This window comes from Sceloporus occidentalis, unplaced genomic scaffold, assembly GCF_023333645.1.
Source record: "Sceloporus occidentalis isolate IW3139 unplaced genomic scaffold, rSceOcc1.0.p SCAF_6, whole genome shotgun sequence".
Lineage (NCBI taxonomy): Eukaryota > Metazoa > Chordata > Lepidosauria > Squamata > Phrynosomatidae > Sceloporus > Sceloporus occidentalis.
In genome coordinates this window covers 43,932,825-44,437,068 of record NW_028316986.1, presented here as the reverse complement: position 1 = coordinate 44,437,068, position 504,244 = coordinate 43,932,825, and the positions used below count along the sequence as shown (strand labels likewise).

The 504,244-nt window shown below is 41.0% G+C and overlaps 2 protein-coding genes and 1 long non-coding RNA gene across 4 annotated transcripts; 1 reads left to right on the top strand and 2 right to left on the bottom strand.

Moving 5' to 3' along the window:
* Nucleotides 1-48,708: 48,708 nt before the first annotated feature.
* On the bottom strand, nt 48,709-381,004 carry LOC149310684 (polypeptide N-acetylgalactosaminyltransferase 14-like). Of its 2 annotated transcripts, XM_089529534.1 has the most exons (15): nt 380,802-381,004; nt 224,535-224,704; nt 155,938-156,036; nt 125,714-125,781; nt 121,354-121,419; nt 101,214-101,335; nt 84,445-84,532; nt 81,215-81,299; nt 77,639-77,742; nt 73,254-73,380; nt 68,658-68,750; nt 66,408-66,491; nt 65,741-65,885; nt 52,448-52,567; nt 48,709-50,500 (listed from the first exon to the last, which is right to left on the bottom strand). In XM_089529534.1, exons 1-15 carry the CDS (start codon nt 380,937-380,939, stop codon nt 50,342-50,344), a joined length of 1,668 nt encoding a protein of 555 aa, XP_089385660.1. In that variant the 5' UTR covers nt 380,940-381,004; the 3' UTR covers nt 48,709-50,341. The 2 variants fall into 2 exon arrangements, with proteins under 2 accessions (XP_089385660.1, XP_089385661.1); XM_089529535.1 differs by lacking the exons at nt 224,535-224,704; nt 380,802-381,004 and adding an exon at nt 169,609-169,746.
* Nucleotides 247,826-257,833, top strand: LOC149310685 (uncharacterized). Its single transcript, XR_016281590.1, has 3 exons — nt 247,826-247,992; nt 248,858-249,003; nt 256,286-257,833. It is a non-coding gene; the product is annotated as an uncharacterized LOC149310685 (long non-coding RNA).
* Nucleotides 381,005-432,999: 51,995 nt separating the features above from the next.
* Nucleotides 433,000-488,525, bottom strand: CAPN14 (calpain 14). Its single transcript, XM_089529440.1, has 20 exons — nt 488,265-488,525; nt 484,300-484,372; nt 482,929-483,047; nt 481,500-481,636; nt 480,451-480,622; nt 478,436-478,501; nt 475,987-476,072; nt 473,358-473,432; nt 468,191-468,354; nt 464,135-464,298; nt 455,690-455,892; nt 454,073-454,109; nt 453,253-453,309; nt 447,364-447,421; nt 440,756-440,820; nt 438,812-438,880; nt 438,011-438,089; nt 436,365-436,481; nt 435,250-435,305; nt 433,000-434,175 (listed from the first exon to the last, which is right to left on the bottom strand). The coding sequence occupies exons 1-20, from the start codon at nt 488,523-488,525 to the stop codon at nt 434,149-434,151; spliced, it is 2,085 nt and encodes a 694-aa protein (XP_089385566.1). The 3' UTR covers nt 433,000-434,148.
* Nucleotides 488,526-504,244: the final 15,719 nt, after the last annotated feature.

Genomic DNA, 504,244 nt, shown 5'->3' with positions numbered 1-504,244 from the left:
CACATCATAGCCATTCTGAAGCATAATTGGCTTTAAATCAGAGTGCCCTTCAGACTGAGATCTGCTCTATCTATAGCCATCATACGGACATGCATACTCAGGGGGAAATATCCTATTGGGTTTAAGTAATAGATTTAACTATTAACCTGATACATCAGTGTCAAAAATAATAAAATGGGCACTTAAAGAGAAAACAGTTCAATTTATACTTAACTTGTCGTTCTAAGTATATTTAGCTGGAAGGAAGTTCCTTTGAAATTGGATGTATCTTCAGTAAACAAACTTATTCAATAAATATGGTTATGCCATATAAATTACTTATCCTAAGTAATCCTAGATACATTTATTAAAGTGACACAAAATATTGTGGGTGACATTTCATCCCTTTGGATCACATCATAGTGTTTTTAAAATGTGAATTTTATTTCTGATTTGCAGTTTACTTTCTATTTTGTTTCTTACAGCTAAACTGTTTTACATAGTTATCTATTATTTGGCAAAATCTGCAAATAACACACTGTTATTAAAATTATCACTTGGGTAATGCTTTGAGAAAAGAACATGAAACTAAAAATATAGTGTGCAGATCCAGTACCCTATACTTTCACAGTTCGTGGTCTTTTATTAACTTAGAACAGATGCTATTATTATTATTATTATTATTATTATTATTAAACTGTGGATTGCTATTTCTGATATGTTAAACAATATATCAAGTCACTTTTCCCATCATCATTTAACTGGACAATACAATTGTTGATGTGTAGCTTTCTTTCACTTTGGTTTTTCATTACTACAGATCTTAATCATAAACCTCCACCCGGCTTTCCAAAAGTTCAGTTCAGATATTTAAGGGGAAAGAGTTTTCATTGTGAATATTTTCAAGATTAAATTGGAAGAAACCAGAGGGCTAAATCTGGTTGTTAGTTTCTACTTAAGTAAACCTGTTGACTCAGTGGAGCTTGTTAAACCAAAACTTATAAAGTCCTATTGTTTCAATGCCTCTATTCTAGTGGGGACTAACAACTGGATTATGGGGCTCAACAGACTGGCGAAAAGCAAGGGCCTATATGTGCAGTGAGGACTGAGTTTCCCCACGCTCCAAGCCCTTACTGTGCCATCCGGCCACCATTATGCCGTGTGCCCGTTCACATGGCACGTGCCATGATGACACACACTGGGCGCAGTACCCAAACATCACTGGACAGAAGGGGCATCATGACCCCTCACTGCGGCTCTTATGATGCCCCTTCCAGCAAGCTGCTTAGAGCAGCTTCTTTTTCCTCCCTAGAGGGAGCAGGTCGGTGCTGCTGCATGCAGCTGCTGTGGCACTGATCCAGGAGAAAAAGGGCTGGTATCCAGCCACCCATCTGTACAGCCCCTACAATCCCTTTATTTAAAGAAACTATGCATTGGTTGCTGTTATGTTTATACAGAATGTATAGCAAAGTTACAATCACTTTACATTAAGGAGTCATCTGGTTTTGAGTAATAGAATTTCTATGTTTGGGCTGCTGTCTATAGCCACTGAACAGTTTCTACGAATACCATCTTGTAAAGAAAGCACTAATCAATCCTTTCTGGCAAGACTACAGGTAGAGCTCATTGAACTTTCTAGTTTGGGATGAAAAGGAACCACCAAAATTACAATTTTGTATCTTGAAAGGACCACTTTTTTTTCAGCAAGCTCTTCCTGTCACCATGAGGCCATCAACCCATCTCTCCTTTAGACTACAGATCTGAAAAAGTATCACAAGGTGCTCATTCTCAACACAACAAGCTATCTCTCAACATGTCTGTTGAGAAATATCTTGGCTCTGGCATGAGAATAAGGCAAGAAATAGTTTTTTACCCCATTATATTTTCACACACGCACATTCCAGGACACACATCTGAATGCAATCTCCACATTCAGAGGCAGTTTACCCAAATGGGCTAATGGTCATTACTTAAATAAATTGTGTGAGATTTCTAGAGGTAGTTCTCTGGCCACTGTTTGAAACGAAACGTTAATGCTGGGTAAATATTCACTGTGATCCTTTATTGCTATTTGTACATTCTTAGTACTTTCTCTCTTTCTTCCTCTCTCTCTTTCTCTTTCTCACACACCAATGGTTCCCTTTTTACTTTCACCAGCAATGTGCAAAATACTTGACTGAGATAATTCTGAAACTTACCGTTTCACCACGAGATTCTTTACAAGAGAGTAATCCCATCTGGATTCTTACAAGTCATCACTCTTTTGTCCTCAAAACTTCTCCGAGCAACACAACGTCATGCCTCAAGTGTTTATATCATGAGTCAAAGCCAACCTCTTCTGATGTTTCTGTGGCAGCGTTCTTCCAATGTCACTGCCACTCATTCTCCAGCTTTATCTTTTCAGAGGTACAAGGGCAAATTAATATTTCACAGATAAAAATTGTAGTGAGTGAGTATTTGCCGTATAAATCTGGCAAGGTGACAAACTGACTTAAGCGCAGGAGCAGCAAGTGTAGCACCACCTTGAGTAAACACTTCCAGAGTGAACACAAATATAGGACCAAGGTTAGAGAAAACAAAAGAACATGAACAATAGTATATACTAGCTTCCTGCTTCTTTCAGGTGCAGCTGTCAGAAATCATTTCTCTTATCTGGTTTAAAAGATCAGATGGCCCTCTTATGATGGCTAATGTTTCACTACTAACAATATATTGTGAGTTTGATTGGCTTCTCTCAAAACTCTACCAGGAAATGAAGAAGCATTTGTGGGAACATACGTTAAAGGTATGGGCTTTCCACAGTATCAGATAAAGGAAGTCAGTGCCTCATATTATTTTTATGATTATTAATAATAAATAATAATATATTGTTAATTATAACCATCTCAAGAGGGCATAGCCAGGGGTAACTGTGTTGGCCATACAATAAAATACAATAACAGCCCAAATCCATAAAACAGTGCTATCTTTATTGCACAAAAGAAACAACCTGGATCTCAAAATAAGCATCTTTTTGTGTTGCTAATGGAGTTTAAATTTTAGTTCCTGGACTTTACAACTCTTTATCTCCCACAACCCATATGAATAAAAAAGAGGAGTGGCCTCTGCCTACATGGATGTCCCTCCATACCATCTTCACTGAGAAGAACAACATCTTGAAAAAACAAAGCCCATGATGTTAATATCATATTGTATTCTTTTTTCCTGTATGATTTTTAATAGTTTTTGCCTGATGAAGAAGCCAGTGGAACTTCAAAAGCTTGCATGTATTTTGTGCATTTTGGTTTACCCAGTAAAAGTTTATCCTGTTTTGTTGATTTTGGATGTTATTGTGAATCTCAAGAGGTAGAACCATTGCTAATATTTGGCAGTAAGAACAACCTTAAAGACTAATGCTTACATTATGACAAAAGCTTCTTGGTGTACAGTTCATTTCATAATATGTATGGTGTGTTACATATGTATGAGTGTATACACCAGGGATAACATTTGATATACCTGATGAATTAGACTATAGGTCATAAATGTTTGTGAAATACTATAGTTAGTATTCTTTAAGGTACCACAAGACTGTGTGGTTTTTATTATATAGAGATTCTCAGATAAGGCAGCCAAAAAGAATCACAAATTATGAACATTATGTATCTTTACTATCTCTTTTCTAGAAAAGAGACTATTGCCCCATAGTAGCTGACATATTTTGTGATTTCTTCTTCTTCTTGGCTTTACTTCGCGAACGAAGATTCAGGAAGGACTCATCCGTGCTTTCTACAAGCGCGTTGAAGACATTGGATGTATCTTTCGAGCCTGTGCAATGGATTTTTCTGGTGGAGCGCAGTGTGCACAGAACTGGCCTCACCCTTTAAACCAGAGGTTCGACTGCTGAGGCCTTGACAAGCATGGACAGTGGCAGTGAGGTCCTCGGGTCGTAGGTTTGATTAGAGTTTCTTTCTCTTAGATGGTTGACCTTACAGGGTTAGACGAGCACCATCTGCCCGGGTTTGGGGTTAGAGTTTTCCTTCTCCTAGGATGGTTGCCATAAGGCGAGAGAGCCCATCCTGCCCTTTGGCACTCTTGGTCAGACCCTTCGGTTGTGACCTGTCTGGCATGGGAGGCCCTACCGGTGGCTATTATACCACTGTCAGCATATATACATATTTTGTGTATACAGTATATATCCAGCTTATTCCCTGGTGTTTTAAGTTAAAAGGATTAGACTTGATGAACAAATGACTGAGTGGATATAAGGCAAATTCCTTTGCTCCACAGATTGACATGTTTTAGGACCTTCAAGAAAGAATGAAACCACGTGCTACTAGTTGACCTGGTGATGGATAATTTTATCTGTTGGGGTGGATAACATTATGTACTTCTGTTTTACTGCTATTTTATTGCTATTGATTCTAGCTTCTGTCTTTTATGTTGTTTTTAATGGCACTTTCTCATTGTTGCTGTTCTTAAATTTAATGTTACTTTTTAATTTTATGTCTATCTGATGGAGTCCACTTTGTGAGGACCTGGTCCTAAAAGGTCAACAGACAGACAGATAGGTCTCCCAGGTTCAATAAGGGGCAGAGACATCTGGAGTAATATATGATTTCCACACATGAATTGGGGTCTGCAGCTCCATGCATGTATATAGTTCCAAGTTTTAACCACTAGCATCTCCAAGTAGGACTAGAAATGAGTCTTGACCAAACCCCTGCTGAATTCCTGCTAGACAGTGTCCCCATTTGGGTTAGATCATAGAATCATAGAATCATAGAGTTGGAAGAGATCGCAAAGGCCATCCAGTCCAACCCCCTGCCATGCAGGAAATCTAAGTCAAAGCATCCCCAACAGATGGCCATCCAGCCTCTGTTTAAAGACCTCAAAGAAGGAGACTCCACTACACTCCGAGGGAGTGTGTTCCATTGTCGAACAGCCCTTACTGTCAAATAGTTCTTCCTAATGTTGAGGTGGAATCTCTTTTTCTGCAGCTTGCATCCACTGCTCCAGGTCCTAGTCCCTGGAGCAGCAGAAAACAAGCGAGCTCCCTCTTTAATATGACATCCCTTCAAGTATTTAAACAGGGCTATCATATCACCCTTAACCTTCTCTTCTCCAGGCTAAATATCCCCAGCTCCCTAAGTCATTCTTCATAGGGCCTGGTTTCCAGACCCTTAACCATTTTGGTTGCCCTCCTTTGGACACGCTTCAGTTTTTCTTGTGGTGCCCAGGACTGGACACAACATTCCAGGTGGGGCCTGACCAGAGCAGAATATAGTGGCAATATTACTTCTCTTGATCTAGACACTATACTTCTATTGATGCAGCCTAAAATTGCATTGGCCTTGTTAGCTGCTGCATCGTACTGTTGACACATGTTCAATTTGTGGTCTACTTGGACTCCAATATCGCTTTCACATGTAGTCTCGTTCAGCCAGGTGTCACATTAGATGTACTAATGGTTTCATAACCTCTCATAGTGGAGAGGAATAGCAAAGATTTTTCTGTTTAGGAAGGCCTTCAGCAACTGATTGATACAAACAGATGTTTTCCAGCAAGTGAGCTGGCCATCTTAACATCTCACTTGTATCTTTTATTATAGAGAAGTTATCACCAGTTTAATTTGTATTTCAATGTGCATAATTTATTGTATTTTAGGGATATTTTTAAAATTATGTTGAAAACCACTTTGAATCCCAGACATGGATGAAAGGTGAGATATACATAAATATAATATAATATAATATAATATAATATAATATAATATAATATAATATAATAAATGGCACTAGTCAGGTTGGTCTTATAATACCAGTACCAGAAGCAGAACATATTGATATCAGTTGGTAGGAAATGATAGCCTGAGTCCTGTTCCACCCAAATACTGTTTGTGGATGTCCCACAAGCAACTGGTGGGCTGTTATGTCACTCCAGTGTCACTCCTCTTCTATTCATACATCTCAGTTTTAGCAAGCTTCCTAGGTTCCTAATAGTGAAGTAGGAAAAAGAAATTGGACAGATGTATCTCCTCACATCACTTTAGCCCCATGCATAGAGAATATTTTTGTTGTTATGTGCCATATATATATATATACACACATATATAGTCAGTTTTGATTTACAATGAGCCTAAGAATGAGATACCTCCTCAACAGCCCTACTCAGGCCTTGTACACTCAGGACCTTGGCTCCCTTGATGAAATAAATCCACATGTGATGCATTCTTCCTCATCTCCTACTGCCTTAAACTTAGCGTAATATGATCTCCCTAAAATGATGCAACTGGTCCTTTCCAGAGAAAGAATGTTATGCCACTGTGTGTTGATTTGAAAAACTGAAGCTGTATATGTAGGCACCACTTCAGTTTTCAGACTTACTATGTAGCAGTCTGGTGGCTCCACATGATTCAAAGAGCCAACAAAAAACTGTTGTGATGAAATAGTTTCTCCAAGACTTTGAAATTCAACCTGTGTGGAACTTCTTACGTTGTAACTGATGCTCTTTCACATAAAGGATCTGAAGGAGGTTAGGGAAGGATGTTTTCCTATATGTATGCTTATCCAGAGGTAGCTGTGTTGGCCATACAGCAAAGTACAATAACATCCAGCATCTACAAAACAGTGATACCTTTATCACATAACAAAAATGCTCAATATACATGATGCAAGTTTTCAAAGCTCCACTGTTTTTTTTCATCGGGCAAAGGTGTTAAAAAATCATACAGAAGAAAAAAAAATGACAATGTTAGTCTGCAATTTGTCAAGATGTTGTGGTTATTGTCCTCAGTTCAGAAGGTATGAGGGAATTTTCATGCAAGCAATGAAAGTCTAGTTAACTAAAAATGGACTGTAGTCTTGCATGTATATTTTAACTCTGTTTTTCTCCTAGGTCCCAGGAATGGAATTTTTCAAATTCCTCCCTTGTGCTAATGGCGTAGGAGTCCCTTGTTTGTAATAATTTGGCCAAGCTTTCCCCAACCCAAATTTTTCACGTAATAATTTACCCTTGGAGATCCAAGTTGTCCCTCAAAATTGTGTAGCCTTTTCAAGTGTTTACTTGGTTGTTATAGGGCCTAAATATGAGATTAGGTCCCCCCCCCCCCCCAGTTAATCCAGGTGGATTTAAGAGTTATTTCACATGAGTACAACATAAATAAAAGCTGATTGCACCAGAAGTGTGAAAGGAGACCTCCTTCATTTCAAGCAAGGAGCTGAGGTGATAAGCACCAACCCTGCCAGCTCATCTTGACAGCATGTGCACTCTGTTAATCACTGGCTCTCTGGGGAAATAGCAGGTATATTCCCCTCCAGGTGCTGTGATTCATTGTCTGGAACCAAAGCCTCTGCTTAAATGGTGGAGTAACATGATTTAAGAAATATTCATTGCAAAGTTGATTAGAAAGTCCCATCAGCAGCCTGGCAGGGGATTCACTTAGTACAGCAAGAAATAATGTTTTGATTGTCAGCTTCTCAGTTAATAGTTCATATACTGATATGTCCATCTGCATGGCTGTTTAGGGCTGTGGTATTCAATCCATCAGAGCTTTGGAACTATACTTTTGGGGGACTACAGTTCACATAATCCCTTCTGCTACTGGGATGACTGGAATTTCTGAGCACTGCTGTCCAAGGAGGCATTGTTTCTAAGCTCTAAGATCAGTGTCCCAGAGCTAAAATGGAAGGCCCTTTTATGAACTGGGGTTTTTTTAATCAGCAGATTAGATTCCCTTGCAACACCTGGTGCCCCACAAATTTGTTTCAGAGATTTGGAGGAGCCTGCAAAACAGTATGGGGGGTGCTATGGGGGCTACAGGAAGGTATGCATGAAAAATTCCTCCCTTCTCATTCTCTTGATGGCGTAACTTTCATCAGCAGAGGGACACCAGTTGAATGCAATTTATACAATATTTGCTTAATTTGTGTTGTGGGACAAAAATGATACTTTAGAGGACTGAAATGTTTTCTGATACCCTTTCTTATATATCAACTCCTTTTGGTATCTGTGCTATTATAGGGTTGCCATAATTGTCCACTAAAACCTGGGACAAAATGTAGGACAAAATCTAGACGAAATGTAGGACAACTGCAGGACAAAACTCAGCCCAAAATGTAGGACGTTTAAGGTCCTCCATTTTTCTTAAATGTCCTACATTTTGGACTGAGTTTTGTCCTGCAGTTGTCCTACAGTTTGGTCTGTAGGATAAGTTTGAGAAGCCATGCTTCTCAAACTTATCCTACAGAGGAGGAGTCACTTTGGAATCACTGTGGAAGTTGCACGGAAGGGGCTCCGATAGAAAGGAATCGCGTCTGATTACACATTCACGTTATGACATGAATCTGCATCACTGGAAGCGCAGTCACATTGGAACTGACCTGCAAAAGCTCTAAAAATCTCAGTGTGATAAACCTCAAAGAAATTTCAATATTGCATATGTCCTTTGATCTTTGATTTGTATCTTTTTTCAAAAGCAACAAGGCTTGTGTCCTCATGACTGTGAAGCATTGCTGAAAATGTTTATTGAAGGTTCTGAAGCGTGGCTTCTCAAACTTATTGAGGTATCCCCTTTGTATCCTGGAAAAAGAGTTCCCAGCCTTCTTCTCTGGCAGCAAGCCATCCTTTTTCCCAGAGCCCTCATAGTTTTGGCAGGCTTTCTATCATCAACAATTCAGTCAACCAACCAGGAACCAAACCAGTGTGTGGGTTTTGACAGGCAAATCTGTCAGGGAACTGCCTCCTTCATGCCTGCCCAGAGGACCAAAAACTATACTTCAGTGAATAGCTTGGTTCGAAATCCCACTTTGGCCTGTTACAGACAGCCAAAATAAAGCTGCTTCGAGTCACAGTGGAGGTATGGTGTTTCAATGATGCATGCGTCCTAAGAGTCCAGAAGTCGCATCAAAGCCACACTCCATCCCTAAGGACTGGAGCGTGGCTTTGGTGTGACTTTTGGACTCTTAGGACGCATGCATCATTGAAACACCATACCTCCACTGTGACTTGAAGCAGCTTTATTTTGGCTGTCTGTAACAGGCCTTTGCTTCTTCTTTGCCTTATGCTTAGACCCCCAGACTCTTAGTTTTGGGGGACTTTAACATTCCGCTCGAGACCAGTTTAACAGGTGCAGCTCGGGAGTTCATGGAGACCATGACAAACATGGACCTATCCCAATTGGTCAAAGGGCCCACACATTGTGCAGGTCATACACTCGATGCGGTCTTCAGTACGGAACAGGAATATCCGTGGGCGGAGGTGGTAAGTACCTCCGCATTGTCATGGATGGATCATTTCCTGGTCAAGACGAAACTTAGAGCCAATATCTGCCCCACCGGGGGTGGCGGACCCATTAGAATGGTCCGCCCTTGAAGGCTGATGGAGCCTATTGGATTCCAGACAGCCTAAGAGGGTTTAATGGTTGGGAATGCCGGTGATCCGGTCGATGCTCTGGTCAATACCTGGAACACCGATCTTACCAGGGCTATTGACACGATCGCTCCCAAGCGCCCTTGCCATCCCGCTCCAAATCGGAGGCCCTGGTTCACACCAGAGCTGAGGAAGATGAAGCGGTTTGGACGACGGCTAGAGCACAGGTGGCGGAAGACTCGACTCTTATCCGACAGAACTCGCCATAGGAACTTTCTTCGTTCCTATCGGGAGGCAATACGTGCAGCGAAGAGAGCCTTCTCCTCTGCATGTATTGCGTCTGCAGAGTCCCGTCCAGCAGAGCTGTTTAAGGTAGTGAGGGAAATGACGCAGGTGACCCCTGCGCCAAATCCCTTACTTAACCTGACGACGGCCTGCTGTGACGCGTTTAACAACTTCTTTGCAGACAAAATCTCTCAGATAAGAGCCGACTTAGATGCCACCTTTGAAACAGAGTCGACAGGCGAGGCGTCCAGTGACTCCGCCAATGTAGTCATACTGAATCAGCTCCAATCTGTGAGTACTGATGACGTGGACAAGCTGCTTGGTAAGATGAGGAAGACAACTTGCCCTCTTGACCCTTGCCCATCATGGCTGGCCGTCCGGGGGGGGAATGCATTGATGAGATTCCTCACGGATATCATCGGTGCATCCTTCAGGGAAGGACATGTTCCATCTTGTTTAAAGGAAGCGGCGGTTAGGCCGCTCCTGAAAAAACCTTCCCTGGACCCCCTGGATATGAAGAATTATAGGCCGGTGTCATTGCTACCATTTTTGAGCAAGGTGATCGAGAGGGCGGTTGCCCTTCAGCTCCAAGCTGTCTTGGATGAAGCCGATTATCTAGACCCATTTCAAACTGGCTTTAGGACAGGCTTTGGGGTTGAGACTGCCATGGTTGCCTTGACCGACGATCTGCGTCTGAGCATTGACAGGGGGAGTGTGACCCTGTTGGTGCTCTTAGACCTCTCAGCGGCTTTTGATACTATAGATAACGGCATCCTCTTGGACCGCCTGAAGGGGTTAGGTATCGGGGGCACTGCTTTGCAGTGGTTCTGGTCCTTCCTCTCGGGCAGGTCTCAGAGGGTGCTACTCGGGGACTGTAGCTCCAGTAAGAGGTACCTCACTTGTGGGGTTCCTCAGGGGGCTATTTTGTCCCCGATGCTATTTAACATCTATATGAAGCCACTGGGTGAGATAATACGGAGTTATGGTGCTGGGTGTTATCAGTACGCTGATGACACCCAAATCTATTTCTCCGTATCTCGTTCGTCGGCCTCGAATTCCGATGGCATCTCTTCTCTCAATGAATGTCTTCAGGCGGTAATGGGCTGGATGAGGAAAAACAGATTGAAACTGAATCCAGACAAGACGGAGGTGCTCATGGTAGCGGCCCCAAAACCAAGAATTGGGTTGCAACCTCCAGTCCTGGATGGGGTCACACTCTCCTCCAGCGACTGTGTTTGCAGTCTGGGGGTGCTCCTTGACTCGTCGCTCCTGATGACAAATCAGGTAAATGCAACGGTCAGGAGTGCCTGTTATCAGCTTTGGCTGATACGCCAGCTGCGCCGTTTTCTGGAAGTAAGGGATCTCGAGACGGTTGTGCACGCGCTGGTAACCTCACGCCTTGACTTCTGTAATGCACTCTACATGGGGCTACCCCTGTGCTTGACTCGGAAATTACAGCTGGTTCAAAACATGGCAGCCAGGCTTGTGTCAGGTACATCTAGGAGGGACCACATTACTCCGGTTTTGAGGTCCCTCCACTGGCTGCCTATCAGCTTCCGGGCCCAGTACAAGGTGTTGGTTATCACCTTTAAAGCCCTAAATGGCTTGGGTCCAAGCTATCTTAGGGACCGCCTCCTCCCGTACAATCCTCCCCGCACTCTCCGGTCCTCTGGGAGGAACTTACTGCAGCCTCTAAAATCTAGGCTTGCAGCGACCTCCCAGAGGGCGTTCTCTGCTGTTGCCCCCAAACTCTGGAACAACCTGCCAGATGAGATCCGTCAGATAACATCATTAGACAGCTTTAAAAAAGCGGTCAAGACGGATCTCTTCCGGCAGGCCTTTCCAGATTAACCATCCTGGCCCAGGTTCCCAGGTTCCCAGGTTCCCTGATTCCCTCATTCCTCCCGTGGCCCCATCTTGGTGATGGTTGAGGATCAACAGAGGGATATCAGGGTTTTTAGTTTTAATTGCTGTTTTTATGCTTGATATTGTGTTTTTAATATGTTATACTATTTAATACTGTCTTAAGGGGGGGAGGGATAAAGGGTTTTTAATTGTCATATTTTATATTTTACTGTTGTTAACCGCCCGGATTGGTTTGCCAGAGGGCGGTATACAAATAAATATTATTATTATTATTATTATTATTATTATGCTCTGCTTACCGTTCATAAACTAAAAGGTGCTTTGGGCATTGCTGAAGGATGGTTGGGCAACTTGCAGTCCTCTAGATGTTTTAGGACTGCAACTCCTATCATCCCCTTCCTGACTATCCTCAAAGGGAGTTGCAATACAACAACATGCTGTATATTATTGTGTGCCTTCAAGTCACTTCCAGCTTATGGTGATGCTAAGAAGAATCTATCATGGGATTTTCTTGGCAAGATTTATTCAGAGGAAGTTTGCCATTGAGGTTGCCATTCCTTTGAGGTTGAAAATGTGACCTGCCCAAGGTCACCCAGTGTGTTTCCATGGCTGTGCAGGGATTCAAACCCTGGTCTCCTGGAGTCCTAGTCTGGTACTCAACCCACACAATACTCCCAACAACATATGGTGGCCCATAAGTCATCCACAATTGGGTATTGGCTGAGAATCTGAACATTGAGCAACTACCTATAGCTAGACAGCCTTACCCCCTACTGTGAAAGTACTCCCTCCTTTCTTTGCTTCTTATCCCTGCAAGCCATATCTAAATGTTCCTCAAACTGTTCACAGTATAAAGTTTGAGAAAAATGCTATTACACTACAAACTCAGGCATCTATGATTACACTTTGTACATTTAGTGGCAACTATATGTTTTGCTCCCCACAATTTTAATACAGAATGCTAAATTGGTTGGTTGATTTATCTCTTGCCTTTTTCATGGGACCAACTGGCACAGGATCAGGTTGGCTTACAAATGCTAAAATAATAAAAAGCTAAAACATTGATAATAATACATGTTGGGACTGATATGATCTGATCAATCCATAAGAGAATATCAGTTGGAATTGTGAGGTGAAGATAGCTCACTAAATGTTCTGTTGAAGGTCTTGAGAAGAAATTGCAGAAGGCTGAGGCAGGATTCAGTTATGTATCTTCCAATGACAATGAAAGTTATTCCAGGAAGGAGCAGCAACAGTACAGCGAAACAAATCTGAGTCAGGAGATAAAGAAAGGATGGGGCCCAAATCTGCCCCTGTGAGCTTTTCAAGAAGCCCTCCCTCTTCCCGATGATACCATTGTTTAATGGTTTCACATCTTTGTGTAGATTGCTTTTTTTCATTCTAAAAGGATGAGATACTTCTCCTAGGGATTTAATAGAGGTATACTTCAGTGGAGTAGATATTGCCTCTGTAACAGAAAATATGGTGCTAAAGAAGGAAATAACACAAAAAGAATAGGGATAGGTTCCCATAAAAAGAGAGGAGCGGTTTGTGTTTCAGTCGAGCATGTTAGTTTATTCAAAACTAACAATATGCACACATGAAAAGAAGCTACCAGGTCAGGTAAACGTTGCATAAATAAAACATTTTGAAATTTCTAGAAACCACTGGGATGCAAATGCATTCTGGGATGACCTTTTCTTTTACTAGCTCCCACCTTTCTTATGGTTTCTAATTTAGTAGTCAGATCAATGTGTTTTTAACATGCTGATGGTAGCTGATAAAGCAGGCTTATCTGCCCTCCCCTTTTTGTTTTCTGTTTCTAGTCATGCATGCTCAATTAGGAAATCTGGAGGAAACTGCTTTTTTACTTTGACTATTGTAGGGATGCACACATAGCTACGAAGGATGGGCTACAGTTGAATCCCATTCTTTCCTAGCTCAGGCTTTATTGCATTGTTTATTGAAGACACTGCTTCAACCCATCATAAAATAATAATGTCTGTGTTTCTCCAGACCTCACCCAAATGAAGATGCTTAAAAAAAAATTCCAGCTAAACAAGCAGTAAAAGTGGGGCTTGACAGTAGCTTCATTAGGGGGTACGAGGTTGCAGACTGCACCAGGTCACACCCCAGGAGAGGGGTGGCAACTAGTCGGACCCTCCTCCTACTGCAGGTTTATGTGCACTGCTGCTGTGCCCACTCCTTTTTTCCACTGCCCTGGCTGTCTCCATGAGGAAGGTGCCAAGGCATGAGAGAAGGAGGAGCAGCATGTCCCCTTTCCATTCTCTCCCACTGCTTCACTTGCCTGGCCACATGGAGCTGGTGGAGAGGTGAGTGAACCCCTTCTGCCCCCTCCTTACTTGCCTAGTGGCCCTGGGCGGGCAGGCAGGCAGGAAAGTGATGAAGTGGTGGAGCCAAGGGAATCCACCATCACCACCACCTGGCCACCCTTTCTGTATCTGACCAGGGAGTGGGGGCAGACAAGCAAGGAAGTGAAAGGGGAAGGCAGGGCAGACCATCATTGCTCCCCTTTGGCAGCCCTCCTCACCAGCTTCACCAAGCCTGACACAAAGGCTAGTGATGCCCTTGGGACTTGGTAAGCATAAAAAGACTCACGTGCCATGATGATGCCCCTCATACGCTGCATTGTTTGGACACAGTGCATGAGACATGTCATCAGTGTGTACACCATTTGGATGCGCACACACCAAGATGGCACCTGGACAGTGCAGTAGGGCTTGGAAGCATACAGAGGTTCTGCTTTCCTGAGCCCTAATTTCAGCCCCAGGCTGGCACATAATGCCACTCTGTACCAAGCCTTTGTAAAAAGGAACTTCTTTGTCAGAGCTTTTGTTAAATAAGGAATGCCTCTATTAGTAATAAGAACTTTTTAAAATTTAATGTTTTATTTGTTTTTATAATAACAATATAAACAAACAATACAAAAATAACAAAAGGCCTTGAAGAGTCATATAACAGCTGTGCAGAATAACAATGTGAGCAGAGGTAGTATCAGCAAACAAGATACTAAAATTGTCACTCAAGTTTTGCTGGTTGGTGGGTTCAGAGTTAGAGTGCCCATCCAAACTGTAATCTGGTGGACAGGAGGTCCAATGTGAGAGGAGTTGTTGATGTGGTCAATAAGAACTGATCAGTCTTCAAAAAAGGGGGTATGATTTCCTTTGTCCATTACAGAGTCTGAAGGTATCGAAATGTTTTTCCATTAACCAAGTGTCCCAAACCTTTGTCCTCCAGTCAGCTATTTATACATTCCCTGTAATAAGAGCTTTAAGCTACAATATATAGGTATTTTTAGAATCATAGAGCTGGTAGAGACCACAAGGGCCATCCTATTCAACCCCCTCCCATGCAGGAATACACAGTCAAAGCCCCCCCCCCAACAGATGGCCTTCCAGTCTCTTTAAAATCTTCCAAAGAAGAAGATACCACCAGTCTCTGAGGTAGTGTGTCCCACTGTCAAACCACTCTCGCCATCAGGAAGTTCTTCCTAAGGTTTAGATGGAATCTCTTTTTCTGTAGCTTGAATCCACTGCTAGTTTCTGGAGTTGGAGAAAACTAGCTTTCTCCATCCTCAATATGACATCCCTTCAAATATTTAAACATGGCTATCATGGCATCCCTTAACATTCTCTTCTCCAGGTTAAACATACCCATCTCCATAAGCCGCTCCTCTTAGGTCATGGTTTCCAGACCTTTCACCATTTTGATGACATCCTGCAGCTTGTCAATGTCCTTCTTGAACTGTGGTAACCAGAAATGGATGCAATATTCCAGGTGACATCTGACCAAAGCAGAATAGAGCAGTACTATTAGTTCCCTTTTTCATACCCTTTTGCCTTTCCCTGAGATTTCCTATTGTAATACACACACACACACACCAATTCTATGAAACTGAATTCAGACTTCTACCGAAAGAGGTTCCTCACCTTTGACATAAAGGGAACAATTGAGATAGCGTGAGGCTGAAACCAAAATAATGAGATTAAAGTATGAGAATGACTTGCTTGGAAGGCAGTAGGCTCTCCTTCAATGGAGGTTTTGAAGCAGAGATCAGATGAGCACCAGGGGTGCTTTAACTGTGGACTCCTGCATGGCAGGGAGTTGGGCTAGACAGCCCTTGCAGTCCTTTCAACTTTATGATTCTTTAATAAATCATAATATAATGTGGAATGTAATGTAGAATGATGCACAGTGCTTTCTTTATTCTAAGAGCAGAGTTTTGATTCCTATAAATATAATTTACACCCACAATTAACTTCAGCCACCACTGTGCTGCAGCATGACAGCTGTTTAACAGTGCATCAGAAAGGTGCACAACACGTTTGAGCAGCCAGCAATGCATGCCTTTGAAACTGCAGAGGCAATCTGGTGTGTGAAACAGAGTCCTCTGAGGATGTGTCATGTCATCTGTTTCAAATCCCACTTGCTCCTCAATGCCATCAAACTATTCATAGAAACCAAATGTGTGTATACATACATCTTCCAAAGTCATAATTTTCTTTTTCAATATGCTAAAGCCAGCAGCATCATTTGTAAGGAAGGAGAAGCTAAGAGATTACGCTCTTATTTTAATAAAATATGCAATTTAATCCTCCAAATAAACAAAACAATTAGGCTACCATGAAACAAAGACCTGTAGTTTTAATTCAGGGCTGTTACCTTGAGCCAGATGGCACTGATGCTAGAGTTGTGATTAACTGGTGTTAGATAAGTACATGCTACAAACAGTTCTGCATTTTGGGTCTGTTTAAATATAGATTGCAACATCACCCAGTTCCCTCTTTTTTGCGTTAAAATTATCCTTTTCCTCCAGAAAGTAATTATTTGCAAGAATGTAGAAGACAATTGGTTGTGAAGGCTAGATTACATTTTTCTGAATTCATGTTTGTCTCAGTCAGATGGGTTTACAAGTATGTGTATTTTCCCCCCAGTTTGTAAACAGAAACTGATCTTTAAATTGTATTATCCAAATAGTCCAGGGCATGGGAAAATCTTCACTAACACTAACACATATGGAGATGATCAAGTACACACTTTTCTTAAAACTGATATGCAGACTATGCAGAAAGCAATCAGAGAAGTGGAATTCTGGATGAAGGATGGAGAGATAATGCAGGGTTGTTTTGTGTTACATGGGGAAAGGAAATTTGTGTCCCATTCTTTACTATCTGGACACAACCCATTTCATTTCCATCCATTTCAACCCAGTCTTTCAAACACCTGCTGTTCCCTAAGGCAAGGAGCCTACTGCATTTTTTTCTCAAGAGCTATGCCACGGCACACTAGAGTACTTCAAGACAATGGCTGGTATGTTTTGAGAAATGAATGAAATACTGTACTTAAAACCTCATGTGGATAGTCATTCAAGGTCAGCAGAGGGAGCCGACATTTAAAACTCCCTGCCATTCCCTGGACTGAAACTGCACCCACAATGCAGAAATAATGCAGTTTGACATCACATTAACTGCCAGGGCTCAATGTTATGGAATTCTGGGAGTTGTAGTTTTGTGAGACATTTAGCATTCTCTGTCAAAGAGCTCAGGTACCACAACAAACTACAATTCCCAGAATTCCATAGTATTGAGCTATGGCAGTGAAAGTGGCAGTTAAATCAATCTGGATTATTTCTACAGTTTGGATGCATTCTAACACACCTAACTTTATTATAGGGCATTGTGGGATATGTTAACCAGAAATACCTAATTGTGACTAGAGGAGCATTCATATTTCCGCATAAGTGTACTGGGAGAGGCCCACCAAGGAACATCATGCTAAGAGTTCCCTGAAATTTCTGCTAGCCTGGGAGCTGCTTTATGTAGGGAATCTATTGTGTTTTCTGCATGTTCAGGTGCTTCTGTTTTTTTCATCCTCCATCAGAGATGGGTAAGATATATAATTCTACCCTGCTGCAAAGAGTTATGTGGCTGCAAAATGACCATTGGACACATAAATGACTCCCCCTTTTGACTATTTAGAGATATATGCATATACATATATAATATGTACACTTGTGTGTGTATACACAGAGATGCCTCTGCCTTTATTACTGATGTTATGTCAAGATATTAATGTACATATGCAACCAAATGTAAAGGATTGATTGTAATTTTAAAATTTTATTTGTTCAATAAAACTTAAAAAAATATAAAATAAATTGTATAACTAGAGCAATAGCTGTCTCTGCCCATATCAACTCTGAAAAAAATGATGCATTTTTAGGGCACTGGTTCCTAATGTTGTGTCCCCTGTTTTGGTGGATGATAGTCATCATCCTCATGCAGTATGGCTGTGAAAATTAAAGTACAGCAACATATAGAGGGGCATCCCACCCTCCCATACAAGGATGCGAGAAAGGTAATATCCCCATGGTGATTTCTTCTGACATGTTGTGCTTCAGTGAGAGTTGTATTACTGTTTCCTCCTTTTGCTTTAGCATCATTGTGTCAAGTGATACCATTATACTTAGTGTTTTTTAAAAGGATGGGAATAGTCTTTTCGAAAAAGTTTCTTCTTCAGCCAAATATTTCTTGATAGGAGGACAGAAGTAATATTGCCTAGCTCCACATCCATCTGCACTGACTCATTTAAAGATCCCATGGAAAAAGAGCAATGCATCACCCCTGGACCTTCTAGTAGCAGTAAAGAACTCAGCTACATTGGACACACATACAAGTTTCAACAACCTTCCTAGCTAGTAGTTCCAGCAATAAAACATCAATCTGTTCCTAGAGCAAATCGATCCTAGGAGGATGCAACTTGCAGAATTGAGCAATGGGCTCAATTTCCTTACATTGCAATCAAGTGTGTGTGTGTGCTTGCTAATGCACAATTTTCCTTCCATTAGCATCTATTACGGTTCAGCTGAAACAGTCAGACATCTGCAGGAAGCAAAAGCACCCCATTAAACATTTGCAAGAAATGTGCTCTACAGCCATCTAAGCTTTGTTTAATGTCCACTTACACAGAAGTAATTGACATCAGGTTCTTAAGCATGAATGCTTTAAGGGAGACCATATTATCCAAAAGAAAAATATCTAAAGAAGCAGCATCTTTTTTAAAAAGGAACCATGCTGAAAATGCCAAGCTCATTCTCTGCTGCTGGTGGTAAGAGAATAAGAAGATGAGATGCTGGATGCCCAGAGACTGATGTTAGATTGCTAATGTGCCATTGGAAGTATTAGTCGAATAACCATCCATTTGTTTTTTGTAATCTCCCATTTGTACCCCCCATCATTGTGGATATACCATAAGCCTCATGCTAAACAGTAGCTTGGACATTGATTTAGATGAGAAGGAGCCACCCAGTACAATTAGTCTTACCATAAGGCAGAGTGAGACAGCAGCCTGAGTACTGCAGGTCACTAAAGGCAGCTCTCTGGTTGTTCTTCTGATACTTCACACACAGCTGTTCTCCCTTCCTGGAGGAAAGAAATGTGGGTCTTATTGAATAGATTCTTAATGATTTTAATTCTGTAGATCAGTGATAGTCAAAATGGTGGTCCCTGGACTAGTACTAGTCTCTGAGCCATTGGCTCTTGCTCCCTGACAAGTTTCCAGGGGGAAAAGCAATTATAGGTAATGGCACAAATATGTTTCTTTCCTTTGCACAAGGGGGGAGGGTTCCCAATCCCTCCCATCAGATAGCCTGAGAAAAATGGCTGTAGACTGTTGGAATTGCATTTTAAAACAACTCTCCCTCCCTCCCCCCTCTCTATATTACTTATGTTTTTAAAGTATTTTAATTTGCATATTGTTAATATTTTGTATGCCAACTTGTGTCCCAGTACTGGGGAAAAGTAGGATGTGAACGCATAAAACAAAGAAAGAAAAGAGGGGTATGTGAATAATTGAGACCTATAATTTCCTAGAGTCGAATCTGGGAAAAGAAAACAGCAACTGTCATTCCAGTAGTGATAGGTGCTCTGGGAGTAAAAAACAACATCTGAACAAAATCACTATACATAGATCCACAATACCATAGTTTGTTTTTAAGCTTGGAACATGTAATATTACTCAGTGATATGTCCTTGATTCCTAGATTTTTGGACAAAATCCAAATAATTGATTACCCAAAGTTACAGTCAAATCTCCTGTTAAACTATGAAACAACAACATCAACAACAACAATGTGCTCTATATAGCCTGTCCTGCACCAACTAAAACTAACCTGCTGCCACTTGTTCCATTGCAAGTGTGTTCAGTTCAACTACCAGTCCAGTCTATTTCTTTATGCAACATTGAAAAATGTTCTATCTTGTCCTTTGCCTCAGGTAGCAAAATCTCTTGGGCTGCGCAGAAAGACACACATCTGACCCTGCCAGATCAGTTGGAATGAACAGCCTTGGCAACACATCTAAGAAGCTTATCTCACTCACAGTTTTCCCGTTCTGTTCCTGTTAACAAAGCGGACAGATTGTGAAACGCAATGAGGACTAATACTACTGCATTAAGTGTTCTTAGTGATATGTTAACGTGATTAGAATGATTGCTATCTCACACCGTTAAGCGAGAAGATATGTTATCATATTTGTACCTGGCTGTGAACTGATATCACCACACAGCCAGGTCCCATCCCAAGCGTGCCCCCCCCCCCCCCGTCTGTCCCCTTTTTCTGCGCATGCATACTTGAGAAATAGAATTGGGTGCGATTTTCAAAGGGAGCTTAGGGCAGTTCCACAGTCCCCGATTATGCAGTATTCTGTGGTATCTTATCCAAAAAAAGACGTAATTTCCATATTTTTATTAAACACATCAAATATATTTGTATTGTACACATGCTGCATGCAGATCCAAATAAAATAAAATAAAACTAGTAATGGTAACAGTGGTGATTACAATGTGTACAAGAAGAAAATATCTTTCTATGGAAATTTCATTAGGTACCAATAACCAAACACATATAGTGCCATTATGTTTTAACACTAAATATGACAGTACAAGAAATATTTTGCAATTCAAATGCAATCACCTTTAGTGTCCCAGAAAAAAACCGAGGAATTATGTTTGTGGCACCAGCATTCCATGCATTTCCCATGTTGTATCCTCAAATTGTTATTTTTCCTCAAAACAGGATATTGTTATTACAAAGGGGTGTAATACAAAGGGTGTGTGTGTGTGTGTGTGTGTTGGAAAATGAAGAACGTATCAATATTAAAGTATCAATTCTACAGCGACCTGTCCTCAAATCTTTTTCTGGTAGCATACATTGAATCCTGCTTTATTGATGATATAACCAAATGTTTTTAATCCAAAATGTTCAATAATTTTGAGGAGATCAGGTCCATATCACGTCTTGAAAGGAAAAGTAGCAAGGGAAGAGAAGTCCGGAGGGGAGATCTCATGGCACATCATAACAGTAGGGATCGAACGGGGGCACAACTGGGATGCCAAAGATTTTGCACACAGCAGATTTTATGGCCTCATAACATTTACTGAAAAGGGAGGATGGAAGACAATCATCGGGAACATTTCACGCGAACAGAACAGAAAGGGAACTGGGTGAAAACATCTCACTAACAAGGCTATGCAATAAAATCTGTTCAGTTCACATTTGAACATCGAAATGTTTAAAAAACTGTGTGCAATAAGCTTCTAAGTGTGAATCAGAACTTAAGCCTAAGATTCTCAGGCTTCATGTCTCAAAGGGATGTAAGGATGTAGACCAGAATCCTCTTGTCATGTTGCATGCTCATAAGTGGGCTTGCATCTGTGGGAAACAGAATACTGATGATGTGTGACAATGTGTATTCAGCAGAGGACTGCTATGATATATGGAAATAAATAGCAGACTGAATGGGACTTAAGCAAATAAGGACCATCATCTCTGAAGAACATCAGGCCTATGATGCACATTGTATACTCTTGCCAGTGTTTCGTTACACATCTTCAAAATTCAGTAACTAGATTTCTTCTCTGCTACTAGTTTAGTATGCACAATTTTATCTTTAATGAAGGATTATGTGTAATTCTGCTGATTTCTTTCTCAAAGGAAGCAATGAGAAATTTTCTTCTTGATTCAAGAAAGTATTTGAAAACTGTACAGCCTTTTCTTTACAGCAAACAGGAAAGGGACAGCAGGAGGAAAAAAATAGGTCAACTGCAAACTGCAAAGATTCTGGTAAGTAAAGGATTTTTCTCATTAGGTTTCCTCAGTACTCAGGAACATATTTTTTCATATTTAAAAAAATATTTTCAAATATTGTTTCCATCCCTACCATGGATCACCACTTTTGGGACTTAGGGGCTACATGCCACGGCCCTGATCTCGCCTTTCCATGGTGCAAAAAAGCCACAAAAATGGCTCCTTTCTGCACTGTGGAAAGGGCACCATAGCCATCGGCACCATGGCTTTTTGGTGCTCCTTAGGCACTGCATCATGACACAGTGCCAGAGGAGCGCCATGACTCTGCCCACCTTGTGGTGCAGCGCGCAATGTCACACCAGCCTTGGGGTGGAATGGGATGTGCATTGTGTGGACACTATTCCCAATTCCGCCCCAAGGCTGGTCTTAATGGCTGGTCTGTACAGCCTCTTAGTAACCCCTGAACCTGCCTCAGAAAAGAAATCCATGGACTCACTGCATTGAAGCAAAATGTGTCACTTAAAACATATGTACAAAGATGAAAATATAGGGGAGAGCAAACAAAAGGATTAATCTTGTGCCGTAAAAGAAAAATAAAAGGATGGAACCAATTGTTATTGCCCCAAAGCTGGTGGGCAAAAAAATGTTCACAAATGCAGACTACATATGTGCAGGTATTTTATGTTGTTGTTGTTGTTGTTGTTGTTTACTGCCTCCAAGTTGACTTCATCTCTCCTCAATGATACCCTATTTCTTCAAAGATATAGCCATGTTAGTCTGTAGAATCAGTATGTAAAGAGATCTTGTAGCACCTTTGAGACTAACTGAAAGAAATTGGCAGCATGAGGTTTCATAGACTTCAGTCTAATTCCAAATGCATCTGAGGAAGTAGACTGAAGTCTACAAAAGCTTATGCTGCCAATATCTTTCTCATAGTTGTCTTGTGCTCTACCGCATTAGCTTGTGGAGTGCCATTCCACCTGGGAGTTTCATCTTCTGACACTATCTTTCATTTCAGCATGGAGCTTTTACTAGAAAATAGGAAAGACTTTGGTAGATCTCTCTAGCAGAGTAGTTTGTGTGCTAGCAGAAGTCTGAAGAGTCTCAGAGCCCACCACACACTATAGCAGAGAAAGAAATCAAAATTTAGTCTCCTCCATAAGACATATAAAGGCACCCAATTCTCAAAATAACTTGTGCATAATCAACCCAGATCCATCTTCTCAAGGAAGGTAAGGAAAAGAAGTTCAGTGTGCCTTTAGGAAAGTTGGAGCATCCCACAGAGGTAGAGTTCCTACCCACACATACTGCATGGATGGCAGGCAGGCAGGCAGGCAGGCAGGCAGGCAGGCAGGCAAAAAAACGAGCACATGCAACCCCTGGGATAGAAAGGAATGCCTACGTGGCCCAAGAAGAGGATGGGTGTGGACAGCAAACAAACAAGAAGTTATTATGAACATGCTTTGCTCTCACCTTGTAGAGAGTACATGCAATCTAAAATACCACATAGTGTAAGGCATGCAAAGATCACTGACCCCAGGAGTTTATATGGTAAGGCATTAAAGAGAGTTTTACAGTGCCTCCTTCTGTGCACTACTAACAAGTGATAGCTATAGTGCCACTGCCATTGTATCTAAGAGATCCTCTGCTTGTGTCACACCTACCCACCCACTATTGCTGCCAGCCAGTAGTTTTCTGGAACATTTAAAAGGCTTTCTGGCATGAAAGACCCTACCAACAGCACTTGCCTCAGAGGAGTACACAATCCCACCACCACAGAAATGTAATGGCATAGTGGACACACATCCCTAGCCAATATTATTTCAGGCCATTTTATCATTTTCATAAATCAAGAGTAGAAAATCTAGTGCACTTACTTCTCCATGGAAACCAAGAAGTTTTTACTGTTTGGTTTTTGGTGCAGGGAGGGGAGAAATTGGCAAAGAGAGATTCAGCTGATTAAATTATGTCAGCTGTGTTAACAAGAGTTTTAGTTACAAAAACAGTATGAAGCAATCAGGAAACTGTTGTATCTAAACAGTTTTGTGGTTCACCTGAGATTAGGTGTCAATGTTTTTACTAGGCTTGAGGAACTGGCTTTGGTAAGTACCTTATTGTGATGTATCTTGCAAAATACTTAAATTTAGCATGTGATAAATTTTCAGCATTTTATACAGGCATGTTCATTTTAAGGATAAGATTAAACAGGACTTAAAGCTCTGTTCTGCGGTGAAGATAGAGCTGAAATCTTTAGTGAAGCAAGGTAAGATTTTTACCCAGCCATTCTGCATAGTTATGTGTCATTGTCAAAAACATTCTTTAATCTTTATTTGCTTCCCTTCCTGAATTTAATTTACTGTGTTTATTACATTGTATTGAACCTGAACTTCTTCAGCCATTAACCAGAAGGTTGAGCTGTAATGTTTTCCCCTAATATGGGTTTTAACAAGTACCAGGAAATGGTATTGTGGAGGAAATACAACAGCCTGAGATGGATCAGATTCTTCCAGAAACAAAGAATTGCCTTCCTCAGCTCTAGCAGAGCTTTCTGCTTCCCTTGCAGTCTGCTAGCAAAGCTCAAAGACTATTCCTATTAACTCTGAGAGCTATGAAGGCCACAGTGATTTTGTCTGAGATGGGCTGCCTGGATGACCTTTTAAAAAAACTGAATGGCTTTCTTTTCTTTGTTTTTTTTTTTAAAAATGGAAGGGCAGAAAAGCATCCACATAGGATCAGTGACAGTGCATCTAATAAAGTACTCTGCCTTCAGGAGAGCACAGATAAGATGGTTCTGAAACCTTGAACAGCATATTACAAGACTCAGTTTCATGCCTTCCCTTCTTGCTCTCCTATAAATTGAGATCTTCAGTTATTCTGTGTTAAGCACCAAAGTGAGTGAAAATTAGGCATTGGTTAAATATTCTCTTTGTTATCTTTTGATATCATTTTTAGCATTTCAAAGATTCTCAGCTCTTGAGAAAGTGCCATCAAGTCTTTCATTCACATGACATTTTAAAGTTAAAGGTCTGTCCTCCACAGACAGAGGAGCCTAATTAAAGTGCTTGATTCCTATATTAAGATTCCATTGACCAGCATAAGTGTGACAGTGTAGGTGGTGGAACATGCCCAGCAATGAGTGAGAAGGGGGAAGAGAGAGAAAGCCATAGCTGTCAGTAGAGGAAGTCACTTGGGGTTGGCAAGGCAAGTTTCTCACCAGAGGACAGGGCAACATTTTTCTTTGCTCCCTACTCACTTCTGTTTATCCCTGTAAAAAAGTGAACAGTGCCAGAATAACAGACAATTATGCCATCATAACACATCAATACAATTCCAGTCTTGATCACCTGCCCAGTCACACATTTTCACACCTTATCCAAGGGCAGTTGAAAGCTATGTCTGCCTGTCACAGAGGCAAGCACTTTCCTCTCTGTTCCAGGTAAAACCAAAAAGTTCATATTTACTTTTATTACCAACATGCTTCAAGGAGTTTGTGCTTCCTAAGGACTGAAAGCACAAGAATTCATGGTAGATTGTGCATTAAATATGCTAGATGAGATGCATTTGTGCAGCAGCTGTTAAAGGCATAATGGTTAAAGGAAGCACAATGTCATACATAGAAGGTCAGTGCCTAATTTTGTAGTATTCGTTACTTTTTTTAGACTTCCTCATTTCAAGATGAACCCAGTTTACTCAGAGTGTGATCTGAGTATGGGAGAAGATGAATGGAGAATGGACATTTGTTTTATGCCTGATAATACTTAGCCTAACTTTGATTCCCCTTTCTATTTACCGTATATACTTGACTATAAGTATACTCATGTATAAATTGAGAAAAGGTTTTGGCTGAAGGTGGATTTTGATATAACCGGTGGATAAGTCAAGAGTAAGACTTAGGGTCATGCAACAAATGATCTAAAGGATTAAACCAAGGAAAACAATGCCAAAGAACTTACAAAATTGCAGGAAGCAACACTGAAGGATGGATGGATGGATGGATGGATGGATGGATGGATGGATGGATGGATGGATGGATGAGAGAATAAAGGAAGGTTATGCTTCCAGGACAGATTACAATCTTGTGTTTCAGTTGGGGATGGTTTCTATTTTTTTGAGAGTTAAGGTACAGTACATACATTGTCCTGTTGATAAATCGACTCAGATTTTTTGGGGTCAATTTTAGGACTAAAATTTCTAGACTTGTACATGAGTATATACAGTAAGTTGGAAGAAGTTGTTTTAATTTTAAAGTGGTGATTATTGCTGTTGTTTCATCTAGTGAGTGTGAGTTCCACAAGTTTATGTAAATAAAAATAAAATAAAATTTTTATTTGTATACCGCCCTTCCATCAGATCAGAGCGGTTCACAGCAGATAAAAACACAATCAGACATAAACTTTAAAAACATACATCATTACAAAACCATAAAAACAAAAGGCCCCAGGTTAGCCAAGCCCGTTGTCAGTGCGGCTGGGGGAGACCTATAGGACCTCATTCGGGGAATGCAGTTTTGAACAGGAAGGTCTTGAGATCCCGTCTGAATTGGGCCAGGGAGGTAGCTGAGCGGAGCTCTGTGGGCAGCGTGTTCCAAAGGGCCGGGGCGGCGATGGAAAAAGTCCTCCTGGTGGTAGAGACAAGCCTCGCCCCGGGAACCCTAAGTAGTTGCTGCCCAGATGTTCTGAGGGTGCGGGACGGAATATATGGGGAGAGGCGGTCCTTCAGGTATCCTGGGCCCAAGCCTGGGCCCAATGTAAGAGAACATTGTTTAAAAACATTGTCTGGTGTTCAGTTTGTTCAAATTTGTTCAAATAGTACAATTTGGGTCTTCGCAGTATTATGAAAGCAGGTAAGAAGCTATGTTTTAAAAAACCTAATCCACTCATAGGGATTAGTAATGAAATACTAAAACCCTTCCCATACTCTGTGAAGCCAGATGTTATTGCTGCTTAAAGATTCCCTTGTGGGCCTATCACTGCATATTTGTTTGCGATCTTTAACATTCAGAAAGAATGTTTCTAAATGTTTGTGTGTGCCCAATGTGGGAGAGATTACAGTTAAATGTTAATGATATGTGTAAAATAAATATAAGCACTAAACAAGCTGCCTTATGCCTGGCTATATAAGAGATAACAACTCTGGTGTGCCTATACACTGTAGCTGCTACTTGGCATGTCACTCTAATTTATGTATGCATTCACATCACTTCCTTCCATACTTTCTCTCATCCTGTACCAGTTAGTTTGCAGTTAATCTGAGTTTACTCATCCATTTTGTAGTCTACAGTTATCCCTTTCTCCTCCATGTGTGAAGAGTGTAATTTTTCAAGCCTCTCACCATCAGATGTTATACAGTTGTTAGTATTTATAAGTAAACTTTCTTTATATGTTTTTATAAAGGAGACTAAGTGTACTTTATTTTTTGTTAGACTTTGTAGTTGGGGTGGGACTGGTTGTTGTTCACATATTTCCCTGCATTGTTATCAGTCTAGTGTGCTAAGGATGGGCAAATCTCTCTGTTTCACTTTCTCACATATTCAGATTTTTAGAATGTCTCATTCCTTCCATCCTGCATATTAGAAATTTGTAAATTTCAGTTGATTCTTCAAAAATAAGCAAAAATAAAGTTCCCTTCCATTTGTAATGGCCACATCAGCTATTGGAACTACTTATATTGTGGAGAAGACTATTTACATTTCTGTCATATATTTGTTAAAGATAAGGAACCTCTCCTTTAAAAAGAGTGGGCAACCTTAGGGCCCATTCAGACTACACTTTACCCTGGATCAGAAATAGATTCTTTCACGTGAAGTTCATATTTGCACCGAATCTCCCACAAGCTAATCAGAGGCTTGCACAAGCGTTTCATGGCAAATGCCCCTTAGCGCAGGTCATTTAGAATCGGGACATAAGCCTTTTTTATATAACCTCCCACGGGTTCTGCGAATATGAACTTGCCCCTGATCATGATTGGGGCCAGTTCAGGGGGGAGATTTAGATCAGAGGGAGAGCAGTGGGCAGGGCATTCCCTCCCTTCATCGGGGCAAAGGAGGAGGAGGAGGAGGAGGAGGAGGAGGAGGAGGAGGAGGAGGAGGAAAGAGCCAGAGGAAGGATGCAAAAAAGGGGAATCTGACAGGAGGCAAATGACAGGAGGCAAAAAGGGGGAATTGGGGTGACTGACGGGGGCTGCAGAGGGCAGTCAGAGCGAGGGCAGAGGAGGGAACTGGAGAAAGTGATGGGGGAGGAGGAGGATGAAGGATCCGTAGAGAAGAAGGGGGCCATGGAGGGCATTCTATAATGGAGCAGGAGGAAGCGAAGGAAGAGGCAGGAGGAAGGGTCAATTCAGGGCAGGTCAAAGGGAGGCCACAGGATGGAGCTCGCACCAGGCAGCTTTCCCTTTTTTAAATGTTTTAAAATTATTTTTGACAAAAATGCACATGTTTTTTGCAATAGATATATAGATAGAACATGAACAGGAGGAAGGGTCAATTCAGGGCAGGTCAGAGGGACAGAACAAGCCAAACCTCCACTCTTCAGCAGGGACCTTTCCCTTTTTATTTTTATTTTTTTTTAATTATTTTTGGCAGTCTATGCACATAGTTTTTTGCTTCAGGTAGATATATATTAGATAGAATGTGGCTAGCTGCTTGTTCACTTTCCCTTTCATTTCCTCGCTTCCAGCAAAGGGAAAATGCTGCAAAGAGCACTGCTTTTTTCCTTTGTGAATAAATACTACAATGCGAATGTTACAACGTTTCTCTTTCCATATTTGGCAAATTGGCAAATTGATACACAGAATGTGTTTGCTACTGTCTCTAAGGAATTCAGGGGTGGCCTAGGGAAAGCAAAAAAGAATGCATGGCATTGCATCCTTTTCTGGCATTCTGAGGTGGGTGAGGAATTTATTATTACTATTATTATTATTATTACTATTGCATGTGTATGAGGCATTCTGGGGTGACATGGAGAGAGGATACAGGATACAGAGATGGCATTAGCTTGCATTTTGGGGTTGAAAACAGGGCCAAAGGCAGATCATAACCTGCACTGACCCAAATGCCTACAACACACACACACACACACACACACACACACACACACACACACGAGGTTGTTAAATTTGACAAAATCTGTGCATTCTGCCGCCTGGTTCTTTAAAAAAAAAAAAAGGAGGGGGAAGCACACTTCCAATGGGCCAATGAGTGCTGGAAATGTCACCTATGATGATTGCGGTACTAAATTTGATTGACAGCCAGGCGCCTTCATTTTAAACCTGAATTCTCCAAGAGGGCATTCAGGGTTAAAATACCCTGATTGGTAATCAGCACTTGCTTCCGGAGGGATTCAGGGAGGGAGAAACTCAAGCTTCCCAGTTCCTTCCAGCGCAAAAATGCCAGTGAGAATGGGGCCAAAATTCAGTAGTAGTATGGTTGAATAGAAAGGTATTTGGGCCTGGACTTTTATGAATAAAGAATGCAAACTCTGGGACTAGATAAATGAATTAGTTGATGCTGCCAACCCCTTTCTGCCAGTGAATGAGGCTGCAACAATTAGAAGCAGGAACCCTGTCATAAGTCTTTGTTGCAACTTTCCTCCCTGGCAGGAGTGGGTTAGAAACATCATCTTATCATGACCCAATCGCCCACTGAACAGAACTCATTTGCTGACCTTTTTATCACATGTGGTGGACATGTGACAAAGCGAAACAAATTCTGGACTATGATTCATACCAAAATAGAAACAATACTGAAAGATTAAATGCAATTCAATCCAGAGTCTGTTTGTTGTAGTAGTTGGGATTGTTAGAGGAACGACTAGACAAATAGACACTTTGACCACAACACTGTCATTTTCTTTCCCCTGTATTCTATTTTACCATCTTTGCCTGATTAAAAGGCCTGTGAAACTTCGAAAGCTAGTGTTGTGTGTTTTATGCCATTTGGTTGGCACAAAATAGCACTGCAGAATGAATTTGGGTTTTTGTTCTCATTTTTATGCGTTTTTGCATAACACATAATTTCCCCTAGACCCTCACATTCTGTAGTTTCATTTATTGGTGAAATCAACAGTCAGATGAAGAAATCAGTGAATATGCTGAGAAAGAGATACACTGTAGGGAAGTTGGCTATAGCTTGGATACATATTTGAGTGTCTTTGTGGTACTCTTTTTCAGATTCTTATCTTTCTGCTTGTCTTTGCTGGAGGCAGATAGCCAAGTTATCACCAGCTGGTTTCAACGCTTTATGCAGCAAAGGGGAAAGGAGTGAGATCAGGCAAAGAATTCTGCTGAAGCCAACCTGGCCATGGCCTTCTCAGTTGCCTTAATGTTCTCTTTCAAGAGAAATTGGAGGCAAAAGCACTTTCCTAATGTGCTCCTGATGATTGTCCTTAGTTATGGTCTTTAAGCTCAATTTGTCAGTTGTTTGTGCATTAGGCAAGCAGCTGATACAATGCCCTTGTTGCTGAGAACAGGCCCCTGCTTATTCTCATCTGGGCTATCAGCCATCTCTCAGCATCTGCTCCCTTCCCTCATTAGTATGTGAGTATAGAAATTAACACACACCAGATTCTCTATTAATGCAATCAACATGAAATCATCTTTTCAGGATCAAAGCGCCTCTCTCTCCAGCAAAGCACAGCAATTGTTTTAAAATACACAATCATATTATTTTTACTTGGATCTGCTTTTGCTGAAAAACTTGGTCTTTGGTCTTTCCTTCTAAGTCACAACTATATCTACCTCAACTCTTTGATATAGGGATCTGATTCACATAGCCAAATGCAGATGTTAAAGTAGGTTGACCAGATCCATACAGGTTGCAGCTTGAGCTAATATGCTTACCATATGTAATAGAAGCAGCAGATATATATATGCATATATACATATGTTATTCTGTACCTTCAAGTCATTCCAACCTATCATGGCATGGTTTGTTCCAAGGAGGTCTGTCCTTGCTTTCCTGTAAGGCTGAGAAAATATAACTTGCCTAAAGTCAGGTAGTGGGTTTCTTTGGCCAAGCAGAGATTTGAACCTTGATCTCCCTGTGTCCTAGTCCAATGCTCAGACTACTATACCATGCTCTCATACCTACACATATATGTACATATGTGTGTGTGTGTGCGCGCACATGTGCATGTAGAGTGAAGGCGGGGTAGTGTCACAGACCTAATCTGTGGGTCAGGGATAGGACAGAGTCACAAAAATATCTCTAGTCTCACCAATGGAACATGCATACATGAGATTATCAAACTATAGCAGAGCCTGACAGTGTTACATTTTGGGGTTGAAACGTCTACCTTGTCGTCCAAAAAAAAAGTCTACCCTCTGATGGCCTCAAGACAAAATCAGTAGTGCCTTTGGCCCCTCCTTTGTTGCTCATTAGAGTCTTGTTTGGGACATCAAGCGTGGATAATGCAGCAAGTTTTGAACACTGGATTCAGCTTCAAGCCTCATTTGACAGCTGTTCCTCCCAGCCTCATTTCTGAGCTACTTTCCATTCAGGACTAATTCAAAAAAGAAAAAAGAAAAATAGACTCTTCTGCTTGCATGAGGGGAATAATAAGTCCAGAGAAGCAACAGTGTTGAAATCTTTGACCATCTCAAATGAAATTTAGAGATAGCAACCATCTACCCAGCCCAGTGTCTGTTTTTGTTTGAGCATTTTCTTCCCCATCTTGGCAAGAGCTCTGCAAGACTTCTGGGCCAATAACTCAAGTTATAGTCAGTGTATGTCACAGATGGAGTCTTTTTGCTGGGGTTCAATGTAATTGCTAGCATTTATCACTTTAATAGCCTAATGAAGGTGAGATGTAATTAGAAAGGGTGTCAACCAGAATATGGAGTTTGTTCTGCAATTATCTGTACAACGAGAAACCACTGTCACAGAACAATGGCAGTTAGAAATCTAGTAATGTGTGGCACGAATGTTCATCACTGGGTGACAATATTGTAACTTAAGTTTTCAAAAAGATAATCTAGTGGTCTTGGAATCTTGTGGCTCTTTAAGGTTTACTGATTTATTTAGCATGTCCTTTCATAGATTTCAATCTATTTCTTCAGTTTTATTGATTATTCACAGGTGCATAAAAGCCAGACAGGATCAGCTCTAATTAGTACTTGGATGACAAACTGCTAGGGAATACTAGGATCTATATGCTATATTACAGAGGAAGGACCTGGCAAAAACACCTCTGAGTATTCCTTGCCTAAGAAAGCCCTATTGAAATTCATGGGATCATCACAAGTCAACAGGTGACTTGAAGACACAGATGCATAACACATACAGTGAGCCCTTCGTATCTGCTGGGGTTCGGTTCCAGGACCCACCATGGATACCAAAATTCATGGATGCTCAAGTCCCATTTTATACAGTAGGGTAGTAAAATGATGTCCCCTATTTTAAATGGCAAAATTGCTTTTTGGAATGTACATACTTTTAATATATTTTCAAGTCATGGATATTTGAATCCATGGATAAAATACCTGTGGATATGAAGGGCCAACTGTAATTTTAGAGATAGGATCAGAATTTGATAGAATACAGGAAGATTCAAACTGTGATCCTGGCCTTAAATCTTTAGAGGGTGAAGGGTAATGAGGGTAATGATACATCTCAGACAGGAAGCTGGCCTGTCTTGAGGTTCCAAAGCAATAACGTCAGCTTACCTGAAAGTTGATTCTATTGATGGAAGAGTATTTCGGAGAGTTTGGGTGTACTTTTGTTACATGTACATCTGTAATAATCATGATCACTGCTTTTCTAAAGAATCACTTGTAAATCAAACCAGGTGAAAAAGTAAATCATTTCACAGAATATATTTTGAACAATGATTTATGGAATTCCCAACCTTAGCATGTTAGATGAAAGACTGTGAGAGCTATAGACAATTTTTTTCTAAACTCTGAATATATCACAATACCCTGACATTGTGCCTTAATAACTGCACTGATATCGTCACACCAAATGGCACAGGCATACAAATTGATAGGGTGGCAATGTTGCTAGGGATGTTTGTTTGTGTAAGCAAGCTTCTAATGAATCTGACAATAGCAATAAGAAAAATTCTCAGTGGAACAATTGCTGGAGCAAAGAACCCTCCAATCTAATGCTGGTAGCTCTATAATTTGTAAACTGCAATTAAAAGTGTTTGCAAATGAGACAAATATTCTGCAGTGCAACTGTACAGTTTAAAACAAAAACAATAATACTTTTCTCAGCATTCAGGGAGCCTCTCCAGACAGCTGAGTGACTGACCCTTATTTAAGAGATAATAGCAATGATATGAAGAAGTTTGCCACCAGATAATGATCCCCTGCAGCGAGATAAATAATAATAAATAAATAAAAGTTTTATTTTTATACCGCCTTTCTTCAAATCAGGGCGGTGTACAACAAAGTCATATAAAAACAGTAGACACTAAGCCAATACAAATACAAAATCCGTATACAAAGAGCTAGACATTTTAAAAACATTGCAACCTCATGCCAGTCTACAGTGCTGGCAGAGGGGGAGAATAATAGTCTAGGGGGAAATATTCAGGGGTAAGCCTGACCGAATAAATAGGTTTTTAAACCCTTCTTAAATTGGGGTAGGGAGGTGGTTGCGCAAAGCTCTGCGGGCAGCGAGTTCCAGAGGCTGGGGGCTGAGATCGTAAAGGCCCTCTTAGAGGTAGAAACTAATCTAGCCTCCGGAACTCTTAGAGGTTGCTGCCCAGATGATCTGAGGGTGCGGGGCGGATTGTATGGGGAGAGGCGGTCCATCAGGTACCCTGGGCCCAAGCCATTTAGGGCTTTATAGGTAACGACCAACACCTTGTATTGCGCCCGGAAACGAATAGGCAGCCAGTGCAGTTCTTTGAGCACTGGTGTTATGTGACTGGCCCTGGATGTATTAGTGACCAGTCGGGCTGCCATATTCTGCACTAATTGCAGTTTCCGGGTATGGTACAAGAGATAAATGTAAAAGCGTTATGCCCGATGGATGCAGTACAGGAAAATGGCAACAGTGTGGTGATTGGATTTCAGGAAAAAGCTTAAATTTTACCTTAATTATCTAAGGAACATTTGCTCCATACAAGTTTAGTTCTGAAAACTTACCATTCTGTATTTAGTGTGAGATTACATACACACACACACACACACACACACACACACACACGCTTATGTCAATAAGTATGGATTGATAGAGTCAGTCAAGGAATCCATAGCCCTGAATTGGCAAAACCTGAGTATGCTATTGATAACAGGGTGACTTGGTGGGCTATCATTCATAGGATTGTGATAAACTGAAGTTGACTTAAAAGCATTTAACAAGAACAAGGTCAATAAAATGTTTGTTTTAAATACCACGGTCCTATGCCTTCCTTGTAAACAGGATGGAATATTCTGATTAGCTTCCTGTTTGTGACTTAAGCAGGCATAAATCCAACTGATACCTGTGAAAGTCATTATTTTTGCTTATTGCAGAAGTCAGAATTCTCTCCTGAACTCACATAACCACCAAACTGTCTTCTCAAAGCTAACCTTTTACCTGCTGCAACCCTCCCCCAACACAACCATTAGCTTGCTGGCCATGAATGTGTGTGGGGGAGAGTTGTGTTCAGCTCTGCTCTTAAAGTTGGACACACAGTGATGAGGAATCTTCCAGAACCTTCAAAGGTCCCAGAGGATGATGTGATTGCTGTGCATCCATATATAGGAACACAGCTGAAAACTTCTCCCTCGCATACATACCCCATTCTCCGATTATTATTATTATTATTATTATTATTATTATTATTATTATTTCTAAGCTTCCTCTCCCCATAGGATGAAATTGGAGAACAACACCAAATAACAGACACACCACATCCGTGAATACACATCAGTTAAAATACACATCAATTTAAAAGTACAGATAAGATATACACGTATTGAAACAATCCACATTTAAAATGCATCATTTAAAATTCACAATTTAAAAATCATCTGGTTAAGCCTGCTGAAAGAGACTGGTGTTGAAAGTTCTTTTAAATTCAAACACCATATACAGCTGTCGAACCTCTTCTGGCAGGCCAATAAATGGCTGTGTAGTGGGGCTAGAGCAAGCAAACAGTTGATTTGGGGAAGCAAAAGAGACAGATGACATGATATAATTTTACCTGGAAGAACTTCATGTTATTTTTCCTGATCCAGGACCTCAACCTCTGCTCTTAACAGTTGGGTAGCTGAAATGGAAATCTACAAATAAAACTCTCCATGTGCTAAAATACAGTAGTGTTAATCACTTATCCATCTAATAAATTCCTGCATGGAAGGTTATTTCTCTCTGGTCCACATGCCATGGCCTGTAGCTGGCCCATGATGGCAGTGGGTGGGGCTAAAGGTATTCTCAAAAATGTTGGCAGCTCTTGGAGATTAAGTATACCTTCTTCTCTTCTCCTGATTTGTAGTGTGACCACCAGTAACAAATAAGGCTTCTTTTTATTCAGCTCTGAACAGTTAAATTCTCTTCTGTTCTGCTTCAATTTGTCATCTCATTAAGTGATCCACATTTATGCCTCATAGAATCATGACCCCCCGTGTAAATTCTTCAAAGAAACTCACACATTAAGAGGCAGTTGCCTCTCTTGGGATTCCTATATGCATTGTGATTTTTACAGTGAAGAGCAGACCTCTCTACCCTTCAGGAAAGCTGAAAATAATTGGGTTTCAGATGAGACTTTGTAAAATAAAATGTTGTAGGAATGTGATTACACTCCACTAATAAGGTGCAAAAGTATCCAACAGTACAGCTTTCTGATGGGCACAGGCACACATCTTTAAAGATGGCTCAAATACTTTGTGTTTTGAGGAATATACATCTTTATTGGGGTCTATCTGTTGGCTTAGTTTCCTAGTTGAGGTCAATCTCCAATCGTTTTACTCCACAGCAGGCTGTTACCAATCTAGAACCTTTTGTTCCATGCCATTTGTGCAACATTGCTGTCAATGGCTCTATGGCTAAAGAACAGCCTAAATAATGTGGCCAAAATCCTGGAGCAGGAAATGTTAAGTTCCACACAGGTTGAACTCAAAAATGTCTCTCCTCTCTCACACACCCAGTCCACCTTTTAGCTGCTTCAGTCCCCATACCAATTTACCTAACAAAGAAACATTCATCTAGGGTCTTGTAGCTGGGCACACAGTAAGGAAACATCCTCTAAGACTCTTTGCTTCAACTTTGGTACCACTTTTTGTTTAGAAAGCACTGGCCTGAGAAAGACAATATAACTTAAGTTGATAGAGTAATACACTTAGATCAGGGAGACTCAAATTAAAATCCTTGTTTTTTCATTGCTCTCACCAGGTTCAATCAGTTATTACCCCTCAAACAAGCTTACCTTACAATATTATTATGTGGATCAATGAGGAGTGAGATACAATGCAAAGTGTGGTACAAAATAAATAAATAACAACAACAGTAAGGACATTTTGTCAGGCACAGCTGCTTCTAGTGTTATTCTCATGAGATCACTGTAGGTTTTTTGACATCAGATTTTTACTGATGGCAAAATTCTACAGGTCCATGAAAATACCATGAGAAGCTCCAAAGATTGGCATCTCTATCTGAGTCATGGGGCAAATGTAGAGGGAATTAAAAAACAACAACACAGCAATAATTGCTGAGGCAGGGGTGGTGGTGGTGGATGTCATGCTATGGTTTAATCTGAAATACAGAATTAATAAATAGTCTTGAATATGATCTAGTGGTCTGGATATGTATTGGTCAAATTGCTTACCCAGTTTTTTCATCCTCTCTCTCCTCCCTACCATCTAGAGAGGTCTGTGCTGGTCCAAATCATCATCCAGAAAATCCCAACGAGTAACAAATGAGGCTTTCTGTTACAAGAGCTCTCACTTCCCATCCCACCTCCAGTAGTCTGGATTCCCCCTCAGTTTGTGAGTAGGCTCAGGAGAAATTTGGAAAGAAAAGTTTGACAGCAAACATGAAGCAAGCAGTTAAGAGGGAGCGAACCCATACAAAAGAACTTCCCACTACAGTGCTCTAACAGGTAAGGGGAGTATGGGCTGATCTGGTGTATGTGTCCTAGTGGAACTGAAATAGCTGCCCAAGATTTATCTTACTGTTTACTTCTGAGGGATAGACCAGTCCCAGTCAGTGCCAGCTATTTTACACTTCCTAAATCAATGCCAATACAGACTGGCATGAAAAGCCAGCTTCCAGACGGCTTGAATATGTGGCATACACACAACGCATGCCCCTGGGATGCCCAGAAGCTAGCTTCAGGCCACTTGGCTGCTTACATTTCAGCCAGCTTCTGACCACTCCAGCAGTGCAGTGTTTAGATGCCGCATGCTGCTAGAGCACCTTAAAGCTGTGGTAGGGTGAGAAAAGCTGGGTTTTTGACAGTGCAAAAAGGAACGGCATTTTGCTGCTTCTTTTTGGGTTGGAAAAAAAGGCAGATTGGGGCCATGGTGTGCAGTTGCCATGGCCTCAATCCAGCTTTCTTAGGGGCAACTTCAAGCTGCCTCTTTGCGGTGGTCAGGTACAAACTGGGCATGTAAATCGAATTTCTAGTTCCAGCTGTTAGATTTCTGCTCTGCCTCTCATTTTTTGTTTGTTTGTTTTTTTTTAAAAAAAAACCTTGAATCTTCTGGCAAACAGCCTAATCCATGCAATACTCCAGGGTAATTAGATTGGAAGAACCAAGCATTTCTCAATAGAAATGGACTTTAGGGCTATTTCCCCACTCCCACATTTGTGCAATCTCCAGATTGCTTTCTGTATTCAATGAAGAAGCAGAAGTCCATACAAAGTAAACTAATTACAGAAATAATCCCAGTTTGAGATCTCTTTAACTGCCATGGCTCAGTGCTAGGGAATCCTGGGAACTATAGCTTTGTGAAATATTTAGCCTTCTCTGTCGGAGAGCTCTGGAGCCACAACAAACTATTCCCAGAATTCCCTAGCACGGAGCCAAGGCATTTAAAGTGGTCTCAGACTGGATTATTTCTGCAGTGTGTTTTGGCCCTAAGAGAGCATTATGGCAAACTGTTGTTTCTAAAATACTAGTTTCCCCTGAGATATTGCAGCTGTTTCTTCATTTTTGGATTGTTATTTTCCATTAAATCAACTCCAACTGATTGCAACCCTATGAATGAGAGAACTTCAAGAAGCCCAGATATGCTCAAGTCTTGCAAACTAAGGGTTTTGGTTACCTTGACTGAATCAATTAACCTATTATGTAGTCTTCCTCTTTTCCTACCACCTTCTAGTTTACCAAGCATTAACGGCTTTTCTAATAAGCCATGTTGTCTCATGAAATGTCTCAGTCTAGTCATCTTGGCTTCTAGTTAGAGTTCAGGCTTGATTCACTCTAGAACTCATTTGTTAGTCTTCTTAGCAGTCCATGGTGTCCACAGAACTCTACTCTAGCACCACATTTCAAATGAGCTGATTTTCTTTCTGTTGGCTTTCTTCACCGTCCAGCTTTCATAACCATACATAGAAACTAGAAATACTATGGTCTGAACAATTCTGACTTTAGTATTTAATAATGTATCTCTATACTTGAGGATCTTATTTAGTTCCTTTATAGCTGCCCTTTGAAGTTTTAATCTTCTTCTGATTTATTAGGTATAGTCCCATTTTGGATAATGGCTAAGCCAAGGCATAAGACATCTCTAACTATTTTTGTTTCTTCATTACCCACTTAAAATTTATCTAAATCATCTGTGATCATTATTTGTGTCTTCTTAATATTCAAGTGTATCCTGCTTTTACGCTTTCTTCCTCAACTTTCATCACGATTATTTTCATCCTGAGTGATGTAGATTATTTCTATCCCAAATGCTTTGCTGGACTTTTACTATCCCTGACCATTGCTTGTGTCAACTGAGGCTGCTATAAGCCAAGATTTCCCAGTCTTGCTATGGATTCCAAGGGAAACAGTGTCAAGAATCAGGCCTGTTCCTATCTCCAGTGTCTCACCCAAAAGCACGAAAAAGCATGCTGTTAGGGCATCATACTGGCTTGTGCCAGCAGTTCTTTTTTACATGCTTGACTAAGGATGTACCCAGTACTCAGTTATTCAAGCTTTTCCCATCTGCTTGTAGTATATCAGGCTACTTAAAGATTGGTCCAGTGCATGTGCACAGCTCTTCCTACCCCATAGTCTTGAATGATCATCAGAACATCTATCCAAATGCCATTGACTGACCACCAGAACATTGTCTGGAACATCTCTGCTGAGTAGGGATGCCTGCACAGTTTCACAGTATGTTGGCATTCATTAGGCTCACTACCAAGTAATGTAAGAACTGCATAGAATGCTGGGAACTGGCTTTAATATATGCAAAGTTGCTTGTAAATTGAACATCCAATATGGTGTAGTGCTGTGAGTGAAGGATTAGGACTCTTGAGAAATATTTGCTCAGGTATGGAAATCCACTGAGTGACCTTGGACAGGTCATAGTCTCTCAGCCTGAAAAGAAGGTAATAGCAAGCTCGCTCTGAAGAAAACAAGAAACATTACGATAGGGCCACCTTAGGGTTGCTGTGGAAATGACTTAAAGGTACACAGGAACATGTTTTTTGTAAAAAAAAAATTTTTTTTTTGGTTAGAACAACTTCAAATTAAAAATTAACCAAATAACTAAAGTGGTGATAATTAAACAACGCTATGGATGAGAGCCAACGTGGTGTTGTGGTTTGATCATTGGACTACAGCTCTGGATACCAGGATTCAAGTCACCACTCAGCCATGGAAATCTATTGGGTGACCTTGGGTGAGTCACACTTTCTCAGCCTCAGCAAATCCCCTGTGAACAAATATTGTTAAGAAAACCCTGTAATAGGTTTGCCTTAGAGTCACCATAAGTCAGAATTGACTTGAAAGCATACAAAAACAATAAATGCTATGGATTGCTTAATTAAATTTTGAGAATAATGTTTTCTGTATTTTGACTAGTGGTTTTGTAAATGCTTTTTATCTTGCTTTAAATTTTTCTAAGCCATCTTGAGTCCTGGCTTGAGAGGGAGGTGAGATGTAAATGAAAAAAGAAGGAAGACAATAACAACAACAACAGTAACAGTAACAACAATAAAGTACATGTGATCCTTTGCCATTTGAAGAGTAAAAATGAATTTTTCTGGGTAGAATTTGTGTCCAGGACATGTGAATGCATTGCCATTGCTGGGTGGCAAATAAGGAACATGAGTGATAGTGTTTACTGAAAGTGGAAGGCCATATAATGACAGTGATAGTTTTGGAGAAAGTGAAGTGCATAGTAATTGCTACAATTAAACCATAATGATATAATTAATCTAAAGATTATGCATGGCTCAACTCCAAGCTATCAAAGTACAGAGGTGTTGATCATGCCTTGACTGCAATTATTTCCTGTTGAGACAGCATCAAATCAACCTTTGCAACTTGACTGTGTGATGGTGGAAGTCTTACAAGAACTCACCATGAGAAAAGGCTGGGGGGGGGGGGGGGAAATAATAATAATAATAATAATAATAATAATAATAATAATAATAATAATTTATTTACTTATACCCTCACAAGGCTCACTTGTGGTAAGAAATGAAAAGGACTGGTAGATTATCAGTAAACTAATTGTAGGACTGAGTTATAAAACACATTCGGTGACCTTGGCCCTGTCACTCTCTCTTTCTCAGTCTGAACTACTGCACAGGATTGTTGTGAGGATAAAGTGGAGAGCTATCTTGAGCTCACTGAAGGAAAGGCAAGATTCAACTGTAACAAAAATAATAGATACATAGGTAGATAGATAGTAGATGATCAAGAGATTGGTAGAGAGGCAAACAGATGGTCATAAGAAGGAAATACTGGCCCGGTACATACCGGGCTTTGCGGCGCCCTTGTCACATGCAAGGGTTGCCTGGGCAGCAGAGTGACTAGAGGGTGTAAATGGCAGTTTACATGGGTGCTGCCATTGTTACGTAAGTGCCGTGTGGCATCCGCATGGCGCCACGTGGCACTTACGTAATGATTGCACCAGTGGCACACTCGTTATGCCACCACTGCTTTTTGTGGGTTCTTTTTCCGCCGGTGGGAAGCCATGCCGTTTGGTGGCTGAGGCTTCCCTCCAGCAGAAAAATAGGTGCCGGCAGGCTGCCCTTTTTAAGCAGTCTGTACCACACCACAATTAACTTGTAAAGGTCCTTTCACTCTGCACAATAATAGTGCTATCTTCCACTTTAGCTTCCACGTCAACCTCCTACAGAATCCTGGGGTTTGGAGTTTGGTGAGACACTAGAGCTTCCAGCTTGGATATTCTAAATACCTCTCCTTAAACTGCAGAAAGGATCTTAAAAATGACCTTTTCCAAGTTCTGGGGGAAAATACCATGAGTAGTGTACAATACCACAATTGTTTCCGATGTTTTGAATTCCAACATTCTATTCTGCAAAGCTTTGAAATGGAGACTGCTATCTCTCCCCCTGAAATATAAGCTAAAATTGTCATGCTTTACGAAATATGATACATGATGGCCCAGTTGTTATCTGTCTTGACAGTGGCTAGCAATCCCAGTATAGGATATAGCCAGGTTTTATTTCTTACATAAAATCAATTTTTCTGTGAATCTGGACAAGCCTTTGATAGCAAATCTCTTTATTGCTATTTATTTAAGGGATCCGCCTTAGTGGAACAGTAGAAGCCTTTAAAAAGGCATTAAAAACCCACCTCTTCCTACAAGCCTACCCTCCCAATTCCTTCTAAGATTATCTTTCCCCTATTGACTCTGGCGTATTGATATTCATGATTTTAACATTATTACTGTATGTTTTTAACTATGCTTTTGGATTTAATTCGTTTTAATGTGTATTTTTAATATGTGAATTGTGGTACTGTTTTTACTGACTGTTTTTACTGACACTTGTACACCGCTTTGATCTTGGGAAAAGCGGTTAATAAATAAACAATTTATTATTATTAAAATACATAAAAATAAACAATTGATTATTTATTACTTAAAATTGCATAGTTGGGCTTGAGTCAGGCATGCAGATGAATGGGTTTTGGATTCCAATGGGCTCAGGATGCTAAGTCAAGGTTCTGGGCACCAGTCTGTATATATATGAGTGTGGTGTGTGTGTGTGTGTGTGTGTGTGTGTGTGTGTGTGTGTGTGTGAGAGAGAGAGAGAGAGAGAGAGATGCTCTTGTCTTGGGTATTCTCACTCTTCTGGTGTGTGTGTGTGTGTGTGTGTGTGTGTGTGTGTGTGTGTGAGAGAGAGAGAGAGAAAGAGAGAGAGAGAGAGAGAGAGAGAGAGATGCTGTCATCTTGGTTATTCCCACTCTTCTGGTTTTAACTTCAGAATGTTTGAAAGCCATCCATCCATAATTTAAAACATCCCCTGGTGACTCAGTGGCAAAGACAAGTTGAAGTGATAGTTTCACAGTTTCACAGATCATCCAGAGAAAGGAACTATAAGAGTCAAAAGCCAGAGCCAGCTGCCCATTTTATCACAATGTTCTTGAATCCTGTCAGTCAGAGATCATTCAAGCATCCTTAACTGGTGGAATTGTACTGTGTCGAGGGAAGAGACATGCTCTGTTCAGATGAGCAAAAGCTGGTGATGATGTAGTGTTTTACTGAACTGTTTGCAAACAGACGCCAGTGTTCTTTATTGTATTGGCTAACCAAGGCTGCATCTACACTGCTGAAATAATACAGTTTGACACCACTTTAGCTGCTATGGCTCAATGCCATGGAAGTCTGGGATTTGTAGTTTATTGTGGCATGAGACCTCTCAGACAGAGAAGGCTAAATGTCTCACAAAACTATAATTCCCAGAATCCCACAGCATTGAACCATGACAGTTAAAGTGGAGTCAAACTGGATTATGTCTGCAGTGTGGATGCAACCCAAGAGTATAACTCAGGGGTGAGAGCATATGCTTTTGATGCAGAAAATTACAGATCATGTTCCTGACTTCTCCAGCTAAAAGGATTAGGCCACAAATGATTAGACATCTGCCTGAATCCCTGTCCAGTCCTGAAAAACACCAAAATCAAGACCCAGCAAATGCAAATGAAAAGTACCCAGGGTCAGGGGTTTCCTATCAGACAATGGATCACTAATTAAACAAATACCCTGAGGCCTTGCCATTCAACAAGTTTAACATGTAAATCACTTCTTCTCAACCAAGGGCCACACAGTATATATACCCTACTCACTTCCATGCCAGCATCCTCAGAAGATACCAGCCACAAATGCTGGCAAAACATCAGGAATAAAGTCTTACAGAATACAGTCACATAGCCTGGAAAACCCACACAAAAATATGGATGCCAGCCATGAAAGCCTTCAACTTCACAATTCCTTTAATGTTCATACCAAAATCTGTCACCACCTACATGGACAGTAAAACCAGTGTTATGTGTCTAGCAAAACCTCATTCTGTAACTTGGATGAAAACTCCTAAACAATCAATGTGTTACTGAGGAAGGAAGGGATGGAAAGTTGAATGGTAGGATGAGGTAAAAAGCAAAGCAAAGAGCAGGGTTTATAGAATGCAAGTAAAATAGCTGGGAAGACCCAGGCCGAGAGGAAATCTGCTGGGACAACAAATATATTGAGCTGTAAAAGAATCAGTCCAGATAGTTGGTAACAGATCTGTCCCAGAGTAGATATACATTTATAATCATAAGCCTAGGGGAATAGAACACATAACCTAATGCCCAGATGGGGCAGAATAGTGTTCAGTGAGGTTTCCTCCCTAGTACCACCCTTCTCTAGTAATAATTCAATGAAATTTACTACTGGCTAAACATGGTTAGGTCTGTACTGTTGGTCTTTTTAGAGTCCCTCAAACCTGATTTTGAAAGTTTGTCTCATTACATCAAAAATTCAAAGACACGGTTGATTGCTGTGGGCTGCTGAGCTTTATAAATCTTCAGGCAATCCTATGAGCCATTAATGGCCTGTCTTGTATCTAGTGACAGAAGCTCTTGTAATTGTTTCTTTTTTTATCCTCCAGAGAATAATGTCATCAAAATTTGCAATGCAAGATTTGTACTGGGTCTATATTTGGTTTAGAAATAAAAATATAATAAACTAGAAACTCTTCTATGGGTCAGATGCTGTAATTACTGGTGTGTTTTAAGTCTGAAATAATTGGGAACAAATGACAGTTTTGCTCACTGGTGTGCATATTGTTACGCTTTAAAATAATATTACACTGACATTTTATTTGCCTCCGACAGAACCTAGAATAAAAGCCCAACAGCCCAGTAAAAAGAGAGTCAGGATTTGTGTTCTTGCAACACTATCTTGGCTGCTTGGCTGCATAAACACATAAGTTGTTCAACATCTGAGGAGGAGTAATGACTTTCCATTTAAACTGTGGCGCATTCTGCTTAATAATAAATACACTCCTGACATTGTTAAATGATAGCTTGGTTCTAATAAACCCCATGTTGATCTCTGTATTGGTTAGTGTGGGTAATTCATCTTCCAGGGCTGCTAAAACTATAGCTGGGATTATATAGCCAACATGAATTAGGCATCCCAAATCAGCATCCCTCCTGCTGGGTGCACTTATTTTCACAGCCATCAAAAATATTGGCTGCTTTATTTATTTAGTTATTGTTTCTCGTTATTAGTTAACTTGGTGGCTCATGTGGAAAGGGATTTTGTATTACTGGGGAAAACAAACAACTGTTTTAAAAGCTCTTTCTTATTTCAGCCATGTACTTTCAACTGGATCTGATGTAAAGTTCAATTCAGTCTTACCAGTCGTTCACAGAGCACATACGAATTTAAGAATATACGAGGCAGTAGCAGTGGTAGCTAGTCCCTCCTAGTCTGTGTGGCTGTGAATCCCTTCCAGATTTTGAACAGCACCAATATGATGTAGGGGTTTGAGTGATGGACTATGACTCTAGAGACCAGGGTTCGATTCCCTGCTCAACCATAAACTCCACTGAGTGACCTTGGACAAGTCATATGCTCTCAGTCTCAGGAAAACGCAATGGCAAACCTCCTCTGAACAAATCTTGCCAAGAAAAGCCCATAATAGGTTTGTCTAAGGGTTACCATAAGGCAGAAATGGCCTGAAGGCACACAACAAGAAAACAACAAAGGAGCTATTGAAGGTATCCAAATTGTTTAACAGAGGTGTTCAGTCCAAGCCTAGATTAAAACCTGGAAGAGTTCACAGGCAGTTGTGACTGGTGGGTCCCATGGCAGTAGGATAGTGAGTCTGTAGAGTTTCACTGTCAGAATGTTTTATGGTCATTGGTGCCATTAAAAAGATCCATTGAATTCAAAAAGGATAGGTTACCCAATGGATATTAACCAGGAATACCAGCAATTATACTTCCTTACACTATATTCCTAAATATATTTTTCTTGTTGCAAATAACATGGGACAGTTACATCTATTTTGCCTTGCCTACAGCATCAGGTTGGTTACTGGCAGCAACAGACATGGACTTCTGGTCTGATAATCAAACAATTTCTTATATTCTTCAGCAACAGGGCAGCCCAAAGACTACAGTTGCCTGAGCTGAGGACAAGATAATGCTGGAAGACAGACCGATAGCTGGATCTTACTTCAACATTACAACAGTCTACCTCTTACTTGAGGGTAATATACTATCTGAGTGCAGGACAGGCTAGTTTAGGAGATTAATGGAGAACAGAGTAAAGCTCTTGATGCTGCCCCATCCACAGCACATCATCTCATTGTCTAATCATAGGGCCAGCATTATTCAGCTATCCTTACATTAAGTGAAAGGAATGTGCCCATTCTGTGGCTAACATTTCTGTAGTAGTAGTGAGCTTCTTTCTATGATATACTTTCTATGATATAATTCTATGGGATCCTTGGAAGGTTATAATCCTGAATGTACTTGGGTCAGATGTGTTTGTGTGATCAGATCTAGGATGACATAGGCAGGAATCTTGTTCCTAGTACACATACCCATATTTTGAGGTTACACAGGCAAAGGTCTGTTGGCAGTGTGCAGAAAGAGATAGGTGACATATGTCTGTGTGACCTGAGATTACATGTTAACATGTCCTTTGTTGGAGTTGCATAAGGAGATATTCACTACCTCCTTTTTCTGGAAGGGTGTGAGAGAGGAGAGGCTTCCTAGCAGCATCTGGCCCTGCTAGAATTCTGCAGTTGAGGGGAGAAAGTTCTGGAAACCAGGAATGGTGAGCTCAGTGCTTTCCCCCAATTGCAAACTGCATCTGGGTGTTTCCTGAGTGCCCTGTCTTCCATCCCCACATTCAGTACAGAGATATGGCAGTGGATGCCAGCCCTTGAAATCTCCCTTCTGGGGGCAGGAGGAAGGTGGAACTGTGCAGGCAGAACATTGCACTTTGCCTGTGGGATGGAGGATTTTGGCCACACTCTCCAAATGATCATTGCTTGTTTCTATCAACACACAGCTGGAGCCTCTGCAAATAAAGTTTCTTGAAGCGCAAGGATTTTTTCAACATCCTGTCCTGGATCACTTAGCAGCATCTCCGTGGGTTACACCACTAGGCATCCTGAATGCTACATATAATAAGATCATGAAATATGATACCCAAGTTCTGAACAGGAGCAAATAACCTTGTCGCGTTTCAGTTTTATCTCATGGATGGGTACAGATCAGATTGGCTGTAAGAATTTCCCTTTATTGTGCTTCTTGTTATTCATGGTAGCTGGAAAAAAACCTGGCTTCAAAGGTGATACCAGGTATATCTCTTTGCACTGAATGTACTTTGTACAAACCAAATTGGTTTTTGCTTCCAACGACTCTTGTAGAGGAAAATCAATTTCAGGTTACAATGGCTTTGATCTTTCAAGCTAAAGATCCATTGCAAATGTGTTAAGTGGTTAGAATATAAGGCCTCTGCATAGATAGGAAGTGTAATGCAGGCATTCAGCTCAAGGTTTAGCTTAGAATCAGTGTAATAAACAGCCACAAATCTTGTCAGCCCTTCTTAGTGCAGGCTCCTGGATGGATATTATCTTGTGTAGCTTGTTTGGTCTTGTGGCAGTCATCCTGGGCATGGTTAAAACTATGTAAGGTGTTTTGTTTACAACATATGATCAATATACACTTGGATGCTTCCCATCCCATCCAGTGTTTCAACTAATAGTTTGGATATGTTACTGGCTGGCGGATGCTGGTATTTATTCAAAAAAGTAGGATTTCTCTTTTCTAATTTCACTTATCAGTTCTCTTGAGTGCAACAGAGTGTTTGAAGACCTTTCTGTAGAAAAGCTGACAAACCCAGAATGTGTAGACATGGTGATGTGTGGAGGGTAATTCACATAAAAAATTGTTCAGGATGTCACCCCCCCTTGAGAGTTCAGCTTCTGAAGGTGAAACAGACCTACCTGTTAGGCTCCCTTTTGAGAGTTCAGCATCAGAAATTGAAACAGAGCTACTGCAGCTGTGCCCTGCTCCATTTCAGTCTGACACCCACCTGACTATTCCATAGGAGGAAGGAGGTAAGAAAGATAACTCCAGGTTCTCAGAAAAGATGAAGGCTCCAGTGTCTAATGCAAACCAGTCCCTCCCCTGCAGGTGAAGTGAGAGGCTGTGTGCACATAGCTGAGAAACACACTCTTGTAATATTTCACTAATAGGATACCAACCATTCAAAAAAAAAATCATAATCTACCTTGACTGTAAGGAATATACACAAATAATTAAATAAATCTTATTTCAGATCTGAAATATTATTATTTAAGGCAATAATAAAATTATTTAACTGCTGAGACTGATGGAAGATAATATTTTTTTGAGATAAACCTGATTACAGAACATGGCGTTGTGATTGTCATTCCTCCCTTGAAACATTCTGGTCCCCCCCCCCCCCCTCTTCATTAGTTCTTTTTGCTCCATAACTCCAAGCACATTTCCCTTCAGCTAAATAGCATTATTCCTGGGGTCTATACCATTAAAGTAATTTATCTCCCCAAGCTCACTCTAAAGGCAGCATTAGCCTTTCCACTTCTGTTACCATTTCTGGATGGCTTGCTTCAGGACCTTGAATGCTACCAAGATTCACATCTGAAATATATTCCAAGCCAGAAGGCTGGAGCTAACGTGAATATTTTGATGTGTCTGATCTGCATAATATGCACATAATGAACATAATACCTGATGGCCATGTTTAACCTTTGTGTGTGTGTGTGTGTGTGTATGTGTATGTGTGCTAAAATTGTTACTCTCAAATTGAATAACCATCTTCAAGTACCATTTCAGTAATGGGTAAAAAATCAATATAAGGGGACTTTATTCAGTTCAACTTTGGTCTAAATCCTGCTGGTAGCCCCAACTAGGGTAGATCTATGGGGTCAAATGTTGACTAGTGAGTTTCCACATATGGAAAACCCTTGATTTAACGGATCTACTCTAGTTTAGATTACCAACATACAGTTTGGAAAATGCTCAGTGACTTGCAAGAGAATCAAGGAGATCAGCAGATATGAAAGAAGTTCCTACCAGTAGGTCATATCCCTTCCCAAGAGCACAACAGGATTTCCAAATATCAAATCAGACTATTTTCTCAAATCAGACTTTCAATATAATGTTTAAAACAGTTCATATAACCTATAACCATTCTGAAGGGAGCTAAAGGATTTGTCCCTCATTAATCTTGGCTGAAATGAAAACATGGAAACTCCTTCCACAGTTAAATGTCATAGTCTTAAAGAGACTTAACATCTTTAGGGAATAAGAAGACTCTTAGTTTCCCCCGATGCATAAAATCTGGAGCCTGGCCACCTTCGAGTCTCTTTAATAGCATTCACTGGTACTCAGCCACAGTAATCTCATATGTTTGTTCTCACTGGAGTATTGTGGGTAAGGCTTCAGCAGGAAAACTATTTTTGCAGTACAAACTCTAGAACCCCCCAGTGAATCTTGGAACATAGATTGGGGATTCTAGAATTTGCAGTTTTAAAAAGTAGTTTTCCCTAGCTCTGAATGTAAGATAAGGAGTTTAACAGACAACTGGAGCAGCATAGCATTGTCCGTTGTCAAGGTGGGACCCATTTGCCCATTATGAGTGTAGCTACACCCATTTTGAAAGCACAACAAACTGGCACAAGCTTTTGTGATATGGAAATTGAAAAGCAGGAAAAACTCCAGACAGTGGCCTGCAAATAGCAAAATAATATTTTTTATGATGTATGTGAAAATTTCCCCTATTCCAAGGTCTTTAAACAGTGAGAGACACATTACAGGATCAGCAGGTGGTTTCAGCCTCAACTGAAACCCCCCTGAGATGGGAAAGGGAACAGTGTTAATCAGCCTCTCATACAGAGTCATGACTCAGTCTCTCACCACAAACGTGCATAGGCTGGATCAGAGTACAAAATGGTACGACAAAGCTAGCATTGGCTAGAGCAGCATCCGATTCACCAGTGCTACACAAATACATTTACTTAGATGACCAGGATCACTTGTACTTCTGCATTCCAAACAATATGGATTTAGAACACTACTTACATAATCCAGATTGTCCAAACCTATATGCCCGATACAGTGTTTAATGCTAACATTCAATGCTCATCTGTATGATAATTAAGCACACATACAACTGGGTCTTACTATAGCCTCTGGATCAATACATTTTGAAAAGATATATTGTTCTTTCACAAGAAGATCAACATAGTCAAAGAACATTGTAGATCTGGGGGAGCAGGAGAGAGAATATCTTATACCACAAGGAATGTTAGCTTTATCTTACATTCCTTAAATTTTTTGAAAAACAGCCATGGTCATCTCAAGTGTGCAGTCTCAGAGAAGTGCCATAGGATGGGGAGCTTCCAATTGGCAAAGCTCACAGACTGCCAGCGAGGTACCACCAAGGGCAAATTCTTGCCATTTTCACTTTTTATAGGGCAGTCTGCATGCCAACTCTGGGAGTCAGTGCAATTGGAGTACCTGTTATAAGCTGGGTGTGTGGCCCTGTGTAAAGTGAGAATTCAACCTCTCTCTCTCTCTCTGGCCATTTCTAGACCAGAGTCCTCCTCCTCACCCCAACCCTGAAGGAAGCTTTGTGCAGCAGACCTGTAAACCTTTCTTTCTCCTCTATACCCATTAGGTTTGGAACAAAATTCCCAGATAGTAATAAATTCTCTTTCTCATACACACATTCTCTCTCTCTCTCTTTCTCATAATCTCATACATACAGTATCAAGTACACAACAAGGACGTGGGTCCCATACAAATTCCTATGTGCAATATAACTTACTCCAGCGCCTTTCAGGAGATGTGCTTAGTTACATCAATCAAAAGTGCAAGGTTCATTGGCCTTTTCTATCCAATTACCCAACATGACAATTCTTACATTCCTATAACACCTAACTTCTCCTTTCCCCCACCCTTTCCTGAAAAAAGCTGTTCTCTCATTTACTGTTTTCCAAGACTTTCCCACCCATACTGGCAATGAGGGCAATAAATACCATGTTTACTGATTTCAGCAGATCCCCTTCTCAAAAATGAGAAGAGCATCTTCTGTTTTAGCTAACAGACGAGGATTCTTAAAAGACGATTAAGTCATGTTGTTCCTAACTGTATGGATGTATGGCCCCACCTGGTGTGATTAATGCTGTGGCTCTCAGAGCCAGCACTTGTGTGCTTTTTTCAACCTAGGCACAGCTGTAGGTCCTTATTCTTTGGCTTCTGGCCCACTCTAAGGCAAGCTCCACCCTACTCCAAGCTTGGACGATAGCCTTGGCAGTTCAGAACAAAGTCCTTTCGGGTGAGTTGGCTGGTATATTGACAGTCACAGTCAGGACATCACCATCTCCCACCGCTGACTCATTGCTGTGCTCTCGCAGGGGTTAATGACAACTTCTCTCATGTTCTCATTGGTGTCCCCCACCATTTCTGTGTCTAGGCAGTAACGGGTCGCCATGTGCTCAATGTGAGAACCAACTTTATTCCATCGCTTTTGAAACAGAAAAGAGAAATGCAAAGAGATTAGATTTAGCATGTGTTATCCCACTGAGACAGAGTAATCTAAATATTGAATACTTTATAGGAGCATTTACCAACCTAGTACCTTCTATATGTGTTCAGACTACAATTCCTACCATCTCCAGTTTGCATGTCCACCATATCTGGAGGATATTGGTTTAAGGATGTAATATTAAAGCAGGGATGAGGAAAGTGAGATCCATGCTGCCCAAGGCAGTTTCTGTGAACAGCAGGGTCCTCCAAATTACCAAAAAATTGTTTCGGGGGGGGGGGGGGAATGGGGGATTTGTTTCCCCCAAACTGTCCCCAACACACCCTAGTGGTCATGAGGAGCAATTTTGGCTCCCTGAGTTGTTTCTGGGCAAAATAAAAATAGAATTGGGCTGGGTATCAAAAGGAAGTGGGCCCCCAAGGCTCCAGTCCATCCCCTTAACCACAGACCATTTCTCACTCTTGATGTAAAGTAATAGTATGGCCAGTACTATTTATGTGTACTAACAGTGTGGCCTAAATAAAATTGCTTAGTTCCTACTAGAATAAACTCATTGATCAGTTTTTGAATGCTAAACCAACATTTACGCAAATCCCATGATTCAGTGGGCCTCCTGTAATTGAGATTAGCAACTATCTGTGTATATGGTTGAATGTACAGGATACAGCCTTATATTAGGAAAGTAAATGTAACAGTGCCAATAAATGATTATAGCCAATGGACATCTGTATCAAAAATGAGTTACTATGTGATGTGGGTGATAACACTAGTAACCTTTTTAGTTTATAGCACTCTCATAGGATGGCTATATTAGCCTGTCTCCCAAAATCAAAATTTTAAAACTGAAGTGGATAGTATTTGAGAATTTCTATTGAGTAGACCCACAGGTTAGCAAATATAAAGAACACATTAGGAACTTCAGAGTGAAATTAATTGTTCTTTGTACATAAAACTTACTTCCCTCAAACACAAACTCCACCAACTCTTATTTACTGTAATCCCAAATGAAGCTGACATCCTGCTGTTCACATTCAATTTATGGATGATCATGGGTGTTCAGTGCTCACATGGACCACCAAACAACTTGCAAAGGCTGTCTTCCAATCAAAGTTGCTGCCACAAAAACAAGGCAGAGGGAATACTTTCTGACAATTTTTTTGGGTAACTGACTAGTTGAGATATTGGATGATGATGATGATGACCCTTCTCATCTCACTTCCATAAACTTATATTATTTTATTTATTTCATTATATCCCACTTTACTCCCAAAACTAGGACTCAAGGTATCTCATAACAGCCATCTTCATTTATTAATCAACAGACTGAAACACAAAATGGCAGATCACTAAGAAATATTCAAACAAATTGTGATATTCAAACACAACTGAATTAAAAGCAATCTAAACACAGCTCACTAAAAAATCATTATCGTGCTTATTGAAAGTCCCTTATTCAGGAAATAGACAACTGCCAGGTGTCTGCCTGAAGAAGAAGGTCTTTGCTTGTGTCCAGCAGTCTCCAGGACATATAATCAGCTTCCACAAAGTTCTTGCATTATATGACAGGGATTCTATACAGTATATTACTCATGTAATGGACCATCATATGAGCTGCTCTTTCCTCTCCATGAGCATACAGTAAGGGCAATAGGAGAAAGAGGCTGAAAGCTCCAAGCTGCCTATTTTCAAAGTGCCTGGCTTCAGGGATTGAGTCATTGAGACAAGGCACCATAGGAACAGTGGCTTCAGCAATCACCTATCAAATACCTCAAACAACTGCCCAGCACTTCCTTGCTACACTGCCTTGGCTCCATTGACTGCCCTCTCCTGGAAGCCTGACATTTTCGGAACAGGTGGCTTAGAGTCATCAGCCTTTTTCTTCCAAGTTTTCAGTCTGCAAAACCTTTTGAGGAAGAATGGCCTTACCTGCTTGCCATCCCCTTCTTTGCAAGGTAAGAGCACTGCCTGGGAACCTGGAAAGAGAGTATGTATGGACAAACACAACTGCTGGTAGCGGACTTGCTGGTTGTATGTATACGTCCATTCCTGAAACAGAAGAATATACATCAAGCTGTCAGTGTTATGTCCCAACACATTCCTTTCACTCCTCTTAATCTTTTAACCTCTCAGCTCTTCTCTCCTGTTCAACATTTACTTTCCTGCTTTCACACTGGGGGAGGGGGTGGGAAGGCAAAATTCACCCAAAAGACATTTTTGAGATTTCCAAGAGCCTTTAAGACCCCACTTTGTAATTTTTGCTAAAGCAAAAAATGCCCCTCACACACAATCCAGGAGAAATTTTACCAAAATTTGCCAAGCTGTTTTTTTTAATGCCTCACTTGGGCCTAAAACAAGCCAAAGGAGAGAATAAATATAGTGCAATTGCCATCTAAAACCTTTAGAGAGTGTGGAGGGCATTCTGTACTTCTCTATGGCTGCTCCTAGGCTCGGGAATTCCTATCCTAGAGAAGTAAGACTGGTGCCCTTCATGCTATCCTTTCATAGGCAGGTATTATTATTATTATTATTATTATTATGCTTTATTTATATAGTGGTGTAGATTTTGTTTTGGCAGGGTAATGATGGCTGATTGCACAGAGAAAAGGACCTTTCAGAATGTGCTGTACTGTTTATTTGTTGTTTTCTTTTTCACGGCCTTGCTTTAAACTGCTTTTAATTCTGTTGTTAAATAAATTGCATTTTTAATGTTTTTGTGTTATGGATTTTAAAGTTACATCTGTTTTAACTTTTGCAAGCTGTCCTAGGTCATAGGAATATCATCATCATCCAAGCTGTAAATGGTTTTCAGCAACTCCTGAGTGTCTGCAGCCATTTTTTAAAAGCCAGTGTGGGAGAGAAGTTAAAGCATTGGACTAAAAGCACCAGTTTTAATCTTTGTTTACCCATGAAGATCATTTTGCTAATTATTATTTCCCATCTTAGCTTACTTCCCAAGTATGCAAAGGGATCTTGCAGCACCTTTGAGATCAACTGAAAGAAAGAAGTTGGTAGCATGAGCTTTCATAGACTAACATGCATCTGAAGTAGAGTGAAGTCTATGAAAGCTCATGCTACTGACTTCTTTATTTCAGTTGATCTCAAAGGTGCAGTAAGATCTTTTTGCACATTGAATTTTCCAGACTAATACAGCTATGTCTTTGACCTCTTTTTCACAAGGTTAGTCTGGGGAGAAAATGTGAAGAGGGAGAGTCCTGAAAAAGTTGGAAGACAGGCAGGATTAACATATAGGTAACAATAACCAGTCTAGTTACAATTGAATTTATTTTGTTACATTGTATTTGTACATGTCTCTGATTTATAAACAGGTTGAAACTCCCTTATCTGAAATGCTTGGGATAACATATGTTTTAGATTTTGGAGATTTTTGGATTATGAATATTTGCATATACATAATGAGATATCCTGGACATGGGACCCAAGTCTAAACATGAAATTCAGTCTGTATACGGACTGAAGGTAATTTTATATGCAATATTTTAAATAATGTTGTGCATGAACCAAAGTATGTGTGCATTGAACCATGAGAATACAAAGGGATCACTATGGGGCTTGACAGACTGTCCTGAAGGGGCAGCGGGATGCCACCCATTTTCTAGCTGGATTGGGGCTTCAGCAACTTCACGCCGTGGCCCTGATACAGCCTTTAAAGGTCGCAAAAAGGAGCCACAAAAAGCAGCTCCTTTTTGCACTCTCGAAAGGGTGCCATAGCCGTGGTGGCACAGCTTTATTTCACTCCTTCAGCACTGTGTCGTATAGACGCAGCACCAGAGGAGCATCATGACGGCGCGTGACATGTGGATCAGCACGTGGCATCATGGTGCCCTGGGGGGGAATCAGGGTGTGTGTCATCTGGATGTGATGCCCTAATTCCATCCCCATTCTCTCTCTCTCTCAGTCTCTCTCACTCTCACACACAGATATCCAACTAAGACAATCACTTTGGGGGCTTCTATTTAATCTAGATTGCATTTTCATCTCAGCCTAGGTTGCAGAGCTGTCATCTGAGTAGTGTACCAGATAACCAGCTCTCTGTTTATTTGTTGTGCTACTACAACATACTGAAATAGTCCAGTACTTTAAAAATGGCTTTATTAAAGACATAGTTTATTCCAGTGAATATCCTGCCCCATCCAAATGCACAGAATTTAAAGCTGATTTGAATTGTCCAAATTAGATATGTGAATTGTGCACAGGGAATGTGAAAGGGATTTGTTTTTTTTTTTAAGCTTCTGGAATCCCAAGTGGATAGACAGGTTTCTTGACTGGTCTCCACCAAAGCAACAGTGAAAGAGAGAGAGAGATCAAGGGTGAGACAAGGGCATGGTGGAAGAAGCTGCTTTCTTCCACTTCATTAGTAAATGACATCCATGTTCTGTAGATTTCCATATTTCTATCTGGGGTGCCATCTGGTTTCCATCTGATTAAATGGAAGAGAAGGAGAGGGCTGCGTTGTTGCCACTGAAGAGAGCCGTTAGAAAGACAGCCAAAGATGAGTCTTTAAATTTATTTTTCGAATTCATTATGATGTTGAGAAGCAGTGACAGGTGTCACCTTGAATGATGTTAAAGCCTTGAAAAATAGTCCCTGGCCCCCGGACAGCTTTAATGTAGCTTGGTTTTCTGTAGAAAACAGTTAGCATATGAAGCGACTTGCCATTTGAAGGATGAACCCTTCCTGACCTCTGTTGTTTTTTCTCAGTGGCCTTTCACTCTACATATGGAGTTTGAACACTTACCATTAAGGATCTAATTTCTCTCCTGACAAGGTGCAAGTGTGTTTGTGATATCAGTACTTGATTCTTTCCAAAAGGGTTTCTCAGAACTGCCACTGTGCCTCTGGTGGTAGGTTAAAAACAAGGGTAAAAGATCCAAAACCCACCTGCAATAATGCTTGTTTGGCCTTAGTTTTGCAAAGGGAAGGAGGAGACATTTGGCTGAAACTACTATATATGCACTGGCAAAGTGTGAGCTAAAACTATCCAAGGCCCAATACAGACCACCCCTTTGGGGCAGCCTGCACCCGCCCCTTTTCACTCCAGGTTGGGGGCAGGGCAGCCTCACTGGCAGCCCTGCGGCCCCAATCCAGAGTTTTTCTGGACCACGGAGAAGCCGCTTCTCCATGGTGCAGAAAAGGAGTGTCCTTCGGGCTTCACGCCCCTGGACACCCCAGGAGCCAGAGCCATGGGAGAAAGGGCCGCCTGGCTCCTTTCTCCCTGGCATCGTTCCCGCAGCAGTTTGGTGGCTGCAGGAATGAGGCATGCACCCAGAAGGAGCTCTGTTTTGGAGCTCCTTCTTCCACCACAGCCAGGCCTCTGTAAGCAGTCTGAGGCGGTGCAAAGACATCAAGCACACACCATGCCATTTGGATGCAGCACGTGCATGACGTTATCATGGTGGCCCCCATGTGGACAGGAGACCACGATGATTACAGTGCCACCATGTAGTAGGGTTGTGGAGCGTGCGGTCGCTCCACCCCCGGGCAACCCTACTATGTGTCCACAGTGTGGAACAAGCCCAAGATACTGAAACTATTTTGCAGATAGGGCTCAGTACATTACATTGTTTCTTTAATTACTGGAATAAAAACTATGTTGGGTGCATTGTTTTCCCACCAGATGTCTTTATGAGGGTGGTGGGACAAGGAGAAGGGCCCCCACAGAGGCTTTCAAAATATGGGCAGATTTATATGGGAGAATACAGGCCTTCAGACCTGAGCAATATAGATCCAGCATCTAGGTGATTTTGTTTTTGCAAGATCAGGACCATAATAGTGCATCAGCTAAGCAGGAAGCTCATGGTTCATCTAGTGACAAAGTATTTTGAAAGGCAGAAAGTGGAACCAGACCCCCCCCCCCCAAAAAAAAAAAAAAATAAGGAGGAGGAACACAGATTATAGCCCTGCTGTCTGTTTCTTTTCTTTTCTTTTTTCAGGAGAGTGACAGCCTGTGTCTCAGCAAAGACTCATTTCTGTCCAGCTTTTCTCACCACTGATGCTTCTGCTGCTACTGAGATGTGCTCAAGTGTATCCAGGCCTAAGAGGCTTCTGATTTCTTTTCTAAAGCTTGTCAGGTTTCTAGAAACTGCTAATGATTAATGGGTTTATTAAATGAATCCCAGAGTCAGAAATCTATTCCAAGAAGGTTACTGCAATGTTTAATATCAACTGATGTTCTGTTCTAACAGAAAGCCAATGCACCCGCCAACCAGTGACATCTTCATTAGACAAAACCAGGGCAAAATTATGATCAATTATTTACCCTTAAATGCATTTCTCTGGTGAAGTGCTAAATCAATCAATTCCTTTAGCAAATGAGACATAAATAAGACCAGATAATGCCAGGCTTCTGACTTGAAGCAAAACTGCGGAGGCAAACACAGGAGCAGAAACAGCAGGGTTTTTGACCCACTCCCTTGCATGCTAACTTCTTTAGTGGGGGGAAAAGATGACTATGGGTGAACGTGACAGATTTTAATAAAATTATGCATCATATAGGAAGATTTTTCTTACCTCTCATTCAGAGATGCAGGTGTGGGGGGCAGACACACTACTTAATGCACAGAATTTGCTGGTATGAGATGCAATGATTGCAGAATTTGGATGTTACTTGGTAGGGCTGACTACAGTAGACCTATTGAATCAATTGGAGTTATAGCAGTATTGACTTTCTATTCATCAGTGGATCAATTCTAGTTGGGTCTAGCAATTGGATTTACATTTTGGGACTACAACTCCCAACATCTTCCAGCCAGTGTGGCAACTGGTTGATGGATTATGGGAGCAGTAGTCCAAAAAGACTTCCAAGTTCCATTTATGGAAGGTAGTTCAATTAATACTATTTGTCATGATGTCAATATGGAACCACCACATCTATATTATTTTTGCCTTTCTGCCAATATAGAACAAAAACGGCTTGCAATATAAGTGAAACCACAACAACTAAATCAATATGTACTGCAAAAGTTTAAAAAGCATTAAACAACCAATCCATGTTTGAAATTACTGCTTTAACTGTTATAAAACTGGATTCTAGGGTCATTTTTTCTATTTCTTTTAGGAGTTTTTTTAAGTGTATTTTAGTGTGTGCTTTTAAATGTAACTTTTTATTGTTTTAACTGTTTTTATTCATTTATTGCCTCATGAGCCCTTGGGAGCTGGGAGGTGATACATAAATATGAGGAAAAGTTGAAGAAGGTGGGCTTTTTCAGCTTGGTGATAAGAAGACTGAGCAGTAACATGATTTCAATTAAAACCTAAATTAAAACAACTGCAACACATTCAGAATGCATCAATAGAAATATAGTGTCTATATCAAGAGAAGTAATCTCTATGATTCTATGATTTGACACATATAACACTTTTCTGCCCCAAGCAGGTAAAGGCTAAAGACCTGTTTAAATAAAAAGGTCTTTCCTGCTGTCCAAAAAGAGCAGAGAGGGAACCATTTAAGCCTCCCTTGGGAGGTTGGTCTAGATGGAAATGTGCTCCCATATAGAGCAGGGGTAAGCAACTGTGGGAGACGAGGGAACCACATAAGACCTGCAGGACCGTGGAGACCATAGCCTACCCTCACCCCCTCAAAACATGCCCCCAAATACATCCTATAGGGAAACTAGGGATTTCTTGTAAAATGGGGAGATAGGTTTTAAGTCTAGGTCAGGAGAAGCCTTTTTTGTTCACGTCCATGAAAAACATGGCAAAAACATGCCCCCACACCATGTAATGGGCTTTTGAGTGTATTGTGTGGCAAAAAAATCTTCTGAGGGGACACAAAAATGACCCTGGGGGCAGCATGCAATGCCCAAGATAACAACAGCAATAGCAGCTTCATTTATATACTGCTTCATAAAACACTGAGGAGGCTCTAAATGGTTTACAGCTGTCAGCTAATGCTTGCATTTTGCCCACCCATGATAGATATGCCGTGGGTTTGGTGCTGAACTGGACATTGTTCAGACAGTTCGCACCAAAATGAGGGATTGAGCCTGTGCCGTTTGGACTGCTCACTGGAAGGACAGGTGGGGGACCTTTTATTTGTCCATGTAGACAATCTCCACATGGGGACAATAGGCATCACAAAACCTGAATGGCTGTATGCAAGAATTAAGCTCTTCAGAGAATAAGAAGCAGAGAATATCAGCCTTGCTCAGTGACAGTCTTTTCATATCATAGAATTATTGAGTTAAAAGGCGCCTCGTGGGCCATCAAGTTCAGCATTGCCTTTGGTTTTCTACACTGCTTTCGGTTTTCATATGCAGAAAGAAGAATATGTTGTTGTAAATCTGTAATGCCTTATTTTCTAATTTTCTCTTGAAATTACCTTCTTTCTCTTTTATCTTCTACATCCTGCAAAATGGAAGGAAATCAAGGAGGTCACTGCAGGAAAAAGGGGACAGAAATGTCCTCCTTTCAAGTATAATATAATTAAAATATTTTTTTTCAGGGTAAATATAATGTAGTGGCACTTTCCCCCAAATCCTTCCCATCTATGTTTAGTATACAGCATTTCCCCATCTCTTTTACTGATTTGTCTCTGTGTTTATAACATATATTTACTGGCCACTAGTTATTTTTCAGATTAGAGCACAGAAAATTAAGAAAGTAAAGTCCTTATAAATGTAATCAATCAGAAGGAACTACTCTGAAAGTAGTTATTTGTGTACTGAATCCTTGAATAGCTAAGGTTTACTGGAACCTCTGTTTATCTACACACTTTTTTTTTTTGAAGTTAAATATATGGGGAAAGTATACTGACCTTCATGCCCATGGATATATGAAAGAATTGTTCACACTCAGAGCTGGTATAATTTGAAAAATGAAAGATGTCATGCTTTGACTGGGATAACAGCTATAGCCCTGAGTATTTGCCATAGATAAAGTATGGGAAATTTCCATATTGTCACTTTAAAAATGATAATTTTGGCTTGTAAAGAAGGAGAGCACACCTTTTCCTCCTTTTTTGTTGCAGTTAAAGTGGCATCTGATTGTTAATCTAACTCAGAGAATACACTCTGATTGACACTGCATATTTTCCCCTTTAGTGATTGAGAGGGGAGGAGGGAATGAGGTCAGGCTCATTAAGCTCCTTCTACTTTAATAGGCAATTTAATATAGAATGAATACAGAGTACGAACTTAAACATATCACTGCAATTCAGTTCATTTTTTTTCTGAGCAAGAGAAAAGCATAAATAGGTTTGAAAGATGAGAGGAAATTATAATTCTCATTTTCCTCCTCTCTGGTCCTTGAAGAAGGGTTGCATGCCATAGTAGGTTGCATTCTGAGTACAGATGGATGCCAGGCTCAGTTCATTTCAGAGATATATTCAGAGAGAGAGAGATTCAGTTCAGCTCAGGAAATATATACGTTTTGGCTACATGTTTTGTTCTAATCTAAGGTTGGGACCTGATTGTTCCATTAGACTTGCTTAATTCCCACTGTACAGGTCATGCATTTTTTTCTTCTCTGCAGAAAAGCAGTATCCAAAATAAGTTTGCGAAAGCGCTCCTACCACTTTCAGAAGGTTAACCAAGCAGGTCTAATTTCTCTGAGTGTGTGTGTGAGATCCGAAATGTTCCTGACTGGCAGCATCCCTAAATGTAAACATTTGCACTATGGCAACTGTTGACTTTAGGTTCCCGTTGCACAATCACTCTATATTCTATTACACTCTGATTACATGATAACTCTGTAACTATGCGTAAATAGCTGTGACTTTAATATGCCACCAGTGCATTGCAGTGAGCGGACTCAAAACTGCAAGAGTCCATGCTAAAATAAACAAGTTTTAAAGTACTGGTAGATTCTGTCTCTCATCCACCTCCTTTTTATGCTGAAAATGATGAACATGGCTATTGCTTGGAAAACTGTTGCAGAAATGTTTGTCTAGTCATCCAGTCCAGTGCAGATGCTGAAGCTGATATTCATGTTAAGGAAACACTGACTAGGATCTCCTCCTTACATACAGTTAATTTCATCTAGCTGAATGGGTGTTTGACTTGGGTCTTGTCTAGTGCAATGCTTCTCAGGCTGATGTGAGGGACTAGCAGTTATTATTTTTTTCTCAGTGTGCCAGGACACAGCACTGCATTTGTGCCTTTTGGGTACACTTGCTTCTTTTCTTCCTAGAAACTTGCTAGGGATCAGCAGCCAACAGCTCAGTGACTGGCACTGGTCCAGGGACCATCACTTTGTGGGGCACTGGTCTAGTGGAAGCCCAGGTATTGGACTGAACTATGTCCACTGGCTCCAATGTTAGTGTGGGAGGGAACCCAATATTTAACTCAAAATTTTAGCATGATAAAAGTGACCCCCATGAAAAGACCTATAGGTTTAAAGTCATAGCCCTAGACAATACTGCTACACCATGTGGAGGAGCCTTCCATACAGCACAATTTTAATCACATGAATATCAATATGAAAATCATCTCATTTTGATCTGTCCACTTCAAACAGAAAAACAAAATGCAACACTGCAAAGAATGCACCATCTCAAAGTACAGCTGGGGATGTGATTCTGTGAATATTCTTCAATACTGGCTGCCCAAAGAAAACAGAAATTTGAGAAACAAAGAGATGCAGCCTTCTTAGGGCATGGGATTTTGGACATGGAAAAGCATTCAGAGTTTGGAGCCTCTGATCTACATTCTGAAATACTTCACAGAAGGACTTATAATCAATGCCTTTATAAAATGATGTAAATACCTTTGACTTTGGCAATAAACAGTAGACTGGGCAAAAACCATCTCCGAACCCCATCTATTGGAAGCTATATTGAATCACATAGACTGGGCTCTACAGGCTTAACAGTTATTCCAGCTAAGACATCAGAAGGGCTGCCAGATCCAGAAAAACCCATAGGAGTGAAGACAAACAACCACTCAAAGGAAAGGTATTTTTACCATATATCAAAGGAGTCACAGATAGAATAGGGAAACTGATAAGGAAATGCAACCTCCAAATAATCTACAAACCAACCAAGAAAATCCAGCAAATGCTGCACTCAGCGAAGGAAAGGAGAGATCCTCTTAAGGCTGCAGGAGTTTACTACATACCGTGTAGTTTTAAACAAGTCTACATAGGGACCACCAAATGCAGCATCCAAACATGAATCAAGAAACAAGAGAGACACTGCAGTCTGGGTCAGCCAGAAAAATCAGCTGTAGCAGAACATGTTATAAACCATCCTGGGCATAAAATGCTATTTGAAAACACTGATATTCTGGACCATGCCAACAACGATCAGGTCAGAATGCACAGGGGAGCCACTAAAATCCACAAACACCTGGACAACTTCAACAGTAACGAAGAAACCCTTAAACAAAGAGCCCATACAGACAAGCCAAAATAAAGCTGCTTCGGGTCACTTTGGAGGTATGCTATTTAAATGACACATGCATCTTAAGAGGCCAGAAGCTGCGCCAAAGCCACGCTCCAGTCCTTAGGACTGGAGTGTGGCTTTGGCGCAGCTTCTGGCCTCTTAAGATGCATGTGTCATTTAAATAGCATACCTCCAAAGTGACCCGAAGCAGCTTTATTTTGGCCTGTCTGTACAGGCAGAAAGTTTGGCTACTAGGCCTGAAAAACACTAAAATTAAGACCCAGCCCATGTAAATGAAAACCACCTAGAGTCAGGGGGATTTCCCAGCAGACAATGGATCATTATTTAAATAGACACCCTGAGGCCTTGCCATTCAACAACAGACCAACACAGAGATTAATATGTAAATCACTCTGTCTCAACCAAGGGTCACACATATATACCCCACTCAATCCCGTGCCAGCATTCTCTGAATAAGCCAGCCACAGACACTGGTGAAACATCATGAATAAATTCTACCATAACATGGCCACATAGCCCAAAACACCCACAAAAAATTAATGAATAGATTGTTAACTATTGGACCTCAATTCAGTTTGGTCCTCTGTTCTGGGATTTCAAATATATCCATATGACATGGATTTGAGGATATAATATAACCATTAATGTAATTAGGGTCATTATAGTAATGTTAAAATGCTCTTTTGGGGTATATGAATATGAAAAGTTCAATTGTTCTCATTATCATAACAGAGATTCCTAAATAGCTCAGACATCTATAATGCCCCTCTCCTTCAGAAAACACATGCTGATACTTTTGCAGATCACTTTTAAATAAAAACTGAGTTCTCAGCTTCTTTAGTGGACAGTGTATTCACTTGAGAAATATGCATCATGTCACACCATAAACATCATGGAGTTCATCTTTGTACATGAACTTCCTGTTCTATGAGATCTTCCTTGCACTGAAAAGGTTTTGTTTCAGAAGTGAGATCTAATTTTGCTTAAGTAAGCCTTTCTTTCTTTCTTTTGTAGGAATAGGTATGGAAGATGGGATATTCGTGAATTATATATGTTTTATTTCACTTTTTTACTGAATAAAAAGTTTCAATATATTTGTGGATTTTGGATGTTAATAATGTACAGGCATGTAACCTAAGTGAGACATTTTAAAAGGCCATTAGAGTGCATAGGTTTCTTTATGACATACACGTTTGCTCCCATTATTCTTTCTTAACATATTTAATTTCATTTATAAGGGCCAGGGTCAAGTGGGGAGGCAGTGGAGGGAAGTAGAGGGGATGGCAGGGGCATCTCTCCAGCCACCCTTCAACAACACTGAAAACATGTGACATGAGGACAATGAGACATTCACCAGCAGGAAAAGCGGATGGCCAAGGCAATATCACCAGAGCCACTATAATCGCAAGTGTGGAACTAAAAGGGAAAGGACATGAGGGAAGAAACAACAAGAGCCTTGGATAAAGGAGGGAAGGATACAGTAGACAAACAAATGGGTACTTGAAGAGCTGAAGCCTGAAATACCCATAGAAGCCTAGATAGTCAAACTGAGGCTGTTGGACTTTGGCTACATCATGAGAAGGCACAACTCATTGGGAAAGAGAATAATGCTAGGAAAGGTAGAAGGCAGTAGTAATAGAAAGAGAGGAAGACCACATCCCAGATGGCAAGACTCAACTAGGGAGGTCATGGGCCTGAATCTACAAGACCTAAGCAGAGGAATGGAGGACAGAGGGGCTTGGAGATGTCTCATTCACATTGTTGCCATGAGTCAACGTCAAATCAAGGGCAGTTAATAACAAATCTATTAAGTGTCAGAATACCAGAAAGAGGAAGCAACTTGTGTATTTTTCTCCCTTCCCTTCCCTTCCCCCACCCTTTCTTTTCTTTTCTTATCTTTTCTTCTTTTTTAAAAAAGGTTCCAATGGTGTAGTTTTTCTAACATCTACGTGAACATGCGTAAGTCTGTAAAGTCAACTACTAAGGGAATCCAAGTCTTTTCTACACTCTTTTCTACAAGTCTTTTCTACTGTTGAGCTTTCTAAACTCAACATTTATACGCAATCTCTTTTTCCTGGAAAGGGGACATACAATTTTGGTGACACCCTCTATGTTATAAAGCTGTATTCTGCATTAAAGGTGGTGGCTGTGAGTACTGTTAAAAAAAATAAAAATCTGTACCTTCACTATGTCAAGCTCAACTCTCTCCAACCAATAAGTGAAGGGATGGGATAATTTTTAGACTCAAGAGACCAGAGTGAAGAATCAGTCTTGACAATATTTAAAATGAACATATTCGCCCATTACACTACCTGTTGTCAGATGTGCTGTTACATCTTTTGGACTGAAAAGATCTCCCCATATGAGCCTACCTAGGTTTTGAGATCATTGGGGGAAGCCTTTCTTTCAGCACCACCACCATCACAGGCACAAGGCAGGGCCTTCTTGGTAGTTGCTCCTATATTGCTCCTATACTCTCACAGGAGGCTCCCTCTCTGCTCTCCTTCTGCCAGTAGACAAACTCTTTTTATTTAGAGAAACTTTTAGCCCTTATCTAGTTGTTACAGAAAGTTTTTTAATTGGGCGTTGTGTACTTTTTCTCATCAATTATGTTTGAAGTGCTGATTAATTAGTTTTAATTCAGTTTAATTATTTTTAATATGACAGTTTATGTAGTTGTACATGTAATTGTTCTTTTTTATTATTTTGATTTTAGCTGTATTCTGTTTTACTCTTCGTTGCAAGCCACTCTTCTCAGTCCATTTTTTGCTTTCAATTTGCAGGTGTACTGTGTTTCATCTGTTTTGTATTCATTATTATAATTTTCATTTTGGATGGGTTCATTCTATTTTATTTGAAGTGCCTTTCAATAGAAAGGTAATAAAAAGATAAAATAAACTAAAATAAATAAAAAATTCAACTTTACTTATTTAGCATACTTAGTGATTCTTTCAAGTCCCCTTCTCAGCCTTAGTTTTACTGCTGTCTACAAAACAGTCTTGTCCCACAGTGTTCATACTTCCACATAATAAAGAAAATTTAACAGCCATGACAATGTCTTATGGAATGCTATTATTTCTGTGATTCAGAAATAATGCAGTTTGATGCTGCTTTAACTACCATGGCTCAATGCTATTGAATCCTGGAATCTGTAGTTTCTTGTGGGAACCAGAGCACTCTGACAAAGAAGGCTAAATATCTCACAAAACTACAAATCCCAGAATTCATAGTATTGAGCCATGGCAGTTAAAAAGGTATCAAACTGCATTATTTCTGCATTGCAAATTAGATCTTAGAAAGGCTTCTCTCAGCCAGAGAACATTAGTCTTTCAGTCCCATCACCTTTGCAGGTACGGCTAGTAGGAACACAAGTGGGGCCTTCACAGTGGCTGCCCCTACAGTTTGGAGCTACCCCCTAGGGAGTGTAGAATACTCCTCTCTTTGTTACTCCTCCATCAGCAGGTGGAGACTTTTTATTCAGACAGCCTTTTAGAAATTAAGGCTTTTAAGGAAAAGGCTATAACAGGATGCTGCATTGCTGTATATTGTACTGTTTAAGAGTGTTTTTAAACAATAGTATATATTTTAAATTGTTTTAGTATAGTTAATAGTTTAATTCTGCTTTATTGTTAACTTTTTGTATGTTTTAAATTATAATGATTTTTAATTTGTAAGACACCTTGTTCCAATCTTGTGGGAAAGGCAGGACATAAATAAAGATGGTGATGCAGCTGCAGATGAAAATAGTGCTTTACCAAACTACAAATCCCAGGTTTCTGCAGGATTCAGACATGGTAGTTAAAGTGGAATATAACACTATAATTGTATAGTATGCAAGAGCCCCCAGACTGTTAAATTACCTGTGCTGCTGATGCTGGACCTTTGCTTGTGATACAGGGGTTTAAGATCACAACTGGAAAATCTTGTCCTTCCGACTTCTGGGTCTCCAAGCATCTTTGCCTCTGCCGTATCATCCCTGTCTGGTAAAGTGATTCCTCAGGAATTCTAAGCAGACAGATTAATGATTAGAGTTATCATTCTTCACCTGTAGTAAGCAGCTATCCATGGGAGTCATATACACAGCAGGAGAGCCAATGTGATATGATGGACAGAGTGTTAGTCTATTGCTATACTGGATTCTGCTTCCCATTTATTCATGAAGCTCCCTGGCTGATCTTGGAGTGCTTCGTATTTCTTTCCCTAACTTGCCTCAGAATGTTATTATAGATATAAATGTGTGAGGGCACATGCATGCCCTGAACAACTTGGAGGAAGGGCAGGATAAAAAGGTAATTATGCTGGAGAGAACAATTTTTCAAAATGTGGTGACTGGTATTTTTACCCAAGAAAGGAGAATGTTACCATGTAAAGATTTAGAAGGAAGGTCATCTCTTGAAAAACTCATTGTTCTGGAAGGGAGAGGGGAAAATAGGAAACTCCTATTAACCAAGGAAAAGGGAGAAAGGAAAGTATGAGGAGTTCTCCTGGTACTACAAGCAGTGCATATTAATGAAAAACTACTAATACCTGAGTTCCGGATAGACGTTTTCCAGATACCACTTGAAGGTGTGACATTTTAATGACTTTCTCAGTTCTACTCTGCTCTGGATGCTGTCAAAAAGGAAAAAAATCATTATACAAAAGATAATTAGGACACTGCATCTTTTTGCAATTTGAAATAGGCCTGACAAAGGCAAAATTCTACTGTAACTTGTAACTTTGCAAAGTTGAAAATCTCAGCCTTTTTCCACACACCCCATTTCTCTCACTGGGATAACATATTTGGAGAACAAAAGGTCAAACTTTCATTTGGATCAGAATGATGGGGACAGGGAGTGAGTTCTTCCACCCCATGATGTAGTTCCCCCATCACCCGGCACGAATGGAAGCTGCTGTCCTGGGGCCTGTAGAGTAAAGACTTCGGAAAAGGGATGATTTTCATGGGGATTACAGTAGGAGAAAAAACAAAGTGCTACAGCATTGCTATATGACATTTCAAACCTAGATATGTTAATTTCAATCACAATATAGTTTGTGTCTGATGTGGCCCTTAATCCCTCTAAAGTTCCAGTGGACGTTTTTTCACCAGTCTGGAACTGGTACAGTATGCTTACGATCAAGACGACAAATGCCTTCTCCTCCAGAGGCTGTAGGAATGGAACTCCCATCATCTTTCACTCCAGGCTATGCTGGCTGAGGATGATGGCAGATGCAATTGAACAATATCTGGAGGGCTACACATTGCTGGTTTATGGATTTATTGCTTTGCAGTTGCAACTTTGAAAATGGGAAATATGCCACTTCTCCACTTTTCTACGGCTTCTTTGGTTGAATGAAATCTTCATGCGTATGAGTCCTAATCCAGTTGAGTTGTGTGTATCTCAACCTGGATAAGAAATCATGGCCATATTGGTGCACATATGGTTCCTAGACCAATCTAGCAACTAAGGACAACATAAAGAAAATCACAAAGGACTGCTAGGAAGAAAAGAGATGGGCTTGAAACTAGATTTAGATCTAAATTCGCTCCCTCCAAACAGATGACTGGTGCTCTTTCTGAATCTTCTATCAGGGAGATACGTGCACATCCAGCTGGTCTGGAACAATAAAACTTTATAATGCATTCTTATAGATGGTATAAAAGAGCACATCCAGCATACCAAAAATGTTCATGTACTATGGGGGCTGGAAGTGGTACAAGTGACAAAACATAAGAGTTTGGACTAAAAAGTTAGTTTTGGATTATTTTATTTACTTTATTTATTTCATTTCTATGCCATTCTATGCTACAACTCCCAGGCTGCATCCACACTGCAGAAATAATCCAGTTTGACACCACTTTGACTCCCATTGTTCATTGCTATGGAATTCTGGGAACTGTAGTTTGTTGTAGCACCAGAATTCTTTGATAGAGGAATCTAAATGCTCACAAAAGTGTAATTCCCATAGTTCTATAGCACTGAGCCATGATAGTTAATGTGGTGTGAAACTGGATTATTTCGGCAGTGTGGCTGGAGCCCCAGAAACCCAAGCCACATCAGCTGTCTAACATCTAACATTCCTGGTATCTGCAAAACATAATGCTGACCTACACTTTTGCATTACCTGAGGTGTTCACAACATTATGAAAACAACTCCCTCCCCTTAAAAGAAGAAGCCAGATGATAAAGTGAAAGAAGCAATGGAAGAAGGAAGGGAAGGATAAAAATGGCAGGTAGAAGCGGAATACATTATCTCAGACTTGCTATGGCAAGGTTATGACATAACTGTTTTCCGCTGGGGCAAATATGAAAATAAGGATTTAGATTGCCTGGCTTTTTCTGTAACCCTTATTTGTTTCTTTGCCCTGGGGCAGCGTTTATTCATACTGCTGGCTCATTAGTAAGGATAGCAGATTCTACTTTTCTTGGCCCCAATAGGACAGCTATTAAAAGAAAAAACAACCTTGGATTTGATCTGGCACACTTTCCAGAGAGAGAGATAAGAGGAGGACATTAGCGGTTTGGTTTTCATCAGCAAACAAACCAGTCTTTCTGATGAGATAAGCCAAAGTGTTTTTATGTAAGATATATATATCCATATCCAAGACTTTTATATCCATATATTTGCAGCATCTGTTTACTATTAACATCTAATTAACTGTTCCCACAGCAACAAAATGCAAGCATTCCAACAGCTGGACGATGCTCCTATAAAAATGTAATGAGGTTCCACTATATCGAACGATTGAGTCTCTTGCTTTGTGTTTTTCCTTCACCGCCAGAGGGGGACACTTACTCTCCATATGGCCTCCCTTGAGCTGCAGGCCGGGCAGCGTAATAGTACTGCTTATATTCATCCATCCATACTTCAGCTGTGCGCTTGGTGTTTCTAAAGAGAGACATTAAAAAATGAGGGTGAAACCCAAAAAGCACGCATGAAAGAGTTTTAATTGGATGCCTCAGATAAAAGCCTGTAGGGATGAGAGAAGAGGGAGAAGCCTTCTCCTCCCATCCTCCCTGCAGGCATTTTCCCCTGTGGCACCTAGGTGGTGAAAAGCAAAGAAAAGTTACTGAATTGATGAGCTGATTTTCCCCCATCAAGAGATAACTTATTTCAGGGAGGCAAGCAAAACAGTTTGCATTCACTTTCAGGTTTTTCAGGGCTGTTTCACACATAGTGGCTGGCATCCTGTTAGGAACATATGCACCCAAAGTTTTCCTCAAACGTATGTATGTACCTTTTGGGGTGCTAAAGGGGCTGGTATGTCTTTCCTCCTTCTACAGCATCATTTCCTGACTCAGTCTTCATGCCCATTCCCTGATCTGTGTGAAACAGGCAGGACTGCAGAAGAGTGTCCTTTTAGTCAAGACGTGCAAATCCAGGCTACATGAACCTGCACACATGTAGAGATCATTTGCTCCCCTTTTGACTGGATGAATGATGAAATAAACCAGAAGTAGTTGTAACTGGTGCCCTTTCCATTTCTGATGTGGTGAATCCACTTTAGGTTTTAGTCTAAACTCAACGGAAATGTCCAAGGTGCTGAACCATGTCACAAAAATAGTTTCTGAACCTTGGATTGCTCCTACAAACTCTGGATTAAAAGCACATGGAGATTCGCTGTCCTTCCATCATGCGAGCTACCAATTGCTATGGGCCAGAAGCCACACATCATTGCTTCCAGATATGTATCAACAAGGAACTTGGTAATTAGTTGTCACATGGTTGTTTAAAACTGGAGTATGAATCCTGGTTTGGAACAAAAGGATGAGAAAAACAGCAACAAAGAGGCTACAAGTGAATGAGCACATGCATATCCAACATTTCAGTACTCAAATCAGGTATATGTGTGCATCTACAAATGTAGTGTGTGACAGAGAAAGTATATTTTGGGGGGAAAACATCTCATATGGGTTCACCGATCTGAAAGCCAGGATTGGTGCAGTTCTACTTGTTTAGTCTTTCTTGCTTAGGAGGCAGTTTGTGCAAAGGGCTGCTGCTCAGGTGGAGATGGGATAAAAGGGCATTTCTGTTTTGGCTGCCAGTGAGCTCTAGTCTGAAGTGTTACTATTAGTATACTAAACTCTAAAGAACTCAAGACCACATAACCTAGAAGTGATCCTCCTAGCATTTAAGATTATTTGAGGAAATGTGGTGCCTTGAAATAAAGTGATCTGTACACATGACAACATATTACAGGGCTTCTTAGTAGTGGCACCTTGATTTTGACATTCACTTTTGTCAGAAGATCCAGCTGCCTGTTAATAAGCTATTTACTAGTATGAGCTTTGTGAGAATAAGCAGTGTTTGATTTGACTTTCACTGCTCTTGTTTGTACTGATCTTTATATTTACAGAATGTATGTATGTATGAACATAACATTTGTTCCAGAGCTTAGAAATGTCACGTTTTGGACTGCAAGCCCCAGAATCCCCCAGCCAACATGGACACTGGTCAGACTGGCAGAATGGTTTTTTGAGTTTACAGTTCAAAATAACGTATATCTTCAACTTCTGATTTGATTCCAGATCCAGACTGACTGCCAAACAATGTGTGGAAGAACTGTGCAAATCCTTCCACTTTGGGTTAAAGAAGGAATCTTTTTCAGTTTTGATGGAACAGAGTACATGCAATAGATTATCATCTTTGGGCTCAAGCAACATGGCTTTCTTGGCTGAGAAACTTCCATGTCAAGCAATATCTAGCACTGATGATAGCTGCAGGAAATGTCATCATAGGGATGGATGTATTGCACAGAACTCTGCCCATAACCAACAGAAGACGAACATGATTTGCATGTATAACATTGGTGATGCTATCTGTGGCTGCATTCACACTGCAGAAATAAACCAAGTTGACACTGCTTTAATCGCCATGGGCCAATGCTATGGAATTGTTGGATTTATAGTTTTATGAAATATTTAGCCTTCTCCGTCAGAGAGCTCTGATACCCCCAACAAACTACAAATCCCAGAATTCCATAGCACTGAGCTGTAGCAATTAAAATGATGTCAACTTGAATTATTTCTGCAGTGTGGATACAGCCTATGTTTCAGGGACAAAAGGAAACAATGTTTGCCTTTGGCCTTGTTGCTCCTTTTCAGAACACATAATACTAGGCACAATAATAATAATAATAATAATAATAATAATAATAATAATAAAGAGTTCCAGAGCTGAGGGGCCAAAACTGAAAATGCCCTCCGAGATGAACTAAATCGAGCATCTGGAACTCTCAAAAGATGTTTCCCACCCGACCTGAGAGTGCGGGGCGGACTGTATGGGGAGAGGCGGTCCTCCAAGTACCCTGGGCCCAAGCCATTTAGGGCTTTATAGGTAATAACCAACACCTTGTATTCAGCCCGGAAGCGAATAGGCAGCCAATGGAGATCTTTCAATACTGGTGTTATATGGCTGGCCCTGGAACATCCAGTAACCAGCCTAGCAGCCATATTCTGCACTAATTGAAGCTTCTGAGTTTGGTACAAGGGTTGCCCCATGTAAAGCGCATTACAGAAATCTAACCGAGAGGTTACCAGAGCATGTACCACGGTTTCAAGGTCCCCCCAACCCAGGAAGGGACACAGCTGGCGTATCAGCCGAAGCTGATAACAAGTGCTCCTGACCGCCGCATCCACCTGAGATGTTAGGTGGAGTGACGAGTCCAGAAGCACCCCCAGACTGTGAGCAGAGTCCTTCACGGGGAGCGTGACCCCATTCAGGACAGGTGGAAAGATTTCCTTACCCAGGCCAGGGGAGCCTATCACCAGTACTTCCGTTTTCTCTGGATTCAAGCTGAGTCTGTTTTCCCTCATCCAGCCCATTACCGACTCCAAGCAGGCATTTAGAGGAGAGATGCCATCCCTAGTCACTGCATCAGTCGGAGACACAGAGAAGACTATTTGGGTGTCATCGGCACCCAAATTGAACAATGTTTCAACTCAATGTAAGGAAGAAACATGAGAAACCTACAATGAAACTACACTAAAAACAGGTGTAACATGTGACAGTCAGGGCATGTGTCGGTTGGTGAGGAGAGTGGATTGATTGGAGAAAGTTGATTGTTGCATATCAGACAATGAATGTTGCTGAGAGTCAAATGAGAGTTTGCAAATACCTTGTATATATTGCAACAAGAAATAAAAGAGCCTCCAAGAACTTTGGAAGAATCCAACTTTGTGAATCATTCAAGGTTTGTCAGTGCAATATTGCCAAATACTGCAAACCGAGCTCGTGCTTCTGCTGTTAATAGCTATTGCTGAGAACAATTACCTCAGACACAGTACTGAAAGCTGACATCTCTGGTGGGCCTAGGTTTTTATTTTTGTTACTGCATGTCAGCAGGACATAGAAGAGCGCCAACACAGTGGGACTCCGCATTGGAGTTTGCACATGCCAAACTGCAAATATAATTTTGTAAGTTGTTTTGTCCCATCATAGTTTTCCCTGGCTTGTCCTGTGTGTTCAGTTTTCCATAATATTAAACTGGTCAGCTGTAAAAAGAAAGTGCTACCTTGTACTTGTCATGCTCTGTCTCCAGAACCCTGGGATAGAGACTGAGTCTGAGAATGAAGGGTTTGATATAGAGCCCAGAGGACATGCCAGGTCTACCATCACAAAAGGAGTGGCTCCAGCAGCCACAGGAGCAGAGGCTTCAGCAGCCACAGGAGCAGAGTTCCCAGCAGTCACCACCCTCAGCAGAAGAGCCATACATACCTACCCGCACAAAGAGACATCAGGACAGAGAAAGATGTAAATACTTGCAGTGCTTATATAGGAAGTACGCTGCAATTAGGGAGCACCTGTGAGACCTAGGCTGGACTTCTGACTACTCTTCTGGAAACCCCTTTGGACTACCTGCCTGCAGGGAGGACTGACCTGTAAACAACTTGGACCAGACTGGCCTACCTCTGTTTCTCAGCTGATGTTTTGGTGAGCTCGGACATACTTTCTCTCTCCTTAAAATCTCTGGGACGTTGAGCTTTCTGGTTTGCTTTCCAAGAGCAAAACAGGACAGAGCTACTGAGATTTCATTTAAAAAGAATTCTACTAGACGTGCATTGCAACATCTATATGCCCTTCTATGTCTGCATGGCATGGTGATAGCCTGTGCTTATTTGGGAAGGTAACATTGCCCTCCTTCCTTTCCTAGTCTTCTTAATCTGTCTTCCAGATCTTTCATTGTTTCTTTCTCTACCATCTCCTTTAAATTCTTCTTAGTATTCTTAATATACTCCTCTTACACCTTCACAAACAGATAGTGAATACCCATGTTTTAACCCTCCATGGTTATGAGCTTGTGATATGAATATTAAGCAATAGATGTTGAGTATATGGTCTTTCAAATAATTTCTTTAGGATTCATATGGAGAAAAATTGAGTAAGGCCTACTTGATATAGGTGTTGGCATTTCCCTCTGGGAAGATGTAGGGGTGTTTCTTCCGGAAGACATGGCCCACCCGACTGCAAGGGATGATTTCTAAGCTTCCACCACACATCCACACTCGGAAGGAGATTTCTGTAAGACAGAATAAGCTTCAGTCTTTCAAAGGTCTTACAGCAGTTTAGATGCTGCCTTTAGCCATTGCAGGTTGCAGCCCCCTGTGTACCACCAAGGTTTGCTCCAGAAATATTTCAACTGTTTTTAGCTTTTAATTGCTTTCACGACTGAGATTATTGCACTTTCTTCTCAATTTTATTCCTGTAATGCACTTTAAAGACTTTTTGTACATTTTTTTAAAATCCTTGTTAGAGCTTAAAGGCAGTCCATAAATATTTCAGTCAATCAATCAGTTCCCAAAGCAACATATTAAAAATAAGAATGGTGCCTTTCCCTCTCAAACATTTGCAAATCTGATCATTTTCTACCTCAGAGAGTTTAAGGTGTTAGTCTTTAAAATTTTATGAGATTTAATAATTTGAAAGTGATGAATAATTCCTATTCTGCAAGTTGATGTACTGGGCCAGTGAGATAAAAGATGGGACAGAAATTTATTACTAAATTGATAAAAGGCGTTGATGTTTTTTATCCAAGTTCAGCTGAGGCAGTAAAGGTTTGGAGAGGCACCTATTTGAGCTTTAGTTTTGAATATGTATTGTATTCACTCAAGTTGAGTTAACTGACTCAGAACAATAACCAAACTAGGGGCATCCTTTACTCAAAAGACCCTTCAAAACTGGGGCAGTCTGCCAGTCTGCTTTCTTTAATGCATTTCATACAGTCATCCTACCATATTTGCAGCTTTGATATTTGTGGATTTGATTATTCACGGATTTGATTAATATGTTCTCTCTAGGAATATCTAGGTCCTCCAGCGCAACTCAATGGTCAACTTTAACTAAAAGATGCACTGAAAGACCCAGAGATTCCTAGAGAGAATACTATACTAGCATTTGTAGCTCCTCCAGTGCAGTTCTATGGTCAGTGTCTGTCAGATGTTGACCACAGAGTTGCTCTGGAGGACCTAGAGATTGATAGAGAGGTATCCTCTCAGGTAAAAACATGGTGTTTTTGTTATTTGCGGTTTTTCTATATTCATGGGGGTCTTCTGCCCCTAACCCTAGCAAATATGGAGGGACAACTTTACATCCCATTTGACATTCTCCCATTGGAAATCTCTTAGTAACACTGTAGCTAATGGAACCAACCTAGTCTATATGCAGATCCTTTTCACATATATCACAAGTTATATTGAAGGGGACATTTCACTATCCCCTTACACTTGTAATTATTTGTTCAGTGCACAATCTACAGCCAGTGGGGTGCTGTTGGTAGCTTGCTGAGGAGCCACCAACTCTGATGTTGACTCCATCTTTGGATTTCTTCAAACTCTAGATAGGTTTCTGTTGGTAGGATGGAAATAGTCACATAGGCCCTAGAACCATCCACACTGTTCTCATCATGTAATAGGTAAATCAGATTAATCACTAAACTACTACCATATACTGTAGGTTGTTTGAAGATTTTCCTCAGTCCACATTTTAAAAGTGAAGCATCCTAATTTGTCCTTTTCAGACTACAAAATGGTCCACAAAGCAATCTTCACATTTTCCTGAATGTTTCAATTATGTTCCCCATTGCAATATATATATTTAATATATTGCAATGGGGAACATAATTGAAACATTCAATTTGATTTAATATATGCTTTATGATACAATGAATACAAAAAGACATGTGAAAAAGATAGTTTTTTTAAAAAGTGAATTAATGAGTAAACAGGACAGTACTGACTTACAAATCTGCACATGTGAAGTTAAAATTGATCAGAAATAGAATGATTTTTCATCTGTACTACCATGTACGTATGGAGTCGATTGCTGTACAGATGTTCCTAGTTCGTAGTTAACACAGAAAAAATATAGTAAAAATATTCATATTTCCCAATATCACAGAAACAAAGCCACCTGTTTCTACCCAGGCACCAGACCATCAAGAGGAAAGTAAAAACTGGACTTTGCAAAGAAGGCTCTATTGTGAATGATGCTCAAAATCTTCACATAATTCTGTGCATTGCCCTGCCAAATAGAAGACTGTCTGAGAACACTTTGAAGATGTCCTGTCTTTGAAGGTACAGTATGTCCATTGAGGGAAGGGGCCCTGAAATGGCCCATTCACAGGTCATGCCATGACAACAGACTGAACAGGCACTAGGAAAGTAATTATTGTCCTGTTTCATTGTTGCATGTGAGAATGAATAATTTCCACAGTTTTCTCCTCACCAAAACAGAACTACTCTTGGTGAAGGAGGGCTCATACCCACCCAAAATTCAGGGTTCCCTTTTTCTTTTCCACTAAATCCCAGTTCCATCCTCCATATGCTCCTGAATGCAGCCCAGTACTGTAGGCTTAGCCTCTCTCTTCTCTTGGGCTCTGCTACTGAGCCAGAACTACCAGTCATAAGCATTACCAATTCAGTTTTACACTTTTGTAATGTATTCTCCCAATATACTTAACTGCAGGTTTTAGTTTCAGGAGGAGATGAAGTTTCAGTGGGCAAGGCATGTTCAGTGAGAAGAAGCAGGGCCAAACATTTGATAATACTACTGTGCATGCTAAGAAGGAAAATACATACATATGCGTGTCATGACAAAAGGCTCCAAGGAGGTGGGGGGAACAACAGTGACAGCAAACGGAGGGGATTACTGCAAAGCGGCAGCATCTGTTTCTATGGATCACTGACAAAGCTGCTGCATCTGTGAAGAGGCAGGATTATTTTTCCTTGCTAGCCACACTCCCTGGAGGTGTTGAAGTATTAAAGCCAGCTTAAGATCTGTCTCCCTGACATCCCAGTGCCTCCTTTGCTCTTTCAAGACTGCTAGCTTCTTCTGATCTGTGGCAAAGTCACAGCCACAAACAATAGCACAATAACTGTCCATACTTTCAGGCATAAACAAGAAGAGATAACGTCACGACTTTCACCTCCCCTGAGGCAGGCCTGGAACTGCCCAGAGGCAGAGTCAACTGGCATCAAGCACCAGACCTGAATTGCAGAGAGATATCATTTTGAACTACAATATCCAGAATCCTCAGGGATTCGGAAGTTGTAGTTCAAAATGTAACTTTCCCATTTTTTCTTTGTGTTATCCAGGATACATCAAGGTCAGTTGTAATCAACACAAGATCTGGAATCATGGGATGATACCTTTAGTTGTATCTGTATTAACCTCTGTAAAGTGCTATGGGTCACAGGCAGGAAATAATAATAATAATAATAATAATAATAATAATAATAATAATATCACCTTCTAATTCCTCTGCTCTTACACAAATCTTGAGTTTCAAAACCCATGGCCATGCTCTATGGAAGATTTGGGGAACTCAAATCAAATAAATAAATTTTCCAAGCTCAGGATATGACACATATGCTTTCAAATGGCATAATCTATTCCAAAGATACCTTAAAATCACCTAAAACTGGTCCAGGTGCTTGTTGATGGAAGACCTTCCAGAGCTGGTTCAACCAGGAGGTATAAACCCAATGTAGCAAGAGACAGGTGGATGGTCTGTGTCACTCTTGGAAGACCATGCACACAGTGTCACCTACAGTGACCTGCTGGTGTCTAAATTTATTGCATTTAAAACTACTTTAATGACTTGGGCATTTAAGCATTCCCTGTGGATAGCAAACAGTTAAAAAAAAACCAGAAAATATTTTCACATAGCAGAAGACGAAGCACAACAGATGTTAAAACTCCACCCTTGTAACAGACTCCCTCGTGACTGTCATAAAATCGTCCCCCAGAAGCAGAGCCAATTCTCTCTCTATCTGGTGACATGTTAGTAAAGTACGCAGCACTAATTAGTGATGTCCCATAGGAAATCTCTACCAGACCTTTAGAATTAACTCTGATACGGCCCATTTCTTTCTTTCAGAATGCCTCTAGTGTCTGGTGTTGTGGCAGATCTGTGCACATGCCATTGTCTTTACACAGAGATTGACTCCCCTCCCTTTTCTCTCTCTTTCTCTCTTGTTTTTTTGCAAAAAGATGAGCTTGCCTGCCTCTTTTTGTCTTGATAGGTAGTGGGAAGTTGATGATGGTGTCAAGACATAGGATGATGTAATATTTGTCTACATAATAGGAAAGAAAGGTAGAAAGGGCAAAATAAACTTTCTGATTATTGATGGTGCCTGAAAGCGTTCTTGTTTGCTTAGATTCCTGGCAAATAGTAAGTAGGTTTTTTTGAGTGATGGGTTTCTCAAACTAGAGAATGCCATCTCCCCAGCTCTCAAATCTTTCCCTTTCCCTATGACTCTCAAGTGACAATGACTCACCAAAGTTCTCACCACCCCAGATGTCCATAGCTGCATCATATTTTCCAAGATGGTTGAACCATGCCTTGTCAATTACAAAAAGTCCTCCTGCAATAATAGGAGTCCTGTATGGTTGGGAAAGAAAGAAGGGAGAAATCCTCACTTGGTTTCTTTTGCAAAAAGGATTGTATTCATGCATGCACAGAGATAACACAGAAAAATAAAACCACACTGACAAACACTTATTTTTTTAAAATTATAAATGGTCAAGACACATAGATGTTTAATTTTAAGGCATGCATATTATTGTTTTCCATACTAATATGAATAATGGAGAGAAGTATGGATCTGTCCTTTCATATACTGCTAAATGCCATGTACATGGGCAGTGCTAATTAAATCCACAATTACAGCAGTAAAAATACCAGAATTTATTCAGTTATAGTAAAGGTTAGAAAAAGAGCTAATGTGGTATATAGTTCTTTGAATGTTGGACTAGGGCTTTGGAAGACAGCATTCAAATTCCTGCTCAGCCATGTATACCCACTGGGTGATCTTGGTCAATACACACTTACCTGGCCTAAGAGAAAGGAGTTCCTCTGAATAAATCTTGCCAAGATAATCTTATCATAGGGTTGCCATAAGGTAGACCCAACTTGAAGGCACATAACATCACAGAAATTGGAAGTGTTGACTATCAATATGTGATAGGAACATGAAACAGTGAATCACTATGTGGGTTGAAAACAAGGAATTGGGTGAGAGAATGGGCTGTTCTCTAGCTTGTGAAGAATAGAGGTAGATTAAGCAGTAAGTTAACACACTCCTAGATAAGCAACAGAAAATTGTCTATGTTTGTGCACATGTGTATGAATGTGTGTGATATGAATGGATATATGAGGTCCTTCTCTCTGTCCCACAAATTTCACAGGTACCTCTTGTGGGAATACAGCAGAGAGCATTCTCCATGGCTGTTCCCAGGGTCTGGAATTCCCTTCCTAGACTCACACCCTCCCTAATATCCTTTCAGGTGGAGACATTTTTGTTTTGGCAGGCCTTTGAAGGCTGACTGGTTGAGGGCACTTCTGATAGATAGCCATCCAGCCTCAGTTTAAAAATCTCCAAAGAAGGTGTTTCCACCACACTCTGGGGCAGTATATCCCACTGTCAAATAGCTCTTACTAAGTTGTTCCTAACATTTAGGTGGAATCTCTGTTCCTGTAGTTGGAATCCATTGCCTTTTGTCCTAATCTTTGGAGAATAGAAAACAAGATTTCTCCATCCTCAGTATGACATCTTTTCAAATATTTTAACATGGCTTTCACCATCCCTTAACCTTCTCTTCCCCAGGCTAAACATACCCAGCTTCCTAAGCTGCTACTTGTAGGGTATGGCTTTTAGACATTTCAACATTTTGGTCACCCCCCCTTTGGACACGATCCAGTTTATCAATATCCTTCTACTAAGATTCCTAAATCTCTTTTCCATGTACTATATCCCATGTCAATCCATCCGTAACCCATCCTACTTTTATGATGTAATTTTTTTAGCTGCATCTGTTTTAAAAATTTTAAGCCACCTTGGGGAAATTCAGGATATAAATAAACGTAACTGCCACTACAACTACTACATGTCATTGCTGTTCTATATGAGAATATATGTGTGTGGATGTGGATGTTTATATGTGTACCAGACTGACAGTATAGGAAAGAGATTAGATTTGGCTCTGCCTGTTTTTGACAAGAGAACCCATGATGTTTCCCATGACAGAATGCATTTCCACATCAGAAACATCTATGGGTTAATATCTGCATACAGGAACTGTCTCCGATTAAGTTTCTGGACAAGTAATGCTTCAAAGTACCCTTGCTATTTTTATGTCAATCATAACTCTCCCCCAGCATGCAATGAGTGGCTAATGCACTCATCAGCACAACTCCTACGAATTTGAAGTTTGCAGCTATGATTGCAGGCTTCCAAACCAAAAAATACATTTAGCACTTGGGGGTTATTTACATATTATTTAACTGGGGCCCTCTACCTAGTTTTACCCTGCTAAAAACAACAACTCATTTTTGAAAGAGGAGAGAGTAATACTTATTCAGAAAGACAAAGAAAGAGCTTTTAAAGAAGCCCTTTATAAGCAGCTGAATTGTGATTTCACAACAGTGATCTCCGCACCACCCTTCCTTCCCCCAGGTTCCTTCTAGATCAGCTGAGAAAAAAAGGAAAGAAGTGGCACTGAATGTGATGAGATGCAAAGGAGACAGTTTTGGAACTACTGCCACACAATTTTACTTTAACTAGGAACTTCCTGTCTCTATCAGCATTTTGGCTCTTGCCCTGAAGAGGTTCTTCATTCAGTCCTTTGCTCAATGACAGCCACCCACATGTTGCTGTATTGTAAATCCCAGAAGCCCTAGCTAGCAATCCAGTGATGACAAATACTGGGAGTTGCAGTCCAACAAAATCCAAAGGTCTACAGAATTTCCACCTATCATTTACGATATGAAAGAAAGTGTGGTGAAATGGTTTGGGTGTCAGATTAGGACTCCAGGAGAAAGTTTGTGTCTCCACTTAACCATGGAAACCCATTGGGTGACCTTGGGCAAGTCACATCCTCTCCGCCTCAGGGGATGGTGATGGCAAACCTTGGCGCATTACAGACCACCCAAAATGGGTGGTCTCGCAAAATGGGTGGTCTCGCACCGCTGCCAGTTGCTGTGTCCGGGAACTGCAGCAGCCAAACTGCGCGGTTCCCGGGTGCAGCAAGAAAGAATCACCAAAATGGTGCTTCTTCCTGTGACCCAGAAGAGGCACCGCAAGGCGTGAGGCGCGCACTCGTGGTGCCACTTCCGGTGCATGACGTCCGGACGCTATGTGTGCGTGACGTCAAAATGGTGGTGCCCATCTGTATGCGGTGCCACCATTTTGACGTACTCATTACGCGCAAGGGGCAAGGTGCATCAGGAAGTGCCGTCCCTCGCGTGTAACGACGGCACCCCATAGTGCCCGTCCAGAACGCGCCTTTGTCTGAATTAATCTTGCTAAGATCACTCTAGGATAGGGTTGCCATAAATTGGAGTCAACTTGAAAGAACATCATAATATGAGACAGTTCCAAAATGTGGAAATCCCATGAGGCAAATGAAAGAACCTTGCTCAGCAAAAAGAAATGGAATGCAGAAGGTAGAAATGTCCTTTGCATGCATTCCTAAAGTCCTGTCAGTGTGTTGCAGGTTGCAATACTGAGGAGTTCTATTCTGCAATTAGATAAAAATGCAAAAACAAATTTATCAGGCGTTGTCAGGTTGCATCCTAAAAGATGGCTATGTATCATGTCATGCTATGTATTCACTCCTCTCCTTTTTTTTTCAGTTAATGAAACAAACAGGAAACATAACCATTATTATAACATCTGTGAAACAATGGGTACATATGTGCATTTAGGATGTAAACAAGTGAAGTTTCAGAAAATATTTCCAATATGCTTTTGGTCCAACTGTTCCTGAGCACATTTCACCATATGTGTTTGGCTCTCTTCCATAGTTCAATCAAGAAAGCTCCTCTGGTTTCCCTCCCCAATGCTGTCACTTACTTGATTGGCTCTGTGGGGTCTGTACGTTTTGCCTTCTGCTTTGGAGAAAGTTGTTCCCACTTAAAGTGAAGGCTCCAGTCAAACCCTGAGCATAAAATAAACAGCAAACATAAAGAGATTAGGGATATTACAGATATAGTTCAATCATTATGTGGTTTCAGTTGCGATCATTATATGATTCCTATTTAGAGCTTGGAAAATTTTGTTTTCTGGATTGCACTAGGCCTAACTGGTTGGGAGATTCTTGGAACTGTAATCCAGAATAATTTTTCCAAGCTCTGGTTGTTATAGTTATAGCTGTTATATTAAATAACCCAATCAACATGAATGTTAACTATTCAGGCATATAATAAATAATATAATAAAACTTTTATTTGTATTCTGCTTTTTCTCCTGATCAAAGCGGTTCACACTGTGCAAGCTATGTGACACATGTCACAGTACAAAGCAATACAATACATCAACAATTACATCAACAATTTCATACAATTCGATAAAAATCTAAAAACCATATCCAAAGCAGTTAAAACTATCAGTTGTGGCTGGACATCCTGATTTTAATTAGGGTATACTATCTCTAAAGAGAAACGGGAGGGTATGCTATCTGAAAGAGATAGGTTTTCAATGCCTTCTTGAAGGCTTCCAATGTGGAGCAGAGTCGGATCTTTTCCGGAAGTGCATTCCAGTGGGCAGGGACTGTAACCATATAGGCTCTCTAATAAGTTGCTGCTAATTTTACCCTGGGGTATTCAAGTAAGTATTTCCCCGTTGTTCTGAGGGTGCGGGGCGGATTATGTAGGGAGAGGTGCTCCCTCAAGTAACTCGGGCCCAAGCCATGTAGGGCTTTATAGGTAACGACCAACACTTTGTATTGCGCCCGGAAGCTAATAGGCAGCCAGTGAAGAGATTTTAATATAGGTGTTATATGGTCCAATCTTGAAGTACCCGTGACCAATCTGCCTGCAGCGTTCTGAACTAGCTGAAGCTTCTGAACCTGGTACAAAGGTAGCCCCATGTAGAGTGCATTACAGAAATCCAAGTGAGAGGTTACCTGTGCGTGTACTACAGTTTCAAGGTCCTTTCGGTCCAGACAGGGAGGCAGTTAGCGTATCAGCCGAAGCTGGTACCAAGCACTCCTGGGCATAGCATCTACTTGAGATCATAACTGTAGAGATGAGTCCAGGAGTACTCCCAAGCTACTAACGTTATCCTTTAGGGGAAGCGTAACCCCGTCAAGGATAGGGTGGCAAATTTCCCTATCTGAACTTGGGGTACCTATCACGAGTACCTCTGTTTTCTCTGGATTCAGCTTGAGTTTGTTTTCCCTCATCCAGCCCATTACTGACCCCAGGCAGGCATCCAGAGGGGAGGTGCCATCCTTAGTCCCTGTGTCAGTTGGAGACACGGAGAGATAGATCTGGGTGTCATCAGCGTACTGATAACACCGTGCTCCATGCTTCCGGATGATCTCTCCCAGCGGCTTCATGTAAATGTTAAATAGCGTGGGGGATAGAATGGCGCCCTGAGGAACACCAGATGTCAGCTCTCTTTTACGAGAGCAAGTATCCCCCAGCCTCACTGACTGGAACCTTCCCAAGAGGTAGGATCAGAACCAATGGAGCGCAGTGCCCCCGATACCCAACTCTCCCAGGCGTTCCAGAAGGATACCATGGTCGATGCTATCGAAGGCCGCTGAGATGTCCAAGAGCACTAACAGGGTCATATTTCCCCTGTCAATGGCCAGACGGAGATCATCGACTAAGGCGACCATGGCAGTCTCGACTCCGTGTCCCGCTCTGAAGCCAGTTTGAAATGGGTCCAGATAATTGGCTTCATCCAAGACTGCTTGGAGTTGAAAGGCAACTGCCCTCTCAATCACCTTGCCCAAGAATGGTAATAGGGAGACCGGTCTATAGTTACTCCTTAACAGGGGATCAAGGGAGGGTTTCTTCAAAAGAGGTTTTACTATTGCCTGTTTTAAGGGCAACATAAATATACCTTCCCGAAGAGATGCATTTACTATAAGATGTAAAACAGTTTTTATAGCATCTCCTAGAATAGATTTCTAAGTGTACTTTGAGTGAAGAGTATGAGTTATCTCAATATCCAGCTTGTGGTTTGTGCTTCTTCAGTAATCAATGTATTTAATAAATACAGAATTAGGACTAATGTATTAGCTCCCAAATAGCATTCACTGTTTGGGCCCATACAGACAGGCCAATAAAGCTGCTTTGGGTCACTTTGGAGGCATGCTGTTTACATGACACACGCAACTTAAGAGGCCAGAAGCTGTGCCAAAGCTGTGCTCCAGTTCTTAGGACTGCAGTGTGGCTTTGCATGGCTTCTGACCTCTTAGGATGCATGCATCATTTAAACAGCATACCAAAGTGACCCAAAGCAGCTTTATTTTGGCCTGTCTGTACGGGCTCATTTCTGTTTACATATGTGCTTTGTTTCTTGAGCTGAACCCAACAGGAGTGGACAATTTATGACTCTCCAGATATTGTTGGGCTGCAGCTCCAACCATTTCTCCATTGAATATGCTGCCTCAGCATAAAAGCCTTGTTATCTAAATGTGAAACTTATTAAAACCAGTTCAAATTGTGACGATGGAGACATTAGGAAGAGCTTAATCAATTAGCAATAAAACTGAACTTCTTCAGAAATCCAATAATGTTTTTTTATTTTAAAAAAATCTAAGATAAACCAAACTTTTGGACAATCGACATCTTAGATTGACATGTAATACAGATGACATGTCAGATACATATGCAGCTATCTTTTGTCTTTTGTCATACAAGCTGAAAAGAAAGCAGGAAGCATTTCATTCAGCCCCAGCTTTAAATTTTACCCAAACCAGGAGGTTATAGCTGTCACATTCAGAGCATCTCTGGTGGGTCTAGGTTTTTGTTTTTGTTTCTGCACATCAGAAAGATGTAGAGAAGAGCCAACAGCTTTCAGGGTTTTTTTAAAAAAAATTCAAGCCATGGATGGTTGAATCCATGGGTGCAGAATCTGTGGATATTGGGGGGGGGGGGGCTGTATATGCATGCTCTTGGGCTTATTCATACTTTTGTTCTCAAGACAATACATTGACAATAAAAACACAGCCACTGAATTACAACACTGTAAGCAGCTCTTATTAGAGCCATAGTCCTTATTTTCCTATGGGAACTTTGCCCTTATCTGTACCTAAACAGTCACCTGTCCACTGTGGATTTCAGACTCACCTCCTCTCAGATCTGAAGAAGCTGCCACATAAGCAAAAGTGTCCAAGTTGACGATGTCAATAACTGGACTCACCACATGAGTTGGATCCTGGTAACAATGATGAAAGTGATATAGGTTTCTGAAGAATCCTGTTTTAAGCACCATAAATGTTTGTGTGTAACTGGTTTGTGGGAAGCAACCCACATATCTTCCTTTCATGTGTACCATAGAGGTACCACATTTTGCAAGCAAAGATAATATAAGATGTACCTGGGAGAACTGCTTCTCTCAGATAGTGCCTCCAATGAAGCAATTAAGAGCTGATACAATTGAAAATTAGCTGCAGAGGAGTCTTTTGAGCTTGCCCAATGCTAGTTTCATTTTTCTACATAGCGCTAACCACATACCTAGTAATAGTCACTTGTTACAATTTAGAAAAAGTGAAGCTGTTATCAGTTGTTACATTGCTAAGAATCCTTTTTACACAGTACATTCATGGTTTCACCCCCCACCCCCACCCCCACCCCCACCCCCGCCGTGTTGCATAGTGCTTTCAAAAGGAGATAGTTTCTGCCAGCTCTGAGCAAACCATTTCTCTTCTGCCACGCTTTCTTCATGGCTGTTGCACTTTCCCCTCCTTGTATGGAATTAGGTTGGCAATGTTCACCAACAGGATTCTGCCTATTTGTAAAAATAGCATCATTACACCTCCATTATTCCAACAAATTATTATCTGTGACACATCAAGCTCTGTTGGTTTCTACATGAGTATTGCAGGATACTGAAAATTAAATCATATTCTGTGTTGTCTCTGACAATATCAATGAAGATTAATGCTCTCACCATTCTTGGCACAGGGAGGGTGAAAACATTTCTTTTTGCAGCAAGGTTATTCTTGTCCATCATTTAATATCTGAGGAATATTGTGCTGTTAGATCAAAACTTTGGCGGAATATTGTTTTAAGAAAACAGTGCTATTAAAGCCACTGCCAGCCTGACTGTACCTTTCCTTTTGCTGCTGCAGAAAGCCTGTGAAACATCCAAAATGGAACAAATGGGCAAAATGCCTGTGAATTGTTGAAAATATGAAGAGCAAACTTTGCTATAGTAGAAGGAATTTCCATATACATTTAATGTCTGTAGAATTTCCAGTGGCTTTCATTTTCAGTGAGTCAAATGTTAGAAAACCTTGAAAAGGGCTTTTCATTTTGCCCTTGGGCTCATGTTAGCGAGTAGCCCATGGTAGCCAAAATACCCTGAAGGAACAAGATCCCATGTGATCTTGGAAGCTCCGTAGGATCAAGACTGCTAAGTACTGGACGGGTGACTGCCAAGGAGTACAAGGTGCTTTATGTTTGATTTCAGAAGATAGCAATGGCAAACTACTCCAGAGTATTTCTTGCCTAGAAAACTCCTATGAAATTCATGGGTTCACCATAAGTTGACAGGCAACTTGAAGACACGCACACAGAGAGACACATATGCTGCAGAGAGCCTTATACAGTAAGCTCCTATAAAATATGGTGGCCACAATTGCTCTTTGGGCTCTTTCATGTTACTGCTGAATGCTGCTTTCTCTGGTTTGGGCAATGGAGCAGTAATGGGGTAGGAGTGCTGCTTCGATGTCAAGAGGGGCTTCTCGCCTCTGCCTCTTGTCACTGCCTTCACATTGGGTCACTAATAGAAGCAAATTGTTTTCCTTGCTCTTCTCCCCTGCCTCTCCCGCCCCAGGTTGCATTCCCATTCTATTTCTTCATTTATATTGCTTTCCCTATCTGTATTTGTATAGATGTAGACATTTTAAGACCAACAATACCATTTACATTCTCTCCAACTGTAACTCCTCAAACTTCTCTTTAGCTCTTCATAAGTATGTTCCCTCTATATATTTTTAAAAAGAGAGGAAAATATTTATGTGTTACATGCCCTTAAGTTTTAACCTTGATTTATCCATGATCATAGCAAATTCCATATTTGTGGCCCCAAAACCAGCCCTCAAATTATACATGAGGTCAATTTATAGATGAGTACAGTAAGCTTAGGTGGGAATCATGTGATGCTTCAGATGTTGTTGGACTATAAATTCCATCAGCCCTAGCAGGCATATCCAATTGTGAAAAATGCTGGATGCTTCATTCCAACTTCATGAAGAATGCCTCATGAATCCCTCCCTTGACCTAGGGCAATATCATTCTAATAGAACCATTAATTCAGGAAGAAATGAGAATCACAAAAGGTAAAAAATGAATAAGAAATAAGTAAGCCCAAAATATACAAAAAAAAAAAATAAAAAAAATCAGTCCCAGTTTACAATCAAAATCATCAATCCTGCTAATCCAAAGAAATAAGGAAACAATATCTTTTTTTAAAAAAATTCCAAATCCTGACTTGAGCTGATAGCACTGTGCCTTTGTACCTTCATTCCAAAGGTAGGTAAGAAGCCCTCCTGCCATACCAACTGGCACTATGGTCTCCTAGTCCTAGTCCAGTATGCAAACCACTATACACACTGGCTATCTATAAAGGGTTGCTATTCTGTGAAATCAAAGGTGGAACAGCTAACTTCCTTGATTTCTTTTTGCATTGTTACTTGAAGATGTCCATGCATTTTTTTTAATCACTGAGCTTTAATTGTTTTGTGATTCATGTGGATTATAGTAATCTATTCCAGTGGTGGACAATTTCTAGCTTTCCAGATATTGGGGAACTCAAACTTCCCTGAGCTCTAGTTAAGGTGAAGGGTGAAATTGAAAAATGATGAGAGTGACAAGCCAACAACATCTGGAGTGCCACTAATTGCCTACCCTGATCTACTCTTTCAAAACATATTCCTCAGATAGCCAATTACAAAGAACGGGAAATAGTGAAGATGAAAGAGATCACTTACATATTGCCCTGACCTCTTGCCATGAAATGACTTTTGAATTTTATATCCATGACCACTTTGAATGAGTAATGACGCTATTGCTTTTGCTATTTTAGATTGTAAAATATATGGCTGTTTCAGTGTAATATTTATTACTGCTCAGTGTGCCACTGTTCACTAATTTTGCCAGAAATTACTCCCAGAGTCCTGAGTCTACTCTTTTTGTTAGATCATCTTTGACCCTTTGTCTCTGGCTTTTAACTTCTCCAGTCATCCTTCTTCTAAGTTGCTCTTGGGCAAATTCCAAATCTTACAACCCTATTCTATATCACTGTAGACTTATCTGTACAACCTGTTCATGTGTTCACTGAATGTGAGAAATGGGATGTTAGCCACACCTGTGCTAGCAGCACAGCTTGCTAGATATGTCCCTGATTTTCATAGCTATTCACATGTTTCCCAGCCAAGCACATGAAAGGGCATCTGCACCAGTAAAAATGCAAAAGATTCCACAATCCATAGTGTCAGAAACCCTGTCTGTGCAGGGCTCTCAGTCATGTGGAAATTTCTAGGTCCAAACAGCTGCATGTTCATAGGAATTTATTCCATGAGTTCAGTTAAACAGGGATGAGAATAATGAGGGCTGTGTCATGTTCGGGGCACCCAGTATGGCACTTGAAACCTTTACCCCAAAGCCCCAGCACTCCCCCCCTCCCTTTTTAACCAAAAATGACCTACCTTTTGTCTCACATAAAAATATCTAAAATTCCATTATGGGGGAACTCTTCATCCAGAAACAGCAAGAAACTCCCCCCCCCCCAAAAAAAAAAAAACTGGATGTGATGTCACATCACTCCTGGTTGCCCTAAAAGATGTATGTGAAGGTGCACTACAGCCCTCCCATGGAGCCAAACATTGGCTCCAGGCTCTTGAGTGCACCAATCCTTGGATTAAATGCAAATATGCTGGATATCTGGCCAGAGAGGTATTGCAGCAAAACTAAGAAACATATGCTTTGGACCATAACTCTCCAAATCCTCTACCCAGTATGGCCATTCTGGGAGCTGTAGACCAAAAGAGTAATATTTCCAAAGTCTGCATTGGAGGTATATATAACCTGCAATATCTAGATCCTTCACTCAAGCATTAATGTGAAGAGGCTGTGAAGAGGGGTTGTGTTTTCTTGTTTTGAACTCAATTTCCTCTAGCCTTCAGCTCCTCTCACTATCTTCTCCTTAGATGTCTATCTTGAATCCACTTCCCACTTCATTCTACTTCATTTTTGCCATCCTGTTTTCTTTTTTGGGGCTATTCTCCCATACCTTTCCAGCAGACTGTGCATGACTTGAACTGAACATAATAATGATTTAAGTGAGAAATTCCACTGACTTTTTTTTATTACAACACCCAGACATACATCTTTTCCATCAAAGTTTTTTTATTTTCTTTTTAAATTAAATATTATTTTAATATGAAAATCCCCACAATGTATGTATTTAAATAAAAAATAAAATAAAACTTTTATTTATACAGTAGTTGGCCAAGTAGTTTATTCTGGAAAAGCTCACCAGAAGAGATCTGCCAGAAGAGATCCATCTTGACACCTTTCTTGAAGCTGTCCAAGTTGGTAATTTGACGGATCCCATCTGGCAGGCGATTCCATAAACTGGGAGCAGTTGCAGAAAAGGTCCTCTGGGAAGTCACAGTCAGTCTGGTTTTTATAGGTTGCAATAAATTCTTCCCAGAGGACCTGAGTGTATGGGGCAGTTTATATGGAAGTAGGCAATCCCTTAGATAAGTTGGGCCCAAGCCATGTAGGGCTTTAAAGGTGATACTGTGGCCAAAAACTAATGGGCAGCCACTGGAGTGACTTTAGTATTGGTGTTATATGGTCACTCCTGGATGTTCCAGTAATCAACCTGGCTACCATATTCTGTACCAGTTGAAGTTTTTGGACTAGGCACAAGGGTAGCCCCATGTAGAGCACATTGCAAAAATCAAGTCTTGAAGTTACGAGTGCATGTACTACAGTTTTGAGGTTCCCCGGTTCCAGGAAAGTGTGCAGCTGGCGTACCAGCTGAAGCTGATAACAGGTGCTGTTGACTGTCGCATTCACCAGATTTCTCATGTGAAGCGACAGATCATGAAGCACCCCAGACTGTGAACACAGTCCCTTGAGGAGAGTGTGAACCCCTCTAGGACTGGAGGTTGCAACCCGATACCTGGTTTGGGGCCACTGACTGTGAGTACAGTCGGTCCTTCTTATAGACGGATTTTTTATACACGGATTTAAGCATACACGGTTTGAAAATGTTCCAAAACAGTATAAATTTACCTTGATTTCCCATTTTTATAAGGGACACCATTTTGCTATGTCATTATATTCAATGGGACTTGAGCATACACGGATTTTGTTATACATGGGGATCTTGGAACCAAACCCCAGTGTATAACAAGGGTCCACTGTACCTCCGTTTTATCTGGATTCAGCTTGAGCTTGTTTTCCCTCATCCAGTCCATTACTGACTCAAGAAACTGAGGGGAGAAATGCCATCTGTCATCATCGCCAATGCCAGAGACATTGAGAAATATATTTGGGTGTCATCAGCATACTGATAACACCCCGCCCCATGTCTATGGATGATTTCTCCCAGTGGCTTCATATAAATGTTAAATAACATTGGGGACAGGATGGCGCCCTGAGGGACACCACAATTAAGCTCCATTTTTGAGGAGCAACTGTCCCCGAGCATCACCCTCTAAAACCTGCCTCTGATTCCTAACTCTCTCAGGCTTTCCAAGAGAATGTCATGATCTATAGTATCGAATGCCGCTGAGAGGTCTAGAAGCACCAGCAAGATCATGCTTCCTCTGTCAATGCCTAGATGAAGGTCATCAGTTAAAGCGACCATGGCAGTCTCCACCCCATATCCTGTCCTGAAGCCAGTTTGAAATGGATCTAGACAATCGGCTTCATCCAAGACCACTTGGAGCTGAAGAGCAACAGCCCTTTTGATCACCTTGCCCAAAAATGGCAGATGGGAAACAGGCCTGTAATTTTTCATGTCCAGGGGTCGAGAGAAGGTTTTTTCAGGAGCAATCTAACGACCGCTTCCTTTAGAGAAGATGGTACATAACCTTCCCCAAAGGATTCATTGATGACACGTCTAAGAAGTGCCATCAAGGCATCACCCCCCTGGACGGTGAGCCATGATGGGCAGGGATCAAGAGTGCATGTCATCTTCCTCACCTTTCCAAGGATCTTGTCCACATCATCAGTACTCACAAGCTCAAAATGATCCAGTCTAATCTCATAAACGGATTCATTGGACATTTCATCTGTTGATTTTGCTCCAACAACGTGGGCTCTTATCTGAGAGATTTTATCTGCAAAGTAGTTGTTAAATGTGTCACAGCAGGCTGTTGTTGGGTTAAGTAGAGGGTTCTGGGTAGATGGCATCACCATCAGTTCCCTCACCACCCTAAACAGCTCTGCTGGACGAGACATTGCAGATGCAATACGAGCAGACGAGGAGGATCTCCTCATTGCTGTTATTGCCTCTCTATAAGAATAAAGAAAATTCTTATGACGAGTTCTGTCAGATAAGAGTCCAGTTCTCTGCCAATCGTGCTCTAGTCATTTATTCGATATATAGCCGACCTTTTTCCCAGTATGGCACCCAAAGCAGCTTACAATATACAGGACATGAAAAATGGCTAAAACAATATATAGTACAAAAGTTTTAAACCATTAAACAATCAATCCAATTCAAGCATTAAATAAAAAACAAAAACGTACATCACTTATTAAAAGAACAGTACATCCATTGCACATTTATCTATGCAAATGAGTTAAGGGCCTAATGAATGTTTTCTCCTTCAGGGTTGATTCCTGTAAGACTAAAGCCCTATTGAGTCATCCAAAAATTATCTTAATTTATCATAAAAATAGAGAGCAGGTCTAGACTATGAAAGCCAACCCATCAATGCTATACACATTACATTCCTCACAAACCCCAGTGCCTACATATTCAGTGAAAACCTCTGTAGAAAGAGGCTTCCACATGACATGGAACCCTCCACTATTTGGGTTCTAGCTTGTGTGGATACTTTTGCATGTAAAATTATATGCATAAAAACTTCCCCATTAGTTACTAATGCTGAATGTCTGGGGACCTTTTGGGCCTTTTTAATGCATGCATCACAGGGACAGGACTACACAACACAGTCCTGATTGCATTAAGGGAAGCCAGTTTCTGTACACTTCAATAGAGCTTTAATCCCTCCCCCCTCCAGCATTTCTCCTCAAAACAGGAAAATAATAAAAAGTTGTCAAATGGAAATATAACACCGCCCTCCACTGGCTCATTATTGTGGTATTAATGAAATCCTGTTTTCGGGTGATGAAGATTGATTCTTCCTATAAAATGCCCTGGGCATTATAATTACATTTTAGGAGAAAGTTATTTTATTGAAACAAATTGGTCATGGTAGGTACATTTGCTTTTCAAGTGAAAACTAGACAGCACATGGACTCACCTACCCATGCATACCGATAGTCAATTCTTCCTGGAATTTTCCTCTGAGTGATGCAATGTTGCTATATGACTCCCTCACTTATCTACTAATTTTTCTTCTCAAAAGCCTGTATTGAGATTGCCTTAAATAAAGGGGCACAAACTTCCATTTAATGGGAAAAATAGATATATGGACGTTATGGCAACTTACATGATCCTCAAGCTGGAAGAGACTCTGGGTCAAGTTTTATTTTCTGAGGGATCATTCCCTCAAAGATAAAGATATCCCATTTAGGATCTGTTGCCTTTCTTTCCATGATACAACACTTAAAATCATCTTAACTCCTGGCAATATAGAGACCATGCAGTGCATTGCCTCTCACTGCTATTCCTGTTCCCAGCAAGCTTAGGGTCATTAGGGCATAACTGGAAAAGCCTAATTTCACTGTCTGCCCACCCATCCACTGTAACAGCTCAATGCAACTTGTAGACTGATTTTCACCCCTGCTTCTCCTTGTTGTTGTCATGTGCCTTCAAGTTGTTTCCACCCATGATGACTCCAAGGTGAACCTATTACAAGGTTTTCTTGACAAGATTTGTTGAGAGGGGATTTGCCAGTGTCGTCTTCTAAGGCTGAGAGAATGCTATTGTTAAATCATGTTGTTTTTGTGTGCCTTCAATCAATTCTGACTTATGGTGACCCAAAGGCAACCCTATCATGGGGTTTTCTTGGCAAGATTTGTTCATAGAGGACTTGTTGAGGCTGAGAGAATATAACTTGCCCAAGGTCACCAAATAAGTTTTCATGGCTGAGCAGGAATTCTAACCCTGATCTCCAGAGTCCTAATCCAACACCCAAACCACTATACTATGCTGGCTCTGCTTCAACCTGCCTAACTTTGGCTCGTTCCGCATGGGCGTAAAGTGCGTCCTGGGGATGTACCAGGGTTAGGGAAAGTGCATGCCTTATGCATGCACCTAACCCTAGTACATCCCCAAGATGTAAAAAATGGCGGCGCCCTATACATATAGGCACCGCCATTACGACGTCACAAACGCACCACCTCCAAACGGGGCAGCGCGGACATGACGTCTTCGCACCGCATGAGGGTGCATAGAGCACCTTTTCCGCGGCACTAGAAGGAGCTCCGAAACAGAGCTTCTTCCGCGATTTGTGTCGCTGGCGCAGCCTTTAGACGGCTGCGCCAGCGACGCAAGGGAAAAAGGGGCCGAGAGGCCCCTTTCTCCTCCTCCCCGCCACCACAGGTGTCCTTGGGGCTTGAAGCCCCAAGAACACCCCTTTCCAGGCCGCAAGGAAGCAGCCTTTTGCCGCTTCCCCGCACTGGTTGAGGGGAGAGATGCCACCTGTCATTGTCGCTGATGACCGGGACATGGAGAAATATATTTGGGTGTCATCAGCATATTGATAACACCTGGCCCCATATCCACGGATGATTTCTCCCAGCGGCTTCATAGAGATGTTAAATAGCATCGGGGACAGTAACCATCTATTACTGCATGGCAGGGGGATGCTTCCATCTTATCCTTGTGGTTCCATCTTATCCATGATTTTATTCTTGTAATATCTCTGACTGATAAAGAGACCTGCAGTCTCAAATGTTTACATATTATTTCCAATCCCAAAGACCATTAAAAAATGTGACATTTAGGTTTTGTGAAAAATCCATATTGCATTTTTTTTTTTTTTTTTTTTTGGAACCCCAAGGCTATTACTGTTTACTGATACCAGAAAGTTTGACAACAATAGTAAATAAGATTCCAAAGCAATCTAGCCCAAAGATGATGCCGAACTAGGGAAAATAGATATATGGAAGTTATGGCAACTAATTTAAGATGCAGGAAACCCCAGGTCAAGCTGATTCCAATCCGTAAAAGTAGGTATAGTATTTTGCCCACATTCCATTAACTGAGAGTTAGTGAAGTGGAAGCAATTCAATCAGACACAAACATGAGAGGAGGCTTTCTTGGATCTCCTTAGCTCTGTGCACGAAGGACCTGTGCATGTGATACTTCATCTGGAAAGCCACGGCTGTGTATGTTTTACCTAGTTAGCAAAACTGGAATCCTGCCAGTCAGCTGCTCGTGACAAAGGCAGCTGTAATCTCCAGCAACATCTCTCTTTGAAGAAATCACTGACTGCTTTTTCTCATGAATGTTGCAAAGCAATCTCTTTTGCATATTGTTTTTCTTCAAGGATTTGCACCTATGTACAAAAAAATACTCAACCCAAGATAGTGAAGCCTCTGAGTTAGGAAACTGGCCACAAACCAAACTAACCAGAAGAATGTCATCACATTCCTGAAATTCCCCCGCAAGACCTGAAATTAATGTCATACACTGAGTTTCCAAGCATTTCTCACTTGAGATTCAGTTATACAAGCCAAGGGACTAAATGCAAATACAGCCAAGCTATACACACACGTTATCAAAGCATCATCACAGACAATGTCATCACCTCACACCTTCACCAGTTATGTAGGCATCTATCATTCCTAGCCTGCTTGGCAGATTCTTTTCTTTTAAAGTGTCTTTGGGTTTTGATGCCTCGTGCTAATTTACAATTCCATTACACTGTCCCTTGCTTATACGCACAAAGGCACAAAGATACTTTGTTTTTTGGACCCTTGCCATGCCTTAGAAATCTGGCTAAACAGCTGTTTTGCTGAATGAAAAATGGAAAGTGACATATTGGGGTGGGTAAGGGGGAGTCAGTTGCTGATTCAGATGCATTTTCAGTTCTTGATCTCTTTGAAACATGTAACTTTATTAAGCCAAAATGGACTGTTCATGCGAGCAACAAATTACAAGAAGACCATTAATCTTTAGTGGGGGAGGCAGAAGAAAAATGGCAGTCAAATCAGTTGCCCTTCCAGCACCAGACTGACGGTGGCAGCATCAACATTCCATACAGTTCAGTGAGCACTGTTTGGTGCTGAAGGGAAAAAGAAGAATGAAGTTTTGTCTTGAAGTAAGATAGCAAGTAGTTACAGGGAAGAAATTTCAACGCGGAAGAAAAAAAACTTTGTGAAATTTCACATGCCAAGTGTGAATGCAAGAAAAGACTGATTTCTTATACATTTATAGAAATTCACAGCTTTAAGAGTGCATCCACACAGTGATTTGGAAGGAGGGCAAATGTAAATCTCATACACAAAGCTCTTTTGCTTCAGTGCATGCTGCCTGAAACACCCATTTTGAGAGAAAGGCAGGATGGTAAAGAACAATGATGAAGGTCCCCATGTATCCAATCCAATCCACATGTGGCACCCAGTGACAGAACTACAGAAATGAACACTTTTTTTTCTCAATGACATTGAACCATTGATACCACATGCTTTCAATCCCACCTTCTCATACCAAAGCCTAGTTCTAATAGTGGCAACTGGATGGGAGGCAAAAAAAGGGAAAGAGCTGGAAGGATGCATCATGCTGGGGGAATCTCAAAGTTTGTATGTGTAGGAAAAGACTTTAAAAAACCCCCAACAGCAATAGACTGTAATCCTACAAGAACTATTTCATAGAATCATAGAATCATAGAGTTGGAGGAGACGACACAGGCCATCCAGTCCAACCCCCTGCCATGCAGGAAATCCAATCAAAGCATCCCCAATAGATGGCCATCTAGCCTCTGCTTAAAGACCTCCAAGGAAGGAGACTCCACTACACTCCGAGGGAGTGTGTTCCATTGTCGAACAGCCCTTACTGTCAGGAAGTTCTTCCTAATGTTGAGGTGGAATCTCTTTTCCTGTAGCTTGCATCCATTGTTCCAGGTCCTGTTCTCTGGAGCAGCAGAAAACAAGCTTGCTCCCTCCTCAATATGACATCCTTTCAAATATTTAAACAGGGCTATCATATCACCTCTTAACCTTCTCTTCTCTACCCCAGCTCCCTGAGTCGTTCCTCATAGGGCAAGGTTTCCAGACCTTTCACCATTTTAGTCGCCCTCCTTTGGACACGCTCCAGTTTCTCAATGTCCTTTTTGAATTGTGGTGCCCAGAACTGGACACAATATTCCAAGTGGGGCCTGACCAGAGCAGAATACAGTGGCACTATTACTTCTCTTGATCTAGACACTATACTTTTATTGATGCAGCCTAAAATTGCATTGGCTTTTTTAGCTGCCACATCACACTGTTGACTCATGTTCAACTTGTGGTCTACTTGGACTCCGAGATCCCTTTCATGTGTAGTTTCATTCAGCCAGGTGTCCCCCATCCTATATCTGTGCATTTCATTTTTCTGCCCTAAGTGCAGTACCTTACATTTCTCTGTGTTGAATTTCATTTGTCATTACAATGTTGAAAAAGAAAAGGTGAAAATGGGACAGTGATAAGGGGAATTCCCTGCCTCATCTCACTCTAACTTATAGTACTGTGGGTCCTTGGTATCCCCTGGGTTTGGTTCTAGGATACCCAATGGATAAAAAAATCCATGGATTCTCAAGTCCTATTAAATATTATTATTATTATTATTATTATTATTATTATTATTTATATGTCCTATCTCTTCCAAGGATCGAAGCAGGATTACATCATTAAAATAATACAATGCAATTGAACAATCAGTAAAATACTAATACTGAATTATACATCCCGATTAATTCCTTAAAATCTCCAAACATCAATTCATATACCATCATACTGAGAGAGGGGGGTCTTAATCTTCATCTCTGTACCAAATCCCAAGGGAAAGCTCGCCGGAAGAGATCCGTCTTTAGTGACTTCTTAAAGGCATCTAAGGTAGGGATAAGACAGATCTCCTCTGGTAGACTATTCCATAATTTAGGGACTATGGTATTCCTTATATAAAATGACAAAACCAAGGTCTGCTTTCTAAAATTTATATATTCTTTGAATATTTTCAAGCTGTGGACACCTGAATCTGTGGATAAAGAATCTGTGGATATAGACAGCCAACAGTATGAAAAAAACTCATGGTCTACTGACTGGAACCCAGAACAGAAGCATTCTCACTAGAGGTCAAAAATATAGCCATGTTAGTTTGTAGAATCAGCACATAGAGAGAGCCTGTATCACCTTTAATACTAACTGAAAGAAAGAAATTGGCAACATGAACTTGCATCTCAGGAAGTAGAGAGATGTCTGCGAAAGCTCATGCTGCCAATTTCTTTCTTTCAGTTAGTCTCAAAGGTGTTATAGGATCTCTCTACATACTGATTCTCACTCCCCCACAGGTGAGGGTTAAGGAAATATTTCAGTCTTATCAACTGCTATGTTGAACCATAGCCTGATTTGTTGGTGGGTTGCTTTCAAGCTCACTGCCAGCTCTGTTATTCCAGCCCAGACTTGTGCAAAAAATAGGCATATCATTTCCCGCTCACCCTAACATGTAAGGTACGCACTGGGTTGGCATCAAATCACATCCTCACCCTTTGTTTTTCTCACAAATCTTGTATTAACTATGCTAGGCCAGATTACTCTGTTACCTTCAGTTGTGTGGGACTACAGCTTCCTTCATGGATGAGAATAAGGTATTGCATCCACAACATCTGGATGGTACCAGGTTGGAGAAGGTTGTTTTGAAAGCCAAGATTGGCAGCTGAGATAACCCAGTCCAAATGATGAGTGTGTTAACAATAAAAGATTCTTCATTTCAACTTTGTGAACCTCATCACGGGTTGCTAAATTGGGAGGAACTTCAGTCTTGGAGAGACACAAACAGGGGCATGGGGGTTCTGCTCGGCTGCCAAACACTCATTTCTCAGTGCTTCCTTTCTGTAGGTAAAGAATAAATAATTCTTTCCTCCTCTGTCTACTGCTCTTCATTGGAACTGTCATCAGGGTGTTTTGCAACCTGCCTCCACCCTTCCAGAATAGAATGAAAAAAAGGTAGCATACAAAGAAAGATGCATTAAAATTACAGTTGTTCTTTGTCATTGTCATCACCATCATTCCATCATCACAGCCATCATTATCATTATCATGATGTTAACCAGAGCTTGGAAAACTTACTTTTTGAATTACAACTTCCAGAATCCCCCAGCCAACCTGACCATTTGGCCATACTGTCTGAGGAATTCTGAGAATTATAATCCAAAAAGTAATTTTTCCGTGCTCTACTGTGATCACTGATGTTCAGCCATTTCAGCCTAACAGAAGCATGTCCCTCTGGCTTTTTCATTTCATAACCATGCATTAGGCTGACTGGGTGATTTCCAAAAAGCTCTGCTTTTGCCTCTCTTCTTCATTGCCTCCATGCATCAGTCTTTGCCCTAGGCATGTGATGTGCCAACCCTGAACATTTCTTTACTTTTGCACTCCATCTTCCACAAGCCTTGTTCTACAATTCAAGGAGCCCCATACTAAAAGCAGATTTCTCATTCAAGTGCAAGCTGCTAAGAGTAGGAAAAAAATCACTGAGCTGGCTCCTATTTCCAGAATTCATGCATGCTTCAATTTTGATTGTGCTTTTTTAAAAAGGGAAAATGAAAAGAAAAAGAATTATGAATAAAGGAAGTTAGCAGAAGTGACATTTTGCTTTTATGCTTCATTCAGGCCAGGCTGCCGCCACAACCATGTAATGAAATTCCTACAGCACTGCTGCATATGGCATCCACATTCATCCATCACATCAGCTCTGAGCATGAGCTACATTCCCCAGTGCTGCAAGGAAAATACAGCTCGAGCTGCCATCCTGCTGGCTCTAACTCATCAAACATCTTATGCGGAAAAGGCAACATCACCACTTAGGCAGAGAGATTTGAGAGTGAGCAGAGATGCAGAAAAGGAGTAAAGAAGGTTAAAAGCCCTTACCAACATAGATCCATTTACCAACAAAGATCCATTCCTCATTGCAAAGCACACTCAGAATAAGCCCCACTGACATCAGTGGGCTTTGCTTCCAAGAAAACATGCTTAACATCTGGGAATAACTCTTATAAATATAAAAAGCAGACATCTACAGAATACTCTATGCCTTCTAGTGTGACAGACATGCCTTTGACACTGAAACTCCTTAGGATTTTTACACCCACTCAATACCCTTTTCTTCCTCATCTATCTAAATTTAGGTTTTCAGCAGCATCAGCACTGGGATGATAGTAAAAGAGGGCTGGAGAACCACAAACTCTCAGTGTTAGTGTTCAGCAGTGTGTCTGCAATAAATAATGCTTGTAAACAAAGCTTTAGCTGGATTCTTTTCTAACAGATCCTACTGTAGCTGCATGTGCCTATCTACAAGAGCCAAAGTAAACAGCAGCTGCCTCCAGAATCCGTTCTTTAAGAATACATGAAAAGCAAAACAAAGAGAAAAGAGGAGAGCACCTAAGACTGTTCAGTAGCCTCCCCCAGCATGTTAAAAAAATAAGCATAGAACTGTATGTTTCACATCAACTGGACACTAGTACTTCCTTCAGTCTAGACACTATACCTCTATTGATGCAACCTATAATTCTCATTGTCTTTTTTTTTAACAGCTGCATCACTAGACGCCAAGATGTCTAAACCGAGTCTGTAATACTGTGGATTTACCATGAGACAATGTGACTCACTGGAAAGACAATAATGCTAGGTAAAAGGGAAGCCAGTAAAGAAAAGAGAAAGTCCACACTACAGGTGGATTGATTCAGTCAAAGAAGTGACAGCCTTTGACTTCACATTGACAGCCCTAAGTTTGCAAGATCTGAATGGGGCAGTTGAGGTCTCTCATTCACAGGACTGACATACATCAAGGTTGACTTGATGGTAAATAAGAACAACAAATGGCTAATACAGTTAATAGAGGGGACAAACATTTAACAGTTATTTCTGAGCACAGCTATACTTTCTCCTCTCTTTGTGCATATATATTCAGAACACTGAACAAGCAACATCACTGGGAAACCTTTACAGATATGTTTTATACTCAACAATGTCCAAGCAAAGTGAGTTCACTAAAGCTACAAGGTACATTGTCAGAAGGCAATGTAGGGAAGTATTCTCTGTACACATGGAAAGGCCTTGAGGACACAAAAGAAATGCTTTTATCTCACAGAGAAGGACAATATTTGTGCTTTAATCTCATGTCTTCTGTCCTCATCAGAAAAAGAACACCATTGTTTGCTGCAGGAAAAAATAATAATCAGCAGGATATAATTCCCATTAAATCAATTTATTAAAGCTTAATTTGCATGAAATTAAATTCAGCCCCTATTCAAAGAGCCATCACTCCCCTAAATCATTCAGCACTGGGAATTGAACACAGGCCTAATTAAAAACTTGGCTGGAGCCTTGCCCGCCTATTCCCCTTGTACCACTCAGCAACTCTGACAGGCGCCCTGGGGCTCTGCTAACTTAATTTGCATACACAAGGGGAGAGTCTCTCCTTTGCTTGTTCTGTCCCTCACTTCTGGGCCTCATCTGTCACTTCACACATCAGAGAAAGGGGGTGGGGTACTGGTCTGTTCATTTGGGAATGGGTCTAACCTTGTCCATTGCCATGACTTTAGAAAGATACCAATGGAAAGCGGTGAGCAGACCCAGCCAGCTTGTTTTAACTGTGCCCTGTTAAAACTTAATAAGTTGGTGGGGGGGGGGGGGGGAATAAGCAAATGCAGAGAACTGTCATGTAAGCAAAGTGTATTGAGAAGAAAGTCTATTTTATTAACATGTTGTGCCAGGAGATTTTATTGGGCCATGTCAGTGGGCCAGTGAATCTGCTCTGAAATTTAGCCTGAAGGCATTCAAGGTTCTGAATCTATTTGAGGGATAGGGTTTAACACATGGGAGAGTTCCTCTAAAGTTTGGACTGAAAACCAATGTGGATACACTGACCCACTGACATGGAAGTTACCAACAAACCAATATTTGTGAGTCTGAATCAACAAACTCAAATTGAGGCCTCATTCTTACACAATTTGCAGCATCTTAGGTCCACTGAAGCACATTCTGAAGGGGAAGAATCACAGCTGGGTAGTAAAGCATGCATATCTTGTTTAGCAAGCAGATTGTTTCAAGTTCACACTTTGTTATATCCACACAAAAGAGACAAGAAGCAGATGATGGGATATACTTTCTCTTGTTGAGGCCACTGCCAGTCAGAAATGACAGTACTGAGAAGTGGGTAGATAAATAGTCTGATGTGATATGAGACAGCTTCCCATGTTCCTGCTAGAGCATAGAAAAGAAGCTTCTTCTTCTTCTTTTTAAATGACACATTGTGGGACAAGGGAGTTTGGGAGCTGTAATCAAAAGAAGTAACATTCCCACATTCTGCTTCCAAACAATGTATTCATTTCTATTATAATGCTCAAACTTTTGGGGCCACTTTTCCAGGTGTTTTTAACCAATGGCTCCCCTATCAAAAAGTTGCAAATAAGTACAGTTAACACAGGTTATTATTCAAGGTCACTGATATGGACCTCCTGAGCTTCTCTCATGACACTTACCTCTTTGATTCTTTGTAGCAAAGGCAGCAACCAGTCCTTGTTCACCTCACAGTGACTGTCCAGAAAGGTAAGAACTCCTGCCTGTGCCATATCAGCTCCTCGAATGCGGGACCGGATCAAACCTGTTAAGATGTACACAAACTCAAGGGTGGGTCTGATTGGCTTGACTTTCTAAGCAAGAAATGGGTTGCTAACCAGGTGTGAACACATCCACACTCTCTTCTCTAAACATATAAATTGCTTCCATCCTTTTCACTTTCATTCCACATCTTATCAGGTCATGTCATGCCAACTTATGTGCTTAGGTGGATGAGCGTAAAGCGCATTTTGCTTCTACGTGCATATGGCAACCTTCTTCTGCTTTGCAAGGTCAGAGATGCAGATAATGTTCTTGTCTAAAAAACAGTGCATACACATTCTTAATTCTTTTGGTTGTCATTGGTAAAGGAAGAGAGAATAGTTTTATAAGCACAGAAATGCTTGGGTCAGCCCCTGAAGAGTAAAATAATGTAAAAGCCACCAGAATTCTTCCCAAAATTTTGCTGAAAACAATATTAATAACAGATTTACTATTCCCCTTCAGTGAAATATCTGAGGAATTTTAAGCAAAGCCAGACAAACTGTTCTAACAACAACCCTCAGAAGCTAGCTTTTTTTAAAAAAAACTTGCAGTCACTATTTGTACCACTGTTCCCAGTATGCCATCATTCCCCCACAAAGCTTGAAAAAAATATTTTGCAATTCAACTTCCAGAACCCTGAGGGATTTTGGACTAAAATTTCCAGACTTGTAGGGATGGGAATTATTGGAGTTGTATTCACCAAAGTAACTTGTCTGAGTTTTGTTTCCTCAAATAATGTGGCACTTTTATGATGCCTAGGAAGCTTGTTCTCAGTTTGGAGATGAAATTTTGCTAGGGGATCAACCTTGATGCCACATGACAAGAGCTGGAAGAGTAAGGCAACGTGAACATAAATATTAATTGATAGAACAATCAACTAAATAAGATTAAGGTGATTAATCAGTGGGGAGTAATTTTAAAGTGGTGAGGGCTAATTATAATCAGTAGGGATTAGAGCCTGCTCATTTTTGAAGCTATTTTGGTACCAGGGTGTCCCTGTTATGTGGGGAAAATAGCCTTCCTTTGGCAACTTTGATTAATTAAATTATGTTTTATTATAGAATTTTTAGTATGTCAACAAGAAACTAAGATATAGTTTTTGAAAATACATAAGCATATTAGAATGTAACTGATAACCCAGCTGAAAAGTATCTGAGGGCCTATACAGATCAGCACTTTGTGCCGGCCTATGAGTGGAATTAGGGTGCAGTGTCCTTATGCTGGATGCCCTAACTCCGCCCCTAGGGTGCCATTTTGGCACATGTCAGTCTACATGGCGTGCGCCATCATGCCCAACTCTGGTGCTGCATCTACATGATGCAGCGCGGAAGGGACGTCATAAAGCTGTGCCATCACAGTTATGACACGCCTTGCAGAATGCAAAAAGGAGCTGCTTTTTGTGGCACTTTTTTGCACTCTCCAGAGGCTGGATCAGGGCCCCAACATGAGGTTGGCACAGGCCCAATCCAGCCAGTAAAGGGGCAGCTGCAGACTGCCCCTTTGGGGTGGTCTGTATAGCCCCTGAATCATCAAATAAAAATAGTTGAGGATATAGTCAGCTCTAGGAATTCATGCTGGATCTTCTATGGTCATGTTCTACTGACATATTCATGCTGTTTCTAAAATCTATCCTGTGGTGCTACCCCTATTAGATCAGCCAAAAGACACAAAATATATCACACTAACTTCCACAGTTTCATCAAATAAAGATGCTAATATAGCATATAGGGGAAAGAAAGTGACAGTGGTTACAGCATCTATATTAACTATCTTCATCTACTTCTGATACATATTGTTTCTATCTGTGCTTTATTTTATATTCTGTGCTCTTCATTTTGCTGTGGCTAAAGGATCAGGAACTTTAGAACAAATGCAGCATTTTATTCAGTACAACCTATCATCTTAACACAATATCCCATAAGACAGTATCCTGTACTGAAGAATCCTATAAGAATGTCTGTCCAGTTGCTGAAAACCTCCAAGGAAGGCAATTTCACAACATTCTTCTAATACTATGTTTAACTTAATAAAACGATACTGGGTGCTATTTAATTTATTGCTGTTGTTGATGGAGCAATCCTGTCATGGGGTTTTCTTGACAAGATTAATTTGAAGGAGGTTTGTCTTTGCCTTCCTCTGAGACTAAAAGAGTGCAACTTGACCAAAGTCACCCAGTAGGTTTCCGTGGCCAAGCAGGGATTCGAAACTTTAGGCCCGAACAGACAGGCCAAAATAAAGCTGGTTCGGGACACTTTGGAGATATGCTTTTTAAATGCTGCATGCGTCCTAAGAGGCCAGAAGCTGTGCTAAAGCCGTGTCATTTAAACAGCATACTTCCAAAGTGACCCGAACCAGCTTTATTTTGGCCTGTCTGTTCAGGCCCTTAGTTTCCCAGAGCTCAACATCCAAAACAGTATGCCACACTGGTTCTTTCTTTAAAGAACAGAACAAGAACTCAACTTTCATTTATCATCAGCATCAGCATCTTCATCCTCATCATACTGTCTTTTCCCCAGATCAGGATGGCTTACAAAACTTAAAACAGATAACAGTAAAAAAAAAGAAAAAAGAAATCTCATCATGCAAATATTAAAAATATAATCAAATTAATCAAATTATTGATAGAATAGGAAGCACTAAAAATATCGCAACTTACATCACAACCTATCTTTCAGAATTTTACAAATCCATAGCTAAATTGCAGGAATGCAAAAAACTCTACTAGTGAATGGCAAAGGTGTACATTCAGGAATGACACTTCTGACATACACCAGATACTTCTAATGAACAATGGACACTCCTGGTGAACATCAGGCATTGCTATAGTGCTCCAGCTCTTCTTAGCTGGTGTTTGGATGCACATCTGGAAGTGTCCCATGTGGAGTGTTCCTTGTGCATTGGGCATCAGTCACTCCACCATTACACAACAGATGCCTGAATGGTGTAAGATCACTGCAGCCCCTGTTCAAACAGGGACATTGCGAAAGTACTCAATTCAATTTTGCGCACATGTAATATCATTTATGAAGAGATAAGTCCTCTTGAGTAGAATGTCCTCCATGACAATTAAAAACAACTAAAATAGACCACACAGCATAGTACAAAATCTCCTTTCCACTTGAGCAATCAATAGCCTTACAGCCCCCAAAGTCTCGCAATATCATTTTAGTCTTGTCAACCAACTTCTGACCCACTTCTAAGTCACCTCTTTAAAAGAAGATCAAAATAAAATCTCATCTAGAATTGGTAAGGATCAGAGTCTCAGGTCCAGACTAGACAATGCTTTAAGGATGGAGCAAACAATTACACTACTTAATACTAGTACCGATGCTACTACTTGATGCTTGGAAGTCCAATGTTCATTAAGGATGCAGTGAAGGGAGGCTTGTTTCTGCCTTTTCCAAGCACAATTTCACAAAAATAAATAAATAAATAAATAAAAATAAAAAATCTGATAGCCTTAGCAGTTAGCTTTCAGAAGAAAGCTACTTTCCCAAGCAGTGCCTAGTATTTTTCTTTTAAATCCCTCAAGCATAGGGATTTAAAATTAATAAACTAATATTGATTTTGGCCCTTAGGACAAATTGACATGATATGGGCACCACATGTAAATGGAGGCTACAACCACATATATGGGTTGCTATATGGAAATGCTCCTCAGCCTTGCTATAGGTTGCTATTCCAAATATGTGGTGGTAGCATGGAAAAAAACCATTCTCTGGGGCCTAATCTTAATTGTGAGATTATAAACATAGGCATAGAACCATGCAAAAGAAACAGTCACCATTGAACAGCTTTCATGTGGGGGCCCATGATAGGGGAGATGGCCCTCAGTTAGAGATGTGAAGGCTCATGGAAAAATTAGGGGAAAGAAAAAAAAATGTCTGTGTTTTTTTAATCATGCTAAAATAAAATATTCTGTAATTGATTTTCTTTCTTTTTCAGTTTTTTCTTGGTTTTACCCCATTCCCCCCCCCCCCCCGCCATTTCCCCCCAGGCTCAACCTTTTCTTCTAAACTTTAACGTAAAGTGTTTGGTCAGGGAAGTGCTATGTGATGTGTACAATGTGCAGATGATGAAGACTCCTCTGCATTCTAGAGTAACTGAATTATAACTCTGTGGAAAGTACACATACAGAAACACGATTAATTAATAATAATAAAAAAACATGGACTTGCTAGAGCTGGACCAAGATATTTTATTGTCTGAAGCACAGGGCAAGACTCTGCTACCCATCTGACATACAAATGTTGATTGCAGTGACTGTTTAATCATATTTTCTGACATTTGGTAATGGTACTGGATTATTTCAAAGATGATAGGATAGGTGAGGAGGTGCAGAAGAGACCACATCGCCTATGCAGCTTTGTTGTCCAACACTGTATCAGCCTCCAGCACCTGCCAGCTGAGACCACTGCTTCATTTTGTCTATAGCAGCACCAGCCTTGGGGCCAACTGATACATACATAGCTGACTCAACAGAGTTGCCAGGTATGACTTTACCACAGCCACATGAAAAGATTTAAAGGTTTCTGATGTGAGACATTTGACAGGTGATGAGTAGAGCATTTTGCCACTCTGAACACAACTGATCTCATCTGATTTTGGAAGCGAAACAGCATTGGGCCTTATTAGTGTTACCAGGTCAGAACCTGAGATGCAGGGATGTTTTGTGACATAGAGGGTGCCCCCTGATGATGTCATTAAGCATTAAGCATCAGTCACATTAGTTCAAAATATGCTATTCAAGTGGAGCCAGCGTGGTGAAGTGGTTTGAGAGTTGGACTACAACCCTGGAGACTGGGTTTTGAATCTCTGCTTGGCCATGGAAATTCACTGGGTGAACTCTTTCTGCCTCAGAGGAAGGCAAAGGCAAACCCCCTCTGAACAAATCTTGCCAAGAAAACCCTGTTATAAGTTTGCCTTAGGGTTGCCATAAATTGGAAATAACTGAAGGCATACAACAACAAATGTCATTCAAATAACAAACACTGTGTACACCAAATGGGAAAAATACATACACATACTTTTCAAGTCAGTCTTCTTGTTCTGAGATCCCTTCCCACTGGCTGAAGACTGGTGAAGAGGGGCCAGATCTTGATTTCACAATCTTAGGCCTGATTAGTATTTCTATGGGAAACTATTAGAGAACCCCAGGTAAGACCAGGAAATTGCCTGAAACCTTCTGTTTGGAAAACTAGACATGAAAATTAATCTGATAATGTTGAGCATTGGAAATTGGAAAATTAATTCACTAGTATAAACACTGATGATTGAATTAATGTAATTTGAGACCCTGTTAATTAGCTCATTAATTAAAATGTTACTGTTGGGCCAGGTCATGGTATTTATAGAGAATGCAATGGAAGTTGTCACTGTTGAATGTAGTGCAGCACATTTTGTTACTTGCTTCTTCAAAAGGGGTGTTTTGCTCCAACCTGGATTTCCCCCTCAAATGGACTACAAAGCCTACAGCAGGAATATTATCTGGAATGGTGGGAATATAGACTCTCTGAGGTACACATATATTAGGTTTTGTAAGGCTATCCTCATCTTACAGCCTCTTCCACTTTATTTGTCACTCGTCTGCATATCTCTTTTTCTTCCACCCTCACTTTTACTAACACATACACAGTGCTCACTCTTCAAATGCCTTGTGTCTTAAAGTTTAAGAAGGAATGTTTTATTTCAGCCAGAGAGCACTGATTCACCACAATCACCTCAATAGGTGGAGAGCAGGAAAGATTTTGATTCAGTGAATTGAAAATGGAGAATTGTTAATCTGAAATTTTTGAGAATCTCTGAGCATATGCAAAACATTTATTTGTACAACAGAACTACTGCCTTCCCATTCCAAACAAAAAGTATGGTCTGCAAAAATCTGTGGATGAACACAGGTTTTGCATGCAGTAGTCAGGAATCCCAAATACACTATCTAACATTTTCAGTTTTCATCGTCAACTTCACTTTTATCCAAACCAATCTCACCTTAAATGCTTAATTAAAAGGGCATCGGTATGACGGAAAAGGAGGTGGTGATAGCCAAAGCACAGAATGGGAAGGATATGAAGCTGTGGAAGGAAAAGTCGAGAGACAGAAAGGAAGGATGAGTTTGAGGAAAACTTGTCATTTAATTAACTAAGAGCCTGGCACTGTGTGAGTAATACACCAAAGAAATGAAAAGGGGCTCATGGTCACACATAAAAAATATTATAATTTCTTAATTGCTGTTACATGCCTTCAAGGTAACGCCAACAGATAGCAGCCCTTTTTTGAGAGGAGGTTTGCCACTGCCTTTTTCTAAAGCTAAGAGAATATGACTTGTTTAAGGTCACCCAGTGAGTTTCAATGGCTCAGTGAAAATTTGAATCCTCGACTCCTGAATCCTCAAATCACCACACCATGGTGGCTCCTTTACAATGCATAGAATACAATGATACACAATGGAATTAAACCCCAAACATAAGAAGGTACTGAACAGCATTACAAAGCAACCTCACCCACTCAGAAAGATTCCAACACATACAGACCTATGAACCTATGGAAGGGGCATTTTGAAAGGGGCTTGGTTGCTTGAGACTCCTAAGCAAAAAATCTTCCCCCTGCCATCACATGCTACTCAGAGATTCTTTTTTTATTTCTTCTCCATTATTCTCTCTCTCTCTCTCTCTCTCTCTTTTTTTTTTTTTTGGGGGGGGGGGGGGTGGCTGGGTGGGTGGGAGGTTGTTATTTCCTGAACTTAGTTGTTCTATTCCTCCACAAATAGGGATGGAAAGAATGTTTAAAGATATTTGCATAGAAAACAGCACTTTTGGTGCAAAAAAATTTCTACACAAGAATATTATTTTCTGTGCAGAAAACGCTATTTAAAACAAAGAAAGAAAGGTGCAATTTTTGCACAGAATAAGCCCTGAATTGTGAATAGTTTTCAAAAACTGTTTGGTTTTCTAAGACCTTCTCACAGAATGAAAAGAATCGCTAAAATTACTCATTGCTTCCTGTGAGAAGAAATTTAGTGAAGAATTACATCCTCATCCACAAACCCAGCTGTTTGACCTGGGTTCCAGAAAGTCTTCCTCCATCTTCCATGCTGTCAAGAAATCAGACTGAGGTGAGTCAGCTTAACCACAGATCCATGTGACATTTTCCCTCTAATTCTAGTATTTCTACTCCTGAGGCAGTATTTCTACCCCCTCCAGCCCCCAATTTTAACTCATTGGAACAACCTTATTCACTGAAGGATATTTTAATTTCAGTGTTAGTTGGGGAATCTAGAAAGCTAGATGAAATAATTAGGAAAAATAGTGAATTAATAATTAAAGTTCAGTGGGAATTAATTTCAAGCTCTGATTCCTTCTTCTTTCTCTTGTAGTAGTTAATGATTGATAACAAAGCTAAACAAACAAACCAAAGGCCAGCTTGCTTTTGAGAGCAGAGCAATCCATGATTAGTTTTGAAAACATTACTTTTAAGGACTACAACTCTCATAATTACCTAGTCAGCAATGGAGATTCTGGAAGAATTAGTCCAGCAAGTGAATGGTGGCCACAAGATAGTGCAGCCTTATGCATTTCACTTGGAAATATGTCCGCTGATGCTGATTTAGGCTGCCTAGAAAGTGTGTTTGGGACTGGAAATGTCATTCTTGTGAGACTGGAAGGATCTGCTGCAGATGCCCCATATAACACTGGACACTTTCCATTGGATTAATTTATTTGTTTCCATTGGTTATAATTTGTACAGACACCTCTATTGACATCGAACAACATTGCATTGGTTAAAGAGAAGCTGCTACCAAAGAAATGGAAAGAGTCTTACATATAATTTACAGTTGTACAACTACTAGATCTGGACTCAGAAATCCAGCTAGCCTTCGTTGCTTTTGCTTTTACCATATAGGTAAAAAATATAGGTATGAGGGTTAAAATATGGGCATTGCACACACAATAGGATTCTCCCCCAATCCTACATCTTCCTTTACTCACCAAACCCCTCATGTTTCAGTAACTTGACACTGCAGTTCAATATTTAGAAATACAGTTTAGGTATCCCTCCAAAAAAGTGGGCAAATGAAGTTACAATAGAAAAGCAAACATAACAAATATTAGAGTTCTAGGGACGAATGATTTTCAGTGTCTCTTTATGCAATGCTAGAAATTTGAGGAATGAAGAAAAAATCATTTGGGGAGGCAGAATTCTTACTGAGGCTATACCTTCCTTTTGCCTCCCTCAATTTGTAGCTATATCTCTGCCTTGCCATACAGTGCATACTCACAAACCTATCCACAGTGCATCTGTAATTCATTTAAATAAACACACACACACACACACACACACACACACACATATATATATATTTCCTGCAAACCAAGGTTAAAAATATTAATTTAGACTATGGTTTGGAGATAAAAAGTGAGTAAAGAGGTTTCAATAATAGCCCCTAGAGCCTGCTCTGACAATATTCATCTTCTGCATGTATCTACTTAATCTTTAAAATACAATTTAATTAAATGAATTTTATATTTTAAAAAAATTCCAGAGAGGCAGCACGAGCCAGTCTCGTCTGTTCCATTAGAACAAACAGTTTTAAAAAGAAGACCCCAGGCTTTGTTTTGCCTCTTCTAATTTTCTGGCTAATAAGCTGCAGCTGAGACTTGCTAGATATATTAATAGAGCAATCCTTTTAAAATGTAGGGGAGGGAGGCTATTTTAACTGAGACCCCCTTTGAAAATCTTTACTAGCATCCCCCCCCCCCCCCAGCATTCACCCCTTCCCATCTGGACTCACTGTCATCATAAGCAGATTTGTCAGATTCAAAACTTATTCATACAATTATCTCTGTGTATATTAGGTTGCACTTGTGAATCTGGATAGAATCAGCTGGCATAGGTGAGCATCCATATTTTGCAGCACAATGGAAGGTGTGGTCTATCAGATTTTCATCCTGAAAATCAGCCTGAGCCAGAAATCCCCCTCCATTTATCTTCACAATAACACAGCAGGAGGTAAAGCTCGGAGACTAATCCCAGTACCCAAAGTAAGCTTCATGGCCTTGGCCCACCCAAAATGAGTTATGGAATGATCAACTCTTTCATCCTCACCACCAGTCTGAATTAAGTGATTTACTCAAACCAGAACTGGGCATGATTAAACTGAATCAGCTTTCCAAACAGAATGTACTTATACAATTGACATCTACTAATCACACCTCAAAGTTCAAGGTTCCGCCTTCTCAGAATTGGCTTCTTAAGTTAAATGTGAAGCTTTGTGATTTATTATTTTTTATTTGAATTTCTGGAATGATGCATGCTGAAAGAAAGGGAAAAGCAATCCTCTCTTTTCCATCGGCATTGAGATTTACCACTCAGTATGAGTTGAATAGTTGAATAGTTCCTTGTGATTGGGCGGGCTATAAATAAATCATTATTATTATTATTATTATTATTATTATTATTGAATGAACATTGGAAGCTGAGTCTTCTCTTTCTTCCAGCCTATTCTACCAGTCACAAAAGGGTGCATCTACACTGTAGAAATAATGCAGGTGGACTTTAACTCCATCCTACATAGCTCCATCCTACATAATCCTTAGATTTATAGTTCTGTGAGGCACCACCACTCTTTTGCAGAGAATGCTAAAAGTACAAATCCCAAGATTCCATAGCCTGGGGCTACAATACTTAAATTGTTATTGTACTGCATTATTTCTACAGTGTAGACACATTGAAAATGAATGAGAAGGAAACTCAAATCTCCATCTTTATTCATGAGTAAAACAGTTCTATTCATTTGTGCTATTGTGAGCTGGATGTAACAGCAAATTGGGCAGATAGAACTGTGATTAGTGCCAAATAGCTCTCACACCAGTGCATTCACCATGGTATTTTAGATAGACAGTCTTGTCGCCTGAGGAAAGGGAGGTTTAATCCTTTCCTGATTGCTACTTCTGTCTTTCCTTTAACAGTAATAACAATTCAAGGTATGTTAAGCATTTACAATTTCAACTGTGACATGACCAGATCTCTCATATCTCTCACTTTACATCTTTTGGATCCCACCAAATATTTGTGATGACCACCAGGTTCCACAGGATTCTTCTCCTGTCTTGAGACAAATAGCTTGAGGCTTCTTTTACCTCAGCTAACTCTTGGTTCCCCTACTGGCTTAAGTCTCTTTGTTATTAAGTGTTTTTATTATCCTTGATAGCGTGTTTTAATGTTAAACATAAATCACTTCAGGCCACTCCTTTGTGAAGATGCCAGCCACAGATCCTGTCGAAACATCAGGAACAAACTCTTCTAGAACATGGCCATATAACCTGAAAAACCCACAAATAGCTATAAAAAAGAAAATAACTTTTATTTACAGGAAGAACTTATGATGGTATCTCTTTTTGTAGTTTGTTCTCAAAGCTTATGGTTACAAAGTGTATATTACCTTGCTGGTTACAAATTGACTTTGTTTCATTTCACTCAAAGTACACACACATGTTTCACTAAAGCTTATTTAGTAGGAGTATAAATCCTATGAATCTCTAGCTTTATCCATAAATTACAATTCTACAGAATAAGGTGCATCTAAGCCTTTCCTTTACTGGTTCTTCACTGTTCAAAGAACTTGTCGCTTTAAAATCTTTTCTCCTAATATGTGAGTCTGAATCCCTTTCATGCTGAACAAGTGGCGTTCCTGCACCAGGTGAAACCCGGTGAGGGGAAGGGTCTTCTCGGGAGGGGACCTCTGATACTGAGACTTTGGGGGCTGATTCTGGGGTAGGGGATCTAATGGAAATGCCCACATGGCTCTGAAAAGTTCCTGCAGGGGGTGGAGCAAAGACTGCAACCCCAAGCGGCAACCACATGGGCCCAAGGAATGCCTACCTGGGCCCAAGCAGTGCCTACGGGAGTGGGGAGCAGACAGGGTATCACCCCCTTCTGGGGTGTCACCCAGTGTGATCTGCACCCCCACATCCTCCCAGTGATGCTACTAGGCTAAATAAGGATTCCCAACTGAACTCCTGGCAGTTCTAATACACACTTCTGTCTCAGCTGCTCCAATCTGCCAGTGTCTCTCCACAGCAACACTGCTTATGTATTTTGTTTTTTAAAATTTGGGGAAACTCACCACCATGTTGTTGCTTTTCCATATAACTGTGTTCTTAGAGGCTCACAACAATAGCAAATGATAGCAATGCAATTTCATGCTTGTTATCAAATGAGAGTGTCAGACTAACATCATCCACAGTCAGCACAGCCATTGCCCATGTTTGCTTGGAATGAACCAAGATGGGAATGGGAATGATGGGAGCTGTAGTCCTTCACACCTGGAGGGCAGCAGATTGCATAGGGCTGGTGTACAGGAAGGTGCACTGGCTGGGAGTCATCACATGTTATGAGTACCAGGAATACAATTGAACAAATTGTAACAGGGAAGCATTAGATAAATTTAACAATATTCTGTTTCAGCTTCCCCAGATCAGAAGTAGATTGGATTGCCAGAATTTGGTTACTGGTGAAATGTTGATTTCACAGTACACTAACCTAAGAAAATGAATTCTCAGCAGCAGTAAACAGAAAATTCAGGTAGGCAAAGTAATAAATGCATGAAATCTAGGGATGTCAACAGATTAAAAGTTTTCCTTGAATAGAAAACTCATCTAACTCTCAGATGTTTAACCGATTAATTTGCCAATTAAAATAATTGTACAATGTCTAGAATATATAAATAAGATCAGTCGCCCTTAAGTAATAACACAAACAATTTATTTTCTTCTTTTAGTGTCACTAAGAAATTATCTCCGGCAGGCAATGCCTGTTTAGGAACATTTTAGCATAGTGAATGGGAAATTATGAAGGACAGAGTGAAATCCTCATGCTACAATAGCTTCCTAACAATCAGAGCAGCTCCTTCACCTTTGTTCTATTGAAATGGCTGAAGAGTGGGTGGGATGATGAGGGGAAAAAACATTAGGGTATCTGTGAGAGGAAGTGTGATGATCCCTGGGGCCCAAGCAGCCAAACAGCCACCCTGTTCTTGGCCCTTAGCCCCAGCGGATCCCTTTTATTTCCCATAGAGTCTCCTGGGTCTCTGTTCCCGCTCCCTGCTGGGCTGAATGAGTCCCCTTGAGATCCTCTAGTCGAGCTGCCACCACCCAGTGAATCTCCAATGAACTCCCCATAGCACACACTGGGACTTGCTAAGGACTTAAGTTCCTTCCTTTGCTAACCTAAGCAAGCAACATCTGAGCTAAGGCACGCATATAGGAGTATAGATACAGCAGATACTTTTAAAGAAAGGTATTTATTCTAACTAGACAGAATAGAGCAATAAGGTATCATTCATGCAAGTCCTCCTTGCCTTGCAGGTATAGATTGCATGGTTACAAGATGTTCATTTCAGGCAAGCCAAACAATAACACAATAAAAGCCTGGATGTACTAGCTAACACATTTCCTAAGCTACTTACACAGTGATGGGATCTGCAGTCCTTGATGGGTTTTTGGATGCAAAGAGCTGGCCCCCATTGCCTAGCTCAAACTGCATCCCTTAAGCCTGGCCTTTTGGCACAGGCCCAACAGCTAGGTTTCCAAACAAAAGAAGACCCACATGGCCTCACAAGAGAAAGACTCAGAGGCCTTTTAAAGACCTCTGTTGGGTTCTTGAAATGCCCAGTCCTGCTCAACTGATTGGCCAGTTTGGCCTTAGGTCAGCTATGGTGTAAATCTCATTAGCATATGATGTAAACCAGGGGTAGGCAATCTTTTTGAGCCAGGGGCCGGGTTGCTGTCCCTCAGACAACTGGAGGGTCAAAGCCAAAAATAAATAATTAAATAATTTTTAAACAAAATTAAATATATAAATAAACCAGGGCAAATGTAGGACAAAATTTTCAAATGGAAGACACTTTTTTTAAAAAAATGGAGGACATGTGAAAAAATTTGCTGATTTTTAAAAAAATGTTAATATAAATGCATGTTTCTGAGGTTTCTATAGACAATTGCCCCCCAAAGGCCCCGGCGGCAATCAGCGGCAGGACAGGGCTGGGGCCGGTCCCAAGGCCTCGCCGGGCTGCATCCGGCCCGCGGTTGCCTACCCCTGATGTAAACTCTCATTAGCATGTACCTCCCCCCAGCTTAACCCTTTGTTGTCTGAGAGAAGTCCTCAAATGACTGGTGGCCCAGTCCTTACAGGAAGCTATCTCATCTCATTTTCACCCACGTCTTACATTTCCTTCTGAATTAGCATAGCAGAAAGGATGAACTGTTGGGCCTGATCATTTTAGACTGATAATCATGTCACTCCAGAGGTATGCAGAAAGGATCATACAAAGAGCAGACTCAGAAGGAGGAGTGACGATAGGAGGAAGGAATATCAACAGTGTGAAATATGTGAATGACACCATACTATTAGCAGAAAACATCACAGACAATTACTAAGAAAGGTCAAAGAAGGAAGTACAAAGGCAGGCTTACTGCTGAACATAAAGAAAACAAAAATAATGACCACTGAAGATCTACATAAATTCAACCTAGACAATGAAGAAATCAGAATAAAGTGTCCCCACACCTTTGATCAAACATTGATTAGAATGGAGACTGCAGTCAAGAAATCAGAAGACAAGAAATGGGAAGGACAATTATGAAAGAACTAGACAAGGTCCTCAAGCGTAAACATATACAACTGAGCACTAAAGTTAGAATGGTCCAGTCCACTGTATTCCCCATCACCATGTATGGATGCGAGATCTGGACACTGAAGAAAGCAGATTAAAAAAAAATAAACTCATTTTACATGTGGTGCTGGAGAAGAGGAGCCCCAGTAGCGCAGTGGTTAAATGGCAGTACTGCAACCACAACATTGTGAGTTTGATCTCAGGGCTCAAGGGTTGATTCAGCCTTCCATCCTTTCATAGGTCAGTAAAATGAGTACACAGCTTGGTGGCAGCAATTGACTTACACATTTAAATGACTTAGAGAGTGCTGAGTTCACTATTAATTGGTAAAGAAATGTAAATGCTATCGCTATTGCTAAGAAAGCTGAGGATACCATGGGCAGCCAAAAAGACAAACAAATGGGTTCTAGAATAAATCAAGCCTGAAATCTCCCGGGAAGCCAAGATGATGAAACTGAGGCTGCTGTATTTTGGCCATATTATGAGAAGGCAGAACTCATTAGAAAAGACAATAATGCGAGGAAAGGTAGAGAGTAATAAGAAGACAGGAAGACCACAGGGTTAATGGATAGACTCAATCAAACTGGGAGCAATGTTTAGATAAAGAGTAATGTTCCTAGATTCAGGAACACTCTCCTGGGCGGGGGGCAGACACCTTTTTATTCAGACAGGCTTTTAAAACAGAAAGTATTTAAAGAATGGGTTAGTGTGTCCTCTATTATTTTAAATTAAACTGTTTTAGAGAGCTTTAAAATATTTTTTGTTGTATTTTATTCTTTTGTTGAAGTGTGGCTGGTTTTGATATTGTAAATAGCTAATTCTATTTTAATGTTCTCTTTTTGTTTGTATTTAATTGCACAGTGGGCCCTCCTCATCCAGTGGGGTTTGGTGCCAGGAATCTCCATGGGTACCAAAATCCATGGATGTTCAAGTCCCATTCTATACAATAGCACAGTAAAATTGCATCCTTTATTAAAAACAGGAAAATCAGAGTTTGCTTTTTGTACAGTTTGCTTTTTGTATTATTATTGGAAGATATAACCCACAAAAAAAATCTGCTCTTTTTGTTAAAGTAGCACAACTAAACCAGCTGCCAAAAAGATCAGCAAGGAAGAATAAACTTTTCTTTTTTAAATAAATGAATTAAGCAAAATAAGAGGGGGGATTATTTTAAGATGAGTATGTTTTGGAGAATCATAGACCCATAGAGTTGGAATGGGCCTTGTAGACCATAGCATCCATCCCATGTCTCAATGGAAGAGTTCCAACTAGAAAACTCCCAGGAGGTAGCTTTCCAGGCTCTTTTTGAAGCCATCCACAGAAGGCAACCTCACCAATTCTCTAGGCAGTTGGTTCCATTGGCCAACTGCTCTCATCATCAAGAAGTTCCTTCTAATGGTCAATCTAACAATACCCTCCTGTAACTTAAAATCATTAGAGACACCCCCAGAAGTCCAGCCCCCAAGTGGCTGGTACAGGGATGCCACTGCACACCATAAGTGTCATTATGCACCTTTGTCCTACTGGACATTTGGCTTAAGCTGTGGGTATCATAGAGAAAAATGATTTCAACTACAACTTCCCAAATCTCCTAACCAGCACGCAAAATATCTTTCTCACGCAATGGGTATGGGGCATCCCAAAATGTAGGAATCATCACCTACATCAGTTACGTTAATTGCACATGTCCAAACATTTTACAGATTCTTGGAGAGATCCTGATGGCTAGCATTGCTCTGTTCCTAATTTTCACTTGGCCTGATTTGGGAGGTAGGAATGTTTTATGTTACAATGAATCTTCTACTCAACAATTACTCACAATCAAGGCTGATTCTTTTAGCTCAGGACCCACTTTACTGGTTACTTATGATTTTAAGCTGCCTCCATAAAAATAAATAAGCATTACACATACAAAATTGAGTGTTTATTGATTATTTAATTCACCGCAAGCTTTAATGGGACAAAATTTATAACCTTCAGTGGGCTCATCTTGCTTTTGCAAATTAGTAACTGAGATGAAGTGTGACTGTCCAACTCTTTTCAACTGGCTCAGACAAGCTGTCCAGTTGGGAAAGCCTAATTTCAATTGGCTCAAACCAGGATAGCTGTATGTGAACTCTGGTGGCACAGTGGTTAAATGTACCATGTACATTGATGGTGCTATATAAATAAATAAGTGATGATGGTGGTGATGATGATGATGATGATGATGATCATCACCACCACCACCACCACCTCCACCACCATCATCATGATAATATATTTTTTCCTACAGTTTTCTTTAACTGTTGCGACTGCAAATGGAATTATATGGCCACCATTTTGAATTTTCTACATAGCATTGTTCCAGGACATTTTACTGGGAGAAGGAGATCTGATGGAATCCAGTACCCCACCCCCAATGGTGAAAATATTGGAAGTGAGGGGAATAATAAAAAGAATAGAAGATTTGTCAGGGAAAAAAGTCTCCTGAGAAACTGTGCCTCAGCTGTGGATAAAAGAATCTCTGGCAAATGTTCTTTCCAAAGTATTAAGCACATTCATTTTGCATGACTGTACTTGTGATATTAACCTTTAAATTTTAAAGTTTAAAATCATTCTGCAGCTCAGCTTTTCCTTGGAACTGGTACAGGTCTTAGTCTTGTTGCTACTATTGTTGCTTTTCCCAGAAGAAATGTGGCAGAAACATGAGTGAACTGCTGAGGTACTGGACAAAATTCATATATTGATATGTGCATGTAATCCATTTTTTAGCATCAGCTCCAAGCCAAATTGATCTAAGGAACTTTCCAAAGAGACAGGTGTGTTTGTCACATCCTAAAATGGAAAACAGAAAAAGTGAAAGAAGGAACCTAGCACCTCTGAGGCTAGCTAGTTTATTTCAACATGAGCTTTCAAAGATTCATGCTGAAATAAAGCAGTTAATCAAATATGGTACTAGATTCCTTGTCCATTCCCATCCCCCTTCTTCTTTAAGGAAGTTAACATTTTTAGTTTTCTGCTCATGCAGTGACATATCTGAAAGTTATCTCAAATTATCCTGTTTATTTTTATTTGATATTAAAACCTTTATTTGGTTCATTTACCTGTCCAAACCACCACCGCCCCTGGAAGAATGAAAATTATATTATTTCCAAAAGTAAACATTAAAAATGATATTACTGTGTTGTTGCTGCCACATCGGTATTATACTATCTATTATTGGATCAGAGCCCTCTTCTACATTCCTACATGTAATGGTGATGGGTGATTTGCACTATCCTGATATTTACTGGAAGTCAAATTCATCCAAAACTTTAAGATCTGACCCTAACTAACAGAATGACTTGGCTAATGGGGTGCAAGTGGTGGGATCCTAGGTGGGAGTGATCATGTTCTCCTGGAGTTTGTTATACAGTGGAAAGGAGAAGCCAGGCAAAGTCAGACACACATTCTAGACTTCATGAAAGCTGATTTCAGTAAACTTAGGAAAATACTGGGGCTGATCCCATGGTCAGGAATACTAAAAGAGAAGGGAGTTCAGGATGGATGAGGGTTTCTCAAAAGGGAGATACTGAAAGCATAATTCCAAACTGTTCCAATGAGGAGAAAATATGGGAGGTGTCTCAAGAAACAGGGATGGATGACTAAAGAACTTACAACTGAGCTAAGTTTTAAACAAAACATGTATAAGAAATGGAAAAATGGGGAAATCACCAAAGAGGAATTTAGAGAAATAGCTAGCACACGTAGGGGTAAATTCAGAAAAGCTAAAGTGGAGAATGAGCTCAGGCTTGCTAGAGAGGTTAAGAACAATAAAAAGGGCTTTTGGGGTTATGCCCATAGCAGAAGGAAGAAGAAGGAAATAGCAGAGCCACTGTTTGGAGAAGATGGCAAAATGTTAACAGAAGACAGAGAAAAGGCAGAATTATTCAACACCTTCTTTGCCTCTGTCTTCTCAGAAAAGGGAAAGGGTGCTCAACCTGAGGATAATGGAGCAGAGGACAGAATAGGACCAGATGAACTACATCCAAGGGTATTAAAAGAATTAGCAAATGCAATCTTGGAGCCATTGGTAATAATATTTCAGAACTCCTGGAGAACAGGAGAAGTCCCCGCAGACTGATGGAGGGCAAACATTGTCCCCATCTTCAAAAAGAGGGGAAAAGAGGATCCCAACAATTATCATCCAGTTAGTCTGACATCAATACCAGGAAAGATTCTAGAGCAGATCATTAAACAGAGAGTCTGTAAACATTTAGAAGGCAATGCCATAATCACAAAAAGTCAACATGGGTTTCAGAGAAACAAGTCATGCCAGACTAATCTGATCTTCTTTTTTGATAAAATCATAAGCTTGGTAGATAAAGGGAATGCTGTGGATATAGTATATCTTGATTTCAGTAAGGCCTTTAACAAGGTTTCCCATGTTGTCCCATGTAAATAAGCTAGTAAAATGTGGGCTAGATAATGCAACTATTAAATAAATTTGTAATTGGGTGACTGGCTAAACCCAAAGAATGCTCAGCAATGGCTCTTCTTCATCCTGGAAAGCTGTGACAAGTGGGGTGCTCTGGGCCCAGAGCTATTCAACGTCTTTATCAACAACATGGATGAAAGAATAGGGGGCATGCTTATCAAATTTGCAGATGACACCAAATTAGGAGAAATAGCTAATACCCCAGAGGACAGGATCAAAATTCAAAATGTCCTTAATAGATTAGAAAGCTGAGCCAAAGCTAACAAAATGAATTTCAACACAGAGAAATGTAAGGTACTGCACTTAGGGTGGAAAAAATGAAATACATAGATATAGGAGGGGGGATACCTGGTTTAACAAGACTACCTATGAAAGGGATCTAGAAGTCTAGTAGACCACAAGTTGAACATGAGTTAACAGTGTGATGCAGCAGCTAAAAAGGTGAATGCAATTTTAGGCTGCATCAATAGAATATAGTGTCTAGATCAGTGATCCCCAAACTCTACCCTTTAAGAAATTCTGGACTTTAGCTCCCAGAAGTCTCAGCCATGTTGGCCAATAGTCTGGGAGTCGGGGAGCAGAAGTTCAAAATCCCTAAAAGATCACAGTTTGGCAACCACTGGTCTAGATCAAGGAAAGTAATAGGGCCACTCTTTTCTGCTTTGGTCTGGCCTCACCTGGAATACTGTGTCCAGTTCTGGGCACCACAATTCAAAAAGAATGTTGACAAGCTGAACCATATCAAAGGAGGGTGACTAAAATGGTGAAGGGTCTGGAAACCATGCCCTATGAGGAGTGACTTAGGGAGCTGGGTATGTCTAGCCTGGAGAAGAGACAGTTAAGAGGTGATATGGAAGCCCTGTTTAAATAGTTGAAGGGATGTCATATTGAGGATGGAGCAAGATTGTTTTCTGCTGCTCCAGAGACTAGGACCCAGAACAATGGATGCAAGCTACAGGAAAGGAGATTCCACCTCAACATTAGTAGGAACTTCCTGACAGTAAGAGTTGGTCGACAGTGAAACACATTCTCTCAGAGAGTGGCAGAATCTTTTTCTTTGAAGGTCTTTAAGCAGAGGCTGGATGGCCATCTGTCAGGGATGCTTTGAATGTGAGTTCCTGCATGGCAAGGGGTTGGAATGGATGGCCCTTGTGGTCTCTTCCAACACTATGATTCTATAAATGCACTTTCAAGCTGCACAGAACTCGACATCAGGAATGGATACAAAAAGTAAAATTAACATAAATGTCTGTAAAACAGCTTTAAAGGACCATATAAACCAAACATGTCAAAATCACAGCACAGAAATGCAGCCTATCCCCACCTATAAATAGCAGTGAAAGAAGTCCCACGGCCTGAGAGAGGGAAATAAGTGTCACTCTCTGAAAGCTCCACCACCAAACTGTGAGCTTCCTTTTTGGATAACAGTGTTGGACACACATGCACATATACATCAGCTGGCGTAGCTCTCCAGTACCTTAATCCGAAATGTCTTTTCTCAAAGCAAGGCATTATTGGAGAAGTGTCCAGAAAGAATACCTATCAGGGCAAGTAAGTACAGGTAGTTGCACCAGAGAATCTACCTGCTAGATCTCTGGCTCTGCAAGAATTCCCTCAGACTAAGGTGTTTCAGAAAGTCCATCCACACACACTACTCGGCTCTGACATGAAAACAACACAAGAAAGGCTCTCCAGAGTGCTGCTTGAGGCAGCAGCAGTGGCAGGTCTTCCCATTAGTGGGGAGAGAGCTGTTTTCACTCCCTCCCTCCCTTTTTGCCATCTGAACTGAGCACTTCATCCTATCTCACAGAACATCTGGCCTGGAAAGCCATTCATTTTGTCCCCTTATTCTCTCATTCTCTTTCCTGTGGGTTGGCTACCCAGTCCTTACCTTCTCTTTTCCTGTTGCGTAAACATTTCACCTTGGGCAGCTTGATCAACAGACGGCAATCATCCGCTTTGGAAACAGAGAGATCAGCGTTATTTTATTATTTTTTTTACTTTCACAACTTGCAAGACAAATTGGCAGGTGAGGCAACAATGGATGACAATTAAGGAGTACATTCAACTTCCAATGATACAGTTACAATTATTGTTTTATTATTGTTTTATTTATTTATATCCTGTCTTCCTCCTGGTGCAAGGAATATGTGGTCATCATGACTCAAGGAAGGCAGGTAATGATAATTGCTGACCAAACATAGAAATAAAGAGATAAGACAATGGAAATTGGGTTGAAACATGTCACTTTATTTTAACTATGGTGGACCCTTGGTATCTGCTGGAATTTGGTTCCCCCTGTAGATAATAAAAAATAATAAAATCTGTGAATGCTCCAGTCTCATTAAAGACAGTGGCATAGTAAAATTGTGTCTTATATAAAATGGAAAATCAAACTTTGCTTTTTGGAATTTGGTTCCCCTATAGACAGTTAGTGCAAAGATTTAGGAAGGACTTAAAACAAGAGGGAATAAATTTGGGAAAGACAGAATTGGATGATTTTATGGAGGGAAGCAAAAAAGGTATAATTTCGAGATTATATAAAGTATGTTTAAAGTTGGAATTAGAAGAGAAAACTGTTAAAGCTAGTATGATAGAATGGGCAAAAAATATAGGAGGAAACATTCAGATGGATAGCTGGGAAAGATCTTGGGGTAAAAACCTGGATTTTACATGTTGTATGGATATAAAGGAAAACTACATGAAAATGTTGCATAGATGGTACCTCCCTCCTTCAAGACTATGGCGGGTTATAGACCGCCACTTGGGAAGTCCGCAGGACGTCCCATTTTAAAAAAGGGGCGTCTCTTCTAGACGCCCCTGGATCTAGTACGGACTCTGTCCGTACAATATGGCGCCGGCCGTTCCACACGGCCGGCGCCATCTTTACATATCGGACGCTGTGCGTCCGAATGTGTTGTGGCGCCAATGACATCGTGAGTGCGCCAGCGGCGCCTCGCAACGTCATTAGGGCGCCGCAGAAAGAAGCTCCATTTTGGAGCTTCTTTTTTGCTCCGTAAGGGAGCCCTGCGGTGTGGCTGCGACGGCTCCCTTACGGAGCAAGCGGCGGCGGCGGCAGCAGACCACCTCAAAGCGGCGGTCTATAACCCGCCTATCAAAAATGAAAAAAAGATAAATCCGGGACCTGTTGGAGATGCAATGAACATTATGGCTCTTTTTTCCATATGTGGTGGACGTGCCCCTATATTAAAATATTTTGGATAAAAATAAATAAGATAATAATGGAGATATACAAAATTAATGTAAATTTAGAATCTGAGGTTATTTTACTGAATATGCTAGAACAGAAAGAATTAAGAAAGGAGAAAAAACTAAGTCTGCATTTAATTACATCGGCAAGAATTGTAGTAGCCAAAAACTGGAAAAGACCCAGGGAAATTGATGTTGATGAATGGCTGGAAAAAGCGCTAGATGTGATTGAAATGGACAAATTGACAATGGCATTAAGAAATAACAACTATGAGAAGATAACTGAAAACATGTGGAAACCCTTGTTAAAATATTGTGAAAATCACTGGTCTGATAAGGTATAGATATAAGATCTAAGAAGATAGTGAGATTGTAGAGTTTAGCATGGAAATTTATATTCTTTAAGTGGTCATTTTTCCTTTTTAATATTATCTATGTTTCTCTTATCAGGTAAAAAGCACTGCTTCTTATGTTGACACTTTGGGTAATAACAGCTTGGGTAATCGGGAGGCTAACAACTTTGAAGGAATTATTGTAGCTTGATCTCCTTCCCACTCTTAGCAGGAAAGCAGGTACTAAATTTGTAGGTAAACGAACAACAATTTAACAGTTATAAATATTAATGAATAAAATTATTTATTTGTTTACTATTCTCTTTTCTTTTTCTTTTTCTTCTATTTGTTCTTCATATCTCTTTTCCTTCTTTTTCCCCCCTCATTGCATAGGCTGTGATATAAAAATTGAGAAGTTTTCTTTTTTTTTAATGTGAAATGAGTGTGTTTTGATTAAAGAGCAGAAATAGAGGAATAAAAGTAATAAATTGCTGTGAAAAGAACCCGAAAACAGATACAGTGGGAGGGTAATGGGGGGTAAGGTTTATATTAAGAATTGTAAAGGGAAAGTATGGAGGGTTAACAGAATATAGAAATGCAGCTTTGTAATCCTCCCCTATATGATATCAAACTATGTAAATAAGTGTATGTGAATATGTTTGTAATAAAGATTATTTTTAATAAAAAAAGAATAACTTAAAGTGAGGGCTCAGTCCTCAGATCAGCCCCAAGGGAAGTCTCCTTCTCTACTCCTCTAGTTGTATGACCTAAAGAGGAAGTTCCACAGCCCTTCCCTTCACCAAATGGGTACTACAGTGGATCCTTGTTATAAAATAAAAAATAAATAAAATTTTTATTTATACCCCGCCCTTCCAAACAATCAGGGCGGCTTACAAGAGCACCAAAGTGCAAACATCATACAAGGTTAAAAACAGCCAAAACCATAAACATAATAACAATCCTTAAAAACAATAAAAAGCCCCTTAGCCCAACCTCACGGCCACGAGAGAGGAGGGAGGCCCATAGGATATTAAGTCGGGGAATGCCTGATTAAATAGGAAGGTTTTAAGACCCTTCCTGAATTGGGCCAGGGTGGTAGATGAGCGGAGCTCGATGGGCAGCGTATTCCAAAGGGCTGGGGCAGCTGTGGAAAAGGATCTTCTGGCAGTAACAGCCAACCTGGCCCCAGGCACCTTCAGGAGTTGCTGCCCAGATGTTCTGAGGGTGCGAGGCGGAATGTACGGGGAGAGGCGGTCCTTCAGGAAACCTGGGCCCAAGCCATTTAGGGCTTTATAGGTAATAACCAACGCCTTATATTGAGCTCGGAAGCGGACGGGCAGCCAATGGAGATCTTTAAGCACAGGTGTTATATGGCTGGTCCTGGGGACACCAGTGACCAGCCGCGCTGCCATGTTCTGCACCATTTGCAGCTTCTGAGTTTGGTATAAGGGTTGCCCCATGTAGAGTACATTGCAGAAATCCAGTCTCGAAGTTACCAGAGCATGTACGATAGTTTCAAGGTCCCTCTGGGCCAGGTATGGGCGCAGCTGGCGAATCAGCCGAAGCTGATAACAGGTACTCCTGACCGTCGCATTCACCTGAGCAGTCAGGTGAAGGGACGAGTCAAGAAGCACCCCCAGACTGCGCACGGAGTCCTTCACGGGGAGCGTGACCCCGTTCAGGACAGGTGGAACCACCACCATTCCTGGACCAGGGGAACCTATCACCAGTACCTCCGTTTTCTCTGGATTAAGTTTGAGTCGGTTTTCCCTCATCCAGCCCATTACTGACTCTAGACAGGCCACGAGAGGAGAGACGCCATCCCCGGTCACTGCATCAGTCGGAGACATAGAGAAAATAATTTGGGTGTCATCAGCGTACTGATAACCCCGCGCCCCATGTCTCCGGATGATCTCTCCCAGCGGTTTCATGTAAATGTTAAATAGCATGGGAGACAGAATGGCTCCTTGAGGGACCCCGGTTTTACGCTGGGGTTTGGTTCCAAGATCCCCCGTGTATAACAAAATCCGTGTATGCTCAAGTCCCATTAAGTATAATGACATAGCAAAATGGTGTCCCTAATAAAAAATGGAACATCAAGGTAAATTTATACTTTTTTGGAACATTTTCAAACCGTGTATGCTTAAATCCATGTATTAAAAATCCGTGTATAAGAGCTGACTGTATAAGTGTTTGCTGAATTCCTACTTCTCTCACTCCACTACCTATCTCTTCAAGACACTACTGCAAGCCAATTGTCACAATCAACAGTGTGGTGCAGGTAAAATCCTGTGGACAGAGTGAAAATCCTTCCCAGCCCTTGAGTAACCAGCAGAGCTGACAGTGTATCAGAGGTAGGAGGGTGAGTTGACAACATCTAGTCAAAGAGAGAGAGGAATGGGGGGCAGGAACCTATGAGCCAGCCAACTCCATCCCCAATGTTGTCTGTCTTGGCATAGAGCACCATGACTCATTACACTGGCCTCTCCTCCAGTGGAGGCCATCACAAATTCTCTCTGCCTATAATGCTGTGCAACACACTGCCAATCCTTTGCAAGATCAATTTTGAGTATCACAAAAAAGTCAGTACACACACACACAGAGAGAGAGAGAGAGGGAGAGAGAGAGAGCAAGAGAGAGAGGAAAAAAACCCTCCCACACATCATTTTACCACTCCGCCCCACTTTCAAGCTCAAGGGAGTCACTTACGATCATCACTGAAGTCATCCACCAATATGATTTCATGGACCAGATGCACAGGAGTTCGGTTCAGGACACTAAAGAACCAACCACAAGACAAAATACATGACAGTTTCAAGAGTAAAATAAAACCAGGAAAAAACATTTTGCTTACCGAAGTAACAATGTGTGTGTGTGTGTGTTGGAGAAAAGATAATAATACATGAATTGCATAAATCAAACACATTTGTGACAAGACTGCATGATGAAAATCAATAGCTTTCCATCACAGGAGAATAGGTTTGCATTAAAGTTTTTAATGTCTACATCGAATCCAATATGTCATGAATGGAAAAATCAGGGGAAATGTCATCCACTGCCTCCAAGAACTCCTGGATTGAGTTTTTAGATCCAGAACTATCTGGCCTGAAGACTGCTGTTGGAATAGACATTGCATTCATCACAACCCTTGCTAAGAGGCAGATAGAGGAAGTGTGCTATTGATTCCACTGGACAACAGTTTTCTATACTTTTAGCCATGGTGCCATTCAGGATAGGTTGTTTGGGAAGGTTAGAGGTCATGTGTTGAAGTGTTTCTACTCTTACTTGGATGGATGATTCTAAAAGAGAGATCTGGGGGGGGGGGTTATTTCTTTTTTGAAACCGATTTTTGTATTTCATATCAGTGAATCAGAATGTTTTGAAAGTCTGTTAGAAGACTGAACACCTTCCTTACTCTTTATAGGTTCATTTCATTCAATCACATGTTACAACATTACATAGAAATGTCAAAGCAAGTTGTGGGAAAAACAACATGATGGAGCAAATCTGAAATAATTTTTGATTTATAATGCCAAATTTCTATAAAACCAGCATACATTTTTTTAAAAAAAGTTTCTATGACCTTCAATTTTTGCAGGCCTGTTTAATATAAAACTTTCTAGGCCTTTGCTAGCCTTTGATTTCACATTGCTAGACAGTCTCCCAACTGATTCCTGAGAGAAAAAATGATTTTCTACATTAGAAATCTTTTTCTAATGGGTTGAAATCAAAGTTTGGAAAGTTATTTTAAAACAGTAATTAGTTATTACAGATGAGTTGGTTACTACTGTGTTTACAGTTTTAAAATATAATATGTAGGAAAACTGAGGAGGTCTCACTCCCACCACCATGCAAACACATGCATCGTCAATAGAAGGTGAGTTGCCCCTCTTTCACCTGTAATGTCTTACAGACATTACAGAACCTCTTTCTTTTGGCCTTTAAAAAGACACAGGCTGAGATCAGGAAACAATACTGATACCTCTTGGTAATACGCTTCCAATCCCTTTTAAACAATGCATCTGCCCCCCACTACTACATGACCATTTCCACCTCAATGAGGAATGGGGATATTGTTGGAGAGGTGTCCAGCTGTATTTTCCATGAGGTGGGCACGAAGCAACAGACATCCATATGATTTCCAGGGGTTATTGGGATGTCCTTGCAGTTGTGTTTGCTGCATGTCCAGGTACAAGAAAATAGCTGGACACATTTCCACTGATCATGCCATTCTGGGAAGGAATGCTTCACTTAAAGGGTGGGTTTGGGTGGGGCTGGTTATTCTACAGTCAGTAAAGAATTCCAGGCTCTGAAATCCACCAGAAAAGTATGTTATGATATTGTAAGTTGGATTTGTATTATTGTAACTCACTAACAGGATACATTCAGGGGTAGCTGTGTTGGCCATTTAACAAATACAAAAATCCATCAGTGATACAGGATGTTAGTGTTTTCAACAGGTTTGTTCAGCGTGGTGCTCCAAGTGTGAGTAGTCTATTAAAAGGCAAGCAATGTATTTTTTTCCCTCTTTCTCACCCTCACACATACTCAGAGAATGAAATTTAGAACTGTTGTTCTCACTTGTCAAGTTCTCTTTTAATTATTATTATTAATAGGTTTGTTGTTTCTGAAGGCTTTTTTAAAAATGCCAAATCCAGAAGCTGAGTTCAGCAAATTACTGCTGCCATGTATGTCAGAACAGGGAGATGGGAGAGCAATATCATGCTTGGTAGAATATTTAGCAGGCACTGATTGCCTGGAAACAAAAATAAAAAAGAGAGGGGCAAAAGTGGAAGAAGAAAAGAAATAAAATGTTAATGAGGCAACAGAATTAAATTAGAAATGAGAACCTTTTTCCTGGGTGTTGATGCAATGACTGTACAATTAAAAAACAGGATGGATTTGATAGCAACTAAAGGCCAAGCTTGATAAGGCATTGGAAATCTATTACTATTAGAACTAGGGATGGAACAGAAATTCATCAATTTCCTGGATGTGGCAGGATTTGGAGTTCCCAACCCCTTGGGAAACTTACATGGGAAGAAAAATGGCACTTTTTAATTTTTGTTCCCAGCACAACATAAGCTGCACACTTTTTGAGAACTACACAAGAGTTTGAGAAATGACACAGCTTTGCAGTTGAAACCGACACTCACAGAAAACGGTACAGCTTTCTAAGAAAAACAACAACACCTGTTTACTTTGTTTTTCTTGTGGAAAGTGAACAAAATGTAAAACTAAACTGCACACTATGCCCCTACACAAACAATGTAGTGGAAGATTCAACATTATGGCTGTAGCCTTGCCAGTTTCAAAACTGTGCTACTCAAAACCCAACCCAAACATCTGCACAGACATTTTAAATATATACAAATGCTGTGCCAAACTTGTATCTCATGTACAACTCCATAAAGAGCAAAAGATCCCAGCTGACATTGGCTGCATATCATCCATCATAACGACTGGGGAGAGAGGAAAGTCCATTGATTCTACTTCGGTCTTGGAAACAGGTGATGGAATTGAAAGCTCCTCGGGGTCCCCTTATGCACATGGTTCCTTGTGAGAGCAGCTGCTAGCCCCGTCCTAGGGAATGTTCTGCATGCTCCCCCTACATTGTACAAGAGGGGAACATCTGCTTATGGGATCTCTGAATACATTCTAGAGCCACTGGAACAGCACATGGGATTGTAAGCATGCCACTGATCAATATATTTTGTACATGTAACTGGGGTAGGACAATTAAAAATACATTGATCCATTGAGAGAGCCATTGTGGCACAGTGGTTTGAGTGTTGGACTTTAATGGTGGAGATGAGCATCCAATCTCTTCTCAGCCATTAAACCCACTGGGTAAACTTGGGCAAGTCACACTCTCTCAGCCTCAGAGTAAGGCAGTGGCAAACCTCCTCTGAACAAATCTTGCTAAGAAAACCCCATCATAGGTTTACTTTAGGGGCACGATTAGTTGGAAGTAACTTGAAGGCACACAACAACAACAACAAATCAGCCCCCGTTGAAGCATTTAAACAAACCAGGTTTCTGGGAAACAGCTTTTGCTTTTTAGGGATGGAAAACCAAACAAATCAGCACTGGAGATATGACAGCCAGTGTGAAGGCAAATGCAGACCTGTGTGAAGGTGCCCTTAACCTTTCACCTTCCTACATTTTGCACTGCATTTTCCTCATGCTCCAAGTTTTGCTAGCTTTCTCAGTGTGGATAGGGAGAGTGTATTGAGAGAGAGGTTCATAGACACCAGCTCTTCTTTTAACTTGTGCTGGTTATTGCTTCTGCACATACTGCATAACCCTGCTCTCTTCAACCTTCTGGAATCACTCATGGACACTATGCCCCACTGTGGGATAAATTACATATGTGTTCCACTTGTTTTAGCTCAGTGCAGTTAGGACAGTTCTCTCAAATATTCTATGCAGAATTCTTTCAAATTCTGCTCCAGCTTTCCATTTATACTACTCTTTTACTTCTTTTTTTCCTGCACAGTAGCAGCCTCCTTCACTTTTGATATGTCCAGATGAGGCTTTTACTGTCTCATTGCCTTGTCCCATGCATAGAATTTTACAGGTGGTCCATGGCCCCTTTCACATTAAAGAAAACATTGCATTGTGATTCCACTTTAACTGGCATGGCTCCAGCCTATGGAATCATAGGATTTTTTATTTTGGTGAGTCAATAGAACATTCTGGCTGAAAAATATAATATTGCTCCCTAAATTTTAAATTCCACAATTCCACAGCATGTTGCCATGACAGTTAAAGTAGAATCATTGTGCTATAACTGTACAGAGTGCAAGGACCCAAGGTATCATTGTTTTCCATTTGTACCTATTCCATGTTTTCCTACTACTTTTGTCTTCTTCCTTGACAGAAAAAGAAAAAGTTTTCAGGAGCAAATGATAGAATATGTACATGTATTCTGAATGGAATTTTAATGCATTGAGATTAAGACATATCTTTGTCAGCTTGAAATTATTTTGAATGGTTTTAATGTTGGATTTGCATTTTCATATGGGTTTCTGTTCATTTTTATGCTATTATGTCACTGCTCATCTTTCAAACTTATTTGTTGTTAACCAAACTGGTGACTTGTGGAAAACAATGATAAAAGTATAAAATAGCAGCAGTTATAGAGTTATAGTGCTATGTAGTGGAAATATCCCTGGTTTGATATGCCAGACCACAGCATATTTGATTCTGCAGCTCTGAGGATTTTGTGAGTACTTGAAAGAAACATTCAGAGAAACTTTGAGCTGAACATAATGTTAATTTATTCCGAAGTAAAGTAATTGCGAGCTGCAAAAAAGATCCTATTCGCTCAGAAGGAGGTTGTGGTGGATCATGTGCTGTGTCTTTAAGAGATTTTATTATTGCTTCCTATCTACTGGTACTGACAAATGATTCTCAATCTCGGACCAGGGTCATTCTTGAAATTTAATTTCTCTATGGCAACATTACTGGTGTGAGGGAGGACTAACCTGAAGTGGGCAAAGGGTCAGAGGTAACAGATACTGAAATCAAGTGGAGGACAAGGGAGGGGGGAGCTCATAGAAATGTTAACTCTCCAGCATTGGAAAGTGATTAATTATGTAGGAGAGGGGAAGAGAGAGATCACACCAAGAATAACCATAAATGAGCGTTGATTACACAGCAGATTCCACACTTTTCTCTCAAATACCCACCAGCTCTTTGAAATTCAAGAGTTCTCTTATGTGAACATCAAAAAGGTAAATGGATGCACAGGGTAACATTTTTTTCTCAGTCTGAATGATAATTAGCTAGAAAGAGGAGGAGGCAGAGAGGCAGATCTAAATGATGTGGCCAGGGATTGGGAAAGGGGGGGGGGGGGAATAAGGAAAAGAAAGAAAGGAGAAAAAGAAAGAAATACAGTAGTTGGCACAAAGGGCTAATTATACAGTTTCAGAGTAACACCTGGCTTATTTTTGCTCTTTTAATCAAACTCACATGAACAGTACAGCACAACTCTTATGAAGTTTGGGGTGGTTTTTTTTTAATCACTGCTACAGAACTTGAAAGGCATGAAAACATTGCTTCCTCATTTCAAGCAAGGAAGGCATGCTTGTAATTAGGGTTTCCTTTCCTTTCCTTCCTTAGGTAAAGATAATAAGACAAATCTAGGAAATTTTAAAATAGGCACTACGAAGTCTGAAATATCAAAATATATGTATTATTTTGTTGTTTGTATATATATTTCTCGTATGTTTATTGCTTATGATTCTGTGTTTGTTATGTATGATAATATATGTCTTAAAAATAAAAAAGTAGGAAAAAAGTAATTAGGGTTTGCATCTTCAATTGCTTTAACTGATTTAGTTGATTAATTGGAGAAACCCAATTCTAATGGATAGGGCTGTAGGTAAAAGGCATAACTGCTTTTCTTTTCAAGGCATTTTGGTCCTGATGTCTTCATATACAACAACGCTTCCCAAACTTTTTCGTGTTGGGTGACAATCCTAGTGACCCCCAATGCAATGACAATTCTAGTGTCCCCCCACTGGAAAAACTAATTATGATAGTTGGGCCTTTGCTAAATTACCTAAATAGGAATTGTTCTCACAAAGAGTGTTGTTCTCGTCAATTTCAATTAACACAGAAGTGAAACCAATGAGCAATTTTAGAAGTTCTAGAGACAAGCAGGCATGGAGAATCAAGTATCAGAGTCAAAGAAGAGACAATTCTATTGTGATTTGTTCCAGGAATAACCCATGTGCATTTCAGATTAAGGAAGGAAATTGTACTGTGACTTGGTGTAGGATGAGGAAGGTGATGCTAGAACTGGAAAAATTAACAGTAAAGAAAAAGCCAGAGAGTACTAATATGTAGCACAGTACCATATTTGGTCATTTGTGAGGTAGGGAATACTAAGGCAGCTCATGTATGTATTTTTCCATACAACTGGTCCCTCCTACTGTGCCCAGGTACCAGTTGTGATTTTTAAAACTTTGAGAGGACAAAGAGGTGGCCAGGTACATCCTCTGGAGAATCTACACCTGTCAGCCTAAAGCAGCCTGCTGTAGTGAAGGTGACCAGCACTCAGTTAAAAAAAAATTCAAGGCAGCACTCTGATACTGAAATTCCTCCTATTGACCTAACGATTAGATTAGAAAAGAGTGTCCAGGCCATGAAACTCATAACTAAGCTCTGATCTTTGGGGGGTACAGCTTTCAGGAGAAGAAGGACCAGAGCAACAACAACTGGAACAAGTAGAAGAAAGGATCCAGCTGCTACCTATACTTTTCCAGTGGGGAATCTTAAACCACAATAGTAAGTGCCTCTCTACAAAACTAAGGACCTGATAAAATCTCAGCAGAAACAGGAACCCCCCCCCCACCCCCACTGTGTCATCTGCCTTGGCTGAGGGATAGGAACTTGACCTCTGCAGGGTTGAGCCTCGTATCACCAAATTATTCCTTTGCAGGCAGCCACATTTCTGTTGGGAGAGACTCTGGACTTCATGCCTACTACCATAACATAAATCTGTCCCAAGTGGTGCCTGGCCCCACTCTTGCTCCTGGGCATACTATGGACCTTGTTTTTTGTGCTGGATGGGATAGTGGTGATCCTGGGCTGGAGAAACTATCTATAGATTACTGCCTGGGATTACTAAAACATAGAGACTCTAGTGACAATGAAACACACCAGATGGCTAAAACATAGGTGGAGAAACCCAGAATTAGTCAGACTGAACATGGACTAGATTACCTATATGGTAATTTAATAGGCAGCAAAAAACAAAACAAAATAAAACAAAACAAAAGTCTGACTCCATCAGATTGCATTTACAGAGAACTGTCCAGCAGAGCTGTTTTGAGTGGTCAGGGGTCTTTTGCACACTTGACATCCCACTGTGAACAATTTGCTCAGTACCTGGCACATAAAATTACCCAGCTCCATTTAGATTTCGTTGCTATAGTAACACAGATAAATGTAACTATTATAATGGCTACTTTACCATTTGTATACCCTGAAGATGCGGGCAGAAGTAAACTGACTGGCTGATGACTTAATGTCTACCATAACAACTATTAATTCATCCCAAGTGATATCTGGGACCACTCATGCATTGGGCACATTAGACCCTGGGATGTCTGTCTGTCTGTTTGTCTGTCTGTCCCCCCACTACTGACATGAGAGAGGATGTGATCTGACCTATGGCTAGAAACAGAGCTTCAGCATTACTTTTAGGAACCTACAACTTCCCAAATCCCCAAGTCAACACGGGAAATGACTATGCCGGCTGAGGAAAAGCTACATTTCAAAACTCTTTGTCAAGCATCAAAATATTTTGCCCAAGCAGTCCAATATATGGTTATCAGGCAGCACCATCATTTATTTTTTGTTTGTTTGGAATTGGTTCCCTTTATCTGGAGCCTGAGCAATTCAACTGAACTTTCTTTAGACTGACTCAGGACATTGCCACATGAGCCCTATTCTCACAGCAATCATATTAGTTTTAAAAATTGAAAGATACCAGATTCAGAGCAGTCAATATCACATGTCTGAAGATGGAGCAATTTTATTTTCTGCAGCTCCATAGGATAGGTCCCAGAGCAATGGATGCAAACTCCAGGAAAAGTGATTTTACCTCAATATTAGGAAGAACTTCTTGACAATAAGAGCTGTTCAACAGTGGAACACACTTCCTTGGAAAGTGGTGGGGTCTCCTTCTTTAAAGGTTTTTAAACAGAGGCTGGATGGCCATCTGCCAGGGATGCTTTGATTGTCTATTCCTGCAAGGCAGGGGATTGGACTAGTTGGCCCTTGTGGTTTCTTCCCCTCTTTGATTTTATGTGTTTTCAATTGCATGACTAGGGCTGCTGCTGCTGTCATCACGCTCTCTTCCTGACACCCCTTGACCCCCTCCTCTCTGCCTTAAGCCCTAACCAGCATGCCTTTTGGATTTTTGATTTAATTTTAATTTATTTTTATATTAACTTTTTGATTAAATTCTGGACCTCTCCTACCGTAATGTAATTTAAGGAAAAGAAAATAAATAGAAAATAAACAAATAAATACATAAATAAATAAAGGTGACAAGGCTACTTGGGAATAGTGAGGGGGAGGGAGACAGGGGAAGAGGGGGAGATGTTGACACCATATGACTCCCAATATCACAACTACTCCAGTAGTGACATTTTGCACCTGAGATCTAGCCCTACATTGATGCAGAATGTACAATGCAGAATGTGTCACAATGCACAGTTCGTGACTGGTAATGCACCACAATGCATAACTCTGCTTTCGTAGCCTTCAGCCTGAATACAGACTTCACATGTCAGCTCCCAAAGTTCAGTTCAGTCTCACGCATAAGGGAATATGCAGGTGCATAAAACATGAACAGGATGCCAGGGCTGTTATTATCCTTATATATGGGGAAAATGTGAAATATTTCTAGTGACAGAGTACATATGTGAGGCTGCAATCAAATATTTGAAAGTAATTACAATGTAGAGAGAAGCATACTTTTTAAAAAAGCAATGTACACATTTGTATGGCAGAATGAAACAGAAACAGTCACAAAACTGAAAACATGAATGACAGTAAAAGACTGACCTTTTCCAACTCACAGCTCGGTGCTCATTTCACCCATATTGTGCTGCTCTTCCTGGAGTTTGTTTGCCGCTGTCTCTCATTTCACTGGCCTCATTTGTAGCTTCCTCAGAACTTTCCAATTTTTGGGGGGTTCACAAACTGAGGCTATTTAGTACTCAAGAGTAAACTATTTTTCAGCTTAAAAGCAGAAGAGCCATTGAGCACCACTGAGGAGATTACTACACATGGCTTTTAAACCATGATTAGACTTGGAAAAAAGTGGCTTTGGTGATACTTAGCACATGACACCACCTTCTATCTGTACCTGCTGTGTCCCCTAAGCATGGTTAGAGTGTCCCATTTCATTAACAGGGGAAACCCATCAATTACCTCTCGATCACTCTAGATCAGGGATAGGCAACCTTTTTGAGCTGGGGGCCGGGTTGCTGTCCCTCAGACAACTGGAGGGCCGAAGCCAGGGGGTGGAGCTTCCACCCTCCAGGGGCGGAGCTGCATGCCAGGGGCGGAGCTTCCACCCCCCGGGGGCCAGGACTCCTCATCTTTGCCCGCCCCTAACGGGGCCCCAGGCCCTGTCAGAGGCCAGGAAAGAGTCGCTGGGGGCCGCCAGCGCTGGAGGCCTCCCCCTCTTTGCTGGCCCCTGATGGGGCCCCAGGCCCCGTCAGAGGCCAAGCAAAAAAGGCGGCGGGGGCCGCCAGAGCTGAAGGCCTCCCCCTGTTTGCCGGCGACCTCACCGCCATTTTGAGGGAAAAAATGGCGGCGCCCGGAGCTGCGAAAAGCCGCAATCGGCGGCGGTGGCAGCGGCGGCGGCAGCCAGGGGCCGGCCGAAATGCCTCCACGGGCCGCATCCCCTGGTCTAAACAGCCCAAGGAGGGGAAAAATTGTGGTGAAGATGCTCCCTACTACTCCTATAGAGTGTTTGGGGGCATTTGGGAGCAATTATGTGATTTTTTAAAGGGAGATGTGGGGGGGTGTGTGTGTGTGGATTGGGGCCTTCCAAGGTCTTCTGGGGGCTAAAGCATCCACCAGTCTCCCACAGTTGCCCATTCCCTACTCTAAAATGTATCCACCTCAATTTAAGGACTGGGGGAATTTACTAGGAAGACATTCATGCATCCCATTACAAAACTTAGATACAAAGTTCTATGGATTAATCTGTTGTGGCTGTTGTGTGCCTTCAAGTCATTTCCAACTTACAAAGCTCTAAGGCGAACCTATTATGGGGTTTTCTTGGCAAGATTTGTGGAGACAGCATTGCTCCCTCTGAGGCTGGGAGACTGTGACCTGCCCAGTGTAAACCAATGGCTTTCCGTGACTGAATTGGGATTTGAACCCTGGTCTCCCGAATCATAGCTCAACACTCAAACCATTATTATAGCACACTGCCATTCCCCAAATCATAGAATCATAGAATCGTAGAGTTGGAAGAGACCACAAGGGCCATCCAGTCCAACCCCCTGCCATGCAGGAAATCCAAATCAAAGCATCCCCGACAGATGGCCATTCAGACCTCCAAAGAAGGAGATTCCACTACACTCTGAGGGAGTGTGTTCCATTGTCAAACAGCCCTTACTGTCCGGAAGTTCCTCCTAATGTTGAGCTGGAATCTCTTTTCCTGCAGCTTGCATCCATTGCTCCGGGTCCTGTTCTCTGGAGCTACAGAAAAGAAAGCTTGCTCCCTCCTCAATATGACATCCCTTCAAATATTTAAACAGGGCTATCATATCACCTCTTAACCTTCTTTTTTCCAGGCTAAACATTCTCAGCTCCCTAAGTCATTCCTCATAGGACATGGTTTCCAGACCCTTCACCATTTTAGTCGCGCTCCTTTGGACACATTCCAGTATCTCAATGTCCTTTTTGAATTGTGGTGCCCAGAACTGGACACAATATTCCTGGTGGGGCCCGACCAAAGCAGAATACAGTGGCACTATTACTTCTCTTGATCTAGACACTATACCTTTATTGATGCAGCCTAAAATTGCATTGGCCTTTTCAGCTGCCGCATCGCACTGTTGACTCATGTTCAACTTGTGGTCTACTTGTACTCCTAGATCCCTTTCACACGTAGTTTCATTCAGCCAGGTGTCCCCTGTCCTATATCTGTGCATTTCATTTTTCTGCCCTAAGTGCAGTACCTTACATTTCTCCGTGTTGAATTTCATTTTGTTAGTTTTGGCCCAACTTTCTAGTCTATTCACGTCATTTTGAATTTTGATCCTGTCCTCTGGAGTATTAGCTATTCCTCCTAATTTGGTGTCATCTGCAAATTTGATAAGTGTGCTCCCAATTCTGTCATCCCGGTCATTGATAAAGAAGTTGAATAGCACTGGGCCCAGGACAGAGCCTTGTGGGACCCCACTGGTCACTTCTCTCCAGGATCAAAAAGAGCCATTGTTGAGCACCCTTTGGGTTCGGCCAGTCAACCAATTACAAATCCATGTAACAGTTGCCTTGTCTAGCCCACATTTTACAAGCTTGTTTGCAAGAATGTCATGGGGAACTTTGTCAAAGGCCTTACTGAAATCAAGATATACTATATCCACAGCATTCCCTCCATCTAACAGGCTGGTAATTTTATCAAAGAAAGAGATAAAGTTTGTCTGGCATGACTTCTTTCTCTGAAACCCATGTTGACTTTTTGTCATTATGGAATTGTCTTCTAGATGTTCACAGTCTCTCTGTTTAATCTTTCTGCTCTAGAATCTTTCCTGGTATTGAGGTAAGACTAATTGGACGATAATTGTTGGGATCCTCTTTTTTCCCCTTTTTGAAGATGGGGACAATGTTTGCCCTCCTCCAGTCTGCTGGGATTTCTCCTGTTCTCCAGGAGTTTTCAAATATGATTGCCAATGGCTCCGATATTACTTTTGCCAGTTCTTTTAATGCCCTTGGATGTAATTCATCTGATTCTAGAGACTTAAATTCATTTCAATTAACAAGGTATTCCTCTACTATCTCTTCACTTATTCTGTGCTGAAATTCCCCCTTTCTGTCCTCTGCTCCATTATCCTCACATTGAGCACCCTTTTCCTTTTCTGAGAACTCTGAGACAAAGAAGGTGTTGAGTAATTCTGCCTTTTCTCTGTCCCCTGTTAGCATTTTGCCATCTTCTCCATGGGAGATGGTGGTGGTGATTCCCAAAACCCTAACCAGATATTACCCCAACTGGGAATCCTTGTATTAATACTGTACCTCTTCTTCACCTGCTATATAGTCTTTTCCTCTTTTCTTACTGCCTCTAACTTTACCAAGCATAATGTCATTTCACTTGACATTAATCATAAACATGTAAGAGCTCATTCATAGCCTGTGGTAGGGAAAAGGCAGCTAGTGTGATGCAGGTAAGGCTTCCAATAAGTTCTGTGGCTCGGTCATTTTTGGATGTCACAGAAGAAGCTGAGAAAATAGAAGTTGATTCACTTGCACTTTTTCTTTCCCCCTCTCTTTCAAATGTTTGAACAGGTTCTCACTGGGTGACTACCACAGAAATACACTGCCTCTTCTTCTAAGCCTAACCGAACTCATAAGATTATTGAAATGACACATGAAGTGAGGCCTGCAAAGTACCTTTATACAATGAAAACTGTTACAGAGTCATTAGAGTACAGTTGAAATCACCCATTTCGTAGTGTTAGGCACACTCCAGATCATCCATTGTTCTGTCATTAATTGTGCTAATGCTTTCATCTTGCTCCTTGCTTCAGGCTTCATGCTGGCAAGCAAGGCCTGTCTCTTTTTCTTCCTTGTTGCCCAGCTTGGCACCAGCCCCTAGTACAGCCCTTCAGCCAGAAATCCAGTGGGGAGTTGGGCATTTTGCCTACAGTATCATACACAACAGCTTTCCCTAGCTTGGATGACTGCCAGCCAATGTGTCTTCTGAAGCTTCCAATCTTTTCCCCCGTTTCTCTTTTTAAAATAGTGCCAGGTTTTTCCTAAAACTTCCTAAATTATCTAAATGCAAAAGGAAGAGTGAATGTGGTCATTTTTAAAATGCAAGTATTCTCTTAAGTATACTTGACCCATACCTTTGCAAACAATATTTATATTAATATATTGGTTTCACAATCTATCAGGTGTGACTGACTGGACCATGAATGATTTGCAAGAATCTAGGAATCAAGGCGGATAATGTTGGATAATGTGAGAGAGTTCAAGTAGAGTTGCTGTTTGTATTGGTGGTATTCTGAACCTATCTATAAGGGCTTAAATATCTGAAAGGCTCCAGGTCCTGCATGATAATGGAACCTAAACAAGGCAGCTCTGGTTAGTACTTGGATGGGAGCCTGCTAATAAATACCAGGTCTGTGGGTGGTATTTCAGAGGGAGGAACTGGCAAAAATCACCTCTGAGTATTCTTTGCCTAAGAAAACCTTATGAAATTCAAGGGATTGCAAAAGATTGACAGGTGACTTGAATGTATCGCATAAACCTATCTATGGAGATTTCATTAAGATATTTCATCAGTTCATTTAGAATTGCTCCCAGAGCACGTGTCACTACTGAAGTCACAGTTGTTTTCTTTTCTTACAGATTCTGAATCTCAATTTACAGGTCTCAGTATTTTATAATCCCCCCTGCCCCCTTGTCTTCAGTTCTCCAATACTGAAGTTCTCCAGTATTGTCACATCTATAACCCATCTGTAACTAGTTCATGCAGCAAGACTGCACAAACAATGTAATAAATGACATGATAAAGGGTCTGCAATGACACATAGGAATTTATTCAAAAAGTATGATTTGCCATCCACAAAGAATAGTTGGGCCTAAAAAAAGTTGGAAATGGTGATGTAAAAACCTATGGGAATTTAAGGTTCAAACTGAAAAATAATCAAAACATAACATGCCAGACATAACTGGTTGAACAAGAGAGAGCAAGGAGGAGGAAGAGGTGGTGGAGAAGTGGGGGAGTATCACTATCACCACACCACTACCCCCTTTTCTCCAGCCCTTGGACTCAAACCAGTGTAGAAAAACTAAAACAGATACAGATAAAATCTGTCATGACTAAAAAACAAACCAAGTAAAAATACAATTAAAGTATCATGTATCAATTAACAGCAATTTAAAAACATAGAGAATCATGCAGCACCCATTAAAAAAGCAAGGAATAGAGACAATACTGCACATTATTAAAACTCTTTCCCCATAAACAATCTGCTCCCAAAGGCCTGTCAAAACAAAACACCATCAAGGGGGCTAGTCAAGTCTCTCTAAGAAGGGGTGTGTGTGTTTCAGCACTTGGATGAAGTCTCCATGAAGGCCCTCTCTCATGTCCCAGTAGATATCCCTGTTAGAGTGGTGAGTGCTGTAAAGATCTCACAACTTGTGGAAGAGCATGATCCTTCAAATAACCTAGGCATTCACTAGGTTGGTCTCACCCCAGTGCAGTAACTCATGCTGTTACTCCCCCAGACTTAGAGATGCCTGGCCAATGGTGCCCACGGAGTAGATCAGGCTGCTATGGAACAGAAAGGCTCAGATCTACTTGCTGTTGAGAGCTGGTGGACCAAAGGGACCATCCATGTCCTGGGATGCTTTGGTCTACCGGCATTGTTCACAAGTCCTGAAGGAGTCCAGGCTCCAGTGACATCACTAGGGTTGGTGTCACCCTCTATGATAACTCATGATGCCAAACCTCCCCACTGACCTCCTCCCATATGACACCATAGAATTCTTAGCTATGTTTTTTGTATTAATATTATTCATAAATTATAATTCCCATTTAACAGCAATAGATGTGATATAAACATTTAGCAAAATTAAAATTGTACCTTTAAATTATAATATCATATTTACAGCCTAAATATATTTACATGTGGTTAAAGTGAAAATTTGGTAAGATGTGAACATTTTTAAAAACCTGGAGCCTCTCCTTTCTCCTCCCATTGAGCCTTCTCAACACTCACACCATCTGTTCAGCATTTTAAAGGGACACAGGCTAATGCCACATCCCCCCCTTCCATCAAAAGGGAAATGTTTGGGGAGCAGTGGTGTCACCCCCTTAGGGTTTCATCTGGTGTGGCCCCCTAGTGATGCCCCTGCCAGGTGCCTTTCACTGGTGGGAGCGCCCTCCAGGAATTTGCTGTGGCTTGTGAACAGCATCTCTACCAGTGAAAGGCACCTTGTCACTTCCAGGTGGGTAGGCCAGGTCCTTCTCAGGAACTTCACTCTCTGAGTGCTCCAGTCTGCCCATGGAAAGGCGCCAGAAGGCAGACCCGCCACTCTGAAGTGTCACTCAGTGTAGTCCGCCTCCCCTCCCCCAAAATGCCCCTGCACCTGGATGTGAGTTTAGGCCACATTCAACAGTTTAAATTGTGCCTACAAAAAGGCTGATGGCCAGCAGAACTGTTGTAACTAAGGAATTTTGTGCACTGTTACTAGCCATTGTCAACAGTCTAGCTGCAGCTCTTTCAATCAGCTAAGTTTCCAAACACTTTTCAAAGGCAGCTGCTACAGTGTACTACAGTGACCTGGAGTTATTTTATTGTAAAAAGGAATTAAGTTACAGCTCTGAAGGGGGTGAACCTACAATTATCACTATAGTTGCAGTACAGATATACTATGTTAATGAAATACTGTCTAACAGAAAATTTGATACCAGAGGCACAGATAACATGGTTCCTACACTACAAAAGAGAAGAGAAGTTCAACATGTTTCACCAAAGCTTTTATTTATAACTAAACAATATGCTCATGTGAAATGAACAAGGTCAGGAAAGCCTTGAATAAGTAAACAAAAATATTTTGAGACTTTATTAAACGTTACTAAAAATTTAACTATTACAGCAGATAACTAGCTTTCATGGATATAATTCTAACTTCCTCCCTTCAGCCACCATCTTGAAGGAGAGAGAGAGGCAGGCGAGCTCCAACTGCCTTCCTAGAAGAAGACTAGCCCTCCCTTCAGCCACCATCTTGAGGGAGAGAGAGGCAGGCTAGGTCCAACAGGCCTGTCTGGAAGAAGCAGAGCCCTCCCTCCGGTCCATCTGCCTTGGTCCAGGCCTCAGAGGGAGAGAAGAATGCTGGACCTGATCCCCTCCCCCCCTCACCATTCCCTTCTCCTTTTGTGTCATGTCTTTTAGATTGTAAGCCTGTGGGCAGGGAACTGTCTGGTTAAAAATAATAAATGTAAGCCGCCCTGGGAGCCATTAGGGCTGAAGGGCAGGATATAAATACCTAAATAAATAAATAAACTTCCAAGTTCTGCTCCAAACATCTAATAGTGGCCTTGGAGTGTCCACATGGATCATGCAACTGGGAATACCAGAGGTAAGATAAAAGTAAACAGAGGTGCAGTACAGAGCACCAGGAAGAGGCGGCTGGAAGTCGCCTCTTGTTGCTGCGCAGCAGTGCTGCAGCAACCAAATTGTGCAGCGCTGCTACCAAAAAGAAAGACCACTAAAAAGCGGCTCTTTTTTGTGCTGCTGAAAATAGCTTGCAGCAGCGCAAGCACATTTCTGCTGTGTGGCTCCATTTGGATGCCGCGCAGCAGCGATGTCATCACTGCACGTGCCATCTACTCAGCACCGCACAGCAAGGATGACCTCGTCACGTGCAAGGGGTGAGGGGCGTGTGGGCGGGGCGTCCCTTGCACATGACGAGGGCATCCTTTGGAGCCAGTATGTATTGGGCCAGAGAAAGGACTCCCATGTGGCTATCCAGTTAAGATACTCAGACTGAGTGTTTCTCAGAAGAGCTTTTGGCTAAGGAATTACTGGAGCCTATTGTAGAATGCAGGCTTGTTTTATTCTTTTCCCCTGTGGTACAGGTCAAAGTTCACCAGTTTAAATAATCTGTAAGTAGTATATTACTTCACATTCATTGGCAGGCATTGTAAATGCCTCTGGCACCAATCTGCCTCAGTCCTTTCTGTTCTCTCTGGCTTTTATTGTTTAGAGAGAGAAATGTGCACACTGTGTTTCCTTCCCTCTGGAACATTTCTGGAGTGAGGCTGAGCAGCCTCACCAGATCTAAGAAGAGTCAGATGCATTCATTATACTTTGTTTCTGTCTCAGTAATTTGGGCAGTGGCTTTGATAGAGAGAAGGCTTCTACAGGGATAGATTGGCAACCAGAAATTTTAGGGAGTAATTTGCAGCCTCCCCCCACTTTTTTTTTCTTTTGCAAATTGCAGTATTCTCTTCCTCTGGGACAGAAGAGCAGAGCTTGGAAAAATGAGGGAGTTAGACAACATTTCCCAGAATCCCCTAGCCAACTTGGCCACTCTGAGCTGTAGTCCCTCAAAAATAACTTTTCCAAGTTTTGCAGCAAAATCTTTTAGTACTAGGGTGGATAGGTGCCCCAACAACATTTTCTTTAATCAAGGATTGTGTCCCCTCACTTCAAATTCTTACTAGAATGGCAGAAAATCTCCAGACAAGACTTCATTTAAGTCTTGTAATTGTACCTTTAGGATATATGGAAGAATCAGGGTCAAAAAAAGTAAGAAGAAAAGTCAACTTAACATTTCATTTAATAAATGCAGCTAGAATATTGAAAAATCACAGTTTCAGATAAACAAATTGGTTCATTGTGTGTTATTTTCAAGGGAATAATTAAGACAACAAATCATAGAATCATAGAGTTGGAAGAGACACAAGGGCCATCCAGGCCAACTGCCTGCCATGCAGGAATTCTCAATCAAAGTATCCCTGACAGATGGCCATCCAGCCTCTGTTTAAAGACCTCCAAGGAAGGAGACTCCACAACACTCTGAAGGAGTGTGTTCCACTCCCAAACAGCTCTCACTGTCATGAAGGTCCTCCTAATGTTGAAGTGGAATCACTTTTCTGTAGCTTGCATCCACTGTTCCGGGTCCTATTCTCCGGAGCAGCAAAAAACAAGCTTACTCCATTCTCAATATGACATCTCTTCAAATATTTAAACAAGGCATTCCTTTCACCTCTTAATCTTCTTTTCTTCAGGCTAAACATACCCAGCACCCAAGGTCTCTCCTCATAAGACATGTTTTCCAGACCCTCCACCTTTTTGGTCGCCGTCCCCTAGACATGCTCCAGCTTCTCAACATCCTTTTTGAATTGTGGTACCCATAACTGGACACAGTATTCTAGGTGACCAAGGCAGAATAGAGTGGCACTACTACTTCCCTTGATCTATACACTATACATCTATTTTTGCAGGCTAGAATCGTATTTGCCTTTTTAGTTGCTGCTTCACACTGTTGACTCATGTTCAACTTGTGGTCTAGTAGGACTCCTAGATCCCTTTCACATGTAGTCTCCTTAAGCCAGGTGTTCCCCATCCTATATCTATGCATTTCAGTTTTTTGCCCTAAGTGCAGTACTTTATATTTCTCTCTGTTGAAATTCATTTTGTTAGCTTTGGCCCAGCTTCCTAATCTATTTAGGTCATTTTGAGTTGTGATCCTGTCCTCTGGCCTATTAGCTATTCCTCCTAATTTGGCATTTTCAAATTTGATAAGCATGTCCTTTATTCTTTCATCTAAGTCATTGATAAAGATGGAGAATAACACTGTGCCAGACCACTGTGGCACCCCACTTCATTGTGTATTATGTATAAATGTATTAGACAGAGTCATCATGTAGATTCTGCTGTACATATGGCTTCAAATGTTTCTATGGATATTATTTCAAATGTTTACAGCTTGTTACTTCCATGTCAGACTAACCACAGCTTATTGCAAGACCTGATGACAGGCAATTGTTGGTTAATCTCAACTATGCTTAAAGTAAAGTAACCAGCTTCAAACTTGATTCATGAAATGTGCTCATTTTTGCCAATATATTTATATATAATGATTCACAATAGATTAGAGTTCAGGTGCAATGCTAAACTCTGTTAAATCTAAACAGAAACAGAAACTTCCAATTTGCTCATTGTGCCTATTTCAGAGAAGGGGATGAGTGTAAACTCAAGACATGCTGCAATCAATATTTCTTATAATACTAAACCATAGCTTCCCAGTCCTTGATGCACAGGTGTTGTTAAGACTTTAACACCCAGATGCCTCTGGCACTTCTGAGGATCAAGTGTTAGAAGCTCTACACAAACTGTTTTCAATTTTTGGTCTTCCAGATGTTTTGGACTTGTAGGAGCTGAAGCCAAACATCTGGAGGACAAAAGGTTGAGAACCACTAACTACAACATGGTCTAAAACTACTGTTGAACTAGACCACTGGCATCCCACTGTTTTCAAGAGAACCGATTCCCCATTAAATATACTTTGGATTTCAGCCTGTGATCTTAATTGCTGTTGTTGTTTTTATATATACATAACCCTGTGTATATTTTTGTTCAAAAATTGAAACAAAATATCAAACACAGCAAGTATCCAGAAACAACACATTTATCATTATATCAAGCTCAGCACATTAGAGTCAGTGAAAAAAACTTAACAGCTAAAGCTGTTTCAGGGAACACTTGCTGATATATGCAAAAATGTCTAAATTTCTCTTGAAAACTAAGAGCGAGTTTCTCCTGAGAAAGTCCATAACCTTGGCATCACAATAGCTTTGTCCCTAGCAACACAAGCAACATTTGAAAAAATCTTCCTATACAAATGGAATATTTTATGACATTGCTGGGAAAACGTTGATCTTCCAAATCTTTTGAACTTCCAACTCCTGGGAATCCCAGTCTGCATGGCCAAGGACAAGGGATTGTGGGAACTCTAATCCAAAACTTCAGGAAGGTTTTTGTTTGTTTGTTTGTTTGTTTTGTCAAACTAGTCATGCATCAGCGTTCATTTTGCATGCTTCAATCAGTACTAGGAACCCCATTCAAGAGCCTCTGATTGTCTTTTCCTGGCAAGTCTGCAAACCAATGAGAAGACTGAAGATAGGCATCAGTCTGGTAGAAAGAATTAATTTAGCTATGGCCAGATTAGGCAAAGCAAATGACCTAAGGGAACAGATGCCTTTAACACACCCCTTTAGATTACAAAGATGTAGTAGTTAGGAATACAAAGGAAGTACTATATGTAAGATCCTAATGCTCTAGCATCTTTGGAAAATCTTGCCTTCTTTGGAAGAATAACTGAAGACAAGACAACTGGAGACAAGATAGTTCCTTGTCTGAATGTTCCAAGCCCTCAAAAAGAACATTCAATTTTCTAATAAGTCTTCTCTTAAGAGTACCCATCTTCAGACTGAAACCTCAGACCTGGGCTCCCTAAAATTTCTGGTTGCCAATCTATCCCTGTAGAAGCCTTCTCTCTATCAAAACCACTGACTAAAGCATCACAGTAGCTCACTCTCAGCAGTCCAAATCAGTATTATAATTTCATATGTCTTTGTGGAACAGGGGTTGTCCTCCAGATCCAAATGGATGAATATTACTAACACAGAACTAGAAGAGATACTAAGTGCTTGCCATGCAGGAGTAAGACTAGATGATGTGGTGGTCTTCTGTGAGTGAAGGGTCCCCAAGTCCACACATTTATGTAGTCCAAAGAAAATAGCTGTACTTCTGTTGGGATTTGCCCTGGTGTAATGAGTGAACTTTCTCACTAACTTCCTTATGTTGCACAATTATGAAGGACAATTAACTGTTTTAAAACAACAAAAATACTTACTTTGCATGGGGATTATGCTTTCAAGGACAACCTCTGAGTTCCTCTGAATGAGCCATGGAGAGGTCTGGGCACATGGCCATTTTTTCATTTACTAGTTCACTCTTGGATAAGCTTTCCTACAGGGGACTGAAGAGATGCCTAATTTTCACTGCAGGCTTTCTAAAAGTAGCATTTAATCCTAATGTGCATCTTGAATCGTCAAAGTACAGAATATAAAGCTCCTTCCAATAAATAAATGAGACAGCTTTCTCACAGCCTCCACAGATTTTTCTGTAAGGGAAACTCCTCCACTCTACATATGCTGTAGCACACATTTAACTGGTGTAGTTAAAAGGAGTTCAGTTATAAGCTATGTGGCTGCTTATTTTTTGTTTTGTTTACAACAAAATGTTTTAAAGCCAAACAAGAGAAACATGTATTAGTTTATCCTTAATAACTTATATTATGACTTGATTATATACAGTGGACCCTTGTTTTATGCAGGGGGTCCGTTTTGGATCCACCCCCCCCCCCCACCATAAGGGAAATACTGTGGGACCTCAAGTCCCATTGATTTTAATGGCAGCACGCTCCTGCATGCCATTAAGAGGGCCAGGGCTCGCCGTCCGCATGACCTTGAGTCCGCATATGGCAAGCCCACATATGGTGCACGTGCGCTGTATTTCAATTTTTCAGAGCCTAGTGTGAAAGCCATTAAATAACAATGATTTCGATACTTTGGGCTAAATCCTGAAATCAATGGAATTTACATATGTGCTAATTTATTCAGCAGTTTATTCAGTGGGTCTGTTATAGTTGGGGCTAGCAATTGGATATAGCTAATAGGTTTTGACAACCAAGTCAAACCCTACATGTAGGCAAGTATTATTTAAGTGTGCACTCATACACTGGTTAAGATCAAATATTCATGACTACCCATCTACTCACCCCAAAAGACGTCAAAAGAGCACTACAATGAAACCCCTGTCTTCCCTCTTCCACAGGCCCTTCTCTCTAAACTAACCTTAGGATAGGGTAGGTACAGGAGGCAAGGCAGGTTCAGGGCTCTCAGCAGTGTCCCAGTGCATTCTGTCTTGCCCCCTGCATACTGTAGCATTCAACAACCACCTGAAGATCTAAAGCAATTGACTTCTTGTACTGGTACCAAGTCCTTCCAGCCTGAGCCCATTTCAATATTCTCTCATGATACTTTAGTTTATTATAAAAGTGAAATCTCACACTGCTCAGGAAGTGTGTCTTACCATTCCAAGTCCACCCTGATGGGCAGTTCCCCAGAACTGAGCAATACTAGTTGCTGGTTCTTGGGATCAAGAAGATTCCACACACCATAGCCTGACAATCCTAGATTATTTTGCAAGATGTGACACCTTCGTAGAGCTGGTAAAAATGGTTAAAATGTCTTTTTATCATTTATGGCACACTGAATGAGCAACTCACATTCTGGAAAAGTTACTTTAAATCTGTTGCCATCATTCAGGGTTCCAGACAAGCCATGAATCTCTTATCTTTGTGATTATTATTTTAGTCAGATTAGCTACTATTATTTCTCTGTGTTTATGAGTAAATGTTTTCACAGATATAAAGAAAAAAAATTAAACAAAGATCCCACAGTTTTTTGTGGGCTTTTCTGGCTACGAGGTCATGTTCTGGAAGAGCTTCTTCCTGATGTTTTGCCAGTATCTGTGGCTGGCATCTTCAGAGAATGCTGGCATGAAAGTGAGTGGGGTATATATATATACTGTGTGATCCTTTTTTGAGAGGAAATGATTTACATGTCAATCTGTGTGTGGGTATGTTGCTGAATGGCAAGGCCTAAGGTTGTCTATTTAATTAGTGATCCATTGTCTGCTGGGAAACCCCTGACCCTGGGTGGTTTTCATTTGCACTTGCTCAGTTTTGATTTTGGTATTTTTCAGGTAGCCAAACTTGGTTTATTTTAAAGGTTTCTTCTTTCCTATTGAAGTTGTCTAGGTGTTTGTAGATTTCAATGGCTTCCCTGTGGCTTCCGTGCATTCCCTGTGCATTCTCGGCATGGTCCAGAATCTCAGTGTTTTCAAATAGCATTTTATGCACAGGGTTGTTTATAACGTGTTCTGCTACTGCTGATCTTTTTCTGGCTGACCCAGTCTGCAGTGTCTCTCATGTTCCTTGATTCATGTTTGAGCACTGAAATTGGTGGTCCCTACGGTAGACTTCTCCGGAGCTGCATAGTATGTGGTAAACTCCTACAGCCATGAGAAGGTCTTTCCTGTCCGTCACTGAGTGCAGCATTTGCTGGATTTTACTGGTCGGTTTGTAGATCATTTGGAGGCTGTGTTTCCCTATTCTATCTGTGATGTACGGTAAAAAATACCTTCCTTTTGGGTGGTCCTTTTGGGTCTTTACTCTTATGGGTTTTTCTGGGTCTGGCAGCACTGCTGATGTCTGAGCTGGAGTAACCATTAGCCTGTAGAGCCCAGTCTAGGTGCTTCAATCCATCTTCCAGGAAGTGGGGTTCACAGATCCTTTTTGCCTGGTCTATCAGTGTTTTATTCTGCTTCTTTTTTGTCCTGGGTGATGGTTGGAGTTCTTGTGCAGGTATCTGTCTATGTGTGTAAGTTTTCTGCATACTGTGTGGCCCAAACACTGGTTCGATATGCAGATGACCAGGACATCCAAGAATGGCAATGTCCCTTACTTTTCTTTTTCAATCATAAATTTGATGTTCGGGTGGATGTTGTTCAGATGGTTTAAAAACAAAGTCAGATCTTCACCCACATATCAGAACCATGTTGTGGGCTTTTTTGGTGCTCTTTCCAGGGCTTGCTTTTCAAAGTGTTCCACGTAAAGCTTTGCTATATCAGGGCTCAGATGGCTTCCCATGGCTACTCCATCTCTCTGCTTGTAGAATCTATTGTCTCACTGGAAGTAGCTTGTAGTGAGGAAATGTTTCACATTTCCACAAGATGCCACATTTCCAATATTTATAAGACTGAGTATTAGGAACTGTGCTACAGCCCTCCTCAACAGGAAAACAAAAGACAGTGGGGTGACCCACAAGTCTCTGGAAGCAGATGGCAACACAGAGTCAGGCGCAGACTGATCCTGAAGATTTATTGCTTGGGCAGGTCCAAAGAAGTAGTCAGTAAGCTCCTTGGGTAAACAGAATACCCTCAAACCTATGGGCCCATTAAAACCCAAGGAATATTGATTGCTAGGGAATGTGGGGGGAAATGCTATTATGTTGTACTTATGTCCTTTGTGGGTTTTTCTGCAGATATCTGTGAACAAATTGTAAGACTAGTTGGGCCTTCAGGCTGATCCACAAGGGCTTTTCTTCTGTTCTTATGTTTAAACTTACAGCCATGTGGTAATTCACTACATTAGGAGTGAATGACAAATTCAGTTTTGATGCCAGCAGCTCCTAAGATGAAGTGCAATGTGCTCACAACAAGACTTTTGTCATTTCCTATTTAGCAAGGGCAGAATAACTTAACTTGGGCTCTGCTACTTATATACACCTACCTATCCAGCAACACTGGGACTGGTATTGTGTGACAAGTGATAAAGTAACAATCGTTGTATATAGTAACCTTTCAGATTTGTGATGAGTGCTTTAGAAATTCATATTGCTTGGAAATGAGAGTGTGTAATTATGATTGCATTAGAGATGCACATATTTCAGACTCCCTGTTACCTTGTCATCCCCCACCCCATACTTTCCTGACTCCTGTAGAATTCTGAATGTTAGTTGAAAGCCAATGGTGAGGAGAAAAACAGCTTTCTTGACAGAGAGGACTCACTACAGTATAATAAAGCTACAATCCAATTTTTAAAAATTATACATGTAAAATTGAAAAAATGTATAGAAATCTATTCAGTACATTTATGATGAACATATAGTATTTTTAAAGCTACCAATATTAATACAAAACAGACAGATGCACACAAGTATCCAGTCAAGGAATGCAGTCTCAAAACAGCAGCACAAAGAGCCCGGATTAATTATTGTCCATTTTAAAACACTGAAAATAATATATATTTTAAAAAGCTACACTTTTATGCATAAGTGGTGGCACTTACTTCACAGACAGAAGGCAACATTCATTTCAACCATGGCTATTTTAAAGGAAGCATTTTGTATCCTTCCTTGCTCCTTACTATCTCCCTCTCTGCCTCCCTCTTATCTTCCTCTCTCTCACTGGGGTTCAAATCTGCATTCCCCGCCATTATTAAGTCTTTCCCTCTGATAGCAGGCTTTCCACAAAATAGGGTGTTTCAATAATTAGACTTGTAAACTATGCCCATGTTTATCTTCCAATGACCAATCACAAAAGAAAAGCAGGGGTGCTGAAAAGGATTACTGCTTCTAAATATTTCTAAGCATATCATCTAGCATGATTCTGTGGCATAGCCAGCTTTGGACTTAGACTGGATCCTATCCACCTGGGCCAGCCTAAGCCATTTTGCTGCCTGAGGCAAAAGTTAAAATAGAGCCCCTTTTGCATTCAGATGAACTGATGCTGACTGGACTACCAGTTGATCTTACTTCAGTCTTGGCAATGAGATAGCATCATCTACCACACCTTAGGACAGCAAGTTGATTTATGGGGTGAGAACATGCTGTGTGATAAACACAACACTACTTTCCAATAGAAGGTACCATTTTGTAGCTCAAGAGAACAGGCAGTGGTCTGTAATTCCTATCGCACAGCATCATTCACATGAGGCAGTTGCCTCATTCAGCCTAATGATAGGGCTAGTCCTGTAGACTGCTCCTTGTTTTTGTTCTGTCCTCTGTCTGATCCGCATATTTTTTTCCTTCTGTGCTTAGCAAAACTCAGGTCCTATAATCTCTAACCATAACATCCATAACATGTGTAATTTCCTCTGTGCTGGTAGAAATGAAACCCATCTGATGCATACACTCTGTATGTCTTAATGGTCTCTACATGCTACATTCTAATGAATCAACAGAATATCCCAGAACTGTTGTTACATTGGACCTGAACAAACAGGCCAAAATAAAGCTGCTTCGGGTCACTTTGGAGGTATGCTGTTTAAATGCTGCATACATCCTAAGAGACCAGAAGCTATGCCAAAGCCACATTCCAGTCCTAAGGACTGGAGTGCAGCTTTGGTGCAGCTTCTGGACTCTTAAGATGGGTGTGTCATCTGAACAGCATACCTCCAAAGTGACCCGAAGCAGCTTTATTTTGGCTTGTCTGTTTGGGCCAATAAATCAGCATTATTTTTTATTAGAAACTATTCTGGAAATGACAGGAAGGTAATACCATCTTTGCATTGTGCAACTAAAACAATAAGAAGAGAACTCAGTGTCTCTGTTCTAGGCCAATACTGCCTCTTTATCACTCTCTCCTGCGAATTCCTTTTTCACCTTCAGGGTTAATAAAGAGCCTTGGGTTAAGCATAAAGATATTTTGTTCCTGCCATTGGTAACAGATGTGAAATTAAAACTGAAGTTGTTATTGTTGTTATATTTATTTATATCTCACTTCCCACCCACCCCAGAATTGGGACTCAATGTGGCTCACAATGTGAAAGAACAACACAATTAAAAGCATACAAAAAGAGAGCATTAAAATAGAAAACTATTCGCAGTATTAAATCAAGTCAGCTTAAAACAATAATAAAATGCAATTAAAAAGATAAAAAGCTATTTAAAACAGTTCAGATAAACAATGCAGCTCCTCCTAGTATGTTATTTTAAAACTTTCTGTTTTAAAAGCCCGTTTGCATAAAAGGTTTTTGCCTGCCACTAGAAGGAGAACAATTCTGGCTCCCTGGGGAAAGGAGATTATTCTAGGTACTCTTCTAGGGGCTCTGAGAAAGCCCCCTCTTGCATCCCCACCAACAGCACTTATGATGGTGGGACTGAGAGCCTTATTGCATGAGACAACAAAGCTGAAATGGAGCTGGAGAGTAGCTGCTTTCTCCCTGCCTCACCACATGACATTGTAGCACCTAGGTTCTCTTCTCATGGGAGACGGTAGTTAAAGCAAATCTTTTTTTTTCTAGTCAGACAAATCTGTTCAACAAAAGACTTGCTCTGATGACCATCTCCTGTGGGAAGAGAACTTAAGAGCTATGCTGTCATGGAGTAAACCACAGAAAATGCCACTATCTTCTGGCTCTGTTTCAATTTTGTTTTCTTGTTTGATAAGGCTCCTGGTGATCTCATAGTCTGGGCCAGCTCATACAGGGGGATGCTGTCTTCCAAACAGCCTGGACCTGAGCTATATAGGGATATATCATATCCAGCTCTTTGGACTGTGCCTGGAGACAAACTGACAGCCAGTGGAACTGTTTCAACAGGGGTGTGGTATGGTCTCTGTAATGTGCCCCAGGTAACAGTCTGGCTAAAGCTCTTTGGGCCAGCTGAGGTTTCCAAACACTCTTCAAAAGTAGCCCCACATACAGCACTTTATAGTGGTCCAAATGGGATGTAACTAAGGTATATAACATTGTAGCCAGATCTGACATCTCAAGTAATGGGTGCAGTTGGCACACAAGCTTTAAATGTGAAAAAACACTCCAGTTCTCCAGTTTTCAGACAGGACTCTTTCCCAGCTCCTTATGGAGGAGCCAGGAATTGAACATGGAACTGTCTGTATGCAAAATATGTGTTCTCTACCACTTAGTTCCAGCCTTTCCCCACATGTTATTTAAGTGAAATGGTAATACAGCTGTGGCATACTGAATACAGTTTCTTTCACTGCAGTTTCATTTGCTTGAGCACAACACTGAGTTTTTGTTGTTTTTAGTGTCAGAATCTGCAAAGTAACGGTAGATGTACATTGAATTTGGTGATGTGCGCTGGAAAGCACGGCAAACACCACAAACAGAGTGTGTGGGGGCGGAATTAGAGAAAACCATCTTAAGGCCTTTGGAAAACAGCATGTACTGAATTGACTTGTAGAAGTATCTTGTAGTCCATAGATACCATTTTTATCAGAAAGATTGACACTTCACAGTGCAATCCTAATTCCAAGCAGTATCAACTGTTAGTGAACAGGATTAACCATAAACTTCTTCAGTTGGAAGAAATTCCATCCATGTCAGCACAACCTCCTTGTGCCAGTTATCTGAGACATCTGCCAAAACAACAATCTGCTGGCAGAACTATTTGGTTGCTTAAAATCTGCCCAGAGAAAAGCCAAAAAAAAAAAAAAGGTGGAAAAAGTAGGAGGTAGAGATGTTAGTCCAGATATAAATCTCATTCCAGCCCAGGGACACAGTCACAATGCTGGCATAAAGTTACATCAGGGTAATGTTAGCCCTAATTCATTTTTAGCATTCTCCCTACTGAGAGCAGTTTGGATTCAGCTTAGCTTCAGTTGGCCTTGTTGTCAGTTCACCTGGCCTTTGAACATTTTGGTCTAACACTCTTACCTCCCTGACACATTTAGACTAGGAATCCACAAATAGTAAGATAATATACTTAAGCAACTTTCAACAGTGATTATTCATTAGATTACCAAGAGAAAGTCTATGAATAATTTAGCAATTCCATTGTTATATTTTAAAAATATTAATTTGATAATTTCTCTTGGAAAATAAAGCAAGAATAAAGATTTATGCAACTGAATAGTCCTCATCAATTGGTTATTACACTGCCAGACTGGAGTCAGTGATGCTAAGCGAAGATACAGTGAGGCACAACTAGTAATTTTGCATGATCTTAAGATCCAGGATGTCTCTTGCTATCATCCCAAACCACATCACCATCCCTCCTCGCAAAACAGCTTGTGATTTTCACATTTGGAGTATTACAAATGAATCATTTGTGAACAGTCTGCATCCCTGCAATTAATAGCTCTAGAAAGTAGTGGGTTCATTTTGAATAATGAATGAGCCCAGTAATTGCACGATCTGTTCATAGAGAAGCTGCCAATACAAAAAGGCGGGAAAAAGAGCGAACAACAGCAGAATGAATTAGTCAATACACTACTCCCCCTCTCCTCCCGCACCAGTGCCCAAAATCTGCATTGGCATTAAGTAGTAATGTATACTGTCAAAATGGCCAGCAGACATTCAAAATATTTTAAGAATTAGAAATCTGTATAAATTGAAGTAGTGACTGTGTAGATGAAGAGAACCAGAGGAGGAAAAATGAGGAAATGATTGTGCATGAACAGATCTGGTAGTGAAGAAAATTGGATTCATAATCTAGATTTTCCAAGAGATGGTTTAATCTGCTTTGCTTTCTATAATGTTCACATTCTTTCAAGCACAAGTTTGATCCATTTTCATTTTGTAATAATTTTTCAAAAACCTAAAATATTAAATTTCTATGAATTTAAACAGCATTGAAATACTTAAATGTCTATGGACAATTTTATAATTCATTAAAGGCATTAATTTTTTTAATGCAGTCTGTTGAGTTACAGAGACACCCATACGTAACTTTATTTCAACCAGCATTTTCAAATTCAGGTGCTCATGCAGTGAATTCAAATTTGCTAGTCCATTTATTTTAATAAATAGTTCATAAAAGTTGAACAGAATTAATCACATTGCTCCCCAAGTTAGATTGTGTTATTGGAGGTCCACACGATATAGCTGTTGAAGTGATAAATGGTAAGGTATGAAAGGAAACCCAACAGCCTCAAAATTGTCTGCCTCTTTCTCTTTTGCTGTATTTCATTTAGCAGGCTGATTTCTCTGAGAGTGCCATTGCCCACAGTCTGTTCAGTCACAGCCTTACTGATAAATTCTGAGCTAGCTTCCACCTTTTAGCTGTTTCTATTCCAGCAAGTATCAACCAAGCCCCTAGAAGTTGCATTTACTAAAGAATGAGTTAATGGCCATTCTCCTCCTTTAAAAGAGAAGGTCTCCCTCATCTAAAATTCCAAAAACCAAAACTTTTTTCATGGATGGCTGAGATAGTAGAACCTTTGCTTTCTGATAGTTCAGTGTACACAAACTTTATTTCATGCATTAAAATATTAAAAATGTATAAAATTACCTTCAGGCTTTATGTATATGAAACATAAATGAATTTTGTGTTTAAATTTGGGTCCCATCTCCAAGATACCTCATTAAGTATATACACACACACACACACACACACACACACACACATATACATATATGCAAATACAAGTATTCCAAAATCCCCCCAAAAAATCTGAAATACAAAATACTTCTGGTCCCAAACATTTCAAATAAGGGAGACTCAACCTGTAATAAGTCTCCCCATGGTTTCTAATTTTGCAATAATTAGCAATTATATAACACTTTTGCATATTTAAAGTTCTTCACTCATATTATCACTGTAATTTTTGTATCAACCCCAGAAAGTTGGACAAAGTTTTTTTTTTTTTTTTAATCCATGATAAAACTGAGATAAAGGGAGTGGAGTGGGCGATATGTGCCCCACCAAAAATAAAAGTTACCATGAAGAGGAAGAACAGCCACTTCTGGTTCCATTTTACTGGAGTAGTGCTAATTGCAGTAGCGATTTTGCGGGGAGGAATTGGACCCTTGATCCGGGAAGTTTGCTCATCTCTGGCCTAAGAGTGCTGCATGAGCTTGTGGCTGAGGCAAAATGTGGACTCAAATTTCAGAACTATGATACCATACCAGTTTCCAGTTCTAACACATTATCTCAACACAAATGCCACAGTATTATAGGACAAACTTTATACAGGACAGCATTTTCAAAATTGTTCTCATTTACAATTCTCATATACTGTTTCAATCCTATTACTGAAAGTTAATATTGATGGTTTTTATATGGCAACTGGAATCTTGGAAAGCAACTGAATTTGACCTCCGTTCCTGCATCTTACCTTCTTATAGTCCTTAATAATGTAGATCTAGCTTCGTTGTGGAAAGTGATGATAATACTGGTTGGTGGCAGATCTGTACGGTAGTGTAATGTAGTGCATCTGAAAGAAGGAAGAGAAAAAGAATAATGCATATGTTAGGGTATCACAAGAGAATAATAAGGGCGGCATTTGATAGTAAATGATGTTAAGTAACAACCAAGGGTGTAGCTGAAACTGAACAAACTGAAAGGCTGCTCGCCTGATTTTCAAAATACCAGAGCAGTGGTGAACTCAGCTAGAGTGCCAAGAACTATCCATTTTCCCTGGTCTGATGAGAACCAGAATACTCTAAGGTGGGTCTCAGTTGCAGCAGAGCAGTTTACCAAAGACTACTAGACTTAGAAAAAGACTAGAAACCATGTATGAGAAAGTACTGGTGTAATATGAGCATATTAGTCCCAATAAGCAATCTCATTATCCTAAGTTAGATCTGCTCTTGTTTCCAGACCACCTCAGAGACAAATTCATGTATTTAACACAATGCAGTATGTATTGACCAGGAACAGATGAGATTCCAATCAAATTGCTTGAATCCACACTAACAGAATCAACACCAGTGCTAACCAACTTATGTCAACAGATATGGAAAACAAAACCATGGCCAACATTATACATCCCCATCCACAAAAAAGGAGATACAAAAGATTGCAGCAACTAAAGGACCATAGCTCTAATCTCTCATGCAAGCAAAATCATGCCCCAAATTCTGCAACATAGACTCCAACCATACATGGAGAGAGAAATTCCAGAAGTGTAAGCAGGATTCAGGAAAGGAAGAGGCACTAGGGACCACTTTGCAAATATACGGTGGCCAATGGAGCGCACCAAGGAATTCCAAAACAAGATCAGCATGTGCTTTATAGACTATAGCAAGGCCTTTGACTGCATAGATCATGAAAAACTATGGAACGCCTTAAAGACCTGGGAGTGCCAACACATCTGATAGTCCTAATGAGAAATCTTTACTCAGGACAGGTGGCCACTGTCAGGACAGAACAGAATGATTCCCAATTGGCAAAGGGGTCAGACAGGGCTACATCCTCTCACCCTATCTGTTCAACTTGTATGCAGGACTAAATACACTAAAAGCAGGACTGGACACAGAAGAAAGAGGAGTGAAAATAGGAGGAAGGAAAATCAACAATCTAAGATATGCAGACAGCATCATACTACTAGCCGAAAATATCACAGACTTGGAACAACTATTAGGAAGATCAAGGAGGAAAGTGCAAAGGCAGGCTTATTGTTGAACATAAAGAAAACAAAATGACCACAAAAAATGTGCACAGATTCAACCTAGACAACGAGAAAATAGAAATAGTAAAGGAATTTTCATACATGGGATGAAATGTTGATCAGAATGGGGACTGCAGTCAAGAAGTCATAAGAAGACTAAGAATGGGGAGGGCAGCTATGAGAGAACTAGAAAATATCCTAAAATGTAAAGACATACAACTGAGCACGAAAGTTTGAATTATAAAAGCCACTGTATTCCCTATTACCATATATGGATGTGAGAACTGGATAGTTAAGAAAGTGGATGGGAAGAGAATTAATTCATTTGAGATGTGGTGCTGGAGAAGAATGCTAAGGTTACCATGGACAGCCAAGAATTCAAGCAAATGGGTCCTAGAGCAGATCAAACCGGAAATCTCTCTGGAAGCCAAAATGACTAGACTGAGGCTGTCGTACTTGGCCATATCATGAGGAGGCATGATTCACTGGGGAAAAATAATGCTAGGAAAGAAGGAGGGATGCAGAAAGAGAGGAAAGCCATATGCTAGATGGATGTACTGTATTAAGGAGGTCATAGGCATGAATTTGCAGGGCCTGAGCAAAGCAGTGAAGCATAGGGAGTCTTGGAGATGTCTCATCTACAGGGTCACCATGGGCCAAGATCAACTCAAGGGTGGATAACAACAATAATAACAACAATAAAGTATTCCAATGAGGGGTCACAAGAACATCTGTCCAGATAAGGTCATATTTATTATATCAGCATAAGATGATAAAGGGGGTTCAAAGCTACTAAGACCACTTGTGTCTCCAAAAAGTGCTGGAAACAAGAGCAGTCACAGACTACAAACCTGAACTTTCAGTTGGAGTACAATTCCTGTCAAAATAATTGAATATTACTGCCCTGGTCTGAAAAGCCTTGCCCACTACAATCTTGCCTGGATTGAATCTCAGTTGATTGACCCTCCCTCCATGCTACTGCCTTGCCCAGGCAACTGATTAAGAATATGCATTGGTTGCCTAGCTTTCATGAAAAAAAGGAGAACAGCTGGCCATCATCTGCTTATGAGTGGAACCTCCATCTATATCTCCAAATAACCTCTCCCAGAGTTCAGTCTAAATTTTAATTAGTAAAGGGATTACTAATGGAACATTTGGGAATCACTCAGCACAACTCTCAGCGGACAGAGCAAGAATCTCCTGTCCAAACCTGGAATCAGCCACCCATATAGGAGCAGACCAGCTGTAACATGACAGTCCATCAAACATTTCAGCCCCTTTCTATAGACATTTCATCAGGATGAGATAGATACTCTTTTCAGTGGTTCCACCTAGGTTAAGAGAATCCCATGAAGTATAATTGGCTCCTTCCCTCACTGTTTTTCACTGATTGCTTATGAATGTTTTATTCCAATAGGTTCTTGTGGTTTGTGGCAGCCAATGGATTATTTTAAACATTTGACCCTGTCCCCCTGTATTGATGGTATTCTTTCACTGATTTTAAGAACAGTTTTCTTTTAAATATTGGAACCCACCATTTTGCACAGAAGAATGAGATATCAAGGTCTCAATAAAACAATCCTGTCTTCCAATGTACAGTGACATTTTCTTGGGTTTATGTGAGGAAGCACAATACTGCCCTAGAATTTTCTCAATGGCAATATTCAGCTCTTGAAGATATGAGGTGCTCAGACCCACCTACCTCACCATTAACCAAAGGCAATCATTTACCTTATGAGAAAGGTTTCAGCTCTTTTTCCGTAGGTTAGATTCCAGGTACTTCATATTTTCTAAAACTTGGCCATTGCTCCCCCCCCCCCCTTTTCTCAGTTATCCTCATTATTCTCAATATTCTTGGACCAATTAGAGAGACACTATCTTTTCACAAAGCACTGACTTCCATAATATTTCTTTTTCTTGTTTTTTCACAACTTCCTCTTTTCTATAATACTGCTTACCTTTGAGAATATACAGTTAGCCCCCCATATTCACTGATTGATTATCCACAGATTCAAGCATCCACAGCTAGAAAATGTTTTTAAAATATATAAATTCCCCAAAATAAACCTTGATTTTGTCATTTTGTATAATGGTCACCATATTACTATGCCATTGTATTTAATGGGACCTGAGCATCCACGGTTTCTGTTATCCATGGGAGGTCCAGGAACCAAACCCCTGTGGATATCAAGGGCCTACTGTAATGGATTTAAGCACCTGAGTAGACAGACTGGTAAGCTGAGATCCTGTGTGGACATCTCATCACAACCCCTCTTTCTGTTTTTCCATCCCATTCATAGCTCTACCAGGTCATTCTGAGTCTCAGCCAAAAGAATAATTAGCTCATGCCATCCCATTCCTTTTGTATCCAGTTTGGCCTTTTGTTTGTTTTGCCTTTGATGTGAATACTTTGTTGTAAAAGATGAATACATTACCCACTCTTTTGTAGAGTGAACAACATGGATGGAAAGCTGTTAGCTTTTCATGACACACTCAATGTATGAGCTGCACTTTTCTGCTTTCCGCTCAACATGACATGAAGAGTCCTGTAGCAACCTATTCAATAGGCAGAAAGACCTTTGTAGGCAGATCTTCTACAGGGTTTTTAAAACTTTCATCATACTAAAAAGGTTTTTCCTTGTAGCTTTAAACACTAATTGTTTCCCTTTTTGAAAGCACATTCTTTCATATTTTTAAAAAAGCCTCTTTGATATGTTTTGTTGGTTCTTTTCCTTTGCAACCTTGTTTTCTGAACTCTGAGCCATGAAGGGTTACGGCTTTCTTTTTGTGTTAGCACTTTCTGTCTTACCCTAACATTCCTCTCTGGTTTCTGGGGCTGGAGGCACCGAAACATCACTACACATGCTTAGAGGAAGAAATAATGGGGAAAATGAACTATATTTTAATTAAACAAGCAGAATTTGCCCCACGGAGGACCTGAAAATATATTTAATTTGATCTAGCTCAAAAGTGAAAGCAATAAGAGTGAGACCCAGCTGAGAGACTCATGGGAGAAGTAAGCATCATCACATGGCGGGCCTAGTGGAGGAAAGGGATTAAGGAGATGCTTGTCCATGGCAGGTAGTGGGGGAAGAAGATATGAGATCAGTGTACATGTCATTGTGGTGGAATGTTGGGCTCTGGAAGTGACTCCACGGGGAATGGGATCAGGGGACATGCGGAGCTTGGGGCTGATCCGGGAGTTTACTCTGTCTTATAAATTCAAGGTGCTTGGCCTTCTGAAGATGAATGTCTGAGATAGCAACCAGTCTCTTTGGATTGTCCTCAGGATCTGGTGTTTCATCCAAGGGAAGGCTGGAGAGGTGTCACAGGTTGACACCGGGGCCTCAGCTGGACCCGCATCAGGTTGCTTCCAGGCTTCTAATATTTAAATAGATTCTAGGTCAATAAAATGGCCCTTGTTTAACACAATTATGTGTCGTCTCATTATTTCATGGCTGGTCAACAATAGCAAAAGAAGCTTGTTGACCAGTTGAGAAACTATATATAGCCTGTGAGATGGTAGTCCCCATTCCTGCACTAACAACAAAAATCATGTTCAGTAAGTTGTCCCTCTATTTATATGTATAAAGCTGGAAAAAAATGTAGCCATCTGAATGCCTGCCCAGCCTAAGAGCTTTATACTGGTAGCTTTGTGGGCCTCTGCTTTGAATTCTAGATGTTCTCTTAGAAATTGAAAGGCTTTGGGGACTTCAGACTCAAATCTCATTTTTAACTGAGCCAGCCCATTGTGTTAATATTGACTTCTACCAGGCATAAAGAATCACTCAGAGTTTACTCTCATATTTGATTTATGTTGTATGCACAAGTTTTTAAAAACTGTAAAATAGAAGAAATAAGAGCAGAAATCTCAGATGAGATCTCTAATTATTTTTCATTTTGTGTGGTTACAATCCAACCTACCAATGCATAGACTAGCAGTGCAATATGTTAGGATGTTGTCAACAAGAGCCTTAAAGTTCAGGAATTATCTTAGATAAGAATTCCCAGTGAAGCATTTTGCTCAGGAATATTTGTGGAAAGCAGAAACTCTTTACAGTTTCTAATAATAATAGTCCTGTTAAGCATTTTCAGTAGTCGGTTTTCTCTTCATATTTCAGAGAAAGAAGACAATTGGCCTAGCTGTATGAAGGGCTGCAGACCTAGTGAAACCAGCAAAACTTGGAGGCTGTACAGACTGGGGTTCTACGCTGGCCTCAGGGCAGAGTGGGGCATGGCATCCACACGATGCATGCCTCAACATTGCCCTGACACTGCTGTCACACTGTGTGCCTGACCACACAGTGGGTGGTGTCATGGCGATACTTTGGTGCTGCATCCAGGTGATGAAGTGCCAAAAGGAGAGCCTGAAAGTGCCGCTACCATGGCAAAGGCACTTTTTCCCTGGCACAAAAACAAGTGGCATTTTGCCATTCTTTTTACCATTTGGGGAAAGGCTGGATTGGGGCTGCGCCATGTCATTGCCACAGCCCTGATCCAGAGTGGAAAGGGGTGGTAACAGGCCGCTCCTGTGTGACCCTGGGAAGGCAGGAGTGATTTGCATGTGTATTGTTCTGTTGCTAATGGCAGGCCTCAGGGTGGGAGGGTCTGCAAAAGAGGATTAGCGTCTGCTTGATTAGTGCTCATTGTCTGCTGGGAAACCCCTGACCCTGGGAGATTTCTCATTTCCATTTGTTGAGTCTTCATCTTGCTATTTTTCAGGACTGGTAGCTAAACTGGTAGCCAAATTGGTAGCCAAATGTAAAAAAAAGTATAAATAAACTTTATTTACCAGTATGATGGCAAGTTTATAATATAAGAAATGCCAGTTTTGACAATAAACATTAAATGCTGGAAACTAATCTTAGTATAGCACTAACACTTATTGGAGTATCCAGGATTTTGATTTTATTATTTATTTACTTCATACTTATACTGGATGACTCCAAGCTAATAATGATGATATAACAGATTATATATATTTTTACCACTGAGGAAGACAATTGTCGAAACACGTATGGTTTTATTTGCATTTACTATTTGTCTACTTTTACTTCCAACATATGTTCTTATGAAGTACATACATTCCTGATTTTATATGTACTTTTACTGTTGGATAGCTTTATTTCAGTGATTGCAAGCTTTTTCAGGTTCGCGTGCCAGGGGGTGAGGCTTCTGTCCCCTCAGGATGGGGCTGTGTGCCGGGGTGGAACTTCCAGCCCAGGGGGTGTGGGTTCCACCCTCTGTGGGTGGAGCTTCCAACCTCTGGATGGGGCTTCTCCCCCCGCCCTTTTCCTAGCACCCAGCTGTCAGAGACAGCTGGGGGGTCAGCAAAGGCCCATAAGGAGGCGGAGCCATGGGTATGGCCCCAGTCCTCCTCTTCCTGGACCTTTCTCCACCCCCAAAGGGCTCTCTGGAGCCCTTTGGGGGCGAGGAAAGGCAAAAGGAGAAGAGGAATGGACACGCCCCCTGCCTTCCTCCCCACGGTCCTTGTCTGCCCTCTAAGTACCCCGTTTGGGGACATTTGGAGGACAGGCAGGGTAAGTGGGGAGGAAGGGGGCTGGGCCCGATGGCGCTGGGCCTGTCTTTTCTCTCCCTCCAGGCTGGATGGTGTCAGAACCAACAATCCTTGTAGTGGATTGTGCCATGTAGACTTTAAGCTAGGGTAGGCAGTATAGCATATGTTTTCTATGTAAAGTGCAGCAATCCTCTGCAAAAATGTTGCACAGAAAATAGCAGTCTTGCACAACAAAACCATGTGGCTAAATTTTCAATGCAAGATTGCTGGGTTTTATACATTTTTGTGCAGTATTGTGCACAAAACAGCAATTTTGTACAAAAACACAATCACCTATCTGGAAACAGTGTGTGTGTGTGTGTGTGTGTGTGTGTGTGTGTGTGCATCTGCTCAAAATCCCACAATTCTCATGCAAAAGCCATATGTGTTTCTGTGCAGAACAATTTCTCCAAACACTAGATGTATAAACAACAGGTGAAAACTGTGCAAAAGGTCTCACCAAGTCTTGTGAAATAATTTTTTTCACCAAGAAATAAATAACGGTGTTTTTACTTTCCATCCCTAATTGTAATAGAGAATAGCTTCTGAAGGGGGTTAAGTCATCTGGAAAACTCAGAACACATAAACCTATTCAGACATTATACTCCCAATCTTTCCAACTTCTGTGTGTGGACATAGGTGAACTCTTCAAAGGAAGAATTCTTTGAATGCAAGTAGAACCTTTTATGCAATTGCTTTACTAGGTTGATTAGATTCCAAGTTCGACAAAGTCTTCTACTCCCATCTAAGGAAACAGGAGTAGAAGCCTCTTACAGATCTCCTCATTCAACACCGCAAAGTTTGGTGACTTAGGCCCGGTACAGACTGCCGGTTTGCAGCAGCCTGGGGCCAAAATTAGGGCTTAGGAGTGAGGAGTATCTGCACGCTCCCATGGCCTAGCATACGGCAGCGGCGCCATCATGGTGGCTTCCTGTCCACATGGGGGCCACCATGATGACGCAAGTGTGACGCAGCATCTGCACATCGCAGCACCATGCATCATCGACATGCGACAGTGCCCTAATGGTGCACTCATGGCGGCAGCTGCACACGCCAAGAACAACCTGCTCTTAGGAGGTTCTTTTTGGTGTGGAGGGAGCCCATGTGGTTTGGTTGCTGCGGGCTCCCCTCAGGAGCAAAAATAGGCAGCTCCAGCCTGCCCTTTCAGGGCAATCTGTCAAGCCCCTTAGAAAGTGGGTTTGGCACACATAAGAATCTAGAGGCTAGAGTCCTTTCTCATCAATATTAATGTATCTATTCAGAAATAATGACTGAATATGGCTACATACACTCTAAGAAATACACAGCTACCAATTTCAGATAAAATCTATGTGCAGTCACAGCTTTAAGAGGAAAGAGAATTTCTCATGGCCAAAGCCATATCAGTTTTTCATCATAGTTTTTCCTTGTCCTCTGCCCCACAAGTAATATGAAAATTATAACTTGGTGAGATGCTGAGAATCTCTGTTAGGGATCCTCAGCTCACCTCACCACTTCAGTCATGAAAGTACAATTTGGGGGAGCACGAAATGACCATTAATCCAGTTCAAGTCTGTAAGATAGATATAATGGTATAAATAAATAATGTTAGAAATTTTCCCTAAAGAAATAAATAAACTAAGTTTGCTGAATATTTTTCAGTGCCTGAAAAGAGCCAATTCAAACAAATAAATGGAGCTGAAAGACTTGTCTCCGAGATGGAAAAAGGAATCACAAACATTGCAAAATGAGCTCTTTCACCCTGCTCCTTGGACCTTTTTTATTAACTGTTTTATTAAATAACTTCCTACATTGCAGAGAATGTAGAATTAAATAAGGATATTATTGGAGAAAGAGTTGCTGAGGAAATAAATAATTCAAAGCAAAAGTGTATGGGAAATGTTACGTTTAGGAAAAAGCGGGTGGTTGAAAAAAGGCATTAAGGGAAAGAAGGAGAGTTCTGCAATAATGCATTCATAACGGCTTTCATATCTAAGTGGGAAATTAATCTGGGGTGGTAAGGGGAGAAAAGTCTCTGATGTGAACACTATTTGCTCTTTACAGAACCAACCACAAACTTTGGGCAAATTGTTCTCTCACTGCTATTTATGTGCAGTTTTTTTACTAACTGCTTTCAGATGTGTAGCCTTCCATCTTAGTGAGTGGCACTGTATGCTATATATATGGTCGACAAAAAGGGGAATGGTTTTGGCAGGATGATAAATGGAAGCAGAAGATCCCAGGCCACTAATACATAAAATTATAGTAATAGTTGAGAGCTTTGTACAATAGAATTAGATATGTTAACAGATTTAATATATCTCCAGGCTTCTAGAAATTATTTCTGTTTCTTTCATTTTCTCTCCCTTTGGTAAAAAGAGTGTTTGTCTTTCAGTATTTATCTACCTGTTTGTATGTGGGATACTCTGTGGTTAAGTGTGCCACAAGGTGTGTTCTTGCTTGCCCTGGATTTTTCAACAGATATTATTGTGGTATTTCTAATGTGCACATCAGCCCCATGTTTGTCTTTATCACACATTTGAACTCGTTGACTTGACAATAGGATGAAAAATTACTTCAACTAACAAATATCTGAGATCTGTCTGAAAAATGACAGCTAAACCTGACCCCCCTCCCTTCCGACACACACAAAAAAAACCCTCCTATTCTTGGCTACTGTTCTTAATTTGTTTGGTTTGGTTCATCCTTACTTTATTATTCTGAAAAGCCACAGTCTCCATATATACTTAACTATAAGTTGAAAATTTTATGCCCAAAAATACACCCTAAAATCCTGGGACAAGTTACATATGGTTCTATACACTAATACTGCTTAGAAAGCTCCTGAAAGAACCACTGCCCTGATGACCTACTCTTCCTGCCTCGGCAGAGATTTCTGAAAGAGCTGCTGAGGCAGGACTGTGTGTGTGACAGAGATGTTAACCATCTCAATTCAATGTTAAGACCTTCTCTCCTGATCCTCCTCTGGATTGCTCTTCCCTCTGGATCTCGCTTCCCACCAAACACCCCATTTAACCCCACTTCTTTCCCTTCTCAATCCAATGTTAAAGCCTTCTTTCTCCATCCTCCTCCTCCCTTTCTGACCGCCAAACTCCACTTTCTTCCAGTGCCTTCCCTTTTCAATCTGATGTTAAAACCTTCTCCTCCAGCACCAGGGAATTCGTGTGAGGTGGTAGGGAGAAGTCTAGAGAAGGAGAAAGAGGGAAGGAAGTGGTGTTTCTTCCTTTACACCTTTTGTTACCTGCCCCTAAGTTTGACATATCCATGGGTCATATCAAAATCCATGATTTTGGCCCTAAAACCTGCCCTCAACTTATACATGAGATCAACTTGTACATGAGTATATAAGATACATGTTTGAAGAGATTGTGGGGAGGGGTAGAGTGCAGAGCCAGAAGAGGAATAGACTCTTGTATCACTGGGGTAGATCAAAATTCACAAACTTTTAATTCTGCACTAGAGTGTCTGCGTACAACAGAATTTTTCTATTATATTGGGTAAGGTCATTTTGGTAATTCTAAGGCGGCATTCAGTGATGTTCACATCCATGCAGTGTCCCCAGTGAATGAACTACATTAAGTTCATTTCCCCCCACCTATCCTCTACAATTTAAGGTGGTGTGTGCGTTGTTTTTATCCTCAAAACATCTGTGTAAGGAAGTTGAACCAAGAGAAAGTAAATCATGAATAATCTGAGGCAGAGGTTAGTAAAATTACTTGGTTGGACTGTTGGACTATAACTCTCAGAGTCCCCCAGCCAGCACTGGCTATGCTGGGTGAGGCATTCTGGAAGCTGTAGTCCAAAAGTATAAAAGAGAGGAAGAGGTATCTAGCAACACTTTTAAGACTAACTGACCTGTTTTTAGCATGGTCTTTCATGGATATCAATCCACTTCTTCAGATACATTGATTTAGGGGTGAAACAGTTAGGCAGCAAGGAGTAGCCAGAAGCCAGTCCCACTCTGATCTCCTCAGGACCCTGGCAATTACACACCACAGCCCTGAGGGTGCCCCTGTTGCAGAAAGAAGTGGGAAATAGCCATACCTTTCTAGGACACCTATGGCAGACCTGGCACAGCTTCAGCATAGTTTGGGGGCATGTGTTGTCTAATCACCATGCCCTCAAACCATGTGGAAAGTGCCTTTTTTGCCCATTTGTTTTGGATGTTAGTGATATTAAAGTTAAAGCCTTTACAAAATAATTAAGTGATATTAAAGTCACAGGCTTTACAATGTTACAAAGTTGTGGGAATTGGATAGAAAATACTATGATACAAAGATATGCAAACTGTGACCCTGGCCATAAATCTTCAAAGAGGTGTGTGAGATAATAAGGGCTGATACAGGTCTTTCAGGAGGCTGGTAGCAATCTTTAAAGTAGTTTGTTAATACTGACATGTGAAAACAATAAATCTGCTTACCAAAAGTCATTCCTTGGAGGTCAAAAGCTCTTCTGACCAGATTCCTTTTGTTATATGTGCAATTGTGAAGATGTATGCATTAATGTACTTAGTGAACCAGGAAGTCTTTATCTCTTTTCATACCTCTGCTAATAGAGTGTAATATGTGAATGTTTCCCAATTCAGATGTTTCTCTTTCCAGTCTTCCTTTGAAGTTTTTTGTTTTAGAACTGCCATATGTAAGTCTCATCTTGTATGTTCCTTTTAAAAAATATAATATTCATATTTTATGTTCAAGGAGACAAATGCCCAGCAATTGAGGGTGTGTGTGTCATTTCTAATGTTAGATTTGTGTTCATTTATCCTCTGGACATACAATACAGAACTTAAAAGAGGTGGTTCTCAAATAAAAATGATACTCATGTTTAAGTCGATCTTGCTCAATTCCTTTCTCCACCCCCTTTCTTTTTTATGCTGCAACAGATTAACATTGCTATTTATTTGAAAAGTTGCCCAAAAGGTAACATTTCCAAGCTTTAGTGTACTTAAGTAGGAGACAAGTTTACAGACATCTGTCTAACAAGCTTCAAGGATAAATCAGCTAACTACAAATTAAAGCCAGTTCCCTGAAGCCAATAACCACTACCCTATATTGCTTCTTACATAGAATTGGTGTGTGTGTCTTTTTTGGGGCCACAATTCTCATGATCCAGTAACCACTACCAAGTTTGCTGGGGTCACTGGGACTTTTAGTCCAAATGAGTAATATTTCCAAATTCTGTTCTCACAGATAGTGCTGAATGACTGCATGATGGCCCATTTAAGTAACCTATTAAGGCATCAACAGAGAAAAGTCTTGTCCTCATCAGTTCCTAGTCTTGGTTCACACCAGCATGAGGAACACAAAGTATGAGGATGAAGTGTAAAGAAACTTGGCAGTGAAAGGTCTGTCTTGTACACCTAAAATATGAGGCATAATTTGTGGCTGGAAGGTCATGCTGAGAGAACATCCTTCAAAATATGGGAAATACATATAAGAGACATTTGGTGACACTCGTCAAGCTTATTTGATCAATAAGTTTATCACTTTAAAAGATGATGCCAACATGTTCTTTATGCTTCTTCCAAACAACCTCTTCCATTAAACAATCTACTACTTAAAAGGCAGATTGCTGCTGAAGCTGTTGACAAGTGTTTTTTTGGCACTCACTTGGATAATAAAACTACAGCTTGGAAAACATTAAATTCAGCATGTCCAGAATTATTCTGTGTGACAATTACATCTGGGGTAATTTCAATTTAATACCTCACTGCGAGTGAAAATTGCGGCATGCAGCCCTAAAATTGCTGTAATAATGAAAATAAACCCACTAAGAGCTGCCTGTGCTACCTCGGGCTGTCACTGGATAAATGTTTGCTGCTGCTTTTGGTATTTCATAGGTCACCAAATTGCCAACACATTCTTTTTTATAAAACCAATAAAAGTTATACCTCCTTCTTTCCTCCCTTCCCCCATTCCCCCCCCCCTTTTTAAGCGTAACATTCTAGATCTCAGATGGCACTACTTTGAGTTTTATGCTTGGAAATCCTGCTTGAGCTCAAAGAATAAACACTGGCTGGATTCTCATACTATTGATTATAAACATGGGGTTGTGGTACTATTTCCTTCCCATGGATATGCAGGAACATACACAGCATAATTATATACTGGAATGTAGAGGAGACTTAAGTTAACACTTGGGACAACTGTTGCAGAATGCCAATTATACTTTATGATTAATTTGATAGTCCACCCTGCACAATTCAGTCTGAGTCTTGATCTTGTGTTTCTAAAAGTGGCTCACTTCTGCTTGGACCAATCTAGAGCTAGTCTCTTTCAACAAAGATTCTGAACCTGAGTCAATGCAAGTAAACCTGAGAAGATTTGGGATGTGCTTATTTAAATTATTCATTCCTCTGTGTGTGTGCCTTTAAGTTATGGTAACTCTGTGGATGGGGGGGGGGGGGATGTTAGGCAAGGAATACCCAGTTCCATCCTCTGAAATATAGCCTACAACACCTAATTTAATGTTTTTCCCCCTCATACTGCAAATCCAGATTTTGCTCACTCCTGATTTGGAGGGCATCTATAAAAGAGGGGATACTTAGGGTGTCCTTTGAAGATAATTGCCATAGACATGGAAGGCAAGTAAAAGCTTGTGTGAAATAAACTGACAGGAGGAGATTGATTTACATCTCTTTCCTTTCCTCCACTATTTTTTGGGACAACTGGTGAAAATGCCATACATTTCAAAGGTGTCTGCAGTACATAAAAAAATTATACCAACTAGGGAGTTATTGTCTTTGAAAACTAGTGTAAAGAATTTTCAAATGGTAAAGAAAGTCACAGTCCCTTTTGCAAAGCACAGCAGTTGGAGAATCCTTCATAAAACATACTTACAGATTAGAAAGTGGAACTCTCATCCCTCCCCTTCCACTTTCATTGTTTTCCACAGAAAAGTTGCAAAACCAAAGGCTTCTGATGAGTCTTCTGCTGACTTCAGGTTTAGCTCTACAAGTGTTGGAGACTTGCTTTGCCCTGCGAAGTACGTAAACTAGTGCAGAGGTAAAGGTCCACTTCTACTTGGCATGTGACTGATTCTGATGCAACACCCCACAATAAATACATTATCTAGACTACAAACATTTCCTGAAAATTCTGCAAAATTGGTGAAGAGTGCAAACCAATTGATGCTTATTTGTAAATGATTTATTCACTCGTTTCTTTTCAAAAGTATTTCTGTCCCATTGATGGTTCATTTCAGATTATCCTTTTGTCAGATATACAAGACCTTTCAAATAATTCTGTATATGAGGATGTGCATACAATTTCAAAATGCAAGGCAGGGTCTCATAGATTTTGGACTCCACAGTTTGAGAAGTAGGGGGGGAAAGTAATTTCATGACTATAAATATAACTAAAGTCATATTTGATTAGTACCTAACTCAGCAATAGGTTATATGATGAACATTCTAGAACAGGCTTAAGAGTTCATAAAACTGCCTTTTAAAAATCAAGTTCAAGAATTCTTAACAGCCTCTTGTCATTGTTACTCAGGAAAAGAATACAGGGTCTTCAGGGTTATGGTGGGAGTCTCACTCCTGAAGACTGTGATTCCTGCTGTCTCCATCTATGCTGTCCACACATTTCTGTGGCCTAAGATAGGAAAATATGATTCCATAAGCCTCTGTTTACAGTTCCAGAACCCTGATCATGCAGGGTTATTCATTTAGTTCAACCATTAATCTATTGTCCCGCAACCCAACAGGGTCCCTAAAATGATGTACCGTGGAGGGAGGGGGGCATTTAAAATATTGAATATACAAATAAAAGAGCCTGAAATCAGTCCTTTAAAATAACTGAAAAACCACAGATAATTAAAATAGCCAGAACAGATATTTTAAAGACTGGAGGTCATGCAAAACAAAACAAAACAGCAAAAATAGTTTGCACTCAGTTAACTCAGGGTGAATGGCTGAAGGGACAGATTCTTGCCTTTCCTTGTAGGCTCAGTGCAAAAGCACAGTGGCAGCCTACCCTAGCTTGTCTATTCTTTCTTATTAATTTTCACCATCTTGACTCACACTGATGTTGCTTGGCCACATGTGCCCCAGTTTTCATCTGTGAAATAGTAGAGGGTATTGCAATGATAGCACAATTTAATGTGAGCTGCATAATAATAGGCAGTCTCTCCTAACTCGTGTGTTCTTTCTTCATTCACAACTTGTGCCAGCTTAACCACTTCTAAGGTTGCTCATCCACTTGTGTCCTAATTTTCATCTGTGAAATGTTAAAGGAGATGCACAGAGGTGTATGTGATAGGCTTCCAACATGAATACCAAAGTAAATGCTGGGGTTGTGCTACAGACACTATGTCACAATCACTCTCTACTCTTTTCACCTCCCACCTGTGCAGCTAAGAAGGTGAAGGGAATAGATTAGGATTCATAATGTTGCTATTCTTAGCAAGATAATTTTCTTAGTATGTATTATTCCCAAGAGATGGTGCTATTCTTGGAGGATCATGCCAGCTTCTCTTCTTCATGGCTCCCATTGTCAATTGATCTAGTAGATTCAATGTTGCTTGCATTCCACCTTTCGATTTGAAAACTCCCTTGTATTGAAACAGTTAACTAAATTCAACATTATAACAAAAGCAGAATACTGAAACTATACAGGAGGGTTCACTGCTGGAAGCCAGGCAGAAAGGTAGGAAGTCGGGCAGATTGCAGCGTAGGCCTAAACAGAAATTGCATGAAAATATCGTTCCAGTCCCAAATCATTTACACCATAAAAAAAATGAAAGCCAACATTCTCCAAATAGATGCATCTTTATATAGTTGGCTTCATATCAAGTACATCTCTCATTTTTTTCGAAAGAAGAAAGAAATATTTCAACACATAAACAACACAATATCAGATGCAGAGACTGGCTATATTGACAGGGAATTCATTGTAATGTTACTATCCTCTGTGAGTCAATTTTAGCGTCCTTTGAGTTAGAACAGTCTACTCTCTACGTGTAATTTTTATTTTTTAGCTTTTGGCACAACCCCACTGCAAAATACAACTGACTGATGGCAAGTGGGGGATGCATTCATTCTTCATCCACCCTGCATTGTATTTAGATGTCCTTGCATGCTGGTGTCTTCATTATTACATTATTGTTTTAGTTCTTTGGTGGGTGGTTCAGTTTCAAAGACAGACAAATTGCAGTTCTCTAATTGCATCTTTCTCCTTCCTCTACTTCACTTCTCCCAGAGCAAAGCACATGTGAAACCACAACCCAGATGTCAGTATACAGTGAAGCTCCTCTCTTTATCTCTCTCTTTGCCTTGTTAACTTTCTTTAAGAGATTATTATCATTCTCTCTTTTTCCCTTGCTCAACTTGCCTCATTCCTACTCATTATGGCCTTTCTGCTTCAACAACACTTGCTTGCCCCAGCAGTTCTGCCTTTGAATTTTTAGCATTCTCTGTGCATGCCAAACTCTCTTTCAGTCAGTCAGAATCACACAAAAGTGTTTTGTATACATTCATTCCAAATAGGTACCAGAGAGAGAGAGAGAGAGAGAGAGAGAGAGAGAGAGAGACTGCAGTCACATTGGAAAAATCCCCTCTACACTTTCCTCAGAATCTCAAATGTACAGAGAAAAGCTCTTTATCCACCTCTAGATCATGCCAAAGCTGCACAGTTCTGCTCTCCAACCAAGGGTCATTCATGTGTCAGTGGCAGGTAATACAAATAAATTCAATTTTAACTCGGAATAGAAAGGAAATGTGAGAAGTTCACATTTCTATACAAAGCTATCCAGTTCATACCACTTCAGACTGGTAGAGGAACAAAATACAACAGACCCCAGAAATCTGTACATTTTGAAAGGATTCAGAGCACTTGGAGGGGCAGAGAGGTAGTTTGCACAAATCAATGAGCACATATGAAAAATGTGCATCTTTGAAAAAATTCATACAATTAGAAAAATACACTAATTGTATATATTACTAAAGGAGTGTATAAAAAGAAGTGCATTGGAGTGGGGAGAATCCATGAGACTATGCATGAATTTCCATGCAGAAATTTCTAAACCTTTTCAGCCTGATATGGAATTGAGTTAAAACATGAACACTGATGATATTCTGAGAAATACAATAAAAATGTCTGACAGATTTATGGACAGAATAAATAGGCAGCTGTCTATGAGTTATAACACAGAGAACTTTAGGTAACACCTATCAACTCACACTGGAGTGCATCATATGTATTACACTAGACATTACTTCTAAGCCTTGTTGGTTCTCTAAAGATATATAAGAAGAAACAGAATACCTTTGATTTAATCTAAAATAAACCCATCACATCCAATATATGAACATCAGGTGATGTCTGTTTCACAGCTACTGTGATTACTGAACATGATACCTATATGCTACCTCCAGGATCAAGAGGCTACTGTATATGCCTCCCAAAAGTAGCTATTGAGGCTGTTCTACTTGTAGTCTCCTCATTAATCAGAAGTCTGGAAACTGCAGAATTGAAATAGTCAAAGAGTTTCCATACCATGGATCAAATATTGACCAAAACAGAGACTACAGTCAAGTAATCAGCCCCAGTCTGGGCTGGGAAGGGATATGAAAAACAGCACAGACTTGAAACAATTACTAAGGAATATCAAAAAGAAAGCACTAAGGCTTATTACTGAACATAAAGAAAACAAAAATAATGACCAAAGAGGATCTACATAAATTCAACCTAGGTAATGAGGAAACTGAAGTAGGTAAAGATTTCCCGTACCTTGAATCAAACATTAATCAGAATGGAGACCGCAAACAAGAAATCAGAACAAGACTAGGCATGGAAAGGGCAACAATTAAAGAACCGGACAAGATCCTACAGCATAAGTTAGAATTGTCCAAGCCATTATATTCATTATCATGTACAGATGTGAGAGCTGGACAGAGAAAAATGCCGTCATTTGAAATGTGCTGAAGAAACAAGCTGAGGATATTGTGGGTGGCCACGAAGACAAACAAATGGGCTCTAGAACACATGAAGCCTAAACTCTCCCTGGAAACCAGGATGACTAAATTGAGACTGTCATATTTTGGGGACAGCATGAGAAAGCATGACTCATTAGAAAAGCAATTATGCTAGGAAAGGCAGAGGGCAGTAGGAAGAGAGGAAGACCATATGACAGATGGTTAGATTTGATCAGGGAGGCCACCAGTCTTTTCCTACACAAACTGAGCAGAGCAGTTGAGGACAGGGGATCTAGGAGATGTCTCATCCACAGGGTTGCCATGAGTTGAATTCCACTCGAGAACTGTCACAAAATGCAGTGTCACAGCATATAGATATATTCAAATCTAAAATATATATCCTTATACAAATCACATGGTTTGTAAACATCAAATACTCTAAATATTCAACAGCAATCCTCTTCCATCTAGAGTGGCGTAGGGCAACTGAAGCAAGGGACAAGACCAATATTTGCCCTGACCAAAATCATCTCCAGAAATTTCTGGAGATGATTTTTGGTCAGGGCAAAGTCTCCTTCCAGTTTAAACTACTGGATTTTTTGACCAATTTTGTCCCCAAACTGGGAATTGTCAGAGGTCGGGGTGTTTTTAAATTGTAAGACTGACCCAGGCACTTGGCAACTGAAGAAGCCACATTCATCTAAAGATTGCACTTTCTGCACACTTGCTGCAGGACCTAAGGGATTCAGTATCATTGATCTGTCTGTTAGAAGAGGATGTAAATAACAGAATTCAGTGTGAAATGGTAGAATCAGAGTAGAAAAGAACCTTGGGTTGTCTTGTCTATCCTTCTGCTCAGTACAGGATCTGGAACTCAGTACAGCTGCCTCCTTTGCTCTAAGGTGGGAATACTGTATTCACATACCAGTAAGCCAAAAACTGGAACTCCCACCCCACCTACCCATTCTAGTATGCCCCTGACATACTTACGACTCATCTAGCTCATTAAAAAAAAAATCTGGCATCATATAGCAGCAAGGGCTTGGCAGTCATCCGAAAAGAATGAATTCAACCATAGCTTGAGTTTGGATTATATACAAAAGGTAAAAGAGAAAGGTAACACTGTAACATTATTATTTTTTCTTTAGTGAAATTGCGGTCAGCCTTTTTTTTTACAACAGCTCAATTAAAATTTGACACAAGGGGCATAGGTCAGACTCAATTACTTCAAAGGCCAGATCTGCTCTATAAGCTGCCAGCTGGTCATTGCTATAGAATGAGAATGCAGATGGAGTTGGGAGAAAAGGAAACAGAATCTGAATAAGGCAATTCACATTTAAATTGTTCAAACCAGGTGTAAATGTTCAATGTAGTAGTCTAAAGCAGTCTTCCTAAACCTGTGTTCCTCAGATGTGAGGCTATAGTCCAAAACACACTGCAGAAATAATCCAGTTTGAGACCCCTTTAACTGCCCTGGTTCAGTGCTAGGAAATACTAGGAACTGTAGTTTGTTGTGGCACCAGAGCTCTCTGACAGAGAAGGCTAAATGTCTCACCAAACCAAATTTCTCAAAATTCCCTAGCATTGAGCCAGGACAGTTAACATGGTCCCAAATTGGATTATTTCTGCAGTGTGTTTTGGACCTACACCTCCCATGCTTCTCCAGTTGGCTGGGAATTGAGGGATCTGTGAACCAACACACCTGGAAAGCATTGTTCTCAGAAAAGCTGGGTCCATGGTTACAAACCTGCATACTTGTGAGAGATGTGGAACTGAACTTGGCAGTGGATGAGAATACTGCATCCCAACCTACTCCACCTTAACACAAGCCAAGCTGATGCCAGGGACAACAGTCCCACTATACTGACTTGAACAAACTCTAGGATCATGCTTGTAACTTTTTGTAAATATTATGGCTGAGTGCCATTTGCAGGAATAATTCATTCACTTCTTGCTTTTATTATGCATAAGGGTAAGGCAAGTTGAACGTGTAAGTAGCAAAAGATAGGTCTAGTGGAAGTTAGACTAGGATCAGGTTGCACAAAAGCTGGCCATAAATTTTCTCTCAAGACATCTTCTTGGGTTAAAATGGAATTGTAAAGAAGATAATGGAGATCTGCTTCATTTGTCTCTTCCCTCTCCACAAGAGATATAGAATAAAAAGTTAGCCATTTGAGTATAAAAACTCATTTAAGTCTATATAACTATGTAACATTAATTTGCTAACTTCCACTGGCATTCCTTCATCCAAGGAATGAATAAATCTGTTTTGTCTCTCTGTGTTTCTCATCTTCCCAGTTCAATTCACTCCATTCCTGCAAAAATTTGTTTAAAAAAATTAATCTGGAAAAAACTATGCATTTTCATGTGCATTTATTCTAATATCTACTTTTTTGGCTATACTTTCTGCAGCTTGAACTCTGTTTTTGTGGAGGCTAAGGCCAGCATGGCAAAATTCAGACAAGTACAAACATCAAAGGATTGTTGTATTCTGACTTGCATATTGATTTGAAAATGTAAAATTAGGTAAATTTGTGTCAAAATTCCAACCAAATCCCCTTCCAACACCACATCTCTACACTGAACATCACCAATGAGATGGACTACAGGATTCTACCCCTTGTGTTTAGTGTTGTTGTTATTGTTGTGTGCCTCCAAGTCATTTTGTACTTACCTAAGGCAAGCCTATCATAGAGTTTTCTTGGCAAGTTTCTTCACAAGGAGTTTGTCATTGCCATCCTCTGAGGCTGAGAGTGTGACTTACTCAAGGTCACCCAGTGGGTTTTTATGCATGAGCAAGGAATCAAATCCTGATCTCCAGAGTTATAGTTCAACACTCAAATGCACACAGGCTCTCATTCAGTGCTAGGGATGGGAAAAGAAATTTGGCTGGCACAGGAATATGATTTTTTTTTTATTTTTTTTTTTGGGGAAGTGTAGTCCAAAAAGGTAGTATCTCCAAACTCTATCAGGTGTGAAGAAATGGCCAAAGACATAGCTTTTACAGTTCACAGTTTCTTGGGGCTTCTGTAATGTGACATGCTATCCTGCCACATAAATCTGTAATGTCAACAGCACATGGCAGCTGCACAGGGCTGATTGGTAGCATGAATTATGCCACAGCTCAGCAAGCTCTTAATCTAGCAGCCTGAAGGTCCCACATGCAAGGTCAAATGCATTTTTCTGACCTGCCTTTGCCGACTTTTTCTTTTCTTTTTCTTTTTCTTTCTTTTCTTTTTTTTCCCTTTTCTTTTTTTGGTGGGAGATCTCGGTCATGAAACATTTTGGTAGCAAAAAAGCCCCATATCTCTTTACATGCTTTCAGTTAGGACTTTACCATATAACTCTCCCTCAAAGCTAAACAAACATATTTGCAATTTATTGAGTCATTAGTTGATTAAATGCCAGCACTGTGCCAGGCATTTGAGTCTTTGGATATGTGTACGGTGATGCAGAAACAATACTATGAACAAAAATCTGGAACTGCTTCTGGTGTCTGCTGATGCCTGGGATGGGTAAGGATTTTGTTTCAGTTTATTTTTAATATGGACATCATAGTCCAGAAATTTCTTCCTATTCAGGATGGAAATAACGTGAGATTTTAAAATGAAATTGACATATTTATTTGTCTAAACTGACATATCTGTCTTATTTCTGGATTTGACTCTGTTTGTATTTATCCATGCTAATTTTGCTACAATTTCAGACTTTCCATTCCCCCACCCCCCCGACAAATCTCTCATCTTTAGTAGCCAGGAATAACTGCACCTATTGAATTATGGTCAGAGCAGATTAATGATAATTTTGTTTTGATTCACTGAATCTTGCAAAATTCACATTTCCCCCGATACGAGTATTTGATTAGGAGATAGATAGATAGATAGATAGATAGATAGATAGATAGATAGAGATAGATAGATAGATAGATAGAATCTGAATGCAGCACATCTGTATCTGATATACTATTTTTCTCACTGAGAGTAGAAACAAACAACAGTGTTGTTGTAGTTTTGAGGGTTTTTTTTTTTAAACCTGAAGATAGCACTATGGAGTCATTAGTGACTCTGGTGTGTGTACTCATCTTGTTATGACCACTGTCATGGCTCCTGTCATGTTTGCAGGGTTGCACTGCTTGTTTAACCAGAGATAATTGGGAAGAAAGATAAATGGGCCTCTCATAAAATATTGGCAATAGCAGTCCTATTACACTTTATTTCTCCTCCTAAAATCTACTCACTTTCCCTAGCATCTCTCGCTGTGGATGTGACTTGCATAAGAATTCTTCCTTATTGGTCTCCTAAAGGTTCAAATGAAAGTCTAACTTGCCATAGGTAACAGGGGAACACACCAAAGGCTAATTTCTAAATGCACCTAAATTGGGTTTTTGAATCTTGCAAACCCTCTTGCATGGGGAAACAAAGAGGAAGGTCAATTTGTGTCCAACTCTCAAACCACTACACCACACTGGGTCTCTGGTCTAAATACACCAGATCCAACCTGATCTTGGAAGCTCAGAAGGATCAGCCCTGGTTAGTACTTGAATGGGAGGTCACCAATGAATATGCATCATGTGACTCTGTGTGGGCTGTCTTGTGGCTCCTGAACTTTAGAAACAGCAGAACAGAGACAAAGAGAAGTGATGAGCCACTGTCTGGAATGGAGGAATGCAGTGTGGGAGCAGGTGATGTCTGTGCTCAGAAGGAAGCCCTCATGTATTATAGAATATCAGATCCTTTATAGGATTGCAAGTAGTGGGGTTGCCCTTTCCCCTTCTTGGCTCTATGGAATTCATTGGTTGGGGTTGAGAGTCTACTCAGAACTGAATTCAATGAGACTTGCTCCAAGATAAGTCAGTATAGGATTTCTACATCCATTTCCATGCTACCCCTCCCCATTCTTATTAAACAAGAGGGGGGAGGTTTTTTGGGTATGGTATGGTCAGGAAGACCAAGAGTAGACATTTGGAGGTGCTGTAACAATCTTGTACGTATTGACCACTTACTGAGCTACTTCTGTTCCTTCCTGAACCTTCCCTGCAAACATTTCACATATATCATTTGAAACTATGAAGTTTATCGCACTGGCCCTAAAACGGGCCCAGTGAATTCTAAAACGTGCACGTGCGTGAACAGGATGGAGCCAAGAACCCTATTTTATCACACGCTGGAATGCCACCTTTGCCGCTGGGCATTCCAATTGCGTCCCCGTTCCGTTCCAGAGGGCGCCATTTCTGTTCTAAAGCGTTCTCAGAAATGGCGCCCTCTGGAACAGAATGGGGAAGCAATTGGAACGCCCGGCGGCAAAGGCGACATTCCAGCATGCAATAAAATGGGGTTCTTGGCCCCATCACGTTCCATGTACATCTGCACGCATGCACGTTTTAGAACGCACTGGGCCCATTTCAGGGCCAGTGCGATAAACTCCAGAGACAGAATGAATGAGTGAATAACTTCACTAACTGAAGACTGAAACAAATAGGTATTATAGGTATGGAGAACATTGGGCTCATCAGATACCTGATCTTTTACTCTAGAGATTCCATGAACTTGGAATCCCTGAGTTCTGCATGTAGAACATGTGCTTTACCACTATTATTATTATTATTATTATTATTATCCCGCTTTCCCCCCAGAACTGGGACTCAGAGCAGCCCAACAATATTAAAAGAACAATACAAAGAAAAACATAGAAAAGAGATACATTAAAAAGGACTTACATTATTACAATATTAAAATAGATTGCTATTAAAAGAATAAAATACATTTTTAAAAAGGAAAACTGTTTAAAACATTTTAGAATCAAACAAAACCCCAAGCATTCCGCTTTAAAAGCATGTTCGAACAGGTAGGTCTTAGCCTGCCATCAGAAGGCCTATAAGGAACCAGTAACAACTCATGCCTCTAGGGAGATTATCACACTAGAGCCAATTTCCACATCAATTGTGCTGTTTGAAGATAATGGAAGCATAGTGCTATAACAATCGACATTTTCACACAGTCGTGTAATTGCTGTATAACGATGATATAAAAATGAAAGAGAAACACAATTGTGTTCTGCATACAAAGCCAATCCTATTTGTATTTTGTTATTATATCATGATTGAACATTTCACATATGTACCATTTTGGCACTAGCGTGCATGTCTGAAAATCATGGTACCATCCCAAACAGAACAAAATTTCTAGATTTCACAACATTATTTTTATCTTGTTCAAACAAAATCATGCCCTACAACTCAAAATAAGAAAGAACTCTACTCCAAAAACAATCCAAGTAATGAACGCAGTCTGCGAAAAGGTACCAGATTGCTCTGCAATAGCATGAATGAATCATTATTGGCTTCCGCACCTTTGCAATAGCATGAATGAAACACTATTGGTAAACCATTCACAGGGTTTCCCTGTTAATAAAACATCCCAGGACCATTACAGATTTTTTAAGGGAGAAGTACTAGATGAGTGTGATCACAACAAGAGCATTCAATTTTTCTCCCATTTTAAATCCCTGTGTAATAATCTCCTAGGGGTGAATAGTGACAACCTCCATGTCATTCTCTGTAAATTCCATGGTTTATCTTGAAAACTGACAACGTAAAGTTTAATGTCAACAAGTCAGCTCCTCCAATTCTGTTGTTCTATTTTAGTGAATTAATTTTCAAACTTAACATTCCAAGCCCAAGTTACTAGTTAAAAAACAAAGTTGGCTCCATGAATCTTTCCAGCTTGCCAGCATCTTTACGTATGTGACTTTTCTGTTAAAAGATAATGCTTTCATATTCATAGAAACGCCACACCCACTCTTTCAGAAGAGTCAGAGATACTCTTTTCATAAAGATGGTGATCTGTGACCTATAATGTGCATCTGTTAAGACTGTTCCCAGAAAGAGGGTAGCACCATATCATTAGAATTAAATAGCTAGACATTCCAGGGACTGTTATTTGAATTTTAAACAGTTGCTCCTGCTTACACGCCACATTAAATGTATTCACACAAGTTTGAAAAAAGTGATACAGATTGTCTTTTTTTCTTCTTTTTTTAAAAAAGGTAGTCTTAACACAAATTGGGAGAGCATACAAGGAAACAAAAATTTCAGCTACAAAAAGAGATGACATGAGAAGACAGAATAAAACTATATCATCTCTCTCTAGATAGATAGATAGATAGATTAATATGTTGATACTTTTTTTTCCTTTTTTTGTCATCTCAGTACCCCCAACCATTTCACAATGGCATGTAAAAAGGTATAAAACAAGCAGAGCTTGGATAATTCCTGGTTATACCGGCTGAGGAAGTCTGGGCAATGTAGCCCATTGCAATTTTCCCAAGTTCTGAAAACAGACAATAAACCAGAGGTGTGTAAGGCGCGTTACAGACTGCCTGAAAGCAGTGGTCTGCCGGTGCCACTGGTTGCTGCGTCCGGGAACCGCAGCATCCAAACCGTGCAATTCCCAGACACAGCAAAAAAGAAGCTCGAAAATGGTGCTTCTTTTTGCACCCCGGAAGTGGCACCGCGAGGTTCTAGTTGCGCACTCACAGTGTCACTTCCCCCTTGCGACGTCCGGACGCTAAGCATCCGCGACGTCAAAATGGCAGTGCCCATGTGGAACGGGTGCCGCCATTTTGTATGTACCCAGTACGTACTAGGGTTAGGGGCATCAGGAAGTGACGCCCCTTCCTAACCCTAGTACGTGCAGAGCACGTACTTTATGCCTGTCTGGAACGGGCCTAACTTAGAAAAATCAGAGTTAGGGAGGCTACACATGTTTCTCATGGACTTTAGGTGCACACTAGAGGAGGAAAGAATATTCATAATTATTTGCTACCAGATTGAAAACTGGCAGTAGGAAAACCCCATCAGAAAGAATTGTGTACAATTTTCTCCTGCTATTTGACCATCCTGAAAGGTTGCGGAAGAATTATTCTGAGGAGAAAAACACATGGTTTGCTGCAAAATACAACCCTCCCTTCCCCCCAAACCCAATTTTCTGTGCAGAAAATGGGTTTCCTGCACAGGATTTTTTTTCAAGAAAAAAATCCTGCACAATAAACTTTAGGACATTTAAATACAGGGGCAGTACTTTGGAGGAATATTTATTTTCTTTCCCATAACAGGAAGAAAACTACTGTATATATACATTCTTGCATAACAGGAAGAAATAGTTGAGGCTTTATATTCTTAACACTCACACGTACATGCAGACAGGCACATACCGCATGTAAAAACCAAGTATTTAAAAAGGCAACTTGTGAACTCTAGAACGTATGGGAGAGTGATTCTGCAACATGGACTGGCCTGTTTTAATCACTGTTATAATATGCTGGAGGGAAATTGTAAAATCCCCACCCTTCTTGATACACACACACACACACACACATATCGCAGAGAGCATAAACAGTCTTTAGACTTATTTTAGAATAATCCTCATTCAAACTCATGTTTTATAAAAAGGCCAGGGGGGCATGGGGTTGCTGGGGACATAGTAAGGGCCCTTGGGACTGCATAAATCCCACACACAACATCTGCCCTCCCCTGCATTAAAATATGGAGGAAAATAATAATTTTAAAAGTTAATGAAAAATAAAGACATGATCAGAAACCGGCTTTTACCATAGAGTCAGGAGAGTTGTGGTGCACAGATCATAAGGGGAACCTTCAGAAGGAAAGAATTCAGGAGCCTGGGGTGTCAACACTGAGAAGGACCTATCCTTCTCATACCCAATATCAAATGTTATGGGTATGCAAAGCAGAGTTCCTGAAACAGTATGTGGTACCTGCAAGATAGATTTGCGTGGGACATGGAAGAAAGAAAAATACATTAAGTTACTATTCAGTAGCTATGACTTCTGAAATTTCCTCTCAGGATACTTCAATGATCAGACACCTAAAGCAGGTGAAATGGCCCTAGTCAAGAGCCTTCAGCGACAAAGTATCTAAGCATCAAACACCTTAGTCCATCACTGGCTGTGAAAAACTTTCCTCCCATGCACACCGAGAGGCCCTGGAGACTAACAATTTATAGTTTGTGTGTTTTGTTGTGTTGTGACTAGCAAGGACTAGTACTCATCTGCATGAGGATGTTGGCATCAAAGTACAGGTAACAAAGCAAATTCATGGTTCTCCCTTAAACAAACCAGACTTTTTGTTTTGCTAACTCAAAACTCTTTTGCACAATGTCCCAACAGTAAAAAGTCTAGCAGATCTAATATCAAGACTTGCCCCCATTTTTTTTTTAAAAAAATCTTAAGTGGATGTCTCTTCTGGGGAATGTATAGTGTTGGTGCATCTTTGCTACGAGACTAGGATTCCCAGGTCTCTGGGCCTGGCCCCTCTTCTCAGAGTGAGCGGGAGAAATCTCTGGATGAGAGAACTGCACTGAAAAATTAAATCCTCATTTGTTGTTTACTGTTTTATATCTGAATGGCATATCCTATGTAGCTGTGGTTTATGTTTAACATACCATGCTTAATAACATCACTAGAGACATCTCTCATGTAATATCTCCAGGTCCTGCCTCCTGTGGCATCACAGGGGGTCACTCCTAAGTCTCAGGTTTTGGCCATGAAATCTCAGGGCCTGGCATAGTACTGATCTGGCAATGCATTTGGGACTAATGGGATGAGTCCAATCTCTCCATGCAAAGGTTCTGTGTAAATCATGCCTTGTTTTGGGCTTTGTACTTTCCAGGCACATCCACAAGAGGAAAAATTGATGTCGAAACATAGAAAGTGGACAGTATGTATGTGTTTACCCTTTAAAAGCAAGCATTTGTCAGTTGTAATGACAAAGTAAGCACTTCTCATTTTAGTGTTCTAAAACCAGACATATGCCTCAAGCATCTGCTTTGGAGGCACTGATTTACATATTTTGCTGTATTCCAAAATATGATGCATGGCATATGGACAAAATGTTTCCTCTTTACTTACAATGCCAGTGGTCCAGTTTCTCAGTACTTGAGCTTGCAAAAAGAAAAAAAAAGGATGTGCCCAGCAAAGTCCCTGGGCTAACAGTTCTCAAGAATCTGAACCCATAATATCTGAAAGATCATGTCTTCTTCCATGCCCTACCTGCAAAAGGCCTCCTCAGATGAGAACAAGAACAGTCAAAGTTGTCAACTCCTGTTGGCGTTTGCCCTGAAAATGCTGGAAGTAAAACTTGGCCCATCTTGCACAGCTCCCGAAATTCAAGAGCCAGATACAGAACCACTTCATTACTCTGAGTGTGGTAAGGTAAAATGCCAGTTACAAAATAGCAGGAAAAGTCTTGTCTGGTCTTAAAAGGACCAGGTAACTAAGAGGCTTTGCAGACCACCTCTAAGAGACAGCCTGCAGCCACCTCCAACTGCACCAGATTGGGGCTGCAGCAATCGCATGCTGTGGCCCAGATCTGGCCTTTCCAGGGCACAAAAAGGAGCTGCAAAAAAGCAATAGCTTTAAGGCGCTCCTTTGGCGCTGCATCATGTGGACGCAGCACCAGAGGAGTGCCGTGACATCACGCACCATGTGGAGCACTGCCTGGCATCACACCGCTCTGGGGGCAGAGTTAGATATGTGGATGCCATGCCCTGACTCAACCCCCAGACTGCCCTTTATGATTGGTGTGCGCAGCCCCTAAGGTAACTACACCAGCTATGCTGATCAACGACTAGCTATAATAAATAATAATAATAATAAAAATTTTATTTATATACCGCCCTTCCCATGATCAGGGCGGTGAACAACAAGATAAAACAATACAATATCATCAGAACAAACAACAATACAAATACAAATACAACTATTAAAACCAATATTAAAACCCCATAAGCCAGCTACCCTTGCTGTCAGTGAGGGGGACTAGCTGAACTTGTATTGGGGAATGCTGATTGGAACAGGAAGGTTTTCAACTCCTTCCTGAACTGGGCCAGAGAGGTGGCCAAGCGGAGCTCAGTGGGCAGCGTATTCCAGAGGGTCGGGGTGACGATGGAATATGATCTCCTTGTTGTGGAGACTAACCTGGCCCCTGGAACCCTCAGTAGTTGCTGCCCAGATGTTCTGAGGGTGCGGGGCGGAATGTATGGGGAGAGGCGGTCCTCAAGGTATCCTGGGCCCAAGCCATGTAGGGCTTTATAGGTTATAACCAACACCTTGTATTGCGCCCGGAAGTGAATGGACAGCCAATGCAGATTTTTAAGTACCGGTGTAATGTGACTGGTCCTGGACATGCCAGTGACCAGTCTGGCTGCCATATTCTGGACCATTTGTAGCTTCCGGGTATGGTACAAGGGTTGCCCCATGTAGAGCGCATTGCAGAAATCCAATCGAGAAGTTACCAGAGCGTGTACCACTGTTTCAAGGTCCCTCTGGGCCAGGTATGGGCGCAGCTGGCGAATAAGCCGAAGCTGATAACAGGTGCTCTTGACCGTCGCATTCACCTGAGCTGTAAGGTGAAGGGACGAATCAAGAAGCACCCCCAGACTGCGCACGGAGTCCTTCACAGGAAGCGTGATCCCGTTCGGGACAGGTGGAACCACTGCCATTCCTGGACCAGGGGAACCTATCACAAGTACCTCCGTTTTCTCTGGATTCAGACTGAGTCGGGTTTCCCTCATCCAGCCCATTACCGACTCCAGACAAGCCACGAGAGGAGAGACGCCATCCTCAGTCACTGCATCAGTCGGAGACATAGAGAAAACTATTTGGGTGTCATCAGCGTACTGATAACCCCGCACCCCATGTCTCCGGATGATCTCTCCCAGCGGTTTCATGTAAATGTTAAATAGCATGGGAGACAGAATGGCTCCTTGAGGGACCCCAGTTGTGAGGGCCCTCTTATCGGAGCACACGTCTCCCAGCTGCACCATCTGGAACCTCCCAGAGAGGTAGGACCGGAACCACTGGAGCGCAGTGCCCCCGATTCCCACCTCAGCCAGGCGTTCCAGAAGGATACCATGGTCTATGGTATTGAAAGCCGCTGAGATGTCCAAGAGCACCAGCAGGGACACGCTTCCCCTGTTGATGCCCAGACGGAGATCATCGACCAAGGCTATAAATTAGCACAGGCAAGACCTAATCTTCTGTTGCAAACAACCACTCCAAGTTTTTTGTGGGTTTTTGGGGGCTATGTGGCCATGTTCTAGACGAGTTTATTCCTGACGTTTCACCAGCATCTGTGGCTGGCAACGTCAAAATCTCTGTGTGGCATCAGTTGACATTCTTTGCTCTACCTCTTCCTGGACTTTGGCTTGCTCCTTACATTATTCTCTTCAATTACTGGCATAGGACTTTGTTTACTCTCAGACTACCCCTTCTGCATTTGCTACTGACTGCCTGATCCATGCTTCTGCTCTTGCCAATTCTCCATGTATGACTGGCTTCCCTTTTTCTTGGGTTGTTATTTTAAGATTATAAGATTATGCTTCTTATACACTCAAGTTGTTTCTGATTTATGACAACCCCAAGGCAACCCTATTAGGGGCTTTTCTTGGCAAGATTTGTTCAGGGTGGATTTGTCTTTGCCTTCCTCTGAGGCTGAGAGACTTACATGCCTGTAGTCACCCAGTCATATCCAAGGCCAAGCAGAGATTCAAACCTTGCTTTCCAGATTCATAGTCCAACACTCAAACCATTTCCTCTTGAATTACAGATGTGTTTATTTGAGCACTTGCCATCCTTAGACACTTGCATGGGTTTTTATGACTTTTGGGGAGAGCCTTCTCTAGGTTCACCCAACCACACAGGAACTTCTGGTAAGAATATGGGAGAGGAATTTTTCAGTGGCTGCTCCAAAATTTGGAAACTCCCTTCCTAGGGAGACTAAGCTGGCTCCCTCCTTGTGAGCTGAAGACTTTCTTATTCTGACTGGCTGTTGGGAAATCACCATTCTATAAGGAAAGAATTTTCAACAGATTACAGTATTATTTTATTGCTTCTTTATAATTAGTATGTTTTAATTTGTTAATTGCATTTCAACAATAACATTTCTATGTTTACAACAGCAAAGGTAGCAGACTCCAGTTGGAGCCATTTTTACATTATTACTTATATGCATTTTTATCTTTGTTTGTTCTGATGTGTCCAAGCTCCCTTTCCAGCTAACCATTCAGAAGAATTTCCTGATGCTAATTATTTTTTTACAGTGGATTAGCTTACCTCAGAAAGTGGTGGATTCTTTTTTGTTGGAGGTTTTTTAGCTGTATAGCCACTTTTCAGGGATGATTTTGCTATGGATTCCTAGCCTGATAAGGAGTTGGACTAGATTACCCTTCCCCCCTACAATTCTATGAATCCCAGATTGGAGGGAAAACTAAAACTACTACTAGTACTACTACGTTCACCCACATTTTTGAGAGAACAGTGCAAAACAAAAGAAAGGGCAAGAACATCTCCCTCCTTTCATATTTGGGGACAGCGTAGCCATTTTGATTTGCACTCTGCATTTTCTGGGGTGATGAACATGTCAGTTGTTGGAAGAGTAATGTCCCTAAAACAATGTGCATTTCCACCAACAGTCCAGAGGCAAAACAGCAGTACCCACTAGTGGCTCCTATTAAAATGGTCACCAAAATGAAAGGCCATCATTTTTCCCCCCTCTCAAAATGTGCCTTTGAATAATGCAGTATCACAATTTGGTGCCATTCCATTCATCCTGTGGAAATAAATATGGCATCTATTGGCCTAATAAAACATCTTTATTTTTTCTCCCCCCCCCCCCCATTTCTCTGTCCTTGAAAATAACTTGAAATAACCTCCATATTCTTGACCAGCAAAAGGGGAGAGAAACTTTACACTAAGCAATGTCAGAAAAAAACAAGCAAACTGCAAATAGCCACCGGGCAGCTAAAAGCCACACATAGTGTCAGAATGAAACAAAAGTTTAGTTTAAACTTTGCAGAATGTCAAGCTGCCCCAATTCCTCTTGTGAGATGGCTATCTAAAAATGAATCAAAGAACTAATTTGAAAAAGGAAAATATCCACCAAGAAGGAAGGAGGGGGGAATCCCACCTCTCTTGATCTGACATGCTGATTGTGAACCTCCAGAAGTATCAGTGATTGTGCATTTATAATGTATTAAAAATTCACAGGCAGCTGGGGGGGAGGGGGGTTTTGTCTTTGGGAAAAAAGAAAAGAAAGAACCAAGTAGGGAAATGCCCATTAAAAATGGAAGAGAGAATAGCACGGTTGCATTTAAGAAGATTAACTGGATTGTGTGCCTTGATTGTCAAAGTGGCTCATGTATAATTCAGGAGTCTCTGAGGATTCACAGGGATGCAGGCAGGGGCTACTCACTCAAATTCTTCCCTACCTTCTATAGTCAGAAGAATGAGAAATAGTAAGGGGCAGCTGGGGGTAGAGAGAAAAGGGAGTGGGATCACCACCAGTCCCAAACACAGGTGCCACAAGACTGATTCCATGGGACAGCTCTGCAAATAGCAGATCATTATTTCGCGGTATATTTCTACTAAAATTTAAAACACATAAAAATTAAGAACAAAAAAACCCTGGAAACTTTGCCTCTGCCTGTCAACTCTTCCTTGAAAGCCAATTTTGAATGGCACAGAAGAGAATTGGAAGCCTTCTCTGCAAAGAGGAGAACAAACCATTTGGCAGAAAGATCACTCTCCAGCTGGGCTTTGTGGCTTCCAACAGCTAGGATGAGAAAAAAGGGAGTCCAACGCATCTGCACCCAGCCATTTGTGACAAGACAAAATTATAATGCCAAGCCTGTAATGCAAAGAAGCTCAAATATCCAAAGGTATCATCACAAATATATGGCTGTGTTGTCCAAAAATAGCATGAAAGAAGCAAGCAAGAAGCATAGTTGAGTAACTGTAATATATTCACCAACTAGGCCCTCTGTTTAAGAATGGGCAATAGTAGGTGTCAAACAATGCCAGACCCTGAGGCCAGTCTCAATTTTGGCCACCAATATCTTCAGGGTTCATTCCTCATGTTGTTTGTCTTCTCAAACAATAACTCGCACTGGTGCAAGGATCTTAATGAATGGCTCATTAATCCAAGCCACATTATATGTTTAGGTGAGACAGGATCCAGCAGTCTGCATACTTGGCAAACATTTGACACATAATACACATAATACATAAAATAAATATTTTACTCATATTTAATGTATGTTCTGATTGTCTCTGTTCTACCACTACCTACATAGCCTCCGATCAGCATCCCTAAATACGCACCCAAGATTCACTTTTTTTAATTTTAAAAAAAGATAGATTCCAAATTTCACAACAGTACAAAATACTAGTGACTGGTGAGCAGTAGTACACAGACTCTTATGACAATTGCAGGTGACCCAAATGTAAGGTGTTTTTTTTCCTTCAAGAAGAACATCTGTACTGAGATTTAAAGTGCTTGTTATGCTAGACACATGCTAAACTCATGGTGCTGTCCAACGGAGTCAAAATGAAGAGTACAGTTAGACCTGACTGACTAACCATTTTGTTTATTTGATTTCAGTTTCAAAACGCACATTTTGAATGAGATTCATCAATGTGATTTTGATCAAACCTCATATTTAAACATCAGAAACATTTTCTTACAAAGCTTTTTCAGAAACTCAAGCTTTCAGGGAATAGTGCTAGTTTATTTTATGTGGAAATCTATGTGAGTCAAATGTTAAGGATTGCAAGTAATTCATCAAACTTATACACCATCAGTCATAAAGTAAATAATCAGCACCCACTGACTAATGTTGTATAAATTTCCTAGTTATTTAGACACCCTTGATCCTTTTAGAACGCTAAAACCTAGGGAAAGACTTACTGGAGCAGTGAGCTATTCAGTGATCACTTTTTAGAATATCAACACAGAAATTGTATGGAAAACCAGATGTGCACCTTTGTCCAACAGGGAGCATTTATTAATGTCCCACCGCTTTATTATTTCTTTATTCATTTCATTTATATTCCACCTTTCCTCCAATGAGCTCTCAGAAACAAATATGGCTTGCTTCCTCCCCACTTTATCCTTACTTACTGTGGAATAAGTAAAGGTTAGAGAGTATAGCTGGTCCAAGGTCACCCAGTCAGTTCCATGTCTCAGTGGAGAGTAGAACCATGACCTCCTAAATCCCAGCCCAACATTCTAATCTTTAGACTACATTGGCTTTCCTGGAAGTGTAGGTATTTTACTTCCATGGAACCCTTGGTTTGAATTCTGGCATGTTCAATTAAAGAAAAGCTGAATGACCTGTGAACTTATTGTTGGAATTCAGTTCTTACTAGCCGCAGCATGCATGGCCACTGGTCAAGACTGTTGGGAGTTGTCATCAAACAATAACTGGAAGACCACAGATTCCTCATTCTAGTACTAAAGGAAGTTGGGAATAGTGGTGGGGAAAGATCTCTGTCCCCAACCCAAGAGAGCAGGCATCCACTCTGAACTGGACAATACTGAGATAGAAGGTCCAGTACTCTGACTCTGTGCAAGGCAGCTTCATGTGCACTGTTATTCTGGCTGTAGGAGCACGCAAAATTGTAATTTGGTGCAGAGCACTGACAATATCTATTTCTAGACACCTTTATTTTAGAGGGAGGTGAGAGCCCATTTATTAACAGTAAAAATGTGCAAAGCTGTGAAATAGTGTTACAATTTGTTACTAATGCATGGACTTGACTTCACTCCAGGCATATAGGCCTTCATCTGACATGAAAGCCAAGACAAAAGCAAACCTTAAGTAAACAATTTCATTCTCACAGAATTACTTGAGTCATGTTATTAAAGCAATCGAAGATGCATAATAACTCTGAGACAAATGATCGATATGGTGAAGCAATCAGACTTGGGAGTAATTCGGGGGGGGGGATGATCAATAGCTGCAGAACTGAAATGCACATAGTGCTAAGGTAATAGAAATTCTACAAAACAATCAAAAGGTATGACTAAGGTTCAGTAACCCCACCCTTCTAGTTCATTTACCTTTGGTTAACAGCATCAGAGTGTTTAATTTTATATAAAGCCCCCCTATACACACACCAACCACAAGGTAGCATCTTTCTTCATTCAGTTTTATTAAGAGGCAAATCTTTATAAAAGGAAAGCTTTTCATGTGAGCATTAGCATTAAGACTATCTGAAGTCCCCCACCAATGATCCCTCCTTCCTTCTTCATGTTCCAGACTTATTCAACAGTAGCTCCTATCACTGAAACTGGTTTTCTATTCTTCTGGCAACCATGGATACCATTCTGCAGGTACACAGCAGCATCAGGGAGAGCACAGAGTCTTTGTTGGTTTCGGGGTCGTCCATGAGAGCATGACTAGCACTTGCCATGCTGTCTGGGGTTCTGCCTATGGTCTGAAAAAGTAACATTTCAAATCCCAGAGCTATTCTCATGATTCAGATTAATCATTAGCACTTTTTACAGGGCTGGTATGACAGACCGGGGGCGAGGTCGAAGTGTCCTGGGGTGCCCTACACCCCTCCGCCCACTTACTGACGGCACTGGGGCCTCCACGGAGCCAAGGATTGCAGACCACTACTTCCTGGCATGCACGGAAAGAGGAAGACGAAGACTGGTCCCGGGAGAGCAAGGAGAGAGGGGCGAGGCTGGAAGGGCTGGAGGGAAGCTTAAAGGAGGGGGAGAAAAGGCAGGCGGCAAGTCAGCAGAAGGAGGAGAAGATTTAGGAGACACACAGAGCTCAGGGGAGATGCTGGAGGAAACATGAAGGGTGGTGGCAACATGGGATAAAGAGTAACAAACAGGGGGAATGAGAGAGTGAAGAATGAGAGGCAGAAGGTAGAGGAAAGCTGGGAACGAAATCTGGGAGCATCCTGCAAGCTTGGAAAGGGGGTTGGAGAGGCAAGGAGAGGAGGAGAAGGAAAGCATGGGGAAAGTGAGGGAAAGTGAGGCTGATGGGAACTGGGAGGTAGGGGCTGGTGGAAGGGATAGAAGGAAGTGGACCTCCCTGAGAAAAGATGCTGTGAGTAAAAGACTTTCCCTGCCCAAGCCTGAAGGGAAGGAGCAGGCCCTGGGATGTTGTGGCATGTTGAAGAGGAGAGAGGAGGAGGGGACATAATGGTGGGGACCAAGTTGAGTGGGAAGGTTGTCCCTATACTGGGTGGAGGAAGGGGTGCCCACAAGACACTGCAAGAGAGACTGATGGGGCAGATGATGCAGTATGGGACAAGGGTGCAGGACTAATGAGAAAGCTGAATGGGAACCATCAGAGGAGAGGAGTGAGCATGGTGGCAAGGTTTTCACCACTACTAGAAAGGGAAGGCTCCCTGGTGATTGTGTTTATATAACCCCAAATTGTGGGGGAAAGTTTGTGTTGTTACAGTCGTATTTCTCTGGAGACCCCGAAGTCAAATAAAGAAGGGTTGGTCTTGGAGCAGTGAATTACATGGAACGTCAAGAATGGACTGACATCTGAAACCTTTCATTTGATTTGTGGAGTGACAGCAGCACATACTTCAGCAAATATCAGACCACCAGCTTCAGATACTGAATCAGATGTTCTCCACTCAACAGACAATACAAACCCAGACATGGAGACAATTAGCAGATCTCCTGAAAACACCCAGGGTGGCAGTAACCACAGAAAACCCTGAAGGGGTCATTGGACTGCCCACACCTGTGTGTATTGCTAAGATGGGCCCAAGCAATGACCCCAAAGCCTTCTTAAATACCTTTGAATAGATGGTAGCTGTGGCCCAGTGGCTAACCAAGCAGTAGGCCCTAATTTTGACACCCTGCCTGACTGGGCCAGCCCAGGAGGCTGTAGATACATTGATCCTGGAGGAAGCTGGCAATTACCAAAGGTGAAGGAGGCCACATTGAACACTTCAAACATATCTGAGGACACCTCCCATCGCCATCAAAGGGAAATAAGGTGGAAACCCAGGCTTCTCCTCTGTACCTTAGGGCAATGGGTCCAGGCCAATGGACTGTGCTGGCTAAAGCCAGCCATACATGTCAGGGATGATGGGAGTTGTTGCTCTTCACCTCTGGCTCTAACTCACCACCTTGTTATGCAGCAGAGCTGACCAGCTTTGGTCAGTGGTTAATGCTTTTCTTCCAAGCAGCAGAGTTTCAGAGAATAGGCTGAAGACCTTGACAAACTCTCCAAGCCTTCTCACTCTTCTTCCTCAGATGTCTCCAAACTTCTCCAGGATTCTGCTGACTCTTGTATCTTCACCCAAGACACCAGACAACTCAGTAGTCTTATATAAAAGATCTACTTTATTCTACTATATACAAACACTATCACAATCTCTACAATCTCCAAAATATCGCCAAACTACCCAAACTACCCACAAAATGCATTGGCAAACATAGCAATTATTATAGCCATTGTTAATCACCACCCACTAGTCAGTTTCCACCCAGTGGGCGTGTACACTCACTTTGATTGGTTCACATAGTTCAACCCATACTTAAGAATTTCATCATTTTACCTTGTAAACTTAATGAATCTCAGGTGTTTCCAATTGTACATTCTATAATTCTGTCCTTGACATTCAAGTCTTCTAAATTACATTAGCTTTTTCACCTGTGTAGCTTCTTAATTGCTCTTGCTTAGTCATTGTGACTTTCACATACATGTTTTATTTCTATCACTGTATATCCCATGTTGCATTTTCCTTAACAATACAGGCTGCAACAGAGGTGGCAGTATTGGGGCTGACTGAACAATCTGATCAGAGCAGTGAATTACATGGAAGCTCAAGGACAGGTGGGCCCCAGCTCAGAGGCAGGCTGAGAAGGTGCTACAGCTGAATTTAGAATAATCTCAAATAGGGATGGAAATAATCTTTGTAATTATTTGATGCTAGCGGATTTCCAAATCCCAAGAAACTCCATGATGAAGAATAATAGGCCCACACATTTGCACACATTTCTCCTATTATTTGAACATCCCAAAGTATTATGGAGGGCTTAATCTATAGAGAAAAATGTGGAGGGTTGCACAAAACCCTATTTTTCTGTGTAGGAAATGGGTTTTATGTACAGAAAACACTGTTTCCTGCTCAAGAATCTGTTTTCTGTCCATGTATTATTGTTGTTTTTAACACAACATCGCCCACAATCACCTCCACCAGACTGGACAAGAAACACTGAAATGCTTATCTTGGACACATGCAAAAGAAGAAACAGAACCCTTTAAACAGGCAGGCAGCTGGTGCTGTTTAACACCAAAACCACACCACAATTTTGTCAGTCTGACAAACTGACTATGTCCAATTTGTGGTTTGTTCACTGCCCACCCTCGATATACAATATAGTCAACAGCCCAGTGGTACAGCTGTTTTACAAGGAAAAGGTAAAACCATAGCTAGGAGAGTTGTGATCCTATTGTTGGACTTGTGTTGGACTTCAATCTCTGGTAGATTCTATTAGAAACCTTTCTGAAAGCCTGGAGAGACTGTCAATCATGGTAGGAAATATCAACCTAGATGGACTACTGCTGAATCTCAATATTCTGAGTACTGCTATATATCTACTTTCTAATGCTGTTGCAAGATTTTTATTTTAACAAATCGCTGATCTTTGAGGTCTTGAAAGAAACAAAATATTAAAGCAATTGACAGCCAATATGCTGAATACGCTCAGTATATATTTTTATATATACTGCAGTCCTTTACTGTCAGCTCTTCAGGCACCTGGCTAAGTTATTGACCTTAAAAATCAGGTTGATGGCGACCTCCCAGAGGACATTTTCTACAACCGCTCCCAATTTATGGAATGGCCTGCTGGACGAGATCCGTCACATTAACAATCTAGAGAGCTTTAAAAAAAAGCCATTAAGACAGATCTCTTCTGGCAGGCCATCTAGTGACTGCCCATGATGATTTTTTTTATTAGTTGGTTTTTAATCTTATACTGTTTAATCTTGTTTTAAGGGGGGTACTGTGTATATATGGTTGTATTTTAACTTGCTGTACGCCGCTTTGATTGCTTGGCAAAAAGTGGGATAGAAATAAAATTATTGTTGTTGTTGTTGCTTGTTTCTCTTCAATGAAAGGGTTGAAGAAAGGAGAATAAACATTAATATTCCTTGGGGTGGGGTGGGGTGGGGTGGGGTGGGGGTATTTCTACTGTCCCATGTCCATCCAGCATAATTTCCAGTCTGAAAGCTGAATTTGGGAATATATGATTCTTTACTAGCTGGATAATGTTATGTTTCTTTTTTAAAGTTTTAAAACACTTTGTAAAACTATGCAACCAATTTTCCTTATGAATTATACATTGCTCTGCAAAGAAATGTACAAACACAATCATATATGACCTTGTCCAAGATGTATGGACATACAGTTCCCATAACCCTAGACACTGGAAAAAGCCTTTTATAGTACCTTGGCAAATCAATTTTTTCTGATCTGCAGTCTTCCTTGATGCAGGTCAGTGTAACACTACCTAAATTAGATTTATCTATTAGTAGAGAAGCAGTTCATTGAGAAGGCAGAGTCAGTGATGGGTTACTGACTGTCCTCCTTTTTATTTAATACAAAGTTCTTTTTTTCTATTCTTGACACAGGGCTGTACAAAGATCTTCTCATGGCAACTCAAAAGGATTCTTGGTGTGAATTTTATCAGTGAATGACTGGGTCACAGAAATGAAGCCAATTATAGTAACTAGAGCTCTCATTTTTTGTTTTGGTTTTAATATTTTATCCTAAGCATCCGGCTTGCAGAATAATTAGCTTTAGTGGTATCAGTTTTAACATCTCACAGAGGACCAAGTGAGGGATTAGACATTGGAAAGACACACACTGTAATTAATGGGAAATTGGTCAGTGTTTGCTCTTTAAGTGAACGATAGATACAGTCACTGGATACTTTTGAATACAAATAGAGATGCAATGGAAAATCACTTAAGGTTCGTATCTTACTCTCTGCTCAAAAGCTTTGCCTTTGAGTTCCTGACATCAAGTTAAATGATGAAGGAAGGAATATCTTTTTTCTTCTATCCAAGATAAATTTTTGTAGTCACCTTATAGAATCATACATTTGGAAAAGGTTCCAAAAGCCATCCAGTCTGATCTCCTGCTATAGAGAAATTCACTGCTAAAATATTCCAGAGAGGTGGCCCTTAAATCTCTGTTTAAAAACCTTCAAAGAGGGAGAGCCCATCACCTTTCGAGGTAGCCTATTCTGCTATCAAACAGCTATTCCCATCCAGGAAGTTCTTCCTGATGCTCACCTTTCTTGTATCACATGCACAGGTTTGGGACCTATCTATTATGGATAGGCCATGCTCCACCTGACTCAATTACATATAAATGGATCACTCTTTCCAGTTCATTGGTTCATTCATAAATCCATTCCATCCCCTATATGACTGGATGTGCACGCATATGTAGGTATTCAAATATATCCTACCTAGGCAATGCAAGCAGCATGTGTGTGTGTTTGTGCATGTATACATACACACACAAACACGCACACACACATATATCTGGAGATCTCAGTGCGAGATACAGACCATGACCTAAATGCAAGTGCTGCTCTGAATTAGACTTCAATAAACTGCTGAATAATAAGTCTACACTTAAGTGGATCCTATGGGGTATTGCTTGGAGAGAGAGTGACCAGAAATATTTATGGGAAGCCCATAAAACAGATCTATAGTGATTCCTGCAAGGATGCTGTGACCCTGACAGCTAATCAAAAATGGCAAGACTTTATCCAAGAGGTATTTATATGGGTATACTCTATCTCTGGTAGACTGGAAAACTAAACTGAAGGAATAAGTACAAAGAGCTGTCTTGGGTCCCTTCTGGGAGAAAGGCGGCATACCAATGAAAATAGTAACACCAATACCAACAACAATAGTAGCAGTGTTGGTCTACAGATGTCAGTAATTTGATCTATTTCCTTGACTACATAATTGTTTTGAGAAGGACAAAGTTTGTCCAGTCCAGTTATACTCATGCACTATAAGTGAGATGGCCAACTATCAGCTCACAATCCCCACCTGTTTTTGTGTAACCTGCTGCTGAATTTTCTGCTGCAGAAGAAAAACCCAAAATTTTGTTTATTATTATTATTATTATTATTATTATTATTATTATTATTAACCTTTATTTCTGAAGCACTGTAAATTTACACAGTGCTGTACATACAATCTTTTTAATTAGACGGTTCCCTGCCCTCGGGCTTACAATCTAAAAAGACATGACACAAAAGGAGAAGGGAGTGGTGGAGGGAATGGGGATGAGGTCCAGCAGTTCCTCTCGACCTCCGAGGCCTGGACCAAGGCAGATGGACTGGAGGGAGGGTTTGGTTTCATAATGGATGGTTTGTTTTATAGCCTGCTTTTCTCCCATCTGCAGCCAAAAGTGGCTTACACCATATGTTAAACAATATAGTTAAAACAGTCTTAAGTACATTTTTAAAAAAGAATTAAACAAAATCCACTTAAAAACATTAATTTGGAACAGTAAAAAAAATATTAAAAGCTCTTACACATTAAAAACCAGCACACACATTGGATTATTCCAACCAGCAAAAAACTGGACTCTGTTTAAATAAGACTGTCTTTGCCTGCTGGCAAAAAGAGACCAGTTAGGGGACCAACCAAGCCTCCCTTGGCAGAGAGTTTCATAGTTTCATTAATTTACCATTAACAGTTACCATTAATTTTCCCTCATGCTGGATAGTGATCTAACTCTCAGAAGTGACATTTAGCTTGAAAACAAAGCATGTATTCTTCATACACCTTGTTTTAAAAGTGAATTGTGTGCAGGAGAGTGTCATAGCAACAATACATTTTGGTGGCAAATTTAGCAACAGTGGGGTAAGAGCTGGGCCACCACTCTGAAAGCTTCCCCATTCCTGGTTTATAATGCATCTTGGTGCATACGCAACCAAGATAATATATTTGCTATTCAATAAAACCTTCAAGAAGAACTGGAACTGGCTGGCTTCCGGAGGTGAACAACACCTGGTCGTTCTGCTTCAGAAAGATGAAGGACCTTGAGGAAAAGATTCCAACAGAAGTACAAAAATAAGAGATCACTGAACCCAGTGGACAGCTGTGTGCTTTCCATTAACCAGCATGACTTTCTCATTTTAAAATCTAGACTCTGAAGAAACTGAAATGAACAGACAACTTGCTTGGTTAGATCCAGAATTGTTCCCTGAAGGACAAACTTTTGGCACCTTTGACAAACTGATAACAATGATGGGATAATTGCCTGAACAGCTCATGCCAGTTTATAGGAAAGAGGCCACAGAAAGGACATAGAATGCATGAGCTGAAAAAAGAGATGTTTTAATTGCTATTGCCGATGCTTCATAAATCTTCCCCCCATGCCCATGTCTGTCACCTGTAGAAGCACTGAAGAGACTGCTCTCTGTCCCCCAATAGCATGACTCAGCCACCACCTGGGTAGCCTAAAGTGGATTGATCAGTCTGGCCTGCTGAAAAATTATAGGGAAATAATATCTTGAATAATACTATGCCCTCTTTTCTTTGAGAAGACAGCATTTCTAGTGGCCAAAGTGAAAGCCAACAGGGAGCAGTCACCTGGAAAATGAAAATACCACAGTTTGTGCTCATGGAGAACTCTGAACCAAAACCAAGAACATGAGAAGGATCTCACTTCATTCTGTCTGACATGCTTATCCTGGTCGGTATTTCTTATACTGTCCACAGGCTAGATACAATTTGTGTTATAGATCTGTCACAGTGGCAGAGTGCTGGAGAGATCTATGGTGGGGGGGGGGGGGGTCAAAGAAACATGCAGATGTTTGAAAAGGGCACAAAATAATATTAAAATATGGTTTAATCAACATGGGAAATGCATAGAAGCAATGAAAAAATATGCATTAAGGAACAGATTTTGTCCTGAAGAAGGAGGGGGAGGGGATAAAATAAGGCATAACTGTGGGTCCAATTTAGGGGGAAATGGTATCTAAATAAAGTAACTAAATAAAAATAAGAGGTGAACTAACCCCAGAAACGGACACACTTAAACCAAAGCAGGCACCTGATATTGAGGTGACCTAAAATTAGGCAAGCTTTTCAAAATGTCCTTCCCCAATTTCCTCCTCCTCTGCATTAGTGTATATCCCACTTTCCTCCCAATAATGGGCCTCAAGGCAGTTTACAGATTATTAAAAGCAGAAGAGATTACAAACCGTAACACAATGCCAGTGGGGAAAAATATAGATATAAAAGTTATTTAAAAACAACTGAACAATCTGTACAGTTAAGACCACTTAAAATTCACTACATGACAATATAGAAATCACTAGAACAACACTGCACACCATTAAAAGCACATCACAGACTATTTTGAAAAACCTGGCAGAATAGGAATGTTTTTACTTGCTGATGGAAGAAGAGCAAGAAAGAAGTCATCCTAACTCCCCTAGGGAGGAAGTTCCAAAGTGACTATCAAGGCAACTATAATTTTAAAAAGATGAATATCAATTAATGGAATTCAGGGAGAGGTGATAGCTTAATGATAGGGCATACACATTTCACACATATGGCTCCAGGTGTAGAACCTATGATTTCTACTATGCTTGATTTTTTTCTTTAACCCAACCAAGAGGTTTTGAATTGTATTAGAAAAGGAAAAGCTGGCAACTGATTTACTGATGTCATCTCTTCAGGTATTATAACAGTCTGAAAAACAATCTTTACACATGTTCAGAAAGCCAAAATTGACTAATAATAATAATAATAATAATAATAATAATCCACTTTTAATTATATTGATAGTTTCATTTAACTTTCATATTATTGAAATATTTTAGCTGTAACTGTTTTAAATTTTACTGTCTACCTTGACTCCCTGAATGGGGAAAGGGTGGGCTATATAAATCCCATTTGTTTGTTTTCTCTTACAAACAAAGAAATAAGATTTATATATCCCACACTTTTCATGAAAACAAACAAATCAAGGGACCAATGTGCCATTGTTATTTGGCAGTTTTTAAGCCCACTAATGTCTTATCCTTAATGTGGGCTAAATCAAATAGAAAGCAAGTTTATTTATTTGCACATCTACTGAAGGTATATGCCATAAATGCTGTAAACAATTATATGTACATTTACTCCTGTTTGTATTTGACTGAAACTTTTCTTCATATATTTTATTAGAATGATCCTCCACCTCCCGTCCCCCATGAACTGAATTAACACATTTTCAATGTGTAGATTTCTGAAATAGTCTAGAGAATGAAAGGAAAATTATCATGAAAGGAGATGATGATCATGATGATGATCATCATGATAATGGCACCAGTTCACTAAAAATGTCATTGGGAGATATAATCTTTAGATGGCCATCTTAAGATGCAAATTACTAAGGTCTTTGGTTCTTTCCTTCTGATAACTCATAAGAAACTGCAAGGTCATTTGGTGCAATCATGGCTTGCTGTTTTCAACTGCTAAAGTGAATTCGGAAAAATAGCTTTTATAATACCTGAAGTCCTTTCTGAATGTTACTTTTCAATGCAAGCAATTACAGTGCTTTCCTGGAACAACGCAGGACAATTGTTTATGGGAGGCTAGTGCCTCTGGATAAAAGGTCCCTCTCACCACTGCTCTATGGAAGTGTGGATGAATGAAATACTGGGCAAATCACCTCTATTAAGATGTGACCACTTGAATTTCACAGTTATAGTAACTGCAGAGGAAGTTACTCTTATTCTCTTGTACTTGGTCCCAATCATCAAAGTGAACAAGTGCATGGAGTCCATCTCATTACATTAGATAGTCGGCTCTCCTTATCCACAAACTTTTTTATCCACAGATTCAAGCATCCATGGCTTGAAAATATTCAAAAGCAGGGTAAATTCTAAACAGCAAACCTTGATTTTCCATTTTATATAAGAGACACCATTTTGCTCTGCCATTATATTTAATAGAACTTCAGCATGCACAGATTTTGTTATCCATGGGGGATCCTGGAACCAAATCCCAGTGGATAAAACGGCCCCACTGCGTGTGCCAGTGCCAGTGGCAGGATTGTTTCTTTTGTGTAACATGAAGGTCAGAGCTTGGAAAAGTTACTTGTGGGCTTACAAAACCCATCCCTCCCTAACGAATTCTCTCAGTCCCACCACTTTCACAGGCATGTCTGAAGGGGACATGAGAAAGGCCTTCTTAGTGGCTGCCCTAGGTTGTAGAATTCCCTTCCTAGGGATAATGGAATGGACCCTTTCTTTTCTGTCTGCCAGATGGTTGGCAATTTTTTCCCTTCTCAGGTTTTTGAAAACTAGAAAGGGCTTTATTGGGGTGTTTTACTTTATTGAATTATATGTTTTTAAACTGGTTTTATTTTAACTGTATATTTTAAAGGGCTTAATGTTATTGACAATTTAAATCCATTTTTATATTGACCTTTTATATGTTTCAATACTATTGTATTCATTTTAATTTCTCAGTTGAACTGAATTGCAGGTTTATTTTTGGGGGGGGGGGGGGAGATGGTACATAAAGTTAACAATAATAACAACAAACTTTAAAGCCTTCTTTTGGACAGCCATGTCCCTCCGCACCCATATGTCTGATCTCTCAGGCACCATCCTCTCAAAAGGAGCTATGAAGCTAAAGGTCTCCTTGTCGACTAACATAAGGAAATAATGAAAGTATTTTACAGACTTTTATTTTTTAAAAAAAAACACACCAGAATTTGGAAGGCATTTGTGGGCACAGTTGTCCCTTCTGAGTACTGCACATGGATCCTGCTGCATTTCAGACAAATAGGTGGAAAGGTTTCTGTGCTGGATATATGTACTTTTTGCTTTCTATTTAAAAAAGAAGACTCTTAGGATCAACCACATTTTTTCTTAGGCTTTCACATCTCTAATGCAGTCAAAAATAAGTCAAGACTATGGTCAAAGTTCACAAAACTATGGTCAAAGCGTGCCACAAGTATCAACAGGCAGTGATGACAATAAATGTGTCAGTCATGGGTGCCAACATGGTTTCCTGACTTCTGGAACTGCCCCATCTGGATATTGACTTCTAACATTTAAAAAAAATGCTTTCCTTTCCTTGCTGCTTTATAAAGACTCACCTGCTCCTGCCTTCCTAAGTGCTTAAGAGAGACTCTATTCATGTCGTATGCTCTATACTCTAATTGTTATTCAAAAAACAGTATTAAAATAAAATTAAAATTATGGTACTAACATTGGCAGTAGTGGTGGTGGCGATGGTGGTGGAATAGATTATGACTACGTAGCAAGGAAAGTTTATGAACCATGAAATATTCCTAGCAATGAAAGGTGTATTGTGGTATCTTCAAAACAGTACTTCCTCCTTCGGTCTAACAACCTGCTGTATATTCAAATGAACCCAATTTTCTTTCATCTCATAATTTTACATCTATCAGCTGAAGAAGTTTCCCTGTATTTATTTCCATCACATACCAAATCATCTAGAAAGCAATTCCATAATCACAAAAAGTCAACATGGGTTTCAGAGAAAGAAGTCATACCACACAAATCTAATCTCCTTTTTTTGATAAAATTACCAGCTTCTTAGATGAAGGGAATGCTGTGGATATAGTATATCTTGATTTCAGTAAGGCTTGTGACAGGATTCCCCATGACATTATTGCAAACAAGCTAGTGAAATGTGGGCTAGACAATGTAACTGTTACATGGATTTGTAACTGGTTGACCAGCCGAATCCAAAGGGTAATAAAAAATGGCTCCTTTTCATCCTGGAGAGAGTTGACCAGTGGGGTCCCACAGGGTTCTGTCCTGGGCCCAGTGCTATTCTGTCCTGGGCCCTGCAATTGACATCTCAGGTAGATGCGACGGCCAGAAGTGCTTGCTATCAACTTCGATTGATACGCCAACTGCGACCCTACCTAGACCGAAGGGGACTTGAAATGGTGGTACACGCTCTGGTAACCTCTCGTCTAGATTTCTGTAATGCGCTTTACATGGGGCTACCCTTGTACCAAGCTCGGAAGCTTCAGTTAGTGCAAAATATGGCAGCCAGATTGGTCAACGGTTCATCAAAGTTCGACCATATTACACCTATCTGAAAAGATCTTCACTGGCTCCCTATTTGCTTCCGGGCACAGTACAAGGTGTTGGTTATTACCTATAAAGCCCTACATGGCTTGGGCCCGAGTTACCTACGGGACCGCATCTCCCTATATAATCTGCCTCGCACTCTTACGAGCATCAGGTAATCAGAGATAGCAACCTCTAAGTATGTTGCTACTTCACAAAGAGCATTTTCAACAACAGCTCCAAGACTCTGGAACAGTCTTCCTGAGGAGATCCACTTGGCGACTTCACTAGAGACATTTAGAAAAGCGGTTAAAACCGAGCCTTTTAGCTGAGCATACCCCACCTGATATGAATACCCCCCTGATATGAATGACATGCCCTGTCTGTGTATGATCCCTGCCTTGTTATTGTATGATACTATTGTTATTCTATGATGTTGGATATTTTATTGTTTTTAGCTGCTTTTAATTGAATTTTTATGTAAACACTCTGTGTTTTTATTTAGTCTGTAACCCCACTTCGATCCACCAGGAGAGGCAGGGAAACATAAATAAATTTTATTTATTTATTACAGCGTGCCCGTGTCATACACAGGCGCGCCTTACGTGGCTTGAGCATGTGCGCTCAAGCTGCGGGGCACGCACGGGGCGGAAGGGACAGTGCATCCCATTCAATTGAATGGGCGCGCGCACCTGTTGCGCCCCGCGCGCCGCCGTGCACAAGCATAGGTGGAATTCGCCTTACGTGGTGGGATCTGGAACGGATCCCCGCGTAAGGCGAGGGCCCACTGTATTATTATTATTATTATTATTATTATTATTATTATTATTATTATTCAACATCTTTATCAATGACCTGGATGACAGAATTGGGGGCATACTTATCAAATTTGCAGATGACACCAAATTAGGAGGAGTAGCTAATACCGCAGAGGACAGGATCAACATTCAAAATGACCTGAATAGACTAGAAAGCTGGGCCAAAGCTAACAAAATGAAATTCAACACAGAGAAATGTAAGGCACTGCACTTAGGGCAGAAAAATGAAATGAACAGATATAGGATGGGTGACAACTGGCTGAACAAGATTACATGTGAAAGGGATCTGGGAGTCCAAGTAGACCACAAGTTGAACATGAGTCAACAGTGTGATGCGGCAGCTAACAAGGCCAATGCGATTTTAGGCTGCATCAATAGCAGTACAATGTCTAGATCAAGGGAAGTAATAGTCCTGCTCTATTCTGCTCTGGTCAGGCCCCACCTAGAATATTGTGTCCAATTCTGGGCACCACAGTTTAAAAAGGATGTTGAGAAACTGGAGCGTGTCCAAAGGAAGGCAACTAAAATGGTGAAAGGTCTGGAAACCATGTCCTATGAGGAAGGACTTAGGGAGCTGGGGATGTTTAGCCTGGAGAAGAGAAGGTTAAGAGGTGATATGATAGCTCTGTTTAAATACTTGAAGGGATGTCATATTGAGGAGGGAGGTAGCTTGTTTTCTGCTGCTCAAGAGACTAGAACCTGGAGCAATGGATGCAAGCTCCAGGAAAAGATTCCACCTCAACATTAGGAGGACCTTCCTGACAGTAAGGGCTGTTCGACAGTGGAACAAACTCCCTTGGAGTGTGGTGGAGTCTCCTTCCTTAGAGGTCTTTAAACAGAGGCTGGATGGCCATCTGTCAGGGATGCTTTGATTTAGATTTCCTGCATGGCAGGGGGTTGGATTGAATGGCCCTTTCAGTCTCTTCCAACTCTATGATTCTATGATATCCTATTTAGTCAACACAACCGTGAAGACTCTTAGTTGCCCAGAGACTACTGAGACAGCTTGGATCACAGATTAAGAGAGGGAGAACAATAGAAGACTGCTGTCAGCTGGGTATTATTGGCATTGGCTTGCAGAAAACAGTTGTTTATAACAAAAAACATGAAAGGTGGCACTAACATTTACATAATCAGCAACAATATAAAGCCCAGCAATAGTTCTTTGAGGATCCACTTCTGGGGCCATTCACCTGGGAATGAGCAACATCAAACATCAGATTCATTTGAGAACATGAGAAACAGTCATGCAGTATATATCATAAGCAGAGTAATTAATATTCAGAAGATGAACAACAAGTGGTCCGACAACATCATATCATTCACACACATACATAAAAAAACAATGGAGAACTACTTATAAAAAACAATGGAGAACTACTTCAAAGCTTAAACAACAGAACAGAACAGAACAGAGAAAAACAGGGACTACATGTAGGCCCAAAGGCCTAAGAACCCTACTCAGGACCCCAGTTCCACGATTTTTGCCGATTATGAACCTGCCTGTACCACAAGATCAACATCTGAGGCTCTCGTCTTAATAGCTCCTCCAGGATTTGGAAATTGCTCTCAAGAATTGTTGTCTCTCTTGCCCTCACCCTCCAGTCTTTAAATTCTCCTTCTCTGGTACCAATATTATTATCTTTTTGGTATCTAGTTAAGACATCTCTCTACTTCCAAGCATTTGATGATACATTATTGGCTTGTTCTCCTTCTGTCTCTGTCTCTGTCTGTCTCTGTTTCTGTCTCTCTCTCTCTCTCTCTCTGTGTGTGTATAGAATCATAGAATCACAGAGTTGGAAGAGACCACAAGGGCCATCCACTCCAAATCCCTGCCATGCAGAAACTCACAATCAAAACATCCCCGACAGATGGCCATCCAGCCTCTGTTCAAAAACTCCAAAGACGGAGACTCCACTACACTCTGAGGGAGTGTGTTCCACTGTCAAACAGCTCTTACTGTCAAAACATTCCTCCAATGTTGAGGTGGAATCCCTGTTCCTGGAGCTTGCATTCATTGTTCTATGTTCTAGTGTCTGGAACAGCAGAAAACAAGCTTGCTCCATCCTCAGTATGACACCCATTCAAATACTGAAACAGGACTATCATATTACCTCTTAACCTTCTCTACTCCATGCTAAACATACTCAGCTCCCTAAGTCTCTCCTCATAAGGGCATGGTTTCTAGGGTCTTCACCACTTTGGTCACCCTCCTCTGGACATGCTCCAGCTTGTCAATATCCTTTTTGAACTGTGGTGCCCAGAACTGGACACATATATATGCGTTATTTATTCCTCACAACCTTTAATTTGGAAGAATGTGTAATTTTAATATATTGTTTGTCATCTGTATCTATTTGAAAGTTAATATATTTTAATTATTGTACAGCACAGGAATCAATGTGGTGTAACAGCTTGAGCCACTGGACTAAGGAGAGTATAGCACAGGAAAACTGGTGCGGGTTACGTGTGGTTTGTATCTGTCTCCAACAGTTCTTACTGCACTGCCCTATGGCCAGGCAGTAGGCAGCCCATATGCAACCTGAGCTTCTCTGGCAACTTTTCAAGAATGGGATTTTCCCAGTCTTGAAAAACTGCTGGAGAAGTCCAGGTTACATATAGGCTACCTATTTCCTGGGCATGTGGCAGTGCGGTAAGATCCGTCAGAGACAGATACAAACTGCATGTAACCTGTGCCTGTTTTCCCGTGCGATAATCCCTAAAACCTTGAGGACCGGGCACATTACACATTTTATAACACTGGACACTCTTAGCCAGTTCCCAGCCTGCCCACACCACATTCCAAGACTCCCCCCCCCCATCATTTCATACCCATCCACCTAGGCCACAGGCAAGATCTTCTCTCTTGCCTTTGTCCCTCAAAAACGGTTAAAGCTGAACTTGTCACTTCATCACTATACCCACACATTTTGCATTTCCATAGTTATTGATACAGACTTCCTGGGCATCATTGTACTCCATGCATCTACTTCCTCAGATGCATGTACAAGTCTATAATAACTTATACTACAGCTTCTTCTACATAGTCTCAAAGGTGCTTCAAGGTCCCCTTGCATGCTGGAGACCAGCATGAATGCGAACCTGGTCATGGAAATCCACTGGGTGACCTTGGCCTAATCACTCTCTCTCAGCCCCAGAGGAAGGCCATGGCAAACCCCCTCTGAACAAATCTTGCAAAGAAACCCCCACAATATTTTTACCTTGGGATCACCATAAGTTGGAAATGACTTGAAGGTACACAACAACAACACGTCATTTCAAGTCTCCTCTAAAAAAAAGCCATCAGCAAAACTGAATGAATCAAATTTTGTACCTTCTAAAGGAAATACAAAAACTCAATTAATGCTTTTAGCCATCTGTAACCTCCCAAATGTCTGTTGAATAGACCTTAATGTTTCATTTCTTGCATTTCACCATTTAAGGGGTGATAATTAAACCAACAGGGTAATACCTCACAAAAAAAACATGCTCAGATGTAATAGGACTTGCTAAATATAATGATGACATCTTATAGAGTGTGAGCTTTAGCTTAATATGTTTATTTATATTGCTGGCAGTCATGCCTGAACCAAAATGGAACCCATTTGAGCCCTGGATTGAAAGAAGAATTTGCAGGCCTGACAGTTCAGACGCTTCCAAAGGGGTGGAAAAATGCTCGCACGCTTTGAAGCAGAATCACATTATAAAACTGTCACGTTTTCATTGCTGTCCTTCCTGTGACTGACCCTTCAAAAAAAAAAAAAAAACACCTCTTTGGGGGGATAAGTGGAAGCAATTAGATTTGAACGTCACTCCTTGCCAATAAATTCTCTGCTTTTTCTCTCATTGCCTTGCCTTTTCCCTCCAAATCTAGTTACCTTTACATTGCCTGCTAGAGAAAACCCACTTAGAGAGGAATCAAAAATGAACCATTGGCCATGTGAATACAAAACAAGCACAACACTAGCAATATACTTTAGCATCCAAGGGATGGTCAGTTTTGTATCTTTTCCTTCTGAAAGCTTTTGCTAATGTTATCTGCTTTTTCCCCAGAAGGATGCCAGAGTCTCATTGTGACCTTTTATATAAGGTATCCCTCATTTCCCTCAGCAGAAACACACACAACCTTATTGTGACTTAGCCCTCTGTCTCTGAGCAGGTTTATTTTGACAGACATAAGAAAGTTAACTAAATATGGAGAAGGAAAACAAGGCAATCTGAGAAATCAATACAGATTGTGGAGACTGTATGAAGCAAAGGCTCATTGCGCTTAAATCTAATTGCTTTCAATTATCTTCATAGCAGCCAAAGTTATGAGAGTTTGTTCTTCTGGCTATGAGGCAGTTGAGCCCAAACCCAAACATAAAGAAAAATAATACTTGGTTAAACTAAGGCCCCTTTTCTTTAAATCAAGGGTAAGCAAAGCAATGGCCTGAGGCTGCATATGCTGGCTCGGCTGTTATTCTGGCCCCTGACCTCTCCAGACTTGCTCCTTTTCTGGAAAAAAAAAAGAGGGCAAAGATTTCCTCCTGGAAGTCCCCAGTAGTGTCCATTTGCTTTTTAAATAGGTTGGGTGTGGGTGTGGGTGTGCGTATATGTGCACACACACATGCCTGTGCTGCTTAACCTTTTAAAATACACAATTTTCAAACACATATATGGTTTGGTTATTTTTGGGTTTTTTGCATTTTTGTTAGTTCTTCTTGACCCAAAAGTGTTTGAGAGGCCCTCAAGTCCCCAAGGTCCAGAAGCTTTGCAGGATGCTAACTCAAAGCATCCAGAAATCTGCTATGCTGAGAGTGAGAGGTTATAATTAGAGCTTGAAGATGTGACTTTTTTGGCTAGTGGCTAGTATACTGGAAAATAATGATCCTTTCAAAAATTGTGTGTGTGTGTGTGTATCACATCCTTTCCCCCAAACCACTGCTTCTCAAGTGTAGAAAGAGGACGTTAAAAGTCATCTCACTCCAGGGTCTCAGAAGTCTGAGTAGGTGAGAATGTAGCTGCAGATGGTGACATCACTTGGGTTGGCATCACCCAGTGCAATAACTCATGGTGTCACACACCCCCATTGACCAGAGCACACAATACAGAATCCTTAGTAATGGTTTTTGTACTAATTTTACTCACAGATTATAATTCCCATATGAATGTAATGGCAATTGTTGTTACATAAACAAATAGCAAAATTAAAACTATGACTTTAAATCACAATATCATATGCACAGCCTAAATGTATTTACTTGTACATAGTTTCACATGTTCAGAATGAAAATTTGGTAAGATGTGATGGTTTTGATGAAAATTTTAAAATAATTTAAAAATACATTTTTTAAAAAACTAAAAATTTATTTTTTAAAAAACCTGGGCCTTTCTACTCCCATTGCGTCTTGCACCACTTACACCATCTTTTCAGCATTTCCAAGAGACACAGGTTACTTCCAGAGCTCGTTTCTCCCAAAAAACAGATGTTTGAGGAACATTGGTGTATCCCCCTTAGGATGGGGTGGGCCCACCCCTCTGCACCTCTCCTAGTGATGCTTCAGGCCCCAGAGGTGATTGCACAGGTTCCACATCCCAGATCAGCAAACCTTGAGAACTGTCATTTATCCATAAAGACATTTCAGGATGTTCAGGATATTCCTTTAAAATTGTCCCTATATGGTAAGCAGATAGATGCCTGGCCTACATGAACAAAATAACCTGATTCAAGCTGGCACATCCACATGAATTGCTTCTCCTCAGCACAGGAAAAATATGAGTAGGCAACAAAACCTGCCTCACATGACAAATATGTACAGAGGCCAAAAAATAAAAATAAAATCCTACTCAGTCCAGAAATGAACAGAAGAAAGGAAGGAAGTATAGGCTTGATGCTGGTAAACTCTAAGAAACTGAAAGATGCAGTATGCACATAAATAGCCTCTTAAAATCTGCCCTTTAGGGTCACAGCATCAATTAGACACTGGGCTAGCAACAGCAGAGAGTGGCCCTTGGGCTGCACACTGCCCGTAGGCCACACTTTCCTCACACTTGAGCGAGAATCATCATCATAATCATCATCATCATCATCATCATCATCATCATCATCATCATCAATTTATATAGTCTCATTACTGTACATTCCACTTTACAAATAAAATAACTCCAAAACAGTTCCTTGCTCTTAGGCTTACAATCTAAGACATGACACAAAAGGAAAAGAGGATAGCAGTGTGGGAGGTGATTAAATCCAGCTGATACTGCCTCTTCTTTTGTTCTTCCACAGCCAGGTCAAGGAGGGGTTTCATCAACTCTGGGCTTAGGCATGGTGGAACTGTGCCCACTTCTTTTTTCCCTGCAGTGCTAAGGCAGTGACACTTGGGATAAGGGGAGGGCCTTTCATCTGCTTCTGGGCCTAGGCATGCTGAAGTTATGCCAGCTTCTTCTTTCATTCCAGTGCCAGGGCAGTGTAAGTTGGGATGGAGGGAGTAAGGGTCTTTCATGTACTTTCTGGGCCTAGACAAGTTGGCACTGTGCCTGCTTGTTCTCTCCCTCTGACACAACAGTGGCAAATGGGATGGAAGGAGGGCCTTTTATCGGCTCTAGCCAACTCTGCATCTGTGAACTGAGCATATTTCAGTCCTATGACATTATTTGACCAACGTGAGGTCAGAAGAGATTGGATCCTGCCCTGAACCATACCCCAATCTAGTAGAACTGATCTAGTAGAGCTCTTCCTAAAATTAGGGAGAGACACTGTAAGTCAGAATGAGCACTGCCAGAATAGATAAAGCACTAGGCTTCATTCAGTATAAGGAGGTGACATATGTTCACATTGTAAATTGAATTATGCATGGAAAATGCTATATCATCGATAAGAACTATAAATAATGACATTGAAATATCAACCTCTTGGAGAGCATTCCCTGAAATATGTAGATTTCATTTTCCTGTTTCTTTTTTTTTTAATCTTCCCCTTTTCATCTCCTTTGCTCTTCTCCCTCATTTATAAGAACTGCCGAGCCAAGACCAGCATGTCACCAGCAGAAATTAGCAATAGTGGCAGCAACTGTATATCTATAAAATCAATGGACCATTTGGAAGGTGGAGGTCACCAAGTCTAGCATATGGCGCAACAAAGCCGTGGAACACTGGCATGTCTGAATTCATTGGGAGGTGTCTGCTGCAGATGGCAGAAACCCAAAAGCAATCACAAAGATTTTTTTTTTAAATCTGTGGGCAATTCATCCCACTCACTGTTATATTTCCAACCTGCCAAGCTGGAGTATATGACTTTATTCCAGACATCACATACATACACACAGAGATAGGAGGAACAGAGTGCTGATTTACAGCATAATTTGGCTGCAAGTGATACTTTGATTTTCTGAGTGTGCATTTTATTAGCACAGAATTCAAAAGACAGTCAAATATAATATTTTCTATATTTCTAAGAGATAGTAATGGTAAGAACAAAGAAGTAGCTGCACAAAAGCGGTTTTTGGAAAGACCTATACTGGGATAGTTCCATGCAAGCTTATTTCCCTGAAAAGCCATTAGACTTCTAGGGGCAGCCAATTTGCCACTTTTAAGTCACCTAAATGTATTATATTGGAAATATGTGTCCTTAATACCATTCAGTGCTGTATCTGAAGAAGTGAGTTCATATCCACAATAACTCATGCAAAAATAAAAACCAGTTGGTTTTAAAGGTACAGTCACATTTCTTTTTTCTCCTCCCCCTTCCTTCCTCCTTTTTATGCTACAAGAGACTAAGATGACTACTTCTTTGCACTTAGAAGGTTCTCTTCTGCACCTTCTCCTCACCTGATCTTGTGTATGCACACACAGATTTCAGCAATAAATAGAAATGCCTAATTGCAATGGTGGATTTAGGTCGGGAAGCAAGTGAAGTGGTGATGGCGGAAGCTGCTGCTTCCACGTGACAGCTCCAGTGGCGTAGAAGGCTCTTCATGCACATGGGAGGCAGAAAAACTAGCTTTTTCTGGTCAACAGTGTGGCCATTGGAATAGGGGAAGCAAGACATTATTAATGAGGCAGAATGTGACTAATATAGCAGCAAGAAAACCCAGGACATATGGCAAAAGAAGTGACTGCAGTCAAAATAAAAATTCAGAGCCATCTTCTAAAGCTTAACAAAGTGCTTCTGCTAATGGTAGACCATGGAAATGGTAATGTATAACTTCAGAAGGTTGCCTGCATCATAAACATTGCAATTCAAATCTGAGAACAGCAGCCATATATGCAGTAACTTATATCCAGTTTGGATTTCCTCTGTATTTCCAAATTGACATATGACTTTTCCTAGTAATTTGGAGTTGGGCATGTTGAATTCTGGCATTTTGCTGGGGCTCGTTCAACACCTAGTATAATCACTTTTGGATTGCAAGATAGATTACTACCTGGTTAATAAAATTAATATCTGTCTTATACTGTGATACCCTAAAATCTTATCTTAAAGAATAGAAAACAGAACATTAATAGAAAAGGAGTAACTCATTTCATAAAGTATTACTGAGCTAAATCTTAATCAGTTTACATTTTCTAAAGTGGTAGAAATTTTCAATATGCTGTGTTATGTTAATCATTGACATTAGCGTTAAAAATTATAGAACTGAGGGACAACATAGGATACAATAGTTTGGTTGGCATCATTCAAAAGTTCTCCTTCTGGATTTTAAATTACCTTCCTTCACATGGCCCATTTCAGATGAATTCAAATTTCCCAATCTGATTGCCTGTTGGAGGTAGTAAGATTGGAAATGGTAGCAATTTGTGTTCCATTTGGGAGAAAGGCAATAAATAAATAAATAAATAAATAAATAAATAAACCAACATATCTAATGCCAGGTTGGGGAAACCTGTCTTAAAATACAATATTTAACAGCTTGTGCAATTCAGTGACATCACTGACTGTTGTATCTCTTCTCTGCTTCACCCCAATACATGTACAGTGGACCCTCCACATTTCCTGGGCTTAGAGGTGAAGGACCCCAGTGAATGTGAAAAAAATGCAAATAAAAAATCACAATTCTTCTTACCCAAGAGAACATGTCTCTAGGAAAGTTCAGATCCTCCAGTGCAACTCTGTGGTCAACACCTGCCAGAATTTGGTCATAGAATCATGCTGGAGGAACTACAAATGCCTAGAGAAGTGTTTTCTCTATGAGCTTCTGGGTTTTCCAGCACAACTCTATAGTCAACTTCTGGCAGAGTTGAGCTGGAGGATCTAGAGATTCATAGAGACAGCATATTAATCAAACCCACAAATAATCAAATTTGCAAAAATCAAAGCCATATATATTAACAGCCAACTTTATACTGTTCACTCAACATTCAAACACCACTGATTGCTTGAGAGAGTATGACATAAAACCTAGGGGGGAAATTCTTTAACTGTATATAAAAATGTCATTAAAAACAACTCAGAGTGTAGTGGAGTCTCGTTCTTTGGAGGTCTTTAAGCAGAGGCTGGATGGCCATCTGTCTGGTATGCTTTGACTAAGATTTCCTGAATGGCAGGGGGTTGGACTGGATGGCCCTTGTGGTCTCTTCTAACTCTACGATTCTATGATTCTATGAACTTTAAAAATAACTAGAATATTTTAATTGATAGGGCAAAGCAGCTAATTCTATTATTAATCATTACAGTGCACCCACATTATACGCAGGCATGCTTTACGCGGACTTGAGCATATGCACTCAAGCCGTGGGGAGCGTGCAGGGTGCAAGGGGCGTTACGTTCCATTCAAATGAATAGGGCACGCATCCGTGGCGCCCTGCACACTCCCGCGCCACCACACCGCCACGCACGAGCCCCATTCAAATGAATGGGGCTTGAGCATAAGCGGAATTTGCCTTACGCAGGGGGGGTCCGGAACGGATCCCCCACGTGAGGCAAGGACCCACTGCATGTTACTTTTGGAAACATAATTATACTCATTACCAAAAAAAGGGGAGTTCACAGTATAGATAGCTATGAATTTACCTGTGTCTGCCACAATGCATGCAGTAATCAATTGGCAGAAGACAGCTGCTCAAGTACTGAATGGTACAGTAGTATATGGAATATTGGAGTTCTATCAAAATTGATCTAGGATAGGCGACCAACTTAGACACAACATACAAATTATTTTATTGGAAGCCATATTTCAGAATGTGCTAGAACAACCAATGCCATGTCCTCAGATCAATGGGCTCCCCCAGTTCATGAATGGTCTTTGCTAGACCCCAAAGTAATTATCCTCCTTGCTCTACATTAACAAGGTGCAAAGCTGGTGAGATGTCACAATGTAAGTGAGGCAGTTACCAAAGCAAAATCTAAATTCAGATTTCAATCCCAGCCCTTAACTGGTAATGAATTTAATGTTCTCACATTTGGCAAGATTTACTATTACTAATGTTCAAAATTAGGTGCAGAAGAACATAAAATCGGAATTAAGTTTTCAAATTATTCTTCCAAAATCTATTTCTCTTCCAGTCTTATGCCATCCCAACTCTTGTTTGCAATCCCTCCAAAACTCTAGCTGATTAAAAAGACTATAAGAGCAGCTGGAAGATTAAGGAAATTAAATGGAAAGGGAGAGAGGGCTGGATGTTAAGAAAAGAGGAAGAACAACCTCTTTCACAGAAACAACATGTGGGTTCCAGCTCAGGACAATAACCCATTTTCTCTCCCAGAAGCCTGAAATAATCCTGTCTCTGGGTAATTTACTCAGCCAGGAAAGACAGGTGAGGATGATCTGCAGCCAGCTTGAAAGACCTGTTTCCTGAGCCAACCAGCAACTACATCCAAGCAGGAATTACTTTCCAAAATGAGATGGTAATCCATACTGCCTGAGGGAAAAACTATGAGGAGAACAGCTGGAAGGTAGTGTTGTAGCACAGCTAGGGGCTCCAGGATTGAAGCATGGGTTTTTTCTGATTAGCAAGGATGGTTATATCATCCATGATCCCTCTTTGGCTTCCCTGTTCCCTCTGATTTTAGTTGTAATCCTCACAATAGCTAAGGGAGAAATGGATTTTCCTAGTAACATTATAGACCTGGGTGAGCTAATCTAGGTGGAATGTAAAATCTAAAGGATCAACATACACAAATGGACCATCACAACTGCATGTATTTTTGGACTCATTCTTGGAAGTCGCTATGAGAATTGGCATGATAACAGTCTGTACCCACTGGGATTTTGTTACAGGAGCTCCCATGGATACCAAAATCTGTGGATGTTCAAATCCCATTATACATGATGGTGTAGTAAACTGGGGTCCCTAATATAAAATGGTAAAATCAAGGTTTGCTTTTTTGGATTTAAAAAAAATCAAGCTGTGGGTACAAAATCATTTACAGTGCTATAGAAATAAACTATAATATCAATACTTAAAAAATCCATAGATATGAAGGGTTGACTATACTTCCAAATTTACCACACACAATGTGCAATACTTCCAAACACCAGAAGATACCTGATTACAATCCACTAAATTTTGCTGCCATGCAATTTGCAATCATTTTACTAGGTCTTTCACTGCTTCCTCTGTGTGCAATCTGCAAACATTAATGCAGTGGGTTGGTGTCTGGATTGCTTTCTGCTACTGTCCAAGTTCTCAAGGTTTGCCAAATGTAATATCCTTCATAATTCACTATCTTTTTCCTATTGTTTCCTTACATTCTGTTTGCCATGGTGACAGCTGATTAGTGGTAAGGGGATATGTTCAGCAAACTGGCCACAGAAAATTCAAGATCCAAAGTTAACAGTCCCTCCAAGGTAACAGCCAGTTTAGAGCACCATCAGTTTAAATTACTGTAGTCTCACCACATTTATCCACATTTAATTTAATCTGCCATTGCAATGATCACTCTTTCCAGTGCTATGAAATAATTTTGCATCCTCACAAGGATGCTATGGAAATTAGTTTGAACCATTCTGTATAATTTGTGGATTGCCACTTGGCTATCCATTTTCCATTCCAGTCACTAAAATAATAAATATGATTTTAAAATGCTAGTTTGGAACAAAGGAGTGTTTGGGTTACTTGTTTGGTTATCTATTTCAGTTATTGTAAAAATGATTGTTCATGCATGTTTGTGATCCTTCATCCATTTGCTCCATCTGTGAAAAGATTTCATTTCATTTCTTTTTTTCTCTATGAGCAGTTTGCTTCTTTTAAAAACTGTTAATAATAATAATAATAATAATTTGTTTTATTTATATACCACTATTCCAAAGATCATAGCGGTGAACAGCAAGCAAGCTAATTATCAAGTAAGCTAATTTGCCCCCAACAGTCTGGGTTCTCATTTTAGCGACCTCGGAAGGATGCAAGCCTGAGTCGAGCTTGGGTCCTTTTGCTGGTCTTGAACTCGCAACCTTGTGGTTTTGAGTGAATGGCTGCTGTACAGGCATTTAACCACTGCACCACCAGGCTCTGTTAGAGAACTTGAGAGGAACAAATCATACCAGACAAATCTTATCTCTTTTTTTGATAAAATCTACGAGCTTGGTAGATGAAGGGAATCCTTTGGATATAGTATATCTTGATTTCAGTAAGGCCTTTGACAAGGTTCTCATGACATTCTTGCATACAAGCTAGCAAAATGTGGGCTAGAGAAGATAACTGTTACATGGATTTGTAATCGGTTGACCGCCCGAACAAAAAGGGTGCTCAACAATGGCTTCCTTTCATCCTGGAGAGAAGTGACCAGTGGGGTCCCACAGGGCTCTGTCCTGGGCCCAGTGATATTCAACATCTTTATCAACGATTTGGATGACAGAACTGAGGGCATACTTATCAAATTTGCAGATGACATCAAATTAGGAGGGATAGCTAATACCACAGAGGACAGGATCAAAATTCAAAATGATGTGAATAGACTAGAAAGCCAGGCCAAAGTTAACAAAATGAAATTCAGCATGGAGAAATGTAAGGTACAGCACTTAGGGCGAAAAAATAAAATGCACAGATATAGGATGGGGGACACCTGGATGAATGAGATTACATGTGAAAGGGATCTAGGAGTCCAAGTAGGCCATAAGTTGAACATGAGTCAACAGTACGATGTGGCAACTAAAAAGGCCAATGCAATTTTAGGCTGCATTAATAAACGTATAGTGTCTAGATCAAAGGAACTAATAGTGCCACTCTATTCTGCTCTGGTCAAGTCCCACCTGGAATATTGTGCACCACAATTCAAAAAGAATGTTGAGAAACTGGAGAGTGTCCAAAGGAGGGCGACTAAAATGGTGAAGGGTCTGTAAACCATGTCCTGTGAGAAACGACTTAGGGAGCTGGGGATTATTATTATTATTATTATTATTATTATTATTATTATTATTATTATTATTATGTTTTATTTATTTAGTCTGTAGAAGAGAAGGTAAAGAGGTGATATGATAGCTCTGTTTAAATATTTGAAGGGATGTCATATTGAGGAGGGAGCAAGCTTGTTTTCTGCTGATCCAGAGAACAGGATCAAGAACAATGGATGCAAACTACAGGAAAAGATATTCCACCTCAACATTAGGAGGAACCTCCTGACAGTAAGGGTTGTTTGACAGTGGAATACACTCCCTCGGAGTTAGTGGAGTCTCCTTCCTTAGAGGTCTTTAAACAGAGGCTGGATGACCATCTGTCAGGGATGCATGGCAGGGGGTTGGACTGGATGTGGTCTCTTCCAACTCTATGATTCTATGACCAACTGAGCTTGAACACTAACTGAGCTTGAACATTTATTTTTTAAAAGTATTAAGAAGCTTCTGTGTTTAAGAAGTGGGTTACCATTACTCATAACTGAAGTTCAGAAGTTCCTTGCTACCTTTCTTTTGCATTTTGTTGCCTTTTTTAAGAAAGGAAAATTCCCTAGGATAAATGAGAGAATGGCAGAAACTGAAAAAATAAATCCTGTCTAAAAATCTCATGAACCTTAACCACTTTTATTCCAAAAAGAGTGGAATAACATTTAGGCAATGGGGGAAATTTTTCTGGATTATCTCTGGAGTCACAGAGAGGAAAAGGGGAAAAGAGAGAGAGCATTATCCAGCTTTGTATGAGTAAGAAATCCCTAGCTCCCCTTACTTGCCTCACTTACCATGGTAGGAAACCTTGTCGCCTCACCCACCAACCTAATCTTCTATAGGTATGTAATTCTTCAGTACATTTCTTCTCAAAAGTAAAATCACACTGTTTTCAGAGACTATTCACAATCTGGGACTTATTCTGCACAAAATTTGTAACAATTGTTTTGCATAAAAAACAGCATTTTCTTTGCAGGAAATAATTCTGCATAAAAACATCATCTGCTGGGCAGGAAATCCTGTTTTCTGTGAAAACAAACAAGTGCAAATTTTACACAAAATAAATCCCAAACTGTGAATATTCTCATCCTTCCAGGACTCTTCTCATCAGGGTTTCTTGACACTTGAAAAACACATATTCCATCCATTTGTCTCTCCCTCCCCCATCATTTTTATTAATTTTAAAACAAAAAGCATACAAATCAAACAAAAAACAAAACATTCAGTAACACACATACCATTTAAAGCAAACTGCTGCCATACTAATTTACAAACCTAAAAAACCTAACTTATTCCCTCAACCTCCTCATTCCCCAAACTTATTCCCCCTGTTAAAAATAAAAATCTATATAAGTACAAAAATATGTATAAACATTTTTGAAATGTTTTTAAATATTATTTCCAAAACTACCCACATATTTCTGTCATAGAATCATTCATTCTTTATCCTTATCCACCAAGTGCCCTTTCTCTTCTGTCACACATACAGTCAAGTGATCATTCTCTCTGCACCTTGGTATCTATGGGGGATCCATTCCAGATCCTCCCCCCTGCAGATACCAAAATCTGCAGATGCTCGAGTCTGCATTTCCCCCATTGGTGGCACCATTAGGGACAGCGCCCCTTGTCCCCAGTAATGGCATGTGCACAAGGCCATGCTTCCATTAGGGACAATGGGACTTGCCCTTAATGGTGACATGGCTACATGCATGTGTCACCACTGGGGACAATGAGGGCTGTCCCTAATGGCGGTGCTGCCACATGAACATGCCACCATTGGAGAGAATGTGGGCTTGCAATCTGCGAATGATTGAATCTGTGGATAGTAAGCGCACAGATACGAAGGGCGGATTGCACTCTATTCCTTTCAGCTCTTTCTAGTCTAGTCCTACCTCCACTCTTTTTCCTTCTTGCTAAACTATCTTTCTTTATCATTTGGCTTTTCCTCTGCTCACTCACTTAGTCCCCTTGCTATTTAAAAGGATTTCAGCCTCTCTCTGTTTGCATAGATGCTGAGGTGGGGGGGACTAAAGAGAGAAGCAACAGCAATCACATAGATCAGGGGTAGGCAACCTTTTTGAGCCAGGGGCCGGGTTGCTGTCCCTCAGATAACTGGGGGGGGGGGGGCGAAGCTGGGAGGGTGGAGCTTCCACCCTCCGGGAGCGGGGCCTCACACCTGGGGCGGAGCTTCCACCCTCCAGGGGTGGGCCAGCGCTGGAGGCCTCCCCCTCTTTCCCGGCCCCTGACGGGGCCCCAGGTGCCATCAGAGGCCGGGAAAGAGCCAGTGGGGGGCACCAGCGCTGGAGGCCTCCCCCTCTTTCCCAGCCCCTGAGGGGCCCAGGCCACATCATAGGTGGGGAAAGAGCCGGCGTGGGGCGCCAGTGCTGGAGGCCTCCCCTCTTTCCCGGCCCTTGAGGGGCCCAGGCCACGTCAGAGGCTGGGAAAGAGCCGGTGGGGGGCGCCAGCGCTGGAAGCCTCCCCTCTTTCCCGGCCTCTGAGGGGCCCAGGCCCCGTCAGAGGCCGGGAAAGAGCTGGTGGGGGGCGCCAGCACTGGAAGCCTCCCCTCTTTCCCGGCCCTGCACGCTCCTTCTTGGCCTATGCGGAGGCTGCCCTCCACGGAGGCCGAGAGGGAAGCCGGCGGCCCGGCATGCTCCTTCTCGGCCTCCACGGAGGCTGCCCTCCATGGAGGCCGAGATGGAAGCTGGCGGCCCCGCGCACTCTCTCTCATCCTCCGCGGAGGCTGCCTTCCACGGAGGCCGAGAGGGAAGCTGGAGGCCATGGGGAGGCGGGGAAGGTGGTACCGCCTCCACGTTCGCCTCCTCCACCCCAGACCTTGCTGCCCTCCTCTTCCTCCGCCTCCTCTGCGCGGCCATGCGCGGTGGAGGAGGAGGATGGCAGCGAGGCCCCCGCGGGTGCCCGGAGTGGCGCCCAAGTTGCGGCAGGGGTGGCAATTGGCGGCAGGACCGGGCTGGAGCCTGTATACTATACTTCCTACTGTCATTTTGGCTCATGCAGAAATGCCTAAAGGCCTTCTGCAGAAATGGATACAAAAGCAGCTTTTTCTTTGTCAAGTTAGGGACATCTGCCACCTAGTGTTTGAAGATTGTACTGCAAGTTATAGACCAATTTAAATTGACTTAATTCATTTTAAAAACTACAGCCTGGTACAGAACGCCCAAAAAGGGCAGTTGCTGGTGCCTAGTTTTTCCACTGGGGGAGAGGGAATGCAACGGACAAACCACGCAGCTTCCTGCCGGCAGGAAAAGAACCCGCAAAAAGCGAGTTCTTTTTGCGCCACACTTGTGACGCCCGTCACAAGTGCAGTGCGGCGTGTGAATTCTATGCATCTGTCATGTAATGGCGACACACGTGTAGACAGGGCACCACCATTTTGCTGCCGCCAGTATGTACTAGGGTTAGAGAGCGTGTGCATGGTGTGTGCTCCCTAACCCTACTGATGCTGCTGCCACGCCACATTTTACCTGTCTGTACCGGACCAAAATTACTCCCAGATGTATCCCACTAGAAGATTTTAGGAGTCTACGTTTCCAAGTCTTGGGGCTGTGCAGGGGACAAGGACATATCTGCACATTTGTACACCATGAGCAAGTGTTAAAGTAAGAGCTCCACAGTTCTCTAACACAGTAATGATCCAGTTGTTATTTCTGGTTTTTTTTTTAATTTGGTTTGTTGGGAGTTGCAAAAGAGGAAGCCAAGAAATTAGCCCTCCTTTTGTAGTCAAGCTTTATTGTTTTAATACCTAAGCAGAATATCCCTAGGATTCCTCCTATTAACATTAGTCTCTTTAAACATCTGGAGTAGATCTCTTGCATTTCTTGTTAACTGACATAAAGTCAACTTTGACTTATGGTGACCCTATGAATGAAAGATCTCCAAGTCACTCTGTCATCAACAGCCTTGCTCAGGTCTTGCAGACTCAAGGCCATCACTTCCTATTGAGTCTATCCATCTGTAATTTTCCTACTGCCTTCTACCTTTTCAAATATTATTGTCTTTTCTAGTGAGTTAAGTCTTCTCATGATATGTCCACATTATAACAGTCTCAGTTTAGGCACCTTGGATTTTAGGAAGAGTTCAGCTTGATCTCTGTCAGACCCTGCTGCTTTTTGAGAGTATGAGATGGGAAAGTGTGTGACATGCCTAACCTAGGGAAATTCCTCCCTTGGGAGATACATCTTGCTCCAATCTTGATAATATGTCAGAGCAAACTTGACCAGCTTGCACTGGTAGGCTTTTAGCTTTCTTGTTGTCTGGCTGATTTATACAGTTTGATTTCCTTATTTGCTATTTTATTATTTGCTGCACTGTGTTTCTACTATGGTAGGCTGTCGATGGGATTTTTTGTTTGACTTTAAATCTTGTAAGCCACCCTGGTTGTGATACACAGAGGGGCGGAATAAAAATATTTATTTATTTATTTATTTTATTAAATATTTTTAAAGCAATCTAAAAAAACTTCATTGATTTTAGTTGCTCTCTCACCTTAGTGCTGTTCTTATGGTGCTTGGTTTTATTTATCTTATGGAGTATTGACTTTATAGGCTGGTTTATTGTTTTTAATTTCCTTATTGTATTTGAAAGCAAAAAGAGATGGTTTTCTTTTGTTGAGAAACTTCTTTCAACAGTGGGATAAAAATAACCAAGATAAGCAAAATGCCTTACGAGTATGCCTTTACCTTAGTCTACTAGCACAGGCAAGCAGGTACATGGCAATATAAAAGGAACAGGCAAGACTTCAAGCTCAATTCTATATTAAAGCCAGACACCTCTATAGCTCCTATCCAAGAGAGTCCTGGACCCTGTAGTTCTTATACAACCAACATGCATGAGTCCTTTTTGGATTACAATTTCTAGAATTCTTCCACCAGCCAAAAGGCTGAGCATTGCTAAGATGGAGATTGCTTACTGATGGGCTATATATGGTAAGAAAGATTGATCCCATTATGGTTGTTTGAGAAAAAATGCAACATTCGGTCAAAATACTGGGATAAATACAGATGGGGAAAGATGGATCGATGCCATTAGCATCAAAACTCAGAAGAGTTTTGCATGTTCACTGCATTAACGCCTGTTAGGGCAAGCTGCCACTGACCCTCCTATTGGAGTTCAGAAACTCTCCCCACTTCCAATATCTGTTCTGCAGCTAACAGTTTCCATTAACCTATCAGAGAGCTCAGCAGTCAAAGATGCTCACCACAGCCCCTCCTCTATTGAGACTCATCGGTGTACTCTGTTTGGAAAGTGAGCTGTGGAGCTAGAGTGTATCTGCCGAATCTCCCCAAACAGCTGTCCAGTGACAGCTGCATTTCCCACTGGAATTTCTTTGCCTCTCTTCTCGTTGCAAATGCCTTTCTACCTCCTCCAGTCAAACCTACCAGATGTCTGCTGTTTTTTCAAAACTCTCCTCCTTCCATAGATACTTGCTCAACTACTTGGCTGTTGATGCTGGACATGTATGAGTCTGACATCTTCAATAAATCAAAGCCCTATTAATGTTTGAAGGGAAAAAAGAAGCAGATAGAATTAGCCCATGTTACATCCAAGTGCTGTCCATCTCTTTCTCTATCCATGGCAATTGTTCTATCCATGGCAGAACTACCAGCAAGACCAACACATGCACACAAAGTAAGTGCCCTGGAGTACAGATTTCAGATCAAAATGGTGGCTGAAACTAAATCTACTTCTGCCTTCAACTGGGCAGATGGTAAATATTCCATTTGTTATTTCTCTCCAGGAATGACATGCTCTCTTCTTAGCCATTAACTGACACCCATCAGGGCTGTCAACCTCCCTCCCGAGGAAAGAGCATCTGGCTACAGTCTGAAAGCAAATGAAAATCTCAGCAGTACTCGCAGTTAAGCACTGATTCAACATTATCTAATATAGATTGGCTCCTGCCTGGATTGTTACATTAAGGTTTCAGAGGGAGGGGCAAGCAGTGCTTTTTACAGAGAAACAGGTGTAGGGACTTCTAATTTATTTATTCATTTTCAGACTTGGTTTCCTGTGATAGAAGGTCGATCTTTTGGGTCACTTTTTACCTCTTCTGTATCTCAGATGATATAAGCACTGTTCACAATTTTTTCCCTTTCCCTTTCAAATTTCTTATGAGTGCCCTGATTTTATAAAAAGAAGTTTCATCATTTCAAGTCAAATGGAACTGTGCTAGGCTTCCTTGGCAATTTTCCATTTATGTATGTGTCTGTGTGCCTTCACCTCACCTGTATACTTTCGGTGACCCCATGAATGTCACAGGGTTTTCTTAGACAAGGGATACTCAAGAAACGATTTTTCCAGTTCTGATAGCACTGTGCTTATATTTTCCAACTATGTCAACAACACTTACTTTTCAAACTAGTTCTAGGGTGGCACTTAATAACAGGGGTGCTTCACCCCTGTTAGTGGCATGGCCCATTAGTCTGTGGCACAGTCATTCAGAATATTTAGATAAGGGGAAGGGAAATCATGACCTATAGGTCAACTGCAGCCCCAACCTCTTTTTGTGGTCTCCAAAGCTCAAGCCCCCAGACTGGTCAATTGCCTGTTTTCAGATTTACTCCAAACAGCAACCTGTGTAAATTTATAGCACTATATAAATAAAGCATAATATAATAATAATAGGTGATGAACTACTCAACTGCTGAGAAAACCCTTCCCTGTGTTTCTTGTAGAGTTTGTTCCCACAGATTATTGTAGTTCTATTGCTTCTCTTCTTTCTCCCAAAGAACCACAACTTCTGTCAGGCATAAGTAACTCTTCATTCAAACAGAGTATCTTCCTATCCCCACAACCCCTGGCAGCTCTTTCAATTTTTGTTTCATTTATAGATTATAGTAAGGTTCCTTTAAGAAAGTTTTTTCTCCTAAAAAGTATTAGATAAATATATAAAATAAAAGAATTAATGCAGTATTTACTAAATAACACTTTTGGCATCATGAAGTAATAATAATAATAATAATAATAATAATAATAATAATAATAATAATTTATATTTCCCTCCTCTCCCTGCGGATCAAGATGGGATTACAACAAAGTAAATACAATAAAAACAGTGATAATTACACATTATCGCACATAATAGCGGACACATTATGTATTATTCATAAAAGGCTTTAAACTCTTGTACCACGTCAGAAGAATAATCACATGGCACTCCATGTGCCATGATAGACAGGGCTGGAAAGATGTTGATGAATTCTTATGCTTACCAGCTCCTGCAAGCATGATTTATTGTAAGGGCTAATTCAAATACAGGCTGAGTCTCTCTTATCTGCAATGCTGGGGTCCAGAGGTAGTTTGGATTTGGATTTTTTGAGATTTTGGAATATTTCCATCTAGATAATGAGATATCTTGGAGATGGAACCCAAGTCTAAACATGAAATCCATTTATGTTCAATATACGCCTTATACACAGAGCCTGAAGGCAATTTGATACACAGTATTTTTAATAATGTTGTGGATGAAACAAAGTTTGTTTACACTGAACCATCAGAAAGCAAAGGTGCCACTATCTCGTCCACCAATGTGGACAATTTCGGAGTATAAGGGATAAGGGATATTGAACCAGTAATAGTAATTAACATATAAATAGCCACAGATATCCCATTCCTGCCCTCAGAATGTGGAGAGTTTTAACTGCAATATCATAATTAATGAAAAGTCAGTGTGTGTGTGTGTGTGTGCGTGTGTGTGTGTGTGTGTGTGTGAGAGAGAGAGATCATACATAGGTGCATGTGAAAATTAATAATATATTCTGTGGTATACAAATAGACAAAAAGAAGATAAAACCTGTGATGTCTAGTGTCACGAATGGCACGGTCACTGGGTATCCTCTCACTCTCCCGCTGGTTGAAGGCATAGAGTCGGTATGGGTCCTCTCCACCCTTCCACTTCCGGGCACTCAGGTACTTTCTTTCTTCAAATTGATCCCAAAGATCATCCCAATCAATGTCAGAGCCCTGTTCATATACAAGCAAAGATGACATCAGATCAATAAGCAGTGGGACTGAATTTTAATACTGTTTTTATTGTGATGTTACCTTCCTTGAATGTTCAACTGCTAGTCCCAGCTAGAGTTCATCCATTTAATCAATTGCTGAACAACAGTGAATAAATCCCATTTTTCTACTGGATTTATTGTAAATTGGTACTAGCAACTGGATTTAGGCTCTGATGAGGGCACTACTTACATATGTTAGGGCTGAATCTTCTCATGTAACAGAAGGAGGAGAAAATTGCGTTCCAGAGCCTAAGATAATAAAATGCACTATCAACTTCACACTGCATATGGGAAGTGCTATTTTTAGTGTGCCCTTGTTCATTTTAAAAAACAAAATCAAGATACCTGATTCCCTGCAAGTAGAACAATATCACAGCAAGGAGCTTGTAATGACTGGGCCCTCCAGTCATTTGGGGACTTCCCCTGAACCACAAAGGGTTAATCTGGGGGGGAGGTACATGCTAACATCACATGCTAATGAGCAGCTACATCATAGCTGACGTAAGGCTTGCCTGGCCAATCAGCAGTGCCAGAGCGGCCTTTTCAAGAAGGTTCCAGGAGAAGACTTTACATACCCTGTAGGACCATGCTTCCTTTGTTCTCCATCTTTGTGTTTGTTTGGGGAAACCAGCTGTGTGCTTGTACGGAGGCAGGCAAAAGTGATGCAAGTGGAGCTAGGCCATGAGGGCCAGCTCCTTGCATCCGAGAACTCAACACGAACTGCAAATCCCATCACTGTGTGAGTAGCTAGGGGATGTGTTAGATAGTGCGTTTAGGTTTTGTTATGTTTATCTAATAGCTTGCCTGAAATGAATACTTTGTAACTATGCTTTCTATACCTACAAGGCAAGGAGGCTTTGCATGAATGATACCTTCCTATCCTATGCTATTTCTTTAAAATAAATATATTTCTTTAAAAGTATCTGCCGTCTCTCTCTCTGCTCCTGTACACGCGTCTTAGCTCAGCTACTGGTTGCTAAGTTAGCAAGGAAAGGAAACTAGATCTCTCCCTAGCAAGTCCCTGTGTGTGCTTAGGGAAACATAGTGCATTGAGATTCACTGGGTGGTGGCAGCAAAGAATAGGACCTCAAGGGGTCTCATCCAGCTCGGCAGGGAGTGGGAATGGAGACCTAGGAGCTCCTAGAGGGGAAAATGTGAAGGGGACGCCCTGGGAGTAAGAGCCACGCACAGGGCTGGTTGCTCCTGGGATCACCCCCAGATCACCACAGAGCTACACTAGTTTTCTACTAGGAGAGAGTTCAACATGGAGACACACTAAGGCCCCATTCCCACTGGGCATATAAAGCTATGTATTTCTCTGCGATTCTGACTCAGATCTTTTTTCCGAGTTGTATTCGAATCTGGTCCCTCGTTCCCATTACGAAAGGATGCAAATGGACTCGGGTTTTTTTGACCCATGTTCTCGTTCCCATTGAAATTTTCTTGATTGTAATTTGAAGCGGACTTTTTTGCTCCTCGTTCCCATTGCCCTTCCAGAACCTCTTTGTTTTTTGAAGCCGCTGTCAATCAAGAGCCTAAGCATTTGATGTCACAGCCAATCAATCGCTTAGGCGCTTTTCCCCTGTGGGAAAGGGAGAAGGAGCCTCCATCCCCCAAAGTCCCTTTGTCTCCCAAGCTCTCCTGTGTCTTCCCAGAATCCCTCTGGGAAAGGGAGAAGAAGCCTCCATCCCCCAAAGTCCCTGCTGTCCTGTGTCTTCCCAGAGTCCCTCTGGGAATGGGAGAAGGAGCCCCTATCCTCCCAAGTCCCTTTGCCTCCCAAACTCTCCTGTGTCTTCCCAGAGTCCCTCTGGGAAAGGGAGAAGGAGCCTCCATCCTCCAAGTCCCATTGCCTCCCCCACTGCTCCCTGGGCTGCTTGGGGGGGGGGGGGGGCGATCGAGCAGGCATGTGAAAAAAAGAAAAAAATAATAGTTAAAAATTGTGTTCAATGGGTCTCCTCACTTGTCGATCTTTGCATGTGGAGCAGGGGAGAGATTGCAGGGGGGTGTAATGTATTTACTGCATTTGGAGGTCAGTGTAGCAATTTGCTATGTTTGGACACCTGACAGAGCGCCTAGGCGATGGAAAGCTTTTTTTTTTTTTTTTTTAATTGTCTACACGTGTGATCGCCTTACCCTGCTTCCCAGTCCACCGGGGGAAAGGCTATGCAAACCGGGGGAAATGGCGCTGGTAATGCAGGAAAGAGAACAAGCAGGCACTGCTCCTCCCATCCCCAAGTTCCCGAATCAGACACCCTTGTCATTCCCATTAATTTGCCCCGAATCAGACTTGGGAGGTGCAGGAAAAACCTCTGAAAATGTACAGTCAAATTAATCCGGGTTATCCACCACTGATTTGGGTTTTCCCTGGGAAAATCGATTACACAGGGATCAGATCCGAATTCCAATGGGAACAAAATCGGCGTAATGAGGATCGAATGTGCACTCAAATGGGAACAATGCCCCCATAATCCGAGTCTTGATCCACTTTAAAAGCCAGTGGGAATGGGGCCTAAAACTATCATTTTAAAACTACTACAGTTCATTTTAGTACTTCTCTGGATTTGACTGCCCTATTCTACAGCCTAGGTTCAGTGATAACCAGTTTAAATTACAGAATCCTGTAGCAACTCAAGTGCTCCTTACAACTACTGATTACAACAATACACATGCATGAAATGCATCTATCAGCATTAGCCTCCCCAGCCCTGAGAATCAATTGCTGGATCACACCATCCATAATATGTCTAGCTCCAGTTGCAATGTCAGTACAGGCAACCTCTGGAAGAAAAAAATGTGTTTTCTCTAAAATTGGCACTCCTGCGCTGAGAAATACTCATGCACACTCATCATACTGATGTTTCAAGTCAGCATAACTCAGATCCTCACCAGCTAAGAATCAAAAGTATATTATTCCCACTGAAACATTTCAAGAGACACCATGCATATATACACACACTAATACACTGAAAATACAATGTAGTTTTATGACATCTGATTGCTGAAGTAGAAATGAAGTTTAAATTACAGAATCCTGTAGCAACATTTGCTAACTGCCAGGTTGCCAATGGACATGGCAAAGTGTCACAATCTTGAAACTACTAAAAAGCAGCTAGCCTATCCTCCCCAAACACAGAAAGGTAACTCTTTCTCTCCGCCCATGTCTTTGAGCTCTACTTCCATACTGATTCCTAGTACCACAAATCTTTTGAAGAAAAATCAAAGTCAAGTCTGTATTTCACGCCCGGACTAAGCAAGTTAGCCATGCCCTCTCTGTCTTCATTCCCTCTGACATGTGGAGGGCAACAGCACAAAGTAGAAACCTCCACTGTCTGTGAAACTCTCCATATGATCTGGAACTCCAATTTTTCAGGTTTCCAACTCATACAGGAAGCTTAAGTACAATCTATGAAGGGTCTCACTTTAGTATATTGTTCTTTGTGCACTGACAACAACCAGAAATGATAACAAAGAAGACAGGTCTAGTATGCTGCCTTCTTTATATGATTAAGCAATGAGAATACTCTAATCTAAACTAGACATTGTATTATCCACATAGCTGTTTCAAGATGCTTAATAGTTAATAATAATAATAATAATAATAATAATAATAATAATAATAATAATAATTTATTTTTATCCTTCCTCTCCTGCAGGATCGAGGAGGCTTACATCATCAGTAATACAGCATACATTAAAATACATTATATTATTCCCTTCATCCCTCCCTAACTATATCATCACAAAACACCATTAAAACAATTAGATACTCAGAACAGTCATAACAATCAGAGACAGAGGGATGGGTAATTTTTGGGTGTTCTCTATTATAGTCCATATCCATGGGAGACCAGGTGGGTTACTCAGGGAAGGCCTGTAGGAAGAGATCCATCTTGACAGCTTTTTAAAGCTGTCAAAGTTGGTAATGTTCCAGATCTCCTCCAACTGACTAGGTGACTAATCTGGCTGCCATATTTTGGATTAGTTGAAGTTTCTGGACTAGGCACAAGGGTAGCCCCATGTAGAGTGCATTACAGAAATCAAGTCATGAGGTTACCTGTTTCTGTCCTCTGGAATAGTACCTAATCTCCCTAGTTTGGGGTTATCTGCAAATTTGATAAACATGCCTTCTGTTTCATCATCTAAGTCATATATCAAAATGGAACTCGATACTGGGCCCAAGACAGAACCCACTAGTCACTTCTCCAGAGGATGAAGAGAAACTACTGGTGAGTACTTTCTGGATTGCATCTGTCAAACAAGTACACATCCACCTAACTTTAACATTGTCTAGCCCACAGTTCATGAGTTTGCCTGCCAGATAATCATAGATGACCTTGTCAAAAGCCTTACAGCAATCAACATACAGTAAATCCATATACTGATATTATTAAGGACTGTGGTTTCAGAATTGGAGCCTTATTTGTAGTGCCCCCCCCCCAATCCAAGGCACAGCCCCAGGTTTGGAGCTACATTTAGCATTCTCATCCGCTCAAGAGTCAAACTGTCCTTTCATGCAGCCTCACACAATGCCTTTGTCCCTGCTCTGTGGAAGCTTACACAATGTGCTCCTGATAAGATCACATCATTACAGAACCACAACTTCTTTGATCTCAACTGGTTTGTAGTACAGAGAAATTCAAAACTGGTACAATCAGCCTGACACCAAAAAAGAGCAAAAATAATGAAAAAAAGTGATCTTATCCATATCCAAGTCCTTTTTGCCTGCTAATAGTACAAAATGAAGCTTTCAAAACAGGCAATTTCATCCCATAATTGATTTTATTCACATCCAACAGCACGTTTTCATGCAACAATAGGAAAAGGAGGGGGAAAGTGACGGCTCCAACAAATGAATGGTCCATGCCCCGTGTATCAGCTTCCCTCATGGGATTGGTTCAAAATACTGCAATAATCTTTAATATTACGTTACACACTGACTGTAAAGTTGCAGTAGTCTAGCCCCCATTACATCTATAGGGACCTTTTCCCCTTCTTCTTAAAGTCTCTCCTACAGAGTAGTTGGGCACTAAAATGTATAAAAGATCACTGTTATCTACATGGTTGCAGATTTTACTTTATTTCTCATTTAAGGAAAAGCATCAGATTTATCTCTGAGGCATACAGGTTACTCACTGTAACAACCATGATGTGTTTACAATATTTTGAGCAAGCCTCATTGAAGTGAAGAGAAGCTACACAATTCTCTGTTGTAACTTGCATCCATTTCAATGAGGTATGCCCAAGAAACATTTTTATCTAATCACTTCTAAACTGCCATTAAGGAGCTCTGGTGGCGCAGTGGTTAAATGCCTGTACTGCAGCCACTTACTCACAAACCATAAGGGTGCAAGTTCAATACCAGCAAAATGACTCAAGCTCAACTCAGGCTTGCATCCTTCTGAGGTCACTAACATGAGTACCCAGATTGTTGGGGGCAATTAGCTTACACTTTGTAAACCACTTAGAGAGTGCTTAAGGACACTGATAAGCGGTATAGAAATGTACTTGCTATTGCTATTATGCCCAAGTGTCCTCCTGCTGTAAAAAGGGGGAAAAACTGAACCAAAATCTAGAAACGTTGATCATTCTGACTAGATGATTCTGGGAGTTGTAGTCCAGCAAAATAAATTTTCCAAGTTCTAAATTGAATTTTGGTTCCTGTAGAGCAGGAGTTGGACAACTGTGGCTCTTCAGCAGTTGTCAGACTCCAACTCACATCAGTCCCAGTCTGCACAGTAAGTATGTTCTCAATCTTTATACTGGGTTATTTTGAACAGCATCTATATAGTATAATAACTAAGATCCCTAACCTACATTCCTAATTTGAACCCCATTTCTGCCATAAACTCACTAGTTATCCTTAGCCAAACTGCTCTCTCTCTCTCTCAGTCTCCCCATCTACATGTTGATGATAATGATCCAAACTTACTTTGCAAGATACTGCATGTTATATGCCTGGAATACTTGAAAGCATGATATACATGTTTACTATTATTTTACACTTTCTACTGATTGACACCCTTGTCAGGCGCTTCCATTCCTAACCCAAGCACCCTTAAACATCACAATATTTCACCTCTTTCATTCTGTTTAAAATGCTAATATATGAAAATGAGCTTCAATTATATCTCATTAGGATTAATAACTATTTCTCTCCCTTTTTTTTTAATCTTGTGCTCTCCTACCTTAAGCTTGTATTTTTCTAAGGGCCTGAACAGACAGGCCAAAATAAAGCTGCTTTGGGCCACTTTGGAAATGTTCTGTTTTAATGAAGCATGCATCCTAAGAGGCCAGAAGCTGCACAAAAGCCACGCTGGACTGGAGCGCAGCTTTGGCACAGCTTCTGGCTTAAGATGCATGTGTCAATTAAACAGCCTACCTCTAAAATGGCCTGAAGAAGCTTTATTTTGGCCTGTCTGTTCAGGCCCTAAGACTGCCAGTTTGAAGTCAAAGGCTTTCATGGCCGGCATCCATTTTTTTGTGGGTTTTTCGGGCTATGTGGCCATGTTCTAGAAAATTTTCTTCCTGACGTTTCACCAGCATCTGTGGCTGGCATCTTCAGAGAATGCTTTGCCTGGAAAAAGTTGGGTGTATATATACTGTGTGAGCCTGGGAATGCAGGAGTGATTTGCATGTGTATTGTTCTGTGCTGATGGCCGGCCTCAGGCTGGGAGGCTAATGCAAAAGAGGATTAGTGTCTGCTAATTGGTAATCATTATCTGCTGGGAAAGCCCCTGACTCTGAATGGTTTCCCATTTGCATTTGCTGAGTCCTTATTTTGCTATTCCTCAGGACTGGTAGCCAAACTTTGTTCACCATTTGGAGCCATGGAAAAAAGATCTGGCTGTGTTCCTGAACCATCTGAACAACATCCACCCCAACATCCAATTCACTATGGAAAAAGAAAAGGAAGGAACACTGCCTTCTTGGATGTCCTAGTCATCTGCAAACGGAACCAAAGTTTCCCTCCTATGTATACCCCCACCTCCATCCCCTCATCCTGCAGATACCCACCATGCTGTCTCACTTCTCCTTTTCAAAGGATCTTAGGAAGGAAGGAATGAGAATATATACAGAGAGAGAGAGAGAGAGAGAGAGAGAGAGAGAGAGAGAGAGAGAGAGAGCTTCTCTTTTGTGTCTTCCAGTCATTTCTGACTCATGACTGTTGTCCGGGACTGCTGCCAACACACACTCACATGGCTGATAAGCTCAGCAAAAGGTAAACACGCCAAGCTGCCGAGAAGCAGCTCATCCAGCCAAACCAAGTCCGAAGAGAGTAAGCCACAAGCTAGGCCAAAGTTCAGGATCATAGAGAGCAATAGTACCAGTCCAGTCCGAGGTCAAGAATACCAGAGGGTTGGTCAGCGAGTCTGTTCTGAGGTCAAGGATTCAAAGGCAGTCAAAGGTCTAGGAGGCAACGAGTCAGATCCAGAAGCATTCACTTAATGAGAACCAACAGTCTCAGACAAGAGAGCTCAGCGTCTGCCAGGTGTCTTATGTCTAGCTGCCTTATCACAGCTGCTGATTGCCTAATGAGCATTTCTCAGCAAGCCTCTTGGAATGCTGAAGACACGCCCTTTCGGGTCTCCTCTGGCTAAAGGTAGAAACCTCAATGCTCTGCTGCTCTATGCCTCCTAAGTCTAGCACTTCTACTGGGGCAAGTCTGGGCTGCTGAGCCCCAGGCTTCACTAGAGGAGATCACACAGGGCTAGGGTTTGGCTGAGCCAAATCCACTGGGGCTGGGAGAGCAGAGCTAGGACCTGGCAGGACAGAACTGGGGCCTGGCACAGCCTCAGGTTCCTCCTGCACCTGAGGAGCCAAGTCCTCCTCGTCATCCTCCGAGTCCTCCTCATGGCTGGCCATGACAGCTATCCTAAGCTGAATCTATCACAGGGCTTTCTTAGCAAGATTTGCCATTGCTTTCCTATGAGGCTAAAAGAGTGTGACATGTCCAGTTAGTTTCCATGACTGATCAAGGATTCAAATCCTGGTCCCCCATGGTCCTAGTCCAAGGAATTTATCACATTTTAAAATCAGCTGATCTACCCTTCTCATGTTGAAATCTATTTCAGGATGTAGTCAGATATTATTACAGAGAAAATGTCACTGATGCCGCCACCCAACTGTATCCTGCCTAAACCCCAGCTAAATCCGCCCTCAGCTGGCTGATTTCTGCCCCCAGCTGGCCAATTTGCAAAGTTGCAAAGCTCCCAACTTTGCAAACTGGCCATCTGAGCATGGCTTGTAGCCAGGTTTTAGGTGGGATGCAGTCAGGGGCAGCATTTTCCTTGCAATAATACCCGAAATAGACTTCAACACGGCAAGGGCAAATTGGTTTATTTAAAAAATTGATGAGCTCCCAAAACTCAAATTACCACCACCCTGTCTGTCTGTCTGTCTATCTATCTATCATTAATTTCTCCACTTTGTCTTCCATATTTTTCAAGCAAGATAGAGATACATCTTCCACTGTATATAGACTGCAGTCTAAGTGAGCATTAAATCATTGGATAGCTATGTAGTTCCAAAACCTTTTGGTGAAGTGACTTGCAGAGAGGGGAGAAACAGAGGCCCTGAGATGTAATGCAGCCCCATTTTGCCTCGTTTCGCATATGACCGTACCCTTTTCCTAAGGGCACTGTTCTTCTCCAAGCTCTGATCTTTTATTAGTAGAGGATAGGTAGGTTACCCTTGCAGTAAATCTCATTATAATCTCCATATACTACATAGCTCTTATTTGCATACTTATTTCTTGCCCACCACAATGACTGACATCCAACTCATAAAAAATAATTTTAATATGTGCTAGCCATAAGATACTTTTATCACTCTTGTATATAGATACATACAGACATACAGACATACATAGCACTAGAACAATGACAGAAAAACAAAAGGGATTTTATTATGGCTCTGTATTATAATAACCTCCATATTAATATAGTTTTGATTGCATAACTTTATTGCATGCAGTACTGCAAAAGTCAGGGAAGATCTGACTTATTCTCATATTGTAAGGCAAATCTTTGCTTGCTAGCAATTGGAAAAAATATTTTGACTTGCAAACAGAGAACATTTGACAGGGAGAATAAATATGGACACTCGCAATGACATTTTTTGTAATTTCTTCATCGCTTATAGTTTCTCTTGCTGCCCATGCTAAAGTCACAGATGAAAAGAATTCTTGCATTTTGTGGAGGAAATGCTGAGGATTTTAGGACATAAAACATTACAGGATATTCTTAAACCCATTCATTCTTAAGGCCACTCCAGCCCATCAGGCGATTTACAAGTGGAAGGATATATGTAATGTCTTTGCAAGGTTTTGGTAGGAGTCCAATATATCGTGCAATCAATATAGTTGATGTGGGTTTTTTTTTAAGGCACCTTGTAAAACATGATTTATCAATGCAGTAAAAGATCAGGAGAAGCTGCATCAAATGAATCCTGGAAGCACTTATGGTTCAAAGATTTATAAAGACAGAAGACAAGCCCAGAATCCAGACTTTGTCAGTGTGACTGACAAAACTAAACCAGATATTTTTTTTAAACTAGGCATGATCCAGCCACACCTATGTGCTTTATACTTCCATGTACTTCAGCAGCAAAATCTTTAAAACATGCTTAAAACCTATCCATTAAAATAAATTACTAAAACTATAGCTGGATTGTACTGGTGTTTGTGATAAGAATAGTAACTGAAGAAGGCAACATGTGGCCCCACATTGGTCTTGGATTTTAATGCCCATCAGTTATAACCAACAAAGTAAGGAATGATAGGAGTCCAAAACATGGAGGGCCACAAGTTCCCCATCACCATATTATAAAGTATATATTTTACCAACCTAATTTTAATTTTAATTTTATTTGCTATGTACTGCATTGCAATTTTATTGGTGTGAGCTCCCTTGAATACTATTTTGTGGAAAGGTAGATTAGAAATATTTACAAATACACATTATTTTATTGGGAACAGGAATGTGTTCAGGTGGCATGCCATATGAAGAATCTCCACTGAAACAAAACAAACTATTCAGCTTCAGTTAAACTAAGGCAGCAATCATCTACATACTTAATTTGGAGAGCTAGCCAGGTTTGCTCAAATGAATCTTCCACAAATTTTCAAGGTAGATGAGGACACAAATCACTGTATCATCTCTTGTGTGTGATCTGGTACATATATCTCCCCTTCTCTCCTCCCCCTCCTTCTTTTATCACAGACCATGTAACTTGCCCCGTGCATATTGATGGCACAGTCCAAGAAATATGCAGTACATGATTTTCTTGACTGCCTATTTCAGCTCATTGCCTGCCTCCTGAAGGTGACATATGGGTTAATCTTTAAAGAGGAGGGCTTTGGAGCTGCACAACTTGCCTCAATAAGGGAGGCTAGGGCGCGTTACAGAGCGCCCAAGAAGGGCACTCTGCTGCCGCCGGTTGCTACTTCCGGGAACCGCAGCGGCTAAACTGCACGGCTCCCGGGCGTAGCAAGAAAGAAGCGCCGAAATGGTGCTTCTTTCTGGGCCCCAGAAGTGGCACCGCGAGGCACTAGTCGTGCATTCGCGTCATCACTTCCACCATGCGACGTCCGGATGCTATGCGTCCACGATGTCAAAATGGCAGCCCCCGTGTGGACAGGCGCCGCCATTTTGTACAGACTCAGTCCATACTAGGGTTGAGGGGCGTCCGGAAGGGACCCCTCTTCTCAACCCTAACATGCCCCGTCTAACCCTAGTACGCCCTTTCGGCGCGTCTGTAACGCGCCTAGGTGACTTTCTGACCATCATATAGGCCCAACATTTTAGGACTGACTTGAAGGAGTAATTGTCCTTCAAGCCAACTGATAGCTTACTTGTTCCTTGATTACTGATAAGGAAAAGGTACGAATATTATACACTAAAGCAGAGAAACCCCTTCTCTCATCCAAGACAGCACATCAGTTATGGATTATTGGATAAGATCTTCATTATAACATTTCCACCATGTATTATCTCTTCTTCCTCTCAAGAAGAATTCTGCCTGGGGACTTATTTAACTGATGTGCAGAAATCTAAATTTAATTTATTATGATCTAACTCACTTTAAGTTCCAAATTAGCATGCACTAGAGAAGGATCAAGTCAATACTCTACTTGCCTTTCTATTTATCTTCCACACAGCAACTCTCTCAGTGTCTCATATTCATTTTCTCTTATGTACTGGTAATAAATTTTGTATTTTTTTCTTCTCAGAAATTAGGCCATTTTTCTTTCAATGCTGCAGCTTAATAGCCAGTATTAATTATATGAAACTGTGAGTTAATAAAGAATTTGAGAGACTGGGAGCAGCTCCAGGAGACAGGTGGGGTAAAAGGAAAAATCTTTACCCATTCCATGAGGGTAGAGGGAGTCAAAATGTGCCTCACTAGCTATTAAAATTAAAGTATCTATTTCTGCAGTAGCCCTCATTGCTTTGTAAATGCAAACTTTGGGGTATCATTAACAAGCAATTTGGCTGAGGCTCTTTTAATATAAACCAATGGCTTTGGTTCCTGGTATTTCATTTTCAAGGCTTGGAAAGTTCACTTTTCTGGACTAGATCTCCCAGGCTCCTCAGAGCAAATAGTCATGCCAGTTGAGAGATTATGTAAACTGTAGTCCAAAAAGTCATTTTCCTCATCTCTGTACACTTGCATCCAGATCCTAGTGACAGCTTAGGCACAGAGACCTGACATGCTCACATAGCTATGTGTAAACTCACAGTACAGTGGACCCTTTTTATACACTGGGTTTGGTTCCAAGATTCCCCATGGATAACAAAATCCATGGATGCTCAAGTACCATTAAATATAATGGCAAATATAAATATAACATAGCAAAATGGTGTCCCTTATAAAAATGGAAAATCAAGGTTTGATATTTGAAATGTATACTTTTTTTTAACGTTTTCAAACTGTGGGTGCTTGAATACGTGTATAAAAAAAATCTGTGTATAAGAAGAGTCGACTGTACTCCCATTTACTTCAATAATTCCTTGGAAATGAGAATAGTTTGGGAAAGTCCCAGCTTCAGTTCTGCTTGAACAGTAAAGTCCAACCAAACACTAAGCAACAAACCTAATCTGATTGTGGAGCTTCTAAATCAATCTATATGGCACCCATACAGTAATAATAGGCTATATAAACATATGAGTAGACCTTGGAGGTCTTTAAACAGAGGCTGAATAGCCATCTGTCGGAGATGCTTTGATTGTGATTTCCTGCATGGTAGGGGGTTGGACTGGATGGCCCTTGTGGTCTCTTCCAACTCTATGATTCTATGAATAAAATGCCTTTTAAAATTTATGTTGTGTACATTAAAAAGAACAATTTTGGTATCATTGCTCAAAGACAGGGACATCACTAGAGGGTGTGAGGGAAGGCATGGCACACCAGGTGACACACTAAGAGGAGTGCTCCCCGGATATCTGCCTTTTGGCAGAAATGGGCAGTGGCATTTGCTTGTATCCCTCTAAAACACTGAAAAGATGGTGTAAGTGGGGCAAGGCTCAGTGGGAAGAGAAAAGAGAGGCCCCAGTTTGTTTCTAAATAAATTTAAAATGTTTAAATTTTTAAAAATTAAAAAATATTTTTATATTTTCTTTTAAAATATTGCATATTACCAAATTTTCATTTTAACCACATGAAACTATGTACATGTAAATACATTTAGGCCATGCATATGATATTGTAATTTAAAGGTATACTTTTAATTTTTCTAGTTATTTATTTCACAATTATTACCATTATATTCAGTGATATATGGAAATTACGATTCATGAGTAACAATACTAAGAATTCTGTATAGTGTGTTATGGGGGGAGGTCAGTGGGGAAGGTGACACCATAAGTTATTACAGTGGGCCCTTTGTTTATGCGGGGGATCTGTTCCAGACGCGTATGCTCGAGCCCCATTTAAATTAATGTTGCTTGTGCACGCGACGGTGCAGTGGCGTACGCGCGCACCATGGACACACGTCCCATTTGTCCCTTCCTCCCCGTACAGCTTTCAGTGTATGCTGAAAGTCTCATATGACGCGGGCGCACTGTACATTGGCTGACACCAACCATAGCGACGCCACTGCTCAATGTCATGTGTACTAAATGATTTAGAACATTATAAGATCTCAAACAGATCAGATGTAAGAGGCCATAGCAACCTAATAACTGATTCTTTAACAGAGCTTTGGGCTGCTGGGTTTTTTTTTTAAAACAGTTAAAAATAGAGATCTTCCAGGAAAGCAATGGTTAATTCTAGAATTAGTTCTACTTAGAGCAGAACCACTGAAATTGAGATCTGTTACTATTAAGACCCATTTATTGATTTTGACTTATCCTGTGAATGAAAAACTGCAAAAGGCCTGGGCATCAAGAGACCTGCTCAGGACTTGCAAACTCAGTGTTGTGGCTCCCTTGATCAGTTTGGTCCATTCATCATGTGATCATCCTCTTTACCTACTGCCTTCCACTTTATTGAGCATTATTGTATTTTTCAGCAAGTCATATTCTCTCAAGGAACTCTTTCACACGGGATGCTCTACCATGAGTAAATTGCCATGAAATTGTCAGAAATCATGCAAGAAGCGTGATTGGGGTTCACAACCCTGCATACTTCTCCTGTCAGTAAATTTTCATGGAGCCACCATTTGACAGTAATGGAAGAGAGGTCTCTTCCAACTCTAGGATTCTTTGATTTTATGATTCTATCCTCTGCTGTTCCCCAGTAACTCACTAAGTGCCATCTGACCTGGTAATGCCAATTTCTGGCACTATCTGTTGTTTCATTTTGAATTGTCTCACCACAGGGCTTTCATGGTAAAAGATATTCAAGAGGTGTTTACCGTGAACTATCTAAAAATCATCTGTCAGTGTCATTCCCCACTTCTGTCCAGTAGCTGTTTGGCCCATTTAGTTTGGCTCCTCAGCAAAAGCCTGTCTGATATGGGAGGCCCTACCAGCAGCACTTCTACAGTCAGCATAGTCTCTTTCCTTAGAGGAACATACAGTTCCACCACTACAAAGAAGTAGTGCCATGGGAGGGGCACATACATACAGAGCATGAATTTTAAAAGTTGGATGTAAACACCATCACACAGTCATAAACTGAAAGAAATCACTGTTATCCTATTCCAAATTAGCATTGTATTTTAGGCTATGTCAGACTACAATATACCGGCCCATTCCCAGATATTGTCAACTGAGATAACATACACCAGATTAATGTTATATTATGCAGTAATAAAACATGCCACAGTCATGGCCATAAAGGAAGAAACAACAGATCTCTGCTACTTTCCATTACAAATAAACAAATACAATGAGGGTTGTTGTTTTTTTAAAAAAAATCTCCTCTCCTGCCCTCATCATCCTTCTCTTGCAGTCTCAGTTTTCTTTGGGTATAGTCATGTGGGGAACTGAAATCTATATCTGGACAATAGAGGAAGTCAGCTCTAATTTCCTGGAGTGAAAGCTTGCACCTGAAAAGCAGAGCATCCTTCATAGACACACAAAAATGTACTGTGCTAATATACCCTAACAATGATTGGAAATCCTCTCAGCAGTGTTCCTGTCCATTAAATTTTTGAACTGCACTTAAATAAATTATTAGTAGTTATAGTATTGTAAGTGCTAATATGTTCTCTATTGGATAAATGAAAAGCAGAACACTCAGAGATTTGGCAGAATTCTTGGAAGTCAGGGAAAGTGAAGACACAAAACTGGTGTCCAAACTACAGTCAGAAATGCAATAGCACAGGCAAAAAAGCCAAGTAAGTAGTCAGTCAGATGCTAAGTGAGTAAGGGAGGATACAGATGGGTGGCTCCATGGCACCCATCTTTACCCATCGTCACCACACCACACAACACCAACACGCTCCCTAAAATGAAACCACTTAGAGCGACTTCTTTTTAGGAGAGCCATAATGGTAGCCACAGGCCTTGACGCTGCCGCTTCTGGTGAGTGCCATTTCAGCGTGCAGACATCCACGCATCATCGTTGCATGCCCCATGTGGGCGGGGTTGCCGCAAGACGGCACACAGGCACCGCTAGTAGGGCTGGCCCCAGCATGGCACTTTGAACCAGTCTGTATTGGGCCTAAGTCTTTGGGTAGCTCTCAATAACATAGGTTGTTGCAACAGCCAAGAGAGCATAACTGAGTCGTATGAAGTACTAAAAACTGATAATCTCCAGATGAACCTTCAGATGCTCATTCTCCAGGTCAAAGTCAGAACCACTTCCTACAGATGCGACTGCACATGGTACAGTAACAAACTGCATAAAGACAAAGGCTAATAAAGCAAAATGAAGCATTTTGTTCTGATTTTATAAGATGGAATATAAAGATGCAAGCAAAAGCTTTACAAGGTAATATGATGGACAGCATGCCCCAAATCTAACACAAAAAGTTAGCAGAGATGCCCCTTGATCTGAATCACAGTGATGTGCATGAATGCACATTCAGATTTACAGGCAAAGGAGAAGAATTAAATAATAGTCTGTCAGAACCAGACTAATCACATTGTCTGTTAGAGCTTCAACTGACAGTGACAGTTGCAGTTCATCTGAGGATAGAGGGATCTTGCAATTTTATCCATTTTTTCTGTGAAACTTCGCAAAGAAATATTTGATTTAGAAGAAGAAAGGAAGAAACTGTAAATGCAGTGCTTAGAATGTGCCAGTAACAACAACTGCTTAAGGAAGAACTCAAGACGGTTCATCATAGTGTATAGGAGTGGCTGAGCTGTGTTCTGAGAAAGAGAGTTAACTAACTGTGTGGATTAATACACCTGAATCCTTTAGGAATCAATTAGACAGCATCTCACAGGGATGACATAAAACTTTAAAAGAGTGAACTTTGTCTATTTAAAATGGAAGTGAATGCTGCTTTATCAGAGATTAATCTGGTCTGAGTCCAGTTCCTTTCACTGCAACCCTTTACCTCCACTGTCCATTAATTATAATTCCAAAAAAGTTCCCCTTTGTAGAGAGATGGGTGCCTTGCGGAATGAAAACACATGCAGTCTAATTTCATCTCCTGTGTATGAGGCTGGAAATCCAACACTTCTCAACAGAAGCTATCCCTTATTACAGGAGATACTTGACATCATCCCTCAGCAGCTGAGAACATCCTCGGTAACAGCTGCCTTCTCCTTTACCAGCTCTCTAAGTAGCTTCCTTAGAAACACCTGTGGCTTAAAATAAAAACAAGAAAGGAAAGTCTCTTACTGTGACAGCACATTAAAAATTGAAACTCGCTAAGCTCGGAGACATACTTCTGTGCCTGCCTCTTAAATCAAGGCTCCAAAAAGGGGGGAATGGGGGTGAGGGAGAAGGAGCAGGTCATTAGCAGTAAAGACTACAATTTTCTGGCAATTGTTAATGCTTTGTTTATGTGGGTTTCTATGAATATGACATTTTAATGGCACAATAATTGTGTGATTACAGTGCAACAAGGATTGCCAGAGCAAGAAAAGAGCAACTCAGGCTGATGCCTGCTGTGGGCTCTTCAGTTCTCCCTGAAGCCTGCAGACAGATAAACCACAGGATTTCCATTCAGGACTGTCAAACCAGTGAATGCACTCACTGGTGTGGACCTCCTTTTTCACACCATAATGCTGCAATAAATTCATTTAGTTGCAGGTGCTGCAGGCAGTAGGTCAAACCATTTCCTTCTTCTCACTTACATTTCAGTGGGCTAAGGAGCCACAGACAACAATAAAGCTGTTATTAAGAAGAAATGCATTTTCCTTTTGTTAGTTTCTTTATACCATACTTCAACAGGGTTTGGTCAGGACACCTCTGAAAATCTGAAAGTCTACAGCAAGGACATCTGAGGTGATCAGGGTTGCAAATCATGTGCAGCTGTTGTCAGACCACAACTCTAAGAATTACATTATTATTATTATTATTATTATTATTATTATTATTATTATTATTATTATTATTGATCCCAATCTAAAATCCCTTACAAAAATTAAGACAGAAACAGCTTTAAAATTCATTGCTGTTCTTGTATTGATCTCAACTCATGGTGACACTGTGGATGAGACATCTCCAAGACCACCTGTCCTCCACTGCTCTGCTCAGATCCTGCAGGCTCATCCCATGACCTCTCTGATTGAATCCAACCATCTGGCATGTGGCCTTAGAATCATAGAGTTGAAAGAGAGCAAAAGGGTCATCCAGTCCAGCCCCCCGCTGTGCATGAATTCATAATCAAAGCACCCAACAGATGGCTATCCAGCCTCTATTTAAAGACCTACAAAGAAGGAGACTCTACCACTCTCCAAGGGAGTGTGTTCCACTGTCAAACAACTCTCACTGTCAGGAAGTTCCTCCTAATGTTTAGGTGTTATCTCTTTACCTATAGCTTGCACCCATTATTCTGAGTCCTGTTCCCTAGAGCAGCAGAAAACAAGCTTGCTCCATCCTTAATATGACACCCCTTGAAATATTTAAACAGGGCTATCATATCACCTCTCAACCTTCTCTTCCCCAGGCTAAACATACCCAGCTCCCCCGGTCTCTCCTCATACAGCATGGTTTCCAGACCCTTCACCATTTTGATTGCCCTCATCTGGACATGTTTCAGCTTGTCAACATCCTTTTTGAATTGGTGTACTCAGAACTGGACACAGTATTACAGGTGAGACCTGACCAAAGAAGAATAGAGTGACACTATTACAGTGGGTCCTTGATATTTGCTGGGGTTTGGTTCAAGGACCCCCCGTGGATACCAAAATCCATGGGTGCTCAAGTCCCATTATATACAATGATCTAGTAAAATGGTGTCCCTTATATAAAATGGCAAAATCAAGGTTGGTGTTTTGGAATTTATATATTTTTTAATACTTCCAAGCTGTGGATGCTTGAATTCATGAATAAAGTATCCGTGAATACAGAGGGCCAACTGATCTACACGTGATATTTCTATTGATGCAGCATAGAATTGCATTGGCTTTTTAGCTCCCGCATCACACTGTTGACTCATGTTCAACTTGTGGTCTACTAGGACTCCTAGATCCCTTTCACATGTTCTCTTGTTAAGCCAGGTGTCCCCCATCCTATATCTATGCATTTCATTTTCTTCCTTTTTTTCTACTGTCCTCTACCTTTCCTAGCATCATTGTCTTTTCCAGTGATTTATGCCTTCTTATGATGTGACCAAGGTAATTCATATCATATAAAAATTCAGCATAAAATTAAATATGGTACACCTTAGAGTCACCATAAGTCAGAATTGATTTGAAGTCACACAACAACACAAAAGCAGTACATATCTTAAAGGCACCTTAGTCTGTCTGATTTTGGAAGCTAAGCAGAATCAGCTCTGGTTAGTACTTGGATGGGAGACAGCCAATGAATACCAGGTGCTGTAGGTTATATTTCAGAAGAAGGAACTGGCAAAACCACCTCTGAATATTCCTTGTCAACGAAAACCCTATGGAATTTACGGTGTTGCCATAGGTTAACAGGCGACTTGACTGCTCATACACACCCAAAAGCAGTTAAAAGCAAGGGCAATTTTAAAAAATCAACAAATAAACAGTACAGTATGTTTTGTTAAGAAAAGCAGCTTGGGCACAGAAGAAGGAGGGGTGAAAATAGGAGGAAGGAATATCAGCAATCTGAGATATGCAGATGACACCATAATACTAGCACTAACACAAATTTGAATCAGACAAAGAAGAAATAGAAATAATTCTCATAACTGGGATCAAACACTGAATGAAATGGAAACTGCAGCCAGGAAATTAGAAGAAGATTAAGAATGGAAAGGCTAGCTATGAAAGAACTAGAGAAGATTCTAAAATGCAAGAATATACAACTGAGCACAAAAGATAGAACCGTATAAGCCATTGTATTCCCTATTGTCAGGTATGGATGTGAGAGATGGACAGTTATGAAAGAGGATAGGAGGAAAATCAACTCATTCAAAATGTGGTGCTAGAGAAGAGTGCTAAAGATTCCATGGACAGCCAAAAAGACCAACAAATGGGTCCTGCAGCAGAAATCTCCCTAGATGCCAAGATAGCAAAACTCAAATTGTTGTACTTTTGGACACATCATGAGAAGGCATGAATAACTGGAAAAAAAACAGTAAAGCTAGGCAAGGTAGAGAGAAGTAGAAATAGAAAATAAGGAAGGCTGCATGCAAAAAAGAGATCACAAGTATGAGTTTGCAGGAGTTGAGCAGAGCAGTGGAGGACAGGGTGTCTTGGAGATGTCTCATCTGGAGGGCAGTTAACAACAAAAACATCAAGAAGGTCATGTTATTTCAGCACATGAGGCATGCATGCATGTCTAAAGGGAAATGTTTCCAACAGAGAAACAGCAGGCTGCCAAAGGAGGCTCTGTGCATTGGGGAAATTCCTGGGACTAGAAATAGGCTGTAGTGTTCTTTGGTTTCACAGATTCTGTTAAAGAAGGCCTAACAATGATCTGCTGGTGGGGTTGCTTTTGTTTTTTGGAGGAAGAACAATACCAACATTTTTCCATGGAGCAGATGCATTGCGAATCTCTGTTTGATGAGAATCTAATGGGTAAGCTAAGTCCCTCATCAACTCAGAGACACAGTAAAACATTCCCAGTATGAATGGCAGTTTTTGCAATTGGTAGGCCAGAGTCAGTCGGGAGGAGTAACAAATGAAAGTCTCTCCAGTGACCAGGATTAGTATAGCTACAGGCTGGACCTTTGATCATGGTCCTGTGGACAACACATGGAAGATAAGCCAAAGCCAAGTGGGAGAGAACAGCATTGCCTGCAAATGCTGAGAGCCAGCCTAAACAAGGAAGGACAAATGGCTCTCTCCTGCTTTTGATAAGTCCTGTGCATCTCCTTAGTCCTCAATAAATGTGAACGGAGGCGAACTTAAGGAGGAAATTGCTCTTGGGTACTCTATTTTCTGTTGTGTTAAAATGGAGTCATAAGCCCCAACAGCTGAGCCCAGTATTATTAGTTTTCTTGGCAATGCCTACATATTGGGCTCCTGCTTGTTGTCACAGAGTCTTTGCTGTAGGAAAGGATTTTTAAACTCTTCATCTGGCTTCACTGGAGCAGCCCTCAGTCAAGCCAGCCAGCTATCTCACACACATAGTGCTCAATAGCTTAAGAATAAATCAGTGGAAATTTGGAATGGATTTCTTCCCCTTGCCAAGTTAGTGCCTTCATTGAGTCAGTTTCACTAGTTCAACTGAACTGGTCATTTAAATTTGCTGAGTTTATCAAACCACTTGTTATAGGTATAGAAAACAAAAAGGTTTTGCATTCCCCACCCACTCCAACTGGTGCACCCTTTATTTTGCACCTACAACAGCAGCAGGGGTGTCATCAGGGGGTGCAGGCAGCACCAGGTGACACCACTGTTCCCCAAACATCTGCCTTTTGGCAGAAATGGGCTGTGGCGTTCACCTGTTCTCTTTAAAACGCTAAAGGTCAGTGGAAGAGATGGGGTGAGGCTCAGTGAGAGGAGAGAGAGGTCTCAGGTTTTTTTAATTAAATTTTAATTTTTTTAAAAAAATAAATTTTCTTCAAGAAGATCACATCTTACCAAATTTTTATACCATGGATGACCAAGAAGACAAACAAATGGATTCTAGAACAGATTATGCCCAAATTCTCTCTGGAAGCCAGGATGACTAAACTGAGATTGCCGTATTTTGGCTAGAACATGAGAAGTCATGAATCATTACAAAAGGCAATAATGCTAGGAAAGGTAGAGGGAGCAGAAAGAGAGAAAGACCACATACCACATGATGGTTGGATTCAATCAGAGAGGCTAACACTATGAGCGTAGAGGATCTGAGCAGAGCACTGGAGGACAGGGGGCCTTGGAGATGTCTCATCCACAGTCACTGTGAGTCAAAGGCAGCTAACAGCAGCTAACAGCAACAACAATTGCCATTCAGTGATACAAGAATTACGATTTATAAGTAACATTAGTACAAGAAATATTGGCGCGTTCCGGAAGGGCCCTATTGGGCGCTGTCGTTATGTGTGAGGGGCGGCGCTTCCTGATGCGCCTTGCCCCTCACACGTAACAAGGGTGTCAAACTGGCGGCGCCCTATACAGATGGGTGCCACCATTTTGACATGATGGACGCCTAGCGTCCGCATGTCTCGGCGTCCTTGTGACGCCACAAGGGCGCCATTGGCACCTTGCAACGCCACAAGGGCTCCGCAAAAAGAACCCGCTTTTTGTGGGTTCTTCTTGCTGCACTGGGGAACCACACAGTTTGTCCACTGTGGTTCCCTCACGCTGCAAACATGGGCGCCGGCACACCACCCTTTTGGGTGGTCTGTAAAGCATCATTACTAAGGATTATGTATGGTCTGGTATGGGATGACATCATTGAACAGCACCAAGCCAAAAGCCTTCCTAGTCAGCCCCAGCTCTGCCATCACTAGGAAAGTCTAAGGAAAAGGAGTCGAAGGAGTCAGTTGATACCCCACAGGCAGACTCTATCAAAAAAAGAAAGGCATGCAGGAAAGAAGAAAGGAAGGAGGGAAGGAGGATCATCCAGACAGTGCCTAGCCTTCACCTCAGCTGCAAGCAAGTGTGTATCCAAACAAATCCAATCCTCCCCTGAACAATAATAATAATATTATTATTATTGTCATCATCATCATTACCACCACCATCACCATTAACATCACCATTAGCACCACATATTGCAAGAGAAATGAGGAATCATACAATTGAACGTTTTTGGTTAACATGTACTCTCTCTGTCTACACACACACACACACACACACACACACACACACACCAGTTGCTAATTATTTTGAATGACACCAGTGACCCCAGGAGAAGAAATTATGCAGCCCTGGACTGGGTTAGAACTCCCAACACACTTAGTATTATTACTATGAACTAACTCTGCTATAATCCAAAGTAAATGGAGGTGGCCAGGTTTTGAACTGGCAATTAAAACCCTTTAGCTTTAAAAAGGATGCACTGCTGATGAAGCACAAAACTTCTTTTAGGAGGCTAAAAGAGAGCAATGGGGAGGACATTTGAAGACCAAAAAAAAAAAAAAATCACCTTTGTAGATGACCTGCCCTGGGAACTAGATAGAGGAATGTGTCCCTGTTAGGTCTGCCAGTCATCTCACTGGTTTTCGATAGCATTGAGCATGGTATCTTTATAGGCCACCTCTCTGGGATGGGACTTGGGGGCACTGTTGTGGTTCCCTTATTTCTTGAAGGGATGGATTCAGAAGGTGGTATTGCGGAATGATATCTTTGGCATGGGCTTGTGGTGTTTTTCATGGCTCAGGGCTGTTTCCCCTAGTGTTTAATATATACATGAAGCTGCTAAAAGAGGTTATCCAGAGTTCTAGGGTTCAGCATCACAAGTAAGCTGAAGACATACAATTTACTTCTCCTTTCTTTTTAACTCCAAGCAAGCTGTTTTGTGTCTCTTGTCAATAATAGACCTGATGAGGGCAAATAAATTAGAGCTTAATCTAGACAAGAAAGAAGTGCTCCTGGTCAATTAAAAGGCAGGTCATGGAATAGGGATTCAGCCAACACTGGATGGGATTACACTCCCTTGGAAATTTGCATCTTGGGAGTACTCCTGGACTCAGATCTGAACCTGGATGTCCAGGTTTCGGCAGTGACCAGGAGCGTATTTGCATATTAAAATTTGTGTGCCAGCTTCAGAAGTCAGATCTGGCTATATTGAAACATATTTCAATTACATCCTGTTTGGATTATTGTAATAGACTCTACATGGGCCTGCCTTTGGAAACTATCAGAAACTTCAGCAGGTTCAAAATGCTGTGGAAAGACTGCTGACCAGGGCGAGTTACAGAGAGCATGTCACTTCTTTGTTGAAAACAGCTTCACTGGCTACAGGCCCATTTCTGGACAGAATTCAAAGTGCATGTATTGACCTTTAAAGTTATTCATGGATTGAGTCCAGACTATTTAAAAGACCAAATTTCCTTATAGGGGCCAGCCTGAGCTTTAAGATCTTTAGAGGGCTTGTTCTCAGTCCAAGGACCATCGTGGTCATATATAATAAGGACACCAAACAAAAAACAAACAAACAAAAAGAAAACACCCTGCACATTGGTTGCTCCCAGGCTATGGAACTCTCTTCCACAGGAGGTCCAGTTAGACCCCTTGCTGCTCTCCTTCCACCAGCAAGCTAAAACATTTTATTTAAGCAAGTTTTTAACTTATTTTTAATCACATGGCAGAACAGTGTTGAAAGTGCTATGCTGTGAGTTTTTTTAATGTTTTAAATTATGTTTTAATGTGTTTTAAATGTACTTAACTATCTCTTTTTAATAGTACTGTTGTTTATTTTTAAACTTTTCTAATATAACATTTTAGCTGTTTGAAATGATCATAAGCTACCTTGGGAATGCTGGGAGAAAGCTGGGTATAAGTTAAATAAATGCATGAATGCATGCATGAATGAACGAAAGTTTATAAGGAAGTAAAGAAGAGACCCAGGCTGCATCTGCATTTTTGGATTTGTAGTTTTGTGAGATACTTAGCCTTCTCTATCAGAGAGCTCTGGTGCCACAACAAACTACAAATCAATGATTGTAAAAGAAAGGAGAGAATTTCTAGCAGAGAAATATGGACTTTGTTCTGATTGGAAACCTGAAAGCACATCCTTCTTGCTAACTCAGATATTACTGATGCTGTTTCTCTGGGTTTTTCCATTTTAAATGTAATAGTACTCTGTTATATTTTTAATTTTTTAAAAAATCAAAAGACCTCATTGTTATTCACTGAAAAAATGGCATCCAGAAATTCCAGTTTAGGCAGGTCCAAGGAAATCAAATACATGTTAAAAAAAAAAAGCCTGAATCTTGAAGAGAGTTTCATAAAATTTAAGAACTGCTGATTCAATGGCATAGATTTGAACATGCATTTTGAGTGAGGTTAAGAAATGCAGGAGGAGGATTACATAGTGAACATCATCAGATTTCAACTTCTGGAGGAAGGTATCAGAAATTAGCAATGCAATCCTATATATATGTATATGAATTCAATGCATTTATTCCAAGTAAGAGGTTATAAGATTGCAGTCTTAGAGGTGTTGTGTCTATCTGGCACTTTGGATTTGTTCACAGGTGTCAACACTCCCCTGTCTGGTGTGTAAATGCTGTTGTCTCCAAAACACACTACTAATACACTCATTAGTAGCAGACCACTGAAATTCTACCTCTGCCAGAAGTATCCAGGAAAGCAAACTGTTTTCAGAGAAACTAATTACCAGGTAAAACATAATGCAACCTATTGTATATGTGTCACATTAAAGCAGCTTCTCTCACCCCCTCCTATACTCCCCCTGTCTCTGCCATCAACACACTTCAAAGGAAAAAAGGAAAAAATCCCCTTCCTCTATTAATTCATGCCCAAGCTTTCATCATTTGCCATTTGTAAGGGGGCTTGTCAGATGATTTAAGGGTTTTTCCCCTCCCAGCCTACACACACTATCCTTTGGCTCTCATTGCAAATATACATCTCATATTGATGTATATTTAATCCTTTCTTCCAGAGGGCAAAGCAAAATATAGGTGGGTGGTTCAAGATGCTGAAGTTACATCCAGCTGAGAAGCAGCTTTTCAGTCAACTAATCTACCATGACTTCTTTGTCTCAAAGAAGACAATGATGTCTCAAGTGTCATCTTGAAGGGCAGCTCCCACAGTGCAGGGAGGCAGCTTCCAGAAAATGAACGGCTCACTCACTTCTTCTATGAAAAAATAACCACTAGTGGAAAGAAACCATTTCAGTCAGGTGACGCTAAGGCAAACCATTCATGTGATTTTCTTGGCAAGTTTCTTCAGAGAGAATTTGTCACTGCCACCCTCTAGGCTGAGATAGTATGACTTGCCCAAGGTCACCCAGTGGGTTTACGTGGTTGAGCTGGGATTCAAACCTTGTCTCCAGAGTTGTAGTCCACTGCTCAAACTACTGCACCAATGATGCCAAACCAGTATGCTTCCATTATTAGTAGGACAGCAAGCAGGTGTGATAAAGTTCCTCATCGGAGCATCTAGATTTAAAACAAACAAACAAAAACAAACCTAACTCTCAATTTAGCGAGGTATGTCAAGATAGAAAAAAAAAATCTAACATCATAAAAAAGATGACTGTATAGAGAAAGGACTAGAGAAAAAGAAACAATAATACCTGACATGCAGAAGAAAGAGAATGTAATGTTGTCACTAAAGACCTATAGGATAAGAGAGTTCTGCCACAAAAGTAGCAGTCCATGACTCCTCATACATTTAACAGCGTTTTGGCAAATCCTATCTCCCTAGCTTTGACTCTAGCTGAAGCTGGAAAACTTCAGAAGACTAGATTTTGACCTGGGATCAAATACTGCTATTCCAAGACTTAAGGTATATATTCACTTCTAGGTCTGCCGTAAACTGTGATAAATGGGAGTCTCTCAATTTATCAAAACCTTCTCCCCAGGCAGCAAAGGGTTAACTGTGGGAGGAGATACAGTTACATTTTAATGAGGGTCAGTTTCACAGATAACGAGACAACAACTGTCTAATGAAATGGACAATCAAATGGCAGAAGCACGATTCTTCAAGATGGTTCTGGGCTAAGGTTATAAAAAGCACCACAAGGCTTTTGTCTCTGGCTCTCTCCCTAAACAGACTATGGCGTTCTGAAACAAAGGAACATCTAGAGCACAGTTGCATGGGGAAAGGCTGGTGGAGGCTGGACAATGGAGTCCAGACTCCCAGCTATCTAGAAACATCAAGGACTACAAATCCCATCTGATCTGTGAGTAAGATTAGGAGAATGTACCAGTCAGTAGTGTTAGGATATTTTGATTCTTTTCTTGGTTTGGCTGAACTGATTGATTCTGTAACTTGCAACCTCTATTTGTGCTTAAGGAATAAGGTTTTTCATGTAGAGGGATATCTTTATGCTACAGAATAAAGCCATCCTTCTTTAAAAATACTCTGCTTCTCTTGCACTCCTTTTCATGTGCCTCAGGCCTGTTGCAGACAGCCAAAATAAAGCTGCTTCGAGTCACTTTGGAGGTATGGTATTTCAATGATGCATGAGTCCTAAGAGTCTGGAAGCTTCACCAAAGCTGCACTCCAGTCCTTAGGACTGGAGCGGGGCTTTGGTACGGCCTTTGGACACTTAGGACACACGTATCATTGAAATACCATACCTCCAAAGGTACTCGAAGCAGCTTTATTTTGGCTGTCTGTAACAGGCCTAAGATTGGCCCAGTTCTTCTCTACAGTCAGCAAAGGAAGTGTCAGTGGAATTCCCCAGCAACATCCTGATACATTGCTAAAGTGAGAGGAATCAATCATTGGGTGGTGACAGCGACTTCTTTAGATAAAAAGTAGTCTCAATTCCTTCAATTTCCCATATTTTTTTAAAACTGAATTGTCATGATCAGTCAAGATTTTGCATTTTATGAATTCCAGGATGATAATAGAAATTTTAATCCAAAAATTCTATAATTTGATATAATGCCCATTTACACAGCATATCCAGTACCACACATTCAACCCAACAAACGTTTTCCTGGACCAGCTGTGTAACCACAAGCTCCTCTCTACCTCTTCTCTTCTATGACTTCCTTAATGCAAGATCATCTTGTTTGTAAAATTGCTGTGATATACAAACAAGAAAACTGCTTTAGGGATGTTATACAAATCAGGATTGCAAGAGCTATGATGGTTCGAAACAAAAGCCCATTTAGGCTGCATTTGCACTGCAGAATGTTTTCAGTTTGACACCACTTTAACTGCCATGTCTCAATGTTATGGAAATCTGGGATTTGTAGTTTTGTTAGATATTTAGCCTTCTCCGTCAGAGTATTCTGGAGCCACAACAAACCCCAGGATCCCATAGGATGAAACCAAGCCCTTTCCAGCAGCCACTGCTACAGAGAAGGAGCCAGAAGAGGAGCCTCCAGAGGCAGGCCCAGCACAACTGCCCTGCCCAGCAGCCACTGCTACAGAGAAGGAGCTAGAGGCAGAGCGTCCAGAGGCAGGCCCAGTACCAACTGCCCTTCCCAGTAGCTACAGAGAAGGAGCCCTCGTGTCTTGTGGTGGTCAGGCAATGTTATCAAGCATTGTCGGCTTTTATTTTTCTGCTCTTGTCATTGTAACATTCTCTCCTGTTGATTACTGGATACTCAAACCTTTCCTTCCCATGACTCCATGCATTTCTCCTAATCTGATCCCTATTCGGCCTCTTCCTATCTCCCAGCTTCCATTCTCTTGTTCACTCTGGAACTGTCACTCTGTTGCTCCGAAAGCGATAGCAATTCACGATCTTTTTCTTTCTAGATCATTTAATCTTCTTGCTCTTACTGAAACTTGGCTCCCGGCCCATGACACTGCTATCTCTGCTGCCCTTTCTTTTGGGGTCTCTCTTTCACACACACAAGCCGCCCTGAGGGTCAAGGAAGAGGGGTCGATATCTTATTGTCTAATTCCTGCCAGTTTCAAGTGCTTTCTTTCCCCCCTAGCTATTGTTTCTCTTTGTTTGAGTCTCGCTCTATTCGACTCTTTTTTCCTTTACAGCTGCGGGTTGCGGTCATCTATCACCCTCCTGGTTCTGCTACTTAGTTCCTCTCAGACTTTGAGTCTTGGCTGACATTTTTTCTATCAGATGCAGTCCCAACTTTGATCCCAGGTGACTTTAATATCCACCTTGATGATCCCAAGAATCCCTCAGCATCTTGCTTTAGCTCCCTTTTAGCTTCTTTCGGTCTTCACCCACATTCCCACTCTTCAACCCATTCTCTCGGTCACTGCCTTGACTTAGTTCTTGCTGCTAAGTGTGTCATTTCTGACTACTTGGCATTTGATTTTCCATTGTCTGATCATCATTTAATTTCTTTTACTCTTACTTATATCCCACCTCCTCATCATACTACTCAACGCTACTTTCATAATCTTCAGTCTGTTAACTGTGACCATCTCAGTCAGTCCTTGGATTCATCTCTCTCTTCTCTACCTCTTGGGGATTCTGCTGACTCAGTGATGTCTTTATTTAACTCCACTCTTTCTTCAACTCTTGGCAGCTTTCCCTTGTATCTGTATGCGCTTCTTCCTCTATGACTAGGCCTCAGCCCTGGCTTACCCACATTGTTAGGTTTCTCCGGTCCTTCTCTTGAGTGGCCGAACGCCTTTGGAAAAAGTCCAGGGAATGGGTTGATTTTATTTATTACAAATTTGTTCGTTCTTCCTTTTCATGCGCCCTGTCCATGGCAAAACAGAATTATTACAAATCATTGATCTGTGCCAATGAGAGGTGTCCACAGTGCTTGTTCTCCATCTTCAACACTTTGTTTAAACCTCCCTCTCCTCCTGTCTCTTCATCATTCTCTCCTAACGATTTCACTAACTATTTCATCTCAAAGATTATCACTATTCGCTCTGAGATAGTCCCTCCTTATTCTTCTACTCCTAATCTTCTATTACCCTTGCCTAAATTTTTTTCTGTGTTTCCTCCTGTTTCTCTGGATGAACTCTCTATGCTGCCAAACTCTTCCAAACCTGCAACTTGTTCTCTTGATCCAATTTCTACTCGTCTTCTAATTTCTATAGCTCCCTCTTTTCTGCCCTCGCTTCTCTATATCTTTACTCTCTCTCTCTCTCTACGGGTTCCTTCCGTTCAGTCTTTAAACATGCTTTAGTTCAGGGGTAGACAACCTGCGGCCCGCAGGCCAGATGCGGCCCGGCGAGGCCTTGGGACCGGCCCCAGCCCGGTCCTGCCGCCGATTGCCGCCGGGGCCTTTGGCGTCTCGCGCGAGGGGCATGATGGGGCAATTGTCTATAGAAGCCTCAGAAACATGCATTTATCTTAACATTTTTTTAAAAATCAGCAAATTTTTTCACGTGTCCTCCATTTTTTATTTAAAAAGTGCCCTCCATTTGAAAATTTTGTCCTACATTTGTCCCAGCTTATTTATTTATTTAATTTTTTAAAAAATTATTTAATTATTTATTTTTTGGCTTCAGCCCCCCAGTTGTCTGAGAGACAGCAACCCGGCCCCCGGCTCAAAAGGGTTGCCTACCCCTGCTTTAGTTTCTCTTATTCTGAAAAAAACCTTCTCTTGACCCCTCTTTTTTGTCTAGCTATCATCCGATTTCTCTTCTTCCTTTTCTTTCTAAGGTTTTGTAACGGGTCGTTTATTCTCACTATCTTGAGTTTCTTGAAGCCAACTCCATTCTCGATCCCTTTCAGTCTGGTTTTCGCCCACGGCATTCTACAGAAACGGCTCTCACTAAGATCTCGGATGATCTTTTACGGGCCAAGGCTAAAGGCCTTTACTCTGTTCTCATTCTTCTTGATTTGTCTGCAACCTTTGACACCGGTGATCACTGTCTTCTAGCTGATATACTTCCTGACCAAGTTCTCAGACTGTTCTTGACTGGTTTAGATTTTATTTGTCAGACAGATCTTTTGCAGTGGTCACGGGTAGTCAAACGTAGTCCTCTGTTCCCCTATCTGTTGGGGTTCTCCAGGGCTCTGTTCTGAGTCCCTTTCTGTTTTCTCTCTACACACTGTCCCTAGGAAAACTCATTAGTTCTTCTGGCTTTTTCTATCATTTGTACACCAATGACACTCAGTTGTATCTTTCCACCCCTGACCATTGTCTGAGTCTTGAACAGCAATTTTCATCTTGTCTTACAGCTGTCTCTCAGTGGATGCAGCATCGATGTTTGAAGCACAATATGTCCAAAACAGAGCTTCGCATTTTTCCACCTAAGTCTACTCTTCAACACTCCTTTTCTGTTTCTGTTGATGACATTTCTATTCGACCAGTCCAGCAAGCCCGTAGTCTTGCTTTTATTTTTGATTCTTCTCTGTCGTGTATCCCCCAGATCCAGACCACAGCTGAGGCACGTAGATTCTTTTTATACAATATAGCCAAAATCCGACCATATCTCTCTGCCTCTACTGCCAAGATTCTGGTCCATGCCCTAGTGGTATCATGACATGATTTCTATGACATCCTTCTGGCAGGGCTTCCTCTTTCTCACCTCCGTCCTTTAATTTCTGTCCAGCATTCAGCTGCACGCATTATTGCATCCACCCACCACTCCGACCATATCTTTCCTGTGTTGTCATCCCTTCACTGGCTCCCCCTCCGTTCCATATTCAGTATAAGCTCCTGTTGTTGACTTTTAAAGCCCTCCATGGGCTTGCCCCTCCTTATTTATCAGACCTTCTTTCTCCTCACCTTCCTGCTCAGGCCCTCCATTCTGGTAGTCAAGGTCTGGTGTCTCAGCCCAGGATTTTCTCTGCCCCATCCCTGATTCGTCCCTTTTCACTTGCTGCCCCTCACTCTTCAAACCTGCTTCCCCCACGAGCCTGGGTCATCACTTCTTTAACTAGTTTCAAAACTGAGTTGAAGACCATCCTGTTCAGAGAAGCATTCCCAGGCATTGCATGACTATTATTTGCTATTTGACGTTTTTAATTTGTTGCCTGTTTTATTGAACACTTTCCTGTATTGTTATGTATTATTTATATGTATTATGCTACTATTTTTTAGATTGTATGCCATGGGCAGGTTTACTTGCATCAATTTTATTGTTTGCATATACAGCGCTGTGCAAACCTTCAGTGCTATATAAATAAAGCATAATATTAATAATAATTAAAGTGATGTCAAACTGTATTAATTTTTCACTGTGGCAGCAGCCTAAGTCTAACATTCTGATCACACAGTGTGGCCAACTTCATTAAATACTGATAATGATTTAGCCTAAGTTTAAAGCCAGACTAAAAACAATGTAAACTACAGTAAATGAAATCTTGTTATATAATCATTGTTTAATAATAAACGGGATATAAATAAAATAAAATAGTTTTCTCACCCAAAATAGACTGAAGGCAGCTAACAATACAATGAATAAAGCAAGCATAAGTTAAAACAAAAACAATTAAAAACAAGCCATTTCTTTTTAAGGCAGCAGCACCTACTTGGATTTTATTTTTTAACAGCAACTATGGGCTGAAACAGACGGCCCAAATGTGCCATGCTAGCGCCAATTTTAGGGTGGAGACCATGCGGCAACCTCACAGTCCCTAACCCCAGCACGCCGCAGCGGCGCTATAATGGCGGCGTCCCATCCATTGTGACGTAAGTGACATGCAGCCATTGGCGCACTCGTTACGTACGCGCTGCGGCGCTAAAAAAAACGAGATTTAATAAATTCCCTCCGGAGGGAAGCCGCATGGTTTTCGGGCAGTCTGTCCCGTGCCTTTGTTTAACCACCAAAGGACTGCCTGGTTAAAAAGGACTTACTTGCTAGTGGAAGGACAAAAGGTGGAGGCCAGCCTATATTTAAAATCATGAATGTGAGGGTTAGGGGAAGGCAAATACGGTTCCCATTTTCACTTGTGTGCATTTGCTCATGAAGGAGAAAACATTAAAAGAACTATAACAACAGACTGATAACCTAAAGCACAGGTCTGTGTCAATTACTGCTTTTTGTATGTGTGCCGGTCCACAAATAAAATGTTCTATGTCAATTTTTGTTTTTTTCAGTGCATCTAGAACTGGGCAGCCTGAAAAAGAGGCAGAGAAGAGGCCAGAAGAATAGCCTCTCTGCATCCCTTGAAATGTGATTATATGCCTGTTACACCTGTCCAGCAATCGAACTCACAGAGAACAAGAAGCTTCCAGCCTCCCAAGTGCTTTTCTTTCTCAGTGACGTACTATATCATGTCAGCTCTGCTGACAGAAACCAAATGTTAGCTTCTAAATCACACTGAGCAGGCCCAAGAGAGGGAGGCATGAAGATCATTCAACCGGTACCAGCAAAGAATGTTCCCATATGGATGTGAGAGAAAGAAAAGGCCTCAAGGAATGGAAGAGCTTGGAAGTAATCAATTACTAGTAATGTTGAGGCTGTACAGACTGATGTTATAAGGTGGCCTTGAGGCAGAATGGGGGTGTGGTGTCCGCACGACACATGGTCCGACGCTGCCCTAATGCTGCTGTCACACCATGCACTCAACCGCATGACAGGCAGAGTCATGGCACTCCTTTGGTGCTGCGTCCAGATGATGCAGTGCCAAAAAGAGTGCCAGAAAGTGCCACTGCAGCAGCAAAATTGCCTTTTTCCTGGTGCAAAAAGGACCGGCATTTTGCCACACAGCAGACAGCATCACGGTGCTCCTTTGGTGCTGCGTCCTTTTAGCATCAGGGAAAGACTGGATTGGGGCCATGGCATGTAGTCTGTGTGGCCCTAATCTGGCACTGAAAGGGGTGGGAACAAGCTGCTCCAAAGAGGTGATCTGTTTAGCCCCGTAGTTATCTAGAATGAGTTTCTTCTATGGTAATAGGGAACAATGAAATTATATTTCAAAAGCAACATGATGAGTGAGAATGAAGTTACTTTATAGGTGCAGGGAACTATGCTTCTGAAGTTAATTTTAGAGGTTAAGATTCATGAGATTTTTAGACAGGATTTATTTTTTCAGTTTCTGCCATTCTCTCATTTATCCTAGGGAATTTTCCTTTCTTAAAAAAGGCAACAACATGCAAAAGAAAGGTAGCAAAGAACTTCTGAACTTCTGTTATGAGTAATGATAACCCACTTCTTAAACACAGAAGCTTTTTAATACTTTTAAAAAATAAATGTTCAAGCTCTGTTGAATAGGTTGCTCTATGAATTCTCAAACACTCAAGGAAGAAATTGGTAGCTTCAGCCTCCTTAGACTTGAGCCAGCTTCCTCAGATGCATGAATCTGTGGACACATGCATCTGAGAAAGCTGGCTCAAGTCTACCAAAGTTCATGATGCCAAATGTCTTTCAGTTAGTCTCAAAGGTCATAGAATCATAGAGTTGGAAGAGACCACAAGGCCATCCAGTCCATCCCCCTGCCATGCAGAAAATCCATATCAAAGCATCGCCAACAGATGGCCATCCTGCCTCTGTTTAAAGACCTCTAAGGAGGGAGACTCCACTACACTCCAAGGGAGTGTGTTCCACCGGTGGGTTACAGACCGCCCGTTTGGGGCGGCCTGCACCCACCCCTTTCCCTGCTGTATCGAGGCCTCAGCTGCCAGACCGGCAGCCTCCGAGGCCCCGATTCGCCGCTTTGCAGGCCGCGGGGAAGCGGCAAAAGGCTGCTTCCCCGCGGCCTGGAAAGGGGTGTCCTTGGGGCTTGAAGCCCCAAGGACACTCGGCGATGGCGGGGAGGAGGAGAAAGGGTCCACTTGGCCCCTTTCTCCTCTGCGTCACTGGGTGCAGCAATGTAAAGGCTGCACCCAGCGACACAAACCCCAGAAGGAGCTCTGTTTTGGAGCTCCTTCTTGCACCGCGGAAAGGGTGCCCTAGGCGCCCTCGTGTGGTGCAAAGACGTCATGTCCGCGCCGCCTCGTTTGGAGGCGGCACAGTCATGACGTCGTAATGGCAGCGGCCATGTGGAACGGCCGCCACCATTTTGTACGGACTGGGTCCGTACTAGGGTTAGGGGCGTCACTTTCTGGGGCGTCACTAACCCTAGGGTTAGTCACTAACCCTAATACGGACCCAGTCCGTATTTTCAGGCCTGTCTGTAACTGTCAAACAGCCCTTTCTGTCAGGAAGTAAGGAAGAGCCCTTACTGTTGATAAAATTACCAGCTTGGTAGATGAAGGGAATGCTGTGGATGTAGTGTATCTTGATTTCAGTGAGGCCTTTGACAAGGTTTCCCATGACATTCCTGCAAACAAGCTTGTAAAATGTGGGCTAGACAAAGTAACTGTTAAATGGATCTGTAATTGGTTGACCGGCCGAACCCAAAGGGTGCTCAACAATGGCTCCTTTTCATCCTGGAGGGAAGTGACCAGTGGGGTCCCACAGGGCTCTGTCCTGGGCCCAGTGTTATTCAACATCTTTATCAATGACCTGGATGACAGAATTGGGAGCATACTTATCAAATTTGCAGATGACACCAAATTAGGAGGAATAGCTAATACTCCAGAGGACAGGATCAACATTCAAAATGATCTGAATAGACTAGAAAGCTGGGCCAAAGCTAACAAAATGAAATTCAACACAGAGAAATGTAAGGTACTGCACTTAGGGCAGAAAAATGAAATGCACAGATATAGGATGGGGGACACCTGGCTGAATGAAACTACATGTGAAAGGGATCTGGGAGTCCAAGTAGACCACAAGTTGAACATGAGTCAACAGTGTGATGCGGCAGCTAAAAAGGCCAATGCGATTTTACGCTGCATCAATAAAAGTATAGTGTCTAGAACAAGAGAAGTAATAGTGTCACTGTATTCTACTTTGGTCGGGCCCCACCTGGAATACTGTGTCCAGTTCTGGGCACCACAATTCAAAAAGGACATTGAGAAACTGGAGCGTGTCCAGAGGAGGGCGACTAAAATGGTGAAAGGTCTGGAAACCTTGCCCTATGAGGAACGACTCAGAGAGCTGGGGATCTTTAGCCTGGAGAAGAGAAGGTTAAAAGGTGATATGATAGCCCTGTTTAAATATTTGAAAGGATGTCATATTGAGGAGGGAGCAAGCTTGTTTTCTGCTGCTCCAGAGAACAGGACCCGGAACAATGGATGCAAGCTACAGGAAAAGAGATTCCACCTCAACATTAGGAAGAACTTCCTGACATTAAGGGCTGTTTGACAGTGGAACACACTCCCTCGGAGTGTGGTGGAGTCTCCTTCCTTGGAGGTCTTTAAGCAGAGGCTTGATGGCCATTTGCTGGGGATGCTTTGATTTGGATTTTCTGCATGGCAGGGGGTTGGACTGGATGGCCCGTGCGGTCTCTTCCAACTCTATGATTCTATGATTCTATGAAGTTCCTCCTAATGTTGAGCTGGAATTTCATTTCCTGGAGCTTGCATCCATTGTTCCGTATCCTGTTCTCTGGAGCAGCAGAAAAGAAGCTTGCTCCCTCCTCAATAAGATATCCCTTCAAATATTTAAACAGGGCTATCATATCACCTCTTAATCTTGTTTTCTCTAGGCTAAACATCCCCAGCTCCCTAAGTTGTTCCTCATAGGGCATGGTTTCCAGACCCTTCACCATTTTAGTCGCCCTCCTTTGGACATGCTCCAGTTTCTCAACATCCTTTTTAATTTGTGGTGCCCACAACTGGACACAATATTCTAGGTAGGGCCTGACAAAAGCAGAATACAGTGGCACTATTACTTCTCTTGATCTAGACACTATACTTTTAGTATAGGTGCTGCAAAATGCCTTTGCATACTGATTTCCAGACTAACATGACTATGCCTTTGAATTCTATGAGTCCTGGATCTGTACAAGAGAGTAGAGTGTGACCACAACACATCTCTGTGTGAGGTCCACATGATTCATTTACCATTCATACACTGTCCTTTCCTAAGAGAGCTATTCAAAGACTTAGCTGTCATGTGCTTAACATTTAACATCTCTTTTCCTTTAACATACTCCACTCTGTGTAAGGTTACATGCAGAGCTGGGAAATGTATTTTTGGACTACAACTCACAGAAGCACCCAGCTGGGAACTATGGGTATTGTAGCTTAAAAAAGCAACTTTTGCCCATTCTGGCTCCTTGTTTTTTATTATTCCTCTTTTGCAAGTTTTCCTACTACTGCCCTCACAAAGGCACACTGTATTCTACCTTTGCAGTATCATTCTTAATTGGTATGGCTGAGGCATAGCAAAATGACCATAAACATCATATCATCAAACCACCATGTATCCTGGCCATCTGGCACAGACATTCTCTAGGGGTTGAGGTTTTCTGAGATGTTTTACAGCCCTGCTGTACTTCCTGACTGATGCTCTCCCTTTTGTTGTTCTGCTGTACCCCCCCCACCCACCCACCCACCCACCCACCCACCCACCACACAGAACCCATAGTTTGGGGGTAGCTGTCCTTCCTTGATCTGTTCAAAAATACTGGAGGCAGGTGATAATCCTTCCACAGGAATCCTAACCAATCAATTTATACAAATGAGATTTAAATATCTTTCATGACTTTGGCCTTGGCTGTACAGCTGTTGCCAACCAGGGCCCTCGTGCCATTTAAAAGGATGCTGTAGTTTCAAACAAGGAGGATTCAACCCACCTCCTCCCCTGATGCCAAGATATTCATACAATTAAGGCAGCTGTGAAGCAGGCTCAAGACTGTTGGCTCACTCCCACATGGGCTCCGTGGACAGCAGACCACATAAATTGTACAAGGGCTCTTTGTTCCACACACTAGGATCAGCACAGAGGATTACTAAGCCACATGCTCTCCTTTGAGGCTAGCTGTACTAAAAGGTTTTTTTCCTCTCCTTGACACAATTCAGCCTACCTCCCAGCTACAGCAGCAGGATGACAGTGTTACTCCATCCTACCCCAAGATGATTTCAGTGAAAAGCAATCCCATTTTCTGATCCACAACTATAGTGTCCTAGTATAATAGGGGCTTCATTTATACTCTGTTGGTCTAGAAATGGTAAAATTTGTGACAAAGGCTTTTTTTTTTTTTTTTTTTTTTTTTTTTTTTGGAAAAAGGGGAAAAAAAGGAAAAGCTTGGAAACATTGTTGTCTTGATGTAAACATCCCAGAATCCCCAGCTAACATGGTCACTGACCATGTGTACTAAGTATGTCTCACTGAGATGTAATTAAGAACCAGTAATTGTATTGGCATATTGTTTATTTATATTTCTCTTGCATTAAGATTAAAATATTTTGTTATAAATATACTTATTGTTTCTATCAATGTTACCTGGTTGCTAATTACATCTTAATCAGCTAGTTCAGGGTGCTCCTGTGTTAGTTTATACTAACTGTGGATGGCATCCTGTTCAATATTTATGACGTCTTTAACTAGACTTACAACCTTGGAAATTTTGTGGCACAATTGCCATGATCACAAATGCTCCCTAAAAGTCACCATAAAAGCCTGTAGGGTCCTGTTGCAACTGTTCATCACACAGTGGCTTGCTTGCAAGAAAGGGCTAGACACATCACCCTTCAGAGCTCCACCCACCAGCACCACAGATTTCCTTCAGACAGTATGGTTGCCTAGCTTTTGAGGTGGGTTTTCGCAGGTTGGCTCAGGAGACGGATCATAACTACATCTCTAGTACAGTATCTCAGCCAAGATCATTTGTCTGTTACATTTATATCCCATCTTTCCTCCAATAAGACAAGCTGGCATTCATCCACACTTTAGCCGCCAGGGGTCAGCAACCTCCGGCCCGCAGGCCGGATGCGGCCCGCGAAGGCCTGGCTACCGGCCCCCGGTTGCTGTTGCCGCCGCCGCCGCCGCCGCCGCCCGTCGCAGCTTTTCGCCGCTCTGGGCGCCGCCATTTTGGGGGGCAAAATGGCGGCGCCCATAGCGGCCTCTGCGGCTATGGGCGCCGCCATTTTTTCGCCCAAAATGGCAGCGAAGTCTCGCACGACCTTGGGGGAGGTCCCGCGAGACTTCGCCGCCATTTTGCCGCCCAAAATGGCGGCGCCCAGAGCAGCCGCCACGGCACCGGCGGCGGGCCTCTAGGAGGCCCGCTGCCGTCTCTGGGACCCTCCAGGAGGGATCCCAGGGCGGCAGGGGGCCTCTGGGAGGCCCGCTGCCGTCCCTGGGGCCCTCCAGGCGGGCTCCCAGGGCAGCAGGGGGCCTCTGCGGGGCCCGCTGCCGTCTCTGGGGCCCGGCAGGAGGGCTCCCAGGGCGGCAGGGGCCTCTGCGGGGCCCGATGCCATCCCTGGGGCCCTGCAGGAGGGTGCCCAGGGCGGCAGGGGGCCTCTGGGAGGCTCGCTGCTGTCCCTGGGGCCCTACAGGAGGGCTCCCAGGGCGGCAGGGGGCCTCTGCGGGGCCCACTGCCGTCTCTGGGGCCCTGCAGGAGGGCTCCCAGGGTGGCAGGGGGCCTCTGGGAGGCCCGCTGCCGTCTCTGCCGCCCTCCAGGCGGGCTCCCAGGGCAGCAGGGGGCCTCTGCGGGGCCCACCTCCGTCTCTGGGGCCCTGCAGGAGGGCTCCCAGGGCAGCAGGGGGTCTCTGCGGGGCCCGCTGCCGTCTCCGGGGCCTTCCAGGAGGGCTCCCAGGGCAGCAGGCGGCCTCTGGGGGGCCCGGTGCCATCGCTGGGGCCCTCCAGGAGGGCTCCGAGGGCAGCAGGGGCCTCTGGGAGGCCCATTGCCGTCTCTGGGGCCCTCCAGGGGGTCCTCCAGCGCTGGCAGGCCCCCCCCAGCTTTTTTGCCGGTCTCTGACGGGGCCTGGGGCCCCGTCAGGGGCCAGCAAAAATGGGGAGGCCTGGCCACCGGCGGGTGGAAGCTCTGCCCCCGGCATGCGGCCCCGCCCCTGGAGGGTGGAAGCTCCACCCCCAGCACACCGCCCCGCCCCAGAGGGTGGAAGCTCCACCCCCGGCACGTGGCCCCGCCCCGGAGGGTGGAAGCTCCACCCCTGGCACGTGGCCCCGCCCTGGAGGGTCGAAGTTCCACCCCCCCCGGCTTCGGCCCCCCAGTCGCCTGAGGGACAGCAACCCGGCCCCCAGCTCAAAAAGGTTGCCTACCCCTGCTTTAGCCTCACAAAAACTGTGTAAGATAGGTCAGGTTGAGAGAGAGCAATTCACCCAAGATTGCTCAAGGAAATTCATGGCTCAATGGGGACTTGAATCTAGAACTTCCCTATCCAGCCCACTTAATAACTACACCCCCTACAATTACACAGTTACAATATACATCACAATAATTTTGAGAGACGTTATTAGTATGGTTTGCAGAAGACTATATAGAGAATATCATGGATAAGCATGGATTCCAACTTCACCCAGCTAACTTCAGGTGAATAGCTTTCATGGCCACTGTACTTTTATTGGTGAGGATGCAAACAAATTTAACTCCTATTCAAAAACATAAAGCTTAACAAAAATTGCAAATATCTTCATAAATAATATGAAAGGAGCATCAAAATTTAAAATTCAAATATGGAAGAAAGCAAACCTGACAAGTTCTTCCATATAGGCTAATAGGTACTTACCTCTTAAAGGTTCAGGTTTGAATCTTTGTGTATTTCAGCTTTGCTTTACTGCTGAATTATGGTTGCTACTACTCTTGCTTTTGATAAAATTATTACTTTCCATGCCTGCTTTCTAAGGAATTCTGGGTTTTGTTTGGTGAGGCACTCATAATCAAAAGTTTCAAAATCCTGACATCTGCAATAATACAGAAAATGGATATGGTATCCTGGGAAAGGCCATACAAAAGGGATACACAAGGCAAGACCTTTCTCAAAATAAAGGAATTTCTGCTAGCTAGAGTTTATTAACTCTTGACTTTTATAAACAACCATTTCTATTGCCCCATCTTAGCCAATTTTTAGGGCTTAAAACATCAGTGTACAATAGATCAATGAAAATTCCTACCTCTAATCGCAAGATATTATATAACAAGCCTGCAGCATATGCGGGCTCGCCATACACGGACTCAAGGTCACATGAACAGCGAGCCCAAGCCCTCTTAATGCTCACACACCCACAGGAGCATGCTGCCATTAAAATGAATGGGACTTGAGGTCCCTCAGTATTTCCCTTATGCTGGGTGGGGTGGGGGTGTCCAGAACAGATCCTCCATGTAAAACAAAGGTCCACTGTATATAGCCAGGAGGAATCTAGACATATCATTTACAAGAGATTTGCTTAAACAGTAGCTAAGGTGTTGAACCTCACAATGAATCTATTTTCTGCAATAATGCAATGGTTCATGTTTTACCCAAGGATTTATACTTGCATACCTCAATAGCACTATAGTATGTGCAAAACGCTATCAGGCTCATGCCATTGTGCAAAACTCCAGATCATTTCAACCTAATTAAAGTATGTTCACTTACAACACTCAAAGCTTTCATTTTTAAATAACAATAAAACATGTTTCTAGCCCTCACGTCTATTCACAAAAGCTTGAGAAATAATGGGAACAGCAATTCTATTCTCTTCTACTGCTATTAAGCCATTCTAGTGCCTTTAAATTACTTAAGACACTCTTTAAAAAAAAGAACTTAAAGCCTTCCCCCCGCCCCCCCCCCAACAATTGGCCAGAACTTCAGGATTGAAAAAGTGAGGCAAAAATTCTCACTTTTATTTCCGTTTGTGCCCTTTGGTGGAAAAACACTCAATCAGTCTCTTTGAAGTTACTATTTGAAGTCCTCAGTAGCATCAGTGTGGAGCCTGTTTCTAAATGCTCTTTTTGGGGGAAAGGATTTAACTGTATCTTCTGCAATTGCTTGTGTTGGTCTCCAACTGATAGCTGTAGTGTAGACAAGATGAGAGAAACTAGACACAAAATATTTATGGTTGGCTTCCATCCTGACCTTATCATGCTCCTTCTGTTCTGATGGTTTAACACTTTCCTAAAGAGTAACTGTTTCTCTGCAGCATTAGCCATCTAAACCTTTTTATTTGTAAATCATCATCTCACAGGACTATACATGGTGTTCATATACCAGCCAAAGGACTGGCAAAGCAATTGTGAAATAAATCAGCACAGAAATCAAACTAAGAGCAAGGCAAAGGATGCCAGCGATGCCTCTAATATGTCACCATATGGGAGACCTGGCATCTTGCTTCAGCTTGGGACAGGTTTATGGTTTGACACAAGAACTGAACTTTAGAAATCATCCTTGACCTTGACTTGAGGAAACAGAAAAAGCTTTTTCAGGATAAAATATTAATGACAACATTGAAATGAAACAAGCTGCAAAATCTGTCCTGTGTTGTGGGTTTTACAAAGAATGTGCATGAAAATATACATTTAATTCTCATCAACAACTTTCTTTTGTAAGTGTTCATGATACCTCTGTACTTGTAAATAGCTGTGTGTGCATGCCTTCAAGTTGTCTGTTGACTTATGGCAACCCTATAAATTTCACAGGGGTTTCCTAGGCAAGGAATACTCAGTGGTAGTTTTTCCAGCTCCTTCCATGAAATACAGACTACAGCACCTGGTATTAACTGGCAGTCTCTCATCCAACTCTTAACCAGGGTTGATCCCGGTTAGTTTCCAAGATCAGACAGAATCTGGTGCATTTAGAGTATCTTGGCTCTGTAAATTAGTACAAACCATAAACTTGATTAACTATGGTGATAAACAACACATATAAGACAAAGGTCACTGGAAAAGGGGGGGATTGAAAAAGAAACTGGAAGACAAGTATAAAGAGGCATAAACTTAAATGCCTAACTTTTAGGCCAGGAATAGGCAAATTGCAGCCCTCTAGATATGGTTGGACTGCAACTCCCAGCATTCCTCACCATTGGCTATGCTGGCTAGGGCTACTGGGGGTTCCATCCCAGAAATATCTGGAGGATATCACTTTGCCCAAATGTTTTAGACAGTAACTGAGAGTATAATATTAACTGCACAAAAAATGCACCCAGTTTTTCATTGCCTGTCAGCTGCCTTGGATTGTGTACAAGGGGAAAGGCAAGATAAATAAAATAAAATTGTTTCTTCTTGTTCTGTCTGGCACTTGGAATCCTGCTCAGCAAATAGTTTTACTTTGACAGTTGTTACCCTATTTGTATGGGGCCTGTAGAGCCTCTATTAGCAGTTAAAACCTATCTTAATTAGTTTGGGGAAGTACTCAACTTGGCCTTGTGAGAGGAGGTAACATAGGCAGGAATGAAGCACCAGTTATACCAGTCCTCACTATGGAGACCCCAGGCATGAATACATAGCTGTATTAAGAAAAATAGAAAGTAGCATACAAATGAAGATAACCCAATCAAATGTCCAACACACAGAGGTAACCAAACACAGAAAAGTAAAAAGGAATATCAGGCTGAGGGTTGGATAAGGCATGAGGTACCTGTCATGAAGACAAACGGACACAGTAAGCCAGGAAGTATGAGGACTAAAGTCGCAAGGCTTGAGTGTGCAGGTTTTGGCAGAGGACGGGAACAAAGAGCTCAGACAGAAGCCTGGGGATGACAGTCGCCAGGCTTGTGGGAAGGCCAATTGCCACAACTGTAGCAAAAAGGTATCATTTCGGGGGTAATATTTATATCCTTGATCCATGAAAATTCCACAGAAAACTGAACGTTTGGTTGCCCTACAATGGTACCTGGGAAAGGTTTCGAAAATGTGGAGTTTGTCCTGATGTTCAGGAGATGAGAGGGATTGATTGTCACTGGTGATGCTTCATAGATTTTATGACATCTAGACAAGACCTGGAGACCCCAGTAATAGATGGCAGGAAGGGGATTTTAGTAATACACAAGAGATGAAAGGGGGATTCTGCTTTTGTTTGATCTGGTGGAACTCATCTTTTTGGCTTTCACTGTCTGTCTGAAATACAGAGTGAGGGGTGGGTATGGCGATGCTCTTTCTCGTAAGCTTCTCCATCCCATACCTTTCCTCATTGCTGTAGCTATGTGCCACTCATTCTACCTACTCTGGTGCAAGGATGCCATCACAAACCATATCTGCTGATGCTACTGCCTTAATATTGCCCATCTGGATTGATAAATGTATCAGGGAATGTCCGGATACTTACACAGCATGTGTAAAAGGAAATAGAGCAGCAGTGGGAAATCTTTGGCCCTATGGATGGTTTGGCCTACAACTCCTATAATCTGTCATAAATGGCTATGGTGGGCCAGGGATTCTGAGAGCTGAAGTCAGAAACACTTGGAAGGCCAGAGTATCAATACTCTGAGAAATAAGTGTGGTGGGCCTGGATCCCAATATGCCAATCCCTCAGGAAATGCCAACAAGTCCTATTGCCAAAGCTTCTGTTCCCTCTATACTGCTTTATTTTCTCTAAAGGAACAAATTTAACCCTTTAAGTGGCCAGATTGGGTACAGAGTCTGCCAGATGCAGATCCTTCACCCAAGGCTTCATCAGTAATATGGCTACCTAACCATTTATTTCTCTGTACATAGATCATGTAATTTCAGAAGGAACCTGGCAGTCAGCCCAGACAAGTCTGTTCAACAGTGTCAGGCATTCCAAAATTGATTTTTGGTCCCAACTGTTCTTTTCCTGAAACAACATAAGTTCTTACATCTGAGTAAGGACCCTGCAGTCCTTTAAATCCCAGGACAGAACTAAACAGAATTCTTTACCTTCATGGAGCCAGAGAAGGGACTGTGCTAAACTGAGTTTGGCAGCAGCTTGCTCTTTGCATATCTCCTATCAGCACCTGCAGTAAACAATATATTGCATCTGAAGCCCTCTCCAGTTTTATAAATATGCAAAGCTCCCAATGGCAGTGTGAAGAATTGGGGGGGGGGGGGAGCCCAGAGGGATTATTGATGCTCCTGCAGCAAGGGCAGGAAAGCTTTAATTTTTTAATGGATGGCCAAGGCTAGCCATCAAAATGGGGGGATTTATATGCAATCTGGAGCAGGAGAGGCTGCCGGCCCAGAGGATGTAAAGATGACAAATTCTTTCCTTTGACAAAAGGCTGCATTTCATTTCCAGACTTCCCTCAAGAGGGAAAAGCCAGGCAGCTCTAAGCTCACAATAGGCTAAACAGCAATCACCAAGAACTGGGATGAATGCCACTTCAAGAATCCCAATTTGCACAGGGTCAGCCAGAGGTCAAAATGTTAATTCATGTGTTTAGGATCAGAGCTCATGATACTCCTCAAGCTTTCCCCCCTCTGCACTCTATCTTGGCTGATGAGGAAATAGGGCTTGGAAGCAGAGGAAAGTGGATAGATTCGTTCAGCTAAAATTAGCTTGCCCCACCCTCACTCACAGCCTTCCTTAAGTTATTTGTGACATCCAGCGTTACACCTGTATGTTTGGGATGGGGAACCTCAGGCCTTGGGAACAAACCTCTGACTCTCCTGAGGTCCCTATCTAGTCCTGTAGGGTTCTCCATATGCCCATGCCTCTCAGCCATGCTACCACTGCTTGATAGCGTTCCAGGGTTTGTATGGTTGAAATACCTCTCCTAAGGCTTAGTTAAAGGCAGCAAGACTTTATGCTAAATATATACTATTATATTTGGTTCCATGCTTTTCCCTTGGTCCTGCTCACCATTTCAGTGCAATCCACAAGAATGTCCCTAAAACTGAATGTAGCCTTTAGGCAGAAGGAAACATGAGTGAAAGGCACATCTTCCCTACCTTTGCTATACATTCCCGTGTTGCTGATATCCAAAGCATTTCCCTTCAGATGGTTGGAATTACAATTAGGTTATAGCCTGAACAAATCCCTGCTGAGCCATAAAACCCACTGGTTACCTTGGGCAAGTCACACTCTCTCAGCCTCAGAGGATGGCAATGGCAAACCCCCTCTGAGGAAATTTGCCAAGAAAACTGCAAGGTAAGTTCACCCTATAGTCACCACAGGTACACAACAGTAACAACAAGGTGGTCCACAACCAGCAGCACCATCACCATGCTAGGGTACATTCAACCCATTTTCCTCCATGCCCCCATTGCAACAAGAGAATCAAGATAAACTCCACTTGCTTAATCTGGAATTCCCTGCCTAGTTAAATCACTGGATTCAAATAAGTTTTACATCATATGAAACCTCTTCCTTCCTTTCTCTTAATTTCAAAGTTGGCTTTAAAGACTGGGTATTGTCAGCCATCCAACATTTCTTTCTCAGGGAGTTTACTTCATGTTTCTCCTGGGGACAATCAGGCGGCCACAGTCAGACAAAATGCAGGCTACATTCTATGGTTCTACCCGCTCCGTTTTTTGTTTTTTGATAGAACAACCCTATCAAGTTTCAAATTTAAAGAGATCTAGGCTCATGAAGCTCTCCAGTGGCTTCTTAATGAATAGAGCAAGGTGTAAGGCTAGAAAATGGGGTGATGTAGGGGAGCAAGACCGCCAGACAAGGCTTTAATCTATGACCTTATACTAAAGGCACATGTGCGATGCAGAAGGCTATAGTAGAAGCAGCCTAACAACTGGGATTGAAAAATCTTTTCTTTATTAGAGTGCCTTTTCTAGCCGCTCCACCTTCTAAGCAGTTTTTCCTTCATTTCTGATATGTTGATCATTCTTCTCCTTCTTGGTCTCTTTCTCCTATGTTGCCCTTTCCTTTCCCTCTGCCTCCACTTTTCTTCTTCTTCTTCTTTTTGTTGTTGTGTGCCTTTAGACTTTCTGACATGGCAACTCAAAGGTCATATCACAGGGTTTTCTTGGCAAGATTCTTTCACAGTGGGCTTGCTGTGGGCTGAGAGAGTGTAACTTGCCCAAGATCACCCAGTGAGTTTCCATGACCAAGTGGAGATTCAAACTCTGGTCTCCAGAGTCATAGTCCAATGTTCAAATCACTACACCATACTGGTCTCTATGGGCCCATACAGACAGGGCAAAATAAAGCTACTTCAGATCACTTTGGAGGTATGCTGTTTAAATGATGCATGAATCCTAAGAGTCTGGAAGCCTCACCAAAGCCACACTCCAGTCCTTAGGGCTGGAGCGTGGCTTTGGCATGCCATCCAGACTCTTAGGATGCATGCATCATTTAAACAGCATATCTCCAAAGTGACTCAAAGCAGCTTTATTTTGGCCTGTCTGTACAGGGGCTCCTTAAAGATTTCTCCCAGTTATCTCCCCCAACCTCCCACTGCAGCCACTACTCATCCTATTCTTCAAGTCAGCCACTGAGTAGGTGGTGAAATATGAGATTATTGGAGGAGATAGCCAAAACTTATTTCAGATCTCACTGAAGATCTGAAACTGAGTATGCAGCAGCACCTTCTGAGTACCAGCAGTCAGTCACAGAAATGTATTGGATGAGATTAAGAAGCAGGCTCTTAAGAACACATTTAAGCTTGGAACATTGGGTATGAAAACATATCTGAGAATGGTAAATGTCAGAAACTGGGAAATTAATTCACCACTACAAATAGCAATAATTGGAATTATTTAATTAGTTGTGTTATCAATGATTAATTCACTATTTAAAACATTACTGTTGGGATAGACCATGGGGTTTAAAGAGTGGTTGTCTCTGTTGGCCTTAGAAGGACCACATTTTGTTACTGACTCCTTGAATATGGCACTTTCTGTGTCCTTTTAAAGTTGTGTTCCTTCAGCCTATAATAATTCCTGACATGGACTACAAAATCCATAAACTATTGTTGCCTCATAACAAAGACAGAAGAGGCAGCATGGCATAACAGTTGAAATGCTGGACTATGACTCTGGAGACCAGGGTTTGAAACACCACCCGGCCATAGAAAGCCATTCTGGCATTGTCCAAGGCACACACTCTCAGTCTCAGAAACACTCCAAATACCTTCCTTACATACAAGCCCATGAAGAAATCTGATGTTCTGAAAGGACATTGCTTGAGAACCTTGATTTCTTGTTGAGCAGGCAAATCACTCTACCCCATCACTGTTTTATCACCTGGGCCGGGGGGACCTTGAAACAGTAGTACATGCTCTGGTAACCTCTCGATTGGACTTCTGCAATGCGCTCTACATGGGGCAACCCTTGTACCATACTCGGAAGCTGCAATTGGTGCAGAATATGGCAGCAAGATTGGTTACTGGTACTTCCAGGACCAGTCATATAACACCGGTCCTTAAAGACCTTCATTGGCTGCCTATTCATTTCCGGGCGCAATACAAGGTGTTGGTTATCACCTATAAAGCCCTAAATGGCTTGGGCCCAGGGTACTTGGAGGACCGCCTCTCTCCATACAATCTGCCCCGCACACTCAGGTCTGCTGGGAAGCAACTACTAAGAGTTCCAGAAGCGAGATATTCCACCACTAATCAGAGGGCCTTCTCCATCTCGGGCCCCTAGGCTCTGGAACTCACTTCCCGGCGAGCTTTGCTCGGCCACCTCACTGGACCAATTTAAAAAGGGGATAAAAAAACACCTGTTCCAGCAGGCATACCCCTAATGCCCCCGAAGTACTCCCCTCTCCCCTCTCAGTAGCACTGTAGTGCTAGCTGGTGCTATTTGTATTGTACTGTGTACTTGTGATTTTATTCTGATGTTTTATTGTGTATAATGCTGTTGTTGCATTTTAACATGTTGTTACCTGCCTTGATCACTGGAAAGGCGGGCTACAAATAAAATTTTATTATTTTATTATTATTATTTATTCCAACTTTCCACTCCATTTTTTTCTTCTTTTCCTAACACAACATTTCTGCTGCTGCACATATTCAACACTTCTGCTGTGACCTGTGCTCCACAAATTTCTCTCTCTCATCCTTCCTGCTGCTTTCCCAAAGAAATCTCACAGATTAGCTTATCTAACAACAGTGCCATGTGATACATTCCTGCTCTTACCCTTCTCTTTTTTGAGTATGACAGAGAAAGAGAGAGTGAATGAGGCACCCACCCTAGCAATTCTGGTAACCTAATTTGCTAAAGCATTTGTTTTAAAGTTAATTGTTAACTAAGAATCTAGTGGGCTATGGAAAACTGCTAGAAAAATCTAGGGAATTGATAAATTGAAGAGTTAATTATCTAGTTAATTCTGAGCTCCAGTTGAAAGTATATAAAGCCATAAAACCTACCATGTTTTTAGTGCTTGATGACAGTGCAGTAGCATTCCTCCTCTCAGTAATGAAATGATAGATCTGCTGACCCGTAATTTTTCAGTCCATTTCAAAATGCCAACCCTATAAAGTTAGAAACCATAACAAGGTTGGGTTGCTATAAGCCTCAAATTCCACAATATGGAAATTGTGTATTGCAGTCACGTAGCTGAGTGTCTCTAGAAACTGAATTATGTCTGGGAACATATGTGCAATAGAGGCCCATTGGTCACCTGCCCTCAAGAATCAGTGCTCTAGATTGATCTGTTTCTCAGTTCTCATTTTGTTCTGGATGGCACTCAGAGTAGAATCCAGAGTACTGCCAGGTGATACTCAAGAGCATCAGGAAGTATCAGCTTTGCCATTTTAAGTAAAAACATCCCATTATCTCTGTGACATTCCTTCAGACCTAGATGTACATACAGCTCACTATATCTAATTTTGTAAAACAATAAATTAGCCTGTAAGATTGCTTCTTGACACATGAAGACAAATCCAGTATAATTAAAAAGGAAAGGAAGCAGATTATTATACCCTCCTGGAGAATACGGCTGCCTGTTTCTGTTTTATTTATACATTATACTGTATAATGAGCTGAATATTTAGAGGTCAGCATAAACCAAGCTGCTGACAGGAGAAAACCAAAATACTAGAAATTGCATATATTGAGAAACAGGCACGAGAGATATTATTATTATTTTATTATCATGTGCATTTTCTGCACATATGCTGCTTCTTGCTTGCTTCGCATCTGGAAAAGGTCTGGACTGTCACATCTTCTCAATAAGTCAGAAAAATGCAGGTCTGTTGCCTCCATTATATTTCTTCATTTAATTCTAAGTGGCCCATGTAATAAGAAATCATAGCAGGCATTTTCTTTCTCCTAGAAATTTTCCCGCATATGCAGAATAGGAGCTCTTTGCTGATTTATCATTTTGTAAACAAGATTTGGCTTGGTATTATTTCTTTATGCACTGAATCCTACTCCCCTACAAACAAAAAACATGCAGACACATTTTCTATAAGATTATTTGTTGCAGTAATTGTGTGTCTTCGAGTCATTCTGACTTATGGCAAACCTATCACAGTGTTTTCTTGACAACATTTATTGCGAGGGTATTTGCCTTTTCCTTTCCCTGAAGCTGAGAGAGTGTGACTAGCCCAAGATCACCCAGTGTCCCTCCATGGCTATATAGGATTTCAAACCCTGAAATTCTCCTCCTTGGGCATTTTGTGTTCAGCTAGCTGTTGCTCCCTGGAGCTGCCTCAGAGAGGCTCTTTCACTTTCCCCTGGAGGGAAAGAAGAGGAGAAGTGATCTAAATACCTCCCAGCAAGCAATCTCAGGTGCACAGGAGTAGGTACACCCTCATCTTATGCATTTTAGTCAAAAGGTAAGTCATTGAATGAAAATGACATAACAAAGCATTCCTTCCAAACAACCTCTTTGCAGCATAAGGCAAAAAGTAACTGAGGACAATAGCCTACTAATATATCTAATCAGAAGAAAAAATATGATTTATCTACACAGGAGTGTATTACCGAACAGGAAGCATAGGCAGCAAATGCTGAAAGGATCCAAACCATCCCTTTGGATATAATTACAGCATGGGGTTGATGATGGAGATAAAACACAGTAACGCAAAAAACATGTACTCTTGGAGGTAGATTTTCTCGTTACATCTCCACATTTATAGCAGGAAAGTGATGCAAAGAGCAAATATCATAAATAAAAAACTGAAAGAAGCAGAATCAGCGGAAAACATACTTTTTAAGAAAAACATTTTTCTGTTCCAGCAAAAATCTGGACTGCACAGGGGAGGAAAAATAAATCAATTGTAAAAGCAATTACCAAAAGCAACTTAAAGTAACAATTATGCCAGGACATGAGTGGATTTTTTCCTCCTTTAGCTCCAATCATAACATATCTTAATTAATAAGTGTTGGTGTGGAAATTAATTAATTTCAAATATCTGCTTATTTGTGATCAGTTACTACGTGATGTTCTTTGCCACACACTTGTATTAGAATGCAGCATCCTACATTATGATATTCTATGTAAAGCAGTGACACCGTAATAGTAGGAAGAGAAAGAGTGTTGACTTCAAATGTTCCTATGAAAACATCAGTTTCATACCACTTAAGACTGGTGGAACAAAGTGCATCTTCCCTTGGAAATCTGTACATTTCCAAGGATTATTGTGTATTTTGGCACAGAAAAATGTGCAGAAAGCCATGGTATAGATCAGGGGTAGGCAACCTGCGGCCCGCGGGCCGGATGCGGCCCGGCGAGGCCTTGGGACCGGCCCCAGCCCGGTCCTGCCGCCGATTGCCACAGGGGCCTTTGGGGGGCAGTTGTCTATAGAAGCCTCAGAAACATGAATTTATATTAACATTTTTTAAAAAATTAGCAAATTTTTTCGCGTGTCCTCCATTTTTTTTAAAAAAGTGTCTTCCATTTGAAAATTTTGTCCTACATTTGTCCTGGTTTATTTATTTATTTATTTATTTATTTAAAAAATATTTATTTATTTTTTTGGCTTCGGCCCCCCAGTTGTCTGAGGGACAGCAACCCGGCCCCCGGCTCAAAAAGATTGCCTACCCCTGGTATAGATGGTATATGATGTATGACTAAGAAGTTCACATATTTGGGGAAAAGGCACACAAACATTCTTCAGTCAGTGAAAAAAATGCATTCAAATGTGTAGATTAGTTTTTAAAAAGTACAAGCATACATATACTTGAAAAGATATATCACAAAAATAAATTTCAGTTTCCTTGTAGGAAGAAAGAGAAGTCTGATGCAGAAATGAGATGCCAGGAGGTGCTGAAAAATGCACTGATAATGAGATATGACAGATTTTCACATCCCTTTCACACAATCAGGGAGAGAAAATGTGAAGCAAAATGATCATCTTTACAGATGTTGTGCTCATGATTTGGCTTTCTCCTCCTGGGATCAAATTCTGAAAGCCACTCATCATGTTCCTGGTCAAGAAGCTGTACTGAACCCTCTCACACTGTTTGTTTGTTTGTTTGTTTGTTTTTGGTCATTCCATTGAGTTCATTTCATCTTTCGATCATGTTTTGATGTTCCCCTATTGTCACCCTGAGGAGCTGAGTTCTCTTAGTTTGTCCCAGTGAATGTCTGTCTCTGCTTGGGTGAGCTTCCTGAAGTGTTAGGAGATGGCAGAGTGCACCCTTTGCTGCTGTTGATCGCCTCATTAACTGGAACACCGCAGGCTGCCTAATTCAAGAGCTTCACACCATCTTCAAATGGCTTGCTGCACTCCTGCAAGACAACTGAACAGCATGCAGGCAAGCCCAAAAGATGCTCCCCCTGAAGGCTGGAAGCAATTTTAAAGGGCTCAGTAATGGGAAGCAGGAAGTCTATGCTTCCCTAAAACCACCTGAGTTTTGTCAATTCTGCAACATCCTGAAAGGTCAATCGCAAGAGGAAATTTCAGAGAGGAAACAGGGGGCAAAGTTCTGAAAACCAGTGCACATTATTAGTTGTTTCTGCCCTAAACTCCTCTTTTTGGCCAATTTCTTTTAAAACCAGAAAGCCCATGTGGTGCAGGGTCCAGACATCAAGGTCTCCAACAAACTTATCAGTTAGAATAAAATATGGTGTGTGTTTTATTTCTTTTTAGAAGCCTGACTGAAATCTCCAGCTGGGATTTGAATTCCTTCTCTCTGAAGGTCCAAAGCCTTATAGGTGAGACTTTTTTTCCCTTTTAGTTTTGTTTTTAAACACATAGCTCAGCAGGCATGGTGATGCAGAAGCTTTAGCCTTTCTGCTGTCAGAAGAACACTCAGGATGAATAGGACCATCAAGGCTGAGCTGCATTTGAAGGATTAAACTCACAGAGGAAAGTCTTGGGGAAGAAAAGGAGAGAGGAAAAGACAAGACATTTTTGCAGCCATACCCTCGGTTGCATTTGATGTTGATGACGGTGGTGGTGATGATGATGACAATGATTTTGTTCTTACTGCCCTGACCACAAACACCCAAAGGATATTTTGGGGAAAGCTCTACAGAAACAAGTCCTATAGCTCCTGTTTATTTCAAGCAAATGTCTCTCTGGGCCATGATATAGTGTGATGTGTCTAATTTGGAAAGCAGAATTTGGATATCATGAAACCATAGTAAATTTTTGATAATTTACTGAATTATTATTGTATTGTAGCTTCACTTTTTCCATTTCTCCCCAGCACTAAAATAAGCCGACTGACTTAGAGCGCCAGTACCATGCATCTTGATTTGAGAAGCAAGAACACTTGGGTGCGGGGGCAGTTACTGCAGAATAGCATTATGACTCAGCCATGTTCTTGGTCTTATTTACACTGGCACCCGATTGAAGGATGTTTCCACATCCTGGATGTCATTTGTTTGTTGCAGCCAGTTATTCTGTGTGTGAGGAAAAAAATATACATATTAAAAAGGAATCTTCATGCAGGGGAAACAATAGGAAGAGGCTGGGTTCATGAGTTCCCCATTACGTTTAAGCAAACAACAAAGCTTGAAAAGGTTTTCTCCAGTCAGCATAGCCACTGACCATAATAGCTGGGAGTTCTAGTCCAAAAAGGAGTTTATTCAAGCTCTAAAAGACGTTGTGAGGGAAATTAGTTCTTACTGATTCAGGCACCAACTTTCACATTGCTTTAAGGTGTTCACCAACAGTTAACAGAATGCAAAATATAGTGCAGTTTGCACCAGTAATGAATGAGTTTTATTTTCTGAAAGAGATGTCATGTATGCTGGGGGGCGGGGGGGGGGGGGTTGGAGTAGTAGTTAGAATGCTGGTGCAGACATTGCTAAAAATAATCTTTTACAAAGGAAGTAGATAATCAGCTTCACACATCAGGAGACCTCTGGCACAAGCTCCGGATGAAGGGATCTAGATCATAATGCTCTTTGCTTCCTTGTCAACCTGATGTAGTCTTTTCACAGCAGTTTGGGCAATGATAATCCATCTAGTAATTGCTTCCATGGGAGGGAATCTTTCCCCAGCTTTGGAAGTGAGTGCAGCTATCATTTCCCATGACAGCTGCCCTACCAAACCAACCAAGAACAAGGAGGCCAACTGTTAACAGCAACATATTAACAGAACTCATCACAGCAAGTGGACAGGAAGCTTGCTATTTTAAGCCTTCGGATCTCAGGTGAGACACTTGCTCTCACTAACAAAGGATTGAACTGAATAATGGTAAAGGGCAACTGAGGAGAGGAACAGGTAAAGAACCTACCAGCCAGGAAAGGTCAAAAGTCCTTCTGGCCGCTACTGAACACATGTAGCCGAAAGGAAACTTGCTAGAAAACATAAAGTGCAATTTCAGGAACAGATGATTAGCTTTCACTCTGTTTTCTTTTGGTTGAAAAAGGACATATCTTGACTTATGATTTCACTGTATATATATATTTAAAAAACAGCTATGCTTTGGGCTCTCAATAATTGTGAGGGAGAGTATAAAACTATTGCATTGACCTTATATAATGTAGAAGAACAGTAAGAAATGCCACAAGGGGGAAAGAGGGAATATAGCTCAGTAGCAAAGCATATGTTTTGCAGGCAGAAGGTCACAAGATAAGTCCCTGGCATTTCCAGTTTTTAAAAAAGAGGATCAAGTGGCAGGTGATGTCTGCTTACAACTCTGGAGAGCAGTTGCCAGTCAAGGTAGACAATGCTAGATTGAGGGGCATATGGTCTGACCATGTATATGGCAGTTTCCCATATTCCTAAATCCTCCTGCCAGATCATTCAAAGAGCTTGCTTGTTACTGAAGGATTTCAACTTCCATAGTCCCTCCTACATGTACATCAAACATAGAAAAAAATGCCTCTGACATCATCAGTTCATTGGTCAACAGGAAGACTGAGCATTATTCCATTTAGCCAGACGTCCAGTGAGTGTCAGAAGAATTTGTGTGTCAGAATTAGGAGTTGCACATACCACATTGCCTGGCAGTTTCAGGGTTGCATTAGCACTTAAAATCCTACAATTGTAAGGGATCACAAGGCCATCTAGTGCAATACCCTGCCATGCAGGTATACACTACTAAACAACTTGAAACAACCTAACTCAGAATCAGCAAAATGGCAATTTTTAATGGGGGGAATGATATAATGCAGGAAGGGGAGTGATGATGATGATGATGATGATGATGATGATGATGATGATGATGATGATGTTGTACATTGATTTTAATTGTATCATTCACACTGCTCAGTGCGGATCAGCATTTTCTTGCTTTTCTACCATCCTATCTTCAACAATACTTTTCCTAACACTTCAACCAGATGCAGTCCTTTCTGATATCTCTATACATGTTTTGTTGTTTCAAAATATGTTCATTCAATTAAATGATTCATTGCATCAAATGTGGGTCCAGTACAATCACAAATTTAGGCAATGAAAAAGGGGAACAAGTGTTTAGTTGGATATCTGTATGTAATTGTGCCTCAGCCAGAATTTGGAATCTTGGGAACTTCAGGTTTTGTTTAAAAGTGAAATATCATTCTCTCAGGGGTGCCATAAAGCCTGTCATCTGACCCCTTAAACTAGCTTCCTTATGAAGGTCACTATTCTATCACAAAAGCAAGTGACATTCCACTGGCCATCTAAAAATGGTCAATTGGGTTGGGTGTCCATTTTCTTTTGTCTCAGGTAGGGGTGCCATAAGTCAGGACCTCCAAACCGGGACAAATGTAGGACAACATTTTCAAATGTAGGACACATTTTTTTAAATGGAGGACACACGGAAAAATTTGATGATTTTTAAAAAAATGTTAATATAAATGCATGTTTCTTAGGCATGATCAAAATGGAGGACATTTTGGCATTATTCCTAGACAGATGGCAGAAATGTACTTCCCTTTCTGGCCAAACCACCCCCCTCCATTCCGTCATCATCACTATCATTGTTAAAACAAGGCAGACCTGTTAGCATTAAAAGCACCAAAAATACACAAAAAAGACACTTTGAGGGAAATAAACCTTTGGAAATGGGCACCCACCTCCTCCTCCTCCTCTTCTTCCTCTTACTTCTTCCTCCTCCTCCTCCTCCTCTTCCCCCTCCTCTTCCTCATCCTCCTTCCCTTCTTCCTCCTCCTCTTCCTCATCCTCCCCTTCTTCCTGTTACTTCCTCCTCCTCCTCCTCTTCCTTATCCTCCTCTTCTTCCTCCTCCTCCTCCTCCTCCTCTTCTTCCTCTTAGCTCTTCCTTCTCCTCCTCCTCTTCCCCCTCCTCTTCCTCATCCTCCTCCCCTTCTTCCTCTTCCTTCTTCCTCTTCCTCCTCCTCCTCCTCATCGTTGGTTGAATTTCATGCCAGGAAATGGCACTTTTCCCTCCCCCTGGCCCAGAGGCCTATCCTCCTCGGTCCTCCTCCCCCCAGTCCTCCTCCTCCTCCTCCTCCTCCTCCGCCTCCTCCTCCAAAGCTCACTGGCCAATGGCAGACTGGGGCTGGAAACAGGCCAGCCCCCGCCCTTCTGCCATTGGCTAGACAGCTTCGGGGACACACGCTCCTTTTAAGCCCCACACGCGGGTGCACAAGAGGGGCGAGCGCGCGCTGCTGCCGGCCGCTGCCCGGGCAACTGCCGCGGGTGGCACAGCAGCTGCGCAGAAGGAGGAGGAGGAGGATTGGAGGAGGACAGCGGCACGGCTGAGGAGGAGGAGGAGGAGGTGGATGGCCGGCCAGCGCCAGCCGCATTAGCGGCGGCCCGGAGGCCGGGCCCAAACCCAGGATTTAGGGGGAACTGGGCCGGGGCGGGCCAGGTCCCCCCAAAAGCGTGATTGTCACAGGAGCTGCCAGGTTATGGCATCCCTAGTCTCAGGGAACAAAATATCTTGGGTAGTTGTGACCTGAAGGGACCAGGGAGCTAGGAGCTCACTTGAGGTCAACACATCTTTGTGCTGCTACAAACATCACAAATGTTGAACTGCATCAGCAGATTCCTCTGTGAACTTACTCTCCAGAAGCAGAAATTAGATGTTAAATGGTAGTGACAGCAGGAACTGATCTAAACCTTTGATCTTTTGCAAGCTACTGCCGTCATTTTCCAAGGTTCCAGGTCTGAAAGGATGGTGACTGACAGCTCAGAAGATAGAGCAGGCACAACTTGGGAAAGTCAGGAGGGGTGAACGTGTCAGCCAATTCTTTTTCCTATTTCTACTCTGTAATGAAAAATGAAATCAGACCTTATAAGAAACTTATCATAACCCGAGACCCAAGAAAAGCCTACAAGGGGACTGTGCTAATTCACACAATTTCAGTAACGCACTGCTAGCCTGATTTCATTCACTGTGCTCTCAGAACAGAATCCCATTCCTGTGAGAAATCTCCCATTAAACTCAACAGGCTTACCTCAGAGTAGGCACAACTCTAGTGGTTGGACCATGAGACCAAGTTAGGAAACTTTAAGAAAGGCAAGGTACAGCTTTTTAATTATCTTTTTAAAAGTGCTAGAGAGAAATAGTTTTATCTTTCAGCAGTCAGTTGCTTTGCATTTATAGGCCATAGGTTCAGATGAAATAAATGTTATTGGTTATTGCAGATAAGAACAATGATGCTAAGATGGTGATGACATCTGCATGAGGCTCATTGGGGATTTTACTGTTTAGAAATTCACTTTGAACCAATGGTCATTGTTATTTGGTATATATTAGCATAAAGTAGCCTCAAGTGTTCCAACAATAGTATTACTGTCAAATTTATTTTGTTTATTAAAGGCCTCAGTTTTCAGTAGAAAATCATTAAATGTCTGAGCCATGATATAAAGCTTTAAGCCAGAACTCCTAATCGTCTCTCAGTTGATCAAGATACTCGTACTATATCCATTTTCTCACCAGAAACAACTGTCTGTTCTAGGAAATTAGGTCTATAGCTTTAGGGCAATGTGTGCAATCTTTTAAGAGTTCAGTTTACGTTAATACAAGGAATAATTTTGCTACAGATTTAGTTTTCAGTTCTAGAAACATGGTCACTGAGAACTACTATGGGTGCCTCCATTCCCCCACCTCCCACACACAGGATGCATGTACATTTTGAGATGCAGTTGCAATTTCACACCTGGTGTTAAGTGTTGCTGAAAAACATAAGACATTTTTCAGAACAGGCATATATCAGGGTGCACTTTTAGTTTTCTAAGGTCTTCCAATGTATTATCCCAGAATGTAAAGGTTTGGCACTACTGTAGTGCTTTTAAAGAAAAATAATTATGGTACTATTTGCTATCTAAAGACTTCTTAGATAAGACTATGGACTTTATTGCACCACCTCCAATGCCCAACTTACTTCTTTTGAATTTGAGCCAAATTCAGAAGTTACGCTGATTTGATTGCACAGCCTTTCCCCTCAAAACAGTTTCCCATTACCTCCAGTATTGAATTCAGGCCCCATAAGTTGCTTCTGGTTTAGAAAACATGGCCACCAAAGCAACTTACGAGGCCCAAATTCAACACTGGAGGCAACGGGAGGCCATTTTGAGGGGAAAATCCATGTGATAAATTTGGCTCTAATTCGGAAGAGGTAAGTCGGGCACTGGAGGCAGTGCGATAAAGTACTATGTTTCCTTCAGAAAAATTACGATAAACTGTTGAAGGAATTTGCTTCTGGCTCTAATAATAATGGGATGTTAGTTTTGTAAGAGATTTTGATCAGTATTTGCAGCCCACTCCAGTTATTTGTTGGAATGAACCAATGCATAGTTGTATGTTTGTCTTATTCTTTGTGTTACTACAGAAATAATCATATCTTTTCAGTGATGCTATTTTGTATCCTATTGTTAGATTTTAAAAAAATATTTTTGTTCTATTCTGTTGAAACAAAAATTGTTTAACAGTTAAGCCATATTTAAGGCTCCCCTGAAGAATACTGGAGTCCCATAAACCCTGAGCACTGGTCATGATGGTGAGGGTTTCTGGCAGCTAAGTTCCAACCATGTGGAGAGACAAATATTCCCCATCTCAGTATACTGTATATTAAATAACCAATGGCAATGTAACCTGGTGCTGCTGTGTTTAATACTACATCCAATCAAGTTCTTTTCAAAACTGGGATTAATTGCTTATTTACCATTTCTGTATCTATCATCAGATCTTGAAAATGGCCTCCCCTGACCTGGAATATGCTTTTGCCCAGGTTCTTCTGTCTAATCCAAATTACTATTCTTTCCTCACTGAAATAACATAATTCACTGCAGAACAGTGAAGGAACTTGCCAAGCACGAGAATGTCACCAGGTGACCTAAAGGCACTTGGCTACATTACACAATACCGTACAAGTGTAGAATCATCCCTGCAGGGAGATAAAGAGATCATGCTGGGAAAATCATAGCATCTGTCTTAGCAAAGACTCACACAACTGCAAGAACCACTTGTCTTCCTGGGGAGACAGATTTAAAAAAGAAGACTTCCTTCCTCAAAAGCAAAAGACAGCTCCTGCCACCTCCTCACTGCACCCTCCCATAAAAGAAGCAAACACATCTCCAAGCATTTCTAGGAAAATGACAGGCATGACAGAAAATCATACTTTTTGAAAGGAAGTAGGGAATAGAAAAAACATGTTTTTAATTGGCAATGTAATGAATGATAATTTCACTCCATTTTGCTTCTCAGATTTTCAATGGTACTTTGGACAAAGAGGATGGGTTTTGTTAAGTCACTGGCTTTTCTCTCAGCTGACTGGATTCCTCAGCATCACTAACTAAAGGGAGAAAGAACAGACAGTTGTAAGGTGCTTAGAGAGTCTTTTATTTAAGCCAGATATCTCTTCTCTTGTCTTTATTGATTGATTGATTGATTGATATGATTTCATTTATATTCCATTTTCTCCCAAAATTGGGTCTCAAAGCAGCTCACCACAAGATTAAAAAGCAGATGCAAATGAAACCAAAAGTAAAACCCAATATTCAAACTGCAGTATTAAAAAAAGAATTGAACTGAAAGCAATTTAAAACCATGTCATAAAAAAAAATACAGCACCCATCCATCAGTGGTCCTTATATTGCTAACAGCCTACCTGAGCAGCTACCTTTTGCTCCTCTATCATTCATGCTACCTACTTTCTCCCAGGGCAAAATGATTTTATACCATTGCCTTGTAATATACCCCAATCCTATGCATGTCCTTTCAGATTTTAGTTTCACTGGGCTCCCAGTCCAAAGACAGTGGGGCTCCACTAGTAGAAAAACTTCCAGCTGTCTGAGTTCTGAAGAAATAAGAAAATGATCCAGGAGTGCTAGATAACATTTCCTTACTTTCACCAACCAGTTCTAGTGAAAGAAGAGAGACAGTTTTAGGATGTGAAGGCTAGCCTTTGGTGTGCTCTTAGTGTCCGTTAGACCCAGAAGAAATGGGTTGACAGTGTACAGTGCAGATGCATTTCTGCTCTCCAGAACTGTGACAAGGAAACAGAAAGTTCTAGTATGGGATGGAGGGATTCTGCAGGGGGTCTTGCAGCTCTTCTGTTGGCTGCAAAAGAGAATACCAGCTTCACACTAACTAATTTAACAGCTGGTCTGTATCAGAAAAGTTTGTAATATCTGGGGTGGTGACTGACAGTGGGATCTAACCTGCACTACAGAAAAAAAAATCAGTTTCATAGAATCATAGAACTGGAAGAGATCACAAGGACCAGCCGATCCAACTTCCTGCCATGCAGCAATACACAACCAAAGCACTCCTGATAGATGGCCATCCACATCTGTTTCAAAAACATCCAAAGAAGGAGAGTCCATCATAGCAAATTCCACTGGCGAACAGCTCTTACTGCCAGGAAGTTCTTCCTAATGTTGAGGTAGAATCCCTTTTCCTATAGTTTTAATCCATTGCTCTGTTTCCTCATTTCTGGAGCAGCAGAAATCATGCCATCACTTAATCTTCTCTTCCACTCATAGGGCATGGTTTCCAGACCTTTCAACATTTTGGTCACCCTCCTCTGGCCACGCTTCAACTTGCCAATATCCCTCTTGAATTGTGGTGTCCAGAACCAGAGACAGTACTTCAGTTTGGTACCACTTAAATTGTCATGGCTCCATACTATGGCATTCTGGGATTGGTAGTTCTGTGAGATACAGTATTTATCCTTCTTTGTCAGAGAGCCCTGATGCTATAAGAAATTACAAATCTGGAATCTCAGAATTCCATAAGATGGAACCATGGCAGTTAAAGCAGTGTCAAATTGCATTATTTCTTCAGCGTAGCCTTTTCGTTCCCTACCTCTGGCCTCCTTAAACTCATTTAAGTGAAGATGGCAATTTACACTAAGCTCTTAATACAAGTTTATATCAGGCCCACAAAAATAACTGATTCAAAATACTACAACATAAATCAATTGAGCAGCCACATGGTCTGTATCCAATTGTATGCTAGCCGTTCCAATTCTTTGACAGAAAGTCTCCTTGCAGCATGGAGGTTAGAAGGCCATAACTTTGAAATCCTTCAAGGTGTCTCAGTGCTTGCATTACAAGAAGAATCAATGAAACAAAAGGTGCTGTGCTATCTCTCCAGTCCTTTGTTTGCAAGCTACACAATCCCTTCCATTTGGAGCAGAAAGATACTAAAAAACAACACAGGGTGGATGCCAGGAAGGACTGTCTGCTTTTGAGCTCATTCTTCATATCTGCTGCACTAGAATAGAAATGTACAGACCGAGAAATGTCAGTTTTTTCAGTAACAGAATATGATGTAGTTTCTCTCTCAGAGTGTGGTTGTTAGACAAATCACTCAGCCTCAATTTCCCATCCATTAAATGGTGGGAAATTAATGATCACCTATCTCACAAAATGAGTAACACAATAAAATGTGACAACACACTGCAAATTAGCTGACAATAATATATAAATTCAGGCAAACAAAAACTATATAGACCTGAATATTAATACAAATTAAATATCTTCCCATCATTTTTTAAAGATCTGGCAACTATGTTCGGAGATTACCAGAGTGCTGCATCAGCTTCTGATTCTTAATAGCAGCCACTTTCTAGAGAAGCAATAATATATTAATGAGACAGCTAACTTTACTCTAGAGGACTAATAGGTACCCATTAACCCATTCAGTGAATTGTGTCCATTCTTTTAATAATGGCCTATATGAATATACCCGAGTCATTCAAAAATGTCTCACATGTCACATCATTACATAGCACTTATCATACTGAACTGCACAAACCTAACCAGTTAGGAAGTCTATACCACTATAAATAGCCAAGGTCCAGTGTTATACAGAACTTGGAAAAAATACTCTTTAGAGTCTCTATCTCATAACACATCAGCCAGCATGGCCAATGTATTATTGGGGGGGGGGGGGTGTCCAAAAAGTAACTCCAAGTTCTGGTACTACAAATGAGTGCTTTAAGAAAATATCAGACCCCTACAAGCAGCGTAACAACCAGGCAAAAACTTGAAGTAGCTCTACCCTCTGGCCAAAGCTCATGATGAACACCTGAACAGCATGGACAAACAGGAAGCAATGTTGCTTCGCATACAGCCTTGGTGGGTTAAAAGAGCTCTTCAATCTTCACGCTTGTCAGGCAAGCACATTTAACAAGACATTTTGCAGCAGTGTGCTGTTGGAATTGTTTCCAGTACAATTGATTAATAGCACAAGTGTTAACAGATGCAGCACATGTAGGCATCCAGCCTGACCCAACCAAAACCAAAAACCAATAATTTAACATGATGTGTTTAAATCCTGCTTTAGAAATTGACCTCAGGTCTCATCTGCCTTAACATTTTGAGAAGTACAGCCCCTATAAAAGTCAAGTAAAGACAACAACATGATTCATGGACCAATACTAAAACACTCCAAAGAGAAGTTTTTGGAAGGAGTGACCTCAGAATTCCTTTAAAATGGAAGTTCCAAAACTCTGTAAGAAATGAAGCATTATGGAGCCAGTGCCTACAACCTGTTTTCCTGGATAAGAACAAAGGTAAAGGTGGTCTAGCACGCTGCCTTCGGAATCACAGAATCAGAGAACTGAAAGGAACTCCCTGCCAATGCAGGAATCTACAGCTACAGTAGCCCTGAGAAGTATGTGTCCAACCTCTTTTTAAAAAATCCCAATAGAAGTGAGTCATATGCTCCTGTCACACTTGTAACCAAAGCATGGTAGAGATGATACATGAGGTGAGGGAAAGCCTCAGATCATATTGATGTCCTCAAATGAAATATACCTAATATTTATGCTGATTTGTGTCTGTGTGTGTGTGGGGGGGGGGGGGGGTTACCTGTAGCCACTTGTGGCCTTTTTGCAGCCTCTTAGATGCCCCAGATTCACTCATGGGGGGGCCGCATTGGTCACAAAAATTAATTTCCATTCCTGGAAGTTTCCAGGAGCAGCAATTCATCTCTAAACCACATTCCAACCCCTTTCAAGCACCAATTTTACTTTCAGTATTCCCCACCACCACTAACCACACCTGCAACAGAGCTAGTTTTGCTATTTTCCAGCTGGGGATGCTCTTGGTGCAGCCCCAATAAGTCCTGGAGGTAGAAAATCTCATAATATGGCCAAAATACGAGAGCCTCAGTTTGATCATCTCGGCTTTCAGTGAGATTTCTGGCTTTCTCTATTCAATGACCCATTTATTTATCTTTTTGGCTGTCCACAAAATCCTCTGTACTCTTCTCCAGCACCACATCTCAAATGGGTTGATTTTCTTCTTACCAGCTTTCTTCATGTCCAGCTCTCATCCATACATGGTGACAGTGAGTACAATGGCTTGGTATGTTCAGTTGTATATCTTTATACTTTAGGATTTTGTATAGTTCTTTCATATCTTCCCTTCCCATTCCTAGTTTTCATCGCATTTCTTGGCTGCAGTCTCCATTCTGATCAATGTTTGATGTTAATGGTCATTTTGAGATTATGAATCTGTTCCATGTCAATTAAGTGTTTCAGTTATCTCTCTCAAATCTAGTCAGTAAATATTGCTCAAACAGTCTTTCTTCTACTGGTTCTCTACATAATACCTATTTTAAAAACATCCACTGGAGGTTATATTATAAGAAATGTAAGGTGGCATAAAAACGTTTTGTACCACTGAAAACTCAGAACCCTACTAGACCTACAAGACTAGCAAATTAATCATACTTTGACCCTTGTAAAAGGAAAAAGTCTACCACTACCCCAGAAGGCAGAGGCTAGTTTAGGGTGCATAGGACAGGCTGATGGAGACTGTCAGCAGGGAGGTTGCCATTGCAGTTCTTCAGCATCTGCTATTTGAAGAGCAAAAAAGTTAGGAGCTTGATCCTTTTTAAGAGGACAGTTGGGAGCCTCGGGACTCACAGGACCTAGAAATACATGGATCTGTGGAGACAGGATGGCACTTGTTCCACATTTGTGATATTTTCTGCTAGTCTGCATGTCTTAAAAATGTAAAGGTTTCCCCTTTGACATGATTGTCAAGTTGTGTCCAACTGTAGGGGGTGGTGCTCATCTCTGTTACTAAGCTGAGGGAGCCAGCATTGTCTTCGTATTATATTTTCTGCATATAAATTGAAAAAGTAGGGTGATAGAATGCAGCCTTGCCTGACCTCCCTTGCCAACTGGGAACCAATCTGTTTTTCAAATTCTGTTCTAGCAGTAGCCTCTTGTCTTCATATAGTTTTCTCACCAGGTCTATCAGATGTGTTGGCACTCCCATGTCATTAAGAGCCTTCAATAGTTTTGTGTTTTGTTTTGTTTGTTTGTTTGTTTGGGAGGGTGATCTATGCAGTCAAATGCTTTGCTACAGCCTATAAAACACACACTGATTTTTTTTCTGGAATATTTGTATATACATAATAAGATACTGTATACTGGAGATGGGACCCAAGTCTAAACATGAAATTCATATATGTTTCATTTGCAACTTATACACATAGCCTGAAGGTAATTTTATATAATCTATTTAATAATTTTGTGCATGAAACAAGGCTTCTGTCTTGTGAATAAAAAGCAAGAGTGGTGCAGCTGCCGCTTCAATGCATCATGTCAACGCTCAAAGAGTTTTGGATTTTTGTATCAGGGATATTCAACCTGCATCTCTATAAGCCTTTAAACCCCTGCCAGCCAGTCTTACCCCACCAGTACTGTATGTGCTGTATTCTTTGATATACCTTAAGGAGAAGCCATTTAAACTTTCCATGCACTCTAAATCTAAAGAGCATCTTACTGGTGATACTCAAAGTCACTCTAACTAATGGGGGATTTTTTTTAAAAAAAAAAAACTATTTCTTTCAGAATAAGCACATCACTTCCATTAGAAGCAGTAAAATATTTACTGAGATTTACATCTTCTGCCCTGAAAATGCTCACTGGGGGGAGAGAAGCAGGTCCATAGTGCAAACAGCACAATGTGAACATTCCCTTTATCACTCATGCTGTACAGTTTGTTTACATCCCTCTCTGTCCATAACTGATTTACCTGCATTCTCAGAGGGATGAGTTCAACTTGTCAGGAGTCCAGAGTGTCAAAGGCAGGGGAGGAATCACACATGCCAAGTTCTCAGAGCGTCAAGGCAGGGGAGGATTCACACATGCCAAGTTCTGAAAAGAAGGTCAAAGTTCTCTGCTGTCAGTGGTACCAAAGAGGCACTCACCTGCCCTCTTGGCTAGCTTGACAGTCACTTGAAAAGTACATTTCAAAGCCAAAAGGCTACAGTCAAGGACCCCTTTGTTTTCAGAGGAAGATTTCCTGCAAGCCACACTACCCTGCATACCTACACAATCCTCCAGGTGTATGTATATATTTGTATATGTATATATTTGTGTTGTTACACAGTGGGCCCTTGTTATCCACTCCAGTTTGGTTCCAGGACCTTTGTGGATATGAAAATCCATGTATGCACAAGTCCCATTAAGTACAATGTTATTGTACAATTCTGTCCCTTTTATAAAATAGCAAAAGGTTTGCTATTTGGAATTCATACTTTTTAGAAAAATATTTTCAAGCTGTGGATGATTGAATCCATGGATAAAAATCAGTGGATAAGGAGGGCCAACTGTATTCAAAGGTGTGGAGAAGAGATTTCAGAGGCAGAACTAGACCAGTGGATGCAGGTTTTTGTTGTCATTGTGTGGCTTCAAGTTGTTTCTGACTTACAGTGATGCTAAGGCAAACCTATTATGGGATTTTCTGAGGCTGAGAGTGACTTGACTTGTCCAGGGTCACCCAGATTCAAACCCGGGTCTTCAGAACTGCAGTCCAGTGCTCAAACCATTAAGCCATACTGGTGATACAAGCAGAGGGACCCTTAATCCAGAAAGCTCTCAGAAGGCCACAATCATAATTTAACTGACCCAAATCTTATTAGTAGCTTGAGTAGGCCCACTTAATAAATTGATGTCTTGCAATTCAACAACTGATTCAATGGATGTGTTTCATTGAGAGTCAATGTCATTTAGTGATTTGACTGTTGGATGTGGGTGACTAGATCAGAGTAGGAATTCCTGCTGAGCTATAGAAGCCCACTGGGTTATCTTAGTCGAGTTACATTCTTTCAGTTTTGCAGAAAAGCAATGGCAAACCTCCTCTGAATAAATCTTGCAAAGAAAGCCCTGTGATAGAGTCAATACGAGTAGCCATATAACAATAACAACAGTCCTAATTGGATTTGGACCTATTTATTTATTTATTTCTAGTTATGGATGAATCCATGCACACTGTGGAGTGAATCTGCAATGCTCCCTGGCATCTTGATTACCCCCAAGCCCTCCTCTAAGTCCTGGTGCAGGTTTAGATTCACTTCAGGGAAATCAAAAAGCCTGGCATAGCTGCAGATTTGCTCTGCATTGTGACCCAACACAGCATATAACGAAGAAAAGATGCTGCAATTCTGCCACTGTCTGGTAAACAGGACAGAGCCAAAGTATGTGAAAGGAAAGAGTGAGGTGAAAGTGAGTGTCAGGACAGAGGAGAAACTGGGGAGGCAGAGCACCCAGGATTGTGTAAGGGGGATTCCCCAGAGAATATTTTCATCTGGCCTCCCAACTCTAGCAATGCCACTATTCAGAGATATGAGAGAGAAACTAAGAAAAAAAATGCACAGATGATAAAGGGGAGAACCTTGAATGTCATGTTCTCTGTGCTGTGTAAAAGCATAAATGTGAATCCTTTCTTCATCAAGAGTGCCTCAAGTCTGACAGATGATGGCACAAATGGCATCAGTCATTGCTTCATGCAGACCTGATAACTGTCGCAGAAATTTCCAGCCCAATAAAGGGGAATTGAAGTTGCACAGCTATAACCATACATGACCTTGGGCACTTTCCTGCAGTGTTCAGTCACTGATACTCTTCCCATCTGCCCTCTTGGTTCACTGACTCTCCTCTACCTTGCTTCATGTAACACATCTTTTATTTCCATCCTGAAAGCATCTTGAAAGCACCAAGTACTTCTCATAATTCCTTGCAAAAAGTTGGGAAATTTTTCATACAAACATAAAAAAACCAGTATCATACTACAACATAGTTGAAATGAAACAGTTGAATTGGTAATAAAACATACAACATAAGATAATTATAAAAGATAATTATATCTTTTCACTAGACAGTTTGAACATTTCTCTTTTTATCAGGGCTAAGTTCACATACTTGGTCATGCAGTAAGACATGTAATAGCCAGTTCCAGCTAATAAAAATGTCAGGTTTTTTGAGGGGATAGCATTTTCAATATGTACAATAAGAGTGTCAAAGTATTAAGTTCTCAAATCTAAATACAAAGAGCATTCCAGAAAAAATGACACAAATCTTCCATCTTTTCATATGGACACTATCGGTGTTTGGTATGCCATCATATTGTCCTTTAACTTCCATTAAGTGCAAAGTATTTAGTCTGCACTTAGTCAGAATGATCTTAAGGTCATATGAACAAGAAAAGGCTAAATAAGGGGGCAATCTTCCAGGATAAATGGTAAAATTCTTATATAATATAACAGAGTGGCAGTTACACACTAGAGCAAGATTTTCCTGGAAATCAATATCAGCTAAACACCTTGTAATTTCCAGTCGGTGCTGTTATAGCCTTTTACAACCTTTTACAACCAGAATATGGCAGCCAGGTTGGTCACTGGTACTTCCAGGGCCAGCCATATTACACCTGTGCTTAAAAACTTGCACTGGCTGCCAATTCGCTTCCGAGCACAGTATAAGGTGTTGGTGATGACCTATAAAGCCCTACATGGCTTGGGCCCAGGATACTTGAAGGACCGCCTCTCCCCATACATTCCGCCCCGCACCCTCAGAACATCTGGGCAGCAATTACTTAGGGTTCCAGGGGCCAGACTCACCTCCACGTCAAGGAGGACGTATTCCATCGCTGCCCCGGCCCTTTGGAACACGCTGCCCACAGAGCTCCGCTCGGCTACCTCTCTGGCCCAGTTTAGAAGGGACTTGAAGACCTTCTTATTTCAATCGGCATTCCCTGTTTAAAAGCCCCTGATGGCCTCCTCCCTCTTTTGCCAGCAAGACGGCTGGCTGACTAGGTTTTTAATTTGTTTTAATACTGTATTGCACTTATTGTATGTGTTTTTAACATGTTGTACACCGCCCTGATCTACGGAAAGGCGGTATAAAAATAAAATTTTTATTATTATTTATTATTAAATAGTTTACTGAAAATCCCAAATTGGATAGAAGATGGCAATTTTTGTAGCCCTTGAGTTTGGCCCCATTTCTTCATATGCCATTAGAACTAAAGGGGAAAACAGCTGAAAAATTATCTTGAGCCAATATTGAAAAGCTGCTTTCTGAGCCAACGTTTTAACAGCATGCAGACTCCATGAGTACGTCTGACTTCGAGGAAGATTTAGAAACTCCCAGAGCTCATGTTAGAAACGTATGTTGTACTGAGCCCAACACTGCCACATATGAGTTGACCCACACTGCAGCCCCATGCAACAACTGGGGCAATAGCTTCCTCTTGTAAAGTTCAAGGGCTGGCACCACAAAGCTACCACCAGATCCTGCTGCATATCAAAAAAAATAGCTCTTATATTGGTTGATGCTACAATGGCTTTCAAGTGTGTCAACCAGCATCCAGACTCCTTAAATGTTACCCCCAGGTATTTATACTAACTAATTCTTCTAGTTCTTGGTTATTAAACTGCCAGCAATATTTATGCCTTCTCCTTCCACACACAATCATCTTGGTTTTTGAACAGTTAACATCTACAAAAAATTTTTCACAATATTCTCCTAGAGCCCTCAGAAGCATATAAGCCCACCTGTACATAAGAAAGGAGGATGGCATCATCAGCATACAATAAGATGGGGATATTGTTATCTTTCAGGTGAGGGGAGAAGAATTTTACATCTGACAGAAAAGAAATTATGTCATTAATGTACAAATTAAATAAAAGAGGGGCTAACAGGCTTCCTTGTCAAACATCCTGATTAACAGGAATGACTTCTGAGAGACTGTTGTTCTGGTACTTAGACTGGAATTATTATAAAGCCCCTGGATTCTCTTTAATAACCTAAAGGGCCAACGTATGCCACAAACGTTGCTGTGATACAGAAGCAAAAACTGCCATAAAGTCTACAAAGGTTGCAAAAAGGGAGTGGAAAGGTTTTAACAGTTTTAACGCTGCAGCAGCAACCACCAACAAATGTAAAGCTTCTATGTATGTGAGTACATTTTAAATGACACCCAACCAGCAATGCTTTGGTAGTTTACAAATGTTAAAATAATGAAATCAATGAATAACAAATTGTACAAGAAAAAAAAAACAAGTAAACCAGCCCAAACAGTGTCCACTTGTTAAAATATTAGGTGAGGCACCAGAATCAGAATGTAATAAATCCAAACATTAAAATTAATGCCAATATCTGCAAGAGGAAGAATGAAGATGTCAGGAGCAGCTCTCTTGAGGTCATTCCACAGACTGAGAAGATTTTGTATGTGGAAACCACCTGTCACCCTATTATGGGTTGCAAAACTCAAAGAAGATCCTCCAAGGTTTATCTTACTAATCAGGTAGGAGCATATTTATAATCATCATGCCAAACATTAATCACAACTGGATATCTCATCTACACTACAGGTGTATCTCAATTAATGAAATAAATGTGTTCCTGAGCATTACTTCTTTAACAGAAGCTAATAGAAATAACATGGAAAAATAGGGACAGGTTCTTAAACACACAGCCCCAAAAAGAGCAATTCAATATATTTCAGCACCCCTGTTATTCAAAATTAATAACATGGACTTGAGACATGAAACAACCAGGCCATGCCTTGCATAAGTAAACAAAAACATTTTCAAATTTATAGAAACCACCTAATAGCTTCTTCCAAAATACATCCAGGGGCATCCCCACCAGCACCACCAGTCTCCGTGTTTCTGGGGTTATTTAACATTCTTTCACAACCTATCACCATTCTTTACCCTTCCCTGTATAAACAAAAACACATTAAAATTTATTGCATAGTGACTGCTAAAAGAATGGTAAGGGCTTGACAACAGAACACTATGGCCTATCCTTACAATTAAGAAGACACTGATCAAAACTCTGAAAACATAAAAAGTGGGCATCACTTGTAAGCAAAATGAGTAAATAAAGAAATAGTCTAAATGTTCAACTACGTCAGCCAGAAAATCAAATCAGTGTATTGTTTATTGGAATAAAGCAATTCTGACAATCAAGTTTGACAATCATGTTAACATTTTTCCATTCAATGAATACCCCAATCCCCCACCTCAACTGGGTATGTCAGAGAGGATCCATACACATCATATTTTGCATCCCATCGCTCTGAATGTAAGGAAATTATTGTCATCACCGTGGACTGTTGCCATCCGAGTTAACAAAAACGCATAAAAGAATACAGGTGTTTGTCCCCCTATTTACAATTAGGTTGTGCATTTCTGTGCTAACATGGTCACAGCCCATCTTTACCCAATGGATTCATCATACTTTCCAACATTTCACAGATACAAACATATGGCCAAGCAACATCAGAGTGTGATCATGATGGCAAAAAAATATTAATGAGGAGGAATAGACAAGCTAAGATAGGCTACAACAGTTTATTTTTGCCTGAATCTATAGGACAGGGTGAGATTGCAGCCTCTTCTCTTCTCCTGCTGAGCTAACTAAATGCAAAGCACTTTGAACTCAAGTTTGCAACACATGAAGTAAACTGAGGACAGTGGAGGAAAGTGGAAGAGCAAGAAACTGGGATATTTTAAAAGCAGCTGAAAAAGTGGGACGTCAGAAGATTAAACAAGACTGTTATTGCCAAATCAGGGTATGCTGGATGGTGTGGTTCACTGCGGTTGCCTCCCTTGCAAGAAAACTTTTTTTCCTAGCAGTATGGAAAGATGTCATCATTAACTCAATTAATTCTTTATCATTCTTTAACTCAGCCCTTTTTTTTTTTGCTTGACTGCTTCCTTTAGCTATGTTTAGTGGAAGTGACTGTTGATTACACTTACAGCATTTAAGTAGACGTACATTCACAAATAATAATGTTTAAGAATTAGTCGTACCTTGGAGGGAAATTTGGTTGTGCAGTCAGTTCTTTTGAAAACTCAGTGGTAATAAGGAGGGGGGGACTGAAGATGGGATAGGAGAAGAGAGAGGAACTGAAATGGAGGACATTAATAATCGAGAAACTATCCACAAACAGCAAGATAAGTTCCAAGCATACCTTCCTTAGCAAATGTGCCCTAGCATCCCTATTAGCTGTCTGACTAATTGACCACATTTTTCTGCAAAAGTCTCATTATAATTTTTTTAAAAAGCCTAGTCTCAGCTTACTTAGTTCCACCAAAGCTGCAGCAGCAAGAGAATCAGAACAAGTTGTTCTGCCGAGCGGCGATTGGAAGCAAAGCCACAAGATGTGCAGCAGGGGATATATTATTTCCTGCAAGGCTCAGTTGTTCTATTTTAAAACGACCGGTGTGGTTTTGCACTTGATAGGTGGAAAAAATGCCTGAGCTTGCTGCTAGACAGATGGGCATTCCTTTGCATGTTTAACGTCTGAGTTTGGAGCTTTACAGCAAAGAAAGAAGGAGGTACATTTTCATTCAAGATCCTGACAGACTTGTACAGCTTAACTGATGCAGCTTCTGTATCATATTACCACATTTTTAGTATTTCATCATGTTTTTATCTCCTTTTAATTGACCTGATTTGTACACATATAAGTACTGTAACTTGCCCTGAGCCTTTGCAATGGGATTGGTCTACAAATGTATTTAAAAAAAAAACACATTTTTCTTCATAAGGAGGAGATTTCCCATACATTTCTTCACACAACGCCATGCATCTTTCTTCTCTATAACCCACTTGTAAAGCCTTACTGGTTCCACCTTCTGGGATCCCATGAGGGCATATAGACAAGCTGCCACCACCCACTGATTTGAACCTTCTTTCCTAGTAACACAAGTGAGAAGTTACTGGGGAAAACTGCATTTTCCACCTCTGACTCTCCAGAGACTTTCCTCCACTCACCCTGTGGGGAAAATGAAACCAAGCAGGCAGGCGAAGAGTGAGAAACAGAAGTATTTTAAGGAAAAGCTTTATTCTAAGTGAGAAATCTATACTGGCAAAAAATATTTCTCTTCATAAAGGGTACCTTCCCTTCCCTTCAGGTACATTTAGGAATTACAAATTACAGAATAGTCTAGATTATATTTGGTCAAGATCACAATATAAAAATTAGCCCTGATGCAGTTTAACTAAACATTCCCTAGTTACTCACAACTACAATTGGGATTCAGAGTCCTTGATGTTCATGGGAATAACTATGAATCTGAATGTTTTTGTCAGTCTCATCCAGCTTTCCCAAGGTGGGACAAAAGCCTCAGTTCCCAAGAATCCCTTTGTTCTTCTCTCCACCTCATGGTCTCTAAGGCCCCTTATAACTTTTCCTTGGATGTATCTCAAACTGCTGTCCAACTGGCCACCCCACTGGGCAATTGTCTCCCCTGACCTGTGCCTTCTTCAAGCTGCTGATGCCAATAAAATATAACTTTACTTAACATATTATTAACACTTTGTTTACTTGAAGGGAAGATTATCCCTCAGTTGAGGATGTAGCATGCCAGATAATGGGAGACCAATTATCACCCCTGGATGCCATGATTCCATCTAATTGTACTGCATGATATAACCCAGTTCAATTGCATAATACACAGTGATAGAGTATGTGCTTTGTATGCTAATATCACAGATTCTACCCCAGCATCTCCAGATAGGCCAGGGAATGGTTCCTGTCTTGAACCCTGATGATCCACTGCCACTTAGTGCAATGATACACAGCTAGATGGACCAATGTGAAGTCTATTATTTTGGCCTCCTGTGCCAGAAACGTTCATCTATTCCAATTGCTCAATATGCATTCTAAGGACATTACTGGACACTCAAAAGATTCAGCAGTTTAAAGACACAGATTTGCACAAACTATCCATGTGGTCATTTACATCTGTAGAATTAAATGTTGAAATGATGAGTAAAAATTATATAAATTTCACAGAAACCAAAGAAAGCTGATTAAACTTCCATGAAAATTACACCAAATAAAACAAATAGTACATTTAATTGGTACTATTCATTGGATAGAGTGGCTTAGTGGTTAAGATGCCAATTCTGATTATCAGATCGGAGGGTTGGCAGTAGAAGGCCCGAGTGCAGCATGACGGGGTGAGCTCCTGTCACTAGTCCCAGCTTCTGCCAACCTAGCAGTTTAAAAGCATGCAAATGCAAGTAGATAAATAGGTGCCACTTCTCCGTGGGAAGGTAACAGCGTTCAGTGCAGTCATGCTGGCCACATGACCACCAGAGTAGTCCTTAGACAACGCTGGCTCTTCGGCTTAGTAACAGAGATGAGCACCGCCCCCTACAGTCAGTTATGACTAGACATTCATGTCAAGAGACTACTTTTACCTTTTTACCATTAATTTGCATCTCACAGCTCATCCAGAAGGGCCAAAGTATTAGGATTTGGTTGGAGTCGTACCTGTCCTTATTAAGATGTTTTAAAATATATATCCATACAATGTACCTCTTGCCTTGTACCTATCACTTTTTAAATCCAGAACAGGATGCAGGGTGTTTTTGTTTTTGTTTTCTGTCCTGAGAGAAATGCTTGAGAAAGTGGAAGGCAGTAGAAAAGAAGGAGGCCACACTACATTTGGATTGATTTAATCAAGGAACTGAGAAATGAGTTTGTAAGGCCTGAGGAGAGCAGTTAGTGACTGGAAATCTTGGAGATGTCTCATTTATGTGATCATCGTAAGACAAAGTCAATCTGAATGCAAACAACAATAACCTGGGAGTCTCTGAAATAGGCAAGGGACTAAATTATCATATCTATACTCATTGTCTTGCTTCCTTCCATACCTTTTAGTGGTCCCATTGATGGGACGTTTACCAGGAGATTTTTCTCTGCTATTCCTTTTCCTTGTTACAGTTCTGGTTACCAGGCTAAACACTTTCTTTGTGCTGTACTGCATTCATTTCCTGGTATTCATCAATACTAAGAAAGTTCTACAGCAGATCATTAAATTGTCTGTAAACATGGGTTTCTCAAAAACAAGTCATGCCAGACTACTCTAGTCTATATAGAGATTTTTTTGATAGTCACATACTTTGTAGATAAAAGGAATGATGAGGATTTGGTAAAGCCTTTGACAATGTCTTCCATGATAATTCTTGCAAACATGTTAGTAAAATGTGGGCTCCACAATGTGGGCTTGAATTGTGTCAGGTGCATTTGAAACTGGCTGACCCCCACCCAAAGTGTGCTCAGCAATGGTTCCTCCTCACCCTAGAGAGAAGTGACTAGTGAGATGCCACAGGGTTCTGTCCTGGGCCCAATACTATTGAATATCTTTATAAATGACTTAGATGATAGAATAGGGGGCATGCTTGTCATGGTTGCAGAAGACACCAAATTAGGAAAAGTAGCCAATACCCCAAAGGAGAGAATCAGAATTCAAAATATCTCAACAAATTAGAAAGCTGTGCCAAAATTAACAAAATTAATTTCTTTTTTTTTTATAATAATATTTATTTCAGTTTTTCCATACCATATGAGAAAAGATTTTCACTTTTGAGCTTAATACAGATTATGTTTCTTCTATAGATTTATACATCCTATAAGTTTTTTTCGTTATTGCTTCAAAGTGTATCAAAACAAACAAACAAACAAACAAACAAAAAAGCCAGTATACATAGTTGTGTTATACCTTACATACCCAAGGGGATTTTATATCTATTCTTTGAGGAATAATTAACAAAATTAATTTCAACAGGGAGAAATGTAAAGTAATACAGGCACTTTACAAAGCGCCCAAAAAGGGCGCTCTTCCGGCACTCGTGTTTGCTGCGTGAGGGAGCCGCAACGGACAAACTGCACAACTCCCCCATGCAGGAAAAAGAACCTGCAAAAAGCAGGTTCTTCTTGCGGCGCAGTTGTGATGCCGCAAGGCACCGCTTGTGGCATCATAACCACGTCGCGACATGTGGACGCTAAGCATCCACCATGTCAAAAGGGTGGCACCCATGTGTATTGGGTGCCGCCATTTTGCCGTACCCAGTACGTACTGGGGTGAGGCCTGATTGGATGCTGCGTCCTCAGCCAACCCCTAGTACGTACTGGGGATGGGCCAAAGGTCCATCTAGAATGGGCCACAGTTAGGCAGAAAAAAATGAAATGATTCTGAATGGCAGGGGGGTAGACTGGATGCCCCTTGAGGTCCCTTCCAATTCTATGATTTTATGATTCATAGTATGATCTTTTCCGTTTTCTTCCTTTTTTCAGCTTTCTACAAAAACTGTGCTAAAGTGGTATAGCACTTTACTTTTATGTCACTTTTGCCTTATGGTATAAAACTATTTTTAAAAATAAATGTGCTAGACCAGGAATGGGGATACTAGAAAAGGAGCTTCTAAGGGATGTGCTGAGTTCATGGAAAGGATGACAGGGAAGGAAGAAAGCCCACACTTACCACAGTTAACCATATTGCAAGCCGTTAAGAAAGAGTGAGGGAAACCCTGGTATGTTTAGTCTATGTATGTTTAGTCTATGAAAGTAGGAACAATCATTACAAATCATTACAATGCATGACAACTGGAAACAAGATAGCCAGACATTTACCAGAATTATTGGGCAATTTCAATTCTGTCTCACTGTCAGGTCATCTTAACTCAAAAGTCCAGTTCTTCCATTGCAACTAGTCTGCAATGCATTGACCTACGGTGGAGAAATGAAGCACCTCCTCCCAAAATGTGAATGATATTTGTTCATGAGTGCTCTCTCTCTCTCTCTCTCTCTCTCACACACACACACACACACACAAAGCACTAATTCAAAAGTAAGTCATAGTTGAAACAAGGAGTCATTCTCATTTCATTTCCCAAGTCCCACCCAGATCCCAGTCTAAAATTTAATGAATTTCCCTTCAGTTAATTGCCCTATTCATCAATAATCATTAAATAGCAAATTTAATAGCAGTTCAGTCGCAAGATTCAAAATGCTGGGTTGATGGAGGGAAAAAGAGTGAAGGGAGATGGAGAATTGTGGTAGTGATGATGACTGTAGGGTAAGACTGAAAAGGAGATCGGTCATTATTTTGTCTACATTCATTTACTTCATTAATTTATATCTCACCTTTCACCCAACATTTTAGAAAAAGTCCAGGTTTGAAGAGCAAAGAGGAGTGAAAGTAAAGCTGGTCAACAACAACAAACCACTAATCTAAAACAGTACAAGAGCATTTTCAGAATATAGTAAGAACAATAAAAGTATAGTATACATATTCTATGATAAGACCTTCCAGCTAAGCACAACCAGCTAACCACAAAATGCTGGTCAAAATAAAATGAAGAAAGAGAGAACAAAGAGAACTAGTTTAGCCTTCTATGCAAGAAAATTATATCACATGGGAATAGCCATTGAGACAGCCCTCACACACATCTTCGCCAGATGGGCCACCAAGAATGGTGGAAATCAGGGAAATCCCTCCCCCAGTGATCTTAAGATTCCAGCATGCTCATATAAGAAAATACAAGTGGGTACTGGACTCTCGATGTACATTGAGACTGATATAAATGGGTGGAACCAGTTCCATAAGGAATCATTAGAGACCAGGGGACATATTCTATCTGACAGAGCTAAAGTAGCCTAAAAGAGATTTTACTCTACCAGTTTAAAGAGGCTTAAAGTGTATAACAGAACTTACTTTTTCCAGGCTAGAGAAACATGCAGATGGAATTGGGAGGGACTGAAAGGGGCTGGGCTGATCTGGCTAGCCATTTGTAGCGAGGCGGTGCCCTTAAGAGAGAGGGCTGAAGGGGCTAATGAAGGTCAGGTGGAGCGGGAAAGGGAGGAGGCGGAGCAAGGGGCAGGAGGAGCCAGCCTTGGGGAAATAAGAGCAGGAGCAAGGCGACCGGGAGGAGGAACACGTGGCGGAAGAGGAGGACGGGGAGTTGCGGTCGGAGAAGGGAGAGCGGAGGTAAAACGCAAGCCGATAAGAGACGGGGGGCCCGCAATATTACAGACCAGGTCCGGGGGGCGACGAAAGGGACCCCATGAGGAGGTTTCCCTGCGCGACCCACGAGTAGAAGGGGAGTTTCCCTTCCCGGACGCGGAGAGTTGGGGTGTAGGAAGAGAGGACCCTCTGGAAGGGGCGTGGTGGGACCCCAAGGGAGAGCAGTGGCAGACGGGCCCTGAACCCCGGGAGAAAGAGAAGGCCGACCTCGAACTCCTGGAGAAGCATTCTGGAGGAAGACCCTCACAAGGGAGCCGAGAGGCCGAGGAGGACGCCTAAAGGAGGAAAAGCGGCTGCTTGCGTCTTACCGGGACTTATAGTTTTCTTTCAGGCTGGGAACCAGCCCATGCTTATGTAGTTTGGGAAAAAGTTGGAGACTGTTATTAAAAGTTTGGTTTGTCTGCAACGTGCCTGCAAGTTTGTTACCGCCAAGAGGCTTATTAAGAGGGAGGAGCCCAAGAAGTACTCTCATTATGCAGCCGGCTACCCCAACCCCGCCCACACCATTAAATGGCAGTTCCTCTTCAGAAGAGCACACACAGACAGAGTGCAACTGGTAAGGACTGTTTTTCTGGTACGCCTTCTCTAGCAGGCTTCCAAGGTAGAGAAAGCACATCAGAGGGGAAGACGCAGTTCATCTCCTGTTCTTCCCTCTTCAGCAGGTTCCCCAAATGAAGAAAGCAGACTCCAATTGCTCAACACTCCACATCATGACCTAAGCAACCAGAGGAAACCCTTTTGATTCACACCTCCAAACAACAGCAAGATTCAAGTGTCTTCTTTCCCATTCTCCCAACCTAGGCAAGTCAAAGAGAACCAATGCTATCACCTTTTCTTTCCACTGAAAACTCAGCTCCATACCAGACTCCAAAGAACTTCTATCACTTCAACTTTCTTGTTCTCTCATTTCTCCATCCTTGCTTTCCCTTACTTACTCAACTGCACTAGTGCTCTGGAAAGGCAAATATGAGATATTTCATTCATTCAATTATTTATTTACTTCTGGAGCAACATTATAAATTTGTAAAGCTGTAAATGGAAGCAGCACAAATTTTTCAGATAATATATACCTATGTTCTATAAAGCTTTTCTGCAAGTCATAACCAGCATTTTGAATTGTGCCTGGAAATGAGCCAGTGGGCATTAAAGCTGTTTCAATAATGGAGTTGTGTGTCCCTGGTAACTAGCCTCTGACAGCACGCTGGCCACAACATTTTGGACACTTTGACTTGGGTGGATTCAGCACCTCCATGTGCTGCTCCTTTTTAGGCAGCAGAACTCCTGGGCAGGCTTGATGCCTCCCCTGTCTCGTATACACTGTCATACTTACACTTTGAACAGTTAAAATACACATTTGGTTCTCCAGCAGCCCAAAATCTTGCAAGCTGGTCAATAAAGAAAGCAGATAAGAAGAAAATCAACTCATTTAGATGTGGTATCAGAAGAGGTCTGAGGATACCGTGGATTGCTAAAAAGACAAATAAGTGGGTCCTAGAGCAAGTCAGGTCTGAACTCTCCTTAGAAGTCAAGATGACTAAACTGAGGCTGTCATACTTTGGTCATATCATGAGAAGACATGACTCACTAAAAAAGATGATAATGCTTGGTAAGTGGAGGGCAGTAGGAAAAGAGGAAGATCTCTTTCCAGATAGATAGACTCAATCAAGGCAGTCACAGCCATGAGTCTTAAGCAGGCTGTTGCAGATAGATTAACTTGGAGGTCTCTCATTCATAGGGTCACCAAAGGTCGAAATCAACTTGAAGTTAATTCCAAAGTTAAAATATAGGCAACCAAAAGGAGTAAGAGGGTTTATTTCTGCATCTCAATGATCCTCTTATGTCCCACACCTAGTGTCACATAAAATCTCCTCATTGGTTGCTGGAAAATGAATGCGAAGCTCTTAATCCTGGAATTTTTCTGGGATCCATGTGAGAACCAATAAGGAAGTAGGAGAGGAAAGAGATGCAATCGTAAGGGAAGTAAAAAGGAAAAGCAACAAAGGTGTTTTTGGTGGGATGTGAAAAACTGGAATTTCAAAAAACAGCTTTTAATTCTCTTCTAAGCTCAAAACAGGGTTGTGCAAAGGACTAAAATCATGGGCAGAATTCTATATCTTTATTTTCTTAGAGGTCTACTGTAGTAAAGCAAGATAAATTTAAACACTAATTTAAAATTAACATTCTTTTTTTAAGTAATTCTTTTAAGGTAAATACAAATGAATCACAATTTTTAGCACATTAATGATTAACTTATGTTAACCCTTTTACTCTCAGTTCTCATATCTCTAAGGGAAAGGTATTGCAAATCTGATCCTTTAAAAGACACCTGACTTTAACCTGTTTTGAAAACAGAAAGCTTTACCTAGAATTGTCATTGGGATTAGTTCCTCAGCTGGAAAAGTTATTTGAAAGGCTCTCTCTCTTTTTTCCAAATGTTTTCTCTGTCAGTGCTGAGCCAATATTTGATCCACACAAATAAAATTATGGAAAATTAAATTGGCTCATAGAGAGTAGAATGTGCTGAAGAGGAAAAAGAAGCATAATTATTACAGTGTGAAACAAAAATATCTTTTCACTTTATTTTTCACATTAACAATGGAGGGGCTCAGGTTTCTCTGCTGCCTACTGGGCTAATACAGCATAATGTAAACTGAGTTCTGCCTTTAAATGCAAGTATCTATTCTTAAGCTCAGAGAGGGCAGAGAGGTGGGAAAATATATGGATACATAGAACCTGCAACAAAATGTTGTAGCTATTCATGCCCATTACATGAACTTCACTCAGTGTTTCCAGTACTTCTGGGTTGTGAACTCCCCATTAGCTTCTTTTTTTTCTTTTCTCCATTTTGATCCCACTTAAAGTAGCAGTGGCAGCAGCAAAGCTCCAGCATTGGCAATCCAGTAACACTTATATCCAAAATTGTGCTGAGACACAGTTTTCTGAGAGATTGCCATAGAAAAAATGAAAGAGAGACTTTCTCCCTCAGACTGTTGAAGAATTTCACCATCCTAGTCAGTAAAACTGACCCATTTTTAGTTTTAATTTTATTTTTGCATGTATGCAGTGAAGACTTGGAGAAAGGCACTTGTTCCACAGACCTAAAAGTGGGGATTTGCTATTTCACAGCTCAGTCTTATGGCTTTGTTCTTGTATTGTCTTATTATCTTGCTCACATTAATGATGCTATCATTGCAATACCCTCCACCATTTCACAGATGAAAACTGAACGTGGCCAAGCAACATCAGTGTGTGTCAAGTTTGTAAAGATTACTGAGAAAGAGCTCACATGCTAGGTGAGACTGCCACAGCCTGAGTCTCTACCAGGAAAGACAAGATTCTGCCACCTTCTCTCCTCTCTCCCCCTGCTGAGTTCATTGAGTGCAAACTACTTTTGCACTTTGAACTCAGTTTGCAGCAACTGGACTACGCTGAGGATGAAAAAGGAAAGTGGGAGGAAGAGAAATGGAAGGCCCTTCTCTTTGTCCCACCAACCTCACAGGTACATTTGGTGGGAATACAGGAGAGGGCCTTCTCTGTGGCTGTCCCCAGAGTCTGGAACACCCTTCCTAGAGAAGTAAGACTAGCACCCTCCCTACTTTCCTTTTGCGGATGAGAAAAAGTCTTTTATGTTCCAACAGGCATTTGATGAATGACTAGATAAGGCCCGTCTTACACAATGCGCCTGATGTTGCTAATTGTTCTGCTGGTCTCTGTGTGTAATGATGTATGTTTTAATCTGGTTTTAAATTTTTGATTGTTTTAACTTTTGTATCTTGTGGATTTTCACTGATGTCCTTTTTAATTGTTGTAAACTGCTTTGAGTTCCAATGTGAGGAAAAGGCAGTATAGAAATAAGGAGAGGGGAGAAAAGAAGGGAGAAAAAGAAGACAGAAACTGGAACATTTAAAAAGCAGACAAAAAGCAGGATGACAGACAACTAATCAGGACTGTGAGGACAGTTGGACTAACAGCAAATTAGTGGACTAACTTTTAGCATGTTTGGGCACAGTAAACATGGGTTGGCGAACAAGGTGCATATATGGTGAAGAAAATCACAGATCTTCACCATGAGCCAATAACCAGACATTTAGTCCATACTCTTCACTTCCTGATTTGGCATTGCAGCCAAATTATTGTGTGATGTTTTATTCTGCAGTAATGAATGGGACTTAAAGCAGCAAGACTCAGAAAAAATATGTATCCAACATCATTTAATTCTTCTCCCACTTTTCTCGAATGATTAATGAGAATGACACAATTAATGCAGGACTCTTTGAAATGTGAAATTTTATCACAATTGACAAATTGCACCAATAAATTTCCCAGTATCATATTAAAGCCAATGGATTTGTATCAGGCCTTAGTTTTGTGTTTAACAGGATCATCAACCTAATATAGAATCATGCTGTTTTCATGTGACCAGCTTGCTAATACATTCAGTGGAAAATGAATTGTGATGATAGGATTGTAAAGGTTTTATCAGAGAATCTATCATTTTTTCTTGCTCAGCAAATCTGAGGGAGATGTAAATTGCAAGCAAGGTGCTCTTTATTTATTTAACACAAACAGAGTTGGGAAGAGTCACCAAACACAGCTTATAACTTGGTAATCATCTTGCATGTGTTCAAAAGGAACATGTTTTCAGTGGGAGAAAGCTCTGATGGTTCAGTCCTATTCCAATGGCTCATAACATCATTCCTTTCTTTTCCAAGCAGGGATACACACCAGTGGGGCTGACATCTACATTTTAATACATCTATAAGCCATGGAAGCAAATAACTAAAATGAACCTGGCCACCAAACCCATCCCTGTGTACAAAATTAATTAATGCAAGCCAGAGATTACAGTGTCCTACAAACATGATTAAGGAAACAATCATAGTCTACTAGAAGTGACATTTGCATAGTCTACTAGAACTGAAAAAGTTCTATTAGCACCCAAGATTAGTATGAAGTGAGTAGTATGAGAACACTTGTAAGGTGACTGTTGTACATGATATGATGAAATTTTGTAACTGTTACATGAGTTGGGTGGACAACTCATTCACAGCAGCATCCCCAGAGTTTGAAAAAGACCACATGGTCTTTTTCTCAACTGTAGCTAGGGAATGTGAGCCTCCCACATGTGCTGGACTATAATCCACATAATCTCTTATCATTGGCCCTTGATGGTTGGAGTTTCTGCAAGTTGAGTTATTTGACAGGCCAACCTGTGTGATGTAAACCTGCCTTCTCCAGCCTGAGGGTCTGCAGATGTTTTAGATATCAACTCCCATCAGTCCCAGCCAGCACAGTTCTACTTCAAACATTTGGAGGGTACCAGCTGTAAGAGGAGCCTTGCCTATGGTGATCAAACTGCCCACTCAGATGCACTTATGTTAATAGCATGAGTGCTTCAGAAAGATAGTCACAAAGCAGATACCTTTGATCAAGTCAAATCCTGCATGGGAACACAAGTTAACCAGAGAACCAGTTGATACTAACACCAAACTAGCAATCTTCTGGATGTAGCAGGATACAAGCACTTTGTTCCCCTGCATACTATGTGACCTGAAGGTATATGCATACACACCTATAGATATCAACACCAAATGTCTTCAAACTTTTCAAATGCAGGGGGGGGGGGAATCGCAGCCAGTGGTGTGGTGCAAACACTTAACATGATAGTTTCCAAAGCAGCACATCCAAATAGAGTCCCAAAGTGCAGACAGCCATCTTATGCTATATCTGTGTCAACAAACTAGTTCTATCCACCTGAACACCAAAGCTACTGGCAGGAATAGTCTCCTTGCTTGGAGGTCTTTAAGCAGAGGCTGGATGGCCATCTGTCAGGTATGCTTTGATTGAGAGTTCCTGCATGGCAGGGGGGTTGAACTGGATGGCCCTTGTGGTCTCTTCCAACTCTGTCATTCTATGATTTATGATTCTATGACTTCAGCTAAACTTAGGAAGAACAAGTGACATCCCAATTAATCAAAAATTCCTGGCACGTCAACCCCGTGGGTCCTGATCCCTCTATCAGTGAGAGGAATACATATACATCCAAATGGCATCTTGGTACACATCTAAATATATATGTCCAATGTGAGCTATATACATAAGACTGCTGCTCTGCTATAGGCAATATTGGACCAAAATAGTACTTTCATTTTACTTTTTCCTATAACTGAACACCACCTGATTTTTTTCCTCGCTGCTTTTCTGTATTTTTAATCCAAGTTTCAAGAAGAAAAGTTGTAGAAATTCCCCAAAACTATTTTTCAAACATTCAAATAATTATACACTCTCTGACTAAGCCCACAAGGAACAATATAGAGAAGCCCGTGAGGTTTGGAGTAAAGATACTATGCCATGAAAGCCTTGATCTGAACAAGCACTGCAAAGCTGCCCAAGCTAATCTGAATACAAGCACAGGCACTGCCTTGATATATTCTCCTTGTAAGGCTTTGTGACCATAGGCTACACTAGGCCTGGTACTCATCAGACAGACTGAGAGAGTGTGCTGTGCCCTACCTCCAGGACACAGATTCAGACAGTGAGACAGAGGGGCAAGTTGTGGCAAAGAGTGAGACAGAAGGCTCTGCCATGGAGACAGGGAAACATGCCAGTGAAACAGAGAGCCAAGAAAGCATGGCAGTTTTTGAACAGCAAGACATAGAATTCACAGGACCTACCATGGCAGTCCAACAGAGCAAGGCCCAGCGTAAACTGGAGAGGTTAAATGACAGACAATCAGGGAACAGTTGTGGTGCTAATAACCAACCATAAATTCTACTGCCTCCCTCAGGCAATTTATTGGTGACAACCAACTTTTCTTGGTGGACACAACCTTCCTGCTTTGTGTTCCTAATTCATGTTGCCTGATAATCTCAGACCTTACTTGATTTGCAGATTACATTTTGAATATCCCTTTTGGATTGTTGTTTGGACTGCTTGCTTGACTGTGCTTGACTCAGACTGACCTGACTACTCTAATGCATCATCTTTGCTAGTGAGGCACCAAAACAGAAGAGGGGGCATACTAAGGGTGTATCGTAAACTTAATGTTTAGTTTGGTGTGTTTGCAAAGTTGCATGATCCCTGCTAAAAATCTCATATAGTCTCAAAAATTTACAAACTAAAATACAGGTCCTTATCTATCTTCTCCACCCACCAGGATTCACCACCTCACTGTGAAAGTCCTCCCCCCATGGCTATTCTGTGGCTGATACAGAACAGGGAAAAGGAATCAGAGAGGCATATAGTTATGTCCCCATAGCAAGATGCAGACTGATGACACCATCCACAGAGATAAAAAAGTCTCAGCAGATAATGTAATCATTCTGCATCTGGCTGTAGAGATATAACCAGAGGTTTTTCTGATATTCTCTCCACCAGCTACTGAATAGCCATGGAGCAGGGGCTGGCACAGCAAAACTATGATTCCGAGGCTGACATTAGTAGCTGCAGAAGGAGGAAGAGAATATCTACCCCTACCAATGCATGTTGGATTTATGCTCACATAAGTTACTAATGATATGTCAGCCAATTATGATAATAAAAAGAGTTTTAAAAACAATTAAAGAAACTATGGGGCAAAACAGCCCAGCTAGAAATGCCAGCATCGGGGTGGAGTGGGCGCATGGCAACTGCATGCCACATGCCCCAACTCCGCCCCGATGCTAGCATCATGTCGCACACCTAAACGCATGGTGGGGCATCATGGTGCTCCTTTGGCGTGTTTGGAGTGGCATTTTGCTGTTCTTTTTACATCTGCCAAAGCACCAGATTGGGATGTGGCATGCATTTGCTGCGGCCCTGATCTGGCACTGAAAGGGGCGATGGGAAGCCGCTCCTTTGGGGCCATCTGTCAAGCCCCATTCTTAATAAAACAGCACTAATTTAAAAACATTAGCATCATAACTGTAATAAAAACGACCCCCATTGAAAAATCCTTTCGTGACATTCACTTCATTGTCAGATGCCAATCAAAACAAGAGTATATTAATTATGTTTTGTAGGTGACTGGGACAATTTCCACATCCTAAATGTTCCCTTCTACTGCCAAATCTAGACACACACACACACACACACACACACACACACACACACACACAGAGAGAGACCTATTTTCCCCCAGGCTTTAAAACTCTTCCTTTGACCCCCTTATCCTTAAACTCTCTCTGTCTTTCCTTCTTTCTTAAAACACACAAGCTGCTTGCCAGATCATATTAGTACTCCAGGAAGCCTCCCAAAAGCATAAGTGCTAATACAATTTTAAATAAGGCACTCGTGTGCCTTCTAATTGCTTTCTTCCATCCAGGAGATTACAGAGCTACGGCACTCTGCTCTACAGCTCTATAGCACTTAGAAACTTAGAAATCAGCTTTGGGTGGTTGGAAGGAGGCTGCAAAATGAAAAAGGAAACTTCTGGGGGGGGGGGGACCCACCTTAACCCTAACTGCATACAGAGCAGGGCTGGCAAATAGGTGGCCCTTCAAATGTTGTGAGACTGCAGATCCCATCATCCCTCACTATTGGATATGCTCATAGAAGCTGATGGGAGTTACAGTCCAACTTCAAGAGGGCCACACATTCCCCACCTATACTTTAGTAGAGCTAACTAAAGTAATTTATAAATTTATACAATTTGTAACACGTGTGATTATCAGCAAGATTTGTATGTGTCTAAAAATCTTATCTCTATATCAGTAGGAGCTGCTTGGACAGAAATGACAAAAGTTTGGAAAACTTTGCAAGGTCTCTCATTAAGGGCTGGCTGGATAGAGTCTGGCCTACTGCTCTATCTAAAAAATTAACTTACTGCTTACGGCTGGTCAGAAAAGAGCTAAAGGGAAATGGTTTCATAGAAATCTGGTCACCATTTCTCCTTTACAATACAGCTATGATTTCAACACATGGACCCACAATAAATCAACTGCAGTTCTAGAATATGATAGTACTTATATAGTAACAGAATGGTTCACAACTGTAAAGAAGCTAGAGTTCTTAGAGCTCTTCTTAGCATGTAAACATGCTAAGTGGAAGATGTGATAGTTAACTGTTGAATTTAACTAATGGGAGGGCATATTGTTCTTTGCAAATGTACTTAAAATCTAAATTTAAAAGCAGTTTAAAAGGAAAGAAGGAACTGAGGTAGCAGAAGAGAGAGAAAGGCATTCCAGAGGGTGAGGAGTGCTAAAACAAAAGACAGAAACAGGGGTATAAAAAAAGAAAGAGAGAAAATATGAGTGGAAATGAATGTGTGCAACCATGCCCTATAAGAAGTGACTTGGGGAGCTGTATACATTTAGCCTGGGGAAGTGAAGGTTAAGAGGTGATATGATAGCCCTGTTTAAATATTTGAAGGAATGGAGCAAACTTGTTTTCTGATGATCCAAAGAGTAGGACACAGAACAATGAATGCAACCTACAGGAAAAGAGAGTCCACCTCAACTTTAGGAAGAACTTCCTGACAATTTGAGATGTCTCTGCCTGAGAATTCTAAATACCCCTCCTTAAAACTGCCAATCCCAGAATGCAACAGGAGGCAGCTAGAGGAGTCAAACTGGAATAGTAGCACTTTAAGAGTATAGTGTGATAAACATCAGTGGGACACATTCCCTCAGAGTGTGGTGCTGTCTCCTTTGAAGGTTTTTAAATCGAGTCTGGTCAGAGGTGCTTTGATTGTGTATTCCTGCATGGCAGGAGTTTGACTGGATGGGCCTTGAAGTCTCTTCCAACTATGATTCTATGGTTCTATTTAAAGATATAGCCATGTTATCCTGTAGAATTAATATGTGCAAAGATTTTGTAGCTCTCAGTCTCAAAGGTGCTACAAAATCTCTATACATATTAATTGTATGATTCTGTGCATCTGTAGTTGGTGCATAAACTCAGCGTAGCTTGTTTCACAGGACCACAGTCCCACCACGACAGAAAGGTAGTGCCATTGGTGGCTCACTGCCTCAAAGAGTGATGGAGTCTCTTTCTTTGGGGGTTTTAAACAGAGGCTGGATGGCCCTTTGTCAGGACTGCTTTGATTTTGTGTTCCTGCATGGCGGGGGTTTGGAACTGATGGCCTTTGAGGTCTCTTCCAACTCTATGATACTATGATTCTATGAAATGAGAGGCAGGGAAGAGCGAGAGAGAGAGGGGTAAGTAGGCAGGAAGAGAGGGTGGTCCCACCCACTACTGACCTGGCCTACCTATCCCTGGGCTGTAGTTCAAAACAAATTACCTCATGGTGATATGGACATCAAAAAGGTCACCCATTCTGTTTTGAAACATCTCAAGATATCCGCTATGCATTTCTCTGAAGAGGAAAAAGATCTCATAAAATAATATTTCTCAAAGTTTCTCCAGGGATCCAGTGGTGCTCCAAAAACGTCAATAAGAAAAGATTACGCGGCTGCATAAAATTAATTGAAACAAATCTATACTTTCATTCTCCTTATGCTTATTGACCAAATCACACTTCCCACAGTATCATTTTTAAGTGGCTAGAATGTGGAATTACACGTTTAAGGTTGATGATCCATAAAAAGCACATGCACACACACACACACGCACACACCCAAGTGACAAGTATGAACTCAGGTAGCTGCCATTAGTAATCTTTAATAACAGTGGTATAGTTAATGGCTGGCAAATGTTTTACGCACGGTTAAAATTCCTCTCAGTGAAAGCTGATTCAATTTGCTCCAAATGGATTTGCCATCTCCTGTTAAAGTCAAAGGTGTGTAATCTGTCCCCTGCTTTTACTAAAGTCTCTTTAAATATATGAGTGGAAATGAACGTGTGCATGCAGGGTTTCTTTGAGGCAGGGAATATACCAAAGAAGGAAGTATAAAGCATTAGATGTAAAAGAAAAACACAAGATTAAATAGAAGTAATCCAACAGTCTGGCTGGTATGTGCAGCTGCAGGAATTTAGCTTTTCTGAAATATCAATTGCTCCATAATTCAAAGTGAGGCATCTTCCTAGCAATTTAGTTAGAAAATAACTTTAGTTTAAGGTGCATCCCATCTTTCAGAGATCTAGACCAGGGTTTCACAGGATTCTTTGGAGCCATAGGATTCCATGAGATATTGCTAGGGGTTCCACATAAGATTATGACTGGAAGATTTTTTTTCTTTTGACCTATAGATATATTAATTTTTATCCAGGGGTTCCCTGAGGCCTGGAAATTATTTCAAGGGTTCCAGCAGAATAAAAAAAAAAAAAAGGCTGATCTAGACTATGACATGAGATGAAAATTGATTTATTTATGGTGGATCCCATTTTTGAGACATCCAGACTGTGATATGAGATGCATTGTTTTTGCTTTCTTCCTTATTTCATTAATTCTTTATATTAAAATATTTATATCCTTCCCTGTATTATACGATCTTGAGGCATCATCCAATAAAATCAGTTTAACTAATTTAAACAATGTAGGACTATAACAAAAAACTGAACAGCATAAAAGCAGATTGAGCACCTTGAAAAGGTCAGTCTGTGAGAGCCAGCATGGTGTAATGGCTTGAGCACTGGACTACAACTCTGGAGATCAGGGTTTGAATCCCTGCTCAGCCATGAAAACCCACTAGGTGACTATTGGCCAGTCACACTCTCTCAGCCTCAAAGGAAGCGTCTGAACCAATCTGGCCAAGAAACCCCAGTGACAGGGTTGCCATAAGTCATACATTACTTGAAGACACACAACAAGACATTGGTCTATTTCACCTCTATATCTACACATTTCATATATTCATATTCTACTTTGCTTCTGAGATGTCTCATTTTAAAAAAAATCCACATGAAAATCACACATGAACTCATTTAAATATGCATTTTAATAATATTTCTATAATAATATATGGTATTTTACACATTTGTGAAGAATTGTATTGGAGACCATCCCCTCCATCCCTAGTTCCATTGTTCTCCTCACATCACAAGTGGAGAAGGAGAGCTTCCCCCATATATGGATGTCCTCCTCCCAATTGTAATACTTGAATTTTAGAGCTTCTGATACCAAGGTAAATGCCCACAGATATGTCATGCATGATGTTCTTACAAGATAATCCTAAAACATTTAATGAAAAATATATATTGTGTTTATCATTTTTCTTTCCACCACAGCCTAAACTGCATGTGGCCAATATTCAAGAGAGTTTCAATACAAACCCATCTAGAAATGCATTTCCATTTCAATAATAGCAGCTCTCTTTGAGGACTCTTTACTTTGCACAGTGCATTACACTGTGGATTGGAAGTGATTCTTGCTGACTACTGTGCATCATTAATGACTTTGTTGAAACACCACTCTAAACCTAGACCAGCACTACATGAAGAGCAATTCTTACAAACTTTCTTTTTTCCCTTTGTTCCCTTTGTGTGGCTGCTAAGAAAATCAGAAGTGTTTTCTTGTTACATCTGAATTTAGGGAAACTCTGGTTACTTTAGACCAACTAGTTTTCCCACCACAAGAAGAATGGTTGATAAAATATTATGACCTTGCTGAAATGGATAAAAAGGATAGGGACCAATAATTGGTTTTATGAGAAAATATTTGAAGATAATAGAAATTTTAGGATTTGAAGAATAGAAGAATGGAATAATACGTAGAGGTGTGCCTTATATATACACTTAGAGGAAGTAGAATAATTTGATAACTAGAATGATCATCCGCTAGTAAGGGTGCTATAGGCAAATCATTTATCCTAATCCAGCTATTAAGACCACACTTACATCCTGAGCTGAATACTGACAATTGTACCCATCCAATTTTCCATCCAATGAGGAAGAAGCTACCTTTATTTCTCTTGTTCTCTCCTCTCTAAAAAAAGAGTTTACTGAGAAAACAGACAGGGTCCAATAAAGGTGCCTTCCCCATGCTGCATATACACACAATGTACATGCTAATGTGCATTCTATTTCTGGATGAGGGCAACTACAATTGGCATCCTTTGGGGAATTTATGACTTCATAAACTAACTTATAACTGTACAGTTTAGAACTGTGGTGTGACACACTGGTCATATTCCCAGGAGGAAAGCATTGTCATATGTGCACCATTGGAGTGACTGCACAAGTGGAGCAAGCAGGGTACAGTACTATAGTATACTAGTGAAATGAGAGAGGAAAAACTTCCTCCCCCTCCCCCCCCCATAAAGCCACAAGGCACTGGTAAGCCAGAACAGCAGGTTGTGGAAAGTTATGGTATCTTGCACCTGGACAGAAAAAGGTCCCCATTGTGCAGTGGCAGCCCCCATGTGCAAGAGGACATCTTGTTGCACTGGCTTACCCCATTGCTGCAATTTTCTAACTTAGGGATGCCTTCCCAGCAGCTTGGGAGCAAATGCCCCCAAGCTGGCATGAAGCCGCCTGCCCACCCACCCACCCATGCATCAGCTTTGCAGTGCTTTAGGGATGTGGCGTTCATACGCCACATGCTGCAGGAGTATAGAAAAGCTGCTGCAGCAGAAAGGATACCCTTTTGCCAGCACAAAAAGAAGCGGCATTTTACTCCCTCTTGATTCAGCAAATAGCCAGATTGGGGCCATGATGTGCGGTTGCCACAGCCCTGATCCGACATTCAAAGGGGCGGTGTCAAGCAGCCCCTTCAGGGCCGTCTGTACCAGCCCTTAGTTGTGTATTATGACAGTGACATAGTTCCATTATCCTAAAAATTGGTTTGCTAACAGGGGCAGGTTATAGAAATCACACAACGCCCCTGTTGAAATAGCTCCACTGGCTGCCAGTCTGTTTCCAGGCACAATTCAAAGTGCTGGTGATGACCTATAAAGCCCTATATGTCTCAGGTCCAGGCTTTTTGGCAAAACATATCTCCCTATATGAGCAAGCCCAGGCTCTGAGATCCTCAGGGGAGGCCCTTCTCTCCATCCCACCACCATCACAAGTATGGTTGGTGGGGACACAAGAGAGGGTATTTTCCGTGGCTGCCCCTAGACTCTGAAACTCCCTTCCCGGAGAGATCAGAATGGCCTCTTCTTTGTTAATCCTTCCACCAGCAGGCTAGGACCTACTTATTTAGACAGGTTTTTAAAACATAAAGTTTTTAAGGCAGGTGACAGCTTGCTGTTATATTGTTCTAATGTATATTAAGCATTTTAATCTTTTAAATTGGATTTTAGTATGGAATTTGTTTTAACTATTGTAGTAATTTCATTATATTTTAATATTTTTGTATGTTTTTAACTGTATGGTGTTTTTTAATGTTGTAAGCCGCCCTAAGTCCCAGCCTTGGGAGAAGGGTGGGATATAAATGAATAACAATAAAAAGTATGCAAGCACAGTCCATAATGCTGGACCTTGGCCTATGTTTAGAAAATTTAGCACTGCATCCAAAGTTATAACATGAGAAACTTGCTTAATATAGAAGACCATATGAGGCAGAGTGAAATATTAATGTTCTCTATATTTGGATAATGAATGGGACTGACAAAGTAGAGCATGTGATGTTCTTTTGTATTCATATACAGAAAGGAGGAAGACTCACTCACTCACTTGTTTGCTCCCTCAGTGAGTCATACATGCGGGCATTCAATTTGTTACAGAGCTTATATATAACTAACCAATAATGTGGTACCATTTAAAGCCCAGGATGCTGTAATAACCAGAAAAACTTGCTCGTTTATGTACCATTCCTCAAAATGTCCTTCAAAAATGTACTCCAAAATGTTAAGGTAATACCCAGAAAAATAAAATCTGGTAGAAGTCTGAAAACTGAAGGGTTTTTTCCCCCTGCTTCAAAACTAGACCCCCCAAATAATCAAGAACCTACACAACTTTCAATGCCTGGATAGAATGGTATATCTGCTGCCTTGCATGAAGCAGATTACCTGGATCCTTTCCAAATCTGGCATGAAGAACGTTTTTGCCAAAAACAAGACAAAGGGAGTCATTCCTCCCTGTGGGTTCTGTAAAACCCCCAACATACTCGATACTATCAATCATGGTATTCCTCTCAGATGATTAGCTAATATGTGATTTACAGGTACTCTTTTCAGGTCCCTTATGTGGGAAGCTCAAGCTGGACAGGGCATTGTGACACATCAGAAGTAGTATCACTTCTGGTTACTATTTAAACCTCAAAGCAGGTTGGGGGTTCCAGTGGGGTGTTTTCTCAACAGAAAATCTCAACCCCACTGAATATGGATCAACTCTACAGATAAGTTCTTCACTCCCACCTGCAGTGTTAGTCTCAGAAAATAACACTGTAGGGTATTTGCTTGACCTCACAGCATCTGAGTTATTAAGTTCCATAGCAATCCATCTCATGGCCTATGGTTTTTGAAATTAATATGAATCAACTGGCTGAGGTCATCATGAAATATAGAGACAAGTGCCATCAATATGCTGATGACACTTGGCTCTATTTTTCTTTGTCATCTGAGGCTGTGCAAGTAGAGTGAATAATGGGCTGGATGGGGGCTAATATAAAATGAAGTTAAACCCCAACAAGATGGAGGCAGTTTTTATATCTGGGAACTGAGCATGCAATCTCGTCTAGGTGGGGCTGTTCTGAAAGAAAAGGTGCACAACTTGGAGTGACTTAATCTAGCACTGTCAATTTAAGGTCAGGTGATTGCAGTGGCTAGGAGTACCTTTTACCAGCTTTGTTAGAAACTGGTAGAAGCTTCCCTATGATCGGGATGCTTCACCTAATACAGAACATGGTGATCAGAGTTATAACCATTATAGACAAATCAAATCATTGCATACAAGCCCAATTCCAGTTCCAAGCCTAAATCAAGGTGCTGGTGTTACGTTTACAGTCCTGGACTAAATGGTTTGGGAACTAAGTGGATCTCCTTGTCTCTCCCATGACTAACGATCACAATAGAGACTCATTGGGTTCTCTGTGTATGCATAAAGGGAGACAGACTTCTAAGATGTGTCCCACTTTAGAGTATTCTCCCCAAGGAAGTCAGCTGGTGCCAACATTTCTCCTCAAGCTCCAAGTGGATGTAATGAACAGATGTGCCTTTGCCCAGGTTTTTAGGAAGGTAAATCTGGCTGAGGTGACCCCATATCTTGTGTATCTATCCTTGAGACTATTGTAGCACACTCTACATCAGGCTGCCCTTCAACACTATTTTGCAAGCTGAGCTCGTGTAAAATGGCTGTTTTCAAGGCACTGGCTCTGACCTACAAAGTCCTGAGTGACTTGAGGCAAGAATAACTGAAAGATTATCTCCTCCTTTTTGCCCATAATTTAGCATCTTGTCAGAAGCCCTGTTCTGTATTCCACTAGACTAGACTGGTGGAGCTTTTCCTGTACTAGACAACTTTGGTCAGGTTAGCTCCATCTTGATCAAGTTTACAAAGTGTTAAACAAGGAGCAAAAACTGCATGTACATTTCAGGCTTTTCGTGGATTATATTAAATATCCTGAAGTCACCAGATCCCATCTGAACTAAAAAGCTAAGCAAGGTCAGGCCTGGTTAGTGCCTGCAAGGGAGATTGAGTGCTATATGCTCTATTTCAATGGCAGTAGCTAACCACCTCTGATTATACCTTGCTACGAAAACCCTATGAAATTCATGGGGCCAAAATAAGTGTCAGACAATGGCAAGGCACATTAATACTGAACAATTCTTTGTCTTTAAATAAAGATTTTGTTATTGGATCAAAAGATTAGTACAGTTTGTGACTACATCTGATTCCCACCATATGGGCAACATCATCATAAGATGTTTAAGAGGGGGAGAGAGGCAGGCCAGCTCCATAGGGCCTAGCCCAAAGTAAGATGAAGATCCCTCCCTCCAGCCCATCTGCCATGTCCATGGCCCCAGAGGGAGAGACGAACCAATTAACTTGATCCTTTCTCCACCACCATTCCCTTATCCTTTTGTGTCATGTCTTTTTAGACTGTAAGCCTGAGTTGGAAACTGTATAATTTTTTTAAAAAAATGTAAGTCACTCTGAGAGCCTTTGTGGCTGAACAGCAGGGTATAAATATTCTAAATAAATAAATATTGTGCTTTTATTCTGCTGTTGTGATTAAAATATGAATTGCTGATTTTATTTATTATAGGCTGTTTTACATTGTACATTGTGTGGTAGACCCCAATAGGCAGAAAAGTGATCTGTAAATACTTTTAAGAAAACTTTAAATAATAATATTTCAAACATGAATAAATTTCTTGTACAGCTGTCTTCCAAGGTAAACATTATTTGGCCACTTTTCTCTCTTCTGTCTCGAATACATGAGCTCCTTGTTTGTACTATTCTCCTTTCAACATGCAGTCAGCGTGGATGTACACCATCACTGCATCAATAAACTCTCGGGACACTGCAAGGAGAAGGGTAAGAAGGAAAGAGATTCAGGTCAAACTGTGAGCACAAAGCGGTTGCAGGAGACACATTGTCTTGAAATATGGCCTGGCAAATAAAAGCGGGGATATATTCAGTGTCACACACATTAGCGTGATTGATTATACCACATCAAGGTCTTGCTAGAATAGTTTATAAGGGGGTGTTCTCCACCAGACTGTGAATGCAGGAAAAAAAATATCAATATCTGCACTGCTTGTTGCTTGACTACAGATATGCCTGAATCAGGCTGGTCTGACATTTCATATACAATTTCTCCTGGATGGTCACCTGAGCATAGGAAGGAGGCTGAAAAGCCTGATATGGGATCATACAGCTTCTAATATGGACACAGGACAGCCTTGACTGGCAACATGCAAGTTGAGCCTAGAAAAGTTACTTTTTTAACAGCAATTCCCATAACTCCTTTCTTTGGCAGCATGACCACTGGCACCAATGGTTGAAAAACTCCACAAATTGTAGACCAAATGTTTTGTTTTGTTTTGTTAATTTGGGGAGCTGTAATTCAATAGCAAAGCGCAGTATATGCTTTAAATATGGAAAAATACCACAGTCAACTCCTGGTGTTTCAAGCTAAAGGAAACCAGTAGCAAGCTATGAGGGTTGACCCAAGACATTTTGCTGCCAGAGATGAAGAACAAGATGGCACACTCACCTGTTCCATGTACATATACCAGGTAGACTTACCTTGGTCTTAAGCATCCTCCACCACACCTGAAGGCAGCAAGATCCCTCAGTGCAGATGCTTAACACAAAGCACCCTTCTACACTTTACTGCTGCCTCCCAGAACCCACCACCCAAGACAACCACCTGACTCTGGTTCCAGTGCAGCAAGTGACAAGAAGCATATCTGTGATTATCCTGTAGGCCAGCAGCCAGTTAGAGTTGGCACCACAGGGCTAGATGAACAGTCTGACCCGGCATAAAGACAGCTTTCCAGAGCCTGGAACTATAGAACAATTCATTATGATGTTTCAAAAATTGTGGTAAATCTTTTAAAACTATCCAGTTATTGGTCTGTATGGCCTGAGATGGAGTGATCAGGCAGGCCCAGCTCCACCAGGAATAGTCTTAAGAAAGAGGCTCCTCCCTCCTTAACTGTCATCTTCTGGCCTCCTATTCCCCTCTAGCTATGCTCTGACTGTGTGAGGGGGAGGCTTGTGTACCCTAATGAAGTTGTTAGCTATGCTGGCGGTTGTATAATAGCCACCGGTAGGGCCTCCCATGCCAGACAAGTCACAACCGAAGGGTCTGGCCAAGAGCGCCAAAGAGCAGGATGGGCTCTCTCGCCTTATGGCAACCATCCTAGGAGAAGGAAAACTCTAATCCCAAACCCAGGCAGATGGTGCTCGTCTAACCCTGTAAGGTCAACCACCTAAGAGAAGGAAACTCTAATCAAACCTATGACCCGAGGACCTCGTTGCCACTGCCCATGCTTGTCAAGGCCTCAGCAGTCAATCCTCTGGTTTAAAGGGTGAGGCCAGTTCTGTGCACGCTGCGCTCCACCAGAAAAATCCATTGCACAGGCTGGAAGGATACATCCAACGTCATCAACGCGCTTGTAGAAAGCATGGATGAGTCCTTCCTGAATCTTCATTCGCGAAGTAAAGCCAAGAAGAAGAAGAAGAAGAAGAAGATAATGATGATGATGATGATGATGATGATGATGATGATAGTGTGGGCTGGCCAAGACCAGTTTCTTCCTGAAACTGAGTACAAAATAGCACCCCAAATCCACCAAAATCAATGGACATAGTTACCTAAAGCCAGCCTTTTTATTATAAAGCCATTTTTATTATTATTTTTACGAGACACAAAATCTGACAGTGAGGCACAAAATCCCACAAGTACCTCTTCTTGTCCCTGGATGCAAAAGTACTGTAGTAACAAATTAAGTAACAAATTGCTGCCCATTTTTATCAGCTGAAATCTTTTACTTGAAATGGCCACGTAATGGCTAACAGGAGGGACAGTTCTGTATCTGACCAGGATATATGACTATCTGGGAGCAAAGCTCCCAAATCTCAGCAACAAACTTTCCTAGCTAAGGCATCTGAGACAGCTGAAAAAAACAGTGACCATACACAAGACCTCCTGCATGAAAAGTCATTTCATCAACACCAAGTTGTATTCCTCCTCCCCCTTCTTAGCTTCACCTCACTTCTGAGAAAGATAATTCCATCCAGAGATTGAAAAAGATGCCAGTCATTTCAGGGTGAGGTGATGAATAACTTTAAAGAATGTTTTAATAATCTTACACTAAAAAAACCCTTAAAAAGACACTGTTTCCTCGTCACATAAGTAGAGTACAATGCATAGTGAGTATTAAAAAAAAACTAACTGATATAATTATTATTATTTTTGGACTGGCATGTATGGTTTATATTATAATCATTAAAACTGAACTTTTACTGTACAATAACATCCAAAATCCACAAAACACATGTTGTAAGCATTAGGAAAAGGTGTTAAAAAGCAAATAGGAAATCATTGTCTTTCCTCCTGATTGATTTTTAACACCATTGCCTGATGAAGAAGCCAGTGGAGCTTCAAAAGCTTGCAACATGTATTTTGTACATTTTGTTGACTCAATAAAGATATCACTGTTCTGTGGGTTTTGGATGTTACTGCACTTTGCTACATAGCTAACATGAGTACCCCTGGAGATATTTTCTGAACTTTTACTGAGAAGCTTTCAGGTTTGTGTCCTGACTGCTGATGACATACAGTATTTACAACCACTGGAGTACCTCTAATTCCATTCTGAAGATTGAAGGATGCCAAGGAATTAATTTGGGGTGTGTATTAAGGCTCTGCAGAGTAGTATGGGAGTGAAAAACCCACTTGCTTGAAGGTAGATCTGTTCAGGTAATATCTTATATGGGCAAGCACGAATAATATAACTGTTATTATGGTAAGAGATGCACATGAATAACAAATTAATCTGTGATTAAGGGTAAACAAAATGTGAAAGCAAGAATTCTATCCAGGTCAACTACAGTATATGGCCAAAGGGCAAACAGAACACAGAGAATGGAAATGTGTTGAGTGATCTTTGAGATCCACCCACTCAGTATTTCAAAGCTCACAGATTAATTTATTTTAGCACCTGAACAATTCCTATGCTTAACCCTGTAGTTGTCTGGATGTAATCTTTTCTCTTGGCAGAACAAGGTCCAACCTTTAAACTGTAATCTTGCACAAACAGGACAGTCAAGTCCAGCTCCAGGACTGTCAGAGGAGTGCTCAAGGAAGCTACAATGCTAATGACATTGATACACCTGTCCATTATCAATTAGGGGGCAACAATGATACAGTAGCTAGGCTGCCAGACTAAGGAAATCTGGATTCAAAAATCGACTGAGCCATGAAACTAACAACAACTATTAGCAATATTATGTTTGTTTATATCCCACTTTTCCTCAGACTATAGTTAAAAACCTCAATAGTTACCCTTGAGCTATTCATCTCAACCTGATCTTCCTTACAGGCTTGTTGTGAAGATAAAATGGAAAAGACATTAATGCTGTGCACAGTCTTGAGCTCACAGGATGAAAGGCCAGATATAGATGTCACTATATGAGAATGCATAATCAAACCTGTGGCCGTTTTGTGTGTTCTTTTATAAAGATGTTTCTTATTGTTTTCCTTGGGTTGACTGCCAGTCTTTGTGAAGAAAATATAATTTCACCTCTTTAAACCTCCATAATCTTGCTGAACCAGTTCAAAGCCAAATTCACCTTTACATCAATGGGGTTTATAAACCTAGAAGCTTGCAGCCTACGAACTGCCTGGTTCATTCAATATATGAAATTCAGCACTTCTCTTCTGTTTTCCTTCTTAGTTGATCATGTAGACTTCTTCTATATCACAGGCCAGTATTAACAGAATTCTCCTGTTGGTCTTAGATTCAGATCTTCCTAGGCTTCAGATCTTCTTTCCTCATGTTTCTGCTAGTACTACACAAGACTTCCTATTTCTATGTTCTGTATAAACGTCTGCCTTGTTTTAGCAAATGTGCCATTTGTAATGCATGGTGGCATTATGAAATAGATTAAAATAAAATAAAGCTCAAACAATTAAATATTCAAAAATTTTAAAAGCCTTCCTGTTAAAAACACTAATTTAAATCAGTTTTGAAAGCATTTAAAGCAGTAATGAAGAACATGGTAGAGTGGTTTGAATATTGGATTAGGACTCCAGGAGGCCAGGATTAAAATTCCTGCTCAGACATGGAAACTCATTGTGTGATGCTGGGCAAGTCACCTTCTCTCACTCTCACAGGAAGGAAATGGCAAACCTACTCTGGATAAAGTGTGCCCTGAAAATCTCATAATAGATTTATAATAATACTAAATACTAAATAATTTATTTATAGCCCGCCCAATAACTAGGAATCTGGGTGGGTTACAACAGTAAAAATACATTATAATAAAATACTAAATGGTCCCTCCCCAATATTAAAACTAGAATTAAATGGTCAGAGTTTAAAAACAATAAAATGCATTACAGCATTAGGTTAGAATTTGCCATAGAGTTGTCATAAGTCAGAAATGACTTCACAGAATCACAAGATCATACAGATGAAAGAGACCACAAGGGCCATCTGACTATTTAAGTTTGCCAGGTGAAATAAGAGACAGGGCTGCTGTACCTTTAATGCTTGTCTATAAGAGGGAATGCATGACAAGGAAGATGTGCTGAAACTTCCTCTGTTACGTAATTGTTAAAGGTACATACCCCTTGTCCCTTATTTCACCCGGCAACACTAAGGCACACAATAATAATAATGAATATAAAAGTACAATTCTAGTGAAAGACTGTTCAGAAAGACTAGATAGCATCCAAAGGTCTGTCTAAATAAGAATGTCTTTGCATGCTGTAGAAAGAAAGCAGAGAGGGTGCCAGCTTAGCCTCTTGTGGGAGGAGGCACTAAGAAGGCCCTCTCCTATGTCCTCCACAAGCATGCATCAAGCAAACCTTTGCTGATAAAGATCTACCGCCTCATGTAAAAATCGAGGTCAGTTTTTGGGGTCAAAATTATGGATTTTGCCATAACCCGTGAATAGGTCAAGGGTAAAACTTGGAGGCTCCTTCAGTGTGTGTGTGTGTGTGTGAGAGAGAGAGAGAGAGAGAGAGAGAGAGAGACTCTCATTGAGGCTTTTTGCTTCATCGTTTCAGCTTTCATTTCAGCCAGTTGCTCAGGTGGGAGTTGGACTCTTAAACAAACAGCAATATCAATCAATCACTCAGGACTCTTTCTGTTTGGCTTCAGAGAGAAATAAACTCCTCTCTGCACCACATGGGGAAATCTGAAAGAACTGCTATCACATTTCCATAGTAACTCGTAAATAAGTTGACCTGGGATTTTTGGGTCAATTTTTTGGACACAGATTTTTAGACTTGTAGACAAGTGTACAATGGACCCTTGTTATATGCTGGGGTTTGGTTCCAAGATCCCCCGTGGATAACAAAATCCATGTATGCGCAAGTTCCTTTAAATATAATGACATAGCAAAATAGTGTTCCTTATAAAAAATGGAAAATCAAGGTTTGATATTTGAAATTTATATTTTTTTTTAACATTTTCAAGCCATGGATGCTTGAATCCATGTATAAAAAACCCATGTATAAGAAGGGCCAACTGTATACTGTAATTGTACATTCAGAGCTTGGAATGTTTGGACTGCAGCTGGCAGAAAACTCAATGGTCAGTGGTCATGTTGGCAGGGAATTCTGGGTGTAGCAGTTGAAAATGTATTTTGCTGGAGCTCTGGATTCAACCCTTTTACACCTCCTGGCACAAGGATAAGATCAGAATGCATACTATATTAAAAATTTGATGAGGATGAAATGAGTTAATGTTGCTTGTGATTGCTGAAGGTAAGTCATACTCTTAGTTGTGTTTTCAGTGGCCAAGTACAATGGAATTAAAAAGTAGGCAGTCTGTGTGGGGTATAGCATTTATCGTTGGTTAAAAATAGCCAAAATTGTGTCTGTGTGTGTATCTGTTCTGAAGTCGTCTGTCGACATATGGCAACCCCATGAATTTTATAGGCAAGGAATACTCACAGGTGGTTTGGTCAGTTCCTTCCTCTGAAATATAGCCTACTCATTGGCAGTCAAATACTAACCAGGGGTGGCTTTGCTTAGCCTCCAAAATCAGACAGGATCTGGTACCTTTAGGTTATTTAGGCTCATCTAGTGGTAATGTTATATGCTGGCTAAACATATGTGTTTTGTGTGTATGGGGGGGGGGATTGGTGACGCTGTTAACATTGATGATAGTTTTGCTATTCACAGCAAATGAGACACATTATTATGTCACTTCTATACTTGAAATGCAATACAGTGGATAAAGACATTCGTAAAGGGGAACCCTGATAACATGCTTCAGAAAAGAAGTGCACCAAACAAGCAAAATAAAGGCAGTGCTCATGGATTTGTCCATGACCCTCGTGGAAGAGCCACAAATTGGAAATGCTATTTTCATTTTTAAAAAATTGATTGGATTTAAATATATCCCGTTTTACTCTGCACACTGATTTAAAGTTCCTATTTATTTTGACCTCATAGGAACCCTTTAAGGCAGACCCCTATTATCTTGATACTTTCAGGGAAAACTGTTCAGTGAGTGGATGTAGCTGAAACAGCCTGAAATTTTGTGTTCAGAGGCAAACAGTAAGTGGCAAAGGGAATGATTCAGATAAGCTAACAGTCAAGTTCTAGGAAAGACAGGCAAAGCTTCAGAAGGGCAGAGACAGGTGACATGGTCAAAGAAGGCCTGAGGGACAAGAACAGATTCTGGAGTAAAGACTTGAAATGAGTTGGTTATCTCATGATCATTCCATCTTAGACTAAATGATCAAACTTGAAACAACAACTGTATAGGGGCAGACAACTGATCGATGATTTGGATACTGTTTAGAAATCCAGTGATTCTGGCCGGTAATTCCTGATAGATTGTGAAACCAAGATAATAAAAATATATGCAGTATTTCAAAGAAATCTTTAAAAAGCAGATTGGAAAAATGCACTTTGGGTAACCATACACTAAAATAAATGTGGAATGTACAGGGAGTGATATGTCAAACAGAATTTGTGAAACAAAATCTTGTTTTTTAAACTATATCTGTATTGATGGAGTTATTAGATGTCAGATGAAATTAAGGTTCAGGCCCAGCCTTGCTCTGGTTGGACATCCTTGTTTTGAATAAGCCCTCATGGTGGAAAGCATCTGAACCAGCCAGAAAATAAAAATAAGACAGATTTGAAAAACTGAGTGTCCGTTTATATTCATGCCATTTCCTAGGAAAGGCTGAATGATTAGCATTACTTCTTTTGCTGCTGTGAAGTTCTTTTCTTTTAGACTTTTGCTTCTCCTTTATTGTCTGAGATGCCAACTATAAAACTTGTTGAAAAGTGTTTGGAAGAGACAGTGGTGCTGGTGGTGGCAGTCATAGTGAATGCATTGTGGTTTACTAAAATAAACAAGGTTTCAAATCACCTTCTATTCTCTAAATACTGTTTCAGACCCAAGGAAATTGAGATGGATTATTCTTAATCTTTTCTCTTTAAATCAGAGAAGCCCAAAAGATTTAATTTGATCCCAGCGAGAGCTGCAGCATTGTCCTGACTCTAAATAGCTTTGCCTGCACTTAGACACACACCATTTCCTTTTCAAGGACCAGTGTTCACATCAGGCAATTACAAACACACCTCATAACACATTATTGAGACACATAGCCTGCAAATACAGTTGCCTCCCTCTTCCCAAACCACAGTGCATAGCGCTATTAACAGCCTGTTCATGATAACTTTAGGCAAGCTGCTGCTTTCTGACCTTCACATCCATTTTGCCACTGGCAATATGGGAATAATAATGCTGGTTTACCTTTCAGGGTTGTTGTTGTCAGGACTATTGGAATTATATGGCAGTCACTTTGAGCAGATTGTACTCTAAGTAGACCTATGGATTGAAATTGTTAGCCCAGTATGTTCTGTTGATTTGCTGCTTTTAAAAAAAGGCACATCTGTCAGCTTTGCTTTCCCCCCACATATGTACATTTTTGCAAAATTTAATGAATTTTGATCAAAACCGAACTGCCCATAGAAATGGGAAATTGTGCCAGGTTTTTCCCCCTGCATTCAGATTTTGATTAATTTTGATTAAAGATGAAGTGAAACTGAAATTTCATCCCTCCCTATCTCTAAGAATAAATAAGGACAATATCAAACTACATTGTTATAGTGCTTTTATTTATATTATACAGTATTTATACTATTATACTCATGGTGATATACTCATGGTATTATGCTCACTTTTTATGGGAGACCATACAAATTTAGCAAGTGTTTGGAATGTTGACCTGAAACTTGAAGGGTCTGGAAACCATGACTTATCAGAGACTTAGGGAGCTGGGTATGTTTAGCCTGGAAAAAAACTTGAGGTATTTAGCATAATGTCATGATAAATTATGGCTACTACACACATGCTGACATTCTCTTTTATTATATATTCCTTCAGGGCACTGTTGCCGTTTTTAATTGTGGACGTCTATTCTCTGACTCAGATAGTTTCTAAATCTATCACTGGACAATGTTGCTTATGCAGGATTCTCTCGAAATGGTTGTCATAGTATATGTCAGCAGTTGTTAGAAGTGGGTCTGGGACTGTAGAAATAAAAGGAAGCAATCTGTCCTTTCAGGACACTAAGGGTCACTGGAAAGCCTCATCCCTTGCTTACTTGAAATAATATTGTGTTGTTGTAGTTGTTGTTGTTGTTATACTTTATATAGTGCTGTAGATTTACACAGCACTGTACACACAAACAATAAAATTGATAAAAATTAAACCTGCCACTGGCGTGCATTCTACAAAATACATAAAAAACAATAGATAATAATACAAGATAGAATTAGATTAAAAAGCAGATAACAAATTTAAAAGATCAAATATCAAATCAAATATTAGATTTGTGTCAAGACGAACACCTGACTGGCTAATAGCCAGAGAAGGAATAGCTTCAGGGATCTTACATTCCCTCTAGTCTTGCCGAAAACAATTCTTTACTCCAACTGCCAATTGCCCTAGCAGCCACCCAAACAGAAAGGAAATGCTCCATTCAATGATCACAGACTTCATCAAGTCTTGATGAATACTGTTCTGTTGGTGTCTTCATACATGTATCCTCCTTATTTACAAATAGAGTTCTCTGGTAGTTGATCCCAATAATATAAGACTATCATAAAAGATTATGATTTCAGAAAGCTAACTGGAGGATGACCTAAATAAATGGTGAAGGATCTGGAAACCATGACTTATGAGAGACATAGGGAGCTGGGTATGTTTAGCCTGGAGAAGAGAAGGTGAAGCGGTGATATGATAGCCCTGTTTATATATTTGAAGGGATGTCATATTAAGGATTGAGCAAGCTTGTTTTCTGTATCTCCAGAGACTAGGACACAGAGAAATAGATACAAACTATAGGAAAGGCAATTCCACCTCAACATTAGGAAGAATTTCCTGACTGTAAGAGCTGTTCAATAGTGGAACACACTCCCTCAGTGTGTGGTGGAGTCTCCTTCTTTGGAGATCTTTAAGCAGAGGCTGGATGGCCATCTGTCAGGGGTGCTTTGATTGAGAGTTCCTGCATGGCAGGGAGTTGGACTTGATGGCCCTTCAGGTCTCTTCTAACTCTGTGATTCTATGGAATTTATCACACAGGAGGCAAAGCACCCAAATCCTGTGGATAAATGCAATTTAAATCCCGTGAATATCCCGCAAGAGTTGGGGCATTTTGGCATTAACCTGACATTAAACTGTGCAAAAAGTGGCAAAATCATACCGCTTTTTAATTTTGGGATTTTGCTGCTTTTTGCCTGGGTTAATGAAATCTTCTGAAAACAATCTTGCTCTTGCAGGATATTCACAGATTTAAACCCCATTTATCCACGGGATTTGGGCGCTTCCTTCCCATGTGATAAGCTCCTATGATTCTAAGAAGCAGCTGTACTGTTGTCTATTGCTGTGTCCATTTGTTTTTCAGTAAGCCTAGCCTGATAGAACTGTGTGGTGGACTAAGCAGTGAAGCCACTTTAAAAACAATGTATGTTCTGTTCTGCTAGTTAAACTACCTACCATTGATATCTGTGGTTGGCTTAGTGGCTATGAGACATGGGACTTTGCTTCTAAATGTATTTTAATCTCTGGGCCCTTGCCCATTTTCTAAGAGGAGTAAACCATTGAAAGACCGAACAACTTATTGAGCAGCACTAGGACCCAGGCCAGGGTGATAGTGTGATTACTATTTAGGGACATGTACTGAAAATCCAAAATAAGCAAGAGGGGAAGTGAAAATATTCCAAGGTCATAATTTTGACAGGATGCAGGTCAGTGTTGGTACTTTTATATAATCCCCTTGGCATTCTTTTTTGGAGTGCATGCCAGTTCAGGCTGTAAGGAGGAAGACTTGGATAATTTGGGCCAAGAATAGGGCAGAGCAGAGCAAAGCAAATACAAAGCAAAACAAAGGTTGAATAAATCAATCAATTCAGTGGTGTCTTAGCAGATATACACTAACACGACAGCTCTCCTGTAGCTCTACATGTAAATTGTCTTGGGGAGAAAGGATTTCCAGCTTCCCTTTGCAGATTTTGAATGTGCAGGTGAGGTTGCAGTGGGGAGGGAGTGAATGAATGCATTGGTTTACAGACTGGCTTATGGATGACTACTTGAACTGTTTCACACCCTATGCATTATGCTGTAAGCAGTCAAATGAGCATTTGTGGTTGACTCATGAAATACTTTTGTGGAAAAGGGGATTTCTGGCTTTTCTGGTCAGTTATTGCTTTATAGAGCTTTCTTTCCACTCAGGACAAGGTTCAGCACTGAATTGGTCAAAGGAAAATGTAAGGTCTGAGCCCATGTTTCCTTGAGTCATATACATCTGTGCAAACCATTCTGTTCTCTTTAACTAGTCGCTTGAAACTAGTTAAACAGACAATGTATATATCTCTTTCCAGGGGTCATATATTGCTTCTCACAAGTGTGGAAATAGGCAAATAAATAAATAAATATTTGCACCAAATTAAAATTGCCATTTTGCAAGGACAGTATGAACAGTGCCAGTTGCTTAAATGCCAAAGAAGGTTAATCAAGAGCCTAATTGGCTCTAATTAACACTTCCACAAGCTGTGAGTTTCCTCACCTGAAGCAGAATGAGTTCTGTTTCCTAGGGTTCCTGCTGCCTCCATGTCCCTCCCTCCCTCCTTCCAACTTGTTCATGATGAGGAGAAGAAAATGTGTAAGTGGTGGAATTGCTTATTGGAACACCTGCAGATCTGCCTTACTGAATATGGGAGAGAGGAGAAAGGTCCCCTCTTGGCTTTGAGCTGCAAAATAATTTGACTCATTTTCCTGCAGAGTACTGTGTCATCATGTCCTACTTACATGTATGGGGTGGCAGGGAGTCACCTGAAGTTTACAGTGCGCTTGGAGTGTTTTTGTTGAATCAGAGCTTCAAAAGCTTCCTGCAACATGATGAGATGCACATTGCTTTCAGTCCATTTATTTTTCTGCAAATGGGCTGTTTGATGAGTCTATATTAGCAACCAGTGCCTGACTCGGTATGCTGGCATCATAGTTTAGTGCCAACCAAAGCTATGCCTGGCTGTGTTTAGGAGCTACAGTGTGATTACAAGGGCTATTAAGAGCTTCTAATATTCATGCCGCTCAAGAGCCTATTTATTTCTCCAAGCTCGACTGCTGACTGACACATGTTTAAATTGATTATTAAATTGCAAGCAATGTGCTGAAATGTTTGTGTGGAATCCCCTGTTCCCACCCCTAGCTGGCCCACCTTCAGATCCCTGATTGCTGAAAACAAATGATTGGTGAAACGTAGCTGTATCTATACACCTTAATAAAATTGTGATGTTGAAGAAGACCAGCTGCAGGAGGAAGCCAGCAAGAGGCAATGGGGTGGGTAGCGGTGCAAATGAAGGGAACCGGGGCTTGATGAGTGCCAAGAATACATGCTGGAGGCTGTGTACAGATGCTTATCTTTTTTGGATTAAGTGCAGCCCCATTCCTCTTATCACTAATGTGCATCTAGCTCTCAGTTATGGATAACCATTCAATAGCAATAAAGAAAAGGATGGGGGTGTGAGAGCCATTCTTCGTGAAGTTAAAAAAAACTGTTTTTAAGCAATGCAGGAGATAATGGATTTAGTGTAGGAACAGAGGAATTAAATACTGCCCAATGAAATACAGCTTTTAAGAAATAAGAAAATGAGTTTTAAATGGGAGTACATTTGAAATAGGGGAATATATAGTCACATATTGCATTATCCCCTCCCCCCCACACACACACTTTTAAAAGAGCAACATACCCCTTTATGTGAATATGCATTCATCTTTCACACGAAACAACAATAACAAATATTCTGCTGAGGTTTTTAAGTGTTTCTTTTTTACAAACCAGGAGGAGAGAAGAAAATTGAGCAGAAAGCAGGAAACCATGGGAAAATGAAGCAAAATTAAAACAAAACATAAACAGACTCTGTCACAGTCCTGCAAAGGTAAGAGATGGCAGAAGAACATGTAATACTGAATTGTAATGACACACTGGCCCTAGCCAGTAGGCACCCACAATAGCTATAAACACTTCTGAAGAAGATTTAATAGCATTTAGGAGGGAGACTTGGGATCTTTCCAGTACAGCTGAAATACAGAACCAGGTTGCAAACTAGTTTAACTAAAACTGCAGAAGGATGAGGAGAATAAAGGACATGTTTTCAATCATGACTTGCTATCACTAGAATGTGTATGTCCTACATCAGGTAGGAATAGACAGGGAGAGCTTGTACTTGGGATAAAAGGTCTAAGAATAGTCTCAGTCTTTGATTCTAGGCAGACCTAGAGTACATCTACATTGTAGAAATAATGCAGTTTGACACCACTTTAACTGCCATGACTCCCTTTTACAGAATCCTTGGATTTGTAATTTTGTGAGGGACCAGAGAAGGATAAAGATTTGTTGTAAAATACAAATCTGGGGCAGGTTACAGACCGCCGAAAAGCAGCGGACTGCTGCCGTCACCAGTTGCAGCATCCGGGAACCGCAGCAGCCAAACGGTGCAGTTCCCGGACGCTGCAAAGAAGGAGCATGAAAATCACGCTCCTTCCTGTGCCCCGGAAGAGACGCCACAAGTGCTGAAGCGTACACTCGCGGCGTCATTTCCAGGGAGCGACGTGTGGACGCAGCGCATCCGCTACATCAATATGGCGGCAGCCATGTGGAATGGCTACCGCCATTTCGTATGGACTCTGTCCGTACTAGGGTTAGGGGCTTCTGGAAGAGACGCCCTTTTCTAACCATAGTACGGACAGAGTCCGTGCTAGGGTGCCCATTTGTAACGGACCATAGTATTCCATAGGATGGAACTACAGCAATTAAAGTGGTGTGAGACTGCCTTATTTATACAGTGTAGATGCACCCCTAGTTGACAATACAAGTGCTTGTATCAGATCAAAATTAGACACATGCAGAACTTGGAAATTGTTTTTGGGACTACAACTTTCACAAGCCCACAGCTAGTATAGCCACTAGCCAAACTGCTTAGGGATTTGGGGAGCTGTATTCTCAAAAGTAACTCTGCCATGTTCTACTACACATGCAAAGTAGAAGTGTCTGTGATGTCATATTGATGGGAGTGCCTGGTGAAGATGGGAAGTAGCCTCAACATGGAAGGATGAATCTGAGGCAGCATGGCTTTGCAGATCTTGCATCCCACCTACTGATGGCTGTGTAAGTAGTGAAGACTAGCAATTGTGGGTTTTTAAGGCAAAGCTGGGTGGAAATATGTTGGTGCCTAAGTCAAATGGGATTCAAGTAAAAGTAGATAGCTTCTAAAGCCACCCAAGTTATTTTAGCGCATAACCCAGAAGAAAAATCCCACAAGTGTCTTTTCTGCTTCCTGATAGTTAAATATACAACAATGACTGAGCAAATACCCGTTTGCTGTCCTTTCATGAAAATCTGATGCCTAAATTGACCAGTGGCATTCAGGGTCTGCTCTGTCTTGGGTCTACTGCTAGTCTGTGTCTACTCCAGGAGAGTAGAATCCAAATCTGTATCTCATTTGGTATTTACGCCAAATGTAGCCTGCTCCATGTGTCCTTTGCTACTTGTAGCAGGTGCTTTTTTGTGAGAAAGCACTTTCATTTGCTGGACTTTTTTAAAAGTGCCAAACTGAAGATGTCAGTTTATATACAGTTGCTTATGAAATATGGTGAATATTGTCTGGGCACAAATGACATTGGAGCAAGTCAGAATTCACCAGCTGTGCCCTGTATCCCGTCTGCTGATAATGTTTTATGCAAATCACATTAATTATATATACACTGAATATGTAAATTGGCCACCACCATCTGAATTGTAAATCACGGACAAGCTTTTGATTGCCCACTTATGAACTGAGTTCTTCTGTTTGGGTTCCAGGTGTGCTGAAGGCACATTCAAAATGGTTTAGATGAGAACGTCTGGCAGGAAAGAATGAGATCTATGTGTAAGAATAAAGTTTGTCCTCTCACACCCAAATGCAACTTATTATTTTCATGCTCCCTATGCTCTCTACATTTAGAGAAGGTGTTAAGACACATTGATTTTTAACTTGGCCCTTTTTTGTTTAGTGGTGTTAACATCTTCAATATTCTGAATGATGTTTTTCTGTCGGGCTTTGGTTTTTTTATTGTGATCCTGATCTAATTGTTTAAATTTCTTGTATACCTTGGGGTTTTACAGACAGGTTGTATACTTCTAAATACTAGATGCTGGAAAGTGTGCCTTTTTGGTGTAATTCTCCCTGAATCCCTCAGTCAACAGAGGGCCACTGGCCATAGTAGCAGAAGGATTATCTGGGTTGTGGTCCAAAAAACGTAACTTTTCCAGACTCTGATAATTGCATGCACACACACACACATATATATATATAGAGAGAGAGAGACTCTAAAAACTATAATCAGCCACAGTCCCCTTAGCCCAGTACTGGCTGTTCTGAATGGCAGTTGCTCTCTAGCTTTCATGCACAAGGCAGTGCCTTCTAATTGGCAATGCTGTTTTTATTCTAGATCCATCTGCTTGATGTTATGTGCTCTGCCCCTGAATTATGGTCCTGACATGCTCATTGCTGACCATTTGCTCTTCGTTGTACTTTTTCAGAAAATCCCCCCTTTTCTTTGACCTTTGTCATATTAGAAATGGAGTGCACATTCACAACAACACAGTGACAGTGTTGGAAATGGCCCCATAGAATTTACATTGCCAGCTCTCATGTCAATCTGGAGCTTGCCAGCTCACTTGGTAGCATTTCCACTTGCATACAGCAGGCAGTATTGGTGCGGGGATACTTCAAGCCAGGCAGTGTCATCTTGGTAATATCCAGATCCTTCACACAGAGCTGTTGACATCTGTTTGAAATTAAGATGACTATATATTTAAAGTTGTAGTATGGGATAAAGTATCATTCAATTCAAACATCTATCAACAGATACAGAACATCTATATAGCTGTTGGAGGGTATTGAATAAATGTTAAATGGATCTCCTTATCTAGGCCTCCTTGAAATGATTGCTTCAACTTGCTTTGTTCCCCCTCCCTCCAGGGATCTGAGGGAGGGAATCCAAAATAGGTGAACATTAATGAACTTGTCAGTTAATCATTCCTCCGTCAGTTCCTGTTAGTGAGAACACTGAGGTGGGAGTTGTGGGGGAGTCGCACTTCTAGACTATACCAGAAGGCTCTTCTCAAGGTTCAGTGAATTTCAATTGATCTTGAGCTTGTCCTCCTGTCATGGTATTCATTAGTATATGGAGGCTGAATTAGGTTGGTAGTGAAAGGACTCCACGTAGATGAGAAGAGCTAGGATTTCTCTGTGACAAGAGTAAATTGTCACCTGATTCTGGGAAGAGAGACCACCTTCAATTTGTGCTTTGGCATTAGAGCACACACTTTGCTTGTTCAAGGAGTAGAGCCAGGCCCAACTATTTTGTTTCCTGGGGTAGACATATGGCAAATGGTGTCCTTCCCTATCCACCTGATTGAAGGTGAATCAGGACCTAAAGCTCGATGAGTTGTTTTTTTGGGGGGGAAATCCCCCAATGCTTCTGTCTCTCTCTCTGATTGGTCAGTAGCAAAAATTCACTGCTCTTTCATAACATCCCAGATATCCTGCCTAAGGTTGTTGCCTCATTTTGCCAAAGTGTTGGGTTGGGTTGGCCTTGACAATGAGCTCAGTGTCTGGTAGGGATGGGGAAGAATTACTTTATTAAAAAACAAGAATTTACCAATATTTACACATTTCTTCCTAAACAGAACAGAATAAACCTGAGATGGATGTGGGAGAAACTGGAATAAACAAATTCATCCATCCAGACAGGACTCTTAGAGTGTTTAGAGCATCACAATCTGAGTTTGACTCCTTGTGTGTTTGACCACATTTTCAATGATGGATTAGGGTTGGCCCCCTCCGCCCCGCCAGACATCTCATCCATATTAACTAGGTGGTGGGAAGATCAAGAAGAATATGGCACGGGCCCTGAAACGGGGCTGTTGTATTCTAAAACGGGGGTGTGCACAGGTGCGCACAGAACAGGATGGAGCTAGGAACGGAGTTTACCGCACACTGGAACACCGCTGCTGCCACATTTAACAAAATTTGATGTGAAAGAAAGCAAAAAGGCTTGTCCACCCCTAGACGCTTGCTAGATGGTTTCATATGTGGTTTCATATATTGTGATACTTACAATAAGCTAACATGCTGCCAAGAAGGACAATTTAGCAATTAGATGACAATTTGTTATTAATGTTTGTTAGTTGGCAGTTTGGTATTAATGTTACTTCTTTTATATGTGTATGTGCCTTTACGTTGCTTTTGAGTTAAGGCAACCTCATGAATTTCATAGTGTTTTTTTAGACAAGGAATACTCAGAGGTAGTTTTGCCAGTTCCTTCCACTGGAATGTAGCCTACATCACCTGGTTTTCATTAGTGATCTCCCATCCAAGTAATATCGAAGCCCAAAAAGATATAGCCTCCCTTAGCAATGTAGGTAATTTAAAATGGCTGAGCCGATTTAAGCGCTCTTTTCAAAGAGCAAATTATCGAAAAATACAAATGTCAAAATACCTGAGGGAGGCATTTACTAGAGCTAGATTTGACCAGCTTGTCATTATGGTAAGATATGGAAGATTTAATGGTATTCCTTACAATGAGCGAATCTGTATCTGTGGAGACCAAGAAATTAAGGATTTAGTTCATATTTTATTCAAGTGTAATCTGTACCAACAGGAAAGAGATCAATATCTTGGTCCCTATATCAAAAGAACAATGTTTTGGGATACCCATGCCAGAATCTCTTACTTCATGAGTGGCCAAGATTCAAAAATATCTATTATCACAGCTCGGTTTTTATGTAAAGCTAAACTGCAGAGGTGATGAAGAATTTTGTTGTGTGATGCTTCATGTTCAATTTTATTACTTTATGTATTATCATCTTAATGCTGTAATACATTCATTTTTGTTTTTATTTTTACCCATTTTTGTATCTTGAACCTGTGGTATAGATTTTTATGATCAGTTTTATAACTATGTCTCATTTTTAGGTACTACACTTCAAATGTACTTATATTGTTTTACATTTATATGACAGCCATACAGTACTCTATATACATCTCAGATTCTGTGTTATTACATTTTCGTTCTTTTCTAATTGCTATAGAATTTCTATAGGATTTTATAGTGTGTTTTACTTGTTTTAGTGTTATTTTGTGTTATTTTGAAATGGCCTAAGGGCTAATCAATAAACATTTCTTCTTCTTCCCATTCAAGTACTAACCAAGCCTCACCCTACTTAGCATCCAATGTCAGTCAGGATCTGGAGCCTTTACGGTATTTTAGACCTGTGAAAATACCAGAGTTTAACATTCCTGATCGCACACCAGTGCTGTTTTCAAAATAAAATAAACCTGAGATGTACAGACTCAGCATTCACTCAGCTTGACCAAAGCAGACCAAAGAGTCGCACTATTACTTCCCTTCATCTAGACACTGTACTTCTATTGATGCAGCCTCATGTTCAACTTGTGGTCTACTAGGATTCCTAGATCTCTTAGCTTCATTCAGCCAGGTGTTCCCCATCCTATATCTATGCATTTCATTTTTTTGTGCCTGAGTTTGGTACCTTACATTTCTCCCTGTTGAAATTTATTTTGTTAGTTTTGGCCCGACCTTTTGATCTATTAAGGTCATTTTTGAATTCTGATCCTGTACCGGGGGGTATTACTTCATCCTCCTACCTCCTCCTGTTCCATCCTGCCTGATGCCATCTGTCCCAGTCCCACTTCCTGCCCAGCCACATCCTTGTATCAGTGCTATCTGTCCCACATGTCCCTGGTTCCTCTGCCTGATGCATCTGCTCCCTCCTTGGAGGTCTCCCTCCTCTCCTCCAACACCACCACCAATAGTAACAGTATGCCTTGCTGTCCCTCAGGAGTATCCTGCAGGCAGCTCTGCTTTTTCCTATAGCCCACTCATGCCTTGCATGGAAAAAAGTAAAGGTGCTGCTGTCCCCACATGCCCCACTCATTCCTTTTAAAGTTGTGCTTTAAAATAAAACAAACATAAAACTACTACATACACAGTTGATGCTTTTGCAACAAGATGCTGCCACAAATAAGATTCCTTTCATCAGTGCAGTTTTAATCTAGTGGATAGAGAGACAGTGAAAGCAAGGTAGGGAGAAGGAATGCCTAAAAATGAAATAATCCTCTCAGAGGAACTCATGCAGTGCTTGGAACTATGCATGTTTTAGTGAGTTTGTATTTTCCTTTGTCTCCCCGCCTCCACCAAACCTAGAGGGATTAAGGTAAATGTGTGCCTAGAGGAAGAAGAAAAACCTCTAGCTATCTGCTTATTAAATCATTTTCTGCTGACCACCCTTTGCAACTTTCTTTCTTGCCTGTTAAAACCCTGCTTCTTTTTCTATCAATTTTTGAGCTAAAAACAACTCAACATTGACGTGTGTCTGCCAGTTTATCCTCCTTTGCTTTCGTTCCCCCTTCTTTTTGTGCTGGAGCTGTTCTGATGGGAGCTGTAAATCAACCCCTGGGCACCAGGGAGACAAATAGTAGCTGTAATGTGAACTGAGGGAGATCAGATAAAACCCCAAGAAAAGCCTGTGCCAAACAGAGGGTGGTTTTAAAAATAAACAAACAGACAAACAAAAAATCTGTCTGGATCAAGGGCCTTGAGGTAGAAAAGAAAGCAGTTGTGTCCACTGTATTGGTCAGGATTTTGAATTCCTTACCTTTGATTATTGAACCTCCCTAGGAATACTGTGTACAGTTTTGGACACCACACCCAGGGGAAAAAAGGCATTGTAGAGCAGGAAAGGATGCTACTGGAATGAACTGTGTTCACTGAGCTGATGTACCAAGTTGCTTTTGTTTAGAATGAATCTGATACAAATCCTCTCTTAGTAGGATTGCCAGAGTGAAAACTGGAAAGGGCTTCAGTACCTTTCATGGCTACGTAGAAGAGGACATTTAAGCAAGTGTTGCTTGTTGTCTGCTTGCTTGATAAGCAACACTGACTGAAATTCTTGCTTCTACACAACCATTAAAGGTACAGAAGCCCTTTCCAGTTTTCAGTCCAGCAGCACTATCATTTAGTATCCCTTACTCATGCAAATCCTCCCTTAGTATCTGATCATTATTATGTATGGGTGACAAGTGTCAAAGATTTCTTTGCTTATATGATGTCATGCAAGTGTCAAAGATTCCTTTAACTGGACACTCTTCCTTGCTGTTGTTTGAGGGATTCCCATGTTGCTGATATGGTACTTGAGCAGTGGTTCTTGTCACTTCACTAGATGGTGAGACATTAATCAGAGTGAGGTGGTCACTACAGGCAGAAGATGCTGGAAGGCAGTAGCGATGTGTTGGAAGAGAGAATTGTGTACTACATAGCCTGCCCTGCATCCCCTAAAGTAGTGTTTTGCCCTTGGTTGGGGCAAAGGAAGGTCAACCATTACTTCCACTGAAATAAGATTCTGCTGCCAATCCAGTTAGCTTTTTTAAATGGCATGGGAGAAGATGACATATTGCTGTTGGATTTGTTTGTTTGCTTCAGGTAGGTGAATATCTTGGAGAGCTGGAGTACTAGATACATAACGAAAGGAAGAAATATGGTACCCCTCTGTGCTTGCCTTCCTTGTACAATCTCCATTGCTCAAGCCATGATTCAGCCATGCTGGTTGGAGAACTTGTAATTCAAAAAGTTTAACTTTTCCAAGTGGGGATGTAGGCCTTGTCTGCACTGGCCAGTAAGTCTGGGGCCAGCCCAAAGCATTATGCATTATCTGAGGACAAGCCTTCTGGCTTGCTGCTGTTTTTCTTTCCCATGCGACCAATGAGAGGAGAGAGTAGAAGGACCTCCTCCTCACATGGTGAGAGTTTCTGGAGGGCCTCGGCAAATGATATCACCTTGTTGATAGCTTGGGTGAGCCCACCTTCCAGAGAAGCCACAGTATACCATGAAGCCTGTCCACAGACCTCCTGCAGATAAGGGAGCAGTGGTGGTGGCTCTGGGGACTGCACAGCACAGAGGAAGGACGGCATGGTGCCTGGTGTGCAAACAGCTGGCCAGTCTGAATTGGGCCCAGGCCAGCTGTTTGCATGGCACAAAATCCCTCTCTAAAGCCAGTGTTTTGGGGAGACACTGGGCTTTCCATGAGTTTGCTAACTCCAGGACACAGTTGCATTAACTAGAGAAACTGGCAATATTTAACTGGAAGTTGCTGTGAGTCATGGAAACAGAGTCAGTGTTGGGAACCGGGCCTGGGGTTTTTCGCCTGTGAAGACAAGGCCATAGTCTCAAGGTGTTGAAAACATGATTTTAGAAATATTTAATGGCCTTCTTCAGGGGCTGCTGAAAGATAAAAGTTTAAGTCTGTAAGTTTGTTTGATTAGCAGATACTTTTTACATACAACTTGATACAAGATACAAAACTGATATTGCAAATTGTAACTTGTCTCCCATTATAATTTTTGTTGTTGTTGTTTCTCTCTCTTTTCTAGCAGTTCCTGAAGAATTCCATTAAACATTTCTAGATCAAAATGTGTTGGGCTATTTATAAGAATAAAAAAAAAATTCAACATCCTAAGACTTTGTTTCTTCTGTACATCCCTTCTATTAGGTGTTTCCAGTCCTTTTTGCTTAAAAAAATAAAAATAAATTCCAAGCACAAGGAAACACGGATTAGGCACTAGAAGTGCACTTTCCATGGGTATAACACACTCTTTAGAACTTTCATTGACCTGGGAGGGATACTTGCTGGGAGACTGAGAGAACTGGAGTCCAAAAAGTAACACTCCCAAACTCTAGCCATAAGCTTTGCATGGATAATCTGACGTGTGTGATTTTCAGCTTTGTTCAAGTCACACTTCTGACAAATAATTACTTCTTTAAAACATGTGTTGTCTACCTGAACTGAAAAGGTGAGGTGACTAGTAATTATTTTGCCCACAAACAATAAAATATGGTTTAGTCTCCATTTTTATTTTTTTAATAAAAAAATCACATTATATTCTATGCAGAATGATTTCCAAAGCTGTTTTTAATGTTTTCTTTTTCCCCCTGCCTCTCACTTCTTTTTCTCACACATATGCCTGATTAATACATTAAAAAAAATACCTTGCATTGTAGATTATTTTCTCTCTCCCTCTCTCTCTCTCTCATGCACACTTTGTATGGCTTTCTATTTCACAGCAACACATATAGGAATTTGTCTTTTCTGTAGTGCCACTGAGAGTCCAAAAGGAGGGAGAAGAGGGTGCTAAATGGAGCTCAGTCACTCCCCAATTCACAATGACTGCTGTGAAAGTTTGATATAAGATATCATTGTTCAGCTCCTTCTGCAGCTCCAAGGGTTACCACCTCTCCATTTGCTGTCTGCCTCAGTTGGGTTTTGCAATCATTTTGTAAGCATATTCCGTGCTGGGGAAGGTCTGAGAGCCAGAAAAACTCAAGCATTCTATTAAGTTAGAGAAAAGATGCAGGCAGACAGGGTCAGCTTCTTCAGGCTGCCTTGCCAATGGGCTCCATCCATGATTAGGAGAGGAAATTATTTTTCACACTGAGGGTGGAGAGTGGAATCGGACCCTGTTGTGAGCAACAGTAGATCACAACTAGAAAAGTCAAGAATCAGGAATGGAAGGCTCTCAAAGTTTAGAAAACCCCTTTTTGATTTCAGCTCCCAGAATAGGGCTAGGGAAAATGTGGCCCTTGGCCTGCAAAGAACCCAAAAGGTTCTCATTTTAAAAAATAATGGGCATTGTTTCACACCAAACTAGCTTTAAAAAAAACACCTCAGAACTGCTGCAAACTTGCTGCATTTTGCCCTCACAATTGCTCTGAACTCCACTTCCCCCCCACCCCAAAAACTGAAAGAAATTGGCCAAAAAATAGGGGAAAAAGATGTGATGTCACTCTCAGTTGTTTTGTAAACATGGGTGCAGCCTGGTAGGAAGACTGGTGGGTGACAAATGGCCATGGCTGTGGTTGCCCACCCCATTGTTGGGTTTGGAAAAGTTACTTCTCCCAGAACCTCCAAGCCAGTATAAGCAGTGATTATGCTGGCTGGGGGATTCAGGGAGTTGTACTCCAGACATGTAACTTTTCCATGCTTTAGGTGCAGAGGCACAGAGGAATGAATTTGGTGATGGCTGGTGTTGCTGCTTCACTTAGTGTTTCTCAGTACTGGGGTGACCACCCAGGTGTCACCAAGTTCATTCCCCCATGCTTCCTCACCTAGTGCTTGAAAAAGCTGCTTGCATTCACCTTGCCAGATCAACTTACCACAGGGACTGCAATACATACAGGTTTTAGGGGTCAACTAAGAAGAGTAAAATAGGGGTTTACTAAGAAGAGTAAAATAGCTGCTGCTGTCACCACTACCATATTTTCTCAGGATGCTGCGAGGTGGGAGGAAGGCATTTTGATGAGAACTCACTCAAAGTGAAGAATAAGAAAGAAATTAATTTAATTCACATTGTAACATTTTGTAACACAAAATAACCTAATTTACACTTCCCAAATTAATTAATAGGCTGGAACACCAGTCTTATTTTGTACTTTACAGAATTGTGTGATGTTGCTCTATAATCAAGAGTGATAGTAGGGGAGAAATTGCATGCAAAAATATGTATATTAGGAGAAATAAGTATGTAAATGTGTATGCATGGATTTTTAAAGCAAAGGATTAGTAATGTGATGCAAAAATGGTTGGGAACAAAATTTGTGCTTCAAATGACATAAAAGTTGGAAATAGTTTAACAGGTGGTGGAACTCTCTTCCATGTTATTCTTACTCTGGCAGTCAAAGGGCCTGTTTATTCACTTGATCTTTTGGCAATTGACTTCATACTGTAAAAGGAGCTTTAGGTGGATTTATGCTATACCTTTATACTGATGTGTTTTAAAATGTTCTTTAAATTCTATTACATTGTGTTATTTTATTTTGTCTAATTGTGTTTTAAAATCTTAATGTTCTGTTTGTCTTTGTACCTGTTTTCCTTTGTTTTTAATATTTTCCTATTTAATTATTTTGACCACCCTGAGTCCCAGTTAGAGATGAAAGATGGGATATGCAATATATAAGTATTGATATTTCATAATATTTCCCCTCTCTTTGTCTGATTCTGCTGTCCTCCACACCTACAATACAAGCTTTCTTTTTCTTAAAACCCAACCATTCTGGGCATATTGTGTTCTAATTATTTATCAGTTTTAATCTTAAACTCCCATAAGATATTTTTACTTTCCCATTTTGACAATTTTTCAGGTTTATGTTCCACCAGTATTTTGTCGATAACAAATCATGGCCAGAATTCTGTTAGGCAATTGTGAACATACCAGAATGGTGTAGTGGTCTTAGCATTGGACTACAGGTATGGAGAGCACCGTTTGAATCCCTGCTCAGCTATGGAAACCTACTGGTGACCTTGAGCATGTCAGAATCTCTTAGCCTTAGAGTATGGTAGTAGCAAACCGCTGCTGTAGAAACTTGCCAAGAAAATCCCACAATACATTTTCCTTAGTCTAGTTGTAACCAACTGTAGCGGGAGGTGCTCATCTCCATTACTAAGTTGAAGAGCCAGCATAGTCTCAGGACTACTCCGGTAGTCATGTGGCCAGCATGGCTGCATTGAACACCGTTATCTTCACCGCAGTGGTATCTATTTATCTACTTGCATTTGCATGCTTTCAAACAGTTAGGTTGGCAGAAGCTGGGACTAGTGACAGGAGCTCATCCCATCATGCAGCACTCTGGTCTTGAACTGCCAACTTGTGATCTTCTGATCATTAGAACTGGCATCGTAACTACTAAGCCACTGCATCCCTAAGGATTTAAGGATCCCTAAAGTTTGCCTTAGGATTGTCATAAGTTGGAAATGATTTGAAAGAACACAACAACAATCTACAGGTATGCATACACAACTGCTATGTAGTCATGATCCTATACAGGAACCATGAAAATCCACAAAACTCCAGTTACTGGCAAGCAGCCATACAGATTGATGGTAGACCATCTCCCTGTTTATTGGGAAGTAGCTGTCTGATATTCCCATCTCATCCTCCACGAGTAATGTCTGGCATGAGGGGGATTTGTGACAGAGGTCCTTTTCCTGCATGTTGCACCAGAGATCACTCATGGGAGAGGATGGGAGTGTCAGATAGTTGCTTCTTGATCAACTGGGGGAATGGTTCCCTGTCAATCCCAGCAGCTGTTTATCAGTAAACTGGGGGAGGGGGGGTCACACCAAAATTCACTATGTAGCAACACTGTGATCGTGCTATTTAGTAGGTAATGGTTGTGTAGTATTCTGCAGCATATTTTTGCAGATTCCAAAGTATCATTGCAGCTGCTTTATCATGATGGTCAACCATGTCATATTTTCTTTACACAAGATACTTATTTTCCCCCAGTATTTCTGATGTGTTTGAAGAGCCTGTTCTTGTGTCCCAAAGGCAATTTTTTCAGTTTCTTTTTCCAGTGTCCTGTTTCCAGAAGATTACCTTCTCTACTTTTCCTACTATATTAACACAGAGCTTCTACAGACTGGCCCAAAAGGCCAGCCTGTGGACAGAGTCATGGCGGAGCATCCACACGCTCGACACCGTCACCCTGTCCCCATAGTGCCATGATGGCACCACTCTGGATCAGTATCTACACAATACAGTGCCAAAAGGGCATCATCATGCTGCACCGCAGCAGATATGGTGCCATTTAGAGGGCGCAAGAAGGAGCTGCTTTTTGCCGCTCCTTTTTGCATCCTCTGAAGGCCAGATTGGGGCCACAGTGTGTGGTTGTTGTGGCCCTGATCCGGAGCAAAGGGGGGCAGCTGCAAACCACCTCAAAGGTTTGTTTGATTTTTCATCATATGTCTGTCTGTCTGTCTGTCTGTCTGTCTATACTTCAGTGTTCAGTAATTTCTTTCTGTATACATCTGTCCACATTGTTTTTTGTTATCTTTGATATATATCAAGAATCTTTTTTCTTCAACAGTTTGTTTCATTTTGCTTTCATAATCTCTTCTGCCTCTTTGTCTTTCTTCCTGCTATCCCTCAGTACTACCACATCTATAATCCAAGTTCTCTTTTTCTCAGCCAAAGTTATGTGGTGTATTATGTTCAGTGCCTCTGAAGAAAGCAAACAAGTGTGGTTTCAGTGGTGATATGTGGTTTGTTAACAGCTCCAAGTGAAGCATAACTACAAAAAGTGACACTACTTGGAACATGCCATATTATCTTACAATACTTTGTTGGTTCCTAGACTGAAAGAATTCAAATTTGATTAAAGAGCCAAAATTCCAGACAATAACACCGAGTAGAATGTGAAACAGAGATGATGAAGATGAAGATGACAGTGATAGTGATGATAATCATGATTGATGATGGTATCTCCCTTCTTAAACCTAATACTGTCCTGAGGTGCTCTATGAGAATGCCACGACCGCAGAATGAACTGCCATTCAACTAGTATGTTTCTCCGGGGTAGTTAACTCTCTCTGCTTGAGTAGGATAGAGGAACAATTCTTCTAAAACAGTCCTGTCATACATGTAGAGAATGCTGCCATTCCAAGAAAAATACTCAGCTCAGACAGAGCTCAACCATCAAAATGACTTGTATTGTTTTCCTGTGCCTCTCTCAGAATAAAAAGGTAATAAGGGGAAAAGGAGAGTCGTTGGAGGTGTGGCAAGGAGTGGGGATGCAAGGGAAGAGAGAGATAGCTCAGCCAGTGTCCTCTGTACATCTTGTTGTGATTTATCTCCTTTGTGGAAAATTAAATATGTCAAGTCTTCAGACAGATGCAGCTTCAGCTTCAACGAGAAGAGTCTTGTCCACTCTTGGGTATTAAAGATCCCAGAGCAGAAGATTAAAAGTGTCAGGCAATCTCAAGCACAAGCCTGTGGATTCAGCCACTGATTTTATTGTCAGCACTGTGTGCTGTTCTGTTCCTTTCCCTAAAATCTTGGCAGTGCCTTGTAAAGCTGCTGGGTTCCTCTTATATTAACCACAGAGCCAACTCTGCCTTCAAGACATCAAATCCATACCAAACAATTTGGACACACAATTGTTTCTTGAGAAATCAAAGAGCTTGAGAATCCTTACCATGGCCTTTCACAGATATATCACCAGAGACAGAATGTTCATCCTTGTTCATGATAGTGGTTTAGAAAATTATGCATCGTATGGAAATGTATTTAGCAAAATTAGGCATGGTGTGGAAGCTTGAGGTTACCTTGAGAAAACACAACAAATGGAAGTACACGTAAGTAGAGACAAAAATCCATCAATACCTTTATTGGCCAACAAAAAAGCACAATATACTTGTTGCAAGCTTTCGAAGTTCCACGAGCTTCTTCATCAGGCAAGATGTTACAAACCAAACAGGAGGAAAAAACAACTGGAGCTGTTAGTCAGATACCTACATGTTGTTTCAGTCCTTAGTAAAGATGTTCTGCTGGGGAGGATATCTTTTACAGGCAGGCTCCTCCTCCTTTGGGTCATGTGGCAATAGGGAGATTTTCAAAGTCCAGGAAATTTAAAGTCCATTTGCATCTCAACAGGGACCCCTCTTTTGGAATCCAATGTTGCCATTACAGTGAGGTCACAGGCCTCTTTATAGGCAGAGCAGAGGCCTGTGATTTCACTGGAATGGAGACATATTGGATTGCAAAAGAGGGGTCCCTGTTGAGATGCAAATGGACTTTAAATTATTTGGACTCTGAAACTCTCCCTATTGTGGCATGACTAGAAGAGGATGACTAACATCTCCAATTGTTCTTTCTTTCTTTCTTTCTTTCTTTCTTTCTTTCTTTCTTTCTTTCTCCTATTTGGTTTGTAACATCTTGCCTAATGAAGAAGCCCATGGAGCTTCGAAAGCTTGCAACAAGTATATGGTGCATTTTGGTTTGCCAATAAAGGTATCACTGGTGGATTTTTGTTTGTATTTGTTAAATGACCAACAGAGCTACCCCTTCATATTTTCTATACATAAGTAGAGAGGCAATCTATGATCCCCACATAGGTCTTATGAGAAGGGAGGTGGCAGCTCCTCCAGCTTCAGTGAATGACAAATGACTCCAAGACCATATAAGTAGTCCCAAACTTATTTTCTGGTTTTGCTCAGTGCTTTGTTAGTTTACTGCACATGTAGGTCTGGCAAAAAGCAAGCACTTCACTGTGAGTTGGAAAGGATGAAAAAAGCATTGCTTGGGGAAATGGACTGATCACAAATTCTCCCAAACAGTTGCTGGCAGCCATCCTTACCACCATACCTCTTACAATTGTTTGTATGAAATACACAATTCTTATAGTAGATGTTGTGTCTCGGCTGTTTCCATTCATACCCAGTGCCTTGCACCACCTCCCCCTTACACCAAATATTGCCCTTTACATACAGTATTTCTTTCTTTTCCACCTCTTCCACTCCCCTTTTGTGCAGCTACAGACCTGTTATTGGGTTTGTTGCACCAACTGCTACACTGCCCTATTGTCAAGATGTTAGGGAGAAATGATTTCTTCAGAAGCACCTTTACAGCTGCATTTCTTTGCTTCACAACTTTTTAAAAATCATTTCTTTCTTATTTTATCTCCTCCATCAGCAAAAAAAGTAAAACAAAGATATTGCCAAGATGGCAAAATTGGAGCCTATGGAGTTTTTTGGAAAGCCAGGAGGCCTGTGCCAAGGTAGATGTAGAACTCTTTTGAAGATTTATGGATTTTTCCCTCACTGAATGGCATTATAACATCTAATTGTGTATGGAATGGACAATGAACAGGCATACGGGATGTTAGAGGGGTCTTAAGGTTTTTGGATGAAGGCCAGCATTCTCTATACTCAATGGATTTTTGTGCAGTTCCTCCGTTTGCAGCCAAAGTTGCCACTTAACATGTTTTAAAACTGGACTTCCTTTGCTAATTGGGGAACAGAATTAGTACTGTTTAAAATATTTTATTCTGACTTCGTTAACCCCAGTCTCAGTTTAATTGGGTTTTATGATCTCTCCAGAAGCACTTTTTAGCAAATAACAACAACAACAACAATAAATCGGTTTTGGCATCTTCATGCTGGTTAATACACAAAGTACAACAATAAGAATAAGATGATTCTTTGAGTGCAGCAAAAAAGCATATTGTCCAATGAAGAATAATTATAAAAACTACCTTCCTTGAACTACAACTTATTGAATTTCCTGATCTATGTAGCTATTCCAAATAAATAACTTCTCCAAGTTCTGTGCTGAAGCCACCTTATATTATTAGCCCATTGGTCAATATGGCTTATTGGTTTCTGTACTACTTGGCAGTGGCTTTTTGCTAAGCAAGGATCATTCCTATCCGGAATGGTACCACAGTGGGCTGATTAGGAATGTAAAGAATATTTTGGTTTTTGTTGATTTGTTCCCAGGTTGTTAGCATACCCAATGTACCTGGTATCATATTTAGGGTCTCCATATGTCCATATTTTCATATCTGGAGCCAGGCATGTTCCTAAGAGGCCATGATGACCTTTGGAACAGGTGAATGTCCCATAGGAAGGACATGTGGACCCTGCCTTAATGAATGTGTGATGGACCCAGGTAATAACAAGTCTGATTGGGTTTGCTGATCACGCCATCCTTCCCCCAGCACATCCTCTTACACTAGAAACAAAAAGCAAAGGCAGTAAGCCAACACTTCCTAGCTACCCCCTGCTGTGTTCCCAGTCAGCTTTCCCATCCATCTATCCTGGGGTTGTCCTAAATTCAACTGCTGTTTTTGTCACTCTGAAGTTAAAACCTTCAGTAGTTCCAGAATCCCATTGTCGATTGCCTGGTAAGACCATCAAGTCTTTCTTACAATGTAAAATAGCACCTAGCACCTCTTGAGGGTAAGATCTCAGATATAAATAATAGTCCAAGCCTAGCCCCCTTATGCGCACAGAGAGACTCTTCTACTTAGTGTGTTTTCCTTAGACTCCATCTGAGCCACATTCCGCTTTCCATGGTCTTCTCTCCAGGACAGCTAAACTCCCTTCTACACCCCTAAAATTCTGCTATCCAATTTCCATACCTCTGTTTTGGTTAGCTCCAAATGGTGTGTCTGTTTGAATTAATGTGTTTCATTGCACTCTTGCATGTTTCTAAATAAAAATACTCTTATTCATCCAAACTTAAGAGTCCTCCTCAGTTAGTACTAGTATAAATAAGTGCAAACAATCCTTAAGTTACTCAGTCTCTTGCAAACTTTGAGCTAAGCAAATTCTCCTACATTTAAAAGAGAAGCTGACCCCCCCCAACTTTTTCAGTAACAAGGTCAACTTTATTTTATATAATGAAGTACTCCACCTTTAAATTAAAACAATCTATTGGAAACTGTCAGGAAGAGCAATAGAACAGCAAATTTTTTGCAGTTTCTCCTAGTACTCAAGCTCTCCAGGTTTCTTATGCAGAAAACACTGTTGAAGATGGAAATGATGGGGATTCAACCCAGGGTTAATAAAATTTAGTGAATTGGGTTTTTTAAAAAACATAAAAATCTGATGTTTAAAAATTAAGTAAGGTTATTTTCAAACATTTTCAAAATTTTCTTTAAATGAAAGAGCCAAATGTATAAATAAGAACAGTAATAATACAACTTCTGGTTATACTCTATGAATATGTTATCAACAGTTCATGGAAATGGGAGATAATTTTATCAATCCTAATCTGCAGGTGGTGTATACTTCTCTCTCTCTCTCTCTCTCTTGGCCTTGCCTTTTTCAAAAAACAAAGACAAAGAAAGTCAATGAACAGAGATTTTGGGGAGAGGGACTAAGTCTGAACAATGAAGATGGGTATAAATGCAAACAAGAGATATACATACAAAAGACCCCCTTTATTATGAATTGAAAATAAATCTGAAAACAAGTTCACAGTGATTGCTTAGTATCTACCTTCTAAATCTCTGAACATGTATTAAGATTATACTAATGATAATGTGCATCTAATAAAATTGATGACTAAATATAATCCTCCTCAATAGTAATTGAAATTGTGATTTAAATCATTAAACTGAATCCTTCAGAGCAGTGATTTAAGACATGATTTCAATTTAAATCAAATCAACCCTGATTAAACCTGAAACTGTCTTTAGGCAAAGCATGTGCTCTACTGTCCAGCCATGGCCCTTTCTTAGGATAAAGAAATGACCAGTATGACCTACTCACTGAATCCATGAACACATCTCTGGATGACAATCCAGGACCACTTACATTCTAAGCAAGAATCATATTTCTGGTTCATGGGTGGGCAACTACATGGGTGGGTTTCTCTCCAGTGGTGCAATCCCAAACAAACAGCATTGATGGAATAGATTTTTCTCACCCTCCTGCAGACCCCAGCAGGCCACTGTACCGGCACAAAAGGCCCACTGAAGAACTGTGAAGTCAAAGGCTTTCATGGCCGGCATCCATAATTTTTGTGGGTTTTCCAGGCTACATAGCCTGAAAAACCCACAAAAAAATATTAAAACCTCTGAAAAATGTTGGGGGGAACAGATGGGGGGGGAATTCAACAATATTTTTCAAAAGGTTCATTTTGAGTGTCAAGAAATCACTGCCAAGGAGAAACCTAATCTGATCAGAGTCTTCACAGTTTGAGACTTGTTCTGCATAAAATTCCTACATGATTTTGGTGAAGAAAACAGCATTTTCTGCAATAATAGTAAGCACAAATATTATTTATTGTGCAGAAAATGCTTTTGGGGGGCAAAAATGAATGACTTTTCAGAGCATGTCCCCAACTAAAACACTACAACACCATTTTCTGCACAAGAAAAACCCAGAAATTATGAGTAGAATTCAGGATGGGACTTAAATCTTCATATGTGCAGGAAACAAAATTGAATACTTTCACAATATCCAAATGGTAGCTAGTGGAGTGACTGATGCAAAGGTCCCAATGTGTAATGGGCCCTGATAAACATCGCTACACCAGCTAAGAACTACTGGAGTGCAACAGGAATGTCCAATGAACATGAGAAATATCCAGTGTACGTGAGAAGTGTCCAGTGCACATTGCAAGTATCCAATGAACATCAGAAGTGTCCAGTATGCATTGGCGCATACTTGCCAATTCCCAGATGCACATCTCTACAACTTACTGACAGCGTTTCATTGCATTTCTTTAGCATAGCTACAAAGACATAAAGTTACAAAGCATAGACCTTGGGATAGAAACTTGGCCATTATTTTCTTTGGGGAAAAAAATCTGTCTTCTCAGCAAAAATGCCACATGTGAATTTTGCACGGAATAAAAACAGAAGTACAAAATCTCTGAAAATCACTTTTTTTCAAAGGCTTCCCCCAGCAAGAAAACTGCTAAAATTACTTACTGATTCCTTCAATTATATTAGTCAAGAGTAACACCCTTAGTCTGGGGACACAAAGTGGGTGCACAAGAAAGGAGAGGAAGAATAAGTTCTGCTGCATGTATCTGTTCACATGACATGGGATGCCGCCCTTCCTTACCATTCTGGCAACCTCAACTTTACATTTTTGTTTTTGTTGTAAATGAGAAGATTCATTTTTCTTATAATTCAAATAAGCCATGAATCAAGTATGGCAAAATAATAATAATAATAATAATAATAATAATAATAGGATTTATTTATATGCTGCCCAATCACTGGGAATCCGGGCGGCTTACAACAGAGGCGATAATAGATGGTTCCCTGCCCTCAGGCTTACAATCTAAAAAGACACGACACAAAAGGAGAAGGGAATGGTGAGGGGGGGATCAGGTCCAGCATTCTTCACTCCCTCTGAGGCCGGGACCAAGGCAGATGGACTGGAGGGAGGGCTCTTCTTCTTCAGGCTAGCCCTGATGGAGCTGGGCCTTCCTGGTCAACTCCCTCGCAAAAGGCTAGGAAAACACACATGCAAACACACCAGACCTCATTATGGTATGAATGGCCTTTCAGCCTGATCAACATTTATTTATACATGTTCCACTGAAGTACTATATCAGATCAAGCTATTCCACTCCCCACACCCGAGCCTGGGAGTTTCAACCGGATTTAAACCACAGCATGTAGTGCATGCACATTATTAAGCTTCTTTCTGCTCTCTCAATACAGATAAAGATAAAAAGGAACATGGGGAAAGCAATATAGTTCAAACCACTGACAGTCATAATTTTTAAACAGCTTTGCAGCCTTCTTTGCTCTGACCATAATTTTCAGGTATACAATTTTAATCCAGCTAGAGCAACTGATCCAAGCTGAGAGCTTTACAAATGTTTTATTTTAAAAAAATCTGTAAGAAACAACAAGACTTCCCCTCCTTACTTCTCCTGAAGTTGTCAAATGATAGGATATTCCAGCTGGTGCTAGGATTTATATGGTCTCCTCCAAGCAACCTGCTGTTCTCTGCCCTCCACTTTATTTCTTTTCTTTTTCTGTTTTTTTTAACAAGAGGAAACAATGTATGAACACCCCATGCTCATCATTTCCAAATGCAAAGGGCCTTGTTCAATCAATATTTATGCCCCTATCACTCACAGTTTACAGCATGCAGCCATAATGAAGCTTAATGGGGTAAAATTCATTCCTTGTAATTGTCAATGAAAAATTAACTGAGTTTTCATTTATGGCCTATTGTTTTTCAGATATCACAAAGAGATAGCTAATATGCAGTCAATAGATTAATTAAACAACCCAAGGAACACAGGCTATGCACAATTTGTTGGGAGTATTATCATTATCCCAGCAGGCTTGAAGGCTGCCTGACCAAATCGGATTGCTATATACCAATGGAATTTGGGAGCCCAGTTCATGTTCTAGAAAATAACTATTGTTTGGTGTGGCTAGGATGGGTGGATACTGGACTCTGAATGGAAAGGCTACTGCTGAAGGTTAGTTGTGCTCCTCAAACTAGATTGAGAAAAAAGTGTTGCTTTAAGTTCCATTTGGAAGAATAGTGGAGAAATAAATACATAAATGAATAATAGTTCTCTGATTTTGTTTTTCCAAATGTCTGGGACTTTGGTCAACTTCACCTGTGTCCAGTTCTGGGCAGTCCATTTCCAGATGGATATTGACAAGCTGGAGCATGTCCAGAAAAGGGCAATCATAATGGAAACCACGCCCTATGAAAAGCAGCTTAGGGAACTGGGTATGTTTAGAGAAGGTTAAGAAGTAACATGATAGTCCAGTTTAAATGTTTGAAAAGATGTCATATTGAGAATGGAGCAAGCTTGTTTTCTGCTGCCCCAGAGTCTAGGGCATGGAGCAATGGATTTAAACATTAGGAAAAGATTCCACCTGAACATTAAGAAGAACTTCCTGACAGTAAGAGATGTTTGACAATGGAATATGTTGCCTTGGAGTGTAGTAAAGTCTCCTTCTTTGGCGGTTTTAAAACTGAGGCCTAACAGCCATCTGTCAGGAATACTATGTATTTCTTCATGGCAGTGGGTGGACAAAATGGCCCTTGTGGTCTCTTCTAATTCTATAATTCAATGATTCTAAGAATATTATGTCTGAAACAGTGACAACAGGTGACTTCCATGACAGTAGGGCAGTGAATTCACAGCATGTTTTAGTATGAACTTCAAAGGATCAAACCAAGATACTATCCACAAAATAGCCTAAGATCTTTTAGGTTCAAACTAAAACACTGAGGAAATTCATTGTCCATGTGATATGTGGTTTAACTGTGGTTAAAATAATAATAAAAATAATAAAATAATAAAGAAAAAGAAAAAGCTTGGCAAACTATGGTTTGACGTTGGCTTCTTTCCACTAAATACAATTTAAATTAACTGTCATTTGTCTCTTGTTCATTTAAAACCATGGTTTAGCATTATGTGTAAGCACAGCTAGTATTAGCCATGTTAAGGAGAATGGATACTGGGCATACCTGTACATCATCAGGCTGATACTGTTTTAAATATATTGTAATGTTTTCCCCCAGACACTGAGAGAAAGAAAAGGTTTTGTTGAGTCGGAGCATGTGTCTGATTTCAAACTTAATCCTCCAAAATGATTCAGCTCACTTTAATGAGCACAGGATCAGGCCTCACATTAAACAGCAAAGTAGTGTTGATATTGGAAAATTCAACTCAATTAATTAATGTGCTGAGGAATTACTTTTCAGAGACCGTACTCTTGGCTTAATCTATGTTAAATGCTTATGCGAGACTGGTTGCTATGAAAACTAAAGGAATGGAAAGAAGAATGTGATAATCAGCCAAGTCTGGATTGTAGCAAAGAAACATTGGTACTGCCAAAAGTATCAGAAGTAAAGAGAATGCGGTGTGATTTGTCAGAAGACAATCCAAATCTGTGTAGAAGCCTAGATATAAAGCTGTGCAAAGGCCAGAACTGAAAAACCTTATTCAAATCGAAAAGATGTCAGGAGTATCGATTCTACAATTCTCTTCAATGGCATAAAAGCCTCAGAATTTGTCTCTATCCCCAACACTCATTCAACATCCAGAGATGCACAGACCACAGCATTGCAACTGTAGCATTTAAAGTGTACCCACAATCTCTAGACTGAAGATTCTGGGTCCCAGGAAGGCACACAGCTTCTCCTCTTGACAGACATAAGTAGGATAAAATCTACAAACTAAAGAAGAGGGATACGGTGGCTCAAGTGGTTGACACTGACTCTGTTGATTGCAAGAACAGCAGGTTGGCAGTTCAAGTGCTGTGTGCTGGGGTGAGCTCCCATCACTAATCTCAGCTTCTGTCAACCTAGCAGTTTGAAAGCATGCAAATCCAAGAAGATAAATAGGTACCACTTTGGCCAGAAGGTAACAGTGTTCTGTGCAGTCATGCTGGCCACACGACCCACAGAGTAGAAGATTTAATGCTGGCTCTTCGGCTTAGTAACAGAGGTGAGAACTGCTCTCTACAGTTGGACATGACTTGACAACTTTGTCAAAGGGGAATACCTTTACCTAAAGAAGTATACACATTGTTCATATAAGATTCCAAGACACAATAATCAAAGGTTCTGCTTGACTGCAGCATGGAACTCTTTGGTTCCAGGGTATTGTTCACTGGCAGGCTGGCAAGCAGGCAGAAAGAACAGCTGGTCTTAGGGGAGGGAAAACTGAGACGCACCAGTAAGCATGCCTTTTTTATTTAAAATTGTCCCAATAAACAGTGCAATAGGAAAATGAGAAACAAATAATTTCTTCCCACTCTCAATTCTGAACATGCTGTTAAAACAGATTACAATTTTCTAATTTTTTCCAAGTCTCTATTCTGTATGTCATTTTCATCACAACTGTTTGCAAAAGTATAGGGAGCATGTCCTTTTGGAAAATCCCAAACTATCCAAACAGCTTTTGCAGAAAGTTCCCAATGTCTACTAAACTTTAATCTTGATTAAATCTGGTTTGTTTTGTTTTTTCCAAACCAGAAAATTGGGATTTCAACCCTATGGTTCCTGCATGCCCCAACTCTCTTTGCCATGCTGGCTAGTGCCACCATTGTAAAACTTCTCTAACTTTCCTTCTGCTTCAGGCCAATTTAATATATACTTTGGTCTTAGAGTGGCAAAGAAAAGAGAGGGTTTTTAATGGAGGAGCCATGTCAATCTGATGTAGCAAAATAAAAGAGTCTTTTAAGATGCCATAAGATCAAAATCAAAAGCCAGCATGGAATAGTAGTTTGAATGTTGGACTGAGACTCTGGAGACCAGGGTTTGATCTCTCTCTCTCTGCCATGAAACCCAATGGATACCTTGGGCAAGTCACATGCTCTCAACCTCAGCGGATGGCAATGGCAAAGCTCCTCTGAATAAATCTTGCCAACAAAACCCCATTATAGGTTTGCCTTAAAGTAACTATCATCCAGAAACAAAGAGGGCACACAACAACTATAAGACCAAAATCTGCTCATCAGTGGAAAGATGCCTGATTTATAACACAGCTATTGTGTTGCTAATGACCACTGTCCATCTTTTATATATTTCAAGTGCAACTCTTTGCTATCCTCCCACTAACCACACACACATATATAACTAAAGTGCCTCTTCAGGAAACCTTCCCTGCATCTGATGAAGTTGGCTGCCAATTCTCATGTTGCCCAGTTCTCTAGAAATATCAGAAAGCTTGCAGCCAGGTCACAGGCCAAACATCATGTGGATCAACTAGAGGATAAAAAGTCTCTGTACCTGGAGTACAGAATCAGCACTCCAACTATATAAAGAATCAGCACTCCAACTATATGAAGACTTCTAGCATTTCAGCAGAACACTGACCCTGAAAGGCTAGGAGAGAATTTAGCAGTGCTCCACAGTTATGAAAAGACAGCTGTGGTAAGCTAGTCTGTTGGCAAGCTGCAAAACTGGGAGTGCCAAACTAAAGTCCTGCCCAAGGTAAGCTGGTATGACCTGGCAAAGATATCGGAGCAAGCAGTATTGGCTAGGAGCCCAAGAGAGGCTGTTATAAAACAGGACAGGTCAGACAGTGCATGGATTTTAACTAGTGCAGTTCCTGATCTGAATACATTTGTTCTAAGCAGTGGTTTAATGCAGTCTTTTCATAGAATCATAGAATCGTAGAGTTGGATGAGACCACAAGGGCCATCCAGTCCAACCCCCTGCCATGCAGGAAATCTCAATCAAAGCATCCCCGACAGATGGCCATCAAGCCTCTGCTTAAAGACCTCCAAAGATGGAGATTCCACTACACTCTGAGGGAGTGTGTTCCACTGTCGAACAGCCCTTACTGTCAGGAAGTTCCTCCTAATGTTGAGGTGGAATCTCTTTTCCTGCAGCTTGCATCCATTGTTCCGGGTCCTGTTCTCTGGAGCAGCAGAAAACAAGCTTGCTCCCTCCTCAATATGATATCCCTTCAAATATTTAAATAGGGCTATCATATCACCTCTTAACCTTCTCTTCTCCAAGCTAAACATCCCCAGCTATCTTAGTCATTTCTCATAGGACATAGTTTCCAGACCCTTCACCATTTTAGTCGCCCTCCTTTGGACACGCTACAGTTTTTCAATGTCCTTTTTGAATTGTGGTGCCCAGAACTGGACACAATATTCCAGGTGGAGCCGGACCAAAGCAGAGTACAGTGGCACTATTACTTCTCTTGATCTGCACACTATACTTTTATTGATGCAGACTAAAATTGCATTGGCCTTTTTAGCTGCCACATTACACTGTTGACTTATGTTCAACGTGTGGTCTACTTGGACTCCTAGATCCCTTTCACACGTAGTTTCATTCAGCCAGGTGTCCCCCATCCTATATCCGTGCATTTTATTTTTCCACCCTAAGTGCAGTACCTTACATTTCTCCATGTTGAATTTCATTTTGTTAGCTTTGGCCCAGCTTTCTAGTCTATTCACATCATTTTGAATTTTGATCCTGTCCTCTGGAGTATTAGCTATTTCTCCTAGATTGGTGTCATCTGCGAATTTGATAAATATGCCCCCAATTCTGTCATCCAAGTCATTGATAAAGATGTTGAATAACACTGGCCCCAGACAGAGCCCTGTGGGACTCCACTGGTCACTTCTCTCCAGGATGAAATGTACTAATGTTAACATTTCTAGTGTATTAGGACTAAAGACCAAATTAGACATGGAAGACAGCCTTGTTCATGTTATTGGGGTTATTACAGTTCCTGATGTCCCCTTTCTTGGGGACATAGTCCTTATAGTATTCTCTTCTCACACTCTCCACATGTCTTCTATGTAAAATAAAAAGCTGGCTACACTCGCACTCCTGGCTTATATGTGAACATGGCAAAGATGGCTGCTGCACACCAAGGTAAAATGGCTACTGTACAGCTGTACTAGAAAAAGTAGACCAGAGATGTCCTCCAGCATGACTCTATGATCAACTTCTGACAGATGCTGACCATGGAGTTGTACTGGAGGACCTGGAGATTCCTACAGAGGTGTTCTCTCAGGTAAGAAGAATAGTATTTTTAAAAATTTATTTACAAGTTTTCCACATTCATGGGAATCCTTCACCCCAAACCCCAGTAAATGTGGAGGGATTAGTATATTCTATATGATGGACCTGAACCACTTGTGGCTGACCAAGCTGAACACTGTCCCTACCACAAAGCTCTGATGGCCCAATAAATGTTCAATGGCTGCATCTGCACTGCACAAATAATCCAGTTTGATACCATTTTAACTGACCTGGCTCAATACTATGGAATTCTGGGCATTGTAGTTTATTGTGGCATGAAAGCTCTGCTCTTGAGCAGCAACGAACTACAGTTCCCAGAATTCGGTATCATTGAGCCATGGCAATTAAATTGTGTCAAACTGGATTATTTGTGCAGTGCAGATGCAGCCAGTGTGTCTTCTATTATTTGTTGCTGACAAAAACTGTTCTCTTGTTCTGCCTGGCAGGCCACAATACATCCAGATGGGTCACAAACTGTAGGAATTGGAAGGTAAGAAAATCAACTCAAAGATTCAGTAGTAGAATTCAATACCTATGGTTTGTGATGTTCAGCTTCCAGGAGCCCTTAGGCTAGGGATTCAACAGACATTTGCCCCAGTTACATCTTATTTGGAGGCCTAGTTGCACTCAGTTTCTTACAGTGAGCCCAAAAGGCCCTTTGTAACTCTCCCAGATCCCTATGTAAGTTTGTCTACCACTGCCTTTTAACATCCAGTGTTCCTCTTTTAACTTAAGTAGAGCTGACACAATAGCCACAGGATATGCCAAGTATATTTATTTCTTTAAATTCACTTTTAAGAAAATAACTCATCTGAAGAGAAATCCCTCTCCTTCAGTACACAGTAAACAGTATTTGTAAAAGAAGGTTATGCCTGTTCTCCTCCCTGTCTTGCTCCATGCTCCTTGGTTGGGATGAGCCACAGACTAGGTGCAGTGCAGCAGCTCTAGGGCCAATGGGATATGAATCATACCCTAACCAGACCTCACTACTGTATGGCTTTCTGCCAGGAACAAGAGAAACTGGGTTTTGCTACTCACCATCTCCAATGGAGGAAGAAAAGCCACAAAAGAAGACCAGACCAGTTAGAGGGAGTAATTGTAGCACTGTGTTTCCAGTTTAACTGTCACACCTGCATCCTATGGAATCTTGCAATTTCTAGTTTCATGAGTAATTGGTGCTTGCTTGCTCGCTCTGGGAATTCTGAACATTCATCCCTAAACTACGAACCCCAGGATTCCATACAATGGAATAATGGCTGCTAAAGGTATAAGTATGTAGTGAAGGAAAGCCAGCACTGTGTAATAATTTGAGCGCTGGACTACAAGTCTGGAGACACGATGTGTACATTCAGCCCCACAGTAATATTTGGAGCAAAACAAAGAGTAGAAGGCCAGGGCAGCAACTTGTGAGTCTTTTTTTTTTTTTTTTTTTTTGCTTAGTACTGCCCGACCCAGACGGGCCCTGAAGGACGCCCTTGTCAAGTGTGAGGGGTGGCACTTCTAGACGCCCTTCACCCCTCGCACGTGATGAGGGCGTTAAAATGGCAGATGGGCACCACCACCATTATGTAAGTGCCATGCGACGTCTGCATGGCGCCATGCAACACTTATGTAATGAGTGCGTCACTGGTGCATTCATTACGCTGCTACCATGGCAGAAAAAGGAACCCGCTTTTTACGGGTTCTTTTTCCGCCAATGGGAAACCACACGGTTTGTCCACTGTGTTTCCCCCCCGGCGGAAAACTAGGCATCGGCAGACTGACCTTTTGGAGTGGTCTGTACCAGGCAAAAGATTTCCCCTGTGTCAGAGGGGATAGAAAATCTGGTGAGATGTCTATGGAATTTCAGATCTGGTGGGAATTATGTTACCCAATGGACACTCAGCCAGTGACAAATACTTTGTTTCCAACTCCCTCAAGCCTAGTCCTGAGTTGCCAGAGTTGCCTTTAGCCCTGTTTCCGCAATCAGCAAATGCAGAAGCAGTTGGCTGGACTTCCCCACCTCTGAACCAAGGATCCACCCTTACAACATCTCAAGAGTCCACCCCATTCTAACAACAGCACTGACTCCTTGAGTCAGGTTTTGAACCCAAAATCTCAGAAAATGGGATGTTGAAGACCTGGCCTATCCTGAGAAAAGAGAATGTTTCTTGTTGGTCTTCCCTCCCTGCTACACATCACTTCCCCTCAATTGCCATTCACTAACAGCTCCTTCAATCACTGAATGGCAAAAGTGGAAAGAAAGAAAAACAGGCAGTCCCAAACCATATTCTGAATCCTTGCCATCTTCACTCAGGGTGCATCTACACTGTAGATGTAATTCAGTTTGGCACCTCTTTAATTGCTATGGCTCCATCCTACAGAATCATAGGATCTATAACTTGTGATGCACCAGCACTCTTTGGTAGTAAAGGCTAAAGAGCTTGTAAAAATAGAAATCCCAGGATTCCATAGGTTGGAGCTACAGTACTTCAAGTGTGTCAAACTGCATTATTTCTTCAGTGTAGAGCACTCTCAGTCTCATAGTTGCTTCTTTTGGTACAAAACAATTTACAAAAAGAATCTTATTCTTAATAATTTGTTGAAATAATGGTTTGTTACTGTAACTGCAGTAATTGTTATTGTACTTGCCTATTATAGTAGTTATTGTAATTATGATTACAATTATAATTTCTTCTTATTGTAATTACTGTTTGTTACTGTTACTGTACTTTTTTGTTTTTATAATTATTTATTTCTTATTGTAATTTTTGTACATTATTTTTACCACTTTGATTCAAACCCACTAACTCACCCTCTCCCTGTTATTATTTTTCTACCTCAGTACATATTCAAATAGTTCCAAAGTCACCTGGGCTACAAAAAGTCCTTAGTCTCTCCTATTGGTGGCTTTTCTCTTCACCTCAGATCTTTCTTCTCCATCATTTTTCCAATCTCCACACATATTTATTCCACTTTCCCTCTTCCTGATCTTCACAGCCACCCATAAGAGTGGCTGTTGTTCAGTCTTAGAAGGCTAAATCCTAGTTCTGCACACTGAGTCAGTCATACCTGCAAAATTATTTGCTCATTATGCAGATGATGTGGTGGATTATCATATGGCTCACCCGTGTGTGTGTGTGTGTGTGTGTGTGTGTGTGTGAATGCATGTGAGCATATGGGCATGTACACACACGCATCAATTTTCAACTCAAAGGGATTACAGAATGGAAAGAGAATGTTGCATTTTCTTGGTTTCTTTGTATGTCATGCAGAGGCACACAGCCTGCAGCCTAAAATGCAGCCCATGACCCCTTTTTCTTTATTATATTTTGTCCAACACAGAAAGAACCACAACTTGGAAACATCACCCAAGGAGACATTCTGTTGTGCTTTCTGCAAACGGACTTGTTTATCTCGGATCGGCCTTTTTAGTCATCAACGCGCTTGTAGAAAGCGTGGGATGAGTTCTTCCTGAATCTTCGTTCACAAAGAAAAGCCAGAGAGAGAGAGAGAGAGATTTTGTCCTCATAGGTAGATAAACATTAAAAGCTGTACCTCCTGCACCATTAAAAGCTGCAGGCAATAATGATGAATATTAAATTAGTATAGATTTCTGAAGAATGAGAATTCTATGAAGTCTGAATTCCTGCTTGAAGCATCTAAAACTGCACAACTGCACCTGTGCAGTTACCTGAATTACCTATACTTAGCTTCATGACCACATTCTGCCTGCAAAATAAGAACAATCATAATGACCTAAGATTACTCTAAGGATGACCAAACCAATACCGGAGAACTGCTCTGTATGAATAGAAATCCCACTCTTTTAGATTACAGATTCCAGAATTCCACCAGCCTACACAGGCCAGTGTATTGCAGCCAGTTTCAAATTGATAAGACTCTAAAATGTGATGTGAATCACAGCCCTGTCTGAACATATACTCACACCATTATCTGTGGTATAGCCACCAGGTTGTGACTCTTTCATGTACATATCAGTTTCTTTTCAGTCACCTCACTAATCTTAGAAACCCCTGCCCTGACTCAGGAAGCCTGACCAATGTGATAGGTCAGGGGTAGGCAACCTGCGGCCCGCGGGCCGGATGCGGCCCAGCAAGGCCTTGGGACCGGCCCCAGCCTGGTCCTGCCGCCGATTGCCACCAGGGCCTTTGAGGGGCAATTGTCTATAGAAGCCTCAGAAACATGCATTTATATTAACATTTTTTTAAAAATCAGCAAATTTTTTCACGTGTCCTCCATTTTTTTTAAAAAAGCGTCTTCCATTTGAAAATTTTGTCCTACATTTGTCCTGGTTTATTTATATATTTAATTTTTTACAAAATTATTTAATTATTTATTTTTTGGCTTCGGCCCCCCAGTTGTCTGAGGGACAGCAACCCGGCCCCCGGCTCAAAAAGGTTGCCTACCCCTGTGATAGGTGGTTAGGCCAGACAGCTATAAATATGACCTGGTTACTGATAAACCTTAAGCCACTGGACCAGATGCAACAACAGTGCTGCGGTCCACAAGGGCAAGCCCAGTTTGTGGGTTCTGCACCCTGTTTATTTTCCCTTTCCAGCTTACAAACAGCCACTAATGACAGCGTCAGCCTAGGCTTGAGCAATTGGATTTGTCAGCTAAACGCTGCCTGCAGAGCCAACTGTGTGCATTCCTAACAAATTAATCTGGGTATTTACTTGTAATTAATCTGGCATATCATTATTTCTTCAGTGTAATTAAGTTACGACTTTTGCTGTGTTCAGTGTGTTGCTGTTGTTGTTTTAATCAAGGAGGAAGCAAAACTCCCTTTGCATATATTGAATCTCTCAACCCCCACCCTTCAGCAATCCAAACAGGGTGCATAATATCAGGATGCCTAGATTCAAACCTTCATAATGAGATTGGGGGATGAGTCCCCGTGTCCTCGCACAGCACGGCACCACCATAACACGTGAGCCTCAATACTTTACAGCCTTGCCCACACGTTTTATTTTCATTATTCCCATTACCACTTCTCTTGAGGCACAAATTACATTGCTAAGCAGCGCAGGAAATGTTGACACAAATGACCTACATATTATGTGGGGAAGTGGCAGAGGATGAGGGGGGAAGGCTTTTCTCAGCACTTACCCCTATAATGTGTGAACATGCCTTCAGGCAAGCAAGCCCGATTGCTACTCAGAGGTGCTGAGAAATTTTAACTCTCTGCATCAATGAGAGATGCAGACACTTTTGAAGAAGCGGATGGAATCCACCAATCTTCCTCAACTTGAGTGTACATATATCCAGATCCATCAGTGCTCCTTAAACAGTGGACCCTGGGAGTGTTTGAAAGTAGGTAAAGCTTACAAAAAGTGCTTTGAAATTGGTAGATGAAAGCTAAAGTAGGATATTACCAGAAGCTCCAGTTGATCGGGCTCACAAAAGGATACATGCTTACAGTCATTACCCCCACCCCACTCTCCAAATAAGCTATCCAGCAGACAGGATTAATTTGACTTCATGCTAATCCTTTGCTGGCTAACTGGCTCACCTGATTAGGTGCATGCGTGACACCATTCACACCGTTACAGTAGATTTGTTCCCTGACAGGTCTGCAAGGACTGCTCCCCACACTTATTCCCTCCCCCACAGAAGCAAGAAAGAAAGAGAGACTGATGACTATGGATAGGAAAGTTTTCCCAGTAGTACAATTAGGCTTCAATCTGTCCTTTGAAAATGCAAGTGGCTACAGCAAAAAAACTGTCTGGACAAGAGCTTCAGACAGGCTGGGGAATTCATTCTACAAACATCTAACCTAAGCAGATCTTAGAATGCTGAGTGGATAAGGTAGGCAGGATAGATTTTTATGGCACAGCAACACCAGGCCATATTGAGATGTACACTCTTACGGCATTTTGCACAGCTTGTCTCTAAGTTTCCATTCTGTTCATACATAAAACATTCTTCAGTTGGCAACAAGGTCTCTTCAGCATCCAATAACTTTAAAAGAGAGATATAGAGAAATAAAGAAGAGCAGTCAAATTTTTTTCTCTTCTTTTTTTCTTTTTGAAAAAGCAAAATGAAACAAATCACACCAATCCAGACTACAGACCTTATCACAATAGATGAATCCCACTCAGAAACGGAATTTAAATGTAGAAAACCTATTTTTCAGATGACATTTCTCCCAAACAGAAATAACGTGAAAAGAAAGTGAGCGAACTTCCCGAAAGTAAAAAGGCATTTTTGTCCACTTTCCATTTAGTTTATTTTTGTGATATTTCTTTTTGGGAGAAATGTCATCTGAAAAAAAGCTTTTTCTACTTTTAAATTACGTTTCTCAGTGGGATTCATCTGGTGTGATAAGGCTGAAAAACAGGTAACAATTCAGCAACAGAACACATGTTCTGTATGTAATCCCCTCCAGGTAGAACTGGAGAGCCACTGCTAACAATTATCAATAATCTTGGGCTAGAGTGTAATGGTTTGAGTGTTGGACTATGGACTTTATCACACAGGGAAAATTGGGGGTTTAAACAGCGATTATCCCATGCAAATTGTGCAATCGCAATTAACATTTTCACACACATCACAATTAAAGAGCCATTATCCCGTGAATAAATAAGCAATAAACAGGCAAAAAATAGCAACAAATCATTCATGGGATTTCCCTGTGAATGATTTGTTGCTATTTTTTGCCTGTGTATTCCTGGGATAACGGCACTTTAATTGTGACGTTGTGTGAAAATGTTAATCACAGTTTCACAATTTTCATGGGATAATTGCTGTTTAAACCCCTGATCTTTCCTGTGAGATAAAGTCCTATGACTTTGGAGACCAGGGTTTGAATCCCAGCTCAGCCATGCAAACCCACTGGGTGACCTTATTATTATGCTTTCTTTATATAGCGCTGTACATACAAACAATAAAATAAAGTAAACCTGTCTATGGCGTACAATCTAAGAAATTATAGCATAATACATATAAATAATACATAACAATACAGAAAAAGGTACAATAAAGTAAAGCGGACAACAAATTAAAAATGTCAAATATCAACTAATAGTCACGCAATGCCTGGGAATGCTTCTCTGAACAGGATAGTCTTCAACTCAATTTTGAAACTGATTAAAGAAGTGATGAGCCGTGCTCGTGGGGGAAGGAGGTTCCAGGAGTGAAGGGCAGCAAGTGAGAAGAGATGAATACAGGACAGGGCAGTGGAAATCCTAGGCTAGGACAGCAGACCTTGACTACCAGAACAGAGGGTACGAGTGGGAAGGTGAGGAGAAAGAAAGTTAGATAAATAAGGAGGGGCCAGCCCATGCAGGGCTTTAAAAGTAAACAGCAGAAGCTTATACTGAAGGGGAAGGGGAGCCTGTGAAGGGATGATAATAGAGGAGAAACATAGTCAAAGTGGCGAGCAGATGTATTAATGCGTGCAGCTGAATGCTGGACAGAAATTAAAGGATGGAGGTGAGAGAGAGGAAGCCCTGCCAGAAGGGCAAGTCATGCTCTCTCAGCCTCAGAGGATGGCAAGGCAACCCTTCTCTGAAATACTTGCTAAGAAAACCCTGTGACAGGTTCACCTTAGGGTCATCATAAATCAGAAACAACTTGAAGACACACAACAGCAACATGGTTGTTGTCGGTGTGACTCAGGAGGAACTATTTCCCCATGTTTCTAGATTAGTGGCACTTTGGAAACATTTTGAAAGCAGCTGAAAAATATGGGCACTGAAACCAGGGATTTTTTGGAGGGGGAATTGAACTCTGGAACTTTTTCAGTGTAAGAGTCATCAGCTCACTTGTTAAAGCACCAGCACCAAATTAACCGATAAATCTCCAAAAGCTCGAAACTGAATGAGGTGACAGGTTTGCTGTAGGTGTGTAACAGACTTAGCACATAAGAAATTATTTCTCTTTCTTGCTATATTGTGCTAGCAATGTAGAAGGGAAGTTAGATTTCTTTGCAAGATTGCTTACATTTTTAATTAAAAGCTATGAGTTGACTTTCAATCTTCAGAAGGTTCTCAGTTCAAACTCAGTGGTCTAAATCCAATCCAATGTGATGCTTGGGTATTTCAGCCCCTTTCCCTGAAACTCCATCCACTGCCCAAAACATGCTCCAAATAACTTCTCAGACTTCTGGAACAAGTTTTCAGGTGGCATAAGAAGCTACAGTTCCTGCTTGCATTCACAGAAACTGCTTCCACATATATAAAGAGAGCCATTTCACTGGATACTACCCACTGTAGTGTACAATAAGCACCACCAAGTGCAATGGAGCATCCTCTCAGGTAAATATGCACAGAACTTATCGTGTTAATGACAATAAATGAGTTATTGTGGTATGTATTGCTGCTACTTGGTGTATATATGCACATACCTTACAGGAGGGGTATTACATCCCATCATGATCTACCACTACTTGACTTCAAGCAACATATGTTTTACAAAGAGGTGGGCATGGTAAGGCACGTCCACCAGTAGAGCCTCACCATCTCATGCTGGGGGGAAAGCGAAGTATAAATTGAATGGCTGAATCAACAAATGAATGAATGAGTCCTGCATCCAGCTCTTAGTTATGTGTTACAATTGTATCCCACTCCATGGTGCCATAAAAGGCTTTCCCCACTTTCTCCTCCCAACAACCCTATGAGGGGAGTAAGGCTGAGAGAGGCAGATAGGCCTAAAGTCATCCAGTGAGATTCATGGCTCAGTGAGGACTAGAACCTGTGTCTTTTAGGTCCAGCTCAAAAAAAATCGAGGGGGGGCAATCTACTTTTAATTCTTGAGGAATATACTGTATTTTCTGGTGTATAAGACTACTTTTTAACCTGGGAAAATCTTCTCAAAAGTCAGGGGTCATCTTATATGCCGGGTGTTCTCTTATAGGGCAAGTGCTGAAACTTCCAAGCCGGACTGGAGAATCTGCAGTCACCACATATGGTGGAGGGAGCTCAAAAATGGCTGCGGCCACATCCCCACAATATGCGGCAACCGTATGAAAACAGCTACCGCTCTAATAGTCTTGGAGACAGGGAGGGCTGGGCAGGCAGGGAGAGCTGACCAATCCAAGCAGGCTTTGTATACAACAAGGTTTCCTGCTAAGTACCTGCATGTCATAAGCATTTGAATTAAAATTACCATTTCGAAATCAAATCTGATGGTTTTTTAATTTTTATTTGGTGTGCGTTGGAAGAGGGGTAGTCTTATACGGCGAGTATATCCCAAACGCTATATTTTAACTGGACAAGTTGGGGGTCGCCTTATACGCCCAGTTGTCTTATACGCCAGAAAATACAGTAACTAATTGTGATTCTCCTCCCTCCTCCCCTCTCACCACACACACACTGACGTGCACACTTGCATGCATGCACACACACACATACACGCATGCATAAACTGCTCTGCCAAGACTAGAGAGATTATTACTTAAAATAACAAACTCATCTAGATTTCCAGTGCCCTCACAGAGGCAGACAGAGAGGTAACACAGCAATACTAGAACAGTTTCCTGACTAAACAGCAAGACATAAGACAAGGGACAGATGAGAGCAAAGACGTTGGAGGGGAAGTAGAAAACAAGTCAGTGAAACTAAAAAGAGTGAAGCTAAGGAAGTAGTGAAGATGACAGATTAGGTAATTGGAAGAGAAACAGAAGCAGAGATTACAGAAAGCCTCAACAGACAAGAAGATTAGATCAAGAAAAGAAAAGAGGTGACTCCAGGTTAGAAAGCAAACAAGCAACCTTTTCTAACCTTGACACTAAAAAAACTCAACATAAGATTTATAATTTTCCATACTGATATTTCTAAATCCTTCATGAGGAAAGCAGAGACAAACATGGTAGCTCCACTCCTTCATCTTCCCCATGACTATCTCCATGCTGACTTTGAGGGAAACAAAGTTATCTGAACTGGGGAACCACCCCTATCTGTGAAGGCTCCTTGGACGATTTAGCAATTACCACTGCATTCTCACAATTATACTAAATATAAAGTGAAATGAACGCCTTAATACAAGCGGTGAGAATTTTGCAGGCCTCTGGGATTGTTCAATTGAAAGTTCCAGCACAACCGGCTATGGTAGCTAGGAATGCTTGGAGTTTAACAATATCTGAAGGATCTCAGAGTTTCCACCCCTATCTTAATACATCAGCTTGGTGTAGTGGCTTGTGCAATGGACTATGACTCTGGAGATCATGGTTCAATTCTCAACTCAAACATAAAAACCCACTGGACAATCTTGGGCAAATCATGCACTTTCAGCCCCAGGAAACCCCATGACAATCTTAATAGGGCTTGCAAAAACAAAACAAAAGCCAGTTATGTTTCTCCATTCCCAACAGTAGTAATAACTGTTCCAGAGACTGGGATACTTATTTTGAGAGGCATGACTCCTATTGATTTGTTACAATCAGAATAGACACATTGACTTGATTGTTGAACTGTGGTCCAACAGATATGTAAATCACACTAATTCACTTGATCTGCTCTAGCCAGGACTAACTATAGTAGCCAAGATGGCTGAGGGATTCTGGAAGCTGTCATTCAAAAGAGTAACGTTTCCAAGCTCTGATTCCACACTCTTGTGGTTGGTGCAAAGTAGACAAACCTTTGGTACACTAGTAATAAAGGTACATGGATTGTACCATCATTTTTCACCAATGGCAGAATCTTTTCAAAGTAGATAAATGCATTACTTATGACTAAGAAATCACGTTTGACTGCATTCACTACCTTGTACTGATTCAAAAATACAGTCATCCCTCCTGATTTGCAGACTTGGGGTTTGCAGTCTCGCCCATTCGTGGATGGCAAGTAGGGAGGGACAAAATGGTGCGCGTGCTCAAGGCACACACACAGCAGCATGTACAGGAACACACTACCACTGAAACTAACAGCAACTCCAATATTGGCAGTTTTCCAGATTCACAGAAGAGTCCAGAATGGATCCCCCGTGAAGCAGGAGGGATGACCGTATATGTATTTTTAAAAAAGAAATGTCAAGAAGCAAGGTCCACCTAGCTCAGAACTATTTCTACTAGTGGCAGGAGCCCTCTAGGATTTCAGCCAGGGGTCCATACTTGCTCTATGTCACAATTGGACTGTATCGACATTGGGCTGGGAAAGATCTCAGGTACCACAGTAAAGTTTATATAATAATGCCCATGGGCACACCAGATCAATACTGTAGTTCAAACTTCAATTCATATATGCAAGTTCTACAACTTTTAAAAAAAATTCTATTTCAGAGTTTCTGACCCAGCAAACATAAAAATCTCATTTTGTTAAAATAGATTACTGGATGAAGAAGTCTTGTATCCTCGTGCTCATTCCTTCTCTTTCCTCTTGTTTTCTCTCATGCACCTTAATACTGCCTGGGTTTGCCAGACTCCATATCAGGACACTGTGTCTGAAGCCCTAAATACAAACCAGGATTGCAATTCAAATTTTGATTTTATACATATAATCTAGGATTGCAATTAGAGGACAAGTTGTAGTTTTCTGGTTATGCTATAATAATAAAACTTGGTCTGACAAATTATGGTAATATTATATCAGAGTTTTAGATCAGGAGGGAGGAAAGTATGTATGACCAGTAATAAACCATCATTTATCAGAGCAAGAAAATATTATCTGACTCAAGCCCCAGCCTAATGCAACAAACATATTATGTCCTATCCAGCTACTTGCTAAGAGTCACACTTGCTGAAAGTTTATGAAAGTTGTAATTTTTTAAAAGTCATTTATGTAAGCTCTCTTTTGCCACCTAAACCACTGTTAATCTTAACTATAACTGCCTTAAACAAACCAGCTTCAGAATCCACAGTAAGCCATAAATTCTATTTAACTTTTCTGATCCCTTCCTCATAGTTGAGAGAGAAGAGAGGAGATCAGGCAATTTGTTAGCACAAGACTCATTCATGAAACGCCAAACTACATTTTCCTGTTGCATCTGAACAAAGTGGTACGTTTCTACTGTCAGAACAAATACACCGTTCAAATTAATTTTTTAAAAGTTTAAAAAACCAAAACTCAAGTGCATTTAAAAAAAAATACAAGAGGAAGATTCTATGAGTCTCAGGAGGATGAAACTGTTTGGATAGGAAATTCAGGATAAATGAAAGAGAAGCTATTTTAAGCAGACAGATTGACAGAATTGATGGTAACATAGCCTATGCATCTTAGACATGTAGGGCTTGATCTCCCATCTCTTAGAAGAAGAGCTTGTTGATTTGACTGAGTGCTGAACCAGACAGACCTGTAATGAATTTAGCAAGAAGAAGATGATCAGGGAAAACTCTAACTGTGCAGTAGATTGTTTAAAGGACCATAAAATGAAGAAACAGTTCTACAGCAAACTTTACAGAAAAGTTCATCTGAAAGATAATACAGTATATAATGCTCCAAAAAGGGAGTTTTATTTTGTAATTTCAAAGAGTGTATTTCCAGTGGAACCCTTTTTACACTGAGGAACTGTTATGTGAAATACATGAGCTGAAATTTCACCCAGTTATTTACAGGTGTGCAATGTTATTTTTATCACACATTTGTATTTGTAAATAAAGTAGGAGAAAACATGAAAAATTCTAGAAACTATTGAAATGTATTAACATCATCAATCATCATCATTAAAATAAGTAATTTTAAGAAAACCATTGTACCCCTTAATGGCATGAGATAGAGAAGGATATGGTAGTGGGAGGACAATTCATTGGAGTACATTTTCAAACTTGGCAAACTGTTGTTTAAATTCTGAATTCCTGAATACAATGGATGAGCTACTACAGTTAGATTGGAAACCAAAAGAAGGAAAATTATATTCAGTATTCTATTCTTGTGCAAGAATCTTGTTGGTGGCTTAGGGGCTTGACCAACAGCCCTGAAGGGGTGACACAATGCCACCCCTTTCCTAGCCAGATCAGGGCAGCAGTAGCAGCAGCAAACGCACACTGTGGCCCCAATCCAGCTTTTCCAGGGCACAAAAAGGAGCCGCAAAAAGCAGCTCCTTTTTGCGCCCTGGAAAGGATGCCATAGCCATGTTGCCATGGCTTGACAGCACCCATTTGGTGCTGCATCATATGGACCCAACTCCAGAGGAACGCCATAATGTCGCGCACTGTGTGAGGCGGTGTCATGGCACCCTGGAGGCAGAGTCAGGGCTTGCGTCATCTGGATGTGACGCCCCAACTCCACCCCCAGGCCGGCCTTAATGGCCGGTCTGAAGAGGGCCCATGTGGAAATCTACTCTGGTATGCTGATTTCAAAGTACAGTAATATTGATACCCCCCTCCCAAAAAATAGCTTTTTGCTATTTATTGTTGTCAGTTCAACCTCAATGGTGTCCCTATGAATGACAGACCTCCAAAGCTACTGCCACACTGCAGAATTATTGTAGTTTCACTCCGCTTTTACTGTCATGGCTCCATAATATGGAATCTTGGAATTTCTAGTCTATTGTAACACCAGAACTCTCTGACAGAGAAAGATAAATATATCACAAAACTACAAATCCCAGAATTCCACAGCATCAATCCATGACAGTTAAAGCTGCATCAAAAATCCAAAACACGCTATGGAAATAATCCAGTTTGATACTGCTTTAACTGCCCTGGCTCAATGCTAGGAAATTCTGGGAACTGTAGTTTTGTGAGACATTTATCCTTCTCTGCCAGAGAGCTCTGGTGTCACAATAAACTACAATTCCCAGGATGTCCTCATACTGAGCCAGGACAGTTAAAGTGGTCTCAAACTGGATTATTTCTGCAGTGTATTTTAGACCAAACTGCAATAATTATTCAGTGTAGATGCAGCCCAAGACCCCCCCTGTTCAGGTCTCATGAGCTCATCACTGTGGCTTCCTTGATTGAATTACTCCATCTGCAGCATGGTCCTCTTTTCCTGTTACTTTCCACTTGGCTGAGAATCATTACTTGTATATAATGTTATCTCACTATGAGTCCAAAGTATGACTATCTCTGTTTAGTAATTTTGATTTCTAGTAAGGGTTCAGGCTTGATTTGTTCTCCAACCTGTTTACTAGTCACTTTGACCACTGGTGGTACCCACATAACTCTCCTCCAGCACCACACATGAATCATCTTCCTGTCAGGTTTCTCACTGTGGAGGGATATGGAAAGCTGCACCAATTGAAAGTTCACCTTCTGCTGCAATGAGGAGGCCTCTGGTGCTTTGCACTGGCTACACTCCCATAGTTGCTGAGTTCCTTCAATGACTTCCAACTTATGGAAACCCAAAGGCAAACATATCATGGGGCAAGATTTGCTTGGCAAGATCTGCTCAGATTTCCTCTCAAGCTAAGCGAATATAACTTGCTCAAAGTTACTCAGTGGATTTCCAGGGCCATGTGGAGATTCAAGCCCTAGTCTCCAGAGTCATTGTCCAACACTCAAACCACAACACCACACTTGCTCTAATATCACCACCACCAAAATTCACAGCTATAAAACACAGGGGGGAACTTATAGTTCAGTGGTAGTCAAGTATGTCCCAGTCATGGCTGGATAAAATGACTATGACTCCTTGCTTGATACCCTGGAGAGTTTATATTTCTGGGCTAGACAGACAAACAGCTGGGGCAAATGCAGTTTCCTATCTTCTTATGGCCCAAGTTATAAAACTAGTCCAGTCCTAGAACTGAACATTAACCCAGCATTACTGCTAAAGTTGGAAATTGTTCTTGCAGCACATTCACCTTGAATTTCTTTTTCTGCATCCATGTTGCCTTGAAAATTGTTGTTCAGATTAACTTGAATATTTTCCATGTTACAATTTAACAATGGAGTAACGGTAGCACAAGGCAGCTCTTTGAAAAGATCACATGGGGGAGTGATTATTATGAGTCCTGAGTTTTAAAAAAACACATGCATATACTGCAAGCCTCAGAGTAGCAGTGTATCATGCAACTGATATACAACTAATTCTGTGCTCATTGTTTATAAAAATGACTATTCAGATACTCCTCATGATCATAAGGAGTGTGCAGATGCTGGAGTGTGCAGATGCTGGGGGGGTGGGGGGAGATAGAATTTTCATATTACAGAATCCCCAGAAGGCTATTATACTTCTCTGGGTGATCTACCCTTGTCACACAACTCTGCGAGTTCCCTTTGCCCAATGGTGAATCACTGTCAGAGTTAATAGCAGCAACTCGCACCCTTGAACAGAGCATCTACACAGAGCCTTTTGTTGCTGATGTACCTCTTTCTGGGGTCTATAGGTCCCACTATAATGGAATATTGCAAACACAAGCACAGTGTAAGTCCGTGTATTATGAAAATATATATTTAATACACATACACGTAGATATATTTTACAACAATAAAACACATTATACAGTATATTAAATTTGACACATATGCACTGTTCAAAAGTTCTAAGCATCCAATGAGATGCCAGTACAGGACTTGACTGCAGGATTCTTCTGCCTGTGCTGCTCAGGTGTATTGCAGCATTTGGGGATAAATCTTAAAGCCCTAAATAAAATATACAAAATAGGTGGAAATGCATTAAGAGAAATTCCACTATTAGGAATTTACCCTTTTGTTCTGTTCATGATTATATAACTGAAAATGTTGTTGTTGTTGCTGCTGTTGTTGTCTGTCTTCAAATCACTTCTGATTTCATAGAATCATAGAGTTGGAAGAGACCACAGGGGCCATCCAGTCCAACCCCCTGCCATGCAGGAAATCACAATCAAAGCATCCCCGACAGATGGCCATCCAGCCTCTACTTGAAGACCTCCAAGGAAGGAGACTCCACCACACTCCGAGGGAGTTTGTTCCACTGTTGAACAGCCTTTACTGTCAGGAAGTTCCTCCTAATGTTGAGGTGGAATCTCTTTTCCTGCAGTTTGCATCCATTGTTCTGGGTCCTAGTCTCTGGAGCAGCAGAAAACAAGCTTGCTCCCTCCTCAATATGACATCCCTTCAAATATTTGAACAGGGCTATCATATCACCTCTTAACCTTCTCTTCTCCAGGCTAAACATCCCCAGCTCCCTGAGTCGTTCCTCATAAGGCAAGGTTTCCAGACCTTTCACCATTTTAGTCGCCCTCCTCTGGACACGCTCCAGTTTCTCAATGTCCTTTTTGAATTGTGGTGCCCAGAACTGGACACAATATTCCAGGTGGGGCCTGACCAGAGCAAAATATAGTGGCACTATGACTTCCCTTGATCTAGACACTATACTTCTATTGATGCAGCCTAAAATCGCATTGGCCTTGTTAGCTGCTGCATTGCACTGTTGACTCATGTTCAACTTGTGGTCTACTTGGACTCCTAGATCCCTTTCACATGTAGTTTCATTCAGCCAGGTGTCCCCCATCCTATATCTGTGCTTTTTATTTTTCCGCCCTAAGTGCAGTACCTTACATTTCTCTGTGTTGAATTTTATGGCAACCCAAAGATGAACCTATCACAGGGTTTTCTGAAGCTGAGAGTGTGTGATTTGCCCAACAAAATAACACTACCTTATTCAAGGTGAAAAGGGCCTAATTCTCTCTGGCAACTGCAGCACCTATCTAGGTCCAGCTCTCCCTCTTTTCTGAACTTAGCCAGCAAGGGCAGCCCCTTCTTTAGAGTGTCTGCACCCATAGTCCAAACCAATAACTCAGAGGTTGCACTGGCACTTTTTTTTAAAGCTTTTATACAGAGGTTGGAGATCCACTTCTCAGGAGGTTTTAGTGGTGGATTCCTGCACTGGCAAGGGATTAGACAAGCTTTTGGAGTTCCTTCCAACTCTACGATTCTGCAAAGGCCAGTCCAAGACATCTTGCTGCCCAAAGTAAAGGAAAATAGACCTTTCCATTCTATATAATACAAGCCAGACTGCTAACTCAATCTTATTTCAACACTAGCAATGGAATGGAATCTTTTATCACTCCCAAGAGGACCAGGTTGGGTGCAGGGCAGGTTGCAGGCAAAACCCAGCTCTACCTCAGACATTGTACTGCAGCTCCCTTGGCATATGCTGTCTCGAGGCAGTGGTTTCACTTTCCCTAACATAGTGCTGGACTATTGATACCTGTCTCTGGCCCTTGTGCCAAGAAGCAGACAGTTCTGAGCAAGGATATCAATTTTTGCTAATTTCATTCTCAAAAGAAGCAATTAATAATTTTAGCAGTTTTCTTCATGCTGTGAGAACATCCTCGAAAACTGCACAGTTTTTAAAGTTTATCACACACAGGATCATTTTCACACGACGGCGGGCATTAACGCTCAGAGAAAGTGAACAAATCCCACAAAAGCAGAATAATTTTCACACAACGTGAGGGGCCTTGAGCATTAATCCAGCATTAACCTGCACAGAAAGTGAACAAAATCGGATTCCCCCAAAAGTAAAAAGCAGCCGATTTTGTCCACTTTCTGTGTGGGTTATTTTTGTGTTAATGTTCAGTGCCACCAATGAGTCTGAAAATGATCCCACTTTTGTGGGATTTTTCCAAGATTTAAAGCCCATTTCTGCACAGGGTTTAGGTACTTAACGTCTCATGTGATAAACTCCATAGTTTGGGGCTTTTCTGCAAAGAAAACATGACAGGAAATACAATTTTCTATACAAACAAACAGTTGGGATTTCTAACACAGAAAAGTCTTGAACTATGAGGATTTCTCATGCTGCTCATTGGGGTTTCCCAGAACTCGGGAAAACCCTTTTTAAAAAAAAAACAAAAAAAACCTATTGATTAAATATTCTCCAATAATCTTTCCATCTCTAGTTCTGAGACACCACTTTAAAATTCCTGCAGTTCTCTGAAGCATCCAGTGTCATTCCAGGCCAATGCCAAGAATAACACTACATCAGCCACTGCAAAATACTGTGGGAAAGTTAACGGCTTTCACACAAGTGTCCATCACAGCTGCCAAATAAGCCCACGACCTAATACTGTAAAAAGAGGCCCCAGAAATGTCTCTTTGACAAGGGCCCTCTCAAACCTGGATCATGTCAGGCTGCCCAAGATAATGGCTGAAGGGATGTTTAGCCCTCACTGAAAATACATTCCCAAACACAGCATTTTAATTTTCTTCTTAGGAATAAAAAGAAACCATTTACTGATAGGGGAATTTTTTTAGTAAATAAATGGATAAATTGCCCCTCTACACCTGGGGTCTCAGCCAATGAGCTTTAAATCTGTAGTTATGTGCTTAGCCTAAGCCTGCTAAAAACAAAAGAAGCCATCACCATGAGTTTGCAAGATCTGAGCAGGTCTGTTAATGCAGGCAACTTAAAGGTCTCTTACTCATAGGGTTACTACCATAAGTCAAAGTCAACTTGACAGCAACTAACAATAGTGTGCCTAGCTTCTGGTCCACAACTGCACTTAGTAGTGCACTGGAATCAAGGCTCACATTGCTGAAGATTAGCAGATACAAATTAGCATCTACTGCCTCTTTCTTTGCTGTCTCTGAGCTCAGGTGAAACTCCAATAGTAACTGAGCAAGAGAGAGAGAGTGGATAGAATTTTCCATCATGGATATATTGTTCTAAACTACCTTGGTGACATAGTCTTCAATGGGCAAGTAAGACTCATTGCTTATAAAAAGACCTGTTCCTGCTGGAAGTGTAAACTGCCAGAACTTTTTTTTCTTTTTCTTAATATAGATCAACACAGTTGTCTGCATCTTTGGATTCTCACTGGGGGTGTGGCTATAGAGAATGTCATACTGAACGCCTGCACTTCAAAGCTTATTACTAGATCACTGGTATTTGGAGTGTGACAAACTGTTTGGACGTCACTAGTGTGTATGTTAGATTTAGATTTTAGTTTCCGAGACAAAAGGAGAACTCAGGAGAGTAACCATGTAGCTTCAAACAGTAACATGGAAACAAGTCATGGATGTATTATCTTCTACCTAATAAGACAGATGAGATGGTTGAACAGGTAAGTTTGTCATGACAAGAATTAACAGAGAGATGAGAGTGCTGCCCTCCAAAGGTGAAGGCTGGGGTCGGCAAATTGTGACCCTACAGATATTCTTAGACTACAACTTCTAATAGCTCTCACTACTGGAAATCCTGACAAAGGTCTTTGGAATTTGCAGTCCAAGAACATCCTGAGGCATTACTTTGCCCATTCCTGGTGCGGGCTCTGATTCAGAGGCCCAACCTTATTCCCGTAAGCACATTTTAGCAACATGCAAAGCATTAAGAATGTTCATTCATGGGTTTGACACAAACAAGAAAACTTTAAACTCCAGTGTTGAAAATACCCTGAACTCTTGTCAGCAGTACTTCTCTATCACTCTTTTTCTCCCTCAATAGGTTTCAGGTTTGTCTGTTTTTTGCCATAAGCAGGATAGTAATTGCCCAAATACCATCAAGCCACCAGATTCCATCTGATCTTGGAAGCTAAGCAGGGTCAGTCCTGGTTAGTACCTGGACGGGAGACTGCCAATGAATACCAAGTTCTGTAGGGTGTGTTTCAGAAGAAGGAACTGGCAAAACCACCTCTGAGTATTTCTTGCCTAAGAAAACTCTATGGGTCACCATAAGACGACAGGCAACTTGAAGGCACATACACACAGAGCCAGCACTGAATGGTCCACTGATTGATCTCAGACATTGTCTTTCTCTCCACAATGAAAAGCTGGTTCTATTCCTTTTAGAAATCTCGCATAAGAAGTTACTAACTGAAACTCATCCTACAGCAGGAAGGTCATTTTTTAAAAAAATTGTCATTATAATAGTTTGATTGTGAAAAATCAAAATGTCAAAACACGTTATTTTTTCACAGCTGAGATTTGAAGGAAGCAGAGCTTTGGAAAAATTCCCTGTTTGGACTACAACTCCCAGACTCCCTACAATGATGGCAGAAAAATTTTGGGAGTTGTAATACAATTTTTTTAAAAAAACCTTCTCCGACTTCTGAAAGGCAATTACAAGATCCAAGTAGCCCTGTTTTTGTGAAAACTGACAACAACAAGCAGGCTGTCACAGGCCTGAAATGCCTGCTTGCAACGGGTGAGAAGGAAACATCCCGTAAAGGCGGCTCATTCTGTTTCCTGGCCAGAACATTCCCAGCCATTGACATTAGTGGAAAGCTCGATTAAGATACTGCCTGTTGGTTTTACTGCTGCTCATTTAGGCCTGTGCCAAAGACATGCATGTTCAGAATTTTCATTACATTTTTTCTTTAAAAAAATCTCTAGGTTAGTAAAAGATTGCAAGACTCTCAAAAATCATTAGACTTGGCCAATCATTAAGCCCAGAACTAAAGCGAGAGACCAAAAAATAAAATTAAAAAAATGGCATAACCTTTGGCAAACTACAGAAACCATGGAAAACAAGGTTGTTGTCCTGTACAGAGATCAGTGGGGTCATCAAAACACCAAAGCTAACACGCAAAGAGTTGTGTTTTTTAAAAGAGAGAGAGAGAGAAAGAGCTGGAACAAACAGAAATGATACAAAACATGGAAGTTCATCCCAGACTTGAGAGAGAGAAAGGTGTAACAAACAGAAATAATACAAAACATGGATGTTCATCCCAGTTTTAAGACACTTCACACATGTGTTTTCATCACTTGGTGACTTAGCTATCTCTGATGATGGTATGCACGAACCACCATGAATATAACCCTGCTAGTAAAGTGTGCACCATTATCCAGTGCCAGCCTAACCAGAATGCTATTTAACAGTCAGTTCAGACATTCTCTTAGCTCTCAATAACCATACCATAATCAAGAAGAGAGTGATCAACAAGTGATATAGATATATGTGGGAATTCATTCCCAGCATGCCAAAATGAATAAAAAGCTGTCTGCAAGTGGAAATTTGGTGAAAGATGGGGAAACCCTGCATCATCACATCTTGGACTGTGGGGCTACATGGCACGGATTTGCCATTCTGACAGGAATAGAGGCGACAAGCCTATACAGTTCAACCCTACACATTTATCCTGCAAAAACTTCAACTGCCCTGAGCAAACATGTTCACTCTCTGAAGAAATGCACTGTGCACAAGACAGGACCAACAATAAACAAATAACTATATAAATAAATCTTGGTATGTACTCTCCATTACAGAGCTACAGAATAGTGCTCTTTTAAATTGTCTTTGCTAAGAATAACACTTCACATCCAAGACATATTCCCAATTGTGACAAACTCATAGGGTGGGGAAAAAAATTAAAAAATGCCTTGGCTAGTATTAGTACCAAGTAACTTCACCAAATGAGTTTACACAAAAAGTAGGAGTCCCAGAAGGAGAAAAGTGAAGTACAACCCTTCATTTAACCATGTAATGAAATCCTACTCTGTTTAGTGTACTAGAAAGAAAGCCCTATTGTGTTTGATGGGACTTGGACCAAGAAAAATATGGTCCACTCTAGACTGCAGAAATAATCCAGTTTGACAAGGCCTTAACTGCCCTGGCTCAGTGCTAGGGAGTGCTGGGAATTGTAGTTTATTATGGCACCAGAAGGCTAAATGTCTCACAAAACTACAGTTCCCAGAATTTCAAAGCACTGAGCCAGAGCAGTTAAAGCGGTGTCAAACTGGATTATTTCTGCAGTGTGGATTGGACCTATGCATAAGATCTGAACCCAACAGGATTAACTTCCAAGTCAACATGGACAATTCTGCACTATGTACAATTTCCAGGCAATAAGCCTGCAATCCTATACAGAGCTTTCTGGGAGTAAGTCCCACTGAAGTCAGTGAGCTTGAGTTCTAGGCTGACATGTGTACAGTAGAACAATAAAAGTATTTTCCATACATGATATGAAAAGAATTCCAGCCTTTTCTTGTGACAGCTGGGTACACGCATGAATGTCTTTAATGCAGGGCCAAACGAAAGAAACAAATCCATTTCATACATCATTTTGCGTATGTACAACATTTTTACAGCTAGAAAGCAAAATGGAAGACTGACAACTTTAAAATCAAATGTAGGCTCTCACCAGTCTGAGTTTTACATTCAAATTACAGACCTGAGAAATGAAACAAAACACACACACACACACACACACACAATTTAAACTTCACTCATTTAACCATTCAAGACAGCAACAGGTGCCATTAAACTGAAACATTTTAAAAGCATTAAGGTCGATTTCACAAATGACACTTAAAATTGTTTTGTGTTTTTTTTTTGGGGGGGGGGTGTTTCAGTTCCTACCTCTGTAATTTGAATGTATATTCCACACTGGTTAAGTGCACATTTGATTTAATTTGGCTGGATGCCTTTTTTTCCTTCTGGGTTTTTTTTTCCAGCCCCAGAGTAAGAGTTTACTAATGATTCCGCTCCATTTCAGGTGGGAAAGGTGTTAGCATCACATGCAGAAAAACACACTGCAGTTAAACAGAAAGGGAGGAAACATACAATACAATGCCCATCCCGTCTCATTTCGAACAAGAGCTACACTTCAAGAGACAGAGAGAGCGTATAGCTCTTGGACGAGGTTTCTGGCTTCCACCCATCCTGAACACTCCTTATCTTATCTTTCCACAATGCCAGAAGCGCAACTTGGAGGCCAATCTTGCAGGAGTGTGTGCACAAATATTTTTGTGTGTTTGCTTCCAATTTTAAAGAGGCAGGGCAGGGAGGGGGAACTCTTATGCATAATAAGCCTGGATACAGATGTGTCAATGCAACTTTGTCCAACATACATACAAGAAGAAGCAAAAGAGTCTTGTACCACAAGGGCCATCCAGTCCAACCCCATTCTGCCATGCAGGAACTCACAATCAAAGCACCCCCGACAGATGGCCATCCAGCCTCTGTTTAAAAACCCCCAAAGCAGGAGATTCCAAGACTTTCCAAGGGAGTGTGTTCCACTGTTGAGCAGCTCTTACTGTCAGGAAGTTCCTTTCAGATTAACTGAAAGAAAGGAGTTGGTAGCATGAGCTTTCATAGACTTGAGCCTTAGTTCCTCAGATGCATGGAGTAGAGTGCAAAGTCCAGGGACCCACCTTATACTAGACCTTTCCTGGACTTTCCACTCTACCTCATGCATCTGAGGAACTAAGGCTCAAGTCTTGAAAAGCTGACTCTTCCCCATGTGTCTGAGGATGTAGGCTCCTCTAGGGAAGATAACTCTAGCCCCTGCATTTGAAGAAGTAGCAATAGCAATAGCAAGTCCATTCCTATACTGCTTATCAGTGCCCTTAAGCACTCCCTAAGCAGTTTACAATGTGTGAGCTATCTGCCCCCAACAAACTGGGTACTCATTTTAGCAACCTCAGAAGGATGCCAGGCTGAGCCAACCTTGAGCCCCTGGCTGGTATTGAACTCACAACCTCCTTGTCTTTGAGTGAGTGACTGCACCACAGGCATTTAACCACTGGGCCACCAGGGCTCTTAGACTCAAATAGACTCAAGTCTAGAGAAGCTGTCTCTGCCCCGTGCATCTGAGGAGGTAGGTTCAAGCCTACAAAAGCCGGCTCTCACCTATGCATCTGAGGAAGTAGACTCAAGTCTAAGAAAGCTGACTGTAACCCATGCATCTCAGGAAATAGACTCAGGTGTAGAAAGGCTGACTCTATCCCATGCATCTGAGGAAATAGATTCAGGTGTAGGAAAGCTGGCTGTACCCCATGCACCTGAGGAGGTAGGAGCAAGACTAGCAAGGCTTGTGCTTCCCTCTTTCAGTTCCTCACAAAGGTGTCACAAGGTTCCTTTGCATACAGAACTTTCCAGACCAACAAGACTAGCTCTTTGACTTCTGCCCCCAAAGCAGGCGAGGGTCGGGGGGGGGGGGTTTCACGTCTGGCCAGCTTCACAGGCGCCCACCTGGCTCTCTTCCGCTCTCCTTCCCCACGTTTTCTGCCCAAGGGAGGGAAGTCAACCACGCCGAGAAGAAGGAGGAGGAGGAGAAGGAGGTCCGGCGGCCGTCCCTTGCCCAACTCGGCTTGGAAGTCTCGCTTCCGACTCGCCCCTCGTGGCAAAGTAGGGCTTCGTTGCGCGACAGACGCATCCATTCACATCCGCACGGTCGAAATAATCCGGTTTGACACCGCTTGAACTGCCAGGACTCAAGGCTATGGCATTCTGGGCATTGGAGTTGGTTGTGGCACCTCCAGTGCCCAGAATGCCATAGCCTTGAGCCCTGGCAGTTCAAGCGGTGTCAAACTGGATTATTTCCACACACAAAGACCTTTCGTCTCTCCCTGAGGGCTTTATTCTACTCAAAAGCACACTCTGCACATGCCCAGAGGAAGGAGAGAGCGGCGGCCACCATCTACACTGTCGAGACAACGCGGTCTGAGACCACTTTGAGTGCGGTGGCCCCAGTCTGGGCGGGCGGGAGCCCCTCTCTCCTGACTCACCCGGGAGGTGGGGGCCTGTCCGGCGGCGGAGTCCCCGCTGCTCCTGCTCCGGGCGCCGAAGAAGAAGAAGAAGAGCAGGGCGGCCAGCCAGAGGATGCCCAGCATGGACCACGCCACCCTCCGGCTCAGCCGCCTCATCCTGACCCGGGCAGAGAGCGAAGCAAGGCGGCGGCGGCGGCGGGAAGGGGGCGTCCTCCCCGTCGGAGCAAGGCAAGGGCTACCGGCAGCAGCAGCAGCAGCAGCGACGGCAGGAGAAGGCGTCCCGGCGCGCCTTCCTCTTTCCCCTCCTCCTCCTCCTCCTCCTCCTCCTGGGGCTCCTCGGGAGGGACATGCCTCTGCCTCCTCCTCCTCTTTCTCCAGCCTCCTGGAGCCCAGAAAGAGGCGGCGGCGGCGGCGGCAGGAGGAATCCCCGGCTGCCCTCTCTCCTGGAAGCCTCCCGAGGAGGAGGAGGAGAGCCCCTGCTGCCCCGCACTCCGAGGCGGCGAGGGAGCCAACGAGGCCACGCTCCTCCTCCGGGTCAGAAGCGGCTCCGCTGGGGAAGAAAGAAGAAGGAGAAGAGGCGGGGAAAGAGACCGGGAAGCGCCTGACGCCGCCTCGAGACCCAGGCCCTGGAGCTCCAGCCGGCCCAGGAGACTCGCCTTCTGGCCTTCCCTCCTTCTCTCATTTCCTTCCCCCTTCTCTCTTTCTCTCTTTTTCTCCTTCCCTCTCTCTGCCCGTCTTTCCTTTCCTCTTTCTCTCCTTCGCTCCTTCTTCCCACTTTCTGTCCTTCTGGCTTTCCCTCTTTCTCTCCTTCCCTCCGAGGCTCCTGAAGAGGGAAGACTGTCCTTCCCGCCACCTTCCTCGCAACCGGGGCTCCTCGCCTTCTTCCCGCCGGGTCAAGCCCGAGCTTTTCCCCCTCTGGAGGTGGCTTAGCCCCGGGAGGGAGGGAGGAAGGGAAGGCGGAGGCTCCAGCCCACCAGGCCGGTTGGGGAGGCTGGGCTCCGGACCCGGCGAGGTTCGGGAACTGGAGGACTTTGGCCGCCTTCCCTGCTTTCGTTGCCTTTGGGAGATTTGGGCGGGAAAAGAGGCCTGGGGCTCCGGGCGGAGAGGGGCGAAGGGAAAGAAAGCCTGGGCTGGGCAGAAGACTGGCGGGGTTCGTCTGGGAAAGCAGGGGCCAAGGGAGACCGGTGGAGCCGAACTGGAAGAAAGAAGCCAGAAGCAGGCGCTTTCAGACTTGAGCCTACCTTCCTTCTCTCCTTCTTTGCTTCCTAACATCTTCCCTCCTTCCTTCCCCTTTCTTTTCTTCCCTCCTTTTCTCCTTCTTTACTTCTCCCTCTTCCCTTATAACGTCAATTCGCATCGTTCGACCCGCAGTCACCCCTCATCTTAGCTCCAATAACCTCTTTCTCGCCTTTCCTCCTTCTCTCCTTTGCTCCTTTTCTGCTCCCCTCCTTCCTTCCTCTCTTTCTCTCTTCTTCTTTCCTTTTCTCCTTCTTGCTGCCTCCTTCTCTCCTCTCCTTCCCTCTTTCTCTCCTTTCCTCTTTCTCTCCTTTTTTCTCTTTCCCTCCATCCCTCTTTCTAGCCTTCTCTCCTTCTTTCCCTCCTTCTCTGTTTCCCTCCTTCCCTTTCCCTCCTTCATTATTTCCCTCCTTCCTTCTTTCTAGCCTTCTCTCCTTCTCTCCTTCCCTCTTTTTATCCTTCTTTCCCTTCCCTATTTCTATCTATCCTTCTTTCCTTCTCTCTTTCCCCTCCTCCCCTTCACTCTTTCTTTCTTTTTTCTCCTTCATTCTTTCCCTCCTTCCTTCTTTCTATCCCTCCTTCTCTTTCTCTCCCTCCTTCCTTCACTGCATGCATTTGAGGGAAGTACTGTAGGCTCAAGTCTAGGAAAGCTCATGCCACCCACTTCTTTCTTCCAGTTAGCCTCAAACAGGCCCCAAGTATCCCTTGGCATTTGGACTTCGAAGTGAGTCCAAACCCTGCTTTGGACCCACCATAACGAAAATCTGGGGCCCAGTCACACCTACGTTTTCTTTTTTTTCTTTTTTTTTGGCACTGCAAGATTTACATCTGACCTATTTTTATTGTTTTTTATTTTTATCCCACCTTTCTCCCAAGTTGGGACTTAAGGCAGTTTACAACACACACACACATATATAATTAAAAAAACCCATGTGAAGTCAAAGGCATTCATGGCCGGCAACCATAGGTTTTTTTTGTGGGGGGGGGGGGGGGGAGGGGTTGGGCCATGTGGCCATATCCTAGAAGAGTTTATTCCTAAGTGAACGACAAGTATAAAACACTACAATTTAAAAAACAGTACAGGAACATTAAATACATAAACATAAAATTTAAAAAATAATTAAACAATATTAAGAGTTATAATAGTTATAAATTAAAACATAACATGTTAAAAATAATAACCATTAATATTTATAACATTACGCAACATTAAAAACCCAGTCATTAAAAACATTAAAAAGCATCAGTTACAGATTCCCCACCATCAGGAGGGTAGCGTTGGGGAGGGAATGAGGACACTCTCCCTCCCAAAAACTCTTTTCCCCCCCCATGAAATATGCCTTCACTCTCCAAATTTCTCGCCCTGGAGTGTCTTATAACCCTCAGTGGAGTATTTGGAAATAATTTAGGCATCCAAGACCTTGGGCAAATCACATGCTCTCAACCTCAAGGGAAGGCAAATGGCAAATCTCTGAACAAAGCTTGGCGAGAAAACCCCATGACAGGTCTTAGGGCCGCCATAAGTCAGAAACAACTTGAAGACATGCAACCACAACCAAAGAAAAAAGAGGCAGGCAAAGTGACCAAGGAGGGCATGTACCGTATATACTCAACTATAAGTTGACCTCATGTATAAATCGAGGTTAGGTTTTGGGGCCAAAATTATGGATTTTGATATGATCCATGTATAAGTCGAGGGTAAAACTTAGAGGCTTGTGACAAAGGATCTAAAGAATGAAGCAAGGAAAAAATGCCAAACAACTTACAAAATTCCAGCAGCCACAACTGTTTGTGCTCATACTAAAGGCTGGATGGATGAGAGAATAGAGGGGGCCAATGCTTCCAGGACAGATTATGCTCTTGCTTTTCACCAGGAAATGGTTCCTTTTTTAAAAAAGAAGAGTTCAAGTACAGTACTTACATTGAATCATGGATAAGTCAACTCAGGTTTTTGGGGTCAGTTTTTTGACTAAAATTTCTAGACTTATACATGAGTATATATAGTAATCACAGTGATGTCAAGAGTTGTAGATGTGGACAATGTTCAGTGTCTCTGCAATGGTTGTGGAGGAAAATTTCACTGGGGGGGGTTAAAATATTTATGAAGAGGGTAGTGCCTCCATAGCTATACCTCTTGGCTGCCAATGCCCAAGGATTGTGTTGGGGGGATAATAATAATAATAATGCAAAATTAGGGAATTATAGACAATTACTCCCATTTTTCTAAATACACGTACACCAAAGTTAAAGCAGTTGTCCTCCTGGGCCTTTCTTATTTGGTACTAGAGATAGAGATAACATGAAAAGAATAGGGATATGTGTCAGCACCACAAAAAAGGAAGTGCTGTTCAGCACATTTCAACAGACTTTTTATTCCATGGTGTTTATTCCATGCTAATTGTTTTAAATAATGCTATTGTTTATCGTATGGTTTTATTGTTATGATTTATATGTAGGGTAGGAGGCTTGTGGTGATTAAGGGAATGATTTTATTATTGATTATATAATTTGTATTTGAACTTTGCTGTTACCTGCCTCGATCCTCAAAAAGAGAGAGGTGGGATACAAATAAATATTTATTATTATTATTATTACTAACTACATTTCAAAATACACTGCAGAAATAATCCAGTTTGAGACCATTTTAAGTGCCCTGGCTCAGTGCTAGGGAATCCTGGGATTTGTAGTTTAATAATAATAATATAATAATAATAATAATAATAATGCTTTTATTTATATACCGCTTTTCCTTTCAGATCAAAGCGGTGTACATACAATAAAATTCTATGACACATGTCAAATACAATATTAAAACCAATTATAAAACAGTTCTCAGCAATTCAATTTTTAAAAACAGTGTAACTAGGATGGTAGGGATAACAATTATGGGTCGTCGTCTAATCTGGTTGGGGAATACTTTCTAGAGGGAATCGGGGGGGAATTATTGTGGCACCAGAGCTCTCTGACAGAGAAGGCGAAATCTCTCACAAAACTACAGTTCCCTGAATTCCCTAGCAATGAGCCAGGGCAGTTAAAGCGTCCTCAGACTATATTATTTCTGCAGTGTGTTGTGGACCAATATACCCTTGGAAAATTAAACAACCAGATCAGATAAGCAGTGTATAAGTGAATTTCACACTTTCTAGAGATCATATAAAAGTGTCTTGCAAAATTCATCCAGGGACATTTTTCACCAGCCTCCACTGATTTTCGTTTTGGTGCCCAAACTTATATATCTATGCTTATTTTTAACATGATGGATACAGCTGATGAGACAGGCTTGCCTTCCCTCCACTTTGCTCTGTTTTTCTGTTCATGGCAACAGAAAAAGGGATTGTAGAAGCAGCTGCTGTTTATCTTGCCTCTTGCAGAAAATACACACAGCTGCAGAAGGATCAACTACAGAAGAATTCTGCTTTTCCCCAAACTCAAGCGTTATTGCATTGTTTACCACAGATACGCTGCTGGAACTCAGCACCAAAAGTCCATGTTTCTCCAGCATGATGTTTCTACAAAATTTCCAGCTAGAGAGAGAACAAGGAGAAAAAGCAAGGGTTGGTGGGCATTAAAAAAACTTTAAAATAAGCTTCTTAGAGGTTCATTCATCAAAGTGTGTCTGTATTGCAATCCAAAACATCTGGAGGGCCAAAGGTTCTCTAACCTGGGAATACCTTGCAAACCAGTGCGCCACCCATTGCTTTTTATATTTTTACACACTTAACGTACAGCTATAGGAAGTTGGCGATTGTGAGTGTATACCTGGGCATGAAAGTTGCTATTTTTAAAAAACAATTTAATCACTCTTTAACTTTGTATTTTGCAAATGTTAGACTTTTTGTTAATCCCTATAAGCCCTCTTGAGTTCTAAACGGGAAAAGGCAGCATATAATGATAATTGTGCTATATGGTATATAATTATATTATTTTAATTATAATTACAATTTATTATAATATAAGAAGTGAGCAAACAACAACTTTTCAGATGTTGTTACAGTGCAGCTCTTAGCATTGCTCACCCTTGGTTATGCTGACTAGGGCTGCTGTGAGTTGTAGCCCAATGATATCTAGAGGCCACACCTTACCAGCCTTGCTGTTTCATGTTGTCTGCCATAAGCCTGTGATATCCTGCTATATTTTTTAAAAAGAGTTATTTATCTGTTGTGCATTCATAACTATTTGTTTCATGGCAAAGATGCCATCAAAAATGATCTGCATGTGTACAGGATACCTACTGTTTTCCCTACCCACACATACCATTGTAACTCATTTGGCACATCCACAGTCCAAAAAGGAGGGGAAATTCATTTTTTCCCAATGTACAAACACTTCCCTCCCTGTTTGCCTAGAGGCTGATGTTACTTTACAAGCCTAGACATAAATATCTTTCCAGAGTGTTAAAAGTTTTTTTCTGTCTTTCTCTCTTCTTTTTTTGCAAAAAATAACACTGCCATAAAGCCATGTAGAATGGAAGAATATTATAGCAAAATCACAACAGTTCTGCAGCGACAATTGATACTTAGGATCTAACTGCTTGTCATTTTGTGGGTCAGGAGAGAATTATTCTCCCAGAACAATTTAACTGGCAATGAAGAAGAAAGCAAACTCATCTCAGAAGCTTAACAGAGGCTGGAAAAGTTACTTTATCAGACTACAACTCCCAGAATCCTCTAGCAAAATGGCCAGTGCTTGTTGGCTAGGGGATTTTGGGAGCTGCAGTCTGGCAAAGTAACTTTCATCTTCTACAGCATGGCACAAATTTGCTTGCTTCAAAATAGGTTTATTTCTTGTTGTTTTTCACATTCTGTCCAATTTCTCAAATAGATTGGTTTTGATCTATGGAAGAGGCTTTCCATTTCCAAAACACTACAGCATTTGTTTTGATGGTATTTTGGACAATTACCTTATCATTGCAAGCTGGCCAAGAATGCAATGTGAGAAATAGGACATTCAGTCTGCTCAACTAACTCATAACTAACCTTGGAGCTTCACAAGAACTAAATTTTCTAGCCTTTTGGGGGGGGGGAATGTAAAAAATAGATTCAATAAAATAACAATAATAAACTTTTATTTATATCCCATCTACTCCAATTAGGTTCAACATTAAGTTCAACATTTTTTTTTTAACTAGCCTCGGTCTAAATCCCATTGTTAGATTAGAATAGAGCTATTGAATCAATTTGATTTATCTCTGTGGTGATTCAACAATCAAAAATTGATTCAGTCAGCCTACTTTAGTTGGCATTGCTAACATGATCTAGGCCTGAATACCCAAAAGCAGCGGTTTCCAACCTGTGCTCTGAAGGGCCCTTAAGACTCCACGTGACTTCCCAGGAGTTTCACAGCCTAAAAGAAATAAACATTGAATTAAACTAAAGAATAAGAAACAAAAAGTATAATCAAAATAAGAAAACTAGAAATTACATTCTGAACGGAAATCTGCCAAGTTGAAAAGAGCAAGTCAAAAAGGTTGGGAACCCCTGGCCTAATGGCACCAAATCCCATCTGATCTTGGGAGCTAAGCAGGATCAGGTTTGGTTAGTACTTGGAAGTGAGACCTCCAAGGAATACCAGGTGCCATAGGCTATATTTCAGAGAAAGGAACTAGCAAAAACCTCTGAGGATCCCTTGCTTAAGAAATTCATGGGGTCTATGAAATTCATGCATATGAAATTTATGGGGTCACTATAAGTTGACAAGTGACTCAAAGGTACATAAATTCACAGTCACAACTGTCAGTCCTTATCCATTGTCCTAGAAACCTTTTATCTCAATTTTTTTCCTGTTGATTATAGGAAAGGATAAGAACATATCAGTTCCTACTTTCTGCCACATTCCCATTACACTCGTCCCTCCACATTTGCTGGGGTTAGGGACACAGGACCCCCGTGAATGTGGAAAAACCCCAAATAACAAAAATACTGTTTTTTACCTGAGAGAAGACCTCTCTGGAATCTCTAGGTCATCCAGTGCAACTCTGTGGTCAACATCTGCCAGACACTGACCATAGAATTGCACTGGAGGAGCTACAAATGCCTAGTGGAGTGTTCTCTCTAGGAATCTCTAGGTCCTTCAGTGCGACTTTTGCTTAATGTTGACCATAGAGTTGCAGTGGAGGACCTAGAGATTCCTAGAGAGAACATATTAATTAAATTTGTGAATAACCAAATCTGCAAAAGTCAAAGCCACAAATATGGAGGGATGAGTGTATATAAAACTAAAGATTTTTCACCCCAGCTATGAGGACATTTTTGGCAAATTCTTCAAACATAGTCTGAAACAAAATTCTCTCATCTCCACTGGTCAAACCTGATGGGGACAACTATTTCCAGCAGGAAGAATATCTTGTTAAACCCACCTGCTGTATAAGTGTTAAAAGTTGTGGAGCCAATAAGAATATTGCTGGCAATCCTAATTCAGACAGTACAGGGATTCATACTCAAAACCTTTCGGATTAACTAACCAAAACCCTGAATCTGGAAGGAGGAACCTGTCTGCATTCACATATCAGCACTAACTGGTCACTGTAAGGATCTGAAAGATCTGTATCACCTCAGCTAACCCTTTGAAAATTTAGGACCATACTGCATCTGAAGAAGTGGGTTTATATCCACAAAAGCTCATGCTAAAATAAAAACCAGTTGGTCCTAAAGGTACTGCCACATTCCTTTTTGTTCTCCCCCTCCCTCTTTTTTATGCTGCAAGGGGCTAACACTGCTACTTCTTTTAAACTGGTCTCCTTCAGTTTCTTTCACTTTCTTGTTAATGTCAAGTTCTTTCCATGTGGAACATGAAGATTGTGAATTCTTATCAAAACCAATCTGAAATAAAATTTGTATCCCTTCAATCATGTCTTGTGAAGGTTTGGATACAGGATCTTACAAAGTTCTACGGTGTTTTGTAATTCTAGGAATAGAATGTAGCATTATTCTTTCAAATGTATAGAGTAATGTAACAATCATTTTATGGTTATTTGCCAAGTAAACATAAACTACTTATTTCCAAAGGATCAGCTATCTTTAAAAAGTTATTCTAATTGTTAAAGACTGTCAAAAGCTGTCTTTGAGCCACTAACTTTTCTGATGAAAATCCAAACACCTACTTCTACCTTTTTCAGCAGAAAGGTCAATAGTTCAGAAGCATGTTCTATGAAGAGCTGAATGTGTGGACAGATCAAGACAAAGCAATCCAGACATCTCACATGGAGCCATCAAATGTGGTAGCATCCTGTGCTCATATGGACCTGAGACCAGAGAAAGGGAAGAAGCTACTCTCTGGGATATATTTTTAGAAAATGTATATTAATTAGAGAAAGAATATTCAAACGATAAGATCCTAAAACATTTTGCAAGGAGCAATGAAACACAGCCAACACAGAGAAGCTGGGTCACTTTTACGTCCCACCTCTTGTTTCAAAAGAAGCGCCTGCTTAACATTTCAGATAGCAGTTAAAGACATGGTACAAAGATTAATTTGCCCAATTGAAACAGCAGGGGGAAATTCAGGTAGGTGGAATTTAATTACTGGATTTGGAAGAAAATATGCAAGCTTCTGGTGCTGTCATGAGCACTTTGAAATAAAATTACAATCGTCATCTTAGAGCAGATCTCTTTCTGGCAAAAATCTTTAACTGAATAGTGTTAGTAATGAGAGAACAGAGTCCTGTAAGTCAAGATTCTAGTCCAGTAATATCTATCCTGTAGCTCATGTCCTGCTGCAAACATTGGGGAAAGAGCAGGGATACGCAGGGATATCATTTGTTTCCTGTATGATATATTTCTGTGACCATATATGTTTAAAAATAATGTTAGCTCTGGATAATGCAACATAGACATACAATGAATGTTCAATCAAAAAACAAAGACAATTATAGGTTTCATCACATGTATGATATATGTATGAGAACAGGTGTGTGCCATCTCATTTGTATGATGCAGGCTTCCCTGACCTCTCTATTTCCTAGATAATTTGGACCCCTGTTCCCAGCATTCCTATTGATTGTGTTTGCAGGTACCCCAAGTTGCCTTTTGACTTATGACCCCATGAATTTCACAGTTTTCCCAGGCAAGGAATACTCAAGGTGGTTTTAGTTCCTTTTTCTGAAATACAGCTTGCAGCACCTGGTATTCACTGGTGGTCTCCTAACCAAGTACTTACCATGTCTGCTTAGCTTCTGTGATCAGACAGGATCTACTGTCTTTAGGGTATTCAGGCCCTCCTGTCAATTGTGTGTGTATGTTCCTTCAAGTCATGTCAATTTATGGTGACCCCATGAATTTCATAGAGTTTTTATAGGCTAGGAATAGTCAGAGGTGGTTTTGCCAGTTCCTTCCAATCAATTATCTTTCATTAAATTAAAATAAATAATATTTTTGCTGATTGATGGAAATAGAAGGCCAAAGCATCTGCAGTGTACTAGACCAGAGAAGGCTGATGAAGAAAAGTTTTTCTATAACCAGCTTGAACATAGCATCAGAGGTGTGAATTCAAATTACCCAGTGCTGCTTTTAAACAACAACTAAAAAAACAGTTGCCAGAATTATCTGTGTTTTTTAATGCCAAATTTGATGGTGTAAATAATTCCCCACCTGGACTTGCTGTCAACCACTGAAGGCCAAATATATCTGGTGTAATAACAGGACTGGAAGTGAAAAGTCTTTAATAATCTACTTATCTAGTCCAATTCCTCACCACGACTCATTTAACAACAACATCAAAAGCATTAAGGTCTGTGTTCTGACATAACATTTAATTTGGCTTTTAGCTTTTGTACTATCATACCACCTTGAACATACCTGATCTCATCTGATTTCAGAAACTAAATAGTTAGGCCTTGGAAGTACTTGGATGGCAGATCACCAGGGAATACAAGACCTCCAGTTCTCTGCACAGAACTTGGAAAGAATCATGTCTAAATCCTGAAGAACTGTTGTCTTAGTTGGCGCAGTGATCTGATCTAATAAAAGGCAGCTTCCTATGTTCAGGAAATAATCACCCCAAAACTGGTAAGATAACTGACTTACTTCCAGCTTTTGGCAAAGTGACTTGCTTGTAGCTGTTGCAAAGACTGGAACTCATCTTTACGACAATCACACCAGGTTTTCCATACATTTCACATCTGGAATTAAAAAATGCACAGAGCACTGATTTCAAATCTCAACCAATGGGACATCTGTAATTGACATACATAAATAGAGGCAGGTGTGAATCCCAAAACTCCACATGATGCAGTGTCATATATTCTACCTGCAGAAAATACAGCAAAGAGGGGAGAGATTTTAAGTATGTTTTATGTTTTTATGCTTTTAAGCATGTTTTATGTTTTAAATTCTACATTGTTTAATTGTATTTTAAGGGGTGGGGGGGTTGAGGCTTCAGACTGTATATTTTAATCTTGTAAGCCACCCTGAATGCATTTTGTAGAGAGGCGGGATATAAATTATTATTATTATTATTATTATTATTATTATTATTATTATTATTCTCAGAGATTACTTCTCATATTCCAGGTTGTATCCCGGTATCCTTTCACATCTACTGCAGGCAACTATCTTCTAATCAAAGCCTTTCCTCACAGGAGAAAACATTAGTGAATAAATCAGAAGCTGAAGCAGATGTGAGTCATTCATGCTAGTACCTACAGAGAGAAATGGGAAACGCAAGTCCATAAAAATGAAAAGCACTGAGTAAAATAATACAGAAAAAATAATGGTGATAGGATTTGGGATGCAGGCTTTAAAAATCCAATGAGTATGTTAAAAAATATTTCTCCCAGTTGTTAGTTGCCATTTGTTCATTAATTAGTGTATTTGCATCCCCCATCACCACCACCAAATTCTTTGTCTCATTTTTTTAAATGCCTTTTCCAAGCTCACTTATGTTTCTGCTTTCCTACACAATCTGTGTCTCTTTGGCTGGATGTGCCAAGAAAGAAGACCTGTATGTTTTTTTAAAGTTCATTAGCAACCAAAAAAAAGAGGAAGACATTCTGTCTTCTCTTTGTTGTATCAGTGTGGTTTGTCACGGGAAAGAGCAAGTAAGTCTGGATTCAATGGAGATACTGACAACTTTCAGGGGAAAAAATGACAGGAGGGTTTGGAACTTCACCACAGAAGCCTGTATGGTCACAGCAGTGCAAGCTCAGCATGTGGATAATACCCAATTAAATCCCAGGAGTTGTATCAAGTAAAACTATTGATTCCTTTGCTCTTCTTCAAAGCCATTAAGGAACTATTGCAGCAGCACTATGTGGGAAAGGACTGTGTGCAGCTTGACAGAGCAACTGTCTGAGTTGCAGCCGAATTGCTTGTACATCCTAGCTGGATAGTGTTGCCTCCAGAGCTCAATCAAACTGCTGGCATCATGCAAAATCCCCTGGAAATGGCCATTCTGTGGGGGTTTTGACTACAGGCCGCCATGCCATTCTGGCACTTGGTACAAAGATGGAGAGATTAATTCGGCACCAGCATGGTCATGGTTAGTTATAGCTGGCTGGGCCTTTAAGATTTTGCATGCAAGTGGGAATTTCACTGGGGAATTTCAGTTTCTCATGCAAAGCACATTTGCTGAAATTCAATCTTTCATACTACTATTAAATAAAGAAGTGCATGTCCTCCATTGCATGGGGTCCCTTTCCTGATTTATGCTTGTATGGAATCTCTCTAGTACCTAGGCTAGAAACTAGAATGGCATTTAACCAGCACTACACTATACACTACATCAGGATGGACAACTGTGGACCTCCAGGTGTTTTTGGTCCTTTGGCTACATTTTATGGGAATTCAAACCTGTCTGGAGGAGTACAGCTGTCTACCCCATCTTTAAATCAAGGGTGGGGCACAAACAGCTCTCCAAGTATTACTGGTCCTCAACGCCTTTCATCTGTGAGCACTGTCCATGCTGACTGCCTGATAGGAGCTGGAGTCCTAGAACATCTGAAGAGCAAGATATTCCCTCCTTCCATGCTTTTATATTTAAATATATCAAAATGTACTCAATTATATTTTGTTGTTATGTGTCTGTGCATATCAGCTGGCTGTGCTGGTATGAAATAAAAAAATGTGTGTGGGGGTGGGGGTTTGGTTCTTTTGAGATATACTTAGATTGACAGGAGAAGGATCCATTTGAAATGGTGTCACTGTATCATATATACATGCAGGAACAAGCACAGGCAGAAGCCTTACATACATGGATAGCTGGTATATTTGCTGTTCAGATTTACAAGCAAAGAAGACCCTTACTATTTCAGACTAAAGGCTGATCTAGTCCAACGTTCGTTCAGTACAGTGGCCAGATCCTACTTGCTAATAAGAAATATGTCAGAAGGACATATGTGTAACATGTCAGAAGGACATATGTGCACCTTTGACTTCATATTTCCCAGTAACTCATACTCTGCGTAGTTATTCTGACCAGTTTAAAGCCATCCAAATTGCCAGCTATAGTTACATCCCATGATAGTGAATACCACAGTTCAACAAAGCACTCTTTGCAAATGTTTCATGCTGTATTCTTGTTGTGTGCTTGTTTATATTCCACTTTTCAACTTAGTATCTAAGATAACTCACTGCAACAATTTCTGTCCCATTCAAATAATATATTCACCAGACTGTGCTTAGACAATGCCCTTGAAAATTCATTCTGCTGCATGAGTGACAGGCAAATATAATCTGGGATCAGTAAATCTTCCTAAATATTGAGCCAGGCCAATTTTCTGCTGAGTAAATATATTGATTATACACACCTATGCACACATACACATACACCATCTTTCCTCCAAAAATCTCTAGGATGTAGTTTTGCTTTTTCTCTCTCTTCCTACTCTGACAATCCTATGAAGTATGTTGAGCTAAGAAATAATGACTGATCCAAGTTACTCAGTGAGCCTAATGGCCAAATGAAGATTTGTACCATGTGTTATAGAGCTGAACAACCAAAAGTTGGTAATTTATGTTAATATTGGCTGTACACATTAGTCCATTTGTGAGTGTTGGATTGTGCTGTACCAGATAGTTAACAATAATAGAGGCAAGGTTACTAGTCAACATGACCTGGAGGGGAAGAGACAACCTTTAAGTTTGAGACATCACAATACTATGTAAGAGAACATGAAAACAAACCTTTTTTACCTAAACCTATCCTAAACACTTCTTAGACACATCAGAATGGCAGCTGGAATTGTATAATGGTACAGTGTAATTAGACCACTAACATTTCAGTGTGCTAGGAAAGAAAGGGGATGCCTAAGAAAGGGTTAATTTCTTGCTGAACAATGCAAAGAGGTTCTTTATCATTTTCACTTTTGTTTATTTATATAGTGCCATCAGTGTACATGGTACTTTACATATAAAAAGAACAACAAAACTTCTCCCTGCTTTCACTTGTATGAATTATCATCTAATTCAGCCATGACACAAAAAGAAAAGGCAGTGTGGGAGGGGATTAAGTCCAGCAGATATTGCCTCTTCTTCTCTCCCTCCAAGGCCAGTGCAATGGCAGTTGGGAGGGACATAGACTTTTCATCTGCTTCTGGGACTAGGCATGATGGAGCTATGCCATCTTCTTCTTCTCTTCCTCTGAGGTCAGAGCAGAGCTTATACGCTCTACATGTTGCTGAACACAGCTTCCCATCAGTTCCACCAACCAGGGATTGGCATGATTGTATTATACCAATCGTTGTTATAACAATAGCAATAACAAGTACATTTCTATACTGCTTATCAGTGACCTAGAACTCTCTAAGCAGTTTACAATGTGTAAGCCAATTGCCCCGAACAAGCTGGGTACTAATTTTACCAACCTACGAAAGGATGGAAGGCTGAGTGGACCTTGGATCCCTGCCTGGGATCAAACTTACAGTTTTGTGGCTGCAGGACTGGCATTTAACCACTGCACCACCAGGGTTCCTTCCCTTGTAGCATAGGTTTTTGTTATTTCTTAAGACCTAAACCATCTAAGAGAGATGCACATTTTAAAAAATTAATCACAAGTCCTGCCTGATTTCTGAAACAGTGGCATAATCTTTCCAGAAAGCAATCAATGTAGTTACAGTGTTAGACTAAGGCCCGGTACAGATGAGAAGAAAGGAGCAGCCAGAGGCCACCCCTTTCTTCTCCGGATCATTGCCATGGCAACCATACAACTGTGAAAACTATCAGGCCCAAAAAGGAGCTCCAAAATGGAGCTCCTTCCAGAGATGCCACCAAGCCATCGTAAGCGCCTTGGGGCGGCGTGGTGACGTAACGTGTGCTGCACTGTTTGGATGCGGTGCGGGTGCAACATTATTGATACATGCACTGTGTACACAGTGCAACATTATTGACACGTGCACCGTGTAGACGGTGCAACATTATTGACACGCGCACCGTGTAGACGGTGCTGCGTAACAATGGCATTGCCCTTACTTGCTAGGGTTCCAGAGTGTGTGGATGCTGCGTGCTCCGGAACCCTAGAAATGGCCCCAGGACACCACAAACCAGTGGTCTGTACTGGGCCTAAGTCAATTCACTGTAGTCCCATTTCTAAGGTGTTGAAGCATAGGTTGTCGACTTTTTCTATGGAGGGACCTTTATGCCTTTAAAAACTGTCAGGTGTCAAAATCACATGACATGGAGCTGCAATAATGGACCAAGGACTCCTGCCCCAGTTCTCTGTTCTCTTCTGCTCTGTAGGGTAGGGCCAGGTCTAATGTGGATTTTGACTGAACCTCTTGACAGTTTGAATGGTTTGGCAATGGGACCAATAGCCTAGAGAAGTAGTGGAGGTCTCCTTCTCTGGACAGCTTCAAAAAAAGGCTGGACAGCTACCTGCTAGGAATGTTTTGGTTGGAGAGCTTGGATTGAGTAGGGAGTTGGACTTCCTGGCCAGTCAGGCTCCTTCCAACTATGACTCTATCCTGATTCATTTTCTTGTCATGCAGCTGTCAATGGCCAGGAGCTTTGGAGCAAAGAAAGGGCACCAACCCTAAAGACACCCCAGTCCTACCTGAACATTTTTACTTATTTTAATCTGGAAGATTGTGTGGATCAACCAGGAATAGAAGTTAATATGCTGTGGGTGGAATCTGTCACTGTCAGTGTATGTTTTGCAGTTTGACCATATCTGTCTTGCAAGAACAGCCATTTACTTCCCTGCACAGCATTCAGATGTTTTTGCCCTGAGGTAATCTATCCATCTTTGAATCAGACAGTACTTTATTTGGGGGATAAAAATTGCTTTCAGAATACCAGAGCTGTATGCATGCTGCATTATTCCCTTGGAAACTACTGTGTGTGTGTGTGTGTGTGTGTGTGTAGGGGGTGCAAGCTATTTTCACTGGTAAGAAACAAATGACCAAAACATGTATACCCATTTCTAGGAGGGGGGGGGGAGGTGGATTTTTTTATTATATCTCAGTAAAATAACTGGCTATACTTTCTTCATGAACCTTCAAGGCTTAGGTTGGAAACTGTGGCTTTCCCAGTGATCTTTGATGTCAGCTGCTATGGAGATGGTTTGCCATTGCTTTCCTCTGAAATATAGCATACAGCACCTGATATTTCTTGGCGATCTCCCATTCCAGTACTAACCAAAGCTGATTCTTAGCTTTCCTTAGCTTTCAAGATCAGAGGGGATCTGGTGGCTTTAGGGCATTTAGTCATCAATAGGTACATATTTATATTTATTCTTAATTTGTTCCTTTCATATTTTTGTTCTTAGTACTTTAAAAAAAGTTCTAGCCCTTTTGTGAATCGCATCTGTGGCACTTTCTCCAAAGAAGATACAATCCAAAAATGCGTACCAAATCAGAATTTACTGTATCCATTAAATATCCTGCATGCTTTGTTTAAGGATTTACTGAACGCGGTGATGTTGTGCTCATAAATTACCCTAATTCAAGCCTCACTGAGAAGACTACATTAACAACCTAATCCTGTGCATGCTTACTTGGAAGTAAGTCACGCAGAATTAAATTAAGCTGCAATACTATGCATGTTTTGGAGAGGAAAAGCCCCACTGAATTAAGTGAGGCTAACTTCCATATAAATATTAACATGCAGGATAGGACTATTCTGCCAAAAAGGTTAATAACACTCATGAACTTTTCCTTTCTTTTTTAAAATCTGTACTGAATGGGATTTTTTCTCCAATCTTCATTGAATGGGTTGTGAGTTTATAGTAAGTTTACCACTGTGGTTAAATTTCAGATTAGCGGTAAGATATACTGTAATGTACACTTCCTATATTTCTTGGACCCAGTGAGAATACCCTTTCATTGATTTAAATACTGTGATAATCATTCTTGGCTAGAACTAAATTTAGAAACAATATTTGCATTGCTTGGTCAACAATGTTGTTGAATTATCTATCTATTTATTTGCTTTTGCTTTTTTTCCTTTAAAAACTTCTTTTCTGCTTAACATTATTTTGTTGTTATTATTTATTGTCACAAATAAATAAGAAATGAGAAAAGAGTTTATGGAGTATATCACACGGGGAAAATTGGAAGTTTAAAATGGTAAGAACCCATGATTATCTAGTGTATTAGGTGCAACTGCATGATTAGTTTTCATACGATGTGCACAAACCGCTAAGGATCCAACCAAAAAGAGACATGAACCAGCAATTAGTCATTTTTGGGAAAATATCATGAATTCATTTCTGTTTCATTCATGATATCACTTTTTTGTGCAATTGCTCTAGTGTGAAAGCTATTTGGATGATGTTTTCAGCTCACTCGCACTAGTCAGTCAGGTTGCAACAATCAGAAGCAGGAATCCTATCTCAATTTCTTACGAAAGCCTCACTCGCTGGTGGAAGGTAAATGGGAACATCTTCCTCCTTGCTTCCTGATTGGCAACTGAACAGACCTCCATCACCTTCTGGCTATTAATGTGAGTTTGGTCCAGAACTCACTGCAGAAATAATCCAGTTTGAGACCACTTTAACTGCCCTGGCTCAGTGCTAGGGAATTCTGGGAACTGTAGTTTTGTGAAACATTTAGCCTTTTCTGTCAAAGAGCTCTGGTGCCACAATAAATGACAATTCCCAGGATTTCTTAGGACTAGCCAGGGCAGTTAAAGTGGTCTCAAACTGGATTATTTCTGCAGTGTGTTTTGAACCGTAGTTAGTAACAACAACAACAATAAAAGGATAACTATTTATTTGTATCCCACCTCTCCCTTTTTGAGGATCGAGGCGGATAACAGCAAAATTGTTGGTCCTAGAGACATTACATAGTTATGCATACATAACTAAGTAGTCAGTGTAGGATACTGGGAAATGCTTGTGAGGTGTATTACAACTAATGGTTAGATTAAAATCTCATTCCCTCTGCAGAACAAAGTTTTAGTAAAAGTTATACAACAGGGGGGAAAAACAGAAAAGAGGAAACTGTAGACAGTAGATATTAAATTACTGGTAAGATAATAAATACAGCTAACCTGACAAAAGTGCAGCCCAAAGATGCTTGTTTGCTAGTTTGAGAAACAACTCCCTCTACTGAGGAAAAGAGGATATCGACAATGTTCCAGCAGTTCCAATAAATATCCAGTGATTTATTTCTCATCATCTAGAATGGGCTTATTATAGCTTTCTCTGTTTTGTGTATGACTATTGAAATCTGCATCAAAATGATGAAAAATACTGCTGCTTCTATAAGTACAGAATTCTGATTTGGTGGAAGGAGGGACTTTGTAGAACAGGAAGCAGAAAAAAGGGGAGCAAGTGTTATTCTGCGTTAACAAACACAGAAAATAATATATAATTTGGAATTTGAAATGCCCCCTTTTTATTTAAAATCTAAACAACCGTTGAATAATTCTCTAACATGCTTAAGGGAGATTTGGCACAGAAAGGTTTGTCCCCACATAAAGTTTAAAGTGAATCTGGCGATTCCTCCCTGAGCAAAACAGGTGAGAAATTTGAGAGAAAGTAAAGCGTTTCCAATAAGACTGAATGAAATGTGCATGATCCCACACATCCAGAATCTGAATACATTAATTTTTGGATTACAGTTCTCAAAATCCCCTACAAAATATGGTCAGTAGCCATGTTGGCTGAGAAATTGTGGTAGTAGTGTAAATCTAACTTTCTTAAATTCCATCTGAATTAATGCTACCAGTTACATATATGCTATAAACTAGAAATCCTGGGCTGCTTTTTAAAAAAATTCTGCTTGCCTCATTTAAGCTTTCAGAGCTATAGAGATGTATTGTAGAGTAGCATGTTATGAAAATAAATGCATATTAGCTTCAGGAAGGGAACCAGCTTAAGTATCAACCAAGATAAGATGGAGGTAATAACCGGTTTATAATAAAAACAATCCTGACAGTACAAGGTACAGTACAACTAAACACCTTTATATCTGTACACAAGAAAAGGAGTAGGTTGGGAGAGAAATATGTTTACTGGCTGAAAGAGGTAGAATAGTAATGACACCTACCTTATCTCATATCCCCATTTGATTGGATGAGAGAGCAGGGGAGGAGTGTATATTTTCCAGCTGATTGGCTAAAAGAAGGCTGAAGAGGATATAAAATAGAAGATTTTTGAGTAGCAAAGCACTAGGTTTAGCTCTTAGCAAAGCTGGTCCACCTTTGCTGCTGTCGCCAAGTAATTGCTGATACTCCACACTTCTACATATGGTAATATGTTTCTTGATTAAATTTGTTATTTAATTCTCAGCCAATGGCTGGTGTATAGATAAGGTTAAACAGACACTCAAGGAAAGGGAGCGTAACACTTTGCAATGTAATTTTAATAGAGGTGTAAGCTTGTGCTTAGACTGATTCAAGATCTATGTAAGTTGTCCCATATTTATCTGTGCTATTGTGTTACTAGAATAAATCTTAGTATAAAATATAAAACTTGTTTTCTTGTTAATTTCCTGATAAACCAAGGCTTGAAAATACTTAAGGGGAATACTGATGTTTATTTGATTATTGGATAGAACTGGGTTTTGCAACCTTGGAAGTTTAGCTGACCAAGAACTTTATCGCACCATGAGCTCCAGGCAGGGACGAGAACGGAACGGAATGTAAGGGGCCAGGAACGAGTGTGGAACGAGTGGGGGATGCATTTTACTGCAGGCAAAGTCCCTCACTCGTTCTGTTCCAGAGGGGGTGATTTTTGAGAACTGTTCAAAACACCCCCGCTGGGGACGGATTGGGAATGGAAGGGCAGGGAACAGAGTGAGTGAGGGACTTCCTTGTGTGCAGTAAAATGTGTCCCCCACATGTTCCGTTCCCTTCCAGGCTCCTTTTGTCCCATTTTCGTCCCTGCTTGGAGCCCTGTGCAATAAAGTTCCAACATGGCAACTCCTACAAAATCCAAACGGATTCAGATTGAGAGGTAATAGTGCCATTCTATTCTGCTTTGGTCAGGTCTTACCTGGAATACTTTGTCCAGTTCTGGGCACCACAATTAAAAAAAGATGTTTGACAAGCACAAGTGTGTCCAAAGAAGGTGACTAAAATGGTGAAAGGTATGGAAACAATGCCTTATGACGAACAGCTATGGGCCTGGAGTTTAGCCTGGACAAGAGAAGGTTTAAGAGGTGATATGATAGCCCTGTTTAAATATTCAAAGGGATGTCATACTGAAAATGGAACAAGTTTGTTTTCTGCAGCTCCAGAGAATAGGACCCAAAGCAATGGACTCAAAGTACAGAAAAACAGATTCCACTCAACATTAAGAATAACTTGCTGACAGTAAGAGCTGTTCAATAGTGGAATATGCTGCCTTGGTGTGTGGTGGAGTCTCCTTCTTTGGAGGTTTTTAAACAGAAGCTGGATGGCCTGTTGGAGGTGCTTTGATTGTGTAGTCCTGCATGGCAGGAGATTTGACATGATGAACCTACTGGTTTCTTCTATGATTCTACAATTCTATATATAATACAAAGAACCTTCAGTTCTCTACAAGATATAGGGGTAGAGGATACATGCTTGTGTCATAGGAACTTCACATTACAGTGGCTATTTAAAATGAATCAGGAAAACGTGTTTCTTTGCTGCTTTTAAGATAGAGAAAATTACAATAAGCAAATATTTGGGTGAGTTTTTCTTTGTTCTCTTTTTAATGTTCAATAGATCTGTAAAGATTATCTGCCCTTTTCTTCTGTATCTCCTTGCATTGTTTTGTTTTCATCATTTGCTTTTTATGTTTGTTAACAGATAGGTAGTGAAAAAGAGATTTCAGATGGAAGATCTGTCAAGGATGCTGATTCAGGGCAGATTGCCAACTTTTCTACTGGGCTGCCTAACAGTGCTTTGATCTCCAGCCATTAGCAGGTGGTGAAATGTTCTCACTAGTGATGACAGATCCTGCCATTATTAGATGTCTTTCGAAAAGCTTCCATCCCAAAATTCAGGTCCCCTGACACCTGCAACCAAATCAGCGCTGTAGATAATATTCCCAAATATTCTCCACCTGAAAGAAAGGGGAGGGGGTCAACTATGAGAATCTTCATCCCTGTGCAAGGGTCCACTTTTTTTTTCATTTTTGTGTTACATACATGTGCAAAAACTTAATTTGCACATGTATTTTGTGGAAAAACAGTGAGTTTTGTCCCTTTGTGCAATTGATGATGATGATAGCACAATAAACCATTACAAAAAGTGACATTGTTTGGAACATGCTACATAATTCAATTATACCTAACTGATTTCTAGGTTCTTGGATAGAATCCAAATCACTGACAGTCTAAAATTCCAGTTTTTGGTACACTGTGAAACGGTTGATGATTGATGATGATGACGATGACGATGACGATGATGGTGATGTCAAAGTCTTTCATGGCCAGCATCCATAGTTTTTTGTGGGGTTTTGGGCTATGTGGCCGTGTTCTGGCAGAGTTTATTCCTGACGTTTTGCCAAATACAGATGGTGACCTTAAGGAGCTGAGTGTGTGACTTGCCCAAGATCACCCAGTGAAGAATCAAGCCCTGATCTCCAGATTCCTACACTCAAACAACTGTACCACACTGGGTCTCATAAAATGTACTACAGTGCACCCGCGCCATACGCGGGCACGCCATACGCGGCCTTGAGCATACACGCTCAAGCCGCGGGGCGGAAGGGGCGGCACGTCCCATTCAATTGAATGGGCGCACGCACCCGTTGCGCCCCACGCGTGGCCACGCTGCTGCGCCACCGCGCACGAGCCCCATTGTTTCCAATGGGGCTCGAGCATAGGCGGAATTCACCTTACGCGGAGGGATCCGGAACGGATCCCCCGCATAAGGCGAGGACGGACTGTACTGTAATAATTTTTCAGCCAATGTACTTCATATACTAAACTGTATAAGTATCCGAGTCAGAATGGTAATTCTGAGAGCAAGATTTAGATTTCTATTAAAGAAATATTGTTTCTGTTTTTGTTTGTAACTTTTACATACTATTTTAACCTTGATCAGGTCTTGGAAACTTAAACACACACACACACACACACACAAAACCAACTTCCAGAATCTTTTGAAAACACGTTTTTTATTTGCACTGGTGGATGTGATGGTGCAACAAGTGCCAACCTGATGCTGTTCACAGGTCTTATTAATGTTAAGGTTCATTTAAATCACAGAAAATTAACAGGAAATCATGTCTATAACATGAAAGCTCAGTGTAACAGAAATCAAGGGTATATCAATAGATTTAAGAACAAATGCAATATAATGATAAAAACAATTTGAAAGCACAACGTGAAATTATCTCTTACACACAAGATTTGCAACATGAAAAATTAGATACAGTTAACCTTTAAAATGTAACATTTGTCTATAAGCTTCCGCCACCACTCTAGTTAACGTTTACATTACCAGATGCTCAGTAATTTGGCCCAAATGTTCAGGAAGAAAGATTTACAGCTACCTATTTGAAAGTTCCATCACACTGAGTGAAGACTGAGGAGGATTTGTTCAGGAAAATTCAGAGAGTAAATATTTGACCAGGGAAAAATGGGTTGTTTTAGTGACAAATTGAGTAAGTAAACTGAGCTTCACCAGAAAAAGAATGGAATGGAATAGCTGAGCTCTGCAATAATCCATGGAGGACTCCACACTGGAAAATTTAACTCGTTGTAGAAATGGAAACTTTTCTCAAATCAGGGCATAGATACCATGCCCTCCAGTTGTCCCAATTTAGTTGGTACAGTGCTCACTAATCCTCTGTCATCCCAATATTTCAGCTGCTTTTAAAATAGCCTCACTTTCCTCCAACCATATCTCCCCCCCCCCTTGTCTTCAGCCTACTTCAATTACTATAAACTGAGTTAAAAGTGCAAAAGTCACTTGCACTTAATTAATTCAGCCGTGACGGGGAGAAAGGAATGATGAAATCTTGTCCTTCTCAGTAGAGTCAAGCAAAAGCAAACTGTTGCAACTTCTCCTAACTCATTTCTTCTTCCCCATTAATAACTTTTGCCATGTTTGTCACACTCTGATGTTGCTGGTACCTATTCTGGTTTTCATCTGTGAAATGTTGGCAGGTTTGAGAGGCAAACTTAGGCCCCAGAACAAACAAAATCAGCCCCCAAAAACTAAATGAGACACGAGGAGCACAAGAAGAGAGCCACTGATCCCCCTCCCCCCAGAGACACACAGTTTTCCAGTATGTTGACTGGATCCTTTTCTCTCATCACTATAACTCACTTCAGTAGCAATAGATAACAAGTCAGGAATAAATGTGTATTAGATCAGTATTATTATTTTTTTACAGCTTGGAAAGAGCAGTCTTTGTTGTGGGACAGATAATTTGAACCTGTGGCCTCATGACAGCTCAGCCTGGGCAAAGAGCCATGAAAAGGATCCAACTCAGTAGCTTCTTCATACCATTCCATTGTCTTACAGTTTCAGCAAGATCTTATCACCACAGCAACCATTTATCTTTTAGCTCATTCCCGAATCCAAAAGTTCCAAGCTGAGTAATTTTTGCTCACTTTTCCAACAGGAAACAGCCTGTCATACTGTTTATAAACCAAACAAAAAAATATTCCTTTTTGTTCCACAAACCATAAGCCTTGCTCAGTTCCCAGTACAGCAAACCATGGGCCCTTTCACACTATACAATTATAGCACCATGATTGCAGTTTAGCTACCTTGGCTGCATTCTATGGAATTGGGGTTTGTGGTTTGGTGAGACACTACAGCACAGTGCCTCACCAAACTGGGAATTCTAAATAGCCCTCCTTAAATTGCAAATCTGAGAATTCCATAGGATGAACCCATAACAATTAAAGTGGAATCATGGTGCTATAACTGCATAGTGAGAAGGACCCCTGAAAAATGGGATCATAGTAACATCTTTTATAAAAGCTAGTGTGGTGTAGTGATTTGAGCACTGGACCTCAACTTTGGAGTCCAGGGTTTGATTCCTTGCTTGGACATGGAGACTCACTGGGTGACTTTGGACAAGTCACACACTCTCAGCTGCAGAAAAAAAACCCATGATAGGGTTGCCTTGGGGTTGTCATTAGTCAGAAACTACTTGAAGGCATACAACAACAGCCACCTCCTTTATGCTATAGTTATAATCCAAATGTAACTTGAGTCCTTAAAAGAAAATGTACAGTATACCATAAACACCACCATCATTACCCACATTCCCAACCTTCCCACAAGCACACATACTGGCTATTTCCGATGTCAGAGTTGCAACAATGTCTCAGCTATAGAAAACAGTATTCCATTAATGACTTGGAAAGATGTTACAAAGCAGCAGATCATCTCTGACTGTCCAAGCTTCCCTTTCCTGAAGCAATCTCCCACACATAATGCTGAGCAAAGCTTACAAAAAGTAATTTGACATGAGGAAATATCTGCCCATAAAGATCAGCTGGGTAACATGGCTACAAGTCAGGCATAAGATTTAGTTTGGCAGTGCAAAAATAGCAGAGTAGACTGTCACTAAAGCGGAGGGAAGAAAGCACAGATCAAATTGCCCTGGTCTTCAGCAACCTGCACCAGCAGCTAAATAGTCCAGTCCCATCTTTGCCACAGGAGTAGGAAAATCATAGGCTTTCTGGTTGAATGATAAGTGACAATTCTAAGAGAGGAGGAGGAGGAGGAATGTTTCCACTTTAGCCTGAACCACCAAAAAGATCAGAGAACAGTAAGAGAATCTGAGTGCTCCAGGCTTCCTAGTAGCCAACAAAGTGAGGAGAAATGAAACACCTCAATTTAGGATGGCCATTTACCTGCTACCACAGAAATGAAAATGCCCAAAGAAAGAGAGTACACACAAAGCAAGCAGAGATCTGCTCCAAAACTACATGTACTGTTTATGCATATAGATGCATAAAGAGAAATACCTGCTAACATTTATGCAGAAAAGTGACTAAGTAACCACTATGCCTGCCCAGTGGTACCTTCAAATTACAATATCATACGCACAATCTAAATGAATTTACATATGTATAGTGAAGATTTGGTTAAAATGTGATGTTTTTAAAGAAAAAAATTAAAATAATTTTAAAATTTTAAAATTTAAACAATTTTTAAAAAATTGAAATTTGAAATTTAAAAATTCTAGGGCCTCACTTTTCTCTTCCCACTGAGTTTCACCCCACTCCTATCTTTTAAAGCACTTTAAAGGGAAACAGATGAATGCCACAGCCCATTTCTGCCAAAATGCAAGTGTTTGAGGATCAGTGGTGTGACACTCCCCCCTTACAGTGTCACCTGCTGCAGTCCACAAACCCCCATACCCACATAGTGACACCACTGTGCCTGCTTAGTGTATTACCTGGGCCCTGTTGATATGCAGCTTCTGGGACTCTGCTTAAAGAAATAGGTTAATACCACTATAACTGCTATGGTCTATTCTACAGAATTCCGGAATCTGTAGTTTTCTGATCTATTTAGAATTATTATCTAGTACTTTATCCAAACTAGATATCCCAGGATTCTGTTGGATGAGCCATGGAAGGAAAAATTTAATCAGTGCCATAACTGTGCAGTGTGAAAAAGACCCACATTTGGACTGATTCCTAATTCCTTTCTTCAAACACAGCAATGATTGGCAAGTAAAACCCACTAGATGTTTTTGGCTGCAAATCTCTTTTTGTCTGTGCTGGATACACTTGTGTGAGTTGCAAGCAAAAGACAGTTGGGGCATGTCAAAGAACTGGGTCCCTCCACCCAGCCACCCCCCCCCCCCTCATTGTAGCCTGTCTTAATGACACAGGACCAAAACCCTGATTCTACTGCAGGGCTGTCCCTGTCTTAAACCACATTTTAAAAATCACAATTGGGAGTGATTTTTCTGAGCTGTTTAGCAGCGATGCCAGATGGCTGTTTACACATGCATCCCACTGTGCCTCTTGGTGCTGCTCCCATTGATGTGAGTCACTCCCTCTGAGGTCACAAGGTGGGTGCCTCATTTTCAACCTCAGAGGGAACAACCCACACCAGTGGTGGTGGCTCCAGACAGAATAGCTGGACATTGTGTAAGCAGCCACTTGGTGTTGCTCCAGAGTGCGGAGGTAGCGGGAAGAATTCGGGGCAGCTCCAGAGCCAGAATACTCTGAGAGCATCCTGGAGTATTCTGGCCAGTGTCAACCTATCCTTGGAGAGCCACAGTTATCAACTGCTGAAATAGACTATGCTTTCCAATAGAGATCTGTTTTATAGAAAGCCACTCTGCCTCCAAGTCCTGTCTAAAGAGGACTCCCAAATCTGAACTGAATTTAGATCCAGAGTTAGGTGAATTTCTGTGGGCAGAACGTTTATGATACAAAGCAACATAATTTAAAAAAACCCAACATTTCTTATTCAGGAACAGCACGACAACCTGGAAAATATATATAACTGCATATTTACATTTTACAAATATTTGTTTCTGATTCACAGAAATGGATCTTTGAATCTGGAGAGCTTGAATACTTGCTTAGTAAATAGTATAAACCTGGCATTTCTTTAAGTCCAAATATAGAATGGAAATAATTATTAAGAGAATACAAATGTACTATTCTCACACATTATTATTAAAAAATATATGAGTGCAGGGTAAAGAAAGATTAGTGAAACCTGAAATGATTTGCTTATGCTCTCTACCAGCACGACAATTTTCTGCACACTGGTAAAAGTGGGTTTTTTTCCAGAGATTTTTAGTTGACTAAATCTATTTCTATTTTCATGGGAATAGTACCAAGTACCACACAGATCCCATGAGAAGCCCCTTGCCAAATGTCATGTTCTTATTATAAATCATGAAGGTTTCAGTGCTGTTAAATAATTCATTGTTTTTCCCTTACAACATTGGCTGGGCCTCTTATTAGTCCCTAACTCCAGTTTCCCTGACTCCTTTTGCTCAAGAAATATTTTTTTTCTATGTCAAGCTCCAGTAAAGACCAAGCTTCAGAGATATAAATGCTAAAGCATTTCCATAACTTTAAGCAGCAAGTAAAACAAAGAAATCCAAATCAATGTATTAACAAGCCACCACAGCCTTGCAGCTGTTCTGACTTTGCCAATCATGTGCTATGCTTCTTACAAAGATTTTCCAGTTTTTTTAAAATAAAACTCTCAAATGCCTTCATTATTTTAAGTACATTAAAAAAAAACTATTTAGAATATTTGCTTTACAATGTAATCTTATGTGGTTTCTAGTCACTGTTGTGTGTTCTGTAATATCACTATGTTTGTCCATTGTTCTTACTCTAATATGATTTTCCTTCTTGATTTGGGCCATGTTAAATGGCCCCGGCGCAGCCTCTGCGCAATCCAGGGGCTTATGTCATGTGCAGGCCCCAGCCCCAGATTGGCCTGATGGCAGCCCTTTGGGGCCATCTGTTTGAAGCCATGGACATTTTTAAAAGTGTCCTTCAAAATCAGAAGCCACCTTCTGACCACTTCTAGTTTTTGTCCAACTTCAGTTGCCCACCCCCAGAGTTGGTGGATACACATCTAGACTGCTTCATACACTCTTCATAGAAAATTATCCACTATCCTTATCAGCCTACCAGTGGTACCCAAATACAACTATTCTTTTCCTAATCTCTACACTGATTTTGCAAATGTCAACCTTATTCATACTTTGGCACGGAAGTTCTGCTTTTCCAAAAGTACCTTTCAATATAGCAGAATCCAAGGCTGAGAAGTGAACCCACATCCTTGATGTATATTTGCCTCAGGAGGCCCTAAGATGGTGGTGTGGTTTCTTTTGGATGTGCCTGTCCCAGTGCTGTTGTCCTGGGGTGTAATATGCAGGTGGGTTTTGCTGCTATTGGTGGGTTCCACCCTCCTCCTGCTGCTCTTGTTATAAGTGGGAAATTCTCAAGAGTTTCTAAATGGGCATTTTGACAAAGAGGGGTGAGCATTCTAAAAATATATCCCTGGCATATATGAAGCAGAGTATTTTGACATTGGTTTCATGTATTTTTCTGCCAATCCAAGGCTAACTGGGTTCCACCCTGCTTCACATCTGAGGCTGAGAACTGCAGTCAGAATCAGGGATTCAAATGTGGTATGTTTGAAAGCATATTCTATTTCTGCCAGAGCTGTCGTGTTGCTTCTGCTCACCCTGCGTTAGCGTTAAAAATCATCAAAGGCAGAAATGGAAGAATTCCTGTGGACTTTTTTTCCCTCACCACAGCTTTAGGGAGGAAATTCTGAATATATTTTTTTCGTTGATCCTTTTATAAAAATTAAATCACTGCCCCCCTCTTTCCCAGCAAACTTTGCTTGATGACATCTCTGGTTAATTAACAACTGAAACTGTGAGGAAATGTAATTCCCTTTTCTTTTCTTTTAATGGAGCAGAGGAAGAACTTCTCTAATAGCTTCCATTAACTGGAGAGCTGTGTCATTCCCTTAGTGTATAATGGTATGGAGCAAACCGCACTCAAGGGTTAATGAACTGGATTTCCTGAGACTTCTCAAAGTTTACCTCATGCATTCATTCTAGCTCATTTATTACTAATTAAGGATTTGATGTAGCAAAGCCTCTACTGTGGAAATCCTCTGCAAACCACTTAAACTTTATTGATGCTCTCTGTTGAGGGCTTAAGTGGTCTAGAAGGCCTTCTGCATTGTTGAGGCACTCCTACCCTTTAAGAGGCCATTTCGATCTTTACTTTCACTGATATAACAGTTTATGGCATTTGCACAAAAACTTTTTATTACCAGGTCCCTTTGGCTGCTGTCACAGGTTTTTGACAGCCACACGTCAATTGCTGACATTTTGCTACTCCACTATCTCACCCTTTTCAACACAAGTCTACAAGTCATGGCAATAAGAAAGGCTTTCAGTTACATAAGAAAGCAGAAAAACTTGACTGAGTCAGATGAAAAGTTGACCACATCCAGTCTTCTGATTCCCAGGCCTTTCTGGGAAGTTCATATATAGACAGATGCTTTTGTTTACCCCCTGTGTTCAAACTTTATTCAGAACCTGAAGTGGAACAGTTACATTTTTTTGGGTTCAGCTTCCAGAATTTCCTCACCCAGCATGGTTTGGGTGTTCTTTCTCTTTAAAAGTAATTCTATACGTGGATTCAAAGACATGCGAGGGAGTAAACAGGCAGACCTAGTTCCATCAGTGCTAGCCTGAAGAAGAAGAGCCCTCCCTCCATGCTAACTGTCATCCTTCGGCCTGCAAGGGAGTGAATAGGCAGGCCCAGCTCCATCAGGGATAGCCTGAAGAAAGAGAGCCCTCCCTCCAGTCCATCTGCCTTAGTCCAGGCCTCAGAGGGAGAGAAGAACGACTGGGACCTCATCCCCTTTCCCACCACCATTCCCTTCTCCTTTTGTGACATGTATTTTAGATTGTAAGCCCGAGGGCAGGGAACCGGCTAATTATAAATAATAATTGTAAGCCACTCTGATAGCCTTTAGGGCTGAAGGGTGGGGTATAAATACCATAAATAAATAAAATAAATAAATATTAGTCTGGAAAAGCAGTATGCAAAGGGATATTGTAGTATCTTTGACACTAACTGAAAGAAAGAAGCTAGTAGCAAGAGCTTTCATAGACGTGAGTCTACTTCCTCAGATGCATAGAATAAAATGGAGAGTACAAAGATAGACCTATATAAGCAGGCTGTGTGTGAAAATGGCAATAGAAATGCAAAACTTTGTGGGTATGGAGATGAGGCAACAAGTTAAATTTTAAAAATGATTGTTGTGGGACAAAGGCAGGAAGAAGAATGATGTTTAAAGCCAAGGTGAGTAAATAATCATTTGAAAGGTGGTGGGAGTACTGGGGATGTGGACAAAGGAGATGTGATGAACTGGCCAAGAATTGGTCCAGCTGTAGTAACTGTTTGAGGCTGGGAGGCTGTCTGTAGGCCTGCCATCAAGAGTCTTAGAAAGCAGTGGCATCATTAGGAAGGTGAGAGGTGTTCAGCCCACACCAGTAACACTCCAAAAGAGAGGTGGCACCTGGTGGAGCCTTTCTCCTGCTGTGGAGTAAGTAGGGCTGAGTGCACCCCCATGGTTTTATCATGGCGGGGGAAGCCTCTCCACAAGGAGAGCTCCTCTGCCACAGCTAAGGAAAGAGTGAATTCCCCCCATGCAGCCCCCCCTGCACCAGGTGACACCTGAGGTGGGGATGCCACTGTTTGAAAGGGTAGCATCATTGTTCAGAATAGGCTGTAGGTCATTGATTATATGGACTTTATCACACAGGGAAAATTGGGAAGGAAACAGAATTCGCAATTAACATTTTCACACACATCGCTCTTAAAGAGGCAATAAAAAGGCAATAAGGAGGCAATAAACAGAAAGAAATCTCTTTCAGGATTTTCCCGTGAATTATTTGTTGTTTATTGACTTTTTATTGCCTCTTTATTACCTCTTTAAGAGCTACGTGGACTGAAAATCTTCAAATTTGTGTTTTGCCTGGGATAATCACTGTTTAAACCTGATTTTGCCCAATTTCCCCCCATGTGATAAAGTTCTGTGTCTGAGTGGTCTAAACTGTGAGCTGTATGTGACCACTAATGTTGTTCTGTCATATTCTGTTCTGACGTTCACCTGCTCATCCTCTAATATACAACAGAAATACACAAAGACAAAGAAACAGAGGGAAGAAAAAGAGAAGAAGAAATGGGGAGGAAAGGTAAAGGTGGAGGGAGGCATAAATATAATAGACAGTAAGATTTGGACCCCTCAGTCTTGACTGTAATAAAAAAAAAAGGGGGAGGAGAGATTCTATCATTGCAGATCCTACTAAATAATCCTACTTAAATACTCATAGCCACAGATTATTAAATAGCTAGAGTTCTTATTGCTCAGAAAATCCCTAAATGGGTGCCAGTCTTAAGTCTTCAGTTATCTTATCCTTTAGAACTCACATTAATTTGATTATTTGGGAAAACTTAACAATCCATTCCTCCATCACTGGTGCTTCAGTCCATTTCCAAGTTTGAGCAAACATTATTTTTCCTGCTGTTGTCAAGGAAGTGATCCATATTTACTATCCAGTTCTTTACATTTCTGACATTATAAAATCTTACCTTTAGAATCTTTGAAGTTAACATACAAATCAGTAACGTTTTATCTTTTTACAAGTCTATACCACATATGAAAAAAGAGCCCTCCATATCTGGACATATCCAACATCAATTTGAAACATTCTGGGCTGTTTTCAACATCTTGTTTGGGCACTGATATCATCTATGCACCATTTGTTGTTGTTAACCACCTCCAAGTCGATCATGGCTGCCCTGTGGATGAGACATGTCCATGTCTCCCTATCCTCCATTATTCTTCTAAGAACTTACAGATTCATATCTGTGACCTCCTTAATTGAGTTCACCCATTCTTTTCTTTCTACTTCCTTCCACCTTCCCTTACATTATTGTCTTTTCTAATGATTCATGCCTTCTTATGATGTGGCCAAAGTATGACAACCACAGTTTGGGTATCTTTGCCTCCAGGGAAATTTCAGGCTTCATCTGTTCTGGGACCCATTTATTTGTTCTTTTTGTTGTCCATGGTATCCACAGCACTCTTCTCCAGCACCTCATCTTAACTGAAATTATTCTCTTTTTGTCCATTTTCTTAACTGTCCAGCTCTCACATCTATACATGGTAATGGGGAATACAATTGCTTGTACAATTCTAACTTTCATGCATAGTTGTATATCTTTGTTCTTTAGGAGTTTTCTAGTTCTTTGCATATTATACATGTTTTCTTTTAAATTACTGTACAAAGTAAATTTTGTATCTTTAAACCACATTTTTCCTATACATATATAATGCCCAAAGGTTTGGGGTCACCTTATCATGTACTCTTTTACAGGCTCATCTTCTGTCTCTAGTTTCAGAAGCAATGTATACACTTTTTAATTTTTTTTAATTTTTTTAATTAGATCAAGATATTACATATCCAAGCAAATTGACACTTATACATTTGTATATTCTTGATCGGATTTTCTAGTTATCCACCCCCCTACCCCCTACCCCCTCACCCCCCCCCACTCTGCTATACAATACATCATACCTGTCAATCAATTACAATCAAGCATCCATAAACATTATTCTTGAAGGGAAAAAAGGAAAAAACAAATACCAAACCATTCCTCTCTATATTACAGTTAACTATTTATATGATTAAATAATTAAATACTTAAAGTTGGAGGTTAGTAAATAATTTTCTTGTTTGTTTTTTTATATAATCTCACGCATTCCTAATCTTAATGTTTTAGTACATCAAAACTAGTAATCATTTTTATAATATTAATTACACATTATTTTTCACATATTCATATAGTTTTTTCCAATTCTCCTCCCAGTCCTCCAACCACCGGTCATTCCTTAATAATGTTAATTTGTCCAATTGTACCATATTCAACCATTTCTCTAACCAATCCTGGGTTGTTGGAACATTTTTATCTTTCCACCGTTTGGTATAGCATAGCCTCGCCGCTGTAAAAGCATATAACAAAAATTTCAGATATCTACATTCAACTTTATCATCCAAAATGTTTAACAAAAAAGTTTCTGGCTTAAATTTAATCTTGATCTGTAGAATTTTTTGTGTAACACCATGAATCACTTTCCAATATTTATTTGCTACTGGACAGGTCCACCAAACATGATAGAATGTGGCTAACGTACACTTTTTAAATTACATGGTCACACAACTCTAAATAAAATTCATTTTCTCTCACGTCTATGTCTGCATTTTCCTTATCTTGATTAAATCTGTCTAAGCTGCATGCAGTGGTCACTTGTTATCCACTGGGGTCTTGTTCCAGGATTCCTCATGGGTACCTAAATCTGTCGATACTCTTCCCATTATATACAGTGGCATGGTAATATGGTATCTCTTATATAAAATGGCAAAATTAAGGTTTGCTTTTTGGAATGTATTATTTTTTAATATTTTCAAGCTGTGGATGTTTGAAATCATGGACACAGAATCTGTGGATTTGGAAGGCCACTTGTATAAGCAAACCAGCTAAGAGCTTTGGCTGCCTTAAGAATGACCTCTCTTGATTTAAACTTCTAGTTATCTTGTTCACAATACAAAAGATCATAGAGCAACCATCTCCAGTTTGTAACCCAATCTTTCCTTTAAAAAGGCTTCTTGCAGTGAAGTAGCTAATATTATCTTAGAAAAAATTAACATGGGAGGCAAAAATAATTGTGCCACATCTTTTGGTTTTGTAATTATTATTTGTTACAAAAAGTGTATGCCTGCTTTCAAAATATATATCCCAGTTTATATAACACCCACACCAATATGCTCTACAACAAAAACTGCATATAAGATGTTGGCAATATTAATTTCCAAATCAACTATTTTTTAATTTGATATAAAGATGAAAAAAATGTTTTCAGAACTGAAAACATGTTAATATTCATAATAAATAAAAATTAGAAATAGATTTGGGATGTTTCTAACTTGTTACAAGCAATTTAGGAGAGCTTGGGAAAGTTACATTTTGGATTACAGATGCATCTACACTGTGGAAATAATGCTATTTAACACCATTTTAGCCACCATGGCTCCATCCTACAGAATCCTGGGATATGTAGTTTTGTGAAGCACCAGTATGCTTTGGCAGAGAAGGCTAAAGACCTTGTAAAATTTCAGATCTCATGATCCCATAGAATGGGGCTACAGGACATAGAGTGTTGTCAAACCACATTATTTCTACAGTGTAGATACACCCTACAACTATCAGATTGCCCTGCCAGCAGGGGAAGCAGGTGGAATTCTGGAAGTTAAAGTCCAAAGTTTAGAAAATTAGCTCTTTTTTCCCCAGAACAAAGGTGAGCTACAAGTTGTCTAACTTTAATTTCTTATTTGTAGGTGAGCAACAATACTTTATTGACCTAATACATATTGTCCATCATGTATGGAGTAAGGCATGCTAACAACCTAAGAACAAAATCATATTAAGTGTCCCCAAATACATAAAAGGAAATAATACAAACAAGGTGATTTCTCTAGACGGGAATTATGCAAACAAAACAGGTAAAATGAGGCAGTCAGAATTCTGGCAGTGGCCATTGGGACAATGCAATAATTTCCAGTGAATAAGTAATAATCCCTCAACTAGGAATGATCCAGGCAGGCTGTGAGTGAAAAGCTGGTGGATTTGTCTTAATTGTGCCAGGGGAAAGCTGTGAAGTTCATTCTAGCCAAAGAAGATTATCCCATACTGGAGGGGGAGGTGGCGAGTCTCACCTGGATGGTTTCCTTACAAGATAGTACCACAGAAGCAACCACTCCATAGAGCTAGCGTCTGATCTCTTTGCAATGGATGAGCATGCAGGTGGGTGATGCATATGCATGAGCACATAATTAGGAATGGTAAAGCCTAGAAGGATTTCAAGCTCCCGTAGCAATTTCCAAATTACAAATGGTTTTAAATAGGCTCCTGTTGAATGAAGGGGCTGTGATTTATAATAGGAAAAGCAAAAACAGTGTGGATGATATGTGGCATCATCCCCTGGCATCTTTCTCACAGCTTGTGAAAGAGGTTCTTTTTGAGACTACATCTCTCAGAATACCCCTGGCCAGTAAGGCTGGTGCTAGCTAGGGAATTTTGGAAGCTGCAATCGAAAAAACAAACAAACAAACACCCTCCAAAAACTGCTCTAAGCTCTGGTTTGTAGTAGGAGAAGGCCAGCCAAACTCTTTCAAGTATTAGAAAATAAAGGTTAGGTGAGTGACGTGAATTTGGGGAGATGGTAGACAGTGTTACAATTAGGTGGATATTTGGTTGACAGACTGAACCCAGAAAGTACTCAGCAATGGTTGCTCTTCATCTTGGAGAAAGGAAACTAGTGGGTTGCCAAAGGGTTCTATCACGAGCCCAGTAATGTTTAACTTCTTTATAAATTCAAAGACATAGCTGTGTTAGTCAGAAAAATCTGTGTGGGTTTTTCGGGCTATGTGGCCATGTTCTAGAAGAGTTTATTCCTGACGTTTCACCAGCATCTGTGGTTGGCATTTTCAGAGAATGCTGGCATGGAAGAGAGTGGGGTATATATATACTGTATGACTCCAAGTAGGAAGGAGTGATTTCCATGTTAATCTGTGTATCGTTCTGTTGTTGAATGGCAAGGCCTCCGGGTGGGATAATATGCAAAGAGAATTAGTGTCTAATTAGTGATCATTGTCTGAAACAAGGCCCTACCAACAAAATGACCAGAAAAACAAACACCCTAATCAAAAACTCCTCAATTCTGCCAAACACAAGACAATGGCAGGTTACAGACCGCCATAAAGTACGTATTCAGTACGTACTAGGGTTAGGAAGGGGCGGTGCTTCCGCACCCCCCTAACCCTAGTACGGACTGAGTCCGTACAAAATGGCGGCAGCCGGTCCACAGGGCCACCGCCATGATGGCGTGACGAACACGCCGCCTCCAAATGAGGCGGCACAGACGTGACGCCATCGCTCCATGTGAGGGCGCTTAATGCGCCCTTTGCACGGAGCAGGAAGGAGCTCCGTTTCAGGGCTCCTTCCTGGTTTGCATCGCTGGGCGCAGCCTTCAGACGGCTGCGCCCAGCAACGCAAGGGAGAAAGGGGCCAAGCGGCCCCTTTATCCTCCTCCCTGCTGCTGCAGGGTGTCCTTGGAGCTTGAAGCCCCAAGGACACCCCTTTCCAGGCTGCGGGGAAGCGGCCTTTTGCCGCTTCCCCGCAGCCTGCAAAGCGGCAGATTGGGGCCTCGGAGGCTGCTGGTCTGGCAGCTGAGGACCAGATACACTGGGGAAAGGCGCACCTACAGGCCGCCCCAAAGGGGCGGTCTGTAACGCGCCAAAGTTTGTGCAAATCTGATGCTCTCCCACCAAGACTGTATGGACTTCCCAAGATCCACACAAGATCCACAAGGATTCCATTCCACTCTGACCCATAGGAGTTTATCATACCTGAGTGCTCCCGCCATGCTCTGGTCATGTAAGCGTCACCAAACTGCGATGGGAGCCTCCTGGTGGGACTGCAGATGGCACTATTAAGGTGGAATGCTTCCATTTTTGAAGCTTACCGCACTGTTCCTCTTGGGTCCGTTCTGAGAATGGAACAGAAGGAGCAGGAACGAGTGCAGAATGAGTGGGGGACGAATTTTACCACACATTCCAATCCCTCACTCGTTCCGTTCCCCCTTTCTTCCGTTCTTAATCCGTTCCAGAGGGGGGAATTTTTGAGAACTGTTCAGAACAGTTCTCAAAAAGCGTTCCCTCTGGAACGGAATGGGAACAAAAGAGAGGGGGAATGGAACGAATGAGGGACTGGAGTGTGCGGTAAAATCTATCCCCCACTCATTCTGTTTCCTGCCGGGCCTTTCTGAGAAAGGCCCTGAAGACCTGTGTGGTAAGCTTCATAGTCATGGAACCATTATCGTAAGTGTTTTAAAAAGGGTCCTTACGATAACGCTTCCCTGATGAAAATGGAAGCGTTCCACCTTAATAGCGCTATCTGCGATCCCACCAGGAGGCTCCCATCGCAGTTTGGTGATGTTTACATGACAGGAGCATGGTGAGAGCCTTCAGGTGTGATAAACTCCATAGTGAGTGCCATTGGATCCCCCATGTACAACTTGGCCAAGTTTCTGGCAACACAATTACAAACCAATATAGGGCAAACCCCCCACTACATGAAGGGTTCAGCTCACTTCATAGGAAAAATGAACAACCTTGAACTTAAACTTGGAAACATATTAATCAGCTTTGATGTGGTCTCCTTGTTCACCAAAGTCCCCATAATGGACACCATGCCACTCATCTGATAATTTTTTCTAGAAGACATCGCAGCCCTGTTCGAATATCGTCTCACCACCAGCTACTTCCAATGGGACAATGGATTCTATGAGCAGAGAGATGGGGTAGCCATGGGAAGCCCTCTGAACCCTGTGATAGCTAACTTTCACATGGAACACGTTGAAAAGCAATCCCTGGAAACAGCTCTAAAAAAGCCCACAACATAGTTCTGATTGTGGATCATACTTTCATCATTTGCAGCAATGGAGAAGAAGATCTGACTGTGTTTCTGAACCATCTGAACAACATCCACCCAAACATCCAATTCACAATAGAAAAAGAAAAGGAAGGAACATTGTCATTCTTGGATGCCCTGGTCATCCACAAACTGACCCAACATTTGGGCCACACAGTATACAGAAAACATGCACACATGGACAGATACCTGCACAAGAACTCCAACCATCACCCAGGACAAACAAAAAGAAGAAGAGGAAGAGGAAGAGGAAGCAGCAGCAGCAGCAGCAGAAGCAGCATAAAAACATTGGTAGAGCAGGCAAAACGGGTCTGTGAACCTCAGTTCCTGGAAGATGTACAGGCTAATGGTTATTCCAGCTCAGACATCAGAAGGGCTGCCAGACCCAGAAAAACCCAGAGGAATGGAGACAAACAACCACCCAAAAGGAAGGTATTTTTACCATACATCAAAGGAGTACTAGACAGAATAGGGAAACTGGTGAGGAAACACAACCTCCAAATGGTTTACAACCCAACCAAGAAAATCCAGCAAATGCTACACTCAGCAAAGGAAAGGAGTGACCCTCTCACCGCCACAGGAGTTTACCACATACCGTGCAGCTGTGGATAAGTCTACATAGGGACCAGCCAATGCAGTGCTCAAACACAAATCAAGCAACATGAATGACACTACAGACTGGGTCAGCCAGAAAAATCAGCAGTAGCAGAACATATTACAAACCATCCTTGACATAAAATGCTATTTGAAAACACTAAAATTCTGGACCGTGCCAACAACTGTCAGGTCAGAATGCACAGAGAAGCCATTGAAATCCACAAATATCAAGACAACTTCAACAGAAAAAAAGAAACGCTTAAAGTCAGCAGAGTTTGGCTACCAGTCCTGAAAGACACTAAAATCAAGACCCAGCAAATTCAAATGAAAACCACTCAGGATATCACAAGTTTTCCCAACAGACAATGATCACTAATTCAACAGACACTAAACTCTGTGAATATCCTCCCACCTTGAGGCCTTGCCATCAACAACAGAACAATGCACATATTAACACGGAAATCACTCCCTCCTACCCAGGGTCACACAGTGTGTGTGTGTGTGTGTGTGTGTGTGTGTGTGTGTGTGTGTGTCCCACTCTCTTCCATGCCAGCATTCTCTGAAGATGCCAGCCACAGATGTTGGTGAAACATCAGGAGTAAACTCTTCTAGAACATGGCCGCATAGCCCAAAAAACCCACAAAAAACTATGGATGCTGGCCATTAAAGCATTTGACTTCATGAAGGGATCTTGCAGCACCTTTGAGACTAATTGAAAGATAGAACTTGGTAGCATGACCTTTCATTGACTTGAACCTATTTCCTCAGATGCATTTGGTGGAGTGGAAAGCCCAGGGACAGACCTGTGTGTGAGAATATTCAAAGGAATATCCAAAGGTGATTTGTATCAGTTTCAAAGGTATTGCAAGACTCCTTTGCATCTTTATAAATTGCTTGTATGATAGATTATTATTATTATTATTATTATTATTATTATTATTATTATTATTATTATATAGAAAGCATGCTTATCATATTTACAGATGACATCAAATTATGGGGAGCAACTAATACCCATAGAACAGAAATAGGATTCAAAGTGACCTTGATAGATTGGAGAACTAAAAAAAAAAATCAACAGGGAGAAATGTATGTTACTATATTTAGAAATGCACAAATATAAAATGGGTGACTCCTGGCTTGAAAGCAGTACATGTAAAAAGGATCTAGAGGCCTTGACAGACCACAAGCTAATCATGAGTGAATAATGTAATGTGGTGGCCCAAAAACCCAATCCAATTCTAGACTATCTAGAGTCCAGATCAAAGGAAGTTATAGTCACTCTCTATTTTGCTTTGATCCAATCTCAATGGCACTACTGTGCCCATTTCTGGGCACCACAGTTCAAGAAGACTATAATCAAGCTGGAATGTGGTCCAGAGAAGCATGTCTAAGATGATCAAAGGTCTGGGGGGGTGGGGGAGCCTTATCAGGAATGACTTAGGGAGCTGGATATGTTTAGCCTGGAAAGGAGAGGATTGAAAGGTGACATGATAGCTGTCTTTAAAGATCTGAAGGAATGTCATGTAGAAGATGGAGCAAGCTTGTTTTCTGCTGCTCCAGAGACTAGAACATGAACCAATTAATTGAAATTACAAGAAAAGAGGTTCCATCTAAACTTTAAAAATAACTTTTTTTTACTGGAAGAGCTGTTCAATAGTACATTGGATTGGATTGCCTTAGATGGTGGTAGATCATCCATCTTTGGAGGTTTTTAAGCAGAGATGTGACTGATGTCTCTTAGGAGTGCTATAACTATTATGTATTTCTTCGTGGCAGGGAGTTTATTAGGTTACCCTTGTGGTCCCCTCTAATGCTCCATTATTCTAGTAGTACAAGAAGACAAGTTTAGATTACTGCCTAAAACGGAATCTGGAGTAAAATCTAAAATTTTACTACACAGAGAGAGTGAGTATTTCACAGTAGGTGGAGTGTTGGAATGGCATCTGGAAGATCCAAGTTTTAATATTGACAAAATTCCCTGGGCTATTCTGTCTTACATAGCCTGTCCTTATTGTGGGGCTATATTGGAGTAAAGAGAGAGGCCAGTGTGGCAAAGTGGTTAGAATGTTGTACTAGTACCTGGAAGATCCAGCTTCAACTATCTGTTTAGACATGAAACTCTGTGGGCCAGTCCCTCTTTCAGTGTCTGTCCTTGTTGTGAGGTTAAAGTGCACTGAACTCATTGGAGGAAAGCTGAATATAAATGTAATGAATATACAAAACAGTTCATCATAAAATGTAATTGTTGCAACTTTTACCTAAAGATATTTTGCAGCAGCACCAACACAAGCAACGAATATATGTCTGGAATGATGGATTATTCTGAGGAAGTCATGGGTCAAGATAAGGTAAACAAACCTCACGGCAGAATTTCTCCTGTGAATTTGACATAGGCATAGAAGCAAAGCTATGCCTTTATATGTAACATGCCTCTAATTATAATGTCAGTAAAAGACAATATTTGATAGCATAGCTTTTTACTTTGGATATACAGTGGGCCCACCATATTGGTGGGCTAACCATCTGAAGACTGGAGCTCCCACAGATCACTCTGGCCAATGTCGGAGCATGCCCTTGGGTGCACTGATGGAAGTGGACACGGGCCCAACTTACTTAAGGGAACGCCTCTCCCTATATAATCCGCCTCGCTTTTTCAGGATATCTGGGGAAAATTTGTTGGAAGTACATCCAACTAGACTAGTTTCAACCTCTCAAAGAACTTTTACATCAGCAGCTCCTAAATTATGGAACAGCCTCCCAGAAGAGATCCGTCTTATTATCTCCTTGGAGGCTTTCAAGAAGGCAGTTAAGATGGATCTCTTCCAGCAAGCCTATCCATCCAATCTTCTGTAAAAGACATTGCTCCACTCTGTTATCTAGGACTAGAATATTTTATCTTATTGTTGTTTGATTGTACTGTTTTTAATTGTTTTAATTGTTGGACACTATTTGTTTTATTGCTGTATCTTTTTTGCCAATGTTGGGTTGTAATCCCACCTCGATCCACCTGGGAGAGGCGGGAAAATAAAAATAAATTATTATTATTATTATTTCCACCCATTGACTAATATGGGTTTGAGCTCCCACATTTTCCTCATCTGCATGGACCCCTGGAACCAAACTTGTCCAGATGCAAAGGGCCCACTGTATATCTCCTGGGATAATAGGAAGGGTGCCAAGATGAGAACAAAAAGCCTGGAAAGGGTATCCAATGATTCCCCAGATCACAGGGGGTGTAGATGAGCTCAGCTAGTAGGTTTGTTTTCCAAATGATTTTTATGGATTGCAAGCTACTCTGGGTAAATGTATTTGGTAAATATGTGTGGTAATTATACAGAATATTATTCTCTGTAGAGCAGCACTAGGGAGGGTGATTTGCATTAGAAATGTGGACTGTTCATGTAAATGAGTATGTTATTTGTCTATAAAAACAGATTAAGACTTGTCTAAAGACCTAGAACGAAGCCATATGTAAAAACAGAGAGACAGTGCCTCACATCTTCAATAGGCTCTGCATGCCTTTTTCTAATTAAGCTGCATATATCTGGGAGAAAGAAAGGGAAAGACGCATTCACATTGTCTATCCAATTTGCATCTTGCTGATTATGGAGATTCGGAGAATCTCAATTGTTCTTATTCTAGCTACAGCTCTCAAGCCTCATTATAGCTTTCATCGTTTTAAACAAAAATCTATTGCTTCATCTCCAATGAATTTTTCAATAATTTTTAAAATCCTGACAGTCACTTTCAAAGTAAAATAGAGTGGTTTATGTTAACTAATATGGCATGACTAGTCTTTTCCCTTTCCGTGTCAATTTCACACAAAAATGTGTTTATTATCTATACATTTGGATAGGTGCCTCATTGGCCAAATGGCATCGGACCTTGGCCAACATGGTGCACAGTTTGAGAACCTACAGAACTTCAGATTTTGTTGGACTCCAATTCTCATTAATCCCTATCAGTGTGAACAATGGAACAAGGATAATCTTACTGTTTGGGAACTGCCCAATTAAGCTGTAGCAAACCTCAAAACCACCAGGGTTGTATTCAGACCTTGCGGTGGGGAGGCTGAGCAGCAAACTAGCTGGTTATATCTCTAGAGACTATACTTGGCCCCTACCATGCCCACTAGGCCTTAGCTTCCACTGAAGTGAATGATGGGAGGAAGATTTAATTAACCTATGAAACCGTACAAGTTCTCCGCCCTTATAATCACAGAATTTTATGAGTTGGAAGGGACCACAAAGACCATCTAATCCAACCTCCTGCTATGCAGGAATGCACAACTAAAGCACTCCTGAATTATGCCACCCAGCATCTTTTTAAATACCAAAAGTCTGTCAATCTACCACCCTCTGAGGCAGTCCATTCCCTTGTCAAACCTCTCTTACAATAAAAAAAATACTTCCTAATGTTTAGGTGCAATCTTTTTTCTTGTAATTTGAATCCATTGTTTCATGTTCCAGTCTCTGAAGCAGCAGGAAACAAATGTTCTCCATCTTCTACATGACATTCCTTCAGATATTTAAAGCAAGCTATCATGTCACCTCTCAGTCTTTTCTTCCTCAAGCTAACCATATACACCTCCCTCAGGTAATAAAAAAAAATCTAGCATCCAATGGAATACTTACAGTTTTCATTGCTCTGGTCACAAAGCTGCTCTTACATGTTGTTTCTTTGTTTTGTTTTTGCTTTCCTTCTAGCTTTGACAGCCCATACTGGCTGTTGTAGTTCTTTTCTTCTTATTCTTTTATTATTTTGTGTTATCCTGTCTTTCTTCCAACATGTGTCCCAAGGTGGCTCTCCTTTGTCCATGTTGTTCACAAGCTATTAGGCACATCAGAACACCAGCTTTTTACTTTTTGCTTCATTTCATTAGCATGCAATGATCAGTGTGTTCAACCAGTGTGTTCAGCAGATTAAGCTGAAGCATACTGTCTCAGACTAGTATGACTGCTTATTTCAGGATGGTAACTGATAGCAGATATCCAGAATCTCAGACAGAGGTCTTTTCCAATTTCAATTTCCAGAGCTTTTAAACTGGAGACTCTAAATATTGAATTTGGCACCTCTGCTTGCAAAGCAGCGATAGCTAGTGGGTACCATCCCCAGTTGGGTAACAAATTCACTCCAAATCTTAACTGATGTTTTAAAAGGGATCTTGTAGCACCTCTGAGACTAACTAAAAGAGAGAAGTTTAAAGGAACTCTTTATGTCTTTGAGCCTGTTTCTAGATAGGCTCCGCACCTTTAAATCTAGCCCAAACCTATAATAGAGTCACTATACAAAGAGGCCAACAGCCACCACTGTTGGCAAAATGCATGTACTACCACTGAGTTCATCAACTCTGATGGTTCATATCCTCTAACCATCCTGATTTGTCAGGAACAGGCCTGTTGTCTCAATTTTTTCAGCTGGTTTTAAAATGTCTGTTTCTTTCTCCTCATCCCAATCCCCCCCTGTCCTCAGTTTACTTCAATGGCTGCAAACTGAGTTCAAAGTGCAAAAATAGTTTACATTCAATTAACTCAGCAGGGGAGAGGAAGGGTGAAATCTTGCCTGTAGACCTAATGAAAAGTAAACTACTGCAGCCTCTGCTAGCTTGTCTGTTCTCCATCATTAATGGATTTTGACCATATTCTCATGTTACTTGGTTGCATATATCCTGGTTTTCATCAGTCAAATGTTGTCGGGTATGGTAAGGTATGGTTTGAAAAGCAATGTACAGCTGGTCTAAAGGTGCATTTCTACGATCTCTTGGAGGGCATACCAGTAACCAAAGAAAACTGGAAATCTTCATTTCTGATGAGCAGAGAAATACATCTGTAGGTGCTGGAGGAGGTGGCCTTTTGTTGGAAGCCTCTTTGTCCAGATGAAGAAAGCTGTACTGTAATTTGTGTTCTAATTGTGATAAAGGCTGAAAAGGGTTGTATCCACTGAATCCTAAGACCTACTATTTCCTCAGCATGTCCCTGACAAGATGAAAAAAATACACCAGCTCTGGACTTTTGTATCTGTCTGCCAGATTTGGAAACACAAGAGGGGAAAAACTGGGCAACAAAAACATTTTAAAAAAAAAGGGGGGGGGAACCCCTCTTACTAGTGGAATTCCCTTTGATAGGATTTGGATTTGGTGATTATCTTTCCATATGACTGTTCTACTTGTTAATAAATCAGAATATCATCTAACATTAACATTTGTTTTGGTTAATGGAAATATGTTATTCTGTCTGCATGTTGGTACTGGTCCTACTCATGGTTCTCTAGCAATTTATCTTTCAAATTAGATATAGAAAAGGAGGGAGGGAATGACCACTAGGGCATGTTTATTCAAAGTTAAGCATATTTATCCAGATTTATGTACCAATGAAGTTTCTAGGTCTTAAATCTCTAATGTGTGCATTAAAATTTAAATTTGCAATATTTGTTTTTTTATTAAAGTCACTATGGGCCATTTTCCCTTGTACACTATACCTTACATGTTGAATGTTTTGTTTAAAGGCATATCCACAAGATGAACTCTGGAGTGTGCAGATGGTAGCAGAGAACAGGATTTCCTTATAAGTAAATACAGGGTGGCTTGGGAAACTGTTCCTATTTCAACCTATTTTTTTTTAAAGGGCAATCTTCTTTCCTGATCTTGGCACCATCTAAGGGGTGTTGCCACAGTATTGAGAGGGAAACGAGGATGCTTCAAGAATAAATTCTTAGGAAAGTAGGAAGATGTCAGACTATTTGTCCATCAACCCCAGAATGGCTACTGTGACATGCAACAGTTCTCCAGGGTCTTGACCAGGGGTTTTTCATCCCATACTAGTTATTTTGGGGAAAAGATGGTGCAGCAAGCATGAAGGGAGGGGTACACAAACATTTTAATCTCCATTTCCTTGCATCTAGGCCTGACTTTTATAGAATTACAGCAAATACCAAGTAATGAGTACAAGAAGAGAATGCATATACTGAGAGCTATTTTAGGGAATACACTTTTTGTCATCTCTAAAATCAATGAGGAATGGCTTGAGACATCTTCTATAACGAACACTCCTGTTTTTGAAGCCTTTTCCCACCAGGTTGCTCTCATTTTTTTCTGAGGCCTAATTTAAGGGTCATTTTCTAAAAAGCAGTTCCTTATAAAGTTAAGGGTTGCATTTATTGCTGAGCTGCAGAATCATCCCAAATTCATATTCAAAATTAGCTTAAGCTATTCTGTTTTATGAAGCATGGCATCTTGATGAAGTATCCATCACCTCAAGGTACACAGCTTTTCATGCTTTATTTGATTTAATTTTAAGATTTATTGGTGGTATTTAAGTTTCTTTTCTGTTATGAAGCAGACTTTCAGAACCTTTCTTCCAATACCAGGTGGGGGGAATAGTATCGCCCCACATCAGCCTGCAGGTGTCCTACGATCTATGGGGGAAGGCTTTCTCTTGGTTCTGCCACCATCATAGACTTGCTTGGTGAAGACAGAGAAAGCTTTCTCAGTGGCTGCTCCCACCCTCTGGAATGCCCTTCCACAGGAGGCTAGGCTGGCCCTCTCCCTGTTCTCCTTTTGCCAGCAGGCAAATATATTTTTTATTCAAACAGGCTTTTAATATATAATTGTGTCAGAGAGGCTTTTGTATGTTTTACGCCATTTTATACTCTTTTAGCTAGTTGATTTTAATTGTTTTTAATTTTTTATTGTAATTTTTTTTTTAAAAAATGATTTTATCTGTGAGCCGCCTTGTGTCTCTTTCTGGGAAAAAGGTGGCATATAAATGAAATGAATAAATGAATGAATAAACTGCCTGAAACAGGATATATGAGGAAGCACCTAGATTTATATATACCTTCCTGAGCTTTAAGATCTGAGGGCTCTTCTTTGATTCACTTGTGAAAGAAGGTTTGTATATCCTCTCTGCCATGGCTCAGCTTCTCTGGAATGTCCTTCATAGAGGAGATAAGAATGAGTACCCCACTTGTTGAGGGCAATTAGCTTACACTTTGTAAACTGCTTAGCACATTGGTAAGTGGTATCAAAATGTAGCTGCTATTGCTATAGCTAAAACTGTGTAGTGAGAAAGGGCCTGGAGAGATAACTGCAGACATGTCCAAAACTGCTATTCAGATATAAGCAAAGCATTGCTTTAACATCAGGACTAGCCTGGAAGAAAGAAGAGCCCCCCCTCCAATCCATCTGCCTTGGTCCAGGCCTCAGAGGGAGAGAAGAACCACTGGACTTCATCCCCTTTCCCTCCACCATTCCCTTCTCCTTTTGTGTCATGTCTTTTAGATTGTAAGCCTGAGGGCATGGAACTGTCTGATTAAAAATAATAATTGTAAGCCGCCCTGAGAGCCATTAGGGCTGAAGGGCGGGATATAAATACTTAAACAAACAAACAAACAAACATGTATGGAGGGAATGTGTTTGTCCATGGAAGGAGTGTATTTGATCCAGAACAAGGCTTGTTTTAAAATTTCTCCAGATATTTTAACTGATTGTATTGTTCTTACTTGTTGTGAAATTGTATAGATGATTGCCAGAGCTTGTACTATTACCAGAGAGAGTGTGGTAAATGCCTTGGGGGACCAGTGGTGTTGCAGGGTGAATCCATGGCTCCTTGGATTTTCTTCCTGATCTCCTCCTCCCTGGCATTTCCCTCTGGAGGAAAAGAGAGCAATATGTGCCACATGGCCTGTCTTGTGGCCCCTAAAATAGACTGCTGCCCTCCGGTATTGTGGAGGGCATTATCCCATTGTACTAAATGAAGCTAAACAACTGCCAATTCCATTCAGTTTTGTTCGTTACTAAATATAATAGGGGGCATTTTGTTCTTTGTTTCAGGCAGTAAATCATCTTGGGCGGGCCCATTTAATTGCTTTGCCATTTATTTATTTTTCTATCATGTTTATTGCTGTTATTTTATGTCCTTCGATTGTTATTTATTAAGACCACTAAACAAATCATGCCATTATCATCACCACCACCACTATCATCATAATTATTTGCAAGGTGGATTATAAAACATTAAACCAATACAGATTAAAAAGGACCAAAAAAAAAAAAAATCAGTAAAATATGAAAAAGTTATTTTAAAATGCAATGAACCAAACTGATCTCCTTCAACCAGAGAGTGAAATTTATAACAGCTATTACAAAACAGGTAATAGAAAGCAAAGGACTTGTTGAACAATATACCAAAATCTTTAGAGGTTTAGAACTGCTTCAGTTCAAATATTTCCCTCTGAAGCAGTTTCAGACTCTAACTCCCCCTTCCCCGAAACCCTGTGTCAAGTAGCTGTAGTTACCTCGCAGACCTGCTTGTAATACCAAGGCTTTGCTTCAGATACCATCCAGCATTAATTCTTGGTACTGTCTTTGCTAGATTTAGACAGTTAATTTGTATTTTTCAAGAGGTTCCCTCTCCTACCAACCACCTTTTTTATCTGAGGAATGTCAGGCTCTTACATTACACAGGTGACCTGAGGAAAACAAAGATCTGCTGGGATTGGATGAGAACGGAATGGAGACATTCATTTCCTCAGCATAGGTGGTGTAACAAATCAATCTTGACTGTGCTGATAAATTGAACTTCAAGCTTGGCAAGGTTCTTTTTCAGGTGCAATCCAGTGTGAGACACAGTAAGAAGGAAAAGGAGCTGGGATGGGGGCAGGTAGTATTTCATTTTGCAAAAACCTGCTGGGTAGGAAATCAGTCCTTCCTCTCTTGTGGCATATGTTATGTAAAAACATGTCTCTGAAAACAAGTGGCACAAAGGGAAGACCAAGTACAGCAGCTTGTCTCAATAAACCCTAGTGACAAAAGCGCTGGCTTTTTAAAAGCCTGTTACCCATTGTAAAGGGGTGAGAACCTTTAGCCACTCAGAGGTTTCAGGCTGCAACTTCCACCATCTCTTACGATGGCCATGCTGAAAGAGATCCATGGGGTTGAGGTTCAAGGTCTAAATCCAATTGTAGGTCCCAAATAGAGAAGATCCATTGAATCAATGGGACTAGTGTAAGAATTGACTCACCCATTCAACAATTAATGCAATAGGTCTACTCTACTTGGAACTGTTGGTAGGATTCAGGACCAAAAAACATGAAGAGCAAAAGATTTTTCACAGTGCCAATAAAATCAAATCCATAGTAGTTGAAGATCATATCCTTCCATATGTTTATCTGTCTCTGACAGCTATAACTCATCAAGACACTGTGATAGATGCCTCCACACTTGTTGAGTGTTGCTGGTTGTTGTCCAAGCTGCAGGCCTGAGTTTCAAGTTGAAAAGGCACTCTTGCTAAGCCTTCTTCAGCAGGAAACAAATGGAAAAATGAGAGGGCTAGGGCACTGCTGCCAAGGTTTCTGAAGTAAGATGGTGGTGTTTGAATACTGCTAGTAAAATGTGGAGGTGGAAAAGCAGGAAAGGGCTAAGGCACTGCTACTAAGACTTCTGAAGAAAAAGTGAGAGAGCAGGAAAACAGAGGTCCCCACTAATCCCTTTGGGTGTAGTTAGTAGAAACAGACATGGACAATAAACTTCCAATAAAAGCGAGAATGGCCAGTCCATGGTAGGAAGAGTTCTTTCTTTTTCTTTCTCTACATAACTATGGAAAAGTCATATTCACCACCCAGTACATTATTATGGATGAGCCAGTGCTCAGATAATAGGACTTGCTCAAAGCAACATAAGTTTGTGGCAGAAAGTTTGTTACTTTCTAAAGGAACAGGGCTGCCCCTGCTATTAGGCAGTGGATCAGCATCATCAGGTAGCTAATGCTGATTGTTGTAAAAGGGCAATCAACTGTTAGCTATTTAATGCACTATGGTTGCATTTTATTCTGGTACAAGGAGAGAGGCTTGATGGATCATGTGTCAAATAACTTAGCTGATTTGAGGTATTTTGCTCCTTGACTTGGAACACAACGGAACTATTTGCTGCTCTTCCTTGGACAGCAAAATGTTGTGGGCCTGCTGTGGATAATAAGGACTTCCTTATTATCCACAAGTCAAACCATTGATCCACCCAGCCCTGTGCTATGATCTCCAAGGATTGCACATGATTTTAGGCAGTAGTCTTTCCAAACCCCCTGTCTAGTATTCTTGTACTCTGAGATGAGAGTAATTGAACCTGGAGTCTTCAGCATGGAAAGTAAGAATCAGTCAGGTATAATGGGTAGACCACTGAGTTGGAGTAAGGAAACATGTGTTCAGATTCTTGCACAGCTCTGAATTTCCCTGAAAGAGAGTCACACAGTCTCAGATTAACCAGCCTCACTGAGGTGCTTTGGGATCCAACATATGTTTCGTCAGTATGTCATTAGTGCTGTCTCTAACAGATCTATATTTTAAAGAAGGTAAGATACAAATAAACTTTGGCAGCTTTCAGTCCTCACTGAATCAGTGAAATTTACAGAAGTGTTGACTTACCAAGTTCTCATTTATTCATTGCATGGAATTGGATTTAGGTCAATTCCACTAGTTTGACTAGGGCATTGGGACCCCAGGGTTCAAATCGCAGATCAGCCATATAAACCCACTGGGTGACCTTGGGCAAGTCACATTTTCTCAGCAGATGGCAATGGCAAACCGCTTCTGAAGAAGGGGAGTGCCAAGAAACCCCCATGATAGGTCCATCTTAGGGTCTCCATAAGCCAGAAATTACTTGAAGGCAAAGAGCAACAACTAAGGCCCCATACAGACAGGCCAAAATAAAGCTGCTATGGGTCACTTTGGAGGTATGGTGTTTCAATGATGCATGTGTCCTAAGAGGCCAGAAGCCATGCCAAAGCCACACTCCATTCCTAGTGATTGAACCAAAGCTTTGGCACAGCTTCGGCACAGCTTCTGGCCTCTTAGGACACATGCATCATTTAAACAGCATACCTCCAAAGTGACCTGAAGCAGCTTTATTTTGGCTTGTCTTACTAAAAGGCTCTATACTAATCTTATCACTTATCACTCGTTGAACACCCTCACAAATACATTTAATTTTATGGATAAAGTTGCATAATCAGTTCACACTAACCTACCCCCAGCTATGAGAAAGGATCTATATCCCTTCAAAATTTATTATGTACCTTATTATGTCCATTATGTTTTATTATGTTTCAGGATGCACGTGTAAACATGCTCTATCCTTTTACATTTTGAGATCCTGGTGAACATATACTTGAATAACTCGTATTTCTATGTTGTGAGTCCATCAGCCTTTCTTCTCTTTTCATAATTTTGCATTGTGTTGTCACATTCTACTTTCCCTCTCTCCTGTCCCTATATGCTTAGCTCATCTATGAAAAGCTTCTCATCCACTTGACCAGCTCCACAGCAATACATTCATTACTTTTTGTTAATCTTGTGTTGTAAGTGCACCCAGTCAAAGACAAGTGACCTTGTAGTAAATAACTCTGGATTCATCTGAATGTATCTTTCAGGAAGCTTTTGAATTGTTTTCTACCGTGTATGCTAAATTTTAAGAATCACTTTCTTAGAAGTGAAGTAGTGTCCTTCTCTGAGATGCAGCAAAGCTTCAAAAATGTTCAAACAACATTACCAAAACACTTTTATGTAATCCATGGAATGCAATTTGCCTTGTACAAATTTAGATGTAACGATTCCAGTAAAAGACCTCTTGACAATTTCAAAGCAGCAGGTCACATACCTCAGTGCTGTTCAGTGTTACGAAAACCTTATTGATGTACAGCAAAGACAGATTCTAAGTTGTGAGTAAGCAATCAATAGTTATGTAATGCCACTACAATCACAATGCATCATGTTAACAAGAGATTGTGTGTGTATATATAAAACAATATATTAAAAAAATCAAGGCATGGTATAGCATATTACTTGGGTTATAGTGTCTAAACAACACCTGTGAAACAGCCTCCCCCCCCCCCCCCCCCAAATAATACGTTGGCTGCAGTACTGTGAGCTGTATTCCAAATAACCAGTTTTTTTTCAAGTGCTGCAATATTTTCAAAACTGTCCTCAAATATTTTGTCTTGCAGGAGAAAATTCCAAACCCAGTGGAATCACGGGATGTGGCCCTTCCTAGGCCTGCTCCATCGTCCTCAGCACTTCCAGCTGTAAAGAGTTTCTTTCAATCAGCTTCATATACTAATAAAGATTTTTCAGCTATTGAGACATAGGCTCTTCTCCTACAATTAAATTAATTATTCAATTGGACCTGCCTGCACATGTTACTCTAACTGAATTAATGCAGCATGTGCAAGCAGGCAGCTGTAATTGAACAGTAACATCAGCAATGACTGCAACAGAGATCTAAAAAGTCACAGAGGGTTGCTTGCTGGAAAGAAATAGTCTGAAAAGACTTCAGACTTCAGATTTTCTTTGTCATCTCTCAAGGATTCCCACATACCTGTTCTCATAATTAATGCTACACTGTTTGATCAATTTAAATGATCAGATAATTAAAGACACCATCAAATAATATACTGTTCATTTAAGTAGGCCAGCTACTTGACTTCAGCCCTAGAAGGCAACTCAAACAGAAAAGGGATTTGAACACCATTATATAATATTTAATACTATGTTTGGTAATGAACACTGTGTTCTTCAGGAAGACAGTGTGTGTGATATGTTACAATGATAGGTTGATGCTCATTTTTGCACACTTTTTTACCAGCCTGTATAAAATCTAAGATATGAGGACAACACCATAATATTAGCAGAAGACATTCAGGAACTGGAACAGTTAATAAGGAAGGTCAAAGATGAAAGTGCAAAGGATGGTCTAACACTGAACATAAAGAAAACAAAAATAATGAGCACGGAAGAAATGCACAAATTCAATCTAGACAGTAAGGAAATTGAAACAGTTAAAGAATTCTCATATCTAGGATCAAACACTGATCAGAATGGAGAATGCAGTCAAGAAATAGTGTATACACTCGACTATAAGTCAACCTCATCTATAAGTCGAGGGCAGGTTTTAGGACCAAAATTATGGATTTTGATATGACCGCTGGATAAATCAAGGTTAAAACTTAGGGGCATGTAACAAAGGATCTTAAAGATGAAGCAAAGGAAAACAATGGCAAAGAACTTACAAAATTCTAGCAGGCATAAGTGTTTGCTCTCGCACTAAAGGCTGGATGGATGAGAGAGAAGACGCGGAGTCAGTGGTTCCATGACAAATTATACTCTTGCCTTTCACCAGGGAATAGTCCCTTTTTTATAAGAGTCAAAGTACAGTACTTACATTGACCAGTGGATAAGTCAACTTAGGTTTTGTGGGTTAATTTTTTGACTAAAATTTCTAGACTTATACATGAGTATATACAGTAAGAAGAAGACTAGGAATGGGAAGAGCAGCTATGAAAGAACTGGAAAAGATACTGAAGAGCAAAGACATACAACTGAACACTAAAGTCAGAATTGTCCAGGCCACTGTATTCCCAATTACTATGTATGGATGTGAAAGCTGGACAGTGAAGGAAGCAGACAGAAAGAAAATCAAATCATTTGAAATGTGGTGCTGGAGAAGAGTACTAAGGATACCATGGACAGCCAAGAAGACAAACAAATGGGTTCTTGAACAGATCAGACCAGAGCTCTCCTTGGAAGCTAAGATAATCAAGTTGAGACTATTGTACTTTGCCCACAAATGAGAAGGCATGGATAACTAGAAAAAACTATAATGCTAGGAAAGATAGAGGGTAGAAGAAAGAGAGGAAGAAAACAAACCAGATGGATAGACTCAATCGGGGGGGTTATGGGCAAGGGCTTGCAGGATCTGGGCAAGGCAGTGGAAGACAGGAATTATTGGAGATCTCTCATCCATAGGGTTGCCATGAGTCAGAACTGACTCAAGGGCAGCTAACAACAACAGCAATAAAACCATTATTAGTCTTTCTGATAAAAGCATTCGAGGCAGTTTAGCAAAGTAATAAATACAATCGCAATTGAAATAGTAAATGTCATAAAAACACAAAGCTATGTTAAACTTTGAAAGAACATTGAAAAACTGAAAGCAGCAATGCAACCATACCAATTTAAAAACAGAAAACTATTTATTTACTTATTGCACTTATATCCCGCCTTTTCTCCTAAAACTGCATCCAAGTCTATAATACAGAAAATCAATCAAATTTTTAACACTTCCTTGAATTTTTAAAATAGATCTTCAATAAAGTTCTAAAACATTCAAATAGGGAGCTGGGAGGTGAAGGGAGATTCCTGGGAATGTAAACCTTATACACTACCAAAAAAAGGTCTTGTTTCTTGTAGCTGTGCATCTCTTCTCCCATGATGACACAGCAAGGGTTCCAAAGTCAGTTCTGAACTTTAAGCAGGGTCACGTGAGAGAAGATTGCCCTTGAGATCAGAGATGCATCTACACTTCACAAATTATGTAGTTTGACACCACTTTAAGTGGGATGTGTAGTTTGGTGAGATACCAGCACTCTTTGGCAGTGAAGTATAAAGACTTTGTAAAACTTCAAATCCCAGGATTCCATGGGATAGAGCTACAGCACTTAAAGTAGTGTCAAACTGCATTATTTCTTGGGTGTAGATGCACCCAAGGTGGCATTACAGTATATCTTGTAGGGCATTTTGTCTGTGATGGGTTTTTTGTTGTTTTTTTAGTGAAATTATAACAACACATGCTCTGATCCAAAACCTGATTAACAGCAAAGATTTGAAATGATACATGGCTTAACACAGATAGACCTAACACCTGTTTTAATTCTGACATAAATAGACAGCTGGATTTATCTACAGATTGACTCAGTATTCATCTACATGCTGACTCACTGTTCAACAATTATTTGAATGAGTCTGCTCTAGCTGGGACTAACCAACAAGATGCCAACCAGTGTCTGAATTTCCCCTGCTCCTATTCAAAAACCTGGCTGAGCTGTATCATAGATTTAGCTTTAGAATAAAGGCATTTATTTAACATACTTCTTCAAAGGTGATTGATTAGTATGCTAAATGTATGTTCTTCTGGCCATTAAGACAGTAAGTGCTTGAGTCATGAGCAATCCCCAAAAGGTAATCATGAAACTAATAATAATGAATAAAATCTCTCCAAATTCCATAAAAATAGCAAGTCTGGAAAGTTGATAGAAAATTGATAAGAAAGTGCCTCCTATACTCTTTTAAAGGCTAACCAACTCTTCTCTTTGCTTCAGTTCATGAATAGAGGGTCATCATCATCCACTGCAAAATAAGAAAGTGAAATGGATTCAGTTGTTTAATCCTTCTGCAGATAAGGAATTTAGACAAGATCGTCACTAGGGAGGTGCAGGAGATGTGGATCACAGCAGGCCACACTTCAGAGGGATGTGAACACCCAGTGAGGTGGTCACTCACCATCCATCCATAGACCACTCCCAGCCACTCCCTCCACCAGCCAGGGTGCCTATGGTGTCTACTGACTGGGCCAGGAGAGGAAAGTGATGGTGGCCAGGGAAGGGGAGGAGTACATGGCCACCACTGAAGCTCACCCCCACCCCATCTTATCAGTGGCTGCATGGACCACTTTGCCCTCCATTTTGTTGTCATCCTTTTCCTGGCCCAGTCAGCAGCCCCAACAGTCCCAAGAGGGCTGCTGGGCAACAGAAGCACCCCGCCCTCACTAGCAGCCATAGTGGGCAGACAGGTGTGCCAGGCAGCTTGGCTAAGACAGGGAGGGCAGCAAGGGTAAGAACAAATGGCAAGCACTTCTTCCTGCCCCCTTTAGCTTCTCCTTCCACTGCCCCCTCATGTCCCTTCCCCTCTTGCTCTCTCCCCCCATGTAGTCTGGAGAGCTGTCTGCTTTGAGATGACAGCATGAGATAACACACTGGGCTGACACCAACCCTAGTAATGCCACTGAGTTTACATTGGGGTGTCCCTTTCTTAAAAGAAAAGTCTTGGCCACAAGAAACATATAACACCTGAGTAGCTGGAGCAGCCAATAAGCAGCATGTATTAGTGGTGGATTTGGCAAATTGAAAAACCGAGAGGGCTCCTGTATCTTATGCAGAAGAGGTAACTTCAGCATGTGTTGTGTGTTGCTCATCTTACAACCAGGTAACAAGCACCACCTCCTGAAATTTCCTTTTCTACACAACTATTAAAGGTTCAGGAGCTTTTTCCAGTTTTCACTTCAGCAACCCTAATGATTGCCACAGCAACACTCGATAGCATTATATGAAAACCTTGGTACATATATATCAAGGATTGATAGAGCAAAGACTATAGAAGAAAAATAGAGTCTGATCTCTACAAGAGCTATGTATATGTCCTTACCTCAGATTCTTGGAGATATATCCCTTTGCCATCTTTACTCATATTATGAAAGGCCTCTGTGAAGAAGAAGAAATGAGAGAAACTAATTTGTTGGTTCACAAAGAAAAAGCAAGGTCCATTGCTGCCACCCTGGGATCAGAAAGAGTGGGATCAGCTCTATATAAGATATGATCATGGGCAAAGTATGTTTGCAATGTGATCGCTAGGGCCCCTTCATTTCCTAAAACCAGCTTGCATCTCTGGGATATTTCGTTCCATATATGGTTGGAATCTTCACTGTAAAATCATGAGAAATTAGTGCAATAGTTCTTTAATTACTGCAAATGTTCGTATCTCCTTTTCTGTGGATGGAATTATATATTGATCACTTCCAATCTTTGGGCCAATGCTTTGTTTTCCATATTTGTTGGCAGATTTTAATTAAAACACAAAGAGGATGAATGAAAAGATGGCAGCAACTCCTTGGGGATAACCAAACATGAATTAATTCATGAAGACGTTGCTTTTTGCTAACCACTCCGGTGTAGAACCCGTGGAGAATAAACCCAAATCCACAAATCTCTTCATAATCAGGAGCAAAAGAGCTAGAATTTTAATGACTTGAATATGGGAGAAAGCAAAATGGATGGATTTATTCATCCCTAACCCACTCTGTTTTTTGGATGACTCTTTGTGACTGGGGAGATTATTTCACAGTTTAAAAAAACAATTTACCATTGCCGAATTCAATTTGAATTCGGGATACATCCAGATTTTATTGCACACATTTTTGCCACTGATGCTGCAGGGTGAGTGCATCCTGGGTAACATCCAGCTGGAATCCGAGTTCAGCTGGCTGATTTGCAAAGCTGGGAAGCTCCGAGTTTGGCTAGCTGAACTCAGAAATCTAGCCAGATGTTACCTGGGATGCACCTGCCTGACAGCATCGGTGGCAAAAACATGTGTGATAAAATCTTGATGTATCCCAAATTTGAAATGAATTTGGCAGCAGTAAGTCATTTTTTAAAACTGTGAAATAATGTCCCTAGTAACAGAACTAGGAGGCCTAAACCAAAGTGTTTTACAGACAGGAGACCTAGCCAAGAAACACATATAGTCAAAGAAGTCCTGCTCACCCATCATGAGTTCCAGACGCAGCACAAAGTAGGCAAAGCTGTCAAAGGTGATTTTCAGGTGAGGATCCCCATAGCGGAATGCCAACAACCTACAGAGTTCATTGCTGAGGGAGATACCTTTACAAAAATACCCCCCCCCCCCAAAAAAAAAATTAAACTTATTTTCTGTCTTCCTTTTACAAACATGATGCAAATAGTTCTAGACTTGATTATATATCACACTTCTATCCCACCTCTCCTCTAAGGAGGTCCATGACAGTGGGTAATCTTAGAAAATCATGTTTTATATTTAAATCAACCATGTGTGAATTTTACACACAAATAAATTCCCCATCAGTATTTTCTTCACCAAAAACAGCTTTTTCTGTGCAGTGATTAGTATTCCTGTATTGAAATATTATTTTCCATGCAGAAAACACTGTTTTCTGCAGAAAACCACCATGTGCTAATTTTGCATGGAATAAGTCCCAAACTGCAAAGATTCTCATCAGGCCAGGATTCTTCTCATCGGGGTTCTTCAACATTTGAAATACATTTAAAAAAAAAAAAAAGGAACACATTTTCAAATATTTTTAATGTTCTTTCCATTCCTGTTGGGAGCATGGCTGTCCTGATGAGCACAAGCACTTCAGAATTTACCTGTACACCATTAAGAGGATTCAGCTTAATGGCTGAATGCAGATTTGAGCCTGAATTTCTGCAATACCATATTGTCTCTCATACAAAGACAATGGTAGCAATAAAGATGATGGATATTACACTTCCAGTTTTGATCTTGTCAAATGGTACAGTAAATAAATGGCAATGAAGTCTACTTTCATTTCTTTTCCTATATAGTTTTTAGGTATAGCATCCATAAACTTGATTTGTTAATTTCAAATTAAAATTAAGTTCATTACATTCTAATGAGAGCAGCATTAAAAACTACACTAATCTCATCTAACAAAGCTACATATATTTTACAATCATTCACCTTTACAGCCATTTTAATCAAATGTATTTTTAAAAAAACTTTGGGAGGAAAAATTAATCTTCTGAATCTGTTCATTTTAAGGAGGAAAACCCAGTAGGTCATATCAGACCCAGACACTGGAAGTTAATAATAGTTTTAAATGTCTTCCATATTCTTTGTGTGCAAATAACAACTGCTTCATATCAAAAAGGTGTGAAGTTCTTGCCAGACAAGAATGTTGTCTGCATTGGTTTCTATCAGAATGGGAAAGTGCAGCTCCTGACATGCTTACCACTCACATTAAAAAAAAAAAAAATTAATCCAAGCTGTGTTGTTGCTTTTAAAAACCGGAAGTAGTCTTCCAACACTTTCTATTTCGTTTTGTTGTTATTTCTTTGGGGAAGGACATTATTGCTAATCTATGAGGCCCCTGGAGAGCTCCAAGAGATGGGAAATGGTCATGACATTTCTGTGTTCAAGGTATTACCATTGAGCTATAACCATAGCCACTATTACTCCCCACTTACAGTTTATCATTTATGAAATTTAATCAGTACAGAAACTTCAAGAACAAACATTTAAAGGACTCAGATGTTTTTTCTTGTGAACTCTGCAACCTCACTGCTCCATATCCAACTTAAGAATAAAACATGGATTCTGGTAAAATGTTATGAAAAATAGTTTCAATACTCACCAATATCTTTTACAGCTGCATGCAACTCAGCTTGTTCCAAAGTTCCTGTTTGGTGAATGTCTCTTTTTCGGAAAATGTCCTGTCCGAAAATATTTATGATAAAGATGAAAATAAAATCACTGTGTGGAGGGCCACTGTCCTCAGTAATCAGCTAGGCCTTCCTTGAGCAGAGTTGTTCCTTCTCATTTATATGACAAACATATAACAATCATATATCTAACTGAGGACAATTGAGAAGCAGAATAATTTCCAAGGAAGGCTGCACAAGCCAAATGGAGAATGTCCTTGCAAACCCATCCTCAGAATTTACTAGCCTAGCCTATCCATACACTGCCATATTTATAATTTCTTGTCTAAGATGAGGGATGAGAATACAATGTATGTTTGTCCTTTTTTTTGGTGACAAAGGTTCACAAGGGACCTTCTATTTAACATATCCAGGTTCAACAATGAGGCTTTACTTTACAGAATCCTAGAGCCCTCCAGTCACCATGGCTACAGGGGATTTTTTCAAGCTTTGTTTCTGTCACCTTCAAAATGATGCCACTATGGGCAGTGGCAGTAGAACTGTCTTATGCATAACTGTTGCCCTCTTGTTACCCCTTCTGTGCCCTCCATAGGTGAACCAAAGGACTAGTGTTAATAGGGAATGGAACATGCAGTTGTCCATTGTAATTCCATGTAAAGCTGAAGCCAAAGGTGAGGAAGCCTTCAAGTCATTTATCTCCACCCGCTGAAACTTCACCCCTTGCCTGCCATGCTAATACCCATAACTTACTCTTGACATGTGTCTTTCTGTACCTGGTAAAGAAGCAGCTTCTTCCACAGGATTCTGAATTCTTGAAGGCTCAAAGTACCAGTGCTATTAAGCTAAATTGTGTTGTTAAGATACATAATATTAAAAGAATTTCAAGGGAAGGAGGAAGAGAACAAAATTGTAAAAAAAAACCAAACACAAATATGTATACACACATATATAAATGACTTCACTGCTCTCAGATAAAAAAAATCAAATGTTTCCTCGGCGTTGCTGTTCTTAACATATGGAATATAATCAGAGAGAGAGAGAATTACAGAGACTGATGGTTTAGCTCGATCTGAGAGCGGGGAAGCCTGATTATTTGGATTAAAAATACAGAAACCCCTAGGGATTTATTTATTCATTTCCTTCTGTGTTTTCGCTAAAAAATGTGACCCACAAGCTAATGCACCCAAACTCATAGCCATATATTGATTCCAGGGGTCTTTCAACTCTACTTTAGGAGCTGTTCTTCCATTTCCTAAAAATCAATGAGTATTTTCTCAGTGATTTCAAAGACAGCAAAACCTGCCCCTTCATAAGCAGGCAAGGGAGTGAGTATTCATGGGAGGAAAAATACACACACACTGTTTACTCATATGAATTATTTATAAGGGCAACTTGGTTATGCAGACACATCCCAGCACACCGGTCCTTCTTAAGGGTCTGAGCCAGGTTGCCAAGCATGCTTTAAATACAAATTAGAACACAAATGCATATACACACAACACCCCAGAGGGGAGCCTCCTTTCTCCCTTACAACTTAGTGCACCCACCATTCCTCTTGGTGAGACAAGTGTGTTCACACTCTTTCCAAAGTTTGGATATTTAAAGTTATGGTTAAATGAGGCTAATATGACTTTTCTTATGAAATACAGCAGGCATCCCCAATCTGGTCTCAGTGCAATAGCCTTGAAGGGTCCAGACCAGCTAGTCTGACTCTGGTCAGCACCTGGACAGGAGGCACTCCAAAAACCCCTCATTATGCTTTCTTTATGTTCTATCAAGCAAGTAAGGCAGGATATCATTCATATATGAGAGTGCATATGTATTAGGCTTTCCCTCAATATGTTTTCTTGACATTAAATCATGGAAGAAAGGCAGGATATCATTCATACACAGTGGGGCATCATTATCCATAGGCTTCTCATCTGTGTGTTTATGCATCTGCAGATGGCAAGCCCTCATTGTCCCCAATTGTTTGGGCACATGCCACCACTGGGGACAAAGGGACTTGAGACCCCATGGTCTTTGGTATCTGCGGGGGTGGTGGTGTGGTGATGGTGGTGCTGGTCCAGAACTTATCCCCCACAGATACCAAGGTCCCACTGTATATGAGTGTATTGGTATTAGGATTTCCACATCACATGATCTGGCCCATCTCTCTGGTCCTCAGGGTTAGGGAAGGAATCTCAGGACAAGAGTGTTGCATTGAAAATATTTTCCCCTGTGTCCTGCAGTGCTACACTGCTATATCCTGCTTCAGAGTGGCTGGTGTAGACATTGCAGGTAGACACTGGGCCATTTCCTCGCCTCTCCTCCCAAAGTGTGACTGGTCACTCAAGGCGATTTCTAGGTTTCAGGCTTTGGCCCTGAAATCTCAGGGCCTGTGATGCTCTTGCCCTTAGTTCTCTGTGTGTATGTTACACTCACACACACACCACTACCTGATCTTACAGCCTGTTATCTTAATAATAATAAACAATAATAAAATTTATTTATATCCCACCTCTCTACAAAATGCAATCTTCCTTTCTCCTCCCCATGCAGTTATTTTCCTACAGGTAAAAAGAGCTGAATTTTTATTGTTCAGGACTGAGAAATGGTTAAAGAAAGGGATGAATCCCTTCCTTCAGTTCAGTCATCTCCATAGGGAGAGGCCCGTAAGAAATAATTATAATTATAATTAGTATGCAGCAAAGTGGTAATAGTCAAAGGCAGGATACATCTAGGAGGGCCAAGATACTCTGACAGGTATCCATCCTAAATCTTAACCCATAGTTTTGAAGACCTGGAAAGGGAAAGAGAAAAAGCGTAAATGTTTGTTTTAATTTTATTAATATGATTATATCCTGCCCTATATCCAAAGAACTCAATTTTAAAATTTTAACATATTAGAACAATAAAATTTATTATCTAAAACATATTCAACTACAAACAGTTTAAAACAAATTAAAACAGTTTAAACTAAGCACGTGAACAAAGTGAATAAAACTGTAAGAGTGTTTTATGTTTTGAGACTTGAAGCCAATGTAAACACCAGTCAGGCTTCTAAGGGTGCATCTACACTGTAGAAATCATACAATTTGACACTACTGTAACTGCCCTGGCTCCATCCTACAGAATCCTGGGATTTATGATTTTGTGAAACACCAGCAATCTTTGGCAAAGATGGCTAAAGACCTTGCAAAACTACAGATCTCAGGATTCGCCCCCCCCCCCTTTTTTTTTTTTGTGCTTGAGTTGTCCCTTGCATAGCTCTACTGGCTTCAGTAGAACAAGGACATGGATAAATCTGACAGTTTTGTGTTCTCCCCCCCCCCCCTTTCTCTGCATTTTGCAGAGGCAGAGATAGGCGAGTTTAAAGTATGGAGGCAAGCTTTCATAGCGATACATGAATGACAAGAAATGAAACAGAAAGGAAGTCTAATCTTGTTGCAAATCATGATTATAGATTGCCTGCAGACTTCCATGGAGGAAGCGCCAGGCTCATAACTCACGGATCCCTTCTCTACAGCAACCTACGATGTTTTAATCTCATTATAGCCCTGTTTATTAAATATGAATCATGCACTGTAAAGTTTGGAAATGAAAGCCTTAAAATTGATTGCCTATGAAGAATAAAAGATGAGCTGCACAGCCTGCTTAGCTTCCTTATAGATTTCCCAATGGCTGATGGGTTACTTTGGGTTTGGGAAGATACTCAAGAGCAGACAAAGAAAAAAAAAAGACCATGCACCCACACTCCTGAGGAAGCTAAAAAGACAGGCAACCCTTAACAATTTAAAGCTTTGTGATTCCCACCCCCTTTCATTTGTGTTTACTCTGAACCTGAGCCACAAAAGCTTTTATCTCATTAACTTTCTCAACAGTTTCAGAGCTTATCCATTTATGAATTAGAATTCAGCTAGCCTGTTTATTGGTTATTCTCACTGATGATTGTTGATTTGTCTGTTTGTTTTTACGCTTCTTTTTATTCCACTGTGGAACAGTTAAGATTAGAAATGCTGAACCATTTTGAAACTTGTACCTACAACATGCTGATTATTATTTTTAAGACATTTGTGTAAAATGTTTTTAAAGATACACCTAGGAAACTGAAATATGAATGCTGCAAATATTCTCGTTAAACCATGAAAATATATTTTTAAAAACTCAGAAAGGCAGGACATTCTTTTAAATGAAGGAATTGGTGGTGTTGCTGTAATCCAAGATCCTTCATAAAGGCCACAATGTGTATCTTTGGGATGATGGTGCTACATCACTGATTTGATATGCAGCTGTGCTAGCAAATTGCAACAAGGCACAGCAGACCACGATGAAACATGTCCCACTGTACAACCTGTCCATATGTGCAATATGTCCTGATGTGCAGTGTGTCCAGATGCACACTGGTATATGTTGTGCATCACAACACACTGTGCTTTGAGACACATTGCACATTGGAACATGTATATTGGGGTCATTGCACAGCAGCCATACAGCTGACTCCAATTGCCCAATGAGCCCAGAGATGTAGTTACATAGCTGCTCCTCTCCTGAAAAGATGAGCATTGTGCAACTTTGCAATGTGAGCCATGACTAGTACCACAGTCAGCCTTCCATATCCATAGATTTTTTTTTATCCACGGAGTCAAGCATTCACAGCTTGAAAATATTTTTAAAATATATAAATTCCAAAAAGCAGACCTGGATTTTGCCATTTTATATAAGGGACACCATTTTACTATGCCATTGTATTTAATGGGATTTGAGCATCCATGGTTTTTTGTATCCACTGGGGGGATCCTGGAATTAAACTCCAGGAGATACCAAATACCCACTGTACCACTATATTGTTGTTATTATTATTATTTCATTTATATTTTTATTACATTTATTTATATCATGTCTTTTCCCAGTTCGGGCCTCAAAACAGCTTACAAGAGTTAAATAATTATATACATCATGAACCTTGTGTCTGTAGGAATTCTACTCCCATGATAACCATACATAAGTGAAGCCATGGTTAACAGCAAACACCAAATTTCCTGCAGAAGTTGACCACAGAGGCACACTGAAGGAGCTCTAGATGCCTACAGAGATGGTCTCTCTAGCCATCTCAAGATCCTCCAGCACAGGGATGTAGCCAGGAATTTGGGAAGGGTGGGGTGGGGCTAAGTGCCACTATTATAATGGGGCTTGGGCACGGCGGCATGCACCATTAATTGTATCTCACAGAAGGGGGGGTCCGGACCGCACAGACCCCCCCCCCCCCGGCTACATCCCTGTCCAGCACGACTCCTTGGTTATCTTCTGCTGGGTAACTGGAAGTTGCCTAGAGAGACCAGTTTTTCTGGATTTGGGTAAATAAAACTATGGCCACCAGTCCCCTGGATACAAAAGTTGTACGGTGGTTAAAATTTGCAGCAGACAAAAGTTAGAAAGCAAAAACATAATTATAAAATAATCCTGCACATTAGAGATGGCCTGTTTTCTCTTGTTAAAAAATCAATTCTCAAAGGCTTGCCAGAATAAAAAGGCCTTCATCTGGGTGCAGAAAGGTATAAAGGAGGGTGCCAGCATAGTGTTGTGGTTTCAGCACTGAACTATGATCCTGGAGAGCAGGACTCGATTCTTCCCTTAGCCATCGAAATTCACTGGGTGACCTTGGGCAATTCACACATTCTCCATGTCAGAGAAAGGCAAAGGCAAACCTGCTCTGAATAAATCTTGCCTAGAAAACACCTTGATAGGTTCAGCTCTGTGTTGCCCTAAATCAGAAACAACTTGAAAATACACAACAAAGGCCAATCTAACCTCTCTGGGATGAAAGTTCCAGAGCCTGAGAGCAGCCACTGAGAAGGCTTCTCATATGTTCCTATCAGATATATCTGTGTGGGTGGTGGGACAAAGAGAAGGGCTTCCTATGAAGATCTCAATTTTTAAGCATCTTAAGCTGAGAAAGAGTCAACTAGGCAGGTTTAGGAAAGTAAAAAGCTATCTGCCTCATTTTCATTATGCCTTTCAGAAACCCGCCAACCTTCTTGCCCTATTGCAGTTAAATACTCATATATTCAGAGAACCACATCATTTCCAAGATACAGCCCCCTGCAAAATTCTCATTTCACCCTAATGTCATGCATACCTGAGGTTCAGAAATATAAAATCATACAGCTATTAGCAGACTATGACTATTCAGCATTATAAAAGTGTGAACAGTTGGAATGTGGATGACAGACAGAAGCATAATATATATCTTATTGAAACATTGGCAGTGATTAACAAATTGTATTGTGGAAAAAGAGGATTCCAAAGGGATAATTCTTCACAAGTAGGACACACAAAAAAAGCAAAATGGTAAGAAATTTAGGAGACCTAAGATGAGTTCTCTGTTCCCTAATACAACTTTTGTTTTAATCTTAGGAATTCAGTCTGTATCACAGAATCAAGATATAAGCTAAACTTGGAAATATTCGTTTTTAGACTACGGTGTCCAGAATCCCCCAGCTGCCATGTTGGCTGAAGGATACTGTGAGTTAACTTGCCATCTAAAATATATATTCTCCAGATTCTGAACAATGGTCACACAGGTATGTCTTGAAACATGCTGATGATTCTGAACCCTGTCATGCTTTTATTCTTCTTTCATAAAATGGAGGTGGTGATATTACCATGACCAGTTTTTTTTAAAACCCTAAATTTCCAACTCAGTTAGCTTTTGTACATGAAATGGAAGCAGGCTTCAACTTGTTCTTAACCTCAAACAGAAAGTGGTTTGGGCAAGCCTAGTTGCCTACTAAGTATAGAAGGTTTAAAATCCAGTATGATCTGCAGAAAAAACATTCTGTTCAAATTATACTTGTGTGCACTAGATATTACTTTAGGAATAATCAATTTATCAAATTAGTTCTTTTTAAAAAAATCATATCTAAGGTTATAGGAAAATAGCCAGACATAATGATTCCTGGTGGAACCTGAAGATGTAAGATACAATGCCAGCAGAATTAACTGGTGTTATTATGGCTTTCTATCAAGAAAAGTGGATACCAATAGTAAATACAGCTGCTTCTCAACACAGGCTTTGGACATGGGCATTGAATAAAGATGCAGTACTGTTTTGCAGGACATAAGCATAGCAGAGGATAGAGAGTATTAGATCCAAAACATACAGAAGAAATAATCTAGTTTGAGACTGCTTTAACTGCCCTGGCTCAATGGTAGGGATTTCTGGGAATTGTAGTTTTGTGAAACATTTAGCCTTCTCCATCAAAGAGTTTTGGTGCCACAACAAATTACAATTCCCATGATTCTCTAGCACTTAGCCAGGGCAGTTAAAGCAATCTCAAACTGGATTATTTCTGCAGTGTGTTTTGGACCTTAGCGATGTCTCATCCACAGGGTCAAGATAGACTCAAAGGCAGTTAACAACAACAACAACAACAACAAAAGCAGTCTCAAACTGGATTATTTCTGCAGTCTGTTTTGGACCTTAGAGATGTCTCATCCACAGGGTCGAGATAGACTCAAAGGCAGTTAACAACAACAACAACAACAGCAACAACAATTTTTTTTAGCTTTTCCAACACAAGCATCAGCCTTGTGAGAAGATAAAGAAGACTGACACAACAGTCTCCACTTGTAAATGAACAAATGGTTAAAATTGGTTGGATTGTAATTTTATCAGTTGGATTCAGGTCAATTTTCAAATACAGTGTACTGTTCCCTTATGCTGGGGATCCATTCTGGACCCCTCCCCCGCCCCCCATGCAGAAGGGAAAAAATGTGGATGCTCAAATGAATGTGGCTCATGCCCACAGTGGTGTGGCAGAGGCGCACGGGGCGCATGCCATGGGAGCACGCACCATTGTTTCCTTCTGGTGTGCAGTTTCCCTCCTTCTGTTGCAGCTTCCAGTGTATGCTTGAAGCTGTGTACTTCACTGGCAAATTGAGAGTATTGATTTTAAGATTGGGTGTGCCAGCCAGTACCATATAGGAAATCTCCAGCTCCCACAGAACTGTAAAGAATCACTCCAATGTGTTAGGCAACATTCAGTGATTGATGGTTATCTGTCCTTATCACACTATACCCTTAAAGTGCCACAATTCCAGTTTGACTCCTCTAGCAGCCTCCTGTTGCATTCTGGGATTGGCAGTTTTAAGGAGGGGTATTTAGAATTCTCAGGCACCCCTCCTTAAAACTGCAAATCCCACAATGCAACAGGAGGCAGCTAGAGGAGTCAAACTGGAATTGTGGCACTTTAAGGGTATAGTGTGATAAACATCCTTATGCATGGTTCTGTTTAGTACTTTGTCCCCATTGATGATTCTGGTCAGATATAATCATGGTCAACAGTGATCTTAGATCAATTCTTGGCTGTTGCCTGAACATGCCAGATTTCAAGTTCTTTCTGACTCTTTCTCTGTGTTCTTAATTTCTTGACTCCTGAGCAATGCTACCTCTTCTGTTACATGTACTTTTCCCAATTGCTATTGTCAGTGTTGTTGTGGTCAATTTTAAAGCAGAGGAACTCATCAGGACAGTCACCATAGCCACACAGCCAAGGTGAATTCAAAATTCATGGCACTTTTTTTTAACCAACACCACAAACCAATTCTAGCAGTTTTCCTCTCTACCACAAACAGGTCTATTGTGCAGTGAATGCTTCTTAATTGCCACTCAATCTACCTTGAATTATTTTTTATGAGAATAGTGACAGCTCAGAACAATATATTATTGCAAAGAAAATCCCTCTCCTCCAATAATGTAGGAACATAGGGAAGCTTTAGTGGGTAGCAAATGATGCCATCACCCCTGTTCATCCAAAAGTCCCAGTATTCATTTCCTGAGAGTCATGGCTCTACTACACTACTGGCTATATACTCAGCCTTTTTCAACACATTTTGACCTTTTCATATTTGTGACTAGATTGCTCTTATTGGTTCATGTCTACACCTGTATCAGGAATAGAAATCATGCAGCTCTCTGAATGGTCTACTACATTGTCACCATTAGATATGCTAGCTAGGACTCCTGAGAGTTGCAGTTTAATAACATCTGGAGCACCATGGGGATACTTTAGAATCCTTTGCCAAGAGCTCTAAGGCCTCTGCATTTACAACCCCAGGATTCTAAGAGATGCAGCCATGGCATTTAAAGTTGAATCATAGAGCTATGGTATATTATTGTGTGTATGTGTGTTCTGTAGTGTGAAAAGGCCCAGGATTGTTGTGAGCATAAAGTAGGGAGAAGAAACTTTGCGTAATCTGTCTTGAGCTCATGGATGCAAAGGAAGGATATGCACTTACCCAATAAATAATTAAATTACTATCCAGATAACACTGTCATACTTACTTGTCCATGACACATTGTTCAGGATCCTCTGCAGCTGAACTGCATTTATTTCTGGATACTAAAACAGGAGAGACAGAATGATACAACAGCTAAGCTATATTCTTCCCAAATTCTAATAATTCCAATGCAATGAAGAAGTGCTCACATGAACACTTAAAAAAAAAGATGTAGCTATCATATAGAAAACTGAGTTTTTGAGCATTTATCACATTTAGGCTGCAAGAGATAAAGGCTTTTCATCAAGGGGAAGCACTACCTGTCAACAAGGAGTAATGGTTGCCTATAAAATCATCATAGAAATCAGTGGCTGGCATCCCTTTGGTGATATATATGAGTGTAACTAGGAGTTACATGATGCAGAAGAATGTATCTTGTACATCCTTCTGTGAGGCTACCACATCATTGTTCAGCAACAGTTGAGGGACTACAGGATGTAGTATCATCTTCCTGGTGGCTGAGAAGCTGTAGAAGTGAGTTCAGGCTCATTCCAGTTGGTCTTGAGCATCACAGAAGGAAGGAGCAGCCTTAAGCTGTGGACCCAGCTGCTGCTTCTTCTCTTGGTGCTTAAGAGCAACCAGAATGAACCAGGCACATTCAAGAAGCCTATCAGTAGTCCACAAAATGCAGCAATGTTGTTTCACACCATGAGTAAGAGAGATGTCTTCTCTATCTCCCATAGAAACACTGGTGGAGACTTGTGCCAGTACTTCCACATCAACCTTACTACTTCACACTCCCCACACTTTTGTGCTATCCTCTTTCCTTCTATTAGCCAATACCCTATTCAGAATATTGTCCTTTTTAATACATATGAATCAGACTTCTACCAAGCCAAAGCACTGAGCTTAGTACTTTCTACAGTGATGCAAGGTCAGCCAATGGCTTGCATTGGGGTTTTTTTTTAACTGACTCTGCCTGAGAGCTGCCTTTGGTCCCATAATGGGAGAAATGCAGCATATAAATGAAATAAATAAATAACCTATATCAGGAGTGTGGTAAATTTGCTCTATGTCTTATTCAAAAGAGCTATCCAAGGTGTTGAACCGTATCCCCAAAATCAGTCCAGCATGTCAGATAGCTTTATAAAAGTCTGAAATAAAACCCACAGCAGATTCACCCCAGCTATTCTGGAATCCCCACATCTCACATAGAAGCTTTCAGCTGCTCCTAGTCTTGCAATGGCTCTCTAGGGTTTCAAGTGACCAGCTTTACTTAAGACATTTGTTCTCAACTGGTGGGGCAGGACCCACAGCAGGGTATGAGAGTTGTTCAAGAGGTCATGAATCTTGGAGGCCCTGATCCACTACTAATAGTACTCCACCACCACCACCACCACTACTTCCCAAACCTTTTCTGTCCTGGAGGGGAAGAGAAAGGCAAGGAGGCTGTTTTTAGGAGCTACCTTTGCCTGAGGAAGAAGGAGAACACAAGAGAATGAATATTTCTGTGTGACTGTGTGAGAAAGAAAATAATGAGTATGTGTTTGTGAGTGAAAGAAAGAAAGAAAGAAAGAAAGAAAGAAAGAAAGAAAGAAAGTGTTCAAATCTGTGAGCACTGATGTATATGAGTGTAGCTATGTGTACTGATACCCCCTCCTTCCCTCCCTCATCCTCTGCTTCCCAAACTTTTTCTGTTCTGGAGGTGAAGAGAAAAGCAAAGAGTGCACTTGGAGCAGCCACCTCTACCTGAGGGAGAAGGAACGTGGGAAAGTTCACTGGATCATGGCCTCTGGCAGGACCCATCACAAGCTGTCACCTCTTCTTTACCCACCCATCCCATCGCTGTTTCATGTTAAAATATGAATATACATGAATGTGTGAGAGAAAATACATACACTAAACAAACAAAATACTTTGATTAATATACTGCACTGAGTGGGGCACAACATCCACATGTAGATGTAAAGGGGGTTACAAGGGTAAAAAGTCTGAGAACCATTGACTTTAAGAGAATTTTCTGACTGTGAGTGGTGTCTTCTGCTTACAATAGGTATTCTAAGCCATAAAGCCGGCTCCCGGCCTCCCTGAAGAGGACGCCACCGCTCGCCCTCCTCCCATCTGGGCCCAGAGGACTTTTCCTCACCACTGGAGCGGCGTTTCTGAGGGGCGGGGCCGGTGAGAGCGGCCCCATAAAGCCGGCTCCCGGCCTCCCCCAAAGAGGACACCGCCCGCCCCTTTTTCTATCAGGCAGCGGCTGAGAGGACTCTGTTGCGCATTTTTATAGCGGCGCAAGGGGCGAGAGGGCTGTGCCCAAGTCAGCCTAGAACAGAGGATGACTGCTGTGTCTCACCTCTGTTCTTCTTGTGGTTTGCAAGGGGGAGGGAGAGGGCATGGATGTGAGGAATGCTTCGGCTGGGGAGGAAGAGGGTAATATCGGTGCGAGCGGGGCTCCCATTGAGGTGGTGTGGGGCAGGGGGAGGTATGGCGGTAGGAAGGTGGACTTGCGTTACAGAGGAAGGCGAGATCGATGCTTAATATCTATCTCTCCTTCCGGTCCCCCTCCTAACCAAAGGGACCTGAGGGTCATTCCAACCGTGCCACAATCCCTGTCGCTGCTCCTGTGCAATGCCAGGTCGATCAACAACAAGTCCCACATCCTCCATGATCGGTTGGAGGACAGTAATTGCGACCTGGCTTGCATTACCGAAACCTGGCTTGGGCCTGAGGGAGATGCTGTGTGAGCACAGGCCCTCCCTGCCGGGTTTTCGGTGAAGGACCAGCCCAGGTTAGGTGGGCGAGGGGGGTGTTGCCTTGGTCTACAAGAACACCTTGTCTCTCACCAGGAACCACATCCGACAAACTTCTTTTATCGAGTGTATTTACCTGACCCTGAAGGCTAGGGACAGTCTAGGGATTCTGTTGGTGTATCGGCCACCCCGTGCGCTAACGGACTCCCTTAACGAGCTGACACAGCTGGTTGCGGAACTGATGTTGGAGACGCCCAGGCTGTTAGTCCTGGGTGACTTCAACATCCCCTTCGCGGCCAACTATGTTCCATCCGGTGCGGCTCGGGAATTCATGGATACCATGGCGGCCATGGGCCTGTCCCAGCTGATTACGGGTCCAACGCATTTTGCGGGTAATACACTGGATTTGGTTTTTTGTACAGATGCGGAAAATCTGTGGGCGGAAATAACTAATATTTCCCCCCTGCCATGGACGGATCATTTCCTCGTGGAGGCAAAAATCAAGGCTTCTACCCAGATCCCCCCTGGGGGTGGAGGACCTATTAGGATGGTCCACCCTCGAAGGCTGATGGAACCTGAGAGGTTCCAGGAAGCCTTAGAGGGGTTCATGGTTGGAAATGACGGCGACTCTGTTGATGCCCTGACTGGTATCTGGAATACCGGTCTCTCTAGGGCTATACACAGTATTGCTCCCAAGCGCCCTCTCAGGCCCGCTTCCAAACGTAAGCCCTGGTATACGGAAGACCTCCGGGCAAGGAAGCGGGTCCTGCGACGGCTAGAGCACCGCTGGCGGAAACACCTACGCTTAGCCGACAAGGCTCTCCTAGACCGCCTTTTGGAGGACTACGGAGAGGTGATACGAGCAGCTAAGAACTCGTTCTATGGTGCTCGTGTCGCGTCCGTGGAGTCGCGTCCAGCAGAGTTGTTCAGGGTAGTCAGGGAGCTAACTCAGCTCCCTCCTGCCCCGAACCAGATCCTTGAACCTTCAAAGGCTTGCTGTGACCAGTTTAACAACTTCTTCGCGGATAAAACCTCTCGGATAAGCGAAGGTCTTAACGCCGGCATTAGAGCAGAACCTAGGGTAGAGGCATCCAGAGCCTCCGTGGACTCCATTAAAATGGATCAGTTTGAGTCGGTTAGTACCGATGATGTGGACAAGATCCTTGGAAGCGTTCGGAAGACAACCTGCTCCCTCGATCCCTGTCCCTCATGGCTAGCGGCTCAGGGGGGACCGGTGGTAACCTCGTTGTTACACCGGATTATAAATACATCTTTGAGGGACGGGCAATTTCCATCCAGCTTGAAATTGGCCACTGTAAAACCACTGTTAAAAAAGCCCTCCCTCGACCCCCTGATGCATAATAATTATCGGCCAGTATCGCTATTGCCATTTTTGGGGAAGGTGATCGAGAAGGCGGTTGCAATCCAGCTTCAATTGATCTTGGACAAAACGGATTATCTGGACCCATTTCAAACTGGCTTTCGGGCGGGCTACGGGGTTGAGACGGCCATGGTCGCCTTGGTCGATGATCTCCGTCTGGGCATCGACAGGGGAAGCGTGTCCCTGTTGGTGCTCTTGGACATCTCAGCAGCTTTCGATACCATAGACCATGGTATCCTTCTGGAGCGCCTGGCAGAGGTGGGAATCGGGGGCACTGCGCTCCAGTGGTTCCGCTCCTACCTCTCTGGGAGGTTCCAGATGGTGCAGCTGGGAGACATGTGCTCCGACAAGAGGGCCCTTATATCTGGGGTCCCTCAAGGAGCCATTCTGTCTCCCATGCTTTTCAACATTTACATGAAACCGCTGGGAGAGATCATCCGGAGACATGGGGCGCAGGGTTATCAGTATGCTGATGACACCCAAATAATCTTCTCTATGTCTCCGACTGATGCAGTGACCGGGGATGGCATCTCGCCTCTCGTGGCGTGCCTGGAGTCAGTAATGGGCTAGATGAGGGAAAACCGACTTAGTCTGAATCCAGAGAAAACGGAGGTGCTCGTGATAGGTTCTCCTGGCCCAGGGATGGCGGTGGTTCCGCCTGTCCTGAACGGGATCATGCTTCCCGTAAAGGACTCGGTACTCAGTTTGGGGGTGCTCCTTGACTTATCGCTCCACCTTACATCTCAGGTGGATGCGACGGTCAGGAGCACCTGTTATCAGCTTCGGCTGATACGCCAGCTGCGTCCCTACCTGGGCCGGGGGGACCTTGAAACGGTGGTACATGATCTGGTAACCTCTCGATTGGATTTCTGCAACGTGCTCTACATGGGGCAACCCTTGTACCATACCCGGAAGCTACAATTGGTACAGAATATGGCAGCCAGACTGGTTACTGGTACATTCAGAGCCAGTCATATAACATCTGTACTTAAAGATCTCCACTGGCTGCCCATTCACTTCCGGGTGCAATACAAGGTGTTGGTTATAACCTATAAAGCCCTACATGGCTTGGGCCCAGGATACCTTGAGGACCGCCTCTCCCCATACAATCCGCCCCGCACACTCAGAACATCTGGGCAGCAGCTACTGAGGGTACCTGGGGCAAGATTAGCCTCCACAGTAAGGAGGACATTCACCATCTCGGCCCCGACCCTCTGGAACACGCTGCCCATAGAGCTCCGCTCGGCTACCTCCCTAGCCCAGTTCAGGAAGGATTTGAAAACCTTCCTGTTTAAGCGAGCATTCCCCGATACAAGTTCTAGTTAGTCCCCCCCCCCCCCCCCGATGGCCAATGATGTGCTGGCTAGTAAGTGATTTTAATGTATATTTTAATGTGTTTTTATTGCCTTTGTATATTGTGTTTGATATTGTGTTGTACACCGCCCTGATTGGAAGAAGGGCGGTATATAAATAAAGCATTTATTATTTATTATTATTATTACCCTACATCTAGAAAATTGTGTCATACAATAAAACAGTGAGGCGGGTGAGTGACCTTTAGTCCCAACAGCATGCCCAAGATGGAATAGCATTTTGGTTGGGGGACAAACACACATATCTGAGCTTGGTAAAGTTGCTTTTTTGAGCTACAGCTCACAAACTTCACCTCAGAATGGGGTTTGTTGTCCAAAATGGAAATTTTGGGAATTGTAGTACAAAAAATACATTCTTCAAGCCTTCTCTTACCCACACCTCTTTTTTACACAAACAAAATTACATTCAGCAGCCTGGCTATTTCCTTTGGCAAAGACCATACACTCACTTGAACAAAATAGTTCGCAAAGTAATCCTCCCAGTCTTCATGTTTGTCAACTATTTCCTGCAGAGAATAAACACACAATTAAAAATTATTTTAGCAATAAAAAAGCACATCTCCTTGGCTCCGTTATTTGCATAGTAAGCCACTAGCACCACAGAGACAAGAGAACAGCTGCCAATGAAATTGATCCCAGAAAAATGCCCTTGGCCTAATCAAATAGGAAAGACCCAGCCGACAGCTACGGGTCAAGACTGCTGCAAATCCCTCTCACTGAGAAATGAAAGAAACTGGCCATCATCCCAAAGATGTCCTCAGAGTGGGCATCCTCATGGCATTGACTCCTTTAGCTCTCAGTCCTTTCTCCCGATAGGCTAAATGCCAGCTGTCAGGGATCCATTCAAAGGAAATATTCACTGTACATTAGTAATGATATGTTTTCTTTTGTTTTTATTACTGAAGCAGAAAGCAATGGGACTAGATACCCTTCAAAGTAGAAAAATACAGAATTTATTGATTACCACATTAAAAACTCATGTGTATTACACCTCCTCTCACCCCTGTACCACTCCTTTAAAAGCATGAAGCAGGGATTGTGTTTTATTTTTATTTTTTCAAATTTAGATCCTGCCAGTTAGACCCCAAAGTGAGCCTTAGCTGACAATAAAAATCCATTTGTAAGCTTAGCCTGCTGTATTCAACTGATTGGCTCCACTGTGAAGAAAGCTTTCTTTCAGAGAGCACATAGGCAGAATGGAGGAGCAGAGAGAAGCTGTGTATAACGCAAAGAGGAAGTCAAATGGCATAGTTCTTCCTTTTAACTCACCTTTGAAAGGACACAGCTTGAATCTCCACCTAATTCACTTTTTGAAAAGAAGATAAGAAGAAGCACAATTAGAGAGACGAACCATGCTGTTGAACAAACCAAAGAAAGGAAGGAAGAGCAGTAGAATGTTCCTCTGCTCAGATACAATGATTGCTCTGCATCATGGGCTTCTAAAAGTCAGTAGTGGCAACTACAGTTTAAAAGTATTGTTTTAACTTGTCTAGATCTGGTTAGTACTTGGCTGGAAGACCATCAAGAAATAACAGATGCTGTAGGCTATATATTTCAGAGGAAGGAACTGACAAAAACACCTCTGAGTATTCCTTGCCTAAGAACACCCTATGAAATTCATGGGGTCACCATAAGCAAACAGGCAACATGAAGGTACATACAGACACACAAAGATCAGGTCTATAGCAAGCTGATATTCTGTTGTTGTGTATTTTTAAGTCATTTCCAACTTACAGTAATCCTGAGCATTTATAATGGGGCTGGAAATGAAAATCCATCATTAGGGTAGGGGTCCAGGGGCTGCAGACTGTACCAGGTGTCCCCATAGGGCAATGAACACCCAGTGGAGTGGTTGCTCCCATCCATCCTGAACTCCATGGCCACCCCCCACCAGCCAGGCCACATTTTCTGGGGCTTCTGAGCAAGCGAGAGAGGGAGGTGACTTAGCAGAGAAGGAAAAGTCATGGCAATGATGCCAGCAGTGGCAGAGGCTACACACTTACAGGGGTCCATGTCTCATGCCCAACTGGCCCTTTCTTGGTCCTCTTCCTCCTCAGAGACAATGGCGGCATGTCTTTGGTGAGGACCCCCACTCCATCCCTTCACCCATCTGAGCTACGTGGTGACCACACTGCTAAATGGGCCATTGATGCCATTTCGCCACAAAGCACACCTGAGTCCAGACACCACTACCACCACGGTGCCCTTGTCCAGAGCCACCCCTTTTCTTATGCCTCTTGTGTACAATCAGCAGGGGTCCTACCAGATGGAGGTATCTCCATGAAGGTGGTGGCAGAGGCAGGGGTCAGGGTGGTGCCACCATCACTTCCTCCTCCTCCTGCATACACTCCACAGGAGCTGTTACTATTTCTGCTTGGGTGGGGGGAATTAACGCCAGAGCTATCACTGCTTCAAGCACCTGAATCATTCTTTCTTCACCCTTTTTGGTGGCCATTCTCCTCCAGGACTCTTGCCTAGGTGAAGCAGAGATGCACGCAGTGCACATGTGGAGCAGAAGTCCCCAGGCTTACCCTTAGCTGCCCTGACAGGCCCTGTGCCTGGCCCATGGTATCCATCCTTGGCCCACCAACTCAAATGGCCAGCCTGAGTTTCCCTCCAAGTGCTCTTTTTCCCCCTTCTCTATTCCCCCTTAGTGGTTGCCTCCATTTTACCTTAGAAGGTCTTTCTTTGCCCTTCCTTGGTGGCCACTGAGGAGAAAGGTGGGAAAGAGAAAAGTGAACAGAGGGGAGGTAGGTCAGACAGGCAGTCCAGGAGTGAGTGTCTCAGGCCAAGCCTAAGTCCTGGTGGGGCCATTAAGGTTCCCCAAAGTACCACAGAACCCATAGTACCATGAAGATTAAGGCAAAGCCAAACAGCCCCACTTACTGAAGGGTGTGCTTCCTGGAGAAGACTCTCAAGAGAAACTCTGATTCCTGGTGAGGTTCTGAAGTGGAGGGAACAATGACATAGCTACCAGGAGGCAGCCGGAAATCTTGAGTCACTTCACGTTCATTCACAAAGAGTGACCAGTTCAAAGGTCTGTTACACGCAAAGAAGGTCGATGGCAACTTCTGATTACTGTTGTAGTACTGTGAAACAGAAACCAGAAGAGACAAGCTGAACCCAATATGAGAAAGCTTCCACTCATTTGCAGTTTAACAAACATATAAATAAGAACAGTGCACATAGGCCTGTGGAGAAGAATAACATGGTAATGGTTGCTTGTTACAGTGTTTGAACTATTTGTTATCCTGTTTCTATGTCTTATTACAGTAGGCAACATTGTTTGTGCTTGATAAAGGAACTGGAGACAAGCACTCGGGCAAAAGTGGACAAGGAAATAAAGGTTTTATTAGAAACTTTTTCTGTTTGGGGGAAATATTAACAGCAGATTAAAGAGAGCAATTTTCAAGGGAAACAGTGCTCTCCTTTCCAAGCCCATCCCATCTGTCTCTGTTCCTTCTGCCATGCTTCTCCCTAAGCCTGGAATAGTTTCCTTCTCTCTGTTAGGTAAGCCAACATTGTCACCATCACTGCCACCAATTATTAATTAGAGTGACAAAATATGCTGGTTGCAGTAGAAAAATAAAATGAACATGCCATTGTAAACAGGCTCCAGAAAATGGAAACAGATATACTTCTTGAATTTGGCCAGTGCAGATGGCTGAGAATTTGTTCATATCATTTTGGATTAAAATTTAGCAGAATTCGTTTATTACCTCATAAATATGTTAAAGATTTAAAAGAAGTGGGAAGAACTAAAAGTGAGAGACTTAGTCATAAACGTGTCATTATACTATATAACATGCAGATTTCTTCCTTGCAATCCTGTCAGTTAGAATAGCTGAAAAATCCTCTTGAAAAATAGATTAGACTCTCATCTAGCTTTCTTCCCGATTAATTAATAGTGTTTTACTGGGAGTGCAGTGATGATCACAACAACACAATGCAAGTTTTTTTAAAAAAGCAGATTACTTGCATGATAGTTCTGGACATATCACAGAAATTTGAATCCATCTCAAGCAAGGATGGACTGCTGTGGTTCTCCAGATATTGGACTCTAACCTGCCCCATATTTCTGTACAAATACACCATATTTTAGGATTTATATTTATGGAGGGCCTAAATACGTACACACATTAGAATTTTGTTTGGTTTGGTTTTACCTTGACACAGTTTATATCTTCAACATGGCTTAATCTGTCACTATCTTCCAGCCTCTCTCATTCAGGTTATACCGACCTAAATGAAACAGCATTTGAGGGCAGCAGTTACCCTCTTCCACCATCTTAAAGCACAGCAGAATGCTGCCTGTTTGTGATGACAAATATGATGACAAAATCCCCGTTTGGATTCTGCCAAATATTTTTCTATAATACTTCTTTCAACCAATACACATCCCCTATTGTCCACAGAATCTTGAAATGCAATGGCAGTAATGTAATCTGCAACCTGATCTTAATCTTCTTTTGTTTTAAAAAGCAGGGGTTCTGATTCATTTCAATGGGGCTTACATCTTTATACCTATTTTTCAAATTTCAGCTTTTGCTATTCTTTGATAAGCCTATCATCCTATGATGATGGCATGATGATGAGGGGAAAATAGCATTTTTATTAGGCATTTCCCATTACTCATGACTGAACAAGAGATTACTCCACATACAGACAATCAATAATTTTGTTGGCTGAGAACCCTGGAGCCTCCTTGAATTGGCCTTTCCCCAAAATGGCTCTGACATTTTGCCTTCCTGTGGACTTTGTTGCCCACAACAGACTGCTGAAATACTTTTTTGCTCAGGCTCTGTCTACAGCTGTATTTCTCTCCTGCTAATGCAGCAATTTGTCATCTACTAAAAGGATGGGGTTGCCCCTTAGAATGCATCATATATTAAAATGAAACACTTTTATGCCTTGGTCAATGCAGAGATTCATTGTATTTCCAATTTTAAAACTGGTCTTGGTTTTGTACTTCACTATATTAATCTTGGTGCTCAATAAAGTCTGAAATCTACTGCCTAGCAGTCTCCAGCTCTGAGTTTCAGCAAACCTGAATGTGAAAATGCCATTCTCCCAGCTTTCTTGAGACAAGAGACAGCCAGGTTTGCTTCCAGTGCCACAGCTTGTTGGCTGAGACTAGAACCATTACTTTTTTGGACTATCAAGCCCAGAATTCCCCACCCAGCATGGCCATTGACTGTACTGTTTGGGGGTTTCTGGCACCAGCTAGACTGTTGGTCCCATGTTTTAGGACTTTCCTTATGAGTAGCAGCCAGATAATCTTCATAACATAGTGGCTGGCAGACAGCTTTAGACTTCAAAGCACAAAGAAGCCCTGCTGAAGTGCTGTTTATTCAGTGTGTCAATACACAATGATGGAAACATCAGACCCCACTTCCTCCATCATTGTTTTGTTCAGGTCTGAATGAGAGACATTTTTATTCACGTAGAGAGTTTCCACATGAGCAAGGATGCTGGATAATCATGGCAACCTTCAAAACAAGTAATGTGCCCTTCTAAAATGTCACTGTTTGGGATCATTTTGATGGGGTTTTCATTTTCATTTTAGGTAATTAAAAAGTAAGATAAAAGAACATACTGGTAATCAATAATGTATGAAGTAACTCTTTTTAAAAGTACTAATGAGCAATATAAAGTTACAAGCATCAGGTTTTGTTCAAAAATAACATTCCAGGTGCTGCTAAATCTACAAAACATCTCCATATATTATACATACATGTTATTGTACTGCTATAGATTATACATATTATTGGTATGTCTACACAGGCAATTTGCATGAGTTCCCACTCGCCCTACTTCACATGATGCAGAGCCAAAGCCCCAATTTGAGTGTGGACTGACTTCATGTGCAAAAGCCAATTCCACACTGAATCTGGGCCATTCCTCCCTGAAATTGAATTTTTCAAAACTTATCTTTTGCTTCAGATTTTCCAGGAAAATCCATAGCACTCTGGAGCAATGTCTAGACACACGTCCCGCTTTGCCACCTGGCACCAAGACAGCTGGCACAAGTTGCTCCCTTTAAGGTCACAACGAGGCAGCCAGCAATGCAATCAATGCTGGGGCCTCATTTTCAATCACAGAGAGAGTGACCTGCACCAGGTGGCACAGTGGAACATGTGTGTATACAGCTGCCTGCTATCACTCAGAGCATGGAAGTAATGGGGGAATTCAGGTCAGCCTCAGGGACAGAATACTCCAGGAGCAGTCTGGAGTATTCTGGCCAGCTTCATTGGCTACTAGTTTGTTTCTGAGCAGAATTCAAAGTACTGGTAGTGACTTAGAAAATCCTATATTGCTTAGGTCAAGATGATCTGTATGAGTGTGACTGAATCATAAAGGGAAGGCTTTCTGCCAGTCCATCATCATCGCAGGCCTGTCTGTTGAGGCCATGTGAAAGGGCCTTCTCAATGGCTGCTCCCAAGTGGTAGAATTCTTCTTTCACAGGAGCTAGGTTGGAGCACTCTCTGTTCTCTTACTGCCAACAGGTAAACATCTTTTTTCATAAACAAGCATAGGAAGACTACATGCCAGATGGTTGGATTCAGAGAAACCACATGCCTGAACCTGCAGGACCTGAGCAGAGCAGTGGAGGTCAGGTCTTGGAGATGTCTCATCCACAGGGCTGCCATGAGTCGAAGTCAACTCAGTGACAGTTAACCATATCAAGTAACTGGTTATTCAAAAGGGCCTTTTAAGGGGGGGGGGTGCACTATACTTTTGTTTTCAGTGTTTTTATACTGCTTTATGTTACTAGTGTCTTAAGAGGATTTTTTTTAATTTTCAAACTTCAAAATAATTTTTAAAAAGCTTTAATCTATGCTGTAAGCCATTTTGGGAGAAAGGTGGATTATAAATTAAATTAATTGTAAGAGTGAGGACAAAAATTTATCAACACATGACACAGAAGCTGGAAAGCTCAAGAATGTCAGTGAGGTTGTGAGAACAAAAATGAAAAGAGACAGATTTGCACATCCTTGATCAATAATAAATAAGGGGCCTGGTATGTCCTGGTTGTTCACACTTTCAAAATTGTGAGTTAAAGTGGTCTGCCGTTTTTGTTTTCCACTTTTATTTTGATTGACTGGAGTTAGAGAAAAGCTTAGGCTGTATCTCCATTCTCTGGTGACCTGGTCTTGATTCAATTGAAAGCTAAAGAAAGAGTCCCAAGTGGTACTTTGATTGAAATGAAGCACAAACAAGATAGTCAAGGAGCAGCCAACAGCAGCAACACTCCCCTCCCTGTCCAGATCATTTGCACCATCACTTGCTCTTGTCTGCCATTTGGGTTTCACTGCTGAACTGCACAGCAGCATGCAACTAATGTGCATCCATGGAGTGTTTTTTATGTTATGGCAGAAATGCCACTAAAACCCATTTCTTCTCACCCTGACATATTTTGTTGTAAATCTGGGATTTTAAAAACAGCAAAAAAAAATATCAGGGATGAAATAGCTTAGAAACATCATTTAAATGCTGGCTCTATCCAATGGACAAAAATTGCCTGTATCAATTTAATGGCATCTATAAATAATTCCCAAGAATGATCCAAAAAGGCACATCAGTACCAGCCTACTCTCCCCAGAATTTATAATTTATTCAGCCTAAAAAGGAGATATAATAAAAGCATTTCTCACTCAGCCCTGTCTGCTGCTTCTGGGCACAGCTCAGGAACATACCATTAATGCTTAATTAAGCCATAAAAATGCATTATCTTGAAATTTATTGACTCACATTGGCATTAGCAATCATTTTTTTCCTCTGAATGTCTCAAGAAGCTTGTCTAAAATGGACTACAAGGAATACTGAACATCCTATCCTTGAAATGAGTTTTGAATTCAACATTCAAATATTTACCTCTGAATAAGTTACAAATACAAAATGCTGATGTTTTCTTATTTTATGAAGCCCTGAATAGGATTTTAAGCAATTATTGTTAGAGCCAGAGTCTAACGCTAATTCTAACCCCATATAACCCTGTATCTATAATTGCTAACCCTATATCTAGCTGATTTGAGTATTCATAAGCAATACATGTTGGTATTTGGGGCCAAACACCTTTCTTAGTATTATTCTATGAGTTGCATGCAAACTGAGGCAGAGTAGATCCCCTGAAGTCAATCAGATATGTTAGTTATTTCCTGAAGCCCCTTTGATTTCAGTGGGTCTTCTCAAAGCATGGCTGCGTGTGTTTCCATTGTTCCCAAAGTGGGAAATCAAAATCCAACTGTTCTCAAATTGCACTCAGATCAAAATTAAACATAGTTGCTTGTGTTCTACCACCTACCACCACTTTTTTTTTCTTTCTGAGTAAAAATAAGAAGGTAGAAGGGCTGAACAAGAATTATGTTGCCAGTGTATAAATAATCAATGACAGGACTTTACTTACCTCCTGGCCCAGCTGGAAAGAAAGAAAAATAGACCAGATGTCAACCAGTGAATTCCAGTGAATTCCAAATCATTTAAACATATGAAATTAACAACCAGTTAATGTAAAAGTATTAAACTCTCCATTTTAAACAATATCCATCCTTAAGAAAACTTAACCATCCATTAAGAAGCCAAGCCCTTCCTCCAGTCCATCTGCCTTGGTCCAGGCCTCAGAGGTGGAGAAGAACTGCTGGACCTGATCCCATTCCCCACCACCACTCCCTTCTCCTTTTGTGTCGTGTCTTCTTAGATTGTAAGCCTGAGGGCAGGGAACCGTCTAACTAAGAGATTGTATGTACAGCGCTGTGTAAATTTACAGCACTTTATAAATAAAGGTTAATAATAATAATAATAACAACAACAACAACAACATCCTACCTCATTCATCTTGTGTGATTAGGGTTGCTTGGGCCTAGATTGCCACTGAAATCTTCAGCATGTCTAAAAGTTATAAAGGAAGTTGAGCTCAAGACTGAGACAAGACTCTTTCTGTGTGTATACTGGCAGGGGAGTATTGAAACAAGATAGAACCTTGTTCAAAACTAGGATGGATAACATAATTAGTGCCTACAGGGGAAGTTATCTTTCCCAGTGCTTTTCTTATAATCACTTTTAAAATAGCTGAAGATGGTTCAGCTCCCATTGTGCAAATTACATCTACCATCAGAGTCATTATGTGTGCTACTTCACCAAAAATGTTCTTCCATTTGATGGGCTTTCAGAAGAATGTCCTGTATCCAAAAGTTTAACTGGCTTGCCTGTCAAAGTCTGGATTTAATTTCAAGAGCTATCAGAACAGGAGCCTTGAAAAGGCCATGAACAGTAAGCACCTGACCAGAGACAGCTGATATGAAGGCTGATTGCAGACCTCTCCACTGCAGTGAGATCCACTGTATTTGTTTCAATTATAGTAGTTAATTATTTCTAAAGTTACATTTATTCCTACTTATAGCATATGCAGATCATATACAGGGTTATGTCCACTCTTGCCTTCTTTTCTTTTCTTCCTGTCTTCTTTTACACACCTGTGGAAGACCAGAGTCCCTGTTCCAATCATGGGAAAGGAACCCACTCCATTGTATCATTTGCTTGGAATAGCCAAAGATGGAAAGTAAATTTACAAATTTTCTCATCCTTGATGAGGAAGGGCATCTCAACAATGAGAAAATTGTCAACCACCATGACATCTTGGGCATTAGGAACTCTTTTGCAAGGTTCTTCCCTGGAGAATGTTATCAGTTTTTACAAAGAGTTGAACACCATCTTTTTTAATTCATCAGATTAAGCTGCTGAGTGTGCATAAGACTACTGTGACAAGTAGCAGCTGGTAGGGTGGTAGAGATTTTATTTTTAGTATATATTAGTGTCCGTTTTGCGAGCCAGCATGGCATACTGGTTTGAGTGTTGGAATATGACTCTGTAGACCAGAGTTTGATTCCCAGCTCCACAATGGAAACCAAGTGGGTGACCTTGGGCAAGTTATTATTATTATTATTATTAAACTTTATTTCTAAAGCGCTGTAATTATACACAGCGCTGTACAAAGTTGGTAAACTTAAAGAGTATATAAAAGCCTGCCCAAGGCGTACACTCTAAGATAGTAACAATTAAAAAGAGGAATAGAAAAAATTACCATATAGAAAAGAAAAAAGAAAAAGTCACATGCTCTCAGCCTCTGGGGAAGGCAAACCTCCTCTGAACAAATCTTGTTCCTCCTCTGAACAAATCTTGCCAAAAAAACTCCATGATAGGTTCAGTTTAGGGTCAGCTTAAGTTGGAAATGACTTGACGATCCACAACATACACACACTGTTTGGTTTATTGTTTTGTCTTTTATTAAATATATTTGGTGTTCCACCCATTGGTGAAAAGAACTTTATAAATAGAATCAAAGCATCCTAGAATCATAGAGCTGGAAGAGACCACAAGGGCCATCCAGTCCAACCCCCTGCCATGCAGGAACTCACAATCAAAGCACCCCCGACAGATGGCCATCCAGCCTCTGTTTAAAAACCTCCAAAGCAGGAGATTCCAAGACTTTCCAAGGGAGTGTGTTCCACTGTTGAGCAGCTCTTACTGTCAGGAAGTTCCTTTCAGATTAACTGAAAGAAAGGAGTTGGTAGCATGAGCTTTCATAGACTTGAGCCTCCTTCCTCAGATGCATGGAGTAGAGTGGAAAGTCCAGGGACCCACCTTATACTAGACCTTTCCTGGACTTTCCACTCTACCTCATGCATCTGAGGAACTAAGGCTCAAGTCTTGAAAAGCTGACTCTTCCCCATGTGTCTGAGGATGTAGGCTCCTCTAGGGAAGATAACTCTAGCCCCTGCACTTGAGGAAGTAAATGTTGTTGTTGTTTTGAAAAAAGAAAAGAAAAAAAGAATCGAGTGGAAAATGCATAAAACTCACTATTTTCTGCATAAAATGCTGTTTTCATGTTAAAAAAAAAACCTAGGTTCCCCCAACCCCAAATTTTTCATTTAAAAAGTCCCAAATTGTGAATAAATGAAATAAAATACCCTTGTCATCCAGAGGGGAGAAAAATTTGAAAAGTACTTAAGTCTTGTGTGCAAGAACAAATTAAATGAACATTTGTGTCCCAATTTTTGACATGTTGTTGTATGCCTTTAAATCATTTCTGACTTATGGTGACCATAAGTTGAACCTGTTACGCAGTTGTTATTTTGTTTGGGCAGAATCTTTCCAGAGGGGGTGTTCCTTTGCCATCTTCTGAGGCTGGGAGCTGGCCCAAAGTCACCCTATGGGTTTCCATGGCCTAGTGAGGATTTGAACTCTGGTCTCCAGAGTCATAGTCCAACACTCAAACCCACACGATGATGCACATTACACTGCATACCTCATGAGTAAAACCATTCCTCCTACCTTGTAGACAGAGAGTCCTATGTTAAGATGAGGCATCCGATTCCGATGTTTGTTGTTACGCTTCTGAATCAGAGATATCAACACACTGCATGAGTAAAAGGACCTTTTGCTGCCATTGCCTTGCAGGACTTTCAGCAGGTATTGGGGATTCATCCAAAATGTATCTGAGGAGTGAGAGAATGCATCTGTGGCCTTATATTCACTACATGGTTGCAAGGCTTACTACCAGAAGACATGGCTGGCAATGATACAGGATGGAAATGGGATACGTTTAACATCTGCCCCCCCCCCCCAATATCTCATTCCAGATATCTATTAGCTGCTTTTTTGATACGATTGATCTGGGTTAGACTAAATCAGAAAGCAAGATATGTTCTAATATGCAGCCATGTACACTATGGCAGGTAAATGTTTTCCTCAGTATTATCATACAGAATCATACAAGTTGAATCTGATGAAGGAGAATCAGTCTATGAAAACTTATGCTACCAATTTCTTTCTCTCAATTAGTCTCAAAGGTGCTACAACATCCCTTTGCATACTGTTCCAGACTATCACAGCTATGTCTTTGAATACAGAATCATAATTTCACAACATATAGCCTGATTTCATTAGATCAGCCAACCTGATGCAATACTCTCCAACCACCATCATTTCAAGCCAGCCAATGATCACAGTGATAGTAGGAGTTATCTAAAACATCTGTGATTAGAAACATAGGAAGCAATCTTTGAATAAGTCAGACATGAGGCTCAGTATTGTTAACATTGAGGCAAAATAGACCACTCCAAAGAGGCAGCTTCATGCTGACCCTGACAAAGTTGGATTGGAGCCACAGCAACTGCATGCCCCTGCCCCAATCTGCCTTTTTGCTGGTCAAGGAAGAAGTGGCAAATAGCTGCTTCTTTTTTGCACTGGCAAAAAGCTGGCTTTTCAGAGCTGCCACAGCTGAAAGCTGGCTTTAAGGTGCTCCAAGCAGTGTGCGGCATATAAACGCCACACAGCCAGAATGCCCAGAAGTAGGCCCATGTGTGGGTAGCCAGGCAGTGTGAAGCCAGCTTCAGGGCATCTTCGGGGCATGCGTCATCTGTATGCCACAACCCCATCTGTACGCCATACTCCATCCTTTTTATGCCGGTCTGTTTTGTCCATTTGACTTGCATCTCCAATGGTTTTCAAGCAGGATTCTTTCCTAATCCTGCCTAGAGAGGCCAAGGTTTTAACTTTGGAAAGTTACTTTTAGGAGCATAACTCCCAGAGCACTCAGGCAGTGGCCATTCTGGACTTCATTTTTTTATATTATGTCTGGGTACTCTCAACAATTTTCTTACATCTGTTTCCAGATCTTTGCAGAAACAGAGAAATCTAATATTAGATGTGGCCTGTTTAGAAATATATTCCTTTCTAAAATAATATAGTGCCTTGGATCCTGTGTTGCTCATGTGCAAACAAAAGGGTTCTTTGTGTGCATGAAAACAACCTATTATCTACCTCTCCTTGCAACCCTTTGTTCTATATCCCAGACTCTCTGCATCAGATGTGAGGAGGGTCAGGAAGCTACCGAGGGAAGGAGAAGTGAGGGTAGTCACAGAATCATAGAATTATAAAGGTGGAAGAGACCACAAGGGCTATCCAGTCCAACCCCCTGCCATGCAGGAAGACACAATCAGAGCACTCCTGACAGATGGCTGTCCAGCCTCTGTTTAAAAACCTCCAAAGAAGGAGACTCCACCACTCTCTGACGTAGTGTGTTCCACTGTTGGGCACCTTTCACCACCAGGAAGTTCTTCCTAATGTTTAGGTGGAATCTCTTTTCCTGTAGTTTGCATCCATTGCTCCATGTCCTAATCTCCAGAACAGTAGAAAACAAGCTTGCTTCATCCTTAATATTGCATCACTTCAAATATTTAAACATGACTATCATTTCATCTCTTAATCTTCTCTTCCCCGGGCTAAGTATAACCAGCTCCCTAAGCCACTCCTCATAGAACATAGTTGCTAGAACTTTCATCATTTTGGTTGCCTTCCTCTGGACACACTCCAACCTGTCAATATCCCTCTTGAATTGTGGTGCCTAGAACTATACACAGTATTCCAGGTGATATCTGACCAAAGCCAAATAGAGTGATACTTCCAGCAGTCTAGTCACTATGCTCCTATTGATTCAGCCTAGGATCCTGTTGGCTTTTTAAACTGGTGCATCACACTGCTGATTCATGTTCAGCTTGTTGTCTACTAAGACTCCCAGATCCCTTTTACATGTACTGATGTCAAGCAATGTGTCTTTCATTCTATATCTGAGCTTTTCATTATTATTTTTCTGCCTTACATTTCTCCCTATTGTAATGCATTTTGTTAGTTTTGGCACAACTCTGTTTAGTTCATTTTCGATCCTGATCCCATCCTCAGGGATATTAGATACCCCTCCTAATTGGATGTTTTCTGCAAATTTGATAAGTATGCCCTTTATTCTATCACCCCAGTCATTGATAAAGATGTTGACAGAACCCTGTGGCACCCCTGTAGTCACATTTCCCCAGGATGAGGTGAAGAGGAGCCATTGGTGACCACACTTTGGGTTCAGTCAGTCAACCAACTACAGATCCACCTAATAGAAGCATTGTTCAGCCCACATTTTACTATCTTTTTTGCAAGCATATCATAAGAAAACTTGTCAAAGGCCTTACTGAAATCAAGGTATGCTACATCCACAGTATTCCCTTCATTTAGTTGTCTTATCTGCTTTTGTTACTAAGGATGATTTCATGTGTGAATAGCCTTCCAGTGGATGTCAGGCTTCAAGCTAATATTACTATTGTTTTTTTAATGATGACTCCATGTATGTGGTGGCTAGCAATTCTGAGTAAGTAAGGACCCCAATGGCTCAAGAAACAAACACAGGTGGGGTACACACTGCCAGGAAGCAGTGTTCTGGTGGCGATAGTAGGGCTCAGGAGTGCACACCAACCGCACACTTCTGAGCCCTATGACATGCGGGCAGCGCCATTATTGAGCAGCACCACCCACACGGGGGACATGTAGATGAGTTGTGGGTGTCTGAGCGCCCACACATCTCTTACAGGAAGTGGCGTCATAGGGCTGCATCGCAGCCCTTATGCCACCGCAAAAAAGAAGCTGCAGTAGGCAGCTTCATTTTTGCTGTGAAGCTTTGCCCCATGGTTTTGTTGCTGTGGCAATGCTGTGCAGCAAAGAGGGCTGGCGTTTCGATGCCAGTGTGTACTGGCCCTAAAGCTATAAAAACTCAATTAAAGATAAGAAAGCTCTCTAAGGGTGATAAGGTAGCAATGACCTAAGCTGGTTTCACTCTTAAAATAAGTGAGAGAATAAGGGAAGAGGTATATAAATGTATCCATTTACACTTCAGAAAGGTTAAGATAGATGGATAAGAGATGAAGAGTTTCTGGGTCACTAAAATCTACTTAACCCCATCACTATTCCTACTTCAAAGACATCTTTAACTCTCCATTGCTGAGCATTGTTGCATTTACAACATTACAAACAAAAACGACAATAATAGCAATCCTTTGTTGTTGTTATTGTGTTTCTTCAAGTCATTTCTGATTTAGGTGACCCTAAGGCCATCCTAGGGTTTTCTTGGCAAGATTTGTTCAGAGAAGGTTTGGCATTGCTTCCCTTGAAGCTGAGAGAATATGACTTGCTCAAGGTCATCCATAGGGTTTCCATGGCCCAGCAGGGATTCGAACCCTGGTCTCCATAGATCAACACTCAAACCACTGTGCAACACTCGCTCTCTATAGCAATCCTATGCAGTACTTTATACACTAAACTGCACTTTTTATTCAGTAATATAAAGCACTTTACATGGAGCATAAAATACTTTGCATACACTGATGTAGTAGATGGTAAGGTTGGCATAAACTGACAGGCGACTTGAAGGAACACACACACACAGGAGATGCTTACCATCTACTCTTGACATAATTGAGTAGATGGTCTGAGTAGATATTTATGGCATTATAACAAGGTATCAGTTTCAAAATGAATCTCCCCAAGCAGCAGCCAGCCAATTCTCACCTTTGTGGGCACTCATTCGGCCACCTGCTGTACTTCCTTTGACCCATTTGCCAGACTGCATAGAGCACATCCACTTCTTCCCATCCTCCTGACTCATGAGATCAGGAGTTAATTTACAGATCATCAGATCCACAAAATGAGTTTGAAAATCTTGCAGAGACATCCTATAATAAAAGGACGAAGGGACACAGAGTTAAATGTCCATATGCTTAAAAGAAAAGAAAGCTCTGCTTTCTGAATGGCTGGTATCTTGTTAGTATATTATGATAGCATACTTTATTTATTTATTTATTTCATTTTGTAGAGGTTAACATTTTGTTCCATCTGCTCAAATGAAGCAAATCCCCCTAAACGTACCTTTTCTTTGTGAACCCCCTCACATGGCCATTTATATGTCATTGGAGAATGAGGGGGAACAGAGATGCTCCTAGCTATTTTTCCTTAGCTGGATGCTTCTATCTGCTAACATCATCCTGTTTAGTAGATAAATTACTCCCCTTATGTTGTCTTTTGTTTCTTGACTTTTGTTTCTTGTTTGTTTGTTTTGCCTTTGTTTCTTGCCTTGCTACTGTGTTTTTGTTTCTGTCACTGGTAGCATTACTGCTGTTTAGCTCCAAATTCCAGTCTCCAGAAGTTACAACTGGAAAATCAGATCCACTCCAAAATTTGCTGACTGAGGCAGAGCTGCAAACTGCAGTAGCAGTGGACAGCTACTATGGCTGCAGGGCAAGCAATCTGCTCCAGGTTTAGGTTCAAACTTCAAGATACCTATCCAAAGTGCAGGATCTATTGCTGGATGGAAGCAACAGTTCAAGCTAAAACTGAATGAGGATTCACTGCCCTTTTGGCATCAAAGTCACCAGAACTTACCACCCAACATGCACCCCACACAGCCACTCCCAAAATTAAGTACCCTAGACCAGCCAAGTTATTTGGGCCCCAAATGAGGAAAAACTGCAAAAGTAACAATTTCACATTCCTGACAGTAATGCTGATGATGGTGATGGTGATGATGATAATTCTTTAATGAAATAAATCAAATTTTTTGCTGCTCTTTCATGACTCCCCAAATCTATCATCCAAAACAAATGCTTCCACTCTGCCTAATTATTCAAGCAGACCTGTGTGGAATGACTGCATGTCATCTCAAGTGGGGCTGTATCCACACTGCAGAAATAATCCATTTTAACACCACTGTAACTGCCATGGCTCAGTGCTATGGGATTATGGGAACTGTAGTTTTGTGAGACTTATGGTTTGTGAGTGAGTAGCTGCAGTACAGGCATTTAACCACTGCACCACCAGGGCTCTACCTGTGATGCAGATAGATTTAAGCTGGATTGAATGTTGTACAGTACATGGAATTGGTGGAGAATGCAATCTTACTCTTTTGTTTAGGCAGCTGCGGTCAAAGCTTATCCTTTCCTTGAGTAGCCTGGAGCCCTTTCACACTGCAGTTATAGCTTTATGGTTTCACATTAATTGCCATGGAAATATCCCATGGATCCTGGGATGCATAGTACAGAGAAGAGAATTTTGAATTTTCAGCCAGAGAGCTCTTGTGCCTCATTCAAGTAAAAACACTGGGATTCCATAAGATATTGATCTATGTCATTTAACGTGGAATTTTGTGCTATATTGTGCAATGTGGAAGGGCCCCTGCTCTTTTGAACTGTAAAGGAGGAAAGCACCCTATTGTTAGTCTTAGCTGAGGTTGCAGTGGGCACCTTAACACTGACAGCTGCATTTTCTAAATATTGAGCAAAGGTTATATCTGCTTGTAGCTTCACAAGTTACATTTTAGCTGTCCTAACCGTAGTGCAAGTGGCTGTGTTTTTAAGGTATTATATCAGTATGTGCCTGACTGGAGGCCTACTGACTATTGTACAATGAATATATACCCTAGTGTCATGCATGTTGTGCAGTCAGCTGTGCAATCCAATACATGGCCAGCACAGTGGTGTCACTAGGAGAATGTGGAGGGTTCAGACCACACTGAGTGACATCCCACAAGAGAGGTGACATCTGTTTGGGCCCTCCTGTCATTGTGGAGTGAGAAAGGGTGAGCATGTCCCTCCTGACTTTGCCACAGCAGTGGCCTTCTTAAGAGCAAGTCACTGCCATGGCAAAGGAGAAGAGTGAGCACCTATTTTTGGCTACTGCTGCTCCCCTAGTAGTCCCCCACCCAGCAACCCTGCCTGTACCCAGTGACACCAGGAGTGAGGACTTCACTGGGCTAGCATAGTGCGCCGATGGAACAACTACACTGCTGTGTGTTTATGTCAGGCCACCCTCCACTGTATCTTGGCCAGAACATTTGACCAACTGTCCAACCCAATCCAGTTTCTGTACAGAGGGAAGGGCAATATCTTGTCCTTCACTCCAGGCAGCAAAGCGTCTTAGCCCAGTTCTTGTGCTCTGTATCAATTATAGCACAGGTCTAGTTCATCAGACCAGTGCAGATCCAATAAAACCAAATAATAAAATACTTTTAAAACTCATACAAAAACTTACCAAGTGGAGCAGTTTCCTGACACTATAGACTGGGGTGGAAATCAAGCAGACTTCCAAATGTTGTTAGACTGCAAGTCCCAGCAACCATAGCAAATGGTGAGGAATGCTGTGAGTTGTAGTACAGCAACATCTAGAGGGACAGATTATTCCACCTTCTGATCTTGCTGCAGGGACAGAGATGCAGCTGTGGAATTTCTGCTTCTCTGCACAATAACACTGCACAGTAGGGTGGGGAATAGAGATAGCAAAACAAACACAGCTTAAATTACAATATGTGACTGTCATTTCCATGTTATGTTCAAATGTCTGGTACACTGTCAGTGGGAAACAGGCTAAATAACTAGTAAGCAGCAGTGCCCTTAACATGAGTAGCAGAAAAGGCAGCAGAAACGTAATATCCACCGGGGAATATTTGTGAACCAAAAAGCTACAGTTGAAATGAAATCACATGTTGACACTGCCACCTCATGGCAAAATTGGAAATTAGTGTGAAAAACCGGAAGAACCTAACCCTCTGAGGCATTTTCTAACCCAGGAAATACTGTATATTCATGGATAGTCATGCTGGCCATGTAGCAAATCACTACAAAAAACAAAATCCACAAAAGAACTAAACTTTTATTGGCCAACCAAAAATGCAGAAAATACATCATGCAAGTTTTCAAAGCTTCCGTGGCTTCTTCATTTCTAATATCAAAAATGTTAAATATCATACAAAAGGGTTTTTTCCTTTTTTTGGAGGTGGTGGTGGTGGTCTTTTATTGTCTTTTGGTCCCCATCTTGTCTCTGGTCCCCACATAGGCAAGGAGAGGAGTGGCCTCTGCCTGCATTGCTATCCTTCTGGACTCTAGAACATCTTAAATGACAACAGAAATAACATCTGAGACAAAATGCAGGCCTTTGACGCTAACATCCTCACTTTTCTTCTCTTGTATGCTTTTAAATATCTTTGCCTGATGTAGATGCCAGTGAAGCCATGAAAGCTTGTAGAATGTATTTTCTGCACTTTGGTTGGCCAATAAAGATGGATTTTGTTGTGTAATCCTCTTAGGTGTATCCCTGAGCATGGAATGTGGAGCAGTGTTTCACAATCTCTTACGAACTAATTATTCTTCCACTTTGAAGGCATGGGAGTAAGTCAGAGTTACGCCCAGATTCAAAGCTGTTATTTTGTGGGGCAAAGTCTTAAGTTACAGTGGAAACATTTGAAAATTATCTTTCCTGCAGTCTCAAGGCAATATGCAGACAGTGGACACTTTATTGGGGGGGGGGGGGTTTACAAATCCCAGAATGTCCATGCTTTGTGTAGGTATGACCATGATGTCAGAGGGGTTCTAGGAGCTGTAATCCCTCCAAAAAGTAATTTCCTCAAGTTCTGGTAGATGAGATTCTCCAGGTCACTGCCATTATATGCCACTACATTATAAAACTTAATTCAGATTTATTCTCTGTTGCTCCACAGAGCACAACTAGAACAGTGGGCAGAACTGGCAGGATGACAGGTTATAAGAATCTGTTCACTACATACATATCTAGATATATGTGTAAATAAATAGATTTTTTAAAATTGAAATCGGCTTTGGCATCTTTCCAAACCAATGACAACAACTATATTGAACTTCTTTGTCAGAGACAGGGAATCTGAAGACTTTTTGGATTTCAACAAGGGTTAATGTTCTTAAGGCCATATCATGAGAAGGCATGAATCATTAGAAAAGACAAAAATGCAAATAAAAAGAAAGGACAGAAGAAAGAAAAGAAGGCTGTATGTCAGATGGATGGAATCAGTCATGGAGGACACGGGACTGAGTTTCCAGGACCTGAGCAGAGCAGTGAAGGACAGAAGATCTTGGAGATGTCTCATCCACAGTATTGCCATGAGTCAGAACTGACTTGAGGGCAGTTAACAACAACAAAATGTTCTTCCAAGAAACACAGCTAGGATGTGTATCCCAATGTTTATTAAAAATCTGCCTTTATGTAATATCTCCTATTGGTTCTAGTCCTGCTTTTTGGAGAAGCAAACAAAATAATTATGTTCTATGAACTTCATGACAATCCTTTAAACAGTTCAAGACAAAACTCCTGTCTAATTTTAATCTTTCCTTCTCAAGGCTACACATAAGTAGTTCTCCATCATCATCATCATCATCATCATCATCATCATCATCATCATCATCATCATCATCATCTTACTTAAAAGTAGCATGTCACTGTCTTTTTCTGGAACTGGAATGCTGAGGTGAATAGATTTTGGTCTCTGCATCCACCGGTTTTTTTTAATTAGGTTATTCAGTTCAAACTAAAGCTGAGATAAATTTGCTTTCTAGGTATCCAGAAGAGAAGTAATTGTGGCTGGTGACTCACAGTCATATGTTGTGAATCCCCTCTGGGTTTTAAGCTGAACTTTAAAGGATCTATCCAAGGTGCTGGATCTATTTGGGGCCTTAGTTTTACCACCTTGGATAGCTCCTTTAAAGAGTCTGGACCCAGAAGGGATTCACAACCCCACTGCAGCTACCAGCCATCCCTGAAGAGAGGCAAGGAATAAATTGAGCAATGTATTGTTTTAAGCACACCTATGGGAATTTGAAAATTCCTGCACTGGGTGAGAGAAGGAAGAGAAGCAAGAAGTTTAGTGAGATTCAAGTACCAGAACTCGCCGTCTTCAAAATCTCTTCGCAACAACATCTTCTCCTTTGGATTGAGCAACTCCCATTTCCCAGAGCTAGAGGACAAATTCAATATATTAAAACAGTTCACATGTAGCTTTGTTGTGTGATAGATTATAACTGTGGCCTGCATGCCCTTTGTGAACATTTATTTAAAACAGGCATTACATCAGAAGCTGCTTGAAAGGATTTTAAATGAAAATTCATATTTCATATGGATATATGGCCTTTAGACCAAGCCAAACCATGGGACCAGCTAGTTCAATATATCTGCTTATTGGATATTCAGGCTCAAAAGTGGAAATAGTATAGATAGGCATTTTCCATTTTAGGGCCTCTAATCAATCTAACCTTTAGGCAGAGTAAGACACCCAGATTGGACAGCAAATTTTTGGTGCCATGAGGGACCAGCAAATTCTCAGCTATGTCATTTCTTATTATTGCATTTCTCCTGCTGAGGAGAGCAATGGGCACTTATAGGACTTCCATCTCAGATACCAGAATAACATGCTTTACCTTTGGTATTAAATACATTTACTTGAAAGAGGTTAATTTGGTGTTCCACCTTTGGCAGCAAAACAGGCAGTGATTATTTATTTATTTATTTATTTATTTATTTATTTATTTAATATGCTGCCTTTATCCCAGGTTAGATCCAAGGCATCTTCCATAACAATGACTGTAGAATCACATAAGTGGAATGGACCATAAGGACCATCTAGTCTGACAGGAATTGTCATGCAAAAGTGCACAACTAAAGCTCCCAAGAGATCATCATTCAACCTCTGTTTAAATACAGACATAAAACCAAATGCACAGGTATAAGATGAGGGATACATGGCTCAGCAGTACTACATGTGAAAAGGACCTGGGGTAATTGTTGATCATAAGTTGAACATGAGCCAGCAGTGTGATACTGCAGCAAAATGGCAAATGCTATCTTCACCTGCATTAATGGAAGCATAGTTTCCAAGAGGAGGGAAGTGCAGTTGGCCCTTTCCATCCACAAGCTTGCCATCTGCAGATTGGAACATGCATGGATGGTCCTGTCCTGTTCTCCTCAATGGTGGCACATACAGACAGCTGAGCCAACACAGCTGTGCACACGCCACACGGCCATTGAGAAGAACAGGACTTGAGGTCCAGCAATATTTGGCATTCACGGGTGTGTGGGTGTGTCCAGAACAGAGCCCCTGGAAGATGAAAGGCTGATTGTAATAGTCCCACTATATTCTCTACTGGTGAGACTCATCTAGAGTACCATGTTCAATTCTGAGTGCCTCATTTTAATGAGGATATAGACAAGTTAGAACATGTCCAAAGAAGGGCAAGGAGAATGATAAGAGATATGGAAAACAAAATATATAAGAAAATTTTGAAAGAACTGGGCATGTTCAGCTTATTGAAGAAAAAACTGAGGGGGGTGACATGATCACACTCTTTAAATACCTCAAGAGCTGCCACAAAGTGGAGAGCACAGGCTTATTCTCCTCAGAGAGTAGGACCAGATCTAATGGCTTTAAGTTACAGGAGGGTAGATTTCAACTGAACATTAGAAGGAACAGTGAATGTGGTTCAGCAGTGAAACCAATTGCCAAAAAAAAAAAAGGGGGGGGGGTGTCTCCTTCTCTGGATGTCTTCAAAGAGAAGCCGGATAGCTCCCTGCTAGGAATACTATAGCTGGAGATCCTGCATTGAGCAAAAATTAGACCCATGCAACTCCTTCCAACTGTATGACTGTATGATTCAACTAGTCTCTTGGGCCTCCTAGTGGCAGTAGGACTAGCAATAGTAGCCAAAATCATAGCTGCATTGATATCCTTCCTTCTCTCCAATGAATCAAGGTAGAATACAGTGGGACCTTGGTATCTGCTGGGGTTTGGTTCCAAGGGCCCCTGTGGATACCAAAATCAGTGGATGCTCAAGTTCCATTAAATGCAATGGCATAGTGAAACGGGGTGTCGCTTATATAAAATAGCAAAATCAAGGTTTGCTTTTTGGAATTTATATATTTTAAAAATATTTTCAAGTCACGGGTGGTTGAATCCATGGATAAAAAAATCCATGGATGTGGAGAAACAACTATACATGCCTTCTCCATACCTTATACTTACAACAATCCTGTGAACTCAGTCAGACTGAGAGACAGAATAGTTGACCCACCACCACCCAGTGAGTTTCTTGGCTTTGTGGGGACTGGAACCAATACCTCACAAGTTCCAGCCCAACAGTCTAACCACAACATAGTCCCACCTGCTTGCAGACTATGACAATTTCTTTTAGAAATGAGATTTTGATATCTTGGATTAAGGGATTAAGCACATATATGTTAAAGAGGAAAGCAGGGAATATTACACAACGTATCCTTTTCACATTCTCACACTGGGTTGCACTGTCATGAACAGAGATGTGGTGTTATGCACTTCTATGTTTGCCCAAGATATTCTTCACCAGTGCTGCCTGCCATATCACAATAACACGCCATGATTGCTTTGAAAAGCATGCCACCTTTCCCCACTCACAATTTGGTCTCTTTTAATCTCTGCCTGCAGGTGGCACTGTGATTTCATATATTCAAACCTCCATTGCTATTAGCTATAAAACACTCACTTGTCACTCCAGTCACCTTTCCATTCAGTTCCCCCCCAGGGATTTCTCAGCCTTACTAAATTTTCAGGTCCATGTTTGCAAGTCACCTGTGCAAAACAAGAAGAAATTGATTTAAAGAGAGTTACTGCTCCTTTTCCAGCCGTAATGACCACCTAGAACATCCCAAACAAAATGGGAGGGGAGACACTTTCACACTATAACATTTTAATGCTATAATTCCACATGAATTGCTATGGCTCCATCCTATGGAATCCCAGAAGTTGCAATTTAGCAGAGAGTATTTAGAATTCTCATTCAAAGAACTGTAATGATTCACTAAACTAGGCAGCCCAGGATTCTATAAAATGCAGCCATGACAGTTTAGGAGATTATTGCTCAACCTAAATAATCCAGTTTACCCCTTTGTGAACTGAAGCCTAAATCAGGAGGCATCTGGGTCCTACCACAAGGATTTTGCCACCGAAGCTGCCGGGAGAGTACAGCCTGGCTACATCCCAGGTTCCAGGTGAGCTCCAGCAGCCTTATTTCAAAGCTGGAAGCTTTCTAACTTAAAAAAATGACCGCTGGAGCTTGCCTGGGGCCTGGGATGCAGCCGGGCTGTACTCACCCAGCAGCTTTGTTGGTAAAATCCTTGCAGTAGGACCCAGCTGCTTCGCGACTTAGGCTTCAATTCAGATGAGGTAAACCGGGTTATTTATGAGCAATAAGATCCTAAAGGTGCAATCATGGTGCTATAGTTCAGTAGTGTGAAAGGATCTATGGTTAAAGTTCCTGGTTCCGTCAAAACATTCTAGAGTAGAAGTGAGAATCATGGGGCTCTCCAAAGGGGTTTGAACTGTATTTCTCAGCCTCTCTCACCAGTGACAATGCTACACTCCACCAACATCTGGAGCACCTCATGATTCCCACCTTTATTCTTGAGACCATCCACTTGGGTGCAATACCCATTTCCTGGTAGAAAACTTGGAATCTCTAAATTCTCCCCTTTCCATAAACTCCATCTGAGTTGAAGTTGAAAGAAATTCAGCTGAGCTGATTCCAGCCTGCTCTTGTGGGCAATGCTATCAGCAGAGCCTCATGAATCAATTACAGCCTTTGATTTACACAAGGGCCCAGCTATTATCCTCTATGTTTTATTCATGCCATTAAAAGGAGCACAGATGTAAAAGAAAGAAAGAAACTATTGCAATACCCTCATACTCTTCAATCAAGGCTGGTAGTATTGAAAACAAAGGACAGTAGTACCCCTGACAATAGTCCCCTACATATCGCTGTCTAGAAGGAGAACAAAATGGCAGCCCCGCCCACTTCAACACTGAGTCATATTTCAACTGTTAGCTGAATTTCAATAGCTAGTGGATGGTCAGCTGAATCTTATTTCAAAAATGGTGATGGTATAGGATCCTTCACAACACCTAAGCACAAAAGACCAATTTATGTGAGTGCAGGATAGACTAGTTTAGATGCCTGTGGGGCATATATACCTCTAATAGGGAAGTAGTCAGGAGGCTGCCACTGTGCCCCCCAGCATCTTCTGCCTTGAACAGTCTCCTCCCTCCTCCTAATGATAGGGCTATGCCATCCATCCATCAGTAATTACTATAAGATGCTACACCATTGGGCCTTAATTTAATTTTTAGGCCCAGCAACATCAGTGTTTGATCCTGTTTGGTTAGACACTCCTGTCATATACCTGCTCATCTAGTAGAACAGAGTGGCAGTCTTTGTTACCATGTTTTGGAAGCACTTGCTTTATAAGTATGGGGAACAAGCTTTCATTAAAAAAGTTGTCAGTTATCAAGCCCCATGCCTGAGAGTTTGGAAATATTCTGTTCTATAGGCTAAATGGACTATGAGTCAGCCTGCCTCAATTGATTGATTGATTGATATCCCACCTTTCTTCCAAAATTGGGACTTAAGATGATTCACAACAAGAACAAACAACAGACACTAATGGACACACACAAATGTAGATACTACAGATATCAGATACAAAGACACGGGTAGAAATAATTTTTAAAAAGCCACCTTGTGACCCAGTTTGAGAGAAAGGCCAGGTATAGAGAACAACGACAACAGCAAAAAGGATGCAACATTATAATGAAAACTAGATAGGTAACAAAAGTAAACAAATTATAATATTAAAGCACTATTGAATTTAAAACAATATAAAATATATCAATAAATGCAGCATGCACAGTTTAAAAGATCCCTTAATAGCAATGAAGCTTAACTATCAAAGGCCCAAATGAAGAAACAGGTCTTTGACTGTCAGTGGAAGGACAACAGGGAAGTGGTCAGCATCACCTCCCTTTGGAAGGGAGTTCCACAGCCTGGGAACTGCCAGAGCCAGATCCTCTGTAACTTCCCCCCCCCCACCACCACCACCATTTGGTGATATACTCCCACTTTGGAAATGGCTAAAAATACAAAAACAGAGCTAACTTACTTTTCGAATGCCAGTCAATGTGTAGGCATGGCTGGACACTAATCCATTCCCTAGGATTCTTACTGGCTGTGGAGACGAACAGAAAAAACAAGTAACTGTTCCTCATTCCTAAGGTAACCTTCTTTTATGAGAATGTAAAAGGGAACTGGCTCATTGTAAATACCATAAACAGCTTGAGCTAAACTTCTCAGTCAACTTTCACTTTTGCTTGCTGTGAAGTTTCGGAGATTAATCATCTGTTGCATGATGAAGATTATTCAGATAAGGAGAATAAAAGACATTTGACCTGGGGCAGAAATAGAGATTTAAAATATCCTGATTGGGGTGAGGGATAGAGTGAATTGGAAGACTGTCATGTCTCAACCTTAAACTGATACTCAGATTGATCAGTCAAACTGACAGGCACATTTTGAAGAGAAGTAAAATTATGTGTTTGTACAACACAAAATTCACCAGATTCTTTGCCAAATTATAGTACAATAAACAGTTTGTGTAATCTAGCACTATCTAGTGGGCCACAAGTTGCACACGCCCTAACAAGATCCAGCAAAAATACTTCTTCTGTCACCAGGAAGCTTTGATCAAACACAGCTTCTCTGTTGAATGAATGGGGAGAAGATTATTTGATTTTCATTCCCCCTCCAGATCCTTTGTTCTAGAAAGCTGACAAAGTCTGCAGAAGAGTAAGTAAAGTGGCAAGAGAGGATGCAAAACGTATGGAGATCAATTAAAATTATCTTTTCTCCCATTCCCTCCAGGGGATAATTCTGAGTAGAGCTTTCTTAAGTAATGTCCCAGCAATGAAATAAGAAATCTGGATCCAACCCAGAATGTTGACTCCCTGGGTCTGCTCAATCATGCCATTACACAAGAGAGTTTGACACAATGAACCTAGGAATTACTCCTAGCTTTACACAGCTATGAGAACAATGGGGATATTGCCTTCAGGGATGATATCTGCCAAATTGCAAAACACTCTGGTCTGTTTAAGACTAACCTGCCATGGAACAGGTTGACAAATGGTAAATCTTCATATTCATCTCACTCTACCATCACACTACAGCTCTAAAAAAACCTCTTCATATCAAAGTAAGATATGTATCTAATTAATAAGATTACGGGAAGAGGCTGATAGGTTAATTACTATAATAAAAGCATGCTAGGTCTTGAAGACCTGAAGTCATTGTCATTGCTCATAAAGGGCAACATTACTAGAGTACACAAACTGAATTGGGTGAAGGACAGGAAAATGAAAGAACTCCAACAAAGATTCCTCATTAATCATGGTTTTGCAGTTCACATTCCAAGAGTTCACATACAGATGGGGAAGAGTATAGCCAGTTTCTACATGAACACAACGAAAACAGAGATGGAAAGAATATTTGAAAATATTCTGCAAATTGTTTTTTTAATTTAAAAAACACATAGTTTTTGAGTGTTTAGAAACCTGAAGGGGAAGAATGTGAACTGTCAAGAATCTTGGCAGTTCAGGACTTATTCTGTGCAAAAGTCATACATGGTTGCTTTGCACAGAAAAGAAGCATTTTCTGCACAGAAACAGAATACAATATTCCTATATTGAAATATTATTTTATGTGCAAAGAAAATCTGTTTCCTGCACAGAAAATGTTGTTTTCGGTGAAACACAACCACATACAAATTTTGTGTAGAATAAGTCCCAAATAGCAAATAAGCTTCAAAAATTATGTGATTTTTGTAGACTTTCTCACAACAGGAAAAAAATTACTAAAATTACTTGCTACTTCTTTCAAGAAGAAACTTTGTGAAAAATTACATCCCTTTAAACAAGTTAATTCACTTAGCCAACATTATGCTGGTTCTGGCTTGAGAAGACCAGCATTTACATTTCTACTCAGTGAAAAATATCACCAGACATCTCCCAGCCTGACTTATATCATAGAGATGTGATGAATCCTAAGTAAGAAAATCTATATAGCTGCTTCCATGAATATCTTGCAAATGTCATTGCTAATAACAAAAAGAATTCTCACCGCTCGGCAGGTCTGACAACCCATTAGAGATCTACTGTAGGTTGCTCTAGTCAAGATTTCCCACAGGTCAGGTGGCGCTTCAGCCAGCTTTATAGTGATGTTAACTCCACCTGTGAAATCCACCAGAGCTTCAGACACATATCCAATTTGCAGATCTTCATAGGAACCACATAACCTGTGAAGAAAGTGATTCCAAGCATTTTTCTCAAAATATAAAGTTTGTTTAATTGCTCATTGCAATAGACTAGAGTCACAAAGGAATGGGATGTGAAGGAGGGCCTCATTCCCACTTCAGAATAAACCAGTTTGCAATCAGTTTGAAGTGGTTTAAATGGCCCTTGTTTGCACTTGCACCAAATGATGGTTTGATGAGCAGATCTGGCACTAGATCCATTTAAACTACTACTTCTAGATCCCCTACATCGCCCACATCTTTTGTGATAAAGCGATTCAGTTCAAATGTGAATGGGATATGAATCAGAATCAGTTCTTTGGGACGCAATTGTCCACTCACCTCTTGAACCTCCCCCTCCCTGGGCGAAGCACCATTTTTGGGCTGGCACTCTGCTCTCCCTCTTTGCCACTCTGCTCCCCCTCTTTACAGCTACTCCTCTGTTATTGTTTTACTTTTGGAATTTTGGAGAAACTTTTCCCCCGTCTTGTGATACTTGGAGTTTACTTGCCCTTTCCTTTGCCAGCCAGTGTTTTGGGTTCGTTTGTTTTTTTAATGACAACAGATATGACAAAGCATGGCACCAAATGTGGGTGGAAATGCTGATGTGATTGCCATGATTGACAAAAAAAAAGAAGCCTCAGAAGAGGATACTTTTTAATCGATTCACTGATAAATGAGAACGAGAAGTGGGTTAATTTGCAACAGGAAAATTCGATCAGATCAAATGTAGCATGAACGACACTCCACTGTCAAACCAAACCATCAATTTGGATCACAAACTGAATTATTTGTAAGTGGGAATGGGGCTGAGGAAAGTATGGTAGTGGTTCATGTAACAGACAGAAATGCCAAGAAGAATTCTTGAAGATGCACTTACTTGGCATAAGCCTTTTCCAGAAGAGCTCCCCAGAATAGGCTTTTATAAACAGAAGAGAGGAAGATAAGATCACCAGTTTCATTTACGGGCAGTCGGTCATCTACTACCACATCAACCCACTCACCAAAATGCCAAAACTGGAAAAGAAAGGTGTTGGATCAGTGTTATTCAATAAGTGATGATCTTATTCCCAATACTGTTCCCAATACTATACTCAAATTCTGTTAGAGAATTGTTAGAGATTGAAAAGAAGGTATTTTAAAGCTACGGCTTGGGATGTGAGATAACTTCTTCTGGCTCATATTTATGAGTGAACCAACTATGTGTCCCAAACTGAGAGACAGGTGGAAACAGAGCAGTGTAATTGTATGAGAACATAATTCATTTCCCACACACTGTGGTGGGATGCACACAACTGGATGCCTCAACCATCAACTTCCAAATTACTTTTCAGTGACAAATTAAAAGTACAAGATAAGTGAGAAATACAAGAGAACCAGGTGAGAAAAGCCATGTGTATAGCAAACAGACATCTTCTAGCACTTAGAGAGCACTAGTCTACTTGCTAAATATATTGTCTCTTTTGAGCTAAAGATGCAGGTCAAATAACACAAAATGCAAGATTCAGTATTGCCATGTGGAGTGTAAAGTGGGGAAGGCTTCTGTGGAAGAAAAATGGAAGTTAATTTAGGAAAGCAATAATCAACCAATTTTGGCTGGAACTGCAGCTGAGAGGAAGAGAAGCAAGGTTTGCCATCAAGGAGAGTGATTTTGTTTCTTTTCTCCTCAGCTGCAGTGGTAGCCAAGATGGATCACTTCTTGGGCATCTGAGTTGCTTCCCTCCATCTTGTCCCTGGACAGTAAACAGTAACACTTGACAACTGCTAGGAGGGAGTTCTGGATACTGCACAGGGGGATAATGAACAAATATGCTTGTGCAAGATACACTCTGCTACCACACTGCAAAATTAATGCAGTTTGACACCACTTTAACTGTCATAGCTCCAGCCTATGGAATCCTGCACTTGCAGTTGTGGCATCAGAGCTCTCTGACAGAGAAAGCTAAATATCTCACAAAAATACATATCCTATAATCCCATAACATTGAGCCATGGAAGTCAAAGTGGTGTCCAACTGCCTTAATCTTACAGTGTAGATCCAGCCATATATGTATGTAATTACACATGTATATTGCCAACAGGATCCCAGACTGTGTGTTAGAAGTTCCATCTTATTTTAACCAGAAAAAAGGAGTACTAGAGAATCATGAATTGTTTGTCTTTGTGTGTCTTTACCTAGTGCTCCTGCAAAAATTCCATTGGTTTGAAGACATTTGAGATGCTTAATTATAGAATTCTAACAGAAGTATCACTCTTCTTACACAACTAGGAGAGCTTTGTCAAACCAGTTCTACTGGGCTGAAACCTACCTTGAAATGGAATATCCCAGCATATTTCTTCTTCTCAAAGCTTTGGTTCTGTGGTACTATTCTAAATAAGATATCTTGATGAAAAGTTATAGCTTCCACGGCAGCCAAAAACCAGCAGTCTGCACAAAAATATTTCCAGGGGAGGTATGAAACAGCATGAAACAAAAACTGCACGACAACAGTACTTTAGAATATTTAGGGGAAGGCAACAAAAGTTCAAATGTGTATGAACTCATCATTCACATGGAACTAAATAATTCAGCACAATAGTATTTTTATGCCTTATTCTGTAAGCTTCCATTCACTTTCAACTGTAATTTTGCTGGCTGCCATTAAAATTAGAAAAGAAAGTTCCATTAAATACAATGGCATAGTAAAATGGTGCCCCTTATATAAAATGGCAAAATCAAAGTTTGCTTTTTTAATATTTTAAGCTATGGATGCTTGAATCCATGGATGAAGTATCTGTGGATATGGAGGGCAGATTGTACTTTCAGATTTATATAAGCATATAGATCACTGACCTGTTTTCGAAGCGTAAATACTTATTGCTGAAATATTTGCCCTGCTATCCTACAAGGCAATAGTGCAACTTAGCCTCTTGTATTAATGCAGTTGGACACCATTTTAACATCATGGCTCCACTGTATGGAATCCTGGGATTTGTAGTTTGTTGTGGCACCAGAGCTCTTTAACAGAGAGGACTAAATATCTCACAAAAGTACAAATCCCATAATTCAGTAGCATTGAGCCATGGCTGCTAAAGCATTGTCAAACTGCAATAATACTGCAGTACAGATGCAGCCTGAGGTACCTGGCTGCACTCAGGTATGATAGATGCAGCCAGGATTTAACTACTAGACTGGGCAAAAATGTGTGAGGTTCATCATTCCAGGTCAGCTTCTGTGCATGAAATAACACTGAGTTTGCCACCTTTTCCTTCACTTCTGGCAACAAAACATCTTCAGCCAGCTCTGATATGCAGGATCAGATAATCATTTTGCTCAAGAACTGTCATTATAGAAAATATAGTACAGTACTTCCTTACTTAGCAAGTGACCCTGAAAAAACTACTTTTTTGACTGCAGATCCCCAAATATCCAGACAACATAGCCAGTGGCTGTGGGGTCTGAGGGGGATTTTGGAAGCTGTCATTCAAAAAAGTCACTTTTCCAAAATGTGCCAAAAGACTGCCTTGGAGCTGGAAGTACAGGCTGCAGGGCAATCCTATGCGTGTTTACTGAAATCATTTTTGTGTTCAGTGGAGTTTACTTTCTAATAAGCATGTTTGGGGATTTGAGTAGATAGTTCAGTTATCACATCACATTCTGGATATTCATAGAACCAAATGATTCCTGCTAAGTTCCTTACCTAAGTTCATTCCTTGGCATAGCACACGTCTTTTTTTGTTTGCAGAAAAAAACACAGGGGTCTTACACAGCTCCTGGAAAATTAACAAAATAAAGTAAAACAACAGTTTTGAAAGAAAGCACTAAGCCAGGGTCTCATGTCCCATATTATATTGTATGAATAAGGCTGTGAAATGACCCTGTATCATACTGTCTAAATACATTTGAAAAGAGAAGAATAATCTAAAAAGTATTGCTGCAATTATGAACAGTTCTTGGGCATAAATCTCAAGCTGGCCTGTAACAGTTTTGTATTCTAAGACTCCAGCATGGAACTGGGACACAATAGTGGAGTTGTGGGTGCGCAAGGACAACTAGTGGTTCCCAAGTCATTGGTGCAGTGAATCTTCTCTAGGTTTAAGTTTGAAACTGGAAGGAACAATTCAAAGTATTGGATATATTTTGGGAATAGGATTCAGCACTTTGAACAAATAGAATTCAGCACCTTTAAAATTTGGACTAAAACCTAGAACACCTTGCAGTAGTCAAAGAAAGAGAGCCAGTATGGTATAGTGGTTTGAGTGTTGGACTATGACTCTGGAAACCAGAGTTCATATCCCCACTGAGCCATGAAATCCACTGGGTGATCTTGGGCAAGTCACATTCTTCCAGCCTCAGAGAATGGCAATGGCAAACCCCCTCTGAAGAAACTTGACAAAAATAACCCTGTGATAGGTTCGCCTTAGGGTCACCATAAGTTGGAAATGACTTGAAGGCACACAAGAACAACAAAGTCGGGGGGGGGGTGTACTTGCTTCCAGAAATGCATTCAGGATCCAGTGTAGCAAATGTGAAAGAATTCAGAGCTATAGCAAAATTATCACAAACATTTATCACAATGGCTTCTGTGCATTTGATTATATTAACCAAGGTCACAATATCAGTGGAACATCATTTTATATTAGTTTTCTTTAATATTTAAAAAGAGGCCTTTTTAAAATAAATACAGTGTGTTGAACTTTCTCGGGAATAGATACCTGTAGCCTTTCTCTCGATCAAGAGTCTAGATATATTAAAGGAGAACTTGAATGTAAAAGTGCTTGAGGGACAACATTAATGAAGATGAGTTTTATTGTATGTATGTAGAATGTCAACACGAAGGAAATATGGAAAAGAAGAATAGTTCTTTATAAATTTTATTTTTCTCAGTTATGGCTTGAGAATTGTGATGTGTGTAAATTGTACAAGATGTAGAAAATAATAAAAAAATACATCCTAAAAAAAGAGTCTAGATATAAACTTACAACCTGTTGATTGAATCAAAATTATTAGAAGCAGCTATATTTCAGGTAATATGCCTTTTGTCAGTCTATAATGTTGCATGCCAAGCTTTCTAAATCAGACAGTTGTATTTTCCTGCACTTATCTTTGTTAAGACAAACCTCTTACATTGGAAATACTGGAACCAGTATGGATGAATCTCAGAACCAATCTTGGCTCCATTCTCAGAGTTTCCATCCAATACTACATTTCTTAATCTGATAAATGCTGTGCTGCACTCAAGGGGAAATATCACCACTCAAGAAAAAGTGCTTATCATAAATGAATTGCACTACTGAGAAATGTCTGGACAACTATTTTTAATGGATTCCACACTTCTAAGGTTGCTTTTATTCTAAGAGTGTAATTCTGAACCAAAGATGATCCTAGAGATTTTTCTGGGTGTGATCAGGAAAGAAACCACATTTAGAGGGACTGTAACATGGCTTTGTTCAATTATATATCAGTCTTAGTCTTAAGCCTTTGAGCTAGGGATTTTAATGGTGATGCATATCAATGAGAAATAATATGGGAAAAATTCAGCCAGCCTTCTGAACAAGGTTTGTCTATTATTGTAGCATCAAGCTTTGTCTTTTTCACCTTGATTAATTTAATAAGTAGGCAGGGTAGAAAAATGCCCTGAACATAAGAACACGAGAAAAGCCTTGCTGATCATTTAGTCCAGTATGCCATTTCTACAATAGTCAACACCAAGGAATGACTGCAATAGCAACAGAATAGTTCTTTTGTTGTTACTGTTGTTGTTGTTATCTTTATTTATGCCCTCCCTTTTACCCAGAACTGGAACTGAAGGTGGCTTACAATTTAAAATAGGAACAATGTAGCTAAAACCATAAAACCATACAAACCCATTAAAATAGAATTAAACTATGCAAAATTTTACTGTTTAAATTATACACCCAAAAAGGATAAAATGCAGTTTTAAAAAGAGTTGAATAAAAACAATACAGCTCACACTAAATCCCTCTCTTTAAAACTCTTGAGTTCTAAAAGCTGGTTGGGATATATATATATATGAGTCTCTGCCTGCCAATAGAAGCACAGCAAGGAAGGGGCCATTCTGGGAAGGCAGTTCTAGAACATATGGGCAGGCACCTATCTCACATTCCCACCAGCCATATCTGTGAAGGTGGTGAGAATGAAAGAAAGGCCACTTCTAAGGATCTCAGGACCTGGTTAGGCTCATACAGGGAGATACACTGTGTCAGATAGCCTGGGCCCTATCATTTGTGCTCCCCATCAGCTTGTATTCAGAGGTACACTGAGACTGAATTCAAAGAAGTCACTGTTCATCTTGTCTAGCTGCTTTATCACACTAGGGGACAAACAGGATTTAAACTAGAGTTAAACTAGAGAAAACCAGGAAATGTTGTGTGATAAACATCAGGCATTTTCTGGTTTTCTCTAGTTTAACTCTCATTTAAATCCCGTTTGCCCCCTAGTGTGATAAAGCAGCTACTAGTAGTCATTGACTCGTCAGGGATAGGTCAGCATCACTGAATACAACAAGGACACTAGAGCTGGTTGGTTATTTATGTATTTATTTTTTAAAAAATCATCAGTCTGCAAGGTATCTTTCTAAGTAAATTCTTATAAAAAACAAAGCTTGAACATGCTACTTTTTTGGACTACAACACTCATCCCTATCCTTCACTCTGTACTCAATGTCCTGACTACTGAGCATACCAGCTGTTTGTTCCATCTTACATACAGATAATGCTAAGGGAGCTCTAAGTTGATTATTATGCTATATATTGGTAGCAGTTTTCACCAGCAAACAGTAAAGTCAGAAATGGAAGAAGTTATTTTTAAGAGGAAGCATCAATCAATAGAGGGATTTAGTACTGTGTTCATCTGTTTTACCTGCAGCCATCAGACTCATCCATTTGGACTAAAACAAAGAATAGCTAAAGTCCCTTTTTGCTTTAGGTGGGTCAGAAACACTTTGTGATTCAGGGCAAAAGTTGTAAAACTTATTTATTTGGACTACAATTCCCAGAATCCCTCAGCCAGCATGGCCTTTGGTTTATTTGCTCACAGATTCTGAGAACTATAATCTTGAAAAGTACTTTTTCTCAGGTCAGATCTTACACACATGGCACTCACAAACATACAAAACTACCTGATACTGTATCAGGCCATGGGTTAATCTAGCTTGAGTGTGGCCTGCTCTGGCAATGGCTCTTCAGAAACTACACTTTGTTCATTGTTCTTTTAAGGGGAGATTCCAGAACCTTCTGCTTACAAAACATGTATCAAGGAGCTATAAGCCTCCCAGTACAGATGTGATTCTTTGATTGTTTTGTTTTTGAAAGAAGCAGTGGTAATTTTAGCAATTTTCTTCCCACTAAGAAGAAATGGCACAGTTTTCAAAGAATGTTTATTTTCTGTGCAGAACATGTTTTTAGTAGTCTAGGAAATGTTGCTTTTTGTACAAAATGTGAATTTTGTGCAGGATGAATCCCAAAATGCCAATATTGTTCTCTTTATCAGGCATGCCTAACCCCCAAGAAATATGCACTTTGAGCATTCTTTAAATATTTTGCAATATTCTTTCCATCCCTGGCTTCCAAAACCTCTAAGTAAAGGGGACATGTGGGAGCAAAACACTTGAAATCATCCCATTCTGTAAATCCCATCACTTACATGTGGCCTCTTCCACTGTATCATTTGGTTTTTGGAGTACAGTTCCTGGAGGAACGGCCCTGTCCCAATGGACTTATCATCAGCTGGGAAGAACTCATCCTCAAAGAGGCATCCTTTCTTTAAGCAGTTTTCCAGTAAAGTATGATAATTCTGCTGGCCAAGACTGCCTGGCTTCTGAAAAGTTCCCCTCCTGCCCAAGGCCTTTGGCTTCCATGATGTCTTCCTCTGCTGATGCCACCAGGGCAGCTGCAGGAAAGGCATATCTGTAGTGGGCTGAGGGGACTTCAGAATTTGTAGATATCTTGGTGATCTAGATATAGATCTAGGTATCTAGATGTTTTGTTCTAATTTTCTTCTGGAAAGATAGATTTTCTCCAATACAATATTCACCTGTAAAAAAAATATTGCAAGACATTAGTAAATGGGAGTGGGGAGCAGACTGAACATCCCATGCTTCTTCTTAATGGCTTCGGAGAGATGTACAGAGAGCACCATTTTTTCACACTTATTTTTCAAGATCATATTTTAGAATTTAGACAAAGATTTGTAAAAATGTCTTCTCATTTTGTGATGTAATGGAATGGTAAAAAAAACCCACCATGTTGTTACTGCTGTTGTTGATATTAAGCCCATTTTCTTTGCTTCATAAAAAAATGATAGTACTCAAAAGGGAGCTTTCTCACTTTTATCTTATTTTTGTTTGTTTGTTTGTTTTGTCTTTTACGTATGTATATGTTCACTTTGTTTAAAGTATTGCCAGAACAACGGAAAACCTTAACCATATATTTGAGATTTCAGATTCCAAATAAAATTTTATAGAAATGTTGTTCTATGAACAGAATAAGGGTCATTTCACAAAGATGTATGCCTCATTCCATCTGACACATTCCCCTTGAATTTGATCCATGCATGGTTGGTTGCTTACTTATTTACTAACCTACCTGCAGATTAAAATTAAAAGTGCAGATGAGGGAATAATCCAATAGTAGTTCCTATTGTATTTATTTCTAAAATGTGTGAAATGTTTCTCCCCAGAAACACTAGGTGTTAGTGGCAATTGATGGATTCCATGTCAATGAAGTGGTGAATTCACTCAGGGTTTTAATCCAGACTTAAAAGAATCTATTCAAGATTCTGAATTGTATATCCATAATAGGTCCAGCATCCTGGAAAAGCTAAAATCCAAAGCCCCATAAACATGGAGGCCACTAGCACCTACTGCTCAAGGCAATGTATTATTTTATATATTCCTCAGGTGATTTCTGATGCCCATTCACACTACAGAATATTATTCTACTTTAACTGCCATAAGTCTGTCCTATGAAATGCTGAGATTGGCAGTATAGGGAGGGGCATAGATGGGAGACCAAAAATGAACACCTGGTGCTGTAGACTGTATTTCAGAGGAAGGAAGTGGCAAAGCCAACTCTTAGTATTCCTTGCCTAAACAAATCCTATGACATTCATGGGGTTGCCATATGTTAACAGGCAATGTGAAAGCACATAAACACACACATTTAGAATTTTCCTCCAGAGATCTCTAGTGCCTCACTAAACTACAAACCCTGGCATTTCATGGGATGCAGCGATGACAGTTAAAGTGGAATAATAGCACCAGTGGTGTCATTTAGCAGGTTTACACTGGTTCTCCTGAACCATTTGTTAAACTGCATCAGGTTTGCCAAACCACTTATTGAAAGGATGGATAATGAAAAGCCTCTCTGTGCTTTCCCCCTACAACTGGCACATGCTTCTCTGGCAACATCAGCTAAAAGCTTTCTTGACGATTCCTGGCTCTCCTTCAGTGGCACATGCCACTGGGGAAGGCTAAGGAAGAGGAGGGGAGGGGGTGGATCACCAACTCACAAGCAGCCCCATTGGGGAAGGAAAGGCAGGAAGCAAAGAAGGAAGAAGGAATGAAACATAGAGAGAGGAAGGATCATCTGAAGAACATCTGGCCCTGATCCCTCCCCTTCCTTCAGGGCTGGATTAAGACCTTTAGAGGTCTTTACAGATTTTGGTTCCCCCAAATATATCTAATTCAAAATATTAACAATAATAAACTGTACAATAAAATTTTACTTTTTGAAATGAACCAAAATCTACATGTTTATTTTTGTATACTTCCACTTCATTTATGGTACATTTGAAAAGTTTTCTCTTGTTTTTTTCTTTGAAAATATACTATACTATTGATAAGCAGTATAGAAATGTACTTGCTATTGCTATTGCTATCACTAGGGTCGGTGTCACCCGGTTCACTAACTCAAGGTGTCACCCCCCTCCTCCCATTGACCTCCTCCTCTACACCATACAGAATCTTTACTAATGTTTTTGTACTAATGTCCCTCATTAATAATAATTCCTGAATATTGCTGAATTTCATGATAATAGTTATATATATATTAAAAATTACAAAAAATAATTTAATAAAAAGCAACCTGGGGCTTCTCCTTTATCCTCCCACTGAGCCTCACCCCACTCACACAATCTCTTCAGCGTTTTAATGGGACACATGCTAGTGTCACAACCCATTTCTGCCAAAAAGGAGATGTTTGAGAATTAGTGATATCATTCCCCCTTAAGGTGTCCCCACAACCCCCTAGTGACACTACTGGTTAGACTCAATCAGAGAGACTATGGGCCTGAACCTGTAGACTTGAGCAGAGCAGTTGAGGACAAAAGATCTTGGAGATGTTTCATCCACATTGCTGCATATGCCCAGGTCAACTCAAAGGCAGCTAACAACAACTTATTATATGCAAACCACATGAAACAAATCCTGAATAGTACTTTTTGTTAAAACAAGCAGTGTCAGGAAAGAATAATTTTAAATACTGTAGTTGTTAGGTATTGCAAGTCCTTTCCATTACATAAAAACCTTTTTCTTCCAGAAATAATTTTTCAAGTAACTTTGGCTACTCATAGGCCAAGCAAGTGGCACCAAAGCTGGTTTTTCTTCAAGGCCAGGTCAAGCTATGGATTTATATAGCAGCCTTTGAGGCTTAATTTACTTTGAAACATGTACATGGTTTTAACTCTTTTAGCTTTTTAAAGCTCTTTTAACTTGTTTGAACTATTTATACGTTTTCTGTTGTTTCTAAACAACACCTCAAGGAAGGTGAAATCAGTGGAACCAGCTAATGGAACAACATTGGCATAAATACATGTAGGTTACTTTGGGTGAGAAAACAGGCTGTTGCTGAGTAAAGGACAGCTGTACAGTAAGCAAGAATTAGTTAACAGTTGAAGCATATAACCATGGAAATTACATGCCTGTTACTCATGGACTGCCTGTGATTCCTCTGGGGTGTGCTTTCCTCTGCTTTTTTTACTGAAAAGGAAAGAGTAGTTTTAAAAATGAATGTTTTGTACACCGCTTTGATCAATGCGGAAAAGCGGTATAGAAATAATTTTATTATTATTATTATTATTATTATTATTATAAATATGCAATGGCCTTAATTCAATTGATGTTCCCATGAATCTATTGGAACCCGATGAATCTATTGGAACATGGAAAATGACCCCTTCATTCAAGTACTCTTTGTTAGTTTGAACTAGTATGGTAATTGGATTAAGGCCATTGTATATCAGCTGGTATATCAGATGCGAGTTCTGTACAGTGAAAAAAAAGTGGACAAGAAGAAAATCAATTAATTTGACATGTGATGCTGGAGAAGAATGCTGTGGACAGCCAAAAAGAGAAACAAATGGGTCCTAGAACAGATCAACCCTGAAATCTCATTGGAAGCCAAGATTATTAAACTGAGGCACGACTCATTGGAAAAGATAATAATACTAGGAAAGGTGGAGGGAAGTAGAAAAAGAGGAAGATTGCAGGCTAGATGAATGGATTATTAAGGAGGTCACAGATATGAATTTACAGGACCTGAGCAGAGCAATGGAGGACAGGGACTCTTGGGATGTCTCATTCATAGATAAATACAAATTATATTTGAGGGAGCAATCAGGCAGACCCAGCAACATTGGGGACAACCTGAAGGAAGAGGCCCCTCCCTCCTCAACTGTCATCTTGGCCTCAGAGGGAGCGATCAGGCAGACCTAGCAACATTGGGGACAGCCTGAAGGAAGAGGCCCCTCCCTCCTCAACTGTCATCTTGGCCTCAGAGGGAGCGATCAGGCAGACCCAGCAACATCAGGGTCTGCCTGAAGGAAGAGGCTCCTCCCTCCTTAACTGTCATCTTGGCCTCAGAGGGAGCGATCAGGCAGACCCAGCAATATCAGGGTCTGCCTGAAGGAAGAGGCTCCTCCCTCCTTAACTGTCATCTTGGCCTCAGAGGGAGCGATCAGGCAGACCCAGCAACATCAGGGACAGCCTGAAGGACGAAGCCCCTCCCTCCTTTAACTGTCACTGTGTATTTTGTATTGTATTCTATTGCAATTTTTACTGTACACCGCTATGATCATTGTGGAATAGTGGTCTATAAATAAAACGTATTATTATTATTATTATTATTATTATTATTATTATTATTATTATTATAGAATCGCTCTGAGTCAAGATCAATTTGAAGGCAGTTAACAACAACAACAACAAATATCAGCTGGTGGCTGTTAAGTGTTTAGTTTCAATCAGTCATTCCAAGCCTTCCTATTCTTGGCTGTCTTCTGTTCTAAAATCTGATATTACTCATACCCAAAATATTTCGACTGATAATATCAAATATTTTAGAATTCTGCCATTTCAACATTGTTTCTATAGAGTGCAGTCATGCTGCATAATTTTTTTTTGAAACCATAAATAATATAAACATATCAAAAATGCTAGCTGAGATTATATTACATTTAACAGGCAAGTATCTTGTTTTAGAACAATTGGCCCTATATCTTATTGCTAGTTTCAACTACAGTGAACTCACTGAATCAATAGGTTTTCCTGATTTGCCCTTGAATATGTGAATCCATTCTAACAGTCTCTAATAAAAAATAGAATTACATAGTCAGAAGATTCTGAGCATCTTTTTTATTTAAGCCACTCTCACAAGTAGAGATGGGTAAATCTGCTCGTTTGTGAATTTTGATCAGCTCTGATACACACACACACACACACACGCACGCACCATTCCAAAGCAGGATAATCTAATTTTATAAAGGCCCATCCTAATTATGCAATTGTATGCTGCTTCACAATCAATCAGGAGTTAACTCAAATTAAGTCAAACAGGTTTTATACAAGATTTAAAACAGTCTGCTTTTATCCAGAGTAATTTCCTATTAGTTCTCCTGACCAAAGTTGCCTGGAACCAGTCCTGTGTGTCAACATGACTTATATTTCCTAGTTAGAGAATACGTCCCCACCTGAGCTGCTCTTTCTTTCTTTCTTTCTTTCTTTCTTTCTTTCTTTCTTTTTGAGCTACAATGCACAGCTTTCTCAGGTGTGTCAATAGGGGTTCGTAGGGGTGTGGCTCACACCAAGTGACACTCTAAGGGGTGGTGACACCACTGCTCCCCAAACATCTACCTTTTGGCAGAAACAGGCTGTAGCGGTTGCTAGCCTCCCTTTAAAATGTTGAAGAGATGGTGTGAGTGGAAGAGGAAGGAGAGGTGGCACTCAATGGGGGAAGGGGCCCTAGTTTTCTTTAAAATAAAATTTAAATTTTATTATTTTTAAAAAATAATCTTATCACATTTTGACTTTAACCACATGAAGCTACATGTACATGTAAATATACTTAGGCTTCCTGCATGTGTGTTTCACCCCACAGAAACAATGAAGTAACATTGGAGTTTGGTCAAGAGGGCAAAGTTATTATTGAACACACAAGCTAGAAGGGGCTTTTGCTTGAGCCTACTGGGGAGGGTGAAAGAAATTCCCCTCCTTCTTCTCTCTCCCCTGCTGAGTAAATTGAGTACAAATTATATTTGCATTTTGAATTCAGATTGCAGCAGCTGAAGGCAGTGGTGTGACTGAGGTTTGTGTCACTAGGTACAGGTCCCACAAGGGTTGTGTGGGGTGTCATTCTTCTCTCCTGCTGCCTTGTTGCCTGGCCTCTCTCATGGCTGGATATCCACCACTCAGCCAGACCACTGCAGCCACTCCAGAACCTGAACAGAAGAAACCCTCCTCCCAGCAGCTGCTGCTCCTGAGTGGGTTGGCACTGCAGTCTCCAGAGGACTAGTGTGGGGTCTGTCACAGCAACAGCAATGCCAGAGTCTGAACAGAAGACACTACCTCCCCAGCAGCAGCCACTGCTGAAGAGGACAGTGCTGTGGCTTCCAAAAGGGCTGTTCAGGGTCTGGCATGACTGCTTCCCCAGCAACTGTGCCAGACTCCAAACAGAAGGCAGCACAACCCCCAGCAGCAGCCACGACTGAAGAGGGCAGCACTATGGCCTCTGGAGGGCCTGTTTGTGGTCTGGCATGGCAGCAGTCGGGCCAGATTCTAAACAAAAGCCAATGACCCCCCCCCCCTCGCCACAGCAGTGGCCATTGCTGAGGAGGGTAGAAGGCGACACCCTTTCTCACTCACCCAATAGCTGCACCAGTCCCCCTGGGTGTACTGTCCCACCAGGTGTACACTCCCCTGAGGTGTCACCTGGTGCTTCCATACTCATTGCACCCCCACAGTGGTGGCTCTGGCTGAAGGAAGCTGGGGAGAAAGAGGGAAAGTGGGAAGAGGAAAGTGAACCTGGGACAGGGACATAGCCAGGATTTTGGGAAGGGGGGGGGGTCCAGACTAGGTGCCACCATTATAATGGGGCTTGGGTGCGGCAGCGTAGCAGCACACACCATTAATTTTATCTAATGGAAGGGGGGGGTCCGGACCCCAAGAACCCCCCCTTGGCTACATCCCTGCCTGGGACAACTAAAGAAGTGGGGGGATTAATTGGGACTGCCCCTGCTGAACTGAGATAGTTGGAGAGTATGAAATTCACTTTAGAATTTACCTCCCAAAATGCATTGAATGCCTTTATTAGTAAAATAAAAAAGCAACTAGAAATGTGTTAGATGTTAAAATACTAGAGCAACTTCACATCTACCCTCATATTGCTTTTAGAATCTGATTTCTTTGTGCCATTGTTACTATGGTCTGTTACAGACTGCCAAAATAAAGCTGCTTCGGGTCTCTTTGGAGGTATGCTATTTAAATGATGCATGGGTCCTAAGAGTCTGGAGGTCACGCCAAAGCCACACTCCATTCCTAAGCACTGGAGTGCAGCTTTGGTGCAGCTTCCGGATTCTTAGGATGCATGCATCATTTAAACAGCATACCTCCAAAAAGACCCAAAGCAGCTTTATTTTGGCAGTCTGTAACAGGCCTATGACAGGTAACTTTGTTATAAAGGCAGGAAGGTTTCCTGATCCAAGTAGCACTAGCAACCCTAGAAAAATACCATTTGATGGCATTGCTAAGGCCAGACTTCCAACATTTGGAGCCAGCTCTGATAGTTTCTGGAGCTGTTAAAGGATTCTGTTAATAAAACATTTCTAGACCAGTATCTGATCCAGGGTCAGGGAAAAGCAACCAAGTCACATTCCATACCTACGTACCACGTAGTAGTCAGTGAGAATGACTCAAGCCAGCCAAGCCCAGAACAGTAAGTTCTGGCAACATTGACATCCTTGTCCTGCTCTTGCATCACTAGCCAGAGTGACCTAGAGTAAAATTGTGACCTAATCCCAAATATTTACCAGTGGAAATATGATTCTGGCATACAGCAACCCAAATGCAACTCCTAATGAAACAACCAAAATCATATATGGGAAATAAAACTTGTTGACTATAAGGAGTCATGCCTGGGAGGCCAAAATAGGATTCACAAATTAGCTTTATTTCTAAGTATTCAAACTGTGTAGTGGGATCCTTTGTTTTGACCACTTTTCCAGGAAACATCCAGATTTCATCTGTAAAGTATACTCAAGGGATGAGGAACTTTTTTCTATTGAGGGCCACATTCTCTCAGGTTGCATCCACACTGAGATAATCCAGGTTGACATCACTTTAACTGCCATGGTGTGATGCTATGGAATTTGGGAATTGTAGTTTGGTAAGACATTTAGCCTTCTCTATCAGAGTGCTCTGGTGCCACAACAAATGACAATTCCCTGAAATCTATAGCATTGACTCATGTCAGTTAAAATGGTGTCAACCTGGATTGTTTCTGCAGTGTGGATGCAGCCTCAAAGGCCATGTACCAGGAGTGAAAGAGGCTATTGTCCAAAATGGATGACTTGACCCACTTTTTTCTCTTTCTGCCCTTCTTCCCTGTCATTCTTGTCAAAGGTCTTTGAACTGATCACTTACAGAAGGTTTTTGTTTTAAGTGGCAGAGTGGTTTGAGTGTTGGATCATGACTCTGGAGACCAGGATTTGATTCCTCTCTTGGCCATGAAATCCACTGAGTGACCTTGCTCTCAGCCTCAGGGAAAGACAATGGCAAACCTCTGAACAAACCTTGCCAAGAAAGCCCCATGATAGGTTCGCCATAAGTCAGAAATGACTAGAAAGCACCCCCACCCCCACCACAACTACACATTAAATAAAGCCATGGTCACAGGGCCATAGATCACTCATTTCGTCTTCCCTGAGAGCAGTAGCAACACTGGGAGGGCGCGGGGGGGGGGGGTGCTGACCACACTGGATGGCACCCAAGAAGGTCCATGTTTGTGTGCTCTTGGGGGACTCCTGTTTGTGTGTGGGGGGGCTGGTTTGTATGCAGGCGCCACTCTATCCCCCATGTGCATGCTCTCAGAAACTCCACCGGACGTCCCACCCTGGAAGTGCCACCCCTGCACTGCGTGTCACCTGGTGCAGGAACACCACTTGGGTAAACCCACTTGGACTAAACTGAGTATCTCTGCTTCTTAAATTATCTGATGTGGGAGCAGCAAGGATTTTTCCCTCATCCAGAATGTGCAAAGGACGAGCATCATATTTGTACCCATTTATTAAAATTGCTTCTTTCTTTCCTGAAAACTTTCTGCAGACTAGCAGCCACTTTGCTCACTAACCTGCACTGGTCCACAGACTATCAATTTGAATAACATTAATGTACAAGGCTAAACAGTTGAACACCACTAACAGTTAAAAAACAATGTTTTCTTATTATGACCTCTTCCTGTAAAATCAATATAACTTGGGCCTACAATTATGTGTGTGAATAAAACAAGAGCCTTTTTTATTATTGCATTTAGACATAATAATATAAATCAGAATGAACGAGTGCTTATTTCTAATTTTAAAGGCAGTTTTAAAAGTTATTTTTTCTTAGTGATTGAGAAAGGAGAATCTTCATATTAATTCTTTGTATAGCAAATGCCAACAAAGGAGGTGGAGGTGGGGCTGGAGAAGTAAATATGAAAATACTTAAAAGATTTGATTTATTGTGATACTGACTAAAAAAACTAGTTAGATTATAAAACTCTCACACAATGAAATACTGACCATAAAGGAGTTAACTCTGCACTGAAAAGAAAAAAGACATAATAGCATGAAATGCTATGAAACTGTGCTAGTCGAGGAAATCAAACAATCCAGCACAACCTTTCTTATTGCTCATGTCAAAGAATTAAATTTATTGTCATCAGACTTGGGCAGTTCCCCAAAGGTCAGGAATCAAAACTAAAAAAACAGAATAGCCCTACAAGATCAGGCAAAAAGACCACTGAATCTTAAACTGTCTCTCACACAATTGTTCAATTAGGATGGTCAGAAAATGTATTGTAAATAATACAGAATTAATGAAGTAATCAGTTGTCTCTTGGGACCTGTTCTGATATCCCTTTCCATATTGATTCTGCTTGGACTAAGTTTTGAAGCAGGGCTTCAGCTCATGGAGTCCTCCTTTCAATCTTTCTCAGATTCCTTCACCACAGCTAGAAGTTATTAGGGGAGCTAGAAGACTCTTGTTTATTGAAGTAGATTTTCCCCTGGTTCTATGACACTGCAGAACCTGTTATTCTAGGCTTTATACAGGGTGGTGAGTTATGTTGCCAACCAGATTTGTAAACTTATCACACAGGCCATGGGGAACACAACCAGAGCGGAACGTAAGGGAGCAGGAAGGGAAGGGAATGGGGAAAGAATGCATATTACCATAGGGGAGAATGCCACCCATGCCGCCGGAAGTCCTCAATCTATTCCCCATCCATCCCACAGCAGCTGATTTTCAAGAACTGTTCAGAATTGTTCTTGAAAATCAGCTGCTGCGGGGGACCTCCAGCAGCATCAGCGGCATTCTCCCATTCAGTAATATGCATACTTTCCCTGTTCCATTCCCTTCCCACTCCCTTCCGTTCTGCTCCAGTCACATTCCCCAGGACCTGTGCAATAAGCTTGATAGTTGAACTACAGCTCCCAGCACTCTTCACCTTGAAGACTTGCAGTTTAATATCTGGAGGTCTACATGAGTCCCACACCTGCCCTATAACAACAGGTTCTATCCATCTCCCAGGGAAATCTACATGGTTCTGTTCTTTCTCACAATGTGACAAGTACGGCCATTCCAACAAATGCGGGAACAACTAGTTCATCTGCTATCTGTAGAGAGGGGAGGAAAGTTCCACAAGGGGGGGATGCATGGCCAGCTCCCTCTCTTATCTCTGATAAAATTCATAAAGTAGCACCTGGATAGGCCATCGGAGTCAAAGCTATTATTTCATGGTAAGCCACTAGACTGATATGAGGGAGAAATGGCAGCTGATCTCTCCTGAACTGTGCATTACTTCACAGTTACCAGTTATGCTTTTCTTGTCACACAGCCCAGTCCCATGACTTACTGGGAAGGTGACAGAGATAGGACGGAGTTGCATCTTTTGTAATATGGATGTTTGACATTATGTCCAGACATGCATGCATTCAAGGAGCAGTGTTCACATAGATGGACAGTTATCCTTGACTGTTTACAGGAAGAATCAGGATTAAAATGGCTGTGCTCACAGCTTGCTGAGGATGGTGTTAACTCCAGTTCTCCTGAACCACTCCTGTGTTAAGTCCATTTTAGTGCATAAAGGAGTAGTGCAACATTTAGTGAGGTTGTGCAATGTTTATCATCTGAAAATAAAAATAAATGATGGGCCTCGTCTGCATGGGCCAAAGTGTAATTATTGCCACTGCTGGTCATTTGTTCTCAAGTCAGAATGAGACATTCGACATGTGATCATTGATAGGCACCTCATTCTGACCTGCAGCAGTAGCAGATGCGCTGGGTGGCCTGGGAGGATGCCCATGCAGACAGCTGCTACAGCGTTGAAATAGAGGCCACAGTATGGTACATGTTGGGGCAGCTATGGGGCCAGGATACTCTGGATGTAGCTGGGCTATCCTGGCCGGTGCAGACAAGATCGTGGTGGTGTTGCTCTAAGCAACCTTGGACAATGTTCAGCAATGCTGGTCCTACAACTAGGCAACGTGAAAGAACTGTGTCTAGTGGGTGATGATATGGATGGTGGTCATAAAAGTAGATTTCTCACTCAATCTCATTCCCTCATTCTTCTTTACTCTTTTCAATGTGGATAAGATCATGATAAGATGATCCAACATGGAAAAGAGCACACTGGATAAATCCAAGCAGAAAGGGGGAGAAGGCTAAGCTTGCACAAGACAATAAAATATATACAATTCCTTATAGCAAATATTTGTCTCTATGTCTTCCACAGCTCTTCCCTAAGAAGGAGCAAGCAGATGACATAGTAAAGTGAATTGCATTTGCTCTCCCTATTTGAAATAAAATGTTTCTTTAACCTTCAATGAGCCAGATGAGATACTTCAGTCCACCAGAGCCATATTTTCTTGCAAGATTCATATAGAGCCAGATTTTCAAGACAGACATTTTATTACCTTGTCACCTGAAGTGATGAAAAAAATATCTCTGCATGTCAGAGACAGTTTGGGACTTTAAAAAAAATACTGAAACAAAAATTGTCCAAATAGCTCAATTACATCTGTATACATTACATTTTTTGTGAACAAGAAGGGCTGACAAGCTGCTCGAAAACAAATATTCCTCCCTATGTGAACATGTGTCTTTTGGTTTGGAGTGTTTGGTTATTGTGCAGTACCTCTTATTTTTGACCCATACTCCTGTGCCTATGTGGCATTTTTACACACTACATTTGAAGTCCTATTAGATTCAGAAAATACTCCATATTAATGCACTCTGGAGGTTTTATATAATCCTGGATAAGAATTAATGCCCTTTCCACTTATGTTCAATGGTGTTCAGAGAAAGATGTGCATTATGTTCAGTGCATATTCAGCATTCTGGTAGATTGAATTATCATAAAAATGTGCAAGCTTTCAAGTTCTCCAGAACACTTAATTTTTTCTTGAAAAATATTAATTTTATTCTTTTTAGAATAATCAGTGATCCAGAATTATTCATTAACATAGGTGGCACAAAAATGCAAGGAATGGGACAAGAAACAGACAGATCTGAAAATGGCTAGATGCTGGAGTCATAAGGGCCTGAACAGACAGGCCAAAATAAAGCTGCTTCAGGACACTTTGGAAGCATGCTGTTTAAATGATGCATGCATCCTAAGAGGCCAGAAGCTGCACCAAAGCCACTCTCCAGTCCTAAGGACTGGAGTGCAGCTTTGGTGCAGCTTCCGGACTTTTAAGATGCATGTGTCATTTAAACAGCACACCTTCAAAGTGACCCGAAGCAGCTTTATTCTGGCCTGTCTGTTCGGGCTCATAAGGTATCAATTAAACACAGTCACCCCAAATGTGTACTGCAGAGATCACAGCTGAGAAAGCTTACTTTTTGACTGCAATTCCCAGAGTCTCTCAGGCGGGTTACACACCGTCCATTTGGGGCACCCTGCACCCACCCCTTTCCCCGCTGTATCGGGGCCTCAGCTGCCAGACCGGCAGCCTCGGAGGCCCTGATCCGCTGCTTTCCAGGCCGTGGGGAAGCGGCAAAAGGCTGCTTCCCCGTGGCCTGGAAAGGGGTATCCTTGGGGCTTCAAGCCCCAAGGACACCTGGTGATGGCGAGGAGAAGGAGAAAGGGGCTGGTTGGCCCCTTTCTCCTCTGTGTTGCTGGGCGCAGCCATGTAAAGGCTGCGCCCAGCGATGCAAACCCCAGAAGGAGCTCCGTTTCGGAGCTCCTTCTTACACCACGGAAAGGGCGCTCTAGGCGCCCTCGTGCAGCGCAAAGGCATCACGTCTGCGCCGCCTCATTTGGAGGTGGTGCAGTTGTGACGTTGTAATGGCAGCGGCCGTGTGGAACGGCCACCACCATTTTGTGCGCGCTCTGCGCATGCTAGGGTTGGAAGCGTCCAGAAAGGACGCTCCTTTCTAACCCTAGTACGTGCGGAGCGCGTACTTTTAGGCCCGTCTGTAATGGGCCTCAGCTTGCTGAGGAGTTCTTTGAGTTGTAGTTTGCAAGAATAACTTTCCAGACTCTAAGCTGACTTGAGAATGGGCACCAATTGCTGGTCTATCTCTGGCTGCAAAGTGTATTAGGATAGTCTGGTTTACAGAGAAGTTTTCCCATGAATGTACACACATGCACAAACAAATATACAAAGTGCTCTTCCAAATGTGATCAAAATATCTGGTGGAAAGTCTCGTGAGTTCAATTTCTTCCTCTTCCCATAATGTGTGGATGTGCGCACATGTGTAAAGATTCAACCACCAGTGTGTGTGAATAGTGCAGTCATATAGAATCTGTATTATAGGTTGTACCATCTGCAGTGCAAAAAATAATCTAGTTTGAGACCACTTTAACTATCATACCTCAATGCTATGAAATTCTGGACACTGTACTTTTATGTGACATTTTGCCTTCTCTATCAGACAGCTCTAGTGCCACAACAAACTATAATCCCCAGAAGTGCATTGCATTGAGACATTACAGTTAAACCAGTTAAAGTGGTGTCAAACTGGATCAAACTGGATTATTTCTGCAGTGTGGATGCAGCCATAGATAACATTCCCTTCACGACTAGTTTGGCTCTGACAGAAATAATGTAGGTGCCAGATAAATATATTGTGGAAGGGCAGTCTATAATCAGGGAGCCACCACTGAAAAGGTATTCTGAAGATGAGAGTCCCCAGAGAAAGATCTCAGTATATCCTTGTATGAGCCAATCTATTATATCTCAGACATTTATCACATTCCATTACAATTCCATTAATCATTATCATTACCTTAAGAAAGTACAAGATTGTATGAGAAAGTGGCATATAATACTTTGGCTGACACTACTGTCCACAAGTTGTTGGCTCGGGAAATTTAAGTTGCTTTCTCCAACTTGGCACATTCTAGTTGTCTAGAAAACCCAAAATTTTATCACTGGCTAGAGATGATGGCATATCTAATCCAACACATGAGGTTGGGGATGGGTGTCCTAAAAGCGAGAGATGTAGCAACCGATACTATTAAGTTTTACCTTGAATCTGTTTCCTCTCTTTCCTACTCTCCACTTGCAGTCACTTCAGGAGCATGTGGTCTGCTCACTCACTCTTTAAATACCATGGCATGTTTGAGAAAGAATGGCCAAAAATTTTCAGAGGTCTGCCAAAATGCCTCTAGAGATGTATTTTTAAATTACCTTAAAACAACTTTTAAAAATAACTAGTTCATCACACCAAAATGAGGCATGCCACCTCTACACCTCTAATGTTGTTAACCGCTATGATCTAACGTTGGAATAGTGGTATACAAATTAAATTTATTATTATTATTATTATTATTATTATTATTATTATTATTACACATTCCACTGCCTTTGAAGTATAACTGTTAACCACTCCCATTATTTTTTTCTAGAATAGTAGCATGTAAAAAACTCTTTAAAACATTTAACTTGAATTTTACTTTAAATCATTACTTCTTTTCTCTGATCTCAGGGATGCAAGGCAGGAGTTACTTAAACACATACAATGGGTGCTGAGGTTTTCAGCAGGGTTGAAAAGGGCTTTGAACATGGAACTCTAATGCTACAGTTGCCATTATTCACCAAAACCTGCGAGAGTTAAAAGAGTAAAATAAAGGATTTTTTTAAAAAAAAATCTAGTTATTCTCCCCTAAATTTGGGCTTTGCGACAGGTAAAAATCATAGAATTCAAGACACCAAATGAGAGAAAGTCCTTAGTTGAACTAACTAATGGTCTAGGCATCTTGCAGTCTTTCAGACCCCTATATAGATTATTAGAGCAAGGCATGTTTGTACTGGTAATCTTCACCTTTACTTTTTCTTTTTTTCCATTTCCCTTACTTTGTCCTGAAATAACTTCCTGAAATATCTGTAGAGTCAGATCTGTCCCTCTCAAAAGAGCAACTACAGCTAAAAAAAATTATAGAGTTGAAAGTCACTGGTTATTGTTGAAAAAGAGGAGGGTTTTTGGGGGGTGGGGGGTCATTGGCAGAGGATATTTGTTGAGTGTTTTTATATGCTACATAATTTTATTGTATATTTACTACAAAAACTGCAATTTGGTTTTTTCCCCCTCTCTCTCCCTGATATACACAAACAAAACCTGGGAAGGGCAGTTAAGATAGGGGGACTTGAAGATGTCTGTTGATGTGTGCCTTCAAGTTATTCCCAACTTATGGCAATCCTAAAGTGACCCTATCGTGGGGGTTTTCTTGGCAAGATTTGGTCACAGGAGGTTTTCCATGGCCCCCTGAGGCTGAGAGCATGTGACTTGCCCAAGGTCACTCACTGGGTTTCCATGGTGGAGCTGGGAATCAAACCCTGGTCTACAGAGTCATATTCCAGCACTCAAACCACTACGCCTTGCTAACTCCTCATTCAGACAGTCACCGTAAGTCAAGGTCAACTTAAGGGCAGTTAATAACAATACAAACAATACTGCAAAACATTTATCTGCCCTGTTTTTATTAATTCTGGTTTAACAAACTCCTAAAGTCACAATGCAAACTCCATTCCCTGCTCCAAGTCCTTTCCTCTCCTCTAGTTTTGTCCCATAACAGATACACTAGTGTTAGGTGGCTCATTTAACTGTTACCCCTCCTTATTCATGGATTCTTTATCCACCGGTTCAA

Bases quoted from the DNA above. Each gene is read 5' to 3' on its own strand.
- CAPN14 (XM_089529440.1), bottom strand. From the start codon at position 488,525: ATGCCTTTCCTGCAGCTGCCCTGGTGGCATCAGCAGAGGAAGACATCA. The intron at 454,110-455,689 runs GTAAGTGGGGCT...CTTTTCAAAAAG, and splicing joins TCCAGGAAGCACACCCTTCA to TGAATTAGGTGGAGATTCAA. The intron at 453,310-454,072 runs GTGAGTTAAAAG...TATTCTCTGCAG, and splicing joins CAAGCTGTGTCCTTTCAAAG to GAAATAGTTGACAAACATGA.
- LOC149310684 (XM_089529534.1), bottom strand. From the start codon at position 380,939: ATGAGGCGGCTGAGCCGGAGGGTGGCGTGGTCCATGCTGGGCATCCTC. The intron at 156,037-224,534 runs GTTTTATCTTCT...TCCTTCTTTCAG, and splicing joins CGTGACACTAGACATCACAG to ATGCACTACATTACACTACC. The intron at 101,336-121,353 runs GTAAGGACTGGG...ACATCTTAACAG, and splicing joins ACGCAACAGGAAAAGAGAAG to GTTTGATCCGGTCCCGCATT.